We start from the raw sequence: 489,067 nt of genomic DNA on the forward strand, positions 1-489,067 counted from the left end.
CTGAAGGCTCAAGATTGCCAGATGTACAATTGTGGGTCAGTGTAGACTATGGCCAGTGCAGCAAGAAGAGAGGTGTAGTCCATGTGAGAGAAGCAGGTGGAAGGGCACACGATGGCCCACCTAGCCCCATGCAGAGTCTGTCGGAGGGGCACAAGTCCAACTTGTTAGAGAATTGTCACAACCCAACGTCTTCTCTGTTTTCATCCAACCTGGCTACCAGAGCACTTGGCTTTCCCATAGGATGGCAGGTAGACACCTGTCTGTTCCATGTGGCCCACTACCTTCAGAGGTAACGTTTGCCCAAGAGTCCAGAGATTGTAAACCAAAAATACCCATTGCTGTAGAGTGATTCCAACTCATGGTGACCCATGTGTGTCAGAGCAGAACATCCATTCTTAGGGTTTTCAAGGCGGTGACCTTTGGGAAGCAGATTGCCAGGCCTGTGCTCCCAAGTGCCCTTGGGTGGGTTGAACCATCAAACTTTTGTTTAATATTTTTGCCACCCAGGGACTTCTAGGAGACTGTCCAAAACAAAAACTTAACCTGTTGCCATAGCGACCCTATAGGACAGAGTAGAACTGCCTTGTAGAGTTTCCAAGGCTGTATAATCTTTACCAAAGCAAACTGCCACATCTTTCTCCCACAGAGGGGCTGGTAGGTTTGAACCACTGACCTTTCAGACAGGAGCCCAGCTTAACCACTGCATCACCAGGGCTCTTTCTAGAGACTGTATTGTTGGTAGGTGCTTTTGAGTTAGTTTTGACTCATAGTGACCCTCTGTACAACAGAATGAAAAGATGCCTGGTCCTGCGCCATCCTCGTAATCTTTGCTGTGTACTGACTATTTATTCCTCAATATTATCCAGCCTGTATGCCAGCTATTGCCATTGAATCATTTCTGGCTCATGGTGGCCCCGTGTGTGTCAGAGCAGAACTGTACTCCACAGAGTTTTCAATGGTTGCTATGATTCCGAATAGACCCAACTGGCAACTGGTTGGCTCCCTGGGCTAAGCAAACAGTTAAACACTTTGCTACTCACTGAAAGGTTGGTGATTCAAATTCACCCAGGGGTACCTTGAAAGAAATGCTTGGCAATCTACTTCCAAAAAATCAGCCATTGGAAACCCCATGGAGCACAGCTCTACTCTTAAAACATGTGGGTCATCATGAGTCAGAATCAACTCAATGGAAATCAGTTTAGTTTGGGTTCTGTTTGTGCCAGCAATAAGCCAGATCATCAGAAATTTACTTGTCTGGGCCCAATTCTCTGTCCCAAAAGATCCCACAGGATGATATTTGTGCCTTGAATATTGACGAAAGAAACAGCTACTTGGAGAAATTGTTTTTTTTTTTTTGGAAAATTTTCTATTGAGAATGCTCTTAATAACTTTGTTTCTTATACAAAGATACCCTTTTGGAGAACAGGGCCAAGAAAAGTTATTTTCCTGATGAACGGCAAGATCCACTAAGGCCAGACAGTGGGATGCGTGCATATCCCCCAGTTTTCCTTCTTTGTCCTGTTAGCTGGGAAGCTTAGAGCTAACTAGGTTAATCAATCTCTATATTTCAGTGGATTTCATTATTTCATCCAGAATTTCTTAACAAAGTTTACTTCCCAGCACCCTCCACCATCTCCATTCTTTTGCTTCACCTTCACTGATTTCATTCTTAATGCATATATCTTCTTTACTTATATGCCAACTTTAAAACTTTTTTTTGAAATTAGGAGGACTGTAAGTAAATAAAAAAAAAAAAAAGTAAACTGTATTCTTATAGGAAAATAAAATGAGTTTTTTCCCCTTGGCATTTTTGCCCACTTCACGTTTCCAACTTATCGGGTCGAGGTAGGTGTGACAGATTTTCCTGGACATACAGAGATTCTGTGTAATCTGGGCCTGGGCTAATCAGTTCTTCTGCGTAGTCAGCAATTTCCAATTTAGGAAATTCCACAATGGTATGAAAGAAAATTTTTGCTTTTGAGACAAAGAGGTTTCAAGCCACAGATGAATCATGGGCTACTTCTCTCTCATCTCTTTCTACAAAAAACCTAAAACTACCCCTATACTTTGTATTCAAGCACTCACCCTCCCCTTGTCACCTCTCAGTCCTAGAGATTCACACGTCTGAAGCTACCCTTGAACCTCTTCCTTAGTCCCTAGCTTCAAAGGCCACACAGAACCTACAATATCTTCCCTCTTAGACTCTCAGGTTTTCCTTCCCCGCATTCAGTCCAGCTCCTCACCACACTGGACCTGCCCCGCATGCATCATCAGACCTCTGTGCTCTTTCCAGACCCTTCATAAACCATGCTCCCTTCCACCACTGCTCTCTGGCACCTGGACCCTTCTGGCCTCAGGGCCTTTGCTTGTGCTCTGCCTCTACCCTGACATGCAGGCTCTCTCATGTCTGCTGCTTGTCATTCACACCAAAGATAATGTCTCCTCACAGAGGTCTTCCTGTCCACCCAATCCACGTTGTCACCAGCCCCTCCACCTGACTCCTTCTCTATCCCATTATCCTGTTTATTCTTTATAGCACCTGTCATTCTCTGAAATTATTACTTATTTCTTGCCTCATTAGCTGTCTATCTCCCCATTACAATATAGGTCTCCCCCATGCACCAAAAAAAATCACATCTGTCTTATTTCTTTGTCATATTTCTAGCACCTAGAACACAGTCTTGGACATAGGAGGAAGACAAAAGACGTAGGAGAATGAGTGCATAAATAAATCACCGTGGCCAAGGCTTTCATCGTCATCTATCCAGTCCTTGCAGTAGTCTTCATTCTCTGCGTCTGGATTCTTTCTTTTGAATTTATCTTATCTAAGAGCTTCGCTAATTTTCTTAGAATATTGATTTCATTTTTTAACCTCCCTTAAGGGTTGCCTGTTCTAATCACCAAACAATATCCATGCTACAACCCTTCTTTTTCAAGGCGCCCTTCATCTATGATTCTAGTGTTGCCTCCCTGGAAACAGACTCTACTCCATTTAAATGTGTCAATGTCTATTTCTTCAGGCAGGTACCCCAGTTCTTGGTCTTTTCTCCCGCCATTCTCCCTTCCCTTACTTGCTTCTTCCTATTTTCAAGTGGGAGGCACCCCCATGCGGAATAAAAAATATTCTTTGGGTAGTCAGATAGATTTGGATTCAAATCCTGCCTTTGCTATTTACTACTTTCTCCATTTTTTTTTCCTCTCAAATGGGATGTTGCTGAACAAAATGAAATAACAAAACATGTATCAAACACAAGGCAACACATTAGTTTCTTTACATGTCTTCCCTCTTGCACAGCCCTTCCTGTGAGGGCTGGTTCCAGTCTTGCCATTCAACAAAAGACTTCCCCAACCATCTGTGATCAGTCCTGAGTCTTCCTCAGAGTCTTTAATACCTACATACTTCATATAGAACTAATATTTACCTGCTACTGTAATCTAACTCTCTGTAGGTATATCATCTCTTCTTAACTCAATTTTAACTTTGTAAAGGACAGAAAACTTGACTAATATCTCTTTTTTTTCAGATTGCTCTCCGGAAGGTCCACAATCAGTGTTTAAAGCTTTCTTCCATTCATGAATGCATATTGTATTTACTGAAGACTTGCTATGTTAAGCCCTGTAAAGGGATGCGTATGAAGAAAGCGACACAGATTTGTCCTCAGGGCCCTTATAATCCATGAGCTGTAACAGCAGCATTATATGACTTTTGTGTTCCTTCTGTGTGCTGGGAACTATGCCAGGGGTAAGGATGTAATGGTAAACAAAAATACACATGATCTGTATCTTACATCCTGACAGACTAGAGTGTAAAAAAGAACTGGACCAAGTGAGAGGTTAATTCCCACTTTACGGGCCTGTAGGATAAGGAGACATGAGAAGGTTGACCATGATGATGAATAATGATGGGATAAGAAAACATTTCTTGGTGAAATTTTGGGTTAAAAAGATCAGGTGTGTTCTTCTGTAACACCCTGGATTATTTGTTATCTGGTGATTTTTTGCAATGTAACAACTAGTTCACCTCTGCTGAGAGCATTTCCTATTGGCCTCTGCAGATGTTCTCTCTCAGTTCATTTCCTGTTTGTCAAAATTTGGGGGGTTTTGAATGAGCCTCCAATCCAGCGATGAATCACTTGCTCACTTAATCTAGGAAAGGCAGGAGGCAGAATAAGGAACCTCTCTTCCCCTCCTCCTGCTCTGCTTTTGAATCATTGCCTTGCAGCCCGGTATAATCACAAGTGTTCTTGGAATTGTCCAGAAGAAAAAGTTAATTAACTGACTGAAAAGCAAAGTTGATCAAGCAAAATCTAGAGGCCTCTTTGAAGCTTGCAGATGTGGCTCACAGAGAAGCCAACGCAGTGTATCATTCTGTCTCTCACATACCCACCCCTTGACACCAAACATGTTTCTGAGTACAGGCTATAGATCATGACCCTGAGTGAAACTCTGTGATCGTCTGTTCTGATCTTCACCACAGGGTGTGCTAGTGCACAGGGTAGATCATATGATCTATCTTGTTTTGGGTGATTACATCACCCGAACAAGTCCTAGAATATAAAAATAGAAGAAGGGGAAGGAGATGGACATTTTTAGTGGCTACTAAATGCCAGGTGGGTATGCCCAGGTGGTGCAAACAATTAATGTGCTCAGTTCCTAAACGGAAGGTTGGAGGTTTGAGTTTATCCAGAGATATCTCAGAAGAAAGGCCTCGCAATGTACTTCAGAAAAATCAGCGATCGAAAACTCTACGGAGGGCAGTTCTACTCTGACACACATGGTGTTGCCATGAGTTAGAGTCGAATTCACAGCAAAAAAAAAAGGTGCTAGGCAGTGTTCAAGAATTTATTAATCTCCACGAGGATACCAGGAAGTGGATATCTCTGTTGACATTTTTCAGATGAGGAATTTGAGACCCACAGGGAGAGTCAGCTAGGTAGCTAGCAGCATACCACCTGACTCCAAAGAAACACACAGCAGCTAGGAGTAACGAGCACCAGAAACCCCCCAACTGAACATAGTTCAACTACTGCTCCTTCAGAATGCAGGAAGTTTGGAGAGCTCCGTAAGGTAGGTTATGTTAGGGGGTGGAAAGGAGAGGCAGCTCCTGAACACTTCAGCCCGGCTCTCTCTACTCTAGTTCTCTGGACACCGCAGTGGCTTTTCTTTTTTCAAAGAATTTCTGGCCCCTTCAAAATTAGGAAGTTCTGGAAATCAGGCAAGAAAACTTTGTCTCATATTTCCCACCCAAATAGGCACTGAAAGTTCAAAGTTTCCAGATAAGCGTTCAACTTCTTGATGGTTATCTAACCTAAAACTTTGAACATTCAGAGGTTCATTGAATTCCAGACCAGAGGGAGTCAAGACACCTCTTTTTGACAGGAGCTTTTATCACCTATGCTGCTAGGATTTAGGAGGAGCGTGGTGAGTGTCCTACCTTTATACTCAGTTGTTCCCAGGGCAAATGTTGTTCATAAGGAGCTAAAAAAAAAAAAAAGTCAAAATCCAATCAGTAAAAGATTGACTTATAAACAGAACAGGGTGTCCTAGTTATCTGAATACCCACAGATACTGATCTCTCCCACACTGGCGCCTACACAGAAACCATGGCCTCATCCAGTCACGCATCCCATGCAGAAAAAGCTCACACTTGCTTATGAAACACAGCGACTGACTCCAAAGGTGTGTCCATTCCTGGCTGAGAAAAAAATAAGACAAAGCCAATTAGGAATGAACAAAAGTTCCACCATAAATTTGTATAATGTTTCATACTTTTCAAAGAGCTTTCACATATGTTATCTTATTTGATCTTCTGAATTGCCCAGTGAGACAGGTGGAGGTATTATCATTACCATTACAGCAGGGGTAGCTTTGAGGCTCAAATACTTTGAGTGACTGCTATAAGGAGTTACAGGCTTTGCCCTAGGGTTGTGAGAATCCAGGACTATGGTTTCCTCAGAGGATGCTCTGATCTTTATATATTAATAATACTGAAAGGGAAGTTTTGAGTACAGCAGTGATGGGAACAGCAGAGTATCAGATCATGGCTAGCAAGTCGAGTAAGCCTGATCTAATGAATTAATAAGAAAAGAAATGAGCTTTGGGGCTAGAAACCTGTTCCATTCCTGTTTCAGCCTGTTAGTACTTGGCAGGTTACTTCACATTATGAACATTAGGTTTGTAAAATGGAGGGTTTCGTAAAGATGAAATAAAATAATGTACATATAATTAGGCACTCAGTGCATGTTAGAGTCCATCTTCAGTTCTTTTCCTCTGGAATTTACCAAACTAAGTCATCATGTTTCTAGAAACCGGTACTAGTGGTAAATCACCATGTCTTCCCAACACCTAGAGCCAGCTGCTTCTCTTTCATTCTAGAAATTCTATGGGATGTCCACACTTCCATAAACTATGCTATCTCAGGTTTTAGCTGGATGGGGATACAGAATTAAAAAAAAAAAAAAAAAGCACAATTCTGTATATTTCTATAATGATCTCAAATCCGTAAGGTATAAGTCACTATTACGCCTTCAAAGTACATGAGTACAAGCATTTTTAATATGAAATTAGAAACAGAAATATGTCTACATTTGTGAGGTTCTCTAACATTAACTGTAAGTCATTAGAAACTATAAATCATGAGAGAATTATTTAGAAAATTTTTGAACTTACGCATAGAATCATGTGAAGTATGTAAGGAACCTTTAAGTTCACTTTGACCCGGCATTCTGTGATACAAGAAAACATAACATAGTTAAACTACACATCCTTTCTAATCTCTAGCCTTGAAGAAAAGATGCATCATTAGGCTACCCTCTAACGCCGGAGAAAAGATATACTAGTCTTTGATGTCACACTGGCTCTTGTCATGTAGAGCCAAGATGACAAATTCACATATAAACCCTAAATTTCTACTCACTCACTGACAGAAAGCAGAGCTGGAACTGGGACTATCTGACACTGCCAACCTTGGACCCTAGCTAAGAGGGACCTCTGCCAAGTTCAAGCCCTGGTTAACCCTTCCTCTTGAGACTTTCCATTAAAGGAAAAGGTCTGAAGTCCAACCATTTGAACTCTAACCATTGAACTAACATTGTAATTGTTAATTCTGATGCTCTGTTTCTAAATGAATGCTGTGAGGTCTTACTTGTGTGCTTTGCCATGACTACCTTGCAATAAACTAAACAAGTTTCTGTGTGACAAACCTGAGTATTTATTATTTTCTAAGATAAAATCCTTCAAAACAAGCCCCTCCTCAATGGCATGCAATGCTTAGTTTTCTCTTCCCTTCTTCTTTCCCTCAACCCTTCTTGTCTTCATTTCTTCCTTCCTTCCTTTCTTTTTGACTCTATCTATCATCTGTATGTAGGAGTGGGCAAACTATGGCCTGTGTACCAAATATGGCCCACTGTCTGCTTATGTATTATCAAACCTAAGAATGGTCTTGGAATTCTTAAGTGATTAAAAAAAAGAAACTCAAAAGAAGAATAATACTTTGTAACAGGTGAAAGTTGTATGAATTTCAAATGTCTGTGTCCATAAATAAACTTTCTTTGGTACATAACCATGTTCATTAATTTGCATGCTGTTTAAAGCTGCTTTCATGCTAACACTGCAGAGTTGAGTAGTTGCTACAGAAACACTATTGCTTAAAAAGCCTAAATTGTTTCCTACCTGGCCCTTGACAGAAAAAAAATTCCAACGTCTGGTCTATATTTCGTCTTAGATTGCACTATGACAGTACTTGACGTCTAATACAGAGTTGGCACATAGCATGTGCTTTTCTTCCGCTTGCTTTAGGTTTAGTTTGTTCTTTCTCTAGTTTCTTAATGTATAAACTTAGGTGATTGATCAGAGACCTTCTTCTTTTCTAGTGATGTTTAAAGTTGTAGATTTTCCTGTAAGCACTACTTGAACTGCTTCCCATAAATTTTGATATGTTGTGTTTTCATTTTCATTCAATTTAAAATATTTTAAAACTTCCCTTCTGATTTTTATTGACCTAATGGTTATTTAGAAATGTTTTGTTTAATCTCCAGGTATTTGGAGTTTTCCTGGATTTCTTTCTGTTATGACGCTCTCATTTAATTCTAGTGTGGTCAGAAAACATATTTTATATGACTTGAATCTTTTTAATGAGATTGTTCTGTGGCCCAACATACGGTCCATCCTGGAGAACGTTCCATATACACATGAAAAGAATGTGTTCTCTGCAGTCATGGGGTGGACTGTTCTAACGTCAGTTAGGTCAAGTTGGTGGAGAATATTGTTCAAGTCTTCTATATTCTTGCCAATTTGCTGCCTAGTTGTTATAGCAATTATTGAAAGGGGGTTATGGAAATTCTCAGCTACTGTTGTCAAATTGTTTCTCTTTCAAGTCTATCAGTTTTTGCTTAATGTATTTGGGACTCTGTTGATAAGTGACATATATTTAGCATTGTTATTTCTTCCTAATGTATTGGCCCTTTTGTCATTATGAAATGTCTTTCTTTGTTTCTAATATGTTTTGTCTTAAAGTCTGTTTTACCTGCTGTTAGTATAATCATTCCAGCTCTCTTATGGTTACTGTTGGCATGATGTATCTTTTTCCATCCTTTTTATTTCAACCTAATAGTTTTAATAGTGCCTTTGAATCTAAGGTGTATTTCCTATTGACAGCATATAGTTGAGTCTTGCTTTTTTATCCAGTCTGACAGTCCATACTTTTTAGTGGGGTGTTTAGTCCATTTACATTTAATGTAATTATTGACATGGATGGATTTTTGGCTATGGGTTGTTTTTAATCTGTTTTATGCTTACGTATTTTTTTTGTTCTTCTGTTCCTTCTTCAGAGCCTTTATTTATATTAGATAAATATTTGAGCACACTATTTTAATTCATGTGTTGATATCCAAGTAGTCCCTGACTTATGACATATTCGAGTTAAGACGAACTGCAGTGACCATCAGTTTTTTTTTTTTTTTTTTTTTGGTGCATCTCATCATTAGGAATATGTACTATGTACAACATTGCAGCATTTAATCAAGATAATACGATGGAAGAGATCAGTGGAAAAATCTTCCATATGGCAAGAATGCTGAATTTAGAACTTGGTATCACAGATATGGAACAGCTCATAGGTCACGAAGCAGAGGAATTGATGGATCAGGATTCAACGGAATTTGAAGAGCAAAGAAATGCTGAAGAAGCAAGAAATAACAAAGAAGAGGAAGGAGAGAAGTTGTTGAAGAAATCTACAGTGAAAAAACTAGCTGATTTTTCCTCTAGTATAAACTAAATCCAGAGCTATGGTTTCTTGAAAATATGGGCCCAAATGCTGATCAATTCGCTAAAGTCTACAGGCAGATTCAGGAAGCAGTAAGATGTTACCGCAAAATACATGAAGAAAAGAAAAGGACCATACAGACAACTTTCACTAATTTTTTTTTTTTTTTTTTGCCAAGTCAGCAGCAGTTTATTAGCAAGCAGAGAGTTTGTAGTAAAAGTACACTTGACTAGGTAATGTCAAGCGGGCTACTCAGGTAGAGAAAGAATCTGAGTGCCCTGATAGTCCTTTTCTTAGGGTTTTATACCTTTCTTGTCTCTTATCTGTCTCTGTTAACATTTAAAAGCCAGGACAGGACTGCCTATGGAGAATATTTCTTTGGCTTAAGATTTAATTATGTAGGGACCATCTTACTGAGGAATGTCACCACCCCTTGTCTCTTCCTCTTCCCCAGTGCAAGCTCTCCCCCTCACCCTTACATCTTTCCCTTCCCAAGTGCCATTCTCCCAAATCTTTGGGGTTGTCGAAGGGGGGTGGTCTGTCTTCTGTAGCTATTTCTTGCTGTCATTGGGGCATAGAGCTGACCCTAGGAGAGGCACTTGTTCCCTAATGGGGGGGGGGTTAGCTTGACTTTGGGAGCCAAGGATGGAAGCGTTGGGCAGCTTGATCCAAAGAGCTTTCAGGACTTGTATTATTTGACAATGTCTGAATTACAGCCATTTGTAATTGAAACTTTTGTAACCTGAAGGGTACAAAATGAGTTAGTATTTTAAAGAGGCAGGGCCCAGATAGTACAGGAAGAATCAAAGACATTAAAGGGCCAAGGAATGGCATTTTCTTGGGGCCCTTGGTCGATAGTAGCCAGTTTATTGAAATTGGTAGGTTTTATTCTGTAGGCTTTTATTTCCTCAACCAGGCACACTAACATGTGGTCTCTCACCTGTCTGTCTCCTTGGGTATTATAATCCCATCCCAGGTCTATGCCTGGGACTGTGACGGTGCCCATGGGGTAGCCTGTTGGTTTTGTATGTATAGCCCATCCGTAAACTGTCTGGCTGCCATGGTGAGATTTAATCTTTCTCTCTGGGTGAGTGTTTGGTTACAGATTATCATTATGTCTTTCTAATCCAAATCAAAGGTGAGCGCTACGTTCTTACATTTTTCTATATAGTTGTTTGGGTCGTCAGAGAAACTTCCTAGATCTGTTTTTAGCTTTCTTAAGTCTTGTATTGAAAAGGGAACCTGTGCCCTGACTGGTCTATTAGGGCCAGCCACTTCTTGAAGGGGGCACAGATAGGGTAGTGAAGGTGTTGTGGGCAAGGAATTGAAGTAGGGAGGAGCAGGAGGACCAAATATTTCTTTGGTATTTAAGGGTGTGGTTGTAAGGTTGGTGTTGTTTTGTGGGTCAGTAAGGTTTGGACCTAAGGTGCCCATTGCTTGGTTCTGGCCAGATTTCTCTATCTCTCAATTTATTTTAAGGCCATGCGGTGTTATAAAGGAGACTAAACTCTTTTTCTTCAGGGTTTGAGGGTCAAACATGTCCCAATTTTTGAGAATACATCCCAGAGGCGAGCCCAGTGGTACTGAGTTTTGGCTTCCAATCTGGAAAGGAACAGAGCGAGTCACAGGGGTAGGACATCTCCTGTGCCCCCTATGTTAAATCACTGCCCTTAGAAGGCATCCCTTCTCAGGCCTGGGCTTCCAGAACTAACTAGTCTTACTGTGTAGCCCACACCTGAAGTTTCTTGCCTCTGCCTCTGCCTCTGTCCTAGGCGTCCGTGCTTATGTTGGGCTTCCAGAACTAACTAGTCTTACTGTGTAGCCTGCACCTGAAGTTTTTTGCCTAGAAACTTCTTATTGCCTCTGTCTCAGGGATCCTTGTTCTTGTCTACATCTGTGGTCTTGGCGGAACATGAACTTGTACATTTGTTAATGTCCTTGTTCTGCCAAGAAACTAATGATCACATACCCTGCTAGCCATTTTAGGGTGGGGGTCCTTTGTGCCTCTGTCTGGGAAGCCTTCATTTTATTGGCAAACTTTACTATTCATTGAAGCTGACACCTTGAATGTCTCGCCCTCTGACATACCACATATCTTGGGGGTCCGTTGGAATTGGGTGTAGGAGATTATTTAGCATTTGTGAGAGCCCTTCTTCTACCCATACTCAAGGGGGGGGTAATCTTATTATTTTCTGGGCTCCTCCCTTCCTTCTCTCTGCAGAACAAGCAAACCTGGTCCTCATGTCTGCTCCTCTCCGTATACTTTATGAATTGTTTCTGTACACTGAAAGAGGGAATCAGGGCACAGAGAGCTGTCATAAAGTAGACATCTGTAGCCCACTTTGCATACTCTTGGACATTCAGATTCTTTGTAAGGGGGGTAACAGATATAACTTTAGTTAGTCTAATGAATAACCTTAAGATTCTTGATTCAATGAGGCAGACCAGAGCGTCCCTATTCATTCTTTTATAACATGAAAGCAGGAGGAGCTGATCAAGGAAAGGCCGCCTGTGTTTAGCTTCACAATGGCGGTATGAACAGGAAAGGGAGAGAGGTCCTTCGCCGGAACAATTAGCCCTTAGCCTATCACAAATACAGCACTGATCCCTTTTGCAAAGCACACACGGAGGATATAGATGTTAGTATGTTAGCCACAAGTTGGATGGGGCTGAGAGGTGCAAAATGTAGATGGGTGACTGGTCTCTTAAACAGACTCGCCAACTTGACATGACTATTGCTAAGGTTAGCGGGGGTCAGGTGTTCTGGGTCAAAAATGTGCTGTTTTGTGAGCGGGACTTGTAGAGAGTGTGACGCTTCTAGTTGGCCAGTGCTTCTCTTAAGTGTCTTGGTTTCTCTCCTGGTTGTCTAAGACAGTCAGGGGGCTCAGAGCACTGGATGACCAATCCTTATGTGTGCTCCCGGGACAAGCCTGTTAATATAAGTAAAGTTGGAAGTCCCTTTGAGGCCCCTGCATGTCTCGGGTTTGACCCAGACATCTCCACAAAGTGGAGGGAGGAAGTGTCTCTTTTATTCAGAGTCTGAAACAGCCAGACACTCATTATTACCGTATTCTTGTTAATAGTCAGGCCAAGTACAGATAAATCTTTCGAGCACCTCTCAGACCTCTCTCTCAAGAAGACACGAAACACACACATGTAGAGGTGGGGATACCTCAGCGCTGGGCTGGAAAGAAAGAGAACCCGCGCTCTGAGGTGGACTCACCACTTTCTGGACGAAGGAGGAGGATGCTTGTGATCCGAGTCAGGGCACCAGAATATGTTACCGGAGAATGGCCTCGGTTCTTACCTTTGGTGTAGGAAAGAATTCAAACACTGAGAAAACTAGTACCAAGCAAGCAGGGGTTTATTAGCAAGCAGAAGGTTAATAGTAAAAGCACACTTGACTACGAAGCGTCAAGTGGGCTACTCAGGTAGAGAAAGAATCTGAGCGCCACCTCTCACTAATATCCTGACTAGAAACACCATCTTCATTTCCAGGGATAATCCAAATGATCCGGAACCTTCCATAAGGGAAGTTATTACTGAAACTGACAAAATGCCAACGTTGTCCAACTCTTCTTCATTTCCAGAGTAAATTTTATAATTTGTGTACTATTTTATGTATATATGTATGCATTAAAATATATATGTAAGTTTATATTTAATGTTTCCAAAGACAAATAAAGATCAGGTTTATAAAGATACTGATACTAAAAGGCAATAATAATGAAAACTAAAAAAATAAAATAAAATGAGGTATTTGACTTACGTCAGAGCTGACTTACAACAGAGTTGTTGAAATAGAACCCTTTCTTAAGTTGGAGGCTATTTGCATATAAATTTTACTGTATTTTTTGAGTTTTTTTCTTAGTGGTTGTGCTAGGGATTACAATATACATCATAATTTATTATGATGTACTTAAAAATAATACTAATTTAATTCCAGTAAAAGAATTTTTGATATACTTCCATTTCCTCATCCCTCTTTTGAGCTATTATTTTCACATATAAAAAAACTATTAATCTAACAATTCAGCATTATAATTATTGCTTTACATGATCTTATGTCTTTTAAAGAAGTTAAGGAAAAAAATTAGGAAAATACATTTATAGATTGTTTTATATTTATCTACATATTTACCTTTTCCAGTGCTCATTATCTTATTCTGTGGATTTGAGTTACCTCCTTTTGTCACTGCATTTCAGCCTGAAGAACTTCTTTTAGTATGTCTTGTAAGGCAGATCTGCTAACAACTAATTCTCTCAGTCTTTCTTTATCTGGAAATGTTTTTATTTCTCCCTCATTTTTAAAGCATAGTTGTGCTGGATATATAATTTTTAGTTCACAATTTTACCACTTGGAATATGTCATTCCATTGCCTCTGGCCTCAATTGTTTCTGATGAGAAGACAGATTTAATTATATTATTTTGTTCCTGTAAATGATGAGCTTTTTTTTTTTTTTTTCTTTCTCTTAGTCCTTTAAAAATTCGACTAATGTGTGTCTAGGTATGGATGTCTTTGTGTTTATCTTAGTTCGGGTTTGTTGAGTTCCTGGGCTTATAGATTAATTTTTTTTTTCATTATATTTGGGAAGTTCTCAGCCATTATTTCTTCAAATAAGTTTTATAACTCTTTCTCTTTTATTCTCTGGGAGTCCTGTTACTCACATATTGGCACACTTGGTATTGCCCTACAAGTCTCTGTGGCTTTGTTCATTTTTTTTTCCAGTATTTCTCATTGTTCTTCAAACTAGATAATTTCCACTGACCTGTCTTCAAGATACTGAGTCTTTCTTGTTCCATTTCGAATTTGCTGTTAAGCCCTTTAGATATTTTTTTAAATTTTAGTTATTGTTCTTTTCAACTCCAGAATTTTCATTTTAAAAAATAACCTCCATTAAGATCCTCTGTTTGTTGAGTTGCAATGCCTATTTCTATCAATATCTTGAAGGCAGATTTTATGCCTTATTGAAATTTGCATGCAAGTAAATGCACATAGTCTAAAAATTTGTTATATCAATAAAAAGGAGGGCTCACACACTTAACAATTACATCAATGATGTGGAGTGAAAATCAGGAGAAATTCTACTAACTTCCTAAGGACATGGACTAAGAGATGAAAAAGACAAAAAAGAAGACAGCAATTATGAGTATAGAGACAAAAGGGGTAATCATACATTACAGGTGTTCTAGAAGAAGAAAACAAAGGAATAAGAATAGAAGCAATAAATAAAGTCAACACCTATTAAAATGGTCCTGAGCCAATACAGGAGCACACCAAAATTCAGGTAAAATTAATGAAAAGAAATCCACCACTGGACCTAAAAGGCAACATTTTTAAAGTACAAAGATAATTGTAGTAAAAATTCTTCTGAGCATAAATGAAAAGATGAAGAAATTGGTTACCCACAAATGTTTAATAACTAGCTTTACCTCAGGGCTCTCCTCTGTAACAGTACTTGTAAGAAGAAAAGGTAGAGGCAGCATCTACAGAATTTCTAGTGTAAAAGATGTGACTCTAGAATGTGATATACCACCAAATTTTTATTTACATGTGAAGGCTATAAAAAAAGTGTTATCAATTACACTGATCATGCCTTGTAACCATCGTGACTAACGGCATTGGTAACACTAAATTACACATCTGAAAAATGTCAAATTGGCAAATGTTGTGTTATAAATATTTTTACAAAAATAAAAAAATTTAAAAAGACATTTCCAGATATTAAAAAAAATTGTAACTTCTATAACCCTTTAAATAAACGCTATAAAATTTTACTTCAGTAAATCAAGAAATAAATGAAAATTAGTCAAGAATTAGGAATGTTAAGGCATCAAAGTACTAGAGGTGAGTATTGAAACAAATTTGAAAATTAAATTTAATTATTCTAAAACTGTTTTAAAATTGAATACAAATGTAATGTTGCTTATGAAGCAGAAAATAAATTGACACTTTAATAATAGTCATCTAGATGAAATACATTATTGTGGATACATCAACATTTTTATCTTATATACCAATTCTGATCCTTCCTATGTATGACTAGAAAACACTATTGTCAAGGATTCTAAGGCTATATCAAGTCTCGAGAGAAGGGTGCTGCGATCAATTAGTAGTATTTCCTGTGATTGACTGTGGTGTCTGCCTTGGATGCATATTGGTGGGAAGGGTCATGTGCCACATTCCTGGTACCCTTATATTTCTATAGCCTAGCAATAAAGTCAACATGATTTGTTTTGTGAATACACACTAGAACTAATATAATAAGTTTATAAAGTAAAAATTGCAGAGCAGTAGAATGAGCATGTGTAATCATTCTAAATAAAATGACTATAGATCAATTCAACAATAAATAAACATATACGATTACTATGTAATTCTTATTTCAGGTGAACTGGAAAGTGTAATATTTCAAGGACTATTAATGTAGCATGCCACATCAATAAGTCAAATAAGAATAATTACCCAAAAAATCTCGGTGGATGAAGAAATGGTATGGGGTAAATTTTAATGAATATTTTTGTTAAAATAAATGATTTATCAAAGTGGTTATAAACTGGTGCTTTCTTAATGTGATAGCAAATCTCTATCATGAAACGGTGAATAATTAAGGAAAACAAAAACAAGTCAATGTTTCTGCAGAGTGACCGATTATAGCAAAAAAGTAAACAATGGGAAAAGTCTTAGAATTAGTAAGAAAATTTAGAAAATTAGCAGGTTATAATATAAACACAATGGATTTTTTTTTTTTATTCTTAAAAGATTTATCTTAAACCTTCTCCCATTCAAAATATCACAATGACATAATATTCGGTGAGGTATAATTGAAAAAATAAGTGATCCTTTCAAATCCTTAATAAATCCATAAAGAACTAAATTCACTTATAAGTGATGAAAATATAACTCATATTACATTACGTGGCATCATTTTTAGGATAGCACCAGTACACACTCTAATTTTATACTTTTCTCCTTGTAGACAACTTCTATTCTTTGGAGTCCCTGGGCAGCAAAAATGGTTAAAAGCTTGGCTACTAGCTGTAAAAGTTGGCAGTTTGAATCCACCCAGACGTGCCTCAGAAGAAAGCCTGACAATCTACCTCCAAAAGATCACAGCCATTGAAAACCCTGTGGAGAGCAGTTCTACTCTGAAACACATGGGGTTCCCATAAGTCAGAATTGACTCCATGGCAACTGGTTTTGTGTTTTGTGTTTTTTTGGGGGGGGGGAGGGGTTCTCTTTTCTAGCCAGAACCATTATTTTCCTAGATCTCTTTCTCCTCACTGCTAATGTGAGATGTTAGTTTCTATTTAGGTAAATTATTTTCAAGATTATATATAAATACACACACACATATATACATACACATATATATGTATGTGAAGAGAGAGCGAGCCCTGGTTGCACAGTGGTTAAGAGCTCGGCTGTTAACCAAAAGTTTGGTAGTTCGAATCCACCAGCCACTCCTTGGAAACCCTATGGGGCAGGTCTACTCTGCTCAGTAGGTTACTAAGAGTCAGCTTTGACTCGACAGCAACAGGTTTGGTCTATATATATAAATCTATTGCCGTTGAGTTAGTTCCGACTCACAGTGACCCCATAGGGCAGAGTAGACCTACCCCATAGGGTTTCTAAAGAGAGGCTGCTGGATTTGAACTGCTGACCTTTTGGTTAGCAGCCAAGCTCTTAACAGATATATGTGTGTGTGTGCGTGTGTGTATATATGTATACATATACACATGTATTTGTTAACTTATATTTATATTTAGATATACTTGCATAAAGTATACTTACATAAATGTGACATCCCTTACATGCATGTATAGCTGTGCACACATACACATTCACATGTAAAGAAATGACAAGTAGAAATAATTCATTTTCAATAATCATCAATACTTATTCTTAATAGCTGAGCAATTTGTTTCTGCATACCAAGCTCTTGAGTGACTCAAAGTCATACCTCAGAAAAATTACAAAGTATAATATATCATGGACTTGGCAAGGTGGGGTTTTCATTTGCTAATGTTTGAAACCAGGGCTATAAATCTATGTAATGAAGAGGCCTATTGGATCATTTTCTAAATGGTATCCACAGAATACAAGTTTCATGAGATTATAAAATTAATTGGTATGTTAAATATAACGTTTTTTTTCCCCCCAGAACAACCTTAGGAAATGCTACACATTAAACCAGCACTAGGGATATTGACTAAAAAAAAAAAAAATGACAGTATATATTAAAAAGTTAATTTCTCTAATAAGTTTCATGCTGTATACAACCCATAACAAGTAACTATAACACTTAACCAAATTTAAAAAATATGAAAGTAATAATTGGAATGCCAGCAGTAGTTAGTTAAAATAACTATTTGGAAAAATCTATTCATAACAGTATAATATAAATAAATAAAATACCTGGCAATAATTGTAATAAAAATGTACAGAATATATAAGAAGCATTTGCTGATTTTTTTGTGGATCCTGAGAAGTGGAGGAGAGCTTCCTCTAGCCTTATGTTGGAGAGTTTACCAAAACTAAATAGTTCACAGACCATGAAGGAGGTCGGGCCTTGATAAATATCCTAGGCTTTCAGTTGGGACTCTCAAGGGCTAAACCAGAAAGAGTTCAACCATAACAAAGATTGAAATAGCTCAGTGCTTGCTGAGATTAAGTTGATGTGTTTCTCCCTTAAGTGTCTGCCAGAAAAGGAAATAAATTCTATTTAGTGGAATATAAAAGCACTCAAAGCCTCAAATTGCCTCTAAAATTTTTCATACACCATGTCCAGCATGCAATATAAAATTACCAGGGATACCCAGCAATTACGGTCAAGACAAAATAACCAAAAACCAATAGGAATAACATATAGTAGACTCAAAACCATAGGAATTCCAGAAATTGAAGCTATCAGACACTTGTTTTAATTTAACTGTTATTAATACATTAAATGGCAAGACTGAGAACTAAATGACAAGATTGGGAATGTCAGAGAGAATTAGAAAGTATAAAAAAATCAAATAAAAATTGTAAAAATTTAAAACATAATAATCAAAATAATAGAGATGCCTATGAGTCAGAATTGACTCGATGGAAACGGGTTTGGTTTTTTTTTTTTAAAGAAATAACAAACTAGAAGAAAACAGCTAGATTGAAGCAGAGTGAAAAGTGGGTAAAAAATATAGAAAAGAACAGACATTTGGGACATGGTGGAAAAAGCACATATGTAAGTAATTAAATTTCCAAGAAAGGAACAATATAATGGAATATTACAGATATAATGGCCAACAGCTGTTCAAAATTGACAATAGGCATCAATCCATGAATCCAAGAAGCTCAAAAAATGAAATATAAACATTATAGTCAAACTACTGAGATCCAAAGACAAAGAGAAGATCTTGAGATCACTACAAGGAAAGCAAAACAACCTAAAACTTTCAAAAGAATCTATCTCTGGGTGGGAGAGGGCAGTCTCGGATCTATGGAAACAAAGTGGCTTTCTGGACTTTGTTGTGGCTACCGGGGTGCACATGTAAAGATATCCCAACAAAATATGTGGCCTGACCTGAGAGACCTCCTTATCCCCAGGACCTGGAGAATCCCTTCCCCCCCACAAAGAGACACCAGGTGACCAGGCAACACAGGAAAGGGGGATCCTAGTACAATAACCTGCTTGGTCCCAGATGCGCTCTTTGTTCCAGGATCTGGAGATCCTCTTTCTCCATCTACAGGAAGTAGGTGCCCTGGCAGGGGAAAACTTCTGCTCCCTCCAGCAGCCTTGACAGGGATCAGAGGAAGTTCCAGCAAAATCAAACAAAAAACATGAAAATAATACTGTGTTGTTGTTGTTAGGTGCCGTCGAGTCTGTTCCGACTCATAGCAACCCTGTGCACAACAGAACGAAACACCATCCGGTCCTGAGCCATCCTTACAATCGTTGTTATGCTTGAGCCCATTGTTGCAGCCACTGTGTCAATCCACCTTGTTGAGGGTCTTCCTCTTTTCCGCTGACCCTATGCTTTGCCAAGCATGATGTCCTTCTCCAGAGACTGATCCCTCCTGACAACATGTCCAAAGTATTTAAGACGCAGTCTCACCATCCTTGCTTCTAAGGAGCATTCTGGTTGTACTTCTTCTAAGACGGATTTGTTTGTTCTTCTGGCATTGCATGGTACATTCAATATTCTCCGCCAACACCACAACTCAAAGGCATCAATTCTTCTTCGGTCTTCCTTATTCATTGCCCAGCTTTCACATGCATATGATGTGATTGAAAATACCAGGGCTCAGGTCAGGCACACCTTAGTCTTCAAGGTGACATCTTCGCTCTTCAACACTTTAAAGAGGTCCTTTGCAGCAGATTTACCCAGTGCAATGCATCTTTTGATTTCTTGACTGATGCTTCCATGGCTGTTGATTGTGGACCCAAGTAATATGAAATCCTTGACAACTTCAACCTTTTCTCCACTTTTCATGATGTTGCTCACTGGTCCAGTTGTGAGGATTTTTGTTTTCTTTATGCTGAGGTGCAATCCATACTGAAAGCTGTGGTCTTTGATCTTCATTAGTAAGTGCTTCAAGTCCTCTTCACCTTCAGCAAGCAAGGTTGTGTCAACTGCATAATGCAGGTTCTTAATGAGTCTTGCTCCAAACCTGATGCCCCGTTCCTTTTCATATAGTCCAGCTTCTCGGATTATTTGCTCAGCATACAGATTGAATAGGTATGGTGAAAGAATACAGCCCTGATGCACAACTTTCCTGACTTTAAACCAGTCAGTATCCCCTTGTTCTGTCTGAACAACCTTCTCTTGATCTATGTAAAGGCTCCTCATGAGCACAATTAAGTATTCTGGAGCTCCCATTCTTCTCAATGTTATCCATAATTTGTTATGATCCACACAGTTGAATGCCTTCGCATAGTCAATAAAACACAGGTAAACATCCTTCTGGTATCCTCTGCTTTCAGCCAGGATCCATCTGACATCAGCAATGATATCCCTGGTTCCACGTCCTCTTCTGAAACTGGCCTGGATTTCTGGCAGTTCTCTGTCAATATACTGCTGCAGCCATTTTTGAACGATCTTCAGCAAAATTTTGCTTGCATGTGGTATTAATGATATTGTTCTATAATTTCCACATTCGGTTGGATCGCCTTTCTTGGGAATAGCCATAAATATGGATCCCTTCCAGTCAGTTGGCCAGGAGGCTGTCTTCCATATTTCTTGGCATAGATGAGTGAGCACCTCCAGCGCTGCATCCGTTTATTGAAACATCTCAATTGATATTCCATCAATTCCTGGAGCCTTGTTTTTCACCAGTGCCTTCAGCTGTCTGTCAGTTTGTCATACTGTGGGGGCTTGCGTGTTGCTGTGATGCTGGAAGCTATGCCACCGGTATTCAGATACCAGCAGAGTCACCCATAGAGAACAGGTTTCAGCTGAGATTCCAGACTAAGACAGACTAGGAAGAAGGACCCGGCAGTCTACTTCTGAAAAGTATTAGCCAATGAAAACCTTATGAATAGCAGTGGAACATTGTCTGATATACTGCTCAAGATGAGTCCCCCAGGTTGGAAGGCACTCAAAAGATGACTGGGGAAGAGCTGCCTCCTCAAAGTAGAGTTGACCTTAATGACATGGATGGAGTCAAGCTTTCGGGACCTTCATTTGCTGATGTGACACAACTCAAAATGAAAAGAAACAGCTGCAAACATCCATTAATAATTGGAACCTGGAATGTACGAAGTATGAATCTAGGAAAATTAGAAATCATCAAAAATGAAATGGAACACATAAATGTTGATATCCTAGGCATTAGTGAACTGAAATGGACTGGTATTGGCCATTTTGAATCGGACAAGCACATAGTCTACCATGCTGGGAATGACAACTTGAAGAGGAATGGTGTTGCATTCATCATCAAAAAGAACATTTCAAGATCCATCCTGAAGTACAATGCTGTCAGTGATAGGATAACATCCATATGCCTACAAGGAAGATCAGTTAATACTGCATAGACTCTGCAAACTAAATTGTCATTGGAACCATAGCCCACAAAATTGGTCAATGCCTGCATACGGTAACCCTATATAGCGTGATTAGTCACTAAAATTAAGGATTCAAATAAGACCCAGAGATTCCTAACATAACATGCAAAATGTCCAGGATATAGTTGAAAATCACTTAGCATACCAAGAGCAAGGAAAATCACAACTTAAATGAGAAAAGATAGCCAAATGATACCAACAATAAGATGAATCAGACACTGGAATTACCTGGCAAAGATTTTAAAACAGCCGTCATAAAAATTTTTCAACACACAGGTTAAAAATTCTCTTGAGATCATTAAATAAAGGAATATCCCCTCAGGGAAAGAAAGCTATGAGAAAAGAGCCAAAGGGAAAGTATACCCATTCCCAGTTGCCTTCAGTGGAAACTATAGTAGTGAAAAATTCACTAACATAAATGAAAAACTTACTGGATGGGCTCAATAATAAAGTGGAGATGAGAAAGGATAGAATCTGTGAACCTGAGGATGGACCAATCATTCGCCCAATCTGAACAACAGTTTGATGGTAAATGTTATGTGGCAATTTGGTTAGGCCATGATTCTCAGTTGTTCGGCAGATATTATGTAATCATCTTCCATTTTGTGATCTGACGAGGGTAATAAATCAGTTGGAAGGGGAGTGTCCTTGGGGTGTGTGGCCTGCATCCAATATATATATGAATGTTTTGGCAAATCTACAGATTTTGGATTCTCCAGTTCCTGCAACCCCATGTGCCAGAAGCCTGCTGCCTGATCTGCATATTTTGGGTTCATCAGCCCCTGCAACCACGTGATTCAGGAGAATACTCCAGCCTTACACCTGACTTATGGATTTGGGACTTGCCAGCCTCCAAAACTGCATGAGCCATTTCCCTGAAATAAATCTCTTTATATATTTAATAAGCAACATCATAAATGGAGAAAATATTGAAGCTGTCAAGGATTTCCTTTTACTTGGATCCCCGATCAATGCCCATTGAAATAACAGCCAAGAAATCAACCGACCTATTGCATTGGGCAAAAACCGTATCAAAAGGCCTCTTTAAAGTGTTAAAAAGCAAAGATATCATTTTGAAGACTAAAGTGTGCCATGCACCTCATATGCATGCAAAAGCTGGGCAATATTAAGGAAGACTGAAAAACAATTTATGCATTTGAATTATGGTGTTGGGGAAGAATACTGACTATACCGTGGACTGCCAGAAGAATGAACAAATCTGTCTTGGAAGAAGTACAGCCAGAATGCTCCTTAGAAGTGGGGATGGTGAGATTTTGTCTTATGTACTTTGGACATGTTATTAGCAGGGACCAGTCCCCGTGGGAGGACATCATGATTGGTAAAGTAGAAGTTAAGAGAAAAAGAGGAAGACCCTCAGTGAGATAGATTGACAGGGTGGCTGCAACAGTGGGCTTAAACATAGCAAGGACTACGAGGATGACACAGGACCGCACAGTGTTTCATTCTGTTGTACATGGGGTCAATATTAGTCAGAGCTGATTTCGCAGCACCGAACAACAGGATCAACATATATATTTATCTGTACACTTCACTGGTTTTGCTCCTCCAGAGAACCTAGCCTAATACAATTGGTACCAAGAGAGGTTGTAGAGAAACAAAATCTTACGGATGAAATTTCCGAATTGGTTCTCAAGCCATGGTAGTTTCAAAGGCACTGATGACTCTGCCTCTAGTAGTAAAGAGGGCACTGCTAATTCACGGCATAAGGTGGTGTCATGAATTGAATTGTGACCTCCTAAAATGTGTGTCAACTTGTCTACTCCATGATTCCCAGTATGGTGTGACTGTCTACAATTTAGTCATCTGATGTGATTTTCCCATGTGTTGTAAATCCTTCCTCTTTGATGTTAATGAGGTTTGACTAAAGGCAATTATGTTAATAAATACAGGACCCACTCTATAAGATTAGGTTGTGTTTTAAGTCAATCTCTTCTGAGATATAAAGGAGAGATGTGAGCAAACACACATGGGGACCACAAACCACAAAGAAACAAGACCCAGGAAAATACTGCATCCTTTGGACTGGGGTTCCTGGTGCTGAGAAGCTTCTAGCCCAGGGGAAGATTGATGATAAGGACATGGAGATCTCATACCACCAAGAATGTAGTGCTAGGAGCAGAGTTCATCCACTGGACCTGGGTTCCTGCACGGAGAAGTTTCTAGTCCAGGGGAAGAATGATGAGAAGGACTTTCCTCTGGAGCCAAAGAGATAGAAAGCCTTCCTCTGGAGCTGATGCCTTGAATTTGGACTTCTGGCCTACTGGACTGTGGGAGAATAAAACTCTGTTTGTTGAAGCCATCTGCTTGTGATAATTCTGTTATAGCAGCACTGGATAACTAAGGCAGGATTTGGTACCAGAAGAGTGGGGTGCTGCTCTAACAGATACTTAAAATATGCAAGCAGTTTTGAAACTGTGAATGGACAGAGCCTGGAAGAGTTTTAAAGTGCCTAATAGTAAAAGCCTTTTACTTTTTTTTTTTTTTTAATAGTAAAAGCCTAGATTGCCTTGAAGAGACTGTTGGTGGAATTATAGACATCAAAGACAATTCTGGTGAGGACTCAGAAGGCAGTGAGGAGAGCTGTTACACTGGAGATGGTACAGATGGTGAGAAGCAGCAGCAGAGAAATGGCAGCAGCAGAGAACTGGCAACTGCAGACCCAGGAGACCAGCGTGAGACAGTGCTGAAACTGACCCGTAGAGCAGGAGAGCAGAGTGCCTTTGTGCAGGAGGCTTCCTGGCAGAGTGGGGTGCCTCCAGGCACTTATCTGTGGAGCTAAGCTTGTTGACCTGTGGAGCATGTGGGCTGAATGCCTTCTGGCTGAAGTTTACTGGCAGAGTGGGGTGCCTCCAGGCACTTACCGGTGGAGCTAAAGAGTTTTGGAACACTTGCCCAAGCAGGGCAGACACAGGAAGTGAGACCTGAGGGGTTGAGAGTCCAAGGAACCAGGAAGCAGAAGCTGGAGAGACAAGGAACACAGGAAGCAGAGCTGCCGCAGTCTCAAAGTGTAGGGCCATTACCTCTGGGGTCTCAGAGGGTGGAGTCGCCACTCAGATAGAATACGAGAATGGGGCCACCTAAAGCCAACAGATCTGAGCTGCTGTCCCAGAAGGCCTGGAAGGAGGGACTGAAGCCTAGGGCTGAGGGGCTTCCACTCAGAATCCAGAAAGTGTGGCCAATACCTAGAGTCTGGAGGGCAGGGCCATTGTTTAAATGGTCTTAGAAAAAGAGGATTATTTTCAAGCCCTGAGAGCTATTGTAATACATTCTTCTGATTCACTTGGTGCTGGTTTTCCCTTCTTTCCCTCCAATATCTCCCACTTGTAATGGAAATGTCTAGCTAGTGTCTGTTCCACTATTGTACTTTGGAAGCAGATAACTTGTATTCTCAATTTCACAGATGAAGAAGAGTTCTTGAATTTTGGACTTAGAGTTGATTTAAGGGTTTTGCTATATGATGGGGTGACTGTGTTTTACATGTGGCATGGATATGAATTTTTTTGGGCCAAATGGTGGAATGTCATGGATTCAATTGTGTCCCCCCAAAATGTGTGTCAACTTGGCCAGTCCATGATTCCCAGTGCTGTGTGGCTGTCTACCATTTTGCCATATGCGTTGTAAATCCTACCTCTATGATGTTAATGAAGTGGGATTAGAAGCAGTTATGTTAATGAGACAGGACTCAATCTACAAGATTACGTTGTGTCTTAAATCAATCTCTTTTGAGATAAAAAAAAGAGAAGCAAGCAGAGAGACAGGGGACTTCCTGCCACCAAGAACGTAGAACTGAGAGAAGAGTGCATTCTTTGGGCCTGGGGTTCCCGCGCAGCAAAGCTCCTAGTCTGGAGGAAGATTGATGACAAGTACCTTCCCCCAGAGCCAACAGAGAGAAAACAAAAATCCTCACAAGTGGACCAATAAGCAACATCAAGATAGACGGAAAAATGATTGAAATTGTCAAGGATTTCATTTTACCCGGATCCACAATCAATGCCCATGGACACAGCAGTTGAGAAATCAAATGATGCATTGCATTAGGCAAATCTGCTGCAAAAGACCTCTTTAAAGTGTTAAAAACAAAAACAAAGATGTCACCTTGAAGACTAAGCTGTACCTGACCCATGCCCTGGTGTTTTCAATCTCCTCGTATGCATGCAAAAGCTGGACAATGAATAAGGAAAACTAAAGAAGAATTGATGCCTTTGAATTATGGTGTTGGCAAAGAATATTGCATATACCATGGATTGCCAAAAGAACGAAAAAAATCTGTCTTGGAAGAAATACAGCCAGAATGCTCCTTAGAAGCAAGGATGATGTCTCATATACTTTGGATATGTTGTGAGGAGGGATTAATCCCTGAGGAAGAACATCATGTTTGATCAAGTACAGGGTGAGTGAAAAAGAGGAAGACTCTCAAGGAGGTGAATTGACACAGTGGCTACAACAATGTGCTCAAGTATAACAAAGATTGTGAGGATGGCACAGGGATGGCACAGGACTGGCAGTATTTCGTTCTGTTGTACACAGGGTCTCTATGAGTCAGAACTGACTTGATGGCTCCTAACAACAACAAATATATATATATATATAATATCTTTGTTTTCTTTCTCCTTTATTCCATTCCTTATTATAAAATATAAGATGCAAATGGGGCCTCTGGGTTTTTGGTTATATGTATGTTTGTTGTATCATGTTAGGAGCAAATATGACTTTATGGTTGTATTAATTTAGAGATTATGTATGGCTTAATGGCATGAGGGGTTGTATACAGGTGCCACATTGACAAGGGGTGGACTGTGATGGTTAATGTCATGTGTCAACTTGGCTAGGCCATGATTCTCAGTGTGTTTGGAAGATATGCAATTATACTCCATTTATCATGATGTTGCTTATTGGTCCACTTGTTTTCTTTATGTTAAGGTGTAGCCCATACTAAAGGCTGTGGTCTTTGATCTTTATCAGTAAGTGCTTTAAGTCTTCTTCACTTTCAGTAAGCAAGGTTATATCATCTGCCTATCGTAAGTTGTTTTTTTTATCGCAAGTTGTTAATGAGTCTTACACTAATACTGTTGCCATGTTCTTCTTCATAGAATTCAGCATCTTGGATTATTTGCTCAGCATACAGACTGAATAAGTATGGTGAAAGGATACAACCCTGATGCACACCTTTCCTGATTTTAAACCATACAGCATCCCTTTGTTCTGTTCAAGTGACTGCTTCTTGGTCTATGTACAGGTTCCTCATGATCACAACTAACCATTCTAGAATTCTCACACTATTCATGATGTTACCCATAATTTGTTATGATGCACACAGTTGAATGCCTTTGCATAGTTAATGAAACATAGGTAAACATCTTTGTGGTGTTCTCTGCTTTCACCCAGGATTCATCTGACATTAGCAATGATATCCCTTGTTCCACTTTCTCTTCTGAATCCATCTTGAATTCCTGGCAGTTTCCTATAGATGTACAGTTGCAACGGTTTTTGAATTATCTTCAGCAAAATTTTACTTTTTGTGATATAAACGATATTGTTTGATAATGTCTGCATTCTTCTGGATCATCTTTCTTTGGAATGAGCACAAATATGGATCTCTTCCAGTCAGTTGGTGAGGTAGCTCTCTTCCAAATTTCTTGGCATAGATGAGAGTGCTTCTGGCATTGCATCCAACTGGTATTCTGTCAATTCCTGGAGCCTTGCTTTTTGCCAAGGACTTCAGTACAGCTGGTATTCTTCCTTCAGTACCATCAGTTCTTGATCATATGCTACCTCCTGAGATGGTTGAATATTAGCTTCCAAACAAAGACAGAGAGAAGATAGACTAAAAAAAAAAAAAAAAAAAAATGAGAAGAACCTCAGGGACCTGGGCACAATAGCAAAGATTCATGATTCTTATCATCAGATTCTTAGAAGGAGAGGAGAAGGGGTGTAAGCCTTAAGTAAATGAGGTCAATACATTGTACACCTGTAAAAAGTCAAATTGGCAAAAGTTACATGATATATATATTTACAACAACCACTATGACCAAAAAGTGGCCGATTATGTATAAGCAGATAAATACCTCACGTGATTTGGTTTCCTGGTTTGGAGGTTTAGGGTTATGGTTTCTTGGGACATCCCAGTTAATTGGCCTAATATCATGTTTAGTGCTTCTGTTGTACTTCTTAGTTTGTTGCATAGTGCCTGAGGTCTTAAAAGCTTGCAAGCAGCCATCCAAGGTACAATAATTGGTCTCTATTTGCCTGGAACAACAGAGGAAGGAAAATCAGAAATAGAAGGAAATGTAATGTGTGGCTAATTGCCTCCATGAACAGCTGTCTCCTTTGCCACGAGACCTGAAGAACTGGATGATGCCTCACTACTATTATTGAACATTTTGATTGAAGATTCTATAGGAAAATCCTGTTCAAAAGAGGGAACATGTGGAACAGAATTTAAAATTCCCATGGAATGCAGGCTTTCTGAAATCACTGAGGCTGGATGAACCTCCAAAACCATTGCCCTGAGATAATCTTTAACCCTTAAACCAAAAATACCTCCTGAAGTCTTCTTAAAACCAAAAAAATAGTTTAGCTCAACTAGTGAAAAATGTCTGCCTTAGATATTGTGCTCTTTTAAGAACTATCTACTTGGGATCAAATTGACAACAGCAACTTGAAAGACTAGATAGGAAACTTAAGGGGCAGTAAATTTATGTTAATGGGAAGGAAAAATTCAAAAAAAGAGGGTGAGAATGGTTGCAAAATGGTAATCGATGTCACTGAATTGTACGTGTAAAAATTGTTGAATTGGTGTATGTTTTGCTGTGTATGTTCTCAACAAAAACAACAACAAAAAAACAATAAAATTTTAAAATGTATTTAAATAAATATTAGCTGAAAACTTCCCCAATTTGGAGGAAGATAGAAATCTACAGATTCAAGATTCTATGAAAACCCTGAGTAGTACGAACTCAAAGAAATTCATACTGAGGCTCATCATAATTAAATTTCTGAAAACTAAAGACAAAAAATCCTGAAAGCAGCCAGAGAGAGATGCCACTTTATCTGTAGGGGAATACCATTTCAAATGATGGTGGGTTTCTCATCTGAAGCCATGGAGGTCAAATGGAAGTGACACAATATTTTTTAAGCACTGAAAGAAAGAATGGTTAACCGTGAATTTTATATTCAGTGAAACAATTCTGCAGAAATGAAGAGAAGATAAAGGCTGATAAAGGAAAATGAAAAGGATTTGCTGCAAGACCTACTCTTTTGTATCTTGACTGTTCTGTATACGTGAACCTACATAAGCAATAAAATTGCATAGAACTAAATAGACATGCACACACAAGCACACATGCATGTAGAAGTAAAATTGGGGAGATCTAAACAAGATCAATGGACTGTATCAGTGTCAATACCCTGGTTGTGATATGGTAGTATAGGTTAGTATGTTGTTACCATAGGGAAAACTGGGTAAAGTGTAAGTGGAATCTTTCTGTATTATTTTATACAGCTGCATGTTTGACAATTGTATCAAAATTTAAGAGTTTATTTAAAACAAAAATAAAAACCTCTCTTCAGAAACATGAAAGCAATAGGCCAGAAGGCAGGAGGGAAACTCTAACATTGCTCAGGAAGTGGTAAAATACTTATTAATAAGTCAAGGAAGCATGTTGTAATATTGGGGGTAAATGTTGAAAGAAAAATATATGTATCTATCAAGTAAATACAGGGAGAAGTAGAATGATAAATAAGTTTAATTAAACAAAAGTTAAGGAAAGAAAAGAAAAAAACTGAAGCAGAGAACAGGTGAAATAAATAGAAAACAAAATACAAAATGCTGGATTTAAGCCTAAACATTAAATAGTGAAAAGAGACTTAATATTCTAAATAAGAAGACTATGATTGTCGGACTGAATTAAAAAATAATAATAATAAAATACAAGATTTACACTTTAGGCATAAGGACAAAGACAGCTTGAATGTTATTTCTTTGATAAACCATTAAAATTGATAAATCTCTGGCCAGACAGATAAAAGAACACATATATTATCAATTTTAGGAATAAAAAAGAGACATTACTACAGAACATGGACATTAAAAATTTAATAATATTAGGATAAGATATTATTAAAAGTGTTATGACAATAGATTGAACAATTCAGATGAAAAGGTTAAATTCCTAGAAAAACACAACTCTTCAAATCTGACACAATAAGAAGTAAGATACTTGACTAATCCTATAGGGTCGCTATGAGTCAGTACATATAGGATTAGTCAAATATCTTCTCCTTGTGTCAGATTTGAAGGGTTCTATTTTTCTAGGAATTTAACCTTTTCATCTGAATTGTTCAGTCTATTGTCATAACACTTTTAATAATATCCTATCCTAATATTAACTTTTTAATGTCCATGTTCTGTAGTAATGTCTCTTTTTTATTCCTAAAATTGATAATATATGTGTTCTTTTATAGGGTCGCTACAAGTCAGAATCGACTTGACGGCACTGGGTTTGGTTTTTGGTTTTATCTCTACTGAAGGAATTGAATATTTTATGAAACCCATCCTACAAAAATGCATAGCCCAGTTAGCTTAACTGGCAAATTCTTCCAAACACTTCCAGATGATAGAAAAATAATGGTCTCTCAACTCATTTTTATATAACTTCTCCTGAAAACAGCATCACAATAAAGAAAAATTAGTGGTTAGATCTTTCTCATGAACACAGATACAAAACTCCTAATCAAAATAAGAGCAAACTCACATAGACAAATGAATTGAGAACCCAGATGTAAATCCATCCACCTGATCTTTGACAAAGGACTGAAGTCCATTATATGGGAAAAAGACAGTCTTTTCAACAAATTATGCTGACAAAACTGGATGTCCATCTGTTAAAAAATGAAAAGGACCTGAACCTCACACCTCACACAAAAAGTGACTCAAAATGGATCAAAGACTCAAAAATAATACCTAAAATGCTGAAGCACATGGAAAAAGAAAAAAAAAGACAATGCTAGGGGCCCTAATATGTGGCATAATAGAACACAAACCATAACCAACAATGCACAAACACCAGAAGATAAACTACATAACTGAGAACTTATAAAAATTAACACTTAGGCTCATCAAGAGATTTTACCAAAAGAGTAAAAAGGGAATGCACACACTGGGAAAAAAAATTTGGCTATGGCATATCAGACAAGGGTTTAACCTCTAAAATCTATAGAATACCTCAACACCTCAACAACAAAAAGACAAATAATCTAGTTAAAAAAATGGGCAAAAGATATGAACAGACACTTCACCAAAGAAGACATTCAGGAAGCTAACAGACACATGAGGAAACGCTCATGATCATTAACCATTAGAGAAATGCAAATCAAAACTACGATGAGATAGTATCTCACTTTGACATTACTGGCATTAATCACAAAAACAGAACATAACAAATGTTGGAGAGGTTGCACAGAGATTGGAACTCTTACACACTGCTAGTGAGAATGTAAAATGGTATAACCACTATGGAAAATGATATGGCGTCCCCTCAAGAAAACTAGAAATAGAAATACGATATGATCCAGCAATCTCACTACTAGGAATATATCCTAGAGAACTAGGAGTCATTACATGAATAGACATATGCACAACCATGTTGACTGAAACGTTATTCATCATAGAGAAAAGACAGAAACAATCTAAATACCAATCAACAAATGAATGGGTAAGCAAATTATGGTACATATAACCGATGGAATACTATGCAACAATAAAGAACGATGATGAATCTGAGAAAAGTTTCGCAACATGGACGAATCTGGAGGGCATTATGTTGAGTGAAATGAGTCAATCACAAAAGGACAAATATTGTGTAAGACTACCATTTTAAAAACCCAAGGCAAAGTTTACACACAGAAAAAAATAATCTTTGATGGTTATGAGGGAGAGGAGGGGTGGGGAATGGAAATCAGTAACCAGATAGTAGCTAAGTGTTATCTTTGGTGAAGGGAAAGACAACACACGATATAGGGGAAGTTAGCACAACTTGACCAAAGCAAAGTCATAGAAGCTTCCTAGACACATTGAAACACCTTGAGAGACCTAGTTCCTGGGGCTGAGGGCTAGGGACCATGGTCTCAGGGGATATCCAAGTAGACTGGCATAACATAGTTCATAAAGAAAACGTCCTGTGCCCTACTTTGGTGAGTAGCATCTGGGGTCTTAAAAGCTTTCAAGCAGCCATGTAAGATATGTCTATTGATCCCATCCCACCCGGAGCAAAAGAGAATGAAGAAAACCAAAGACTTTAGGAAAATATTAATCCAAAGCACTATTGGACCACAAGAACCACAGCCTCCACCAGCCTGAGCTGGGAAGAACTAGATAGTGCCCTGCTATCGCCACTAACTGCTCTGACAGGGATCACAGTAGAGGGTTCCAGACAGAGTGGGAGAAAAATGTAGAACAAAATTCAAATTCACACACACACACACAAAAAGACCAAGCTTACTGGTCTGACAGAGACTGGAGGAGCCCCTGAGACTATGGCCCCTGGACACTCTGCTAACTCAGAACCGAAGCCACTCCCCAAATCTACCTTTCAACCAAAGATTAGACAGGCATATAAAACAAACAATACACGTGAAGAAGGCGATTCTTTGCTTCTTAGTTCCGTCAAGTGTACCAGATCAAATGGGAAACACTTGCCCAAAAGCAAAGCTGAGAATTCAGGAAGGGACAGGAAAACTAGACAAATTGACCTTGGCAACCCAGGGTGGAAAGGGAACGGGGGAGAGTGCTGACACATTGAGGGGATTGCAACCAATGTCACAAAACAATTTGTGTATAAATTTTTGAATGAGAAACTAATTTGCACTGTGAATTTTCATGTAAAACACAATAAAATTAAAGATACTCTACCAAAGAAAAAAATACTAGCCAACTAAATCCAACAATATAATAAAGAACCATGCCTCTCAACTATATTAGGTTTACTCCAGGAAGACAAGATTGTTTAACATTTGAAAATTAACAAACGTAATTTATCACATTTACAGGTTAATGAGAAACACCTTATGATTATCCAATAAATGAAGTAGGGGTATTTGATAAAAATCAATAAACATTCACAACATAAATTATTAGGAAAGTAGGAATAGAAGAATCCTTTCTTAATCTTATTCAGAGTATCTATAAAAACCAAAGAAAGAAAACAGAACACCACCAAAAATCAAAACAAAAACCTACCATAGCTTCTACTACAGCTACATAATATCCTGCTAGACTATACCTCCCAGAGAGCAACTAAAAACTCTGGACAAAATACAGAAGTTCAACCAGCAATGAAGGCAAATCCTGTAGTGGTGTTGATACTTGGAAGAGGTGTGGGAAAATTTCTTGTGGGAAGGCCCCAATCAGCGTCGTTAAGCACAATGTGGTATGTCTGAGTCTTCTGGGGACTAGAGAGGCATCAAGCCTAGGGAAAGAAGAGGCAGCTAAGTATGGAGCTTGGTCACTTCCAGGGAGATTAATCAAATAAATATATTAAGAATGATAAGATCGGGATCTTATCATTAAAGTACCCTTGCCATCGAGTTGTTTCCTACTCATAGCCACCCTATAGGACGGAGTAGAAGTGCCCCATAGGGTTTACGAGGAGTAGCTGATGTGTTCAAACTGTGGACCTTTTGGTTCGCAGCCGAGCTCTTAACCACTGCGCTACCAGGGCTCCATTGTTAGAGTAGGGCGTTGCAAATATGGAGCAAATTAATACTATGGTTTTAAATTGGAATTGGAGTTATTTTTGTGAATGAATGGTTTTTCTCCACCAAATGAAACAGGGCTCCTTGGGAAAATGATTGATTCTAGGACTCAGGCCATGAATACATTTTTTTTTTTTTTATGCCATAAAATAAGATAATACAATACTGGAATTATGAAGGGGAATATGTGAAAAGGACAAAGAAGCCAAATTGAAGGTGCTCCCGCCAACCAAATCTGGAACAATTTGAGCATCAAAATAAAAAATAACAGCATGGACAGTACTTATGACAGTATCAAGTGAATAAAATAGCAAAATGTGAGTTCGTGCTGATATAAATAATAAATAAATAAATGGTAATTTTGATGAAAAAAAAGAATGTGATATTTACATAGTTTCAGAGCAGCTACCCATAAATTGTTAATTACAAAGGGAAAAAGAATAATTTCACCAAGGACAAACCTGGCAGACACTGTCTTAATCAAGCCATCAAAGTTAACATCACCAGAGCTGGAACAAATCCAAACCATGTCTTATCCGATAGGTTGTACTGAGAGGACACAGCAACACTAATCCTGAGGAAACACAAGGCAAAGCCAAATTGCAAGAAATGCCTCAAAATAACTGACCTGTACTCTTGAAAAAGTGTCAAGACGTGAAAGTCAAGGAAATGCTAAGTAAATATTCCAGGCTCAAAGAGACTGAAGAAAAATTATAACTGGAAACAACGCGTAATTCTAAACTCGATCCTTTTGTTACAAAGGCTTTTTGGAGCCAATGGACAAAACTTAAATAGGATTTGTGGATAGAATGATGGTAATGTACCAATGTTAATTTTCCATTTTGATAGTCTTATAATGGATTTGTGGGATAATTTTTTTTTTTTTAACAGAAAATACATTCTAACATATTTGGAGTTGAGTGGGCATAATTTTGGCAACTTATTCTCACATGATTGTTGTTGTTGTTGTTAGGTGCCATAAAGTTGGTTCTGTCTCACAGTGACCCTATGTGTAACAGAACAAAACACTGCCCAGTCCTGTGAAATCCTCACAATTGTTACTATATTCGAACCCCTTTTTCCAGCCACTGTGTCAATCCATCTCATTGAGGGTCTTCCTCTTTTTTGCTGACCCTCTACTTTACCAAGCATGAAGTCCTTTTCCAGAGACTGATCCCTCCCGATAACATGTGCAAAGTGTGTGAGACAAAACCTCTCCTTCCTTGCTTCTGAAGAGCATTCTGGTTGTACTTCTTCCAACACGGATTTGTTCCTTCTTTTGGCAGTCCATGGTGTATTCAATATTCTTCACCAACACCATAATTCAAAGACATCAATTCTTCAGTCTTTCTTATTCATTGTCCAGCTTTCCCATGCATATGAGGCAATTGAAAATACCGTGGCTTGGGTCAGGCCCACCTTAGTCCTTAAAGTGATATCACATGACTCAGAGGAAACAAAACCTCTTGGTAGTATACTTGAAACTTTTCCTTAACTGTGAAATTGTTTCCCCAAAATACTGTTTTTAAAAAGAAACAACGTGGCCAATTTGGAAAATTGCATGTAGGTCACCATGTTTGGTATATAAAGTACATTTGAAGAAGTAGTAGGAGATGAAGCTAGAGCCCTATCACAAAGGGTCAAATATCCATTTTTTTTTTTTGATGTTTTAGGATTTTATGGAAAGGAGTGTTATGATCTGTATGGCATTTTAGAAAACATCATCCCTACAGCATAGCAAAGGTTATAATGAGGAGGGTCAAGGCACATTAAAAAGACAAAATGACTATTTTTAAACCAAGTTAGAGGTTATAAGACCAGAACTCAGGGAGAGATGCTCAGAGATATCATAAGATAGTGCAGTTAAAACTTTGCAGAGCAGTTGGAGGAAAGCGGTTCAATGGAATCGAAATTGGAACAAGGAACACGTGGAAGATAAAGAAATAGAAGCCTTGGTAATCAGATATAAGGAAAAAAATCTTGGATAGTACATATTTTACTATGCCTGGATCATAAAAAAATACTCATTCTTAAATCACTCAGAGATGGAAAACTCTGTTGTACAAATGCACAAAGCTGTTCTGTTGCCTCAGACCAATAGAGCAAAGCAGGCAGAAGCAAAACTAAAAGCCTGTTTGGGGGCACTTTGAAAAGGAGACACAGAGAAAAGATGCGTTTGTGTCTGAGTGTCCTCGTGACATTTGTGGGAGCTCTTGGGACCAAGTCAGCAAGAGCCAGAATAACAGTCAGAATCGACTCAATGGCAGTGGGTTTGGTTTGAGTTTTTCAAATGGTCGTCCACAGAGGCAGGGCAGGATGGCAGAGATGTGCATCAGAGTCCAGGGAACAGAGCTGAAGCTGGATGGCAATTGTAACCCAGTGGGAGGGCCTTGGCAGGAGAAAGAAGGGAGAATAAGGAGGGCCGATTGCAGAGTGGCCAGAGGTGGGATCATGTGCATACAGGTCAAGTGGGACGCTCCTAGGGTCTGTTCTGTGGATGCCTCTCCTATTTTTTCAGACCTGGCAAGCTTATCAGGGGAGGAATGGAGACAGGCTGAACAGGAACACACGGAGAGTTTCTTCATTCCAAGACCTAGCTGGGCATTATAGAGACATTGTCTTGCTTAATTTTTGCAACAGCCTTACCAGGTGTATATTATTTAGACCTAATATACAGATAATAAACTTGAGGCTGAATGAAATAAGCAACTTAAGTGCGAGGTCCAGTGCTATCTAACTCCAAAGCCCAAGCGCTTATTCCTGTACCACCAGTTGTTGGCTCAGATCTACTTACAAGAGAAAAACAGTGTCGAGCAACACCTAAAGAAAAATAGCAGACTTTATACTGTCCAAAATGTAGTCAGAATTGTAAAAGTCAGTAGGTGGCTGTAAAATCTTGTAATCTTATCACTGATCAATGGTGCTTCCTAGACTTTAGGGTTAAGTCAAGGCTTAGTTGCCAATCTCTCTTCTCTTTAACCAGTTCAGCTCACAAATTATAACCCAACAAGTTGACGCAACTTTGCAAAAAGGGTATCGGATATTGAAGACTTTCATTGAGCAAAACAACAAAGCTTTGATTTCCTCTATTAGTGCTGATCCCTCTCTTTCATGAGCCATGGCTTCATAGAGAATATAAAGAAGGAACAAAACAAAGCAATATAAAATGAAAACATATACACAAACCCAAAACCCTGGCATATGTTTTAAAATAGTGCCACAATAATGATATTTTATGAACTTGTGTGTTGTAAATTATATGCAATCACTTAATAAGTAGTGGTTACATATGTAATCATTAGTTTAATAACTAAAAAAAACATAAGGGACAATATTTTATTGTTATATAAAATATTTCATTGTGGGTGCAAAAAGGGGGCAGTTTGTGTTACTGTATGTGATATTGTCATTTGGTTTATTTTGGTCACTGCAGTTTCAGACACCTAATGCGTTCCAGGCACACTGAATGAATAAACTGAAAACACTTTAAATGTGGCTGGTCGTACTTTGACTTGAGGGACTTAGGAGCTCACTGTTCTGTTTTAAGGGACTTGAGCTTAAAATCCCTTGACTTCTTCACTCCATTACCAGACTTCCCTTCACTGTTATGACCCCTTTAATACAGGGCAGTTACACAACTACGTTCATGTGTTTTGGGCACAGAATGTATTCACTCCACCCTTATTCCACAAAGCTGTTTATACCTGATGTTGTCAGTTTTCAAAATTTTTGCCTATCTAGTTTTTTTTTTAGTGGTAAAACTGTAATATTATTGTGGTTTTGATTGAAATTCCCCTGATTATTAAGGAGACTGTACGTATTTTTATATGTTTATTGTTTTCTTGTGTGACGTGTCCATTTAAATAATTGGTCACTTCTCTATTGGGTTGTTTGTCATTTTTAAATTTATATATTCGGAGTATTTTACATGTTTTAGAAAAAAATATTTACTCTGTGATGGGTGTTGCAAATATTTTATCCCAATGCGTATTGTCTTTTTATATCTTCATCATATTTTTTTAAAGATCAATTGATCAATCATTCCTTAATGAATGTGTTTCTGCATCTTTGAGAAAGCTTTGTCCACCCTAGAAAATAGAACCTTTTATATTGTCTTCTAAAATATTTACAGTTTTGCTTTTAATATTTATGTCATAAATTCATCTTTAAGGGATTTTTGTGTTATGTGCGATACGGTTCCTATTTCATTTTCTTCTACATATAAGCAATTGTTTCCTCATCATTTTGCATCAGGATCTACAATGCTGGCTCCATCGTAATCAAGTTTCTATCTTTGTGAGCATCTGCCTCCGGGTCCTCTCTTCTGTTCCGTAAGCCTATGTGTTTATCTCTTCAGCAATGACACCGTATCTTAATCATCGTATTTTTATAAATTGCCAGTTAAGTACCTTTTTAAGTACATCCTATGTGTTTTAATATGTAGCATTTTTTATAATGCTCAGTTCTAAATATATTCTATCATTATTTATTCTTCAATATAGGAGTTACTTGGAAGTTGTAGGTGTGATTTCCATGTCGTCAGTTATAAACATTGTGGTTATCTTTTTGTTGTAGATTGCATTGGCGTCAGCATTTGCTGAGTCAGGCTCCTTGCCCTTAGTTTATAGGTACTTTTTGTAGCTTCCATGTACGGCTGAAAAGAATATGTGTTCTCTAACTCCTGGACGTTATGCTTCACACGATTGAATCAAGCTGTTAAATATGTTGCTCCAATCTTCTAATTTTTCATGCAATTTTTTGGCCTGATTTTTCAATAATAACATTGTGTTGTCATTTTCTCCTGACATTTCTGTCAAATTCTGCTTTGTATATTTTGAGTCCATGGGATTTGATGCATATAGGTTTAGGTCTGTTTTATCTTCCTGGGGAATTGACCCATTTATTATTATATATTGACCCTCTTTCTTCTTTTTAAACCTTCTGACTTATTTTGTCTGTTATTAATATGTTGTTGTTATATGCCATCAAGTCAGTTTCTACTCAATAGCCATCCTATGTACAAAAGAAGGAAACACCGCCTGTTCCTGCACCACCTTCACAATCATTGCTATGTTTGAGCCTATTGTTGTAGCCACTGTGTCATTACTGTGTCTTTAACAAAGCTAGACTATTTTTCGTTTGGTCAGTATTGTCTTGTATTTCTTCTCCCATTCTTTTATTTTTGATGTTCTTATGTTTTAGGTAGATCTTTTATAAACAATATATGACTGGGCTTTTAAAATTATATATTCTGATAATCCTTTACATTTCAATGGAGTGCTTAGTTGTGAATGCTTGGTGAAAAGACAAGATTCCTTTTTGGGGACAGAAGCAACTTCCCTCAACTTCTGGACATGCTGGTGGCTTCCACTCTCAATTCTGTCTCCATCTAGGATTTGCACTCAGTTGTTGAGATCTTTCCTTTCCAAGGTCACCTATTCCCAGTAGCAACTCTCATCCCATAACTGGTCAATGCAGGGCTATACAAGTCCAACCTCCTTTTCCCAGGTGTGACAGTTGTGAAGGATAATCCCAGCTCCGGAGATGACCGTGGATTTGCCCGAAGCTTTTGTTGTGACTGCACCACAGCTTGCTGGAATTCGAGGTGATGATGCACGTGCATGTGAGCTAGGGGTGACGAAATATCAGAGGAAGATTTTTCTCATTCTAAACAGTGTCAAAGACAAGGTAAACAAGTGTTCCCTCTGTGTCCTCATCTGGGGTACCCTTCTGGGGTTCTGATTTTAAGTAGGCATTTTTAGATGTCCTAACTTGGGAGAGTACTAAGCTTATCTCTTTGATCTACATATTGGCCCCTTGTGTGAACATCAAACCATAAAGTCAATTTCAACAGGGTTCAGCTGATGCTTCTGGGAAAAAGAGCTGGAGTGCTTGCTTACATATTTGTATTTCTTTTCCACTTCATTATTTGCTTCTGAGCATTACATTCTAATATATTTTAAAAATGTAAATTTTATACTGAGTTTTTGTTTTCTGTGGAAGGGTTTCTCAAGACATCCTGTCATATAGCCAAAATAGAAGTTTATTTTTTGAGTTTACATAAGTCTCAAAAACAGAGGATTTAATTAATTGTACTCCCATGTTTATGAAAAATTATAATTATTAGTCCACCTGAGTGTCATTTCTAGACAATTATTCTGATACATTTAATATACATTTTTGAGATGCTCTTTCAAAGTGTGTGTTGTCATCTGTGTGTTTTTTGGGTGGTAAAATATACATAACAAAAACATTCGTCATTTCAACTTTTTTTATGAACACAATTCAATGACTGACATTAATTACATTCATCATATTGTGCAATTATCACCACTATCTTTTCACAATTTTTTCCATTACCCTTACAGAAGCTCAGTACGTTCTAGGCAATGACTCTCCCTTCCCTTCTCCCCCAGCCCCCTCTCTCAGTAACTGCCTATTGTAGATATTTTATAAAAGTGGGATTGTATAATATTTGCCCTTTTTCGTCCAGCTTTTTTCACTCAGCATAATGTTTTCGAGGTTCGTTCATGTTTTTTCTGTATCAGTACTTTATTTCTGTTTACGGCTGAATAATATTTCATTGTATGTATATAGCACATTTTGTTTATTTATTCATCTGTTGAGAGACGTTTAGTTTCTACCTTTTGTCTGTTGTGAATAGTGCTGCAATGAACATTGGTGTACAAGCATACGTTTCCATTCCTGTTTTTAATCTTTTTGGGATTTAATCCTTTTTTAATCCTAGGAGCAAAATTATTGGGTTATATGGTAATTCTAAGTTTAACATTTGAGGAGCCAGCAAACTGTTTTCTACTGCAGCTGCATCATTTTACATTCACACCAGCAATGAATGCGGGACCCAGTATTCCCATATCCTCACCAATACTTGTTATTTTCTCCTCCTCCCCCCTTTTTTTTTGTTTTTTGATCATAGCTCTCTTAGTTGGGGTAAAGTGGTATCTCATTGTCCTTTTGATTTCCATTTCCCAAATGATTGATGACTTTGAGCATCTTTTCATGTGCTTGTCGAACATTTCTATATTTTCTTTAGTAAAATGTTTATTCAAGCCCTTTGCCCTTTTTTCCATTGAGTTGTTTGTCTTTTTGTTACTGAGTAGTAGGAGTACTTTATATATTCCAGATATTAAGCCCTTATCTTATATATGGAAACCCTGGTGGGGTAGTGGTTAAATGCTACGGCTGCTAACCAAAGGGTCTGCAGTTCGAATCTGCCAGGCGCTCCTTGGAAACTCTATGGGGCAGTTCTACTCTGTCCTATACGGTCGCTATGAGTCAGAATTGACTCGAGGGCACTAGGTTTTTTTTTTTTTTTTTAATCTTATATATGGTTCCTCCAAATTTTCTTCCAATCTATAGGTTATCTCTTAACTTTGCTGATAAAATACTTTGTTGATAAAGTGCACAAAGTTTTTAATTTTGATGAAGCAATTGGAACCAATTCTGCCTGGAACATCCTCCTTCATGTCACCTTTAGAATTGCTGGCTTGTAATTTGAGTATATGAATAATTAATTTGACTGATAATGCTAGATTGCTCTCCATAATGACTAAATCAGTCCTATCAAGAGTGTAGGAGGGGATTTATACCTAGCATTTCCACCAACTGCTGACACTTTCTTGCTTTCTAATTTTGTTATCTATTAAATTTCCATGGTTCCTTTCAAAACAGAAATACTTAATTTTGATTTGACAGATAGTTTTTTTTTTTTACTTAATTATATGCTTTCGTCACTGTTCTAGATCACTAAGATATTGTTATATACTTTTCTGAATGAACTTTATAGTTTTCCCTTTCGTACTTAAATCTTTAATTCATCTAGAGCTATACTATCACTAAGTAACCACTAGTCATATGTAGCTATTGCATTTTTGATAGAGGGGTGGTACACCTGAGAAACTAAATTTTTAATTTAATTTAATTTTAATCAATTGAAATTGAAAAAATTGAAGCAGTGTAAAATATTTTCCTATCACACATAACTGATTATTTGAACAGGTGTATATTTCACCTTATTAAATCACACAAGATGTTATCATTTTACTATAGTGTACATGTCTGGCATGTGTATGATACTTAAAATTACATACAAATATATTAACAATCTAGTTTTTACCAACTAATTGACTTAGTTCAAATGATTTTCTCTATGCACTGATGTAACATTGTAATGAGTTTGTTTGAATATATTAAGCAACAACAAAATTTCAGTCTCAGTCTAAATCTCAGTTGAAATCTGTCCACCATGGGTGGCTCTGATGATATTTGAAATACTGGCAGTACAGCTTACAGCATCACAGCAACACACAAGCCACCACAGTACAAAAAACTGACAGACACTTGAGAAGCTTTCAGAATAAGACAGACTAGGAAGAAGAATCTGGCAGTCTACTTCTGAAAAATTAGTCAGTGAAAATCTTATGAAAAGCAGTGGAATATTGTCTGATACAGTGCCAGAAGATGAACCCCTCAGATTGGAATGCACTCAGAATAAGACTGGGGAAGAGCTTCCTCTTCAAAGTAGAGTCAACCTTAATGATATTGATGGAGTCAAGCTTTTGGGATCTTCATTTGCTGATGTGGCATGACTCAAAATGAGAAGAAACAGCTGCAAACATTCATTAATAATAGAAAAGTGGAATGTACGAAGTATGAATCTAGGAATATTGGAAATTATCAAAAATGAAATGAGAAGTATAAACGTTGATGTCCTAGGCATTTGTGAGCTGAAATGGACTGGTATTGGCCATTTTGAATCAGACAATTGCGTGGTCTACTATACCACAAATGATAAATTGAAGAAATGGCATTGCTTTCACCATCAAAAAGAACACTTCAAGATCTATCTTGAAGTACAACACTGTCAGTGATACTATAATATTCATGTGCCTACAAGGAAGACCAGTTAATACGACTATTATTCAAATTTACACACCAGCCACTAAAACTGAAAATAAAGACACTAAAGATTTTTACCAACCTTTGCATTCTGAGATTGAGCAAACATGCAATCAAGATGCATTGATAATTATTGATGGTTAGAATGTGAAGGTTGGAAACAAAAAAGAAGGAACAGTGGCTGGAAAATATGGCCTTGGTGATAGAAACACCACCAGAGATCACATGATACAATTTTGCAAGACCAACAATTTCTTCATTGCAAATACCTTTTTTCAACACTATAAACAGTGACTATACAAGTGGACCTTGCCAGATGGTATATGCAAGAATCCAATCAACTACATCTGTGGAAAGAGACAATGGAAAAGCTCAATATCATCAGTCAGAACAAGGTCAGGGGCTGACTGTGGAACAGGTCATCAATTGCTCACATGCAATCTCAAGTTGAAACTGAAGAAAATTAGAACAAGTCCATGAGAGCTAAAGTATGACCTTGAGGATATTCCAGCTGAATTCAGAGACCATCTCAAGAACAGGTTTGATGAACTGAACACTAATGACCAAAGACAAGTTGTGGAATGACATCAAGGACATCATACGTGAAGAAAGGAAAAGGTCATTAAAAAGAAAGAAAAGAGAGAAAAGGCCAAAATTGGGTATCAGAAGAGACTCTGAAACTTGCTCTTGAATGTCGAGTAGCTAAAGCAAATGGAAGGAATGATGAAGTAAAAGAGCTCAACAGACGATTTCAAAGGACAGCTCGAGAAGACAAAGTGAAGTATTGTAATGAAATATGCAAAGACCTGGAGTTAGAAAACCAAGAAGGAAGAACATGCTTGGCATTTCTCAAGCTGAAAGAACTGAAGAAAAAGTCCAAGCCTTGAGTTGCAATACTGAGGGATTCTCTGGGGAAAATATTAAACAACTCAGAAAGCATCAAAAGAAGATGGAAACAATACATGGAGTCACTGTGCCAAAAAGAGTTGGTCGATGATCAGCCATTTCAGGAGGTAGTATATGATCAAGAACTGATGATAGTTAAGGAAGAAGTCATAGCTGCACTGAAGACATGGGCAAAAAACAAAGCTCCAGGAATTGATGGAATACCAATTAAGAGTTCAACAAACAGATGTAGTGATGGAAGTACTCCCTCATCTATATCAGGAAATTTGGAAGACAGCTACCTGGCCAACTGACTGGAAGAGATCCATATTTGTGCCCATTCCAAAGAGAAGTGATCCAACAGAATGCAAAAATTATTGAGGATTTTTATTAATATCACACACAAGTAAGATTTTGTTGAAGAGTGTTCAAAATTGGTTGCAGCAGTCTATCGACAGGGAACTGCCTGAAATTCAAGCTGGATTCAGAAGAGGATGTGGAAAAAGGGATATAATTGCTGATACCATGTGGCTATTGGCTGAAAGCAGAGAATACTGGAAAGATGTTTACATAAGTTTTATTGACTATGCAAAGGCATTTGACTGTGTAGATCATAATAAAGTGTGGATAACATTGAGAAGAATGAGAATTCTAGAACACTTAATTGTGCTCATGAGGAACCTGTACTTAGACCAAGAGGCAGTTGTTCGAAGAGAACAAGGGGATACTGTGTTTTAAAGTCAAGAAATGTGTGTATCAGGTTGTATCCTTTCACCATAGTATTCCATTTGTATGCTGAGCAAATAACATGAGAAGCTGGACTATTTGAAGAAAAACAGGGCATCAAGTTTGGAGGAAGACTCATTAACAACCTGCAATATGCAGATGACACAACCTTGCTTCCTGAAAGTGAAGAGGACTTGAAGCACTGACTGATGAAAATCAATGACTAGTCTTCAGCATGGATTACACCTCAACATAAAGAAAACAAGAATCCTTACAACTGGACCAATAAGCAACATCATCATAAACGGAGAAAATATTGAAGTTGTCAAAGATTTCCTTTTACTTGGATCCACAATCAATGTCCATGCAAGCAGCAGTCAAGAAATCAAATGATGCATTGCATTGGGCAAATCTGCTGCAAAAGACCTCTTCAAAGTGTTAAAAAACAAAGAAGTCCCTTTAAGGATTAAGGTATGTCTGATCCAAGCCATGGTGTTTTTAATCGTCTCACATGCATGTGGAAGCTTAACAGGGAATAAGGAAGACAAAAGAAAAATCGTTGCCTTTCTATTAGGCGTTGGTGAAGTATGTTGAAAATACCATGGACTGTCAAAAAAATAAATATGTGTTGGAAGAAATACAGCCAGAATCCTCCTTAAAAGCAAGGATTGCCAGATTTCATCTCATGTACTTTGGACATGTTATCAGGAGGGACCAATCCCTAGATTAGGACACCATGCTTGGTAAAGTAAATGGTCAGTGAAAAAGAGGAAGACCCTCACGGCAATGGATTAACACAATGGCTGCAACAATGGGCTCAAGCATAACAACGAGTGTGAGGATGGCAAGGGACAGGGCAGTTTTTTGTTCTCTTGTACATAGGTTAGCTTTGAGCTGGAAATGACTGAATGGCACCTAATAGCAACAACACAAAATTGCAATGACATCTGTGTAATTGTGATTGAAAATTAAATTGAAAAACCTATTATATAATTAATATATTTAAATTATTTTTCTAATAAAAGTGTTGACAAATTTTTATATTTAAAATGAACACCTTGTATAACATAGTCATTCTTACTGTCTCCTCAAATTTTAAATTCATAAACTAACCATATCAAATTATATTAAGAGACTGTGTAGGCCAAAAGCAGTGGTTAAAATCTTAAAATTTTCATGTCATCGATATTTGTCCAGTTTGTTTATGAACATTCCTCTTAGACCCTAAAAACTTGCCTTCTTACAGAATATTTTTTGAAAATATAATCTTTCACTTTCAAAATAATAAAATTGTATAAAATTTTTAGAAGTTTTATTTCATTTTATAGTCAATAAATTCACAATTGTTGATACCTTCAATTGACTTTTCTCTGTAAATCATATTTTAATTGAGAAAAATCTCTCCATAGCTGCTGAGATATCTGGTAGCTCAGAGCAAATTCTTCCAAGTGGAGAATATTCTTTTTTTTTTTTTTTAATGTATTGAAATGAGTAAATATTTAAGCCCTAATATTTTCATAGGCTTTTTTTTTTTTTTTTTTGGGCCTTTATTCATTAGTACTTTCCTTTGGAATATATTTATAAGACAATGCTCATTACATAAACTGTATTTATTCAATATTATTTTGAGATGATGTAATATTCTGTTGTTGTTGGTTAGGCGCTGTGGAGTTGGTTCTGACTCACAGCGACATCTTGTACGACAGAAGGAAACACTGCCCCGTCCTGTGCTATCCTCCTAAGTCTTGCTATGTTAGAGCCCATTGTTGCAGCCACTGTGTCAGTCCATCTTGTCAAGGGTCTTCCTCCTTTTCGCTGACCCTCTACCTTACCAATTCCTTCTCCAGGGACTGGTCCCTCCTAATAACATGCCCAAAGTACGTGAAATGAAGTCTCACCATCTTCACTTTTCAGGAGCACTCTGGCTGCACTTCTTCCAAGACAGATTTGTTCATTCTTCTGGCAGTCCACAGTATACTCAGTATTCTTCACCAACACCGTAACTCAAAGGCATCAATTCTTCTTTGGTTTTTCTTCTTCATTGTGCAGCTTTCTGATGCATATGAAGCAATTAAAAATACCATGGCTTGGTCAGGTGTATCTTAGTTCTCAAAGTGACGTCTTTGTTTTTCAATGCTTTAAAGAGGTCTTTTTCAGCAGATTTGTCCAACGCAATATGTTGTTTGATTTCTTGATTGCTGCTTCCATGGGTGTTAATTGTGGATCCAAGTAAAATGAAATCCTTGATAACTTTAATCTTTTTTCCATTTATTATGATATTGTTGCTTATTGGTCCAATTGTGGGAATTTTTGTTTTCTTATTTCGAGGTGTAATCCATACTGAAGGCTGTAATCTTTGATCTTTACCAGTAAGCGCTTCAAGTCCTCTTCATTTTCAACAACCAAGGTTGTGTCATCTGCATATGGCAGGTTGTTAATGAGTCTTCCTCCAGTCCTGATGCCACGTTCTTCTTCATATAGTCCAGCCTCTTGGATTATTTGCTGATCATAAAGATTGAATGTGGGTGGTGAAAGAATATAGCCCTGACACACACCTTTCCTGATTTTAAACCATGCAGTAGTCTCTTGTTCTCTTTGAATGACTGCCTCTTGGTCTAGGTAACAGATTCCTCATGAGCACTATTAAGGGTCTGGAATTCCCATTCTCTGCAATGTTACCCATAATTTGTTATGATTCACACAGTTGAATGCCCTTGCACAGTCAATAAAACACAGGTGCACATCTTTCTGGTATTCTCGGCTTTCACCCAAGATCTGTCTCGTATTAGCAGGATATCCCTCATTCCACATCCTCTTCCGAGTCCAGCATGAATTTCTGGCTGTTCCCTATAGAAGTACTGCTGCAACTGCTTTCTAATTATCTTCAGCCAAATTTTATTTATGTGTGATATTAATGATATTGTTTGATAATTTCCACATTCTATTGAATTGCCTTTCTTTGGAACGGGCACAAATATGGATCTTTTTCAATCGGTTGGCCAGGTAGCTGTCTTCCAAATTTCTTGGCACAGACAGGTGAGCACTGCCATATTACTACACAATATTGTAGTCCCTCTCAATTTCATTCTAATTTTGTGTACAATGTAAATTTATCCAAAATGAAAAATAAGAGCTCTGCCAAAATATTTTCTACCCATTCAGATAATTCAAAACACAAATAAAGATATGGAAAATTACATCTAGTACTCTGTTTCAGCTCTTGTAATTTGATTTGTTCCATTCTTCCAGTGCATCCTGACTTTGAACTACATGTAGTCACTGGAGAGGGTGTCAGGTTGTTTCAGCTTAGGTTTCAATAATTTGTTAAAATCCAGAAATGCTAAAGACTTTTAGCACCCAACTTGTTGAATCTGGATGAAAAATTTTCAACAAAATACACCCCAAATTCACAGAAATGTTTTATAAACTGGTTGACCTCATTGTAGGGCTCATAGGCTGATTTACAAAGTTTTTCTTATACCTTTAAGCATTTCCAAAAAATGAATAATGGTGGGCAGCAAGGTGAAAAGGCATTTTCTTACACATTTTTTTCCTTTTGTGTTCAAAATCAGCTTTGTCACAAAAATTTTATAGTTCACTTATAATAACAGTGAATATTTTAAATATTTATAAATTTTGACCACCATACATTCTCTTTCAATTGGTAGAACAGCATAATTTATTAGCAATACATTTATGAATTATATATGCTCCACTACCAATTCTAAGGATAACTCTGCTTCATACACTTCATAATTTAAAAAGATCTTTGTTCTACTGAGATGTTTTACTTCATCGCAATTTTTTCCACAATAGTTCTGTAAAAACTGTTAGTTTTATGTTCAATATTGAATATTATAAACAGAATTTATACTACAATTCACAATAACGACCTTACATTTTTGACAGTAAGCTTACAAAAGTTTTAGTTTGATTCTGCAAACTGTTTGAAAAATTGTGCCATTATTTGAATCTAAATATTTTTCTATTTAAATCGTATGATGAGCTTGATATAAAATTTATATCAGTCAACTATTTGAAAAATTCTTCCACTAATGGAGCTGTAATATTGAAGAGCTAATACTTTACCTTTACTATACACACACAAAGTTTTGTAATTGAAAATGAGTGAAATAAATTTAGGATGAATCAGTTGGTCTAAAGGAAAACTCACGTTTCACAGACTAATATGTAGATGAAGTTATGTATCTTAATTTTTTTGTCTGTAGGTATAGACTTCTTAAAATAATTTATAACGTTTGAAATTGATGTTGGTGCTTCTCCATCAGATTGTGTCTTCTGGTTTTCTCATGATCTGTTGTAATGCTACAGCTCTCATGTTGGCAAATGTAACATATATATTGCACCATATAATTCATCATTAAGTTCCTTGACAGATGGAAATTATTTATTTTGTTAATTAAAAATATTTGCTTCCTTTCTTTTAAAATCATTTCTGCCAAATGAATTTATTGCAAAAAAAAAAAATCCCCAAATAATTAAATAGTTGTAGATTTACACTAAGGAACACTGGTAGCACATTGGTTAAGTGCTCAGCTGCTAACCAAAAGGTCGGCAGTTTGTACTCACCAGCTACTCTGTGGGAGAAAAGTCCCGGCAATCTGTTCCCCTAAACATTACTGCCTAGGAAACCCTATGGTCCAGTTCTACTCTGTCCTACAGGGTTGCTATAAGTCAGAGTCAACACAAGAGCACACAGCAACAACAGACTTACACTATGAAATAAACGACAAAACTTCTGTAGCTCAAGTATAGAGTATCCCGTATACTCTCTGTGGCACGCTGATCAGCCTCTACTTTCCGCATTTATTTCACATATTAGTTCAATGACTGGCGGCCTAGCATTTTGAAGGTTGTACTCAGGCCACGAAACAACTGGCTGGTATACCAAATATGCAGTAGATGGTGTCGAATACCTCAAGCGCCATCACCTGAGACCGAAGTTCAGCTTTTTTTTAGTCACTGGTGTCCAAGCAAACTTCCTCTTATCAATTACCAATCTGTAGTGTTTTTTTGGGGGGGGGGGCACTTTATTCATGATATTTCAAAATGTATTGGTAATGTTGCATCTTTAAAGGTCAAGAGGCAACTGGTTGTAACTGAAACCACACAACCAGACTAGAAAACATTAAAAATGTGAAGCTCCTAGCGTTGGTGAGACCTGGAACAATAGGAACTCTCATACCTTGATTGTGGAAGCATCACAATTTATCGCAAATTATACCAATTTATATAATCACTTTGGGAATATTTTGACATTTCTAGGATCTGATGATTCTACGCCTAGAAAAATGTGTGCACATTTACATCAGAATACATACATGAGAATGATCATAACAACATGGTTAATAATATTTCCAAACCGGAAGCTGCTCAAAATGATTATGAAAAGTAGAAAGGCTGAATAAATTATGATCCAATAAACAATGGACTACTATTATTGTTGTTGTTGTTAGGTGCCGACTAGTAGATTCCAACCCATAGCGACCTTACGTACAACAGAATGAAACACTGCCTGGTCTGGTGCCATCCTCACAATTTTGGCTGTGTGAAAAAAAAAATAAAAAAAAATTTTTTTTTTTGAGCCTATTGTTGCAGTCATTGTGTCAGTCCATCTCACTGAGGGTCTCCCTCTTTTTCACCGACCCTCTACTTTACCAAGCATGATGTCCTTCTCCAAGGACTTGTCTCTCCTGATAACATGTCCAAAGTAAGTGAGATGTAGCCTGCCATCCTTGCTTCTAAGGAGCATTCTAGTTGTACTTCTTCCAAGACAGATTTGTTCATTCTTTTGGCAGCCCATGGTACATTCAATATTCTTTGCCAACACCACAATTCAAAGGCATCAGTTCTTCTTTGGTCTCCTTATTCATTTTCCATCTTTCTCATGCATATGAGGCAATTGAAAACACCACGGCTTGGGTCAGGCACACCTTAGTCTTCAAGGTGACATCTTTGCTTTTTAACCCTTTAAAACAGTCTTTTGCAGCAGATTTGCCCAATGCAATGCATCTTTTGATTTCTCGATTGCTGCCTCCACAGGTGTTGATAGTGGATCCAAATAAAATGAAATCCTGGACAACTTCGATATCTTCTCTGTTTATCATGATGCTGCTTATTGGGCCAGTTGCGAAGATTTTCGTTTTCTTATATTGAGGTGTAATCCATACTGAAGCCTGTGGTCTTTGATCTTCATCAGTAAGTGCTTTCAGTCCTCTTCACTTGCAGCGAGGAAGGTTGTGTCATCTGCATAATGCAGGTGGTTAATGAGTCTTCCTCCAATCCTGTTATCTGATGCCTTCTTCATATAGTCCAGCTCGTCAGATTATTTGCTCAGTACTCAGATCGAATAAGTATGGTGAAAAGATACAACCCTGACACACATCTTTCCTGACTTTAAACCATGCAGTATCCCGTTGTTCTGTGGACTACTGTATAGCCCCAAAATGAATGAATACAAAAGACAGACATCGACTTGGATGAATCTCGGAAACACATTGAGTGAAAAAAAAAGTCACAAAATAATACAGACTGCTATGTGATTTTACTTTTCTTTTTGGATAGATACATAAATCAGAAAATTATTTTTTTTAAAAAAAAAGTCAAGAAACTAAGGAGATCTCAGCAAAACATCAGGATTGTAGCTACCCGTAGGAGAGAGGGAGGGAGAGTAACTGTGTTGAGATACCTATGGCTTCCAAGTAACAGGTAAACTTTTGTTTACCAAAAAAGTCAACTGACTAAAGGAAAAAAAAAAGATCACATTAGTTGACACAGAAAAAGAATTTTCCAAAATTCAACATCTATTCATGATAAAAACTCCAGGAGACTATGAATAAAGAGGAACTTCTTCAACCTCATAAAAAGCAGGTACAACTAACATAAAACCAAAAACCAAACCCATTGCCGTCAAATTGATTCTGACTGGTAGAGACCCTATAGGACAGAGTAGAACTTCCCTATAGGATTTCCTAGGCTGAAATTTTTACAGAGCAGACAGCCACAACTTTCTCCCACAGAGTGTCTGGTAGATTCAAAACTCTGACCTTTCTGTTAGCGGCTGAGAGCTTAATTACTGCACCACCAGGGCTCTTTACTAACATCACGCTTAATGGTAAAAGACTGAATGGTTTTTCCTTGAGATCAGGAACAAGGCAAGCATGTCACTCTCACTATTCTTATTTAGCATAGTACTGGAAGTTATACACAGGAAAATTTATGGCACTAAAAAGAAAACAAAAAACATATATGAGTTGGAAAGGAAGAAATGAAGCTGTCTCTATTATATATGACACGATTGTCTACATAAGAATTCCTAAGGAATATACAGAAAAAAAAAAAAGTAACCCAGCAAATAAAAAAATCTCTTAGAATTACTAAGTGAATTCTATAAAGTCACTAAAACTAATTGCATTTCCACGTACTAACACCAAACAGGTGGAAATTGAAATAATAATAATAAAAAATACCGTTTACAATTGCTCCAAGGAAAATGAAATAAAACCTAACAAAACATACATAAAATCTGCACTAAAATTACAGATTTCTATAAAATTACTAAAAAGAGCTTTGGTGGAGAAACGGTTAAGCACTCAGCTGCTAACTGAAATGTTGTGGTTCAAACCCCCTTAGCAGCTCCATTGGAAAAAGACCTGGTGATATGCTCCTGTAAAAATACAGCCTAGAAAACCCCTACTCTGTCATATGGGGTCGCCATGAGTTGAATTTGACTCAGTGGCACCTAAAAACAACAGAAATTACAAAATGCTATTGAGAGAAACCAAAGAAGACCTAAATAATTGGGGAGACAAACCATTTTCATGGATTGGAAGACTCAACATAGTAAAGATGTCAATTCTCTCCAAATTCATCTATTGGTTTAAGATAATTCTTATCAAAATCTCAAGAAGATCTTTGTAGTCATAGACAAATTATTCTAAAATTAATAAAGGTACTCTAATACTCAAAACCATTTTGAAAAAAAAAAAGAAGAAGAAAGTGGGAAAAATTATTTTTCCTGATGCAAAGTCTTACTACACAGCAACAGTGTTCAGGACAGTACTGCATATGGGCAAAAGGTTAGACATATAAATCAATGGAACAAAATGGAGAACACAGAAGCAGACTCACACAAACGAGCCTAACTTATTTTTCACAAAGGTGCAAAAGCAACTCAGTGGAGGAAGGATGATAGCCTTTTCAATGAATGGTACTCTAACAATTGAATATCTGGATGTAAAAAAAATGAACCCCACATCTTACATAAAAATTAAGTAAAAAAAAACATGGGCTTCAATGCAAACCTGTAAAACACTTATATAAAAATAAATAGGAGAAAATCTTTGAGACGTAGGACTATTCAAAGAGTTCTTAGAATTGACACCAAAAGCACAATTCATAAAAGCAAAAATTGATAACTTGGACCCCACCCAAATTAAAAATCTTTTGCTCTGCAAAAGACTGTTAAGAGATGAAATAGCAAGCTACGGACTGGGAGCAAATATCTGCAAAGTGAAATAGTCAACAAGGGACTAGAATCCAGAATGTATAAAGGATTCTCAAAATCTAATGGTAAAAATAAGTAATCCAAGAAGCTGGACTGTATGAAGAAGAACGGGGCATCAGGATTGGAGGAAGACTCATTAACAACCTGCAATATGCAGAAGACACAGCCTTGCTTGCTGAAAGCAAAGAGGACTTGAAGCACTTACTGATGAAAATCAAAGATTACAGCCTTCAGTATGGATTACACCTCGACATAAAGAAAACAAAAATCCTCACAACTGGACCAAAAAGCAACATCATGATAAATGGAGAAAATATTGAAGTTGTCAAAGATTTCATTTTACTCGAATCCACAATCAACACCCATGGAAGCAGCAGTCAAGAAATCAAAAGATGCATTGGATTGGGCAAATCTGCTGCAGAAGACCTCTTTAAAGGGTTAAAAAGCAAAGATATGACTTTAAAAAGTAAGGTGGGCCTGACCCAAACCATGATGTTTTCACCATGGGAAAGATGGACAATGAATAAGGAAGACGGGAGAAGAATTGCTGCCTTTGAATTACGGCATTGGCGAAGAGCTTGAATATAACATGGGCTGCTGAAAGAATGAACAAATCTGTCTTGGAAGAAGTACAGTCAGAATGCTCCTTAGAAGCAAGGATGGCAAGGTTTTATCTCACATACTTTGGACATGTTATCAAGAGAAACAAGTCACTGGAGAAGGACATCATGCTTGGTAAAGTAGAGGGTGAATGAAAAAGAGGAAGCCCTTTAAGGAGATGGATTGACACAGTAGCTGCAACAATGGGCTCAAACATAACAAGACCAGGCAGAGTCTTGCTCTCTTGTACATAAGGTGGCTATGAGTAGGGATTGACTAGACTCGGCAGCACCTAACAACAGCAGCAACAGTAATAGTCATGATGGTGGCAGAGACTGCTAGTTGTCCCCTAACCAACATGTTTACCTTCTGAAAATTATTGAGACTTCTTTTATGGTTTAGTGCATGGTCTATCTTTTAAATGTTATACACATGGTTGAAGAGAATAAGTATTGTCTGTTTCTTGGGTTTAAGTTTCTTTAAAAATTGAATAGTTGAAGAGTGCAAATGGCATCATTTAGGACTTTGATATCTCTGCCTGTTTTTCTCATTGCTTAATCTATCAGTTTTGGGAGTAGGTTTTAAATTATCCAGTTTCTTAAATAAGGGGATTCAAATAAAGGGCAAAAACAAACAATATCAATTAATTAAACCAATAGAAAAGCAATATATTGATAAATTCAAAAATTATTTTAAAATAAAAAAGGATATTTCAGACAAATTAAATTAAGGGAAAAATATATACTGACAAGCCAGATATAAAAGAAGTACAGAAGATAGTAAAGTTTAAAACAAGGCTGTTATATGTATATATTTTCTAATAAATTTGGAAATTTAGCAGTGTGGATAACATTCTAAGAAACTATGTCACTAAATTTAACCGAACAAGTAGTAGAAATCCCAAATAAGTCAATAGTCGAAGAAATGGGGATTTTGTCAAAAGATTTCCATTAAAGAGCTGGCTATACAAAAAATAGATGTATATAATTTTTTTTTAATTTTTAAAAGAATTTGTTATTCCTATTCCACATAATCTATTTCAGAACAAAGAGGAAACTGGAAATTCTGTTCATATCATAAAGCTAAGATGACTATGAGTGCAAAATACAAAATATGGAAAAGCACAAAGAACCACGTGTAGAGCAGTATCACTTTCGACTATAGGTGCAAAAACTATAATCAAGCTACTATTAAATTGTTTACTAGAAAAAGAAAACAATGGAGTGTTCCCTCCACAGAAATATAAGAATAGTCCAATGTCACTGACTCCTCTAATGTGACGTGACAAATAATAATAAAAACGTGATGCTGAAATACAAATAAAAAAGTCATATACTACATAGTTTAATACCTAATTAAAAATATTAATACATGAAGAACAGATTTTTTAAAATATGAAGAGAATATATCTGTATGTATATAGAGTATATATACGTTATATATACATTCTATATAATATGTATAATTTTTTTATACAATGTATATATGTATATATACATACAATATGTATATTTGTATACATATATGTGTATATAGAAATATATATTATATATATTAAATATGGTTTGAATATGTATAATATATATGTTATAGATACAAATCTATATATGATATATACACATATATGTGTGTATATATGTATACAATATGTGTATTTGCACATATATATTTGTATTCAAACCTTATTTAATACCAGCTGCCATGGAGTCAACTCTGACTCAAGGCAACTCACGTGTGTCAGAGCAGAAATGTGCTCCACAGGGTTTTCAATGGCTGATTTTTCAGTAGATCTCCAGGCCTTTCTTCCAAGGCACCTCCGAGTGAACCTGAACTTTCGACCTTTTGGTTAGCAGTCAAGTGCATTAGCCATTTGTACCATCCAGGAACCACGTATATATATAGCAACCAGCCAATATCATACGTAAGAGTGATCCAATGGAAACGACCTAATTAAAAAAGGTAAAAAGACAAGTTGAACTATTATTTAATATTATCTTAGAACTTCTAGCCAATAAAGCAAGGAATGAAGCAGAAATGAGGGACTCAAATTTTGGAAAGTACATAAAATTTCCACTATTTGCAGATTACATGATTTATACCAAGAAAATATGAGAACATGAAGAGCAAAAACTATTAGAATTAATAAGAGAGTTTGATAAATTTGACAGACACAAAAGACTTTCTTTAACACTAGAAATAAAAACCTGGAAAATATTTTTAGAAGATCCCATTGACAAGGACATCAGCAAAAAAATATGAACTATATGTTAATAAGTATGTGAGAGAAAAAAGAAGAAAAAAAACTACTGAAGCTATTGTCTTGAGATAATCTTTATATTTAAACCAAAAATATCCCATGATGCCTTTTTAAAACCGAACAATAGTTTAACCAGTAAAAAATGTCTTCCTTGAGCGTTATGCTCTTTTAAGAACTATCTCTATGGGATCAAAGTGACAAGAGCACCTTGAAAGATTAGAGTGGAACCTTAGGGGGTAGTGAGTTTATGTTAATGGGGGAGTATCATCCCAGGAAAGGAGGTGAGGCTGGTTTCACAACGTGAAGAATGTAATCAACGTTACTGAACTGTACAACGTCATTGAATTGGTATATGTTTTGCTGTGGATATTCTCAACAACAACAAAATAAACATTTTTTTAAAAAGCACAGAAACTTCAGCGCTTGGTTACTGGTATAAGGGAAATGCCGACGTAAATGGAATTGTTGTTGTTAGTTGCTTATGACTCAGCTCTGACTCATGGTGATCCCATATACGACAGAACAAAATGCCGCCTGGTCCTGCACTATCTTCATGAGAGTTGGTATGCTTGAGTTCGTTGTTGTGGCTACTGTGTATTCCGGGTGCCTGCTAATCTAGGGACCTCATCTTCCATCACACTATCGGACAATATTCTATTGTGACCCACAGGGTTTTCACTGGCTAATTTTTCGAAGTAGATTGCCAGGCCTATCTCCCTACTACTCTTAGTCTGGAAGGGTCACTGAGACCTGTCCACCATGGCTGACCATGATGTATTTGAAATATTGGTGGCATAGCTTTCAGCATCATAGTAACACCCATGAGCCACCACAGGATGACAAACTGACAGACGGGTGGTAGAAATATGACAGGGAAAGAAATGGGGTGTCCCTCCAGGAGTCTGATTTGTTTCTCAGGAGAGGTTTTCTATCTCTACCTTGACTCTCTGTCTCCCCCCATGCTTAGAAACACAGTTCTGGCACTTCAGAGAGCTTTAGCTTCAAGGTCTGAACTCTAATCACTAAACGGTTTTACGCACTGCCTAGTCTTTGTGAATTCAGGGAGGTAGAAATAGGAAGCCAGCCTAGGCTTCAAGTTCTAAGCCAGGTTCTCTAATCTGGTTATTATTGGAGTCTTCTGATCTTCCCGTGCCATTTACAAATGTGAGCACGTTTCCCACGTAGGGAGGGAGCAGTGATCAGTTTGTAGGTTCAAACATCAATGACCACCCTCCCAAGCCCATAAATGCACATTTTTTTCTGTGAATTCATCTCTCCTTAAAAGGCACAATAAAGGCAAAGATCTACAGGAAAATAGCCTAGGTAGGCCTGATGCCAAAAGGGGAAAAAGGAGTCCGATGCTTACTTTTGTACCCTTGAGCAAGATTTCTCTTTCTTTCTCTTTTAAACTCTCTAAGTCTGTTTTATTTTTAATTTTTTTTTAATCTACCAGCGTATTCATTTATTAATTCTTACAACTACTATTATCCTACTATGTGCCAACGACTATGCTAGGTATGGCAGTAAAATGCTGAATGAGTATATACGTACAAGTTGGCATGTATGTCTGTATGCACATGCCTGTATCCTAATTATGAAAACACATATGATAGAATAAAAGATTGTAAAGCAATATGTAATATGATAATTTTCAGGTATTATAGGTGATTTTAAGATATTTTTTGTCTTTTCTAAATGCTTATAAAGACTATGTATTGTTATTACTATTATTTTATCTAGGCAAAATCTCCTAAGGAACTCTTAAAAAAATACAGAGATTTGACTACCTGATGCCCTAGGCATGTGCACCTTTTGAACCTCCAGACTCAGTGTGAAATACCAAAAAATCAAACCCCCTGCCGTCGAGTCAATTCCGGCTCATAGTGACCCTATAGGACAGAATTGAACTGCCCCATAGGGTTTCCGAGGAGCGCCTGGTGGATTCAAACTGCTGACCTCTTGGTTAGCAGCTGTAGCACTTAACCACTACACCACCAGGGTTTCCCCTCAGTGTGATACAGGCTCTTGCTTAAGAACCACAGAGGAGGCATGATTCAATACTACTGCCAGCTGGTGTAGGTTTACCATAATTGCAGGTTTAGCTCTTTTAAGAGATAGCTAGCTTTAAGATAAACTTTATTCCTGAAAATTTCCCCTTGGCGATAGGTAATGGTCAAGGCCACAAGTCACCCAAATGGGTATCTTATTTCTTATATGGAGGAGTACTGTGTTTGGCCTGTACTGAGCAGTCTGGCTTCTGAAATACCCAGTCATCCACTTGGGGTGGTGTTTCCTTAAAAGGGTGCATTAAAGGGAGTTTGAAGACAGGAAGGCCTATTAGAAAATTATCAGAAGAGCCCTGGCAAGAAATAAATAGGGCCCCAACAAAGGCTCCTTCACCAGAGGATTGGAAGACAGACAGACAGACAGACAGGGATGCAGGATGGGTAGGTGCTAGCTCGGCAGGTTTGGTGACTGACTGCACATGGACATCAGTGGAGACGGAGAAGACAATTGTCATGCTCAGGCTTCTGATATAAGCAGGTGATGCCATTCACAGAGGTCAAGGTGAGAAAGGCTATTGAATAAAATATCCAGCCATGAGTCTTAAATATAACATGATCCTAGTAGATAATTTATATATATACACACAGATAATTCATTGACCAGAGCCTTGCTCAAATTAACCCAATGATGTTTCTTTTATTTGCCTCTGAATATTCTTACAAAGCCAGGTAGTTTGTTTCTTTCTGTCCTAGGTCCTTTATGGCTAGTGTTCAAAAACAACCTCTTTCAGTTTTCTGTAGAATTTACTCTCTTTGCAACCAGTGATCCCTGGACCATTGTATTTTTCCCATAATCCCTTCATGAATTTCCCTTTATGTAAAATAATTTTCTCCCCCAAGAATGACTTCTGATTCTTAAGCCTTAAAAACAAAAAACAATCATGCAAACAAACAAAATCAAAGATCAGCTTTGACTCCTCTCGGACTGTACAGTATAGTTTCTTCAACCTGGATAAAATTGGTACTCCTTCCATGTTCGGTATCTTTATGTATGTTGCTCTTTCTTACCATCCCTACTCACTCTCATGCTCCCCTCAGTTACCAACTCAAGGACGCCTAGACCATATTCCAGAAATCTACTCCATGTTGGAAAATTTCACCAAATAGGGGAGAATACAGTGTTCATAATTCAGTCAATAGCAGAGTGAGGATGGGGTGAGGGAGAACACTGAAAAAGTGAGGAAAAGGTAAAAGCAAACATAATGTTTTCTCAAAGCTAAGACAAATGTTTTCTCATGTGTTCACATTCCTATTATTGGAATATATTGTATAATCCGTACGTGACTAATATGAGTATTTTTTATCATAAATTACTTACCAATATCAGAAACGTTAACGTGTGGGAAATTAGCCTGTATTTCCTCACCTTGAATGCTTACATTGGAAACCCTGGTGGCGTAGTGGTTAAGTGCTATGGCTGCTAACCAAGAGGTTGGCAGTTCTTATCTGCCAGGCGCTCCTTGGAAACTCTATGGGGCAGTTCTACTCTGTCCTACGGGATCGCTATGAGTCGCAATCGACTCAATGGCAGTGGGTTTAATTGCTTACAACTGCTAAGAAATCGATGGTAGTTTTACATTCAGCGATGTCCTGGAGTGAAGAAAGGAGAATAAATTTCCCTCATCGTAAACCCTATCTTCATTATGAACATGAATGGTTGACTGTTTAAGAGAGTAATTGAGTAGCTTGGATAATACAGTGACCTTCTGCTCTTGACTGTTTGCAAAATTCAGCTTCAAGGCAATGCCATGTCTGGAGCCAATGGGAGATCTCTGTCTATATTTTAGGATGAGACTTGCTTCCTTTAAGCCCTAAAATACTGTGAAAGACCTAGAGAAAAGAGGAACACTTCTAACTGGAAAGAATTTGTTTTGCTTTTTCTCTTATTAAGAACATAAATTTTAGGAGAAATTTAAAATAAACTAACAAGATAAAGCAAGATGAAACTTGCTTGGCATTTACTAATCCCCATAACTACAAATACAGGTGAAAATAAAATTCTAGATAGTAGCTGGAGATGAGGTTGGGTGAGGAAGAGATTGGATGCTAAAGGAGGCTTTTGTGTGTGGTATGTCATTATTTTCTTCTTTGGCCCCAAATCAATGAATTAAGAAGTTATCAATAATTAACCCAAAAACCTACTGCCATCAAGTCAATTCTGACTCACGAAGACCCCCATAGGGTTTCCAAGGCTATAAATCTCTACGGAAGCAGACTGTCACATCTTTCTCCCTCCGAGCGGCTGGTGGTTTTCAACCTATGACCTTTCGGTTAGCAGTGGAATGCCTTAACAACTGCACCACCAGGGGTCTTTATCAACAGTAGCCATTGCCAAAGAAAATTTCTGTTTGAGCTCTTGTACATGTTTCTCATTTATTACAACACATGTACAATGGAGAACTTTAAGTACTCTGTAAAAGTTGAAGGTGTTTGGAAAGTTCCTCAAGAATACCAGTATCATTCAGAACATTCATACTCGTTAAAAAAAAACAATGGCACAATACTCTGTGCACCTAGATAGGTGTTCTTCCGATCTGGAATTGTAATGAGATTAATTCAGACAAGCAAGACTGGAAGGACGTGTTGATTTTGATGCTAACTGTAGCAGGTAAACCACTTTTATCTCCTTGAGAATGGAGTTTAGTGCTTACATATTTAAATGCATGGATTTTCCCCCGTTTTCTCCCCCCACCCCCATTTTCAAAAGGAGCAAGCCAGGAAGTGTTACAATCTATGATAGGAAGAACAAAATGGGGAAGATGACCTTTAGTTGAAAATAGGAAACTGATTCTAAGAACTGCCAACTTGAAACCCAAATCCTGATTCCCTCAGCTAGATAATGACATAAGAAGTTCCTCGGTATTAATAGCCTCTCAGATAAGTTAGCTGTTTTGTAAGAATCCCCAGAAGTTGGAAACCTTAGTTCCAAGCAGAAAATCTTTGGTACTTACCACTCACTTAAAGCAAGGAAAGAGAATCCCTGCTCCACCCATCTGGTCACCCAGGAACCCCGAGCCTCCTTTGAGCGAGTAGTACAGGAACCTTAGTGGCCACGTGCCTGCTTTGCTTTACATGTGAAGGTCTATTTCTTAGAATTTTCACTTGTAAATACAGAAGGTAGTATGGTGCAGTAGAAAGAGCTCTGAACTTGGAATCGAAAGCCTTTGCTAGGTGCCTTTTCTGCACCACTTACGTGCTTTGTCCTTGGACCAATCACTACCTTTCTAGAAGTGTGGGGAGGAGACCAATTTTAACTGCGTATCTTAAAAGATGTTTTGAAAACCAAAATAAGACAATAGTAGGAGAAGAGCTCTGGCATTATGATATGCATGACATTATTAGTAAGGAATTTAAGTGATTTATTCAGACTATTTTAATTTTTAGAAAGGAGCCCTGGTGGTGCAATGATTAAGAGCTTGGCTACTAACCAAAAGCTTAGTGGTTCGAACTCACACAGAGGCTCTGTGGCAGTAAGACCTGGAGATCATCTCCCATAAAGATTACAGCCTAGGAAAGCCCATGAAGCAGTTCTACTCTGTCCTATGGTGTTACTATAAGTAGGAATTGACTCGACAGCACACAACAACAATTTTTAGAATACTAATTTAAAAAAAATTAATATTAAAAAAATTAAAGCCCCGAGGTGGTGCAAACAGTAAACACACTTGACTGCTAACCAAAAGGTTGGCAGTTGGAGTCCACTCAGAAGCACCTCAGAGGAAAGGCCCGGCAATCTACTTCTGAAAAATCAGCCATCGAAAACCTTATGGAGCACAGTTCTACTCTGACACACGTGGAGTTACCGTGAGTCGGAATTGACCCAATGGCAGAAGAAGTTAAATATTAATATTATATTAGTATAAAATCATAGAATTTGGTGGTACCTTCCCATTTCCAACTTTATGTCAAATCTACCAGTGTAGGTGAACAAGAGAGAGCTAATGCGATTTTTGAACTAACTGGTTAATCTATGTATTATCTCATACCATCATCATTAACACGTATACAAATTAGGTATTTAGGTTGAACCTTATTAAAATGTTAATTTTGGAGATGGAAATGATCCAGCAGTGGCTACTATATATGTTTCAACCTAATAGTGTCATTCTCATCTTATAGATGAAGAAAATTAAGAGGTAAAAATTTAGCCCAAAGTGAAGCAGAGAATGACAGACCAGAATTTGATCCCAGGATGTGTCTGCATTTAAAGCCACCACACCATTATTGATAGCAATTAAGCCAGCATATCAGCAAGTTTCCTCTGTCCCCTGGGACGTAATTTTATTGAACTTGATTCCACACTCATCTTGGGCTTTATTTTCCTTTCGCCAGGGATTCCCCATACTTTCCACCACCAGCAGTGGGCCACTCCATTCTTCACCCGTCTTCCTCTGAGCACAGCCTGAAGGTGCATCTTTGCTGTAGTCAGTATTTCCCACAGGCCTCATCTTATGCTGACAGCCAAGCATTCACTCATTTGTTCTTGAGTAAAATGTGTTCTTTTCCTCCTTGTGCATGTTCTTTGAAAATTCAAGCCCAAGCTAGATTTTTGAGCATTATCTTTTGAGCACACTGCCTTCTGAGAGTCTTGGGTCATGGAAGACAACCTTTTTTTTTTTTCCCTCCGCTGGTCTTGCATTCTTTCTAAATATACACGGGAGAGGCCATTTTGTTTGAAATCAAGCCCACCTTTCCACAACCACATTTAACACCATGTTCCATCTTACCACGTTGTGATGACACTGATGGGACTGTGCCTAGACATTTCTCTTTTAGAGAGAACTTTTGTGTTTGTAAGCTGGTGAATTGGAGGCACCAAACCTTGTTTTTGACGCTCTTTTCCCCATCATTTTCTCAGTATGAATTAACGAGTAACGTACTCCAACAGATACATGGTTTTTCATAACATTTTTATCTATGTCTTTATCTGCCAGGTACTGTCTTAAGTGCTTTACATGTGGTCTCTATTTTAACACGCTGATCAGGTGTATCATTAGCCCATTTGAGAAATGAAGAAACTGAAGCATAGGGAAGTTAAATAGCTTGCTCAAAATTATGCAGCTAGGCATTTCTGGTGCTGGGATTTGCATCCAGGCTGTGGGACCTCAGACCCTGAGCCTTGGCCACAATACTCCATTGCCTTCCTAGTGTTGGATCCTGAACTCTTCCTTTACGTGAGTTAAATAATTAATGCCAAGTCTTTGTGTGTAAATATGGACACCTGTGATTCCATAGCCAGAATAAACACTTTCTTGAATCCAAAAGGTTATAAATATATTCATATTTTGTGTCAAGTAAACAAATCTTTTGACAATTTTAGATAACACGTTTTTATTTTTAAGCAGATGTTTGGGGTCCTGTGGAAGTAACCCCTAATTAATATTAAATGTTCTGATGCATGAGCCTAAATGACAAGCAACTAAGCCCCTTACGATAGCTATTTCTGCTCTATTGTATGGAATTGCCGAAAAATGTTAGCAGTCCCTTCATGCCAGGAGCATTACCGCTGAGTCACAGAAAGTCACAGGACCCTGACAGGAATAGGCTGGGGGTATAGGGTTGTGCACATGGTAAGGTTTTGAGGAAATTCTCTCCTTGTTCATTTCTGGAAACTCCATTTAGGAAGCCCTTGTCATTTAGCCTTGTTTTTTTTTTCTAGAAGATCTTGTTTTGTTTTATGCTGCCTAAAGTAATGGAGAATGATGGATGTGCACCACTTATTTTTCTAAATTATTCACAATTCCTTGAAGTACAGAAAAAATAGCCCAGGGAATATATTTCTGGCCAACAGCATGCTAGAACAATGGTATGGCTGTGAGAGGCAGTCTGAAGATAACGCTTATATTCTGGCTGCATTACCCTCCAGTTATGTAAACTTGGGAAAGTCGCTTAAGCTGTCTGAATCTCAGTTTGTTTATTTGCTTGTTCAATAGTTCATGCATTCATTCATCTGTTTTAAGTTTTTACTAAGTTTCAAGTCCTAAGGAAGACACAACACTCATGTCTTTTTTCTATATGAAATGGAAATCATCCTACTTCCTTAAGTCCCAAAATAATTGTTAGGAAATAAAATTTTCAGGCAAACACTGTGAAATTTAAAGCATCACACAAATGTTGGTTACTGCACTTGTGGGTTGTTGTTGTTACTGTGGTCATATACAAAATTTGCCGTTGTAACCATTTTGAAGTGTGCCATTCAGTAGTACTAAGTGCATTCACAATGTTGTACAACTATCACCGCTACCAAGTTCTAGAATATTTTCATCACTCCATATGGAAAGCCTGTACCCTTTAAACGGTCACTCCTCACTCCTCCCACCTGCAGTCCTCAGAAACCATAAATCTACTTTAGGTTTCTATAGATTTGCCTATTCTGGATATTTCATATAAATGGGATCATATCATATGTGGCCTTGGGTGTCTGGCTTCTATCACTTAGCATAATATTTTTGAGGTTCACCTATTTCGTAGCATGTATCAGTACTTCATTTATTTTATGGCTGAATAATAAATAGTTCATTGTATGTATGTGCCACTTATTGTTTATCCATTGATCTTTTGACAAACATTTGCGTTGTTTTCATCCTTTGGTTATTGTTATTAGTACTGCTATGAACATTCATCTACAAGTTTTTGTCTGAACACCTGTTTTGAATTCTTTTGGGTGTATACTTAAGAGTGGAATTGCTGGCGTGGATGGTAATTCTATGTTTAACTTATTGGCAGACTACCAAATTGTTTTCCAGAGTGGCTACATCATTTTACATTCCCACCATCAGGGTATGAGTATTCTAATTTCTCCACATCATCATCAATACTTGATTTTTTTCTGTATACACATATTTTTTGTTACGGACAGCCTTGTGGGTGTCAAGTGGTCTTTCATTGCGGTTTTGAATTTTTGCATTTTCCCAGTGAATAATGATAGTGAACATCATTTCATGTGCTTGTTCACTATTTGTATATCTTCATTAGAAAAATGTGTATTCAAGTCTTTTGCCCATTTTTAAGTTGGACTGTTTGTCTTTTTGTTGTTGAGTTGTAAGTTCTTTATCTATTCTGGATACTAGATCCTTATCAGATATATAATTTACAAATGTTTTCTCCCATTCTTGGGTTGTCGCTTCACTCTCTTGGTAGTGTCCTTTGATGTACAAGAGTTCTTTTTAATTATGATCCAATTTATCTCTATTTTATTTTGTTGCTTGTGCTTTTGGTATCATATCTTAGAAACATTTTCCATAGCCAAAGGTCATGAAGATTTACTGCTATATTTCTTCTAAGAGTTTTATAGTTTTAGATCTCATATTTAGGTCTTCCATTTTGAGTTAGGTTTTGTATATGGGCTGTGGTCAAGTTCCAACTTCATTCTTCTGCGTGTAGATACCCAGTTGTCTGAGAAATATTTGTTGAAGAGACTGTGTTTTCCCCATTGAACATTCAGTTAAGGGCATTTCCTTCTTGTTGAAAATCAATTTACAATAGATGTATGAGTTTATTTCTGGGCTCTCAGTGCTATTCCATTGATCTCTGTGTCTATCCTAACTTCAGTACCACACCGTTTTGATTATTGTTTGTAGCTTCACAGTAAGATTTGCAATTGGGAAATGTGAGTTCTCCTGTTTTGTGGTTCCTTTTAAAGATTGTGTTGTTTATTTGAGGTCCCCGACAAGTCCATGAGTTGAAAGTCACCATTTCCATTTCTGCAATAAAGGCCGTTGGAATTTTGATACAGATTGCCCTGAATCTAAACATGACCTTGGGGGTATCGCCATTTTAACAATATTTAGTCTTCCAATGCATGAACACAGGATGTCTTTGCATTATTTTGATCTACTTTAATTTTTTTCAGCAATCTTTTTTTAGTTTCAGTGTATAAGCCTTGCATCTCTTCAGTTAAATTTATTCCTAAGTTCTTCATTCTTTTGGGTGCTATCATAAATGTAATTTTCTTAATTTTATTTTTGAATTATTACTTGCTAGTGTATTTTTTTTTTTAGTGTATAGAAATACAATTGATTTTTACATACTGATCTTGTATCCTGCAACCTTGCCGAGCTCCTTTATTAGTACTAATAGCACTTTTGTGGATTAGAAATAAAAGTCGTTTTATATCTTCCTTTCCAATCTGGGTGCCTTTTTATTTCTTTTTCTTGGATAATTGCTCTGGCTAGAACCTCTGGTACAGTGTTGAACAGAAGTGCTGAGAGGAGACATCTTTGTCTTTGTTCCTGATCTGAGGGGGGAAGCATTCAGTCTTTTTCTATTAAGTCAGATGTTAGCTGTGGAATTTTCACAGATGCTGTTTAACCAGTTAAGAGAGTTTTCTGCTATTCCTAGTTTTTTGAGATGAAAGGGGGTTAAACTTTGTCAAACACTTTTTGTGTATTTATTGACATGAGCATATGGCTCTTGTCCTTAATTCTATTGATAGTAATTGATTTTCTGATGTTAAACCAACCTTGAATTCCTGAGATAATCCCTCTTGGTGTAGATAAACCAGTTGCTGCAAGTCAGTTTGAACTCATGGTGACCCCACGTGTGTTAGCGTAGAACTGTGCCCTATAGGGTTTTCAGTGGTTGATAAAAACAAAGCCTGTTGCCGTCGAGTCGATTCCGACTCATAGCAACCCTATAGGACAGAGTAGAACTGCCCTGTAGAGTTTCCAAGGAGTGCCTGGTGGATTTGAATTGCCGACCTTTTGGTTAGCAGCAGTAGCTCTTAACCACTATGCCACCAGAGTTTCCCAATGGCTGTTACATGGTGTATAATCCCTTTTTATGTTGTTGACTTGGTTTGCTAGTATTTTCTTAAGGAGTTTTACATCTATACTCAAAAGATATTGGTATGTTGTGATGTCTTTGTCTGGTGACAATTAGGATTTTAGAATTCATAGGAGACAAGGAGCATGGGCAGGAGGAAAGTGTTCTAAGGCTCCTAACAAACTTAGGAAATTTTTCAAATAACTGGACAGTGAAGAAGGAGCAGAAAAGGATGTACTGTGTTTGCTAATTATCTTTGACACTTATATTTTAGGCTTCCTTAATCCATTTTATTCCATTTATAAAATTACCTTCTGAGTTGACTAAAGAGACAGAAACTAAGCTCTGTAGCTGTACAAGACCTGCTGTAAGCCTTTGGTCTTTGGGGCTGGATTATGCCTTTTAACGGAGTTGAATTTTTCCTACCCCTTTTATTTTCTATATTTAAGGGATGATCCATGAAAAGCCTATTAAAAATAACATGAGTCTGTCTCATTGTGTTTGGCAGAAGTCAGATTCCAGTAAATGTTAGGATTCCTTTTCTAATCACAACTTTAACTGGAATTAGTGACTGAAAAGCAAAATTCAAGTACACCTAACATTTTCTGTGGTTGTGACAACATGATACTGTTCATTTAAATTCTCCCCAGCAAATTGTTTGTGTATTCACAACATACATGCTCTCCATCTGGGTGCCTCCCCGCAAGCTAATCTCCCTTCTATTTCCTGCTGAGCTTGGTGATTGCCTAGTCCCTGCCAGTGTTACTTCACTTCCTCTACTTATGGGTCCTCCCCTAACCCTTTCCTAATTCACCTTTAGGACATGTGTCAAACCCTTCTCTATAAAATTATCACTAATTCACTTTACTAACTCTGGATGGTCCTTTGAACTCCTCCTTTATCTTGAGATTTGGTGTATGCCATTTACAGACAGAACTACACAGCACATAGGGAAGGAAGGAATGAGGGTGATGCCTAGTCTGCCCACCAGGGCTAGCAAACAGGGGCTGGAGGAACCCACAGGGCTGCGGAGGCTGTCTGGGGTGGGGGAGGCTGGACAAGAATGTGTCTGAGGTGCTCAGCAATATCAATGAGGATTCAGGAAAAACTGTCAACTCTGGCAGTGGAATGGGCAGGCAGTGTTAGTATCCTAATGGGTAGATATAGCACAGACACTGAGCATATCAGCTAAGTGATGACAGGCTGGATGCAAACACCTGGAAAATTGTTTCCTGGAGGCCGGGTTCTAGTCACTTGCTAAGGTGGTCAGAGGTTTGACTTCATAGGCATGAGCTCTGACATGAACAAGGAGATTGGGGGGCTGAATGGATACAGAGAAAAGCACACAAACTTGTTGTCCACAGACTGGGGTCTGAGCAGGACAGGAAAAGCCCACAACTGGGGACCAGAACTGGAACTCCCCATTGGTCTAGGGAAAAGAATGACGACATTAAATTCCATATACTTGGGTGGGGAGAAGGGGATGTTATAGAACTTTAAATATTTGCTCCTTCAGTCTAAATCAATTCAGGAACCAGAGAGGGATGGGATGGGGCTTTTGGGTGCATATGGATCATTTAATTGAATTATAAGAAAGGGTGGAGAAGACATATGCAGGGTGGTAAGGTTACAGCATCAACTCAGGAAAGGAGACTGGCTGACCATAACCAGGTTGGGCCATTCAGCAATTTGATGATGTCTTCAGGTGAAGGGTCTAGGCCTTAGGTTTTTTGGGTTGAAGAGAATCCATTTTGTCAGTGCATCTTGAAATGGCCCATTCTCAGAAACTGACTCATGGTATTAAAACTTGCAAAATGCCAAATTTTAGTCCACGATTGTCTTATTGCTAATTAATAATGAGAAGTATTCCTTTATGGGGATATTCATGTGTGCTACCTAGGGTAAAATCACCTCCAAATTACTAGTCATGAGGATATGATTAGAGCAGAGGACACAGATGGTGAATCCTTGGCAAGCTCCCAGGACAATTCCTAGAACCATTAGGTCTGTTGAATATAAATGTCTACCCAAAACTGGCATCCTTCTTTTTGGGCATCATTGACAAGCACCTGTTCACATCTTACCCCCTCCTGCATTTTCTAATCTACTTTCGTTCTACTGATACCCTCTCCCCATACATGGTACTAACATTGATGGAATTATTGTTCCTTCATTTGATTTCTGCAAAGTTCTTTCTTGCTCTGATTTAGGGGATTTTTAGTCTCCAAGAGATTACCAGAAGCTGCTCAGCAGTAAAATACGAGCAAATTCTGATAATTTAGCCTTAGAAGTTCATCTTAGGTCTGAGGCCCACTATCTTAATTCTTCTGTATTGAACAACCGGGGGAAGTGAGACAATAATATGATATAAGCCTTCAAAGATGCTAGATCATCAATAATTAGTTGATGGAGAGATAAAGACCTCATATCTTCAAAAACAATTAGAGATGGAACATATACTAATCTTTTTGTGTTTCTCAAAATTGTGCTTTATCATCCTTTTCCATTTATGTTTTGTTATCACAAATAGAGCATTGATTTTCTTGGGGGTATTATAAATTATTTTGCTTATTATGTTTCATAGGGCTTCTACTGGAGAGATTACAGAGCTTCTCCCTAACCTGGCATATACAGCTACCTGACTCTGACTCTGACTCTGACTCTGAGACTTGACCCTGAAGTGCTTGAGGAACAGTCACAGGAGAGCAGAAAGCACATTCATCTCCCGGCAATCTTGTTAACATGTAGATTCTGATGCAGTGATTCAGAGGTGAGGCTCAAGAGTCTGCAATTCTAACAAGCTCCCAGCTGCTATCACTGCTGCACATTTGTGGCCCTTGAGTGACAAAGATCTAGCAGGAATATCATGGCCATTGGAGCCTAATACTCCTGAGCTGCAATCTTGGTTTCTTCCATTATTACCAGCCTTGGAACTTTGGTCACAAAGCATCATATTTGCATCTGTAGTGTGAGAACACTACTTACTTCCCAGGGTTCTTGAGAGGATGGAGATAATGTATGTAAAGACTCTTGGATGGTGTCTGTCACCTACAATACTTACCAGGTCCTTCCCTTGTAACCCTGTCAGAATCTTTCCTTTAGCCAATCTCTGGCCTTTGTATCTCAATGTAGTAAAGCTTTTCTAGCCTTTTCTAAAGCATTCAGTCTGTTCAGGCTGGTGCTTAGACACCAACTAGCTCCATGGCTTTGCAGCAGCTCTGGCCTCAGGGGGTACTCATTCTTCTTCTGGCTCCTGGATTGTCTCTCCTGACAGCTGGGCTCTTCCTGAGGTTTGGAATTCCAGCTAGGACTTCAACATCCACTGGCACCATAAAAAGGTGCCTCATTTTTGTGGCATCATTCAGAGAGTAGTTAATGCCTTCTTCATCCTCAACAAGGCTACTATCTGAAGAGGGTAAGCAAGTCTTGCTTCTAAACTGAAATGGATTTATATTTATTTTAGGAGTATGTTTCCTTCTCTTGATACATGCCTCTGAGAAGTTGGTTGCATTTCCCAAAAGGCCTGGGGTCCTGAGAAATCCTGGGAAGTGGTTCATTTCTGGTATTCAAAGACAACTGCGATTTCCGTTGCCATGTGAAATGTGCAATACAGATTGTTGAGCAGGGCTTTGGCAGCAGACTTCTTGCCTGTAAGAGAGAGAGGAGAGTCTGGCATTTCCACTTGAAAAAGAGCAGGATGGTGTTGTAGTGAGAACAAGGGGAAATCATTAAGTTGTCCATGATTACCAAAGGATATGTAAGAAATATGTTCTCTAAAGTGGAAATTGCTACCCTTGGGTAACAGGAAAAGGCTGGTCATTACATTATAAGTAGGAAATGGGAGATAATGAAATAGATGCCAAGCACACAATGCAACCTCGATAAGGGAGTTTGCATCATAGTCCTCCCAAGTCATTTTCACAGATGATTCTTCCCTTGGGCATTTAAACTTTGTCTCTAGCGCAACTGATGAAAGAGATTTGCCAAATTGTTGCTATTGTTATTGGTGACTAATGCCAATAAAGCAGTAGTAAAATGTCCCCACAAAGTAACTTTAAGATTGGAAAGAACCTTAAGAGGATCAAAGCTGACTTGTGAATTTCCCCAACCTTTCTGAAATGGGGCTGGTTGTAATGTCTTATGGAAGTCACAGGGAAGTCATTTCCTTTAAGTCTTAATGTACTTATCCTCCTAACTGATGGGTTACACAGTCGCAATGTAGAGAGATCATTTAAAAAATGTTCTATATATGTATGAGTTACAACTCAGCTTCCCAAAATGCTTCATTGTGATGGTAATCCCTGCTTTGTTCCCTGGATGTCCCATTCTGCTGAATGGTTGTAGGTTTTCTGCTGAGAAACTCAACATCAAACATATCAAACAGGCAACTTTGGTATAAGGCTCCTTAGAGCATACTGCTAGACTCACCCATGGTCTTAATTCTGATTCTGAGTAATCGTTATTATAGAATCTTAATAACAGGAAGTGTCACAGAGACTGTCTGCAAATATTGCAGCTTCAGAAAATGTGGATCAGTGAGGACAAGTCCACGATTACACAAAAGGTTTGGAACCCAAAGAGGACTAAGACTACTGACTCCCAGGCTGTAGGAACCCTTACCTTGGAAGAAGGTGCTGTGTCTTGGGATGACCTTTTTGATATCTCACCTCTAGCTGATACTTCCTCTGCTCTCACAGCTGTTACAAAATTGGATGATTGTGGAACACATGAGATGAGGCCAACCAGATGCCTAATTCTGAGGGTGCTGTTCACAGTATGGCCAAGTATGAAATGTGATATACAAACAATGGAACAAGACATGTTGACTGTGCTTGGGAAAAGTTGTGATCTGGCTCAATATACATGCATGAAAACAAAAGCATCTCTAAAGGACAATAAAAAATGGATAGAGTGAAGCACCCTGATGGCAACAAAATCCAAAGGGCCAGGGTTTAGGCCTGAGCACTTTAGGAATTGGAGGCATAAGGGCTGAATGGGGCCCGAGGTATTATCCAGACCCAGCCCCCATGTTCGAGAAGGGGAAGTTTGAGTCAATGCATGGAAATGGCAGAATATCACAGGCAGAGCCAGAGTGTGAGCCCAGAGTTTCTGGATGCTGAGCCTGTACACTCTCCACATGATGCTTATGGGATAGAGGGAGAACTGCAGTGGGCAGACGACAGACAGGCAACTGAGTGTCGAGGTATATTTGTTGGAACATTCTGGAGATCAGTACCAGAAATCAGCTCTAGTAAGCTTAAGTAAAGCAGGAAAGTTTATTACGAAGATACCTAGGGGCCTCTCACTGAACCCATAGGAAGGGGATTAAACTTTCAACTTGTTCTCTCTCTCTCTCACACACACACACCTCTGCTCAACTCTGACCCTTCTTTCCCTATAGACAGTCCTTCTCACTGCTCACAGCAGGGTATTTCAGAGATCAGCCTCCCCACACATCTCTTGATTCCAATTTCTGATTCATGCCTAGTTTGGAAATATCTATTCCTGATCCAATCACTCAAAGTTACAGGTGGAGGGTGGGGGGCAGATACATGTGGAAAACGTTTTCTGGGGGTTGCCTGTGAGGTTCCAGGAACCTGAGCAGAGGGAAGAGTCATAAACTAGCTCCACAGGCAAGTCAATATGTGTGGCTACTTTTGGGGATCTCAGTCCTTGCCCAATAAAGCCTCACCATTTCTGAGTGCATAACAATCCTATTTTTCTGTTGTCTCCATTTAAATGATGGGAGCACAGACCCAGGCAGGAGGCGGTGGGCAGGGGGCTGCATCTTGTGCTCTTTCCTCAAGCCCCAGCCTGGCCCAGCCCCTATGTGGAGTGATCTTGGGTGCCTACTTTCCCCACAGTAGCTGCCCCCACCAATGACCATGAAGACTCTTGATGCTGCTTGCTTTTTCCAGTGGAGAGCCTCGTGGCACTCCACCTGGGGTGTTGGCATCAGAGAACAGGGGGAGGAGGACCTCTTTCTTTACCTACTGTATGCTGTTGTCTCAAAATAACCTCAAACTCTGTCTGGAACAAGAGCAAGCTTCGAAGTTCATACTCCCTGAAGCTGAAGGGAATAGAACACTTCTTGTAGCCAGTCTCCAGGGCTGGGAAGCTGGTTGCAGCCTTGTCTCTCAAGTCTACAGGAAAACAAATGCCCAGCCCTCCTCTCTGCTTGGCTGCACTGCTCTGTCTTAACTCTGGCCGTCCTCCATCTCATGAATTTCTGAAACAGCCTCCTAACTGGCCTTCTTACCTTCTCGTTTCCATTCCGTCTTCTCTAATTCATACTCTGCATTTTGTGCAGTCATCTCTTTAGCATACAAATCAAACTTTATCCTTCCCTGTCCTAGAGGGTCACTATGAGTCAGAATTGACTCAACGGCAGTGGGTTTTGGTGGGTTTCAACTTTGCCATGGCTCCCTAGAACCTACTAGATTTGATCCTTGAAGTTTAAATCCTCAAGCATAGCTAGAAAGCCCAAGACCTGGCTGCCTTTACCCTTCTGTTCTCCCCTACTCTTCTCAATCCTGCAGAACCACCTGGAGTGCCTTGAGATGGCATTTAGTCTAGCCCCTAGACTGTATGTTGCCTGTAGTACAAACGATGCCTCTTGCTTCAACACTCTCAGCATCTAGGCAGAGACTGAAATATTGAGTTCTCAATACTCTTTCATTAACCAAGTCCGTCAGTTAATGAGGTGACCCTGAATGGTGAAAGGACATTGATTTATTAATCTGACCGTGTAGTTCTAATTTAGACCAGTGAACTTTTGAATTTTTGCTCATGCAGCACTTGACTGAGTTTAGAAATTAAATGGTACATGTCCGCATCTCTTCTAGGTGTTGTTCCTAAGTTCCCAGCAGAGCCGTGTAAGGGTCCAGAACTGCAGGCAAAGGTATTGAGCATGATGAAGACCTAGAGGGGCCAAGGATTTCCCTGTAAGCGGTATGGACTGGACCCCTGCTGTCTGCTCTGGGCCTTCTACAGATGATCTCAGAGGGACAAATGTGAAAGCTGAAGAGCCGAAAAATGATAAAGGGAATTTTATGACTCCTAATGTCCAGAAAAGGACAGGCCTCAAGGGAAAAAGCTTTGGGGGGGGGGAAGGGAGGTAGGTAGAGGGGTCAAAACAAATTTAGGGTGCCAAGGCCTGGACAGGGCCCAGCAGAACTGGAACTCTGGCAGATGTCTCTCTTGTCTCAACCTCAATCTTTGCTGCAAAGATGGTTCTTCATGGAAACCATACCAGCCACGCTGATAAGATCGATGTACACAAGTTAGTCAGCATTCCTGTGCTGTCTGCTCCAGGGATGATCCAGTCCTCTTCTACCTTCTCAGCGAGGGGGTAAGGCCTAAGGAAACCACTGAGCTCCCACCACATGTGCAGCAGCAACTTTGTGGGGAGGTTCTCAGTGGGACTGCTCCATCTCCCAAGATCCTCTTTTGAGCCACAGATAACGTTGGGAGACATCTGAGAACACAGCAGCAGCTGCTGCTGTGCAGATACCTCGGGGCAGCTGGTTGATCAGAGCTTCCTTCCAGGGAAATGCAGTGACTGAACCTCTCCTTGGACCATTACCTCAGCCACTAAATGAAATGCTTTTTCCCTCTTCAACTCAAGTCCACTTAGCTGAGCACTCACCAACATGTGCTTATGTTGGTCCTCCCTGCTTCGTGCTTCCGGTCTCTCTCCTCCTCAGCAGCTCCTCAGGCTTGCCTAACTGCATTTGAAAATGGAGGCTGGGCTTGGCCTCATTGCCCAGGTCCCTCTGTACCAGGGGAGGTCAGTGCTTAGCAGCTCCCTCCCTCATACTGACCATGTCAGAGATGCTTAATACTAAACACTAATATTTATTTGGTGATAGCTACAAGCCAGGTGTCATGATAAGTTCATAATTTTATCTGCTAAACCTAGCACTTCTCCCTATTTTACAGACGGGGAAACTGAGGTCCCACGCCAAGAAGTGGTCTACCTGAGATTCTCCCCCAGGCCTCCCCTCTGATGCCCTTTCTGGGCTTGCAGCTGGTAAAGCCAACAGAAGTTTTGTGAGGAGAGCCATAGGGTTGATGTGTTGGAGGGAGTGAGAAGAACAGATTGAGACCAGACTTGGGAAGTTTCCAATTAGTGCCCATCACAGAGGAGCCCAGACAGACTTCAGCCCCTCCCTCTGGCATCAGCCTGCCAAGTCCTGTTTGAATGTATCAGTCAGCGCTGCGTACTGGAAGCCTTGCGACAAACATCCTGGATGAGGCAATTGCATGCAGCTGCTGAGGGCTTTTATTTTAGGCTCTCAAACGTAGAGGAGTGGGAAGGGACAAAACGTGCATGTGGAACAGCCGAGAAGAGTAGAATGGCCTGTGCACTAGAGCCAGGGAGGAGAAAGCCAGATCCCACCACGAGAAGCAGGGGTTGTTGGGAGGAAATGGAGGCAGCTGGTGAGGACCAGGCGTTCGTTCTCCAGCCCTGGGCAGTTCCTCTCGTCTAGAAGCCAAAGCACGGATGTGGTTTCCAACTCTCTGGAGGCCCCAAAAGATATGTATCCTGGCCTCATACATGCTTGATTTAAAGATAAGCACTGGCCTGGAGCCCCAGGCGCACGGAGGGGAAACCCAACACAAACCCCTGCTCCACCAGTTGCTAAGCCAGACTCCCCACGCAGCCCCTCCTGCCTTTCCTATCTTCCAACCCATATCCCACCTCACGCCCCTGCCTCCAAACTGCCCTGGGCCCCTTCCCTTCCCCAGGCCAAGTCCTGGTTCCCTGTGTCTATCCAGTAACAACCCACTGAGCCGTCCTTTCTTATTTCTACCTTAGGCATCAGTTTTCCTTGTAGAGGGAAAAATCCCGGTATTAGTACTGCAAGCATGTAGCAGCACGATACCGCTGGGTGAGCACTGCCTTCTTTTTTTGCCCATTTCTGCACTGCCTGCCTCACCCCTTGTCTCCAGCACCCTTGGATTGCTTGTCCTGAGTTCTCATTCCTGGGCCTCAGCTCTGGCCTGTTTTGCTGCCTTCCCAGGACACACTGCTCCTGCCCGCCCCTGCCCCTTTCCATCTCAGCTCCAACCTCACCTCTTCCTCAAGTTCTGTCCAGGCATTCTATCATCACACTTGTACTGAAGCGCGCCAGTGATCATGAAGATGATGCAGGGGCAGGCAATGTTTTGTTCTGTTGTACACAAGGTTACCATGAGTCAGAACCAACTGGATGGCAACTAGCAACAACAATCATCACACTAACTCATTTTATTGGCATCATTTCATTATGCATCTGAGTTTCTCACCCACAATATTTTAACCTTAAACATAGAAACCATGTCTCCTTCACCTTCTTATCTGCAGCATATCCCACAGCCCCTGACCATAGCAGGTACTCAAAAAACACTTGTCTTAAAATGGAAATAATACCACCCTCATGCCCCTCTCCCAGGGTCTGAGGCATGCTCAGGAGCTAATGATCTTTCCTTCCACCACTCTTTGGGACATGCGGGCCAGACCATGAGGGCATCTGGCTGGTTTTTATCTGCCACCATCCTTAATGTGCCCCATCTAGGACTAAAAACATGTGGAAATGCTTTGTAAACTCTAAAGTGAGAAGCAAGCCTAAAGGGTTATTGCTTATCTTCATTATCTAGTGCTGCTATAACAGAAATACCCAAGTGGATGGCTTTAACAAAGAGAAATTTATTTTCTCACAGTTTTAGTAGGCTAGAAGTCCAAATTCAGGATGTCAGCTCCAGGGGAAGGCTTTCTCTCTCTGTTGGCTCTGGGGGAAGGTCCTTGTTGTCAATTTTCCCCTGGACTAGGAGCTTCTCCACCCAGGAACCCTGGGTCCAAAGGACACACTTACTCCCAGGACTACTTACTTGATGGTATAAGTCCCCTTGTCTCTCTTCTCACTTCTCTCTCTTCTGTCCCGAAAGAGATTGGCTCAAGACACAATTCAATCTTGTAGATGGAGTCCTGCCTCATTAACGTAACTGCTGCTAATCCCATCTCATCAACATCATAGAGACAAGATTTACAACACATAGGAAAATCACATCAGACAACAAAATGGTAGTCACAATACTGGGAATCATGGCTTAGCCAAATTGATACACATTTTTGGTGGGACACAATTCAATCCATGACACTCCTATCAATGGAGGACCAAAGGCAGGAAAGCAGGCCTCTGGGAGGAGGGGAAAAAGGAAGGTGAAGGGATGGAAGTGAATGTAAAGTACAGGATGGGCCAATCGCCTTGCAGCACCTGGTCTCTCCTTTCCTCAGCTGTAAAGGCCCTGTGGGCCACTGATGCTAGTGAAATCACCATAGCCACTAGGAGCTCAAAAAGTGTGTTGACACAAATACTTCCTGCTATAAACTTTTTTTTTTTTTTTTTTTGCTGAGCTGCAGGTGGCTCCTGGGTTACACTTTGTTCCCTTCGTGGAAGGCGTTCTCTGGCAGTTAAAAATCGAGAGCAAACCTTGCTGTCTTCATGTTCCTTCTTAATTTTGGCTAAATGTAGCTAAGCCTGCCCTGAAAAATAGGCCTCCTGCAGACTAGGGAAATGGAAGGAGAAGTTCAGGGTCAATGGTCTGCCTCAGAAAGGCTTCTCGGACCACTCTGGATTCCATGGCATTGTGGTCACCCTCTATCATAGTGGTTGTCACAGGTGTTAAAGTTATTGTTGTGGTAGTGTATAGACCTTTTCCATATCTGACACACTTTTAGTGGAGAACCTCTATCTTACTCATGTTTTTTTAATCTTCAGTACCAAACACGGTGTTTGGCACTTGGTGGATATGCAATGATACATGAGTGAATGAATGACCTAATGGTATTTTAGGCAAAGTATTAATGTTATTAGTTCAAGTTATCCTCAGTCAGATATTTCAGTCACTTTTCTTTTGAAAAACCAAAACCAAACCGCTTGCCATCAAGTCAATTCCTACTCATGGTGACCATATAGGGCAGAGTAGAACTGCCCCATAGGATTTCCAACAAGTAGCTGGTGGTTTCGAACTGCTGCCATTTTGGTTAGCAGCTGAGCTCTTAACCACTGTGCAACCAGGGCTCCTTTTCTTTTGTAGATATTAATAAAAGTTCACATTCTTAATATTGTGAAATAAAGACCTGCTAAAAATTCTAAAGCATTTCAATGCAGAAAAGCCATTAATGGAACCTAACAGATAATATCAAACAGAGAAAACTTGTAAAAACTAACTTTTGTGATTAAAAACAGTTCTTAGCCTCTGTCTAATACTTTACAATACAAATGTTTCTGAGCCCACAACCTCACTTAGTATTCACAACAGCCCTGTGATGTGGGTATTGTTATTGCCATTTTACAAAAGGGAAACTGAAATTGTAAATAAAACGTCAAAGCCTAAATTTATGATGAGATATTTACTATAATACATACAAACTCTTTCTAATGATACAAAATATAGGGTGACAAATGGTCTCGGGGGAAAAGGAAATAGGTGATACAAGAAACGTAGAGGACAAAGTCAGTATTTAACATTTATTGGGCACCAAGCATCTGATACTAGCTCAAGGACTGTGATGCGCCAAGATTTTATACCTGTGACAAAAGCAGGATACAAACAGACACACTGATATTATTACAAACAAAACTCTATCACTTTGCATTTGTTGAGTAACTTCAGCTTATTTGACCCCAGCTATGAAGAAGGAAGGTCAGGAAAGCATTTATTATGACATTTTGAGAAGGGGGAAACCGAGAACTGAGGGTAAAATGATTTGCCCAAGCTCGCAGCAAGTGATGGACATGGGTGGAGTGAGACCTTCTGTCTCTAGCTCCAGTGCTTCTTGCACCAGGGCCAGCTGAGCCCACCCCCGTGCACTGGCCCACACTGCCTTCCAGTATTTAAGAGCAGCAAGGTTGAAAGTGATCTTGGGTAAGAGATTTCTGGATACTGCAGGCTATTGCACAAGGGTTGCTTGGTCAAGTCGTCAGTGCTCTTTCTGGCTTGTGCTGGGCACACAGTTATTGCACAGGGGATACCCACACAGATAAGGAGAGATTTGTGTAGTCAGTAGTTGGTTTGTACACATCCCAATTTGACTCAACTAACAGGCCTTAAAAATCACTTGCTGATGGGAGAATTCAGTGAAAAACAACAGTCCCACTACTTCCTTCTAATTCAGGGGCTGCAATCCACTAAGTGAGTGTGTGCAATTTCTAACAAATTGGCAACGTTCCATGTTGACGAATGGAGTGGGCAATGGTTAAGAATATGGATGCTGGAAGCACAGAGACCCTAGTCCCAGCTCTATCATGTTCTGTGCGACTTTGGGAAGGCAGCTTGTCTTCTCTCAGTGCTGGTTTCTGCATACGAAAAATTGTTATCATAAACCAAAAAAAAAAAACAAGCCCGTTGCCGTCGAGTCGATTCCGACTCATAGCTACCCTATAGGTCAGAGTAGAACTGCCCCATAGAGTTTCCAAGGAGCGCCTGGTGGATTAGAACTGCCAACCTTTTGGTTAGCAGCTGTAGCACTTAACCACTATGCCACCAGGGTTTCCAATTGTAGTAGTGTTTATTTCAAAGGGTTTCTGTGAAGATAAAATAAGACAATGTATGTCAACTACAAGAAGACCTTTAAATATGATCTGTGGGCACTGTTTCTACCACAGATATTTTAATGCAGGGTGGTGTATGGAAAACACTCTGCTATGAGATAAGGCCTCATTGTTGTTGTTATTGTTAGGTGCCATCGAGTCTGTTCTGATTCATACAGACCCTATAGGACAGAGTAGAACTGCCCCATAGGGTTTCCAAGGAGCAACAGGTGGATTTGAACTGCTGACCTTTTGGTTAGCAGCTGAGCTCTTAACCACTACACGACCAGGGCTCCAAGGCCTCATAAGCTCTTCAGTTAGGTCATTCCTCACTTAAAAAAACCCCTCTCTTCCAATCTCTTGAGAATTGTTCTATCGGTTTGCTACTTAAATGTAAAGAGTAACAGTTGTAATTATTTTTGTGGGGATGGCCACTAACAAGAGGATGGCATCGACAAATGCATATAGCAATTCACTTTCCTTCTCTGGCCTCATTTCTCTGCCTGAGAAAGGACAGATTTGGGCTGGGTGTTCTTCCACCTCCAACATCTCAAAAGGGTCTGCCTTGAGTCAGTGTGTGTAGGAGAGTAATGCGTGGAAATACCTGACCATGCTCAAAGAAACCACAGAACGAAGATGTCTAACTATTAGTAACCATTAGACTCCCCATCGGGACGGAGAGCAGTGAGTCAAAGGAAATGACAGCAAGAGCGCTCAGAGTAGACCAAGACTGTTCCGTTTAGCTGAGAACAACCTGCCACCACAGTGAAGGGCTGGGCACGTGAGGCGGCTTACTCTCATGGCAAAGAGGGCATAAAAGTCAAGGTGAGGCACTTCTTCTACAATGAGTCATAATGTTCCTTTGTCCACATGACCTTCGACTTCACTGAAAAATACGTTCAGTTGTAGCAGTCAGTCCTTTGCAATAAGTATTTTTAAGATCTAAGTACCTGAAGGGGAAAAAAAAATTAAAGGTCTTTCAAGCAGGTGCTTTTGAAAATGAGTATTCTCTGTAAGGTCTTTTCTGCACGTTCTGGGGTTCCATGCTGCCTGATAAACATACTAGATTGGGAAGGGCACTCAGCAGAGGCCCCACGTGTAAGCCATGTGCTCTTGACTTAAGTTTAAATCACTTAAGTTTCCTCATTTTATAATGATCAAATAGGGATGATATCGAAAATGCAACAATTCACAAAGTATTACTTAATATATATACATAGTGACCAAAACAAAAGTCTGGTTTAATGTATTGGCTTTCTCCCCTTGGCAGGAAACCACCTTAAACTTCTGTCTTAAAGCCTTTCTAAGGTGCTGTTAAAACATTTGAAAATATTTTATTCCTGAAAAATAGATACCAGCAGCTTTAGAGGACAATTTCTTGAGAGAAATGTAAAATAAGTTATGAGAGTTGTGTATTGCTAAAGGAAACCTCAGCTACGGTTGTAGCAGTATGGTTCAAGTTTGGAAACTCGTGACAGAATAACTGACTGCTGTGTTTCATGGTGCATTTCTCTCCTTGAAAAGAGAAAAGAAAATCCTTTCCGATTGAAGCAAGACAGCCTTATTGTTTCAGTTGTGGCCTTGGTGATATCAGAAAGAACTCAGAACACATTGATGTCCTTCTCGGGTAATAGAGGTAGAAGACTTCGATTTAACTACAGCTAATAGCATTTTTTTTTTTTTTTAAATCTGGTGGTGTAGTGGTTAAGTGCTACAAATGCTAACCAAAGGGTTGGCAGTTCAAATCCACCAGGCGCTCCTTGGAAACTCTATGGGGAAGTTCTACTCTGTCCTATAGGGTCGCTATGAGTTGGAATTGACTCGATGGCACTGGGTTTGTTTTTTTTTTAATAGCATAGAGAATGGGAGCATGGAATTCTCACTCCTCATGTGAGCAACCCAGGTTTGATTCCCGGCTAACGCACCTCAAGTGCAGCCACCACTTACCTGTCAGTGGGAGCGCGTGTGTTGCTGTGACGCTGAATAGGTTTCAGCAGAGCTTCCAGAGTAAGATAGATGTGGAAGAAAGGCTTGGCTACTTACTCTGAAAATGACCCTGTGAATCTGAATGGTCTGATCTAGTTATACACGGAGTCACCATGAGTTGGAAGCTGACTTGATGACAGTCAACAATAACATCAGTAGCATAGAGAAAGGAAAGAACACATATGTCCAAGGTGAAGAAAGGTAACTCAGAAGACTGAAGGACTTCTCGTGTCAAAGGAATTAGACTGAGAGCTCAGAGCTATAAAGAGTCTGTGATGGGAACTGGGGCCAAGTTAGAGAACATCCAAGCGCTGAGAGAGGCAGCACTCTGTATCTAAGCATAGTTGCCATTTTCTTCTCAAACAAGTGAAATCTGGTCTTGCCAGAAACCTTCAGCTGAACTGCTAGAGGCCTTTGATGATGTCATGATTGCCATCTCCAGTCACATCTCTCCACTTTCAAGTAATCGTTCAATGGCATTTCATCCCAGTTCTCCTTTTAAACCTGCCTTCTCCCCAACACATACATCTGGTCAATCAGTGATTCTCAACACTTACATATTATCTTTTTTTTTTTTTCCTGTTGACTCTGACTCTTTGGGACCCCATGTGTGTCGGGATAGAACTGTGTTCCATAGAGTTTTCTTGGTTGTAATCTTTCTTGACACAGATTGCTAGGCCTTTCTTCTGCAGCACCACTGGGTGGGTTTGAACTATCAACCTTTCAGTTTAGAGTTGAACACGAACTTTTGTGCCATCCAGGGATCTTTCAAAGATTACCCATATATAAGCAAAATATTTAAAACCTACCCTCTTTTTAGGGATTGAATTGTGTCCCCCTAAAATGTGTTGTAAATCCTAACCCCTATACCTGTGGTTATAATACCATTTGGGAATTGCTTTTCTTTGTCATGTTACTGAGACAATAATTAGTGTAGGGTATGTCTTAAGTCAATCTCTTTTTCAATATAAAAGAGATTAAACAAGCAAGTAAGCAAGCAGAGATGTGGGAAGATAGATGCCATGCCACATGAAGATCACCAAGGACCCGAGGAATAGAAGCTGAAGAGATAAGGACCTTCTCCCATAGCCAACAGGGAAAGCCTTCTCTTAGAGCTGGAGCCCTGACTTCGGACTTCTAGCCTACTAACTGTGAGAAAATTAATTTCTGCTTGTTAAAGCCACCTCCTTGTGATATTTTTGTTCTAGCAGCATATTATTGGTTGAATTGTGTCCCCTCAAAATTTGTTTCAACTTGGCTAGGCCATGGTCATTCCCAATATTATATGGCTGTCTGCCATTTTGTGATCTGATGTGATAATCCTATGTGTTGTAAATCCTAACCTCTATGATGTTAATGAGGCAGGATTAGAGGCAGTTGTGTTAATGAGGCATGGTGCAATCTACGGGAGTATTTTGAGTTAATCTCTTTTGAGATATAAAAGAATCAAGCAGAGAGGAGAGGGACCTTATACAACCAAGAAAGAAGTGCTGGGAGCAGAGCATGTCCTTTGGATCCAGGGTCCCTGCACTGAGAAGCTCCTAGACCCAGAAGAAGATGGATCACAAGGACCTTCCCCAAAATCAACAGATCGAGAAAGCCTTCCCCAGGAACTGGCAGTCTGAATTCAGACTTCTGGCCTCCTGGACTATGAGAGAGTAAATTTCTCTTTGTTAAAGCCATCCACTTGTGGTATTTCTGTTATAGGAGCACTAGCTAACTAAGACACAGCACTAGATAAACTAAGACACCCTTCCTCCCCATTCCTACCTCACCATTCCTGTTTAACCTTCTATCATCTCTCCTCTGACCATGGCTGTCCATCTACAGTCTATTCCTCCCATAGCGCTCAGAGTGTGGGCTTTATGGTGTCTCCTCAATTATGTCATCCCCCTCTTAAACACTTTCAGTCTCCTTCATTTTTAGAGGAAACCCGAAGTTTTCCCTAGCCTGGGAGCCCCACCTGGTGTTGCCCTGTCTACCTTCTGACCTCCATTCTTTCCTTTCTTCCCTCTGATGACAAGGAGCAGCCCCCAGCCCAGCTGCCTCCCTGCCTTCTCATGGGCTGTTCCCTTTGCCTAGAATGGTAGGTTCCTGCCACTTTAGATGCTGCCCAAAGAGCACTTCCTCAAAGAGGCATTCCCTGGCCATAGTGTGGGAGCCCATCCCACTCACTCTATCCTCTCACCCAGCACCAGCTGAAGAGAAAATATCTGCAATCACATTATTTCTTTGCCTAGTATTTTTTATGTGGTCAATCTCCTCTATTAGAATGTAAGTTTCATGAGTGGGAGTTGATCTAGAGTCTGCAGTTTTATCCCCAGCACTCAAAACAAGAGCAGCTTCGGAGGCCACTTACTGAGTGTTAAAAGAATGGCTTCGAGTGAAAAACTTCACCTCTCCTTTCCCTCTTTCCTCTTTGAGTTCCTGGCTGGCTTCTTCTCCCTGACCATGCCATCTCTGTCTCCCCAAGTGCCTTCCTCTTTCTCTACACATGGTTCCTCCTTTGCCTTCACTCTTCTTGCTTGGTACCGCCTGTGGGAGCATCTCATCTCCTCCAAGACTTCACTTCCACCAACACAGGGACAGCTCCAGGACTTCTCTTCAGGCCTTGATCCTGAGCTCCGGGATCTTACTTTCACTCCCTTCTCATCTTGGCAAGCGCCCTGTGGGGATCTCCCAACCTAATATGTCCAGGAGGAGCTCTGTGTTCTTGCTCCTAGGGTCCCCCCTGTCCGAATATTTTGCCTTTCTCCTAAAACACTGCACTTGTGGGAATGGCAAGGTCATCTACTCACTGGCCTAAGTCAGAAAACTCAGTACCCTATCTGACTGCCCCCACTCCACTTTCCTCATTCGTTTATGCATAACTGTTTATTGAGTACCTAGTATATGCCAGGTACTGAGATAGATCCTGATGATGTGGAGAACCAAGAACAATAAACACATTTCTAGCTTTCCTGGAGTTCATAGCATGACCCAGGAGACAGACAAGTTAATCAGTTACAAAAGCGTCAGGGGAGAGACATGACAGAAGGTACTGTGGGAGCCTGGGGAGAGGACCCTAACTCAGTCTTGTGGGGGGGTGGCATGAGTCGGTATCAGGTTACCTTTTCCCAGAGCCATTGATTAATCTCTGTCTTCTGTTCCCTCCTCACAGCCTTAGTCTTGTTTCAGCTCCTCCTCCATGTGAGGGGCGCCAATAGTCTCCTTTGCCCTAGTCTGTCTTGATTCTCCACCTTCCCCACTCAGCTCTGAATGATCTGAGTAATGTATAGATAGAGTAGTGCTATTTTCCCTGCAGCATTTAAGGAATAAAGTAAAAGTGTCCCAGTATTAAACACACCTTTCCCATGCTGCCCTCACATTTATTTTTAACTTTACCCCTACCACCCACTTCACACACATTCCCCGTTGCAGCAACCTCAGACTACTTCCGTAATAGGCTGCGTGGGGCTCTCGTTGGCCAGGCTGGTTCTCTGCCTGGAATAACCTCACCTTCCTCCCTGGCAGGCAACTATTAGTCACACACAGCTTCAAAACACAACCCAAATGTCACCTCCTCTTTGAACGTTGCCTGCCTCTCTTCCTGCCTTGCCCTCCCCCATCCATAGCAGAGACTCTCTCTCTTTGAACCCTACTATCACCTGAGTAAGACCTCATGTTGGCAGTACCCACAGTGTATTGTAATAAACAAGTATATTCTACATGTCAGGAGAACAGGAGCATGTGGTAAAAGCTCAAACATTGCATGCGAAATACAAGAACAGAATGTACTTGTTTAAGTTAGGAATGTTGTGGGAAAATACTGAATAGAGAATCAGTCTAGCTAACCATGTCATCTGCATATTACAGGTTGTTAATGAGTCTTACTCCAATCCTGATGCCTTGCTCTTCTTCATATAGTCCAATATCTCAGACTTTCTGCTCAACATACAGATTGAACAAGTATGGTGACAGGATACAATCCAGACACACAGCTTTCCTGATTTCATTCTCTTCTTCTGTTTGAACAACTGATTCTTGGTCTATGCACAGGTTCTGCATGAGCACAGTTAAGTGTTCTGGAATTCCCACTGTTTTGAAGTGTTATCCATAATCTGTTATGATCCACACAGTCAAATGGCTTTGCATAGTCAATAAAACCCAGGTAAACATCTTTCTTATATTCTCTGCTTTCAGCCAAGACCCATCGAACATCAGCAATGATATCCCTCATTCCACATCCTCTTCTGGATCTGGCTTGAATTTCTGGCAGTTCCCCTTTGATGTACTGCTGCAACTGGTTTTGAATGATCTTTAGCAAAATTTTGCTTGCATGTGATATTAATGATACTGTTTGATAATTCCACACTCTGTTGGATCTCCTTTCTTTGGAGTGGGCACAAATATGGATCTCTTACAGTCAGTTGGCAAATTTCTTGGCAAAGATGAGTGGGTGCTTCTGGCATTGCATTTGTTTGTTAAAACATCTCAATTGGTATTTTGTCAATTCCTTAAGCCTTGTTTTTCACCAATGCCTTCAGTGCAGCTTGGACTTCTTCCTTCAGTACCATCAGTTCTTGTTCATATGGTACCTCCTGAAATGGTTGAACTTCGACCAATTCTTTTTGGTACAATGACTCTGTGTATTTCTCTCATCTTCTTTTGATGCTTCCTGTGTCATTCAATACTTTGGCCATAGAAATCTTCAATATTGCATCTCAAGGACTGAATTTTTTCTTCAGTTCTTTCAGCTTGAGAAATGTCAAGCATGTTCTTCCCTTTTGGTTTTCTAACTCCAGGTCTTTGCACATTTCATTATAATACTTTACTTTGTCTTCTTGAGCTGCCCTTTGAAATCTTCTGTTCGGCTTTTACTTTGTCATTTTTTCTGTTCACTTTAGCTACTCTATCTTCAAGAGTAAGCTTCAGAGCCTATTCTGACATCCATTTTGGTCTTTTCTTTCTTCCCAGGCTTTTAAAAGGCCTTTTGCTTTCTTCACGTATGATATCCATGATGTCATTCCGCTATTCGTCTGGTCTTCTAGTCATTAGTGTTCAACATGCCAAATCTATTCTAGAGATGGTCTTTAAATTCAGGTGGGATATACTCGAGGTTGTACACTGGCTCTCATGGACTTGCTCTAATTTTCTACTCCCTTAACTTGTACTTGCATATGAGCAACTGATGGTCTGTTCTGCAGTCAGCCCTTGGCCTTGTTCTGACTGGTGAGTTTGAGTGTCTCCATCATCTTTTTCCACAGATGTAGTTGATTTGATTCCTGTGTATTCCATCTGTCAAAGTTCACATGTATAGTTGCCATTTATGTTGTTGCGAAAGATGTTTCCAATGTGTAAGACTTTGCTCTTGCAAAATTCTATCATGCATGCTGAAAGTGAAAAGGACTTAAAGCACTTACTGATTATGAAGTATGAATTGCACTTCATCGTAAAGAAAACAGAAACTCTCAAAATGGGACTGATAAGCAACATCATGATAAATGGAGAAAGTATTGAAGTAGTCAAGGATTTCATTTTACTTGGATCCACAAGCAACACCCATGGAAGCAGCAGTCAAGAAACCAAAGGAAGTATTGCATTGGGCAATTCTGTTGCAAAATACCTCTTTAAAGTGTTAAAAAGCAAAGATATCACCTTGAGGACTGGGGTGCACCTGACCAAGCCACATCATTTTTAATTACCTCATATGCATGTGAAATCTGGACAATGAATAAGGAGGAATGAAGAAGAATTGATTTACTTGAACTATGATGTTGACAAAGAAAATTGAATCTGTCACAGACTGCCAGAAGAATGAACAAATCTGTCTTGGGAGAAGTTCAGCCAGAATGCTCCTTAGAAGGGAGGATGGTGAGATTTTGTCTTACATAATTTAGACATATTATCAGGAGCTGGAGAAGGACATTATGCGTGGTAGAGGGTCAGCGAAAGAGAGGAAGCCCCTCAGTGAGAAGGATTGACATAGTGGCTGCAACACTGGGCTCAAACATAGCAAAGATTGTGAGGATGGCTCAGGACCGGGCAATGTTTTTTTTCTGTTGTACATAGGGTCACTCACTTAGTGTCGGGGCTCACCTGAAACTTGAAAGAGTTGAAGTAAAATGCATGTGTTCTATCTGTAGTCTTCTGATTGGTTTGAGCCTCCTGGTAATGAACTACTGCCACCTGGTGGTCGTTTACCCCATTTGCATGCTGTATTCTTTGATAAAAGCATCTATGCAGTAACTTTGCAATTATTATTGCATTTGGGGGGGTTCATGCCACCACTTTAAGGGCAGGGAGCTACTCTAGAGTGAGAGGGAAAGCACTTCCCATGATTTTCTCTCTTAAGCTTTCACCCCAGCCCAGAGATTCATTATCCGCAATGATAGCTCACAGCTGAGAAATAGCCAGCTCCATGGGAATAAACAGCAGCCATCTGGTTGTGTGCAGTTAGAAATATCCTGGTGGAGCAGGGATTCATGCTGGCAAACTACCTTCAGCTACACAGGCTTTGAACCTGAGGTCAGACAGCAGCTTGGATTGGGGGCGAGGTGTGCAGATGGCCTGTTCTGAGGTCAGCCCAAGCCTTTAAAGAGCATTTGATTTCACTTAGGCCCAAATGAAGAAACTTAAAACCAGGTATATTAAAAATAAACAAGCCCAGACAGGACACTAAAAAAAAAAAAAAGTATTGGTTTATTCCTCCTTGTGACCCTACAGTAATTAATGAAACAATCAAGTTATATGTTGCCAGCTTCTTCTTTCTGGGCCCTCTGGTCAGCATCTCACTGTGGCCATTATTGCAGAAAATGACTATGTTTTCTTTTTCTTCAGTCCTTACAGCAAGGATCTTGACCCTTAAATATAGGATGAAGTCCCCCTCCCTGTCAAAAGCCAGGGCTCTGTTGGCAGTCTAGGCATATCGTCTAGAAGAGCAGCCAACAGGAAGTTGTGCCCTGACTGTGTTTCTCTGGGCATAGATTTATCTTTACCGGAAAGCTATCTGGCCTCTGACTTCTGTCTCTGAAGTCTCCTTCTTGTCCTCAGCAGATCACAACTATGTAGCATTTGGAGATATCCAATATCTAAACATAGAAGTGCTACATTATGTAAAAGCCTTTTGTGTTTTCTATCTCTCTGAAGTGTAGTAAGATCCTGATGCAGACAAAATCTGAGATCTGGAGTTATCCGAGGCAGCCAGAAAAAGTCCTGCTTAGGAGAGTATGTCCTGGTTTTCCTGGGGAAACACCATGAAGGACTCCTGTGTCAGGGGGCAGGTTCACTGGGAAACCAGGTTGGAGACTCGAAGGAAGCAGGGAAGCAAAGAAGGCTCTGAGTCGTCTGAGAGGGAAGCTTACTCCCAGGTGAAATCCTGTCCTTGGACGCTACTTTGCCATCAGTAGGGTCAGGAGCTCTGGTGGTGCAGTGGTTAAGAGCTCAGGCTGCTAAACAAAAGGTCAGCAGTTTGATTCCACTAGCCACCTCTTGGAAACCCTATGGGGCAGTTTTCCTCTGTCGTATACGGTCGCTAAGAGTTAAAATTGACTCTACGGCAACAAGTTTAGGATCCAGGTATATCTCTGCAGACAACACAGGGAGATTCATTCATTCATCTACTCACTTATTCTACAGAGAAGTATTGAAAATATTGAGTGTCTACTGCCAGAGGTGGTTCGGTGGTAGAATTCTTGCCTTCCATGTGGGAGTCCTATGTTCTATCTGTCAGTGGAGACTTCATGTTGTTATGAGGCTGAACAGGTATCAGCTGAGCTCCTAGTCTAAGACAGACTAGGAAGAAAGGCCTGGTGATCTTCTTCTGAAAATCAGCCAAACTATGGAACAAATGTTCCAATTCACAACTAGTCATAGAGATGGTGTGGAACTGGGCAGGGTTTCATTCCATTGTGCATGGGGGCCATTATAAGTGGGGGGCTGACTCAACAGTAGCTAACAGCAATAATAACTGCCAGGGACTACGTGAGATGCTAGGAAGATAATGTTAAGATGAAACTGCTGCGGTCCCTGCTCTCAAAGAGCTTATAGACTAGTGGAAGGAGAGAGATAATCACATATCACAACAATTATGTAATTATAACAAGCATCTAATTATACAATGATATAATTACGACTAGGAGTACTATGAAGGAAAATAACATATTGTATGAAAGCGTTTAGCAAGGGAACTGTACCTGGCCTGGGGGTCTCCAGGCTTCTCTGTGAAATGGGCCTCCTTTGTACTAAAAATTGAAGGCGAACAGGCATTAAGTCAAGGAGAAGAGAGGGGAAAAGCGTGTCCCAGGCCGAGGAGCAAAGCTGCACAGTCTCTGTGGCACGAGGAAAAGAGGCCTGTTTGAGGCTCTGAAAGAAGCAGGGTGGCAGGATCACAGGTAGTTCTGGGCTGTGTCCCCAACCTCTCCCCAGAGCCCTGCGTGGGCTTTTTGTGGTGGAAGCACAGTGAACACTGTGGTGACTGCCCGCTTTGGGGGAGCCTAGTGGGAAGCTGCATGCGTTGCAAAACAGATCCTCCCACATCTCATAGAGAGAGTCATACAAGCAAGAAGGGAGGCCCCGCGGGACAGAGTGCTAGTCTGTACCTGCAACGGTGCCTGGAATATAATAGTGCCCACTAAACACTTGTTGAGTGAGTGAGTACAAAGGTTCTCTCCTCCAACTTTGGGAGTTGGCCTCTAGTAGAAGGACGTTCACAGCCTGCCCAATGTTCTCATTGCAAATGGACCAATACACAACATCAGTATGAACGGAGAAAATATTGAAGTTATCAATGATTTCATTCTACTTGGATTAACAATCAATGTTCATGGAAAGGGCAGTCAAGAAGTATAGTGATACACAGCATTGGACAAATCGGCTGCAAATAACCTCTTTAAAGAGCTGAAAAAGCAAAGATATCACTTTGAGACTAAAGTATGCCTCACTCAAGCCATGGTCTTTTCAGTCATCTCACATACATGTGAAACCTGGACAATAGAAAAGAAACACAGAAGAAGAATTGATGCACTCAAATTGTGGTATTAGCAAAGAATATTGGGCATATTGTGGACAACTAGAAGAATGAACGAGTTAGTCTTAGAAGAAATACGACTGGGATGCCCCTTAGAAGAAAGGATGGTGAGATTTTGTCTCACCTACTTCGGAGGCGTCATCAGGAGGAACCTATGACTAGAAAAGGACATCATGTCTGGTAAAGTAGAGGGTCAGTGAAACAGGGAAACCCTCAGTGAAATGAATTGACACAAGAGCTACAGCAATGGACTCAAACATGCTAATGATCATGAAGATGGTACAGGACCAGGCAATGTTTTGTTCTGTTATACATAAGGTCACCAGGAGCTGGAGCCAACTCGACCGTAACTAACTGCAACAAGAACCACCACAACAACTTTATCGCCAAAGTAGAGGCACACCTTTGGACTGGCCAAGTCCAGGGACACTAATTGGGCCATGTGTCCTGTTGAGCGTTAGAAAGAGGGGTATGAAGTAAACAAGTATTGGGGCAAACACTTTCTTTTGCTCTGTTTCTTGTGGTTTGTACCTGCTTTTCTTTGCTGAACGTTTTCCTCCTTACCATCAAAGCGGAAAGAATAATTTAAGTCTGGGCTGAGGCAAACAGAGAGGTAAGGTAGTTTGTTTTGAGCTTTAGGCCAGTGATGTCACTAGGGTTGGTGTCACCCCATGCGGTAACTCATGGTGTCACATCCCCCTCCCCCACGGACCTCCTTTCATACCAGACCGTATAGAATCATTAGTAATGTTTTTTGTACTAATGTCACTTATAAATTGTTAATTCCCGTACATCACTCCTTTTCTTTTAATTACTACTTCATTCTCAAAAAAGTTATTGATCTAGGTTCACAAATACTAATTACCACAATGTAGCTAAAACACCAGAAAATCTGCCAAAATCAGCGACTATAAAAACACTGGCAGCAACCAAAACAGCACTGCATGCTTGTAGCATGTGCAGATGAGACCGTGTGATTCGAAGCGTCATTGTGATTGGGTGATAATAACAGCTCTGACCGGGGTGCATTAGAAGGTTCAAAAAGTAAATTAGCGTAGAGTTTTAGCCTTGTAGGTATATTAATACATGTAAGCTGGGCTTATGAAAAATGTTTTTGTTGTAACTAACTACAGGGATATTTTTATAAAAAATAATACATTTCTGCTGAAACACTGCACAAAATTTTATAGACAGTCATTTTGGTGTCATCCCCTCTGACTGTCACCTGGTGCAGCCTGCACTCCCTGCACCCCTCTAGTGATGCTACTGTCTTGGGCCTCCCTCCCACCCGGGCAGGTAGAGTCTCAGGAGCAATTCTGCTTGGCTTCAAGGCCAACAGTGGTACACACGGGATCTCTGAGGGGGATTGTCTATGCATGCATACTTTCCGTAGGAAATTCACACAGGTAGGCTGCTGGTCAAGAGCAGGAGTCAAAGATTCAAGAATCATATATTCCAGCCATCAATCTCCACCTCTTTTATACTCACTTTTGAAGACTACCGTGCAACAGTCGGTAACGTCAGGAGCTAAAGAAAGGAGCCCTCCACTCTAGTCTGAAAAACCTTTCAGATAAAGAAAGCAAAACTTGGAGGGGCTCAATGCCTCTCTCAAGATCACACAGATTTAACATTTCACAGAGGCACTTTTAGCTGTGGGAAATGAAACAAATGAAGAAATTACCTGGATAATTAAAAAAAAAAATCATTTGGCTTCAGCTACCCCAAAATGAGGTAACTAAAAATCCCACACTTTTCTAAATGTCTTTTGTCTATAGGTCAGCCTCAAAAGTATTTGACATTTCCAAAAGGAAATGGAGTCATGATTTAGAGATCAATGATTTGGTGCTTCCACAATCTCAAGCCTTTACTCAAAGTGTGTTCCCCCAACCGCACTACTCTTTCCCTGGCCTGGGCAAGGCGTTCATCAGCACCTGCAAGGCAGGTGGATTATCCTGTCCGCCCCAAGTCTCCCCTGCTCACACACACAGCGTTGCCCTCCACTGTCTCACCCTGAGGAGTACATCTACTTGATAAAAGTGGAAATAGTCCCCGATCTACTTGTTGCTCTCTGATCAAGGCATTACAGAAGGCAGAGCCATTCAAGTGAAGTCAAGAAAGGCAGACAAAGAGAAAAGAAAGAATAACACAGTAAAATAGCCAAGGAAAAATGGTAAGACAAACTTGTTATTGGCATCATGACTGGCTGTGCTGTAGGCTCAAAGGGCAAGATATTGGGCTCATTCTCAGTGGGGGCTCAATGTGAGAGTAGGGACTAGGTAGACAGGCCTGAGTATCGTTCACCAGAGAAGGCAGAAAACGTCACCTCTTCAGGTCATCAAGAGCTGAATTAACCATCTGGGTATTAAGTCACTGAAGTTCCTGCCAGAGAAGTTTGCCTCCCTAAAGACAAAGTCAGAGTCTTATACATACTAAAACTTACCAAAACAATGTGGTTACATGTCTCTGATGATGTAGTGGGGTATTTGCTTTGTAGAACCTAAGTTTGAATAATTACAGTATTTCTGGTGTAGAAAACCCATACTGGCACAACACAGCTTGTTTTCCATCCTGTTTTTGAAAATAGAGAGATTCTTTAATTTATAGAACAGGGAATTTATTACTACCGGTTACTGTTGGGTCAACTCCGACTCAGGGTGACCCCATGTGTGTCAGAGTAAAACTGTGTTCCACAGGGTTTTCAGTGGCTGATTTTTCAGAAGTAGATCACCAGCCTTTCTTCCCAGATATCTCTGGGTGGACTTGAACCTCCAACATTTTGGTTGGCAGCTGAGCACATTAACTATTTGTACCACCCAGGGACTCCTAATAGGAAAATAAGACCTAGCAAATGTAGTTAGCTGAGGGTCACACAGCTAAGAATTGGCAGAGCTGGGAGTTGCGTTCAGGTGGCCTAACTCAAAGCACAATATTTCCTGTCCAGCTTAAGACAATGTGTAACCTCAGGCTTTTAGGGGCTCTTGGTAATTGTATGATAGTGCTAATCACAGGGAGGTATACTTATCACACGTTGGGGTGATGAAGAAGACAAATGTATTTCCATCAGCTAGAAATAATCCTGCGATTGGTTTGGTCAAAAACAAGTCAATAACCTGGAACAGATGAAATGAGAATAACTCCTGACCTTTGGTGCAAATGCCAAGGGACCCAAATGTGGATAATTTTGGAAGCCAACTGAAGAGTTGAATTATTACTTGTCTTGATGCTTCCTGCTTTCAGTTGGGACTGGAAATGGAAGTGCCAGGCCCTGCCAGGAAGTCTTCTCTCGTGGTTTTACTGGTCAGGCTAATTTAGGAAGTGCTGGAAATCTTGTAGAAACCCCTTGGGAAATTTTTACCTTGTTTTCCTTCATAAAAAGTTCCACTCAGTTAAAAAAAAAAAAACCTCAGAAATGACATCTGGTCTCCCTGCTGTCTTATCTGGGCTACACTTTGCAATCTTTTCCCAGTGTGATTTGGTATTGGGTAGCCCAAGCCAGTGCTATGGCCCATTCAGGGGATGGGGAGAGACTATTTGCCAGGACTCGTGCTGTCTCTTGCACATGTCTTTCCATTTTATACACAAGTTGCCCTATGAAGTGGAAGGTAATATTTTCTTATTACCAAAAAACCAAACCTGTTGCCATGGAGTCAGCTCCAACTCATAATGACACAATAGGGCAGAGTAGAACTCCCCCATAGGGTTTCCCAGGAGCAGCTGATAGATTTGAACTGCTGACCTTTTTGGTTAGCAGCTGAGCTGAAGCTTAGGGAAGGTGAATTAATTTAACCAACATCACTCAGCTAATACATGGTAAAGGTAAAGTAAAAACTCAAATGACTCTAGTTCCCAAAACTATACTTTTTTTAATTTCATTATCCCTTTCTGTTTCAGAACTATCAGGAATATTCCTTTCCTGAAGAAGGTATGAAATCTTACTATGATAAGTGAAAGTTTAAATTCCCTCATCAAACACAAAACATACCGGAGCGGTATCACCATGTGCTTTATTAAGTCCAAACACAGGCAGCCCCTCCTTACGCATCTCAACCCTGCAGCCCTACTGGGCTCATTTCTGCTTCTGAACAGCCTTCAAGTCCATCTCTTTACCTGGCCTCATGCTGCCCCATCTGTCTGGCCATTCCCACATGTGGAGAGTCCAAATCCTACCAACATTTCAAGGCCTTGTCCAAGGAATCCCTCAAGCCATTTGCCACCCTCTGCCCCCACTTTTCATTTCTCACAGCCCGTGATCTGGATCTTTTGCAGACACATCACTTTCTCCCTGAAAGGTACCTAGTGTCTTCTTTCACCTAAAAGAGGCCACGCATAAAAAACACCTAGGAAGATGATGACACATCCTGGGTGTTCAGGAGAGGATTCTATGAAAGAAGAGCCAAACAACAAAGGGAAAAGATCTATGCAAATCAAAGGGGGGGGGGGAGAGAAAAATATGAACGTGAATCAGAAAATGAGTGAGATTTAGAAGTGAAGATTAGAGTGGTCGAGATTCCAGGCTGGAGGAGCAATGTAGACAGAGATGATGGGGTGGAGAAAAGGTGAGGAGGTTTACCTGATAAAGTTGGAGACTCATATGGCATTAATGCAAAGGTGGAACTGGGTACATGCAATGGACCAGAAGAGAGAGTCTCACAGTCTTTAAGAAATACAGTTTTAATTTCCTTTGTAAAACAGATATCATTACATGTTCCAGTTTATAATCAATCCTTATACATGCATTAATAAATATTTTTGTGTTACAATGTTAGGTGAATAAGATAGATTGTGTTTCTGCCCTCATAGAGCAGACAGTTGAACAAGAAGAATTAAGATCAAGTCCAAAAAACAATGTAGATCTTAAAAAAAAAAAAAAATCAGGTCCATTCTATTTGCTCCTTAGCTGTTATTTAAAAAAATTGCTAGCAATTAATAAACTTGAAAAAAAAAAAGATTAATCTTTGTATCCTGGTGTCTTAGCTATCTAGTGCTGCTATAACAGAAATACCAAAAGTGGATGGCCTTAACAAAGAGAAATTAGTCTTCTCACAGTCTAGGAAACTAAAAATTCAGAGTGTAAGCTCCAGGGGAAGGCTTTCTCTCTCTGTCAGCTCTGCTGGAAGGCCTTTGTCATCAATCTTCCCCTGGTCTAGGAACTTCTCAGCACAGAGACTCTGGGCCAAAAGGATGTGCTCTGCTCCTGGTGCTACTTTCTTGGTAGTATGAGGTCCCTCTGTCTCTCTGCTTGCTCACTTCTCTTTTATATCTCAAAAGATATTGACTCAAGATACAATCTAATCCTGTAGATTGAGTCCTGTCTTGTTAATATAACTGCCTCTTACTCCTGCTTTGTTAACATCACAGAAGTTAGGATTTATAACAAGTAGGATAATCACATCAGATCACAAAATGGTGGACAATTGCGCAATACTGGCAATCAAGGCCTAGCCAAGTTGACACACTTTTTGGGGGACACAATTCAATCCAAAACACCTGGGAAACTATCTCCTACAGACTTGATTTCACTTGTGGAAAAATTTTAATCACATTTGCTCAAAATGGTATATTCTTTAAGAGTGGAAGATTGAGCGATGAAACTCTAGTTCATCTTTTCCTCCTTCTTCCTCATTAGAATAAATGTTAATACTGAGAACTATGCTCCATGAGAGAGTAGATGGATTCTGTTTCTTTGAAAAATAAAAAAGGGAACTCTTTTAATTACTCATGGGGGTATTCTTTATCATAAAAGATGCAAGAAAAACTTGGCATCTTATTTTCTTATTCTGTGGTTCAAATATGTTCTCAGCAATTTGGAAATTATATGAAAGGTTTCAAGACTCAATTTACATATCCAGCAACATTATGAGCGAAGAACAGAAGTTAGAATCAAAACACCTTTTTTTCTTTGGAAAACGAAGTACCAAGGCTGGTGGCAACACCTCTGTGAGTCATGGCGCTCCTTTTGAAGATCCACTGACAGATTTACATACTCCCACCCAGCAGAGCAGTAGGCCTCCTGTGTCCTCGTAGGGCAGGCCCCTAAGTCAGAGGATGGCTCTGATCATACCACCCACCACTCTGCCTTGGCGGTGTGACTATCCCAAGGCCTGGCCCCTCTCTGAGCCTCCTGGACCATTCTCCACAGACTGAGAGCTCCCTGTGTCCAGTCCCCAGGCCTTTGTTTCTGCCTCACTCATGAGGCACAACACACCAGACCTTATCATTTCTCTGTATCAGGAACACATATCCTATTTTAAAATGGAATCCATTAAAAAAACATTACCAGGGGTTTAAATCAGTCTGGGAGGTCCGTTCTTTCTCTGTTTTGGGAGGCAAAACAATTTGATGGGCTTTTTTTAGTCCTGTAGTTGCTTCAGACTAAGACGGTGGGTATTTAGCAATAGTGTGAGAAGTCTGCTTTCCCTGAGGCAGAGGGAATTTCTGCCCAAGTGATGAGGACCTTAGGAAGTTATCTGACCCCATCCCCACCCTCCCAGGCCCAGGGCTATGAATAAGGGACAATAATGGAAATTGGGATTAGGATGTAGGATCCTGTGGAAGAAGGAGTGGGTTTCAGCAATGCGGTTACAGTGTTGGGACTAAGGAGAGAGAGCAAGCCTGCAGGCAGTGAGGCTGAGAGAGGCCAAAACAATAATAGCTGACAACTAGCTTTACGTTTGCCATTTCTGTATCAATATCTTCTTATGCTCTCCTCAAACCAGAGTCGAGTCTGTTAGAAGTGACAGCCTTGACTAGCTATGCTACGGAGCTAAGAGAGATAAGTGTTGATGGTGATCTCTTTGGGAGCAGACTGAGACTTCTAGAAACCTGGAGGAGGGACAAGAGCTGACAACCCACAGTTAGGATGGGTCTGAGGGAAATGGACACTCCCCAGGGATCTGCTCAGTGGGGTAGGCCTTGCTGCCATTAGGAGGATGGCTCCACCTCATTGCTCAAAGGACAATGGGAAAGGCAGGAAAGGTGGAGACAAGTCAGATTACACCTGTATTCTCATCATTCAGTGCCGTTTTAGACAAAGCTGTTATAGGCTAGATGCCAAGATGTCCTAAACCTGAGGTCTATTCATAGAGAATGTTGACAAATAAAGGCTGGCTTAAGAGCACATGCTGTGAAGATCCATGTGATCCAGTAAAGCAGAGATAACCAAGGTCCTAGACCAGAGGAGGGGCAGGCAGGTAAGCCCAGGGAGGTCTTGGCCAAGGACCACCAGGGAAAAGAGAAGGGCCGTCCAGAGAAGTGGAGACTGCCTGGGATTGGAATTCACTACATATTTAAATATTAACAATATTGCCTCAACAAAGTGATATTTCCACCTAAATTAATCACCCAGGCCTATTCTAGAAAAAATCACATATCCATATCTTTACCCTGTATCTGTTATTTTCCTGGGCCATTCCCTGTGCAGAAGCCCTGGTGGCACAATGGTTAAAGTGCTTGGCTGCTAACCAAAAGGTCGGTGGTTTGAATCCACCAGCTGCTCTTTGGGAGAAAGATGTGGCAGTCTGTAAAGATTACAGCCTTGGAAACCCCATGGGGCATTTCTGCTCCGTCCTATAGGGTTGTTGTGAGTCAGAATTGTCTTGATGGCACTGGGTTTTTTTTTTTTTTGGTATCCCTCTTGTGCCTTATTACACTTTTTGTAATTTTTGTCTCTTCCGCCCTCCTCTACTTATCCTGTAGACCCCTCCCTTATCTGTTCCCCTGTGTGTCCACCTTGTTTGGAGGCCCTTTCAGGGAGAGTGACCCACATGGCACAGACAAGGCCAAAAGCTGAGGAATTAGGGCTCTAATCCTGACTCTGCCATGAATTAGCATGTCCCTTTATCTACAAAATGGGAAGACTGGACTATACCAGGGGTCAACCTCAGATCACGAACTTTGCAAATTATGTAGGAAATTCTGTTATCACCATACTTTTCTGGAGAGAATGGCCAGCATTTTCATCATGTTAGAATCGTTGGAATAATTAATCTGAGAGAATAGTAACAGTTATTTCTGACAATTACAGGATCCAAAGGTATTCACATTCAGCTTGTGTGTATGTCTGTGTGTGTGTGTAGAGCTGATTTTGAAAATTTTGTGTTGAATAAGGTGGACGAAAAAGAATTTAAACTGATGAGAAGCAATGTTAGGCACCAATATTAACAAAGCTTGGTTGTAGTTATATAACACTCAAGGAGTGCATAATGCATGTACGCATACTTTCTCACACATCCATCACACACTCTTGGTTCTCTCTCACACACACAAACATACACACTCACACTCACAGATACCCTACTCCGCTGTCATAGGTAGAACAGTCCCCTGTGACTGTTAAGATTGTATGTCAACTTGGCTCAGCCATGATTCTCAGTGTTTATATGTGATCACTCCCATGATTGAATCTGCTGTGAGTAGCCAATCAGTTGAAGGAGAGTTGACTTGGGGATGTGGCCTGCATCTAAATATAAGCAGATGTTTTGGCTCTTTGCTCACTCTGGATCCTGTGGCTGCCTCCTATTCATCTGACCTCTGGTTCTTGGGACTTGAGCAATCAGCTTATCTGCTGATCTTGGGATTTGTGGATCTTGACAGCCTATGAGCGGAGTGCTGCTCTCCAACCTGCTCATCTTGGGTTCACCAGCCCCTGCAGCAACGTGAATCAGGAGAGCCTTGTGGTCTTTCCTGCCAATCTTGGGATTCGTGGATATTCACAGCCTGTGAGCAAGAGCCCTGCTTTCCAACCTGCTGATCTTGAGTTCACCGCCGCCCGCCCCCCCCCCCCCCGCCCCACACCTGCGGCTACATGAATCAGGAGAAGGCTTTTTCCTAATCAAAGGACTTGGGATATTCCAGCTTCTACAATCACTCGAGCCATTTGATATAAATCTCTATGTATATTTATACGTTTCACTTGTTTTGCTTCTCTAGAGAAGCCATCCCCCGAAATATATTTATACCCTAATCCCTGGAACCTGTGACTATATTTCATGACATGGCAAAAGAGACTTTGCAGATATAATTAGCCTTAAATTGAGAGATTATCCTGTATTATTGAGGTGGGCTTGATCTAAACATGTGAATCCTTAAAAGCAGAAAACGTTCTCTGGTTGGAGCAGGAGAGATGTGGAAGAAGAAGAAGTTGGAGAGATTTGAAGTGTGAGAGGGATTTGCTCACCATTAATGGAGGGGGGCACCTGGAAAACTTAAGAAGGAATGTGGGTGGTCTCTAGGAACAGAGAGCACCCCCAGCCAACAGCCAGCAAGGAAACAGGGACCTCAGTCCTACAACCACAAAGAACTGAATGTTGCCAACAGTCCAATGAGCTTGAAAGCATATTTTCCCACAGAGCTTCCAGGTAAGAGTTCAGTCCAGTGGACACCCAGATTTTGGCCTCGTGACACACTAAGCAGAGAACTGGCCAAGTCCACTAGACTTCTAGCCTCCAGAACTGCGAGATCATCAATTTGTATTGTTTTAAGCCACTCAGGCTATGGTGATTTGTTATGGTAGCCCAAGAAAACTAATATAACCTGCACCCCAACTGTATTGTCTGCTTCTGCCTTTCTATTACATCATCAGCATCAGCATACCAAGGTATTTTAGAGTCTCACATCTTAAAAAAAAATAAAAATTTCACCTTTGATTCCATATTCCCCTTCTGCTACTGGTCTATTTTTTCCTGGTGTTCACAGCAGTGGTGGCTTCTGGGTTCTTCCAGCAATGCCCCACCTCACTTTCTCTGTTTGAGTCATTCCAGTCGGCCACCATCTTCACTGAGATGGCTCTTGTCCAGGAACTGATGATCCCTATGCCACATATCCAGAAGTCACATTTTTGTTCTTATCTAAAACTCAATACCATTTTCTTGTAAAACTGCTGCTTCTCCAAGTTTCCGTGGACCCCACTCCCAGGCTTTCCCCTTTCTAGTCCCGTTTTCCTTTCTATTCTCTTCTGCTTGACATGGAAATGTTGGCAGGACTAGGGCTCTGTTCTGGGCTTGTCTCTTCTTTACCTGCTCCCCCTGGGCCTCATCCAGCTCTGTGGATTCAAACACCATGTTTGTTTGAATGGTCTCATCTCTAGCCTGGCCTCTCCCTGAAAACCCAGACTTGCACATTTATGTGTTCATTTGGCATCCCTATGTGGATATCGTGGACATCCTCATCTTCTCGAGGCCAAAACAGAGCTTTTAGCTTTCACTGTCAACAAACTGATCTTCCCGTCTCCACAAACACATGCACTCAGTTGCTCCGGCCACAAAAATTATCATTCTTTTTTTTTTTTTCTTTCTCTTCTGTACAGTATTGATTTAAAAAAAAATATTGAGATATAATTCACATATAAAATTCATCCATTTAAATTGTGCAATACAGTGATTTTGAGTCTATTCACAGATTTGTGCAACCATCATCACAATCTAAGAAAGTAACCTTGTACCTACTAGCAGGCACCCCCCATTCTTTCCTCTCCTCTGCCCCCAGTGCCTGAAAACCACTAATCTACTTTCTGTCTCTATGGATTTGCCTGTTGCAGACATTTCATCTAAATGGAATCATACAATATATGGAATTTTTTGTCTGGCTTCTCTCACTTAGCATAATGCTTACAAGGTTCATTCTTATGATAGTGTGTATCAGTACTTTACCCCTCTTTATTGGTAAATATTATTCCACTGTATGGATATACGACACTTTGTCCATTCATCAGTTGACGGGCACTTGGCTATTACAAATAACATAGCTGTGAACATTTTTGTACACATTTTTGTTTGAATCCCTGTTTTGAATTCTTCTGGGTAGATACATAGGAGTAGAATTGTTGGGTCATGTAGTAACTCTTTGTTTAACCTTTTGAGGAACTTCCAAACTCTTCCTAAAAGGCTGCACCCATCAGCATTGTTTGAGCGTTCCTATTTCTCTATGTCCTTGGCAACACTTGTTATTGTCTATTTTTTTTTATCACAGTTGTGCTGTGCTGGGTGACTGTTTTGGTATGCAATGTCTTGCTGTTTCCAATCTCTACTGCCCAAGTTGTAGAGATATTATTCACAGGAAATCATTATCAGTCCACCTATGTCTCTGGAATACCTACTAGGCAATACCTTTTACTGGTACTTTGGGAAGACTAAGTAAGAGTGAATAAAGCATAATCCTCTATCTCAAGTAACTTACATTCTTTTTTTTTTAAACTGTGGTACATATCAAATAAATCCCTCATTAAACAATTAATACACATATTGTTTTGTGATATTAGTTGCCAACCCTGCGATGCGTTGACACTTTCCTCTTCTCAACCTTGGGTTCCCCATTTCCATTCATCCGGCTTTCCTGTCCCCTCCTGCCTTTTCATCTTTGCCCCTGGGCTGGTGTACCCATTTAGTCTCATATACATGGTTGAACTACATGTATTATTGCTTGTTTTTTGGACCTGTCTAATCTTTGGCTGAATGGTGTGACTCCAGTACTGAATTAAAGGGGTGTCCAGGGGCCATACTCTCAGGGTTTCTACAGTCTGTGTTATACCAGTAAGTCTGGTCTTTTTTTTGTGAGTTAGAATTTTGTTCTACATTTTTCTCCAGCTCTTTCTGGGACCCTCCATTGTGGTCCCTGTCAGAGCAGTCAGTGGTGGTAGCTGGGCACCATCTAGTCGTGCTGGTGGAGGCTGTAGTAGTTGTGGTCCATTAGTCCTTTGGAATAATCCTTCCCTTGTGTTTTTTGTTTTCTTCATTCTCCCTTGCTCCAGATGGTGTGGAACCTGTAGCCGTATCTTAGATGGCCGCTCACGAGCTTTTAAGACTCAAGACACTTCAAATAATTTACATTCTTGCAATATAAAGTACATTTTAAAATTGCTGATGTTTAGGGCCAAATAATATAACATCCATGGGAAGGAATCTGTGGAGGCTTTATCTGGGATGTAGCATTTGAACAGGTGTTAGAAGGGTGGAGAAGATTTCAGATGCTGTAGATGAAAATGGGGAAAGGGTTCCTGGGTGAAGCAGTGGCCTGGGAAAATGTTAATCCTTTGACAGGCAAGTAAAGCAGTTTGGCTAAAGCATAGGATACCCTAGTGGTGCCATATTTCCTGAAATGGGAGACTGCTCTTTGAGAGATACAGGCATTTCGATTGCCACATTGACATGGCAGCTTTGACATGGGAACATGCCATTCATACCGATTTTTGTGGCTTTCTCGGTGACCCCTTCTTCATCTCTGTGTTTTACCTCATTATGTGATTTCCACTTCCATGCTGGGCCTTTTCTCAAACCTGTCTGGACCCCATCTGTCAGCCTTCCTTTACGGGTGACCTCTATTAAATGAAAATCACAATTTTTATGGTTTTTCCTCTCTAAGATCACATTAAAATACTGTGGCAACTAAAAAATGTCTATATCAAAATTTCCTGTCTTAGGTCAAGAGTGAGGGAGTGATAGACTGGTATTGTGCTTTAAGAAGACGGTTCTGGCAGCAATGTGAAGGATGGTTGGCAAATCAAAGGATGGAGACCAGGTAAGAAGCCATTGCCTTGACCCAGGTGTAAGTTAATAAGAATCTAACTAAGACAATACCCAGGATTCTTATGAGAAAGATAGGAGATGTAAAGATGGAATTGGCTGGAATTGGACTGGGTTGGGGAAGCCAATAAGATTCTTAGCAAAGGTTATTTTTCTCTAACATGTAATAATGAGGTATTAGTGCTTAAGCAACATCTAACCATTCTCTTTTTTAATTACTTCCACCACAACTTTGTGTGGCCAAGGCATACAAATTCACCTTTGAAAAGATCTTCTTTGTTAAATAAGGAGCCATTTAAGCAAACCTCTTAAAATGCAGAAGGGTATAGTGAGACAATTCATTTGACTTAAAAATAAGGCCCCTTTCTCTTGGTGTCCAGGGCCCCAGAGAGAGGGTGGGACCTTTTAGAGGGTAGGGATGAGTGCTCCAAAACTCCTCTGATAACTGAGTTTTTAAGTGAGGCCCCTGTCAGCAAAGAAGCCAAATGCCTGAAAGAACAACTCAGCAGGAGGCTGGGGGATGGAGCTGGGACCTGGAACACAGGCCTACTCTTGGTCCAGGCTGGCCATGTAACTAGAGTTGGAGGGGAGACTGGGAACTATGGGAGAGCACAGGGCTGGGAGAGCCAAAAGAGTCTTAAAAGTGGAGACTAAGTGTGGGTACCCTTCTGACCTGTACCAGTATGTGAACCAGCATGGAATCACCACAGTGAGGGGTGCCCCTCAGACTGGGCAGAACCAGTGCCCAACAGCAGCACCATGTGCAGCAATTGAAGGAAAGAGGCTATGGACTGACCAGATGTACCATTCTCTGCCTCTGCCTGCAAAGTGGAAGCAGTTCCCTTGGACTAGGTCAGCCTCAGGAGGGAAATGTGCATTTTCTTGGTAATAAGGGCAGTTGGGGGATCAAGCATTACAGGGGGGGATAAAGATGTGACAGTTTGTACCCCAAGTTATAAAGTAGTAAAGCGCATCATATACTGGAGAGATATAGATAATTTTTTGCACTATAAGATGTAAAAAAGCTTTATTTCTTCAGATGCAGCTAATGGACCATACCCAACCCAGCCCAACTCACTACTGTAGAGTCAATTCCGACTATAGGACAGAGTGGAACTGCCCTATAGGGTTTCCAAGGAGCGGCTGGTAGATTTGAACTGCCAGCCATTTGGTTAGCAGATAAGCTTTTAACCACTATGCCACCAGGGTACATAGTCACTCACAATTTCTCGAAAGGCTGATGGAAAGTAAGTACTTTTAAATTTTCTGTATCAGGTGTACAAATTTTTTGTGTGTTTTCTAAAAATTGTAAGCAAAGATTAAATATATGTGCTTACTGTATCTCTTTTTTTCCCTTGAGAATGTTCTTCCCTGTCCCATTTAATTTAATGAGATGATCATGAGAAATCAATTTTATGATCTTAGCACCTAGGTATAAACAACCCTGCTCAATGCTGTATTCATTAAGAATGGGTACCAGGGTCCTTTGTCCTGTACCTGCACCATCTTTGTGGTGGCTGTGACCTTTCTATCAGCTAAGAGAAGTATCAGGTCTGAAAGTCAGTCCCCAGTTGATGATCACAGTTTTTATTGTCTGAACCCTAAGCAAAGTAATATTGCCATTTTACTTGGCTCTGCCCTTTACTTTGAAAAGATGTGTGAGGCTAAATGAGATGAGAAGCAAGGATCACTTCCCTTTCTCACATTACTGACTGCTTGGAAATAGTTTGTCAAATTGTATTTGCGGTTAGACAGGTTCAAACAGGAGCTTTAGAGTTACCCACCTGGAACTATATCAGAAATGGAAAAAGACAGGAGCAAGAGAATAACAAAGGGTCAATTAAAGCTCCAGGGAAGATAGGAGAAAAAAACAAAATCAGAAAGGATGTTAAAAGAAATCAGATTTTTTTTTTTATTAGTACTTTAAACTGTCAAGGGAAAAGGAAAGCAGACAGAAAAAGTAGCTCCATTTGTAAATGGAGAAAGCAAACTCAGAAGGCATAAAGAACAAATTAACAATATTAATAATAGCTATCATAGCCACTATTTGTTGAGTGACAACAAGTTAATGATATTCGCCATCATCCTCATAGCCACCATTTGTCACTGATTCCTCTGCCCAAGTCATTGAACATAACCAGCACTAATTGTGCTGTGAGGTGGTAAGATGATCCTGATTTCATAGATGGGGACAGTGAGACTCAGAGAAGTAAAGTAATCTGCCCAAGCTCACCCGGTAGTGATTGAAGCAGCTGGTATTTGAACCCAGCTCTATCTACTCTTTCCATTCGACTGCTGCCTACAGACATAAAATGGAAAGTCTTGGTAACGTTTTAATCCTACCTGAGCCACTCTCCTCTCAGTGAGTCATCTGGGGACTCCAGTGAGCCCCGACCCTATTCATCTCATGGAAACCCAGGAATGCCAAGGATGGAAAGAAGCTCCAAGCTGTCTTCAAACCATCTTTGAGTCGTCCGCTGTTTCAGAGAACCAGCCTGGGTTACTGGCAGAAAGCAGAGTGAAGAGAAGGGCTGGTGGGCAATAGTTTACTTCAGGAAGTGATCCCAAGGATTAGGAATGGGGAATGGGGAAGAGTGGAACAGGGAGGGAGGGAAAAAGCCCAACAAGCCTGTCAGCAGTGTGGGCACCAGGCTCCATTGCTGGCCAGGCCCTCAGAGCTGCAGTGGAATGTAAAAAAGAGGGGCTTTAGTTCTCTGGCTCCAGTTCCCTGTTGATCAAAGAGTGTGACCTGGGGCTCTAACTCCCTCACGCTCCCAAGTGAGGCCCGGATGGTTACTGTCTGCATCTAAGTGTCTGCGTCTAAGATCTGATACAGCAGAGGCTGGAGGACAAAGAAAGCTGAGGGCTGTGAAGCAGGGCCCAACAGGTATTGGACATACCCTCCTACTAGGTAAAGGGGTGTCTGAGCATTTTTGTTCTCCATCAGCAGAGCCTGCAAATAGGTTGGGAATTAGAGAGTTCTCGTTTAAAAGATGGTAAATACTTCATGGTTATAGGATGATCGAGGTCAACTGGCAACACCTGGGAAATCTTCACCAACCTTTTCCAGGTAGCACCAGGAACACTGTATCCCATTTTGATCCCATTTACAGTGTATACATTGCTTTCACACACACCATCTCATTTGACCCTCAGGAGACACGATGAGTTAGTCATTACAATGAGCCCCTCTTACCAAGGGGTAAACTGAGGCCCCAAAAGGTTACAGAACCTGTAAGTTTGAGGGTACCATACCAGAGTCCTTTACTTTTATGAGTCTCTTCTACTTTCACCATTTTACATAATGATTAAATGTGGCTGTTTATGCATGCATATTCCAAGGAGTCTGTGAGAACGCTTTGCAAACAAACTCTAACCCAGTGCCCAACCCATGGGCTGTTTAGCGAGCAGTAAACCCTGCTGGTGTAGTGGTTAAGCGCTATGGCTGCTAACCAAGAGGTTGGCAGTTTGAATCCACCAAGCGCTCCCTGGAAACTCCATGGGGGCAGTTCTACTCTGTCCTATAGGGTCACTGTGAGTCGACATCAACTTGACAGCACTGGGTTTGGTTTTCTTTCTGTTTTATGCTTTAAAATGGCTGGGGTGGGGGCGGAGGTTGTAGCAGTGGTAGGAGGGCTTCCACATCAGAAGGCACTCAGAGTGTTTCTTTGTTTTCGTTTTGCATCTCGACCAAAAAATGCTATATTTATGCCATCACAGAACACACAGACCTGTGACTGTTTCACAGATTTCAGGAGTGGTTTTATACACCATTGTGTTTTATAGGGTCGCTATAAGTCGGAATTGACTCGACGGCAGTGGGTTGGTTTATGTATCAAGTGCTGCTTTTTATATGGAGTCTCTGCTACATGCCAGACACATGGCATAGATGTCATATCTAACTCCACAACAACCCTTTCAACATAAGGGCTATAATCCCTGTTTTATAAGTAAGCCTGAGGTTCAGAGGGGGCCCTGGTGGCACAGTGGTTAAGAGCTATGGCTACTAACCAAAAGGTCGGTAGATCAAATCCACCAGCCACTCCTTGGAAACCCTACGGGGCAGTTCTACTCTGTCCTATTGGGTCACTATGAGTCTGAATCAACCCAATGGCAGCAGGAGTAATTTTTGATTTGGGAGACTGAGAGAGTTTCCGTGTCTTACCCAGGATCATAGCTAACAACCAGCCTGTCCAGCTCCAGAGCTGGAGGCAATTCCACGTACCTTTGGAAATAGAGGGTGACGGAAGACATTTGACAGAAATTAACTCTCATTTTAGTGATAAAATTATTTATTGAAGTCTTGGGAATGGTGTATCTGTGATGGATCAGGGCAGTCAGGTTCTAAAGCCATTGTTCTCATCACTACACAACAGCTGTCTTTCTGCTACAGCAACAAAAATATCTAAGACCCATCAGCCACTATCATAAAATATTTTTAGTGTTGTTTTTGTTAGCTCCTTTGAGTCAGCGCCCCTGACTCATGGTGATCCCCATGCATAACAGAACGAAACACTGCCCAGCCCTGCACTATCTCGTGATTAGTTGCAAATCAGACTGTTGTGATCCATTGGCTGAAGTTCAGAAGTAGGTTATGAGGTCTTTCTTGTCTTAGTGTGGAAGCTCCTCTAAAGCCTGTTCAGCGTCTTAGCAATACCCAAACCTCCACTGACAGATGGGTGGTGGCTATGCATGAGGTACACTGGCTAGGAATTTAACCAGGTCTCCCACATGGAAGGCATGAATTCTGCCACTGAGCCACCACTGCCCACTAGTAAAATATTAGCTTATTTTTATTGGCAATTTACTATATTCCTGAATTATCTTCTTTATATCTCAAGATTGATACTACCATGGTTCCTATTTTATAGCTGCAGAAATGGAGACTTTCAAGGATTAAAAATCATGTCGAAGAACAAAAAATTCAGTAAGAGATGGAGCTGGGATTTAAACCCAGGCGATGTGGCTGCAGAGTGAGAGAGAGCAGAAATCAGGAAAGAAAGGAGCCAACATTAGCCATCAAGATAGATTTGGTCCTGTTCTAGAAAGTAAGGGTATCAGGACTTTTGATCTTCTAGAAAAAAGGTAAGAAGCAAATGACTTACTGAGGTTAAAATGTAAGGTAGTTTTACAAAATTGGAAAGTTAGGGAGAAAATTATAACCTATTGGCATGCCATTCAAAGGCCTTCTAGGGAAGAAGATATGACCACTTTAGACATGGGGTTCCTACTTAGCTGTAGATTAGCATCTGTGGTCTGGGGATCCCTGGAATCACATGCAAAAGTTTATGCGTGGAATTTGTGTGTATGGAGGGGACTTGACAAACGAAGGTAAAGCTTAAACGGAGTTGGCAGAACGAAGAGTGTTGGGGGAGGGGCAGGGCATTTGGAGCAGAGAGGACATAATGGAGCGTCCACCGTTCAGTCATCAAGCTACCATCAAGCCACCACCAATGTGGCCTGGATGGACTGTGAAGGGAGGAGGGTCTGAGATGTGTTGGGGTCAGATTGTCAAGGGCTCTTGAGGAATCTTGACGTTATCGTAAGTGTGATGGGGAGGCCTGGGGTAGCACAAACGGTTACGACGCTTGGCTGCTAACGAAAAGGTTGGAGGTTTGGGTCTATTCAGAGGTGCCTTAGAAGAAAAGCCTAGCGATCTACTTCTGAAAGATCGGCCATTGAAAAGTTCGTGAAGCGTAGTTCTACTCTGACACACGTGGGGTCCCCTGAGTCAGCGTTAACCTGACAGCAACTGGTTTTTAAGTGTGATGGAGGGGGCTGGTTACTGAAGGTTTCTAAATAGAAGAGTAACATGATCTAAATTTTGTTTCAGAAGGAGTGCTCAGGACTCCATGTGGCTGATAGCCTGAAGGCAAGGGGAATGAATGAGACAAACCAGTGCCTCTCTACACCTCAGGTTGTTGTTTGGCATCAGGTGGAGCTGTCCTGAGGGCAGCAATGAAGAAGCCAAGTGGGAAGATTCAGTGGCTCCCGCCTGCTACCTGGCAGGGAGTAGAAGCTGAAGATCTGCCCCCCACAGGAGGAGCCCCTGGGCACTGCACACTTGTCGCACTTAGGAGGTAGGAGCTAGTATTTCTTGTACACATTGTGTTTATTACTCGCTGTTATGGATTAGATTGTATCCACCCAAAACACGGGTGGGAATCCTAACTCCTCTGTGGATATAATCCTGCATGGAAGTAACTTTTCTTTGTTATGGTCATGAGGTCCTATCAGCACAGGGTGTGTCCTAAGCCTAATCACTTCTGAGACTTGGACATAGAGACAAGCAAGCCATGTGGAGATCACTGAGGAACTGAGGAAGGCTGGGGCAACAGAAGCTGAGAAAACGACCTTTCCCTCAAGCTGACAGAGAGAGACCCTTCCCCTATAGCCTGTGCCCTGAATGCAGACTTCTAGCCTCCTAAACTGTGAGGAAATAAATTTCTGGTACAGCAGCACTAGGAAACTAAGGTACTCACTATGCTACACACTGTGCCTGACCCTTGATAAACAATGCGGCCTCACTGTCTGGCGGCCTCCCTGAACACTAGCTCCATTTTGCAGATATCCACTGCAAGGTTTGAAAGCACAGGGGAAAGCTCTGGAGAGCCACACCTGGTACAAGCTTGCTGCAGAGTAAGACATTTTTTCTCTGGAGTTTCATAAAGACTCAGGCGCTGGAGATATGTCATTGGGGGTGTGAAATCTCAGTGAGCTAAGGCATTATCCAAAAGCATCAAGTATTTATTTTAATAGTCACATATTGTTAGTACAAACCAGTATACTAGACTGGATCGGGAATGGAGAGAGCTAAAATGACGAATGATTGGGTTCTGGCCTATGACTGCACTTGCGTGCAAATAGGAAGCTAGGTAAATGCATAAGAAATAGTGGAAGTGAGGTGGGGCTGAGTAGGAACAGAGACTAGGGATACCACCTTTTAGTTCCCAGGCTGAAGCTCTGTTATATGATGCCTGAGAATAAAGGACCCTCAAAAGATTGTAGCCAGGGATTCTTTGAATGTCTTTGGTCATTATTTAAAAAAAAAAAAAAAGTTTGTCAAGTTGATTCCAACTCATGGAGACTCCCTGTGTGTCAGAGTAGAGTTGTGCCCCAGTGGGAACCTCCAAGAGGCTTGGGAAAAGAAAAAGGATAACTTTTGGGTTTTCTTCCAATGGCTGCTCTTTCAGAAGTATATCTCCAAGATGTCTCTGGGTAAACTTGAACCTCTAACCTTTCAGTTATTGAGTGCTTTAACCATTTGGACCACCCAGGGACTCCTTGGCCATTATAAAAAAACCAAAAACCTGTTGCCCTTGAGTCAATTCCAACTCATAGCGACTCTATAGGACAAAGTAGGACTGCCCCATAGGGCTTCCAAGGAGCGGCTGGTGGATACGAACTGCTGACCTTTCAGTTAGGAGCAGAGTTCTTAACCACTGCGCCACCAGGGCTCCTTGGCCATTAGAGAGTCATTAAAAAGACACACCTAAATCCTTCCAGAATTTAAAAATTATCTTCCTTCACAGCAGTCTGAAGGGGCCTGGTTCCTCTGTATTTGTTTTCCCCTTTGGGAAATAATCATTCTCGTAATTTCTACCCACTTACAATCAGGCCGTGATGATTTTCCACTGATGGTCCCCACCGCTCTTCTCTCTTTTAAGACAAGAGATTATAGAGGCAGATATGATTATTAGTATGAATCTTTAGAATAGAATTAAAAAAAAAATTTTTTTTAAAACCTCTTATTCAAAATCATGGCTTTTGAATAATTTTTGAGCTACTAAACGGAATTTATTTAGGCTAGTTTAAAGGCTAATTGATACCATTTCAATTTCAAATTGAAACACTACTTACAATGCATTGTCATTCATCTTAATGGGTGTTAATGTTGAAACATAATTGAGACTCTTTGAATAAGAGCATCATTAACCCCCTTATTGCTGATCAATGTACGGCAATGTTTTAATAAAAATGCTTGTCCAGCATGGTTGGAAACAGAGTCTGGCATCTCCGATCATGAGAATTTCCAGCAGAACAGAGGGCAGTCAGAATACCTGGGCTTGTAACCCCTGGCTGTTGGGGAAATAAACCAGATAATATATGAAATGCCTAGCACCGTGCCTGGAACACAGCAAGGACTCAATAAACAGCTTCCATTTCCTAACTTGTTGGTGATTTTTGCAGCTACTCTATGGTTATGCTTATCTTCTTTTTCCAAGCTTCTTGGAAATTGCCATTGGATCTAGAATACATATCTAGGTGCAGAAAGTGTCTTGGAATACTATTAATCATGATAGTGACTAGTTACTGAGTTCCCAGTAATGAAAGATACTTCACAAAATCTTTTTTACTCAGAAGAGTAGTTAATCCTTCCAGCAACCCTCAGCATAGGTATTATTCATGCCATCTTGTATACGAGGACACTAAGTTCAAAGATGTTAAGAAACAGCCCCAAATTCACTATTATTAAGTGGTACAGCTGAAATTCTGACCAAAATTATGGCCCGTGCTCTTAACGACTGTTCCCTGTTCATACGAAAGAATTTCCAGGGATAGTGGACATTTCTGCCTCTTACCATAACTTCTAGAAAAATGCTCAAAGTGCACCATGATACTCCACAGATTTCCAGAAGAATAAAACAGAATCACACTGAGTTTGCTCTGTGAGACAACCACTACCCTTTTCAGTTCCCTTTGCCTCAGGCATCCATCACCCAAGAAGTTCAAAGCCCACCACTGTGACCTTTTCCCTGAACTGACTCTTCCCAGGGAAGCTATATTGTCGTCAAAAACATGGTGGATTCCACTTCTGTGGCCGACACTCGGGAGCAAAATTTCTAAAGTAGCATGAGAGCTAAGAGTTTAGGTCTGACCTTTCCTAGGTAATGTTTTTTGAAGGTCTCTCACAGGAGCAGAGACCACGATAAGCAGGCCCCTCAGACCCTCAGTCTTGGGGTAGTCTCATTTGCTTCAGTAAGGTGTGGCGTGCATGCAAGGCCCACTGGCGTCAGGTAGCCAAGCCTTGCTTCAACTGACCACTTAGCCAACATTCACTGAGAACATGCACGTTCCATGGCCCTGACATATATGGAAAGATGTTAAGCACTTACCTACAGTTTAGTGTAGGAACGCACATATAAACGTTAAGTAGTACAAGATCATTGCTGTGATAACAATATCTAATTTGCATTGAGCACTGTGTGCTAGGCATTTTATGCTGTGACCTCAGTCAATCCTCAAGAGGACCATATAAAGTAGGTACTATTACTATTCCATTTCACATGTGGGGAAATGGAGGCCTAGAGATAAAATCACTTCCTCTAGACTATTTGGCCAGAAGGTGAGAGGACCAGGATGTGCATCTCAGCAGACAGACTGCAGAGCCCCTGCTTTCAACCACAGCACCCTACCACTCAGAGGTGGGGGTGTTTGAGGATGAACAGAAAGTACAAACTTAAAGTTCAAGTTGGGCTGGGATAGAGGAGATAGCATTTGATTTGGATCTTGAAGCTTAAGCAAGAAATTGGTGGGTGAACAAGCAGACCTGAGATCTCAAAGCTGAAGAAATGGTATGCATGCAGCCTGGGGGTGGTCAAGGTCGTTGCCTGTTTTGGGAACCACATGCAGTGTTACTTGAGTGAACTTCCAGTGAGGCTGAGAGAAGAGGAAGTGGCAGAGCTGATGCTGGGTCAGGCCAGAGAGGCCTGTGGGCTGTGCAAAGGCTCTGGATTTGGTAGTGTCAACAATGGGGAGCCCTTGAAGAAGGTGGAGACCCCAGAAGTGGGACAAATATGTGCATTAGGAAGCTGACTGTGGTGTGGCCACGTGTGACGTGTGGAGCAGAGTGGGCCATAGGGAAGAGAGCTGGGTGTAGAACATCAGTTAGGTGACTATTGCAAAGATGCAGTGGAGGCATGATGAAGGCTTTAAAGCAGTGGCAGAGTGAGTGGGGAGAAGAGGATTGTCTTTCAAGATTTAGTTAATGGGTAGAACTATCAGTACTTGGAGTCTCTGGGCAGTGCAAATTGTTAACATACTTGACTGCTAACCAAAAGGTTGGGGCTTCAAGTCCACCCAGAGGCACTTTGGGAGAAAGCCCTGGAGATCTACTTCTAAAAAATTAGCCATTGAAAACTCCGTGGAGTACAGTTCAAATTCTGACACACATGGGGTCTCCATGAGATAGAATCAACTTCAGGCAACTGGTTTTTTTTTTTAATCAGTGCTTACTTAATAAATATGTGTGTGTCTGTGTGTGTGTGTGTGTAGGGAGAGAGAGAGAGTGAATAGTTAAAATTCTCTGCATGGCAAGTCGAAGAAACTGACTAACTTATGCAAAGGGTCACAGATATGAAGAGCTGAAATCCCAGCCTCAGGAGGGGCGTGACCCAGAGCAGTTAAAAAGTCCTCGGCATCATTACCTGAGGATCCCGGCTAGTATGGGCCTTCTTGTCGCTCTTTGACTCTAAGAGTGAGCAAACACCTGCAATACCAGATGCTGTTAGACCAGACATATGTTTCTACAGAGAGTATGGATTTGGGGTGTGGAGGGACAGGTATTAAATTAGACTTTACAGAGGCCTTGGTGGAGCAAGACGGAATGTAATCTGAGTATGCAAACAAGTCTTCCCATTCTAGAAAAGACTGAGATGAGCTTTACATTTTTAAAGCAAAATAAAGTCTATTTTTCAATGAGTGAAACATAAATAAACTGTATAGTTCATGAATATTATCTGTGAATATAATATGTAAACCAATTTCGAGTCTTAATCCTCCCCAACTTAAAAGAAATGTTACCTATGGGAGAAGTTTTCAGTGTTGGGGACGGTACCTGTCCTGGCTCCCCCAGGGGCTCTGGGAGGGAAGGTCTGCCCACTGTGGAGGGTGCTCACTGAACGTCCTGTACACAGTAACTGTCAGAGTTGTAGGACTGAATGAATGAAGCCAAGTGCATGATGGTGGGGAGTCTAGTGGAACAAGCAAAAATTTAGCAGTCAACAAACCTGGGGTTTTATACCAGCCCTGACAGTCACTGGTTGTGTGATTTGGGGCTAAATAACTTAGCTCAGTGAGTCCTCATTTCCTCAGAAACTTCATAAATAGATCTGTTCCAGACTCTACCTCTATCGATTCTGATTCAGTATGTCTGCACTCTTAAAAAAGTTCTATGGGCCACATGATGAATAAGCAGCATTGAAGACTTCAGATCTACAGGACAAGCAAGAAACAATCATGGTCTCGTGGTCATTCATTCATTCAACTCCTCCTTTTGAGCACCTACTACGTGCTAGAGTCTGTTCTGGGCACTAGGGCTACAGGAATAGACAAGATAGGGAGTAGTTAAAATAAATGAACTAGCCAAGAGAAAAGAGTGCTCCCTCATTAGTCCTAGTGATGGTATGTGGTTATGGGCTGCTGGGAAACTTCCTAGACTCTCCTTGGCTCCTCAATTCCGAAGATGTGATATTGACTATGTTAGACTTAGAGGTAGTTTCCATTCACCCCACCCCAGCTAACTTCAGTTGCAAATGACCATTCAGCAGCCTTACTTCACCTTCTTTTGTGCCTGCCAGGAGGCCCAGGGAAATGGAGTAAACTTGGACCTTAAATATTCTTTCTCCAGTTCACCATTTCTTCTGGTGTACCTATTAGATTATGCCGATAAATTTTGCACTACCTCATGGCATTTTTCTGAGCAGAAACACGAGTCTTTGCTGTCCAGTCCCTGATGCCTTCCCCTCCACAGGCTCAGTTCCTCCATCTGAGCGGATACTGTTTAGAGCGGAAGAGTATCAGCTGTCCCTCCTTCTACCAGCTAATGGGAATGAGACGTCGTTATGTTCCTCTAGATGTAGGTCAGAAATTGCAGTCTGCCCTCTCTGGCTACTGTGTTGATTTAGAACATGTAATTGTGCTTTTCAGACAATTATAGTTGTTAGTTATTGTCCTTTGGCTCTGGTTCATGGTGACCTTATATGTACCAGAACAAAACATTCCCTGTTCCTGTGCCATCTTCACAGTTGTTGGTATGTCTGAGTCCATTGTGATGGGTATTGCGTAGGGCCTTCCAACCTGGGGAGGTCGTCTCCCAGCTCTTTATCATACAGTGTTCTATGGTGATCCATAAGGTTTTGATTGGCTGATTTTCTAAAGTAGATCGCCAGGCCTTTCTTCCTAGCCTGTCTTAGTCTGAAAGCTCTGCTGAAACATGTCTACCATGGGTGACTTTTCTGGTATTTGAAGTACTGGAGGCAGAGCTTCCAGCATCATAGCAACCCAAAAGCCACCACGGTAGGACAAACTGACAGATGAGTGGTGGTTCAGACAATTAGAGAATTTGATAATGGTAAATTATCAAATTTTCTCTGGTGGCTAAGGATGAAATCCAGCAATAGGATGGTTAACCTTGGCCTGCCTGAACAACGTGCACTTCCATGGGAGCAGAAGTAAGGAGACCACACTCTGGGAACGAATGTGGAAAGAGGAAGCTCTGGCTTGTGCATGTCTGGTCAGAGTGCAGGAAGGGGTGTGGCATGGAGGGTTGGGAAAGAAACAGCCCGGAAGAACACTTGGAATTTAATAGTGTTGGTTTTTTAATGGAAAAAAAAAAAAAAGTGGTCTGAAAGGGTAAATATTTTAGCATGTGCCTGTCTGATATACCTAAGTATCTCTTTGCAGATATGAAAGAATGAATACTACAATAGACAGCAATTTTTATCTAGCAGCCCTAATGGCAATAACATCTTCAGTGCCTACCATACCCACTGGCAAGTGGCAAGTGACAATAAATGTGAGTAAATGACTGACTGATGGAATAATTGAATGAATCGTAGAATCTTGAGTATACAGTAACTAGATGAAGCAATACTAATTGCTGAAGTTGGCTTTAGAACAATGGAGATGGGTCTGGGCTTGGAGTATGGCCAGTGAACCTGGCCTCTCTCTTCAGCGTAGCCTAGAAGTTAAGAACGTAGGCATTGGAGTCAGCAGTCTGGGGTTCAAATCCACCTCCACCACTTGCTAACATTACTTAGCCTGTCTATACTTCGGCTTCACCAATTATTACTACTAACAGGGTAGTAATAGTACCTCATGTGTGTGTATGAGTGGGTGTGTACATGAGTTAAGTGAGCCAATATACACGAAATGCTTAGAACCATGCCTGGCACATAGTAAGTTCTATGCAATTATTACTAATTATTATTAGTCATAGTAGTACCTGTATACATTTGGGCATTTGTGTAACATAAGTCTCAATTTCCTCATGTATAAAATATGAATAGGAACGGCTCCGTCACAAAATGGCTGTAAAGATAAATGGAATAATGTGGGTAACAGTATCTGGCCCGAAATTGCTGTTCAATGCTTAGCACTTGACTTTTTCAGGCCTAGACTACCTACTTACAATTTTATATTGTCTACCACGTCACTTTCTTTTTTTTCCCATTGAGTAACTACACTCTAACTGTGAAGATTTTCCTAAATATAATTACATTTAAGGTTTCAAATAATTGAGCAAATACTGGTAAAGGTGTTCGCTCAGTAAGGACAGAATGCACTATCCAAAACAAACAAACAAAAACCAAACCAGCTGCTGTGCAGTTGATTTAAACTCATGGCGACCCCATGTGTGCAGAGGAGAACTGCTCCATAGGGTTTCCAAGGCTGTGACATTTCAGAAGCAGATCACCAGGCTTTTCTTCTGACGCACCTCTGAGTGGGTTTGAACTGCCAACCTTTCAGTTCATAGTTGAGCACTTAACTATGGCCCTAAGGACTCCAAATGCACTATACTATAGCTCCATGGGAAAAAAAAATTGCATTTACTTTCCTGGTTTATGGAATGGCCTTCCATCTCAGGGGCCTCATCAGCCCCGATCAAGTGTCGCCTGACACATCTGAATTCTGCATGTTCGCCCCTACAGGTGCTCTGATGGGTGGAGTAGGCTCTGCTGGAGCTTTATGGTGAGCTTGCTATGTGGTCTTCCAGAAGCCCCTTCAGCCAGGGACCACCACAGAGGTCAAGACAGCGCCCAGCTTCCTCACAGGAGGAAGAGGGGAATTTTAAATCAGGACCCTTGGGCAATCCCCCAGCTGTTGCCCAAATGGTCACAGGGTCTGCCACGGACCCACGACACTGAAGTCTTCTCTGAAATCTTCTCCTGAGGGGAAATGTGACAGGGTAGAGGTGCTGGATAAACGGAACTTCTGGGCTGGCTTTGTCCAGAAATTTCCTGTCGAGTGTTTCACTTCACGTTTAGGAAAGGATTGAGGAACCCTTGGGAATCTAGCTCACAGAGAGTCAGAATGCAATGAAAAGACATTGGGCACCCACCTCTCCCTTTCGGGTCTCCTGGAACACACTGCTTAGCAGGAGCTGGTGCAGAAGATACCTATCCTTGCTTCTGTGAAGCTGAGGTTATTTTACATCTTGTGTTTATTTCTCAGCGGAACTGTGGTGGCGAAGCCGTTAAGTGCTATGGCTACTAACCAAAGGGTGAACAGTTTGAATCCGCCAGGCGCTCCTTGGAAACTCTGTGGGGCAGTTCTACTCTGTCCTACAGGTCGCTATGAGTCGCAACCGACTCGACTGTGCTGGGGTTTTTTGGATTTGTTTCTCAACTCTCTTGTGATCCTGAGCATGCACTTGGCATTGTCTCTTTTTATTTTTCTCCAGATCTCAAAAAAAAAAAAAAAAAAAAGGAAATACTGGAAGTGGTTCATCTCTGCATGCACCCTCATGGCTGTGCAAACTGCCCCCGAATAACCACTGGCCCTCCATGCTCCATCCCAGAATGCTCTCCGTTCCTTCTAACCCCTTAGACCCGTGACCTTGGCTGAGGCCAGGCCAGTTGAAATAAATGACCTTCGATTAAAGTATGGATTAAAACACCGTGCAGAAAGGTGTATCTTTCAGGAGGACATCTTCTCAGTTCTCCTCCATAGGTGTTTGAGAGCAGTTTTTGGAAGACCAGAGAGGAAGAAAGAGGGTAGGTTTTCCCTTTCATTTCACGGGTCCTTAACCCATATTTCATACAGACTCTGGATTTTAGACACAGCAAGTATGCTCACAATTATTCCAAACAGTTAAAAAAGCTAGTTAATGATGTTCAACATAAGTAATCATGTTAAATAGTAAAATTTAATTTCTTAAAAACTTAAATCCTCATATCTTCTAGGATGCATTGTACTGTAGGATGTCTGAGTAAATTAAATTCTCTCCTGCACACTAAAGCATCAATTTCCTTATGGTAATTATCTGCTAGATTGGATCTGTCAGTAGCAGGGAAGCAAGCCTGACATTATACCCTCTTTACAAAAAATGATTACAAAAAATTAAGACGAATGAGTAAAATTAAGGCTGCGGCTGGTAAGCCTCTATAAAGCTCTCATGGATCACTTTACATAAGATAGCATTGTACTGGGGACTAAGCTTTTAATGACTAGTCGTATAATCAGGTGAAGTCCATTAAGGAACGGCAGAAGTTACCGATCACAGAGATAACAGCGGAAAATGATTTTCCGCCAAGTAGAAGCAATTTATTATACACAAAAACGCATTTCTAACGGCAACGTCTGGATAGATGAGGAACTCGGTAAAGTTGACAGGATTTCTCTTCTGGAAAGTTTGACAAATACGATAATGCTCAGGCTCTGCTCACTCTTTTTCTTTGCCTTTTGGGTCTCTCCCCAAGTTGGCCTCTTCTGAGGACGGAACTAACCTGGCTCTGTAAAAGCCTGCTGGAGCTTGTTGGAATAGCCTGAGGCTGCTCAGGGGGTCACAGGGCTGCCAGTGCCCAAGTTCTCTGGTCTAGAGTCCTCAGAAGTTAATTTGAACAAAGGTATTCCTTCAATTCTGTGTTCCACTCTCTCTCATTGTACCCTGGACAACCCAATTGTTAAAATCTGTTGTTAAACTCAGCCATGTGTGAAGGTACTTAGGAAATATAATTGGATGGCTCTCATGGCCAGCACATTAGTTTAATTAACTCTAAGGCTCAAGGGATTCCCCAAGGAATCAGGAGGAAAGCTGCCTGGCCTCTGGGCATAAATTAGTAATGAAACCTGCTTGGCTTGGCATTCAAGGCCCTCCAGCTGCTACCGTGGAACATCCTCTGTGCCCCTCTCGCCTTTCCAGACTTACTGTGTACTGTCCTTGCCAGCCCCTGGAGCATCCCTTTGTCTGTGATCTTGCCAGGGATATTAATTTCAAAGGATTACCTCTCCTCTTTGCAGTGATTAAGACCACAGGTTCAGTCCCAACCCTGCAATTGACTTCTGCGGGATTGTGAGCAAGTGACTTCTCTGGGGACAACGGGTGTTCAGTGGTAGAATTCCCATCTTCCAGGCTCCGGTTCCTGTCAAGCGCAACTACCACCTGTCTGTCAGTGGAGGTTTGTGTGTTGCTATGATGCTGAACAGGTTACAGTGGAGCTTCTAGACTAAGACAGATTAGGAAGAAAGGCCTGGAGATCTACTTCCAAAAATCAGCCAATGAAGACCCTGTGGATCACAAAGGCCTTACCTGCAACTGACCATGGGAATGGCAAGGACTAGGCAGCATTTCATTTTGTTGTGCATAGGATGTTCATGAGTCAGAGCCAACCTGAGAGCAGCTATTACCTTTTCTGGGCCTCAGTTCTCTGGTCTGTAAAATGGGATTCTAATGGAAACACGTCAGTGTTAAGAGAGGTAAATCAGGTGCCACACTCAGTGTCTTGCAGGATATACTAACCGCGTGACTGGTTTTTAGTAAACCAGGGCACAGGCCACCTGGTTTTATTCTCAGCTGCGTGTATATCCATCTTGCCCATTCTTCTGTGAGCTCTATGAGGGCAACAATTGTGTTTGGTTCTTCATTGTGTTCCAGCACCTAATGCAAATGTTGGTGCTTTAAAACTCTGGTAAATAAAAATGTGAATAGAGAGTTTGAATTTTTCTAATCCTAAGTGAAAACTAGGGAAACTGGAGCCCTGGTGGCACAGTGGTTAAGAGCTCAACTGTTAACCAAAAAGTTGGTGGTTTGAATCCACCAGCTGCTCCTCGGAAATCCTTTGGGGCAGTTCTACTCTGTCCTACGGGATTGCCACAAGTAGGAATTGACTCGATGGCAATGGGTTTGGTTTGACTTTTTACTTTCGTTTGGATGACATAGATAATCTGGTTTATGCCTTTCTTTAGCCTCTGGCATGAACTACAAGAAATAGGTCACTGATTTGTGGGAATAAAATCCATTAGCTTAAGTCATGCTTCATAGTGAAAAGTACTTATTCTAGAACAAGCAAAGGGAGGATTGTATGAGGTGATTTTCCAGTGATAATTTCGGAACCGAAATGTATTTCCTTTCTCACTGACACACTTGGCATTTCCTGATGGGATCCCCGGGAGCAAAGGCAGGCCTTCTTTGGTTGCCATTTGGGGCACTAGGATCAGGGGCAGAGGCCAGACCCTGCCCAGCCCATCCTTTATGGCAGCCAACCACAGCATGCTCCAGCAGTCTCAGTCCTCCTCACGGCGCTCCAGGCTCTTCACTATCTGGGCCCACATACTGTGTTTCACCTCGCACCACATGCTCTGGACATATGGAATGGCGTTTCATTTTCTAAACAACGTCCAGCTCAGCATTTCTATGCCATTGCTCATAGCCTGCATGCGGTTAGTGCTCTTAATAGCTTTTCTTCACTGAAAAAAGTCCCTGCTCGCTCTTAAGGTGACTTTCTCTAAAGGCATCCCTGATGTGCTCAGGGACAATGAACTGCTTTCATTAAACGATGTTTACGTTTCCAAAAGAGCACTGATGAAATTCTACTGTGGGTTAATTGAGTATGTATCTGTATCCCAGGTAGCTAGCTCTTTGAAGGCACAAGATGTGTTTTCTATCCCCTATTTACGCCTACAATGTCTGAAAAGCTGCCCTGGTATAATTGAGTAGGCAAAAGAGAACAACCTTACTCTTAGGTGTCACCGAATATAAAATATATGCAAACGATGGTGCACAATATTTATTTACCCATTTGGTTTACTCTTCTCCATCCGAACTCCGGCACTTGGATGGACTACTCATTCCTTTCTGGTCTTCTTACTTCTTTCTTCCTGTTGCCGATATCGATCATTTCTCATAACATAATTTTAATAACATTTTATGCTAACAAGGTTTGGTTTTTAATTTTTTCCCCCATAAAACACATCTTCCCCTTAAAGTGGGAGAGGAGGTAAAGATGAGATGAGGTCTTGAGGGACAAAGATCATCTCATCCTGCCATATTGTATCCCACCAACACCTCACTCAACAGATGTTGGTGCAGTGAGTTTTCACCACAGTCCACTTTGCTTGAGGGTTTCCCATTTCGACAAGAATCTTGCCCCTTAATGGACATTTCCATAGAGCCAGAAGAGAGGAGCTGGTGAAATGGCAAGAGAAAGCTTCCATGTGACACTGTCATCACAGCGAGGATTCTGGGAGAACCTGATTGTGGGGTTGGGATGTGAGGGAGGGTACCGTCTCTGAGGAGGTCTGAAATGACAAGGCCCAGCAAGTTCAAGTCAAGACCCTTGAGGAAAACTGAAATTGGAAAGAATCAATGCAATTTCTAGCCTCATGAGTAGGGGCGGGGCCAGGAACTGGAAGGATGTAGGAGCACACCAGAACAAGTGAGGTTGCTGTGCAGTGACTTCTGTAAACCCTACACCATCCAAGGGCACATTTCCACAAGGCTTATTTATGTAAAGACCCCATGTTCCCAGCAAGATGGTGAAGGTAGGCACTAGAGATTAGAGGTCTGGTCCCTGGGTCACGGTCTGGTAGATCTGGATAACAGGGTGCAATGAGGTTCTACCAAACTCTGCACTGTCTTCACTTGCCAGGGATCCAGGTCTGAGATGTTGATTCTTGAGGAACAATTTGAGTATTACGTGGGCTGAACCTGACCAAATACCCTTGGGCCACTCTTCATTCCCTGTACACCCTCCTACCCCCCCACCCCCTCTGCCACCCCCACACCCATTAAATTCTTCAGCACAGAAAACTGTAACCTAAGAACAAGGGTTATCTTGTGAGATCCTTAATAGTGACAGATTCCAGTATAATGCTATTGAGGGCACCTAAAACCGTGACCCACACCCTAGAAATATGCTGAGAATGTGTGAACTAAAGACCAAGGATAGTGAAAGCTCCTGGAACAGCTTGCTAACGAACAGACTGCGTGTATGCTCCTCTTCTAGGGTTCTGATTGGAGAGCTAAATAAATGATCAGAAAGAGAACATGGTCCTTTGAAGTAATTGCTGAGCACATTTATCTATAAACCCAACAAGTAGCTGAAATAGGTTGTACAGTCCTTATAGGTGCTTCGTGGTTGGCTGATATGGTCAGGAATGTTCTAGTTATCCAGAATAGCCTAAGGATCAGAGATAGAAAAGAACTTAGAAATCCTTGGAAATCCATACCTTCAATTGGCAGAAAGGGCACCTGAGGCCCGGAGATATCACAACACATCCTGGAGGTCATGCATCTGTCTGCCCAAAGGCAGAACTGAGGCCCAGGGTCCCACTCATTTTCCTGGGTCATCTTTCCCATGGCATTTCTATCACTTCAATTCCTTATAGGACCATCATCTTTATTAAAAAAAAAAAAAAAAAATGCGTGTTTAGCATATGAAATGTTTTTGCCTAAATAATTATGGGCTGTTTACTTAATTATTTGATTGGTTGAAAAAAATTTGATAAGGTGTCAGTCTGCACAAAGGATTTAATTGTTCAATTGTAAACACACAAACTGTTCTTTGAATTGAGCTCAGGAATAATCTGGGATATTAGGAAGAGATCTTGCTTGAGAGGCGAATTCAAAGGAGCAGGTTTCCAGCCGATGAATGAATGGGAAGCCTTCTTTTGAGTTAATATAACAAAAAATTAACTTCATACTGAAGGAATATGAGAAAGTTCAGTGACGCATTCTCCTTCCTGAACCAACCAAAGACCCAGATCAGACAAAGAGCCCCTTATGACAGTAGAAGCGATTTCAGAACGGAGTTGGGATCAACTCAGATTCCACTATCGGTGGAGAGCATCCGAAAACAAATGCACTTTATCTTGATCAGCTTCCTCTCTCGCTTGACCAGCTCTCTCTGGTCAGGCTCAGGAAGGGAAATTCCAGGGGTCTTGGTATTGCTGCTCTGCTTCTAAAATAAGCTTCACTCCAGCCCACTGACCTGAGGGTTTCACAACCACACTGCACTGACTCTCTGCAAGCAGACAGCCTGCCTTCTCTGTGCCTTACACCTTTGTGAACTCCTTCAATGTGCAAACCTCCCTGATAAGTCAACTCGTAGTTGCTGTCCCTTCCATGACAAATCTTTTCCAATGCCTGCACATGTAACAGTGACACAGCTTCCTTTTTAAGCCAAGGTGTGTCATAAGGATTCAGTTCTATTAGGATGCAGAATATAATGCACTTTTTTCTAGAACATAAACCCATTGCCATCAAGTTGATTCCAACTCACAGAGACCCAATAGGACAGAGTAGAACTGACTCACACTGTTTCCAAGGAGCAGCCGGTGATTCAGACTAACTACCTTTTGGTTAGCAGCTAAACACTTTCCATATTATATATATATATATGCCTCAATTCAATTTATTTCCTCCAACATTGGTTGGTGTCTTAGTCATCCAGTGCTGCTATAACAGAAATATTACAAATGGATGGCTTTAACAAAGAGAAGTTTATTCTCTCACAGACCAGTAAGCTAGAAGTCCAAATTCCGGGCGCCGGCTCCAGGGGAAGGCTTTCTCTCTCTGTCAGATCTGGAGAAAGGTCTTTGTCATAAGTCTTCCCTTGGTGTGGGAGCATCTCAGTACAGGAACCTCAGGTCCAAAGTATATGCCATGCTCCAGGCACTGCTTTCTTGGTGGTGTGAGGTCCCCCTGTCTCTCTGCTTGCTTCTTTCTTTTATATCTCAAAAGAGATTGGCTTAACACACTATTTAATCTTACAGTTTTCATCAGTATAACTGCCACTAACCCATCTGATTACATCATAGTGATAGGATTTACAATACATAGGGAAATCGCATCAGATAACAAAATGGTAGACAATCAGACAATACTGGGAATCATGACCTAGCCAAATTTACAGGTATTTTGGGGGGACACAATCCAATCCATGACAATTGAATTCTCAATATATTTCAGGTAATGTTCCTACCCTTTATAGGACATAGTTTCCAGCCCAACACTAGAGGACGATGAGGCAGATAAACAATTATGGCACAACTTAATATATATATATATATACACACACACACACATACAAGGAGACCTGGTTGCACAGTGGTTAAAAGCTCAACTGCTAACCAAAAGCAAAAGGTCAGCAATTTGAATCCACCAGCCACTCCTTGGAAACTCTATGTAGTAGTTCCACTCTGTCCTATATATAGGGTTTCTATGGGTTGGAATTGACTTGACGGCAATGAGTTTTTTTTTTTTTTTTTAATATATATACAAAGTGTAATAAAAATGATCTGAGGGAAGTAGTTAATCCCCCAGGGAGCTAAGAAGGCTTCACCAAAGGTGGGATATTTCTATTGGGTCTTTAAGTTTAGGGTGAGGAAGTTGGTGTGGTAGGCAGACATTTCAGGCAAAGGGAGCAGGGTCTGGAAAGAGGTGTGGAAAGAATACTGGCAGCCTGCCATGGCAGCAGCATGACATGGGGATGGCAGAAGATGTGTCTAGAAAGAAAGATTGGGACCATGCTGTGAAAGATTTTTTGTGCCCTGCCAAGGGGCTTGGAATTTGTGCTGAAGGTAGATGGGAGTCATTAAAGGATTTTTTTAGCAAAGATAAATTAACAGAATGATCATATAACAATGTGGAGGAAGATGGATTTAAATAGGACAGAGTGAAATAGAAAGTGAGAGAGAAACCAATTGGAAGTATATTACAAAATATAAAGCTAAAATGATGAAGGTCTAAGGGCCGAAACTAGAGGAAAATGAGACATAGGGATAGAAAGATTTTTTTTTTTTTAATTAGGAGATACATTCAGCAGGACTAAGTGATTCATTACAGACAACAGAGAATAGAGTGGGAATGTTGAAGGGAATAGAGGGAAGAATTTTGGATTCCTTTCATATATCTGACTTGGTGACTCAGTGCATGGTGGGACCAACAACTGAAAGGATGAATAAAGGGAAAGGAGCAGGTTTGAGATGAGGGAAATGCAGAATGCAGTTTTGACTGCGTAAAGTTGAACTATCTGATTGATAGCCAGCTTTGGATTTCTACAGTGAAGGTCAGGAGAGAGACTCTGGGCCCCTAACTATAGAAATGGATTCCTGGACTGAATATCAAGACATATTTGTGGGTCACCAGCAAATAGGATAATTGAAGCCCTGTTAGCAGGGAAAGTTACATTGGAGTGTTATTTCCCTGTGTTCAGTCTCTCTCTTCAAAGCTTCCTGTACTCTGATTTAAAATAGTGTTAAACACTCATTTCTTCATATACCTTCATTTTATCCTTATTAACAGGAGTGCATCCAGCTCCGTTACATTGGCTGGGAGGATCCTTTAAAATCTGGTCCTAGCAAAAATGTAAACATAGCACACTCCTTATTAAACTTTTTGTTGGAAATATGTAGTTATTTTTCATAAAAAGCGTGCTATTAGTGTTAGCATGGAATGGTGTCATTATTTAATGTTTAAATAATTGCTTTATAAATTATTTATAAAAAATCGTTGTAAGTAATTCATTTATAATGAATTAATAAAGATTTAAAACTATTTCTCTAGTTTTATTTCTAATATTAAAAAAAAAAAAACCCATTGCCATTGAGTCAATTCCAGCTCATAGTGACCCTATAGGACAAAGTAGAATTGTCCCGTTGGGTTTACAACAAGTGGCTGAAGAATTTGAACAGCTGACCTTTTGGTTAGCACCCATAGCTCTTAACTACTGCGCCACCAGGGCTTCTTTCTGCTATAGTAAATGTCAAAAATATTACCCACATGAACAAAAGCCCTTTGGAAACTGTAATAATTTTTAAGAGTGTAAAGAGGTCCTAAGACCAAAAAGCTTGAAAGCCAACACCCTGCACTATGGAGAAAGTCTTCATTTCACTTCTCTCCAGCCAAGCCATGTGGGTTACTCCTTTACTCCTGCTTCTTCTGCTGCCTAGAAGGTTCTCCTCATGCCTTCCCTTCTTGAACTCCTAGTCTTCAAGACTGAGCTCCAATGTTACTGACCCAGGGGCTTTGTCTCTTCTACAAACACAAGGAAGGGACCGCCAATTCTTCTCCTAGAGCTCCTTAATTCGTCTTCATCACCTGGGTCTCGCCTTGCCTTATGTGGTTTATCTCTGAAGCTGGAACACATCACATCTCTCAGAGAACTTGCTTTTTTGGATTAAGTTCCCCCGGGTATGTATTAGCTGAGTAACTGGATAAGTCTGTCCTGGTGCACACAGATTAGTGCTTAAGGCTGAGATGTACAGGAGAACTTGATGAAAAGGGAAAGGTAGTGGATTTTCAGTTCAGGCTGATTTATCTGTCTCCCAGAGAAACAGCAAAAGGACAGACATGTATTCTAAATGGAGCACACACCTATAGTAAGACTTTGTTCTTTGGGGGAGATTTTTTATCTCACTTAGGTACAATCTGAATTATAGGGTATTTTCAAAGAAGTAATTTCTTCCCTTCGAAAACATTTAGAATGAGTAGTGCTTGGTTAAATAGAGTTCAAAATCATTTGCGATCAGATCTTATCTGAGACTGGTAGGAGGCAGGAGATCTTGCAGAGGCCAAATTTTTGATTAAATAATAATACCTCAGCTGGATTCCTTGTTCCAGTACGACTAGTTGTGCCACCTTGGACATCCTTGCTGAATTCCAGTTTCCTCATCTGTAACACGTAGCAAATACTGACTTCTACATGGGTTGGATGAATGGGTTACAGGGTAGGACCTGGTGGAGCACATAGCCCCTTTCCATAGGAAGGGAATCACAGTTTTCAATTTCAGAAATTTAAAAAATGAGGGATATAAATTAAGCATTAGGAGAAAAACATTATTCTAGAGTGAGCCAGTGTCCTTGTCCTACATTCAGTGGCAAGACTGCAAGAGAGTCCATCTTGGCGAAGTTGGAAATCCTGGGTCCCCTCCACAAGCAGAATGTTTTCTCCCCTCTGTGCCCTGCTCAGCCCCTCTCCACAGCCTTCTTCCCTGCCCCTTCAGGGTCTCCCTCCTCCTCTCAGGCAGGAAGTGAGCGTGTGCAATGCGCTGACAGGCTTTACTTCTGATGGAAAAGGTTACATCTTTGCAGGGTTTGTGGGAAAGGAAGGGGTGTTGTCACTTTGATTTAAGAGAGCTGAGGTTTCTGAAAAACAATACCACTCTTTCTGAGCCCCTAGGCACTCTGAAGGACAAACCAGAAAAAAATTCAAACCCCACCACTCGTCTGTCAGTTTGTCATATTATGGTGGCTTGTATATTGCTGTGATACTGGAAGCTGTGCCGTCAGTATTTCGAATGCCAGCTGGGTCACCTATGCTGGGCAAGATTCGGTGGAGTTTTCAAACTAAGAAAGACTGAGAAAAAGTACCTGATGATCTACTTTTAAAAAAATTGGCCAGTGAAAACCTTATGAATAGCAGCAGAGCACTGTCTGATATAGTCCCAGAAGAAGAGGCCCAGGTTGGAAGGCACTCGAAATGAGACTAGGGTAGTGCTGCCTCCTCAAAGTAGAGTCAACCTTAATGAGTTGGTATTGGCCATTTTGAATCAGACATTCACATGGTCTACCATGCTAGGAAAGAAAAATTGAAGAGGAGCAGCGTCACATTCATAGTCAAAAAGAGCATTTCAAGATCTATCTTGAAGTACAACACTGTCAGTGATAGGCTAATATTCATACCCCTACAAGGAAGACCAGTTGATATGACTATTATTCAAGTTTACACACCAACCACTAATGCCAAAAATGAAGAAACTGAAGATTTTTACTGACTTTTGCAGTCTGAAATTGATCAAACATGCAATCAAGGTGCATTGATAATTACTGGTTATTGGCATGTGAAAGATGAAAACATATAAGAAGGATTCAGATAAACCAAACCCCTTGCCGTTGAGTTGATTCGAACTCATAGCGACCCTATAGGAAAGAGTAGAACTGCCCCATAGGATTTCCAGGGAGTGGCTGGTGGATTCGAACTGCCAGTGTTTTGGTTAGCAATTTAATTCAGAAGAAAGATCAGTAGTTGGAAAATATGGCCTTGGGGATAGAAACAACACTGGGGATGGCATGATAGAATTTTGTAAGACCAATGACTTATTCATTGGAAATAGCTTTTTTCAACAACATAAGCAGAGGCTATACACATGGACCTCATTGGTTGGCAAACACTGGAATCAAATAGACTACATCTGTGGAAAGAGACTATGGAGAAGCTCAATATCATCAGTCAGAACATGGCCAGGGGCTAAAGGGATAACAGACCACTAACTGGTCACATACAAGTTCAAGTTGAAGCTGAAGAAAATTAAGACAAGTCCAGGAGAGCTAAAGTACAACCCTGAGTATATCCCACCTGAATTCAGAGACCATCTCAAGAATAGACTTGACATATTTAACACTAAGGACCAAAGACCAAACGGGTTGTGGAATGACATCAAGGACATCCTATGTGAAGAAAGCAAAAAGTCATTAAAGACAGGAAAGAAAGAAAAGACTAAAATGGATGTTAGAAGAGACTCTGAAACTTGCTCTTGAATGTAGAGTTGCTAAAGCAAAAGGAAGAAATGATGAAGTACAAGAGCTGAATAGAAGATTTGAAAGGGCAGCTCGAGAAGACAGAGTAAAGTATTATAACGAAATGTGCAAAGACCTGGAGTTAGAAAACCAAAAGAAAAGACTATGCTTGAAATTTCTCTGGCTGAAAGAACTGAAGAAGAAATTTAAGCCTTGAGTTGCGATATCGAAGAATTCTATGGGCAAAATATTGAATGACACAGGAAGCATCAAAAGAAGATGGAAGAAATACACAGAGACACTGTACCAGAAAGAATTGGTCAGTGGTCAACCTCTGGCATTTCAGGAGACATGAAGAAATGATGGTGTTGAAGGAAGAAGTCCAAGTGATACTGAAGGCATTAGTGAAAAACAAGGCTCTAGGCTTGACAGAATACCAGTTGAGATGTTTCAACAAGTGGATGCAATGCTGGAAGCACTCACTTGTTTATGCTAAGAAATTTGAAAAAGAGCTACTGGGCCAATCGACTGGAAGAGATCTATATTTGTGCCCATTCCAAAGAAAGGTGATCCAACAAAATGCAGAAATTATCAAACAATATCATTAACATCACATGCAAGTAAAATTTTGCTGAAGATTATTCAAAAATGGATGCAGCAGTACATCAACAAAGAACTGCCAGTAATTCAAGCTGGATTCAGAAGTAGACGTCGCATGAGGGATATCATTGCTGATGTCAGCTGGATTTTGGCTGAAAGCAGAGGATACCAGAAAGATGTTTACCTGTTTTTTATTGACCAGACAAAGGCATTTAACTGTATGAATTATAACAAAATATGGAGACTATTGTGAAGAATGGGAATTCCAGAACACTTAATTGTGCTCATAAGGAACCTGTTTATGGAACAAAAGGCAGAACAAAACTAGGGGATATTGAGTGGTTTAAAAACAGGAGAGGTATGTCAGGCTTGTATCTTTTCACCATACTTATTCAACCTGTATGGTAGAGCAAATAATCTGAGAAGCTGAGCTATAGGAAGCTGGGCTATATGAAGAAGAACGAGGCATCAGGGTTGGAGGAAGACTCACTGACAACCTGCAATATGCACATAACACAACCTTGCTTGCTGAAAATGCAGAGGACTTGAAGTACTGACTGATGAAGATCACAGATTACAGCCTTCAGTATGGATTACATCTCAACATAAAGAAAACAAAAATTCCCGCAACCTAACCAAAAAGCAACATCGTGGTAAACAGAGAAAATATTGAAGTTGTCAAGTACTTCATTTTACTTGGGTCCACAGTCAGCACCCATGGAAGCACTGTCATGAAATCAAATAACGTATTGCACTGGGCAAATCTGCTGCAAAAAAACCTCTTCGAAGTGTTAAAAAGCAAAGGTGTCACCTTGAGGACTTGGGTGATCCTGATCCAAGCCTTGGTATTTTCAATGGCCTCATATGCATGCGAAAGCTGGAAAATTTAATAAGGAAGATCAAAGAAGAATTGGTATGTTTGAGTTTTGGCATTGGGGAAGAGTAATGAATATATCACAGACTCCCAGACAAATGAATGAATCTGTCTTGGGAGAAATACAGCCAGAATGCTCCTTACAAGGCAGGACGATGAGACTTCGTCTTATGTACTTTGGACATGTTATGAGGAGGGCCCAGTCCCTGGAGAAGGAAATCATGCTTGGTAATGTACAGCATCAGTAAAAAAGAGGAAAACCCTCGACAAAATGGATTGATGCAGTGGCTGCGACAATGGGGTAAAATATAGCAATGATTTTGAGGATGTTGCAGGGCCGGACAGTGTTTCATTCTGTTGTACATAGGGTTGCTATGAGTCAGAATGAACTGGATGGCACCTAACAACAACGACATAACATGATCAAACCACAATCCTATCCCTACCAACATAAACAACATCACTAACCCGCCTTTGCTAACCTCACCTTTTAAGCAGAAGAGGGCAAATATCCCTGTGCGCTTTTACCTCAGCGGCTGCCTTGGCCTCAACTCCTGCGCTCTTGGGAGATGCCTCAGGATAGCTCAGCACAAGGGTTCGGTTGCCAAATCTCTGTGGGAGAACTGGCAGCACCATTTATGAACGTGGTAACTCCTTTGGCCATCAGCCCTCCAGGCCTTGTGTTTTGCAGATGTTAGGTCTTCAGTTTGAGGCATTAGGGTGCACCTTGACTCAGCCTGATGGTTCTTTGGAGCCAAGAATTGACTTCACACAACTGATCAGAGTAGCCACACTCGGAGCAGCAGCCAGACTTCCATTTGGTGGCTTCAAATCCTCACCTGTTGTCTGGATTGAAAGGAACTGGCATGTATTGGACACACCTGGTCCAGTTGCCGTGGCGTCCACTCCAACTCATGGTGACCCCAAGAGTGTCAGAGTAGAGTTGTGCTCCATAGGCTTTTCAAAAGCTGATTTTTTGGAAGTAGACCACCAGACTTTTCTTTAAAAGTGCCTCTGGGTGCACTTGAACCTTCAACCTTTCCGTTCATCGCCAAGTGCTCTGTTTGCACTCTCCGAACTCATACCAGAATATTTTACACAAGTGTGCTCCTCAGAACATTGACGGGTCTGTCACCAAGCTCCTGTAGCTCGGTAGCCACTACTTGAGGACTACTCCACCAACACCCACTATCTCGAAGTGCTTTCACTTTTCTGGCCTTTCTTCTTTGTAGGTTCCCTCAGTAATTGAGTTTGGCCTTTTCCCTTGTGTGATGCCTAGATCATCCCCCCACTTCCCCTTCAGGGCATGTGAGCACTACCTACCTGTCCCGCTGCCATTCTCAAATGTCTCTTTGAAAGTCCAGCAGCTCTTACTCTCCCTGTGTATAGGTCAGTTGCTTATGTATAAGACTTACTCAAGAGAGGTTTTTTTATTTTCAACTGATAAATTCATTATTAAATAATTCTTGGAGAGATACAGGCCACTGATTTTCTGCAATTTGCATCACCACATTTTAACTTACCTTGAAAGCTGAGCTTTTTGGTCCTCATGTTTTAGAAGTATATTAATATTTCTGTGACCTTTGCTAGATGGCAGTTGAGACATATTCTTTTAAAGAGCAAGACTAAGAAAATCAATAACCTAAAATGCATATTTCTGACCCTTGTTTGATGAGCAAATTAGAAGAGAGAAGTCTTTTCCCAAAGGAAAGAGAAAGTCAAGGAGACTTGTAAAGTTCAAGCAGAATGATGATATGCACATATATATACGCCAATGTTTTATATATATAGATTCAAATTCACCTTTTGATATGTTATAGTTTACACAACTTAAATTCCATGTCATGTTTTATGTAACTGACTTGAGTTTTTAAAGGATGCCACATTTGGTGGGTGTCAGGATGACAAAATAGGAGGCAAGAGAACAAAGCTTTTAGGCTTTCAGAGTGCATGGCTGCTGCCTCCCACAGAGCAGCAGAGAATGCTGAGCACCTTAGTTTGTTCCTCAGCTTCAAGACCCCTCAGTTTCTGTCAGTGTTGGCTATGCAGCCAGTACCCAGTAGGATCAAACTTGCGGTCAAGACCTGAATTTGATCTTGTGGCCATGCACCACCTCCCTAGTAAGTCCAAGTGGTTTGGGTGACTGACAAACAATGTCTCTCCCCACATGTCCTTGTTGCAGAGCAGAGCTTAGCGAAAAGCTTACATCATCTCCTGAAAGTCTTGAGCCTGAATAGCAGGCTACACCAGCCTGAGTCAATGTGACCCCAGGGAAGTGCTAGATTTTCTTTAGAAGCCAGTCTGGATCCTCTCCAACAGTATATAGAATGGCTGTTATTAATTGTAGGTTATGTAGTTGAGTTTTAATTTTTGAACTAGGTGGTCTGCATTGCTCACATTGGTCTTGAAAAATATCCCAATTAAGGACTCACAGGTCATCCACTTTGAAACTACATAACTTTTTAGTGGATCTCTCACAAAGACTTTTGTTGCATTTGTCCTCTTAGGTAAGTAACTGGGTATAGAGATGCTAGCACTAAGTTATTAAATGTTGAAGACTATTTACTCAACATGCTGATTTGGGTTTTGGAACCAATCATCTGCAGTCATTGCGGGGGGGCAGGAGTAAACATAGATATGAAACAAAACACACGCCACTTAAAGATTTTTTACACGTAGAAGACATTAATTATATTCATCATATTGTGCAACCATCACCAATATGCATTTCTAAATTTTTCCATCACCTTTAACAGAAGAAGCTCAGTGTCCCCTAAGCAATGATTCCCCCTTTCCCCTTCCTCCCACCCACCCCTGGTTACCACTAATAAACCTTGGTCTCTATACACTTGGCTATTCTAGATCTTTTATGTAGATGAGATCCAAAAATATTTGTCCTTTTGTGGCTGACTCAGCATAATGTTTTCAAGGTTCTTCCATATTGTAGCATGTAATAGGACTTCATTTCTCTTTATGGATGATTAATATTCTATTGTATGGATGCACCACATTTTTTTGCTCATTCATCTATTGATGGACATTTAGGTTGTTTCCACCTTTTATCTATTGTGAATAGTGCTGTAATGAGCATTGATGTACAAGTATCTGTTTGCATTCCTGCTTTCAATTCTTTGGGTTATATACCTAGGAATGGAATTGCTGGGTCATAAGGTAATTTTACATTTAATTTTTTGAGGAAGCCCAAATTTTTCCACAGTGGCTCTACCATGTTACAGTACCAACAGCAATTTTTCCACATTTTCACCAACACCTATTGTTTTCTGTTTTTTTTTCTTAAATTATCATAGCTGTTGTAGTAGGAGTGAAGTGATACTTCACTGTAGTTTTGATTTGCATTTCCCTAGTGACTGATGGCATTGTGCATCTTTGAATGTGCTTATTGGCCATTTGTATTTCTTCTTTGGTGAAATGTCTATTCAAATCCTTTGCTGATTTTTTGACTGGGTTTTCTTTTTATTAAGTTGTAGGTGTTCTTTATATATTCTGGATATGAAACCCTTATGAGATAAATGATTCCCTAAAATTTTCTCACAATCTGTAGATCGTCTCTTTATTTCTTTAATAAAATTTATTGATAAACAAATTTTTTAATTTTGATGAACCCCAATTTTTCTATTTGGTCTTTTGTTGCTCGTGCTTTTGGTGTTATACCTAAGAATCCATTGTTGAAAACAAAGTCCTGAAGCTTATGTTTTTTTTCCTAAGAGTTTTATGGTTTTAGTTCTTCATTTAGGCCTTTGCTTCATTTTGAGCTAGTTTGCATAAATGGTGTGATGTAAGGGTATACAACCATTCTGTATGCTGACAACATAATCAGTATACTGATAACCCATAGTCTGTCTGAGTAGGCTTTTCCTTCATTTCAGCTTTGCCCAATTTACTTCCTACCCAGGGCTGGAGACTTGCCCTGAATCTCAGTAATTCTTCATGATAACCCAACGCCACACTTCGCACTGACCAATACCCACTCCAGGGACAGTGGTCCCCAGCCACTGCCAGTGGCCTGCTCTCGTGTGGAAGATCCTCCATCCACCACAGAGTCCGGTGACCTTCACCTTCCAGACCAGATCACCTGCAGTCTCCCCACTATGTGCACCCCAACCCTCTACACGCCACCCTCACTCAGGTGTTCTTCCCTGCACCTCCTTTGTGCATACCCTCATGCCTTTCCCCATGTCCCACGGCCTGTCTAAGTTTATCCCGTATCTGTGGCTTTGCCCACAGAAGGTACAATAAAAATGGTCTACCAGCACTGGAAAAATGGATTTATACTGAACACTTAGTGCCTTATCTTCAAAATGTTAATGTAATAAAGTGAAGCTATTTACAAATATAGTTTGCAAACTAGAACAGAGGGTTTTACCCTGGAAATGCACTCTGCGTAACCAGGGATGTTTGGTGGCACACAGGTAGCTAGCTCTCTTCCTGTACACCTGTAATCAGCAGGTGAAATGAATTCATCTGGAGCGACGTTTCAATGTCAGCTTTCACCAGTTTATGAGGAACCTACATTTAAGGAGTGTGATAAGAGAATTGCTTTGACAACAGTAAGTATATTCAAAATCAGCCATGATAAACAAAACACATAAGTGCATCAAATAAAGCCAAAGTATCATTTATAAATACCATTTGGATAGAACGCACAAGGTTAAATTAAATTGCAACACTATGTCGGAAAAAAAAAAAAAACTGAAAACTGTGTACTCAATCCAGAATATTTGCATTTTCATACAATTTTATCACAAATTTATTGGGCACCTACTATATGCCCAGTACCCCCTGGATTATCAGGTGTTGCTTCCCCAAATCTAGCATAATTAAACAGTTCCCATTTTTAGAAAGAGCATTAGTTTGGGTAAACCAAGGTCTTTTATGGTAAAAGTATATAGTTAGTTTCAAGTATCTCTTGAGTATATGTGTACACAGACGCATACGTATCTTACAATAAAAACCACCCACTGCTGTCAAGTCAATCTTACAATAGGGCATCATATTTTGATTTTTTAAAATTCCATATATTTTACTTTTAGGAAAATTGCTCAATTTACTACACAAAAGATGTAATTTGTGTACTTGTCTGAGGTGAGATATTGTGTATGCTGCTATTCTTTGTAACCTCCTTAGCACAATCATTGTTTGTTGACTCTTTGATCACTTCCTATTTACTTGTGGTCTTGAATATGGGGGGTCTCCACAGCACCTAAGACACAAGAGTCCCCTGCACCATTGTGGCCCCAGTACAGCTGATGAATGAATTAATCTGCATCAGCAAAGCATAGATTCCCTTCCTGTTTTAACTCAGGCAATGAGATTACAGGTATTATTAAGGTTATGATAATTATTCTTACAATTATAATCACAGTATTTTATATTCAATTCAATTGTTGTTGTTAGGTGCCATCAATTATTTCACTCCCGGGGAGCTGTGGTTCAGAGCAGTAAAGTAGCTTGCCTAGAAAGTGTGGGGCCTAGAATTTGAAACCAATTCAGACTGATTCCAAAGCCTGTGGTTGTAACATGCATGCTGCCTTACCTCCCCCAGTGGGATAGGAGTGGGGATGAAAAAATATTGTTATCAAAGGTTATTCTTTAAAAAAAGAATCAGTCCTTAATGTACATTTTACAGGGAAACATACCTGTTTCTTATTTAATTATAGATATTTTTATTTTGCATTTTCCTTCTTTGCTTTTTATGTTTAGCAATTCATGGATTCTACAGCAGAACTCTGTAATTCCCAAAGATTAACATAATCCAGTCTACTCTGGGCTAAATGGAGCAAACAGATCTTACTTAGAATATCAGAATATTATCATTTATTAGAAAATAATTCTGGGTTGTTGGGGTTGGTGTTTCTGTTACTGGGTACTCCCACATCACTCTCAACTTCATGTCTTAGGGAGCCCTAGAAGGGCTTGAACATGCTTTGACTACAGAGGTTCTTGGGATGGTTATTACTACATGGGTGTTTGTTTCTTATTTTGTTTTTTCCTTTCCAATTCTCAAGTCAGTGTTCCCTGTTGTGCATGAAATAATAATGGAAAACACATTAACATTTTTAATGTAATCTATATCATCCATTTCCCCCAAGGATCTAAGGTATCTCATAATACTATAAACCAACCAAAAACAAACTATAAGTGTCCTAAAATAGAAACAAAGAAAAAAATCTAAAACCATGTAGAAAAGAAGAAAAAGCAGTCATATAAACTGGAATCGGTGGTTATCAGATTTTAATGTGCACCATAATAACTCAGACATATTATAATAACAATATTGAATGGTTAAACTCTGTTAAAGGGTCTCTGGGTAAATATATTTATTCAATTCAGCTTTGAGCTTCCTGGCAGGCAGGAGAAAAAGAAAGCACATTATCCTATATAATTTCATTCTTCTGTATATTTTAAATGACCAAAGTTTAGAAATAATTGACACGGGCAGCTTAAATAATCTCATAATCAGATACCCGTTTTTCAGAAGACATTTTCCTTGTACTAAAATCTTAAAAGGAATTTTTTAGATAATTTATCATATAAAGAGTTTTAATAAGCATTCAGGATATTGACTTTATATAAGTTTTAAAATTTTCTAATTTTAAAGAAATACAATACACTTTTGTAGTAACAAGACAAAAAATGCAATCAACTGTAAACCCAGAATTAATAACTATTAACATTTTTGTCCACCACTTGTCAGTTTGTCATTCTGTGGTAGCTTGCATGTTGCTGTGATGCTGGAAACTATGCCATTAGTATTTCAAATGCCAGCAGGGTCACCCATGGTGGACAAGTTTCAGTGGAGCGTTCAGACTAAGATAGACTAGGAAGAAGAATCTGGCAATTTACATCCAAAAAATAGCCAGTAAAAACCTTATGGATGGCAGCAGAACACTGTCTGATATAGTGCTGGAAAATGAGCCCCTTAGGCTGGAAGGCACTCAAATTACAATTGGGGAAGAGGTGCCTCCTCAAAGTACAGTCAACCTTAATGACATGGATGAAGTTAAACCTTTTGGGACTTTTGTTTTCTGATGTGGCATGACCCAAATGAGAAGAAACAGCTGCAAATAACCATTAGTAATTCGAACATGAAATGTACAAAGTATGAGTCAAAGAAAAGTGGAAGTTGTCAAAAATAAAATGGAACACTTGGAGATCCATATCCTAGGCATTAATGAACTGGAATGTACTGATATTGGCCATTTTAAATCAGACAATCATATGGTCTACTATCCTGGGAATGACAAATTAAAGAGGAATAGTGTAGCATTCATCATCAAAAAGAACATTTCCAAGATCTATCCTGAAGTACAGTGGTGTCAGTAATAATATCCATATGCCTACAAGGAAGGCCAGTTAATAATACAAGTATTATTCAAATTTACATACCAACCACTAATGCCAAAGATGAAAAAATTGAAGATTTTTACCAACTTCTGCAGTTTGAAAGTGATCAAACATGCAATCAAGATACAATGATAATTATTGGTGATTGAAACGCAAAAGTTGGGAAAAAAGAAGGGCCAGGAATTGGAAACTATGGCCTTGGTGTTAGAAAAGATGCCAAAGATCTCATGATAAATTTTGCAAGATGAACAACTTAGTCACCAGAAATGCCTTTTTTCAGCAACATAAATGATGACTATACACATGGACCTTGCCGGATAGAATACACAGGAATCAAATCAACTACATCTATGGAAAGAAACAAATAGAAAAGCTCAATATCATCAGTCAGAACAGGGCCATGGGCTGACTGCAAGACAAACCATCAAGTTCAAGTTGAAGCTAAAAAAAAAAATTAAAACAAGTCCAGGAGAGCCAAAGTACAACCTTGAGTATATCCCACCTGAATTTAGAGACCATCTCAAAATTGAACACTAATGACTGAAGATCAGAAGATGTGCGGGATGACATCAAGGGCATCATACATGAAGACAGCAGAAGGCCATTAAAGACAGGAAAGAAAGACCAAAATGGATGTCAGAAGAGACTCTGAAACTTGCTCTTGAACGCAGAGTAGCTAAAGTGAATGGGAAAAATGATAAAGTAAAAGAGCTGAACAGAAGATTTCAGAGGATGGCTTGAGAAGAGAGAGTAAAGTATTTTAATGCACTGTGCAAAGACCCGGAGTTAGAAAACCAAAGAGGAAGAACATGCTCCACATTTCTCAAGCTGAAAGAACTGGAGAAAAAATATAAGACTTGAGATATAATATTGAAGGATTCTATAGGCAAAAAAAAAATTGCATGACACAGGAAGCACCCAAAAGAGATGAAAGGAGTACACAGAGTCACTGTACCAAAAGAATCGGTTGATGTTCAACCATTTCTGGAGGTAGCATATTATCAAGAACTGAAGGTATTGAATGAAGTCCAAACTGCACTGAAGGCATTGGTGAAAAACAAGTCTCCAGGAATTGATGGACTACCAATTGAAATGTTTCAACAAATGGATGCAATGCTGGAAGTGCTCACTTGTCTATGCTAAGAAATTTGGAAGACAGCTACCTGGTCAACAGACTGGAAGAGACACATATTTGTGCCCATTCCAAAGAAATGTAATCCAACAGAATGCAGAAATTATTGAACAATTATCATTAATATCACAAATAAATTTTGCTGAAGATGATTCAAAACCAGTTGCAGTAGTATATCAACTACGAACTGCCAGTAATTCAAGCTAGATTCGGAAGAGGACATAGATTGAGGGATATCATTACTAATGTCAGATGGATCTTGGCTGAAAGCAGATGATACCAAAAAGATGTTTACCTGTGTTTTATTGACTATACAAAGGCATTCAACTCTGTGGATCATAACAAATTATGGATAACTTTGTGAAGAACAGGAATTTCAGAACACTTAATTATGTTCATGTGGAACCTGTGCATAGACCAAGAGGCAGTTGTTCAAACATAACAAGAGGATACCTGCATGATTTAAAATCAGAAAAGTTGAGCATCAGAGTTATATCTTTCCATCATACTTATTCAATCTATCTGGTTATCAAATAATCAGAGAGGATAGACTATATGAAGAAGAAAGTAACATCAGAATTGGAGGGAGACTCATTAACAACCTGTGATACACAGATGACACAACCTTGCTTGCTGAAAGTGAAGAGGACTTGAAGCACCTACTGATGAAGATCAAAGATCATAGCCTTCAGTATAGGTTGCACTTCAACAGAAAGAAAACAAAAATCCTTATAACTAGACTAATAAGCAACATCATGATAAACAGAAAAATAATTGAGGTTGCAAAGGATTTCATTTTACTTGGATCCACAATCAACAGCCATGGAAGCAGCAGTCAAGAAATCAAAGGACATACTGAATTGGGCCAATCTGCTGCAAAAAAACCTCTTTAAAGTGTTACAAAGTGAAGATGTCACTTTGAGGACTAAGGTGGGCCTTACCCAAGGCAGGGTATTTTCAATCGCCTCATATGCATGTGAAAGCTGGACAATGAATAAGGAAGACTGAAGAAGAATTGATGCATTGAATCATGGTGTTATTAAAGAATAGTGAATACACCATGGGCTTCCAGAAGAACAAACAAATCTGTCTTGGAAGAAGTATAGTCAGAATGCTTCTTAGAAGGGAGGATGGTGAGACTTTGTTGCACTTTCTTTGGACATGTCATCAGGAGGGGTCAGTCCCTGGAGAAGGACATCATCCTTGGTAGAGGGTCAGCGAAAAAGAGGAAGACCCTCAACGAGATGGATTTTCACAGTGGCTGCAACAATAGGCTCAAACAAAGCAACAATTGTGAGGATGGGGCAGGATCAGGCAACATTTTGTTCTGTTGTACATAGGGTCTCTATGAGTCAGAACAAACTTGACTGCACCTTAAAACAACAACAACATTTTTGTACAGCTCTCCAAAGTATCACATGTGTGTTTGTGCATAAAATTAAAATAGGGTAATAAGATACATACTGTTGTCAAATCTGCTTTTTCACTTACCAATATTTTATGTATATCTTTCTAAGATAATAAATATAGAGCTACATTATATTTTTAATGCATATGTAGTATGTCAGTATATTTATGTACCACAAGTCTTTTATCATATTTTCTCTTGGACAGTAAGTTATTTCTAATTTCTCTCATTTAATTAAAATTATATACCTTTAACTTCTTTATACAAACATATTTGCTCACTTGTCTAATTATTTGCTTGTTAAGTCAAAACACATGCCACTTGTAAGGGCTATGGAAACATTTTGCCAAATGCCCTATAGAAAGGAGCTCCTAGTTATTGTTGCTGTTATTTGCCATTGAGTCGATTCCAGCTCATACCAGTAGTGTGTAAAGGTATGTATCTCCTCTTATGGACACAGATTCATGTGTGAAAAGTGCAATAGTATAGTCACTTCTCTAATACTCATGGGGCATAAACATTTTTATTTGCTTATTGGCCCTTTTTCTTATTTTTTCAATTTATTTGCTAATATCCTTTGCTTTGTTCCTATTGGGGTAATCATATTTCGAATGTGGATTCTTTTTATGATAATAGTAGGAACCTTTATCTGACATATTTTCCCGTTGGGTTTTTCTGACTTCCGTTGGTGTATTTTTTACATTAGGAAATTGTTTTTTCCTCTATGATTTTTGGCTTCAGTGTCCTGTTTGAAAAGATTTTTCACACACCCAAGCTTATAAAGCAATCCAGTAAATTCCCAGGTGATCTGTCTAAAGGCTTTCAATTATCCACTTAAATCAGTGATCAAAGAACAATTCACTTTTGTTTAAAGGGTGAGATCTGGGTCTACCTTTCTTCTTTTTTTCCAAATGGTTGTCTCACCATCATCTATTGCAAATATCTATCCTGTATTCATGGGTTTAGAATAATTTCTTTATGTTTTCGTTTCTGGACTTTCTATTCTGCTCTATCATGAATATCATATTTTTTATATTGTTGTACCTCTGCAATAGTTTTAAAATATTACATTGTAATGTCCTTACCTGCTAAGGGAAGGTAATTAGCTCACATTTTCTCTTCCAGGTGAACTTTATAATAATTTCTAACGTCATCTCCCACATTAGTTTTATAAAAAATGCAAAGATCTTCTGTAGAGTCAGTATTTGAATAATCCCTGGGGATAAATAAAAGTTGAGATTATAATATCGTAGGGAAGACTTTGGTTTGGGGATGACAGTGAGGGGCAAGTCACTAACCTGAGGAGGTCCAGGAATGTTGGTATCTGGTACCATCAAGAATTCAGAACTTGAAGAGGAGTTAAATATCCCCGAGACTATCTTCCTTGATTCTTTTATCTTCCAGTTGGGCTTTGGCCAATGGAAACCCAAATAATGCAATTTACACACATGGGTAAGAGTCAGGGCACTGGAATTTCTATCTTCTCCATTGGTGTGGCTGACCTTGGAGTCTATATATGTGGTGAGCAGGGTTTGCATTTTATCTTCAAAGGTGAGCAATCTGACCTAGTCATAGTGCAAACAGTCACCATCTGTCTTCTCCTGGATACAGCCCAGGGGGCTACAGGGAGAGACAACATTTCCTTCAAGAGCAGCGTTAGATGTGCTCATGCTCTGATAGGAGCCCAGATGTCTGCATTGCAGAGCTTGGAAACAACGTCTTAGCCTGCAAAGAATGTCCAGAGCAGGTGTTAGTGCCACGGAAGGATCCAGATGATGAAGAGCGGTCCAAGAGTTTGGACGGTAGCACCCGCTGACAAAGTGGCCTGCCTAGGATATTCACCAAAGAAGGTGATCTCAGTGAACTAAATGAATCTACCTCTAGGATGAGGCTAATATTTTCCATTTGTGTTTTGGTGAAAGTCTTCCAGAGACAAAGATTTTTATTTTGGTTGGATTTTTATAGAATTGCTCTTTCTGAGTATAATTATACAAGATCAGACTTGTCTTGAGGGCCAGGCAGGTATTCAGGAACATGGCTGCTTATCTTCCTGTTTGTCACAGCCCAGAGCAGGCCCGGAAAGCAGCACACAGACATGTTCTTCAGATTCAGTTCAAAGCCTAGGTCATTTTCAACTGAGGCAATATAGGATTTCAAATCAAAAGAGCTGCTTTTCCCTTCCTGTGAGATAATACCACCAGTTAGTTGCCTTTGAGTTGACTCCAACTCATTCTGACCCCATGTGTGTCAGAGTAGAACTGCATAGGGTTTTCTATGGCTAATTTTTCCGAAGTAGGTAAACCAGGCCTTTCTTCCGAGGTTACCCTGGGTGGACTCAAACCTCCATCCAGCCTTTTGGTTAGCAGGCAAGTGTGTTAACTGTTTACATCACCCAGAGACTTCTGTGAGTTTAGCAGCGCCAAATTACTCTCAAAAGAGTGCAAGCATTTTTCTTGGAGCTCTAGTTATTTATGGCAGCAGTTATCTCCCCTAGCCCACATCCACTCTCAGTGGCTCTGTGAGCTGGTGCAGGGTCATGGCTGATTCCTGACACCCTCTAACTCTAATGTGGCCAGAGGTGGTACTTTCTGCCTGATCACCCTCGTGGAACCTGAGGGATACTTCTCCCTCGGAAAGAAGTAGCAACTGGGACAAGGGAGGATTTAGTCCCGTCTGCATCCTCAACATCATTCCCCATGCAATGTCATCTCCCAGGTGATGTTGTCCCCTCTGTGAGAAGCAGAATGCAGCTGTCAGTCACGGCCTGTCACTTTCTTTCTCAGTCACTCCGTTTTCTCATTGGGAAAATATGGGTTTTGACTAGATCATCTCTGTTGGTGCCCTTTGGTTCTACCTTTGCATGGTCTGTGCTCAACAGTTATCATTCTTGCGTTAACTTGGTCAGGACACAAAATCTCTGTGTAGACCTGGTGTTCCAACCTCACAGAGAAATCATCTAAAATAAACCCCTGTGATTGGTGGCTTTGGAAAGCCTCAGCTGCCATCACAAAATGGTAGCATTCCAGGGCAAGGCAGAGAGCCCCCGGACAGGTCAGAAGACTGGCCGAGGGTGGGGTTCAGGAACTCTGCCTTAGGCAGGAAGAGGACACAGGGGGCTTATTGGCATTACAGACACCCTGGGTACAGGCCAGGCACCTTTATTTCCCACCACACTGTGTGGAATGCCGACACTGAGGTCTTAGCAGTCTCACTCAGCAGGCTGGTCTCTTTCAGTAGTCTACAGTTTCTTTTTCCTTTCTGTTGAAAGGGTTGTAGGGTTTCACAGTTGTGACCATTCGAGACAGAGGCCCCTGGTGATGGAAAAAGTCCACTGCCGTGTCTTTCCGTAAGATGCTGTAACGGAGTAGAGAAAAACAAAAAAGAATGCTTAAAATAAACATAAAAACACATATCCTCATCTATTTTGCAACTAATGATAAACATGTATGAGAGAGAGAGAGAACACAGCAGAAAGAGAGGCTGAAAAAAACCAAACCCATAGCTGACGAGTCAATTCTGATTCACAATGACCATATAGGACAGAGTAGAACTGCCCAACATGGTTTCCAAGGAGTGGCTGGTAGATTCGAACTGACCTTTTGGTTAGCAGCTGATCTCTTATTATGAATCATTGTGTGTATTCCTGGTCTTATTTCATTCAGTTGCATTTACTGAAAATCTACTATGTGCCTAGAATTACATTAGGAGCTAAGAATACAGAAAATAAAGCCCAAAGGAGGTGAGTCTATACAGAGGCAGTCACACAAGTCAACAGTTACCACTGGTAAAGTCTCTGAATGGGGTGGGTCCAGGGTGCCGCGGGAGCGTGGAGCACACAGTTGCCTCTCTGGGCAGGGAAGGACATTGGCCTTGAGTTTGAGGGAATTAGACAGATAACGGAAAAAGAGAGGTGGTGTAGGCAGCGGTGTGGTGTGGGGAAGGAAATGGAGGTGAGAGACAGCATGGCACATTTGGGGAGAGGCTAAATGGGTGAGTGGTGAGAGAGGAGTCAGGGTGGGTGGACAGAACCCCCAAGAGGAGAAGCTGTATGGTGGCTGAGGAGTGTATGTTCATCCTAAAGGCAATAGAGGTCTCCTAGTGGGTTGTAGGAGCCCTGGTGGTGGAGTTGTTAAGAGCTACAACTGCTAACCAAAAGGCTGGCAGTTTCAATCCACCAGCCACTCCTAGGAAACTCTATGGAGCAGTTCTACTCTGTCCTATATGGTTGCTATGCATCAGAATCGACTGGATGACAACGGTTTTTTTTTTTTTTTTTTTTTTTTTTTAAGTGGGTTGTAGGAGTACTTGGTGATAGAAAAAAAAAAAAACCAAACCCAGTGCCGCCGAGTCTGTTCTGACTCATAGTGACCCTATAGGACAGAGTTGAACTGCCCCACAGAGTTTCCAAAGAGCGCCTGGCGGATTCGAACTGCCAACCCTTTGGTTAGCAGCCGTAGCACTTAGCCACTACACCACTAGGGTTTCCCCTGGTGGTAGGAGGTGGTGCAAATGGTTAACACACTCTACTGCTAACCGAAAGCTTGAAAATTTGAGTCCACCCAGAGGTACCTCAGAAGAAAACTCTGGCAATCTACTTCCAAAAAATCAGCCATTGAAAACTCTGTGGAGCACAGTTCTATTCTGCACGTGGACTCTCCAGGAGTTGGAGCTGGCTCAGCGACAACTGGTTTTAATGGGTTGTAAGCTGTCTGCTCTCACACGGTTTTCTTAAACTTACTCTTAGTTTGCTCATCTATCAAGTGGGAATAAATGTGTTCTACCAAACTTGTTGTGAGAATTAAAAGAACAAAGATAACTATGACAAAGTCTAAGACTATGCAGATGATATTTCCTTACCTTGGCTGTCAATTTTGCTGACCTTCCTCTCACGTGCATTATTGGCAGTCTCAACTCTGACACATGGCCTACTGACTATCATGAGCCGCCCTACAAGCCTACTACCTGCAGTAATTTTGCTGTAAATTTGCCACAAATTGGAATCATGTGCACAATGTGACGCTCACATGTGGCAGCAAGTTACAAAGTTCCTGCACAAAATAACCCACACACAGCCACCAAATCCAAAATGGCTTTGTTTTTATGCTGTGATTATCAAGAAGTAATAATTGTTCTCTTTTCTTTGTTTTTGTTTTCTTTTTTCTTATGTTGGAGGAAAGGGCTGTTGAAGTGAAAGCTAAAACTTCTGTAAAGGTTACATTTTGGTGTGAGGGAATGTGCAAGGAACACTGGGCTCTAACAGAAATAGGAGTGGAGAGAAACGCACTGGTACACGTTTCCTTCTTTATGAATTTGCAGTCATAAAACCTCTCCTTATCCACCTCCTGCGCCTCCCTAGCTCTTCACTTCAAATCTCTTCCCATAATTCCTTTCCCCTATATTTCTCTACACCTCACTTGATTTTTTTTTCACTTGATATTAGTCCTAGGACATGGCTTGACCCTGTCCTTCCTGCTCAAAATGCGATATGGGCATCTCAGGGCCACCAGCCCCTTCGTTGGCATTCGAGGCGTAAACAATTTAACCCAAGCTGACTTTGCAGGCTGATTGGCCAAAGAGCTCCAAATGTGGCATCCATGCCATGGAGAGAGCCGTGGCCCCTGTTCTCCTGTCTCTTCGTAACTCTGTGGCCTGGCAAGAGGAGGATGTTCTCTGACTGCTGGTGTCAGAATTCAGATTGTAAGGGGTGAAGGAGAGAGTGGGCAGAGAGGAAGTGGAGGCAGTGAGTGAAAGGAGCGGGTGGTTGCTTTTTAGAGAAGTTCAGAAGTGAAAGGAAGACAAGGAGAGAGGCGGGGGGGTGGCGGGGTGGGTGGAGGGGGGAGGGTGATCAGAGGGGAACACATTTGCTTTGTACAGTAGGGAAACGTGGTGCGTTTCTTCATAAGCAGTGGGCCAAGTGGGGAGAGACGAAGCCCTCATAGGAAGCAGGGAGGAAGCGGGAGTAGATTGAAGAAGGAATGACTGACCTTCTTTAAAAAGTGAGACATGTCTTCCTAGGAGGAGAAGAGAAAGAATGGTGACAGGAGTAGAGATTCTAATGTGAGGAGGAGAGGGAGTGGCAACAGAGAAACAAGGAGGTCTCCACAGACCATAGTGGGGAACCAGAAAGCAAATGGTAAGACCTTCTGTTGACAGTGACCTGAGGAGGAGATGGGATTGGAAGTTTACATGGTGTAGAAAGGTCTGGAATATAGCCACTTCGGGGAATGGTGTAGGCTCTTAAAAATAGCTGAGGGAATTGCAGAGGAGCAGTGAGGTACAGTTGAGGTTGATATTCAGGAGTTCCCAGGGAATGCCTGAGCATAGACAGCTTCTTACAAATAAAATAACAGGAAAAAGTGCATCATATCAGATAGGTACCATCAGGAGGAAGTTAGCTCATGGAGTTCTCATGATACTCATCAAAGAGAGACCTAGGCTCACACTTTCACTGAAAACTTTAAGCAAACATAACTGTAACTATAGTGTCACAAAAAATCAGAGGTGATACTTGATGATGAAAAGCCTTGAAGGCCTAAAAGGAGCAAATTTCCTCTGAACATAGGACCAGGAGGGCAGGGCTAAATGCAGTGCAGAGGGCTTCTGGCTGAGGGCACCAGCCAGCCTCTGTGCTTTCTCACTCTGGGCCATCTAGACTCTGGAGTCAGAGCTGTGGTTGGAGGAGATCTGGATCCCCAGCAAACACCAGCTCTCCTTCGGTATAGGTGACACTTTGGGGGCTGACGCTGGATGTGTGTCTCTGGGGCCTTATGTGCACTCTGTGAAGAAGAACCTCAGAGAAGCCACCTCAGAGGTTGATTAATTCTGGCCCCACTCTGGGGAGTTGGGTGACAGATACATGTACAAGAGGTGTGAAATGAATGTGAAGGCCACCGAGGATTCTGCAATAGGCCTAAGTCTGGAAATGAGTTTCCTGCTGCAAGACACAAGCTCTTTTCTCTAGTAGTAGCAGTAGGTGACAATTTTACAATTAGAAATAAAGATTTCTCTGAAAGATAGTAGGAACATTTCACCATATATTGGATAGGTAGCTGGATTATGTGGTTGCAGAAACACATGTTAAACCAACAGGATGCTGCGGGTGGGATCTGCGTTGTTTGGGGTGAGAAGACAGACTGTGAAACCGAAAGGTGCCTGCCATTTTCCCTGACATAGCATCTTTGAGTTGGATCCCTCCTATATGGTTAACCATCTAGATACAAAATTTAATCTTGCCTTTTTTGGGATAACAAATTTAAATATAGATATACGGATGCAGTTAATTTTGACATTGTTTCTTTATGTCCTTCCCATGAAATAAAATGTTATTTGCCTAAATTTCTGCCAGTCCTGCCTTGGATATGGATTTGTGACATTTCACCTTAGAGAAAACTGAGTGCAAAATATTAGCTCAGAAAATCAAAGATCTCCTTTAAAAACTGTCCTCGGCAGATGGCCTAGGAACTCCAGACAATCATCAAACCAAAAATTTAGATAATACCATGAAGCTCTCTGTCTGCAGGCACCTTTCCTTTCCCAGATCAGTCCTGTCCTACCCTTAGAGCTGGGTCACGCATGCAGGGAGTGTGGAAGGCGATTAGGATCCTCTATGCACAGTGGCATGGAAGAGGTTAGGGATGGCCCTGAGGAGCCTCCATCCTATGATTCCATATTGCATGGTGAGCTCTACATGCTGAGGGCTCCCTGGAGCAGGGCAATCCATGCCTAGGTGCAGGCGGCCCTCAGCTACCTATGAAACAAACACCCACTCCCAGGATCACCTCATAAATCGCTTCATCTGTGTGGTCTTTTTTTTTGCAGATCAGATTACCACTGCAACTCCATGTGCCTAGGTTTGCTTATCTGTAAAATGGAAATAATAACAGTACCTTCCTCCCAGGGTGCTGGGACAGTTAAATAAACTACTACATGCAAAGTACTTAGTGGAGTGCCTGGGTATAAGAAGTACTCAGTCAATGTAAGTAATGATGGTGAGGGTGACGCTTGTCACCCTGTACTATAGGTGTCGATTGTTTCTTCCTGACTGCTAGACTTGAAGTTCTTGTGATTTAATTAAATACAGTAATTATTGGACTATAAAATTTTGTTGATTTAATGAAAGAACATACAAATTGACCAACAAATGCGTGAGTGATGAGAGAATGAGCAGCTGGGTGAATGCAAGAAGCTCTTACTCAGGAGCTCTCCCTGTTTACAGGAGCTGCCTCTGTTCCCAGCAGACATTCTTTGTATCATTTTCAAGATGTTTTTAAGAAGTTGGTGGAAGCAGGAGCTTGGGCTCGGGTACCCCCATAGCCTGCCCCTTGCCAGGCACTTTCTAGTTTATCACCTCTCCCACATCACCCAGTTTTTCTTCTTCACAGTACATCTTACTACCCAAAATCATCTTTAGTTACTTGTCTACTTCTTTATTATCTAGCTCTCAGGCCAAAATGTAAGCTCTGGAGTGTGGGATCTTTTCTGCCTTGTTCCCCACTATATCCTCTGTGCCTCCAACAGCCCAGAAGGGATGCTCAATAAATGCTTGATGAACGAATGAATGCTCTACCAAAATAATAATCTAGGCGAAAAAAGTGCCATTTGGGAGTGGGAACTGATCCCTTCCCCCAAACACACATTACCAACCACCCTCCCCACTCCCGTCCTACCAGGACGGGTTTGTTTATTTGTACCAGGCCAGCATCTAGACCTGGTGAAGGCTGCATTTGCATTTTCAAAAACTGTGTCATCTTATTTGCAAGGCCAGGACTTTGACCAAATGTTTTCAAATTTGAGCGATAATGTATAATAGCGTGCTTTTTCTCACTAGCAGCTTCAAATACAGGAGCTTTCAGCAGGCTTCCATCCAACCTCTATTTTCAATTTGCAAAAATCTGTCTAAAAATATATGATGTTCAACAGAATTTTGCCTTTTAGCAAAGGTAAGGTGATTGTTCACAAGAAGTAAATATGTGTCTGATGCAAATATTTCTCATGCACCCAAGAAACATTCATCTTCTTACAATGATGCAGAAGGATGATATGCAAAGCTGTGAGTCCAAGAGGCAAAGATGTTCTCCACCTACAATGCCTTAAACATCCTAATACGCTCCATTCTGCCACCTCAATATTAACATTAATCTGCATATGCTTTTCGATGCAATTTAGAGTGACGCTAATTAAGGCTTAATAAGGATCCCCTCTGTAGGAAAATAAACTCCTCTCTCTTTTTGGACTAGACACCCCATTTTTAAAAATAATTTGAATTTACACTTAGTATTTAATTGTTCTTTAATGGAATAACCATAATTAGAATCTCTCCCTAATGTGTCTGAGAAAATTGAGTAATAGGATTCATACTTACCGATGCACTTCTGAGTCTGGTGATGGGGTTGTTGGTGGAATATTAGAATTTGCTGGGTGGGTGGCTGTGAAATGAACCTTGCCGGTGTATCCTGGGATGTTGCCAGAGCTAAAGCAAAGAGTTAAAGAGAGAAGAGAGAAGAGATTAAAATGATGACTTGTGACTAGCCATGGTAACTAGCACTCAGATATGAAAACCATAAAGGAGGATGACTCTGTTTTTTTTGCCTATCTAGGTTCTGTAACATGGGTTGTCCAAACAGGAGAAAGCAAGCATGGGGCACGCTGATGCAGAGATATGTAGATTACAGCTCTACTCTAGCATTGCAAAAATTTATTTCTAGTCCACGCTTTTCTATTATTTTATATTTGCATGTACTTTATACACAAGATTCACTACCGAGGTGGGTTTCATGATGAAGAAAGAGACTAGTTGTTTACCAAATGGCAGACCATACTCCAAACCTAACATCGCAGAATGCTGATTTTAATACTAGTGGGCACACGCCCTTACTTTTGCAACTGAGGTATTTTTTATAAAATGGTCTTTCATGTCACCATGAACATGCTACATGACCTATTTCAGATAATTTCCTAAAACTGCACACACTGAAAACAAATTTAAACAAGCATATTAATTCTATATTGGCTTGTTTAATTTCACTTTTTTTCTGCTCTCCCTTTCCTTTTCCCATACCCATGAGGGAGTTAAGGGGGAAAAAGAAAATAGTAAGACAGCACAGGGGAGATTCTTTAGTGTGAATAGAAAAAAAAAAAAAAAACTATGAAAAGCAAATGAACATTCAAAAGCAATATTTATATAGAGAATTTGGAGAAATATACAGTAAGAATAACTAGTATTTGTGCCATCTTTATAGCATACAATCTACTTTACACAGATTATTTTGTTTGGTGGGTACGATAATCCTGAGAGGTAGTAAATCTGAATTATAGGGACAGGCCCTATGTGAGGTTCCACCCTGTGTACAGCTTAAGACATGCTGCCTTCACCTGAAGAAGTTTATAAAATACTTAGAGTTAAGATTTACACTGCATTTCAAGGAGCAAGAACACACTATATGCAAATCACAAGGCTCATTTAAATATCAGACCATTTTTTTATGGAATTCAGCTTTAGTATCGATTCAATGCTATGGCCTTTGCTTTTTGTGCTTATTTCAGAGGTGGAAAGAGAAACAGCACCATCAGCAACGTACTGATAGTAAGGAGAATGCCAGCCACCAGTGGTTTGTGCTTCCCATCCTGGGTGCCTTTCTTTCAATGCACGACACCCTTTGGAGTGGTTCTTTATTCTAAATTGATGCATGGATAAAATGCAACAAGGCCGCAACAATCAAACCTCTGCCTCAATCAAAGGCTGCTCCACCTGTGGCTCTCTTGGCTATGTATATCTACATCATTCCCCCCACACACGCTAAACCAAACGAAACTTCTCCAGGAACTGTTTATCTTAGGAATAATCTTCTAAGTATGGAGTTTAAGGAGGTGGCTCATTCATAAAGTGTCACGTGCCAAGGCATACAGATGAAAGACCAACTCAAACCAAACCCACAGCCCATAGTGACCTTGTAGGACAGAGCAGAGATGCACCATAGGATTTCCAAGGATATAATCTTTACAGAATCAGACTGCTACGTCTTTCTCCTGAGGAGTGGCTGGTGGGTTCAAACCACTGACCTTTTGATTAACAGCCAAGCACTTTAATCACTGCACTACCAGGGCTCCTTACAGAAGAGAGAAGGGGTAGTGAAAGGGGTATGTTTTCAAGAGTCAAGACAAAGGGTCAGACCCCAGGTATCCGCTCACTGGCTTTCAGATCTGGGCCATTGACTTAATTTCTCATCTGTGAAAAAGGGTAAAACCATCAACCTGGAGGACATGGGTGACAGTAAAGTGAGATACTCTAGATGAAATGGTCTAGGGAAATTAATACTAATTTTAATAATATTAATATAGGAGTCCTTAGATGGCATAAAAGATTAAGCATTCGGCTATTAACCAAAAGGTTAGCAGTTCGAACCCACCCAGAAGTACTTTGGAAGAAACCCCTGACAATCTCCTTCCAAAAGGTCACACAACCATAAAAAAAATCTATGGAGTGTGGTTCTACTCTGAGGCTCATGGGGTCACAATGTATCAGAATGGACTTGACAACAACTTTTTTCTGTTTTTAATATTGCAATTTCTTGGAATCCTAACACGCATTGATGAAGTGTTGATGTAGGAATGCTAGAGAAAAAAAAAATTACCAGGCAGGGGATTGCACAAATAGACCTCACATGTTTCTCCCAACTTTATAATCTATGACTCTGTAGGTGATATCTTATTCACTTGGAGGCAATAAAATCCTGAACTAGTATAAGGAAGAGAAATTAACTCCAGGGCAACACTGGAATAAATGGTATAAATTAATGGATTTTTATGAGATTTGGAAAATAAGTCAGCAAAAGAGCATAATAAACAGAGAAAAAATTGAAATTGTCCAAGATTTTGTTTTACTTGGATCCATAATCACTACTCACGGAAACAGCAGTCAAGAAATCAAATAATGCACTGCACTGGGAAAATCTGTGGCAAGAGATCTCTTTAAAGTGTTAAAAAAAAAAAGCAAAGATGTCACCTTGAAGACTAAGGTGCGCCTGACCCAAGCCACAGTGTTTTCAATCACCTCCTGTGCATGTGAAAGCTGGACAATGAATAAGGAAGACTGAAGAAGAACTGATGCCTTTGAATTTTGGTGTTGGCAAAGAATATTGAATATACCATGGATTGTCAAAAGAATGGACAAACCTGTCTTGGAAGAAGTACAGCCAGAATGCTCCCTAGAAGCGAGGATGGTGAGACTTCATCTCACATATCTTGGACATGTTATCAGGAGGGATCAGCCCCTGGAGAAGGACATCATGCTTGGTAAAGTAGAGGGTCAGTGAAAAAGAGGAAGACCCTCAATAAGGTGGATTGACACAGTGGCTACAACAATGGGCTCAAGCATAAGAACAACTGTGAGAATGGCACAATTCTGGGCAGTGTTTCGTTCTGTTGTGCATAGGGTCGCTATGAGTCTGAATCTACTTAATCTACTCAACAGCACTGGGTTGAGTACTGGGAGCCCCACAACCAAATGTAAGTTTTTACTCAAATGAGGAAGGCACTCTCAGCCTTACTCAGTCAACTGAAGAATAAAGATAGCACTAACTTTTTTTAACTCATAGCAGTACTCAGGGATTAATAAATTAAATGGATGTGAAAGCAGCTAGCAAATCATCAGCACTCAGTAGGTGCTTAACTAATTTTAGCTGAAACACAAGATTGTAAAGAAATAAGTTATTTAGAAAATAGGAGCTGTGTAAATGGAGCATGCTTTTATCCAGTACGGATGCTATGAAGATGTTAAGAGCATTGTTTCCAAATGGTACTGCACTTGGAATCTCATGGGATCTTTAAAAGGTGCTGTACCTGGCTTCCACTCCCAGACCTTCTGATTTAATTGGCAAAGGGGTGTAACCTGAGAATTGGGCTTTTCAAAAGCTCTCCAGATGATTTTAACGTGCAGAGAAGTTTGGAAAGCTCTGCTTTAGCCCTACATTTTCAGACTTTTTGGAGGAACCTGGGCGAATGAACTAATGCTGTCAAATTCTAGGCAGTGCCCTTCAGTTTTGCTGGGAATGTTCTTGAAGACATGTAGCTCTAAGTTAAGGCGGTAATAAAAAGTGAACCAAAATTATTCATGTGTATATCTCTCCCCCAAGCATTCTTTAAAGCTTCCATGCATGTTGCAAAGGAAATACTCTTCATTTGTGTGGGAGGTTTTTTTCCACTGACCCTAAAACACCCACAGAATTAAAATGCCTCTAAACTCATAGTCTTCCACTAGAGTAGTGTCTTAGGATGGGTTTCTCTAGAGAAGCAAAACCAGTGAATTATGTGGCTTTTGCATCTCTAGAGAAACCCATCCGAAGACATACTAAGATATACACACACACCTATACACAACCTTGCTTCCTGAAAGTGAAGAGGGCTTAAAGAACTTACTGATGAAGATCAAAGACTACACCCTTCAGAGTGGATTATACCTCAACATAAAGAAAACCAAAATCCTCACAACTGGACCAATAAGCAACATCATGATAAATGAAGAAAGTATTCAAGTTGTCAAGGATTGCATCCCCGGTCAACACCCACTGAAGCAACAGTCAAGAAATCAAACAATGTATTACACTGGGCAAACCTGCTGCAAAAGACCTCTTTAAAGTGCTGAAAAGCAAAGATGTCACTCAAAGAACTAAGGTGTGCCTGATCCAGGCAGTGATATTTTCAATCGCCTCATATCCACGTGAAAGCTGGACAAGGAAGAAGAAGACTGAAGAAGAATTGTTGCCTTTGAATTATGGTGTTGGTGAAGAATAATGAATACACCATGGACTGCCAGAAGAACAAACAAGTCTACCTTGGAAGAAGTACAGCCAGAGTCCTCCTTGGAAGCGAGGATGGGGAGACTTCACCTCATGCACTTGGGACATGTTATCAGAAGGGACTAGTCCCTGGAGAAGGACACTGTTTTAGGCTGGGTTCTCTAGAGATGTAAAAACAGTGAAGCATCTCTCTCTCTATATATATATAGAGAGAGATTTATATTAAGGAATTGGCTCATGTAGTTGTAGAGGCTGGAAAGTCCTAAGTCCACGGGTTAGGCTGGAGGCTTCTCTTGACTCATGTAGCTGCAGGAGCTGGCAAGCCCAAGATCAGCAGGTCAGATAACAAGCCTCTGGCTCACAGGCTGTGGAGACTGACAAATTCCAAGATCGGCAGGTAAGCTGCTAGCTCAAGTCCCAAGAACTGGAGGTCGGATGAACAAGAGCTGGCTGCAGGATTCAGAGTGAGCAAAACCCAGTGAGCCTTGCTAGAAAGCTCACCTATATTGGATGCAGGCCACGCCCCCAAGGAAACTCCCTTTCAACTGATTGGCTACTCACAGTAGATCCCATCATGGAGGTGATTACATCATTATAGGACTGCCAAACTACATTATAACTGCCAAACCACTGATAACCATGGCCTAGGCAAGTTGACATACACGCTTAACAATCACTGACATCATGCTTGGGGAGACAGAGGGTCTGGGAAAAAGAAGACTCTCTGGGTGAATTGACACAGTGGCAACAACAATGGGCTTAAACATAGTAATGATTGTGAGGATGGTGCAGGACTAGGCAGTGTTTTGTTCTGCTGTACCCAGGATCACTATGAGTCGATTCCGATTCATACCAACTATAAAGGACAGAATAGAACTGCCCCATAGGGTTTCTAGGGAGTGGCTGGTGGATTTGAAGCAGCTGAGCTCTTAACCACTGCACTACCAGCGACGCTATAGGACAGGGCAAAACTGCCCCATAGGGTTTCAAGGCTGTAATCTTTATGGAAGCAGATTGCCACATCTTTCTACCACAGAGTGGCTGGTGGGTTTGAACAGACAACCATTCAGTTTGCAGCCACCAATCATTCAGTTAGAAGCTGAGCACTTAAACACTGCACCACTGGGGCTCCTTTACAGAGATTCATCTCAAGGAAATGGCTCATGTGGTTGTAGAGTGTCTGGCAAGTCCCAAGTCTGTAGGTTAGGCATCAGGCTGGAGGCTTCTCCTGACTCACGTAGCTGTGGAAGCTGATGAATCCGAGATCAGCAGGTAAGACAGCAGGCTGCTAGTCCACAGGCTGTGGAAACTGATGAATCCCAAGGTTGGCAGGCAGTAGGGTGGGCCACTGACTCATCATCAAGAACCAGAGGTCAGATGATGATGAGCTGGGTGCAAGATCCAGAACGAGGAAAAGCCAGTGAGCTTTGCCAGAACGTCCATATATATTGGATGCACGCCCTGCCCCCAAGGAAACTCCCCTTACAATTGATTGGCTGATCACCCCAGATCACATCATGGAAGTTATTACATTATTATTAACTGCCAAATTATGTCATGACATAATTGCCAACTTACTCCATTACATAACTGCCAAACTACATCATTATATAATTGCCAAACCGCTGAGAATCATGGCCCAGCCAAGATGACACACAACCTTAACCATTACAAGTAGTTAACAGATCAGGGAGAAGGAAACAAGCAACTGCTATAAAACATCATACGGCCCTATATGCTTCTATAGCATACTACAGCATTGATGTTAAATGGTATTATAACCCAAACCAAAAACAAACCCATTGCTGTTGAGTCAATTCCGACTCATAGTGACCCTTGTATTACATTATGTTATGAGATATGATGTGATATGGTAAACTAAACCCACTGCTATCAAGTCAATTCTTACTCACAGTGACTCCATGTGTTACAGAGTAGAACTGCTCCATAGAGTACTCTTGGCTATAATCTTTACAAAAGCAGGTTGTCAGGCCTTTTTTCTACTTTACCTCTGGGTGGGTTGAACCACCAGTCTTTAGCTTAGTAGATGAATATAAACTGCTTGTGCTACCCAAGGACCTATGATGTGATATATAATGTCTATGTGATATCAAATAATAAGATACCATAAAATAGTACGCTGCTTAAAAACCAAACAACCAAACCCATTGACATTGAGTCGTTTCTGACTTATAGCAACCCTATAGGACAGAGTAGAACTGCTCCATAGGATTTCCAAGGAGTGACTGGTGGATTCGAACTGCTGACTTTTTGGTTAGCAACTGACCTCTTAACCACTGTGCCACCTTATGCTTGAGAAATAAATTCAGTTACATAATAAAAAGCCAGATATTTGAAAACAAAAGCCCTCACCTACATTGCTTATCATTATTCCCCGTAAATGTGTACATGATATCATGAGGGGAATTTTGTAGCAGGCTGAGCTTACATCAAAAGGAGAATAGTCTGATGGACAGTTTACAGACCTCCTGCTGATACAAGATTATTATGCCTTCCCAAACCCAGTGCTGTTGAGTTGATTCCAAGTCATAGTGACCCTATAGGACAGCTAGAACTGCCCCATAGAGTTTCCAAGGAGCGCCTGGCGGATTTGAACTGCCGACCCTTTGGTTAGCAGCCGTAGTGCTTAACCACTACACCATCTTAGATGGAGGAAACAAAGCTCTTAAAAACTTTGAAACTTACAGGCTTTGAAATGAATTACCAGGTTAGTTGCATGTTAAAAGACATCCCCCACCCCCATTTGAGGAAAGCAAAGAGAAGCAGGAACCAATTCAAAAATGAGAAATCTTCATTTTTGTCTTTTTCTCCTCAGCTTCCAGTCCTTTAAATACCCTCTTTTGTACCTCTTTTCCCAAATAAGCCTGGACTTGGTTCAGTAATGGGTAAATTTTAACAGCTTATTGCCAAGTTTACAACTAATTGGTTTTGCTCAATAAAGCATAATAAAATATGTTGGTGTTAGGTGTTGATTTCGATGCCCTGTGACCCAATGCATCAGGTTAGAACCCGCCCATAGGGTTTTCTAGGCTGCAGTCTTTATGATAGCAGGTTGCTGTGTCTATCTCCCACGGAGCCACTGGGTGGGTTCAAACCGCCAACTTTTTCGTCAGCAGCCAATTGCTTAGCCCTTGTGCCACGGAGGATCCTTATATAATAAAATGCACATTAAATACTTTCAAAAAGTAAAGAAGTTTTAGTATATGAGTTACAAAAGTAGCTAAAGAAATGTAATTAAAATTTAAATAAAAATACAGAGAATGGCGGGAAAATCATGTTATGTGTAGAATATATGCAGATAAAAATATAAACATCTTTACAATTTCTCTCTGTAGATTAAAAAAAAAAAGTTGCCGTGGAGAACTTGGCACGGGACTCCACACGAGTCAGAGTCGGGCTGTGCTGCACAGGGTTTTCTCTGGCTGAGTTTTTGTAAGCAGATCACCAGGCCTTTCTTCTGAGGCACTTCTATAAGACAGGGCTAGAGCCTTGGAGTCATTTTTTCTTAGCCTCAAGACAACCCCTCACCCATCCCATTTCCTTTTGTTCTTTCTTTTCCTCCTCAGACCTCCTTAAAGAGAAACAGCCACAGGCTGGCAAAAACCGACTAAAACCAGTCCTGCCCTCCATCTTGGCACCCCAGTTAAACTTTAGCTCATTAACTGCCTCACGCATGGTAATTTCTCCACCCCTGGAGAGCTAACATGCTAATAAACAAAAATGGTTAATTACACCTGCAAGGGGAATCGAACCTTGCTCTTAAAAAATGCTTACTCATTCTAAAGCGATCTGCGCCTGCGCGCATACCATTTTGTATTTTGAAACTGATCCTGCCTATATAAACCAGCCTCAACAAGCTTCTTTCGAGGCAGTTTTGGACGGAACGCAGCTCTGACTGTCTCCTTGCTTGGCAGACCAATAAAGTGCCTTTCTTCTCCCCAACTCGTTCTCTGTCTTTTTGGCCCTGGACGGAGTTGCGTCCAGCAGAAGCCAAAGTTCATGGCAACATTTGGGTTAGCAGACAAGCGTGTTAACTGTTTGTGCTATAGATGTGACTAATACTCATTGACTTGGTAGTATGTTCCAGGAACCCTTCTAAATGCTTTACATATATTGGTATATTTAATTCTCACAAAATCCCTGTATGGTAGCCCCTATTATCATCCTTGTTTTGTAGTTGAGAGAACTGATATGGAGAAAATACGCTCAGAGACAACCAAGCTCACAAGTGGTAGAACTGCATCATAACCCCGGCAATCTGGCTGTGGGTTGACACCTGCTGCCTCTGCAGGGAGCCAGAAGCCTTGGGCTTTGGAGACAAAGAGATCAAGATGAAAGGATCATTTGCATTGCTGGGAAATCCCCCTCCTGCTCTTACACACATGGCCTCCAGCCTAGCCAGGAGAGTCTTGTATTTATTTAGGGTATGTTCTTTGCAGAGTAGGGCTGTGAGTGGAAGTTCAATTCCACAATCTTTTCTTGAGCCCTGGTGGTGCAGTGGTTAAGAGCTTGGCTGCTAACCAAAAAGGTGGCAGTGCGAATCCACCAGCTGCTACTTGGAAACCCTAAGGGGCAGTTCTACTCTATCCTATAGGGTCGCTATGACTCAACAGCAACGGGTTTGGGTTTTGGGTTTTTGGTGGCACAGTGCTTAAGTGCCTGGCATTTCGAACCCGCCAGTTGCTTCACGGGAGAAAGACATGGCAGCCTTTTTCCACAAAGATTATAGCCTTGGCAACACTATGGGGTAGTTCTACGCTGTCCTATAGGGTCATTGTGAGTCAGAATCGACTAGACAGCAACAGATTTGAGTCTTTGTTGTTGTTCTTTTTTTCTTGAGAGGTATTCTGCATATGTCAGGTACAGTTTTAGGCAGGAATCAAGCAGGCCTGACTTCTCAGAGCTTTCAAAGGTAGTGTGTAAATTAAAAAAAAAAAAAAGCATCTCTAAAGGTTGAAGTAACCCAAATGGGGCAAGCATCACTGATATAAAGTCAGGGACAGGGAGCATGAGATGGCTACCGGCAGAGCCGGTCCCTTGTACCTGGCTTCAGGGTTGTTGGAGAGGGTGTTAGGTTATAGAGGTAAAGTGCCTGGCTTAATGCCCAGCACGCAGTGTGTGGAATAGATGTACTAAGGAATGTCAGAAGTAGGGGTGGGGGACAAAATGGTAAAGGTGGGAAGAGAGCAGGAGCAGAATGAAGTGACAGAAAGGATCAAGGCCTGGCTTCAGGGAGAGTTGGGTGGAAAGGAGAGGTGAGGGAGAGCCTCCAGAGAACCTGGAGTGTAAGAGCTAGCTAGACAGGAAAGCAGAGGAGGTTACTAGTGAGTTTTGAATTTGATTGCTTTTACTACTCAATGAAAAATGTAAATAAGACTAGAATTATTTTATAATAATTTTTAGTCATTGCAGGGCCTTGGTGGTGCAGTAGTTAAGCATTTGGCTGCTAACCATAGGGTCAGTAGTTTGAATCCACCAGCTGCTCCTTGAAAATCCTATGGGCAATTCTACTGTATCTTATAGGGTCGCTATGAGTCAGAATTGACTGAGGGCAATGGGTTTGGTTTTGGTTTTTTAGTCATTGAACTGTATTTCTCTGAATATAATAACAGGTTGTGGCCCCAAGATTTGTTCAGTTATTACTATTTGCATTGTATTATTGTATTATCATCATCCTGTGCTGGTTATATATTTTTTTCCTCCTTTGTTCTTAGGATCTGCAGCTTTTACATTCGGAAGGAGATACAGAAATTATATAATCCGAAACCTTGAGATTTTAGATAAGGCTGAAGCCCAAGGAACCAGTTACTTGCCAAAGGCAAATGACATTTCCAAGTGGATTGAAAAAGCAAGCCTTTGCCGTGGGCGTGAGAAGGCTGTTCTCTGGCCTGCTCTTAGCCACTCCTGAAATGAGTGATCTTGGGCTCCTTAAGTCATTTACTCTGGCCTCAGGCTCCTCATCTGTAAAATAAGGATAGAACCTGTTTCCGCAGCTCTGGTCTCATCACACTATTTTGAAAAACAAATGAGAGAGTAGATGTGAAAGCACTCTGAAAGGCAGAAGTTTTGGGTTAGCGTAAGGAACTACTATTCATAATGTTATTCTTTAACCTAGGTTGTGGTAAGATTGAAAAAAATAAAAAGGTGCTACAATTGTTCTTTTACAAGGCATAGTGACTGACAGGCCACCTCGCTCATTTCACCTTAGACCTCAGCCACGGCTGCCTGGGGGATCATTTGGACAACTGCTCATTATTAGCAAATGCTTCCTCAAAGAAATCATTGAAGTAAAAATATAATAAATACAAAACTATGTGAGGTCCTGAAATTAAAAAAAAAAAAAAATTCAACTTAGAAGATAGTGTAGTGAAGGGACCTGTGTCATTTGGAAAAGCAGGAAATGGTGACTGAAAAAGTCCTGGGCTTGGGATCTGAAGGGTTCTCAGCCAGCTTCTACTTTAATGGTCTTAATTCCCTGGGCAGACTGCTCTCAGCCTCAGTTTCCTCACTGGTAAAGCACAGGATCTAGACTAGATGAGATGCTTGTATATAAGATCCCAGTTAGTTCCGGCATTCTAGAGTCAACAACCAAAGAAAAAGCACTTTCAGCAGCTCCTTTTCATTTTCTTAAGGAAGGACAAGGATTAAATGCTTTTGATTCTGACTTTTCACAGGTCTGCTGTTACATGTAATAGCTACACGTCTTACACTGATGACTGATGACTGCAAAGCACTTTAAACTACATGGAACTATAAAATAATTACTGAAAGAAATTAACTGCTGAACCTCGTTCATTAAGCTCTTGCAAAGAAAATAACTTTGGCATTAAAGAGGATTAAAAAAATCAGATATGAAATCAAATAGGAATCCTTACGTTAAATTCACTTATTTTACCGTAACTTTCCTGCTCAACATAGTCTATGAGGGTAACTTTGTTTCATTAATATTATTATTATTCTATTCCTGCATACAATTTACTCCAATATAATAAACTCTCAGCACACGTTTGTTGAAGGAAGGAAAAAGTCGTTTAACCATCCTGAGCTTCTATAATTGCTATTGAACCCGATGGAAATTTTGGGTTCTCCTAGTTCCTAAATTAGTCTCAAGTTAGAAAGTAGGAACTGCAGTGAGAACTGCATTAAATATTTTGAGTTCCTTAACTCTAAATGCCACTTAAAAATTGGGCATGCCTACCAAATTTGAAGACATTTTTTATTTTAATGAGAAAACTTCACACAATCAGTTCATTTTTAGGAATGTATTCTACAGAAATGTAGCATAACTGTCCAAAGACATAGGCAGAGGTTGTTTATTGCTATATTGTCTACAACAGGAAAAAAAAAAAAAAAAGACTTTAGTAAGGGCTTGGGCTATATTATACAGCCATGTTATAGAAAACCATGCAGCCATTAGAGAGATTTCAGTAAGCCTTCATAGTGTCCAGAAAAAATGTCCAGTGCATACTTCAATCACACATGCATGCACACACACACAACACATGGATGCACACAATAATAGTATACACATAATTATACAAAGCACACATTCACAAATACATGGGGAAAAAGTAAAAAGAATACCCCAAAATATTTAATAATGGGATTGAAAATGGAATAAATCCTTTACATTTCACAGTTTAAAAATATTTGAATTATTTGTTCGATGAACACATTTAGAAAAAAGGAAGAGGTGTTTAGTGAGCTTTAGTGCTAGCATTGAAGGTCATCATAAACCCTGGCCGTAAAACACTAGTTGCACTCTAAATTTACATAACACTTTCAGAAAATAATCTGGCAACATGCTTCAGAATATTTATGTATTTTGATGCTACAGTTCATGTCTGGGACTCTCCCTTAATAATTCCAAATCATGAAAAAGATTCATGTAAAAAGTGTTTGAGAGCATTATTTATCATAGCAAAAAGTAGAAACAATTTACATATATAATCTATGTGAGCTAGTTAATTACAGTTTTTTTTTTTTTTACATCTATACAAATAGCAAAATGTGATGAGCTCATAATAACATGTACCCATGATATGTTGTAGTGGTAAAAATTCTATATGCAGTATGATCATAGTTATATAAATACACAAAAGCAAGACTAAAACAATACATATGGCAGATGGAAATATTCCAAATATTAATAATGACTTTTTTATGTGTGAAGTATAATTATATTTTTACATTGTTACAAATTTTTTGGTACTTTTTCTATAATGATTAGATTCAACAATAAAAATAAGCTATTTTAAAAATAATAGTACAGTAACCATCAATATAAAAACCATTGGACATATCAGATGAATTGGTGACCAGAAAAACAAAATTAATTAATCTGGGAAATTTGAAGAAATTTTCACCTGTTCGGGAAATTGGTGATTCCAATAAATGGAATCACTCCAGCTCAACAGTCAGTGACCTCAACCCACACTCATCTGAAATATTACTTCCGTTCAATGGGTGGGGACATGGCCTGTCTAGGCCACCATGATTAAGTAACATCAATCATGAGGAAAACTCTAAAGACATGGTAAAGACATTTCTTTTTAAGAAAGTTTACACTGAGAAAATAATGAAGTTGATAATTTGCTTCTGAAGAAGGTAGTGCTCAATTTCTTGCTAGGCACAAAATCAGTATGTTTATGTCTCTGGGTTTTGAACTTCATACAATGGACACCTTATATATATTCCTTCTGTACCTTGATTTTTCTAGCTCAGTGTGGCATTGTGCAAACTACTTGACATATTGCTTAGAGATTCATATATGTTGTAAAACTATAAAGCGAAGCAGGTGAATGATAAGCTCAAAGTCTGATGATGAGTCTTCTGGGTTGGGGAGGGCGTAGCCAGGGCCATGAGACTGGGATGGGCACACAGACGGTTTAAAAGATACAGGTGAGATTCTGTTTCTTAAGCTAGGCAAGGGTGTACACAGGCATTTATTTATTATTTTCCTCTACCTATAATGTTATATATTTTTGTATCTCTCAATATTTCACAATAAAAATGGAAAACTATTTCTTCACGTTAAAATGTTAAAGTAAAAGATCCTCTTAAAATTGTAAACGGAAAGAAACCTTGCAACCTTGGAGGCCCTCTAGTGCCCAAATTGAATAAGAACAGTTAAGGTCTTTAATTCTTTTCCATTATCCACTCACAATTTCATATCTTTAAAAACAGAAATTAACAGCAAGATAAGTTAGAATGACATACCCCCAAATTTATTCAAGCTAAATTATATTTTTTGTATCAAATTTTTTAAAATTCTGCTAGACTTCTCTTTACTCTCATTGAAGCATGATCTAAAAGAGTACATTTTGATTCTTCAGCAAGAATATTTCATAAAACATTTCAAACTTCAAATATACATTTTAAAGGAGAAACATTAAATTATCATGCCTGTATAGTATTTTAAAATTGGTTTTATCCTCATATCTTTCCTTTAATTTAATTCTTTTAGGCTTACTATAAAAAAAAATTTTTTTTACTATAACCATTGCCAAACCAACCTAATTGGAGCAAAGGAGAACGAAGAACACATAAAAGATGCAAAATATTAGCCCAAGAGGCAAAAGATCCACATAAACCAGAGACTCCATCAGCTGGAGACCAGAAGAACTAGATGGTGCCTGGCTAACACCAATGACCACCCTGACAGGTAACACAACAGAGAGTTCCAGAGGGAGTAGGAGGATAAAGTACAGAGCAGAACTCAAATCCACATAAGAAGACCAGACTTAGTGGTCTGACTGGGGGAACTCCTGAAACTATGGCCATTGGACGCTCTGTTAACCCAGAACTAAAACCATTCCTGAAACCCGCTGTTCAGACAAAGATTAGACTGGGCTATAAAACAAAAAATAATAATCGTGAGGAGTGAACTTCTTACTTAGTTCAATCAGATACACAAGACCAAATGGGAAGCTCCTGTCCGGAGGCAGAATAAGAAGGCAGGAAGGGACAGGAACTGGTTGAATGGACACAAGAAAACTGGGGTAGAAAAGTGGTATGTGGTGTCATGTTGTGGGGATTGCAAATAATGTCACATAATAATATGTATATAAATTTTTGTATGAGAAATTAACTTGAGCTGTAAACTTTCTCCTAAACCACGACTAAAAAAAAAATTAACAAAAAAGAAAACATTAAGAAAAAATGAATGTTACTTTTGAAATATATTTTATAGTTTGGCCAAATAATAAAAAGAATTAGATAGTCATAATAAATAACATAGAAAAATTCAAAATTATGTAGGCTACATTATTGCACTTAACAAATAACAGAATATGTCAGTAGAAGGGCAACTATTGTGAAATTTAACTAGTTTGGCTTATGGGCACACTGATGTTTTAAAAACAAACAGAAATTAACATTTAAAATCTTATCATGATTCATGATATTATCTTGGATGAAATCTTCTGCAAGGTTTGTCAATCATTCTAGAAACTGAGGGTATTGTCCATAATATTAGTCTGCTCAGTGGAATAATGAAGAGGACACAGGACTTCAGCTGTGAGTCTGTCTCATGAATTGTAGGGAAGTCATTTAACCTCTTTGAGCTTCAGCCTTCCCATTGGCAAAACTGAAGCTATAAAGATTATTGTGATGAATCCCAAATATCAAATGGTGGTACTTAGGAGGTCCTTCCTCAACCTTAGGTAACTAGTGGCCATCTTATCTGTTGCCTCTGACCACAAACACCTCCAGGGCTATTGGACCATGCATGTCAGCTAAGCAGGGCAGTGTTCTGGAAAGCAAGACCCTAACACTGAAAAATTCACATATCTTGTTTTTGAAAAAAAGCCAAGTTTCACCAACTTTAACAACTATCAGTTATCAGTCAGTCACGTCTCAGGTGCTTTACAAACATCATTGGTTCCCCTCGCTGCCACCTTGCTCGGAGGCATTTTCCTCCGCAGGTTTCAGATAAAGAAACTGAAGTCACCGAGGTGAAGTGACCTGCCCAAGACCCCCAGGTAAGTCAACCTCAGAAACTGTAACCTCCTTTGTGACAAACTACACTTCATGAAACAGGAATCTTTCTTCTTAAATTATGTCCAATAACAGGACATTTTTTATACCTTCATTTGTAATAAAGTCAATCATCATGTTTCATCCTGAAGAAAACAAGGGACATATTTACGAATGTAACTCACCGACTCGTGTCTGTATACAAGGGTTTAGAGCTCCGCGCCTTGGCTAGAGATGTCAGGTCTCCGAAGGGATTGTCAACATCATCAGCATTTGTGGACTCCACATAACCACTGTTGGGTGAAAAGAGAAAGAGAAGACACTGTTTGCTTATAAGAAAAACAGGTGAACAGTGTTCTAACTTTCAGTGGAAATCTCCATTGCAAAAAATAGATCAAACCCCAAAATGCAAAAATAAACCATTCTTTCAAATGAGGCTGGATGACGGAACAATTTGTCTTAAAAAAAAAAAAAAAAAGGTAATTTTCCCTTCTTTGGGTAAGAGTTGCCAGGATCTTATGATCTCAAGTTTGGACCAAAGTGAGAGTAACCAGTGAGCAAAGGAACATGCTGTTTGTGCAGCCCTGACGTCCTCTCCACGGAGACTAAGAGGAACTCCTGGGCAAGGCAGAAACCCAGAGGTGTTGGCTAAAGCTAAGAAGAATCCTATAGGGATGGAAGGCTGGGCAGGGGCTTGGGGGCCTGGGCAATAAACGATGTGGCCTCAGGAGTCTGAGACGAAGTCCTGGAGGCTGAGTCTGTCTGTCAGGGAGAGGGTATCCTAGAGACACTTCTGAGGCCACTTAAAGGAACACTCATCAACTCTACTGTACAACAGAAAAGGAGCTAACAATGGGTGGAGGAGACTGATGGTCTAGACTCCTCTGTTGTTCTCTTGGATCTACATTGTTCCGAGGTTATTCTTCAGTCTGAAGCAGAGGGGAAGATTCCAAAATGATGAATGCTTTTCTATCCATGGAAAGCCTGACTTAAAGTTAGAAAAATAAGATGGTATACTGCCCTCACGCCAGTGTTAGTGAGCACATCATACCTTCTGCATCAAGTAAAATAGTGTTCCTAGTTGACAACATCCAAAAGTGGTAGCATCCAAGTTATTTTATCTTGTAAAATAGCCAATTTAAGAAAACAGAAAAATACCACCCCTCCTTTCTTTCTTTTATTAAAATTTTTAACAAACCTTTGATGAAATTCCTGATATTAGATGGGTGCTGTGCTAGGAAAATTTTAGAAGCCTGTAGAACCACATGTTGTTTGAAAAAGTGAATTACAAGCATGAGTGAGCGAAGAGGAACTATAATTTACATGTAATTGTAATATTTTTTGAAACATTACTTACGTATAGAGAGGAACGTATTTACTTCTAGAACTTGGACTCACACTTAGAAAAAGAGAAAATATGGACAATTGGGTTATCAATATTACCTTAATGAACATCAAATAATTACATTATTTCTCTAAAACAAAAACGAAGTGTTTTTTTTCAATCTTTATAATTAAAATAAAAAAAGTATATATCTCATACCAACGGGTCTCCAAAAGTTTGTAATTCTGAAGAAAAATGATTTAAAGATGTACTTTTTAAGTGATGAAAATCACAAATAGAACAAGTTGACCCCAAGTCATTATTGATAAACATGTCTCTTTGTTGACTTTCACTTATGATTTAGCTCTTTTTCAAAACCCTTCCTTTCGAATTTTTCTTTTGATATAGTCATCCTTAATGATTAGAAGGAAACCCTGGTGGCGTAGTGGTTAAGTGCTACAGCTGCTAACCAAAGGTCGGCAGTTCGAATCCGCCAGGCGCTCCTTGGAAACTCTATGGGGCAGTTCTGCTCTGTCTTATAGGGTCGCTATGGGTCGGAATCAACTGGACCGCACTGGGTTTGTTTTTTTTTTTTTTTTTGTAAATGATTAGAAATGCAGTATTTGACAAAGTTGAACCTCTCATTTTTTTAGGCATAGAATTTTAGCATTTGGGTGGATCTTATTGACCATCTGTTCTAATCTCCGTTGTAGAAATTAGACAGCTCTGGCACAAAAAGTTACGTAATTCCTTAATACCACAGTTATTTCTGGCACTACAAGATGCTCCAGATTCATCTTGTATTTTTGGTGCTCCAGCTCTAGAATCAGGCATTATTCCATGGAACCGTGGTTCTTTTTATTAGAGAGTGGTATTAGAAACCAAAATCTGGGTGTTAGATGTATTTGTGGTTCCTGGGTTGTCACTGCTTCTAGGTCCTCTTGGACAGAGCTAGGAATATACACATGTATATGAACCCAACATTGGGGTTTTTTTATACACATATATCTATATTTATTAATTTCTGTATCTATGTATTTGTCAATCTATCTAAATTCATAGGTTGTTTCCCACTCTAATCCACACGGTTCATTCTAGCTTCTTTTCTTACTTAATTGTAATTTCTTTCTTTGGCAGAGAAACATGGCTTCCCTTATCTATAAAATATTTACTTAATTGTTCAACATTGTGTAAGTAGTTTCAGAGTTATAAACTCATGCCCCTGTGAGAAATCAAATTTGCCAACTAGACTATAGTGTTTATATACATTTCTTTTTGTATCCAGCCTTACATATCTACTTCAAATACTCTCACTACATTTAGTTAGATCAGCCCTTTTGTTCCCCACCCACTTAGGTGTAGTTATTCATTTATTTTTAATACAGATTCATTCTTCACCGTTTTCATCATCCTAGATTTCTCCACCATCCTGGGATATTTTTCTTTCTTTTTTTAAACTTTACATTTGGTGAATTTTTTTCTTTGTGGTATATAGTTCTATGAAGTCATACACTAAAATACCATACCCAACAATTCCATCACCCTAAATATTCCTTTTACAGGTCCTTTGTAACCCCTCCGCCATGTCCAAACTCTGGCAGCCACTGATCTTCATTTCTATAGTATTCCCTTTTCCAGAATGTCATATAAATAGAATCATACAATATGAAGCCTTTTGGGATTGGCTTCTTTCCTTTGGAAAAATGCATTTAAGATTCTTCCATGTTGTTGTGTGTTGTACTTGTTGCTTTTTTCTTGCATGGATGTACTACGGTTTGTTTATCCATTCACCTGTGGAAGGGCATCTTGGTTATTTCTAGGTATTGGCAATGATGAATTAAAAAAAAAAAACTGCCATTGAGTTAATTTCAACTCATGGAGATTCCATGTGTTACAAAGTAGACTGCTCTATAGGGTTTTCTTGGCTGTAATCTTTACGGAAGCAGATTGCCATGCATTTCTTCCACGGTGCTACTGGGTGGGTTCAACCTGCCAACCCTGATGTTAGTTGATGAGTGCAAATTGCTTGCACAACCCAAGGACCTGATGATAATGAATGAAACTGCTATAAACATTCACATATAGGTTTTTGTGTGGACTCCTGGGAGCAACATATTCATAGAGGCATGTTCCAGGATGAATGGTACCCTCTGGAGTTGTGAGATATGGCAGTACTGACTAAGAAATATTGCATTTAATTTACCACCTCATATGTCACCAAAAAAAAAAAAAATGTGCTGCATCTACATAAACTGGAATTTAAAAAATTAGCATCTGGGTCCACTATTTTCTATTTGACCACATGATATATAAATAAAAGATGCTAATACAGTTGCCTCATGAACATTCTCATAACACTAAGGATCAGTACCAATAAATTTACATCTTTATTCATTTAAGATTATTTGACTTGGATTATTAACAACTTTAGCTTGCAGTATTTATAAAGATCTTATAATTTTTTTTAATAATTTTTATTGTGCTTTAAGTGACAGTTTACAAATCAAGTAAGTCCCTCACATATAAACTTACATACACCTTACTACATACTCCCATTTACTCTCCCCCTAATGAGTCAGCTCGCGCCCTCCTTCCAGTCTCTCCTTTAGTGACCATTTTGCCAGTTTCTAACCCCCTCTACCCTCCCATCTCCCCTCAAGACAGGAGATGCCAACATAGTCTCAAGTGTCCACCTGATGCAAGTAGCTCACTCCTCACCAGCATCCCTCTCCAACCCATTGTCCAGTCCAATCCATGTCTGAAGAGTTGGCTTCGGGAATGGTACCTTTCCAGCCACAACAGAAGGTTTGGGGACCATGACCGCCGGGGTCCTTCTAGTCTCAGTCAGAAAATTAAGTCTGGCCTTTTTTACAAGAATTTGGGGTCTGCATCCCACTGCCCTCCTGCTGTCTCAGGGGCTCCCTATTGTGTTCCCTGTCAGGGCAGTCATCGGTTGTGGCCAGGCACCATCTAGTTCTTCTGGTCTCAGGATAATGTAGTCTCTAGTTCATGTAGTACTTTCTGGCTCTTGGGCTCATAATTAACCTGTGTCCTTGGTGTTCTTCATTCTCCTTTGATCCAGGTGGGTTGAGACTCATTGATGCATCTTAGATGGCTGCATGCTAGCGTTTAAGACCCCAGATGCCACACTTCAAAGTGGGATGCAGAAATGTTTTCTTAATAGATTTTATTTTGCCAAATAACTTAGATGTCCCCTGAAGCCATAGTCCCCAAGCCCCTGCCCCTGCTTTGCTGACCTTTGAAGCACACAGTTTATTCAGGAAACTTCTTTGCTTTTGGTTTAGTCCACTTGTGTTGACCTCCCCTGTATTGAGTGCTGTCCTTCCCTTCACCTAAAGTAGTTCTTACCTACTATCTAATCAGTAAAGAATCCTCTCCCACCCTTCTTCCCTCCCCCCTCTCATAACCACAAAAGAATGTGTTCTTTTCAGTTTAAACTATTTCTCAAGTTCTTATAATAGTGGTCTTATACAATATTTGTCCTTTTGCAGCTGACTAATTTCACTCAGCATAATGCCTTCCAGGTTCCTCCATGTTATGAAATGCTTCACAGATTCATCACTGTTCTTTATCATTGTGTAGTATTCCATTGTGTGACTATACCATAAATTATTTTTTTCCGTTGATGGACACCTTGGTTGCTTCCATCTTTTTGCTATTGTAAACAGTGCTGCAATAAGCATGAGTGTGCATATATCTGTTTGTGTAAAGGCTTTTATTTCTCTAGGATATACTCCAAGGAGTGGGATTGCTGGGTCGTATGGTAGTTCTATTTCTAGCTTTTTAACGGAGCGCCAGATCGATTTCCAAAGTGGTTGTACCATTTGACATTCCCGCCAGCAGTGTATAAGTGTTCCAATCTCTCCACATCCTCTCCAACATTTATTATTTTGTGTTTTTTGGATTAATGCCAGCCTTGTTGGAGTGAGATGGAATCTCATCATAGTTTTAATTTGCGTTTCTCTAATTGCTAATGATCGAGAACATTTCCTCATGTATCTGTTAGCTGCCTGAATGTCTTCTTTAGTGAAGTGCCTGTTCATATCCATTGCCCATTTTTAATTGGGTTGTTTGTCTTTTTGTGGTTGAGTTTTAGCAGAAGCATGTAGATTTTAGAGATCAGGCACTGGTCGGAGATGTCTTAGCTGAAAATTTTTTCCCAGTCTGTAGGTGGTCTTTTTACTCTTTTGGTGAAGTCTTTAGATGAGCATAGGTGTTTGATTTTTAGGAGCTCCCAGTTATCGGGTTTCTCTTCGTCATTTTTAGTAATGTTTTGTATTATGTTTATGCCTTGTATTAGCTCTCCTAACATTGTCCCTATTTTTTCTTCCACGATCTTCATCGTTTTAGACTTTACGTTTAGGCCTTTGATCCATTTGGAGTAGTTTTTGTGCATGGTGTGAGGTATGGGTCCTGTTTCATTTTTTTGCAGATGGATATCCAGTTATGTCAGCACCATTTGTTAAAAAGACTATCTTTTCCCCAATTAACTGACACTGGGCGTCTGTCAAATATCAGCTGCTCCGTCTGGGTTCTCAATTCTGTTCCATTGGTCTATGTGTCTGTTGTTGTACCAGTACCAGGCTGTTTTTGACTACAGTGGCTGGATAATATGTTCTGAAATCAGGTAGAGTGAGGCTTCCCACTTTGTCCTTCTTTTTCAGTAATGCTTTACTTATCTGGGGCTTCTTTCCCTTCCATATGAAGTTGGTGATTTGTTTCTATACCACATTAAAAAATGTCGTTGGAATTTGGATCGGAAGTGCATTGTATATATAAATGGCTTTTGGCAAAATAGACATTTTCACAATGTTAAGTCTTCCTATCCATGAGCAAGGTATGTTTTTCCACTTATGTAGGTCTCTTTTGGTTTCTTGCAGAAGTGCTTTGTAGTTTTTTTGTATAAGTCTTTTACATCTCTGATAAGATTTATTCCTAAGTATTTTATCTTCTTGGGGGCTACTGTGAATGGTATTGATTTGGTGATTTCCTCTTCAATGTTCTTTTTGTTGATGTAGAGTAATCCAACTGATTTTTGTATATTTATCTTGTAACCTGAAACTCTGCTGAACTCTTCTATTAGTTTCAGTAGTTTTCTGGAGGATTCCTTAGGGTTTTCTGTGTATAAGATCATGTCATCTGCAAATAGAGATAATTTTACTTCTTCCTTGCCAATCTAGATGCCCTTTATTTCTTTGTCTAGCCTAATTGCTCTGGCTAAGACCTCTAGCACAATGTTGAATAAGAGCAGTGATAAAGGGCATCCTTGTCTGGTTCCCGTTCTCAAGGGAAGTGCTTTCAGGCTCTCTCCGTTTAGGATGATGTTGGCTGTTGGCTTTGCATAAATGCCCTTTTGTTATGTTGAGGAATTTTCCTCCAATTCCTATTTTGCTGAGAGTTTTTATCATGAATGGGTGTTGGACTTTGTCAAATGCCTTTTCTGCATCAGTTGATAAAATCATGTGGTTTCTGTCTTTTATTTATATGGTGGATTACATGAATTGTTTTCCTAATATTGAACCATCCTTGCATACCTGGTATAAATCCCACTTGGTCATGTTGGGTTATTTTTTTTTGATATGTTATTGAATTCTATTGGCTAGAATTTTGTTGAGGATTTTTGCATCTATGTTCATGAGGGATATAAAAGAGGGATATAGGTCTGTAATTTTCTTATTTTGTGGTGTGTTTACCTGGTTTTGGTATCACGGATATGGTGGCTTCATAGAATGAGTTCGGTAGTATTTCATCCTTTGAAATACCTTTAGTAGTAGTGGTGTTAACTCTTCTCTGAAAGTTTGGTAGAACTCTGCAGTGAAGCCGACCAGGCTAGGATTTTTTTTTTTTTTTCGTTAGGAGTTTTTTGATTACCTTTTCAACCTCTTTTTTTTTGTTATCAGTCTATTTAGTTGTTCTACCTCTGTTTGTGTTAGTTTAGGTAGGTAGTGTGTTTCTAAGCATTCATTTCTTCTAGGTTTTCAAATTTGTTAGAGTACACTTTTTTGTAGTAATCTGATAAGATTCTTTTAATTTCAGTTGGGTCTGTTGTGATATGGCCCATCTCATTTCTCATTCAGATTATTTTCTTTCCTATATTTCTTTAGTCAGTCTGGCCAGTGGTTTATTAATTTTGTTGTTTTTTTTCAAAGAACCAGCTTTTGGTTTTGTTAATTCTTTCAATTGTTTTTCTGTTCTCTAATTCATTTAATTCTGCCCTAATTTTTATTATTTGTTTTCTTCTGGTGCCTGACACATTCTTTTGTTGCTCGCTTTCTATTTTTTCAAGTTGTAGGGACAGCCGTCTGATTTTGGCTCTTCTTTCTGTATGCATGTGTGCGTTTATCATTATAAACAGACCTCTGAGCACTGCTTTTGCTGTGTCCCAGGGGTTTTTATAGGAAGTGTTTTCAGTCTCATTGCATTCTATGAATTTCTTTATTCTCTCCTTAATGTCTTCTTTAACCCAGTCTTTTTTGAGCTGGGTATTGTTCAGTTTCCAAGTATTTTATTTCTTTTCCCTGATTTTTCTGTTATTGATTTCTACTTTTATGGCCTTATGGTCTGAGAAGATGCTTTCAATGTTTTGGATTCTGCAAAACATTTGTTTTATGACCTAATATGTGATCTATTCTAGAGAATGTTCCATGTACACTAGAAAAAAAAGTTTACTTTGCAGCTGTTGGGTGGAGTGTTCTGTATAAGTCTATGAGGTCAAGTTGGTTGACTGTAGCAATTAGGTCTTCTGTGTCTCTATTGAGCTTCTTACTGGAAGTCCTATCCTTTACTGAAAGTGGCGTGTTGAAGTCTCCTACTATAATTGTGGAGGTGTCTATCTCACTTTTCAGTTCTGTTAAAGTTTGTTTTATGTATCTTGCAGCCCTGTTATTGGGTGCATAAATATTTAATATGGTTATATCTTCCTGGTAAATTGTTCTTTTAATCATTATGTAGTGTCCTTCTTTATCCTTTGTGGTGGATTTAACTTTAAAGTCTATTTTGTCAGAAATTAATATTGCCAATCCTGCTCTTTTTTGATTGTTGTTTATTTTTTTCCATCCTTTGTGTTTTAGTTTATCTGTGTCTCTAAGTCTAAGGTGTGTCTCTCGTAGGCAGCATATAGATGGATCGTGTTTCTTTACCCAGTGTGAGACTCTCTGTCTCTTTATTGGTGCATTTCGTCCATTTACATTCAGCATAATTATAGATAAGTATGAGTTTAGTGCTGTCATTTTGATGCCTTTCTTTGTGTGTTATTGACAATTTCATTTTTCCACACACTTTTTTGTGCTGAGAAGTTTTTCTTTGTAAAGTGTGTGCTCCTCATTTTCATAGTAGTTGAATTTATGTTTGCTGAGTCATAATGTTTATCTTGGTTTTTATTTTGAGGTATGGAATTGTTAGACCTCTTTGTGGTTACGTTAATATTTATTCCTATTTGTCTAATTTTAAAAACCTAACTTGTATCATCTTTTATCGCTTTGTTTTCCTCTCCATGTGGAAGATCTGTGCCTCCTGTATTTAGTCCCTCTTTTTTGATTGTTGTAGTCTTTTACATAAGAAGATTCCCTGTTTTGAGCATTTTTTTCTTTTTTAAATTAATCTTAATTTGTTTTTGTGATTTCCCTATCTGAGTTGATAGGCTGTCACCTATTAACTTAGAGGAGTAGGTGTGATGGTTGTATGCACCAGATTCTAGTAGCGGCAGGGGGTCACACTACGAGGAGGGCAGGATGCTGACAGCCTTCCCCCACGTGCCGGTGAGGTAGGGGTGTCTCTATTCCTAGAGCACTTTGGTGGGTGGGTTCTGCAGTTGAAAGAACTGAGAAAAAATTCAAGTCTCGAGTTGCAATAGTGAAGGATTCTATGGGGAACATATTAAACAATGCAGGAAGCATCAAAAGAAGATGGAAGGAATACACGGAGTCATTATACTAAAAAGAATTAATCGATATTAAACATTTCAAGAAGTGGCATATGATCAGGAACCAATGGTACTGAAGGAAGAAGTCCAAGCTGCTCTGAAGGCATTGGCGAAAAACAAGACTCCAGGAATTGATGGAATATCAATTGAGATGTTTCAACAAACAGATGCAGCTCTGGAAGTGCTCACTCGTCTATGCCAAGAAATATGGAAGACAGCTTCCTGGCCAACTGACTGGAAGAGATCCATATGTATGCCTATTCCCAAGAAAGGTGATCCAACCGAATGTGGAAATTATAGAACAATATCATTAATATCACACACAAGCACAATTTTGCTAAAGATCTTTCAAAAATGGCTGTAGCAGTATATTGACAGGGAACTGCCAGAAATTCAGGCTGGTTTCAGAAGAGGACGTGGAAACAGGGATATCATTGCTGATGTCAGATGGATCCTGGCTGAAAGCAGGGAATACCAGAAGGAGGTTTACCTGTGTTTTATTGACTATGCAAAGGCATTCGACTGTGTGGATCATAACAAACTATGGATAACATTAAGAAGAATGGGAATTCCAGAACACTTAACCGTGCTCATGAGTAACCTTTACATAGATCAAGAGGCACTTATTCGGAAACAACAAGGGGATAGTGTTTGGTTTCAATTCAAGAAAGATGTGCATCAGGGTTGTATTCTTTCACCATGCTTCTTCAATCTGTTTTCTGAGGAAATAATCCGAGAAGCTGGCCTTTATGAACAAGAATGGGGCATCAGGATTGGACGAAGACTCACTAACAACCTTTGTTATGCAGACACAACCTTGCTTGCTGAAAGCAAAGAGGACTAAAAGCACTTACTAATGAAGAACAAAGACCACAGCCTTCAGTATGGATTGCACCTCAACATAAAGAAAAGAAAAATCCTCACAACCGGACCAATGAGCAACATCATGATAAACGGAGATAAGATTAAAGTTGTCAAGAATTTCATTTTACTTGGGTCCACAATCAACAGCCATGGAAGCAGCAGTCCAGAAATCAAAGGAAGCATTGCATTGGGGAAATCTGCTGCAAAGTACCTCTTTAAAGTGTTGAAGAGCAAAGATGTCACCTTGAAGACTAAGGTGTGCCTGACCCAAGCCATGGTATTTTCAATCGCATCATATGCATGTGAAAGCTGGACAATGAATAAGGAAGACTGAAGAAGAATTGATGCCTTTGAATTGTGGTATTGGTGAAGAATATTGAATATACCATGGACTGCCAAAAGAACAAACAAATCTGTTTTAGAAGAAGTATAACCAGAATGCTCCTAGAAGCAAAGTTGGTGAGACTGTGTCTTACATACTTTGGACATGCTGTCAGGAGGGATCAGTCCCTGGAGAAGGACATCATGCTTGGGAGAGTACAGGGTCAGCGGAAAAGAGGAAGATACTCAACGAGGTGGGTTGACACAGTGGCTGCAACAATGAGCCCAAGCATAACAACTATTGTAAGCATGGTGCAGGACCGGGCAGTGTTTCGTTCTGTTGTGCACAGGGTCGCTATGAGTCCGAACCAATTCGATGGCATCTAACAACAACAACATTAGTTATATTGGGATGTTTTACAATTTTGCCAAAACCATGTTTTAAATAATATTTATTAAAAATCATACACTTATTAGTTTTAGAATATGGCTGAATAAAATGTAAGTTTGCTGAAAAACTCAATATTTTTCTCAATATCATCACTGTTCACATTTCTACAGCCAGCAGTTAAACTTGATTATGGCTTTGTATTTTTCTACCTCATTATTCTTTTTCTCCCAATAAAAACTCAATTCCTTTTTTATTTTTATTAACTTTTATTGAGCTTCAAGTGAACGTTTACAAATCAAGTCAGTCTGTCACATATAAGTTTATATAATCTTACTCCATACTCCCAATGCTCTCCCCTAATCAGTCAGCCCTTCCAGTCTCTCCTTTCGTGACAATTTTGCCAGCTTCCAACTCTCTCTATCCTCCCATCCCCCCTCCAGACAGGAGATGCCAACACAGTCTCAAGTGTCCACCTGATATAATTAGCTCACTCTTCATCAGCATCTCTCTCCTACCCACTGTCCAGTCCCTTTCATGTCTGATGAGTTGTCTTCAGGGATGGTTCCTGTTCTGTGCCAACAGAAGGTTTGGGGAACATGACCGCCGGGATTCCTCTAGTCACAGTCAGACCATTAAGTATGGTCTTTTTATGAGAATTTGGGGTCTGCATCCCATTGATCTCCTGCTCCCTCAGGGGTTCTCTATTGTGCTCCCTGTCAGGGCAGTCATCGATTGTGGCCGGGCACCAACTAGTTCTTCTGGTCTCAGGATGATGTAGGTCTCTGGTTCATGTGGCCCTTTCTGTCTCTTGGGCTCTTAGTTGTCCTGTGACCTTGGTGTTCTTCATTCTCCTTTGCTCCAGGTGGGTTGAGACCAATTGATGCATCTTAGATGGCCGTTTGTTAGCATTTAAGAACCCAGACGCCACATTTCAAAGTGGGATGCAGAATGTTTTCATAATAGAATTATTTTGCCAATTGACTTAGAAGTCCCCTCAAACCATGGTTCCTAAACCCCTGCCCTTGCTCCACTGACCTTTGAAGTGTTCATTTTATCCCGGAAACTTCTTTGCTTTTGGTCCAGTCCAATTGAGCTGACCTTCCATGCATTGAGTGTTGTCCTTCCCTTCACCTAAAGCAGTTCTTATCTACTAACTAATCAGTAAAAAACCCTCTCCCACCCTCCCTCCCTCCCCGCCTCGTAACCACAAAAGTATGTGTTCTTCTCAGTTTATACTATTTCTCAAGATCTTATCATAGTGGTCTTATACAATATTTGTCCTTTTGCCTCTGACTGATTTCGCTCAGCATAATGCCTTCCAGGTTCCTCCATGTTATGAAATGTTTCACAGATTCGTCACTGTTCTTTATTGATGCGTAGTATTCCATTGTGTGAATATACCACAATTTATTTACCCATTCATCTGTTGATGGACACCTTGGTTGCTTCCAGCTTTTTGCTATTGTAAATAGAGCCGCAATAAACATGGGTGTGCATATATCTGTTTGTGTGAAGGCTCTTGTATCTCTAGGGTATATTCCGAGGAGTGGGATTTCTGGGTTGTATGGTAGTTCTATTTCTAACTGTTTAAGATAACGCCAGATAGATTTCCAAAGTGGATGTACCATTTTACATTCCCACCAGCAGTGTATGAGAGTTCCAATCTCTCCGCAGCCTCTCCAACATTTATTATTTTGTGTTTTTTGGATTAATGCCAGCCTTGTTGGAGTGAGATGGAATCTCATCGTAGTTTTAATTTGCATTTCTCTAATGGCTAATGATCGGGGAGCATTTTCTCATGTATCTGTTAGCTGCCTGAATATCTTCTTTAGTGAAGTGTGTGTTCATATCCTTTGCCCACTTCTTGATTGAGTTGTTTGTCTTTTTGTGGTTGAGTTTTGACAGAATCATATAGATTTTAGAGATCAGGCGCTGGTCTGAGATGTCATAGCTGAAAATTCTTTCCCAGTCTGTAGGTGGTCTTTTTACTCTTTTGGTGAAGTCTTTAGGTGAGCATAGGTGTTTGATTTTTAGGAGCTCCCAGTTATCGGGTTTCTCTTAGTCATTTTTGGTAATGTTTTGTATTCTGTTTATGCCTTGTATTAGGGCTCCTCACGTTGTCCCTATTTTTTCTTCCATGATCTTTACCGTTTTAGTCTTTATGTCTGGGTCTTTGATCCACTTGGAGTTAGTTTTTGTGCTTGGTGTGAAGTATGGGTCCTGTTTCATTTTTTTGCAAATGGATATCAAGTTATGCCAGCACCATTTGTTAAAAAGACTATCTTTTCCCCAATTAACTGACACTGGGCCTTTGTCAAATATCAGCTGCTCATATGTGGATGGATTTATATCTGGGTTCTCAATTCTGTTCCACTGGTCTATGTGCCTGTTGTTGTACCAATATCAGGCTGTTTTGACTACTGTGGCTGTATAATAGGTTCTGAAATCAGGTAGAGTGAGGCCTCCCACTTTCTTCTTCTTTTTCAGTAATGCTTTGCTTATCCGAGGCTTCTTTCCCTTCCATATGAAGTTGGTGATTTGTTTCTCTATTACCTTAAAAAATGACATTGGAATTTGGATCGGAAGTGCATTGTATGTATCGATGGCTTTTGGTAGAATAGACATTTTTACTATGCTAAGTCTTCCTATCCATGAGCAAGGTATGTTTTTCCACTTAAGTATGTCTTTTTTAATTTCTTGTAGTAGAGCTTTGTAGTTTTCTTTGTATAGGTCTTTTACATCCTTGGTAAGATTTATTCCTAAGTGTTTTATCTTCTTGGGGGCTACTGTGAATGGTATTGATTTGGTTATTTCCTCTTCGATGTTCTTTTTGTTGATGTAGAGGAATCCAAGTGATTTTTGTATGTTTATCTTATAACCTGAGACTCTGCCAAACTCTTCTATTAGTTTCAGTAGTTTTCTGGAGGATTCCTTAGGGTTTTCTGTGTATAAGATCATGTCATCTGCAAATAGAGATAATTTTACTTCTTCCTTGCCAATCTAGATGCCCTTTATTTCTTTGTCTAGCCTAATTGCTCTGGCTAGGACTTCTAGCACGATGTTGAATAAGAGCAGTGATAAAGGGCATCCTTGTCTGGTTCCCGTTCTCAAGGGAAATGCTTTCAGGTTCTCTCCATTTAGAGTGATGTTGGCTGTTGGCTTTGCATAGATGCCCTTTATTATGTTGAGGAATTTTCCTTCAATTCCTATTTTGGTGATAGTTTTTATCATAAAAGGGTGGTGGACTTTGTCAAATGCCTTTTCTGCATCAATTGATAAGATCATGTGGTTTTTGTCTTTTGTTTTATTTATATGGTGGATTACATTAATGTTTTTTGTAATATTAAACCAGCCTTGCATACCTGGTATAAATCCCACTTGATCGTGGTGAATTATTTTTTTGATATGTTGTTGAATTCTATTGGCTAGAAGTTTGTTGAGGATTTTTGCATCTATGTTCATGAGGGATATAGGTCTGTAATTTTTTTTGTAGTGTCTTTACCTGGTTTTGGTATCAGGGAGATGGTGGCTTCATAGAATGAGTTGGGTAATATGCCGTCATTTTCTATGCTTTGAAATACCTTTAGTAGTAGTGGTGTTAACTCTTCTCTGAAAGTTTGGTAGAACTCTGCAGTGAAGCCGTCCGGGCCAGGGCTTTTTTTTGTTGGGAGTTTTTTGATTACCGTTTCAATCTCTTTTTTTGTTATGGGTCTATTTAGTTGTTCTACTTCTGAATGTGTTAGTTTAGGTAGGTAGTGTTTTTCCAGGAATTCATCCATTTCTTCTAGGTTTGCAAATTTGTTAGAGTACAATTTTTCGTAATAATCTGATATGATTCTTTTAATTTCAGTTGGGTCTGTTGTGATGTGGCCCTTCTCGTTTCTTATTCGGGTTATTTGTTTCCTTTCCTGTTTTTCTTTAGTCAGTCTAGCCAATGGCTTATCAATTTTGTTAATTTTTTCAAAGAACCAGCTTTTGGCTTTGTTAATTCTTTCAATTGTTTTTCTGTTCTCTAATTCATTTAGTTCAGCTCTAATTTTTATTATTTGTTTTCTTCTGGTGCCTGATGGATTCTTTTGTGGCTCACTTTCTATTTGTTCAAGTTGTAGGGACAGTTCTCTGATTTTGGCTCTTTCTTCTTTTTGTATGTGTGCATTTATCGATATAAATTGGCCTCTGAGCACTGCTTTTGCTGTGTCCCAGAGGTTTTGGTAGGAAGTATTTTCATTCTCGTTGCATTCTATGAATTTCCTTATTCCCTCCTTGATGTCTTCTATAACCCAGTCTTTTTTCAGGAGGGTATTGTTAATTTTCCAAGTATTTGATTTCTTTTCCCTAGTTTTTCTGTTATTGATTTCTAGTTTTATGGCCTTGTGGTCTGAGAAGATGCTTTGTAATATTTCGATGTTTTGGATTCTGCAAAGGTTTGTTTTATGACCTAATATGTGGTCTATTCTAGAGAATGTTCCATGTGCGCTAGAAAAAAAAGTATACTTTGCAGCAGTTGGGTGGAGAGTTCTGTGTAAGTCAATGAGGTCAAGTTGGTTGATTGTTGTAATTAGGTCTTCCGTGTCTCTATTGAGCTTCTTACTGGATGTTCTGTCCTTCTCCGAAAGTGGTGTGTTGAAGTCTCCTACTATAATTGTGGAGGTGTCTATCTCACTTTTCAGTTCTGTTAAAATTTGATTTATGTATCTTGCAGCCCTGTCATTGGGTGCGTAAATATTTAATATGGTTATGTCTTCCTGATCAATTGTCCCTTTTATCATTATGTAGTGTCCTTCTTTATCCTTTGTGGTGGATTTAAATCTAAAGTCTATTTTGTCAGAAATTAATATTACTACTCCTCTTCTTTTTTGCTTATTGTTTGCTTGATATATTTTTTTCCATCCTTTGGGTTTTAGTTTGTTTGTGTCTCTAAGTCTAAGGTGTGTCTCTTGTAGGCAGCATATAGACGGATCGTGTTTCTTTACCCAGTCAGAGACTCTCTGTCTCTTTATTGGTGCATGTAGTCCATTTACATTCAGCGTAATTATAGATAAATAAGTGTTTAGTGTTGTCATTTTGATACCTTTTTATGTGTGTTGTTGACAATTTCATTTTTCCACATACTTTTTTGCGCTGAGACGTTTTTCTTAGTAAATTGTGAGATCCTCACGTTCGTAGTGTTTAACTTTATGTTTGTTGAGTCGTTACGTTTTTCTTGGCTTTTATCTGGAGTTATGGAGTTGTTATACCTCTTTGTGGTTACCTTAATATTTACCCCTATTTTTCTAAGTAAAAACCTAACTTGTATTGTTCTATATCGCCTTGCATCACTCTCCATATGGCAGTTCTATGCCACGTGTATTTAGTCCCTCTTTTTGATTATTGTGATCTTTTACATATTGACTTCAGTGATTCCCTGTTACAAGCATTTATTTTTAATTAATCTTAATTTGTTTTTGTGATTTCCCTATTTGGGTTGATATTAGGATGTTCTGTTTTGTGACCTTGTGTTGTGCTGGTATCTGATATTATTGGTTTTCTGACCAAACAATATCCTTTAGTATTTCTTGTAGCTTTGGTTTGGTTTTTGCAAATTCTCTAAATTTGTGTTTATCTGTAAATATCTTAATTTTGCCTTCATATTTCAGAGAGAGTTTTGGTGGGTATATGATCCTTGGCTGGCAGTTTTTCTCCTTCAGTGCTCTGTATATGTCGTCCCATTCCCTTCTTGCCTGCATGGTTTCTGCTGAGTAGTCTGAACTTATTCTTATTGATTCTCCCTTGAAGGAAACCTTTCTTTTCTCCCTGGCTGCTTTTAAAATTTTCTGTTTATCTTTGGTTTTGGCAAGTTTGACGATAATATGTCTTAGTGTCTTTCTTTTTGGATCAATCTTAAATGGGGTTCGATGAGCATCTTGGATAGATATCCTTTCGTCTTTCATGATGTCAGGGAAGTTTTCTGTCAGCAGATCTTCAACTATTTTCTCTGTGTTTTCTGTCCCCCCTCCCTGTTCTGGGACTCCAATCACACGCAAGTTATCCTTCTTGATAGAGTCCCACACGATTCTTAGGGTTTCTTCATTTTTTTTAATTCTTTTATCTGATTTTTTTTCAGCTATGTTGGTGTTAATTCCCTGGTCCTCCAGATTTCCCAGTCTGCATTCTAATTGCTCGAGTCTGCTCCTCTGACTTCCTATTGCATTGTCTAATTCTGTAATTTTATTGTTAATCTTTTGGATTTCTACATGCTGTCTCTCTATGGATTCTTGCAACTTATTAATTTTTCCACTATGTTCTTGAATAATGTTTTTGAGTTCTTCTACTGTTTTATCAGTGCGTTCTTTGGCTTTTTCTGCAGTTTGTCTTATTTCGTTTCTGATGTCTTGAAGCATTCTGTAAATTAGTTTTTTATATTCTGTATCTGATAATTCCAGGATTGTATCTTCATTTGGGAAAGATTTTGATTCTTTTGTTTGGGGGGTTGTAGAAGCTGTCATGGTCTGCTTCTTTATGTGGTTTGATATGGACTGCTGTCTCTGAGCCGTCACTGGGAAACTTGTTTTTCCAGAAAATCCTCTAAAAAAAAAAAAATGCAGTCAGATCCCTATCAGAACTGTCTTTGGATTATAACTGCCACCTTGTTCCCTGTAAGGATGAAAGTCAGAGATTTGGATCATATATACTTGGCTGTAGCTGGTTCTGTGTTTTTAGTCCAATTAGGGATGGATTTTTGGTCCCTGGGTTTTTTGTGGTTCCTTCTCTCAGGCCGGAAGAACGGGTTAGGAAAAGACCAAAAAAAAAAAGAAAGAAAGAAAAGGGGGGGAAGCAAAGCCGCCGTGGAGCCGGAGCCGTTCTCCCTCTGGCTCAGGAAATTCCAATGTTAATGAAGCCGCCTGGGAAGGGTGGGGGAGGGAACAGAGAGATAGGAGAGTAGCACCTCAGAATATAGCCAGAGTTGCTTGTCTTGCTTGGAATGACTATTATATCTGAGATTCCCGTGGGCGCGTCACCTATGTGTGCTGGCTGTGTGGAGATTGCCCCCGGGGGTCTGGCCCGCTGAAGCCGCGGTCAGATCCTCCGCTGCCAGTCCAAAGCCCAGCGTCAAGGTTCCCCTGCTGGGACGCTGCACTCCTTGCTCCAAAATCAGTCGCTGCCTCCCGGGGACTTCTCGTCCTGCCAGCTGCGTCGCTGTGCCGCCCCCGAAGACCAGCTGGGTCCCCTCCCGGGGTTAGTTCAGGGGAGTAGAGCTGCACCCTGTGCTTGTGCCGTGACAGCACCCAGTCAAAAGCCTGGCGCCAAGGTTCCCCAGCTGGGATGCTGCATTCTCGGCTCCAAAACCAGTCACTGCCTCCCAGGGACTTCTCCCACCAGCTGCGTCACCACACCGCCCGCGCAGACCTGCTGGGCCCCCTCCCCGGTTCAGTTCAGGGGGGTAGGGCTGCGCCCCTTGTTTGTGCTGTCACAAGATTTATGAGTTCAGCTCCCCTGGGCCCAGAAGCCCGGCGCCAAGGTTACCTGACCGGGACGCTGGCTCCAGGCTCTGAAAACAGTTGCTGCTTCCCCGTATTTGTTCGTTTTCCGTCTCTAAATCTGTGTTTCTTGTTCAGGGTTTGTAGATTGTTATGTATGTGATCGATTCACTTGTTTTTCCGAGTCGTTGTTGCAAAAGGGATCCGAGGTAGCGTCTACCTAGTCCACCATCTTGGCCCCGCCTCCCACAATTCCTTTTTAAGGGTAATTTATATTGGTTTTATTGGAGTGGTGCAATTGTCAAATATTCGAAAAATATTATCCTTGGTAATGTCTTTCATTACTGAAATTTAGTAAAAATTCTCATTAATTTTGCTGATTCTGGGCAAAAGTCTCCTGTACTTTGTTTTGTAACTAGCTGTGAGTATGTAAATATAAAATTAAATGTACAGCATTAACCCTACCACTGAGGCAATGATCAAATTGACCATGATAAAACCAGGAAATCAGAAGAGACTTCAGTGAGCCACAGATGGACTAACCTCTTCCTGGACAACGCGTGTTTGGCTTTTCCGACGCCTGTCAGTCTCGCATAATTGGCTACAGTATTTGCCCCCAAATACAGTTTTATATAAAGTTCCATGTGGTTCATTCTGATATTTTCTATTCTGTTTAATTTTTATAAAATGTTGGTTGTGACTCACTACTGGCCACCAAAAGGCTAAAAAAATCTCTGCCTTACTCATTAAACTGGGCTAGGACAATTAGCTATTCATGTGAATGGTCTGGATCGCTACATCATACTGTGAGCAAAATCAGTTTCACTGGTTTAAAAGGATAAATGTGAAAAGAAAAACTATAAAACTTTAATTAAAAAAAGAAAAAGGGAGAATATTTTTATTACTTCAGGGCAGGGAAATATTTCTTTAAAATTTCACAAAAAGCACAAATCATAAATCAAAATGTTAATAATTCAACTATTTTAAAATTAAAATTTTCAGTTTGGGAAAACGCGCCATAAAAATAGAAGAGTCACTAACTAGGAAAAGATACTTTGTTGCACATTATCAGTAACAGATTTTTATCCAAAATAGTAAATATAAAGCTTTCTATAGTTAATAAGTAAAAGGCAACCCAAGAGCAAAAGGGGCAAAATATATAAGCAGTCAAGTTATAAAAGCAAAAACCCAAATAACTAATTAACTTACAAAAAAATGCTTGCTATTTTTAGTAATCTGGTAGGTGTAATTTAAAACCATAATGAAGTACAATTTCACACCCATCAGACTGGCAATTTTTTTTTAACTTGAACATTCCAAATGATGGCCTGGATGTGAAGTGATGGGAACTCAATTACTGGTGATGGGGGAGTCCATTGTTGCAACTCATTTGGAGAAGAATATGGTAATATCTAGAATGTAAAGAAGTGTACTTCTCTTGATCCAGCAATTCTAGATATAAATATGTATATATAAAACCCTGAAATCATTTCACACTTGGATAGATGTAGGTATGGGAGCATTGTTTCCAGTTACAATAAAACTCAGATGAGAAGATAAATTATAAGAATGGATGAATAAATTATGGTAAATCCAGAATATACAGCAGGGAAAATGAATACCTAGAGATGCAGATGTCAACCTGTATGAATCTTGCAAATGCAATACTGAAATAAAAATATTAAATTGTGTATGTATATGTATGATATCACCTATAGAGTTTGTAAGCATGAACCACAAAATATACCAAACCTGTTGCTGTTGAATCGATTCCTACTAATAGCGATAAACATGAACAATAAATATATTGGTTAACAATAACACATATGATTTAAAAGATTAAAGAAATGCATAGAAATACTAAACATCAAATCCAGAATAGTAATAATCCTGAGGAAGGCAAATATGCTTAAAAAGATGCACATATGGGACTTCCCTAAAGCTGGTAATATTTTATTTTGAAATTATGCCAAATTCTCATTTATATATTTTTTATTTAGGAAATATTCAAAAAAGAATTAAAAAATAAAAACCAATGGGAATGTAAAATGGTACAACCACTTTGGAAATCTATCTGGCGTTATCTTAAACAGTTAGAAATAGAACTACCATACAACCCAGAAATCCCACTCCTCGGAATATACCCTAGAGATACAAGAGCCTTCATACAAACAGATATATGCACACCCATGTTTATTGCAGCTCTGTTTACAATAGCAAAAAGTTGGAAGCAACCAAGGTGTCCATCAACGGATGAATGGGTAAATAAATTGTGGTATATTCACACAATGGAATACTACGCATCGATAAAGAACAGTGACGAATCTCTGAAACATTTCATAACATGGAGGAACCTGGAAGGCATTATGCTGAGCGAAATGAGTCAGAGGCAAAAGGACAAATACTGTATAAGACCACTATTATAAGATCTTGAGAAATAGTAAACCTGAGAAGAACACATACTTTTGTGGTTACGAGGGGGGGAGGGAGGGAGGGTGGGAGAGGGTTTTTTTATTGATTAATCAGTAGATAAGAACTGCTTTAGGTGAAGGGAAAGACAACACTCAATACATGGAAGGTCAGCTCAATTGGACTGGACCAAAAGCAAAGAAGTTTCCGGGATAAAATGAATGCTTCAAAGCTCAGCGGAGCAAGCGCGGGGGTCTGGGGAACATGGTTTGCGGGGACTTCTAAGTCAATTGGCAAAATAATTCTATTATGAAATCATTCTGCATCCCACTTTGAAATGTGGCGTCTGGGGTCTTAAATGCTAACAAGCAGCCATCTAAGATGCAGCAATTGGTCTCAACCCACCTGGAGCAAAGGAAAATGAAGAACACCAAGTCCACATGACAACTAAGAGCCCAAGAGACAGAAAGGGCCACATGAACCAGAGACCTACATCATCCTGAGACCAGAAGAACTAGTTGGTGCCCGGCCACAATCGATGACTGCCCTGACAGGGAGCTCAGCAGAGGACCCCTGAGGGAGCAGGAGAGCAGTGGGATGCAGACCCCAAATTCTCATAAGAAGACCAAACTTAATGGTCTGACTGAGACTGGAGGAATCCCGGCGGTCATGCTCTCCAGACCTCCTGTTGACACAGGACAGGAACCATCCCCGAAGACAACTCATCAGACATGAAAGGGACTGGTCAGCGGGTGGGAGAGAGACGCTGATGAAGAGTGAGCTAATTATATCAGGTGTACACTTGAGATTGTGTTGGCAACTCTTGTCTGGAGGGGGGATGGGAGGATAGAGAGAGAGGGAAGCCGGCAAAATTGTCAAGAAAGGAGAGACTGAAAGGGCTGACTCAAGACGGGGAGAGTAAGTGGGAGTAGGGAGTGAGATGTATGTAAACTTATATGTGACAGACTGATTGGATTTGTAAACGTTCACTTGAAGCTTAATAAAAGTTATTATAAAAAAAAAAAAATAAAAAAAATAAAAACCAAGATGATGACCTGGGTTGTGGGTTGTGGTGAGAACAAAAAAATCAAGACAAAATAGTGACATCTTCAAAGGCAAAAACAAGTTTTTTTAGATTAGACACACAAAATTGCATACGTGAAAGTTTCAGTAATAAGCCTATAGTTTCCAGCCTTAAAAGAACATAAAATAACTGTATGATATAAAAGCTGACAGAAAATAAGTATTAGAATTCCTTTTTTACGAACTTCACTAATTATTAAAAAAAAATTTTTTTTTTTACAATATAATAATTCATCATATCAAATTATTTATAAAGGACTCCCCATTTAAAAATGTTTGTGCTATATTTAATGTCCTAAATCTTAGGGAGGCTTAGGAGGAAATGAAAGATAGCAGACTGAATTGAGTAATTAAAATGGGATTTGGGCTATTTTTTTAAGTCAGAGTGATAGGAGTCTAAAGGCCTCTGGAATGCTCTCCAACAGAAGATATGCCACACCCATCTCTCTAACCCAAGGGTTAGAGCATCAGATTCTTAATTATAAATAAGTGATAGTGAAAATCTAGCAATGAGAATATTAGGAGATAAAACTTACAAGTTAATTGGCTTGACTGGTGCCAAGAAAGATCTTGTTTGAAATCTGTCCCAGAGTCCACCAACCATCTAAAATCATCATCAAAACCAATGACAGATGTTTAATAAACAAATCATTGTAATATACAGTATATAAGCTTCAGCACCTTTAGCGCCCTCTCCGCACAATAACCAAATCCCAGGCCTCCCCAAGTACCTCCAGCAACTCAAAGTTGGCTACAGAGCCACCCATGATCTGTGCTCTGCTCTCAGACCCTCAGTTTCAGTGTGTTGTCTCACAGCTGGCGTTTGCCTCATTACCTAACTCCTTCAGATGGAAGCCCATGTGAAAGGTCTGATTTTAGTGTTCATCCTTGGATCCAACTTGGCTCACACCCGCATCCCCAGGCCAGTCTACCCTTTCCAGCTCAGCCCAGATCCTGAGATTTGAAACTCATGTTGCTTGGGAAGGGCCTCTGGACACTAACGTAATTTAACACCATGGAATATGAAATCAAATTATAGATTTGTAATGGAGTGATCAATTTTCACAAGACTCAAAAATATTTTGGGGGGCGGAGCCAAGATGGCGGACTAGGCAGACGCTACCTCAGATCCCTCTTACAACAAAGACACGGAAAAACAAGTGAATCGATCACATACATAACAATCTACGAACCCTGAACAACAAACACAGATTTAGAGACGGAGAACGAAATAATACGGGGAAACAGCGATTGTTTCCAGAGCCTGGAGCCAGCGTACCAGTCAGGTACGGCACAAGCACAGAGACCTGCTCCACCCCCCTGAACTAACCCCGGGAGGGGGACCAGCCGGTTCCACGGGCGGCGTGGGACGCAGCCGGTAGGAGAAGTCCCGGGGAGGCAGTGACTGATCTTGGAGCAGAAAGAGCAGCACCCGAGCCGGGGAACCATCCCGCAGGGATTTGGACTGGACGCAGGTACGCCATAAACACGGAGAGTTGCTCCACCCCCCTGAACTAACCCCGGGAAGGGGACCAGCCGGGTCGCGCGGGCGGCGTGGGACGCAGCCGGTAGGAGAAGTCCCCGGGAGGCAGTGACTGGTAGTGGAGCGGGGAGAACAGCGTCCCAGCCGGGACACTCGGTCACGGCACAAGCACGGGGAGCTACTCCACCCATCTGAACTAACCCCGGGAAGAGGCCCAACTGGCTCTCGGAGGCGGCACGGCCACGTGGCTCGAGGGACGAGAAGTCCCCGGGAGGCAGCGACTGATTTTGGAGTCGAGAGTGCACCGTCCCAGTAGGGGAGCCTTGACGCTGGGTGTGGGGCTGGAAGCGGAGGATCTGACCGTGACTCCAGCGGGCCAGAGCCCCCGGGGGCAATCTCCACACAGACAGCACACATAGGCGACGCGCCCACGGGAATCTCAGATATAATAGTCATTCCAAGCAAGACAAGCAACTCTGGCTATATTCTGAGGTGCTACTCTCCTATCTCTCTGTTCCCTCCCCCACCCTCCCCAGGCGGCTTCATTAACATCTGAATAGCCTGAGCCAGAGGGAGAACTCTGATAGGGATCTGAATGCAGTTTTTTTTAGCGGATTTTCTGGAAAAACTAGTTTCCCAGTGATGGCTCGGAGACAACAATCCATATCAAACCACTTAAAGAAGCAGACCGTGACAGCTTCTCCAACCCCCCAAACAAAAGAATCAAAATCTTTCCCAAAAGAAGATATAATCTTGGAATTATCAGATACAGAATATAAAAAACTAATTTACAGAATGCTTAATGATATCACAAATGAAATTAGGATATCTGCAGAAAAAGCCAAGGAATACACTGATAAAACTGTTGAAGAACTCAAAAAGATTATTCAAGAACATAGTGGAAAAATTAATAAGTTGCAAGAATCCATAGAGAGACAACATGTAGAAATCCAAAAGATTAACAATAAAATAACAGAATTAGACAACACACTAGGAAGTCAGAGGAGCAGACTCGAGCAATTAGAATGCAGACTGGGACATCTGGAGGACCAGGGAATCAACACCAACATAGCTGAAAAAAAATCAGATAAAAGAATTAAAAAAAATGAAGAAACCCTAAGAATTATGTGGGACTCTATCAAGAAGGATAACCTGCGGGTGATTGGAGTCCCAGAACAGGGAGGGGGGACAGAAAACACAGAGAAAATAGTTGAAGAACTCCTGACAGAAAACTTCCCTGACATCATGAAAGACGAAAGGATAGCTATCCAAGATGCTCATCGAACCCCATTTAAGATTGATCCAAAAAGAAAAACACCAAGACATATTATCATCAAACTCACCAAAACCAAAGATAAACAGAAAATTTTAAAAGCAGCCAGGGAGAAAAGAAAGGTTTCCTTCAAGGGAGAATCAATAAGAATATGTTCTGACTACTCAGCAGAAACCATGCAGGCAAGAAGGGAATGGGACGACATATACAGAACACTGAAGGAGAAAAACTGCCAACCAAGGATCATATATCCAGCAAAACTTTCTCTGAAATATGAAGGCGAAATTAAGATATTTACAGACAAACACAAGTTTAGAGAATTTGCAAAAACCAAACCAAAGCTACAAGAAATACTAAAGGATATTGTTTGGTCAGAGAACCAATAATATCAGATATCAGCACAACACAAGGTCACAAAACAGATCGTCCTGATATCAACTCAAATAGGGAAATCACAAAAACAAACAAATTAAGATTAATTAAAAAAAAAAATACACGTAACAGGGAATTATGGAAGTCAATAGGTAAAAGATCACAATAATCAAAAAGAGGGACTAAATACAGGAGGCATTGAACTGCCATATGGAGAGTGATACAAGGCGATATAGAACAATACAAGTTAGGTTTTTACTTAGAAAAATAGGGGTAAATAATAAGGTAACCACAAAAAGGTATAACAACTCTATAACTCAAGATAAAAACCAAGAAAAACGTAACGACTCAACTAACATAAAGTCAAGCACTATGAAAATGAGGATCTCACAATTTACTAAGAAAAACGCCTCAGCACAAAAAAGTAAGTGGAAAAATGAAATTGTCAACAACACACATAAAAAGGCATCAAAATGACAGCACTAAAAACTTATTTATCTATAATTACGCTGAATGTAAATGGACTAAATGCACCAATAAAGAGACAGAGAGTCACAGACTGGATAAAGAAACACGATCCATCTATATGCTGCCTACAAGAGACACACCTTAGACTTAGAGACACAAACAAACTAAAACTCAATGGATGGAAAAAAGTATATCAAGCAAACAATAAGCAAAAAAGAAGAGGAGTAGCAATATTAATTTCTGACAAAATAGACTTTAGACTTAAATCCACCACAAAGGATAAAGAAGGACACTATATAATGATAAAAGGGACAATTGATGAGGAAGACGTAACCATATTAAATATTTACGCACCCAATGACAGGGCTGCAAGATACATAAATCAAATTTTAACAGAATTGAAAAGCGAGATAGATACCTCCACAATTATAGTAGGAGACTTCAACACACCACTTTCAGAGAAGGACAGGACATCCAGTAAGAAGCTCAACAGAGACACGGAAGATCTAATTACAACAATCAACCAACTTGACCTCATTGACTTATACAGAACTCTCCACCCAACTGCTGCAAAGTATACTTTTTTTTCTAGCGCACATGGAACATTCTCTAGAATAGACCACATATTAGGTCATAAAACAAACCTTTGCAGAGTCCAAAACATCGAAATATTACAAAGCATCTTCTCAGACCACAAGGCAATAAAACTAGAGATCAATAACAGAAAAACGAGGGAAAAGAAATCAAATACTTGGAAAATGAACAATACCCTCCTGAAAAAAGACTGGGTTATAGAAGACATCAAGGAGGGAATAAGGAAATTCATAGAAAGCAACGAGAATGAAAATACTTCCTATCAAAACCTCTGGGACACAGCAAAAGCAGTGATCAGAGGCCAATTTATATCAATTAATGCACACATACAAAAAGAAGAAAGAGCCAAAATCAGAGAACTGTCCCTACAACTTGAACAAATAGAAAGTGAGCAACAAAAGAATTCATCGGGCACCAGAAGAAAACAAATAATAAAAATTAGAGCTGAACTAAATGAATTAGAGAACAGAAAAACAATCGAAAGAATTAACAAAGCCAAAAGCTGGTTCTTTGAAAAAATTAACAAAATTGATAAACCATTGGCTAGACTGACTAAAGAAATACAGAAAAGGAAACAAATAACCCGAATAAGAAATGAAAAGGACCACATCACAACAGAACCAAATGAAATTAAAAGAATCATTTCAGATTATTATGAAAAATTGTACTCTAACAAATTTGAAAACCTAGAAGAAATGGATGAATTCCTGGAAAAACACTACCTACCTAAACTAACACATTCAGAAGTAGAACAACTAAATAGACCTATAACAAAAAAAGAGATTGAAACGGTAATCAAAAAACTCCCAACAAAAAAAAGCCCTGGCCCGGACGGCTTCACTGCAGAGTTCTACCAAACTTTCAGAGAAGAGTTAACACCACTACTACCGAAGGTATTTCAAAGCATAGAAAAGGACGGAATACTACCCAACTCATTCTATGAAGCCACCATCTCCCTGATACCAAAACCAGGTAAAGACATTACAAAAAAAGAAAATTATAGACCTATATCCCTCATGAACATTGATGCAAAAATCCTCAACAAAATTCTAGCCAATAGAATCCAACAACACATCAAAAAAATAATTCACCCTGATCAAGTGGGATTTATACCAGGTATGCAAGGCTGGTTTAATATCAGAAAAACCATTAATGTAATCCAGCATATAAATAAAACAAAAGACAAAAACCACATGATCTTCTCAATTGTTGCAGAAAAGGCATTTGACAAAGTCCAACACCCATTTATGATAAAAACTCTTACCAAAATAGGAATTGAAGGAAAATTCCTCAACATAATAAAGGGCGTCTATGCAAAGCCAACAGCCAATATCACTCTAAATGGAGAGAACCTGAAAGCATTTCCCTTGAGAACGGGAACCAGACAAGGATGCCCTTTATCACCGCTCTTATTCAACATCGTGTTGGAAGTCTTAGCCAGGGCAATTAGGCTAGACAAAGAAATAAAAGGTATCCGGATTGGCAAGGAAGAAGTAAAGTTATCACTATTTGCAGATGACATGATTATATACACAGAAAACCCTAAGGAATCCTCCAGAAAACTACTGAAACTAATAGAAGAGTTTGGCAGAGTCTCAGGTTATAAAATAAACATACAAAAATCACTTGGATTCCTCTACATCAACAAAAAGAGCACCGAAGAGGAAATAACCAAATCAATACCATTCACAGTAGCCCCCAAGAAGATAAGATACTTAGGAATAAATCTTACCAAGGATGTAAAAGACCTATACAAAGAAAACTACAAAGCTCTACTACAAGAAATTCAAAAGGACATACTTAAGTGGAAAAACATACCTTGCTCATGGATAGGAAGACTTAACATAGTAAAAATGTCTATTCTACCAAAAGCCATCTATACATTTAACGCACTTCCGATCCAAATTCCAATGTCATATTTTAAGGGGATAGAGAAACAAATCACGAATTTCATATGGAAGGGAAAGAAGCCCCGGATAAGCAAAGCACTACTGAAAAAGAAGAAGAAAGTGGGAGGCCTCACCTTACCTGACTTCAGAACCTATTATACAGCCACAGTAGTCAAAACAGCCTGGTATTGGTACAACAACAGACACATAGACCAATGGAACAGAATTGAGAACCCAGACATAGATCCATCCACGTATGAGCAGCTGATATTTGACAAAGGACCAGTGTCAATTAACTGGGGAAAAGATAGCCTTTTTAACAAATGGTGCTGGCATAACTGGATATCCATTTGCAAAAAAATGAAACAGGACCCATACCTCACACCATGCACAAAAATTAACTCCAAGTGGATCAAAGACCTAAACATAAAGACTAAAACGATAAAGATCATGGAAGAAAAAATCAGGACAACCCTAGGAGCCCTAATACAAGGTATAAACAGAATACAAAACATTACCAAAAATGATGAAGAGAAACCCGATAACTGGGAGCTCCTAAAAATCAAACACCTATGCTCATCTAAAGACTTCACCAAAAGGGTAAAAAGACCACCTACAGATTGGGAAAGAATTTTCAGCTATGACATCTCCGACCAGCGCCTGATCTCTAAAATCTACATGATTCTGTCAAAACTCAACCACAAAAAGACAAACAACCCAATCAAGAAGTGGGCAAAGGATATGAACACACATTTCTCTAAAGAAGATATTCAGGCAGCCAACAGATACATGAGAAAATGCTCTCGATCATTAGCCATTAGAGAAATGCAAATTAAAACTACGATGAGATTCCATCTCACACCAGCAAGGCTGGCATTAATCCAAAAAACACAAAATAATAAATGTTGGAGAGGCTGCGGAGAGATTGGAACTCTCATACACTGCTGGTGGGAATGTAAAATGGTACATCCACTTTGGAAATCTATCTGGTGTTATCTTAAACAGTTAGAAATAGAACTACCATACAACCCAGAAATCCCACTTCTAGGAATATACCCTAGAGATACAAGAGCCTTCATACAAACAGATATATGCACACCCATGTTTATTGCAGCTCTGTTTACAATAGCAAAAAGTTGGAAGCAACCAAGGTGTCCATCAACGGATGAATGGGTAAATAAATTGTGGTATATTCACACAATGGAATACTACGCATCGATAAAGAACAGTGACGGATCTTTGAAACATTTCATAACATGGAGGAACCTGGAAGGCATTATGCTGAGCGAAATGAGTCAGAGGCAAAAGGACAAATATTATATAAGACCACTATTATAAGATCTTGAGAAATAGTAAACCTGAGAAGAACACATACTTTTGTGGTTACGAGGGGGGGAGGGAGGGAGGGTGGGAGAGGGTTTTTTATTGATTAATCAGTAGATAAGAACTGCTTTAGGTGAAGGGAAAGACAACACTCAATACATGGAAGGTCAGCTCAATTGGACTGGACCAAAAGCAAGGAAGTTTCCAGGATAAAATGAATGCTTCAAAGGTCAGGGGAGCAAGTGCGGGGGTCTGGGGAACATGGTTTGCGGGGACTTCTAAATCAATTGGCAAAATAATTCTATTATGAAATCATTCTGCATCCCACTTTGAAATGTGGCATCTGAGGTCTTAAATGCTAACAAGCGGCCATCTAAGATGCAGCAATTGGTCTCAACCCACCTGGAGCAAAGGAAAATGAAGAACACCAAGGCCACACGACAACTAAGAGCCCAAGAGACAGAAAGGGCCACATGAGCCAGAGATCTACATCATCCTGAGACCAGAAGAACTAGTTGGTGCCCGGCCACAATCGATGACTGCCCTGACAGGGAGCACAGCAGAGGACCCCTGAGGGAGCTGGAGATCAGTGGGATACAGACCCCAAATTCTCATAAAAAGACCAAACTTAATGGTCTGACTGAGACTAGAGGAATCCCGGCGGCCATGCTCCCCAGACCTTCAGTTGACACAGGACAGGAACCATCCCCGAAGACAACTCATCAGAAATGAAAGGGACTGGTCAGCGGGTGGGAGAGAGACGCTGATGAAGAGTGAGCTAATTATATCAGGTGGACACTTGAGATTGTGTTGGCAACTCTTGTCTGGAGGGGGGATGGGAGGATAGAGAGAGAGGGAAGCCGGCAAAATTGTCAAGAAAGGAGAGACTGAAAGGGCTGACTCAATAGGGGGAGAGCAAGTGGGAGTACGGAGTAAGATGTATGTAAACTTATATGAGACAGACTGATTGGATTTGTAAACGTTCACTTGAAGCTTAATAAAAGTTATTAAAAAAAAATATTTTGAAGTAGCTTAGAGATTTAAAGAAAACAATTACAAAGAACCATGCATATTGTTTGTCCTCTATTTTAATCTCTATGTGAAAATCCTGTGTTTAAGTCTTTGTATTAAACCTGTGTTTTTCCTCTCTTGTTAACATTTTTCATTTTAGAATTGAAGAAGTCTTATAAGATAATGTGACTTTCTTTACCTGGAGTCTATGTTTCCATTAAGGGTCTGGTTTAGAATTGTATTTCAATATAATTGGTTTGCTTTTTAATCCTTTACATTTTATGTATCCAAAAACCTCATTATGAAAAGTAACTAAATGGCTTAACCAGACTTCTAAATGAGTACATATGGTACAAAAGGATGAGAGAATCAACAGAAACAGAAGGTGTTTTGCAAGCACACAGCAGGCACATCTAAGCTAGTGTTAAGTGGTCAGAAGTGAGGTCTAAAATGAAACCTGAAGGATACTGAAGGATACAAAGAGTGATGCAGGCAATGGAAAACTATTTGCAAAAGGTAAGAACAGAAGAAACACATGGCACACTTGAGGGTTTGAAATTTCAGCAAAGACAGGATAGAATACATTATAGAGGGTGATGGTTGGGCAGCAGACTGGAAAAGCAAGAAGAGAAATGGGGAGAAAAGATTTAGGGTTATGGGCAAATAATGTAAAACTGAGTATGTGTCATGTCAAAAATATAAACTTTATTTTTTTTAATGATGGATTTTAATCAATGGCTGTGGGTGTTGATATAATAATCTATGTGACAAATTCTCCTAGATGTTCAGAGATGAAAAGAATGGCCATATCTACTGACCACTTGGTAGGCTTCATTGTATTAGATAATAAGAGCTATATGATAAGTACAGTCATTGCTTCTGTGTACTCAATGATGAACTGCTCAGATTACTTTTGAGAAAGAGGTAGACTCTAAATAATAAATTAAAAAATTCAATATTAATAATTTTAAAGTATTGCAATTATCAATGAATTTTATGATTATAGATGTGTATATGTATTTGATTCTTTCAGTAATTCTAAACAATAAAATAAGTGTTATTGTAACTAAACAAAGTTTTGGAGTTCAGTTCAGTAACAGAAATAATAAGCTGTTACTCAGGAATGTTCACTGACCTGAGTTATTGCTGGTAGTTTTTCGTATCTTTTCAGAGTAAAACACTGTGAGATGAGGTCACTAGCTTTTTCCATTGTTGTTTCTTCTGGATCAAGTTTCGGTGGTAGCATTTTGTCCCAAGGAACATCTTCATAAGCTCTATGATATTATCAAATAAGAGCATTTTATCTAAAAAATACATATCCACTTGATATGGTTTATAACAATATCATATACAATGGTAGGCAGAATTCTACAATATCCCCAAGATTCCCACCCCCTAGTATATACACCTATATAATCACTTCCCCTTGAATGTGGATGGGACCTGTAAATATGATGCAATATCGCTCCCATGATTATCTTACTTTATATGGCAAAAGAGATTTTGCATATATAAGATTCCTAGACAGTTAACTTTGAGTTGATCAATAGGGAGATTGTCTTTGGGTGGCCTGACCTAAGTAGGTGAAGCCTAGAAAGATACCAAAAAAAAAGCAGTAGGTGTTCTGCTTTCCTTAAATCTTTATGAATCCTACAGCTGTAATATCTGGATTCTTCCAACAACCTGAATGAGCTTGGAAGATGAGAATCCAGCCCCGACTGACACCTTGATTCCAGACCCTGAGCAGAGAACCCAGGTGAGATATGCCCAGACTTCTGATACACAGAACTGTGAGACAATAAATGGGTGTTGTTTTAAGCTACTAAATTTGTGGTAATTTAACTAAAACCTATGCTGATATACATTTTACAGTTTACAGAAGATTTCACTTGACTCACAGCAGGGCAAGAGATCATTGACTTACCAACAAATAAATTTCAGCTTTGACAACTGGATTTGTTTGCCTAAGGTCTCACAGCTACTGGTGGTCTCACATCCAGATAATCTGCCTCACAGAGGCTTGTCTGCTGTTCCATACCAATGCAGCCAAATGTTTAAATCACCCGCCATCTTATTGTATTCAATGACCATACCTAAGGATTTGTATTTGGAGTTTTGAAAGTTGTTGCTCTTTTTGACAGGCATGCATGGCAGACACAGTGGAATATACTCCAAGTTTATGCTGAATAATAAAAAAACCCATCGCCATCGAGTTGATTCTGACGCATAGCGACCCTATAGTACAGAGTAGAACTGCCCCATAGAGTTTCCAAGAAATGCCCGGTGAATTCGAACTGCTGACCTTTTGGTTAGCAGCTTTAGCACTTAACCACTACGCCACCAGGGTTTCCAAAAGCAGACAAACAACTCTCATTCCAGAAACTATGTCCTGGACAAATAGATGAATAGATGGTCTGGGCTCCCATTGCCTGGATCCTGGGAGCTACCCCTGCTTCTGCCCTGTCCAAACTTGGTGCTAAAACTGATCTTTATATTCTGTGGGCAAATCATATTTTTCCAAGTAATTCCATTACTAACTAAAGTCAGTGTGCAAAGAAATTCCAGTGTTCTGCATTCCTTTGACAAATAACTACTCAGAGATTGCTGTATTTGTAGCACTGTGTTAGGTGGTAAAAATGAAAGAATGGATGTTCTTGTTGTTAGGTGCTGTTGAGCCGGTTCCGACTCATAGCGACTCTACACACAACAAAACGAAACACTGCCCGATCCTGTGCCATCCTTACAATCGTTGTTATACTTAAGCTCATTGTTGCAGCCACTATGTCAATCCACCTCGTTGAGGGTCTTCCTCTTTTCCACTGACCCTGTACTCTCCAAGCATGATGTCCTTCTCCAGGGACTGATCCCTCCTGACAACATGTCCAAAGTACGTAAGACACAGTCTCGCCACCGTTGCCTCTAAGGAGCATTCTGGCTGTACTTCTTCTAAGACAGATTTGTTCGTTCTTTTGGCCGTCCATGGTATATTCAATATTCTTCACCAACACCACAATTCAAAGGCGTCAATTCTTCTTCAGTCTTCCTTATTCATTGTCCAGCTTTCACATGCATATCATGCGATTGAAAATACCATGGCTTGGGTCAGGCGCACCTTAGTCTTCAAGGTGACATCTTTGCTTTCCAACACTTGAAAGAGGTCCTTTGCAGCAGATTTACCCAATGCAATGAGTCTTTTGATTTCTTGACTGCTGCTTCCATGGCTGTTGATTGTGGATCCAAGTAAAATGAAATCCTTGACAACGTCAATCTTTTCTCCGTTTATCACGACGTTGCTCATTGGTCCAGTTGTGAGAATTTTTGTTTTCTTTATGTTGAGGTGCAATCCATACTGAAGGCTGTGGTCTTTGATCTTCATTAGTAAGTGCTTCATGTCCTCTTCACTTTCAGCAAGCAGGGTTGTGTCATCTGCATAATGCAGGTTGTTAATGACTCTTCCTCCAATCCTGATGCCTCGTTCTTCTTCATAAAGGCCAGGTTCTCAGATTATTTGCTCAGCATACGGGTTGAATAGGTATGGTGAAAGAATACAATCCTGACGCACACCTTTTCTGACTTTAAACCAATCAGTATCCCCTTGTTCTGTCTGAACAACTGCCTCTTGATCTATGTAAAGGTTCCTCATGAGCACAATTAAGTGTTCTGGAATTCCCATTCTTCTCAATGTTATCCATAATTTGTTATGATCCACACAGTCAAATGCCTTTCCATGGTCCATAAAACACAGGTAAACCTCCTTCTAGTATTCTCTCCTTTCAGCCAGGATCCATGTGACATCAGCAATGATATTCCTGGTTCCACGTCCTCTTCTGAAACCAACCTGAATTTCTGGCAGTTCCCTGTCAATATACTGCTACAGCCATTTTTGAAAGGTCTTCAGCAAAATTGTGCTTGTGTGTGATATTAATGATATTGTTCTGTAATTTCCACATTCGGTTGGATCACCTTTCTTGGGAATAGGCATACATATGGATCTCTTCCAGTCAGTTGGCCAGGAAGCTGTCTTCCATATTTCTTGGCATAGAGGAGTGAGCATCTCCAGTGCTGCATTCGTTTGTTGAAACATCTCAATTGATATTCCATCAATTCCTGGAGTCTTGTTTTTCGCCAATGCTTTCAGAGCAGCTTGGACTTCTCCCTTCAGTACCATTGGTTCCTGATCATATGCCACCTCTTGAAATGGTTGAACATCGACTAATTCTTTTTGGTATAATGACTCTGTGTATTCCTTCCATCTTCTTTTGATGCTTCCTGCATCTTTTAATATTTTCTCCATAGAGTCCTTCACTATTGCAACTTGAGACTTGAATTTTTTCCTCAGTTCTTGCAGCTTGAGAAATGCTAAGGGTGTTCTTCCCTTTTGGTTTTCCATCTCCAGCTCTTTCCACATGTCATTATAGTACTTTGTCTTCTCGAGACGCCCTTTGAAATCTTCTGTTCAGTTCTTTTACTTCATCAATTCTTCCTTTTGCTTTAGCTGCTTGACGCTCAAGAGCAAGTTTCAGAGTCTACTCTGACATCCATCTTAGTTTTTTCTTTCTTTCCTGTCTTTTCAGTGACCTCTTGCTTTCTTCATGGATGATGTCCTTGATGTCATTCCACAACTCTTCTGGTCTTCAGTCACTAGTGTTCAATGCATCAAATCTATTCTTCAGATGGTCTCTAAATTCCAGTGGGATATACTCAAGGTCATATTCTGGCTCTCGTGGACCTGCTCTGATTTTCTTCAGTTTCAGCTTGAACTTGCATATGAGCAATTGATGGTCTGTTCCACAGTCGGCCCCAGGCCTTGTTCTGACTGATGATATTGAGCTTTTCCATTGTCTTTCCACAGAGGTAGTCAATTTTATTTCTGTGTGTTCCATCTGGCGAGGTCCATGTGTATAGTCTCCGTTTATGTTGGTGAAAGATGGTATTTGCAATGAAGTCGTTGGTCTTGCAAAATTCTATCATTCAATCTCCGGCATTGTTTCTATCACCAAGGCCATATTTTCCAACTACTTATCCTTCTTTGTTTCCAACTTTCCCATTCCAATTGCCAGTAATTATCAATGCATCTCAATTGCATGTTTGATCAATTTCAGACTGCAGCAAAATCTTCTATTTCTTCATCTTTGGCCTTAGTGGTTGGTGTGAAAATTTGAATAATAGTCATATTAACTGGTCTTCCTTGTAGGCGTATGGATATTATCCTATCACTGACAGCATCGTACTTCAGGATAGATCTTGAAACATTCTTTTTGACGATGAATGCAACACCATTCCTCTTCAGGTTGTCATTCCCAGCATAGTAGACTACATGATTGTGCGATTCAAAATGGCCAATACCAGTCCATTTCAGCTCACTAATACCTAGGATATCGATGTTTATGCATTCCATTTCATTTTTGACAATTTCCAATTTTCCTAGATTCATACTTCATGCGTTCCAGGTTCCGATTATTAATGGATGTTTGCAGCTGTTTCTTCTCATTTTGAGTCGTGCCACATCAGCAAATGAAGGTCCTGAAAGCTTTACTCCACCCACATCATTAAGGTCAACTCTACTTTGAAAAGGCAGCTCTTCCCCAGTCATCTTTTGAGTGTCTTCCAACCTGGGGGCTCATTTTCCAGCACTATATCAGACAATGCTCCATTGCTATCTGTCAGTTTGTCATACTGTGGGGGCTTTTGTGTTGCTGTGATGCTGGAAGCTATGCCACCGGTATTCAGATACCAGCGGGGTCACCCATGGAGGACAGGTTTCAGCTGAGCTTCCAGACTAAGACAGACTAGGAAGAAGGACCCGGCAGTCTACTTCTGAAAAGCATTAGTCAGTGAAAACCTTATGAATAGCAGTGGAAAGAATGCATAATGATTAAAATTAATATATTTACCACATATGAATGTTTTGAGGATTAAATCAAACAATAGTAAAAAACCAAAACCAAACCCAGTGGTAAAGGTAAATAGCACGGAGGTTGATCCATATGCATTCTGAATTCACTTATTCCAGTTCTACTGTGACACATTTGCAGTTGCCATGAGTTGAAATCATCTAGATGGCAATGAGTGAAAGAAATGCTAAATCTAATGAAATCTTTTTAATTATAGCTACGACTTAAATGGTACAGTTTTCTGACTAGGATTGCACTAAGAAATTTACCTGTGAGTTGATTTAAAGCTTGAAAGACACTTTACTTTTTGAGACTATGATATACTCATATTTCATGAATTATCTAATGGAATTTTCCGTGTCAGGTATACAAGCTTTTCTCTAAGAAAACTTTTATAAGATTTTTTTAAAAAATGCTACTTAATACTATGATTTGATACTTTGTTTTATAAAAATAAAATTAAAAATTGCTATATTCAAAGTATTGTGACTTTAACCAAAGCATTAACCATTTCTAAAATGATCACGGAACTATTTTTCTTCTGATAAATATCAAGGTAAGATTACAGTAGTAAATTAACTCAAAACTAGGGAGGAATTTAGAAGTCTTATAATTTCAAGACTTCATTTTTAGGATGAGAAAACTGAGGATCGGAAAGATTAACTCACTGCTGTTGAGTTGATTCTGACTTACAGCAACACTATCTGCCTTATAGGATTCCCAAAGCTGTAAATCTTTATGGAAGCAGACTGTCATATCTTTGTCCTGCAGAGTGGCTGGTGGGTTTGAATCGCCAACCTTTTGGTTGGCAGCCAAGTGCTTTAACCACTGCAAGTAAAAGCCTTGGCATTTATAATTGCTTTGTTCTAAATCCCCTCTGTCCGGAATAGAGTTACTCAAGGTATCAGCTCAGCTATTCCCTCCAAGTTTCTGCTCAAATCTCATCTCTCAAGGATGCCTCTGACCTTTTATTTATTACTGAAGCCTACTAACCCCACAGACCCTGGCACTCCTGATTCTTCTGTATCCTATACTACCTTTTCTTTTCTTTTCCATGGACTTATCAAGCCTACTAACATATGATCCATTTTCTTTCTTATTGTTTATTGCTTCCCCCCCCGCCCGCCCTACATTTAGAATGAGAGCTCTTTGAGAGCAGAGATGGTGGTCTGTCTTATTCACTGATATATCTCAGAGACTAGAATATAGGCATATAATAGGTACTCAATAAATATGTGTTGAATGAGCAAATGAATTGTCCTCCTTCACACTTTCTCTGCTATTCTTTTCTATGACACTGTACTCTTATCTCCTTCTCTCTGTCTGACCATTTCTTCTCTGTTTTGGTTTTGTTCTTCTATTGAATATAGGTGTTCTCTAGGAGTCTTCCTTCACCTTCTGCTTTTAGCAATCAACATAACCTAGTTATAAGTATCTGTGTTTGATGTTCTCTGACTTACACCTAGGATTCAGGATATTGTAGACACAAAGGATATACGTGATTAAGGATAAATAAATACATTGTAAATAAAAATTTGACTGGGAAAAATGCTTACTTTTGTGTAGAAGACTTGTAAAATGAATCCTTTGCATTATATTTCTTGTTTGGTTGAAAAAGTGGTTCACCGTCATCCTATAAGGAATAAGACGTGAATAACAAGTAAGAAGAAACCAGATACAAATGGGGATTGCTATTATTTTCTATTCACCATACTTTTCTTTTTTCTTTTCTTTCTCTCTTCCTTCATAGCACCTCTGGAATTGACCAGATTCAACGTTTTCCTACTCTCACTATATTGTTTTGGAAATTTACATTCTATTTATATTATTCAGGTGGCTAAATGGCAACCCTGGTGGCATAGTGGTTAAGAGTTATGGCTGCTAACCAAAAGGTTGGCAGTTCAAATCCACCAGTCGCTCCTTGGAAACCCTATGGGGCAGTTCTATTTTGTCCTATAGGGTCACTATGATTCAGAATTGACTCAATGGCAACGGGTTTGGTTTTTTTTAGTGGCTAAATTAAAATTTCCAAAATGTATATGAAAATTCAGTGTTTTCCATGAGAAGGCTCTTGATTTTAAATATAAGAGCAAAGATGTCACCTTGAAGACTAAGGTGCACCTGACCCAAGCCATGGTATTTTCAATGGCATCATATGCATGTGAAAGCTGGACAATCAATAACAAAGACTGAAGAAGAATTGATGCCTTTGAATTGTGGTGTTGGTGAAGAATATTGAATATACCATGGACTGCCAAAAGAACAAACAAATCTCTCCTGGAAGAAATACAACCAGAATGCTCCTTAGAAGCAAGGATGGCGAGACTGCGTCTTACATACTTTGGACATGTTGTCAGGGGGGATCAGTCCCTGGAGAAGTACATCATGCTTGGCAAAGTGCAGAGTCAGTGGAAAAGAGGAAGACCTCAACGAGGTGGATTGACATAATAGCTGCAACAATGAGCTCAAGCATAACAATGATTGTAAGAATGGAGTAGGACCAGGCAGTGTATCATTCTGTTGTGCACAGGGTTGCTATGAGTCCGAACCGACTTGACGGCACCTAACAACAACGCAATTAAAAACTTTAAAAAATCATTTTCTGTCTTGTCTCCTGATAATACAAGACTATTAATAGCTCTAAAGTACATCCCCTTTCCTTTCTTTCAAAATTATTTAATTATTTATTGCTATATTCATTATTATTACTATATTTAATAGTTAAGCTACTATTTATTTAGCTTTTCCAAGATATTTCACCAATTCCTTGCCTATTTTTGCTTCTTTTATCCTACTTGTTCCCCCTCACCCTGCCCCAGGTTCTGGGTTTCATTCTCCTTAGTAGCAGTTCTTTCATCAAGGATGTAAACTTCTTTTAATCGTGGTTTTCAATTTATCCTCATCCTCAACTAATATTCTAATTGGGTTTAGAATTCTACTTTAATAGTTATGATTCCATAACGTCTTGGATATACCTCATTGACTTATGGCCTGTATCGTTGTTTTGAAAATATATTGAATTTAATTGTTTGAAAATATTCTGATTTTGCTTTTGTCGTTTCCTCTTTCTGGCTGTATTTAGGATATTATCTTTGTCTTAGTTTTTCTACATTTACAATATAATTTGCTTAGGAGAGGACATATTTTGTTCACCCAGCTTAGGACATGTTATGAATCCTCATTCTGAGAATTGGACATAGATCTGGACAATTCTTTGTCTTTATTATTGTATTCTCTTTATTGTCTTCTTTTGAAATTCCCATTAGATAAACGTTGGTGTTTCTCATTCTATCATCCAAGTCTCTTATCTTTTGATCTTTCATGTCGAACTTCCCACAGCTAGTTTCATTTCTACCACTATCAACTATTCCTATTTATCAATTCTGAATTCAGGGATTTTAGTCTGTATTTAAACTTGTTCATTATGATTTTTTTTTTTTAATTTCATCAAAGCTACATCTTTATCCTTTATTCTGTTACTATGGTGAATTATATTGATTGATTTTTGAATGTTAAACCAATATTTGCATTCCTAGAACAAATCTCACTTGGTGATAGTGTATTATCCTTTCTATAAATTACTGCTTTTGATTTGCCAAGACTTTGTAAGAATTTTTTGTGTCTATGTACATGAAGAATATTAATCTGTCACTTCCTTTATTTGTATAATATCTTTATTTGATTTTGGTATATTAATTTAAACTGGACACAAAAATAGTTGGAAAGTGTTCTCTCTTCTATTTTATGGAATAATTCATATCAGATTGGTTTGATTTTTTTCCTGAAATATTTCATAAAATTCACTACTGAAACCATCTGGACCTGGAGTTTTCATTGTAGGAAGATTTTTGGTAAAAATTCAATTTATTTAAAGGCATCCATATATTTAATTTAGTGTCAATTTTGATAAGTGGTATTTTTCAAGGAATTAGCACACTTCATAACTTGTCAAATTTATGGCATACAGTAGATTGTAATATTCTATTTTTTTCTTTTAGGATTTACAGTTACAACCATTAATTTTTTTTTAATTTTTATTGTGCTTTAAGTTAAAGTTTACAAATCAAGTCAGTCTCTCACAAAAAAACTTACACTCTCTCTTTTCATGTCCATTTCACCAGCTTCTAACCCCTTCTATCCTCTCATCTCCCCTCTACACAGGAAATGCCAACATAGTCTCAAGTGTTCACCTGATCCAAGAAGCTCACTCCTCATCAGCATCCCTCTCCAAACCATTGTCCGGTCCAATCCTTGTCTGAAGAGTTGGCTTTGGGAATGGTTCCTGTCCTGGGCCAACAGAAGGTCTGGGGGCCCTGACCACCAAGGTCCTTCTAGTCTCAGTCAGACCATTAAGCCTGGTCTTATGAGAATTTGGGGTCTGCATCCCACTGCTCTCCTGCTCCCTCAGGGGTTCTCTGTTGTGTTTCCTGTCAGGGCAGTCATTGGTCGTAGCCAGACACCATCTAGTTCTTCTGGCCTCAGGATGATGTAGTCTCTGGTTTATGTAGCCCTTTCTGTCTCTCGGGCTCGTAATTACCTTGTATCCTTGCTGTTCTTCACTCTCCTTTGATCCAGGTGGGTTGAGAACAATTGATGCATCTTAGATGGCAGCTTGTAGCATTTAAGACCCCAGATGCCACTCCCCAAAGTGGCATGCAGAACGTTTTCTGAATAGATTTTATTATGCAAATTGACTTAGAAGTCCCCTGAAACCATGGTCCCCAAACCCCAACCCCTGCTACGCTGGCCTTCGAAGCATTCAGTTTATTCAGGAAACTTCTTTCCTTTTGGTTTAGTCCAGTTGTGCTGACCTCTCCTGTATTGTGTGTTGTCTCTCCCGTCACCTAAAGTAGTTCTTATCTACTGTCTAATTAGTGGATACCACTCTCCCACACTCCCTCCCTCCCCCCTCTCATAACCATCAAAGAATATTTTCTTCTCTGTTTAAACTATTTTTCAAGTTCTTATAATAGTGGTCTTATTGATATTTGTCCTTTTGCAACTAATTTCAGTCAGCATAATGCCTTCCAGATTCCTCCATGTTATGAAATGCTTCACAGATTCATCACTGTTCTTTATCGATGGGTAGTATTCCATTGTGTGAATATATCATAATTTATTTATCCACTCATTTGTTGATGGGTGCCTTGGTTGCTTCCATCTTTCTGCTATTGTAAACAGTGCTGCAATGAATATGGATGTGCGTATATCTGTTTGTGTAAAGGCTCTTATTTCTCTAGGATATATTTCAAGGAGTGGGATTGCTCGATTGTATGGTAGTTCTATTTATAGCTTTTTAAGGAAGTAGCAAATTGATTTCCAAAGTTCTACTATTTTATATTCCCACCAGCAGCATATAAGTGTTCCAATCTCTCCACAGCCTCTCCAACATTTATTGTTTTGTGTTTTTTGGATTGATGCCAGCCTTGTTGGAGTGAGATGAAATCTCATGGTAGTTTTGATCTGCATTTCTCTAATGGCTAATGATCGTGAGCATTTCCTCATGTATCTGTTAGCTACCTCAATGTCTTCTGTAGTGAAGTGTCTGTTCACATCTTTTGCCCATTTTTTGATTGAATTATTTGTCTTTTTTTTTTTTTTTGTTTTTTTTTTTTTTTTTTTTTTTTTGTTTTTTTTTTTTTTTTTTTTATAATAACTTTTATTAAGCTTCAAGTGAACGTTTACAAATCCAATCAGTCTGTCACATATAAGTTTACATACATCTCACTCCCTACTCCCACTTACTCTCCCCGTCTTGAGTCAGCCCTTTCAGTCTCTCCTTTCTTGACAATTTTGCCGGCTTCCCTCTCTCTCTATCCTCCCATCCCCCCTCCAGGCAAGAGTTGCCAACACAATCTCAAGTGTCCACCTGATATAATTAGCTCACTCTTCATCAGCATCTCTCTCCCACCCGCTGACCAGTCCCTTTCATTTCTGAAGAGTTGTCTTCGGGGATGGTTCCTGTCCTGTGTCAGCTGAAGGTCTGGGGAGCATGGCCGCCGGGATTCCTCCAGTCTCAGTCAGACCATTAAGTTTGGTCTTGTTATGAGAATTTGGGGTCTGCATCCCACTGATCTCCTGCTCCCTCAGGGGTCCTCTGCTGAGCTCCCTGTCAGGGCAGTCATCGATTGTGGCCGGGCACCAACTAGTTCTTCTGGTCTCAGGATGATGTAGGTCTCTGGTTCATGTGGCCCTTTCTGTCTCTTGGGCTCTTAGTTGTCATGTGGGCTTGGTGTTCTTCATTTTCCTTTGCTCCAGGTGGGTTGAGACCAATTGCTGCATCTTAGATGGCTGCTTGTTAGCATTTAAGACCCCAGACGCCACATTTCGAAGTGGGATGCAGAATGATTTCATAATAGAATTATTTTGCCAATTGACTTAGAAGTCCCCGCAAACCATGTTCCCCAGACCCCCGCGCTTGCTCCGCTGACCTTTGAAGCATTCATTTTATCCCGGAAACTTCTTTGCTTTTGGTCCAGTCCAATTGAGCTGACCTTCCATGTATTGAGTGTTGTCTTTCCCTTCACCTAAAGCAGTTCTTATCTACTGATTAATCAATAAAAAACCCTCTCCCACCCTCCCTCCCTCCCCCCCTCGTAACCACAAAAGTATGTGTTCTTCTCAGGTTTACTATTTCTCAAGATCTTATAATAGTGGTCTTATACAATATTTGTCCTTTTGCCTCTGACTAATTTCGCTCAGCATAATGCCTTCCAGGTTCCTCCATGTTATGAAATGTTTCAGAGATTCGTCACTGTTCTTTATCGATGCGTAGTATTCCATTGTGTGAATATACCACAATTTATTTACCCATTCATCCGTTGATGGACACCTTGGTTGCTTCCAACTTTTTGCTATTGTAAACAGAGCTGCAATAAACATGGGTGTGCATATATCTGTTTGTATGAAGGCTCTTGTATCTCTAGGGTATATTCCTAGGAGTGGGATTTCTGGGTTGTATGGTAGTTCTATTTCTAACTGTTTAAGATAACGCCAGATAGATTTCCAAAGTGGTTGTACCATTTTACATTCCCACCAGCAGTGTATGAGAGTTCCAATCTCTCCGCAGCCTCTCCAACATTTATTATTTTGTGTTTTTTGGATTAATGCCAGCCTTGCTGGTGTGAGATGGAATCTCATCGTAGTTTTAATTTGCATTTCTCTAATGGCTAATGATCGAGAGCATTTTCTCATGTATCTGTTGGCTGCCTGAATATCTTCTTTAGTGAAATGTGTGTTCATATCCTTTGCCCACTTCTTGATTGGGTTGTTTGTCTTTTTGTGGTTGAGTTTTGACAGAATCATGTAGATTTTAGAGATCAGGCGCTGGTCGGAGATGTCATAGCTGAAAATTCTTTCCCAATCTGTAGGTGGTCTTTTTACTCTTTTGGTGAAGTCTTTAGATGAGCATAGGTGTTTGATTTTTAGGAGCTCCCAGTTATCGGGTTTCTCTTCATCATTTTTGGTAATGTTTTGTATTCTGTTTATACCTTGTATTAGGGCTCCTAGGGTTGTCCCAATTTTTTCTTCCATGATCTTTATCGTTTTAGTCTTTATGTTTAGGTCTTTGATCCACTTGGAGTTAGTTTTTGTGCATGGTGTGAGGTATGGGTCCTGTTTCATTTTTTTGCAAATGGATATCCAGTTATGCCAGCACCATTTGTTAAAAAGGCTATCTTTTCCCCAGTTAATTGACACTGGTCCTTTGTCAAATATCAGCTGCTCATACGTGGATGGATCTATGTCTGGGTTCTCAATTCTGTTCCATTGGTCTATGTGTCTGTTGTTGTACCAATACCAGGCTGTTTTGACTACTGTGGCTGTATAATAGTTTCTGAAGTCAGGTAAGGTGAGGCCTCCCACTTTCTTCTTCTTTTTCAGTAGTGCTTTGCTTATCCGGGGCTTCTTTCCGTTCCATATGAAATTGGTGATTTGTTTCTCTATCCCCTTAAAATATGACATTGGAATTTGGATCGGAAGTGCGTTAAATGTATAGATGGCTTTTGGTAGAATAGACATTTTTACTATGTTAAGTCTTCCTATCCATGAGCAAGGTATGTTTTTCCACTTAAGTATGTCCTTTTGAATTTCTTGTAGTAGAGCTTTGTAGTTTTCTTTGTATAGGTCTTTTACATCCTTGGTAAGATTTATTCCTAAGTATCTTATCTTCTTGGGGGCTATTGTGAATGGTATTGATTTGGTTATTTCCTCTTCGGTGTTCTTTTTGTTGATGTAGAGGAATCCAAGTGATTTTTGTATGTTTATTTTATAACCTGAGACTCTGCCAAACTCTTCTATTAGTTTCAGTAGTTTTCTGGAGGATTCCTTAGGGTTTTCTGTGTATATAATCATGTCATCTGCAAATAGTGATAACTTTACTTCTTCCTTGCCAATCCGGATACCTTTTATTTCTTTGTCTAGCCTGATTGCCCTGGCTAAGACTTCCAACACGATGTTGAATAAGAGCGGTGATAAAGGGCATCCTTGTCTGGTTCCCGTTCTCAAGGGAAATGCTTTCAGGTTCTCTCCATTTAGAGTGACATTGGCTGTTGGCTTTGCATAGATGCCCTTTATTATGTTGAGGAATTTACCTTCAATTCCTATTTTGGTTAGAGTTTTTATCATGAATGGGTGTTGGACTTTGTCAAATGCCTTTTCTGCATCAATTGATAAGATCATGTGGTTTTTGTCTTTTGTTTTATTTATGTGATGGATTACATTAATGGTTTTTCTGATATTAAACCAGCCTTGCATACCTGGTATAAATCCCACTTGATCAGGGTGAATTATTTTTTTGATGTGTTGTTGGATTCTATTGGCTAGAATTTTGTTGAGGATTTTTGCATCAATGTTCATGAGGGATATAGGTCTATAATTTTCTTTTTTTGTAATGTCTTTACCTGGTTTTGGTATCAGGGAGATGGTGGCTTCATAGAATGAGTTGGGTAGTATTCCGTCATTTTCTATGCTTTGGAATACCTTTAGTAGTAGTGGTGTTAACTCTTCTCTGAAAATTTGGTAGAACTCTGCAGTGAAGCCGTCCGGGCCGGGACTTTTTTTTGTTGGGAGTTTTTTGATTACCGTTTCAATCTCTTTTTTTGTTATGGGTCTATTTAGTTGTTCTACTTCTGAATGTGTTAGTTTAGGTAGGTAGTGTTTTTCCAGGAATTCATCCATTTCTTCTAGGTTTTCAAATTTGTTAGAGTACAATTTTTCATAATAATCTGAAATGATTCTTTTAATTTCATTTGGTTCTGTTGTGATGTGGTCCTTCTCATTTCTTATTCGGGTTATTTGTTTCCTTTCCTGTATTTCTTTAGTCAGTCTAGCCAATGGTTTATCAATTTTGTTAATTTTTTCAAAGAACCAGCTTTTGGCTTTGTTAATTCTTTCAATTGTTTTTCTGTTCTCTAATTCATTTAGTTCAGCTCTAATTTTTATTATTTGTTTTCTTCTGGTGCCTGATGGATTCTTTTGTTGCTCACTTTCTATTTGTTCAAGTTGTAGGGACAGTTCTCTGATTTTGGCTCTTTCTTCTTTTTGTATGTGTGCATTTATTGATATAAATTGGCCTCTGAGCACTGCTTTTGCTGTGTCCCAGAGGTTTTGATAGGAAGTATTTTCATTCTCGTTGCTTTCTATGAATTTCCTTATTCCCTCCTTGATGTCTTCTATAACCCAGTCTTTTTTCAGGAGGGTATTGTTCATTTTCCAAGTATTTGATTTCTTTTCCCTCGTTTTTCTGTTATTGATCTCTAGTTTTATTGCCTTGTGATCTGAGAAGATGCTTTGTAATATTTCGATGTTTTGGACTCTGCAAAGGTTTGTTTTATGTCCTAATATGTGGTCTATTCTAGAGAATGTTCCATGTGCGCTGGAAAAAAAAGTATATTTTGCAGCAGTTGGGTGGAGAGTTCTGTATAAGTCAATGAGGTCAAGTTGGTTGATTGTTGTAATTAGATCTTCCGTGTCTCTGTTGAGCTTCTTGCTGGATGTCCTGTCCTTCTCCGAAAGTGGTGTGTTGAAGTCTCCTACTATAATTGTGGAGGTATCTATCTCGCTTTTCAGTTCTGTTAAAATTTGATTTATGTATCTTGCAGCCCTGTCATTGGGTGCGTAAATATTTAATATGGTTATGTCTTCCTGATCAATTGTCCCTTTTATCATTATATAGTGTCCTTCTTTATCCTTTGTGGTGGATTTAAGTCTAAAGTCTATTTTGTCAGAAATTAATATTGCTACTCCTCTTCTTTTTTGCTTATTGTTTGCTTGATATACTTTTTTCCATCCTTTGAGTTTTAGTTTATTTGAGTCTCTAAGTCTAAGGTGTGTCTCTTGTAGGCAGCATATAGATGGATCGTGTTTCTTTATCCAGTCTGTGACTCTCTGTCTCTTTATTGGTGCATTTAGTCCATTTACATTCAGGGTAATTATAGATAAGTAAGTTTTTAGTGCTGTCATTTTGATGCCTTTTTATGTGTGTTGTTGACAATTTCATTTTTCCACATACTTTTTTGTGCTGAGGCGTTTTTCTTAGTAAATTGTGAGATCCTCATTTTCATAGTGTTTGACTTTATGTTAGTTGAGTCGTTACGTTTTTCTTGGTTTTTGTCTTGAGTTATAGAGTTGTTATACCTTTTTGTGGTTACCTCATTATATACCCCTATTTTTCTAAGTAAAAACCTAACTTGTATTGTTCTATATCGCCTTGTATCACTCTCCATATGGCAGTTCAATGCCTCCTGTATTTAGTCCCTCTTTTTGATTATTGTGATCTTTTACCTATTGACTTCCATGATTCCCTGTTATGTGTATTTTTTTTTTTTAATTAATCTTAATTTGTTTGTTTTTGTGATTTCCCTATTTGAGTTGATATCAGGACGTTCTGTTTTGTGACCTTGTGTTGTGCTGATATCTGATATTATTGGTTCTCTGACCAAACAATATCCTTTAGTATTTCTTGTAGCTTTGGTTTGGTTTTTGCAAATTCTCTAAACTTGTGTTTGTCTGTAAATATCTTAATTTCGCCTTCATATTTCAGAGAGAGTTTTGCTGGATATATGATCCTTGGCTGGCAGTTTTTCTCCTTCAGTGTTCTGTATATGTCGTCCCATTCCCTTCTTGCCTGCATGGTTTCTGCTGAGTAGTCAGAACATATTCTTATTGATTCTCCCTTGAAGGAAACCTTTCTTTTCTCCCTGGCTGCTTTTAAAATTTTCTGTTTATCTTTGGTTTTGGTGAGTTTGATGATAATATGTCTTGGTGTTTTTCTTTTTGGATCAATCTTAAATGGGGTTCGATGAGCATCTTGGATAGATATCCTTTCGTCTTTCATGATGTCAGGGAAGTTTTCTGTCAGAAGTTCTTCAACTATTTTCTCTGTGTTTTCTGTCCCTCCTCCCTGTTCTGGGACTCCAATCACCCGCAGGTTATCCTTCTTGATAGAGTCCCACATAATTCTTAGGGTTTCTTCATTTTTTTTAATTCTTTTATCTGATTTTTTTTCAGCTATGTTGGTGTCGATTCCCTGGTCCTCCAGATGTCCCAGTCTGCATTCTAATTGCTCGAGTCTGCTCCTCTGACTTCCTATTACGTTGTCTAATTCTGTTATTTTATTGTTAATCTTTTGGATTTCTACATGTTGTCTCTCTATGGATTCTTGCAACTTATTAATTTTTCCAGTATGTTCTTGAATAATCTTTTTGAGTTCTTCAACAGTTTTATCAGTGTGTTCCTTGGCTTTTTCTGCAGATATCCTAATTTCATTTGTGATATCATTAAGCATTCTGTAAATTAGTTTTTTATATTCTGTATCTGATAATTCCAAAATTGTATCTTCATTTGGGAAAGATTTTGATTCTTTTGTTTGGGGGGTTGGAGAAGCTGTCCCGGTCTGCTTCTTTAAGTGGTTTGATATGGATTGTTGTCTCCGAGCCATCACTGGGAAACTAGTTTTTCCAGAAAATCCGCTAAAAAAAAAAACTGCAGTCAGATCCCTATCAGAGTTCTCCCTTTGGCTCAGGCTATTCAGATGTTAATGAAGCCGCCTGGGAAGGGTGGGGGAGGGAACAGAGAGATAGGAGAGTAGCACCTCAGAATATAGCCAGAGTTGCTTGTCTTGCTTGGAATGACTGTTATATCTGAGATTCTCGCGGGCGCGTCGCCTATGTGTGCTGGCTGTGTGGAGATTGCCCCCGGGGGGTCTGGCCCGCTGGAGTCACGGTCAGATCCTCCGCTTCCAGCCCCACGCCCAGCGTCAAGGCTCCCCTACTGGGACGGTGCACTCTCAACTCCAAAATCAGTCGCTGCCTCCCGGGGACTTCTCGTCTCTCCAGCCGCGTGGCGTGAGAACTTCTCGTCTCTCCTGCCGCCCCCGTGAACTAGGTGGGCCCCCTCCCGGGGTTAGTTCAGATGGGTGGAGTAGCTCCCTGTGCTTGTGCCGCGACCGAGTGTCCTGGCTGGAACGCTGTTCTCCCCACTCCAATACCAGTCGCTGCCTCCCGGGGACTTCTCCTACCGGCTGCGTCCCACGCCGCCCGCGCGACCCGGCTGGTCCCCTTCCCGGGGTTAGTTCAGGGGGTGGAGCAACTCTCCGTGTTTATGGCGTACCTGCGTGCAGTCCTAATCCCTGCGGGACGGTTCCCCGGCTCGGATGCTGCTCTTTCTGCTCCAAGATCAGTCACTGCCTCCCGGGGACTTCTCCTACCGGCTGCGTCCCACGCCGCCCGTGGAACCAGCTGGTCCCCCTCCCGGGGTTAGTTCAGGGGGGTGGAGCAGGTCTCTGTGCTTGTGCCGTACCTGACTGGAACGCTGGCTCCAGGCTCTGGAAACAATCGCTGCTTCCCCGTATTAGTTCGTTCTCCGTCTCTAAATCTGTGTTTGTTGTTCAGGGTTCGTAGATTGTTATGTATGTGATCGATTCACTTGTTTTTCCGTGTCTTTGTTGTAAGAGGGATCCGAGGTAGCGTCTGCCTAGTCCGCCATCTTGGCTCCGCCCCCTGTGATGTCTGAATTATTTGTCTTTTTGTGGTTTAGTTTTTGCAGTATCCTGTGGATTTTAGAGATCAGGCACTGATCAGAAATATCATAGCTAAAAAATTTTTCCCAGTCCTTAGGAAATCTTTTTACTCTTTTGATGAAGTCTTTGGATGAGCATAGGTGTTTGATTTTTAGGAGCTCCCAGTTATCTAGTTTTTCTTCTGCATTGTTAGTAATGTTTTGTATACTGTTTATGCCTTGTATTAGGGCTCCTAACGTTGTCCCTATTTTTTCTTCCATGATCTTTATCATTTTAGAGCTTATATTTAGGGTTTTGATCCATTTTGAGCTCATTTTTGTGCAAAGAGTGAGGTATGGGTCTTGTTTCATTTTTTTGCAGGTGGATATCCAGCCATGCCAGCATCATTTGTTAAAAAGACTGTCTTTCTCCCATTTATTTAACTGTTTTGGGGCCTTTGTCAAATATCAGCTGCTCATATGTGGATGGATTTATGGCTGGATTCTCAATTCTGTTCCATTGGTCTATGTATGTGTTGTTGTACCAGTACCAGGCTGTTTTGACTACTGTGGCAGTATAATAGGTTCTAAAATCAGGTAAAGTAAGGCCTCCCACTTTGTTCTTCTTTTTCAGTTATGCTTTACTTATCTGGGGCCTCTTTCCCTTTCATATGAATTTGGTGCTTTGTTTCTCCATCTCATTAAAAAATGTTATCGGAATTTGGATCAGATTTGCATTAATTCTATAGGTCACTTTTGGTAGAAGAGACATTTTTATAATGTTAAGTCTTCCTATCCATGAGCACGGTATGTTTTTCCTCTTATGTAAGTCTCTTTTAGTTTCTTGCAGAAGTGTTTTGTACTTTTCTTTGTATAAGTCTTTTACATCTCTGGTAAGATTTATTCCTAAGTATTTTAACTTCTTGGGGGCTAATGTAAATGGTATTCATTTGGTGATTCCCTCTTCTATGTTTTTTTTTGGTTGGTGTAGAGGAATCCAACTAATTTTTGTATGTTTATCTTGTATCCCGATACTCTGCTGAGCTCTTCTATTAGCTTCAGTAGTTTTCAGGAGGATTCCTTAGGGTTTTCTGTGTATAAGATCATGTCATCTGCAAATAAGGATACTTTTACTTCTTCCTTGCCAATCTGGATGCCCTTTATTTCTTTATCTAGCCTAATTGATCTGGCTAGGACCTCTAGCACAATGTTGAGTAAGAGTGGTGATAAAGAGCATCCTTGTCTGGTTCCAGATACCAAACGGAATGCTTTCAGGCTCCCTCCATTTAGGATGATGTTGGCTATTGGCTTTGTATAAATCCCCTCTATTATGTTCTTTTTTTTTATTATTATTATGTTCAGGAATTTTCCTTCTATTCCTGTATTGTTGAGAGTTTTTATCATGAATGGGTATTGAACTTCGTCAAACGCATTTTTTGCATCATTTGATAAAATCATGTGATTCTTGTCTTTTGTTTTATTTATATGATGGATTACATTAATTGTTTTCCTAATGTTGAATCATCCCTGCATACTTTGTATGAATCCCACTTGGACATGGTGAATTATTTTTTTCATACAGGGTTGAATTCTATTGGCTAGAATTTTGTTGAGGATTTTTGCATCAAAGTTCATGAGGGATATGGATGTGTAATTTTCTTTTTTTGTGGCATCTTTACCTGGTTTTGGTATCAGGGACATGTTGGCTTCACAGAATGAGTTTGGGAGTATTATGTCCTTTTCTATGGTCTGAAATACTTTTAATATTAGTGGTGTTAACTTTTCTCTGAAAGTTTGGTAGAACTCTGCAATGAAGCCGTCCGGGGCAGAGCTTTTTTTTTGTTGGGAGTTTTTTTGATTACCTTTTCAATCTCTTCTTTTGTTATGGGTCTATTTAGTTGTTCTACCTCTGTGTTAGTTTAGGTAGGTAATGTGTTTCTAGGAATTCATCCATTTCTTCTAGTTTTTCAAATTTGTTAGAGTACAGTTTTTCCTAGTAATCTGGTATGATTCTTTTAATTTCAGTTGGGTCTGTTGTAATATCACCCATCTTATTTCTTATTCAGATTATTTGCTTCCTCTCCTGTTTTTGTTTTGTCAGTTTGGACAATGGTTTATCAATTTTGTTGATTTTTTCAAAGAACCAGCTTTTGGTCTTGTTCTTTCAGTTGTTTTTCTGTTTTCTATTTCATTTAGTTCTGCTCTATTTTTATTATTTGTTTCTTCTGGTGCCTGAGGGTTTCTTTTGTTGATCTCTTTCTATTTGTTCAAGTTGTAGGGAAAATTCTTCGATTTTCACCCTTTCTTCTTTTTGGATGTGTGCATTTATTGATATAAATTGACCTCTGAGCATTGCTTTCACTATGTTCCAAAGGTTCTGATAGGAAGTGTTTTCATTCCCATTGGATTCTGTGAATTTCGTTATTCCATCCTTAATGTCTTCTATAATCCAGTCTTTTTTTGAGCATGGTATTGTTCCATTTCCAAGTGTTTGATCTCTTTTCCCTGCTGTTTCTGTTATTGATTTCCACTTTTATGGCCTTATGGTCAAAGAAGAGGCTTTGTAATATTTCATTGTTTTGGATTCTGCTAAGGCTTGCTTTATGTCCTAATATGGGGTCTATTCTAGAGAATGTTCCATGTGCACTAGAAAAGAAAGTACACTTGATTGCTGTCGGGTGGAGTGTTCTGTATATGTCTATAAGGTCAAGTTGGTTTAGATCTTCCATGTCTTTATTGAGCTTCTTTCTGGATGTCTTGTCCTTCACTGAAAGTGGTGTGTTGAAGTCTCCTACTATTATTGTGGAGCTATCTCACTTTTCAATGCTGATAGCAGAGTTTGTTTTATGTATATTGCAGCCCTGTCATTGGGTGCATAAGTATTTAATATGGTTATATCTTCTTGGTATATTGTCCCTTTAATCATTATATAGTGTCCTTCCTTATCCTTTATGGTGGGTTTATCTTTAAATTCTATTTTGTCAGAAATTAATATTGTCACTCCTGCTCTTTTTTGATTGTTGTTTGCTTGATATATTTTTTTCCATCCTTTGAGTTTTAGTTTGTTTGTGTCTCTAAGTCTAAGGTGTGTCTCTTGTAGGCAGCATATAGACAGATCTTGTTTTTTAATCCATTCTGCCATTCTCTGACTCTTCATTGATGCATTTAGTCCATTTATATTCAGTGTAATTATGGGTAGGTATGAATTTAGTGCTGTCATTTTGATGTCTTTTTTTGTGTGTTGTGGACAGTTTCTTTTTCCCACTTAATTTTATGTGCTGAGTAGATTGTCTTTATATATTGTCTTTTCCTCATATTCATTGTTGTTGATTTTGTTTCTGCTGAGTCTCTTTTTTCCTTGTATTTTATTTTGATCTGTAGGATAGTTTGTCTCCTTTGTGTTTACCTTATCATTTACCCCTATTTTTCTAAGTTTAAACCTAACTTTTATTTCTTTGTATCGCCTTATCTTCCTATCCATATGGAAGACCTATGACTATATTTCTTAGTCCTTCTTTATTGTTTTAATGTTGTCTTCTTTTACACAATAACATCGCTGTTACCCTGTTTTGAGCATTTTTTAAATCTTGATTTATTTTTTTGATTTCCCTATCTGGGTTGACTTCTGATTGCTCTGCCCAGTGTTCTAGTCTTGCATTGATACCTGATATGATTGATTTTATAACCAAAGAACTCCGTTTAGTATTTCTTGTAGTTTTGGTTTGGTTTTTACAAATTCCCTAAACTTCTATTTATCCGGAAATGTCCTAATTTCACCTTCATATTTAAGAGACAGTTTTGCTGGATATATGATTCTTGGCTGGCAATTTTTTTCCTTCAATTTTTTATATAAGTCATCCCATTGCCTTCTTGCCTGCATGGTTTCTGCTGAGTAGTCCGAGCTTATTCTTATTGGCTCTCCTGTGTAGGTGACTTTTCGTTTATCCCTAGCTGCGCTTAAAATTCTCTCTTTATCTTTGATTTTGGCAAGTTTGATGATAATATGTCTTGGTGACTTTCTTTTATCATCTACCTTATGTGGAGTTCAATGAACATCTTGGATGGATATCTTTTCATCTTTCACAATACCAGGGAAATTTTCTGCCAATAAATATCCAACAATTGTCTCTGTATTTTCTGTTACCCCTCCCTGTTCTGGTACTCCAGTCACTCATAGGTTATTTCTCTTGATAGAGTCCCACAAGATTCTTAAGTTTTCTTCATTTTTTTAATTCTTTTATCTGATTTTTCTTCAAATATATTAGTGCCAAGTGCTATCTTCAAGTTCAGAAATTCTGCCTTCCACTTGCTCAATTCTGCTCCTCTGACTTCCTATCAAGTTGTCTACTTCTGTAATTTTATTGTTAATCTTCTGAATTTCTGATTGCTGCCTGTCTATGGATTTTTCCAACTTATTAAATGTTTCATTATGTTCCTGAATAATCTTTTTAATTTCTTCAATTGCTTTATCTGTGTGTTCCTTGGCTTGTTCTGCATATTGCCTCATTTCCTTCCTGATGTCTTGAAGGGTTCTGTACATTAAACTTTTGTATTCTGCATCTGGTAATTCCAGGAATCCACTTTCACCTAGAAGACCCCTGGGTTCTTTGTTTTGAGAGCCTGTTGAGGTGATCATTGTCTGTTTCTTTATGTGACTTGATATTGACTGTTGTCTCCAAGCCATCTATAAGTTATTGTATTAGTTTATTTTATGTTTGCTTACTGTGTCACAGCTTCTTGCTCTGTTTTGTTTTGATATGCCCAAATGTGTTGCTGGAGTGAGCTACCTTGATTATTTTCACCTTTGGAGCTCTGCTTTTCAGTCCCCAGATGGGTAGAGTTGTTATCAGGTACATCAGTCTAGAAGTCCGTTCACTTTTCTAGTATGAATTCAGCTCAGGTGTCCAGGTAGCTGATTATCAAATGTGTGGTACAGGCTCTGTACTAGAGTCTTAGAGGGGCAGGGGTGATTGGTGTAGGTATTGGTATCTGGTTGCAGTAGGAAGTCACACTCTGAACAAGGAAGGAGGCTGAGAATCATCCCCCACTTGTCTCTGAGGAAAGCGTGTCCCTGTTCCCTAAAGCATACAGGTGGGTGAGTTCTACAGATGGACCATGGGCACCCAGTGTTCTTGGTTGTAAGGACCGGGAGGTACCAGTTATCCTTGGACCCCTGTCGCGGGTGGCTGGGTGACCTGAGTGGCGCTACCGGTCCTTAGGCCCTGATGTGGGTATATAAGGACCCTATTTAATAGGCAAAACAATATCAAACATCAAACACCCACCTCTCCACCGCACAGCTGATACAGTTGGAGTCTGCCAACAAGGGCCTATTCTCCTGAAATAGGCCCACACAGGTCCATGCAGAGGGGAAAGATACTCAAAGTCTATGGACTGTCTATGCCTGGACAGGAGCCGCTTCTGTCCTGAGCACCCCTGATTAGTGGAGCTGGCAAATTATCTTTTCCCCCGACTGCAAATTTATTCCTTCTTCAAGGCTGGGAGGATGGCTCTTGGTGCTCAACAGGGCCTATCTCAGGCCCAGGGAAGTCAGCCACTGAGGCCGGCTTGGGAGCGGGGGAGGAGGGCAGTAAAATATACGCAAGTACTTAGCTTTTGCCGAGAGTACCATTCTTCTCTGGTTCCGGAGGTGTGAGTAGGCTGTGTGGCTGATTGCTTCTCCCTGAGGAAACTGCAGCTGAATGCTAGTACCAGCCCACCACCGCCGCTCCCAGGAATGGTGCCTGAGGGCTCACCACGATTCAGGTCCAGTAACTCCTCTCCGCTTCTGAGCCATCTCTTCCTCCCTCTGCCCCTCAGTTCATTTTCTAAGCTTGCCTTTGATGCTCAGGGCTCCTAGCTTGTCATAAACATACTTGTTTTACTTATTTTTCGGGTCTTTGGTGTGAAGAGGGCTCACCAGAAGCATTTGTCAACTCCACTATCTTGGCTCTCCCTTCCCTCCTTTAATTTCTGATGTTGTTAATATATATTCTCTCTCTCTCTTTTTTTTTTTTCCCATCCTTCTCAGGCAAAAAAGGCCTATCTTTTTTTTTTTTTTTTAAATCTTTCCAAAGGAACAGTTTTGGGCTTTATAAAATTTCTCTTTTGTGTATTTGTTTTCTATTTCACTGACTCATGTATTTGTTAATTAACTTATTTCTTAATTAATTAAATGTAAATGTTATTATCTATTAAAAATTTTCTTCTAATTTTCAATTTACTCTAACAGTTTTTTTCTTTTTCTTTTCGGATGGGAATTTATGTAATTAACTTTAGGCCTTCCCTGTTTTCCTAATTAAATGCTATTTTTTCCACTTAGCAATTTTAATTGCCTTGAACAAAATGTGATTTCTTGCATTTTTCTTTATCTTGTATAGAATGTTTTCTAATTTCTGTTGTGATTTCCACATTGACATATAGATTATTTGGAATGTCATATTTAATTTCAAAATATTGAGGTTTTCCTAGAAATCTTATGAGTTTAACTCTGTGATGGATTGAGAACATATATGAAACCACCTCATTCCTTTTAAATTTGTACACCACTGTATGATCTATTGTTGCAAATATGTCATGTGTACTTGAAGTGAATATATATCCTGCATTTGTTGGGTATAGTGTCATATAAATACCGGTTACTGAATCAGATTGAGACAATATGGCAGCATAAATAGACACAACAGAATGTTTCCCCACAACAATGACACAAGAAAACAAGTCAGACTGAACACAACCAATGATCTCAGAAATCTGGTGAGCAATTGAAGGATTGGAGAACCAGACTCATACTGAGTACCGAGTCATGGAAGATAAAGAACAAAGTTGGCAAGAAGACAAAGATCTACAAACTATCCACAGCCAATATGCCAACCTGGTGCAGCATGGCCATTTTGTGATGACTAGAGAGGCATCCCCAAACAAGGGGCTCAAGGCGGGAGTGACACAGAAAAAGCAAATTGGGACAGAGATACTGAGTAAACAGTGCTGTAAGGGATCAGTAAGGTGGGAAGGCATGCATCATGGCTGGGCAGGCCTGAGAGAGGGTGGCACATGGATACAGCATAGTTTTGAGTTCTGGTAACCACAGGTAAGTGCTTCCAGAGACAAGCAGAGGGAATCTGTGGGTGGGAGACAGGAAAGACAAAGCGAGTACCCCTGAAGAGGAGCATGGGGAAAGTACAGGAGTGCAAGCATGACCTTCTGTGTCTAAAGTGAGTGTAGTTGCAGAAGAGAGCCAGGAATTAGGCCTAGGACCACTCAGAAGCCATGGCATCCATCTATTACCCAGGATGGGAGCTATTCAACACCCTAAAGACCCACTGGGAAATAGCTAGGCCTCCCATACAGAGCCAGTCAAACACCACCTGACGGGGTCCTGTCACACCAGTGCCACATGTCTCACCACACAGAAGAGCCCCATCTCCCCAAAGCCACATGCCTCAGCTCGAGGAAGGGCCCCAACCCCCTGGTACCACACCACGGAAGGGTCCTGCCTCCCTAGAGTCATGCAGCCCATGACAAGAAGGGTTACACACCCAGCGCTGTAGGCCTCCGTCAGTAGTCCAGCCCCACATAGCTGAGATTGGAAGCCACACTCAGCCAACCAGTAACTCCAAAAACATAAGTGACAAGGAGCTAGTCACTTGACTTATCAAAGCAAAAGAAAAATTAATGTCTGCAAAACAACAGATAATTACAAAGTATATGAAGAAAAAAGAAAGGATGGCTCATGCAAATGAGAAAAACAAAAGGACAGAAATTGTCTCTGAGGAAGGACAGATAATGGAATTACCCAACAAAGACTTCAAAGAGCTCTCTATTTCACTGACTTATGTATTTATTAATTAGCTTATTTATTTATTAATCAACTATTCTTATTTATTAAAAAAAATTTCTTCCTTCTAATTTTCAATTTACTCTAAAAATTTTTTTCTAGTTCTTTTAAGATGGGAATTTATGCAATTAACTTCAGACCTTTCCTGTTTTCCTAATTAAATGCTAACTTTTTATTCTTAGCAATTTTAACTGCTTTGAACAAAATGTGATTTCTTGTATTTTCTTTATCATGTATAAAATATTTTCTAATTTCTGTTACGATTTCCACTTTGACCTATAGATTATTTAGGAGTATATCAAGTATAACAAAGATATAAAGGAAAATATGGGAAAAAACCTAAAGCAAACCAGGGAACAATACAAGAATAGAACAAGAACTTCAATAAAGAGAGGAATCTTTTTAAAAAAATTAGGAATTCTGGAGCTTAATAGTAAAATAAGAGTGATGAGTAACTCCATGGAAGGACACAAAAGTAAACTTGAAAAGGCAGAAGAATGGATCAGCAAAATGGAAGACAGAGCTTTTGAAATTGCTCAGTGTGAAGATCAAAAAAAAAAAAGAAGAAGAAGAAAAAAAAATGAGCAAAGCTTAAGGGATATGTGGAACACCATCAAGAGGAATAATATATGCACTATGGGAGTTCCAGAAGGAGAAAAGAGAAAAAAAATTTCAGAAAGAATTATTATAGAAATAATGGCATAAACCTAGAAATGTCATGAAAGATGAGAAATTTTACACCCAAAAAAGCTCAACAAAGTCCATATATGATAAACCTTAAAAGGAGCACACTAAGGTATATCATAATGAAACTCTCAAGAATCAAGAACAAAGAAAGACTTTTGAGAGCAATATGAGAAAATCAAAATGAAAAAGAACATACAAAGCGTTCTCAATGAGATTAAGTGACGATTTTCTCATTAGAAACCATGCAGGTAAGAAGACAGTGAGACAATATACTTAAAGTGCTGAAAGAAAAGAACAGTCAGTCAAGAATAGCAAAATTGCAGAGGGGGCCAAGATGGCTGACTAGGTAGAAGCTACCTCGGATCCCTCTTGCAACAAAGACTCAGAAAAACAAGTGAATCAATCACATACGTGACAATCTACGAACCCTGACCATCAAACACAGATCTAAAGAGTTGACCTGAGTGACAGAGGAGAGAAAAGCTGCACCCTGAAGCAGCGATTGCCTCTGGAACCGGCGTCCCATGCCACAGTCTTGAGCCCTTGCGGTTCCCTGGTGCCGAATGGCGGGGCTGATTACAGCTTGCTGAGGCGGGGCAGGCACAGGACACAGCCCTAACCTCCAGCCTCCTGGGGTAACCTCGGTAGAGACTCAGCCAGTGCAAGAAGGCTGCACACTGACATGGCTAACGAGAGAACGAGAAACCATGGGGAAGGAGTGACGGTTTTCAGAGACTGCAGCCAGAGTTCCAGTCAGAAAACCTTGGCGCCAGGCTTTGGACTGGGCACAGGGGAGCTGAGCACGGCTTCCTGAGACAGCACAAACATGGGACGCAGCCCAAGCCCCCTGAAGTGACCTCAGGGGAAACCCAGCCAGTACATGCAGGCAGCACAGGGACGTGGCTGACAGGATGAGAAGTCACTGGGAGGCAGCCACTGGTTTTGGAGCCTGGAGTGTGGCGTCCCAGTAGGGGAACCTTGGTGCTGGGTTTTGGACTGGAAGCAGAGGAACTGACCATGGCTTCTGAGACAGAACAAGCACGGATGTGGGCCTGACCCTCGGGGGCAATCTTGACCCAGCCAGCGCACACAGGCTGCCTGCCCCTTGGGAATCTCAGATAAAACAGTCATCACCAAGCAAGATAAGTAACTTTGTCTATATTGCTGGGTGCTATTCTCTCCTATCTATCTGATCACTCCCCTCCCTGCCCCAGGTGGTTTCATTAACCTTGGAATTTCCTGGCCCAGGGAGTGAGGTGCTCTGCAGGGTTTTTTTTTTTGTCTTTTCCTAACCCATTCTCCTGGCCTGAGAGAAGCAGCTACTAAAAACTCAGGGACCAAAAATCGTTCCCTGACTTCCCTAAATTGGAATAAAAATACAGAACAAGTTCCAGCCAAGCATATGAGATCCACAGTCTTTGACTTTCATCCCTACAGGGAACAAGGTGGCTATTATAATGCAAAGGCAATTCTGACAGAGATCTGACTGTAATTGTTTTAGCAAAGCAGTGGAAAGACAAGTTTTCCAGGTCCGATATCTCTACCTATTAAACAGAGACCTCACTGACCCACAATGGGGAACTGAGGGATGAAGCTCCACCCAAACCACCTAGCCATCTGCCAAACGGGTCTGAAGATACTGACACCTACCAATCTTTGGAAGTACATGCATTGGGTGCCTAAGGTACAGGTGCAGAGCCCACCCACCAAAGAGCTTTAGGAATAGAGACACACCTACCTCACTGGCACATGGGGGAAGGCTGTCAGCATTCTGCCCCCCCGGAGTGTGACCCCCTGCGGCTACTAGAATCTGGTGCACACAACTATGACCACTCCTCCTCTAAGTGAATAGGTGACAGTCTACGCCACACACTTGGTGACCCAAAATCAGATTCTATTCGAGAATAGTGAATGGACTCTTAGGTTTATATATCTGGTAGCAGCCCAAACCAGCTGGTAATAGGTCATAAGTGATTCAAAGGCTACAACAATCAAGATAGCGCAATCTAGTAGCCCATCTGCATATATTGAAACAAAACAAGACAAGACTCCGTGAGCAAATATAAAATAAATCATTACAATATCTTATAGAAGGCTTGGAGACAGCAGTTGATATCAAACCACATAAAGAAGCAGACCATGATTGCTTCTACAACTCCCCAAATTAAAGAATCAAAATCTTTCCCAAATGAAGATACAGTCACAGATTTGCCAGATGCAGAATATAAAAAACTAATATACAGAATGTTTCAAGACATAAGGGATGACATAAGAAATGAAATAAGACAATCTACAGAAAAAGCCAAGGAACACACTGATAAAGTAGTTGAAGAAATCAAAAAGATTATTCAAGAACATAGTGCAAAAATAAATAAGCTGCAAGAATCCATAGAGAGTCAGGATTCAGAAATCCAAAAGATTAACAGTAAAATTACAGAATTAAAAAAAAAAATTAGACAACTCAATAATCAGAGGAACAGAATCGAACAATTGGAATGCAGAGTGGGGGAGGTGGAGGATAAGGCAATTGACACCAATATAGTTGAAGAAAAATCAGATAAAAGAATTAAAAAAAATGAAGAAACCCTAAGAATCATGTGGGACTCTATCAAGAAGAATAACTTGCATGTGATTGGAGTTCCAGAACAGGGAGGGAGAACAGAAAACACAGAGAGAATAGTTGAAGATCTGTTGGCAGAAAACTTCCCTGGCATCATGAAAGACGAAAGGATACCTATCCAAGATGCTCATCAAACCCCATTTAAGATTGATCCAAAAAGAAAATCACCAAGACATATTATCATCAAACTTGCCAACACCAAAGATAAAGAGAAAATTTTAAAAGCAGCCAGGGATAAAAGAAAAGTCTCCTACAAAGGAGAATCAGTAAGAATAAGTTCAGACTACTCAGCAGAAACCATGCAGTCAAGAAGGCAATGGGATGACATATATAGAGCACTGAAGGAGAAAAACTGCCAACCAAGGATCATATATCCAGCAATACTCTCTCAACTACGAAGGTGAAATTAAAACATTTACAGATAAACATAAGCTTAGAGAATTTGCAAAAACCAAACCAAAGCTAAAAGAATTACTAAAGGAAATTGATCAGAAAATCAATAATATCAGATACCAACACAACACGAGGTCACAGAACAGAACATCCTGATATCAACTCAAATAGGGAAATCACAAACACAAATTAAGATTAATTTTAAAAAGAAAAAAGATGCTCAAAACAGGGAATCATTGAAGTCATTATGTAAAAGAACACAATAATCAAAAAGAGGGACTAAATACAGGAGGCATAGATCTTCCATATGGAGAGGAAAACAAGGCAATATAGGATGATTCAAGTTAGGTTTTTAAAATTTGAAAAATAGGGATAAATATTAAGGTAACCGCAAAGAGGTCTAACAATTTCACAACTCAAAATAAAAACCAAGATAAACATAAGGACTCAGCAAACATAAAGTAAAATACTATGAAAATTAGGAACACACAATTTAAAAAGAAAAACATCTCAGCCCAAAAAAGTAAGTGGAAAAATGAAATTGTCAACAACACACACAAAAACACATCAAAATGACAGCACTAAACTCATACTTATCTATAATTACACTGAATGTAAATGGACTAAATGCACCAATAAAGAGACAGAGAGTCTCAGACTGGATAAAGAAACACGATCCATCTGTATGCTGCCTACAAGAGACACGCCTAGACTTAGAGACACAAACAAACTAAAACTCAAAGGATGGAAAAAAATATATCAAGCAAACAACAATCAAAAAAGAGTAGGAGTGGCAATATTAATTTCTGACAAAATAGACTTTAAAGTTAAATCCACCACAAAGGATAAAGAAGGACACTACACAATGATTAAAGGGACAGTTTACCAGGAAGATATAACCATACTAAATATTTATGCGCCCAATGACAGGGCTGCAAGATACATAAAACAAACTTTAACAGAACTGAAAAGTGAGATAGACACCTCCACAATTATGGTAAGAGACTTCAACACACCACTTTCAGAGAAGGACAGGATTTCCAGCAAGAAGCTCAAGAGAGACACGGAAGACCTAATTGCTACAATCAGCCAACTTGACCTCATAGACTTGTACAGAACACTCCACCCAACAGCTGCAAAGTATACTTTTCTTTCTATAGCACATGGAATACTCTCTAGAAAAGATCACATATTAGGTCATAAAACAAATCTTTGCAGAATCCAAAACATCAAAATATTACAAAGCATCTTCTCAGACCACAAGGCCAAGAAATCAATAACAGAAAAATTAGGGAAAAGAAATCAAATAGTTGGAAACTGAACAATACCCTGCTCAAAACAGACTGGTTTATAGAAGACATTAAGGAGGGAATAAAGAAATTCATAGAATGCAGAGAATGAAAACACTTCCTATCAAAACCTCTCGGACACAGCAAAAGCAGTGCTCGGAGGTCAATTTATATTAATAAATGCACACGTACATAAAAAAGAAAGAGCCAAAATCAGAGAACCATCCCTACAACTTGAACAAATAGAAAGTGAGCAACAAAAGAATCCATCAGGCACCAGACGAAAACAAATAATAAAAATTAGAGCTGAGCTAAATGAATTAGAGAACAGAAAAACAATTGAAAGAATTAACAAAACCAAAAGCTGGTTCTTTGAAAAAATTAACAAAATTGATAAACCACTGGCCAGACTGACTAAAGAAATACAGGAAAGGAAACAAATACCCAAATAAGAAATGAGATGGGCCATGTCACAACAGACCCAACTGAAATTAAAGGAATCATATCAGATTATTATGAAAAATTGTACTCTAACAATTTGCAAACCTTGAAGAAATGGATGAATTCCTAGAAAAACACTACCTACCTAAACTAACACAATCTGAAGTAGAACAACAAAATAGACCCATAACAAAAAAAGAGATTGAAAATGTAATAAAAAACTCCCAATAAAAAAAAGCCCTGGCCCAGACGGCTTCACGGTAGAGTTCTATCTAACTCATGGGAATACTACCTAACTCATTCTATGAAGCCAGCATATCCCTGATACCAAAACCAGGTAAAGACACCACAAAAAAAGAAAATTACACACCTATATCCCTCATGAACATAGATGCAAAAATCCTCAACAAAATTCTAGCCAATAGAATTCAACAACATATCAAAAAAATAATCCACCACGACCAAGTGGGGTTTATACCAGGTTATTCATGGTTGGTTCAATATTAGAAAAACAATTAACGTAAACCACCATATAAATAAAAGAAAAGACAAAAACCACATGATCTTATCAACTGATGCGGAAAAGGCATTTGACAAAGTCCAACACCCATTCATGATAAAAACTGTCAGCAAAATAGGAATTGAAGGAAAATTCCTCAACATAATAAAGGGCACCTATACAAAGCCAATAGCCAACATCATCCTAAATGGAGAGAGCCTGAAAGCATTTCGCTTGAGAATGGGAACCAGACAAGGATGCCCTTTATCACCTCTCTTATTCAACATTTTGCTGGAGGTCCTAGCCAGATCAATTAGGCTAGACAAAGAAATAAGGGACATCCGGATTGGCAATGAAGAAGTAAAATCATCTCTATTTGCAGATGACATACACAGAAAACCCTAAGGAATCCTCCAGAAAACTACTGAAACTAATAGAAGAGTTTGGCAGAGTCTCAGGTTACAAGATAAACATACAAAAATCACTTGGATTCCTCTACTTCAACAAAAAGAATATAGAAGAGGAAATCACCAAATGAATACTATTCACATTAGCCCCAAAAAGATAAAATACTTAGCAATAAATCTTACCAAAGATGTAAAAGACCTATACAAAGAAAACTACAAAGTACTAGTGCAAGAAACTAAAAGGGACCTACATAAGTGGAAAAACATACCTTGCTCATGGATAGGAAGACTTAACGTAGTAAAAATGTCTATTCTACCAAAAGCCATTTATATATACAATGTACTTCCAATCCAAATACCAACGACATTTTTTAATGTGATGGAGAAACAAAGCACCAAATTCATATGGAAGGGAAAGAAGCCCCGGATAAGTAAAACATTACTGAAAAAGAAGAAGAAAGTGGGAGGCCTCACTCTACCTGATTTTAGAACATATTATTCAGCCACAGTGGTCAAAACAGCCTGGTACTGGTACAACAACAGGCACAGAGACCAATGGAATAGAATTGAGAACCCAGATATAGATCCATTCACATATAAGCAGCTGATATTTGACAAAGGCCCAGTGTCAGTTAATTAGGGAAAAGATAGTCTTTTCAAAAAATGGTGCTGGCATAACTGGATATCCATCTGCAAAAAAAATGAAACAGGACCCATACCTCAAACCATCCACAAAAACTAACTCCAAGTGGATCAAAGACCTAAACATAAAGTCTAAAATGATAAAGATCATGGAAGAAAAAACAGACAACATTAGGAGCCCTAATACAAGGCATAAACAGAATACAAAACATTACTAAAAATGACGAAGAGAAACCAGATAACTGGGAGCTCCTAAAAATCAAATATCTATGCTTATCTAAAGACTTCATCAAAAGAGTAAAAAGGCCACCTACAGATTGGGAAAAAATTTTCAGCTATGACATCTCTGACAAGTGCCTGATCTCTAAAATCTATATGATTCTGTTAAAACTCAACCATGAAAAGACAAACAACCCATTTAAAAATTGGGCAAAGGATATGAACACGCACTTCACTAAAGAAGATATTCAGGTGGCTAACAGATACATGAGAAAATGCTCTCGATCATTAGCCATTAGAGAAATGCAAATTAAAACTACAATGAGATTCCATCTCACTCCAACAAGGCTGGCATTAATCTAAGAAACACAAAATAATAAATGTTGGAGAGGCTGTGGAGGGACTGGAACTCTTATACACTGCTGGTGGGAATGTCAAATGGTACAACCACTTTGGAAATCTATCTGGCGTTTTCTTAAAAAGTTAGAAATAGAACTACCATACAACCCAGAAATCCCACTCCTCAGAATATACCCTAGAGAAATAAGAGCCTTTACACGAACAGATATATGCACACCCATGTTTATTGCAGCACTGTTCGCAATAGCAAAAAGCTGGAAGCAACCAAGGTGTCCATTAACAGATGAATGGATAAAAAAATTATGGTATATTCACACAATGGAATACTACGCATCGATAAAGAACAGTGATGAATCTGTGACACATTTCATAACATGGAGGAAACTGGAAGGCAGTATGCTGAGTGTAATTAGACAGATGCAGAAGGACAAATATTGTATAAGACCACTATTAAAAGATCTTGGGAAATAGTATAAACTGAGAAGAACACATTCTTTTGTGGTTTTGAGAAGGGGGAGGGAGAGAGGGTTAGAGAGGGTTATTTACTGATTAGATAGTAGATAAGAACTACTTTAGGTGAAGGGAAGGACAATACTCAGTACAGGAAAGGTCAGCTCAATTGGACTGGACCAGAAGCAAAGAAGTTTCCGGGATAAACTGAATGCTTCGAAGCTCAGGGGAGCAAGGGCGGGGGTTTGGGGACTATAGCTTCAGGGGACATCTGAGTCAATTGGCAAAATAAATTCTATTAAGAAAACATTCTGCATCCCACTTTGAAGTGTGGCATCTGGGGTCTTAAATGCTAACAAGTGACCATCTAAGATGCATCAATTTGTCTCAACCCACTTGCATCAAAGGAGAATGAAGAACACCGAGATCACAAGATAGTTATGTGCCCAAGAGACAGAAAGGGCCACATGAACTAGAGAATTATATCATCCTGGGCCCAGAAGAACTAGATGGTGCCCGGCCACAACCGATGACTGCCCTGACAGGGAGCACACCAGAGAACCCCTGAGGGAGCAGGAGAACAGTGGAATGCAGACCCTAAATTCTCATAAAAAGACCAGACTTAATGGTCTGACCGAGACTAGAAGATTCCCAGCGGTCATGGTCCCCAAACCTTCTGTTGGCCCAGGATAGGAACCATTCCCGAAGACAACTCATCAGACATGAAATGGACTGGACAATGGGTTGGAGAGTGATGCTGAGGAGGAGTGAGCTACTTGTATCAGGTGGACACTTGAGACTGTGTTGGCATCTCCTGTCTGGAGGGGAGAGGAGTGGGAAGACAGGGTTAGAAACAGGCAAAACGGTCATGAAAGGAGAGACTGGAAGGAGGGAGCGGGCTGACTCATTAGGGGGAGAGTAAATGGGAGTATGTAGTAAGGTGTATATAAGTTTATACGTGAGGGACTGACTTGATTTGTAAACTTTCACTTAAAGTGCAATAAAAATTATTAAAAAAAAAAAAAGAATTGCAAAACTGCCATTCAAAAATGAAGGTGTAATTAGGACATTTTCAGATGAACCAAAGTTAAGGGAATTTATTAGCACCAGACTGACCTATAAGAAATATTAAAGGGAGTTCTCCAGAAGGAAAAACAACAACATTGGAGAGCAACCTGAAGCAATACATGTAGGACTTCCATTAAAAGGAAAGCATTAACAGTATAAAGATTAGATCTAAGATATTTCTGGTTGGTAAATACAATGGGCATATCTTCCATGCACTACGATGACAAAATTATGGGAAGGAGGGATAATAATAACTAAACACATGTAACAGTAAAATAAATTTAAATATAGAATACAGAGAAGCCAAGATACGAAGATGCAATTGATGGTAACATCAAAAAAAAAAAAAAGAGAGGGAGAGAGAGATTGGTGTAGAAGCAGACTTTTCATATGTGAAGGAAGTTTAGTTGATATAAAGATATAAAAGGTAGTTTTAATTGGAAGATATTAAATGTAATCACCATAGTAGTCACAAAGAAAGTAAATAATAAAAGTATACACCAAAATAAAGGGAAAGAAAATAGTTCAGTACCTACCAAAAAAAAAAAATAATAATAATAACAATAGTAAACAAAAGAGAGACAAAATCCGTGGATAAAAAGAACTCGACACCAGAAGAAAAGAGGAATGAAGAAGCCATAAATCTCACAAACACACATACAAAATAAAATAACAAAATGGAAGAACTAAATTCCCCCATTAATAATTACAGTCAATATAAATGGATTAAACACTCCAGTCAAGAAACCAAGAGTGGAAGAATGGGTTAAAAAAAGTGACCCATCCATGTGCTGTCTACAAGAGACACACCTAAGGCACAAAGAAATAAATAGCTAAAATCAAAAAAATATAATAAACATTCCAAGCAAACTATAGCCAAAAGAAAGCAGTTATAGAAATATTAATACCTAAAAAAAAATAGATTTTAAGCTTAAAAGATATTTTAAGAGACCAAAAAGGACCCTACCAAACTCCTTGCCGTCGAGTTGATTCCAACTCATAGCAACCCTATACAACAGAGTAGAACTACCCCAAACGGTTTCCAAGGAGTGCCTGGTGGATTCAAACTGCTGACCTTTAGGTTAGCAGGTGTAGTTCTTAACCACTACGCCACCAAGGTTTCCTAAAAAGGACACTATATAAAGATAAAAAATCAATTTACCAAAAAGATACTTAAATATTTACACTCCTAACAACAGAGCCCCAAAATTTATAAAGCAAACTCTAACAGAAATTAAAGAGAGAAATAAATAGATCTACAATAAAAGGAGACTTTAACACACCACTTTCAATAACGGATAGAACAATTAGAAGATCAATAAAGAAACAGAAATCTTGAATAACAGTATTAACGAACTCGGCCTGACAGACATATACAACACATTCCACCTAACAGCAGCAGAATACGCATGGATCATTCTCCAGAATAGACTATATTTAGGATACAAAGGAAATCTCAATTAATTTAAAAAAGATTGAAATCATACAAAGCACCTTTTGTGACCATAATGGAATGAAAAAAAAAAAAGAGAAAAAAAATGCATGGAAACTAAATAGCACACTACTAAAAAACTAATAGGTCTTTGATGAAATCAAGAGAGAAATCTAAACATATCTACACTCGAATTAGAATGAAAACTCAACATATAAACCTGCAGGATGCAGTGAAAGCAGTGCTCAGAGGGAAATTCATACCAACACATGCCTATATTAAAAAAAGAAGAAAGATCAAAATCAATAACGTAACCTACAAATTGAGGAAACAGAAAAAGTAGAGTAAAAAATCCCCAAAGCTACCAGAAGAAAGGAAATAATAAAAGTCAGAGCAGACATAAGTAGAATAGAAAAAAAAAAAAAAAAAAAACAGAAAAATTTAACAAAATAAGTTGGTTCTTTGCAAATACCAATAAAATAGACAAACCACTGACTAGACTGACAAAGGAAAAAAGTAAGAGGATGCAAATAATCAAAATAAGAAATGAAATTAGAGACATGACAACAGATACAACTGAGACAAAAAGGCTCATAATAGAATACTATGAGAAAAAAAAATTGTACTGTAACACCCTTGAAAATGTGTACAGAATGGATGAATTTCTAGAAACACGCCCTACTTAAACTAACATAAACAGAGGTAGAAAAGCTCAACAAACCTGTAACAGAAGAGACTGAAGCAGTCATCAAAAACCTACCCCAAATAAATACCCTTGATCAGACATCTTTACTGGGGAATTTTACCAAACATTCCTAAATACAGAAGAGAAAGGAATACTCAATAATTCATTCTACAAAGCCAGCATTACCCCGATATTGAAACAAGATAAAACATCACAAGAAAAGAATACTGCAGACCAATATCCCTCATGAATATTGATCCAAAAATTCTCAATAAAATTCTACTGAACAGAATACAACATCTTATGGGAATTATACACCATAACCAAGTAGGATTTATTCTAAAAAAAGCAACTGATATAATACACCACATAAATAAAACAAACTAAAAGAACCACATGATCATTTCAATAGACACAGAAAAAGCATTTCTTGATATAAGGAAAAAAAAAAAACTCCCAGTAAAATAAAAACTAAAGAGAAATTCCCTGACATGGTTAAGTGCATCTATGAAAAGCCAACTGCCAACATTATACTCAATGGAGAAAGATTAAGAGCCTTCCCCTTGAGAACAGGAACAAGAACAGGAAAGAGACAAGGATGCCTACTATCAACACCACTGTTCGATATCATACTGAAAGTCCTAGCCAAAGCAGTAAAGAAGGAAAATGAACAAATAAATAAAAATAAAAGAACACTATGCAACATGAAGGACAGTGATCAGTCCACGAAACATATTATAACATGGATGGACCCTGGAGGGCACAATGCTAAGTGAAATGAGCTAAGCACCTAAGCACAAATATTGATGTCTTCTCTTTTATAAGAAGTCAAGAATATATATATATATGTATACATATATATATACCCAATTATATATACATATATAAAGACACTAATGTTCACTGGTGATTACAAAAGAGAGGTGGAGTGGGAGAGGGAAGTGTGTTTCAGATCGTAGGTACTTGTTATTTTTGGTGATGGGAAAAGTGGCATCAAATGTGGGTGTAGTGAGCACAGCAAGACCAAAGTAAATTGTCTCTGAGAAGTTCTCAAGATAAAAGGATACAGGTACTAAAGAATTTGACATAAATAACATAGTAATGACTCCAACAAAGACCCTAAAATGAGTGTAAGGTCACATGTGGATGGGTATAGGCACATAGGTATACAGGTACATACAGGTGTACAAATATGTGAGAACAAATATGTGTGTGCAGGCACATATATTCATTGACGACACAACTTCAGATACTCCTCAGACATAACGAAACACCTTCCAAAATTGATTTTCTAGGTTTGAAGGCTTAGGACCAGGGTCTCATGGGACAGCTAAGTCAACCGGCATAATATAGTTTGAAAAGTTCATGTTCTGCATCCTACTGAAGTGAGTAGTGTCTGGAGTTTTAAAAGCTTGTGAGCAGTTGTCTAAAATACAACTATTGGTCTCTACTCCTCAGGAGCAAAAGAGAAGAAACAAATCTGCAAGGCTGATAACCTACTCAAGCCATGACCTCATCTGCTTTGAGACCACAAGAATGACATGGTACCTGGCTATACTTACTGACTGTTCCAACTGGGGTCACAATAAATGGTCCCCGATAGAATAGGATAAAAATGTAGAACAAAGCTCAAATTCTTTAAAAAGGCCAGACTAATCAGATGAGTTGAGATTAGAGGGTTCTTCATATTTTCCATCTTTTTTGTATCTCCATGCTTCATCATAGTTTTTTTTTTTTTTTTTCTGATGTATCTATCAGCGCTCCAATTCTTTCTTCAGTTGTGCCTATTATGCTATTGCACTCAACTACCAAGTTCTTTTTTTTTTTTTTTTTTCAAGTTCTTTAGTTGTATTTTTCAGTTCTGGAAATTATTTTATCCCCAAATTTTCAAATTTTGCTTTTTGTAATTTCTAACTTATTTGCAAAAATTGAAAGCGCTTCTTTTATCTCCTTGAACATCTTAAGTATATTTAAGTGTCTGAAATCCATGTGTCTGTTTTTGTTTTCTCTTATTTCTGTTGATTCTTGCTCATGATGTCATTTCTACTTATGTGCTTGGTTACTGTTGATAGTGTGTTGAATATTGTATGTTAGAAGTTATTTATGGAAGTAATTTGAAGTCTAGAAAGGTATTATATTCCTCCAAAGAATGCTCCTGGTAATGATAGCAATCTAGGATCACCTTAATCCCAGTTCAGGACTTGAAGTTGATGAAGCCAGGCTGCAGTCTGTTCAATAGCTTTTTGCTATTGATATACCCTTACTTCTGGGCTTCAGAACTCTTGGTATTCAGCCCAAAGTGTGAGCTGATTTTAAGGACCAACTCCAACTTTTGATCTTTTAGTCCCATCAGGCCACCAAAAATTCAGCTCAGACTCTAGTTGCCTCTTCCAAAATAGCAAATGCCTGCAAGGCCAAAGTGACTCTAAGTGCTGGGCTTAAACATTAGAGTTTTTTTTCCTCTCCTTGGCCCAGTAATTTCTACCTTTTTACCTCTCTGATGTTTTAAGAAATAAAAGAAAATTTATCCAGTGGAAGTATATCCATGTTACTGATGCAGATTTATTTTCTGTCATTAAAAAGTCTGACTTTATTTTAAATTTGAATACATATGCTAATAAGAATTCCCATGGCAAGAATTCTAATTCTAAAACAGATAGTTAAACAGAGCATAAAGCATGGGACTTTGCCATGAGATTTTTCATAACTTAGGTGATAGAGGAACCCTGGAGGCACAGTTGTCAAGAATTTGGCTGCTGACCAAAAGGTTGACAGTTCAAATCTACCAGTTGCTCCTTAGAAACCTTATGGGGAAGTTCTGCTCTGTCCTACAGGGTAACTATGAGTTAGAATCGACTTGATGGCAATGAGTTTAGATGGTAAAAGTCACGATTACTTTCAGTTTCTTATAATGTTCCTGTTGATCTCACCTCACCTGCAGGAGCATTGGCTTCTTTGATAAGAGTCTGGAGATGGAATAAAACCAAAAAACCAAATCCGTTGCTGTCGAGTCGATTCCGACTCATAGGAAACCTACAGGACAGAGTAGAACTGCCCCATAGGACTTCCAAGGAGTGGCCGGTGGATTCGAACTGCCGACCTTCTGGTTAGCAGCCAAACATTTAACCACTGTACTACCAGGGCTCTGGAGATGGAATAGATGGAAGTAATAAATACAAATTTTCATTACCTTTGTAACTACATTCAGCATTTTACCTGATTTCATAGCCCAAACAGCCCAAAATACGCCATGTATAATGCCATGACTTTCTTATAAAAGAAAAACATAACATGAAGCCATGCCATGGGTGCATGATGTCTTCAGTAAAGAAGGCATCGGTGACACATTTTGAACTGTCCTTTATTCCATGCTGTTTGTTTCATGGCCATATACCTTAGTACAATTGATGATCTGTTAGAGGTATGCCCCAACTCTTTTTGTGGTAAATTAATAGAAGGGTAATAGTGAAAGTAGAGGAGGGAAAAGAAAAGTCTACATAACACTATAATTTCAGGTAAGCTCTCAGGCAGATCAATTTTAGGAAGCAGTACCTATGGGAGTTACAGAAATGGAAACTGATTACTTAAAACTATTCATATCAGTGACTGCTAATGAATATGGGCCTTCTTTCTGAGGTGATGAAACTGTTCCAAAATTAGATTGTGTGATGATTGCACAACTCTGTGAATATCCTAAAAAACATTGAATTGTACGTTTGAAATGGGTGGATTTTTTGGTATGTGAATTATATCTTAATAAAGCTTTTAAAAGTATTCATGGCTCTGTATCCTTGTTTGTGGATAACCTCATGGATAAGAATTAGAATAAATTTACCCAAAATGCGGAGACTGACTTAGTGTCTACCTCCCACTTCTCAATCCTTTCTGACACCAGCTTCCCACGTGGCACAATCTCTCTCTGATCTGAGTCACCCTGAGCTATGGCAGATCACAGGTTAAAAGGACGCTGTTCTTTAGCCTCCCAAACAGGCAGATTCCAGCCACAAGTTTGGGAGTCTACATGATACTCTCGTTTTCACCTGTTGGCTCACCCTTTTCTTCTGGGTTCCATAATTCACCGGAATGACTCACAGAACTCATGTAGAATACTATACTTATGATTACAGATTTATTATACTAATGATTATAGATTATACCAAAAAGATATCAATCATGATTATTATAAAGAAGAAATGCATGGGCGAGGTCTGAGAGGGTTCACAACATGAAGCCTCTGTGTCTCAAAAAGACATCATCACCCTCCCTTTGCCAACCAGCAAGCTCTCTGAGCCTTCGTGCTCCAGGCATTTATTGGCCAGTCCTGCATGATAGGCTAAATCATGTCTCTTGGGGCTAGTTGAAACCAGCATCAACAGTGAGTCTTTTCTGGTCTGGCCAGCCCCAAGGATCAGCACAATTCCTCAGGTGTGGCCTAGAAGTCCCAGGCCAAAGCATATCAATTACTCCAAGGGCTATTTTTCAGGAACCAAGGACAAAGGCTGCCTTACTTTGAGTAAAGTTAAATATTTACCCCACACCTTGAAAAGCTTTTCAGTACTCTAATTTAAATATCAGGGGTTCAGAGGCTATAAAATCAATATAGAAAAATTATTAGGAACATAATCCTTAAATTCAGAAAAAAATCTAGGCTTAAATTTTGGCTCATACTTACTATATGTATGATCAAGAGTCAGTTGAAATCACTTGGCTTCAGGTTTCTTATATAATGTGTCTTAGTTATCTAGCACTGCTATAACAAAAATACCACAAGTAGATGACTTTAACAAACAGAAGTTTATCCTCTCACAGTTTAGGAGGCTAGAAGTCTGAATTCAGGGCGCCAGCTCTAGGGGAAGATTTCCTCTCTCTATTGGCTCTGGGGGAAAGTCCTTGTTGTCAATCTTGCCCTGGTCTAGGAGCTTCTCATCCAGGGACTCCAGGTCCAAAGGATGTGCCCTGCTCCTGGCTCTGTTTTCTTGGTGGTAGGAGTTCCCTCTCCTCTCTGCTTGATTCTCTCTTTTATATCTCAAAAGAGATCGATTCAAGATACAACCTAATCCTAGACTGAGTCCCATCCCATTAACATAACTGCCTCTAATCCTGCCTCATTAACATCACAGAGGTAGGATTTACAACATATAGGAAAATCACATCAGATCACAAAATGGCAGACAAGTACACAATACTGAAATCAGGACTTAGTCAAGTGGACACACATTTTTGGGGAACACAATTCAATCCATAACAATATGGGATAGCAACACTATTTTTTCTAAAAGTAGAGACTGAGAAAAGGCTGTTGTTCAAATGAAGGGGAGTGAGGAGAGTAGAATGGGATAAGGGAAAGAAGCTAGTGAGAATGTGGTCTCAATCAGAGACTAGCTTTATTCTGTTCCCTCAGGGAAGCCAACCAGTCATTGGCTGAATCTTGTGGGGGACAGTGTGGGAGGGTGCAGTCTGCTACAACTTTCTCTTGTGGAGTGGCTGGTGAGTTCAAGCCAGTGACCTACCAGTTAGCAGCCAAGTGCTTTAACCACAGTGTCACCAAGGCTCCTAATATGTATGATATATTATTACATTGTTACTATGGTCAAGGATAGAAAACATATAGGCAATAAAATGAATTAATGACAAATATTGTGTAACACCATTCAATAAAAAAAAATCTTACTGTGCATGTTGCCTCCTCATCAAATGTATACGTGTGATTTATTGAGCATCTTTCATGAAGAGGTTCTAGAGGAGTAATTTTCAGTGGACTTGTCCAACCTGGAAACAAAAATGTAGGTGCTTTGGATTAAGAACAAAACACAGACATTTTTAATTCCACCAGAAATATTTCCTACTAGGAAGCTAAACTTTGTGGTATTAATTAGTTTTCCAGTGGGTTATAAATAAATTTTCTGGGATATAAGCCGTAAGAACAGAATATCTGTGAAATTTATGTATTCAGATAATTATAACTATGCAAAATTACTTATTATTGAAAAAGACTTGTTAGGTACTATGAATCTGTATAGGATGGTGGTGACTGACACCAAGTGAGTCTGATTACTATTCTAACAGCAAATTAGAACTTCTGAGAGACTTGTTGTTGTTGTATGCTATTGAGTCTATTCCTACTCATAGTGACCCTATAGGACAGAGTAGAACTGCCCCATAGGGTTTCCTAGGCTGTAATCTTTACGGGAGCAGATTGCCAGGTCTTTTTGGTGGGTTCAAACTGCCGACCTTTTGGTTAGCAAACTAGTACTTAATCATTGTACAACCAGGGCTCCTAGCAAATAGAAAAGAAGCCTTCAAAAAATAATTACAAAACTGTTAATGGAAGCAGGTGAGCATATAAAGATAAAACCTAGGGTTCCTGATTTTGAGGTAAGATCAGATGGAAAAGGCAGACACATAAATGAATAATTTATAATTTCAATGTAAGGTGGCAACTGTAATAGTACTTAAGATCAGAGAGGGGATGCTAATCCAACCACATTGTAGGGACATCTGCCTGAAGATGATAAGGAGCCCTCATGGCGCAGTTGCTAAGCACTCTGCTGCTAACCAAAAGGTTGGTCATTCTATTCCACCAACTGCTCTGCAGAAGAAAATGTGCAGTTTGCTTCTGTAAAGATTACAGTCTTGGTGAGTGGAATAAGTCAATCACAAAAGGACAAATACTGTATGAGACCACTATAAAGTTGCAACAAAAGGTTTACACATAGGAAAAAAAAAAAAGAAAAAAAGATTCTTTGATGGTTACTGGGGATAGAAGGGGGACAGAGGGAAAATCACCAATAAGATTGAAGACATGAGTTAACACTAGTGAGGGGAAAGGCAGTACACTATATGGGGGAATTCAGTACAACATGACCAAGGCAAGAGAGGACACGGAGAGGAACGTAAGGATAAAGGGCAACTACGGTAACTACCAGAGCTTAGACTATCCTGCAGCAATAGTAAAAACAAACAATAATTTACGAAGGGACAAATAGGTAGACAGATATGCGAATGGTGTGGAAGAATGTAAGGAAACACACCCACTGGCAGCTATAGGCTTGGCGGTAGATATTTCTATATACACAACTGTAGGTGCGGCTCATATAGAACATACAAGGGGTAAAGTGAGGGAAACCTCTTGGATATAACCAAACACCTCGCAGGATAAAGTTCTTAGGCTAGAAGACAAAGGACCTAGACCCAGGGGTCATCTGTGTCAATTGGCACAACATAGTACATAAAGTCAATGTTCTGCATCCTACTTTGGTGAGTAGCATCTGCGGTCTTAAAAGCTTGTGAGTGGCCATTTAAGATACAACCATGGGTCTCTTCCTGTCCAGAGCGAGGGAAGTGAAGGAGACCAAAGACTCAAGGATGCAATTAGTACAAAGGACTAATGGATCACATGAACCACAGCCCACATGACTCTGAGCCGCCAGAAGAACTAGATGGTACCTGGCTACCACTACTAACTGATCTGACTGAGATCACAAAAGAAGGTCCGGGAAAGAGCCGGAGAAAAATTGTAGAACAAAAATCAAACTCACAAAAAAGACAGGGCTTGCTGATCTGACAGAGACTGGAGGAACCCCCGAGACTATGGCCCTAAGACACCTTCCTGACCTGAAAAGGAAGGCATTCCCAGAGATCACCTCCCAGCCAAACAATAGACAAGCCCATAAGATAAACAAAAATACCCAAGAGGAATGTACGCCTTAGAACAATCAATTATTGAATCAAAGATCTAAACATAAAATCTACAACAATAAAGATCATGGAAGAAAAAATAGGGACAACACTAGGAGCCCTAATACATGGCATAAACAGAATACAAACCGTTAGCTAACAATGCACAAACACCAGAAAAGAAACTAAATAACTGGGAGCTCCTAAAAATCAAACGCTTATGCTCATCAAAAGGCTTCACCAAAAAATAGAGGGTGCCCAACAGAGCTGGAGAAAAATGTAGAACAAAATTCTAACTCAAAAAGAAAGACCAGACTTGCTGGCCTGACAGAGACTGGAGAAATCCTGAGAGTATGGCCCCCGGACACCTTTTCAGCTCAGTAATGAGGTCACTTTTGAGGTTCATCCTTCAGCGAAAGACTGAACAGACCTGTGGAACAAAACAAGACTAAAGGGGTGCACCAGCCCTGGGGCAGGGACTGGAAGGCAGGAGGGAACAGGAAAGCTGGTAATAGGGAACCAAGTGTTGAAAAGGGAGAGTGTTGACATGTTGCGGGGTTGTTAACCGATGTCACAGAACAATGTGTGTACTAACTGTTTGATGAGAAGCTAGTTTGTTCTGTAAACCTTCAGGTAAAGTACAATCAAAATAAATAAATAAGCCTTCACCAAAAAAGTAAAAAGAGAACCTACTGTCTGAGAAAAAATTCTTGGGTACGACATATCCAATAAGGGTCTAATCTCTAAAATCTATAAGGTACTGCAACACCTCAAAAACAAAGAGACAAATAACCCAATTAAAAAATGGGCAAAGGATATGAACAAGCACTTCACCAAAGAAGACATTTGGGCAGCCAACAGATGCATGAGGAAATGTACACGATCATTAGCCATTACAGAAATACAAATCAAAATTACAATGAGATACCATCTCATCACAACAAGGCAGGTACTAATCGAAAAAACACAAAATAATAAATGTTGGAGGCGTTGTGGAGAGACTGGACACTTATGCACTGCTGGTGGGAATGTAAAATGGAACAATCGCTTTGGAAACCAATTTGGTGCTTCCTTAAAAAGCTAGAAATAGAAGTACCATACTATTCAGCAACCCCACTCCTTGGAATATATCCTAGTGAGATAAGAGCCATCACATGAATAGATATATGCACAGCCATGTTCACTGCAGCACTGTTCACAATAATAAAAAGATGGAAGCAACCTAGGTACCCATCAACAGAGGAATGGATAAACAAATTATAGTGCATACGCACAATGGAATACTACACAATGATAAAGTACAATGATGAATCTGTGAAACATCTCACAACACAAATGAATCTGGAGAACATTATGTTGAGTGAAATAAGTCAGTCGCAAAAGGACAAATATTGTATGAGACCACGATTATAAGGACTCAAGAAAAGGTTTAAACACAGAAGAAAACATCCTTTGATGGTTATGAGGTTGGGGAGGGAGGGAGAGGGGAATTTCTAACCAGGTAGTAGACAAGAATCATCTTAGGCGAAAGACAACACACAATACAGGGGAAGTCAGCACAACTGGACTAAACCAAAAGCTAAGAAGCTTCCAGAATACAACCAAACATTCTGAGGAACAGAGTAGTAGGGGTAGGGGTCTGGGGACCACGGTTTTGGGGGACATTTAGGGCAACTGGCATAACAAAGTTTATTAAGAAAATGTCCTGCATTCTGCTTCAGTGAGTGGCGTCTGGGGTCTTAAAAGCTAGGAAGCGGCCATCTAAGATGCATAAATTGGTCCCAACCCACCTGGAGCAAAGGAGAATGAAGAACACCAATGACACAAGGAAAATATTAGCTCAAGAGACAAAAGGGCCACATAAACCAGAGACTCCATCAGCCTGAGACCAAAAGAAATATTTGTTGCTCAGCTACCACCAATGACCGTCCTGACAGGGAACACAACACAGACTTCCTGAAGGAGCTGGAGAAAAGTATGGAGCAGAACTCAAATTCACATAAAGAGACCAGACTTAATGGTCAGACTGAGACTGGAGGAACCCTCAAAGCCACGGCCCCCGGATGCTCTGTTACCCTAGAACTAAAAGCATTCCCGAAGCCCACTCTTCAGACAAAGATTAGACTGGAGTATAAACATAAAATAGCACTCGTGAAGAGTGTGCATCTTAGTTCAAGTAGATACACAAAAGCAAATTGGCAGCTCCTGTCTGGAGGCAGGATGAGAAAGCAGGAAGGGACAGGAGCTGGTAGGATGGACATGAGAAACCCAGAGTGGAAAGGGGGAGTGTGCTGTCACATTACAGGGCTTGCAACTGGTGTCACATAACAATACATGTATAAAATTTTGTATGAGAAATTAACTTGAGCTGTAAACATTCACCTAAAGCACAGTAAAGAAAAAAGGAAAAGAAAGACATATTTACCAGGAAAAAAAAAATCAATTATAAGATGAGAAGGCAGGAAGGGGTAAATAATCAGGGCAGAAGAAAATGGGGAAACCAGGGCAGAAATGGGGAAAGTGCTGACACATTGTGGGGAATGAAACCAAGATTTTGAAACACTATGTACAAACCATCAAATGGGAAACTAATTTTCTCTATAAACTTTCACTTAAAGCTCAATTAAAAAAAAAAAAAAGATTACGGTCTTGGAAACCCTATGAGGCAGTTCTACTCTGTCCTATAGGGTCACTAAGAGTTGGAATCACTCAGCAGTGAAGTGAGTAACGGGCCTGAAGATGACACTTGATCTAATATTAGAAATTGAGTAGGACTTGGATAAAAAAGGGGAAGTGGAAGAAGGACATTCCACGCAGGCAAACCTGTGCAAAGGCATGACCATCTTTTGAGCATATCATAGTGTGTACAAGGAATTACAAAGGGTTATTGGGTATAAGTGATGCCTTTGAATTATGGTGTTGGTGAAGAATGTTATAATATACCATGGACTGCGAGAAGAATGAACAAACCTGTCTTGGAAGAAGTACAGCCAGAATGCTCCTCAGAAGCAAGGATGGTGAGGCTTCTTCTCATGTACTTTGAACATATTACCAGAAGGGACCAGTCCCTGGTGAAGGACATTATGCTTGGTAAGGTAGAGGGTATTCGAAAAATAGGAACACCCTTATAGAGATGGACTGATACAGTGGCTGCAACAATGAGCTCAAACACAGCAATGATTGTGAGGATGGCACAAGAGCAGGCAGGGTTTTGTTCTATCGTACCTAGGGTCGCTATGAGTAGGAACTGACCCAATGGCACCTAACAACAAGATAATAAAATAGCAGCCGGGGAATGCAGGAAATGAACAAGACGTTAGACCAGGTTCAGGACATGAAGGCCTTGCAGTTCATACAAAGTGTCTGGACTTAACCTTTAGATGGATTGCCATTGCAGGGTTTTAGTAAGAGAGACCAGCAACTTGGACAAATAACCCTGGTTTGGATTGGAGACTAGCATAGGTATGGAAAATGGTAGTACCTCTGATAGTTTACAGAGGGATTCCTTCTCCTACTCCATGACTTGGCTATCTACTTCTTATCCTTGTACCATGAATTATGCAACTTGGCAAAGCAAAAAACAAAAACAAAAACAAACCTGTTGCCATCCAGTCAATTCTGACTTATAAAGATCCTATAGGACAGAGTAGAACTTCCCTATAGGGTTTCCAAAGTTGTAGTAAAAAGTAACAATTTGAGATCTAAGTGGACAGTACAGAGATGTTGACCCGTGTGGAGAGATGAGTTAAGAGAGAGGCCTGGAATAACACAGGAACTACGTGGTGGTTTGAGGATACCAATCTGACGGGGCTCTACAACAGACTCCAGCAGATGTTGGGGCTTAAAAATAACCCACTTTTTTGCTCAGCTAACAATGTGACCTGAGTGAGTTATTTAACCCCTGTGAGTCTCATTTTCTTCACTTTTATTGATTCTTGTCAGAGTTGTGAACACTCTAATTAATGTATATAAAGGAATTGGCAAAGTTTTTGGCATAGAGTTTAAATGTTCAACAAGGTTATTGGTAGTATTATCAATTAGTAGTTGTAATATTGTTAGTATTTGTAATAGTAATATATTTTCATATTAATGATGATTATGATTTGGTCAATATTTGACTAAGAAACTCAGACCTGAAACTGCAAAGGAAACTCGCAAGGGATGGGGTAGGAGTGTATGCTGATGGTCTGTGGATTCATGATTTAATAATAAAAAAAAAAAGTGCTTTAAATGACATCAAAAAGTGAAAAGGCAACCCACAGAAAAAGAAAGTGCTGACAAAACAGTATATCTGACAAGGTATTTGTATTCAAAACATGTAAAGAACTCTTAGAACTTTGTAATAAAAATAACCCAATTTAAAAATGGGCAAAGGAATTGAGTAAACATTTCTACAAAGAAGATAAACAAATGGCAAATAAGCACCTGAAATGTTGCTCAACATCTTTTGTCATTAGGAAAATGCATATAAAAATGACAATAAGATACCACTTCACCCCCAGTTTTTTTTTAAAAAAAAACATTGCTGTCCAGTGGGTTTCAACTCATAGCAACCCTATAGGACCTAGTAGAACTGCCCTATATGGTTTCCATGGAGCAGCTGGTGGATTGAAACTGCTGACCTTTTGATTAGCAGCCAAAGCTCTTAACCACTGCACTACCTGGGCTCCACTTCCACTAGGATGGTTATAATAAAAAATCAGATAATAACAAGTGTTGGTGATGACGTGGAGAAGTTGGAGCCCTAATACAATGCTGGTGGATCCAGCTACTTTGGAAAACAGTTTCTAAGTTCCTAAAATATCAAACATACAGTTACCATATGTCCCAGCAATTCCACTACTATATATATTCCCAGGAGAGATGAAAACATGACCATATAAAAACTTGGAAATGAATGTTCATAGTAGCATTATTCATAAAAATCCAAAGTTGAAACAATGTACTGATGAATTTTCCATTAACTGATGTCTATTTTTTTTTTATTAACTGATTAATGGATAAACAAAATGTGGTTTATGCACACAGTGGGATATTTTCAGGCAATAAAAACGAAGAAGTTGCTAATACATGCTATAACATGGATGAACCTTGAAAACATTGTTAAAAAAGTCATTTACAAAAGACAACATATCATATGATTTCACTTATACGAAACATTCACAATAGGAAAGTATAGAAAGTAGATATTAACAGTTTCCTGGGCCTGGCGATGGGGGCGAAGGCAAGAGTGGGAACTGACTGCTAATGTTTGTGTAAGTTTTGTTTTGAGGTATAGATGAAAATGTTCTAAATAAGATTGTCATGGTTTTCACAACTCTGTGAGTATACTGAAAACCACTTTAAATGTGAGAATTTCATGGCATGTGTAAAAAAATCAGTTGGCCATAAATATAAGAATTTATCATTGGACCCTCTATTATCTTCTTTTGATTTATATATCTATTCTTTTGTAGTAGCATACTATTTTCTTTACTGTAGCTTTACAGTCAGTTTTAAAATTGGCTTTTGTAGTTGAATTTTACTTCTCCCTTTATATCTTTTAAAAGGAAACTGCGGTGGAGTAGTAGTTAAGTGCTACGGCTGCTAACCAAAACGTCTGCAGTTCGAATCCACCAGGTGCTCCTTGGAAACCCTATGAGGCAGTTCTACTCTGTGCTACAGGGTCACTATGAGTTGGAATTGACTCGATGGCAACAGGTTTGGTTTTGGCGTTATCTTTTAAAACAAGAATGCAAAATATTTTCATACATTTTAATTTTACATAAAATTTTTATAGTCACAGACATTACAATTATTTTTTGAACTGGTAATAGGTATTCGTGTTTAACCCTTAGTTACCCTTTTTTTTTTTTTGCATGTCCTTGTTTTCATCTGGAAAATTTTTCATTGTACCTCAGAAGCTCTCTTTAGTACTTTTTTAAATTGTGGTAAGTATATATATATATTTTATATATAACAAAACATCTGTTATTTCAACATTTTTTACATGTATACTTTAGTGACATTATGTTCATCATGTTGTATAATCATCACCACCACTCATTTCCAAATTTTTCTATCACCCTTAACAGAAGCTCAGTGCCCCCTAAGGAATGGCCTCTTTCCCCTACCCTTACACTCGTGGTAACTACTAACAAATTTTGGTTTATATGTATTTGTCTACTCTAGCTAGTGCATATAAGTGGGATTATATTTATCCTTTTGTGATTTATTTCACTCAATAAAAATGCAATCCTGCTGTTGACAACTTTGTTTGTTTTACAAAAAAATAAATAAATTTTATCTTCATTTTATATTTTTATCAGGCATGAGGCTCTAGGTTGGTAGTTATCTTCTATTAATTTCAAGATTTTACTTCATTGCCTCTGGCTTCTATGGTTTCTGTTACATAGTTACAGGTGCCAACTTTTCTCATGTCAGGTAAAATATTGACATGTTCTAGGGTTTTAGACAAGGATCTTTGGAGGACCATCTTTCGGCCTACCACACTCATAGTTATTTTAATTCCTTGGGTTTTAGCTGCAACTTTTGGCTCACCCATGGCTTTATTTTTATTATCTTTTTTGTTTTTTCTTATTCATGTATTTCTGCCTCTTTCACTGAATTGTTATTGAACACTGGATATTATATATTAAAGGTGTAGAGCCTCTTCATAATGTTATCTTTGCAAAAGGAGATTATTTCCTTTGCTGAACAAACTAGGAAGTGGGTCACTCAATCCAGTCAGGGATTCTTTTGAATTAAAGCATGACTGACATTTTGGTAATAGTTGGTGTTCTTATTTTGCTTTCCTATTTCTCACGCACGATTTTTTGGGCCTCTTAATTTTGTAATTCCAGCTCTGAGTGACAGCCAAAAGCTGCTCCTCTCTACTTAGGCCCACCACAGATTCTTATTTCCTAGCCTGCTCCTAGGTTACTTTCAATGAAGATTAGTTTCAAAGAAAGGGCAGAAAATTATCTTTTCAAGGTCATAAGCTCATGCTGATTTTTCCAATTTACCATCCTGGTATCAGCCTCTACTTTTTTATACAGTGTGCAAGTCTATCAAGCAGTATTTTCCTTTACATGTTTGCACTTTCTATAAACTTCATAGTATTTGGCATATACATAATAGGTGCTTAAGCATGCTGAATGAACTCTCCAGAACAAATAAGTCATTACAGCAAAGAGATCTTTGCACCTGGACTTTGCATCTAATGGAGGTTGCTGACCACAATCAATGCGAAGAAGGCTAAGGTACTCTAACAGGAGCTATGGAGACTCAGCTGATTTCTGAAAAGTTCTCCCTTCTCTGGAATTTTATTTCCTATATTCTTGAGGGCTTTTGAAGCTGATGCAATTAAATATGTGATTTTGCAATTTTATCTAGCTTCTTCTAAAGCAGAAGGTCACAGACAATTCCATCTTACCTGGAAGCAGAGGTTCCCCTATTTAATGGAATTTCATCTCTGGAAATTTTTTTTTTTATACTTATACAGAGAATTTGTGTTTGATTATGCAAGTCTCTTGAGGACATTACCATTTTAACACAAAATTTGCACATGTGGTATTTTGAACTGTCAATCTAAGTGAGGGTTGGTTATTTTCCTCCTCTGATCTGTGCTAGGAGCTCTGGTGGTATAGTGGTTAGAGCTCGGTTGCTAATCAAAAGGTTGGCAGTTCAAATCCACCAGCTATTCCTTGGAAACCCTATGGGACAGTTCTATTCTGTCCTATACAGTCTCTATGAATCGGAACTGACTCGATGGCAACGGGTTTGGTTTTGGAATCTGTGCTAATGCCATGACTGTTAAGTTTCCTAGTTGTCCCTGTCCAGTGGGTTTATTTCTCTCTCAATCTTTCACAGAGGCTATAGGTTTTGGTGGAGCCCTGGTGGTGTAGTGGTTAAGAGCTCAGTTTCAATCCATCAGCCACTCCTTGGAGACCCTATGGGGTAGTTCTACTGTCTCCTGCAGGAGCACCATGAGTCAGAACTGAATTGACGGCACACAACACCACCACCTTATATTTGGGTTGCTGAGGATTTTTCAGATTCTCACCAATTCATTGCTGCATTTAAGACATATTCCTATATTTATATTTCAATTTCTACCCACTATTTTTCTTAAACTTGCCATACATTAAGGTAACTAGTCTCCAAAACCGAAGGAAATATAAGTCCCCAGTTTTGAATTTGCATTTTGATCTGACATTCAGCAGTTTTTTGGGGGTTTCTTGTTAGTTCTAATAGTTTGTTAAGGAAGTTCACTTCTCTTTCAATATTATTAACCTTTGTTTAAATAATGTACAGGTGCTAAATTGTATTAATCTTCCCTCCCCCCATATTGAGATAATAATTTTATTCTACCTCAAATCACTAATCAGTTACATTGATTTTTTTTTTTTAAAGGTCCATTTTGCATTTTGAAAGTATGATGGGTTTTAAAAATACCTCATTTAATTTTATTCGGTAATACTTTAGATCACCATATGTCTGTCAGTTTGTCATACTCTGGTGGCTTGTGTGTTGCTGTGATACTGGATGCTTTGGCCCTGGTATTTCCCTTGGTGGAGAGGTTTCATTCTGTTTTGCAAGGGGTCACTATGAGTCAGAATGAACTCGATAGCACCTGACAACAGCAGCAATACTTTAGAAGTTGTGCTACTATTTTAGGAAATTTAACATTTTGGGAATTTTTTCCTTTCTGATAATGTCTTTGTTTTGGTATCAAGTTTAAACAAGTCTCTTTTTCTGTTTTATAGGATGGTTTCTCTAAAACAGGAATTATCTGTTTCTTAAAGTTATACATAATAAAGTTTGATGCTTTTACAGCTGGCAGGATTTTAAAAAAATATTCAAAAACATTTTTAATAGTTACAGTTTATTCAGATATTCTCTTTAAGTATATTCCAGGAATTTATACTCTCTAGAAAATTTTTCATTTCATTAGAGAGGCAATATAGCAGGTAGTTAAGAACATGGCCTCAGGTACTAAGTCCAAATCTCAGCTTTTCTATTTGTTTTGTGTATAATCTTGGCTAAATTACTTAACTTCCTTCTTCCTTAATTTCCTCACCTATAAAATTGACCTAATTAATAGCATCTGCCTCATTGGGTACCCTGAGGATTAAACTAAAATAAAAGCAAACCTAGATAGTACTGGTATATATTAAGTACTCAGTAATTCTTAGTCCACAGTAGAAGATCAGGGTATAGGAATTGGTAGGAAAATATCTCAAACTCATAATATTTGTCATTTTGTTTTATTTATTTTTTTTTTCCATATAGTGTCAGGGACTGAATTGTATCCCATCAAAATATGTGTTGGAATATTAACCCCTATACCTGTGGATATAATCCTATCTGGAAATAAGGTTTTCTTTGTTATGTTAATGAGGGCCCTATCAGTGTAGAGTGTGTCTTAAACCTAATCACTACTGAGTAATAAGGAGCAGCAAAGACACAAAGAAGCACAAATAGGGGATGATGTGAAGATTGCCAAGGAACCAAGGAATGCTGGAAGAGAACAGAAATCTTCCCCTAGAGCCCACAGAGGAAGAGTCTCCTAGAGCTAGTGGCCTGAATTTGGACTTCAAGCCTCCTACCCAATGCCAAGGAGTTGATTCTGACTCATAGTCGACCCCACAGGACAGGGTAGAACTGCCCCATAGGGCTTCTAAGGAATGCCTGGTGGATTCGAACTGTTGACCTTTTGGTTAGCAGCCAAACTCTTAACCACTGTACCACCAGGGTTTCCAAACCATCACTAATTCATAATACAAATGCAAGTGGCTTTCTTGTAACTCCTCATTCTCACATAAGCTTTCCTTAAGTTCACTGGTCTTAGCTGCTCATGAACAATGATGAACCCACCATCATAAGAGCCCAGAAACATGCGCTTACTGGTTTTTATTCCACTTTATAGTAAGAGTACATATGGAGTTTATGGAGCTATGTGAACCCCACATATACTCATATAGAGTTTATGGGGCTATGTGAACTCCATCACCTGGATCTCAGTTCCCAAGTTCGTAAAATCTTGCTAAACTACAATTAAGTATTCCAAGTACTATCCCTAGCTGTGCCATCTAATCACTAAAGATATTTGTGCAGCAAGCCTGGCCATAATCTACCACAATTTTTAATATTGCTCCTTTCTTCTCTTTTTATTTTTTTCTTGATTAACATTGGCTGAGACTTATCTTTTTTATTAAACTTTTTTAAAAAATCAGCTTGCAATCTTGTTGATCATTCCAATTGTTTCTTCTTTTTTTCCAGTTCATTAGTTTGTTTTAATTAATATTCCCTTTCTCCTATTTTTGGGGTTTACTTTGTTTTATGTTTCCTAATTTCTTAAATAATTACCTCACTGATTTTTAATTTTCTTCATTTTTTACTATACATGTAAGATAATAAATTTCCTACTAAATACTGCTTTATCTATATCCCTCAAAATTGGTATGTGAAGTTTCCATTAACATTTAGTTTTAAATAATTTGTAATTTTCATTATGATTTTCTGTTTGATTAATGAATTATTAAAATTGGTTTTATGTGTAATTTTTTTTGTTATTGGTTTCTAATTTTATTCTACAATGGTCTGATTTGAATAAGTCTACCTTACCTGTTCCTATGTACATTTTGTGATAAAGTTTATAAATAATTCATGGGTACTTTAAAATAATGTGTATTTCTATTTTGGAATATAGAGTTCTAAATATGCTTGTGAGTTCAAGCTCATATTTTAATAATGTTCAAATCTTCTAATATTTGTATGACCATTTTTGTGTTCAAATAACTCCTGAAAGACATGTCTTCAAATGCTGCATGCTAAGTTCTGGACTTGAGATATAGTAAAAGATTGGATTGTCAAATAAGACTCCACAGAATTAGTTATCTCACCCAGTATCACATTTTACTAATAATTTCAAGGCTATAAGTAATGATGAGACACAGGTGAACAAGGAAATTTCTTATCAAGAATTGCTCTGGCCAGATGAATATATAAAATCTCTTTGTAATGTAGGCAGGTACATTAGTTAATATTAGCTGTTTTGGTCATAAAATATCTCCATTTTATATTCTAATAATTAATATAGTTATATAACATTTTAAATGAATCAAAACAAAAACAAAAAACCAAACCAATTGCCGTCCAGTCAATTCTGACTCAGAGTGACCCTTTAAAACTGAGCAGAACTGCTCCAAAGTGTTTCCAAGGAGCGCCTGGTAGATTTGAGCTGCTGACCTTTTGGTTCACAGCCAAACTCTTAACCACTATGCCACGAGGGTTTCCTTTAAATAAATGTGGAAAAAATAGTGCCCCATAAATCCACAGATTTCAGGCTTACTATGGGCAATCCTGGACAGACCAGGTATAGCTTGTTAAAAGCATTTCATAGGAAGATTCTTCCCCTAGTAAAACCAAAAAACCAAACCCAGTGCCGTTGAGTCGATTCCGACTCATAGCGACCCTATAGGACAGAATAGAACTGCCCCATAGAGTTTCCAAGGAGCACCTGACAGATTCGAACTGCTGACCCTTTGGTTAGCAGCTGTAGCACTTAACCACTCCACCACCAAGGTTTCTCTTCCCCTAGTAAGTACCATTAATTTACTTTCCAGAAGATCAGTCATTAGCATATTCAAGTCATTTTAATTCTTTTTTTCTAAGAGTGTCCCCCTAGTAAAGGAAAAGAATGGATTATAGGCCTGCTGTTAACCATTTGCTTCTCAGAACATACAGGTTTCTCTTTAAATTCAGTTTTTGCTTCAATTATTTTCAGCTGCTCTCTTAGGTAAATATAGGTTCCAGGTAGCTGACATTTTCCCAGTTATTTTCCTCTCTTTTTCTATAATATCCTGTTATTTCTAATAATTTTTGTGTCACAAAGTACATTTTATCTCACACCAGCTTTCTTTCTGCTAATACTTGCCTGGTGTATCTTCTCCCATTTCCTTCTTTTCAATCGTATATTTTGTTGCAGTTATTTCTCTCTGAACCATCGAATTGCTAAATTTCCTTCTTTTACCTAATCTGAGAACCACTTTGTTTTAATAGGCAAGGTGAATCATTTTACATTTAACTTGTTTAGTGATATATTGCTGGGTTAGTAATATATTCAAACTTATTTCTGTCTTCAATTCACCAAATTTTCTTTGCTTATGTTTTTACCTATTCCTCCCTTCTTTAAGATTTTTCTATACTTTAATTTTTATCACAAAAACACATATACATTTAAAAACTCCAAATATTATAACAAAATATTATAACAAATATTATAACAAAAACTGCAGTCTGTGGCACTACCCTCCTCCTGCACCTAATTCCCTTTCCTACCCGATTCCCACACCCAGAAATTTCTAGTTTAAAAACTTCACCCTTATTTCTGATCTTTACTTTGGCATTTCTCAACAACATGCTTGGATTGCAAACTTGATCTTTCAGTTACAGATAACATCTACAGATTTACTAATCTAAGAAATGCTAGGCAAAGGTGAGTTTTACCCATCAATGGTGGTACCCATCAGGAAGTTGTTAACTTGTCCTCAACGTTTGTAGCAAGACTTTCTAAATGCTTCAACTTATATTGTGGCATGACTCCAATCTAACTGAGGACCAATACAAAATTACTGACACAGCAAGTTTGAATAGCAGCGTCCTGATGATGTAGCACTCTGACATATTTCTCTCCCTTCCTACTTTATCTGCCCTATTTTTACAAAATAATTATATTAAAACTTCAGGGTAAAAGACATTAAAAGTGTTATTTTACAATCAGTGTGACACTACTGTTCTCAGCTACATCATGTAATGTTCTTAAATTTCTGTCTTACATGAAAAGCCTCTTGTCTTCAGAGTAGAATGTTTCTTCTATTGGCTTTGCAGTTCCTATCAATAATTTATTCTCTAGTCGTCATCAGAAACATAAATCCCCTTAGAGGATGTTCATAACTCATCAAGTTAGCTATTCGTTTTATTTTATTCTCAGAGACATCACTCCTGCAACTAACCGTCTTTCTGTTCCCATTTGGACTGATTACTGTCTAGGCCAGCTGCACATCTGTAATCTTGTGATTTCCATCCAAGATTTGTATCTGCTTCTGATTTTTTTTTTTTTTTTGTGGGGTAGCTATGATTTGTTCTGGCTTATCCTCTGGTTGGAATTTTTTTTTTTTCATCCTGGCACCTGGGGGTTTTCCTTCCTTTCAAACTCAACCTTGCGATCAATCTCTACATATCCTACTCAAGTCGATGCTGATTTATGGTGATCCTGTAGGACAGGGTAGGGTTTTCAAGGCTGTAAATCTTTATGGAAGCAGGCTGCTACATCTTTCTCCCACAGAGCAGCTGATGGGTTCGAATGGCCAATCTTTCGGTTAGCAGACATGCACTTAACCACTGTGCCACCAGGACTCCATATATATATAAATATATATATCTCCTACATATTGTGTGTATATATATACATATAAATATATATACATATATATGTGAGTGTATATACATATATCTTCTATATATTGTGTGTATATACACATATAAGAAAACACTGGTGACACAGTGGTTAAGTGCTACGGCTGTTAACCAAAAGGCCAGCAGTTTGAATCCACCAGGCGCTCCTTGGAAACTCTATGGGGCAGTTCTTCTCTGTCCTATAGGGTCACTATGAGTTGGAATCGACTCAACGGCCACGGGTTTGGGTTTTATATACATATAAGTGTGTGTGTATATGTATATACATATATATCTCCTATACATTTGTGGTTGTAGTTGGGATGGAGTAAGCCTTACTGTAGCTTCTTAATCTACCATGTTGACCCACCTTCAAATCACATTCTAACTTTATTTCATGGACTGGTACAATAATTTCTTATCAATTTGTAGACTGGGATAACATTATAGTACTTGTCTTTCAACGTTATCTAAATTTGCCCTCACTTTGAAACGACTGGGTTTGGTTTTGGGTTTGAAGTGACTGAACCAATCCCTATTCCCAACAATTTCTTCATTACAGTAACCCTCACTTGCTGCATGTGTAGTTTCTAAATCACTGAAAAGTCTTTGAGCCTTTTCTTGCACTAAAGTAAGGCTAAGTAACAACTGTATGCACCTGTTCCAACTTACCCGCAAATTCAACTGAAAGACACACTTAGGACCAGATCTCGTTTGTAACCCAGGGACTGCCTGTACTTCCAGAATACTTTCCAGCTCAAACAGGATGGGATTTAACTTTCACTCGCTCCCATTCTGAGGACTGAGCTGTATTCATGTCAGTGTGGGTAAAATATAGTTCCTACCCCTAAGGAGTATAATTGAGGAACAAATTATTTGGGAAATAAAGCAAGTATTGCCTTGTATTCTGGAAATCCTGGTGGCATAGCAGTTAAGTGCTACAGCTGCTAACCAAAAAAAAGGTAGGCAGTTCGAACCACCAGGGACTCCTTGGAAACTCTATGGGACAGTTCTACTCTGCCCTATAGGGTTGCTATGAGTCGGAATCAACTCAACAGCAATGGGTTTGTTTTTTTTTTTGGGGGGGGGGTTGCCTTCTAGTATGGCCTTGAAGTAAAATGTAGCACATACTGCAATTCATAAATATTTTTCATTGATTGCAGTCTTATGATCACAGGATCAAAGAAGTTTAGAATTGGAAAGAATATTAGGATATGATCTAATTCACAGGCCTTCATTTTATAGATGTAAATTCATGTTCAAATGTGTTAAATAACTTTTCCAATACCATTCAGCCAGCAGGTTACAAGGATCCTTTAGTCTAAGAATTTTTATTTCATCTCACTGATTATAAGGGACGAGGCAGCATCATACATTTTGATTTAAAACTGAACAATTCCTGGTATACGAGACCCCATAGCAAAGAGATTAAAGATAATTGATGCACTTAATCTGGGTTTTCTGATACTGCGGTGACAAAATATATGTATCTCAAGAGAAATGGATATTTTTGAAGATATTTTCATTTTTAGTTATTTTAATCACAATTAATATTTTAGTCACCAGACCACAAACTGTAACATTTCCAGGAATGTTTTTGTCAGCTTTGATGGCATACATAGATGATTTCCTCTGCTGTCTACTTTTAGGAGGCCTCTTTCCATTTCCCTACTTTGTATCCTATCACTAGTCAATGAGGTCAGTGATCTGTGTAACAAAAATATTTTTACATGAGAATTAAACTGGATAACTCCTTTTCCAATCCTGGCACTATTTACGCGTGCTATATGAAGGGAAAATGATGCTGCAACTTCTGATAGATGAATGCCAGAAAACTGGCAAGCATCTTCTCAGTCCTGAAATTTCTGCCTCATACAGCTTGACGGGAGCCCCATAAACAGCAACGAGTTTCTGAGGCCATGACATGACCAATGAACTTGGGGACAGTAAGTTTGAATTCAAGGCTCAGTCTTGTTTTTTCTAGCCACTTTTTTTTTTTTTTTTGGTGGTGGAAGTCCTGGGTGGAGTTTCACGGTGCCACTGGGTGGCTTCCAACTGCCCATCTTCGAGTTACTAGGCCAGTGCAAACCATTTGTGCCACCCAGGGGGTCCAGACTCAAAAATGTACTTTCATATACTTTCTCTTTCAGCTCCTGCAACCTACCTCTTTCATAACCACTAGCAGATTTCTTTTTCGGAGGGAGAGACATAGGTAAAAATGCAAGATACACAATTAACAAAGTGATACATAAATTCCTTTGTGGTAAAACTAGGTTATTCGTACTTTCAAAATAAATGATCTGATAAATACACTGAAACTAATGAATGCACATTTTGTAACCAAGTATTGCTTTAGCAAAAGGTTTATAAAATACTTACCATCCTTACTATTTTCCTTGCAAGCCCATAATTTAAAATACTAATCTCTTTTTCAGTTCCTTACAACTTTATGTTCACATTAACTGCTAGAACGCTGAATCTTATATTCATACTTCTTTCCCTCATATGAATGTTTAAAGAAAATAAAGTCCATGACACTTTATTTACCTCCAAGTTTTGCCCTGATGGAAATGTCTGGTACTGCCCTGGAATTCCACCTCTTGTCCTGTTGTAGTTCTTCTAATAGAATTTTTTGTCTTTTTATCATCGTATTAAACCCTGAGTCTGGTCTGGGAACTCGCTGTTGAGGTTTCACATCACTAAAATCCACCAGGTTTGGTATGGTCCTGCCAACACCAGGCTTTAAATCAGCATCAGCACCGGGACTCAAAAACTGTGAACAAGGATCACCTAAGGGCTCGTCATCCCGAAGTGGAAATAACGGATAATTTGGTCCATACGGTGGGGGATAAGGATAGTGGAGGTGATAGTCTGGCAGGACTGAAGGGGGATAAGGGTGAAACTTAAGAAAAGTAGGATTGCATTTTTCAAATCTACCATAGTCATGTCTGTCCTCAATTCCTGCCACAAAAGGCATGTTCATTTTTCTTAAGAGATCACAGTAGTGTGGATAGTCCATCGTACTGACACCCTTTGATGCTGAAAGGATGGACCCTTTAGGGATACTTATCTGTCCAGGTGTACACTGTGAATCCATATCTGTGGCCTTTTATCTTTATGAACTTTTGATGATTTTAAGTTAAGAGCTTCTGATGACACTTTTCCCTTTAACTCTATAAAATCTTATATTTCCAATAATTTCCAGGATTAGGGCTAATCAAGCATAAAGTGACTGATTAAGCTTCTAAATGACTGCAGAGTAGGCTTTCCTTTCCAGAAAAACATTTTTTCTCCATGAAAGGAAGAATAAGGCATTAAAGGAATAGAAATGAAAAAGAAAAAAAGGCCAAGAGTCTTTCGTTGCTTGGCAACAGCTAGAACTGTAACACACTGAACCATTTATTACATACATCATAATATAATTCTTAGGAAAAAACAAAAAAACCTTGGTAGCAGTATTTCCATGATACCTTTCTCCTCAACACTCAGGAAAGTGGTGCTCACTTATTACTTATTTTTAAATTTTGTCATAGGTTAATATTTTATGGGAGTCTCTGGGTGGCGCAAATGGTTTGCGCTCTGTTACCTACCAAAAGATTGGCAGTTTGAAACAGCCTCAGGAGAAAGTCCTGGCAAGCTACTTCCAAAAGATCACGGCCATTGAAAACCCAATGGGAGAAGAGTTTTACTCTGAAACACATGGGGTTGCTATGAGTTGGAGCTGCCTCTGTGGCAATGGGTTTGGTTTTTGGTTTTAATATTTTATGAGCAAAATGATATTCAGTAAGTAGTACAGATACAGCAGTCAATCCAGTGAAAATATGTTTTTAGAAGCATGTATGTGAATAAAATTATTTATTTAAAGAGATAAACCAAAACCAAACCCCCTGCCGTCGAGTTGATTTCGACTCATAGTGAGTGTATAAGACAGAGCAGAACTGCCCCATAGAGTTCCCAAGGAGCACCTGGCGGATTGGAACTGCCAGCCTCTTGGTTAGCAGCTGTAGCACTTAACCACTACACCACCAGGGTTTCCTTTAAAGAGATACAATGTATAAATTATAACACTAGCTGCTTAAAGAAATGTAAATTTAAATTCGCTGCAGAAATGAACGTGCTTTTTTTTTTTTTTTATACTACTGTTAAATTAGGAGTCCTTGGATGGCACAAATGGTTAAGCACTTAGCTACTAGCCGAAAGATTGGTGATTCGAACCCACCCAGAGGCACCTCAGAAGACAGGCCGGGAGATCTGCTTCTGAGAGGTTACAGCCTTGAAAATCCTATGGAGCAGTTCAATTCTGCACACAATGAGTCGTCATGACTTAGAATTGACTCAGAGGCAACTAACAGTCACATGGTTAAATGGAATATATCTAATTTTTAAGGAAAGTAATTACAGTCAAAGTACATATTTTATATGCCCTAAATTATCCGTAATTCCCTTGAACTCTACTGTGATGTCCCTAATGAGAACACTGAGGGCTTTAAACTCATATCAGGAAACATACCTGGACAATACCAGGGACTGACCGCAATTTAATAAAGTGAATTTTTATTTGATTTGCTCAAAGATCTACAAGGTATTGACCACAATGCTGGCTGGATGCAAATTATTTACATCTCTCTTTAGGAAAACATGGCTGGACCGTCTAAATTTAACCCAGGACTTTATATAGACTAGAACTTCTTGAGAGATCAATCTACTCAGTGGAATAAACTGTACTCAGTTTATCAATTAACATATGCATAAATGTATCCAGTGAACTCAAGGAATCTGCACATTGTTATCAGGCACTGTCTCTAGTTGCTCGAACTTTGTTCTTCCTCGTATTTGCACCAACTGCATAAATTTCTTTTGTAGCTCTGTTCCCATTAAATAAACCCTTCTAGTTGCAGAACACAGTAGAGGCATGATTCTCTTTCAAGCTCTCTGAAACACGGTCTGGCTACAATGACCTCTTGAGCTGATGCATGGTTTTATACTTTTTTTTTTCCGGACACTAGAAGACAAAAAACTGTCTTCCAGGCTGTGTTGCAAAGTCATTTTCATCTGGGTTTTTCCCACCAAGCCTCACCTTTCACTCCTAATATGTATGCCTTCCATTCATCTCGCAATTAAGTTTCATGGACCAATGAAACAGGAACAGTTCCAGGCGACCCTCTAAGGGCTATACCTGTACTCGTTGACGTCCAGGCTATTCCGACTCCTAGCAACCCTACAGGACAGAGGAGAATTGCCCCATACGGTTTTCCAGGAGCAGCTGGTGCATTCGAAGTGCCAACCTTTTGGTTAGCAGCCAAACGCTTAACCACTGCAAACAGGTTCTCAATTCTTACCACAGGGAGTACCTGCTGTTCAGAGTTGGCCCACGAATACGCGACTCCTAAGTCCACCGCCTTAGCTTATAAAAAGGGCTTTCGCTCTGCCCGTGAACGCACAAAGCTCGGGCTTTGGGGCCCACCATTCCTCTCCTAGTTTCACAATCTTCAGCAAGTCGCGTATCCTCTCCAAGGCTCCCCGAGTGGCTGTGAAGTTCTGAGGTTCAACGTCAGGCACAGCTGACACTTGACTACCTCTTAGCGATTGCCCTCCGGACTCCTGGACCACACCCACCCGCCTGCGAAGACCTCTGGGCCTCCCCAGCCCCACCACGCGGGCTCCGCGGCCACCCACCCGAGCCCGCCCACAGCGGAAGTGGCGGCCCCTCCTTCCGGCCCGCCGTGGCCCGCCAACTCCAGCCGGCGCGTGTGGCCCAGGGCGGGTGGGCGCGCGTCGCGTAACGATCGTCTGCGCCGACGGTCGGCAGGCGGCGACGAGTGAATGGAGGCCTCGGCCCGGGGCCGGGTGCGGCGGGGCAGGAGGCGGGCTCGGGATGTGGGCTCTCGGCTCTCCGGTCCCGCTGTGCTCCTCGTCCTCTCCGCCTTCCTTGTGCGGGCGCCCCCGTCAGGTGAGGCGGTGGCTCTCAGGGGTCGCCTGGGTTGGCTTCCGGAGTCCGGTATTGTCCGTGGTGCGAAGACGTCGCTGCAGGCGCGGGGCAACCTGGGAGCTGCAAGTTGGAAACAAGTCGTTTTCCTGTTCAAATTATAGGATGGGTTTTCTTGATAGCATTTAAATATCATATATACATATATTTTATCACCACCACTCATCCCCCTTCACCCCCCAAAAAGAAAAAACTAATGCCTTCCCTCCCATTTCCTCCAACTTTGTGCAGCACGTGTGGGGTCTTAAAGAACAACCTGAAACATTCGATGCGTCTGTGCTCATTTGGAAACCCCGGGTGGCTTAGTGGTTAATAGTTTGGCTGCTAACCAAAAGGTCAGTAGTTACAATCCACCAGCCTCTCGCTGGAAACCCTATGGAGCGGTTCTACTCCGTCCTGTAGGGTCGCTCTGAGTCGGAATCCGCTCGATGGCAACCGGTTTGTTTTTTTTTTGGTGCTCATTGGGGCCGCAGGTGCCCTCGACCCCGTGTCTGCACTTGTAAACACTTCCTTAAGACTTCGCATATACACGTGATCACACTTAACCAAACCTTTTCTGTGTGGAACCACAAAAGTATACTCATCCCAAAGATCTTCTAGACTAGAGAAATGGTTCTCAAACTTGAGCTGGCATCACAGTCACTCGGTGGGCTTCTTAAAACCTTGATGGCCTCACTCCCAGAATTTCATACTCTGTGGGTCTGGAGTTCGTCAGAGAATTTACATTTCTTACAAATCCCAGGAGACGTTGATGCTGCAGGCCTGGGACCACACTTTGGAAACCACTGCTGCAGAGAACTTTTTTCCTTTGTCATGTGACTGTACTCACTAATATCTGACAAGAGGTTTATTTTTTTAGTGAAGGCAAAGAAAGGAACCCTACGTATACATGGAGAAACAAATGCCAGGGAAAGTTAGTGTATAAATAGGAGAGATCATTAAAGCATCTGTATCTGAGGCTTTAAAGTTGAAATGGCTGTTAACTCCGTAATTCATTTCATGGGCCGTTTTCCATCTTTGCATTTCAGTGTGTTAACTTTGTTGGTTCCTTACATATAGCTGATGTAATGATATATTGTGCCTAATATTTCAATATATTTTAAAATTAGTAGTTATGGTGCTTGAGCCCTGGTGGTGTAGTGGTTAAGAGCTCGGCTGCTAACAAAAAGATCTGCAGTTCAAATCCACCAGCCGCTCCTTAGAAACCCTCTGGGGCAGTTAGTTCTGCTCTGTCCTGTAAGTCTCTGTGAGTCAGAATCCACTGGACAGCAACAGGTTTAGTTACTGTGCTGCTTTGACGTATCAGTGATAGTGGAGCTCCATCTATTGGTTGTAGCTGTAAACTGCAGGAAAAGCTGGGATTTTTAAGTTTTGACCGTGTTGCTTAACACCGTTTGTTTCCTTACTTGTACCCAGAGAACCGAAATACTTTATCTTATTTCCAAAATATCTTTAAGATACTGATGAACACACGGCAAAGGAAGAAGTTAGAGTTTAATTGAACTATTGTTTAACTAGAAAGTTTGCATCATTTGGTGTTCAGATATTAGACTCTTTAAAAGTAAAATATCTCCCAAAATTGATGAATAAAAAGCACAGAAGAGATTTGTTTAAAGTGCTAAAAGTTGTTCAAATAATGGGGAATAAGAAAAGAAGACTTCAAGAGCATAAGTATAAAAGGGCTTTGGGATGTAGGAACGGCACAGGGTGGAGAAAGGACAGAAGTGAAATGATTAGCTATCACAGGATGTGCCAAAGTCCAGGTATCGAGGATCCAGAGTCCATTCATCTACTGTAAGTACTAGAACAGCCAGTGATGCCCCTATAATTGCCCTGTAGGAGCAGGATGCTTCTTGAATATGGTTCATGAGCTTGTCCCAGGTACTAAAGAGTGTGTTTTGTTTTTTAAATTACACTTGGCTGTCTTTTAGTAAAATCACAAGATGAGACCAAAACGAAAAATCCACTGCCCTTGAGTCGATTCTGACTCATAGCGACCCTATGAGTCAAGATCAGACAGACGTACTAAATTCTGTCTTAGTTTTCTAGTGCTGCTATGACAGAAATACCACAAGTGGATGGCTTTAAAAGAAAAAATTTATTTTCCCATGGTTTAGGAGGCTAGAAGTCTGAATTTAGGGTGCCAGCTCTAGGGGAAGGCTTTCTGTCTCTGCAGACTCTGGGGGAAAGTTCTTACCTCTTCTGAGCTTCTACTCCTGGGCAGTTTTCATGCTGCTTGGCAGCATCTTTCTTCCCTCATCTCTGCTTCTTTAGCTTGCTTGTTTCATTTCTTTTTTATCTCAAAGGAGACTGATTTAAGACATACCCTGCACTAATCCTATCTCATTAACATAACAAAGATAACCCATTCCCAAATGGGATTATAACAGGCATGGTTCCCACTCATAGTGACCCTGTGAGACCTCTGAATATTAAAGACCTGATGTTTGTATAGAATTTTACAGTTTGTACAATATTCATCCAGTCCCTACAAAAACTCTTTAAGCTCCAATTATTATTAGTCCCATTATACCCATGGGGAAGCTTAAGCTACTAGAGCTTCAAGTGACTTTCCCAAGATCAGTAAGTGCCAGAATTAGAACTTAAACTCAGTACTTTGACTTTGAATCCCACGCTTGCAGAACACTTTACTACCTCTCTATTAAAGGTTATTGGAATATAGTGCTTTATTGCATATTTTATACTGCACGTCCAGTTTGTTCTATGCACACTACAGTGTTATGTCCATCATGTTTGTTTGCTCAGTAATGACTGAAGGGTATCAATATACTGTAACAATTACTGTTTAACATTTAAAGAGCCCTGGTGGTGCAATGGTTAAGCACTTGACTGCTGACTGAAAAGTTGGTGGTCCGTACCCACCTAACAGCTCCTCAGAGAAAGGCCTGGCGATCTGCTCACACAGATTACAGCCTAGAAAACCCTTTGGGGCTGTTCTGCTCTGTCGTGTGGGATCACTATGAGTCAAAATTGACTCAAAGGCACCTAACAACAACACAACAGCATTTAATACCTACTATATGGAGATGGACATCATGCTTGGTAAGGTAAATGGTTAGCAAAAAAGAGGAAGATTCTCAATGAGATGGATTGACACAGTCTCTGCAGTCATGGGCAAACATAGTAACTATTGAGAGGCTATCACAGGATTGGGCAGTTTCATTCTGTTGTTCATAGGGTCACTATGAGTGGCAATAGACTCAATGGCACCTAACAACAACAACTTATGCAAGGTATTATGTTTGTAGTGATTCTTGATAAATTGACATAAACCCTGGTCCTGCTATAAAATGAGGTTTATGATCTAATAAGGAAAATGATATATATGTATAGATAATTATAATGCATTGTAGAATGGGTATCATAAGAGAGGTCCCCAAAACCAAACCCATTGCCATCGAGTCGATTCCGACCCTTAGCAACCCTATAGGACAGAGTAGAAGTGTCCCATAGGGTTTCCAAGGAGCTGTTCGTGATGTGAACTGCCAACCTTTTATGGTTAGCAGCCAAACTCGTAACTGCTGTGCCATCGGGGCTCCATGATGTAATATAGAGGTAATAAATGAAAGAGACAAACAGAAAATTTGATGGAGAAGGACTTTGTGATTTGGTTATTGAAGGGTGGGAAATTTGAACTTTTAAAATAAAGGGTCTGTTCTATGTGGATGTAGAAAAAACCACAAGTCAGATAAAGTAGGGAGGATATGAGAAGCAGTAGGTGAATTTATTACATTGGGACAGATGAAGGGAAGTGGAATTGGATCAGAGATATCAGATGTCAGGAGAATGATTTATGGCCTTCCCCTTCAGCCAAGATCAAATAGTTATTTCAATCTCTTGGAATTTCTACAAATTGTTGGTCATTTCTGTTTGTTTTTGACAGTTGGCTATTTGATACGATTACCAAGAGGATTTCATTTGTCCCAAGATTTGGTGAAAATAGTGGGATCAACAAATTTTCCAGGTATTTATAAGTAAATTTTCTGGAATTTTAAGAGAGTAATTACCGTTCGTTTAATTAAATTTTACTAGTTTTACCCACAAAGCTAAATTTTCTCTAGCTATCTCTGTCTTTTTATTCTACAGGAAGACCTTTTTCATTCTGTAGGAATGGATTAAAATTGTTTCTTTATAGTTAGATTCGTCTTGGCCTAACTCTGTTTGGTGTAACTGCTAAGCTATTTTAACTGCTAAGTTATTTCTAAAAATTTATCTGGTTAACGTAGCTTATGATATTTTTTGTTTGTTACTGTATGATAACTATAGTAATATTAAGTGTATGCAGTTCATACACAGTAAACTTATTTCAATAAGATCTACATATTTTGAAGATTTAAGAATTACTGAAGGTTTTGTAGTGGTTACATGAGCCATAGCAACCACTCTTTACCTTTTACTTATTTTTATTGAAGTATAATACACATGCCATAAAATATCTCCTCTTAAAGTGTGCAACTCAGCAATGAGTATGTTCACAAAGTTGTGCGTTAATTAAGAATAATTGTTATCAAGTCGATTTCAACTCATGGCGACCCCATTTGTGTCACAGTAGAACTGTGCTCCAGGAAGTTTTCAGGGGGTGATTTTTTGGAAGTAGATCATCTGGCCTCTCTTCTGAGCCACCTCTGCATAGACTTGACCCGCCAACTTTGCAGTTAGCAGCCATGAGCATTAACTGTTTGCACCACCCAGAGACTCATTGTAGCCTTGTCTACCGTCTAATTCCAGAACATTTTCAGTGAAGACACCCCATGTCCATTAAGCACAAACTCCCCATTGCCCTGTCCTTTTCAGCTCCTGGCAACCACTAACTCTTTGAAGACCTGTGGGACATACTGTATCCCACCCACTTTTTATGCCTCTGCAGTTCTTTGGAAAGGAGGTAGCCCGATTTTAACGCATTTAGCCTCAAGGTGAGAGCCTTTTGAAATGTGTGAAACTCAGAAGTCCTTAGTGGAAGCCTCATTTTTGTGTAGATTGAGCACTGTCTTAGATGATGCCTCTTAGATGTGTGAATTTTCTAAACTTTTGACAGGTTTGCTTTTATTCCTGTGAGGTAAGCCTCCACACCATATTTCCTAGTTACTGTGTTCTTTCGGGAATGTAATTATGAGCATAAGCTATTGCCAGCCTTCATTCAGTGATAGTGGCCATTTTCTCCTTTACACTATTCATTATTTACAGGTGTTACTGGCTCCCTTCTTTTCTAGCTTCTGAGCAGTAAATGATACCTTTCCGATAAGGAATAATGCATTGCAGTGGTACTTTTTAAGAGATTGGAACTCCTATAACTTATTCTTACTCTGCATTCAAACTAGGGCCCAATCATTACTTCTACTTGTGGCAGGTAGAATGCACTGCTGTGAGTAGTCCTGCGGTATTCCCGGGCAGCTGTTTCTGCTTCTTAGCTGTTAGTACTGATTTTGTTATAATGAAGAATAAATAATAGTGGTAATTTTCCTGAGATTCAAATTCCTTTGTTGTTGTTAGGTGCCGTTGAGTTGGTTCCAACTCACAGCGACCCTATGCACGACAGAACAAAACACTGCTCGGTCCTGCACCATCCTTACAATCGTTAGATGCTTGTGCTCATTGTTGCAGCCACTGTGTCAGTCTACCTTGTTGAGGGTCTTCCTCTTTTCCGCTGACCCTGTACTTTAGTTTTATTTATTTGGACTGTAAGTACTGCTTTTTCAGTAATGACAAATGCATTGTAGTGGTAATTCTCCTGAGTTTAAAAAAAAAAAAAAAATCCCTTGGCTTTATTTGGGCTGTAGGTACTGCTTTTGCAGTAAGGAAGAATGCATTGGACCACGTTTTGAAAAGCTTCGTGAGAAACAATAAAAACACTAAGAAGGAGGAGACTAGACTAAAATGTGTGTGTAGTTATTCCCAGGTGTCTTCATGTTTTACCTCATGTTTTGCAAATTTTCAAGAAATAAAATTAAAAAACTAAAAAGCCCTGATTTTATCATTGAGTCATCGGCAGGATTTACATCATTATCCACTGTATGCGGGGACATACTTGATGCCAGATAATGGGTATCAAAATCCATAAATCATAACAAAAATTCTGAATTGGTCCTTCATTAGTGAAAACATATAGTATCATCAAAAACTTCAAAGGAGAAAATAATTGGGTCTTGAAAGGGTTTTAGTCCATTTTTTGTCTGTTTTAGACATTTCATATAAATGTCATGATATAATATGTAACCTTTTGTCTCTGGTTTCTATTACTTACAATGATGTCTTCAAGATTCATCCATGTTGTAGGTATCAGCACGTCATTCCTTTTTATGGCTGAATATTATTACATTGTATGGACCCAGCCACATTTGTTTATCCTTTCATCAGTTGATGGATATTTAAGGTTTCTTCCACTTTTTGGCTGTTTTGAATAATGCTGCAAAGAACTTTTGTGGAACATTGTGTACAGGTTTCTGTGGGAGCATATGCTTTCAGTTTTCTTGGGTGTATCTAGTAGATTGCTAAGTTATATAGTAACTCTATGTTTAACTTTTTGAGAAACTGCCAAAGTATGTTCCAAAGTGGCCACACTATTTTACTTTGCCACCAGCAATGTACAAGAGTTCCACTTTCTTCACATCTTTGCCAATACTTGCTATTGACTGTCTTTTTCATTATAGCCATCCTGTTGTTGTTGCTGGGTGTCATTGAGTCAACCCTATATGACAGAGTAGAACTGCTCCATTGGCCTTCCCAGGCTGTAATCTTTATGGGAGTAGACCGCCAAGACTTTTCTGGTGGAGCTGCTGGTGGGTTCGAATTGGTTGCATTTTGGTTAGCAGCCAAGCACTTAACCATTGGCCACCAGGACTCCTTCATAAAACCAAAAAAACCAAATCCATTGCCATCTAGTTGATTCCGACTCATAGTGATCCTATATGACAGAGCTGCCCCATAGGGTTTCCAAGGAGTGGCTGGTGGATTCAAACTGCTGACCTTTTGTTGAGCAGCTGAGCTTTTAACCACTGGGTGTAAAATGTTAATTTCAATGTGTGTGTGCGTGTGTGTGTGTGCGTTTTAATTTACTGTGCTTTAGGTAAAAGTTTACAAATCAAATCAGTCTCTGATACAAAAAAGCCATACACACTGACATGCACTCCCAGCTGCTCTCCCCTTGATGAGACAGCACATTCCTCCTCTCCACCCTGTATTCCCTGTGTCCATTCAACCAGCTCTTGTCCCCATCTTCTCATCTTGCCACCAGCCAGGAGTTGCTCACATAGTCTCATGTGTCTACATGAGCCACAAAGTTCTCTCCTCACCAGCATCATTATCTAGAGTCTAGGCCAATCCCTGTCTGTAGAGTTGGTTTCGGGAATGGTTCCAACCTTGGGCTATCAAAGGGTCCAGGGACCATGACCGTCAGGGTCCCTCCAGTTTCAGTCAGACTATTAAGCCTGGTCTTTTATGAGAATTTAAGATCTGCATCCTACTGCTGTCCTGTTCCATCATCAGTGTGGTTTTGATTTGCATTTCCCTAATGACCATTGTTTAATCAGTAGTTACAAATATTTATACCTATATTCTAAGAGTTTTATAGTTTTAGCTCTTGTATTTATGTCTTTGATTAATTTTGAGTTAATTTTTGTGTATGGTGTGAGGCAGGAGTAGAACTTCATTCTTTTGCATGTGGATATCCAGTTGTCACAGCACCATTTGTTGAGGAGTTTGTTCTTCCCCCGTTGAAATGAACTTGGCACCCTTGTTGAAAATCAGTTGACCATAGATACATGAATTTATTTCTGGCTCTCAATTCTATCTATTGATCTATCCTTCTATCTAGATCTAGATATGTAGATCTATAGATCTATCCATCTGTATATCTGTCCTTATACCAGTACCATACTCTTTTGATTACTCTTGCTTTGTAGTAGGTTTTAAAAATGGGAAGTCTGAGTCCTACAATCTTGTTTTTTTTCAAGATTATTTTGGCTATTTAGATCCCTTGTGATTCTAAATGAATTAGAGAAAACTTTTCAAATTGTGCAAAAATGGCAACTGGAGGTTTGATAGGGAATGTGTTGAATCTGAGGATGAATTTGAGGAGTATTGCCATTTTTAACAATATTAAGCTTTCCGTGAACATGGATGTCTGTTTATTTAGGTCTTCAGTTTCCATCAATGGCATTTGTAGTTTTCAGTGTGCAAGTCTTGCATTCACTTTGTTAAATATATTCCTAAGTATTTTATTCTTTTTGATACTATTATAAATGAATAGTCTTCTTTATTTCGTTGGAGCCCTGGTGGCATAGTGGTTAAGAGCTCAGCTGGTAACCAAAAGTTCTGCGGTTGGAATACACCAGCTGCTTCTTGGAAATCCTATGGGAAGGTTCTACTGTGTCCTATAGGGTCACTGTGCAGAGTGTTCATTGCAATTATGTAGAAATATAGTAGATTTTTATATATTGACATTGTATCCTGCAAACTTGCTAGTTACTAGCTTTAGTTTTTTTTTTCTTTTTGCAGATTCCTTAGTATTTTCTATATACAGGATCATGTGATCTGCATATAGAGATAGTTTTATTTCCTCCTTTCCAATTTGAATGATCTTTATTTTTTCTTGCCTAATTGCTCTGGCTAAAACATCCAGTACTTTGTAGTATAGACGTGCCAAGTAGACATCCTTGTATTCTTCTTAATCTTAGAGGGAAAGTGTTGAGTCTTTCACCGTTAAAGATGATGTTAGCTGTGAGTTTTTTTGTAGATTCCATTTATTAAATTGAGGAAGTTCCCTTCTACTCTAGTTTGTTGAGTGTTTTTATTATGAAAACGGTGTTGGATTTTTGTCAGATGCTTTTCTGTGTGTCTATTGAGATGATCATACAGGTTTTTTTCTTTATAGATATATTACACTTACTGATTTTTATATGTTGAACCAAATTTGAATTTTTAGCATAACTCTTACTTGGTTATGATGTAAAATCCTTTTTATAAGTTGTTTGATTTGGTTCTCTTATATTTTTAGAAATTACCCATCTGTATTCATAAGAGCTATTGGTATGTAATTTTCTTATGATGTCTTTGTCTGATTTTGGTTTCAGGGTATTACTGCTATGATAGAATGAGTTGGGAAATGTTCGCTCCTCTTCTGTTTTTTGGAAGAGTTTGTGAATGATTGTTAATTCTTTAAATATTTGGTAAAATTTGTCAGAGAAGCCCTCTGGTTATGGGCTTTTCCTTGTGGGAAGTTTTTTTATTTTTTCAAATTAATTCATTATCTTGTTTTAGACATATTAAGATTTTCTATTTCTTTTTGAGTCAGTTTTGGTGGTTTGTGTCTTTATAGGAATTTGTTCATCTCATCTACAGTATCTAGTTTATCAGCATACAAGTTAAAACCCTTTTAAATTTCAATAAATCAATAAATCTTTCCTTCCTGGTTTTAGTAATTTGAATCTTCTGTATTTTTTATTGGTCAGTCTGGTTAAAGTTTTGTCAATTTTGTTGATTTTTTCAGAGAACTCACTTTTGATTTTGTTGATTGTCTTTATTACTTTTGTATTCTCTATTTCCACTCTAATTTTTATTTCCTTATGCTTTCTTTGGGTTTAGTTTGCTATCTTTTTATAATCTCATAAATGGAAGGTTATTATTATTATTATTATATTACAATTTATTTGTTTTTTGTTGTTGAAAATATACAGCCAAACTTACTCTAATTCAACAATTTCTGCATGTACAAATCAGTGACACTGATAACATTCTTTGAGTTGTACAACCATTCTTACTCTCTTTTTGAGTTGTTCCTTCCCCATTAACATAAGCTCACTGCCCCCTAAGTTTCCTGTCTAATTTTTTGAGTTGCTGTTGTCAATTTGATCTATATAGATACATCTTAAAAGAGCACAATACTCTAAGGAAAACATTCTTTACTAGTTAAGCTAAACTATCATTTGATTTTAAGAAGACTTCAGGAGTATTTTTGGTTTAAGGTTTAAAGATTATCTCAGGGCAATAGTTTCAGGGGTTCATCCACCCACAATGACTCTGGAAAGTCTGAATTCCATGAGAGTTTTAAATTCTGTTCTTCGTTTTCCCTCTTTTGATTAGATTTCTGCTGTAGAATCTTTGATAATAATGTTCAGTGGTGGTAGCCAAGCATCACCCAGTTCTTCTGGTCTCATGGCAGAGGAGGCAGTTGTTCATGGAGGCAGTTAGCCACACATTCCATTTCCTCCTTCTATTCTTGACTCTCCTAAGGTGGAAGGTTATTGATTTTAGATTTTTCTTCTTCTTTTAGTATAGGTATTTACAGCTATAAATTTTCCTCTGAGCACTGCTTTCACGACATTTCATCAGTTCTGGCACACTGTATTTTTGTTTCATGCTTCTCAAAGTATTTTCTAATTCCCCTAATGATTTATACTTGGTCCACTTGTTAGTTAACTTTCACATATTTTTGAATTTCCCAATTTTCCTTCTGTTATTTATTTCTAATTTCATTCGATTGTGTTGTAATAACATATTTTATGAGATTTCAGTATTTTGAAATTTGATGTTTGTTTTATGGTATTAACACGTTGTGTATCCTAGAGAATATTCCATATGCATTTGAGAAGAATATATATTTCACTCACTGAGTGGAGTGGTCTATAAATGTTTATTAGGTCTAGTTGGTTTATAGTGTTGTTCATGTCTCCTGATTTCATGCTTATTGTCTATCTAGTTTTATACTTTGTTGAAAATGGCATGTTGGAGTCTTCAATGATTATTTTTGAATTGTCAGTTTTTTCTTCAGATCTGTCAGTTTGTGTTCCATGTATTTAGGAGCTCTGTTGTTAGATGCATATATATTTATAATTGTTATATCTTCTTGATGGAATGGCCCTTTGTTAATCTATCGTTCTTTGTATTTGTAGTAACAATTTTTGTCTTAAAGTCTATTTTGTCTGATATAGCTCAGCTCTCTTTTGGCTACTGTTGCATGGTACATCTTTTCCCATCCTTTTGCTTTGAGTTAGCTCTATTCCATCTGACCTCTCTGTTGGCTGCTGGAGTGCTGGTTTTCACTGTGATTGCAAACTGTTGGTTTTTGTGAAAGTTAAGGTTATGTGTCAAGTTGGCTGGGCCATGATTCCCAGTGGTTTGGCAGTTATATAGTGATGTAGTTTGGCAGTTATGTAATAATATAATTTGACAATTATGTAATGATGTAGTTATTCTCCACTTTGTGATATAATGTAATCACCTCCATGATGTGATCTGATGTGATCAGCCAGTCAGTTGTAAGGAGAGTTTCCTTGGGGGTGTGGCCTGCATCCAATATATATGGAAATTTCGGTGAAGCTTGCTGGCCTTTGCTCGCTCTGGATCGTGCATCTGGCTTGTCATCATCTGACCTTCGGTTCAAACTTGAAGCAGCAGCCTATCACATTGCCTGATGATATTGGGATTTGTCAGCTTCTACAGCCTGTGAGCTGGCAGCTTGCCATCTGAACTGCTGATCTTAACTCATTTCCTTCTTTTTTTTATTTTGCTGTACAAGATTAAACTTGATCTTAAAAATGGATTTTTGTTTTTCAATTCAACAGTCAGTTCTTACATCACATAGTAGATTCTTATATGATATTTTACTAGTTGTAGCTCCACAGAATGCTGACTGATTTTTCTTGCCTCAAATTTCTTCAGTTCTTTCTGAAATGTAAGATCTCATTGTTTCTCTATGTCCTTTTCTATTCTGTGATCTTTGTTTTAACCTTTTACTTAGTATTTTCTGTTCAGCTGGCCTTCAGCTTTCATTCACTTGTGTTTGCATTTATTCAATAAATATTCATTTACATCTTTGTCGCACTTCCAAGTCAGTCTATTTTTTTTTTTTTTTTGGTGTGTGTAATTAATACCATTTTGTATGTCTCATCTGTACCTGTTCTGACATCCTCACCAACACTAAATATTACCCAACTTTTTGATTTTTGCTAACCTGGCATTGTTACCTTTGCTTGACTTTTTCTTGTGGTTTGCTAAGGAGTACCTTGAATATTACTTATATATTTCAGTTATTAAGCCTTTATTATGTTGTTTGCAAGTATCATCTCCTAGCTGTCATATCTGTTAAATCTGTGATATATAGGCCTAAACAGAAATTGCTAATATTTAAGAAGTTGAGTTCAGTATTTTTCTTTATATGTATGTGTTTTTTGCATTGAGAAACATCCTTTTATATCCCAAAGAGAAATATGTTATTTATATCTCAAAGTCATACAGATATTTTACATTTTCTTTAAAATTGATATGATTTTACCTTCATGTTTTCAGTCCACCTGGAATTTATTTTTTATTTTGCTTTGAGATATTCATCTAACTTTTTTGTGTGTAGAGTGGTATATTTTTTCTAACATTATTTATTAATAACCTACATTTTCTCCAGTGATTCAGGGTGGTATTTCTATCATATAGCAGTTTTTTATACTTGTTTGAATTTTTCTAGACCCACTGTTCTTTTCCATTTATTGCTTTTTGTCTGTACTAGTCCACTCTATATGAAGAAGAACAGGGCATCAGGATTGGAGGAAGACTCATTAACAACCTGTGTTATGCAGATGATACAACCTTGCTTGCTGAAAGCAAAAAGGACTTGAAGAACTTACTAATGAAGATTAAAGATCACAGCCTTCAGTATGGATTGCACCTCAACATAAAGAAAACAGAAGTCCTCACAACTGGACCAGTGAGCAGCATCATGATAAACGGAGAAAAGATTGAAGCTGTCAAGGATTTCATTTTACTTGGATCCACGATCAACAGCCATGGAAGTAGCAGTCAAGAAATCAGGCAACGCATTGCATTGGGTAAATCTGCTGCAAAACACCTCTTTAAGGTGCGGAAAAGCAAAGATGTCACCTTGAAAACTAAGGTGTGCCTGACACAAGACATGGTATTTTCAGTAGCCTCGTATGCATGTGAAAGCTGGACAATGGATAAGGAAGACCGAAGAAGAATTGACGCCTCTGAATTGTGGTGTTGGGGAAGAATACTGAATATACCATGGACTGCCAAAGGAACGAACAGATGGCGAGACTGTGTCTTACACACTTTGGATATGTTGTCAGGAGGGATCATTCCCTGGAGAAGGACATCACGCTTGGCAAAGTACAGGGTCAGTGGAAAAGAGGAAGGCCCTGAATGTGGTGGATTGACCCAGTGGCTGCAACAATGAGCTCAAGCATAACAACAGTTGTAAGGATGGTATAGGACTGGGCAGTGTTTCGTTCTGTTGTGCATAGGGTTGCTATGAGTCGGAACTGACTCGACAGCACCTGACAACAAAGTCCACTTTATTAATGTAACTTTGTAATATATTTTAATAACATCTCTTCTCTTTGCTTTTCTTTTATTGAATTGCCTTAGCTATTTATGAACCTTTAGTCTTTCAAATACATTTTAGAGTAAGTATTTACGAGTATCTTAAAAAATTGTGTTGGGATTCTACTTGCAACTGTGTTGACTATATACCATAAATATGGGTGTAAATTAAAAAAAAATTAGTATCTGTTAAATAATAATTCTACCCGTTCATTATTATGGCAGTGTAGCCTAATTTTTTGATACAGGCTAAAAATGTTCCTCGTATTTTGTTTGATTATAGATTAATACCTGTTAATTGTTCCCAAAAATGTTATCTTGTTTTTTATTATAATTATTTCTGATATAGAAGAATATTATTTATTTTGATATATTGATCTTCCTTTGGGAAATCTGGCTGGATTTGCTTACTTTTGCTGTGACTGAAATGTCTACAAAGTTTAATGGGCATGAGAAGAGGGGATAGTACTGGCTGGGGCCTCTTGCACTGTCAAAAAATCCAGAGAAAAAAGGGTATGTTGGAGTTGAGACTCCAAATATGAGGAGGCATTTAGGTACTTACATGAGTAAAATCACAAAGGAGTGGTGCAATTTGCTACTTTAGGGAATTATATAAGTAGTTTGACATGATAAGGGCAAAGCATGTGAAAAGAGGTATAGTAAGATATGTTTATGAAAGGAGCCCTAGTCGTGCAGTGGTTAAGTGCTCAGCTGCTAACCAGAAGGTTGGGAATTTGATCCCACAAGCTGTTCTGTAGGAGAAAGATACGGCAGCCTGCTTCTGTAAAGATGTACAGCCTTGGAAAAACTATGGGTCAATTCTACTCTGTCCTATAGGGTTGCAGTGAATTGGAACCTACTTTGTGACAATGGGTTTGATTTTTTTAAGATATATGTAAAAGAGAGATCATAGAAAGGATGGCCTGTAAGTCATTCTAAGGAGTGGAAATTGTTGGAGTAAGTATTTTTAAAAGAAGGTAGAGAGACTAAGAGACTTGTAAACTGAAAAAAACTAGGAAAGAAATAGGAAAAAGAAGAGCAGAAATTAATTAAAAAAAGAACAAAATAAAGAGGTTCAATAGAACAAAAGCTATCTTTGCAACAATTAATAGGCTTTTGGCAAAATTTATCATGAGAAAATAACTAAAGTACAAATAAACATTATGAATAACTGAAGATATGGTGAAATTTTAAAAACTGTAAGTTAATATTCTGAATGTTTGAAATGGATAATTCTGTAGTAAAATATAAATTTCTAAAAGACTTTATTAAATCACTGAGTAGACTAGTAATCAGTTCTTAGTAGTCACAAATTTGTTTTCCTACTCCACCCACTAGGTTATATATTTTCCAAGGGAAAAAGAAACAAAAATCCTATGTATGACCTTTCAGAGAAAATTTGTAGAAGAACATTTGCACATTTCATTTTAGGAGGCCATTATAATCTTAGATGCCTACATTAATAATAATAAATAACAGCTTTAATACTGAAATTGGAAAAGGATAAAGGATAATACAAGAAAAAAAATTATACGTAAGTTAAATTTGGGAACACAGATGCAAATATCCAGAGAAAAATATTTGCGAATTGAATCCAAAAGTGTTTAGGTAAAAAAGCATGACCAATTAGATTTATTCTAGGAAGGCAATCTGTTAATGTCAATCATTTTATTAAAATATTCAAGAAGAAAAAAACTCAATAGATTTAGTAAAAGCATTTGTTAAATTTTAATACTAATTTATGATAAAAAATAAGTCAACCAAGAGTAGAGGGAACTCTCTTAACCTTAGGATGGATATCCACTGAAAAGTATCATACTTTATGGTGAAACTTTAGAAGCACTTCTTCAAAGTTTATTTTGATTCTCAAAAATGTTTTTTATTTTACTTGATCGCAGTAATCTTCAAATATGGTGAATCAGTGAAAAGTTGGCATTCTATTTCTGAACATTTGTTGGAACCTTTTTCTAAAAGCTTACTTATGACTGAACTCAAAAGAGTATTAATTGAATCTTCACTGTGTTCATTTTATATTCTCTTGAGAATATAGTTTTTGCTTGTCTACTTATCAGGATTCTTTAAATTTTAAAGCAAAATGGAACAAAATGCTTAACACAGAAGCCCCTCCTCCCTCCTTATCCCTGGTTTTCCTTTCCACAGTTTTAGTTAGCCATGGTCGCCCTCGGTTTGAAAATGTTAAATGAGTACATAGCATGATGAAGTCTCAGGCTGTCCCACCTCCGTCATTCACGTAACTTTTATTACAGTATAGTATTATTTTTCTATTTTACTAGTTATTGTTGCTAATCACTTCCTGCGCCTAATATATAAATTAAATTGTATCATAGGTATGTATATATAGGACAAATCATAATATATATAAGGTTTGGTGCTATCTGTGGTTTCAGGCATCCACGGGGACTACTGTTGAAAATCAGCCTAAGTACATATTTGTTGACTTTTAATCACTTTGTAATTTTTATCCAGAAAATTGTGCTGCACCACTGAGAATATTGTAATATTTTTTTAAGCTGAATATGTTTATCTTATCAGTATTCAGATTTGGCTTTGCAAAACAGAGTAGATTAAACCTATGTAGAATTATCTTAATACTTTGTAATTAAAGTAGTATTCTGAAAATAAACTTGGTTAGTGAGCTCTGAATAAAAAAAACAAAGAGAAACATTATGTTCAAGTTGAGGACACACATACGCAATCCACGTATACATCTTTTTAGTGTTACTTACATAGAAGGCAGTGAAATTCAGTTCAATAGGAGCAGTAATCCAAAGAAAACCTATAAAAACATGTAACCCAAACTACAAAAATATGTGGCATTATAGAAAGAATGAGCATAAAATATTATTGGAACATTTTAATGTTGTATTTTCAGTAAGAGTATATGTCATGCTCCATCAAAGAAGTCCACATGTGTTATGTGCAACCCAACAACTGCGAAATGAGGAACTGATAGACCCATCATACCAATGGCACGGGCCAAGAGGTAAAATTGTTTCAGGTAGGATTTTGTTTCAGTTGTCTTAATTAAATTGATGTGTCTAAAATGTATTCAGAACAAAAAGAAGGTTTTTATTTCATTAACACTTGTCCATTCCCTCTATTTTTTTCTGCAGTTTGCTGTTGGAGTTAGAATATAACAATGTAGCTGGTATTATTTTTTCCCCATATTTTAATTTGAAATAAATAGAGACAATGTACAAGAATGAGCTGTTTGGAGAGTTTGTTATGCATCTCTATTTCAAATAGTTCTTTTGTTTAAAGTTCAGAACATCATTTTGGTTAGACTTTTGCTAGCAAAGTATGTATGAAGAAACAAAGGGAATCTGGATTTTCTAAAATATACAAATGAGCACTTGAGCTGTAGATTTGTAAGTATGGTTTTATAGAGCCACACGTAGGGACAGTTGGAGACTTTATTGTTATTATATATTTTGATTTACATTTTTTCTGTCTAAAATTCTGACCAGATAATATGGATTATATTTGTAATTCAATTTAAGAATTATTATTCAATTTGAAACAAATAGCTAAATTTAACATAGATATTTTAGTATTAAAGAATGCTTTTAAATATACTGCGTGGATTGACAGTGGTTGTCTGTTAATATATTGTTAATCATTTGGTTACAAATAAACATTGCACTCGGGTTTATCCACATGAACAAAATGAATTTGAGACACACCTGAGTGGTAGCTTTACAGGTTTTAGGTTTTTGAGAAAACAAGATCTTATTCTTACAAAGCTACTTTTCCCCATAGAGATTACTGTTGGTATGGCTGGTTTGATTAAACTTTTCTATTGTTATTCTGAAATGCATATTTTACTTTTACTATAATTTTTCATTTGCTAAAAGCAGATTTATTTTTACAGTGTACTTTGAAAAATACAAATTAGCCCAGCTGTTTTTCTTTCAGCCTCACTAAAAATCAAGATTGATGAATTTTCTTCCTAAAGATATGTTGAATGAAACACCTTATTGTTTTTGTATATTCTGAGGAATGTTTTCTTTACTGTGCTATTTACCAGGTTTTTTTGTTTGTTTGTTTTCAACCATTTTGGTACTTTGAAATAGTGCCTGCGGATAAAAACCTACAGGTTTATTTTATTACCTTGAGTGAAGAAAACCAGCGTATTTATTCAAAGACATGCCAAAAAAATTCATAGGAAATATTTATTTTGTATTGTGTTTTAATTCATATTTTTATATAATTGAAGGATCTCCATTATAAATTTTTATGTTTCTGTTTATTACAAAATAGCTGAAACTTTACTGAGTTATTCTGCACTTTACGTCAAAATGGTGGTTCCTTAAAATGAATGATTTGCATGTTTAGTAAGTGTCTGAGCCCTGGTGGCACGGTGGTTAAGAGCTCAGCTACTAACCAAAAGGTTGGCAGTTCAAATCACCAGCTGCTCCTTGGAAACCCTGTGGGCAATTCTACTTTGTCCTGTAGGGTTGCTGTGAGTCAGAATCTACTTGACAGCAATGGGTTTGGTTTTTGGTTTGGTAGTTGGTGGATATCATTGTGCAAGGTTTTGTAGGAGATCCAAAGATCAGACATAACCTCTGCCTCACTACAATGATACAGTAGGAACCACTGTGCCACATATCCATGAAATCAGTGGGGGTCAGTACCAGAAATGCCTAAGAGATTTGGAAGCTAATATTAATGAGTGAAGTGGTCAAGGTGTAAAAACATCCAATACTGGAATTATAATCAAACATTATTTTTATTGCTCTGTGGTCTCAACCACCCAGACCCAGTGCCGTCGAGTTGATTCCGACTTATAGCGCCCCACTCTGTGGTAGTAGCACATAAATGTAATACAGACGTATATTAAATATGTATTCCATTTGCTGTTGAAATGTCTAAGTTGAAAAATAGAAAAATTTAAATATTGTATTTTTCTCTTGTATTATGATACCCCTTTAATTCAGAAATAGATTTCTGAAGCCTCTTCTTCTCTAAGATGCCATGTCAAGTCTTATATTTTCAAAGGTAGTGTTCGATTACACATACACAAGTATATATATATATATATAATAAAAAAAATACACACGTGTATATATATGTATGTGTATATATATATGTACACATCAAACATGTATATATGTATATGTGTGTGTGTGTATATATATCTGTATATATATATATATCCCCCCCATGTGTCTGACAGCTTGTTGTCCTGTGGGGGCTTGTTTGTTGCTGTGATGCTGGAAGCTGTGCCACCGGTATTCAGCAGGGTCACCCATGGAGGACAGGTTTCACCTGAGCTTCCAGACTAAGACAGACTAGGAAGAAGGACCCGGCAGCCTACTTCTGAAAAGCATTAGCCACTGAAAACCGTATGAATAGCAGCAGAACATTGTCTGATATAGTGCTGGAAGATGAACCCCCCAGGTTGGAAGGCACTCAAAATATGACTGGGGAAGAGCTGCTTCCTCAAAGTAGAGTCGACCTTAATGATGTGGGTGGAGTAAAGCCTTCAGGACCTTCATTTGCTGATGTGGCATGACTCAAAATGAGAAGAAACAGCTGCAAACATCCATTAATAATCGGAACCTGGAATGTACAAAGTGTGAATCTAGGAAAATTGGAAACTGTCAAAAATGAAATGGAGCACATAAACATTGATATCCTAGGCATTAGTGAGCTGAAATGGACTGGCATTGGCCATTTTGAATCGGACAATCATATAGTCTACGATGCTGGGAATGACAGCTTGAAGAGGAACAGTGTTGCATTCATCGTCAAAAAGAACGTTTCAAGATCTATCCTGAAGTACGATGCTGTCAGTGATAGGATAATATCCATACCCCTACAAGGAAGAATACGACTATTATTCAAATTTACGCAGCAACCGCTAGGGCCAAAGATGAAGAAATAGAAGATTTTTATCAGCTGCTGCAGTCTGAAATTGATTGAACACGCAGTCAAGATGGATTGATAATTACTGGCAATTGGAATGGGAAAGTTGGAAACAAAGAAGGATCAGTAGTTGGAAAATATGGCCTTGGTGATAGAAACAATGCTGGAGATCGAATGATGGAATTTTGCAAGACCAAGGACTTCTTCATTGCAAATACCTTCTTTCACCAACATAAACGGAGACTATACACATAGTTTTTTATACACATGGACCTCACCAGATGGAACACACAGAAATCAAATTGACTACCTCTGTGGAAAGAGACGATGGAAAAGCTCAATATCATCAGTCAGAACAAGGCCAGGGACCGACTGTAGAACAGACCATCAATTGCTGCTATGCAAGTTCAAGCTGAAACTGAAGAAAATCAAAGCAAGTCCACAAGAGCCAAAATATGACCTTGAGTATATCCCACTTGAATGTAGAGACCATTTCAAGAATAGATTTGACACATTGAACACTAGTGACTGAAGACCAGACAAGTTGTGGAATGACATCATCCATGAATAAAGCAAGAGGTCACTGAAAAGACAGGAAAGAAAAAAAAGACCAAGATGGATGTCAGACGAGACTCTGAAACTTGCTCTTGAGCGCTAAGCAGCTAATGCGAAAGGAGGAATTGATGAGGTAAAAGAACTGAACAGAAGATTTCAAAGGGCCTCTTGAGAAGACAAAGTAAAGTATTATAATGACATATGCAAAGAGCTTCAGGTGGAAAACCAAAAGGGAAGAACACGCTCTGCCTTTGTTTCTCAAACTGAAAGAACTGAAGAAAAAATTCAAGGCTCGAGTTGCAATAGTGAAGGATTCCGTGGGGAAAATATTAAACAATGCAGGAAGCATCAAAAGAAGATGGAAGGAATACACAGAGTCATTATACCAAAAAGAATTAGTCAATGTTCAACCATTTCAGGAGGTGGCATATGATCAGGAACCAATGGTACTGAAGGAAGAAGTCCAAGCTGCTCTGAAGGCATTGGCGAAAAACAAGGATCCAGGTATTGATGGAATATCAAATGAGATGTTTCAACAAACAGATGCAGCGCTGGAGGTGTGCACTCGTCTCTGCCAAGAAATATGGAAGACAGCTTCCTGGCCAACTGACTGGAAGAGATCCATATGTATGCCTATTCCCAAGAAAGGTGATCCAATGGAATGTGGAAATTATAGAACAATATCATTAATATCACACGCAAGCAAAATTTTGCTGAAGATCGTTCAAAAATGGCTGTAGCAGTATATCGACAGGGAACTGCCAGAAATTCAGGCTGGTTTCAGAAGAAGACATGGAACCAGGGATATCATTGCTGATGTCAGGTGGATCCTGGCTGAAAGCAGAGAATACCAGAAGGATGTTTACCTGTGTTTTATTGACTATGCAAAGGCATTCGACTGTGTGGATCATAACAAACTATGGATAACACTGCAAAGAATGGGGGAATTCCAGAACACTTAATTGTGCCAGTGAGGAACCTTTATATAGATCAAGAGGCAGTTGTTCATATAGAACAAGGGGATACTGATTGGTTTGAAGTCAGGAAAGGTGTGCATCAGGGTTGTGTTCTTTCACCATACCTATTTAATCTGTATGCTGAACAAATAATCTGAGAAACTGGACTATATGAAGAAGAACGGGGCATCAGAATTGGAGGAAGACTCATTAAGAACCTGTATTATGCAGATGACACAACCTTGCTTGCTGAAAGTGAAGAGGACTTGAAGCACTTACTAATGAAGATCAAAGACCATATCCTTTAGTATGGATTACACCTCAACATAAAGAAAAAAAAAATCCTCACAACTGGACCAATGAGCAACATCGTGATAAACGGAGAAAAGATTGAAGTTGTCAGGGATTTCATTTTACTTGGATCCACCATCAACAGCCATGGAAGTAGCAGTCAAGAAATCAAAAGACGCATTGCATTGGGCAAATCTGCTGCAAAGGACCTCTTCAAAGTGTTGAAGAGCAAAGATGTCACCCTGAAGACTAAGGTGCGCCTGACCCAGGCCATCGTATTTTCAATCACATCATATGCATGTGAAGGCTGGACAATGAATAAGACCAAAGAAGAATTGACGCCTTTGAATTGTGGTGTTGGTGAAGAATATTGAATATACCATGGACTGCCAAAAGAACGAACAAATCTGTCTTGGAAGAAGTGCTGGCAGAATGCTCTTTAGAGGCAAGGATGGCGAGACTGGGTCTTACATAACTTGAACATGTTGTCAGGAGGGATCAGTCTCTGGAGAAAGACATCATGCTTGGCAGACTACAGGGTCAGCGGAAAAGAGGAAGACCCTCAACAAGGTGGATTGACACACTGGCTGCAACAATGAGCTCAAGCATAACAACGATTGTAAGGATGGTGCAGGACTGGGCAGTGTTTCGTTCTGTTGTGCATAGGGTCGCTATGAGTCGGAACCGACTCGACAGCACCTAACAACAACAACATATATCCAGGTGTGTGTGTGTGTGTGTATTTCTTGATGCATTACTGCATGTATGTGTATTCCAGTAGGGTATATATATACACACACACATATATAGATTTCACAGATATAGTTATTTCCAGATCTAGATAAATCACATTAATGTAATGGTTTTTTATATTTAGCACCCCTGGTGAAATAGTGGTTAAGAGCTCAGCTGCTAACCAAAGGGTTAGCAGGTCGAATCTACCAGGTGCTCCTTGGAAACCCTATGAGGCATTTCTACTCTGTCCTATAGGGTCGCTATGAGTTGGAACCCACTCGATGGCTGGCACCTAACAACAACAACAATACACACACACACACACAGATGTGGTTTAATTTTGAATCCTTGAACTAAGAGAAATATTTGATGTTACTCACTTTCATAATGAAAAATAGATGTTCACAAATATAGTTATTTCCAGATATGGAGAAATCACATTAATATAATAGTTTTTCTATTTAGAAAATGTATTTTTAAGAATATTCTGACATCATAATTTTATTTTCCAGTGCAGTATTGCATCATAATTCACTATATGCATATTTTATGGCTCACTGTTATTTCAGAAAGTACTATAAAATGTTAGGTAATCTCCTTAAAGTGTGAAAGACAGAGAAGCTTTTTTGGGCTTTTTAGATTAAACTACGGTGTACTTTATTTGTCATTTTATGAATTTTCCAAATACATTTTCTTTCCCTGAAAGTGAGCCAATGAAATCATGTAATTATATAATTACTTATACATTGCTTTGGAGAGATATATTCAGATTGTTTAAATGTGTTATATGTAAAATCCAAGGACAAGCTTTAGATTTGGTTGCCCTTTCTCTCTGTCCCTCTTTTTCTTTCTCTCCCTCTCTCTGACTCTCTCTCAATTCCAATATTTTTTATTTACTGAGCTAATGCATTTATTATAGTAAGTCTTATATCTTTCATTCGACCCCAATGTCATTCTAATGAATTTACTTAAAAAAATTTTTAAAAATATATTTATGTATTTTGTTGTTGTTAAGAATATACACAGCAAAACATATACCAATTCAACAGTGTTGACATGTGCGGTTCAGTGACATTGATTACATATTTTGGGTTGTACGACCATTTTTACCCTCCTTTTCTGAATTGTTCCTCCTCCATTAACATAAACTCACTGCCCTGTAAGGCTTCTGTCTAATCTCTCAAGTTACTGTTATCAGTTTGATACCATATAGATAGTTCTTAAAAGAGCGTAATGCTCACGGCAGGCACTTTTTAATTAGTTAAGCTGGCAATGGAGGCTGGATCAACTCCTGAAACTATTGCCCTGAGATAATCTTTAACCCTAAACCAGAAATATCCCCAGAAGTCTCCTTAAAACCAGACAGTAGTTTAGCTTAACTAGTAAAAAATGATTTAACTTTTGATGTGTGGACTTTTCCACTTCTTAAAAACATTCTTGTAAACATAGACAAGAACATATAAACATTTAAGTTCAGCTTTCTCCTGTAACCCCCCCCATTTTCCTTTTTGTAAACATGAGAGCATAGATTAGATTATATTTTACTGTCCTGTATCATTTTTATTATGAAGCATCTTATTTATACCTGTATATATGATATATGGAAACTCTGGTGCCTTAGTGGTTAAGTGCTACGGCTGCTAATGAAAAGATCGGCAGCTTGAATCCACCAGGCGCTCCTTGGAAACTGTGGGGCAGTTCTACTCCGTCCTATAGGGTTGCTGTGAGTCAAAATCGACTCAGCTGTGGTGGGTTTGGCTTTTATCTGGATATATACAAGTTATGAAGCACAACAGTACAACAAACACCCTTGAACCTAGTACACAAATTAAGATGGATATACCATTATCAGTACCTTTCAAAATGTCTTAAAACCCTGTCCCTTTGTCCACAAACCCTACTCAACTATACATTATCCTAGACTTTTGCAATATTATTTCCTTGATTTTCTTTGATGCATTTACTGCATATATATGTATTCCAATAGAGCATATCTTAGTATTTTTGGTGTTAACTTTTATAAAAATATGAATAATAGCAAACACATAATATTTACACTGTATCATATGCTCTAAGAAATTTAAATATATTAATAATTTAATCTTCACAACAACCCTTTGCAGTTGAGATACCATTTCCTCCATTTTATATGTGGGGAAACTGAGGAATTGTAAAAATAATCTTTCTGAAGTCCCATGTCTTTGAAATTTGCTTCAGCATTTGTAGATAAAAGCTGTGGTAGGAGTAGAATTTCCTTCTCATTATATGTGAACTTTGGTCTTTTGTATCTTTCAGGTAATTCATACAACTTCTTGAATTTTTTTCAACTTATTGGATTAAAGTTATAAATTTTATAGTATTTCCTTATTATCTTTTTAATGTATTTAGGATCTGTGGTGATGTGTCATTGGTCATTTCTGTTGTTTGTTGTATCTTCTCTGTTTCTTTTTTTTGCCTCTCTGTGCACAGGTTTAACAATTTTTCAGTATTTTCAAAGGACCAGGTTTTGGTTTTATTGATTTTTCTTTGTTATATTTCTGTTTTCAATTTCATTGATGTCTGATTCTCTCTTCCTTATTTCCTTTTTTCATTTCCTTTGTATTTGCTCATCTTTTTCTTTTGCTGGTTGTAGAATTCTGGGTTCGCAGTTTTTTTTTTTCCTTCAACTCTCTAAAAGGTGTAGTTATGTATTCATGTGTGTAGTTTCTAATAAGAAGTTGTCAGAGTCCTTATCCATGTCCCTTTGCAGGCAGTGCTTCTGTTTTTAACTCTGGCTGCGTTACAGATTTTCTTTGTCTTCATTTTCAGCCATTGGAAAACAATATGCATAGTTTTTTTTTTTTGTATTCATCTTGCTTGGTATTCTGGGAACTTCTTGGATCTATAGTTTAGTGTCTGTCTTTAATTTTTGGAAATTCTTAGCAGTATGTCTTCAAATATTTCTTCTGTCCCATTCTGTTTCTCTTCTTCTGGAATTCTAATAATACTTCTGTAACACTGTTTCATATTGTCCCACAGCTTTTGGATGCCTCCTCTACCCCCTCACTTTTTTTCTCTTTGTGTTTCAATTTGCCTAATTTCATTTCAGCGTATCCTTAAGTTCACTGATTGTTTCCTTGGTTAAGAGTCCACTAAAGGCATTCTTCATCTGTTACTGTGGTATTTTTTTTTCTTTTGTTTTTAGTTCTAGCATTTTCTCTTGATTCTTAGGGTTTCAATTTCTCTACCGAAATTACCCATACAGTCTTGTATGTTGTCTATATTTCCATTACAGCCTTTAACCTATTAGTCACAGTTATTTTAAATTTACTGTTTGATACTTCCAACATCTATGTCATATAGGGGACTGATCTTGTGCATTGCTTGGTGTTGAGAACATGTCAATTCTTGCCTTTTCATATGCCTTGTAAACTTTTTATTGTTAAAATTGGGCATCTTGAATAAGACAATGGATATTGAGATTTTTATGCTTTGACATAAAACCCTTTTTTCCTCTAATCTTCTAGTTCTCTAGTCATGAGTTTATCTGGGTTTTATACTGATGTTGCTGTGGTTATGTTAGTGCACTGAAGCTTCAGATACTTTTACTGAAATCTTGTTTTTAAGGTGTAGGCTTGTTTATCAGAAATTATTTTTTTCAGTTTCTAATTTTTTCGTGGCCTAGGTTTCTCCCTTTGGTCTCCTTTCCAGAGAGAATCTCTTTCCTGCAGTTCTTCCAGCTTTATTTCACTGTTACTTTTACTAGATTCTTATTAGCGTTAGGCAGTTGGGAGAAAGGGGCATTCGCTAATGTTCTCATTAAACCTCAGTCTTTGGCATACACTGTGTACCTGGATCTCGGGGTGGTAGCCTTCACAAGTGCTCCTCCCTCTTTTCCTGCTTAAGTGCTGGACCTATCCCTGCTTCCTGCCCCTTACTCTGGGATAAGGCTTTTTTTATTTTTATTTTTTTTATTATATCTCCTTCCTCAGCTGCACTGGTTTCCACCAGTGCTGTAAGGAGACTTTTTTGTTTTCTTTTTTCTTCCTGTAGATTAAATATTTTTTCATTACAAGAGGTAGGGAAAATGGACGTGGGTGGAGTTTTGGCACACACACATTTGCTGTGGTCCTTAGCTAGCCAGCACTGAGAGAAAGGCACTTGGTGGTGTTTGTGCAAGAAAAGCCTATAATCCAAGAAACCAAACCTGTTGCCATCAAGTCGGTTCTGATTCATAGTGACGCTGTAGAACTGCTCCGTAGAGCTTCTAAGGAGTGACTAGAGGATTCCAATTGCCGACTTTTTGGTTAGCAGCTAAGCTCTTAACCACTGCGCCACCAGGGCAATACCAAAAAAACCAAACCCAGTGCTGTCGAGTCAATTCTGATTCATAGCGACCCTATATGACAGAGTAGAACTGCCCCATAGAGTTTCCAAGGAGAGCCTGATGGATCCGAACTGCTGACCCTTTGGTTAGCAGCCATAGCACTTAACCACTACTCTACAAGAGGGTACAAACTTCTTTTATCTGTGGCCTCTGGAGGCTTGACATGGTCACACTTGCCTGTACTTGGCTTTTAGCAATTCATTGAAAACTTGGCTGAATCTTCTACCACATTATATGGTAACTGAAGCATATGCTTGGGCCCCATTTCTACCTGCAGCCACCTGTCTCTCCCCGGAGTTAAGGTTATAACTTTTATTATTTGGTTTCTTCTGGTGCCTGATGGATTCTTTTGTTGCTCACTTTCTGTTTGTTCAAGTTGTAGGGACAGTTCTCTGATTTTGGCTCTTTCTTTTCGTATGTGTGCATTTATCGATATAAATTGACCTCTGAGCACTGCTTTTGCTGTGTCCCAGAGGTTTTGATAGGAAGTGTTTTCATTCTCGTTGCATTCTATGAATTTCTTTATTCCCTCCTTAATGTCTTCTATAACCCAGTCTTTTTTCAGGAGGGTATTGTTCAGTTTCCAACTATTTGATTTCTTTTCCCTAATTTTTCTGTTATTGATTTCCACTTTTATGGCATTCTGGTCTGAGAAGATGCTTTGTAATATTTTGATGTTTTGGATTCTGCAAAGGTTTGTTTTATGAGCTAATATGTAATCTATTCTAGAGAATGTTCCATGTGCGCTAGAAAAAAAAGTATACTTTGCAGCAGTTGGGTAGAGAGTTCTGTATAAGTCAATGAGGTCAAGTTGGTTGATTGTAGCAATTAGGTCTTCCGTGTCTCTATTGAGCTTCTTACTGGATGTCCTGTCCTTCTCTGAAAGTGGTGTGTTGAAGTCTTTTACTATAATTGTGGAGGTGTCTGTCTCACTTTTCAGTTCTGTTAAAGTTTGTTTTATGTATCTTGCAGCCCTGTCATTGGGTGCATAAATATTTAATATGGTTATATCTTCCTGGTCAGTTGTCCCTTTAATCATTATGTAGTGTCCTTCTTTATCCTTTGTGGTGGATTTAACTTTAAAGTCTACTTTGTCAGAAATTAATATTGCTACTCCTGCTCTTTTTTGCCTACTGTTTGCTTGATGTATTTTTTTCCATCCTTTGAGTTTTAGTTTGTTTGTATCTCTAAGTCCAAGGTGTGTCTCTTGTAGGCAGCATATAGACGGATCGTGTTTCTTTATCCAGTCTGAGACTCTCTGTCTCTTTATTGGTGCATTTAGTCTATTTACATTCAGCGTAATTATAGATAAGTATGTTTTTTTTTTATGTGTTTAGTGCTGTCATTTTGATGCCTTTTTATGTGTGTTGTTGACAATTTCATTTTTCCACTTTTTTGTGCTGAGACGTTTTTCTTTGTAAATTGTGTGTTCCTCATTTTCATAGTATTTGACTTTATGTTTGCTGAGTCGTTATGTTTTTCTTGGTTTTTATTTTGAGTTATGGAGTTGTTATACCTCTTCGTGGTTACCTTACTATTTACCCCTATTTTTTCTAAGTAAAAACCTAACTTGTATTGTCCTATATCGCCTTGTATCCCTCTCCGTATGGCAGTTCTATGCCACCTGTATTTAGTCCCTCTTTTTGATTATTGTGATCTTTTACATATTGACTTCAATGATTCCCTGTTTTGTGCGTTTTTTTCTTTTTTTAAATTAATCTTAATTTGTTTTTGTGATTTCCCTATTTGAGTTGATATCAGGATGTTCTATTCTGTGACCTTGTGTTATGCTGGTATCTGATATTATTGGTTTTCTGACCAAACAATTTCCTTTAGTATTTCTTGTAGCTTTGGTTTGGTTTTTGCAAATTCTCTAAGCTTGTGTTTACCTGTAAATGTTTTAATTTTGCCTTCATATTTCAGAGAGAGTTTTGCTGGATATATGATCCTTGGCTGGCAGTTTTTCTCTTTAGTGCTCTATATATGTCATCCCCTTGCCTTCTTGCCTGCATGGTTTCTGCTGAGAACTTATTGATTCTCCTTTGTAGGAGACCTTTCTTTTATCCCTGGCTGCTTTTAAAATTTTCTCTTTATCTTTGGTTTTGGCAAGTTTGATGATAATATGTCTGGGTGATTTTCTTTTTGGATCAGTCTTAAATGGGGTTCGATAAGCATCTTGGATAGATATCCTTTCATCTTTCATGATGTCAGGGAAGTTTTCTGTCAGCAGATCTTCAACTATTCTCTCTGTGTTTTCTGTTATCCCTCCCTATACTGGGACTCCAATCACACGCAAGTTATTCTTCTTGATAGAGTCCCATATGATTCTTAGGGTTTCTTCATTTTTTTAAATTCTTTTATCGGATTTTTTTTCAGCTATATTGGTATCAATTCCCTGGTCCTCCAGATCTCCCACTCTGCATTCCAATTGTTCGAGTCTGCTCCTCTGACTTCCTATTGCATTGTCTAATTCTGTAATTTTATTGTTAATCTTTTGGATTTCTGAATGCTGTCTCTCTATGGATTCTTGCAAATTATTAATTTTTCCACTATGTCCTTGAATAATCTTTTTGAGTTCTTCAACTGCTTTATCAGTGTGTTCCTTGGCTTTTTCTGTAGCTTGCCTTATTTCATTTCTGAGGTCATCCCGATGTCTTGAAGCATTCTGTAAATTAGTTTTTTATATTCTGTATCTGGCAATTCCAGGATTGTATCTTCATTTGGGAAAGATTTTGAATCTTTAATTTGGGGAGTTGTAGAAGCAGTCATGGTCTGCTTCTTTATGTGGTTTGATATTGACTGCTGTCTCCAAGCCATCGCTAAGATACTGTAGTGATTTATTCTATATTTGCTCACTGAGTCTTATCTTGTTTTGTTTTCTTTCAATATACGTAGACGGGCTACTAGATTGCGCTGTCTTGATTGTTGTAGCCCTTGACTCACTTATGTCCTATTACCAGCTGGCTTGGGCTGTTACCAGATATATAAGCCTAAGAGTCCATTCACTATTCTTGAGTAGAATCTGATTTTGTGTCACCAAGTGTGTGATGCAGGCTGTCCCTATCCACCTAGAGAAGTAATGGTGATAGTTGTGTGCACCAGATTCTAGTAGCAGCTGGGGTTCACACTCCAGCAGGGGCAGGATGCTGACAGTCTTCCCCCAAGTGCCAGTGAGGTAGGTGTGACTCTATTCCTAAAGCACCTTGGTTCGTGGGCTCTGCAGCTGTACCTTAGGCCCCCAATGCAAGTACCTCCACAGATTTGTAGGTGTCACCCTCCTTAGACCCCTAAGGCAGGAGCCTAGGTGGTCTGGGGGAAGCTTCAGCCCTCAGTTCCCTGTTGTGGGTCAATGATGGCTCTCTTGAATATGCAGAGATATCAGACCTGGGAAACTTGTCTTTCCAGTAATCTGCTAAAACAATCACAGTCAGATCCTGATCAGAAATGCCTTTGCATTATAATAGCCACCTTGTTTCCTGTAGGGATGAAAGCCCAAGACTGTGGATCACATATGCTTGGCTGGAGCTGGTTCTGTGTTTTTAGTCCAATTAGGGAAGGATTTTTGGTCCCTGGGTTTTTTGTAGCTGCTTCTCTCAGGCCAGGTAAATGGGTTAGGAAAAGACAAAAAAAAAAAAAAAAAGAAAGAAAAACCTCAGCGCAGTTCACTCTCTGGCTCAGGAAATTCCAATGTTAATGAAGCTGCCTGGGAAGGGGAGGGGAGGGTTCAGATAAATAGGAGAGAGTAGCACGCTAGAACATAGACAAAGTTACTTATGTTGCTTGGGATGACTGTTTTATCTGAGATTCCCGAGGGGCGCGTGGCCTGTGTGCGTTGCCTGGGTAGAGACTGCCCCCGAGGGTCAGGCCTGCGTCTCGTGCTTGCGCTGTCTCAGAAGCTGCGGTCAGTTCCTCCGCTGCCAGTCCAAAACCCAGCGCCAAGGTTCCCCGGCTGGGACGCCACACTCCTGGCTCCAAAACCAGTTGCTGCCTCCCGGTGACTTCTCCTCCTGTCAGCCTCATCGCTGCGCTGCCTGCATGCACTGGCTGAGCTTCCCCTGAGGTCAATTCTGGGGGCTAGGGCTGCATCCCTTGTTTGCGCCGTCACAGTATGTCATGCTCAGCTCCCCTGCGCCCAGGCCAAAGCCCGGTGCCAAGGTTTTCTGACTGGAACTCTCACTCCAGGCTCCGAAAACAGTCGCTGCTTCCCCGTGGTTGTTCGTTCTCAGTCTTTGTCACTCAGGTCAACTCTTCAGATCTGTGTTTGATTGTCAGGGTTCGTAGATTGTCATGTATGTGATCAATTCACTTGTTCTTCTGAGTCTTTGTTGCAAGAGGGATCCAAGGTAGCTTCTACCTAGTCGGCCATCTTGGCCCCACCTCCTAAGGTTATTATTGGTTGCTCTGCCACTGTAATTCTTTGATGGGTTCAAAAAAGTTAATTTGTGGTTTCTCTAGTTTTTCCTTATTCTAATGGCAAGATCAACATTTATATTCATTTTCCATATTTGAGCTGAAACCAGATTATGAATGAATTTTTTAAAGGAATAAGCTATGCTTAAATATTAGCCATATATTTTTAGTGCTCGAATGCATGGACTTATAGAGATCTCCATTTATATTCATTTTCCATATTTGAGCTGAAACCAGATTATGAATGAATTTTTTAAAGGAATAAGCTATGCTTAAATATTAGCCATATATTTTTAGTGCTCGAATGCATGGACTTATAGAGATCTAGTCCAACTCTGAATTTTTGGATAGTCAAGCCAAGGTCTTGAAAAAGAAAAATAAGTACCTAATTTAATTTAACAATTATTTATTATCTGATGTTGAATGAATTCTTACGGTACCTAGCCCTCGGCATCATGAAATTTCCTTAAGAGTCAATTCGTTAAGTGATATTATAGAATGGGTTCTTGCATGGGTATGGAGTTCCCTGGGGATCTTTGCAGTGCTTACAGTGCTACTGAGATGACACTTTTTATTTTTTTTTAAATAAGCAAGTAGCCAGAGGACATTTTATTATAGATTATTCTTAAATTTTTCCAGGTCTTATACTATTTGGCATTATAGTAGGCATTCCAACACACACACACTCAAACACATATACATATGTGTATGTATACCTATTAATTGATGATACTGGTTTGAGAATATTTTGTCTTACATTATTACTAATGATTGTGTAGCTTCTTTGATGACATGTTATTTCTTTTATCATATTCTTGTGAAGTGTTTCTCCTGAAAAATATAGCAAATACTTGAAATCTGATAGTCTGTTTTAGAAAAGAGAAAGCATGTTATGATAAACATGTAATTATTTGTCAAAAGTTATTCATGAAGAGATAGGCATTACAATAGTAGTTAATTCAAAACTTGTATCATTTTCAGCTTCATAAATTGGAATTCTCAAGGTGTAGTGCTCTATGTAAATTCTTTGATGGTGTCTATATCCATGTATTCATTTCTCCTTCTGTATCTTAAAAAGGGCTTTGAATGTAGTAGAAGGTAAATAAATATTTATTGAACAAATTGATAATGCAAATTTCATCACTAAGAGCACTCATGTTTTGGCTTACTTTGAAAAAAATTTCAACTTGAAATTTGTAAGCAATATATCATTTACTTAAAGTATAAAAAAGGTAGACAATTATTTATTGAGATAGTACTTTCAAATGTAATGAATGGCATATTAAATTATTGACAGAGTTTTAATAAGAATTTTGCTAATGCAAGGCAGTGGTAACAAATTTTCCAAATGGAAACTTATATTTGGTTAATGATTTATGGCTTTGTCAAGTAGTTTAACGATTGTTGTATTTATAATACAAAACAATCCTGTGAGAGAGTTTATTTCCCCAAGGTTACACAGTTTGTAAGAGAAAGAGCTAGAAGTGAAATCCAAGTTTTAATGCTTCTAAATCAATTTTATTTTCCACCACACAGCACAGCTTTCTCCCAATATGATACTTACTTTATGAGGCGTATGGACGTAGAAAGGGATCAGCTCAGTGACTGAATAACCTTGGGCAAGTCCCTTGATCTAATCTCTTTATTCTGCAGCCCTCGAGATTATAATCTAACCATTGCTTAGTATGATATGTGTTGACGAGAAATCTCTAGTTGTTACGGATTATATTTGGTTAACCTTTCTTCTGGGTACACTGTTTCATATGTAGTTTGTAAGCTCAATGAAGATGTGACTCATATAAAAAATGATAAAAATATACACATTTCCAAATCAAGGAGCAGGTTAGAAGCACATTACCAAACCAAAAACTAAACTCACTCCTGTCGAGTCGATTCCGACTCACAGTGACCCTATAGGACAGAGTAGAACTGCCCCATAGAGTTTCCAAGGAGCACCTGGCGGATTTGAACTGCCAACCTCTTGGTTAGCAGCCATAGCACTTAACCACTACGCCAGCAGGGTTTCCAGATTTCCAGGAGCACATTATGTACTTGTAATTATTAGTCTGTTACCGCCTTAGGCAACCATACAATTGATCAACTCTGGTTAGTGACACTAAGAAGGTCATCTTAGCACCCACTGTCAGCAAGCACCAGACCCAATGACTAGGTATGTCTCAGCTTTTTTCAGTGGCTCTATAGGTAAATTTTGATGGTTTTACTCTGATTATATTATATTTTGGTAATTTTTTCAGTCTCATGTAATTTAATCAACTAAGGACTGTATCTTATTCCTTTAATAGAAAACAGCTCTATACAAGTAACATCCACAGGAAGCCTTGTATTCCAGAACTTCGAGGAGGCTATGAGTGGAGTTTACACATGTTTCCTTGAGTATAAGCCTACTGTGGAAGAAGTTGTTAAAAATCTTCAACTAAAATATCTTGTGTATGGTAAGAAGTACACGTAGTTTCTTAGTGTTTTTAAATGTTTACATATTTTTAAAAGGCTTATTTTAAAGAGACTGTCATTTGTAGTCTCTTTTAATAATAATAAAAATGCATGCCTGTTTTTTATAAAGACTCTGTAAGGTATTAGTGGTGAGGGCACAGAGTGGTGCAGAATCTTTTTCCTCAGGGAAATGTTGACATGTACACAGAGTTGAGTCGACATGAAAGCAGGGGCTGTAGGAATCATGTTTGTGGTAATTTGTTGCACCAGCATTGGGAAACTAATACACCGTGGTCCTCATAGCTGGACTGCTAAAGAAATAGCCAAATTATGAGTGGTTTCCTGATAATTTTTGCCACCCAAAAACATTATCACTATATATATATATATATATATGTATATATATATATAATATCACTATATATATGTGTATTCACAAAATAAAATGAAATAGATTTTTATGAGAAATTGTATTTTGTTAGGATAATACTTTGTTGGAACTTTTAGATTTAGTCATATTTCATCTTTATTACATTAGATTTCTCCATCTCATATCATATATCTAGCTTATAACGAACATACTTAGAAATTTCTAATAAGAGCATATTCATATAAATAAAAAAATGTAAAAGTGCCTGAAATGAGTGATAGTAATGTATAATGATAGCTAAGGACATATTATGTTCCAGGCAATGTTGTTTTTATATGTAATTATAACAAGAACAAAACAGATACTCATGCTTACTTATGCCTGTCATTGTTCTAAGTGCTGTAATTATTTCAAATTATTTAATCCTTACAACAACCTTGTGAAATAAGTACTGCTATTATTTGTCTCTTATAGATAAGAAAACTAAGGTTCAGAGAGTTTAAGTGACTTGCTCAAGGCCACACAGCTAGAATGTGAGGGAACCCAGATTTGAGCCCAGGAATTGTGGTCCTAGAGTCAATACTCTTATGCTTTATGTCCTGCTATATACCACTGTGATATAAATGCAAGTAAGATAAAATACCCTTTAATAAACACTGACCTGCTCTTTTTGTGCTTAAAAACAAATCATATAATTCAGAGGACCTCTTTAATCTTTTTAATGGCTACATGGTATTCCAGTTTTTATTTGACCGTTCATCTATTGATGGCCATTTAGTTTGTTTCAATTATTTCCTGTTCCAAATAGTACTGTATTGAACATTAAACACACACACATACTATATATATTCTGTAAGATTATTTCCTGGCATTTCTGTGAGATGAATTCTATAAGGCAAAATCTTCTACAGAGTATTCACAGTATTATTTTGATAGATTCTTTCATCTGCCCTACAGCTAATGTATCAATTTGCACACCTGCCATAGTATTTGAGAACCTCAGTTCCCAAAACTCTCTTAATGTTGCCTTTTGAATTTTTGTCATTCTGATGAGTTAATTATGGTATTTCATGGTTTTAATATGCTTTTTTATTATTGGTGGGTTATTCGAATTTTGCTGTTTACACAAGCTGTGTGCGTGTCTTTATGTCTAGTAAGAGATGTAGATGTGTAGATACAGAGCTGTGTGGATATTAATTTTTTGTCAGATATGTTATATTCTATTGTTTTTGATTTTTGGTTTAGCTTATGGAGATTTTTTACCCTAAGTAATTTAAAAATTTTATATAATCCACATGTGGTATTTTTTTCTTTTTGACTTCTGTGTGCTGAGCAGGGTATTTCCCTGGCTTATAAGAAAAAAATGAAATCATTTATAATTACATCATATATAAAACAAACTTTATTTTAATATATGATTTTTTATTTTTCTCCTTTTTTTTTTCTTTGTCCCCAGAAACTATGGTTCCCTGTCATACATATTTTTTAGATTAGGTTTAGGTTTACAGAAAAGTTGTGCAGAGAGTATATCGAGTTCCCGTATTATCACCTTCCTCCTGCACATTGTTTCTTCTGTTAACACCTTGTGTTCCTGTGGTTCATTTGTAACAACTGATAATATTGATGTACTATTGTTATATTATTATACTTTATTATTAAACATTTAGTGTTAAATATTTGCAATTTCAACATTCCTCACATGTGCAATTTAGTGCCTTTTTTTTTTGCTGAATAATACTTGTATGGAGGTACCAGTTTGTTTATTCATTCACCTATTGAAGGAAGGACATCTTGGTTGCTTCCAATTTTGGCAGTTTATGCATAAAGCTGCTATAAACATTTGAGTGCAGTTTTTTTTATGTGGACATATGTTTTCTCCTTATTTATGTAAATAACTTAGGAATCCAATTGCTGGATCAAGTGGTAAGCCAATGTTTAGTTTTGTAAGCAATTGCCAAACGGTCTTCTCAGGTGGCTATGCCATTTTGCATTCCGATCAGCAATGAAGGAGAATTCCCATTGCTCCACATCCTCAGTAATATTTAATGTTGTCAATGTTTTGGGTTTTAGCCATTCTAATAAGGGTGTCATAGGGTCACTAAGAGTCGGAATCCACTCGACAGCAGTGGGTTTGGTTTTTAGTTTTTGGTTAATAGGTGTATAGTGATATTTCATTTTTGTTTTGATTTGCAATTCCTTAATGACATATGATGTTGAGCATCTTTTCATTTGCTTCCTTGCCATCTGTCTATATTCTTTTGTGAGGTTTGTGTTCAGATCTGCATATTTTGTAATCAATTGTTTATTGTTGGATTTTAAGGGATTTTGTTTTTTATTGTGCATTAGGTGAAAATGTACACAGCAAATTAGTTTCCTATTCAATATTTTGTACATTAAGTGTCTGATAACATTGGTTTCATTCCACACAATGTGTCAGCACTCTTCATTTCCATCCTAGGTTCTCCATTTCCCTTCATTCTGATTTTCTATCCCTTCCACTTTCTTATCTTTGCTTTTGGGCAAATGTCGCCTTTGGAGTTCAGATAATTGATTCTGAGGAACATGATCCTCTCTGGTGTTATTGTTTATTTTATGGGTTTGTCTATGGTTTGACTAGAAGGTGGCCTCTGAGAATGGCTTTAGTTCTAGTTCAGAAGGTTGTCTCAGGGATTCCTCCAGTCTCTGTCAGACCAAAGTCTGTTTTTTTTTTTTTTTCTTGTGAATTTGAATTTTGTTCTGCATTTTTCTCTTGCTGTGTCTGGGAGCCTCTGTTGTAATCCTTGTCAGAGCGGTCCATGGTGGTAGCCAGGCTTCTAGGGTCAGGCTGGTGGAGGCTGTGGTTTATGTGGTCCATTTGTCCTTTAGGCTAATGTTTTCCTTATGTCTTTGATTTTCTTCATTCTCCTTTGCTCCAGACAGGATGGAACCAATAGACAAATCTGAGATGGCTGCTTGCAAGCTTTTAAGACCTCAGACACTACTCACCAAAGTAGGATATAGAACATTTTCTTTATGAACTGTGTTATGCCATTTGTCCTAGATGTCCCTCAAGACCATGGTCCCCAGCCCTCAACCCTGGCAACTTGATTCCTCAAGGTGTTTGGATTTATCTAGGAAGCTTCTATGACTTTGCCTTGATTAAGCTGTACTGACTTTCCCCATATTGTGGGCTGTCATTCCCTTCATCAAAGTTAACACTTGTCTACTATCTAGTTAGTGATTTCTTATCTGCTCCCTTCTTTCATAACCATCAAAGATTTTTTTTTTCCTTGTATAAACCTTTTCTTGGGTTTTTATAATAGTGGACTCATATGATATTTGTCCTTCTGTGATTTATTGATTCATTTCACTCAGCATAATGCTCTGCAGATTATCCATGTTGTGAGATGTTTTGTGGATTTGTCACTGTTCTTTATCATTGCATAGTATTCCACTGTGCGTATGTACCGTAATTTTTTTTTATCTACTCATCTGTTGATGGGCACTTAGGTTGTTTCCATCTTTTAGCTATTGTGAATAATGCGGCAGTGAAATGGGTGTGCATATGTCTGTTCATGTGATGGCTCTTATTTTTCTAGGATATATTCCTAGAAGTGGGATTGCTGGATCATGTGATATTTCTATTTCCAGCTTTTTAAGGAGATGCCATATCATTTTCTACAGTGGTTTGTACCATTTTACATATCCATCTGTAGTGGATGAGAGTTCCAGTCTCGAGAGGCGGGGCCAAGATGGCTGACTAGGTAGATGCTACCTTGGATCCCTCTTGCAACAAAGACTCGGAAAAACAAGTGAATCGATCACATACATGACAATCTACGAACCCTGACCAACAAACACAGATTTAAAGAGTTGACCTGAGTGACAGAGACCGAGAACGAACAACTACGGGGAAGCAGTGACTGTTTTTGGAGCCTGGAGCCAGCGTCCCAGTCAGGAAACCTTGGTGCCGGGCTTTGGACTGGGTGCAGGGAAGCTGAGCACGGGCATCCTGTGACGGCGCAAACACGGGGTGCAGCCCTACCCCCTGAACTGACCTCGGGAGGGGGCCCAGCTGGTCCGTGCAGGTGGTGCGGCAATGCTGCTGGCGGGAGGAGAAGTCGCCAGGAGGCAGCGACTGGTTTCAGAGCCGGGAGTGCGGCGTCCCAGCCGGGGAACCTTGGCGCCGGCTTTGGACTGGGTGCAAGGTGGCTGAGCACGGCATCCTGTGACGGTGCAAACATGGGGTGCAGCCCCAGTCCCCTGAACTGACTTCGGGGGAAGCGCAGCCAGTGCACACAGGCGGTGCAGCGACGTGGCTGACAGGAGGAGAAGTCACCGGGAGGCAGCGACTGTTTTTGGAGCCGGGAGTGCAGTGTCCTGGCTGGGGAACCTTGACGCTGGGCTTTGGACTGGCAGCGGAGGAACTGACCGCGGCTTCTGAGACAGCGCAAGCATGGGATGCAGGCCTGACCCTCAGGGGCAATCTCTACCCAGCCAGCGCACACAGGCGAGGCGCCCCTCGGGAATCTCAGATGAAACAGTCATCCCAAGCAAGATAAGTAACTTTGTCTATATTCTGGGGTGCTACTCTCTCCTATTTATCTGAACACTCCCCTCCCCTTCCCAGGCGGCTTTGTTAACATTGGAATTTCCAGAGCCAGAGGGAGAACTGCTCCACGGTTTTTCTTTTCCTTTTTTTTTATTTGTCTTTTCCTAACCCATTCTTCTGGCCTGAGAGAAGCAACCACAAAAAACCTAGGGACCAAAAATTCTTCCCTAATTGGACTAAAAACACAGAACCAGCTCCAGCCAAGCATATGTGATCCACAGTCTTGGGCTTTCATCCCTACAGGAAACAAGGTGGCTATTATAATGCAAAGGCATTTCTGATAGGGATCTGACTGCAATTGTTTTAGCGGATTTACTGGAAAGACAAGTTTCCCAGGTCTGATATCTCTGCGTATTCAACAGAGACCTCACTGACCCACAACAGGGAACTGAGGGCTGAAGCTCCCCCCAGACCACCTAGCCTCCTGCCTTAGGGGTCTAAGGAAGGTGACACCTACCAATCTGTAGAGGTACTTGCATTGGGGGCCTAAGGTACAGCTGCAGAGCCCACGAACCAAGGTGCTTTAGGAATAGAGTCACACCTACCTCACTGGCACTTGGGGGAAGACTGTCAGCATCCTGCCCCTGCTGGAGTGTGAACCCCAGCTGCTACTAGAATCTGGTGCACAAAACTAGCACCACTACTTCTCAAGGTGGATAGGTGACAGTCTGCATCGCACACTTGATGACCCAAAATCAGATTCTACTCAAGAATAGTGAATAGACTCAGGCATATATATCTGGTAACAGCCCAAGCCAGCTGGTAATAGGCCATAAGTGAGTCAAGGGCTACAACAATCAAGACAGCGCAATCTAGTAGCCCGTCTACGTATATTGAAAGAAAACAAAACAAGATAAGACTCAGTGAGCAAATATAGAATAAATCACTACAATATCTTAGTGATGGCTCGGAGACAGCAGTCGATATCAAACCACATAAAGAAGCAGACCATGACTGCTTCTATAACCCCCCAAACGAAAGAATCAAAATCTTTCCCAAATGAAGATACAATCCTGGAATTGCCAGATACAGAATATAAAAAACTAATTTACAGAATGCTTCAAGACATCGGGATGACCTCAGAAATGAAATAAGGCAAGCTACTTTTTTTACAGAAAAGCCAAGGAACACACTGATAAAGCAGTTGAAGAACTCAAAAAGATTATTCAAGGACATAGTGGAAAAATTAATAATTTGCAAGAATCCATAGAGAGACAGCATTCAGAAATCCAAAAGATTAACAATAAAATTACAGAATTAGACAACGCAATAGGAAGTCAGAGGAGCAGACTCAAGAAATTAGAATGAAGAGTGGGAACTCTGGAGGACCGGGGAATTAACACCGACATAGCTGAAAAAAAATCCGATAAAAGAATTTAAAAAAATGAAGAAACCCTAAGAATCATATGGGACTCTATCAAGAAGAATAACTTGCGTGTGATTGGAGTCCCAAAACAGGGAGGGAGGACAGAAAACACAGAGAGAATAGTTGAAGATCTGCTGACAGAAAACTTCCCCGACATCATGAGAGACAAAAGGATATCCATCCAAGATGCTCATCGAACCCCATTTAAGATTGATCCAAAAAGAAAAACACCCAGACATATTATCATCAAACTTGCCAAAACCAAAGATAAAGAGAAAATTTTAAAAGCAGCCAGGGATAAAAGAAAGGTCTCCTACAAAGGAGAATCAATAAGAATAAGTTCAGACTACTCGGCAGAAACCATGCAGGCAAGAAGGCAAGGGGATGACATATACAGAGCACTGAAGGAGAAAAACTGCCAACCAAGGATCATATATCCAGCAAAACTCTCTCTGAAATATGAAGACGAAATTAAGATATTTACAGATAAACAGAAGCTTAGAGAATTTGCAAAAACCAAACCAAAGCTACAAGAAATACTAAAGGAAATTGGTCAGAAAACCACTAATATCAGATACCAGCATAACACAAGGTCACAGAACAGAACATCCTGATATCAACTCAAATGGGGAAATCACAAAACAAATTAAGATTAATTTAAAAAAAGAAAAAAACGCTCAAAACAGGGAATCATTGAAGTCAATATGTAAAAGATCACAATAATCAGAAAGAGGGACTAAATACAGGTGGCATAGAACTGCCATATGGAGAGGGATACAAGGCGATGTAGGACAGTACAAGTTAGGTTTTTACTTAGAAAAATAGGGGTAAATATTAAGGTAACCACAAAGAGGTATAACAAGTCCATAACTCAAAATAAAAACCAAGAAAAACGTAACGACTCAGCAAACATAAAGTCAAATACTATAAAAATGAGGAACACACAATTTACAACGAAAAACGTCTCAGCACAAAAAAGTAAGTGGAAAAATGAAATTGTCAACAACACACATAAAAAGGCATCAAAATGACAGCACTAAACACATACTTATCTGTAATTACGCTGAATGTAAATGGACTAAATGCACCAATAAAGAGACAGAGAGTCTCAGACTGGATAAAGAAACACGATCCGTCTATGTGCTGCCTACCAGAGACACACCTTAGACTTAGAGATACAAACAAACTAAAACTCAAAGGATGGAAAAAAATACATCAAGCAAACAGTAGGCAAAAAAGAGCAGGAGTAGCAATATTAATTTCTGACAAAGTAGACTTTAAAGTTAAATCCACCACAAAGGATAAAGAAGGACACTACATAATGATTAAAGGGACAACTGACCAGGAAGATATAACCATATTAAATATTTATGCACCCAATGACAGGGCTGCAAGATACATAAAACAAATTTTAACAGAACTGAAAAGTGAGATAGACATCTCCACAATTATAGTAGGAGCCTTCAACACACCACTTTCAGAGAAGGACAGGACATCCAGTAAGAAGCTCAATAGAGACATGGAAGACCTAATTGCCACAATCAACCAACTTGACCTCATTGACTTACATAGAACTCTCCACCCAACTGCTGCAAAGTATACTTTTTTTTCTAGCGCACATGGAACGTTCTCTAGAATAGACCAGATATTAGCTCATAAAACCAACCTTTGCAGAATCCAAAACATCAAAATATTACAAAGCATCTTCTCAGACCAGAATGCCATAAAAGTGGAAATCAATAACAGAAAAATTAGGGAAAAGAAATCAAATAGTTGGAAACTGAACAATACCCTCCTGAAAAAAGACTGGGTTATAGAAGACATTAAGGAGGGAATAAAGAAATTCATAGGATGCAATGAGAATGAAAATACTTCCTATCAAAACCTCTGGGACACAGCAAAAGCCGTGCTCAGAGGCCAATTTATATCGATAAATGCACACATACGAAAAGAAGAAAGAGCCAAAATCAGAGACTGTCCCTACAACTTGAACAAATAGAAAGTGAGCAACAAAAGAATCCATCAGGCACCAGAAGAAAACAAATAATAAAAATTAGAGCGGAACTAAATGAATTAGAGAACAGAAAAACAATTGAAAGAATTAACAAAGCCAAAAGCTGGTTCTTTGAAAAAATTAACAAGATTGATAAACCATTGGCCAGAATGACTAAAGAAATACAGGAAAGGAAACAAATAACCCGAATAAGAAACGAGATGGGCCACATCACAAAAGACTCAACTGAAATTAAAAGAGTCATATCAGAGTATTACGAAAAATTGTACTCTTAACAAATTTGCAAACCTAGAAGAAATGGATGAATTCCTGGAAAAACACTACCTACCTAAACTAACACAAGCAGAAGTAGAACAACAAAATAGACCCATAACAAAAAAAGAGATTGAAACGGTAATCAAAAAACTCCCAACAAAAAAAAAGCCCTGGCCCGGACTGCTTCACTGCAGAGTTCTACCAACTTTCAGAGAAGAGTTAACACCATTACTACTAAAGGTATTTCAAAGCATAGAAAATGACGGAATACTACCTAACTCATTCTATGAAGCCACCATATCGCTGATACCAAAACTAGGTAAAGACATCACAAAAAAAGAAAATTACACACCTATATCCCTCATGAACATAGATGCAAAAATCCTTAACAAAATTCTAGCCAATAGAATTCAACAACATATCAAAGAAGTAACCCACCATGACCAAGTGGGATTTATACCAGGTATGCAAGGCTAGTTTAATATTAGAAAAACCATTAATGTAATCCAGCATATAAATAAAACAAAAGAAAAAACCACACGATCTTATCAATTGATGCAGAAAAGGCATTTGACAAAGTCCAACACCCATTTATGATAAAAACTCTCACCAAAATAGGAATTGAAGGAAAATTCCTCAACATAAAAAAGGGCCTCTATTTAGCCAACATCACCCTAAATGGAGAGAGCCTGAAAGCATTTCCCTTGAGAACGGGAACCAGACAAGGATGCCCTTTATCACCGCTCTTATTCAACATCGTACTTGAAGTCCTAGCCAGGGCAATTAGGCTAGACAAAGAAATAAAGGGCATCTGGATTGGCAAGGAGGAAGTCAAATTATCTCTATTTGCAGGTGACATGATCTTATACACACAAAACCCTAAGGAATTCTCAAGAAAACTACTGCAACTAATAGAAGAGTTTGGCAGAGTCTCAGGTTATGAGATAAACATACAAAATTCACTTGGATTCCTCTACATCAACAAAAAGAACATCGAAGAGGAAATCACCAAATCAATACCATTCTCAGTAGGCCCCAAGAAGATAAAATACTTGGGAATAAATCTTACCAAAGATGTAAAAGACCTATACAAAGAAAACTACAAAGTACTACTACAAGAAACTGAAAAGGACCTACTTAAGTGGAAAAACATACCTTGCTCATGGATAGGAAGACTTAACATAGTAAAAATGTCTATTCTACCAAAAGCCATCTATGCATACAATGCACTTCCAATCCAAATTCCAATGTCATCTTTTAATGTGATGGAGAAACAAATCACCAACTTCATATGGAAGGGAAAGAAGCTTCGGATAAGTAAAGCATTTCTGAAAAAGAAGAAGAAAGTGGGAGGCCTCACTTTACCTTATTTCAGAACCTATTATACAGCCACAGTAGTCAAAACAGCCTGGTACTGGTACAACAACAGGCACATAGACCAATGAAACAGAATTGAGAACCCAGATATAAATCCATCTGTATATGAGCAGCTGATATTTGACAAAGGCCCAGTGTCAGTTAATTGGGGAAAAGATAGTCTTTTTAACAAATGGTGCTGGCATAACTGGATATCCATTTGCAAAAAAATGAAACAGGACCCATACCTCACACCATGCAGAAAAACTAACTCCAAGTGGATCACAGACCTAAACATAAAGACTAAAACGATAAAGATAATGGAAGAAAAAATAGGGATAACGTTAGGAGCCCTAATACAAGGCATAAACAGAATACAGAACATTACCAAAAATGACGAAGAGAAACGAGATAACTGGGAGGTCCTAAAAATCAAACACCTATGCTCATCTTAAGACTTCACCAAAAGAGTAAAAAGACCACCTACAGACTGGGAAAGAATTTTCAGCTATGACATCTCCGACCAGCATCTGATCTCTAAAATCTATATGATTCTGTCAAAACTCAACCACAAAAAGACAAACAACCCAATCAAGAAGTGGGCAAAGGATATGAACTCGCACTTCACTAACAAAGATATTCAGGCAGCTAACAGATAAATGAGAAAATGCTCTCAATCATTAGCCATTAGAGAAATGCAAATTAAAACTACGATGAGATTCCATCTCACTCCAGCAAGGCTGGCATTAATCCAAAAAACACAAAATAATAAATGTTGGAGAGGCTGCGGAGAGATTGGAACTCTTATCCACTGCTGGTGGGAATGTAAAATGGTACTACCACTTTGTAAATCTATCTGGCATTTCCTTAAAAAGTTAGAAATAGAACTTCCATACAACCCAGAAATCCCACTCCTCGGAATACACCCTAGAGAAATAAGAGCCTTCACACGAAGAGATACATGCACACCCATGTTTATTGGAGCTCTGTTTACAATAGCAAAAAGCTGGAAGCAACCAAGGTGTCCATCAACGGATGAATGGGTAAATAAATTGTGGTATATTCACACAATGGAATACTACGCATCGATAAAGAACAGTGACGAATCTGTGAAACATTTCATAACATGGAGGACCCTGGAAGGCATTATGCTGAGCGGAATTAGTCAGAGGCAAAAGGACAAATATTGTGTAAGACCACTGTTATAAGATCTTGAGAAATAGTATAAACTGAGAAGAACACATTCTTTTGTGGTTACGAGGGGGGGAGGGAGGGAGGGTGGGAGAGGGTTTTTTACTGATTAGTTAGTAGATAAGAACTGCTTTAGGTGAAGGGAAGGACGTTACTCAATGCATGGAAGGTCAGCTCAACTGGACTGGACCAAAAGCAAAGAAGTTTCTGAGATAAACTGAATGCTTTGAAGGTCAGCGGAGCAAGGGCGGGGGTTTGGGGACTATGGCTTAAGGGGACTTCTAAGTCAACTGGCAAAATAATTCTATTATGAAAACATTCTGCATCCCACTTTGAAAGGTGGCATCTGGGGTCTTAAATGCTAACAAGCGGCCATCTAAGATGCATCAATTGGTCTCAACCCACCTGGATCAAAAGAGAATGAAGAACACCAAGGTCACACGATAACTAAGAGCCCAAGAGACAGAAAGGGCCACATGAACCAGAGACTTACATCATCCTGAGACCAGAAGAACTAGTTGGTGCCCAGCCACAACCGAAGACTGCCCTGCCATGGAGCATAACAGAGAACCCCTGAAGGAGCGGGAGATCAGTGGGATGCAGACCCCAAATTCTCACAAAAAGACCATACTTAATGGTCTGACTGAGACTAGAGGAATCCCGGCGGTCATGGTCCCCAAACCTTCTGTTGGCCCAGGACAGGAACCATTCCCGAAGACAACTCATCAAACTTGAAAGGGACTGGACAGTGGGTAGGAGAGAGATGCTGATGAAGAGTGAGCTATTTGTATCAGGTGGACACTTGAGACTGTGTTGGCATCTCCTGTCTGGAGGGGGGATGGAAGGGTAGAGAGGGTTGGAGGCTGACAAAATTGTCACGAAAGGAGAGACTGGAGGGGCTGACTCATTAGGGGGAGAGCAAGTGGGAGTATGGAGTAAGGTGTATATAAACTTATATGTGACAGACTGACTTGATTTGTAAACATTCACTTGAAGCTCAATAAAAATTATATATAAAAAAAAGTACTCAATTTACACTTAAAAAAAAAAAAAGAGTTTCAGTCTCCCTGCAGCTTCTCCAACATTTTTTTTTTTTTTTGATTAGTTCCAGTAATGTTGGGGTGAGCTAGTTATCTCATTGTAGTTTTGATTTGCATTTTTCTAGTGGCTAATGATCCTGAGCATTTCCTCATGTGTCTAATAGCTGCCTGAATGTCTTCTTTAATGAAGTGTCTGTTCATATCCTTTGCCCATTTTTTAATTGGATTATTTTTTCTTTCTGTTGTTGAGGTGTTGAAGTATTCTATAAATTTTAGAGATTAGACCTTTGGGTGAAATGTTGTAGCCCATTTTTTTCCCCCCGTCTATAGTTTCTCTTTTTATTCTTTTGGTGAAGTCTTTTGATGAGTACAAGTGTACAATTTTTAGGTGCTCCCGGTTATCTTGTTTATCTTCTGGGGTTTGTATATTGTTAGTTATGGTTTGTTTTGTATTTATGCCATGTTATCAGGGCATGTAGCATTGTCCGTATTTTTTCGTCTGTGATCTTTATTGTTTTAGGTTTATATTTAGGTCTTTGATCCTTTTTGTGTATGGTGTAAGGTATGGGCCCTGTTTCTTTTTTTTACAGATGGATGTCTTGATTTGCCAACACCGTTTGTTAAAAAGACTGTCTTTTCTCCATTTAATGGACTTGAGTCCTTTGTCAAAGAAAAGGTGACCATAGGTGGGTGGATTTACATCTGTGATCTCAGTTTTTTTCCATTGGTCTATATGTCTGTTGTTGTACCAGTACCAAGCTGTTTTGACTACCATGGCTATGTAGTAGGTTCTGAGATCAGGTAGTGTGAGTCCTCCTACTTTGTTCTTTTTCTTCAGTAATGCTTTGCTCTTTCTATATAAAGTTGGTGATTAGTTTTTCCATTTGTTAAAGAATGCTGTTGGTATGTGTATTGGGATTGCTTTATACCTATAGATCACTTTGGGCAGAGTTGATGTTTTCACAGTGTTGAGTCTTACTGTCCAAGCGTGTGGTATGTTTTTCCATTTATGTAGGTCTCTTGCAATAGTGTTTTGTGATTTTCTTTGTATAGGTCTTTTTTTTTTTTTTTAATCCCTGGTTAGGTTTATTCCTAAATCTTTTATTTCTTTAGGGGCTATTAAAAATGGTGTTGTTTTCTTGATTTCCTTTTTGAAGTTCTTTTTTTTTGGTGTATAGGAATCCAGCTGATTTTTTTATGTTGATCTTGTATTCTGCTATTGAGCCGAATTTGTCTGTTAGTTCCAGTAGTTTTCTTGTGGAATCCCTGTGGTCCTCTATGTATAGTATCATATCATCTGCAAATAGGGATGGTTTTACTTCTTCCCTTCTGATTTGGATGCCCTTCATTTCTTTTTCTTGCCTTGTCGCTCTAGCTAGGACTTCCAGCACAACAATGTTAAGTAGGAGTGGTGATTAAGGGCATCCTTGTCTTGCTCCCATTCTCAGGGGGAATGCTTTCATCCACTCTCTGTTGAGAGTGATGTTGGCTGTTGGTTTTGTATAAATGCCCTCTTTTATGTCAAGGGATTTCCTTTCTATTCCTATTTTATTGAGAGTTTTTATCAGGAATGCCTTTGCCCATTTTTTAATTGGATTGTTTGACTTTTTGTTGGTGAGGTGTTGAAGTTTTCTGTAAGTTTTAAAATTAGACCCTTGTCGATTATGTCATAGCTAACATTTTATGCTATTATATGTAATGGGTTTATTATTGTTATTTTAAAATGAATTAGTAAATATTTTTAAATTTTCTCAGTCTTATGTTCTAATACTATAAATATTGATAGATGCAACCCATACAAAAGGTCTTTTGGTAGTCTTTAGTAATTTTTAAGAATGTAAAGAAATCCTTTTTCCTTTTAAAACTTCTCATTTTAATCTGGGAATTTTAGTTTTTAATCTATTTCAGGGGTCCCCAACACCACCTACATATTTGTTCATTCACTGCAAGGACTCATGGGATTCAGCCTATATTTGTACTCACGGCTAAGGTGAAAGGATACACAACAGTATCAGAAATCTATGTGCAGACTTCTTGTGCTCTATCTTTCCCACAGGGATTTACACTACACCTGCTCCTTTGTCTAGCAGTGAAAAGCACCCAATGTCTTTATTGGTAGCTCGATGACAATGGGTTTGTTAGTCAGGTAGGCACCCTCTGCCTAGCAACTATAAAAACTCCAGAGTCCCAGAAGGAAAGCACATGTTCAGTGCCCCAGGTGAGAAAGAAATCTTACCACTTAGGGAGAATCATATCATTGTAGGGAACTCTTTCTCAGTCCAGTTCCTGGATATCAACCAAGGGCCAATCTTAAGCAACCACTTCTAAAGATGGTAGTCTCAAGTCAGCAGTGTTAACTCTGTTGTGCACATCTGTTCACCTTGAACCTGAGTTATGTGTGTGTGCGTGTGCATGTGTGTTTATGTACTGCTACTGGATTTGGAGCCTTCTTCTGAAGTTTTTAAGAGCATTCGGGGGACATTTTATTTTACACCTTGACTTCCTTCTATCTCAGGTAACAGCTTTATATATACCAAATATATGGATAGAAAACAGCTCTTTTTCCTTCTACAGTCAGGATATACTTGTGCTGTCCCTAGTCTCATACTATTAGCCTGGTTTTAGTTTCCAGCTCTGACCCATCAGGTTCAGTTTTCCTATGTGATATTTGTGTGTATCACACATCTCTAACGTGTGCTTATACGTGTGTATATATACATAATATACATAGGTATATATATAAATTTAATCTATATTTGTTATATATATACACATGTGCACACACACATATATACATACACACGTACACTGACAGATGTATCAGGATAAAAAAAGCATGATAATTTATAAGATTTGTATCAAGATGTGACAGTTATTTCCAGTATCACTGCTCATTATTTGATGGACTTTTTTTGATATGGTGACAAATCTTTCTTCAGATTGATAGCTGCGATCTCTTTTCCTCATCTCTTACTTCATCCTCATAGTTTTAATTTATTTTTGCACCTCTCTGTGCTTTGTTTTTTTATTTTACTTTTTAAAATTTTGTTGTTGCTGTTAGGAGTATACACAGCAAAACATACACAAATCCAACAGTCACTACATGTACAATTCAGTGGCATTGATTACGTTCTTTGAGTTGTGCAACCATTCTCACCCTCCATTTCTGAGTTGCTTCTCCCACATTAACTTAAACTCACTGTCTGCTTAGGCTCCTGTCTTTTCAGTTGCAGTTGTCACTTTGATCCCATGCAGATAGTTCTTAGAAGAACGTAAGGCTCAAGGCAGATATTTTTGGTTTAAAGTTTAAAGAATCTCTCAGGGCAGTAGTTTCAGGGGCTCACCCAGGCTCCATGGCTCCAGAAAGCCTAGAGTCAATAGAATTTGAAATTAGTGGTTACCGAGTATGGGAGGGAGGGGAAAAGGGGGTAACAGTGATGTAAGAATCGTATTAAGGATATGGTCGCACGGCAGATTATTATAATTCCTGTCAATAAGTTGTGCACCTGTAAAAATTTGAATTGGTAAAAGTTGTGTGATAGATATATTTACACCAATGGCAAAAAAAAATAGTCGCTACTGATTCTGCTTGTCGTTAGGTGCCGTTGAGTTGGTTCTGACTCATAGTGACCCTGTATACTACAGAAGGAAACACTACCCAGTCTTGCACCATGCCAACAGTCATTACGCTTGAGCCCATTGTTGCAGCCACTGTGTGAATCCATTTCATTGTGAGGGTCTTCCTCTTTTCCACTGACCCTGTACTTTACCAAGCATGATGTCTTTCTCCAGGGACTGATCCCTCCTAATAACATGTCCAGAGTATGTAAGAAATAGGCTCACCCTCCTTGCTAATAAGGAGCATTCTGGTTGTACTTCTTCCAAGACAGATTTGTTCGTTCTTTGGCAGTCCATGGTATATTCAATATTCTTCACCAACACCACAATTCAAAGGTGCCAGTTCTTCTTCGGTCTTCTTTATTCATTGTCCAGCTTTTGCATTCATATGATACGATTGAAAATATCACGGCTTGAGTCAGGCGCACCTTAGTCTTCAAGGTGACATCTTTGCTTTTCTACATTTTAAAGAGGGCTTTCGTAGCAGATTTGCCCGATGCAATGCGTCTTTTGATTTCTTGACTGCTTCTTCCGTGGGCGTTGATTGTGGATCCAAGTAAAATGAAATCCTTGACAACTTCAGCCTTTTCTCTGTTTATCATGATGTGGCTTATTGGTCCACTTGTGAGGATTTTTGTTTTCTTTATGTTCAGGTGTAATCCATACTGAGAGCTCTGGTCTTTGATCTTCATCAGTAAGTGCTTCAAGTTCTCTTCACTTTCAGCAAGCAGTGTTGTGTCATCTGCATAACACAGGTTGTTAATGAGTCTTCCTCCAATCCTGATGCCCTCTTCTTCATACAGTCCAGCCTTGTGGATTATTTGCTCAGCATACAGATTGAATAGGTATGGTGAAAGTATAGACCCCTGGGGCACACCTTTCCTGAGTTTAAACCACACAGTATCCCCTTGTTCTGTTTGAACAGCTGCCTCTTGATCTATGTACAGGTTCCTCATGAGCACCATTAAGTGGTCTGGAATTCCCATTCTTCACAATGTTATCCATAATTTATTATCATCAACACAGTCAGATGCCTTTGCATAGTCAATAAAACATAGGTTAACATCTTTCTGGCCTTCTCTGCTTTCAGCCAGGATCCATCTCACATCAGCAGTGATATCCCCTGGTTCCATGTCCTCTTCTGAATCTGGCCTGAATTTCTGGCAGTCCTCTGTTGCTATACTGCTGCAGCAGCTTTTGAATAAGCTTCAGCAAAATTTTACTTGTGTGTGATATTGTTTGATAATTGCTGCATTCGGTAGGCTCACCTCTCTTGGGAATAAGCGTAAATATGGATCTCTTCCAGTCAGTTGGCCAGGTAGCTATCGTCCAGATTTCTTGGCATAGATGAGTGAGTGCTTCCAGTGCTGCATCTGTTTGTTGAAACATCGCAATTCATATTCTGTCAATTCTTGGGGGCTTGTTTTTTGCCAATGCCTTCAGTGCAGCTGGGACTTCTTCCTGCAGTACCATTGGCTCCTGATCATATGATACGTCTTGAAATGTCTGAATGTCAACCAATTCTTTTTGGTATGATGACTCTGTGTTTTCCTTCCACCTTCTTTTGATGCTTTCTGTGTCATATAATATTTTCTTCATGGAATCCTTCACTATTGCAACTTGAAGCTTGAGTTTTTTCTTCAGTTCTTTCAGCTTGAGAAATGCTAAGCATTTTATTGCCTTTTGGTTTTCTATCTCCATTTTGTACATGTGACTATACTAGTTTACTTTGTCTTCTCGATCCGCTCTATGAAATCTTCTGTTCATTTCTTTTACTTCATCATTTCTTTCTTTTGCTTTAGCTACTCAACATTCAAGAGCAAGTTTCAGAGTCTCTTCTGACATCCATTTTGGTCTTTACTTTCTTTCCTGTCTTTTTAATGACCTCGTTCTTCATGTGTGATGTCCTTGATGTCATTCTACAACTCATTGGGTCCTTGGTCATCAGTGTTCCATTCATCAAATCTGTTTTTGAGATGGTCTTTAAATTCAGGCAGGATATACTCAAGGCCATACTTTGGCCCTTGTGGACTTGTTCTAATTTTCTTCAGTTTCAGCTTGAACATGCATAGAGCAATTGATGGTCTGTTCCACAGTCAGCCCCTGGCCTTGTTCTGACTGATGATATTGAGCTTTTCCTTCGTGCCTTTCCACAGATGTAGTCAGTTTGATTCTTGTGTATTCCATCTGGTGAGGTCCATGTGTATAGTTGCCATTTATGTTGGTGAAAAAAGGTATTTGCAATGAAGATGTCGTTGGTCTTGCAAAATTCTGTCATGTGGTCTCCAGCATGATGTCTGTCACCAAGGCCATATTTTCCAACTATAGATCCTTGTTGTTTCCAACTTTTTGCATTCCGATCACCAGTAATTATCAGTGCATCCTGATTGCATGTTCAATCAATTTCACACTGCAGAAGCTGGTAAAAATCTTTAATTTCTTCATCTTTCGCCCTAGTGGTTGGTGTGTAAATTTGAATAATAGTCGTATTAACTGGTCTTCCTTGTAGGCGTGTGGATTATGCTATCCCTGACAGCATTGTATTTCAGGATAGAGTTTGAAATGCTCTTTTTGACAATGAGTGCAATGCCATTCCTCTTCAAGTTGTCATTCCCAGCACAGTGGATCATATGACTTTCTGATTCAAAATGGCCAATACCAGTCTATTTCAGCTCACTAATGCCTGGGATATTGATGCTTATGCCTTCCATTTCGTTTCTGATGATTTCCAATTTTCCTAGATTCATACTTCATACATTCCAAATTCTGATTATTAATGGATGTTTGCAGCTGTTCCTTCTCATTTTGAGTCGTGCCACATCAGCAAATGAAGGTCCCAAAAGCTTGAGTCCATCCATGTGATTCAGGTTGACTCTACTTTGAGGAGGAAGCTCTTTTGCAGTCATCTTTTGAGTGACTTCCAACCTGAGGGGCTCATCTTCCGGCTCTGTGTCAGACAGTGTTCTGCTGCTACTCATAAAGTTTTCACTGGCTAATTCTTTTCAGAAGTAGACTGCTGGATCCTTCTTCTTAGTCTGTCTTAGCCTGGAATCTCAGCTGAAAGCTGTCTGCCATGGGTAACCCTGTTGGTATCTGAATACCAATGGCATAGCTTCCAGCATCACAGCAACACACAAGCCCCCCAGTATGACAAACTGGCAGACACATGGGGGCTGATACTACTTATGTACCGTGAAAAGCCTCATGGGACGTGGTTCCTTGGTGTGGAGGTTTAGGGTCATGGTGTCAAGGACATCCTCGTTAATTGGCCTAATAACGTGTTTAGTGCTTCTGTTCTACCTCCTAGTTTCTTGCGTAGTGCCTGGGGTCTTAAAACCTTGCAAGCAGCCATTCAAGGCAAGACAGTTGGAAGAGAGATTCATCTGGAGCAACAGAGGAAGAAGGAGAGTCAGGAATAGGAGGAGGATATGAAATATGTGACTAAATGCCTCCATGGACAACTGCCTCCTTTGCTATGAGACCAGAATAAATGAATGGTGCCCAGATAACATTACCAAACATTTTAATGAAGGATCATATAGAAGAATCCTGATCAAAAGAGAAAGAATACAGAACAGAATTTCAAATGTATTTTTGATCTGTCCTCCCTGAAAATTCTGTTACTTTGTTTTCAAACACATAATTAGATTTCTAGTCTTTTTTATTCACCATTTCAGTTAACTGTTTAAAATTTTCTGTATTTATGTTTGCAATGTTTTTCATTTTTTGAGAACACTTTTCATATTTACAAATAATTTCTGTAATAGCTTTGTAGTTATTTTATGTATATATTTTCTGTCTTTACTATTTAGAATTTAAAATACATTTAATGCTGTCTACATTAACTGTTTCTTTTAGACCCGTTTTTCTCACTTTTTTGCTTCTCTTTAATGCTCTCGAATTTCCCCCACATTGAGGGGTTGTGTGGTTTTTACTCATGTCCATAAATGAAAATGATCAAGGTTTCCTCAGTATTTAGAGGCTGTCTGGTGTATCTTTGAATACAGAATCAATAGTAAGCTCTGGAGCACAGGCACTTAAATTTGGTTTAAATGGGTGGGGATAGGAAAGTGAACAGTGGCAGGCTTCCTTTCAGCATGAGTGGGGGAGCTTTCCTCTTGGTGTGGGTGGTTAGGAACCTGTGGGGAGGAGCAGAAGTGGGAATAGAGTTCTCTTCTTTGAAGATGCGTTTCTTGTATTTCTGGTGTGGTTGTGTACTTAGATATTAATTTTTATATTTCTTGTGTCATTTCAGTGAGATTTTGGAATGGACAAGCAAAAAAAAAATACATTGCCTCAATTCCAAATATTAAACTGGAACTCCATAAAACTAATTTTACATTTATTAGAATGTAAAAACTATCATTGGTAATTGTATGACCTTAATTTCTTCTCAAATGAATCTTTAAACTGAAGTTGGAGGTAGCATAAAATAAGCACAGACTCTGGAACCAGGCTGCCTGGGTTGGAATCTTAGTTCTGATATTGGGAGGCTTGGGCATGAGACACAACCCTGTGTCCTTCAGTATCCTCATAGTGGATATAAAAATAATACCAGTTTTAAGGCATAGAAGGGAAATTTCTCAACATAATAAAGGGCATCTATGCAAAACAAATCACCAACATTATTCTTGCTGGAGAGAGGCTGAAAACAGGAAAACAAGACAAGGATGTCCTCTATCATCACTCCTATTTAACATTGTGCTGTAGTTCTAGCTAGAGCAGTGTGGCCAGAAAAAGAAATAAAGGGTATCCAAATTGGTAATGAAGAAGTTAAATTGTCCGTATTTGCAGATATGATACTATACATAGAAAACACAAAAGACTTCACAAGAAAACTACCAGAACTAATGGAAAGATTCAGCAGAGTAGTAGGATACAAGATAAAGATAAAAAAATCAGCTGGGTTGCTATACACCAATAAAGAGAATGAAGAAAAGGAAATCAGGAAAACAATACCATTTATAATAGCCCCTAAAAAAATAAAATACTTAGGAATAAATCTAACCAGGGATGTAAAAGACCTATACAAGGAAAACTACAAAACACTACTACAAGAAACCAAAAGAAATCTACATAAATGGAAAAACATACCATGCTCATGGATAGGTAGACACAACATTGTGAAAATGACAATTCTCCCCAAAGCAATTCACAAATACATTACAATCCTGATCCAAATACCAACAACATTCTTTAAAGAGTTAGAAAAATTAATCATTAACTTTATATGGAAATGGAAGAAGCCCTGGATAAGTAAAGCACTATTAGAAGAATAAAGTAGGAGGACACATACTACCTGACCTCGGAACCTACTATACAGCTTCTGTAGCCAAAACAGCCTGGTACTGGTACAATGACAGATATATTGACCAATGGAACAGAATTGAGAACCCAGATGTAAATCCATCCACCTGTCGTCTCCTGATCTTCAACAAGGGCCTAAAGTTCATCAAATGGGGAAAAGACAGTCTTTTTAACAAATAGTTCTGGCAAAACTGGATGTCCATCTGCAAAAAAAAGTAACAGGACCCATACCTCACACCGTACACAAAAACTAATTAGAAATGGATCAAAGACCTAAATAAAAGCCAAAAACTATAAAGATCAGAGGAGAAAAAAATAGGATTAATACCAGAGGCCCTGCTACAAGACATTAACAGGATACAAACCATAACCAACAACACACAAACTCCAGATAAGCTAGATAACTGGGATCTTCTAAAAATTAAATACTTATGCTCATCAAAAGACTTCACAAAAGAGTGAAAAGAGAACCTATAGACTGGGAAAAAAATTTTGGCTATTACAAATCAGACAAAGGTCTAATCTCTAAAATCTATAGGAAAATCCGGCACCTCTACAACAAAAAGACAAATAATCCAATTTAAAAATGGTCAAAGGAAATGAGCAGATACTTCACCAGAGAAGACATTCAGGCAGCCAACAGACACATGAGGAAATGCTCACAATCACTAGTCCTTAGAGAAATGCAAATCAAAACCACAATGAGATACCATATCACCCCAGTAGTACTGGCATGAATCAAAAAGACAGGAGATAACAAAGGTTGGAGAGGCGCTGGGGAGATTGGAACTCTTATGCAGTGCTGGTGGGAATGCAAAATGGTAGAATCATTTTGCAAAACGGTATGACATGTCCTTAGAAAGCTAGAAATAGAAATACCATATGGTCCAACAATCCCACTCCTAGGGAAGTAGTCTTTACTTTCAACATATGCATATCCATGTTCGTTGCAGCATTGTTCACAATAGCAAAAAGTGGAAACAACCTATGGCCATCAATAGATGAATGGATAAACAAACTATGGTACATACACACAATGGAGTATTACGCAATGATAAAGAACAATGATGAATCTGTGAAGCATCTCATAATGTGGATGAATCTGGAGGGCATTACACTGACTGAAATAAGTCAATCACAAAAGGACAAATATTGTATGAGAGCACTACTGTAAAAACTCATGAAAAGGTTTACATACAAAAAGAAACAATCTTTGATGGTTACAAGGGAGGGAAAGGGTAGATAAGTGGTAACTTTGGTGAAGGGTCAGACAGTACATAATACTGGAGAAGCTAGCACTACTTGTATAAAGCAAGGTCATGGAAGCTCCATAGATACATCCAAACTCTGAGGGACTGAATTGCTGGGCTGAGGGTTGTGGGAACCGTGGTCTGAGGGAGCATATAGCTCAATTGACATAACATAGTTTATAAAGAAAATGTTCTACATTCTACTTTGGTGAGTAACATCTGGGGTCTTAAAAGCCTGTGAGTGGCCATCTGAGATACTTAACTGGTCTCAACCCTTCAGGAACAAGGGAAAAGGAAGAAAACTAGACACAAGGGAAAGATTAGTCCAAAGGACTAACGGACTACATCTGCCACGGCCTCCACTAGACTGAGTTCAGTACGATGAGATGGTGTCCAGCTACCACCACTGACTGCTCTGACAGGGATCACAATAGAGGGTCCCGGACAGAGCTGGAGAAAAATGTAGAACAAAATTCTAGCTCACAAAAAAAGACCAGACTTACTGGCCTGAGAGAAACTGGAGAAACCTTTGGAGTATGGCCCTGGACACCTTTTTAGCTCAGTAGTGAATTCAGTCCTGAGGGTCACATTTCAGCCAAAGATTAGACATGCCTATTTTATTATTGAAACAAAAGGGAGACTAAAGGGGCACACTGGCCCAGGGACAAGGACTAGAAGGCAGGAGGGGACAGGAAAGCTGATAGTAGGCAACCCAAGGTCCAGAAGGGAGAGTGTTGTCGTGTCGTGGAGTTGTTAACCAATGTCATAAAACAATATATGTACTAACTGTTTAATGAGAAAGTAGTTTGCTCTGTAAACCTTCATCTAAAATACAATAAAAAAAAAATACCAATTTTAAATGATTGGAGATTCAAATTAACTAATATTCATCAAGTGCCTATGTAATATTTGTCACTTAGTGCTAGATGAGTGTTTAATAAAAATAAATATAAAAAAAAAATAAAATCGTGTATTATGAATTTAATTCCAAACAATGATTTCTCTTGAATGATTGCAGTGGATATTTGAGTTGCTTAAATAACCATGTTTGTATTTTTCTTTATTTTTTACAGCTTATCGTGAGCCTCATTATTATTACCAGTTCACAGCTCGATATCATGCAGCTCCCTGCAATAGCATCTATAATATTTCTTTTGAGAAGAAGCTTCTTCAAATTTTAAGCAAATTGGTTCTTGACCTTTCATGTGAAATTTCCTTACTTAAATCAGAATGCCATCGTGTTAAAATGCAAAGAGCTGGTTTGCAAAATGAATTGTTCTTTACATTTTCAGGTAAGCATGTCCAATTCTCTGAGGAAGACAAATTGAGGACAGACAGATACATTGTGAATTACCAACAGCATTTTTTAGTATATAAATACTATAAATCTGAATTTTTCATGTTCCCTACTTTGATTAGCCCCCAAATAAAACTCTGCTGATTCATATACTTAGTGAAAAGTTTGCTATATCACATAATTATGTTGCTAAAATTTACTGTAGACTAGAATTTATTATAAAGAACATCATGAAATTGGAAGCCCTGGTGGTGTAGTGGTTGAGAGCTACAGCTGCTAACCAAAAGGTTGGCAGTTCGAATCCACTGGGTACACCTTGCAAACTCTATGTGGCAGTTCTGCTCTGCCCTATAGGGTCGTATGAGTCAGGAATCGACCCAATGGCAATGGATTTTTATTTTTTTAAATCATGATATTTAGCTATACAGATTTAATTTGTAAAAGGATGCTATTATAAGATAGGTCAGTATAATGGATGGAACAGGAGGACTGTTCTAACAACTTTGTGTGCTTGTCCTCTTAATCCAGAGTGGAGGTCCAATATATTCTGAAAAATAAATCTAGAGACTTCAGATTTATAAATGGTCTATTTATGAATGAGCACTTAGGAGTAGCTATCCCATGTGTTTTTAAAGAGTTCCAGTGGCAATAGGACTCCATTTTCTTTTCATCTCAAATGCTATTGTTTTGCTTTTTTCCTTTTTCCTTGATTATCTATCAGTGTTTTTTTTTTTTTAATGTACCCATTTTTCTGATTTTTCATTCTCTATTTTGAGCCTCCTAGGACTGAATCTTTAGAGAGCACAATTGAGAGGCATGACGCTTTAACGGAAAAGAACAGGAGAATTTGAACCCTATTTTTACTGCTTTTTATCTTTCTTACTACTTTTCTCTTTTCCAGGAAATCACTAGAGTTTTTCTTTAGGCCCTGAGACAAATTAGCAGAGAAAGACTGACTTTTTCTTAAGCTCTCCAAAGACCCACTATTAACATTCGTAGGAGTTATGGAGTTTTTGTACCTTGGTCCTTTTTACTAGGTGTGAGATTCCTTAGGAAACCTGAGAAGTGTACTTCAACCCATGAGTGCGGAAAAAAAAATTTTTTTCCTATGGTAGGGATGTGGATGGAGATAGGACACATCGAGTTTGTTTTAGGTAGTTTGTATGTGGCTCTGCAGCTCCTCCTAAGTCATCTCTGCATCTCCTCCACATATGAGCAACTCCATTTCCTGCTGTTACCGTCTGTCTTTGGTTTCTTTTCTTTATTTCTTATAACGTAAGCTGAGGATTACCTTTTTTCATAATTATGCTAGAGCGGATTTTAAATTTTGTGGAATTCCAGCTAAACTTAAGTCCCTAACAATTCCTGTGTTTATTTGTTGAATAATGGTATCATTCAATTATTTCTTCCTTTCCTCTGTTCTCCCACCCTCACACTCTTCCCTTCTTTCTTCTTCTTTTTATGCTGTTCTTTCTTTTTTTTTTTTATTGAAAGTGAAAGTCACATAACATAAAATTAACCGTTTTACAGTGTGCAAGTCAGTGGCATTTAGTACATTCACAGTGTTGTGCAACCATTATATTTATCTAGTTCCAATGCATTTCTGTCACTCTCAAATGGAAACCCATGACTATTAAGCAGTTACTCCCTACTCTCTCATTGCGCGTAGAAGTCATGGCTTTCTGTCTCTGTGGATTTACATATTCTGGATAGTTACATATAGAATAGAATTGTAGAATGTGTAACCTTTTATGTTTGGCTTCTTTCACTTAGCATGTTTTGAGATCCATCCATATTGGAGCATTCATCTTCATTTCATTCATTTTTATAGCTGAATAATATTTGGTGTATGGATAAACTATATTTGTTTATCTGTTTATCAACTGGTGATATTTGGGTTGCATCTTTGGATTCTTTTTGGTAGAACTGACATTTTTACAATGTTGGGTTTTCCTATCCGTGAGCGTGGTACGTTTATTTACGTAGATCTCTTTTGATTTCTTGCAGTAGTGTTTTGTAATTTTCCTTGTATAGATCTTTTACCTACCTGGTTAAATTTATTTCTAAGTATTTTTTTTGTTTGTTTCCTTAGGGGGTGTTATAACTGGTATTGCTTTCCTCATTTCTTTTTTATAGTTCTCTTTATTGGTGTATAGGAATCCAACCGAATTTTGTATGTTTATTTTATATCCTGCCACTCTGCTGACTCTATTAGTTACAGTAATATTTTTGTGGAGTCTTTTGGGTTCTCTATGTATAGTATCATATCATCTGTGAATAAGGATAGTTTTACTTTTCCTTACCAATTTGTATATCCTTTATTTCTTTTTCTTGCCTTACTTTTGTAGCTAGGAATTCCAGTACAGTGTTAAATAGGAGTGATGCTAAAAGGCATCCTTGTTATATTCCTGTTCTCAGGGGGAATGTTTTTAGCTTCTCTCTGTTGAGAATGATGTAAGCTGGTGGTTTTGTATAGATGCCCATTATTATGTCAAGAAATTTCCCTTCTATTCTATTTTATTGAGAGTTTTATCAGGAATGCATATTGGAGTTTATCAAGTGCCTTTTCTGCATCTATCGAAATGGTCATGTGATTCTTTTGTTCTATTTATGTGGTGGATTACATTGATTGATTTTATAATGCTGAACTATCCTTGCATGCTTGGTATGAATTCACTTGGTTGTGGTGTATAATTTTTTTTTTTTGATATGATGCTGAATTCTATTGGCTAGAATTTTGTTGAGAATTTTTGCATCTATATTCATGAGAGATATTGGTCTGTAATTTTTTTGTTCCTGTATGTGGTTTCTTTGCCTGGTTTTGGTATCAGGGTGATGCTGGCTTGAAAGAATGCGTTCAGAAGTATCCCTTCTTTTTCTGTGTTCTGAATTATTTTGAGTAGTACCAGTGTGAGCTCTTCTCTGAATGGTAGAATTCTCCATGAAGCCATCTGGGCCAGGACTTTTTTTTTCTTGGGAGTTTATTTTTATTCTTATTTTATTACCTTTTCAGTCTCTTGCTGTGGGTCAGATTCAGATTTTCTACCTCAGTTTGTGTTAGTTTGGGTAGGTAGTGTGTTTCTAGAAATTTGTCCATTTCTTCTAGGTTTCCAAATTTTTGTTGGAGTGTAGTTTTCATCGTACTCCGTTATGATCCTTTTTATTTAAGTTGGGTCTGTTGTAATGTCCCCCATTTCATTTCTTATTTGGGTTATTTGCATCTTATCATGGTTTTTCTTTTATCAGTTTGGCCAGTGGTTTGTTGATTTTGTTAATCTTTTCAAAGAACTAATTTTTGGTTTTGTTGATTCTTTGTATTGTTTTTCTCTTCTCTATTTTATTTCTGGTCTAATATTTATTATTTCCTTTCTTCTGGTAGCTTTTGCTGTTCTCTATTTGTTCAAGTTGTGAAGCTAACATTTTGATTTTGTCCCTTTCTTCTTTTTGATGTATGCATGTATCACTATAAGTTGACCTTGAAACACTGCCTCTGTTGCCTCTCAAAGGTTTTGGTATGATGTGTTTTCATTCTAGTTTGATCCTAGGAGTTTTTTGATTCCATCTTTGATTTCTTCTGTCACCCAGTGGTTTTTTAAGCAGGGTGTTTAGTTTCCGTTTTCATTTTTTTTTCCTTGCTCTTCCTGTTATTAATTTCTACTTTTATGGTGTTGTGATCATAGGTGATGCTTTGTATTATCTTCATGCTTTGGATTTTGTTGAATGTTGCTTTGTGGCCTAAGGTGTGGTCTATTCTGGAGAATGTTCCATGTGCATTGGAAAAGAGTGTATACTTCACTGCTGTTCGGTGGAGTGTTCTTTACATGTCTTTGAGGTCCAGTTGGTTGATTATGACCTTTAGATCTTTTGTATCTTTGTTGAGTTTCTTTCTAGATGTTTTGTCGTTTACCGAGAGCGTTGTGTTGAAGTCTCCTACTATTATTGTGAAACTGTCAGTTTCTCCTTTCAATGGTGTTAAGAGTTTGTTTTATGTATTTTGGAGCCCTGTCATTGGCTACATAGATGTTTATTATGGTTATGTTATCATGGTGGATCTTCCCTTTAATATTATATAATGTCCTTCCTTGTCTTTTATGGTGAATTTTGTCTTAAAGTCAATTTTATCTGAGATTAGTGTTGCCAGTCCTCTTTTTTGGTTGCTATTTGCTTGATATATTTTTTCCATCTTTTGATTTTTTATATATTTATGTCTTCGCTTCTAAAGGGATCTCTTGTAGATAGCATATTGATGGGTCCGGTTTTTTTTTTTTTCCTTTAATTCATTCTGTCACTCTCTCTCTCTTTATGGGTGCATTTAAGCCATTTTTGTTTAGTGTTATTATCGGTAGGTGTGAGTTTGTTAATGTCATTTTGTAGTGCTTTTTTTGTGTGTCATGCTGATGTTTTCTTTATTTCTCTTACTCTTCTGTGCTGAATTTCTTTTATTTGTGTATTTTTTTTGTTTCTTTTGTTTTTGTAGATTTTGTGTTTACTGAGACTTTGTTTTTCTTCTTTATTTTGATGAGTAGGTTTGTTAACTTTCTTTATGATTACCTTGAAATTTACCTCTGTCTTCCTAAGTTTGAACCAGCCTTTTATTACTTGATATTGCCTTGACTTCCTCTCCAATTGAAAGTTCTGTACTACACTGGAAACCCTGGTGGCGTAGTGGTTAAGTGCTATGGCTGCTAACCAAGGGGTCGGCAGTTCAAATCCACCAAGCGCTCCTTGGAAACTCTATGGGGCAGTTCTACTCTGTCCTATAGGGTCGCTATGAGTCGGAATCTACTTGATGGCACTGGGTTTTTTTATACCTACACTGTTTAGTCTCCCTTTTATTGTCCTGATGTTGTTATTTACAGATTGACAACTCTGGTTACTTTTTGTAAGTCTTTTAGTTTTATTTTATCCTTGAGAGTTCATTACCTAGGTTGGTATTTGGCTGATGCTGTCCTGTGTCCTAGATTCAGGTTGTTGTCTGCTGTTGTTGATTCTTTAACCAAAGGACTCCCTTTAATATTTAACCAAAGGACTCCCTTTAATAATTCTTGTAAGTTTGTTTTGTTTTTTACAAATTCCCTTAATTTCTGTTTCTCTGGAAATGTCTTAATTTTGCCATCGTAATTGAATGAGAGTTTTTCAGGGTATATTATTCTTGGTTGGCAATCTTTTTCTTTCATGGTTTTATGTATGTCATCATCCCATTGCCTTCTTGCCCACATGGTTTCTGCCAAGTAATCAGAGCTTAGTCTTACTGTTCCCTCTTTGTATGTGACTTTTTATTTTCCTTGAGCTGCTCTCGTGATTTTTTCATTGTCTTTGGTTTTTGCGAGTGTGATTATATGTCTTGGTGACTTTCTTTTGGGGTCCATCCTATATGGGGTTCATTGAGGTTCTTAGATGGTCAACTCTTCTTCTTTCATGATATTAGGGAAGTTTTCTGTCAGCAAATCTTCAATGATCCTCTCTGTGTTTTCCATTTTTCCTTGTGTCTGCTTAAATATGCATTTGACAATCTCTAACGAATTTTTTATTTTCATTACTGTAATTTTTAGCTCTGTAACTTCTGTTTGGTTCCTTTTTATAATTTATTACTGTTTACTGATATTCTCTATTTTTAGAGGAACCCTGAAAAAACCTGGTGGCTCAGTGGTTAAGAATGTAGCTGCTAACCAAAAGGTCAGCAATTCTAATCCACCATCTGCTCCTTGGAAACCCTGTGGGGCAGTTTTACTCTGTCCTATACAGGTGCTTTGAGTCAGAATCAACTTGGCAGCAACGAGTTTGGTTTTTTTGTTGTTGTTGTTGAGATATTGTTTTCCTAATTTCTTTTAGTTTTTTGTGGTTTCCTTTAGCTCTTTGTGCCTATTTCAGACAGGTGTTCAATCTTTTTAAATTAGACTTATAGTCTTTTCTAATAAAGCCAATATCTGTGCTTCCTAAGAGACAGTTTCTGTTCTTTTCATTTTCCCCTGTGAATGGGCCATAGTTTCTTGTTCATTTTTCATGCCTTATAATTTTTTGTATTCCCAAATGGACGTTTTGATTATCGTAACATGGTTACTTTGAAAATTGTTTCTTTCCCCACCTTAGTGTTCATTTTTGCTTGTGTGGATTGTAGTAGTTTGTTTACTGACTTCCCCAAACTATTTTTGTAAGAGCTGTATTCTTTGTTGTGTCTGGTCTCTGAAGCCTCAGATCCTTTAACTTCTGGTCAGCTAATGGTTTGACAGTAATTAAACACAAGGTTTAAGTCATATTTCTATTTTTTTGGCATTTGCTTGGTTGCTTTAAACCATAGACTACTTTCTAGAATTCTGACAAAGTTGAATTTGACACTTTTTGTTCTTTTTTTTTGGCAGAGAAGAGTGTTTCTGTAGAGGAACAAACTCATGGAGTTCTCTACTCCAGCACTGACACTCAAGTCCCTTCTATTGTTTTATTTCTTTTTTAATCTTGTAGAAAAATTCAGAGGGCTCGGTAGTTTCATACAGCATGAGGTTAGCTAGCTAAGCTAAAAAAAAAGAGGGCATGAAATAGAAAATAGAAACTTGGGAAGAGTTAAAGCTCTCTCAGAAGCTGATTGAGAGAGCGTGAATGTCACGCAGTTTGCAAAACTGAGGAGGAATATATTGCCTATGGCTATTATCACCATAAGTACTGGATTTGAACCCAAATAGTGCCTTTGAGCCAAATAGTGTTATTTGAGTATAATTTTTTTATACCCATTCTGAAATGATACATTTGAAAGATCCTTTGTTTCCGTTGATTTTGTGTTGTGGTTTTGCTTTAGTTTCATGAATAGTAGATAATTTTAACATTTTTTAAAATTTTGCATTAAGCCTTTATAAGGGTCAAAAGCAAAACAAAACAAAACAAAAAACTGTGCAGCACAATGATGATCCACCATCATAATCATGTTATTGTAGTTTCATACATGAGTCTACTATCCTATCAATTACTTTATGGGTAGTACTTTAAAAAAGTATACCTTCAGTGCATAGCATTTCAAAGGTGTGACTGCATTTTGCTGCAACTTTGCCACAGTGCGTTTTGTCATCCAATGTGTATTTTTTAAACATAATTTTAGAGGTGTAAATGTTACTGGGCCTGGATTATGACAGCCTCGTTTTAAGAGGATTTAAAAGAACAATAAAACATAAATAAAACTCATTTTTTCCCAAATCTGCAGCCCTAATTGAAATTCTGCCTCAGATTAACTGTTCAATATAATTTTATGCCAGCGCTGGGATGGATTGTACAGTCCTGTATGTGTTATCACACAATTTTATAATACCTTATAATACCACTAGTTGGCAAATTGAAGTTTTACAATATATCCTGTTTTGGTAAGGTAAAGTAAAAAAAAAAAATTTTTTTTCTCAATTTTCCAGGAGTTGTACTTCGTGTATATTAATACTCCATCTCCTTACTTATTGATATGGTTAGGTTCCAAAGACCAGGTCTGTATGCAAAATCGGTGTTACGCAAAAATGGAGGATGACCGTATCAGATCATAGTATGGACAATGATTACATCACTACATAACTGCTAAACCACTGAGATTCATGGCCCATCCAAGCTGACATATAACCTGAACCATCAGAGCTAGTATTACTCTCACCTCACACCTCTGTGTTTGTTACTGCCAAATGTACACCATCAATGCACAAAATATGTAGTAGATTTTTCACTATTGCCACAGAGTCACAATGGCAGCTAACAAGATAGTTGATAAGTGAGGAGAAAGTGTGCTTGTGTGGTCAGTTGTATGATCTTTAGATCAACTAATATTCATCAAACACATTTTACAAAGCAGATTGGGCAAATATTGGTAATATAGAGTAAGAATCTTTCTTCAAACAAAGTCATATTCTAGTAAGAATAACATATCCAAATAACAATAGAACAGGTCATGTAAATACTATGGAAAAGATGCCAAGTGCACCGTGGGTCCTAAGACTATGAAAACGACTAATAAGAAGAACCATTAGAAATGGTTGGGATTCTGAAAGGTACTCTTAATGACGGAAGTTGCTGAAATATTTATGCAAAAGGGACAACTTAAAGTTTTGTAGTAGGGTGTATTTGGCAGACAGTCTAGAATGACTCAATGAGTAGGATATAGAGAGAGAAGTTGGAGAAGGCAAAATTGTCAAGATTTCTTGCAGCTATATTTTAGAGAGCCTTGCTTGTTAGGCTAAAATATTTATGTTTTCAACTGGATTCTCACGGTGGAAAGGAAGGACAAGAATCATTTCATTCAACCCCTTGTTTTACAGAGTATAGAGTGATAGTCTTATGGAAAGACTGAGTAATTTGCCTAAGTTTATCAGTTTATTAACCTAGGCCTAGAAATCTGATTATTTTTCATTTATCTGTAAAGATATAAGGGAATAACTGAAGCCTGTTGAGCCATGTGGTAATAAGATGGATGCTATTATTTACAAAGATTAATTAATGGACACCACTTAAGTCATCTTCTGTTTCTTATTCCCTCATTGAACTTATGTATTGATAGTTTGATAGCCTCTCTCCTGTGATCTCCCAAAGGCATTAGTCATTTCTACATTGCTAAATCCAGTGGTCACTTTTCAGTCCTCATCTTACTTATAACCAGCTTTTGAAGAGTTTACTCCACTTCCTTTGTGATTTTTTTTACCTGACTTCAAGCACATAGTAATGCCTTGATATTTCTCCTTCTCAGTTTTCTTTGTTCCTCATCTTTTCTGAAGTTTAACATTAGACATTTCACCTCTTCTCTGAAGTTTAACGTTGGACAGTATTCAAAACTGAACGTCTATGTGATCATCCTCCTCCCGTCCTTCCCCGCAAAAATACTGCTGCATCCTCGATCTTAAACATCTAGTTGATCTAACTCTATTCTTCTGATTGCTGAGGGCAAACACTTTGGAGTCATCCTTGACATTCACACATTCCATAACCAGTCTCTCAAGAAATCTTCAGAATTACACTTTACTTTCAAAATATAATGAGAGTCTACCATCTCCTTTGTTAATACCTTGATTTAAGCCACCAGAGTCTCTGACTGGATTGCTGCCATAGTTTCTTTTTTTTTTCTTAATTTCTTCTTTCTAACACAAAAAAATGTTGCTGAACAAACCACCTCTAACATTAAAACAAAATACTTATTTTTATGGATCTGTGGACTGGTGGGGTTAGGCTGGCTCAGCTAGGTAACTCTGTCAAGTTGTGGGTGCCTAGCTGTGTGTCTGTGCTCCATGTGTTTTTATTCTAAAGCCAGGGCTGAATTGGCAGTAGCCACTTAGAGGAAAGTATGCTTATGGAGATAAGGGAAGCATAAGAAGACAAGAGGAAACCCATTAAGATCTACACTCAGAACTAGTATGTTGTCACTTCTGTCCATGTGCCATTGGCAAGTCACATGGCCAAACCCAAAGTCATGGGGTGAGAAAATACACAGTGTCCAAGTTGAAGCCATGATAAGGATATGGATGCATGGAGGTGAAGATGCATAGAGGTTAATAATGTAATCTGTCATGCTCCTCTTTCATGGTGTTCCTCTTTTAACAGTCTTACAACAACTATCTTCTGCTCATAATATAAACCAAAGTCCTTTATGGTATCCTACACAATATTACCTCATGTTGCCTCTTTCATTCCCTTTGCTTATTCTACTCTAGCCATGCTTGCCTCCTTGCCGTCTTTCTAGTATGCTGTATTTGTTTCCTCCTCAGAGACTTTATATTGTCTGATCACATAGGAAACTCTCAGACTTTCTTTGTTATTTTACTCAAATGTTACTTAAAATTGTCTGATTTAAAATTGCAATCCTGTCACCATCTCACAATTCCAGTCCTTCTTCCTCTGCTTTCTCTCTGTTTTCTTCTTGATCTAGTATCACTTTATCATACTATATAGTTGTTGCTTATCCCCACATTAGAAAATAATATCCAAAAAGGCAGGGATTTTGTTCAGTTATATATCCCAAACACTTTGAATAATGCCTGGCACATAGTAGGCACTCAGTTACTGTTGAATAAATGAATACATGTATTCATCCATGCATGCATGAATATCTCTGTTATTTCAGTTACCATGGCTACTACCACAGTCCAACCTCAGCACGTTGCCAGGATTTTTATTATAATTTTTCTTATCTCCATCAATTTGTTGTGAGAGATTAAGAATTTAGTTTGTCAAATAATACTGTGTATTCAGATAGAGTTAATGGAATGTTGAATGAAAACCTGCACATATGCACACACATGATACATAATATACGTATATATTATAAAGGTTGAAAATAACTTTTATCATTAAAAATGAGTTTGGGAATTTAGAGACCTAAATACAAAAGAGCAACAGTCAAATGTCAATTATCAAGACAGTTGATTAATTCTTAAGTGCACTGTAAGTGTGAGGTTTTCCTGATTTATGTAAAATAAATCTTTGGCTTAGGTTTGTACCTGAAAAGAGAGACTTGACATTAGGAAATGGCTTAATTTTTTAATGAAAGAGAAATACAAGACAAATGATTTGTTTTATATTTCAAAAAGCCAATGTAAATATCATGATTCAGTACTTTAGATCCATGATAAAATATAATATATTTTCTCAGTTTCATCTCTAGACACTGAAAAAGGACCCAAGCCATGTAAAGATCCTAATTGTGAATCTTCCAAAAGACTTTCTAAGGTATGTTATGTGAGGCTGGAAAAAGAGAAAAAAAAGTTGAATGAACATGCTCAGTGTGTAAGTAAGCATCTTAGCTATTTATGAAACACCATATAAAACACATGGGGGACATTTAGAGAGTTCAGTAATACAGATCACCCAATAATAAGTGATAAGAAATTAGTAGAACAGGTATTTTCTATAAACTACTTTGAAATTTGGCTTATGCATAAAAAATATTGGAAGTGGTTATATGAAGAAGGATGGTTTTTCCATTTATTTGGCCTTATTTGGTTTTGATACTTAAATTATAATTCCTATAATTATTATGTTAATCAGAATTCTTGGAACCCAGGTAGCACAGTGGTTGAGAGCTATGGTGAGCTATGGCTCCTAACCAAAAAAGGGTGGCAGCTCAAATCGACCAGTTGCTCCTTGGAAACCCTAGCGGGCAGTTGTATTGTGTCCTTAGGGTCGCTATGAGCCAGAATTGACTCCAGGGCAATGGGATTTTTGTTTTGTTTTGGTTTTGGTTAATCAGAATTCCATCCATGTTACTGTTATCCATCATAAAAAATATACAAATTTGAAATATGATGTTTATTAACTCTTTGTATATTGCCTATACCCAGCATCCTGTGTTTAAGATGGTTTATCATTCCCAGTAGCAATATTTAGTATAGTTCTCTCTTTTACATTATACTTAACACATTTTTCATGCTCAGTAAATTTATGGCAATATTTCCCATGCCTAATTACTCTGCTGACAGTATAAACTTTATGAAACATATTTTTAAATATTTGGAATATAAATTTATTTACATTACAATGGTTGTGAAAATTTCATTTCATGGGTATAGATAAACATGGCACACTGAGGTCAACGTTCATTATTTTGGAGCAGGGAAATTGACAGGGAGATTGTTTCTTTCAGGGTGGCTATGAGCTGGCATCGACTGGACAGCAAGGTTTATTTTTTTTTTAAGCCTCCTAAATACACCTTAAGTCATCAGTCTGTATACTATCAGGTGTTTCCATTGAAATATTTTCCTTAGGGCTTCCCTAGGATAGATTTTGTCTTTACTCTTTAAATGGGACTTAAGTTTGAGGTCACTAAGAATAGAGAGAAATCAATGTTAAATTTATTTTCTCATTTCTTAATTAACAAGTACTGTGCTAATCATAGGGTCTCTGTGAGTCGAAATCAACTCAACGGCAATGGGTTTCTTTTTTCATTTGGTGCTAATCAGTATTCAGTTATTACCTAATATACTTTTTAGCTTTCTGTCAAGAGTGTGGAATATTTAAACTTTTAAATGGTCGTGGACCCTGAGCTGGTATAATTTTTTGGTGGTGAAATAGGAATGGCTTTACAGTTCTTTGGTTTACACAAATATTAAGTAACCAAAATACCTCCCAAACTAAGTCCAATTTACTTTGACATATTTGGCTTAATGATAACATACCTGGCTTTTCTAAGATTTGATCCAAATATGTAAATTTTTTTTTAGATGCAACATTTTCTTTTTACTGGCAAGGTAGTACCCTTAGTTAGCTTTTCAGATGTGGCCTTCAGAAAGATACTAACATTAATAGTTGGTTTATTTAAGTCGAATTACATGATTTATTAAGCCAATGCTAGACTTTTATGTTCTCTTGAAGTTGATTTTATTTTTTCTGTAAATGTTTGTATCTAGTTTGCTGAATCACTTTTTCAAGCATGATGACTCTTTGTACAGGAGCTACATTTTGACTCCCTTGAGCAGCATGCAGTTCAGTTCTGCATTGTTTTATTCCGTATCTACATATGTGATAATTTGCTGTCTTTTTAGTTTGATTTTTACATGACTTAAATTCTGGAGGCCTGACAGATATACTTCACTGCATTTAAAAAGAGTATCTAATTGGTTTTAATATTTCTGTTTATCTCTTAGGATTACCAAAGTAGGTGTTAAAACTATATGGCTCACAAGATTTAATTGACCAAGGAACATTTTCAGTATCAGTCATCAAAAAATTGTGTCTTCTATTTAGTTCTCTTTTTGTTTTTTGATTATTTATGGTCTCTTAGACTTTTTTCTTCTACAGTTAACTTGTTCATTGATTTGTGTTTACTGACTTTTTAAATTTTTCTAAATTTGTCCTAAATTGTTGGTTTTAGCATTACCCCCAATAACTCTGAAACCCTTCTTGTCTGGAAACAATAATATGTTCTAGGCCTATTTTTTTGTTGTTTGTTTTGTTTTAATTCTTTACCTCAAATCCAGTGTATTAGGTTGTTACATATGACTTCTGATTGCAGACAAAGTACAACCAAATGATTTCTAGGCTGATCTAATGAGGGAGCCAGAGTGCTTTATGTCCTTTATTACTTTTTTTTTTTTTTTTCGGTATAAAGTGTTGTCACTTTTATTATTTTTTTTCTCTTTTATGAGCTACTACCTTCCATCTTTGCTATATAAACATTCTTTTGCCAGCTGTGTTACCTCATACTATATCTGTATTTTTTATGGCAAACTGTGTTTAAATTACCATTTCATTCAAAGCTTAGCAAACTTAGCTTACTTTTTTCCAACATTTTATTATGAAAAATCTCAAAGGTAAAGTCAAAGAATTTTACAGTGAACACTCATATTCCCATCAACTAGATCAAACCATTAGCATTTCTGTATGGTTGCTTTATCATGTCTATTCAGCCATCCATCCTTTTATCCATCCATCAACCCATCTTATTTTTGATGCATTTTAGAGAAATACGTCAGCATATTTATCATTAACTAGAGTTTTTAATTAGTTAATGAAATGCATTAACTAATTGTACCTCAAAATAAAAAAAGTGTAAATAAAGAACTCCATGTAGTTTTTTTTTTTTTTTTTTAATCAGCAGTATTTTTCAGTTTTGTGTGTAAAAGTTTTGTATGTCTTTTGTTTGTTAAACTTATTCCTAAGTATTTTGCATTTTTGGTACTATTGTAAATGGAATTAAAAAAATTCATTTGCCAGTTGCTTCATTTTCCGGATATGTTTATGTATTAACCATGTATCCTGACACTTTGATAAATTCACTTATTAGTTATAAGTAGTTGTTTTATAGATTACTTAGGATCTTCTATGTAAACCATCATGTTATCTGCACATACAGTCAGTTTTACTTCTTTCTACCTGATTTTTATATCTTTTATTTCTTTGTCTTATTGCAACGGATAGAACTTACAGTGTAATGTTGAAAAGATGTAGTGAGAGCAAAATTCTTGTCTTATTCCTGATTTTAGGGAGAAAGCAGTCTTTCACCATTAAGTATGATGTTAGCTCTACAATTTCATAGATACCTTTTATCAAAACAAAGAAGTTCTCTCCTATTCTTAGCTTACTGAAAGATTATATCACTAATGGGCATTAAATTTTGTTAAATACTTTTTCTGATTTTAAGAAAAAAGATGTAGTACATTTTATAATATTTTGTTAATAATTTTTGTATCTGTTCAGGAGTTATATTGCATATTATTTTCATTTTTTGTAATGTCTTGATAAGATTTTGATATGTGGGTTCTGCTGGCCTCATAAAATGAGTTGGTAAGTATTTTCTTACATTTTGTGAAATAAATGTTATGATTGGCATATTTTTTCTTTGAATGTTTGAAGAACTCACCAGTGAAAATACCTGATCCTGAAGCTTTCTTTATGGGCAAGTTTTCAATAAAAATTATGTCCAAATGTTTTCCTTAGTGGCTCTACCATTTTATATTCCCACTAGCAATATATGTGTGACTAGTTTCTCCACATTTCTGTCAGCATTTGGTGTTGTCACTATTTTTTAATTTAGCCATTCTTATACACTTGTGGTGATATCTCATTATGGTTTTAATTTGCATTTTGTTGATGACTAGTGATTTTGAACGTCTTTTCATATGCTTTGCCACCTTTATGTAATTTTTTACAAAAGGTCTGTTAATGATTTTTGCCCATTTCCAAACTGGATAATTTTTTTTTTTTTATTGTTGAGTTTGAAGAGTTCTTTATGTATTCTAGATGCAAGTCTTTTGTCAGATATGTAACTTGTAAAGAATTTCTCCTAGATTCCAGCTTTTTATTGTCTTCTCATAGGTTCACAGATAAAAAGATTTTAAGTTGGATTATACCAAGTATATCAATTTGTCCTTTTGTGGATCATGTTTTTGGTGTTAAATCTAAGAATCTTGTGCATAGCCCTAGATCTTGATGATCTCCTTTGTTTTTTTTTCCTACAAGTTTTATAGTTTTACAGTATTCATTGCAGTCTGTGGTCATTTTTGAGTTAATTTTTGTATAAGTTATGCTGTTTAGGTGAAATTTTTATTGTTTGGTTGATTTTTGCCTTTGAATGTCCAATTACTTCAGCACCATTTTTTGCAAAGGCTACCGTTCGTCCACTGAATTGCTGTTGCACCTTTGTTAAACATCACCTGAACATTTTTGTGTGGGTATATTTCTGGGCTCTCTATTCTGATCCATTGATCTAGCTGTCTATGCCTCCACCAATATCACACTTTCTTGACTAGCTATTTAATAAGGCTGGAAACTTTGGTGGCATGGTGGTTAAGTGCTACGGCTGCTAACCAAAGTGTTGGCAGTTCGAATCCGCCAGGCGCTCCTTGGAAACTCTCTGGGGCAGCTCTACTCTGTCCTGTAGGGTCACTATGAGTCGAAATCAACTCATCGGCACTGGGTACCTGGGTAACAATGGGTAGATTTAATTCATTCACTGTATTCTTCTTTTGTCATGATTGTTTTTTACCTATTTTAATGTCTGTCCATTTCTATATAAATTTTAGAATAAGCTTCTCTGTGTCTGCAAAAAAATCTTGCTTGGATTTTGATAACGATTATGTTGAACTTGAATATAGATTTAAAGATAATTTACATTTTTATTATGTTGATTCTCCCAATCCATGGACATGGTATGCCCCTACATCTTAGATATTGTCAGATTTCTCTTAACAGCATTTTGTAAATTTCAGTCTACAGATGCTGTGTGTGTTTTGGTAAGTTTATACTTAAGTATTTCATCTTCTTTGGAGCAATTTTAAATAATAATGTTTTAATTTGGTCTTCTTCATGTTCATTGTTAGTATGTAGAAATGGAATTCATTTTTGTTTGTTGATCTTGTCTCCTGAGAACTTGCTGAACTCATTAATTCTAGGAGGTTAGTTGTTTGTTTTTAGGTAGATTCCTTGAGATTTTCAACATAGACGATCGTGTCATCTGTCTCTTTGTTTATTTTTCTTGCCTTATTGCAGTGGCTAGAATGTCCTATACATTGTTGAATAAATGTAGTGAAAGAGTGACATCCTTGCCTTGTACCTGATACTATGAGCAAAGCAGTCAGTCAGCCTTGCGTCATTATTATGTTAGCTATAGATTTTTGTAGATGTATTTTATCAATTTGAGGGGACTCCTCTGTAATATTAACTTAGTAATATTTTTATCATGAGTGGATTTTGGATTTCATCAAAGGCTTTTCTCTGTCAATTGTTAAAATCATAATTTTACTTCTTTGATTTGTTAGTATGATGAATTACATTGATTTTAGAATGTTGAACCAGGCTTTATAGCTTTAATAAATCCTGTTTGGTTAGGGTGTATAACTCTATACATTATTGGTTTCAATTTGCTGATATTTTGTTGAGAAACTTTACATCTAAGTTCATGAGAGTTATTGGTGTGTAGTTTTCTCTTTTGTATTGTTTGGTTTTGGTATCTAAGTAATACTGGATTCATAAAATAAGTTGGGAAGTGTTAACTCTTTTATTTTATGGAAGAGATTATGTAAAATTGGTGTCAGTTCTTTTAACTGAGAATTCTCTATTGAAACCATTTGGGTCTGGAGATTTACTTTTTGGGAGATTTTAAATTACATATTTGATTCTTTTTATGGTTATACTACTCTATCTTTATTTTAATTATAAGTGAGTTTTTATAGTTTGTGATGTTTGAGGAATTGGCCCATTCTAAATTTGCAAATTTATGAGTGTAAGGTTTTTCATAGTTGATATTTGTGTATGTGTATTCTCCTTATTTTTTTAGTCTTGCTAGACCTTTATCAATTTTATTATTTTTGAAGAACCAGCTTTTGCTTCATTGAGTTTTCTTTCTTGGTTTTCTATTTTAAATTTCATTGATCTTTGCTCTTATCTTTATTATCATCTTTCTTTTTCTTGCTTTGTGTTTATTTTGCTCTTGTTTTATAGCTGCTTGAAGTAGGAACTTAGGTTATTGTTTTGGATTCTTCTTAATCTAGTGGAAGTATATGTGGTGTAATTTTCACTGCTTTAGCTTTACCCCACATGTTTTGATATGTCCTCCCTTCAGTTCCATTCAGTTTTATGCATTTTTCATTTTTCTGTGGGTCTTCCTCCGTGACCGATAGATCACTTTGAATGGTGTTGTTTAATTTCCACGTATTTAGAGAGTTTCCTCTTCCCTTTCTGCTATTTATTTCTAGCTTGCATCCTTTATTGCTAGAGAACACACTCTGTTTAATTTCAGTTATTTAAAATTTGTTGAGGTTTGTTTTATGGCACAGGAGATGGTCTATCTTAGTAAATATTCAATGGATGCTTGAAAAAAATGTGTATTCTGTTGTTGGGTGGAGTGTCCTCCATATCACTTATATTCTATTGTTTGCGATTATTGGATCTTCTTTAATTTGCTGATATTCTATGTAATAGTTCTATCAGTTCCTGAGAGGGATGGTGTTCAAGTCTCAAGTATAATTATGAAATTTTCTATTTCTGTTTCAGCTCTGTCAGTTTTTGCTTTATGTATTCCTTGTTGATTATTTTATCATTATGTGATATCCCTCTTTGTTTTTAATAATTTTCTTTGATGTAAAATATAATTTTATCAGATATTAATGTTGACACCCCTAGTTTTTATTAATATTTACATATGATATGTCTTTTGCCATCATTTTAATTGTCAATCTACCTGTACTGTTAAATTTGAAGTTAATTTCTTGTAATCAGTGTAGAGTTTTTGTTGTTTATTTGTTTTAATCCATTCTTTCAATGTCTCTCTTTAGTTGGTATATTTAGGCCATTTACTTAAACATAATTGCTGATATATTAGCATTTCTGTCTGACATCTTATTATTTGTCTTCAGATTTTTTTCTGGTTCTCGTTCTGTTTTTCCTTTCTTGCCTTCCAGTGGGCTTACATAATCGTTTTTTAGCAGTTTTTAGAATTTCTATTGATTTTTTTTGTAGTGTTTTGAATGTATTCCTTTGTATCATTTTCTTAGTTGTTACTCTCAGTATTGTAATATGCATACATAGCTTTAACCATCTTCTAGCATCAACATGTTTCCACTTTGTTTGAAGGATGGAAACCTCATATCTGTTTAGGACCCTTTACCTTCCCTACTTTAAATATTTTTTTAAGTATATGATAGTGTTATAATTTTTGTTTCAATCATTAAATATCATTTATGAAACTCATGCAACAAGGTGTAGCGTATTGTCTGTACCCATGTTTCTCCTCTATGTGTTGTCCTTTCTTCCATCACAATGCTTCAAGGTTTCTTCTTTTATTATTTATTCGCTTTCTGTTTGAAGAACTTGCTTTAGTCAGTCTTTAAGGCTGGGTCTTCTAGCTAGGACTCCTTCTTCTGAGAATGTTTTTATATCTCGTTCAATTTTTCCAGATATGGAATTTGTTCTTGCCTCTGTTGTTTCAGTTTAGAAATTTACTGTTATTTGAATTGTCATTTCCTAATAGGTAATATGTCATTTCTCCATGGCTGCTTTCAATATTTTTTTCTTATCTTTAGTTTTTAGAAATTTAATTGTGATGTAGTTGGCATGTATCTGGAGGCAAAAGTTCAAATGAGGGTCTCAACTGTATCTCTAGTTTCTGATGTCTTTTGGTGATCCTTGGCATACTTTTTTATAGACGGGCCCTCACATGTCATCTCTTTTCTCCCTGTGTGCGTGTCTCTGTGTCTATTCTGCTTTTTTTTTTTTTTAATAACTCAGATGCGCTTAGGTTTAGAACCCACCCTATACTGATATGATCTCATTATTGTAACAAAATAAAAAAAATTAATTCTAATCAGGTTCCTATTTACCATACAAGGACTTAGATTTTAACACACTTTTTTGGGGTGACACAATTCAATATATAACATTATGGGTTTCTTTAGGTTTATCCTGTTTGGGGTTCATTCAGCATCTCAGATCTGTACGTTTGTATCTTTCACAAAATTTGGATGTTTTTAGTCTTTATTTTTTCAAATATTCTTTCAGCCATATTGTCAGTCTCCTCTCCTTTTTAGACTATGATGATACAAATGTTGAGTTTTTGTGATTGTCCCACAAGTTCTTGATTCTTTTTCCCCAGTCTGTTTTCTCTTTATTTTTCAGATTGTTCATAATTTTCTTGTTCTGTCCTGAAGACCATCTCTACTCTACTATTGAGCCCTCCCAGCAAGTTTTTTTTTTTTTAATTTCTGTTATTATATTTGTAATTCTATAATTTCCATTTGGTTCTTTTTTATAACTTTTAATTCTTTGCTAATTTTTTAATTTTTTCATTTGTTTCAAGAAAATTTGAAATTGATTGTTTAAGAATTTTAATGACAGCTACTTCACAATCCTTGTCAGATGATTCCAACATCTGATTTATCTTGGTGTCAATAGTCTTATTAAAATTTTGATTTTCCTGGTTCTTTACATGATGAATGATTTTAGATTGTATCCTAGACATTCTGTCTATTATGTTAGGAGAGTTCTGGGTCCTATTTAATTCTTTTATTTTTGTGGGCAGTCACCTGTTTAGCTCATGGGTCTTGGCTTATTTTTGTGGGTTGTAGTTTTAAAGGTGTTTTAATATTCAGAGCCTTTGTGATGTTATTTTGGTCTCTGCTGTGGCTCCTGCTGGTATCTGCTGGTGTTGCCTGAGGGAGCAGGAGGTATTTTCCTTGATGGGGCCATTCGGTGTCTCTTGGTGTGGGGTACGTGTGCCCCCTACTTACTCCCTTGCTTCTTAGGCTTCTGGGGTTAGATAGGCTTCCCAGGTCAGATAGATAGTTTTCTGTGATTGTGTTCCTCTTTCCGATTTTGCCTACCCATCAGTAGCAGAGATACAGAGTCTCCAGTCACTTGGGAGCAAAGATGCTTCACATACTGAGATGCTTGTTATGCCTGAGTTCCTTTTCCTAGTTCTTCCCACCCACCGTAGTATCTCTAGCCAGAGAAAGGAGAGCTTCAGACCTTCAGGGTCCACAGACACTTGCCAGACTACACTGATTCCTATAACTGAGTCCGTTTCCTTTTCTGCACACCCTTTCTCTTATTTCTGATTTGAGGAGGAATGTCTTTGGTTTCTGGAGACAAAAGGGTTTCTTGGACTAGGTTGCTCGTTGTGATTGGGTTCCTTTTACTGTTGTACTTGCCAGCTCCTGTGTCTCTGGGTAAGGCAGGAGAGTCTCAGGCTTGCTGTGTCAGCTTCTGTCTTGCCTGTTTTACCAGCTCACCTTAGTGTCTCAGTGAAAAGGGGAGTCTCAGGTTCAGTGGAGAAGCAGAGTGCCTCCTTTTACTGATTAATTTTGATGGAGCTCCCAATGAGTCCTCTCTCTAGAGATGTTGGGCTGACCTGTTGTTGTCAGAGGGACTCCCCTTCAATCCCAGGGAAAAATTGTTGCTTTGTTAGGGTGGACAAACATCAGATCTGGATCAACTTCTGTTGGTTAGAGAATGCACGAGACCTTGCTTCTGTATTCTGTCTCCAGTTCTGGAGTCCCAAACCAACTCACTTTCTTAGCACTTTTAAGACTTTCCTTTGGCTGTTTCTTGTGCCATTCCCAGGGTTCATAGTTCTACTTAAATGTGGACTTAGGCCATCTTGTCCAGATCAGAAGTCCCCAACCTTTTTTTTTTTTTTTAATTCAGGAAGTGTATGTGGTAGGTCACACTGCTTATGTGGAAGCATCATAACCATGATTCATTTTTTACCTTTGTTGTAAGTATTCTTAAAATATTTTCTAAGTATCTTTAAATGACTCTCACTCTTAGCAATTTGCAAATACAGTGTGAGGTACCTGAAAATAAATAAAATTCTTATCCAGGGTAACACCAAGGTAAATGAAAGATTAAAGCAGTTTTTACCTCATTAGAATCCCATACAGTTATTCAAAAAAAAAAAACACAAGGTAGGTAGAATAGACTAGGCTTTACTGAAGTGACAAATAAACCCCAGAGGCTCAGTGGCTTAACACAGCAAAAGTTTAGTTTTTACTCATTCTGTAAGTCCATTTTTTTTTTAACCTTTATTGTGTTTTAGATGAAAGTGTACAACACAAATCAGTTTTTCATTCAAAAATTTTATACACAGATTGTTTTGTGATGTTAGTTGCAATCCCCTGCGTTTTCAGTGTTCAATTCAGTTTTCCTGTCCCTTCCTGCCTTCTCAACTTTGTTTTTGGGCAAGTGTTGCCCATTTGATCTCATATGCTTAATTGAGCTAAGAATTACAGTCCTCTTGTGTGTTATTGTTTGTTTTATAGGCCAATCTAATCTTTGGCTGATAGTGGTCTTTGGGAAGTGGCTTCAGTTATGAGTTATCAGGGTGTCCGTGGGCCGTAGTCTGCGGGGTTCTTCCAGTCACCGTCAGACCAGTAAGTCTGGTCTTTTTTTGTGAATTTGAGGTTGCTTCTACATTTTTCTCCCGCTCTGCCCAGGGAAGCTCCGTTGTGATCCCTGTCAGAGCTGTCAGTGTTGGTAGCCAGGCACCATCTAGTTGTTCTGGGCTCAGGATGGTGGCGACTGTGGTTCATGTGGTCCATTAGTCCTTTAAACTGGTATTTTCCTTGTATTTTTGGTGTTTTTCATTCTTTGCTCTGAATGTACTGGAACCAATAAATGTATCTTAGATGACCACTCACAAGCTTTTAGGATCCCAGATGCTTCTAGTCACCAAAGTAGGGTGAAGAATTTTTTTTTTTTATAAACTATGTTATTATGCCAGTTGACCTAGATGTGCCCCTCCAACCCCCCAACCATGATTCCCAGCTCTCAGCCCCAGCAACTTGGTCCCTCAAGGTTTTTGGATGTGCCTAGGAAACTTCTGTGACTTTGCTTGGGTCAAGTTGTGCTGCCTCCTCCTATTTTGTGTGTCTTTCCCTTCCCCAAAGTTACCTTGTCTACTATCTAGTTAGCGATTTTCCCAATCCTCTCCTTCGTAACCATCAAAGAATGCTTTTTTTCTGTGTGTGAACTTTTCCTTGATTTCTTATAATAGTGCTGTCATACATATTTATCCTTTTGTGATTGACTTATTTCTGTCAGCATAATGCCCTCTGGATTTATCCATGTTGTGAGATGTTTCACAGATTCATCATTGTTCTTTATCATTGCATAGTATTCCATTGTGTGTATGTACTGTAGTTTGTTTATCCATTCATCTGTTGATGAGCACTTAGGTTGTTTCCATCTTTTTGCTATTGTGAATAATACTGCAGTGAACATGGGTGTGTATATATTTATTCATGCGATGCTCTTATTTCTGTAGGATATATTCCTAGGAGTGGGATTGCTGGATTGTGTGGTATTTCTATTTCTAGCTTTTTAAGAAGTGCCATATCATTTTCCATAGTGGTTGTACCATTTTACATTCCCACCAGCAGCCCCTAAGAGTTTTTAATCTCCTAGTAGCTTCTCCAATATTTATTATTTTCTGTTTTTTCTTACTGCCAGTAATGTGCTTGTGAGATGATACCTCATTGTTGTTTTGACTTGCATTTCTCTAATGGCTAAAGATCATGAGCATTTCCTCATGTGTTTGTTAGCCACCTGAATGTCTTCTTTGATGAAGTGTCTGTTCATATCCTTTGTCCATTTTTAATTGGATTATTTTTCTTTTTGTTGTTGAAGTGTTGAAGTATTCTATAGATTTTAGAGATTAGACCCTTCAGATACGTCATAACCAAAAATTTTTAGGTCCTCCCAGTTATCTAGTTTATCTTCTGGCATTTGTACATGGTTAGTTATGGTTTGTATTATATTTGTGCCATATATTAGGGCCCCTAGCATTATCCATGTTTTTTTCTTCCGTAGTAATCTTTATTGTTTAAGTGTTATGTTTAGGTCTTTAGACCATTTTTAGTTTTTGTGTGTGCGGTGAGGCATGGCTCCTGTTTCTTTTTTTTAACAGATGGACATCCAGTTTTGCCCCTCCATTTGTTAGGAAGACTATCTTTTCCCCGTTTAATGGACTTTGGTCCTTTGTCAAAGATCAGCTGACTATAGGTAGATGGGTTTACACCTAGGTTCTCAGTTCATTTCCATTAGTCTATGTATCTGTCATTGTACCAGTACCAGGTTGTTTTGACTACTATGGCTGTGTAGTAGGTTTTCTTTGTTGTTATATAGGAATCCAAATTATTTATGCATATTGATCATGTATCTTGCTACTCTGCTGCATCTTTCTCTTAGTTCCAGTAGTTTTCTTGTGGAATCTTTGTGGTTCTCTATGTATAGGATCATGTAATCTGCAGATAAGGATAGTTTAACTTCTTCTTTCCAGTTTGGATGCCCTTTATTATTTTTTTTCTGGCCTTATTTTTCTAGCTAGGACTTCCAACACAATGTTAAATAGGAGTGGTAATAAAGGGCATCCTTGTCTTGTTCTTAAGTCTTGTTCTTAGGAGGAATGTTTTTAGTTTCTCTTCATTGAGAATGATGTTGGCTGTTTTTTTGAGAGTTTTGATAAGAAATGGGTACTGGACTTTATCAAATGCCTTTTCTGTGTTGGTTGAAATGGTCATGTGATTCTTTTGTTCTATTTATGTGGTGGATTATATCAATTGATTTTATAATGTTGAACTATACTTGCATACCTGGTATGAATTCCACTTGGTTGTAGTGTATTATTATTATTATTTTATATGATGCTGATTTCCATTAGCTAGAATTTTTGTACCTGTATTCATGAGAGATACTGGTCTGTAACTTTCTTTCTCTGGTGTCTTTGCCTGACTTTGGTATCAGGGTTATGCTGGCTTCATAGAATGAAAACCTGGTACCCAGTGCCATCGAGTTGATTCTGACTCCATAGCGACCCTATAGGACAGAGTAGAACTGCCCCATATAGTTTCCAAGTAGCGCCTGGCAGATTAATGAATTCAGGAGTATTTCTTCCTTTTCTGTGTTCTGAAATAGTTTCAGTAGTACTGGTATAAGCTCTTCTCTAACTGTTAGAATTCTCTAGTGAAGTCATCCAGGTCAAAGCTTTTTTGGGGGTAGTTTTTTAATTACCTTTTCAATCTCTTGTTATGGGCCTGTTCAGATTTTCTGTCTTAGTTTGTGTTAGATTAGGTAGGTGGTGTGTTCCAGGAATGTCCTCTAGGTTCTCAAATTTGTCGTAGTACAGTTTTTCAGAGTATTCTGTTATGATCCTTTTTATTTTGGTTGAATCTGTTGTAATATCCTCCATCTCATTTCTTCTTTGGATTATTTGCCGCCTCTCCAGTTTTTCTTTTGTCAGTTTGGCCAGTGATTTGTAAATTTCGTTGATCTTTCAAAAAACCAACTTTTGGTCTTTTTTTTCCTTTCTATTGTTTTTCCGTTCTCTGTGTCCTTTATTTCTGCTCTAATCTTTATTATTTCCTTTCTTCTGGTGCCTGTGGGCTTCTTTTGCTGTTCTCTTTCTATTTGTTCGTGTTGTAGGGCCAACATTTTGGTTTTGGCCCATTCTTCTTTTCTGATGTATGTGTTTATTGGTATAAATTGACCTGTGAGCACTGCCTTTGCTGTGTCCCAAAGGTTTTGGTATGATGTGTTTTCATTCTGATTTAATTCTAGGAATTTTTTATTCCCTCTTTGATTTCTTCTATTACTGAGTTTCTTTTAAGCAAGGTATTATTCAGTTTCTATGTATTTTTTTTTTTTTTTTTATGTATTTGATTTTTTTCCTTGCTCTTCTTGTTACTGATTTCTGCTTTCATGGTGTTGTGATCAGAGAGAATGCTTTGTATTATTTCAGTGTTTTGGATTTTGTTAAGGCTACTTTGTGGCCTAAAATATGGTTTATTCTGGAGAATGTTCCATGTGTGATAGAAGAGAATGTATACTTTGCTGCTGTTGAGTGGAGTGTTCTATATATGTTTATGAGATCAGGTTGGTTGACTGTAGACTTTAGATCTTCTGTATCTTTGCTAAATTTCTTTCTAGATGTTCTACCCTTTACTGACAGTGGTGTGTTGGAGTTTCCTACTATTATTGTGGAACTGCCTATTTCTGTTTTCCGTGCTGTTAGAGATTGTTTTCTGTTTTTTGGAGCCCTGTTGTTGGAAGCGTGAATATTTAATAAGGTTTTGTCTTCTTGGTGGATTGTCCCTTTAATAATTATATAGTGTTCTTCCTTATTTTTTGTGGCTGGTTTTCCTTAAAGTCTATTTTATCTGAGATTAGTATTGCTACTTCTGCCCTTTTTGGTTACTGTTTGCTTGGTATTTTTTTCCATCCTTTGATTTTAATATTTTTATGTGTTTTTGTCTAAGGTGTGTCTCTTATAGACAAAAAGCTTGATGGGTCAAGCTTTTTTATCCATTTTGCTACTCTCTGTCTCTTCACAGGTGCATTTAAGCCATTTGCATTCAGTGTGATTATCAGTAGGTATGAGTATATTGCTGTCATATTGTTGCCCTTTTTTGTGTGTGGCTGACATTTCCTTTGTTCCTCATACTCTCCTGTCCTGAGTTCCTTTTGTTTGTGGATTTTAATTTCTTTTCTTTCATTATTATAGATTTTTTGTTTACTGAGACTTTATCTGTTTTTTCTTTTGATAAGTAGGTTTGTTAACTTTCTTTGTGCTTACCTTGAAATTTACCCTTATCTTCCTAAGTTTGAACCAGTCTTTTATTACTTGATATTGCCTTGACTTTCTCTCCATTTGAAAGTTTTATGTCTATACTGCTTATTCTCCCTTTTATTGTTTTGACATTGTCATCATTTACAGTTTGACTTCTCTGTTGTCTTGTTTTAAGTCTTTTAGCTTTGTTTTATTATTGAGAGTTCTTTACCTAGGCAGGTATCTGGCTGATGGCTGTCCTGTGTCCTAGACTCAGGTTGTTATCTTATGTTGGTTCTCTAAACAAAGGACTCCCTTTAATATTTTTGTAAGTTTGGTTTAGTTTTCATGAATTTCCTTTATTACTGTTTATCTGGAAATGTTCTAACTTTGCCATTGTATTTGAGAGAGAATTTTGTAGGAGATATTATTCTTGGCTGGCAGTTCCCCCGACCCCAAGCTTTTTTAACATGTCATCCCATTGCCTTCTTGCCTGAAATAGTTTCTGCTAAGTAATCAAATCTTTATCCTATTGTTTCCATTTTGCAAGTGACTTTTCATTTTTCCTGAACTGCTCTCAGGGTTCTTTCTTCATCTTTGATTTTGGCAAGTATGATTATGATATATCTTGGTGACATTCTTTTGAGGTGTATCCTCTGTGGGTTTTGTTGAGCTTCTTGGATGGCCAGTTTTTCATCTTTCATGATATTTTCTGCCAGCAAATCTTCAACAATCTTTTCTGTGTTTTTGATTTTCTCCCCCTGTTCTGGAACTCCAATCCTGCATATATTTTTGCTCTTGATTGTCTCGCACATAATCTTAATTTTTTTCCACTCTTTTCTCTGATTTTTCCTCAAAGTGGCTTCCATGGATTTGTCTTCAGTCTCACTGCTTTTATATTCCATTGTTTCAAATTTGCTTCTAAAACCTTCTATTGAGTTGTCTGTTTCTGAATTTTTTTTTATTTACCTTTTAGATTTCTAGTTGCTGTTTTTATATGATTTCTAATTGTTTATTTATTTAGGTGTTTTGTTCTTGTATTATTTTCCTGAATTATTCTGTTGCTTTGTCTGAGTTTTCCTTGATTTAGCTGATGTTTTCATTGGTTTTATCTATGATTTCCATGATTTTATCGATTTTTGCTTGTTTTTTTCTGTGATTTCATTGATCTCTTTCCTAACTTTTTGGAGAGCCCTAAATATTAGTCTTTTGAATTTCATATCAGGTAGTTCTTCTGTCCCTTCTTCTACCAGCAGGTCATCTGATTATTTATTTTAGTTACTTCCTGGAGCCATCTTGTCCTGCTTTTTTATATGTTTTGATATTGTCTGCTGGCTCTAAAACATTAAAATATCATTTTATTTATTGATTGTATGTTTGTTTCCTCCTGCTTCTTTGTTTTGATAAGTCAGGACAGGTGGGCCAGGCGTGCTTTGCTCCTTGCTTTTTTGTGGACACTATAGCTCTTACAGCCTTGTCCTGGTGGTCAGGGTGGCAGCAGGCAGGATGAGCCTGCTCGCTGTACACTGGTTTGGTGAGGTGGCTGAGGGCAGACTGGGAGGGTGTTGTCTGTCTCCTGATGTTTGTCTAGTGGTGTGGGAACATTTATAGCCCTTTGCCAGATAGGCGGGGGTGTCAGATGGGAAATGGTATGGCTTTGCTTCCTGCCATTCAGCAGCTGGTCATGCCACATGAGGGGAGGAGCAGTTGGCCTTAGCTGGGGACACTCTAGCCATGGCAGCGTGACTAGGGCTGATGGGAAGGGGGGTGGCATATGGGGCTGGGTGGAGGGAAGAAAGAAAAGAAAGAAAAAAAGGGTAGCTGGTGGGTGTGGGTGGGGTCACCTAGGACCTGGCAGGAATAGGGAGAGGTGGCACATGGGTCTAGGTGGGAGGTACAAAGTGGTAGGCTGGTGGTCCTCTAGCTACAGCAGTGCAGTGTGGCCTGGCAGGAAGAGGGGAGGCTAATGTACAAGGCCAGGTGATAGGGACAGCGAAAAGAAAGTGGATAAAAATGGTGTGGCAGAAGCTGATGGGTGGGGGCACGGTGGGCTGGTAGCTCTTTAGTCGAGCAGCATGGCTTGGCTTGTGGGGAAGTGTTGGGGTTGGCATATGGGGCTGGGTGGGAAGGAGGAAGAAAAGGAAAAAAATGGCTTGGCAGGGCCAGAAGGTGTGCATGGGGTAGACCTGGGGTGACAGCTGGCCAGTAGCTGTCTAGCCAAGCAGTATGTCATGGCCCATCTGGAAGGATTAGAGGTGGCATTCCGGGCTAGGTGGGAAGGAGAGAAGAAAGGGAAATAAAATGGAGAGGCAGCAGCCGGTGTGTGGGTGAGGGGAGGACACAGATTGGTGGTGCGCTAGTAGCTCTCTAGCTGAGTGGCATGGCATGGCTTGTCGGGAAGGTGTGGGGGTGGCATATGTGGCAGAATTGTTAGGGGTGGTAAAGCGTGTTTATCTGGTTACTGTGTACTCGATCTCCTGTTGGGAGCTCCGTGAAGTTGCCTTCCCATACTCCCTGTCTGGGGTCATTTCTGGCTGTGCTTCAAGATGGCAATGCTGTGCCATGTTAGTTGGCATAGGACCTCCACTCCGTATCACTCCTCATTCTCTGTTTTCTTTCAGTTTCTTCCTGCATTCAGTGTTTGATCCCTTTATCCCTTCATTTGATACTTAGGATTCCACAATTGATGTTTGTACCTGTTTTACTTATTTTGGGGGGTCTTTTTTTTTTTGCTGCAGAGGGATGGCATGATGCATCTGTCTAGGGTTCCATGTTGGCTACACCTACAGTCCAGTGTTTTTCAGTGCTGGGTTTTCTCTACATCCAGGCTGATGAAACTCTCACCTGCTTGATTAGAAGCTTCAAGATTTGCTATGATATAGGAAAGCTGGAATGTTACACTAAAATTTTTAAATGCCTTGGACTGAAAGTGAAATATATCACTTAAGCTTATAGCCCATTGGCCAGCATTAGATACACAGTATTGCCTAAATGCAGTGCAGTTGGAAAATGTTAAGAACCACATGTATTTTTTGTAAGTATAAATTATTTCTGCCACAATAGAAGAATAGAGATTTTTTGAGGTTTTGTCTGAAAATTTCTGTTTGTTTTTTATTTTTGAGGATCAAAATATAAACCTGTTATGGTTTGAATTGTGTCCCCCAATAAGATATGTTAAAGTCCTAGCCCCTGTGCTTGTGAATGTGTCCTTTTTTGGAAACATGGTTTTTCTTTGAAGATATTGTAGTTAGGAGTCCTAGTGGTGCAGTGGTTAAGAGCTACAACCACTAACTGAAAGATCAGCAGTTTAAATCCACCAGCCACTCCTTGGAAACACTATGAGGCAGTTCTCTTCTGTCCTGTAGCGTCAGTATGAGCCAGAATCAACTCAACAGCAACAGTTTTTTTTTTTTTAATTATTATTATTAGTTAAGGAAGTCATAATGGAGTAGAGTGTGTCCTAATCCCTCTTGAATGGTGTCTTATAAAAGGGCAGACTAGACACGGAAACATGGGAAGACACCATGTGAAGATGTATCTACAAGTCAAGGAATACCAAGAGATGCCTGAGGCTACCAAAATCTGGAATAAACAAGGAAGGACCTTCCCCTAGAGTAGACATATAGAGAGCATGGCCCTGCCTATGACCTCAATTTGGAACTCTAGCCTCCAGAATTGTGAAACCATAAATTTATGTTCTTCAAACCCACTGGCCTTGTAGTATTGTATTATGGAAGCCATAGGAAACGTAGAACACTAACTGAATGTTGTATTTGACAAATACATATGGTTTACAAATACATCTGTTTCTCTTTTACTGGTTTCTTTTTATTAAACAGAGAATTCACGTATTAAAGTTTGTTTTCTTGGGGGATTTCTATGTATATAAATATAAGTGACTTTTATTATTGTACACGCTCTGTATTTCTGTCTTCTAAAAGCTTAACCCAAAAGATTGGGATGATTAGAGAAATAATGTAATTATTATGACAAATGTTCAAATTAATATTAAGAACTATAGAGACACATGCCAAATGTTCTGCCCTTAAAACTTAATTGAAGAATTCATGTGGAATAATTATATTACTTTTATTTCAAATTATTGCTTAGATTCCATAAGAATTAACTCATGAAAAGATCAATTATAATCTTATGTTCACAGTATAGTTATATATCTCCTGATACTAACCTAAGTTGACAAGTTTTTTTCCTCCAAAAGCAAGGAGAAGGTTAAACAATTATGACCATGAAATTTTTTAGTCATTTTAACTTTGGAACAACTCATTGCATATGACACCTCTATTCTTTAGTTTCAAATTTTCTGTTAACACATCAATCATCTTTATAAATATTTGTATAGACACTGAATTTTACCTTTCTGGGTGGTGAAAACCTTGGTATTTTTATAAATATTCTTGAGCTTTATTCTGGAACACAGTTAAATTGGAAAATAGCTTGAATCTTTTAAGTCTTGCTTTGAAGATTTGTTAAGTGGGATCTGAGCAGTGTTCAGACTAAGTCTAATTATTCTCCCCCTATCAAGGGCGCTGGGTTTTTTTTATTGAGACAAGATCTTTCTGATTACTTTTTCCAAGGCCTGTGAATCTTGAGTTTGGCCAGTCTGGCTAGTGTTAACAGGCACTCTTACCTCTGTCTTTCCAGATTGTTCTTTTTTCAGCCTTGGGTAGTTTCCACACATGCACTGATGAGTACTCAGCTGAATACTTGAGGGATCCCTCTGCAATTCTCTGGGCTCATTCTGTGTCCAGCTCTCTCTTCTCCGTTATGTTGTACTGCTAATAATACTCACCCAGACTTCCAGCTCCATCTCTTCAACTCGAGGGTCCTCCTCTTCACTGCAGCTGGAGGCGGCAAGCTGAAGTATTTGCAGAGCTCACCTCATTTATTTCCTATTTCTTAGGGATCTGATGTCCAGGATCTTGCAAACTATTATTTCATATATTTTGTTAATTTTTTTTCACTTTTTGTTTATTTGTGGAGTTTGTTTATTTTATTTTGGTTGTCGGAGGTGGGAGTTCTTGATAGCCCATCTCATCTTGGCTAGTGGTAAAAGTCTTCTGGATAAACTTTTGAATCATACAGTGATTTTAAGCTTAAGCATGAAGAGGAAATAGATTCTCTTAAGTTCTCTTCCAACCTATATGTATAAACCCATTGCTGTTCAGCCGATTCCGACTCATAGTGACCCTACAGGACAAAGTAGAACTGCCGCATAGGGTTTCCAAGGAGCGCCTGGTGGGTTTGAACTTCCGTAGCTCTTAACCACAGTACTACCAGGGTTTCCACCTATGTATATAAAAAATATAGGAGATGAAAAAGTGATGGGGAGTGGAGAGAACAAAGAAAAGGTGCCCAATCCTTTCAGACTCTTATTCCTTAAAGTTGGAGCTCCAGCGAGGCTTCAGGACAGAGCATTCAGGCTTCAGTCACGGCAAATAAAGGAAAGTGAAACAGGAAGAACTTGAGAACACACTTAATTTTCTCTGACCAGCAAACTTCTAAATTTATCTCCACTTCATACCCTGAAAAAGCTGCTAAAAGAATGAATTCTACAGATCAACTGTGAAGTTCTCTGAGGTCCAAATTGCTTATAGTAATGTTTTATAGTAATCCTCCCAAAATTTGTGTTTTCTTCACTTCTTACACTGAGATAGAAGGTTAGAGATATCGAAAGATAAATAAAAGTTAAAGGATTTTTGTATTCTTCTTTATTCCATTCAACATACTAAATGCTAAGCAGCTTTCAAATATTACTTGTGCTGCTTCTAGCTTTTAGCTGAAGTTGAGGTTTCCTGGGTTGCTGTAGCATGGTAAGCAGCGAGATGGATACAGAAAAATTTAAGTTAGTGGATTAAGGTAGCAGGGAGGAGAGATTGGTATAGGAAGTTATCTGATGACATTATTGCCTTTCCTTAGAATATAAGTTACGGGCTTTCTCTTATCTCACTTAGTACATTGAATTGCAGATTTTTATTTAATAAGAATCCAAATAAAATCAGTGCAAGTGTTAGATTTTCTCTCAGTATAGTTAATAAACACTGGGAAAGAGATCTTGATATAATTTCCTTAAAGAAAATCAATGTCTATGTTCTCGAGAAGGAAAAATCATTACAAAAAGGTTTTTGATTCTTCTTTAATGGTAGTTTTACATTTAATTAAATCAGAAATTAGAATGTTATAGTTTAAATGTATCTTTTTATGATATTTTAATTTTTTGAGTACATCTCTGTATCCTTTTCATAGTGGTTGCTTGTGCAATTACTGTATACATACGTAGTTTATCGCAGTCTACTGGTACTGATATTTTGCCATTTTAAGTGTAGAAACCTTACTTCCATGTATGCTTGTTTACCATCCATTTTTAAAATATAGCTGCTTTAAGTATTCTCTCTACATACACTGAACACCATATCAGATGGTGTAAAAATTTTTGCTTCGACAACTTGTGAGGAAAAAGCTAGTCTATTTACCCCCATTGTTAATCATTTAATTGTTCTGTTTTGGTATTTTCTTTCTGTTTGGAAAACTTTAACCATTCTTTTAGAGTAGGTCTGCAGGTGACAAATTATTTTAGTTTTTCTTTGAGAATATCTCCATTTCTTCTTTATTCCTAATGGATATTTTTGCCAAGTATTGTATTTGAGGTTTGAAATCCTTTTCTTTCATCACTTAAAAAAACTCATCAGCTTCCTTCCGGCCTCTGTGCTTTCAGCCCTATTCTCTATCTCCTCTCCCAGGACTCCTCTGATGACATGAATATCAGATCTTTTAGTATTGTCTCACAGATCTCTGAGGCCCTTTTTATTTTGGTTTCTTTTCAGTCTTTTCTCCCTGTTGTTCAGATTTGGTAATTTCTTTTTTCTGTCTTTAAAGTCACTTGAGTTTTTCATCTGTTCCATCCATTCTACTGGTAAACCTATGCACTGGGTTTTATTTTAGTGGTAATTTTCAGTTCTAAAATTTCTATTTGGACATTCTTTATATCTTCTTTTCCTCTGCTGAGGCTATTTTTCCTTTTTTCAAGTTTGTTCAGAATTTTTAATGTTTATTTTATTTGATATTATTTATTATATTTTGATAGTTTTCTAAAATTTTTATTGTAGTGAGTGCACATAGACAGATTTTGCCATTTCAACATTTTCTACATTTACAATCCAGTTACTTTAATTACTTTCATCATATTGTGTAGCCATTACCACTGTACATTTGCAGATTTTTCCATAACCCTTAAAGAAGTTCCGTGTGCTTTGTTGAAGCATTTTTACGATGACTGACTTAAAGTATCTTTCAGGTAATTATCCCTGTCATTTCAGTTTTGGTGCCTATTGATTGTCTTTTTTCATTGAAGTTGAGGTTTTTATTTATTTTCCCTATTTGGTATGATATTCGGTATGTTATTGAAACATAGACATTTTGGATATTTTGGATGTTTTTAGACTGTGGATTTTATTTAAACTTTCTGTTTTTGATGGCTTCCTCTAACACTGCTTCAGCAGGAAAAGAGGGGTAGCATTACCTCTTTACAATGAGGTTGGGGTAAAATCCAGGTTCCTTAATCAGCCTCTATTGGTACCCAAGAAGGGGAGGCTCCTCATTACTACCGGGCAATGATCAGAGTTCTGCCCCCTACTTGGCCTCCACTGCTACCATGCTGTGTAGGCGCTTGTTACTGTTCCATGGATACCACAAGGAGTGGCCTCATTATAATGAGTGGTGGCGACTTTCCATTAGACCTCCTCTGATACCATCCCAGGGGGAGGGGTAGGGGTGATTCATCATTGCCAGGTGGGAGTATAAGTCCAGGTTTCCCATGTGTTTTCTTTTGACACTGTGGAGCAGCATAGGCTCATTGCTGCCTGGGAGTGGCATGGGGGGTGGGGTTGGTAGTGAAGATATGGAAGTCCAGGGTCCCTACTTGGACTTCTCTGGCACTATTCTATTGGAGAAGTTGGGATGATTCCTTGCAGTCTAGGCAGGGTGAAAGCCTAGGCTCTCCAATCCGCCATTGAGGTGTAGGTGGGGTGGGTCCAAAGTGTTTTCTGTTATGTTTGAATGGTGTGTGGTATAGAAAGCAATTTGGCCTTTGGTTGTGGATTTCTGAGATCCCTGAGTACAGAGGCTCACTTGAGGGCCTGATACTGACTAATCCTCACAAGCCATGTTGTAATTTATCTTGGCAACGTGATGAGGCCAGTAAAGGCTGTGGAAGACAGAAGTTCAATGGAATTTCCAGTTTGGAGAAAATGGATATCTGCTCTTGGGAATATAAATAAGCATGTCTCCTGGGGACATGGAAGCTCTGTGCTGGGACTCCTCCCATTTTTCATCTTGTGAGTCTCTTCACTTGTATCCTTTTGTGTTTTATTAAAGTTGTTTTCACACGTATAGTGTCTCCCATGAGCTCTGTGAACCATTCCAGAAAATTATCAGACCCAAAAGAGGTGGGGGAACCAGTCGATCTGAAGTGGGGGGAGTCATGTGTACTCCTGGGCCTTTGGCTGTTACACTGAGGAAGTAAAAGAAATCCCAGATTTGAAACCGGCTAGCCTGAAGTGGAGGGAGTCATGTGGACACCTGAGCTTGCAGTTGGTACCTGCCGACCCACCCCAAGGTGGCTGGGAATTAGGGAGAAAAGCGTCCGCTCGTGTGATGTAAAAGGAGTCAGCAAGGACTCCAGAGCTTGTGAATGATACTCACTGACCCAGCCTAGGTGGCTGGAGGGGCTGAATGAGCAGCTGAAGTTTGAACTGAATAGGGAGAGAAGCTGAGATTTCCAAATGACACGGCTGGCATGTGGAGTGGGATTTGTCACCCACCACATAATTTGGTTTCAGAAGTGGGTGATTTTGGTTTCCCTGGACTGGTTTGTGCAATAGGTGCAATGAGCAGGGTCTCCTAGATTGGCCCCTGACTGCACAGATGGTGTACAGTGGTTTTTGTTGAAATGTTTTCTGTCTTGCTAGGTTGTTCTTTTCCTGGCCTGTTGGTTAGAGAGAGCATGTTTTTGTTGGGGCTTATTTTTGTCTACACCACTTGGGTGTTTCAAGTTGCTGGCTTTTTCAGCTCCAAGCCTAGGATATATGAGGCCAGAAAAAACAAAAAACAAACAAACAAAAAAGCCTCATCAGTGTTGTTCATTGGTCCAGAGGTCTTTAGCTGGTCTGCCTTCTTTTTACCTTTAGGAATCTTCTTATGTTTTAAATACGATGCCTGGGGTTTTAAGTTACATTTAGCAGGAGGACTAGGGAAAAATATATCTATTCCATCTTTTTCTTAGAGGAAATCACAAAATTTTTTTTTTGTTTTAAATTTTGATAATCCTAATTTAAGTGTTTCTTTTTCTTTTATTTTTTGTGCTGTATTTAAGAAATTTTCATGTACACCTAAGTTGTAAAGATTTTCTTTGATGTTGGTTTCTAGACATTACAGCTTTTGTGTTTAGTTCACTGGTCCACAACCAAGTCAGTGTTTGTGTATGTTGTAAAGTAAGTTCAAAGTTCATTTTTACCCTGTGAGTTTCCAGTTGTTCAGAACCGTTGGTTGAAAAGTCAGTCCTTTACTCACTCAATTATTTTCATGACTTTTTTGCAAAGAAGTTGAGCATATAAGCATAGGTCTATTTCTGAATTATACTCTTTATATCTATCATTACACAGATATTACACCATTTTGATTACCATATAACAGTTCTTGAAATCAGGTCCTGTAGGTCCTTCATCTTTGTTCTTTTTCAATATTTTGCCTATTTTAGGTAGTTTCCATTTCCAAATAAATTTTAGAATAAACTTGTTAATACCTTTCAGAATCACTACTGAGATTTTGATTGAAAATATGTTGTATCTATAAATGTTTGGTAAGAATTGACATCTTAATTTAGCCTTCCCATCCATGAACCTAGTAGAGTTCTCTGTTTATTATTTAGGTCTGAACAATGTTTTAGATTTTTCAGTTGTAAGGTCTTGTATATAGTAGAAGTTTATATATATTTTTATTTAATGTTATTGAAAACTTTTCTAACTTTCAGGTTCTAATTGGTGCTCATATATAGAAAAACTTTTTTTGTGTGTGTGTGCATGGCATTGTTGATATGTGCAAACGAGTCAGTTCTGACTCATAGCAACCCTGTGTACAAAAGAATAAAACACTGCCCAGTCCTGCACATACTCAAAATCCTTGCTATGTTTGAGCCCATTGTTGTAGCCACTGCGTCAATCCATCTCATTAAGGGTCGTCCTCTTTTCGTTGACGCTCTACTTTACCAAACATGATGTCCTTCTCCCGGAATCAGCCCTCCTAATAACACGTCCAGAGAACATGAGATGAACACAGACTTGTTCATTCTTCTGGCAGTCGAAGGCATACACAATATTCTTCGCCAACACTATAATTCAAATGAATCAATTCTTCTTTGGTCTTTCTTATTCATTGTCCAGCTTTTGCATGCATATGAGGCAGTTGGAAATATCATGGCTTGGATCGGGGTACCTTAGTCCTCAAAATGGTATCTTTGCTTTTTAACACTTTGAAGAGGTCTTTTGCAGCAGATTTGCGTAGTGAAATATGTTATTTGGTTTCTTGACTACTGCTTCCATGGACGTTGATTGTGGATCCAAGTAAAATGAAATCCTTGACAACTTCAGTCCTTTCTCCACTTATCATGATGTTGCTTATTAGTCCAGTTGTGAGGATTTTTGTTTTCTTTATGTTGAGGTGTACTCCATACTGAAGGCTGTGGTATTTGATCTTCATCAGTAAGTGCTTCAAGTCGTCTTCAGTTTTAGCAAGCAAGATTATGTCACCTGCATATCGCAAGTTGTTAATGAGCTTTTCTCCAATCCTGCTGCCATGTTCTTCATATAGTCCAGCTTCTTAGATTATTTGCTCAGTACATAGATCGAACAAGTATGGTGAAAGTATACAACCCTGACACACACCTTTCCTAACTTTAAACTAGGCAGTATCCCGTTGTTCCGTTTGAACTACCGCCTCTTGATCAGTGTACAGTTTTCACATGATTACAATTAAGTGTTCTGGAAGCCCCATTCTTTGCAGTGGTACTCATAATTTGTTATGATCCACACAGTCAAATGCGTTTGCATAGTCAATAAACACAGGTAAACATCTTGCTGGTATTCTCTGCTTTCAGCCAAGATCCACCTGACATCAGCAATAGCATCCCTGGTTCCCTGTCCTCTTCTGACTCCAGTTTGAATTTCTGGCAATTCTCTATTGATGTACTGTGGCAACCATTTTTGAATTATCTTCAGCAAAATTTTGCTTGTGTATGATATTAATGATATCGGGCAATAATTTCCACATTCTGTTGGGTCACCTTTCTTTGGAATCGGTACAAATTTGGATCTCTTCCAGTCAGTTGGCCAGGTAGCTATCTTGCAAATTTCTTGGCATAGACTAGTGAGCACCTCCAGAGCTGCATCTGTTTCCTGAAACATCCCAGTATTTTGTCAATTCCTGGAGCCTTGTTTTTCGCCAGTGCTTTCAGTGCAGCTTGGACTTCTTCCTTTAATACCATCAGTTCTTGATCATATGCTACCTCCTGAAATGGTTGAACATAGACCAATTCTTTTTGGTACAGTGACTCTGTATATTCATTCCACCTTCTTTTGATGCTTGCTGCATCATTCAATATTTTTTTCATAGACTCCTTCAAAATTGCAACTCCAGGCTTGATTTTCTTCTTCAATTCTTTCAGCTTGAGAAATTCCAAGCATGTTTTTTCCTTTCGTTTTTCTAACTCCAGGTCTTTGTGCATTTCTTTATAATACTTTATCTTCTTGAACCACCTTTTGCAATCTTCTGTTCAGGCCTTTTACTTCATCATTTCTTCCTTTTGCTTTAGCTGCTCTGCATTCAAGAGCAAATTGAAGAGTCTCATCTGATATCTGTTTTGTTCTTTCTTTCCTGTCTTTTTAATGTCCTCTTGCTTTCTTCATGTATGATGTCCTTGATGTCATTCCACAACTCGTCTGGTCTACGGTCATTAGCATTCAATGCATCAAATCTATTCTTGAGAAGTTAAGTCGACAAGATCCTAAATACAACCTTGAGTATATCTCTAAATTCAGGTGGGAAATGCTCAAGGTTGTATTTAGGATCTTGTCGACTTGTTTTAATTTTCTTTAGTTTCAACTTGAACTTGCATATGAGCAATTTTTGGTACATGGCATATAATTGGGGTTTATTTTAAATCTAGTTGATAATTTCTGCCTTTTAATTGGAATATATAGAACAATTACATTTATTTCGGTTATCAATATGTTTGAGTTTAAATTCACCGTCTTGCTATTTCTCCTATATTTGTCCTATCTGTACATTTTTTCTTTTATACCGCTTTCTTTTTCATTGGTTGATCAATTATTTAGTGGATTGTGTTAATATGTGTGTCAGTGAGTGTGGGTGTATTTTTTTAATCCATTTTATGGCTTTACTTTGGCGGATGCTTTATTATTTACAAATCATAATTACTCCTGTATGTGGATTGGGTTTTGCCGTTTCATTATGTATTTTTTACCCTGGTTTTCTATTCTTAAGTTTGGGTCCCTCTCTGTCTTCTTTTGGACTGATCTAATGTTTTTAAAACAGATTTTCCTATGTTGTTTAGATGTTATACATTCTTTTTTTTTTTTTCTTTTAGTAGTTTTTCTTCAGATTTTAACATATATAATTGACAACAGAACCAACCTAATTTATTTTACCTTTCTAAAAAATACAAAAGCCTTAAAGTCCTGTAACTTTCCTGACCCCTTCCACCATTCATGGCTTGTTTCCCAGTGTTTTAGTTAGTTTTTTTTTTTTTTTTAATTTTTCCAATTATTTTTCTATCATTAAGATTGTTTGAGCAGCTCAGTGTCCGTTTAGGTTTACCCACAGCTTTATTCATTATGTTGTTGGCCCTTCCTTCTTGCATCTCAGTTTCTCCTTCTGGCCATTTTTCTTTTTTGAGAATTCATTGCACCTCCTGAGTCTGAGGATTCATTGCCATCTTCAGTTTTTGAAAATATTTAGCCAAAATCCTTTCAAAAAAAAATTTTTTTTTTGCATTTGGTTCTCTGAAATTTTACTAGATATATTTTGGATTTTCTCATTAATTTCTCCATCTCTATTTTATCATCTTAACATTTTTCTACCTGTTTATATACTATATTCTTGAGTGATTTCTTTAGATACTTACTGTATTTTATCTTTCTGTTTCCATCTGCAGCTAAATTGTTGTTCAGCCTGTCCATTGAGTTTTCAATTTCAATTCTATATGTATATATATTTTTTCATATTGACCCCTTTTCAACAGAACTTCTTGTTTTTTCTCTTGGTATCATTTTCTTTTTTGATGTTTCCATTCAATTCTTATGTCTTTATATATTTTAAACACATATATTTGTATTTTAGATAACTGCAATTTCACTATATGAATTTCTTAATAGTCTAATTTGGCTGTTGTTTTTTATCATGATGACTTATTTCATCATGTACTTCATAATTCTGGATGATGATGTCATGTTTATCACTCTATTTAGCTTAGTTTGTGTGTGTATTACTGTAGAGTTTTATGTTTGCTTTTGCCCAATGTCTCAGGGTTGTTCACAGCAAAGACCGAATTTTAAGCTGATTTTTTAGTTTGAGATATTTTAGACCACACAGAAAATGCATATAAAGTTCCCAACCCACTTTAAGGCAGACCATTGTTTAGGAATTCTTAGAGGAGTTCCACTCTGGCCCTCTCTGCTTTGACAGAGAAGCTTTCTTCTTTCTCTCTCTCTTTTTTTTTTTTTTTGTTCATTTATCTTTTTCCTGTCCACTGGTTCACTTAGAGTCTTGCTCTCTTTTTACAAGTTGAAGACTTTTCTCTTGCTCTCTTTAGGCTGGTAAATTATAACACCCTGGAATACTGAGATTATCACAGTATCGATTATGGACCCAGCTAATGTTAGGTTTGCAGATTTTTCTCATTTTTACTTTCCTTCCTTCCTTTCTTCTTTCCTTCCTCCCCCAACCCCAGCTTTTATTTTTTCTCTGATTATTGCAATGTAGCTACACAAAATCTTTGTTCTCTTTTATTCTGCTAGAAGATTTATAGCAGGAAGATTTTCAAGACATCTCGTACCAGAAAGATGTTTACCCGTGTTTCATTGATTATTCAGAGGCATTCAACTGTGCAGATCATAACAAATTATGGATAACATTGAGAAGAATGGGAATTCCAGAACACTTAATTGTGCTCATGAGGAACCCTCACATAGATCTAGAGGCAGTTGTTCGAACAGAACAAGGGGATACTGTGTGGTTTAAAGTCAGGAAAGGTGTATGTGAGGGTTGTATCCTTTCACCATACCTATTCAATCTGTATGCTAAGCAAATAATCTGAGAAGCTGGACTATCTGAAGAAGAGCGGACCTTCAGTATTGGGGAAAGACTCATTAACAACCTGCATTATGCAGATAACACAACCTTGCTTGCTGAAAGTGAAGAGGACTTGAAGCACTTACTAATGAAGATCAAAGACTACAGCCTTCAGTATGGATTGCATCTCAACATAAAGAAAACAAAAATCCTCACAACTGGACCAATGAGCAACATCATGATAAATGGGGAAAAGACTGAAGTTGCCAAGAATTTCATTTTACTTGGATCCACAATCAATAGCCATGGAAGCAACAGTCAAGAAATCAAAAGACACATTACATCGGAAAAATCTGCTGCAAAGGACCTCTTTGAAGTATTAAAAAGCAAAGATGTCACCTTGGTGTGCCTTACCCAAGCCATGGTGTTTTCAGTCACCTACTATGCATGTGAAAGCTGGACAGTGAATAATGAAGACCGAAGAAGAATTGATACCTTTGAATTGTGGCGTTGGAGAAGAATACTGAATATATCATGTGCTACCAAAAGAATAAACAAATCTGTCTTGAAAGAAGTGCACCCAGAATGCTCCTTAGATGTAAGGATGGCGAGACTATGTCTCACATACTTTGGACGTGTTGTCAGGAGGTTCAGTCCCTGGAGAAGGACATCATGCTTCATAAAGTAGAGGGTCAGCAAAAAAGAGAAAGACCCTCAATGAGATGGATTGACACGGTGGCTGCAACAGTGGGCTTAAGCATAAGAGTGATCGTAGGGATGACCAGGACCGGGCAGTGTTTCGTTCTGTTGTACATAGGGTTGCTATGAGTTGGAACCGACTTAATGGCCCCTAAAAATAACAACAGTATACCACGTGGTTGGAAATGGGGATCTTGTATTTTTATTTCATTTTTACCTGCCCACTGCCTAACTTATCTCCTTGCTTTTTCCTGTGAGAAAAACAAATCAAAACAAAAACCTAACTTAATATGCCAAATATACCAGGTTGAATCTCTAATAATTTCAAAATATAAATTACAATTTGTCTTTAATTTTTCTTCTAAGAGCTTAATTTTTTTATGCAAATTTAAATTCTTGTGGAACAACCACCACTTCAATGGCATCACTAAGGGAAAAGTATTATTTCTTGCCTTTGCTTCAGGATTGAAGTAGCCCACAAATCATCAAATGAGAGACTTCTGTTGTGAAGTCCTGAGATTCATTATACTTCTTATAGGTAAATTATAACTCTCATAGAATTCAAATTATTATTTAACCTTTTCCTTTCTTCCTCCTCCCTTTGGTTCTGCTTTCAAACTTTGTGTCATAGCTCTCTTTCTAATTCACTGACAGACATGAAACTAACAATTTTGTTTTTGATTAATCATTTTCTAGAGTCTCTACTGGAACATTTTATTATGAAATCTAGACACTGCCTCCTTTCATTTGTTGTCTGAGCACCAAAGTTGCCAATTTCTTCTACCCAAATTCACAAATCTTTCCAGTCCGTCCAAGACACCTCTAAGTATCTATTTTATTTCTCTTTTCTTAATTCCAACCCTATTCAATGACTATATGTGTTTTCCCAAAGATCCCAAAAGTAACCAGAGGGATGTATCTTACAGGTTTGATAGCCATCTGGTAGATATTAGTTCTCCCCGCGGGTGACACAATAGTTAAGAGCTACAGCTGCTCATCAAAAGGTTGGCAGTTCAAATCCACCAGCTGCTCTTTGGAAACCCTATGGGGCAGTTATATGCTGTCCTATAGGGTGGCTATGAGTCGAAATTGACAGCAACAGGTTTGGTTTTTCTGGTTTAGTGGAAACTGGAGCACTAATTAGATTCTGATCTTGTACAATATATGTTACTTGTTATCTATCCAGGAACTCCCTTAATTGTGGGTAGTTTTTGTCGGCTTGATTTTCTGGACTAACCTAGAGCAAATAGTAAACCTTTTCCATTCATCCTTATTCACTGTAACTTGGCATGGCCAGTGGAGCAGGCTGTTGTATTTAAAACAAGCTGTTCAATTTCTACATGCAAAACTTCATATATTTATAGACTGTTCATTGTTGAAAGAGTAGGGGTTTCATTTTCCAGTCTTGTAACCAAATGACCAGTCATTATAAAGCATATTCCTTCTATGTATACTCAATCATTCTATGAAGTTTTTTTTATGAGGCAAGGGGGAGCATGGGAGAATTAGAGTGGTCTAATTAATATGCCTGAATAGACATGGGATTTTTTTTTTTTAATCCAGTGTCTATTCAGGCATATTAATTCTTTGTGTCTTCAGCCAAATGATTAATTTATGGACAGTCCCAAAAATGTGATTTATTCTTATATCGTTCAAATGGTCCAAAAAGCTTTACTTTTTAATCTGCAGTCCTTATCCAACCTAAGTTTTCCTCAGTTTCACTCTTTCTCTGGTGCAAAGTATTAACGCCATATCAACCATCAGCATATTCAGTACAAGAACATTCAGTTAATGATTCAAATAAGTTTTTATCTTCTTTTTATTTGTATTAACTAGTGGATCTAGATGCTTCTTTTTAGAGGGAAAATAGGGAACAGAAATCTGATTTATATGATCATTAGCTTCATTCATTTTTCTTGGACGGGGGAAGGGGACTAGAAAGCTGAGTGATTATGAATATGTCTCCTGAAACATTTCATTTCAGTCTAGCAATAAGTAGGATTAAATAAATACCACATTTATTTGCCTCTTAAGTATTTCATTGGGGTCCTGGTGGTGCAGTGGTTAAGAACTCTACTGCTATCTAAAAAGGTCACCAGTTCTAATCCACTAGCCGCTCCTTAGAAACCCTTTGATGCAGGTCTACTCTGTCCTGTAGGGGCGCTATGAGTCAAAATTGACTCAATGGCAGTGGGTTTGTAAGTACTTCATTAAGCAAAATCATATGGTTGACCATGTAATACGTAAAAAATCCATTAGAATTTATCAAAAATCAAGGAAAACTGTTTAAACTGTGGAAGTTAGTAACTGAGTAATAGAACAAGAGGGGTTGTATATTTCGGTTGAATTTAGTATATTAAAAATCATTTTTTACAATCGTTCATATAAATTTTATGGAAGTGGTACAATTTACAAAAACTGAGTATGTTGAAAAGGTACACCGTTAATAGTTATATATTAGCATGTGTCAGTCTGTCCATACTTCTAACTAGAGGTACAGTTTTACGATTTAACATGGTAGAATTGAGCAGAACTAGCTTGTAGAGGGATTGAACTCATGACAATACCTCATACTTTAACAGGTAGAGCTTATGAGTCCCAGAAAAGTACAAACCTCTTGTTAATTTTAGGAGTCAAGCCAGAGTAATAATTATAAAGATAATTATAGATAAGAACGATGCCTTAATTATTTCGTAAACTTAATTTTTGGAACACAGAGCTAGAAGTTGTAATGTGTCTTATTCTTGTTTGAAACCCAGTATTTCGTTGTGGAATGAGTGGAGGGTATGCCTCCAGATAAGCTGCTTAAACATTTTTAAACTTTCAGTCCCTTGGAGTAAATTTAGTTCCAAAGAACTGTCTCGATTTTGCTCAGATGCCTAGCCATATATTATTCAAAATCAAAAGAGATCAAAAGGTTTAGTTATATATCTGAACAAATACTTTGTGTTATATGTGGAAGCATGTTTAGAAATATTTGAGATTTAGAGATGACTTTTTTTGTTTTTGCATGTCTTATTTATATCCGATGAACACAAGAAAAAAGAAATAACCCAAAACGTTGTTTCCCTTAACTCTAAATACATAAGCAACCTTATTTGTTCTTAAAGTACATTTATTTACATAAAGGAAGCTAATAATTTATTTTCAAATTGTATTTATGTTTTAGGCTAAAAATCTCATAGAGAGATTTTTTAATCAACAAGTAGAAGTTCTAGGCAAACGTGCAGAGCCATTGCCTGAAATATACTATATTGAAGGTACCCTCCAAATGGTTTGGATTAATCGCTGCTTTCCAGGGTATGGAATGAATGCCCTTATACATCCAAAGTGTCCTGAGTGCTGTGGTATGTAATGAACTCTGATATCATTTTTTTATATTTATAAAAATTCACTTATTTTTATTATGCCTATCGCATATTTTCACTATCATTTGAATATTCTTTAGCTTATTTGAAGTCATGTTTTTGAAAAGACTATGTGAATCTGAAGATGTAAAAGAAATAAAGCTGGTTGAATTCCAGTCTTGGTATTAATATTACAGCAAAGAGAGTTAGTGGCATTAGGCAGTTGTCTTAGAGAAGATACAAGTAATTAACAGTTTTGAGTTACTTAGCATTGTTGTCAGTTGTTGTTCTTGATAGTTGCCTAGAGTTGGCTGCAACTTGTAGTGACCCCACATACAACAGAACTAAACATTGCTTAGGTCTTTGCCGTATTCGTGGTCATCGATATGCTCAGGTCCATTGCTGTAGTCACTGTATTTTGAATGCCTTCCAACCTCGGGGCCTCATCTTCCAGTGCAGTGTCATTGGCTGATTTTTTAAAAGCATTTCACCAGGCCTTTCTTCCTAGTCTGCTTTAGTCTAGAAGCTCTGCAGAAACCTGTCCACCCTGGGTGACCCTTTTGATATTTAAAATATCAGTGGCATAGCTTCCAGCATCCTAGCAACACACAAGTCCTACAGTATGACACACTGACAGAGGGGTGGTGGCACTTAGAGTTACTTACCCTGAAGGAGCCAAATGATATTTTGTTTGTAATCCATTATTGATGGGTCTGGGTTTGTATAGTCTAAGGTAGGTATCTTTTTTATTATTATTATTTTTTCCTTTTGGAATAAGTATACAATTCTTCTATTACCAATTGTTTTTTTAAGACTTTTAATTCTAGCACTAAAGGATCTGAGCGACTAGCTGAAGTTTATCCATCTTCATCCTTATTGTAGAAGAGAGTTCTGTAGAGATTGCTGGCTTAGGATGAGTACTTAGATTCAGAGTCTTTGAATATCTATTATTAGGAATTGAGTGAGACCATTTTCAGTCTTTAAAGACTTTCTAATATAAAAAAATAAACATTTTTTTTATATAAATGTCACTAAATTGGTATCATTTTGGTTCAGTTTTCTGTTGTTATTTTGTGCTCTTTCTACTCTCTTTAATTAGATTAAAAGGCCTCATACAATAGAGCATGAAACATTCTTTATGCTTTGCTTTATTTGACTTGATTTTGCTTTTAAATTTGTTTTGTGGTTTTTTGTTTAAATGTATTACATACCTATACAAATATACATATTTGACAAAATGTACTAAAAAGGAAATATAAATCCAAAAATAAAGCATTTCCAAATTCTAACTTTTTATAATCTGTGACTGTGTATATCAGCCTAGAGCACAGATAAGGATGAAAAAAAGGCTTGGAAATACCAAGCAAAGAAATCAGAACCCAGTAGCTTAGTTGTCTGTTTATATGCATTTATATTTTCATTCAGTAAAGTTTTAAGATGAGCTAAAATTGGTAAAATATTTGCTCTTATTAATTCCAGTGATTTTGGAGTAATTAAAATAGCTCTTTAAAATGAAGTAATATTTTCAAGTATCTAAGAAATACAAATAATTTTACCATTCTAAAACATTTTCTGCGTTTATGAAATTTTAGGCAATGACACAATTGTCAGGTTCTGTAATTCCATCATGTAATTATAAAATTCAATTTATTATGTGCAGTATATTTGACCAAATTCAATGATCAATTACTATATTCCAGACATCAGACCCCATAAGAAGAATACAAGAGAACATATAAATCTCAATATTCTGTCTCTCATATACTGTTTCGAGAATTATGTGGTCTCTGCCCACAGAATTTAGAGACATAGGAAATGCATAGACAAGACAGGGAACAAGAGACTGTTAAGTTGTGGAAAAGAGATGGAAAGGAGATAAGGTAAAGAAAACTGAGTTAGAAATGGGTTAAATCTTAGAGGATTAATGTAGTTGAGATGTCTGTCTGGATGATTTGAGACTTGACGTAGGACTTTGAACGAATGATTCCGGGTTAGTAAGTACAATCCAAGCAAGGGCATCAGTGAATATCAGTGGGGGAATTTAGCTAACTTGGGCTAGAGGGTTGGTATACTGAGAACTAGGAAACATAACAGAACTTGATTAAAAAAATGGATGATTTAAAATCGAATTAGGCAGTAGGAGACACCTTTGAGAAGCCAAAAAACCCAGGGCCATAGAGTTGATTCTGACTCATAGCGACCCTATAGGATAGAGTACAACTGCCCCATAGAGTTTCCAAGAAGCGCCTGGCGGATTTCAACTGCCGACCCTTTGGTTAGCAGCCGTAGCACTTAATCACTATACCACCAGGGTTTCGAGAAAATTTATTTTTATAATTGTCGATAGGTCCGTTATTTTTTTCTACAGATTTTTTTTTTATTGTCCTTTATGTGGTCGATAGTTTATTAACTAGTGATTTGCTAAATTTTAAATTTTATTTTGTGGTAAACTAAGATTTTTAATTTAGAAGTCCCTGTGTGCGGTTATCATCTCTACAGTCTAATTAACCAATATTAAGCTCCTTGTTTTGAACAAACTAGGGCTTATTAAAATATAATATGACTTTCAGGTCCTCATTACACACAGTATTTTTTGTCCATATTACGTAAGGTGATCACTCTACCATTTTAAAACAGCACATAATCATTCTCCAAACTGAAAGTATAAAATATATTCATGGTGACACTAGTTATAAGACAAAATTAACATATTGAAAGAACTTAAAATCTGTGGAAGTGTGAAATGAAATCCTAGATAGAAGCACATAAAATATATGGGCATTTTATGAAATGACTTATTTCCGGAATGAAAATGCACTAAGTTTATGTTCAGTAAAAAAGATTGATTTAAGTCAGGTCATATTTGTTATCTGAGAGAAGTTTATTTACTTTTTCTTTTTATGATATCTTCCTTTGCCCATTTAATTTTTACCTCTAGAAGGCAAAGATTATTTACTTATAAATTAGGTGGGACTCAACATTTCTACTTCTTTTCTAATTTATTTAGCAATTTTTAATTAATGTTCACTATAAAATTTCTCTATAGCTTTACATTTCACAGTGCTTATTTATCTGTCATTCTCGTCAGCAGTTTTGACACTGCAAAAAGAAAAAGCTTTAATCAAATTCATGAATCATAGGTGCCTCACAATTTCATAATTTGTATCAAGCTACAACAGCCAAAAACCAGATAGAATATAGTATTTTCTGATTAAATTTTGTCTGAACACAGATTCTGAAATGTATTGTACTATATAATTTCTATTATTTCTAGTTAACCATCTTTGAAACTTTGTCCCATCTATTCTTCTTTCCCCATTTTATCACCTCAAAAAAACCACTTATGGGTCAAATAACATTTTTTTTTTTTACATGCTTCCCCTTCTCCACACCTACCTCTGTTTAAACTCTGACAACAGTTTTAAAATGTAATGTATATCAAAATTACATGAAGGTTTTTTCAAAAATACACTCAAAGATAGAGAACTAGACATCTGCATTATAATAAGTTCCGTAGGAAATTCTCATGCACATGAAAGTTTAGGAAATCTTGAATATTAATGTTAATAGACAATACCTGGACAGAATGCCAATCCTCCTACTGGGGCAACAGACTCTTTGCCATTGACTATTATGGATTGAGGAGCCCTGGTGGCACAGCATTTAAGAGCTATGGCTACTAACAGAAAGCTCGGCAGTTGGAATCTGCCAGGTGATCCTTGGAAACCTTATAGGGCAGTTCTACTCTGTCTTCTAGGGTCACTGTGAGTTGGAATCCACCCATTGGCAATGGGTTTGGTTTGGTTTTTTGGTTTGCTGTCGGGTTGATTCCAACTCATAGCAACCCTAGAGGGCAGCGTAGAACTGTTCTGTAGGGCTTCCTAGGCTGTAATCTTTATGGGGGCCGATTGCCTGTTTTTTTCTCTCATGGAGCGGCTGGTGAATTTGAACCACCAGCTTTTCAGTTGGCAGCCAAGCACTTTATCCACTGTGCCACTAGGGCTTCTTTATTAAATCAGTTTATTAATTTTTTGTCAAGAATACCAAAGAAATAATGCTCTCATTCTTCATAACTTATTATTTGGAATGATAACTTTGATCTCCTAGTTAAGGTGCTATCTGCCACATTTCTGCACTGTAGAATAACTTTTGTATGTCTTTGTAATCAGTGTCTTGTTAGAAATACTTTGCGACTATGGAAATATGCTGATGTTACCATCCACTGATGATACTTGCCTGTGAAATCCGTTAATGTGTTTGCCTAATGTCAGTTTTCTATATTCATTATTTCTTATATGTTTATTGACTGGGATTATACCCTAAGGGAGAGCTGTTTTCTCTCCATTTCTTTATTTATTGTTACTTATTTGTTTGTAAGTATGGACTCATCAATATTTTATTCTTTGATTTATAATCCATTGCTATCATTATTTATTTTGCTGCTCAGTTTGTCCCAGATTTACCCCTTGCAAACTCTCTCAAGTAGATTCTGTATTCTTTACACATTTACACATGCCCTCATAATTTTTTGAGGACTTTCTTGCTTTCTGGCACCACAAGATACTCCAGGCATACCTGTGTTTTCCCTATTTCTCCAAGGAGCTCTGCTTCTTTTTAATGGATAATGGTACTTAGAAGCCCAGACCTGTATGATAAGTGTGCTCATTGCTACTGGCTTGTCATTGCTTCTAAGGCTTGTCAAGAAACAGAGCTAGGAAATGTATGTATGCATAATCACACGTCCATACATACACATCAGTATTTATTTATACATCTATCCATCTTACATGAATTAAAATCCATGGGGTTTTACTCATGCCTCCAATTCCTATCACATACCTCAAGGTTCATTCTGCTCTTCCCATTTTCTTATTTGGAAATCCTTTCTGTAATATTGAGATTTATAGATCTTATTGGTTACATTATTTTCTCAATTCTAGTATATGTGTAAAGTAGCTTTAGAATTACTAACCCTATATAAAACAAATTCACCAACTGGAGTGCAGTACTTGTGTACAGTTTTTTTGTTTGTTTGTTTTGCTTTGTCTTTAGCCTTCACTATACAGTTAAAAGGAAACCCTGGTGGTGTAGTGGTTAAGTGCTACGGCTGCTAACCAAAGGATCGGCAGTTCGATTCCACCAGGTGCTCCTTGGAAAATCTGTGGAGCAGTTCTACTTGGTCCTATGGTTTTTATACAGTTAAAAATGCTGTTTTTCAACATAGGATCATTATTTTATTCATTTGTAATGGTTTATATTTCATTATGGACCCCCCAACATCCTGATTGATTTTTATTTAATTATAAATTAGGGATGCAAACTCATTAGTTTCTGGTTTATCCTTGCTGTATTGCTTTTTCACAAATGAACTTTATATGTGAATCTTTTTCTATATGCTATTTTTTCTTATATGAATAGTAGCATATGATGCATACTGTTTAGAACTTTGTTCTTTTCACTTCACAAAAGATCCTGGAAATCACTCCATACTTACTTATATAGATATTTCTTATCTTTCTTTATAGCTGCATGGTACTTCATTGTGTGGATGTACCATGGTTTATTTAACCGTTCTCTTATGCCTGGGCATTTAGTTTGTTTCTAATATTTTAAAATTATAACTTTGTGCATATGTATCTTCATCTTATTAGAGATATATCTTTAAGGTATATTCCCAGAAGTGAGATTGCTGAGTAAAAGGTAAGTTTATATGTAGTTTGATTAGGTGTTGCCCAGTTCCCTTCCAGAAGGGTAGAGTCTGTTTATATGCCCACTAGTCAAAAGAAGATGTTGACATACTTCTAAATTTTCATTAATCTGATATATGAGTAATGATATCTTAGTTTTGGTATAAGTTGAAATTTTCTCTTATGTTTTTTATGTTAAATTTGTTTTTTACATGTATGAGAACCATGCCCATACCCCGTGCTGTCAAGTTGGTTCAGATTCATAGCAACCTTATAGGACAGAGTAGAACTGCCCCATAGGGTTTCTAAGGAGCGGCTGGTGTATTTGAACTGCTGACCCTTTGTTTTACAGCGCAGACCTTAACTGCAGCACAACCAGGGCTTCATAAGAGCCACTTAGGGGCCATCTCCTTATATTTTTGTGAATTGACAGTTCACGTATTTCTCCTTTTTTCTATTGAGTTTTGATCCATTGCTCCCCATTGTTTTAAAGAGTTATTTATATCTTAGGGATATTAGCTCTGTGTGGGAAATGTTGCAACTATTTTCTGCCAGTTTGTTAGTTTTCTTTTGAATTTTCATAGTGATTTTTGCCATGAATTTCAAAAATGTTCTCTAGTTAAATTTACCAATTTTCTTAATGCCTCTGGACTATTGGGTCCTTTTAATATGTAGATTTCATGTCTTCTTTTTATTTCTGGGGAATTTTATTGCATTCTACTTTCGAATATAATACTGTGTGATTGTTTTTTCCTTCTTCAGAGATTCCAATTATACAAATGTTTTTCCTGTTTTCCTTTGTCTTTTATTTGGTGTATTTCACTCTGACACATTTTACTTCCTTTATTTTGTTTTCATTCTCTTGGTTGTGTTCCTGCCTTCCTTTAATATCCCATATTCAATTTCCCCCCAACGTGTCTGTCAGTTTGTCCTACCGTGGGAGCTTGTGTGTTGCTGTGATGCTGGAAGCTATGCCACTGGTATTCAGATACCAGCAGGGTCACCCATGGAGGACAGGTTTCAGCTGAGCTTCCAGACTAAGACAGACTAGGAAGAAGGACCCAGCAGTCTACTTCTGAAAAGCGTTAGCCGTGAAAACCTTATGAATAGCAGCGGAACATTGTCTGATACAGTGCTGGAAGATGAGCCCCCCAGGTTGGAAGGCACCCAAAAGATGCCTGGGGAAGAGCTGCCTCCTCAAAGTAGAGTCGACCTTAGTGATGTGGGTGGAGTAAAGGTTTCGGGACCTTCATTTGCTGATGTGGCATGACTCAAAATGAGAAGAAACAGCTGCAAACATCCATTAATAATCGGAACCTGGCATGTGTGAAGTATGAATCTAGGAAAATTGGAAATTGTCAAGAATGAAATGGAATGCATAAACATCGATATCCTAGGCATTAGTGAGCTGAAGTGGACTGGTATTGGCCATTTTGAATCGGACAATCATATAGTCTACTATGCTGGGAATGACAACTTGAAGAGGAACGGTGTTGCATTCATCGTCAAAAAGAATGTTTCAAGATCTATCCTGAAGTACGATGCTGTCAGTGATAGGATAATATCCATACCCCTACAAGGAAGTCCAGTTAATACGACTATTATTCAAATTTATACACCAACCACTAGGGCCAAGGATGAAGAAATAGAAGATTTTTATCAGCTGCTATAGTCTGAAATTGATCGAACATGCAATCAAGATGCATTGGTAATTACTGGCGACTGGAATGGGAAAGTTGGAAACAAAGAAGAAGGATCAGTAGTTGGAAAATATGGCCTGGGTGAGAGAAACAATGCCGGAGATCAAATGATAGAGTTTTGCAAAACCAACGACTTCTTCATTGCAAATACCTTCTTTCACCAACATAAACGGCAACTATACACATGGACCTCGCCAGATGGAACACACAGAAATGCAGTTGACTGCATCTGTGGAAACAGACGATGGAAAAGCGCAATATCATCAGTCAGAACAAGACCAGGGGCCGACTATGGAAAAGACCATCAATTGCTCCTATGCAGGTTCAAGCTGAAACTGAAGAAAATCAGAGCAAGTCCATGAGAGCCATAATATGACCTTGAGTATATCCTACCTGAATTTAGAGACCATCTCAAGAATAGATTTGACTCATTGAACACTAGTGAGCGAAGACCAGACCAGTTGTGGAATGACATCAAGGACATCATCCGTGAAGAAAGCAAGAGGTCACTGAAAAGACAGGAAGGAAAGAAAAGACCAAGATGGATGTTGGAGGAGACTCTGAAACTTGCTCTTGAGTGTCGAGCAGCTAAAGCAAAAGGAAGAATTGATGAAGTAAAAGAACTGAACAGAAGATTTCAAAGGGCCTCTTGAGAAGACAAAATAAAGTATTATAATGACATATGCAAAGAGCTGGAGATGGAAAACCAAAAGGGAAGAACGCGTTCGGTGTTTCTCAAACTGAAAGAACTGAAGAAAAAATTCAGGCCTCAAGTTGCAATAGTGAAGGTTTCCATGGGGAAAATATTAAATGATGCAGGAAGCATCAAAAGAAGATGGAAGGAATGCACAGAGTCATTATACCAAAAAGAATTAGTCGATATTCAACCATTTCAAGAGGTGGCATATGATCAGGAACCGATGTACTGAAGGAAGAAGTCCAAGCTGCTCTGAAGGCATTGGCAAAAAACAAGGCTCCAGGAATTGATGGAATATCAAATGAGATGTTTCAACAAACAGATGCAGTGCTGGAGGTGCTCACTCATCTCTGCCAAGAAATATGGAAGACAGCTTCCTGGCCAACTGACTGGAAGAGATCCATATGTATGCCTATTCCCAAGAAAGGTGATCCAACCGAATGTGGAGATTATGGAACAATATCATTAATATCACACACAAGCAAAATTTTGTTGAAGATCATTCAAAAACAGCTGCTGCGGTATATCGACAGGGAACTGCCAGAAGTTCAGGCTGGTTTCAGAAGAGGACGTGGAACCAGGGACATCATTGCTGATGTCAGATGAGTCCTGGCTGAAAGCAGAGAATACCAGAAGGATGTTTACCTGTGTTTTATTGACTATGCAAAGGCATTTGACTGTGTGGATCATAACAAACTATGGATAACACTGCGAAGAATGGGAATTCCAGAACACTTAATTGTGCTCATGAGGAACCTTTACATGGATCAAGAGGCAGTTGTTCAGACAGAACAAGGGGATACTGGTTGGTTTAAAGTCAGGAAAGGTGTGCGTCAGGATTGTATTCTTTCACCATACCTATTTAATCTGTATGCTGAACAAATAATACGAGAAGCTGGACTATATGAAGAAGAATGTGGTATCAGGATTGGAGGAAGACTCATTGACAACCTACATTATGCAGATGACACAACCTTGCTTGCTGAAAGTGAAGAGGGCTTGAAGCACTTACTAATGAAGATCAAAGACCACAGCCTTCTGCATGGATTACTCCTCAACATAAAGAAAACAAAAATCCTCACAACTGGACCAATGAGCAACATCATGATAAATGGAGAAAAGATTGAAGTTGTCAAGGATTTCATTTTACTTGGATCCACAATCAACAGCCATGGAAGTAGCAGTAAAGAAATCAAAAGACCCATTGCATTGGGCAAATCTTTTGCAAAGGACCTCTTCAAAGTGTTGAAGAGCAAAGATGTCACCCTGAAGACTAAGGTGTGCCTGACCGAAGTCATGGTATTTTCAATCACATCATATGCATGTGAAAGCTGGACAATGAATAAAGAAGACTGAAGAAGAGTTGACGCCTTTGAATTGTGGTGTTGGCAAAGAATATTGAATATACCATGGACTGCCAAAAGAATAAACAAATCTGTCTTGGAAGAAGTGTGGCCAGAATGCTCCTTAGAGGCAAGGATGGTGAAACTGTGTCTTAAATACTTTGGACACGTTGTCAGGAGGGATGAGTCCCTGGAGAAGGACATCATGCTTGGCAGAGTACAGGGTCAGCGAAAAAGAGGAAGACCCTCAACAAGTTGGATTGACCCAGTGGCTGCAACAATGAGCTCAAGTATAACAATGATTGTAAGGATGGCGCAGGACCGGGCAGTGTTTCGTTCTGTTGTGCATAGGATTGCTATGATTTGGAACCAACTCGAAAGCACCTAACAACAGCAACAATTCAATTTTTATTTGACATTGTTTCCCCTTGAATGCCTTGAAATATTTTCATTTCCAAAGTAATTTTTTTTCCATTTCTTTAGTCAATTGACTGTCTCTTAATTTTTTCTTTTTTATTTATTTTCAAAGGAGTGTTTGAGTTATGTATAATTCAGTTTGCATTGTTGTCTTACAGTGCCCTTATGCTTCACAGTGTTTTTTGGGGGAAATTTTTGTCAGTCGATGTGAGTTTAGTCTCGTTTTCTGATTTTTTGTAGTGAGGCTTATAGGTATCGTTTTATGTTTATTTTTATGGTATTGAGTGTTTGACAAAGTTTCTAGTTTAATAGCATCCTTTTCATCTTTATTTATTCATTTTTTTAATCATTAGAGTAATAATGTGCCCTCCTCTTTTTTTTTCCTTCTTGAAAGACCCTAGTTTTTCTTGTTTTGCTTTTTTTCTCCTTCACTACCCATTTGTCCAAGGGCACTTTTCACTTTCTGCTTGCCTTTTTTCTCCTCCAAAAGATATAATTTGAAGGATCGTTACTTCAAATTGCAGCCCTGTGGGACAAAGAACCAGGTTTGGACTTTTGTCTGGTTTTTAAAAATAGCTTGAGTAATCAAGGGGCTTTTGTTTTATAAAACAGCCAGGCAATAGATAAACATATGCAGATAAGTTGGGAGTACCCAGCTCATCACTTTAGCAACAGGTCTCAGGAAGGGAGCCTTTTGGTGTCAAGTCTGTTTTGACTCATGGTGACCCTGTAGGACAGAGTAGAGCTGCCCCATAGGGTTTCCAAGGAGAGGCTTGGTAGATTCAAACTGCCGACCTTTTGGTTAGCAGCGAAGCTCTTAACCACTGCACTACGATGGCTCATTCAGGAGAAAGGGGGCATGATTCCCCCCTCCAACCTTTGAGGCCTGATGTTTGTCCATGTGGCATGTCACATGGGCTTTGAGGTATAAAATGGCTGGGCAGGAGACCTCAGTTTCCCTCAGCTACGATGCTAGTGGGCAGCTGGTATAGCAGAATCTTTCAGCCCATGTAACTAAGCCTACTTGGCTTGGGAAGGACTAGAAGAAGGTAGGCCTCCCTTTGGGTACGCATAGAATAGGCATTAACTCTGCCTAGACAGCCTTATTGAGTTAGGGGATGCTCAAAAATGGATTTGGTTTCCTGGGTTGAAGGTTTAAGGTCATGGTTTCATGGGATATCCCAGTTAATTGGTCTAATAATAATGTTTAGTGTTTCTCTTCTACCTCCTAGTTCATTGAGTAGTGCCTTGGGTCTTAAAAGCTTGCAAGCAGCCATCCAAGGCACAATAATTGGTCTCTATTCGCCTGAAGCAACAGAGGAAGAAGGAAAGTCAGGAATAGGAGGAGGATACGGAATATGTGGCTCATAGCCTCTTTTGCCATGAGACCGGAAGAACTGGATGGTGCCCGGCTACCATTGTTGAATATTTTGATCAAAGATTCTGTGGAAGAATCCTGATCAACAGGGATAAAATGAAGAATGGAAAATGGAAATTATCATGGAACTCCTGACTTTCTGGAGCCATAGAGATGGATGAACCCCTGAAACTATTGCTCTGAGATGATTTTAAACCTTAAACTGAAAATATCCCCTGAAGTATTCTTAAAACAAAACAGTCTAACCGAACTAGTAAAAAATGTCTGCCTTAAGCATTATGTATGTTTACACAAATAAAGTGTGCCTTCTACGTTTGTTTGCCAGCCATGCCCTCCACCAGTGAGGTATTTTCATAAGTGCGCTATGCCAATTTTTTTTTACAGCAACATGTAAAAACATTTGGCATAGTGGCACTTATGAAAATTCCTCACTGGGGGAAGGCACGGTTGGCAAACAAATGTAGAAGGTGTATATTTTTTGTGTAAAAATAGAGTATATGGGATCAAAGTGACGACAGTAACTCGAGAGATTAGATAGAAACCTTAGAGGACAACGAGTTTATATTAATGGCGTGGAACAGCTCAGAAAAGTAGGGTGAGAATGGTTGCACAACTCAAAGAAAGTAATCAGTGTCACTGAATCGTACATGTAGAAAAAGTTGAATTGGTGTGTGTTTTGCCATGTATTATCTGAACAGCAACAAAATTAAAAAAAAAAAAAAGGAATCACGTTTGTCCTGGTGTGCTGTCTGCTTCTTGTTATAAGTAAAAGAGCTACTTTCTCTGTACTAATGCTCTAGGAGCATCTGGTATGTTCAGACTCTGATCAGCAGAATGTGATGTTCATGGAGGAATCATTACTTACGATAGGTACATTTTTCTAATGGCTGTAGCTAATTAGAAATTGAAGACACACTGAATGTCTTGCGGACACTTTTGAGTCCCTTACCTGTCATCTGTACTCTGAGGTACCCAAATACTCTTTTAGTACTTTCAGACTTAAAATTGACCCACTCTTTCTGGTTGTAGTTTTAATCAGTATTAGACATGTCACTAAGTCTCTACTTATTGCAATGGGATGGAGATGAGGTCGGAGAGTGAGCATATTGGATTTGGTGTTTTTCTTTCTGTTTTCCTTAAAGTTCTTTGAGGTTTAGGCATTTTTTCTGTCTCAGCTTAGTCTGATGGCATGATTTTTTGTGTCATTTTATTTTTCCCTTCTGTATTGTTTTCAGGTAAAATAGGGAGACATGGGAGTCTAGGCAGATCTCATTCGTCAGTTACTTCGAAGTTCCCATTTTTTTTTTTTAACTCCTGTTTTAATCTTCTGTTCCTAGTGTGTAGATGTATCTTTGATTTTTTTTACATTTATTTTTGTCTATTATTTTAAAGATTCTTTTGGATTTTCTGTGACTATTTACATCTGCAAAAAATAATACTTTTGTTCTTCCTTTCTGGTTACTAAACTTTTTAATGCTTTTTATGTGTAACTATCCTGAATATAGATTGAAACAGTAACTGCAACAATGAGCTCAAGCATAACAATGATTGTAAGGATGGTACAGAACCGGGCAGTGTTACGTTGTGTTGTGCATAGGGTTGTTATGAGTCGGAACTGACTCGACGGCACCAAACAACAACAACATCCTGAATAGGACCTCTAGGACCCTGTAAAATAACAAGGGTGAGAGAGTAGGTATCATTCACATTTGGATCTATAGGCAAAGGTTTTAAAAACTTAATCATTGTGTATAGCTCTTACGTTTAGTTTTTGGAGAACCTCTTTATTAAGACTGTTTCCTTGTGTTTATAGTTTGCTCAGAGATTATTTTTAATGCCACAGAGTTTAATCAGATATTTTTCCTTGCATGCATTGAGATGATAGATGATTCTACTCTCTTCATTTATTAATGTAGAGGGGTTTTGTTGTTATTTTGTTTTACTTTGTCTTTAACCCTGGTGGTGTAGTGTTTAAGAACCGTGGCTGCTAACCAGAAGGTCGGCAGCTCGAATCCACCAGGCGCTCCTTGGAAACTCTGTGGGGGCAGTTCTGCTCTGTCCCCTAGGGTCGCTATGAGTCAGAGTCGACTTGATGGCAATGGGTTTGGCGTTTGGTTTGGTTTAATATTGGTGGTGCTGTGGTTAAGCGCTTGGCTGCTAACAGGAAATTTGGTGATTTGAACCTACCCAGAGGCTCTTCGGGAGAAAGACCTGGCGATCTGCTTCTGTAAAGATTACAGCCAACAAAACTCAATAGGGCAGCTCTTCACTGTCACATGTGAGTCATAATTGAATTGATGGAATTTAACTTCCACAACCACCACAAACATATTTGCATTTCTGGAATAAACTGAAGTAGATCCTCATGTATTATCATTTTATATAACTGCTTCTTGTTAATATTTCACAAAAAGTATTTTATCTGTGATTATGAGAGATTTGCCCTATAATATTTCTTTTCATACTTTTCTAGCAAGATTTTGACACAAGGTTATGCCAGCCACGTTAAATAAATTTGAAATTCTCTTTTTCTCTTCTCTGAATGAATTTAAATGCTTCCATCTTTAAATGTGTCTTAGAATGCGCTAGTGAAGCTATTTCAGCTAGATTTTCTTTTTTAGGAAGATTAATTTAAAGAAATCATTCACTCTTTTTATTGGTTATAGTATCATTTTCTATTTCTTTGTTTGCCAAACTTGTTATATTGCATGTTCCTACTAAATTGTTCATTTCATCTGCAATTTAATCTATTGGTATAAGGATGGTCATAATCTATCACTATAAATTATAAAGCTGTAATTTATAAAGTAAAATACATAAATCTTAAGTAGACAGACATGAGTGTGTGTGTAAAATATATAAAATAAACTAATAAAAGCTCAGTTCAGTTCTGTGTAAGCCAATTTTCCAATATTTTCAAGAAGATTCTCACCTCAAATTTCTTGGTAGTCAATACCCCAACCCCACAGGTAACCACTTTTATGACATCCATCACCATAGATTGTTTTGCCTACTCTTGAACTTTGTTTTAATGGAATCATATATGTTGTATTGTGTCTGGTGTCTTCACTCATCATTTTTTGTGTGAGATTCATCCTTGTATTTGTATGTGTGTGTGTGTGTGTGCGTGTAGGGTCATGGTGAGTCGGAATTGATTTGATGGCAATAGGTGGGTTTTATATATATGCGTGTGTGTTTATATATATATATATATTTTTTTTTTTTTCCCCTGTTGTGTAGTATACCAGTGACCCACCCAGCGGCCCAGTGACTCCAAAGGAGAAAGAACTGGCAATCTACTCTCATAAAGATTACAACCCAGAGAACTATGGGGCAGTCCTACTCTGTCACATGTGGTCATGATGAGTCTAAATCAACTGAAAGGCACCTAACAACAACAATTCATAGTGATTCAGTTCTTTCTAGTTTGTGCTATTGTAAGTAAAATTGCAGGGAACATTCTTTCATGTTTTGGGAGACATATTTCTTTTGAGTATACATCTATAAGCGTATTTGCAAGGCAATAGGGTTGGCATATATTAACACTTTAGTACATAATGTCATACGGTTTTTTAGGGTTTGTGCCAGTTTTGATTCATATCAGTAATATATGAGAGGTCCATTTGCAGTTCATATATTTAATTAACTCCATATATGTTGATATCTTTTAATGTTAGTGCTCCACCTTTGTTGTTGTTCTTCATATTTGTCTTGGATATTCTAGTTTGTTGTATATTCATATAAATTTTAGAATCAGCCTCATAATTTTTCCAAAAAACATGTTGGGGTTTTAGTTCCAGTGGTATTGAGTATACATGTGGGAGAATAAGAATTGGTTCTTACCATCTCTGAACAGTCTGTCTCTTCTTGTGCCTTTTTAAATGTCAGCAGTTGTTTTTAAATACATGGTTTTCAGTCTAAAAGTCATTATTGATTTTGGAGTGTTGCTTAATTACCTTTTTGAGTTATTATTTGGATTATAATTTATATATCAATGAATTGCATAATTCTGAGTTTTTGTGGATTTTCTAAATATCTTTTTATACTAAGTTATGCTTTAGAGAGATAAAATGCACTGTATTATTTTAATTCATCTATTGAGACTTATTTTGTGGCTCAGCATATGGTCTTTGTGAATGTTCATCTATAATTGGAAACAATCATTGAGTGTACTGATTTATGAAGTTCAATTAGATCCAGGTAGTTGATAATTCAAGTTTGTTAATATATCTTCTATATGCCTACTAATTTTTGTTTACTTCTCCTGTCAATTTTTATTTATGCACTTTATCAAATTGTATTGATTATCAAGAAAAATAGATTAAGATCTTAAAATATACTGCTTTTCAAACATGCTTAGTCTGATATTTATGTGATCATTGCAGATATTTTTGTTTGCGGCATGTATTCTTCCAACTTTGCTTTTTAAAAATGTTTAATGTGTGTTTCTAATAAGGAGCATATAGCTGAGTCTTGAATTTTTAAACCGTTTTGACATTCTCTGCCATTTAACTAGATCTTTTAGTCCATTTATATTTAAGGATTAGGTTTAAGTATATTGTCTTAGTCATATTAGTATACCGTGTTATTAGGTACATTCACAGGTACTAGAAGTATGAACTTGGGCATACCATTTTTGAACAGCACAGTCCAACCCTCTACATTCTGTCATCTGGTCCTCCTAAATTCATGTCTCTTGCACTTGCAAAATACATTCACCCCCATCCCCATATCCCAATGGCTCAACCCATTACAGCATCAACTCTAAGTCTAAAAATCTCAACTAAATCTCATTATCTCAAGAATTCCAAAATCTCATCATCTAAATCAGGTATGGGTCAGACTCTGGGTATGAGCCATCATGGGGCAAAATAATTCTCCATCTGCAGACCTTTGAATCAAAGTACATCGGTGGGACAGGCATAGAATAGACATTCTCATCAAATAAAGTGAGAAATTGGAAGAAATAATGGGGTCATTGGTCCCAAGCAAATTTGAAGCCTAGCCAGACAAATTACATTAGGTTTGAAGGTCTGAAAATAATGTGTAGTTCAATCCTCTACCCTCTGCTCTGGGCCCATGGAGGCTCCTTCATCTCCTGCCTCAGGGCCTGCATCTCTCGCTTCGTCAGCCTCTGGGTCTGTCCCTCTGACCTCAGAGTCATTCTTCCTTTTTTTGAAGGGTAAACCCACTGCCGTCAAATTCATTGTGACTCATAGCGACCCTGTAGGAGAGAGTAGAGCTGCCCATAGAGTTTCCAAGGAGCACCTGGCGGATTCGAAATACCGACCTTTTAGTTAGCAGCTGTAGCACTTAACCACTATGCCACCAGGGTTTCCTTTTGAAGAGTAGCACATACTTAATAGCTGAGTAACTCTATCAGCCCATTTTCTGCTTGTAGAATTTTGAAAATCCAGCAGGCTTTGTTCATTGCATTTTGACCTTTGTGTCCTTTAGTCCAGGTTGGCAGTGTTTCTGCTGATACAATATTTCTAAAAATGTCATGAATTTATACCCTTAAGACAATATGGTCTTCCACAAATCTTTTTGTGATAACCTCATCTCTATTCCTGGTGTCTGCTGAGATGTTTGAGTGTATCTCTGAGTCACGCACCTAATCTCTTCCATCAAAAGATTATCCAGCTACCCTCAACACTCTGTCCCAGAGCATACTTTTCCAGTTAAAAAATTTTAGCATTCCTTAAAATCAGGAAAAACCATGAATTTCATATATCATCAGTGCTGGTTTCCTTTTGTTTAACAATTCCTTTGTATCTTTTTCCTCTTACATTTTACTGTAAGCACCAGGCTACACCTTCAACATTTTGTTTGGAAATTTCCTCAGCAAAATATCCAAGTTCATCACTTACAAGTTCCGCTTTACACTTAACACAATTCAGTCAAGTTTTCTGCCTCTTTATAATGAGGGTTACCATTTCCTCCAGTTTCCAATAAAATGATCCTCGTTTCCTTCTGAAAGTTCATTAGAAGCGGCTTTATTATTCATATGTCTAGCAACATTCTGTTCATAACATTGTATGTATTTTCTAAAACACAAAAATTTGTCTCCTATGTTCCTTACTTCCATCTGAGCTGTCAACAAAATTATGTATAATACCCATATTTCTATCAACCATCATTTTTATGCATTCTGTTGTTGTAAGTTGCCATCAAGTCAATTCCAACTCTTTTATCATGTTCTTCAAAATTATTTCAGCCTGTATCCATTACCTAATTCCAAATCCAATTCCATATTTTCAGATATTTGCTACAGCAGCACCTCACTTCCAGTATTAGTTTCCCTGGGCTGCCATAACAAATTGTCACAAACTTGGCTTAAAACAACAGAAGTGCAGCCTTTCATCCTTTTGGAGACCAGAAATCTGAAATAAAGATATGGCAGGGTTGGTTCCTTATGGAGGCTCTATGAGAGGATCTGCACTCTATCTCTCTCCTAGACTCTGTCCGCAGCTGGTGTTCTGTGGCTTGTCCAGGCATCACTCCTGTCTCTCCCTCTGTCTTCACATGGCCTTCTCCCCTGTGCCTTTGTATGTCTTCTTTTATTCTGTGGCTTAGAAGGACGCCATCATTGCATTTAGGACCTACCTTAATCCAGGATGATCTCATCTCAAGATCTGTACCTTAATTACAATTGCAAAGACCCTTTTTCTAAATAAGGTCACATTCACACCTACCCACAAAGAGTGAGGGCATAGACATATCATTTATGAGACATAGTTCAATGTACTAAATATATCATTCTCCTGTTTCTTTTTTATATTTGTCCCATATTTTTTCTTCTCTGTACTTGCTTTCCTGCCTATTAGTTTGGATTGAGCATTTTATTTTATTTTTCTCTTTCCTCCTTGGGCCATTTAGCTATGACTGTATTTTTTTAGTGGTTGGTTTAGGGATTATAATGTGCGCAAAGTAATATTATATGCTCTTCATATCATGTAAAAAATTCCACTTATTCTTTCTAGTCTTTTGTGTTCTTCTGTCATACATTCTACTTTTTTATATGTAATAATGTAATATAATATGTAATAAACATGATGCTATGTTAGTATTTTGGCTGTAATCAAATATAATTTATCAGCTTTATGTAGGTAAAATTCATATATAATAAAATGCACTTAAAGTATACAGTTATGTTTGACATATGTACACACCCATGAAACCATCACTATGAGCAAGATAATGAACATATTCTTTACACCTGAAAGTTTTTTATTCTACGTTTTAGTCCCTTCATCCCATTCCTGCTACTCCCTTGTCCTCACTGATCTGCTTTCTGTCACTATATGTTAATTTCTATTTTCTTGAAATTTATATAAAGATGATTCTTATTATTCAAGGATTCTATATTTGAAAGTTTGCCTACTCAATAAAATTTATTTGTAACACCCAAATTAACATTAATGGCACTTTTGTGGTCTTTCACAAACATGCTCAGAAGGGTAAAACAGAGATGTGAGTTGTTTGACATATCAGGGACAGCTGAGGTCGAGCAAGGCAATGCTCTACTTTCTTGTTTCAGCTCTTATACTATAAAGCAAGTATCCTTTTCATGTCTATTTAGTGCCATAGTTGCTGCATTTGTTTGTTTTTGCTGATTTGTTTTGTTTTTGCTATTTAAAATGGCCCCCAAGCATAGGGCTGAAGTGCTATCTAGTGTTCCTAAGGGCAGGAAGGCTGTAATGTGACTTCTGGAGAAAGTATGTGTGTTAGATAAACTTAGTTCAGGCATGAGTTATAGTGCTGTTGGCCCTCAGTTCAATGTTAATGAATCAACAATAGGGTATCCTCAGACAGAGAAAGACAAAGTTTGCCAATCTTCATGTGAAGCAGTGTATGAGAATTCCAGCTCCTCCTCATCCTTGCCAATACGTGCTTTGGTCATTTTTTTTCCCCTTTATTTTCAACACATAATATGTGTATAGTTGTATCTCATCAAGACTTTAGTTGGTGAATTGAACATAATTTCATGTGCTATTTACAGTTCATAAGTCTTTGTTAAAGTGTCAATTCCAGTTTCCCTATTTTTAAAGTTGGGTTATTAATTTCCTTGTTATTGAATTTTTGAGAGTTTTGTATACATTGTAGATGCATGCTTTTTAACAGAGATAAGATTTGCAAAAGTTTTCTCTCAGTCTGTGGCTTATCTTTTCATTCTCTTAACAGGTCTTTTGAAGAGCAGACATTTTTAATTTTGATGAAATCAAATATGCCTTTTTTTTTATTGATTAGGATTTTAGTGTTGAATAAAGAAAAAAAATTGCCTAACCTAAGGTCACCAATGTTTTCTCACATGTTTCATTCACACATTCAGATTTATGATTCATTTTGAGTTATTTATTGTATATGCTGTGAGATATGTTTCAATGTTTGTTTTTTAAAATACCAGTATCCAGTTGTTCTTGGACCCTTTTGTGAAAAAGGACATCATTCTGTACTAAATTGCCTTGACATGTTGGTAAAAAATCAGTAGCCTTTGCATGGGTGAATATATTCCTGGACCTCTCTACTCTTTTCTGGTGATGTATTTATTGATCTTGATATCAATACCATATGGCCTTGATTACTGTAGCATATGTTTAAGATCAGATAGTTAGCATTAGTCCTCCAACTTGTTCTTATACTGTTTTGTTTATTTTATGGTCCTTTGCATTTCTATATGAATATTAAAATCAGTTTGTTAGTTTCTACCAAAAAAAAAAAAAAAGCTGCTGGAATTTAAATTGAGATTTCATTGGCTCGGTAGATCAGTTTGGAGGAGAATTGACTTCTTAGCAACTGTGAGTCTTCTGATCCATTAATATGATTGTCTTAGTTATCTAGTGCTGCTGTACTAGAAATACTACAAGTGGGTGTCTTTAAAAAACACAAATTTATTTTCTCTGTTAGTAGATTAGAAGCCTAAATTCAGGATGCTCGACCTAGGGGAAGGCTTTCTCTCTCTGTTGGCTCTGGAGGGAAGTGCTTATCTCCTTTCAACTTTTGTTCCTCAGCTGTCTTCATGTGGCTTAGCATCTATCTCCCCCATCTTTCTTGCTTGCTGACTCTGCTTTTGTATCCCAAAAGAGATGAATTTAAGACGCACCCTACACTAATATTGTCTCAGTAACATAACAAAATCTATTCCCAAATGGGATTATAACCACAGGTATAGGGGTTAGGACTTAAAACAATGTCTTTGTGGACACAATTGAATTCATAACAATGGTGTAGCTCTCCATTTATGTCCTCTTGAATTTCTCTCAGCATGTTTTATAGTTTTCAATGCAGAGGTCATTCACATCTTTTATCAGATTTATCCCTAAACATTTCATATTTTTAATACTATTCCAAATTATATTGCTAGTCATTTAAATTTTAATTTCTCATTTTTCCTTTGTAGTTTGTATAAATATAGCTGATTTTTGTATATCATTCCTGTACCCTGGAACCTTGCTAAACTCACTTCTTCATTCTGATAGCTTTTTTGTAGATTCCATCAGTTTTTTTTATATAGAAGATCATGTTTTTTTGCAAGTAAAAATAGCTTTACTTCTTTCTAATCTGAATGTCTTTTTTTTTTATTCTTGACTTATTTTACTTACCAGCACAGTGAGTACAGTCTTAAATAAAAGTATTGAGAGTGTGGAGAGAGTGTACATTATTGTCTTGTTTTTGATCTTAGAGGGAAAACATTTGGTCTTTTACCGTTTAATATTAGCCGTGCCTTATATGAGGTCAAAGAAGCTACCTTCTATTTTGGCCTTCTGAGAGTTTTTTAAGAATGTATGTGTGGAGTTTGATAGATGTTGTTGTTATTGTTGTTGTATGCTTTCAAGTTAATTTCAATTCATAGGAACTCTGAATGACGGAGTAGAACTGCCCGTAGGGTTTCCTAGGCTGTAGTCTTTATGAGAGCAGATTATCAGGTCTTTTTCCCCCACAGAGCCTCTGATGGGTTCTAAGTACAGCCCTTTCAGTAGGCAGTTGAATGCTCAACCATTGATCCTTTTTTTTCTATATCTATTGTGGCGATCATGTGGTTTTTTTCCCTTTATAGTTTAATAATATGATTGTGAGTCTGAGTTTTATCATGTGCCCTTACAAATCAGCTTTCTCCGTTTTCACCTTGTTTATAAACTCTTACTGGCATTTCCAGAGTAGCAGTGCCCCTGAGGCTTGGTATGTTTTGGATCTCAATTCAGGACTAAAGGTCTCTTCATTCTGAGTCAGAACTCAGTTAACCCCATCACTGTTTGACCTTCACAACGTCCATTTATTCCACTATTTCCCAGTACAGCCATTTGTTTCTTAAGGATAGGACGTTATGCAATTTGGACATCGCACAGAACCATATTATATACAGGCAGTCCCCATACAATCGTATTTATGAACGAACCGCCATAAAGCCTACTATATTAAAACCTATGGGAGCCCACCAGACAAAGCCCGGGAGCTGTACCTACCAAGTACAGGAGGCCTGCATTGCCTGGTATGCAGCTGTGGGCTGGGCAGGACTGTACCAGCGGCCAGATCAAGAGTTTGCCCATGTCCAGACGCAGGGTGTAGGGTGCATGGAGAGATGGCATGGGAACTGGATGGGGAGCGGGTGTGCAAGTTTGAGGAGCACAGCTGGCTGCTGATGCCCTGTTGGTGCAGCCACTTCTGATCACATTCACCCACTGCCATCCAGACCCGGGAGCTTGTGAGCACCCTGGACCCGGCCAAATGCCCTGCCAGTGCCCATGGCAGGAGTGGAGGAGCCATGACAGGCCTGCTGTGCTCTGGGTGTGAATGGCTGCTGGGATGTGAATGGCTGCATGGCTGCTTGGCAGGTGAATAAAGCCAGGGGCAGAGGAAGGGGGCAGAAGAGGAGGCTCTGTGGAGTTTGGAATGCACCCTGGAGCCCTGTTCCTCCTTCACGCTGGGAGTTTGGGATCTTTAAAACCGTTAGGGGGAAATGAAAAAAGAAGAGCTGCTTTTCCTTACCAAGAAAAAAGAATCCTTAGGGGACCACAGATGTAAACGCAGTCACATGTTGCCCCATAGACTTTATGAGGCGCATGACTGTAGTTGTTCTCTGTCAGCCCCTGTAGAGTGTTGCCATGCTCATACGCAGCTTTGTATTTGATCAAGATTTACAGATTTGTAGAGTTCCTTCTTTAAAAATTTTTCCGGTATCCAGTGCCATCCTTTCCAGTGTCTTGGCTTATAAATTCCAACTGCTTCAGCAGTCCCAAAGTCGGACCTAAATTTGCTTAGATCAGCAAAACCACTCTTATCTATTTGGGCCCTAAATAGCTGTGTCAAAAATGCCTTCTCCATGCAGGAACATGGGGCTAACATGAGGCCTACTTCGTGGAATTTCCTTTTTTGGGGGGAAATAATCTTAGAGTCAGAATTGACTCAATGGCACTGGGTTTTTTTTTTTTTTTTTTTTTTAAATCTTAAATTAGGTATTTCCTAATTGAAAATATGTTTTATTTAGCTTTATAGAGTTAACTGTGGGGGAATTTAGCCTTTTATCATTGACTCAGTTTCCGCCAAAAGCAGAAATCGTAATCACACTTTGGTTTCTTTTGTATACAGTTCCTTCTCTAGATAATATTTAGAAAAACTAAATTTTTCACATATTTATGTAACGTGCAAGTTTTGACAGATGTAACCCCCAGACCTAATGAAATATAGAGCATTTCCTGATGGAAAGCATCCCAGAATGTTTTCACATGCAATATCCCAGTAAATTTCTCTCCTCAACATCTGTAGAAAACCGTTTTCTCATTTTTTTCCGCCATTGGTTTCCCCTTGTTCTATAATTTCATATAGTAAATACAGTCTGCAGTATGTATGCTCTTCTGTTTGGCTCCTTTTACTCAGCATAATTTAGACTTACGCACCTTGCTACATGTAGAAGCACATGATTCCTTTTTTATCGCTCAGCTTGTATTCCATGTAGTTCCATTTGTTTTCAGTTCTCTTGTTTTTGAACGTTTGGACTGTTTCCAGGTTTGTCTATCGTTAATAAAGCTGCTAAGAAATTTCACGTACAGGAGTTTTTGCTGGCATGTGTTTTCCTTCTTTGGAGGTAAATTCATAGGAGTAGAGATGCTGGGCTATAGGTTTGGTATCTGTTTAACTTTATGTGAATCTATCAGAACTCTGGCCAAATAGGATGCCGTTTTAAACACCCATCAGCGATATATGAATGTTAGTTTTGCTGCATTCTTATCTACATTTCAGTTAATTTTTGTGTATTGTGTGAAGTAATGATAGAAGTTCATTGTTTTTAACCATATATATATATATATCTAGTTTTCCAGCACCATTTATTTAAAAAGGCTGTCTTTTTTCTCATTTATTATCAAGGCACCTTTGTCAAAATTCAGTTGATCATTTAAGAGTGTGTTTATTTCTGAGCTCTGTCCTTTGGTTTATGTGTTTGTCTTTATGCTAGTACCACACTGTTTTTATTATGTAGCTTTATAGTAAATTCTCTATTTTTTTAATTGTTTTGTAACTTCATAAATTTTTAAACTCAGGCAACAAGATCCACACCAAAACAAACAAATGAACAAAAAATCTAGCATTTTGATTGAGATTGACTTGAATATATGGATACAATTTTGTTCAAGTGCGAATGTGACATGTCAATATTGATTCTTTTAATCCATGAACACGATATATCTGTTTCTTAAGTCTTTTTATTTTCTGAACAGTGTCTTCTAGTTTTTGGTGTATTGGGTTTATGCATATTTGTTAAATTTCTCAAGTTTTTTCATGCAGTGGATGCAATTGTAAATGGTACTTTAAAATTTCCATTTCTAATTATTCATTTGCAGTATGTAGAAGTATAATGTTTTTTGTATGTTGACCTTGTCCCTTGTGATCTTGCTAAATCTATTTATACTTCCACTAGTTTATTTTGTATTTTTAGAATGTTTTTCATACCTGATTACACTACATAGGAATAAAGTCAATTTCCTTCTTTACTTACAGGCTCTGTGCCTTTTTTTTTTTTTTTTATTGCCTCATACCTCTGGATAGAATTGCTGAACAGTGTTGAACAGAGTGGTGAGACTGGGCATCCTTATCTCGTTTCCGATGTCAGAGCCTTCAGTCTTTCTCAGTTAGGTATGATGCCAGCTGTACGATTTTTCTTTGTGCCCTTAATCAGGTTGAAGAAGTAAAGTCCCTTCTATTCTCTATGTATTTTTAACCTAGATTAGTGTTGAATTTTGTCAAGTATCTTTTATTCATCTATTGAAACGATCAGGTGTTTCTTTTATTATGGTGCTCTGATATGTCAGCAAATATTAAACCAACCTTGCATAAACTGAGCTAATATAAATTACTCATGATCATCATTTATCCTTTTTTTATATATTGTTACATTTTGTTTGCTAATATTTTGTTAAGGATTTCTGTGTCTGTTCATGAGTGACTTTGAAAGGTAGTTTTCTTGTAAACACACTGCAAGGATTTAGTATTAGTGCATTGCTGTCTTTAAAAAAGTTGAGATGGAATTTTTTTCTCTGCTTGCTTTTTATTAAATGGTGTTCATAAAATTGGTATAATTTTTGCCTCAGAGGTTCAATTCATCATTTAATCTATTTGTGACTGGAAGTTTTTTTTTTTTTTTAAATAATTTTTATTGTGCTTTAAGTGAAAGCACAAATCAAGTCAGTCTGTCACATATAAACTTATGTACACCTTAGTACATACTCCCATTTACTCTCCCCCTATTTTTTTTTTTTTTAATGAGTCAGCCCGCTCCATCCTTCCAGTCTCTACTTTCGTGACTGTTTTGCCAGTTTCTAACCCCCTCTACCCTCCTATCTCCCCTCCAGACAGGACATGCCAACACAGTCTCAAGTGTCCACCTGATAAAAGTAGCTCACTCTTCATCAGCATCTCTCTCCAAGCCATTGTCCAGTCCCTTCCATGTCTGATGAGTTGTCTTCGGAAATGGTTCCTGTCCTGGGCCAACAGAAGGTTTGGGGACCATGACTGCTGGGATTCTTCTAGTCTCAGTCAGACCATTAAGTCTGGTCTTTTTATGAGAATTTGGGGTCTGCATCCCACTGCTCTCCTGCTCCCTCAGGGGTTCTCTGTTGTGCTCCCTGTCAGGGCAGTCATCGGTTGTGGCCGGGCACCATCTAGTTCTTCTGGTCTCAGGATGATATAAGTCTCTGGTTCATGTGGCCCTTTCTGTCTCTTGGGCTCATGGTTATCGTGTGACCTTGGTGTTCTTCATTCTCCTTTGATCCAGGTGGGTTGAGACCAATTGATGCACCTTAGATGGCTGCTTGTTAGCATTTAGAGATCCCAGATGCCACACTTCAAAGTGGGATGTAGAATGTTTTCTTAATAGAATTTATTTTGCCATTTGACTTAGATGTCCCCTTAAGCCATAGTCCCCAAACCCCTGCCCTTGCTCCGCTGACCTTCGAAGCATTCAGTTTATTCAGGAAACTTCTTTGCTTTTGGTCCAGTCCAGTTGAGCTGACCTTCCCTGTATTGAGTATTGTCCTTACCTTCACCCAAAGTAGTTCTTATCTACTAACTAATCAGTAAATAACCCTGTCGCACCCTCCCTCCCTCCCCCCTCTCAAAACCACAAAAGAATGTGTTCTTCTCAGTTTATACTATTTCTCAAGATCTTATCATAGTGGTCTTATACAATATTTGTCCTTCTGCATCTGACTAATTTCACTCAGCATAGTGCCTTCCAGGTTTCTCCATGTTATGAAATGTTTCACAGATTCCTCACTGTTCTTTATCGATGTGTAGTATTCCATTGTGTGAATATACCACAATTTATTTACCCATTCATCCGTTGACGGACACCTTGGTTGCTTCCAGCTTTTTGCTTTTTGCTAAACAGAGCTCCAGTAAACATGGGTGTGCATATATCTGTTCGTGTGAAGGCTCTTATTTCTCTAAGGTATATTCCGAGGAGTGGGATTTCTGGGTTGTATGGTAGTTCTATTTCTAACTTTTTAAGAAAACGCCAGATAGATTTCCAAAGTGGTTGTACCATTTTACATTCCCACCAGCAGTGGATGAGAGTTCCAATCTCTCCGCAGCCTCTCCAACATTTATTATTTTGTGTTTTTTGGATTAATGCCAGCCTTGTTAGAGTGAGATGGAATCTCATCGTAGTTTTAATTTTCATTTCTTTAATGGCTAATGATTGAGAGCATTTTCTCATGTATCTGTTAGCTGCCTGAATATCTTCTTTAGTGAAGTGTGTGTTCATATCCTTCGCCCACTTTTTGATTGGGTTGTTTGTCTTTTTGTGGTTGAGTTTTAACAGAATCATATAGATTTTAGAGATCAGGCGCTGGTCGGAGATGTCATAGCTGAAAAATTTTTCCCAATCTGTAGGTGGTCCTTTCACTCTTTTGGTGAAGTCTTTAGATGAGCATAGGTGTTTGGTTTTTAGGAGCTCCCAGTTATCTGGTTTCTCTTCGTCATTTTTAGTAATGTTTTGTATTCTGTTTATGCCTTGTATTAGGGCTCCTAACGTTGTCACTATTTTTTCTTCCATGATCTTTACCGTTTTAGTCTTTATGTTTAGGTCTTTGATCCAGTTGGAGTTAGTTTTTGTGCATGGTGTGAGGTATGGGTCCTGTTTTCATTTTTTTGCAAATGGATATCCAGTTATGCCAGCACCATTTGTTAAAAAGACTGTCTTTTCCCCAATTAACTGACACTCGTCCTTTGTCAAATATCAGCTGCTCATACGTGGATGGATTTATATCTGGGTTCTCAATTCTGTTCCATTGGTCTATGTGCCTGTTGTTGTACCAGTACCAGGCTGTTTTGACTACTGTGGCTGTATAATATGTTCTAAAATCGGGTAGAGTGAGGCCTCCCACTTTCTTCTTTTTCAGTAATGCTTTGCTTATCCGGGGCTTCTTTCCCTTCCATATGAAGTTGGTGATTTGTTTCTCTATCACATTAGAAAATGTCGTTGGAATTTGGATCGGAAGTGCATTGTATGTGTAGATGGCTTTTGGTAGAATAGACATTTTTACTATGTTAAGTCTTCCTATCCATGAGCAAGGTATGTTTTTCCACTTATGTAGGTCCCTTTTAGTTTCTTGGACTAGTACTTTGTAGTTTTCTTTGTACAGGTCTTTTACATCTTTGGTAAGATTCATTCCTAAGTATTTTATCTTCTTGGGGCCTACTGTGAATGGTATTGATTTGGTGATTTCCTCTTTGATGTTCTTTTTGTTGATGTAGAGGAATCCAACTGATTTTTGTATGTTTATCTTGTAACCTGAGACTCTGCCGAACTCTTATATTAGTTTCAGTAGTTTTCTGGAGGATTCCTTAGGGTTTTCTGTGTATAAGATCATGTCATCTGCAAATAGAGATAATTTTACTTCCTCCTTGCCAATCCGGATGCCCTTTATTTCTTTGTCTAGCCTAATTGATCGGGCTAGAACCTCTAGCACAATGTTGAAGAAGAGCAGTGATAAAGGACATCCTTGTCTGGTTCCCATTCTCAAGGGAAATGCTTTTAGGCTCTCTCCATTTAGGATGATGTTGGCTATTGGCTTTGTATACATGCCCATTCTTATGTTGAGGAATTTTCCTTCAATTCCTATTTTGCTGAGAGTTTTTTTTATCATGAATGGGTGTTGGACTTTGTCAAATGCCTTTTCTGCATCAATTGATAAGATCATGCGGTTTTTGTCTTTTGTTTTATTTATATGGTGGATTACATTAATGGTTTTTCTAATATTAAACCAACCTTGCATACCTGGTATGAATCCCACTTGGTCGTGGTGGATTATTTTTTTGATATGGTGTTGAATTCCATTGGCCAGAATTTTGTCGAGGATTTTTGCATCTGTGTTCATGAGGGATGTAGGTCTGTAATTTTCTTTTTTTCTGGTGTCTTTACCTGGTTTTGGTATCAGGGATATGCTGGCTTCATAGAATGAGTTAGGTAGTATTTCATCCTTTTCTATGCTTTGAAATACCTTTAGTAGTAGTGGTGTTAACTCTTCTCTGAAAGTTTGGTAGAACTCTGCAGTGAAGCCATTTGGGCCAGGGCTTTTTTTTGTTAGGAGTTTTTTGATTACCTTTTCAATCTCTTTTTTTGTTATGGGTCTATTTAGTTGTTCTAGTAACAGAAAAAAAAAAAAAAAGAAGTTCTGATTCTGTTAGTTTACGTAGGTAGTGTTTTTCTAGGAATTCATCCATTTCTTCTAGGTGTTCAAATTTGTTAGAGTACAATTTTTCGTAATAATCTGATACGATTCCTTTAATTTCAGTTGGGTCTGTTGTGATGTGGCCCTTCTCGTTTCTCATTCAGGTTATTTGTTTCCTTTCCTGTATTTCTTTAGTCATTCTGGCCAATGGTTTATCAATCTTGTTAATTTTTTCAAAGAATCAGCTTTTGGCTTTGTTAATTCTTTCAATTGTTTTTCTGTTCTCTAATTCATTTAGTTCAGCTCTAATTTTTATTATTTGTTTTCTTCTGGTGCCTGATGGATTCTTTTGTTGCTCGCGTTCTCCTTGTAGAAGTTCTAGGGGCATTTCTCTGATTTTGGCTCTTTCTTCTTTATGTATGTGTGCATTTAGTGATATAAATTAGCCTCTGAGCACTGCTTTTGCTGTGTCCCAGAGGTTTTGATAGGAAGTGTTTTCATTCTCGTTGCATTCTGTGAATTTCTTTATTCCCTCCTTAATGTCTTCTATAACCCAGGCTTTTTTGAGTAGGGTATTGTTCAGTTTCCAAGTTTTTGATTTCTTTTCCCTGATTTTTCTGTTATTGGTTTCCACTTCTATGGCCTTGTGGTCTGAGAAGATGCTTTGTAATATTTCGATGTTTTGGATTCTGCAAAGGTTTGTTTTATGACCTAGTATGTGATCTATTCTAGAGAATGTTTCATGTGCTCTAGAAAAAAAAGTATACTTTGCGGCTGTTGGGTGGAGTGTTGTGTATAACTCTATGAAGTCAAGTTGGTTGATTGTAGCAATTAGGTCTTCCATGTCTGTATTGAGCTTCTTACTGGAAGTCCTGTCCTTCTCTGAAGGTGGTGTGTTGAAGTCTCCTACTATAATTGTGGAGGTGTCTATCTCTCTTTTCAGTTCTGTTAAAGTTTTTTTTATGTATCTTGCTGCCCTGTCATGGGGTGCATAAATATTTAATATGGTTATATCTTCCTGGCTTATTGTCCCTTTAATCATTATGTAGTGTCCTTCTTTATCCTTTGTGGTGGATTTAACTTTAAAGTCTATTTTGTAAGAAATTAATATTGTTACTCCTCTTTTTTGATTGTTGTTTGCTTTATATATATTTTTCCATCCTTTGAGTTTTAGTTTGTTTGTGGCTCTAGGCCTAAGGTTTGTCTCTTGTAGGCAGCATATAGATGAATTGTGTTTCTTTATCGAGTCTGAGACTCTCTGTCTCTTTATTGGTGCGTTTAGTCCATTTACATTCAGCGTAATTTTAGATGAGTTTAGTGCTGTCATTTTGATGCGTTTTTGTGTGTGTTGTAGACAATTTCATTTTTCCACTTACTTTTTTTTGCTGAGATTTTTTTTTTTTTGTAAATTGTGTGTTCCTCATTTTCATAGTTGTTGAATTTATGTTTGCTTAGTCGTTTTTTTTTTTTTTGGTCGTTATGTTTTTCTTGGTTTTTATTTTGAGTTATGGAATTGATAGACCTCTTTGTGGTTACCTTAATATTTACCCCTGTTTTTGTAAGTGAAAACGTCACTTGTATCATCCTATATCACCTTGTTTTCCTCTCCATATGGCAGTTCTTTGCCTCCTGTATTTAGTCCCTCTTTTTGATTGTTGTGATCTTTTACATAATGACTTCAATTTTTCCCTGTTTTGAGCATTTTTTTCTTTTTAAAATTATTCTTAATTTGTTTTTGTGATTTCCCTATTTGAGTTGATATCAGGATGTTCTGTTCTGTGACGTTGCGTTGTGTTGGTATCTGATATTATTGATTTTCTGACTAAACAGTTTCCTTTAGTATTTCTTGTAGCTTTTATTTATTTATTTATTTTGGTTTGGTTTTTGCAAATTCTCTAAGCTTGTGTTTATCTGTAAATGTTTTAATTTCACCTTCATATTTGAGAGAGAGTTTTGCTGGATATATGATCCTTGCCTGGCAGTTTTTCTCCTTCAGTGCTCTATATATGTCATCCCATTGCCTTCTTGACTGCATGGTTTCTGCTGAGTAGTCCGAACTTATTCTTATTGATTCTCCTTTGTAGGAGACTTTTCTTTTATCCCTGTCTGCTTTTAAAATTTTCTCTTTATCTTTAGTTTTGGCAAGTTTGATGATAATACATCTTGGTGATTTTCTTTTTGGATCAATCTTAAATGGGGTTTGATGAGCATCTGGGATAGATATCTTTTTGTCTTTCATGATGTCAGGGAAGTTTTCTGCCAACAGATCTTCAACTATTCTTTCTGTATTTTCTGTTATCCTTGCCTCTTCTGGAACTCCAACCACATGCAAGTTATTCTTCTTGATAGAGTCCCACAAGATTCTTAGGGTTTCTCCATTTTTTTTAATTCTTTTATCTGATTTTTCTTCAACTATATTGGTGTCAATTTCCTTATCCTCCAGGTCCCCCACTCTGCATTCCAATTGCTCATTTCTGGTCCTCTGACTTCCTTTTGAGTTGTCTAATTCTGTAATTTTACTGTTAATCTTTTGGATTTCTGGATGTTGTCTTTCTATGGATTCTTGCAGCTTATTAACTTTTGCACTATGTTCTTGAATAATCTTTTTTATTTCTTCAACTGCTTTATCAGTGTGTTCCTTGGCTTTTTCTGTAGATTGTCTTATTTCATTTCTGAGGTCATCCCTTATGTCTTGAAGCATTCTGTAAATTAGTTTTTTATATTCTGCATCTGGCGATTCCGGGATTGTATCTTCATTTGGGAAAGATTTTGATTCTTTAATTTGGGGAGTTGTAGAAGCAATCATGGTCTGCTTCTTTATGTGGTTTGATATCGACTGCTGTCTCTGAGCCATGTATAAGATATTGTAATGATTTATTTTATATTTGCTCACTGAGTCTTATCTTGTTTTGTTTTCTTTCAGTATATGCAGATGGACTACTAGATTGCATTGTCTTGATTGTTGTAGCCTTTGAGTCACTTATGACCTATTACCAGCTGGTTTTGGCTGTTACCAGATATATAAGCCTAAGAGTCCATTCACTATTCTTGAATAGAATCTGATTTTGGGTCACCAAATGTGTGGTGTAGACTGTCACCTATTCACTTAGAGGAGTAGTGGTGATAGTTGTGTGCACCATATTCTAGTAGCAGCAGGGGGTCACACTCTTGGGGTGGCAGGATGCTGACAGGCTTCCCCCACGTGTCAGTGAGGTAGGTGTGTCTCTATTCCTAAAGCTCTTTGGTGGGTGGGCTCTGCAGCTGTACCTTAGGCAACCAATGCATGTACCTCCAAAGATTGGTAGGTTTCACTATCCTCAGACCCCTATGGCAAGAAGCTAGGTGGTTTGGGTGGAGCTTCAGCCCTCAGTTCCCCATTGTGGGTCAGTGAGGGCTCTGTTTAATAGGTAGAGATATCAGACCTGGAAAACTTGTCTTTCCAGTAATCTGCTAAAACAATTACAGTCAGATCACTATCAGAATTGCCTTTGCATTATAACAGCCACCTTGTTCCCTGTAGGGATGAAAGCCCAAGACTGTGGATTTCATATGCTTGGCTGGAGTTGGTTCTGCATTTTTATTCCAATTTAGGGAAGTCAGGGAAGGATTTTTGGTCCCTGGGTTTTTAGTAGCTGCTTCTCTCAGGCCAGGAGAATGGGTTAGGAAAAGACAAAAAAAAAAAAAACCCCAAAAAAACAAAAACAAAAGCAAAAAAAAAAAAGCCACAGAGCACTTCACTCTCTGTCCCGGGAAATTCCAATGTTAATGAAGCCGCCTGGGAAGGGAGAGGAGGGATCCGATAGATAGGAGAGAGTAGCACCCAGCAATATAGACAAAGTTACTTATCTTGCTTGGTGATGACTGTTTTATCTGAGATTCCCGATGGGCATGTAGCCTGTGTGGGCTGGCTGGGTTGAGATTGCCCCGGGGGGGTCAGGCCCACGTCCTGTGCTTGTGCTGTCTCAGAAGCTGTGGTCAGTTCCTCAGCTCCCAGTCCAAAGCCCAGCGCCAAGGTTCCCCTGCTGGGACGCCGCACTCCAGGCTCCAAAGCCAGTCAGCGCCTCCTGGTGACTTCTCCTCCTGTCAGCCGCATCACTGCGCTGCCTGTGTGCACTGGCTGGGCCTCCCGTGAGGTTGCTTCATGGGGCTAGGGCTGCATCCCCTGTTTGTGCTGTCTCAGGATGCCATACTCAGATCCCCTGCGCCCAGTCCAAAGCCCGGCACCAAGGTTTTCTGACTGGGTAGCTGGCTCCAGGCTCCGAAAGCAGTCACTGCTTCCCTGTGGTTGCTCATTCTCTTGTTAGGTGTGTCAGTGTGCAGCCTGCTTGCGCTGGCTGAGTCTCTACAGAGGTTACCCCAGGGGGCTAGTGGTTAGGTCTGTGTCCCGTGCCTTCCCCGCCTCAGCAAGCTGCAATCAGCCCTGCCACTGGGCACCAGGGAACCACGAGGGCTCAAGGGTGTGATGCCAGACGCCGGCTCCAGAGGCAGTTGCTGCTTCAGGATGCAGCTTTTCACTTATTTGTCACTCAGGTCAACTGTTTAGATCTGTGTTTGATGGTCAGGGTTCGTAGATTGTCATGTATGTGATCGATTCACTTGTTTTTCTGAGTCTTTGTTGCAAGAGGGATCCGAGGTAGCTTCTACCTAGTCAGCCATCTTGGCCCTGCCATGATATCTGGAAGTTTATTTGTGTTCATTTTGTTTTCATGGAAAGGTTTTTGTAGGAAGAATCATGTGTATGGTTACATTTTAAGTAAAATTTCCCTAATTACCTTTTGATTATTTTTATGGCTTTTTGGAAACAAAAGTATTTCTTAGTAATATTATATTTCAAACATCCAGAAATACAGAAAATGGTATTGAAAACAAATGTGCACACATCACCCATTCCTAATAAATTTCATATGCTTTTGCATACCTCTTCCTTTCTAAGATTTAAAGAGATTTTTTTTAGTAGGACATAGATGAAGCCTTCTGTGGCTCCCTTAACAACCTCATTGTCTTCCCTCTTTCCTTAATGATATCCATTATCAGAATTTGGTGTTTTTCATCCCCACTCAGAATTTCATACTGCTAGCATGTATTGAGGTAATGAATGATGAAAAATAGTATTGGTTTATATGAGAATTATCAAATAATTGGTATCTTACCTTACCTCTGAAACTTGCCCCTTTTTGGCTCAACATTTTTTTTAATGACTTTGTTGAAGTATAATTAACATACTGTTAACGATGCATGTCGAAATTATACAATTTAATGACTTTGGCATATATACATTCATGAAAACATCACTACACTTAATGTAAGGGGCATTAACATCACATCCTATTTTTTTATGCACTTTTCTAGTCCATCCTACCTCAACATCCATTCTTAGGCAAGCTGGTATTTGTTTGTGTCACTATAGATTTGTGTTCAGTTTTATAATTTTCTGCAAATAGAATCATGCAGTGTATTATCTGAATTCTTTCACTCAGCATAGTGATTTTGAGATGCATCCATTTGTTGCTTGTATAATGAGTTTTTTCCTCTTTATTGCTGAGTAATATTCCGTTGTATGGATATACCACTTTTGTTTGTCCATTCACCTGATGATAGACATTTGGGTTGTTTCCAGTTTTAGGCTATTACACATAAAGCTGCTATGAACATTCCTGTACAAATCTTTGTGTGGACATATGTTTTTCAGTTCTCCTGGGAAAATACCTATGACTGTGATTGCTGGGTCATATGGTAAGTGTATGTTTAACTTTATTTAAAAAAAAAATGCCAAATTATTTTCTAAAGTGGCTGTAGAATTTCAGCCTACTACTGTTTAGGAGTTGTATTTTGGCAAATCTTTGCCAAAGCATGGTGTATTGTCATTCTTTTTTTAACTTTAACTTTTCTCATGTTTGTGTGTACAGGTATCTCATAGTGATTTTAATTTGCGTTTTCGTGGTTACTGAATATTTTCTGAATCTTCATATTCCTATTGGCCGTTGGTATGTCTTTTCAACAATATCTGTACATATATCTTGTCCAGCTTAAGTGGGTTGGTTGTTTCTTATTGTTGAGCTGTAAGAGCTCTTAATGTAGTATAGGCAAAAGTTGTTTTCTGGTATATGTTAATGTGAATTTTTTTCTCCCATACTGTGGCTTGTGTTCTTGTTTTTAAAGAAAAATGGCTGAAGTCCAATTTATTTATTTATTTTTATTCTGTGGTTCATGCTTTTTGTATAATAATAAACTTTCTGTACTCTAAGGTCATAAAGATTTTCTTCCGTGGTTTTCCAATAGTTTTATAATTTGGAGTTGTACATTTAAGTCTATAATCCATTTTAATTTTTCTGTTTGGTATGAGTTAAGGATTTTTTTTTTTTTTTAACCATATCCTTCCTGATTATCCGGTACCATTTGTTGAGGAGAATTTTCTTTCCAAATTAAAATGCCTTGATATTTCTGTCAAAAAATCACCTGACCGTATCTGTGTGGCTTTAAGTCTGTTCCATTCATCTATTTATTTATCATTTCACCAATACCAAAGTGTTCTTATTACTATAGTTTTATATTAAGTGTTGAAATCAAATATAGAATAATTCTTCATCTTTGATCTTCACTTAGGTCGCTTTGGCCATCCTATATCCTTTAAATTTCAGTACAGATTTTAGAATCTGTATGTCAGTTTCTACAAACAATCCCCCTGGAATTTGAGTGGGACTGCATTGAATCTAAAGATGAAATTGATGTAATTGCCGTCCCAAACATATTTAGATTTTCAATCAATGTACATAGAAGTCCTTTGTTTACATCCTTTTTAAATTGTATCAGGGATGTTGTATAGTTTTCATTTGTACAGCTAGATTTTCTTAAATTTATTATTAAGGATGTTATGGGTTTTTTATCTACTGTAAATTTAATTATTTTAATGATTTAATTTTCCAAATGTGTGCCGCTAGCATATCAGAATATAGCTGATTTTAAAATATTATCCTGAATCCTGTGACCTTACCTAATTCACTGATTAGCTCTGATGGTTGTTTTATAGATTCTCTGGCTTGTTTGTTTACATAAGTAAACATATCTGCAGATAACGAAAGTTTTAGTTCTTCATTGCTAATATTTATAGCTTCTATTTTTTGTTTTTCTTGATTTAATGCAATGACTAGGCCCTCTATACGATCCTGAGTGTTGTTGTTAGGTGCCATCGAGTCAGTTCCGACTCATAGTGACCCTGTGTACAACAGAACGAAACACTGCCTGGTCCTGCGCCATCCTCATCTGTTGTGGTTGAGCCCATTGTTGCAGCCACTGTGTCAATTCATCTCATTGAGTGTCTTCCTCTTTTTCCCTGACCCTCTACTTTACCAAGCATAATGTCTTTCTCCAGAGACTGATCCTTCCTGATAGCATATCCAAAGTATGTGAGATGCAGTCTCACAATCCTTGCTTCTAAGGAGCATTCTGGCAGTATGTCTTCCAAGACAGATTTGTTCGTTCTTTTTGCAATCCATGGTATAGTCAATATTCTTCGCCAACACCGTAATTCAGAGACATCGATTCTTTTTCAGTCTTCTTTATTCATTGCCCAGCTTTTGTATGCATATGAGGCAGTCAAAATCCCCATTGCTTGGGTCAGGTACACATTAGTCCATAAAGTGTTATCTTGGCTTTTTTTTTTACCTTAAAGAGGTCTTTTGCAGCAGGTTTGAACAATGCAGTATGTCATTTGGTTTCTTAACTGCTGCTTCCATGGGAATTGATTTTGTATCCAAGTAAAATGAAATCCTTGAGCACTTCAGTCCTTTCTCCCTTTATCATGATATGGCTTACTAACTCAGTTGTGAGGGTTTTTGTTTTCTTTATGTTGATGTGTAGTCCATACTGAAGGCTGTAGTGTTTGATCTTCGTCAGTAAGTGCTTGGAGTCCTCTTCATTTTCAGCAAGCAAGGTTGTGTCATATGCATAACACGGGTTGTTAAATTTCAGACTGCAGAAATTGGTAAAAATCTTCAATTTCTTCTTCTGTGGCATTAGTGATTGTTGCCTAAATTTGAATAATAGTTATATTAACTGGTCTTCCTTTTAGGTGTATGGATATTATCCTATCACTGACAGCATTGTACTTCAGGATAGACCTTGAAATGTTCTTTCTGATGATGAATGCAATGCCATTGCTCTTCAAGTTGTCATTCCTGGCGTAGTAAGACCATATGATTGTCCAATTCAAAATGGCCAATACCAGTCCATTTCAGCTTACTAATGCCTAGGATATTGATGTTTATGTGTTCCATTTCATTTATGAAGATTTCCAATTTTCCTAGATTCATACTTCATACATTCCACATTCCAATTATTAATGGATGTTTTTTTAATGCTGTTTCTTGTCATTTTGAGTCGTATGATATTAGCTGTAGGTTTTTCATAGGTGCTTTTTGTCAGTTTGAAGAAGTTTCTTACTATTCCTGGTTTGCTGAAATTTTTGTCATGAATAGTTGTTGAATTTTTTCATGCACTTTTTTTCTTCATATACTGAAATAATTATACGATTTTTTATGTATTCTCTTGTTATGGTAACTTACATTGGTGTATTTTCTAATGTGAAATCAATCTTGCATTCCTAGAATAAATCCTACTTTATGTAATGGTCTATAATCCTTTTTATATATATTGAATTCAATTTGCTAATATTTTGTTTTTTTGAGTCCATATTGATAATTTGTGTCTTCTAAAGTTGCTTGTCTCTTTTGTCTACATGGGTAAATTATCGATATGGTTGAATATGATTTTTCATCTATCTTTTAATTTTTACCATCTTTGTTCCTTTTAATGCTTATTTCCTTATTTTCTTTTGGATTGACATGTTTTCAATATAGGTATATTATCTAAACTTCTATTTTAGCAGTTGCTCTAAGGTGTCATATGCATGTTTAAGTCATCATAGCATACCTTCAAATAATATACCATTTTATGTACAGTATAACTAACAACAAAATTCACATCTACTTTCCCTCCTGTACTTTGTATTGTTTTAGTTTCATATATGTTATAAACCTAACAATGCATTAGTATTAATTTTTGTTTTAAAAAGTGAATTATATTTTAAGGAAACTTATCAGTGAGAGCAAAATGTCATAAATAGTTTCTTGTTACAATTTCCTGAGTCCCAGAATAGGGTGAATTGAGCAAACACCTAGGTTAAAAACTTTAAAGAGGCGCCCCGCCTCTCAGGGCCAACCCTTCACTTGTATGACCCTGAAAGCCAGTGCCTCATTAAGAGTGAGGTGCTTAGAAAGCACAGAATTTTAGGACACATTCACTCTGCCAGGGTGGTCCAAAGAGTGAGTGCATCTTTAAATTGTGTGCCCTGTGTGCCTCATTTGCCTCTGCATAGTCCTAGGGATCTTGCAATTTTGGTAATTATCTCCCCTTTTTGTAGATTGCAGTATTATATCCTTCTGCCTAAAGAGCTTTCTTTAATATTTCTTTGTAGTACAGGTTTGTTAGCAGTGAATTCAATCAGTCTTTTTCAAAATATTTAAGTCTTTATTTCACCTTCCTTAAAAAAAAAAAAAATTATTGGTTTTAAAATTCTAAGTTGATGTTTTTCCCCCTGATTTTAAAGCTGATTAAAAAAGTTGTTTATCATTTTTCTTGCTTAGTTTCTAATGCCAAGTTTGTGAATATGCTTATCTTTGTTCCTCTGCATGCAATTTACCTTTTTTCTGGCTGCATTTAAGATTTTCTGCTTATCATCATTTTTCTGAAGTTTGACTATGAAGTGTCTTGGTGTGTTTTTTAGCTCCTTGGGTTGTTTTTACTTCTTGGATTCTTTTATCTATGAATATAGAAGGTTCCTTTTTTTAAATCAAATTTGTACAAATTTTAATTACAATTTTTTTATTGTATTTTAGTTCAGGGTTTACAGAAAAAATTAGTTTCTCATTCAACAATTATTACACATATTGTTTTGTGACATTGGTTGCCACCCCCATGATATGTCAACATTCTCCCCTTCTTGACCTCTTACCAGCTTTTCTGTCCACTCCTGTCTTCTTGTCCTCTGCCCTACACTGTTGTGCCCATTTAGTGTTGTTTCGTTTTATGTGCCTGTCTTAATCTTTGGCTGGAGGGTGAACCCCAGGAGTGATTTCAATACTGAGTTAAAAGGGAGTCCAGGGGCCATACTCTTGGGGTTCCTACAGGCTCTGTCAGACCAGTAAGTATGTTGTATGTGTGTGTGTGTGTGTTTGTTAGAAATTTGTTTTACCTTTTTCTCCAACTCTGTCCAGGACCCTCTCTTGTGATCTCTTGTCAGAGCAGTTGGTGGTAGTAGCTGGGCACCGTCTAGTTATGCTAGACTCAGTCTGCTGAAGACTGTGGTACTTGTAGTCCATTATTCCTGAGGACTAATCTTTCCCTTGTGTCTTTGGTTTTCTTCATTCTCTCTTGCTCCAGATGGAGTGAGACCAGTGCAGTATCCTGGATGACTGTTCGCAAACTTTTAAGACCTCAGATGCTTCTCACCAAAGTAGAATGTAGAACATTTTTATAACTGTTATGACAATTGAACTAGATGTTCCCTAAGACCGTGGTCCCCAGCCCTCAGTCTGGTAATTTGGTCCCTCAAGAAGTTTGAATGTGTCTATGGAGCTTCCATGACCTTGCCTTGGTCACATTGTGCTGGCTTCTCAAGTATTCTATACTGTCTTACCCTTTACCATAATTACCACTTATCTATTGTCTATTTAGTGTTCTTCCCTCCCCACCCCTCCCTTTCCTCGTAACCATCAAATATTATTTCTTTTTGTATGTAAACCTTTCATGAGTTTTTAGAGTAGTGGTCTCATACAATATTTGTCCTTTTGTGATTGAATTATTTCACTCAGCATAACACCCTCCAGATACATCCATGTTATGACATGTTTCACAGATTCATCGTTGTTCTTTATCATTGTGTAGTATTCCATTGTGTGTAGGTACCATAGTTTGTTTATCCACTCATCTATTAGTGGGCACTTAAATTGTTTCCATCTTTTTGCTGTTGTGAATAGTGCTGCAGTGAACATGGGTGTGCCTATGTCTATTTGTGTGATGAATCTTATTTCTTTAGGATGGTTTTCTAGTGGTGGGATTGCTGCATCATATATGGTATTTCTATTTCTAATTTTCTAGGAAGTTCCATATTGTTTTCCAATATGGTTGTACCATTTTGCATTTTCACCAGCAGTGCATTAGAGTTGTAATCTCCTCATAGCCTCTCCAACATTTGTTATTTTCTGTTTTTTTAACTTGTGCCAGTAATGTCAGGGTGAGATGGCATCCCATTGTGGTTTTGATTTGTATTTCTCTGATGGCTAAGGGGAAACCCTGATGGCATAGTGGTTAAGAGCTACGGCTGTTAACCAAAAGATCAGCAGTTCAGATCCACCAGGCACTCCTTGAAAACCTTATGGGCCAGTTCTACTCTGTCCTTTAGAGTCTCTATGAGTCAGAAGCAACTCGACAGCAATGGGTTTGGTTTGTGTTTATTTTTTTGGTAATGGCAAGTGATCATGAGCATTTCCTCATGTATATGTTAGTGGCCTGAATGTCTTCTTTGGTGAAGTGTATGTTCACGTCCTTTGCCCATTTTTTAATTGGATTATTTGTCTTTTTGTTGTAGAGGTGTTGGATTTTCCCACAGATTTTAGAGATTAGACTTTTGTCAGATTTCTCATATCCAAAAATTTTTTCCCACTTTGTAGCTTCTCTTTTTACTCTTTTGATGAAGTCTTCTGATGAGCATGTTTAATTTTTAGAAGATCCCAGTTATCTATCTTGTCCTCTGGTGTTTGTGTATTGTTAGTTATGGTTTGTAGCCTGTTTATGCAGTGTATTAGGGCCTATAGCATTGACCCTATGTTTTCTTTTATGATCTTTATTGTTTTTGGTTTTATATTTCAGTGTTTGATTCATTTTGAATTAGTTTTTATGTATGGTTTGAGGTATGGGTGCTGTTTCATATTTTTCCAGGTGGACATCCGGTTTTACTGTTTGTTAAAAAACATTGTCTTTTCTCTGTTTGACGGACTTTAAGCCATTGTCAAAGATCAGGTGACTATGGGTGGATGGATTTACGTCTAGTTTCTTAATTCTGTACCATTGGACAATGTGTCTGTCATTGTACCAGTACCAGGCGGTTTTGACTATCGTAGCTATATAGTAGGTTCTGAGGTTAGGTAGTGCAAGTTCTCCTACTTTATTCTTCAATAGTTCTTTACTTATCTGGGGCCTCTTCCCTTTCTGTATAAAGTTAATCATTAGTTTTTCCATCTCTTTAGAGAGTGCTGTTGGTATTTGGATGGGGATTGCATTGTATTTGTAGGTTGCTGTGGGTACAGTTGACATTTTCACAATGTTGAGTCTACCTATCCATGAGCATGGTATGTTTTTCCATTTATATAGGTCTCTTTTGGTTTCTTGCAATTGTGCTTTGTAGCTTTCTTTAATAGGTCTTCTACATTCCTGGTTAGATTTATTCCTAAGTATTTTATTTTTTTAGGGGCTATTTTAAGTGGTATTGTATTCCTGATTTCCTTTTTGTAGTTCTTTTTATTGATGTATAGGAATCCAACTGATTTTAGTATGTTTCTTATATCCTGCTACTCTGCTGAATCTTTCCAGTAATTTTCTCATGGAGTCTTTCAGGTTTTCTGTGTATGTTATCATCCACAAATAGGGACAGTTTTACCACTTCCTGACCAATTTGAGTGCCCTTTGTTTCTTTTTCTTGCCTTTATCTCTAACTGACGCTGAATAACAATTCACACCTTAAAACTTTCCCTAAGCTTTAAACTAGACCTCTTTTCCCTAGTATTTATACCAATTGTACTTTTCATCACATGATCAATTATAGAATTTTCACTATGATATATGAACTCAGATCCCTATATCAACCGCTTCTTCAAATATATTTTACTATTTCTAATTACTATATTAATCCTAGTAACCGCTAACAATCTATTTCAACTATTCATAGGCTGAGAAGGGGTTGGCATTATATCTTTTATACTAATCAGCTGATGATACGGACGAACAGATGCTAACACAGCAGCTTTACAAGCAATACTTTACAACTGTATCAGCGATGTAGGCTTTATCATAATAATAGCCTGATTTATTATCCACCTAAACTCCTGAGGATTTCAACAAATCTTTTTAATTAACCCAAAAAATAATACACTCCCGCTACTGGGTCTCCTTCTAGCTGCAACAGGAAAATCAGCTAGGACTTCCACACAGTGTTAAATAGGAGTGGTGATAAAAGGGCAACCTTGTCTTGTTCCTGTTCTCATGAGGAATGTTTTCAGTCTCTGTCCATTAAGAATGATGTTAATTGTTGGTTTTGTATGTTGTTCTTGTTGTTAGGTGCCGTCGAATAGGTTTTGACTCATAGGGATGCTACGGGACAGAGTAGAACTGCTACAGAGGGTTTCCAAGGAGCGAATGGTGGATTTGAACCGATGGCCTTTTGGTTAGTAGCTGAGGTCTTAACCACTACACCACCAGGGCTCCTGGTTTTGTATAAATGCCCTTTATTATGTTGAGGAATTTCCCTTCTATATCTATTTTATTGAGAATTTTTGTCAGAAATGGGTGTTTTACTCTGTTGAATGCCTTTCCTGTGTCGACAGAAATGATCACATGATTCTTCCCTTTTATTTATGTGGTGAATTACATTGATTCATTGTCTAATGTTGAACCATTTTTGCATAACTGGAATGAATCCATCTTGGCCATCGTGTATTATTTTTTTTTGATATGATGCTGAATTCCGTTGGCTAGAATTTTGTTGATAATTTTTGTGTCTATATTCATGAGACAGAATGGTCTGTAATGTCCTTTGTGGTTGTCTTTGCCTGGTTTGGGTATCAGAGTTATGCTAGCTTCATAGGATGAATTTGAAAGTATCGCTTCCTTTTCTATATTCTGAAATAGTTTGAGTAGTACCAGCGTAAGCTCCTCTTTGAGAGTTTGGTCGAATTCTCCAGTGAAGCCTCCTGGGCCAGGGCCTTTTTTTTTTTGTTGGGAGTGTTTTTTTTTCTTTTCAATCTCCTCTTTTCATGAGTTTGTTCAGATTTTCAATTTACAGTTTGTGTTAGTTTGGGTAAGTAATGTGTTTCTAGAAATTTGTCCATTTCTTGTGGGGTTTCAGATTTGCTGGAGTATACTTTTTCATGGTGCTCTGTTATGATCCTTTTATTTCAATTGGGTTTTGTTGGAATGGCCCTAATTTCATTTCTCACTTGAGTTATTTGTATCTTCTCTTTTCTTTTGTCAGTTTGGCGAATGGTCTGTCTATTTTGTTGATCCTTTCAAGGAACCAACCTTTGGTTTTTTTGATTCTTTCTGGGTTGTTTTTTTCTATATTTCATTTCTTTCTGGTCTGATCTTTATTATTTCCTTTTTTCAAGTGGCTGTGGGCTTCTTTTGCTATTCTCATTCTATTTGTTTGAGTTGTATAGCTAGTGTCTTCATTTTGTCCCTTCTTCTTCTTTGATGTATGCTTCTATTGCTATAAATTGACCTCTGAGCAATGCCTTTGCTGTGTCCCAAAGTTTTTTGTATGATGTATTTTCATTCTTGTTTGATTCTAGGAACTCTTTGATTCCATCTGTGATTTCTTCTATTACCCAGGGGTTTTTAAGCAGGGTGTTACTCAATTTCTATGTATTTGACTTTTTTTCCTTGCTGTTCCTCTTATTAATTTCCACTTTTATGTCATCGTTATCAGGGAAGATACTTTATATGAGCTCAGTGTTTTAGATTTTGTTGAGGATTGCTTTGTGGCCTAAGATGTGGTCTGTTCAGGAGAAAGTTCCATGTGCATTGGAAAAGAATGTATACTTTGCTGCTGTTGGGTGGAGTGTTCTATACATGTCTGTGAGGTTAAGTTCGTTGGTTATGTCCTTTAGATCTACTGCATCTTTGTTGAGCATCTTTATAGATGTTCTGTCATTTACCGGAAGTGGTATGTTAAAGTCTCCTACTATTATTGTGGAACTGTCAATTTCTCTTTTCAGTGGTGGTAGAGTTTGTTTTATGTATTTTGGAGCCATGTCACTGGGTGTGTAGATATTTATAATGATTATTTCTTCATGGTGGATTGTCCTTTTAATCATTATATAATGTCCTTGTATGTCTTTTATGGTAGATTTTGTTTTAAAGTCTATTTTAACTGTGATTAAAATTGCCACTCTTGCTCTTTTTTGGTTGCTGTTTATATATATATTTCCATTCTTTGATTTTTAATATATTTATGTCTTTGTTTTTAAGGTGTGTCTCTTGTAGACAGCATATTGATGGGTAATTTTTTTTATCCGTTCTGTCACTCTCTGTCTCTTTATGGGTGCATTTAAGCCATTTACGTTCTGTGAGATTATTGATAGGTGTGCATTTATTGCTGTCATTTTGTAGTACTGATTTATTTATTTATTTTCTGTGGCGTGACATTTTCTTTGTCCCTCTTAATCTCCTGTACTGAATTACTTTTGTTGCGATTTTTTAAAATTTCTTCTTTTTTTTAGATTTACTGTTTATTTAAACTTTATATTTTTGCTCTTTATTTTGATAAGTAGGTTTGTTAACTTTCTTTGTGGTTACCTTGAAATTTATCCTGTTTGCCTATGTTTGAACCAGTCTTTTGTTTCTTGATATTACCTTGACGTCCTCTCCATTTCAAAGTTCTATACCTACACCATTTATTCCCTTCTGTTGTTCTGATCTTGTTGTCATTTACAGGTTAACCTCTCAGTTCCCTGTTGTAAATTTTTTACTTTTGTTTTAGCCTTGAGAGTTTATTATCTAGGTTGGTATCTGGCTGATGCAATCTTGCATATTAGAGTCAGGCTGTTGTCTGATGTTGTTGCTTTTCTAACCAAAAAAAAAGAAAAAGACTTCTCCTTTTAATAATTCTTGTAAATTTGGCTTGGTTTTTACATACTCTCTTAATTTCTGTTTGTCTGGACATGTCCTAATTTTGCCATCATATTTGATCAAGAGTTTCACAGGGTATATTATTTCTGGATTTGCAATTTTTTCTCTCAAGGTTTTGTATATGTCATCCCATTGCTTTCTTGCATGCATGATTTCTGCCGAGTAATCAGAGCTTAGTCTCACTATTTCCCCTTTGTATGTGGCTTTTTGTTTTTCTCAAGGTGCTCTTGGGGCTCTTTCATTGTCTTTGGTTTTAGTGTGATTATGATATGTTTTGGTGATTTTCTTTTGGGATCTATCCTATGTGGGGTTTGTTGAGCTTCTTGAATGGTTAGTTTTTCATCTTTCAGGATATTAGTGAAGTCTTCTGTCAGCGAATCTTCAATGATCCTCTCTGCATTTTCCATTTTCTCCCCTGTCCTGGAACTCTGATCACGTGATTTTTTTCCTTTTGATTGTATCCCAGATCATTTTCAGGGTATCTTCAGCTTTCTCTGATTTTTCCTCAAAGTGGTATCCAAGAATTTCTCTTCAGCTTCACTGATCCTGTCTTCCATTGTTTCAGATTTGCTCCTAAAACCATCTATAGCACTATGCCTTTCTGAAATCTTATCTTTCAGATTTCTAATTGCTGTTTTTGTATGATTTCTAGTTGTTACGTTGGTGTAACATTTTGTTCCTGTAATATTTTCATGAATTCTTCCATTGTATGTCTGTCTTTCTCACAAATTTGTCTATTTTTTCATTACTCTTGTCTGCATTTTCATTCATCTCTTGGAGAGCTCTGAATATTAAAGTTTTGATTTCCCTATCAGGTAGTTTCAATGCCTTTTCTCCCAGTGGAAGGTCATCTTGTGTTTTGTTTTTATCACTTCGTGGAGCCATCCTGTCCTTTTTTTTTTTTTTTTTTTTTTTAAATATGTTTTGATATTGTCTGCTGTCTTCAGGACATTAGGAATTATTTTCTTCATTTATTGTAGATTTCTTTCATCCTGCTTTTTTTTGTTTTATTTGGGCAGGCCAGCTCGTTATTCTTTGTTGCTTGCTTACCTGTGGGCACAATACTTCTCATCACCCTTGCAAGGTAGGCAGGGTCAGTCACTCAGCTATGGCGCATCAGGGCAAGTCCAGTGAAATGGGAAGGATGGGGATGATTCTTTTGTGGAAAATACTGGGGCTTACAGGGTTGGGCCACTGGGCAGTGCAAGGTGGGGTCCAGTGATCACACCTGTGCCACTCAGGGGTGTGGCACTCAGCATGTGGTGCAGTTAGGCAGGAGGGAAGGAGGAAGGTGTGTGTGTGGAGCTAAGTGGGTGTAGGAAAGAAGAGAGAGAAACAGAAGCTAAACACAAAACAAAACAAAAAATGGTACTGAGGAAACCTGCCTTTGGAGTGGCATGGACCCGGGGAAGCTGTGTGCTGGTGGCTTTCTAGCCTGGAACTGTTGCATGGCCCGCAAGAAGGGGTGAAGGTGGCACATGTGCCAGGTGAGCAGGAGAAAGAAAAGTAGGGAAGGGAGAGAAAGATAAGAAACCAAAAGTGAAGACAAAGAAAAAAAGGCACATGCAACCAGGTGGTAAAAAAAAAAAAAAAAAAAAAAATGCCCCGAGGGATCCCACTGGTGTGGCGGCATGAACCAGGGAAGTTGTGTGCCTGCAGTTCCCCAGCTGTGTTGTGCGTCACAGCTCATCAAAAAGCAGGAGAGATGGCACATGTGACCAGGTGGTTGAGAGAAAGGAAGGAAGGTAAAGGAAGACAAGAAACCAAAAAAAAAGAAAAAAAATATGCCCCGAGGGAGCCCATCAGCATGGTGACATGGACTGGGAAAGCCATATGTCGGTGGTTCCCCAGCCGAGTGGTGTGGCAGAGCCCATCAAAAAGTGGTGGAGAATGGCACACATGATCAGGTGGTTGAGAGAAAGGAAAGGAAGGATGGTAGAAAGAGACAAGAAACTGAGAAAAGAATTCCCTGAGCGAGCCCATTGGTGTGGCTGTGTGTACTATGAAAGCTGTGTGCTGGCAGCTCCCCAGCCAAGCGGTGTGGCACAGCCCATCAAAAAGTGGTGGGGACAGCATGCACAGCAAAGTTGTTGGGAGAAAGGAAAGAAAGGTAGAGGCAAGAAACCAAGAAAGAAAAAAAGTCCCAAGGGAGCCCACTACCCTGGTGGTACAGACTTGTGAAGCCATGTGCCTGTGGCTCCCCAGGTGAGCAATGTGGCATAGCCCACCAAAAAGCTGTGGAGATGGCACATGCAGCCAGGTGATTGGGAGAAAGGAAGTAAGGTAGAGATGAGAAACCAAGCAAAAAAAAATGTCCCAAGGATGTGGCAGTGTGGATTGGGAAGCCATGTGCCAGTGGTTCCCTAGCAGAGCAGTGTAGCATGGTCTGTCAAAAACAGTGGAGTTGGCAGCTGGAGAAAGGAAAGGAAGGAAGGTAGAGTCAAAAAGCCAAGGGGAAAAAAAACCCACAAGGGGTCCCACCGGCAGCATGACACAGACCAGGGAAGAAGCTCCCTAGCCAAGTGGCACAGCACAGCCCATAAAGAGGGAGCGGAGATGACACACAGTGCCAGTTAGGTGGGAGAAACGAAAGGAACGAGATGAGAGAGAGAGAAGAAACGAAAAGAAGCCAAAAAACAACAGCAACAAAAAAAAAAATGACATTGAAGGAACGGGCCAGTGGGGGCAGGATGAGTCCAAATGGCAAGGAGCCAACATCTCTCCAGCCACGCAGAGGGAAGGAGGATGGGGAGCGGGAAAGCGTGTATCCCTGGTTACCGGGTGCTCTATCTCCTGCTGGGAACTTTGTGAAGTTACCTTCTCCTACTTCCTGCCTGCTGTTCTTGGTGGCTGAGGGGTCCAAGATGGCATGTCCATGCCACGTTACTCACAGGGGAACTCCACTCTGTAGTTTTTCTCCTTCTATGCACTGCTGTCAGTTTCTTATTCCATTCAGTGCTTGGTTGAATTCTTTTTCCCTTCGTTTGAAGCATAAAATTCCAGGATTAATGATTGTATCTGTTTTACTTGGTTTTTCAGGTCTTTGCTGTAGAGGGACAGCGTGGTGCTTCTGTCCATAGCACCATGTTGGCTTCGATGTCTTATTGCACACTTAATTACAGTTTTTGCAGAATTTTTTCTGATTCCCTTTTTCTCCTCTCTTTCTGGAACTCCAATTACATGTTTCACTACTTGATAATACCCCAGGGTCACTGAAATTTGTTTTTTTTTGTTTGTTTGTTTGTTTTCTCTCTGTTCTTCATATTGTACAGTTACTTATTATTATGTCTTTGTGTTCAGTTATTTTTGCTTCTGATGTGGTTAATTACTATTAATCCATTCGATGGCATTTTAATTTCAGACACTGTATTTGATATGCCTAGAATTTTCTTTTTTATGTCATCCTTTGCTCATCAGGTTCATGGTTTCCTTTAAAGTGTTTAGCATATTGAGCAGATTTAACGTCATTTAGAATTTTCTGTCTGCTAATTCTATCACCTCTGTCATTTCTTGGTCAATTTGTGTTGATTTCTCTTCTTCTCTTTCATGACTTGTAATTTTTTTTCTAATGTTGTGAGCTACATTATATTGTTTTCCTTCGGTTCATTGTGAATCTTTGTGGTCCTTTAGCTTTTTTTTTTTTTTAATTGGGGTATTTGACCTTTTGCATTTACTGTGATTATTAATATGGTTAGGTTTCATCTATCATATTTTTATTTGTTTTCCACTTGTGCCGTCCAGTTCTATTCAAACACAGATTTACACTTTCTGGTTTTTTCTTTTTTTTTGGATTAAATCAAGTTTTTGTATGATTTCTTTTCGTAATTTATTGGCTTATAACTTTGTTTTGTTATTTTAGTGCTTGCTTGAAAGTTTACAGTATACATTTTAAAGTCATCACAGTTTACCTTCAGTAATACTATACAACTCAATATGTTTACGTGTGTGTGTATATATATATCTTAAAATGGGGAAGAATAGAAGTATACTATTTTAAGTGTAGTATACTTCTGTTCTTTCCTTCCAGCCTTTATTTTATAGTTGTACTGTATTTTACTTTGACAAATGTGTAAACCTCATAGTACATTATTATTTTTGTTAGAATAGCCTAATATCTTTTAGACATTAAAATCATAAGAAAAATTCTTATCTATTGCCTCACGTAGTTACGATTTCCATTACTCTTAAATCCTTTGATTCGAGCCGTATTTCCTTCCGGTACCTTTTTCTTGCTACTTGAAGGACTCCCTTTAATATTTTTATACTGTGAGATGTGAAGATATATTTTGTTTGCTTTCAAGGTTGAAAGATAGTTTTAATAGTTACTGAATTACAGATATGTAGGCTTTTTTGACATTTAGTATTTAAAAACAATGTTCCATTACTTTCTTGCTTGCACTGTTTTTGATGAGAAATATGCCACTCTTTTCCTTGTTCTTCTGTTCATAACATGTCTTTATTTCCTCTGACTGCAATATTTTGTCTGTATTACTGGTTTTGAATAATACAGTTATGGTGGCTATTGTTATTTTTTTTTTAATTTCATCGTATGCTTGGTGCTCACTAATCTTAGATCTCTGGTTTAATAGTTTTCATGAAGTTTGGAAAACTTACAGCTGTCATTTCTTCAAATATTTTTTCTACCTTTTCTTCCTCCCTTCAGGGATTCCAATTACTTATATATTCGGCCAACTGGAGTTGCTTTACAGCTCAATTATACTTGTTTCATTTTTAAGTTATATTTTATTTCTGTTTCATTTTTATTGCCTCTTACTATGCTTTCTCCCCCACGTGTCTGTCTTTTTGTCGTACTGTGGGGGCTTGCATGTTGCTGTGATGCAGGAAGCTATGCCACTGGTATTCGGATACCAGCAGGGTCACCCATGGAGGACGGGTTTCAGCTGAGCTTCCAGACTAAGACAGACTAGGAAGAAGGACCCAGCAGTCTACTTCTGAAAAGCATTAGCCAGTGAAAACCTTATGTATAGCAGAGGAACATTGTCTGATATAGTGCTGGAAGATGAGCCCCCCAGGTTGGAAGGCGCTCAAAAGATGACTGGGGAAGAGCTGCCCCCTCAAAGTAGAGTCAACTGTAATGACGTGGTTGGAGTAAAGCATTCGGGACCTTCATCTGCTGATGTGGCATGACTCAAAATGAGAAGAAACAGCTGCAAACATCCATTAATAATTGGAACCTGGAATGCACAAAGTATGAATCTAGGAAAATTGGAAATCATCAAAAATGAAATGAAATGCATAAACATCGATATCCTGGGCATTAGTGAGCTAAAATGGACTGGCATTGGCCATTCTGAATTGGACAGTCATATAGTCTACTATGCTGGGAATGACAACTAGAAGAGGAATGGTGTTGCCTTCATCATCAAAAAGAACGTTTCAAGATCTGAAGTACAGCGCTCTCAGTGATAGGATAATATCCATACGCCTACAAGGAAGACCAGTTAATACGACTATTATTCAAATTCCTGCAGCAACCACTAGGGCCGAAGATGAAGAAATAGAAGATTTTTATCAGCTGCTACAGTCTGAAATTGATCAAACATGCAACCAGGATGCATTGATAATTACTGGCGATTGGAATGGGAAAGTTGGAAACAAAGAAGAAGGATCACTAGTTGGAAAATATGGCCTTGGTGATAGAAACAATGCTGGAGATCGAATGATAGAATTTTGCAAGACCAAGGACTTCTTCATTGCAAATACTTTCTTTCACCAACATAAAAGGCGACTATACACATGGGCCTCCCCAGATGGAACACACAGAAATGAAATTGACTGCATCTGTGGAAAGAGACGATGGAAAAGCTCAATATCATCAGTCAGAACAAGGCCAGGGGCCGACTGTGGAACAGACCATCAATTGCTCATATGCAAATTCAAGCTGAAACTGAAGAAAATCAGAGCAAGTCCACGAGAGCCAAAATATGACCTTGAGTATATCCCACCTGAATTCAGAGACCATCTGAAGAATAGATTTGATGCATTGAACACTACTGACCGAAGACCAGATGAGTTGTGGAATGACATCAAGGACGTCATACAGGAAGAAAGCAAGAGGTCATTGAAAAGACAGGAAAGAAAGACCAAGGTGGATGTCAGAGGAGACTCTGAAACTTGCTCTTGACCATTGAGCAGCTAAAGCAAAAGAAAGAACTGATGAAGTAAAAGAACTGAACAGAAGGTTTCAAAGGGCCTCTTGAGAAGACAAAGTATTCTAATGAGATGCAAAGAGCTAGAGATGGAAAACCAAAAGGGGAGAACAAACTTGGTGTTTCTCCAGCTGAAAGAACTGAAGAAAAAATTCAAGACTCGAGTTGCAATAGTGAAGGATTCTATGGGGAAGATACTAAACTATGCAGGAAGCATCAAAAGAAGATGAAAGTAATACACAGAGTCATTATACCAAAAAGAATAAGTCGATGTTCAACCATTTGAAGAGGTAGCATATGATCAGGATCCTATGGTACTAAAGGAAGAAGTCCAAGCTGCTCTGAAGGCATTGGTGAAAAACAAGGCTCCAGGAATTGATGGAATATCAATTGAGATGTTTCAACAAACAGATGCAGCGCTGGAGGTGCTTACTTACCTGTGCCAAGAAATATGGAAGACAGCTTCCTGACCAACTGACTGGAAGAGGTCCATGTTTATGCCTATTCCCAAGAAAGGTGAGCCAACCGAATGTGGAAATTATAGAACAATATCATTAATATCACACGTAACTAAAATTTTGCTGAAGATCATTCAAAAACGGCTGCAGCAGTATATCAACAGGGAACTGCCAGGAATTCAGGCCGGTTTCAGAAGAGGACAGGGAACTGATGTCAGATGGATCCTGGCTGAAATCAGAGAATACCAGAAGAATGTTTACCTGTGTTTTATTGACTATGCAAAGGCACTCGACTGAGTGGATCATAACAAATTATGGGTAACATTGCGAAGAATGGGAATTCCAGAACACTTAATTGTGCTCATGAGGAACCTTTACATAGATCAAGAGGCAGTTGTTCAGACAGAACAAGGGGATACTGATTGGTTTAAAGTCAGGAAAGGTGTGCGTCGGGATTGTATTCTTCCACCATACTTATTCAATCTGCGTGCTGAGCAAATAATACAAGAAACTGGACTATATGAAGAAGAACGGGGCATCAGGATTGGAGGAAGACTCATTAACAACCTGCGTTATGCAGATGACACAGCCTTGTTTGCTGAAAGTGAAGAGGAATTGAAGCACTTACTAATGAAGGTCAAAAACCACAGCCTTCAGTATGGATTGCACCTCAACATGAAAAAAACAAAAATCCTCACAACTGGACCAATGAGCAACATCATGATAAATGGAGAAAAGATTGAAGTTGTCAAGGATTTCATTTTACTTGAATCCACAATCAACAGTCATGGAAGCAGCAGTCAAGAAATCAAAAGATGTCTTGCATTGGGTAAATCTGCTGCAAAGGACCTCTTTAAAGTGTTGAAAAACAAAGATGTCACCTTGAGGACTAAGGTGGGCCTGACCCAAGCCATGGTATTTTCAATTGCATCATACGCATGTGAAAGCTAGGCAATGAATAAGGAAGACCCGAGAAGAATTGACGCCTTTGAGTTGTGGTGTTGGTGAAGAATATTGAATATACCATGGACTGCCAAAAGAACAAACAAACCTGTCTTACAAGAAGTACAGCCACAATGCTCCTTAGAATCAAGGATGGCGAGACTGCGTCTTACACACTTTGGACGTGCTGTCAGGAGGGATCAGTTCCTGGAGAAGGACATCATGCTTGGCAGAGTATAGGGTCAGCGGAAAAGAGGAAGAACCTTAACGAGGTGGACTGACATAGTGGCTGCAACAGTGAGCTCAGGTATACCAACCATTGTAAGGATGGCTCAGGACTGGGCAGTGTTTAGTTCTGTTGTGCATAGGGTCGCTATGAGTCAGAACCGACTGGACGGCACCTGACAACAACACAAGAACAAAGTGCACTTTTAAAAAATTATCTGTATGAGACCAAATGGTCAGCCTTTACTCTCGCACAAAAATGAGAAGGCAAGGGTTCAGCGAAACTATATTACTGGAAAGGAAACAAACAGAACAAAAATGATGAGAATGTAGAAAGTCTGTGAAAAACATAAGCAATGTTATGAAAAATTTGTGTAGAAAATTGTTAAATGAAAACCTAATTTGCTGTGTAAACTCTCACCAATAGCACAATAAAGTATTTTTTAAAAGGAGTTTGTCTCTGAAAAATTGTTCCATTCTAACATCTGTGGTTTTTGATAAGAATTGATTTGTCATTCATATAGCGCCCCCCCCATGCCATGAATACATGTCCTTTTGCAGATAGTTTTAAGATTTTGTCTTTACATCAGTTTGACTCTATTATGCCTATGGATGGAGTTTATTGTAGTTTCATACTTGCTAAATCTCTTGGACCTATTAGTTTATGTCTTTCATTAAATTAAGGGCTTTTTTGGCTATTGTTTTTCATTTTTTTTTTCCTACACCATGCTCTACTTCCTCTCCTTTTGCATTATCAAATATACATGTATTGCGCCAATATATGTTGTCTCACAGGCGAACATAGGTTCACAATGAGGATTTATTCTTTTTTTTATTGATGTGAAATTCAAATAATATAAAATTGACCATTGTATGGTGAACAATCATTGTCATTTAGTAAATTCTCAATGTTGTGCAACCATCAACGCTAGTTTCAAAATATTTCCATCACTCCAAAGTAAAACTATGTACACATTAAGCAGATTCTCTCCATTATCTCCTTCCATAAGCCCCTGGGAACCATCAATCTGCTCTTTATCCCTATGGATTTCCCAGTTCTAGGTATTTCATATAAATGGAATCAAACAGTATGTGATCTTTTGTATGTGGCTTCTTTTGCTTAGCATAACGTATTCAAGATTCTCCATGTTGTAGCGTGTTATCAGTACCAGTTCTTCATTCTTTTTTTTTTATGGCTGAATAATATTCCATTGTATGTATACTCCATAATTTGTTCATTCATTTGTTGATGGACATTCCAGTTGTTTACATATTTGGCTATTGTACCTGGTTTGATTTCTTTTGGATATATGTTTAGGAGTGGCATTATGGGGTCATATCATTATTCTGGAAACTCTGTGGGGCAGTTCTACCCTGTCCTATAGGGTCGCTATGAGTCAGAATCGACTCGACTCGACGGCACTGGTTTTTTTTTTGGATCATTATTCTATTTTTAGCTTTTTGAAGAACCGCCAGATGTTTTTCACAGTGGCTGAACCATTTCACCAGCAATATATGAGGGTTCTTATTTATCCATATTCTCTCCAACTCTTGTCATTTTACACTTTTAAAATATTATTATAGCCATCATATTGAGTGTTAAATGGTACCTCATTGTGCTGTGGATGTGCATTTCCCTGAAGACTTTTGACGTGTGCAGGTTTTAATGTGCTCATTCACTGTTTATTTTTCTTCTTTGGAGAACTGTCTATTCAAGTTATTTCCTATTTTTAAATTGGGTTGTTTGCCTTTTTGTTGTTAAGCTGTGTTTTTTTTTTTTTTTATATCATGAATATGAATATTAGACCCTTATCAGATAAGTGATTTTCAAATATTTTCTCCCATTCCATAGGCCGACTTTTTACTTTGTTGATATGTTTTGGTGCACAACTGTTATTAATTTTAATGAAGTACAAACTATCTGTCTTGTTGTTGGTCATACTTTTGCTGTCGTATCCTAGAATCCATTGCCAATCAAGAAGATTCTAGGTTTTAAAAGTTTTAGGTTTCATATTTTAAATTTAAGTCATTAAATCATTTTAAGTGTTTTTTTTCTTAATGATGTGAGGTAGGAGTCTAGATTTATTCTTTATTCCTTTGTGTGTAGATGTCCAGAAACTCTTTTTTCCCCCATTGAGTAGTCTTGGCACTCTTGTCAAAAGATAGTTAGCTATGGATGTATGAGTTTGTTTCTGGAATCTCAATTCTATTTTATTGGTCTATGTGCCTGTCCTTTTGTCTCTACTACGCTGTTTTGATTACTATAGTTTTATAGTAACTCTTGAAATAGGGAAGTGTGTTATTCCAACTTTTTTTTTTTCCTTTTGTAATATTGTTTTGGCTCTTCAGGATTCCTAACAATTCCATATAAACTTTATGATCAGCTTTCCCATTTCTACCAGAAAAATAGGCTGTTACAATTTTTATAAGGATTTCAGTGAATCTGTAGATTTCTTTGGGTGGTATTGCCATCTTAAAAACATTAAATTTTCCAATCCATGGAGACAGGTTGCTTTTCCAGCGTGTCAGAAATATTTTATAGTTGTCCGTATACAAGTCTTTCATCTCTTTGGTTAAATTATACTTTTTGATGCTTTTGCAAGTGGAATTGTTTTCTTTAATTAATTTTCAAGTTGTTTATTGCTAATGTGTATAAATACAACTGGTTTTGTGGTTTGATCTGAATCCTGATACTTTACAGAATTTTGTTATTAGCTCTACTAGGTTTCTTTTCTTTTTGCTCATATGTGTATATTCTTTGTGTGTATATATATATTATGTCATTTGCTGATAGTGACAGTTTTACTTTTTTTAATTTGATTACATTTTATTTCTTTTTCTTGCCTAATGATTCTGGCTACTAATTCCAATACAGTGTTGAATAGCAATGGTGAAAACAGGTGACCTTTTCTTGTTTTTGATCTTAGGGGGAAAGCATTCAGTCTTTCAGTCCTGAATGTGATGTTAGCTGTGGGATGTTTTTTGTTGTTGTTAATAAGTGTTCTTTATCATGTTGATGAATTTTCCTCCATTTCAGTTTTTCTGAGTATTTTAATATGAAAGTGTGATAGACTTTGTTAAATTCCATTTCTGCATCAATTGAAATGATCATGTTCTTCTCACCCTCCTTTGGTGAATTACTGTGGTATGTTACATTGATAGATTTTCTTACGTTGGATCTTCTTTGCATTCCTGGGGTAAATACCATTTGGTCTTGGTGCACATCCTTTTTATATGCTGTTAATTCAGTTTGCTGGTATTTTCACTGGTAATTATTGCATCTATCTTCATAAGTGATACTGGTCTATAATTTTCTTTCATGTTGGCGTCTTTGAGATCAGGGTTATACTGGCCACAGAATGAGTTAGGAAGTACTCACTGCCCATTATCTTTTTTGGAAGAGTTTGAGTAGACTTTGTGTTAATTGTTTGGTAGAAATCACCCATGAAGCTATCTGGTTGTGGAATTTTCTTTGTTGGGAGTTTTTTTTTTTACTTTTTTTAATTACTTATTAAATATTTCTACATGTGTGGGTTTGTTCTGATTTTCTGTTATCTTCTTGGCACACTGGTTAAAAGCTCAGCTGCTAACCAAAAGGTTGACAGTTTGAATCCACCAGCAACTCCTTGGAAACCCTATAGGGAAGTTCTTTCCTGTCCTATAGTGTCACAATGAGTCAGAATCGACTCGATGGCAACAGGTTTGGTTTAGTTTGGTATAAGTGAAAATGCTAAGTATTCTAATATGTAAGGAAATAAAAAGGGTTTTTGATACAGAAGAGCTATAACTTTGTAACATTAGTTTATTCTAAGTTTGAAAAAAAGGGAGGGTTAAATCCCCCTCAGATTCAGACTGAACAAGGTTATAAAAAAAGTACAAGGCTTCATAAGAACCTAGATACAGGTTAGGAAAACATTTTTCAAGGGAGGGTGAAGGGGGAATGTTCTGAAAACTGGCTGACCATGTAAGTTACATGTTTAACACCTCTGTCTAACAACTGTATAGGTATTGAAGTATCTCTTTCTAACATCAGCCATTTCCAACTGCAAGCTTTTCCTTTAGCAGAGTAGGGTTAGCAAAACCATATTTACCTAGGTCAGGGTACAGTGAAAAGCTCTGCGTAAACGACAAACTGTATTATATGACAGAGAGGAAATCTAAGATGGAGTCACTTAGGGTAGGAAAGGATTGATCTCAGACTTCAGTTAGAAGTCCCAGCTACGCCAAGGGTTTTAGCTTTGGAATGCTCTTCGTCACTCTTCCCTTTTGATTAAGAATTTTTCTAGGAATTTGATGTTCACACTTGAGAGTACCTATCTTCTGTATGGACTTTGTACTTGGGTCAGGATTGTTGCCTTGCTATTTGTAGGGCCTCATCTTCAGAACGAACTGGTTTCATGTTGCCTACAAAAGAGTAACCCTCCTTTTGCAAGGGTTAAAAGATTAAAAGGGTGGTCACTTACTTTGTAAGTCATTTAATACCCTGAACACTATCCTGGACACTGTCAGTTGAATGAAGAGGCTTGGACGTCATCAGTCAGATAGCCGGGCACCCCAGAAGCACTTTTGTCAGTGGTTAAAATCAGTTTATTTACAAGTTCTTAAGACTCTAGGTGAAGGGTGGCTGGGCATCATCTCACCATGTTTCTTTACCATGCTATTTTTTAAATACTCCGTTTCAGTGATCTTGTTATTATGGGGCTGTGGATACAGCAAGACCATATTGAAAGGAACAACTTGACAGACTGAAGACCTCTAACTAATGTGTGAAGTCAGACCCCTTTGAGTGGGTAAAGTATATTAAACATTAAATTAGGAAATGGATGAATCTATAGACCCAGTGGTGCTGTGGTTAAGAACTCAGGATGCTAACCAAAAGGTTGGCAGTTTGAATCTACCGGCTGCTCATTCTAAGTGCTATGGAGAAGTTCTACTCTGCCCTGTAGGGTTGCTATGAGTCAACATTGACTCAACGACAATGGGTATATAGCTTTTTCAACCGTTTTGTCAGAATACAGGATATGCTGTTCATGAGTGGTGGTGAACGTTCAGGTACAGAGTAGGGTGGTACAGGAAAAGAAACATTTGATTAAACAGAAGAAAATTACAACAGCAAGGAATATAGCTAGACCTGTTTTGACTATAGAATTGAACAAGGATTTAATACCATTAGGTAGCCAAGTGAAAATATCAAACCAATTGTTAATGCCATTAGTATCTTCTCTGTGGTGCCAGATGACCATTTGTTGAATGTTCCTTATGCTCTGCTCTACTTGTCCAGAATTATTTATCCAGTTGCAACAAGAGGTGTTAGCAATGGTACATAAGTCTTCCTCATTGGGCCAGGAAGTTTCAAGACATATTCTTTTATCTAAGACTACTTTGGCCAAGGATGACTGGTTTTCTTGTTGTGCTGCAAAATGATCTGCAATCTTATTATCTACCTCTTGCATAGTGGCTGACATCTTTCAAACAGCTATCTCCATCTCAGCTACTCCAATGAAAAGAATAATGATCATAGAAACCTATATTACATATTGGGGTATTGTGTATAGGGTTGTAATATCCAAGAGGGCCTTTGATTTCCTGGAGATTTCTGACTAGGAGATTTAGGTCATTAGTCCAGTGTTTGTTCTCATCACGGATAATACTAAGAGTACTCCTAGTTGTCCCAGAATGCATTGGCCTACCATATGCCATCCATCTAAACAGGGAAATGTCCTACGTAGGGTTCATCACTCGGGTTATGGTTTGATTTATTAGGGTAGTCTGATTCTCTACAGAAAAATATATGTTCTTCTGGAGCACAGATTACATTATTTCCATTGTAAGATGTACAGAGCCAGAATGGTTTGGTTACTCTGTTTAAGCCAATCCTCTGTTAAAGAGCTATTGCAGATTGACAGGTAACTGAATCTTGGTGGTTTCCAATTTTTTTTTTTCCACAAAAGGGAGATGCTTTGTAATTATTTTTACAGTCTAATAACTTTTGGGATATGTCTGATACATTCTTATAGTAGTACTTCAGGGGATTCATATCTAAAATCGGATGACCGTCTCAATCTTTACACCAGTTTTCAAACATTTTGACCAACCTGGGATGGGAAGAGACTATATGCTAGAATAATCTACTTTGGTTAGGCTAACTATGGTTAAAGTGAAACATGGTACTTGAGGTCGAGTTTTTAATCTAGGGGGATACCATAGCTTAACACATGTAGCTCGCTTAAGGGTTGAGCTGGGGTTGATAGTGGCCTCGGGTGAAAGGCTGTAATCAGATACAGGAGGAGCAAATGGATCTTAATTATCAAGCCAAGAGCAAGGGAATGGATGACTAATCCAGCAGTTGGTTGTATTGTTTGTACTAGCCACTGTCTGAGTGACTCTGACATTGTCTTTCCAGACAATTAAAGATATGATTATGGAAACTATACAAATAGCAATATTGGTTTTATGCCTATTTGTGTAAGTAGACAGGTGTGATAAACTTAAACAAAATATATGATTATATTCTATTAGTAAGATACCTAATTTGCTTCTATTGAGAGTATAAAATAAAATTATTAAAAATATAAACTAAGAGTATAATAAATGTTAGAGTAAAAGAAAGCTTAATTTACTTGTATGAAAGGAAAACCTTATTAAGGGGTAATTCCTAGTTGATAAAACTGTTTCTGATATGATAAATATTAAGGAAAATGTAATAATTTCTATAAAACTGATTAAGTAAATGCTATTAAGTACATAAAGTTATTTCAAATAGAAAATGGCAAAAACATTAAAATACAATTCCAAAAATAACAGATAATATCTGTCTTAGTCATCTAGTGCTGCTCCAACAGGAGTACCACAAATGAATGACTTTAACAAAGAGAAGTTTATTTCCTCACAATGAAGTGGGCTAAAAGTCCAAATTCAGGGCGTCAGCTCCAGGAGAAGGCCTTCTCTCTTTGTCGGCCTTCTCATCAATCTTCCCCCAGACTGGGAGCTTCTCCACGCAGGGACCCCAGGTCCAAAGGATGCACTCTGCTCCCAGCACCGCTTTCTTGGTAGTATGAGGCCCTCGTGTCTCTCTTCTCACTTCTGCCTTTTATATCTCAAGAGATTGCCTCAAGACACAATCCAATGTTGTAGACTGAGTCCTGCCTCATTAACACAACTGCTGCCCATCCTCCCTTATTAACATCATAGAGGCAGGATTTACAACATATAGGAAAATCACATAATACTGGGAATCATGGCCTAGCCAAACTGATACACACATTTTTGGGGGAACATAATTCAACCCATGAAAATATCATAATAATGTAGTAATCCAATGAAAGAAAGAATGTATAAGTATGAAGCAAATTGTAAAAATATCAATTGTAATTCTTACTAGTCCTAACTGATAACAGTGATTTCAAAAGCAAAAAGAATCATTACTATCAATTAAAATACAAAATTGTACAATAGCATAGCTGATATTAAAACTACTGTAACAATGGAAAGAAAAGCAATGATGTCAATGTAAGTAGCTTTTGTCTAAAGGTATAAGACTAAAAGACTTGGGGATTACCAAGGAAAGATTCTAAGCTGATAAAATAGAACTGTCTCAAATGTAGTGAGTATTAAACAGAGCGCAACAACCTCAGTGGTTTGCAACCCATAAGCTTCTAAGTAATGAATTCTAATGAGTTGAAATATGACAAAAGGCTATTAAGTATGTAAAGTCAAAACTGGGCTATTTCAAATGCAATGAATATTAAGCAGAGAGTAATGACATCAATAGCTCACATTAATAAGATACTAAAACAAAAGATAATACTGTAACATAATATGGTTACTAGAAATAAGATAATCAATGGGGTATGCAAAAGGGCAATATGGGCCTTATGGGATTAATAACACGAGTAGCATTAAATGCAAGGAGTATGGGTTTTCAGGGAAAGAACATTATGTCAAAAACAGGGGATGATATTCCAAACTGGGATCCACTTATAATAAAAAGTATGACCAAAATAACTAAAAAAACTGACTCCAAGTATTTCTGCTCTTAAATTCCATACATTCTATGAGATTAAGTCAGTAGAACTAGATTACTTCAAAGACAATAAGAATTAAACATAGAGTAACTAGTTGTAAAGTTACCACATGATATAAATGATGTGATACAGAATACCGCTAAGTACAATAATGAAAATGAAAAAATACAGTTCAGAGTTGTCAGCTGTTTTCATAAGGAGAGTATACGGGCCTGGTACGGAAATCTTAGAAAATGTAAGTAGTCTTTTCAGGCGCCAGCTTCTTGTTCTCAGGTTTAGCTGTTTTCTTCTAAGGTTTTCTGCTGTTGGTCAGTGGCAATTAAATTTCAGTTTTAGTCCTTCAGTAGGTTGGCAAATCCAAAGAGATCTTCATTTGGCCTTTTTTAATTGAAACAAATGAATCCAAGTTTTAATGCCTTCCGGTTTAGCAGCATATGCATTAGAAGTATTAATAAGGTCCTTTCCACTTGGGCCCTAAGGAATCCTTTTGAAATGTCTTTTCCAGTCCACATAGTCTCCAGGTTCAGTGCTAAGAGAATATGTACTGGTGATTATAGGTTAATAAAGGCACTTTTAACTTGAGCATAGTATTTTTGAGAATATCCAATTAGAGATTTGCAGTAGTTCAACAAATTAAGTTGACTTTGTGTAGGTCAGCCTGAGCAATGTGAGGGGGAGATATTGGTCTCCCTGTGATGATCTCATAAGGAGAAATCTTATGAGGATCAAAGGGTGTAGATCTTAGGTTTAAAAGGACGAGAGGAAGGACCTCGATCCAAGATAAATGTAGGGACTCATTTAGCTTGGCTTTTTTTTTTTTTTCCATTTGTTCTTTCAGCAAGACCTTAGGACTGAGGGTAATAGGGGCAGTGTAGCTGCTGATAAATAGGAAAGCTGCAGCAGATTTCTTTAATCACTTGTCCAGTAAAATGAATTCCCTGGTCACTACAAAGAGTTGTGTTGTGCCAGGCTGATATTATATTCTCAAGTAGTTTCTTAGCTACAAAGGTAGCGATAGCTTGCCTACAGGAACATGCTTCTACCCAGTGTGGAAAGTTGACAGATGATTACAAGTACATACTTATATACACCTGAGGATGATAATTGTATGAAGTCAGCTTGCCATTCTAGCTTAGGGACAAAAGGCAAAGTATCGTGTCAGGTAGAAGCTTTGAAATGTTTTCCTGGATTGTGGTGGGAGTGTACAGAGCAGTGAGTACCTATGTGCTCTGTGGCTTCAAAGAATTTTCCCTACCAATACTTTTTTTTTAAGATTTCAATCATTTTATCTGTGCTGAAATGGGATCCTTCAAGGAAGGCCCACATCATAGGAATATGTAGGTCTCTGAGTAGAACTAATTTTCCATTTGGGCCAATCTGTAAATTAATATCAGAATTCTGGTGTCAGCCCTCTTTGTACCATTTTTCATCTTCATTAGCTAAAGCCAATTGTTGACCTTTCTCCAGACTTTCTGGAGTTAATCCAAATAAATTATTCATAAATAAGTCAGGATAATGACCATCATTAGTTTTCATGAGAGCAGAGAAGCTATTTGTTTAGGGGTTTGTTTATATAATTCAGGATGTTCTCTTCTAAATTTTTGTCTTCTGAGTTCTTTGGCATGAATGAACAGGGCACATTGAGAAAGTGCTTGTTCTACAGGTTCAAAGAACTAGTCATCCCACCAGTACTTTTATTAAGATAGTTAGCATGTCTGCTTCTCCTGAATATAAAGGTAGATGGAGTTTTTGAGTTATAGGAAGATATGAAGATTTTGGTAGAATGACTTTTCCCTTGGGCCCAATCGGTAAAGCATTGGTTGGGTCCTTTTAGCTTCCTACCCTTTTCCAGCTTATTAATTTGGCTTGAGGCACCAACTGCTGATGTTGTTCAAGCACTCTTGGTGTTATAAGAAGGAAACCAGGGTTGAGTGTTTTTGCAGAGAGGTAAGAATAGTTTTGGTAGCTCATAGTTTGGTCCTTTGGAAGAGTAAGGAGGCTCTGGGAGATATTTTTGTTATGAATATTTTATTCTAATTTATCCATCTTTTTGCAAAAATGTTCTACAGTATCATGAGGTATTCCCCCACCAGTAATTTCTTAAAAGTAGCAAACATCTCACATCCCTCCAAAGGTAGGCATTCGTGATAAATTTGAATTTAAGGTAAGGTAAATATTCTGGTATAACAATTTTATTGTCAGGACTAATCCAAAGCTTTGTTCTTGGATCTTTGTGGCAGCTTTAAGGTTTCCATTTTATAATTTCCTCTAAAGGGGCTGCTTGTTGATTAAAGTAAAAATACTTTTAGAGCAGTATGAAGCTCAGTGAAAACATTTAAACATATAGGGTTCTAAGAGAGCAAGAGTTGAGAAGCTTGAGAGGCAGCAGCTGTGTCAGCCAGATTATGTCCTTGAATCTCCACAGTTTGAGAAACTCATTTATGCTGATGTGTTGAAACTTTTATGACTAAAATTTCAGAAGGGAGTAGTAAAGCATCTATTCTGTTATTAAGGTCCATTTTTAATAGTAGACCCAGATGAGATTAAAAGTCTCTGTTACCAAAGCATTCCAAAATCATGAACTCTTCCAAATGAGTAGTGAGAGTCTGTAAAAAAAAATATATATATCACGGATTTTCCAGATGCGATCATGCAGGCTTTGGTTAAAGCTCCTAGTTCAGCCTGTTGCGGTAGCTTCTGGAGGGGGTTGACTGGCCAGTACCTCTGTAGAGGTGGTGACTGATTTGGACTTGAGGGATGAGGCTGTAAATAAGAGCCATCAACAAAAAAAAATTAGGTCAGGATTACTAAGAGGAGTTTCTTTAAGGTATTTTCAGGGAGATATTAATTATTCAGTTAGGCTCAAACAGTCATGTTTTGGGTATTCTTCACCCTCTAAAATGGGAAGAAGGGTGGCAACATTTAAGTGAGTTACAGTGTGAAGTCTAATAATGGCTGATTCAAGAAGAATGGTTTCATGAGAAGTCAGTCTGCTGGCAGAGACATGCTGCATGCATGTGGAATTTAGCAAGGTGGACACAGCATGTGGTGCATAAAAATCTGAGGAATTTCCAAGAACTATATCTACAGTGGATTCTATGAGTTTAGCTGTGGTGGCTACAGCCTGAAGGCAGGAAGTATAACCTTTGGCAACTGGAGCAAATGGGAGGCTGTAATAGCCTCCAGGTCTGTGTTGGCCACCATGCTTTTAGGCTAATAGGCCTAATGCATTTCCATCTATGTCATGTATAAATAATAGGGCATCTATGTGGTAATTTGAAAAACCTAAGGCTGTTGCAGAAATTAAAGCACTCTTTAAATTTTCTATTGTTTGGTAGTCTTCCGGAGTAAACTTAATTGAGTCAGGTTCTGTACTTTAAATATTTATATGAAGTCTGTGCTAATAAAGAAAAATTAGGGACTCAAGTTTATCAATAGCCTCATAGGCCAAGGAACCCTCGAAGCTTTCTCTTTGTTTGGGGAATTGGGTATGATAATACAGCATCCTTTCTCTTAGGGTCGATAGAAATGCCTTGGGCAGAGATTAATTGTCCTAGGTATTTGGCCATGAGTTTGGCATGCTGTAATACATCTTTGGGTATTTTATGTCCTCCTTTAGCTAGATGTTTAAGTAAAACTAAGCTATTCTCTAAACATGCGCCCTTAGAGGAGGAACACATTAAGAGGTCATCCACGTACTGAAACAGTGTACAACTTTCACTAAATTGTAGAGCTTGTAAGTTAGCGTGTAAAACTTGGGAAAAATAGGAGATTCCATAAATTCCTGGGGCATGATAGTCTTGTGAGCTGTTGGCATTCCCAAGAAAAGGCAAATAACTGCTGACTATCTGGATGAACAGGAATGCTGAAAAAAGCATTACAAAGGTATCCTATGGTGAAACGTGTGGTCTCAGGTGGAACCCTTGATAGCAATAAGCAATGGTTTGAAAACACTGGAAATCTGGGAATGACTGCCCAATTAATTGCATGAAGGTCCTAAACAAACCTCCAGCATCAATTACTGGAAGGACTGGAGTATTACAAGGACTGGCGCAGGGAATAAGAAGACCTTTGTAGAAAAAATCCCGTGTTATGGGTGCAAGACCTTCTTTAGCTTCTTATTTCAATGGATATTGTGGAATTTTTGGAAAGGGTTTAGAAGTGTTAATCTGAATTGTAAGAGGTTCAGCAGATGAGACTCTGCCTACATCCGTGGATGTAAGGAACCATAACGTGTCAGGAACTGAGGAAAGATCTTCCTTTAGTGGAAGTTTTGTTAAACTGAAATTTGCTTCAGGCAAATTTAATGCGTGCATGTGACAATTTCTTCATTGGTTTCCAGATTCATTTGCTCATAAGACCTCACCCTTATCATTGAATTGTAAATAGCAATTCCATTTGGGCAAAAGGTCCCTAGAAAATTAATGAGAGTGTTAGGACACAGAAGAAGTGGGTAGACATCTTTCATAAGCCCTAGAGATTTTGGTAGAGGTCTTGAATGATATAAAGTTTGTGGATTATTTGTAACCCTAAAAATCTTTGTAGTTTGTGTACTCCGAGACAGAGGCTTTTGTAAAAATGTGGAGTTAATGGCTGATACAGTTACTCCACTATCAATTAAAAATTACAGTGTTCTCCATTAACAGTTAAAACAGTTTCACCTTGAGTGGCCGGAGCTACTGTAGGAAAAGTGTATACTCCCCGGAGCACCTTCATGCAGGTTTGGGTTTGAGAGGCTCATATTGGGCTGTTTTTTGCTTGTTTTAAAGTTTAAAACAATCAATTTTCCAGTAGACTTTTTGCAGTAATGGAAAAAAAAAATTTTTTTTTTTTTTTTAATGGAAAGCTTGTTTAAGTTGGTGCTATGAGAGGATTCAGGCATTGGCTGATTGGATCTTCTTTTGTTCAGTGTGTTGCAGCTGCTGTAATTGTGATGTTATCAATTTATGTTCTGCTTTTGTTCTTTTTTTTTTTGTTCTTAATAATATTTTGCTTTTCTTTTTCTACAACTTGAGCTTGTTGTTCAGGGGTCTAAGATAATTTATGGGCCAGTGTAACAAGGTCAGTAATAGGAGCTGTCTGCCAATTCAAATTATATCTTTTTACTAGATTGAATATTATAGGGTCTAATCCATTAAGGAACAATGAATTTAAAGCCAACTTAGCACCATCATATTGTAGGGACATTCCAGAATGTTCAGTAAAGAGTTTAGTTAATTTGTACTGTTGATTATGGATGCTTTTACCTTTCTCTCGTTTGCAAGTATGAGCTTTTGCCCAATCTGTTTTTCGGGAGGAAGCTTTAGGGATAGCCTTTAACGACCATTCATCCATGTCGCTAGCATCGTGTAAAAGGCTTCTGGAAGACTTTACAGAGTTGAGAAGCAAGAATGTTTCAGGGTAATGCCATCCAGCCTCCTCCATCCACAAATGGGCTTCCCCTGACCCAGTAATGTGAATGAATGGATAAAGGTCCGTTAAATCAGGTTGGTAAGTATAGACAAGGACTCTAAATTCTTCCCTGAATTTATGTGGATCATCTCGAGGGTTTGGAAAATTCTTTGTTATGGCTCTTAGTTCTCTTTTTGCCCAAGGAGTAAAACTAACCCCTGGACAATCCCGAGTGCTTAGGTGGTTTTATTTTAAAGGGCATCTCAGGTATAGGTTTATAGTCAGTGCTTTCCTTGTGTGAAGATAGGGATTTCAGATAAAGAAGTATCATACAAAGGAAGAGAAGGATAGAGAGGATGAGTTGCCAAATGAGAAAGAGGGAGATCTTTAGGTTCAATAGAGGGGACAGTTAGTAGTGCCAATGTATTAGAAATGGAAATGGAGCTCTGAAGTTCTTTGTTTTGTTAACTTAGAAACTGTATTCTTAGGCTAGCAACTTTGCTTTCTTGCTTTATTTTAGAAGGGCTTCAAGATACCAATAAAAAAAAACAAGCTCCGTTGAGTATGATTAATTCTGGTGCCTTTCTATTCTAATTTATTTGGAAAAAAGTTAATTTGGAAAATTCAAAAGAACCATAAAAAGGAAACATATTTTCTAAGCTGTGCCTTAGTTAGATTTTGCCATTGGCTTAGAAAAGTACAAGCACCAGGACAATAATGTTTACTCATAAAATGTACAGGAATTGCTGAAGGGTATTCTTTGCTCATGGATTTGCCATTCCACATCTCTCTTGTTAATTAAAAGTGCGCACCAGAGTCAGAACCAGAATGGACCTGTAGGTGGAAATACTTAACCGAAACCTACAAGCAAACAGTTTTTGCCAAAGTGCCCAGACTTACAAGTGGAAACAACCCAAACCTGCAGGTGGACAAACGGTTTTAACCAACGTGCCTAGACTGCAGGTAGAAACACTGAACCTACAAGTGGGCAGTCAATTTCCTCTAACAGTGTCCTGGTAGAGGGAGCTCAAGGCTCTCATAAAAATAAACCAAAACAGAAAGAAAGGGAAAACAAATCTAGGCTTAATAAAAATGAGAGAAAATTAATAATAATGAGAGCAAGCCATTAACAAAACTCTGTCCAAATCTCAGATGCAACAAAGGTGGAATTTTTAGAGTCTGAGAGGTACACACCTGGGCAGTGCCCAAAGGTCCATAGTAAAAGGAGAGGCCAGTTGGCTCAGTTGGATCCAAAGCCTGGTATCTCCAGCTCTCAGGGCCTACTGGAGGGTGCTGTCTTATGGACCCAGCTTCTGACACCAAATGTGTTAGCACAACAAACCACACATCTGTTTAAGTTTAAAAACAGAGTTTTATTATGGCAAAGAAAGCATTCTGCAAAATGGGGAGAAAAAGTGCTAGGAGAATCCAAGAGTGTACTTCAGGGACTACAGTAATATAAAAACTTAAGGGGGACAAAAACACACACACAAAGCACAAGATACAGCTAAAACAATTTTGATTGGTTAGCTTTTACAAAGTTACAGGTGGCAGAGCCTTGGCTGACCATCTTGGCAGGTGTTGACATCTTTTGCAAGGATGGCTCCAGGTGATAGGATTTTGGCTGAGCACAAAAACCACATTTTCTGGCTTTTAGACATATATCCCAAAACAAACAAACTCATTGCTGTTGAGTGAATTCTAACTAATTGCAACCCTATAGGACAGAGCAGAACTGCCATACAAGGTTTCCAAGACAGTAAATCTTTAGAGGAGCAGGCTGCCATCTATAGTCTATGTTAAATTGAGCTACTTCAGCATTATGAAGGGGAATTCTGTTGAAATATAAACAAAAGGTTTTAGGATGATTATAAATGAAAATGCTAGGTATTCTAATGCTTGAGAGAAAAAGTTTTTTTTGACACAGAAAGCCATAACTTTGTAACATTAGGTTTTGTGGGGGTTTAGGTCTCCCTTGGGTTAGGTTGAACAAAGTTATGAAGAAAGCACAGGGCTTCATAAGGACCCAGAAACAGATTAGAAAAACATTTTTTGAGGGAGGGTGAAGGGAACATTTTCTGAGAACTGGCTAACCACATTAAGTCACATGTTTAACATCTCTAACAGTTGTATAGGTCTTATCTCTTTCTAACATCGGCAGTTTCTAACTGCAAGCTTTTTCTGTAGCAGAGTAGAGTAGGCAAAACTGTATTTTTCTAGATCAAGGTATAGTGGAAAGCTCTGCATAAATGACAAGCTGCATTATATGACAGAGAAGAAATCTAAGATGGAGCCGCTTAGAGTAAGAAAGGACTGGGGTCAGACGCCAGCTGGAAGTCTCTGTTATGCCAAGAGTTTTAGTTTTGGAATGCTGTTTGTGATTATCCTTTCTTTATTGACCTTTTTTTGTCTTTGGGGCAAATGTCAGTCTCTTCCCCAAGGTTTCTTCTTGTTACTTGCTTTAAGCTTTAGCTGTTTCTTTGTTATCTGAAAACAACAAGAAAGAAGTGATTCATCATGTGCAAGGATCTTCAATAAAATTAACAGCAAATTTCTCCTCCATGAATCGTAGAGGCCGTTTTTATAGTTGTGACAGAAAAAAAGAAAACCTACCAACCAAACTGTTGACAAACAACTGTTGTTTTGTTTGGTAGTTTTTTTAAATTACTTTTGCAAAGTTTGTATTCTTTATCATGTGTGATCTCTGAAATCTCTCTCCTTTAGCTTGCATTCAGCTAGTATTTTGATAGAGATTTCCTTGAATGTTGGGGGAGGGGGAGGGATGGGAAAGAGAGAGAGAGGAAGAAGGAAGAGAAGGTAACAAAAGCAAACCAAATAACAGTAAGAACAACAAAAACACAAACCTTTCCCAGCGTTTGCTGATTGACTCTTTACTGGGATACTCCTTTATCACTTAGCCAGGCTGTTTCCAGCTCTGCCTTATCCGTTACCTCTTGTGCTGTGGCTAGATAGAGATCAGCCAGAGGTGAAAACAGAGTCTTCTCAGGTAATCTCTGAGCATGTATCCTACCCAGGGCATGCATGTGGCTTTATAAATCCCCCAATATACATTGGTGCTTTTGAATGTACTAACTCCCCTCCCCCCAAAAAAAATCTTTCCCAACATTTTTCTTCCAAGCATTTAGTGTTATATGCCTCAGCTGTAATATTTTGCCTCAGGTTACTGTGGGTTGATGGTTTGTTTTACAGTGTGCTCAAGAAACTTTGTGTTATTCCTTCAGGTAAACCCAGAGAGATTTGGACACAAAAACACAATTCTTTGCAAATAAGGTCTTCTCTGCTTCCCTCCTGAACCAGCAACCAGCATCCCAGTGGGAATGTAGTCTGCTGTATTTAAGACCACTGTAGAACCAAGGACTTAGGTGGGACAAGGGAAATAAATAGCCACACCCCTCCCCACTATACTTTAGTTGCCTTTTCCTCAATTCCACACCCACTTGGTTGACATAAACCTTTGTTCTTCTGCCAAAGATTCTTCTGATAGTTTTTGCTTGATTTTTAAGTTTCCTCAGAAAGACCAGCTTTTGGAGATGCCTACTTTGCCATTTTTGCTAGCATCACTCTTCATTTGTTTTCTTTTTAAATCTTATTTCTCTCTTTCTTTCAGAAAGGACAGTTTCTATTGATCTGTCTTCTAATTCATTGATACTTTTTTCTTTTGTTTATTCTGCTGTTAAACACATCTTGTGTGTTTTTAAGTTTTGGATACTTTAGTTTTCAAGTCTAGAATTCCGCTATGTGTTTTTTAGTTTCCCTTTCTCCTGTATGATTTCCCCATCTGTTCACTTATTCTGATAATTTATACCTTTATGTCCTTGAATGTCTTTATGCTAGCTGCTTCAAAGTCCTTACCTGTTTGTCCTAGTCATCTAGTGCTGCTATAACAGAAATACCACAAGTGGATGGCTTTAATAAAGAGAAATTTATTTCCTCACAATAAAGTAGGCTAAAAGTCCAAATTCAGAGCATCAGCTCCAGGGAAAAGGCTTTTTCTCTCTGTCAGCCTTCTCATCAATGCTCCCCTGGACTAGGAGCTTCTCTGTGCAGGGACCCTGGGCCCAAAGGACACGCCCTGCTCCTGGCACTGCTTTCTTGGCGGTATGAGATCCCCAACTCTCTTCTTGCTTCCCTTTCCTTTCTATCTCTTGAGAAATAAAAGGTGGTGCAGGCCACACCCCAGAGGAACTCCCTTTACATTGAATCAGGGATGTGACCTTAGAAAGGGTGTTACAATCCCACCCTAAGGCTCTTTAACATAAAATTACAATCACAAAATGGAGGACAACCACACAATACTGGGAATCATGGCCCAGCCAAATTGATACACACATTTTGAGGGGGACATATTTCAATCCATGACACTGTTCATTAATACATCTTTGTTATCTTGGATCAGTTTTTATTGATTGCTTTTTCTCTTGAATGGTGAATGACACTTTTCTGTGTCTTTGCATATCTAATAATTTTATTATATACTAGACTTTATGGATAGTTCCATGTACACTCTTCTATTTTTTCTCTATAAAGTATTGATTTATGTTTTAATAACATGCTTTACTAAATTCCAAACTTTCTCCACTGTCAGTAGCAGCATCTCAATTTTTTAAGTCTTTCAGCCATTGCTTTTTGCTGAGCTTCTTGCCATAGCACTGGCACATATGAAAATCACAAATCAGCTAGTGATCTGATTGCAGTTCATATGCAAATTTTTGGAGCACCTGCCTTTGTAGTGCTGCCTTCAGTTTCACCCATCACTTCATACCTTTTAATAGCGCTAAACTCTTGACTGTCAGTTTAGTTACATAAGACTTTGACTTCCTGCTTGAGTTTCAGCCACCCATGGGGAACATGAACTGGTAAATGTGCACTGGCGAAATATATACAAGATAAATTTTACCCCGTGTACTTCACTTCTTTCAAAAGTTAACATGTGGTTATAGAGACTGATAAACCCCAAGTCCATAAGTTAGGTGTCAGGCTGGAGGCTTCTCCTGACTCAGGTAACTGTAGGGGCTAACGAACCCAAGATTGGCAGGTCAGACAGTAGGCTGCTGGATTACAGGCTGTGTAAGCTGATGAATCCAAGATCAGCTAAAATGGCAGGCTGCTGGCTTGCAGGCTGTAGAAGCAGACAAATCCCAAGACCAGCAGACGATATGATGGGCCACTGGCTCAAGTCTGGAGAACCAAAGGTCAGATGATGAAGAGCCAGATACAAGATCCAGAGAGAGCAAAGCCTAGTGAACTTTGCCAGAATGTCCACATATATTGGATGCAGAGCACACCTCTGAAGAAACTCCCTTTATAGCTGATTGGCTGATCATATCAGATCACATCCTGGAAGTGATTACATTATATCACAAAATGGAGGGTAACTACATTATTGCATGAATGCCAAATTACATCATTACATAAGTCATGGCCCAGCCAAGTTGACACACAACCTTAACCATCACAGTCCACCCCTTGTCAACTTGGCACCGCTACACATCTCTTTAAATCACACACAGTCTCTGAATAAACATAATTACAAAGTCGTATTTGCACCTAACCTGATACAACTAGCATGCATACAACCAAAAATGCACTAGCCCCATTTACGTTTCATATTTTATGAGTGAAGAAAACAAAAACATTTGATGCACACATGCAAGGAAGGAATTCCCGTAACAATTACAGTCCTTGTTTTTGCAGCTGGTCACGTGTTTGTAACTGGTATTTAGAACTACCTTCTGCCACCACCCATCTTGTATTCTCTTTGCCCTCAGCAAGCACCTCAGCTGGTCGTGGTTCTTTGTCTGGTACAGGAAACCAGACCTTCATTCCTGAAGGGTCTGAGTCAGTAGTAGTGTTGTTGAAATTGGGTTACTGCAGTTTTCCATTGACTTTAGTCATAGGGCATGGCAGTACTAAGAAATGTCCTAAGGGATTGTCTGTATTCCAGACATTCTCTTCTTTACCTCTACTATATAATATGAATCCAATTTCTTTTCCATAATCAGGATCAATCACACCAGCCAATACAGTAACTCCCGTCTTTGCCTGTTGATCCAGAGGCATAAGAAGCCCCAAATGACTGGGTGGCATTCTTAAATTCCAGTTCAATGGAATCAGTGTTGTGTCTCCTGGTGGGAGACATTTAGACCTGCAAAGCATGGGGTAGTGGTAACAGGAACCAGAAGTTGTGCGAGTGGGTCACTAGGGGTAATAGTGAGTGTTGCCACTCCCATTTCCATCCCTGGATCCTAGACCCATGAATCCTGGCTATGGGAGAAACGGCACTATATATCAGATGCTGGTTTAGAGCATATGCAGCCTCCTGGAGAACATTGCCCCAACCCTGCAAGGTATTGCCACCCAGCTGGTACCTTAATTATGTCTTTAGAAGGCCATTCCATAATTTTGTCAATCCTGCTGCTTCAGGATGATGGGAAACATGGTAAGACCATGAATTCTATGAGCAGGGGCCCATTGCCACACTGCATTCGCTGTGAAGTGATTCCTTTGATCCGAGGTGCTTCTGTGTAGGATAGCATGACTTAGACGAGGTACTCTGTAAGTCCACAGAGTGGCAGAAGCACAGTGTGCATGGAAGGCAAATCTGTATCCAGAGTAAGCCTCTATACCAGTAAGAACAACACACTGTCCTTTCCATGGTAGAAGTGGTCCAGTGTAATCAACCTGCCACCGGGTTGCTGGCTGATCACCTTAAGGAACGTTGCCATATTAAGGACTCAGTGTTAGTCTTCATTGCTGGCAGATAGGGTACTCAGCAGTGGCTATAGCCAAGTTGGCCTTGGTGAGTGGAAGTCCATGTTGCTGAGCCCAAGCATACCGTGTATCCCCCGCTATCATGGCCACTTGGTTCATGAGCCCACTGGGCAATGACAAGTGGCTGAGGAAAGAGGATGACTGGTTTCCACAAAATACGTCATCCTGTCCACTTGATCGTCAAAATCTTTCTCTGCCAAGGTCACCCTTTGGTGAGCATTCACATGAGACACAAATGTCTTCCTTCAGGAGCCATGATGGCACAGTGGTTAAGAGCTCAGCTGCTAACCAAAAGGTCAGAAGTTCGAATCCACTGTCTTTCAGGGAGGCCACAGAAAGGGGCTGTATTGCTGCTGCTGTTTGCTTTTGAGTGATGTCTGCATGTCATGTAGAACCCTGTGTAAACCAGGCATGAGTTTTCTCTTCCTCAGCCAACTGATCATAATGAACTACCCATGAGGCCATAGGTATAGACTGGGAGAGGGCAGGGAATAGGACAGGAGTGGTGACCATGGGCTTTTGGGCCACTTTCTCATGCAACTTGTGCCGTCATGTCCTGCTTAGGCCCAATCGCATATATAATACTTCCATTTAATAATGGAGTGCTGCTGTGCACATCCAACTATGGCTCTGTGGGTCAGACAACACCTAGTTCATGATGGGCAGCTCAGGCCACATGGATAAGCATTCAGTCTCTACTAACGCCTAGTAAGAAGCCAATAGCTGTTTCTCAAAAGAAGAGTAGTTACCTGCAGAGGATGGCAGGGTTTTGCCCCCAAATCCTAAGGATCTGTGCTGTGATTCATCAATAGGGTCCTGCCAAAAACTCCAAACATCATCTCTATCTGTCACTGACAGTTCAAGCACCATTGGATCAGCTGGGTCATATGGCCCAAGTGGAAAAGCAGTTTGTACAGCAGTCTGAGCCTGTTACAGAGTATTTTCTTGTTCTCCACATGTAAAACTAGCAGCTTTTCGAATCACTTGATAAATAGGCTGGACTAGAATACCCAAATGAGGGAGGCCTTACCTCCAAAATCCAAAGAGGCCCACTGGGCATTGTGCCTCCTTTTTACTTGTGAGAGGGGCCAGATGCCATAACGTATTCTTCACTTTAGAAGGAATATCTCGACATGCCCCACACCACAGGACTCCTAGAAATTTTACTGAGGTGGAAGGCACCTGAATTTTTGTTGGATTAATTTTGCTATCCAAATGGTAGGCAGTTCAAATCCACCAGCTATCCCTTGGAAACCCTGTGGGGCAGTTCTTTGTACCATAGGGCTGCTATGAGTCAGAATTGACTTGATGGCAATGGTATTTTTTTTTTTTAAGTATGCAAATGATTTAACAGTAAGTCCAGAGTCATCATCACTTCTTCCTTATTAGGTCCAATCAGCATAATGTCATCAGTGTAATGGAACAGTGTGACATTTTATGGAGGGGAAAGGTGATTAAGTTCCCTGGGGACTAAATTATGACATAGGGCTGGAGAGATGGTGTACCCCTGAGATAGGACACTGAAGGTATATTGCTGGCTGAAGGGAAACTGTTTCTCATTTTCCTTCAAAACCAGAATCAAGAAAAAGGCATTGGCCAGATCAGTAGCCGCATACCAGGTATCAGGAGATGTATTAATTTGCTTAAGCAGTGAAAACACATCTGGAACAGCAACTGCAATTGGAGTCACCACCTGGTTAAAAAAAAAAAAGGTTAAGTTTATGATAATTCACCGTCATTCTCCAAGATTCCTGTTTTTCGCACAGGCCAGATATGTGAGGTGAATGGGGATGTGGTGGGAAAAACCACCCCTGCATCCTTCAAGCCCTGGATGGTGGCAGTAATCTCAGCAGTCCCTCCAGGAATGTGACATACCTTTTGATATACCATTTTCCTTGGTAGGGGCAGCTCTAATGGCTTCCATTTGATTATTCCTACCATAATAGTACTTGCTTTACTTGTCAGGGATGTAATGTGGGTGTTCTACCAGTTGCTGAGTATATCTATTCCAATTATGCATTCTGGAACTGGGAAAATCACTACAGGGCGGGTTTGGGGACTCACTGTGAGACAGCCCTGAGCTAAGATTCCATTAATAACCTGACCTCCACTTTGACTGGAGGGCCAAAGTGACGTTTTGGGTTTCCTGGAATTAGTGTCATTTCAGAGCCAGTATTCAGTAATCCCTGAAAAGTTTGGTTATTTACTTCTCCCCGATGAATAGTCAGTCTCCTAAAAGGCTGTAGATCTCTTTGGGGAAGGCTGGGAGAATGATTAAAAGTATAAAGATTTTTCAGTGTAATGGGGTCCTTCCTCAAGGGGTCCTGGCCTCCCCTTCATTCCAAGAATTGTGGGTCTGTAAACTGGCCCAAGTCTTGGAATTGATTGAGGGGCTTTGGCTGTATTCTGACAGTTGAAGTTAGACTGCCATTCACTTGACCTAGAATTCTTCCTCTTGTAGAAATCAAGTAAATATTAAGTAGATTTCCCATCTTTTTCACTCCTAGGGACACCATGACTAAGTAGCCAATGCCATAAGTCCATTCAAGTCAGACTGTTCTTATCGTTGCTTTGATTCAGCTGTCCATTAAGGTAAACATACCCACCTTGTCTTGGTCGATTAAGTGGCACCATTTGGCCCCTATCACCACAGGGCCCAATCAGCCCTATTGTAGTCAGCCCTATTGTAGTTAGGTGTCTTAATTCAGTTACATCAGTTCCCACTGTCAAATCTGACTTCCATAAAATAGTGGGGCTCACTTCACAGATTTTTTCCTCATCATTGTGTTAAAAGATGTGTCCTCTGGGCATCCCGTGGGTGGGTCTGTGCATCTAACTTGATAAATCCACCCTAGCATGCCAATTTCCATAAGCCTTTGGATTCCTTCTTCTGCAGTATACCAAGGCAGGTCTGGTACTTCAACTTGATTTAGTGTAGGCCAGCATGTAATTTATGCTTCAGCAAACCAACCAAATAAACTATTAGATCCTTTCCTAGCCTCTCAAGCTCAAACAATGAATGAAGAACCTGTGCTTAGAGGGCCCATAACTCAGACTGATCCAGCTTTATGTTCCTTGCACCATTATCCCACACCCTTAATAGCCATTCCCACACATAAATTCCCCAGGTTTCTGTTTGTACATATTAGAAAAGTCAAGCAGTTCTTTTGAAGTGTAGTGTACGTCCTCTTAGGTCACACTTTGTATTTCACCTTTTGTGTCTTATTGGGACTTAAGTCTAGTTATAGGTTTAGAAACAAAAATGGGTGGTGGAGATGTGTTCTAAGAACATTTTGCAATGTCTTTTAAGTCACCTGCCTCAGACAACAACCCAGGCAATGACTCAGATGCCTCCCCAGGGAATATCTCAGACAAAGGCTCTTCAGGCATAGCTGGGTTAATCTCATCACATGGGAGTTTAATTGTTTTAGTGGGAAGAATGGCTTAGCAGATAAGGATAGAGCAGTCTCTTCAGAAGAGCCCTGGGGGCGTAGTGGTTAAGAGCTCAGGTGCTAACCAAAAGGTAGGTAGTTCAAATCCATCATCCACTCCTTGAAAACCCTATGGGGAAGTCCTGCTCTGTCCTATAGGGTCGCTGTGAGTTGGAACCAACTCGACAGCACCTAACAACAACAACAGTCTCTTCAGATGGGAGTGAAAGGGCTGGTTCTGTTGGCAGGAGCGATTCAAAAGAATTTAGGGACTCAGGGTCCCCAGCATCCTGATTATCTTGCCCCTGTGTCCCTGTTGTGGATTGAATTTTTTTCCCCCAACTTGGCTAGGCTATGATTCCCAGTATTGTGTGATTGTTCACCATTTTGTGATCTGATGTGATTTTCTTATGTATTATAAATCCTACCTTTATAACATTAATGAGGCAGAATTACAGGCAGTTATGTTAATGAGGCAGGACTCAATCTACAAAATGAGGTTGTGTCTTGAGTCAGTCTCTTGTGAGATATAAAAGAAGCCAGTAGAGGGCACCTAATGTTAGCAAGAATGAAGAACCAAGAGGGGAGCGTGTCCTCTGGACCCAAACTCCCTGCACTGAGAAGCTCCTAGACCAGGGGAAGATTGATGACAAGGCCCTTCCCCAGAGTCAACAGAGAGAGAAAGCCTTCCCCTGGAGCTGGCACCCTGCATTTGGTCTCCAGCCTCCTAAATTATGAAAGAATAAATTTCCTTTTGTTAAAGTCATCACTTATGATATTTCTGTTATAACAGAAGGTATAACAGACAGTCTCCATCCCAAGTTTCAGGATCCCATTTTTTCCCAATCAATTTAATTTCAGATTCCGTTTGAGGTTGGGAATTCATTTGGTGTTGTAATTCAGCCACTGTTACAGTAAGACTCTGGGTTTGGTTTTCTGCAATACCAGCTCTATTACTACAAGAAATAAGGCTTTCTTTCAGGGCACATTTGGCAACTTTGAGATCATTTATATGGTGCTTGAGCTGTGACTCTGAAGCCCTGAGCTCATCTCTGCCTTTCACCACTTTGTCTAGTAAAAGTAGGACCAGCCAACCAGCTTTCTTATACTTCTCATTCTGACAGATTTGCAGAAAAGCATCAAATGTGATCATCCAAAGTCTTGTCTCCCAATAGTTCGTGCTCTATTGGTGGTGATATTTTGTATATTTCTGTTACCATGTCATTCCTTGGATTAGCAATGGCTTCTTTACTACTGGAAGCAGAGTCTTCAATATCTTTAAGACTAACTGGACTTAAGAACCAATTTAGAAAACTCATCCATACAAACTTGTTTCTCTAGAACCACTCTTGGTACCAAATGTCTTAGGCTGGGTTCTCTAGAGCAGCAAAACCAGTGAAGTGTGTGTGCGTGTGTATGTGTGTGTGTATATATGTGTGTGTATGTATATACATGTATATATGCACATACACAGATTTATCTTAAGGAAATGGCTCTTACACTTGTAGAGGCTGACAAGTCCCAAGTCTGTGGGTCAGGTGTCAGGCTGGAGGCTTCTTCTGATTCGAATAGCTGCAGGGCTACCAAGCCAAGATTGGCAGGTCAGACAGCAGGCTGCTGGATCGCGGGCTGCAGAGGCCAATGAACCCCAAGATTGGCAGGCAATTTGGCAGGCTGCCGGCTCAAGCTCGAAGAGCCAGAGGTCAGATGATGACAAGCCAGATGCAGGATCCAGAGCAAGCAAAAGCCAGTAAGCGTTACCAGAACACCCATGTATATTAGATGCAGGTCCCCCCTTCGTGGAAACTCCCTTACAACTGATTGGCTGAGTATATCAGATCACATCATGGAGGTGATTAAATTATACCACAGAATGGAGGATAACTACATCATTATAAAACTGCCAAACTGCATCATTACATAACTGCCAAACCGCTGAGAATCATGGCCCAGCCAAGTTGGCACACAACCTTAACCCTCACAGGGACATATCACTTTTTTTTTTTTTAATCCATTCATTTGTTGATGGACATTTGGGTTGTTTTCATCTTTGGGCTATAGTGAATAGTACTGCTGTGGGCATGCGTGTATATTTTTATTGTTTTAAAAATATATGTAACATTTGACAATTTAACATTTTTTAGTATGCACAATATGGTGACATCAATTATATTAATCATGTTGTACAACCACCACCAATACCCATTGGCAAATTTTCTATTACCATAAACAGAAACTCAGTGCTTCCTGATTATTGACTCCCCATTTCACATTCTCCCCCTGCCCCTGGTACCCACTAATAAACTTTTATCTCTAGATGTGTACCTATTCCAGATATTTCATACTAATGAGTTTATACAGTATTTGTCATTTTGCGATTGACTTCACTAAGCATTATGCTGTCAAGGTTTATCCATGTTGTAGCATGTGTCAGGAATTCATTTATGTTTATGTTGTTGTTATTAGGTGCCATTGAGTCCATTCTGGCTCATAGTGACCCTGTGTACCACAGGACGAAGCACCGCCTGGTCCTGTGCCATGCTCACAATCATGGTTATGTTTGAGCCTGTTGTTGCAGCCACCTTGTCAATCCATCTCATTGAGGGTCTTCCTCTTTTCCACTGACCCTGTACTTTACCAAGCATGATGTCCTTCTCCAGGGACAGATCCCTCCTGATAACATGTCCAGAGTATGTAAGATACAGTCTGCCATCCTTGCTTCTAAGGAGCATTCTGGTTGTACTTCTTCCAAGACAGATTTGTTCATTCTTTTGGCAGTTCATGGTATATTCAGTATTCTTCGCCAGCACCACAATTCAAAGGCATCAGTTCTTCTTTGGTCTTCCCTATTCGTTATCCAGCTTTTGCATGCATATGATGTGATTGAAAATACCATGTTTTGGGTCAGGCGTACCTTAGTCTTCAAGATGACAGCTTTGCTTTTCAACACTTTAAAGAGCTCCTTTGCAGCAGATTTGCCCAGTGCAATGCATCTTTCGATTTCTTGACTGCTGGTTCCATGGGTGTTGATTGTGGATCCAAGTAAAATGAAATCCTTGACAATTTCAATCTCTTCTCCATTTATCATGATGTTGCTTATTGTTCCAGTTTATCTTTATGGCAGAGTAATATTCTGTTGTGTGTATGTGTATGTATATATATATATATATCCTACATTTTGCTTACCAATTTATCTATTGAAGGGCGTTTAACTTATTTCCACCTTTTGGCTATTGTGAATAGTTCTTCAGTGAACATTGGTATACATGTGCCTGTTTGCATCAGTGATTTCACATCTCTTGGGTATATACCTAGGAGTACAATTGCTGTGTGATATGATAATTCTATGTCTAACTTTTAGAGGAATTGTCAAAATTTTTTTTATAGAAGCAGTACCATTTTCCATTCCTACTAGCAATGAATAAGGTTTCCAATTTCTCTACATCCTCACCAACATTTGTTTTCCTTTTTTTTTCTTCTTTCTTAGCAATCCTAGTGGGAGTGAAATGGTATCTCATTGTGATTTTGATTTTCATTGTCTTAATGGCTAATGATGTTGAGCATCTTATTATGTTCTTATTGGCTATTTGTATATTTTTGGTGAAATATCTATTAAAATCTTTTGCTCATTTTTTGTTTGGATTATTTGTCTTTCATTGTTAAATTATAGGAGTTCTGTGTATAGTCTGCATATTAACCCTTAACTGGTATATGGTTCTCAGAAATATTCTCTCAGTCTGTAGGTTGTCTCTTCACTTTGTTATCAAAATCCATTGTTGAACAAAAGTTTAATGTATATGTATATATATTTTCTGATGAAATCCAGTTTATTTATTTTGTATTTTGGTGTCATACCTAGGAATCCATTGTTAAAAACTAAGTCCTGAAGTAATACCTCTGTATTTTCTTCTAGGAGTTTTATGATTTTAGTTATTACATAGGTCCTTGATCCATTTTGAGTTGATTTTCATGTATGGAGTGAGGTATGAATCAAACTTGATTCCTTTGCATGTAGATATCCAGTTGTCCCAGCATCATTTATTAAAAAGACTATTGTTTCTCCATTGGACGAACATGGCACCCTTGTCAAAAATCAATTGGCCACAGATGTATGGGTTTTGTCATGGACTCTAAATTATATTCCTCTGGTCTTATATGTTTATTCTTATACCAGTACCACCCTGTTTTTATTACTGTAGCTTTCTAGAAAGTTTTGAAATTGGGAAGTGTGGGTTCTCCTGCTTTGTTCTTTTTCACAATTGCTTTGGCTATTCAGAGGCCCTTGAAATTTCATATAAATTTGAGTACTAGTTTTTCCGCTTCTGCAAAGAAAACTGTTGCAATTTTGATCAGGATTGCATTGAATAATGTTGGGTAGTATTGACATCTTAACAATATTTAGTCTTCCAATCCATAAACATGAAATGTTTTCCATTCATTTAGGTCTTCTTTAATCTCTTTCAGCATTTTTTTAAATTTATTTTGTTGTTTTTGAGAATATACACAGCAAACCATACACCAATTCACCAGTTTCTACATGTACAAATCATGGCATTGAGTACATTCTTCAAATTGTGCAACCATTCTCACCCTCCTGTTTCGAATTGTTCCTCTTACATTAACATAAATTCACTGCCCCCTAAGGTTCCTACTTAATCTTTCAAGTTGCTGTTGTCAGTTTGATCCCTTATAGATAGTTCTTCAACGAGCATAATGCTCAAGGCAGAACTTTTTTACTAGTTGAGTTAAACTATTGTTTGGTTTCAAGAAGACATCAGGAGATATTTTTGGTTTAAGGTTTAAAGATTATCTCACAGCAGTAGTTTCAAGGGTTCATCCAACCTTCATGATTCCGGCAAGTCTGGATTGCGTGAGAATTTGAAATTCTGTCCTGCATTTCCCTGCTTTTGATCGGGATTATTCTATAGAATCTTTGATCGAAATGTTCAGTAGTGGTAGCTGGACACCATTTGGTTCTTCTCGTCTTAAGGCAAAGGCGGTAGCTCTTCATGGGGGCTGTGAGCCACACATTACGTATCCTCCTCCTGCTCCTGACTCTTCTTCCTCTGTTGCTTCAGGTGAATAGAGACCAATTGTCATGCCTTGGATGGCTGCCTGCAAACTTCTAAGACCCCAGACACTATGCAACAAACTAACAGGTAGAACAGAAGCGCTAAACAAGTTATTAGATGAGGTGTCCCATGAAACCATAACCCTAAACCTCCAAACCAGGAAACCAAATCCCATGAGGATTTTGGTTGCACATACGCAGCCTCAGCATCTATTCTTTTTTTTTTCCCCTGTTGTTGTATAAATATATCTGTCACACAACTTTTGCCAGTTCAACTTTTTACAGGTATACAGTGTATTTGCAGCAATTACAATAATTGGCTGTGCAACCCTACCCTAAATCAGTGTGATATTTCCATTATGATTAACCCTAATTCCCCCCTCCTTCCTGCCCTGGTAACTGCTAATAAACTTTTTTCTCTATTCATTTGCCTTTCTTCTCTTTTTATATAAATCAGGTCATATAAAACCTACCTTATGTGGAGTTCGATGAGTATCTTGGATTGATATCTTCCCATCTTTCACGATATCAGGGAAATTTTCTGCCAACAAATCTTCAACAATTCTCTCTGTATTTTCTATTATTCCTCCGTGTTCTGGTACTCCAATCACTCGTAGGTTATTTCTCTTGAAAGGATCCCACATGATTCTTAAGATTTCTTCATTTTTTTTTAATTCTTTTGTCTGACTTTTCTTCAAATATATTGGTGCTAAGTGCTTTATCTTCAAGGCCCCTAAATTCTTCCTTCCACTTGCTCAATTCTGCTCCTCTAACATTCTATTGAGTTGTCTAATTCAGTAATTTTATTGTTAGTCTTCTGAATTTCTGATTGGTGTATCTCTATGGATTCTTGTAGCTGATTAAATTTTTCATTATGTTCTTGAATAACCTTTTTTTAAAATTTTTATTGTGCTTTAAGTGAAAGTTTACAAATCAAGTCAGTCTCTAACACAAAAACTTATATACACCTTGCTACATACTCCCAATTGCTCTCCCCCTAATGAGACATTCTGCTCCCTCCTTCCACTCTCTCTTTACGTGTCCACTTCGCCAGCTACTAACCCCCTCTACCCTTTCATCTCTCCTCCAGGAAGGAGATGCCAACATAGCCTCAAGTGTCCACCCAATCCAAGGAGCTCACTCTTCACCAGCATCTCTCTCTAACCCATTGTCATGTCCAGTCCCTGTCTGAAGAGTTGGTTTTGGGAATGGTTGTTGTCCTGGGCCAACAGAAGGTCTGGGGCCATGACCACTGGGATCCTTCTAGCCTCAGACAGACCATTAAGTCTAGTCTTTTTATGAGAATCTGGGCTCTGCATCCCACTGCTCTGCTCCCTCAGGGGTTCTCTGATGTGTACCTTGTCAGGGCAGTCATCAGTTGTAGCCAGGCACCTCTAATTCTTCTGGTCTTGGGCTGATGTAGTCTCTGGTTTATGTGGCCCTGTCTGTCTCTTAGGCTCATAATTACCTTGTGTCCTTGGTGTTCTTCATTCTCCTTTGATCCAGGTGGGTTGAGACACATTGATGCATCTTAGATGGCCGCTTGCTAGCATTTAAGACCCCAGATGCCACTCTCCAAAGTGGGATGCAGAATGTTTTCTTAATAAATTTTATTATGCCAATTGACTTAGATGTCCCTGAAACCATGGTCCCCAAACCCCTGCCCCTGCTATGCTGGCCTTTGAAGCATTCAGTTTATTCAGGGAACTTCTTTGCTTTTGGTCTAGTCCATTTGTGCTGACCTCACCTGTATTGTGTGTTTTCTTTCCTTTCACCTAAAGTAGTTCTTATCTACTAATTAGTGAACACCCCTCTCCCACTCCCCCTCCCTCCACCCTCTCATAACCACCAAAGAATATTTTCTTCTCTCTTTAAGCTATTTCTCGAGTTCTTAAAATAGTGGTCTTATACAATATTTGTCCTTTTGCAGCTGACTAATTTCACTCAGCATAATGCTTCCACATTACTCCGTGTTATAAAACATTTCACAGATTCATCACTGTTCTTTATTGAATATCATAATTTATCCATTCATCTGTTGATGGGTTCCTTGGTTGCTTCCATCATTTTGCTGTTGTAAACAGTGCTGCAATGAACATGGGTGTACATATATCTGTTCGTGTAAAGGCTCTTATTTCTCTAGGATATATTCCAAGGGGGTGGGATTGCTGGATCATATGGTAGTTCTGTTTCTACCTTTTTAAGGAAGCACCAATTCGATTTCCAAAGTGGCTATATCATTTCACATTCCCACCAGCAGTGTATAAGTGTTCCAAACTCTCCACAGCTTCTCCAACATTTATTATTTTCTGTTTTTTGGGTTAATGCCAGCCTTGTTGGAGTGAGATGAAATCTCATTGTAGTTTTGATTTGCATTTCTCTAATGGCTAATGATCATGAGCATTTCCTAATGTATCTGTTAGCATCCTGAATGTCTTCTTCAGTGAAGTGTCTGTTCATATCTTTTGCCCATTTTTAATTGAGTTGTCTTTTTGTAGTTGAATATTTGCAGTACCATGTAGATTTTAGAGATGTCATAGGGGAAAACTTTTTCCCAGTCTGTAGGTAGTCTTTTTTTTGATGAAGTCTTTGGATAAGCATAGGTGTTTGATTTTTAGGAGTTCCCAGTTATCTAGTTTTTCTTCTGCATTGTTAGTAATATTTTGTAAACTGCTTATGCCATGTATTAGGGCTCCTAACATTGTCCCTTTTTTTTCTTCCATGATCTTTATCATTTTAGATTTTATATTTAGGTCGTTGATCCATTTTGAGCTCCTTTTTGTGCACGGTATGAGGTATGGGTCTTGGTTCATTTTTTTTTGCAGTTGGATATCCAGTTATGCCAACACCATTTGTTAAAAAGGATGTCTTTTCCCCATTTAACTGATTTGGGGCCTTTGTCAAATATCAGCTGCTCATATGTGAATGGATTTATGTCTGGATTCTCAATTCTGTTCCTTTGGTCCATTTATCTGTTATTGTACCAGTACCAGCCTGTTCTGACTACTGTGGCTGTATAGTAGGATCTAAAATCAGGTAAAGTAAGGCCTCTCACTTTGTTCTTCTTTTTCAGTAATGCTTCACTTATCCGGGGCCTCTTTCCCTTCCATATGAAGTTGGTGATTTGTTTCTCCATCTCATTAAAAAATGTTATTGGAATTTGGATCAGAATTGCATTAAATCTATACATTGTTTTTGGTAGAATAGACATTTATATAATGTTAAGTCTTGCTATCCATGAGCAAGGTATGTTTCTCTAGTTATGTAGGTCTCTTTTGGTTTCTTGCAGAAGTGTTTTGTAGTTTTCTTTGTATAAGTCTTTTACATCTCTGGTAAGATTTATTCCTAAGTATTTTATCTTCTTGTGGTCTACTGTAAATGGTATTGATTTGGTGACTTCCTCTTCGATATTCTTTTTGTTGTTCTAGAGGAATCCAACTGAATTTTGTGTGTTTATCTTGTATGCTGATACTCTGCTTAACTCTTCTATTAGTTTCAGTAGTTTTCTTGAGGATTCCTTAGGGTTTTCTATGTATAAGATCATGTCATCTGCAAATAGAGATACTTTTAATTCCTCCTTACAAATCTGGATGCCCTTTATTTCTTTATCTTGTCTAAATGCTCAGCCTAGGACTTCCAGCACAGTGTTGAATAAGAGTGGTGATAAAGGGCATCCTTGTCTGGTTCCCGATCTCAAGGGGAATACTTTCAGGTTCTCTCCATTTAGGATGATGTTGGCTATCGGCTTTGTATAAATGCCCTTTATTATGTTGAGAAATTTTCCTTCTATTCCTATTTTGCTGAGTTTTTACCATGAATGAGTGTTGAACTTTGTCAAATGACTTTTCTGCATCAATTGATAAAATCATGTGATTCTTGTCTTTTGTTTTATTTATATGATGGCTTACATTAGTTGTTTTTCTAATGTTGAAACATCCCTGCATACCTGGTATGAATCCCACTTGGTCATGGTGAATTATTTTTTGGATATGTTGTTCAATTCTATTGGCTACAATTCTGTTGAGGATATATGCATCTAAGTTCATGAGGTGTATAGGTCTGTAATTTTCTGTTTTTGTGGTGTCTTTACCTGGTTTTGGTATCAGGGATACGGTGGCTTCATAGAATGAGTTTGGGAGTATTCTGTCTTTTTCTACGTTCTGAAATACCTTTAGTAGTAGTGGTAGTAGTAGTTTTGTAGAACTCTGCAGTGAAGCCATAGGGCCAAGTCTTTTTTGTTTTGAGAGTTTTTTGATTACTTTTTCAATCTCTTCTTTTGTCATGGGTCTATTTAGTTGTTCTACCTCTGTTTGTGTTAGTTTAGGTAGTGTGTTTCTAGGTTTTGGATTCTGCTAAGGCTTGCTTTATGACCTAATATGTGATCTATTCTGGAGAATGTTCCATGTTCACTAGAAAAGAAAGTATACTTGGTTGCTCTTGGGTGGAGTGTTCTGTATATGTCTGTGAGGTCAAGCAGGTTTATTGTGGCATTTAAATCTTCCGAGTCTTTATTGAGCTTTTTTCTGGATGTCCTGTCCTTCACTGAAAGTGGTATGTTGAAGTCTCCTACTATTATCTCACTTTTAATTGTTGATAGAGTTTGTTTTATGTATCCTGTAGCCCTGTCGTTGGGTGTATAAGTATTTCATATGGTTATATCTTCTTGGTATATTGTCCCTTTAGTCATTATATAGTGTCCTTCCTTATCCTTTATGATGGATTTAACTTTAAAGTCTGTTTTGTCAGAAATTAATATTGCTACTCCTGCTCTCTTTTGAATGTTATTTGCTTGATATATTTTTTCCCATCCTTTGAGTTTTAGTTTGTTTGTGCCTCTAAGTCTAAGGTGTGTCTCTTGTAGGCAGCATATAGATGGATCATGTTTTTTAATCCATTCTGCCACTCGCTATCTCTTTATTGGTGCGTTTAGTCCACTTACAATCAGCGTAATTATGGATAGGTATGAATTCAGTGCTGTCATTTTGGTGTCTTTTTTTGTGTGTTGTTGACAGTTTTTTTTTCGCACTTAATTTTATGTGCTGAGTAGATTATCTTTATATATTGTCCTTTTAGTTGTTGTTGTTGATTTTGTTTCTGCTGAGTCTCTATTTTTTTCTTGTATTTTATTTTAATGTGTAGGATACTTTATCTCCTTCGTGGTTACCTTATTAAAAAAATTTATTTACTCCTATTTTTCTAAATTTAAATCTAATATTTATTTCTTTGTATCACCTTATCTTCCTCTCCATATGGAAGATCTGTGATTACATTTCTTAGTCCTTCTTTATTCTTTTAATGTTGTCTTTTTTTATGTAATAACATTGCTTTACCTGTTTTGAACATTTTTTTAATCTTGATTTATTTTTTTGATTTCCCTTTCTGGTTTGACTTCGGACTGTTCTGCCCAGTGTTCTAGTCTTGTGTTGATACCTGATATTATTGATTTTCTAACCAAAGTACTCCCTTTAGTATTTCTTGTAGTTTTGGTTTGGTTTTTACGAATTCCCTAAAGTTCTGTTAATGTGGAAATGTCCTAATTTCACCTTCATGTTTGAGAGACAGTTTTGCTGGATATATTTGAATAACCTTTTTAATTTCTTCAACTGTTTTATCTTGTGCTCCTTGGCTTGCTCTGCGAATTGCCTAATCTCCTTCCTTAGGTCTTGAAGAGTTCTGTATGTTAATATTTTGAATTCTGCATCTGGTAATTCCAGGAAGGCACCCTCATCCAGAAGATCCTTTGATTCCCTGTTTTGAGAGCTTGTTGAAGTGATCAGGATCTGTTTCTTTATGTGGTTTGATATTGACTATTGTCTCCAAGCCATCTATAAGTTATTATATTAGTTTATTTTATGTTTGCTTACTGTATCCTAGTTTCTCTCTTGTTTTGTTTTGATATGCCCAAATGGGTTACTTGAGGAGCTAGCTTGATTATTTTCACCTTTGGGGCTCTGACCTCCTGTCACCAGATGGCTAGAACTGTTATCAGTTATATGAGCTTATGAGTCCATTCACTTTTCTTGTGTGGCTTCAGCTCAGGTTTCCAGGTAGCTGGTCATCAAGCATGTGGTATAGGCTCTGTCCTACAGTCTTAGAGGGGCAGGGTTGATTGGTGTAGCTACCAGTATCTGGTTGCAGCAGGAGGTCACGCTCTGAACACGGCAGGGGGCTAAGAACCGTCTCCCGAGTGTCTCTGATGAAAGCACATCCCTGTTCCCTAGAGTGCAGGTGGGTGAGTTCTGCAGATGGAGCATAGGCACCTAGTGTTTTTGGTTGTAAGGAATGGGAGGTACAAGTTATCCTTGGACCCCTGTCCTGGGGCCTGGGTGACCTGAGAGGAGCCACCAGTCCTTAGGCCCCTGATGTGGGTAGGTGAGGACCCTGTTTAATAGGCAAAGCTGTGTCAAATATCAAACACCCACCTCTCCATCACACAGCTTAAACAGTCGCAGTCCGCCAGCAAGGGCCTATTCCAAGAGAATAGGCCCACACAGGTCCATGCAGGGGGGAAAGGTATTCAAAGTCCATGGCACGTTTATGCCTGGACAGGAGCCACTTCTGTCCTGAGCTCCCCAGATTAGTGGAGATGGCAAATTATCTTTTCCTCCTGTTGTAAAGTTATTCCTTCTCCAAGTCCAGGAGCATGGCTCAGGGCACTCAAATGGGCCTATCTGAGGCCCAGGGAAATCAACAGCAACTGAAGCCAGCTTGGGGGCGGGGGGGGGCATGGTAAAATATACGCAAGTACTTAGCTTTTGCCGAGAGCACCGGTCTTCTTTGGTTCCAGAGGTCTGAGCAGGGTGTGCACCTGGCCTCTTCTCCCTAAGGAAACTGTGGCTGAATGCTGTCACCAGCCTGCTGCAGCCACTTCTGGGAATGATGCCTGAGGGATCTCAGCGATTCAGGTCTGGCAACTCCTCTCCGCTTCTGAACAGTCTCACTCTCCCCCTGCCACTTAGTCTGTTTTCTAACTTTGCCTTTGATGTTCAGGGCTCCTAGCTTGTCATAAATATAATCATTTCACTTGATTTTTTGGGTCTTTGTTGTAAGAGGGATCGGCAGAAGCATCTGGCTATTCCACCATCTTGGCCCTGCCTCAAGTCGGGTCATGTAATATTTATCCTTTTATGACTGATTTATTTCATTGAGTATAATGTCTTCCAGCTTCATCCATATTGTACCATGTATGAAGACTTCACCTCTCTTACCGACTGGGTAGTATTCTGTCGTATGTATGTACCACATTTTGTTTACCAATTCATCTGTTGTTGGAAAAAAAAAAAATTTTTTTTTTTTTTTTAAATGTTTAGGTTATTTCCACCTTTTGGCTATTGTGAAGAGTGCTGCAAAAGAACAGTGGTGTAGAAACCTCTGTTTGAGTTTCTCCTGTCAAGTCTTTTGGGTATATACCTAGGAGTAGAAGTGCTGGGTCATATGGTAGTTCTATTTTTAGTTTTTTGAGAAACCACCACACTGTTTTCCACAACAGCTGTACTGTTTTTGCATTCGCACCAGCAGTGGGTAAGGGTTCCAGTTTTCCCACATCATTGCCACTTTTGTTGCTTTCAGGTGTTTTTTTTTGTTTGTTTGTTTGCTTGCTTGCTTTTAATCTTAGCCATACTAGTAGGAATGAATGGTATTTCATTGTAGTTTTGATTTACATTGCTTTGAATGCTAATGATACTAAGCATCTTTTCATGTGTTTGGTGGACATTTAAATGTCCTCTTTGGTGAAATGTCTGTTCAAATCCTTTGCCCATTTGATGATTGGGTTATTTGCTTTTATGTTGTTAAGTTGTCAAAGTTTTATATATACATGATTATTAGATTCTTTTTGGATATCTGGCTTCTGAAGATATTCTGCCATTCAGTAGTTTGTCTTCTCTTTTTTGGTAAAGTCTTTTGATGAACAAAATTTAGTTTTTATGAGGTCCCATTTATTTATGTTGTCTTTTGCTGTTTGTGCTTTTGTTATTAGATGATTTTCATTGCATAAATCTTTCACATCTCTTGTTACATTTATTCCTAGGTATTTTATTTTTTAGATGCTAGTGTAAATGAAACAGTTTCCTTAACTTTCTTCTCAGATTGCCCATTGCTGTTGTATAGCAACATAACTGATGTTTGTGAGTTGACCTGTATCCTGTAACTTCACTGGATTTCTTCATAAGCTCTAGTGGTGTGTGTGTTCTTTGGGATTTTCTGTGTATAGGAAAATCCCAGTCATCTGCTGGTCGAGATAGTTTTAGTTTTTCCTTTTTAATTTGGTTACATTTTGTGTATTTTTCTTGCCTAATTGCCTTAGCTAGAATATCCAGGACAATATTGGATAGCAGTGGTTAAAGTGGACATTCTTGGCTTTTTCCTTATATTATGGGAAAGCTTTCAATTGTTTACTGTTGAATATGATGTTAGCTGTGAATTTTTCATAAATGCCTTTTATCATTTTGAAAATATTCCCTCTGTTCCTAGTTATCTGTATGTTTTTCTCATGAGAGGGTGGTTGAATACTTTCAAATGCTTTTTCTACAGCAATTGAGATGATTTAATGTGGTGTACTACATTTATAGCATCTTATGTTGAGCTACCCTTACATTCCCAAGATAAATCCTGCTTGGTCATGGTGTACAATCCTTTTATTATGCTGTTGGATTTAACTTGCTAATATTTTTATTGAGGATTTTTACATCTATATTCATAAGGGATATTGCTCTGTAGTTACATTTCCTGCTTTTTTCGATGCTTCTGTGGAGGGACAGGTGTTTGGAGCTGCTTATTCAGCCATTTTGTTGATGTGACTCATTCTCTCCTTCTTCAACTAGTCATAAGTTTAATCAAACTTATCTTATACCAGTAGCTGAAAGATTTTCTACTCAATGAGACTCAAACCTGGAAGATACTTTTGCTAATTTTGTACTTTAGATGACTTTTTAATATTTTTTTCTCTAATTTCATTTGAGAGGGGGAGAAAACCATTTTACTGTGTATAAAAGGAGAGATTGCTATAAGTAAGGACTGTATGGTATTATGCATAATATTATGAAGTTTTGTTACTTCTAAGAATATTTATTTAAGGGTAATTTTTATTTAAACTTGGCTTTACATGATTTTATGCCAGTGTCAGTTCCACTTATGCCGATTGATGTGTGTAAAGACTGCATGCAGATTTTTCTTCTGCACGTGTAATGTTTGTTAGCATTTTCGATAACTTTGCTCAGTGTTTCCAAAATTTTGCTCCAAGTAATTAATATTAATGGTTATTTTTAAAGAAAACATACCATGATTGCATACCTTTGAAAACCATGATATCTACAATTGGAATTTTATAATGTACATTATCATTTTAAACTCTCTTGTTATTACTGTAGCAAATAAATCTTTTTAACTTTAATTTTTCTTCAGCATGAAACAATATTTTCCAAATAAAATGTTTATTAAATCTTGGGAAATACCGCTTCTGATTAACAGTTAAAATATTTCTTAATTTGGAAAAAAAGACATAAAAGTAAATTACATGTAATTAAATTATATGAAATTGTATGAATTTCATATATTTTATATGAAATTAAATTATATGAATTAAATAATATAACATGAACCTGATTTGAACATTAACAGGTACTATTGAATCTTGGTAGTACTGGAGAAAAGCATCTTTTTTGATCCTTCATGTAAAGTTAGCTTATGTGGCATTCTAAGAAAAAATTTACTTATTAGCCTATTCTTTATTCACAGTTATCTGCAGTCCTGGATCTTATAATCCCCGTGATGGAATTCAATGCCTTCAGTGCAATAACAGCCTGGTATATGGAGCAAAAGCATGCTTGTAGCACATTATTTTGAATTCCTCAGTGATTTATTAAACACACAAAAATTTTTTGAAAAATGTATATAATCAGTATTATGCCAAAATTAAATATATTAGATTTTACAAAATATGGTGTCATCATTTTACTCAAACACAGTATGTTCAGATGCTTTGTGAAGGTGAACACCTGTATTCTTTTTCTATTTATGCCAGACCTACATGTGATTCCAAAATATCTTTTGTATCACTGCTTTTTAAAAATGCTTTCAAATATACTATATAGGGTTACTTCAAAGGATTTTTGAAGATTTGTTCAATTATGTAGGCTGGATTTGGGCCACCATATTCTTCTGTAGTCAATTTCATTTCAGCTAGTTTCATTCCTTTGATTTAATTTTATGGGATTTTATTCCTTCTATAGAATTTGAACTTTCACAGTTCAAAGTCATTTTTAAACACTGGGGGTCTAATTATTGCAATTTTTAGCCGCTTTAGTGTAAGACCTACCTCTAAGCACACCTTGGATTTTTAATATGGTTCAGTGTGGCTATCTTAAAACTTTGCAGTTTAACGTCGTTTAAAGTACCTTTTTGACATTTTAGAATGGAGAAATCATTGCATTAGCCCATGTTAATGTTTGAGCTTTCTCAGTGAAGAGAGAGTGGCTAAGAATCAAACAATTATCACAATCTTTGTTTCATTGCTTTCACTATTAAAATGAGTATTATACGATAGCTGTTACTACTGCTACAACTACTACTGTCTCTCACATTAGGACGTTATATTTGGATATGAATAATTGCCATAAAATTTAATATTTAAATATCATGAAAATACATTAAAGTATATATATCAGTATTATGTCAAAATTAAATACATTAGATTTTACAAAATATGGTGTCATCCTACTGATATGTCAAAATTAGTAGGTTCTCAATGTTTTAAGTACTGTTTTATTATATTTACATCAACTTTACTGTCTGATATCCACTGTTTTGGTCTTCATATCTTTTTTCTTAAAACAAACATTTATAAATGGAAATAAAGAAGTTGGATGTAGTCAAAATTGTGCAATATGTTGACAAGCAAAGATTACTTATACCTAGGATCCAGTGTGGCTTTTAAAACTGGCCAGTTAATGTAAGCTGAGAGTTCTAACACATATACAAAGGGACGAAAAATGACATGTAGCTCTATTTGTTTATGAGCACTATTTAAAAAATCTCTTTAGGCTTTCAGAACTATAATTGTTTTCGTATAACTTCTGGAGGTTTTTCAAGTGCCTGTTTTTCCTCTAATAAGTACAGTGATATATTGAACTTCACACTGCTTGGGTGAGTTATTGTTCTTCTCTAATTAACTAGCATACGTATTATGTAACTAGTAAAAAAACCATCTATCAGTACATGTCTTTCTGAGTTTTTTCAAATTTATTAGTTGTATAATAATGATAAATTGGAATGAATATTCTTTCCTTTGTACTGAAAAGTTAGGTGCTTTGTACCTGTTTGGCTAACTTATTTTCTATTAAAAAAAAATTGAGTAATTTGATTTATGATACATTTTACTGAGCATGAACATCTTTAGATCAGTAGCTAGTCAGCCTGAGAAAGCAAAACCAGTTATAATGGCAGTGATAAGCACTGGTGATGACGGTCAGATCAAGAAGAGATAGATGGTAGATAAGGGTAGATAAAAAGGAGGATGATTATCAAAATTATATATTTTACCTTATGAAGGCAGACTGGAAATAAGACCACATAAATATCAGAAGGTAGACCAAGGTAAGATTAACAAAGTCCGTGCAAAGAGAACAATCTGTAGAAATTGAAACAGAGGACAAAACAGGGAAGGAAAGAAAGTATTCATTGCTTCTCTTTCTGGGTCCCCATAGTGAAATGTACCTCGCTGTATTGCACCACTTATCACATTTATTTTTGTTTATGTATCTATCTGTCATCCACATTCAATTATACTAGTATATTCCTGGGTTCCTAGTCTTTAATATATTTTTAAAAATTAATAGAATATTAATGTTTTCAAAGTATAAATCCTTCAATAAGACAAAAATTGTTTCTATTACATTAACAAACAGGATGTAAAATGTAGTTGTTTAAAATGATAACAATGTATATGATATAAATTATAAACTAATGCCCAAGAGATTATTGTCATAAAGCAATTTTGTGTTTATCATTTTTGTTTGAATCAAAATATCTTACACTTATATAATACATTAATTTTCACAGAACATTTTTAAAAATTGCATTGACCTGTAAAGGTAGCAGGGCATATATGATTCCCATATTGTGTTTTACTAATAAAATTTTTTCTCATGAATGTGTAATAGGTGTTCATTTGGCAACATGTAAAAAGCACCTTAGCAATTTCAGTCCATTAACCTCACTTAAAGAAAACTATCCTAAAAAAGTAAATCAGATGAAATATTACATCCAGTGATATCAGCTGCCACAGTATATGCAATAATGAACAGGGAGTTAACAAATGACTTCAAAGGGAGTAATGGTTGAGTAAATTATACTGTTTCCATAAGATAGAATGTTATTGAGCCATTAAAATAGTATTTTAAAATTGAATTAACTAAGCAAGGTTAAATATATATACATACATATATTTGAAAATATATATATTTGAATGTGGATTTATCCGTAATATTATTATCTGCATTATTTTTAAAACAAATGCACCAAAATGTTAACAATGGTTGCCTTATGTAATGGGACCATGTGTGAGGTATTAAATTTACTTCTTGATGCCGTCTGGTTTCAAAATTTTCTACAATGAAACAAGTTATTTTGAAGTAGGGCCAACATGGCAGAATAGTCAGACCCTTCCTCTTATTCCTCTTACAACAAAGACTCGAAAAACAAGTGAATTGATTATAAATGACAATCTAGGAGCCCTGATCATCAAAGACAAAGCTGGAGGAGTCAGACTGAGTGGCAGGGGGATGGAAAGACAGTTCAGAAGTGCTGAAGAAGTGCCAGTCATGAGGTTACCAACATTCTGCTGGCTGGATCAGCCGGCACACCCAGGCTGAGGCGAGCAGTAGCCTTCAGGACTCCTTTTACCATGTTGGGAGAGGCCAGGCCAGTAGAGAGTCTCAACAAGCCTCTGGAGCCAGGTCGAAGTGGCACCGGATCTGCAAAAGTTAAGTACAGGTATCTGACCTACTACGGGGGGTCAAAATAACCTCTCTCCCTCCAGGGCACTCACAGTGGAAAAGTGCCTCTTTGCCTTCACCTACCCTCCACCGCACTCTACTACACCACCAGTCCCACAGTATTCAACAAATGCAACACCCCCTAAGCTGAAACTCAAGGCTATCTAACCCAAACCGGTCTTGCAGCTTTAAAAAAAAAAAAAAAAAAGCCAAGCCCTCTAAGCCAGGAACTCAGGACTATCTGTGCCCAAACCAGTCTTGGAAGGAAGACCAAAGAATAATTTATACCTTTGAATTGTGGTATTGGCGAAGAATATTGAATGTGCCATGGGCTGCCAATAGAACGAACAAATCGTCTTGGAAGAAGTACAACCAGAATGCTCCTTAGAAGCAAGGATGGCAACACTGAGTCTTGCATACTTCGGACAAGTTATCAGGAGGGATCAGTCCCTGGAGAAGGACATCTTGCTTGGTAAAGTACAGAGTCAGCAGAAAAGAGGAAGACCCTCAACGAGATGGATTGACACAGTGGCTGCAACAATGGACTCAAGCATAACGACTGTGAGCATGGCACAGGACTGGGCAGTGTTTCATTCTGTGGTACATAGGGGTGGCTGTGAGTCGAACTGACTTGATGGCACCTAACAACAACTGTCCCATTGATGCTGTACTAGATAGAGTACATATTTTACTGCGCCCTCTCCAACATTATTTTTTAAATTATTATTTAATTTCATAGATGTAACTGGTTTCTCATTTTATATTTTTATTATTTTTGAGTAGTACCCATTGCAGTCAAGTGGATTCTGACTCATAGCGACCCTGTAGGACAGAGTAGAACTGCCCCATAGGGTTTCCAAAGAGTGGTTGGTGGATTCCAACTGCTGACCTTTTGTTTAACAGACTTAGCTCTACTAGTGCAGATGAAATTCCCTCATATAATAATGCTACTGCTGTTGTGGATATTAGTTATTTAGTGCTTAATATGTGAAAGGTTTTGTTTGAAAATCTTCAGAGAGATTGTATTTAATTGCCAACCTTGTGATTTAGTAGTACTACTATCATTTCATATATGAGAAAGATGAGTCACAATAATTAAATAATTTCACCAAGTTTACCTATCTAGTAAGTGGTGAAGACATGTGCATGTTAAGGTTTGGTTTTGCTGCAAGTTACAGAGAGCCCTAATCCAGTGGTTTCTTTTCCTCACACAAGTCTATCAGTTGTCAATGTAGAGCTCATGCAGTGACTCCACAATGTCATCCTTACCTCAGGCCTCCTGTATTTTCTTTCTCCACCATCTTAGGCATATACAGTGTTTGTCCTCATGGTTGCAGGTGACTACTAGGCTTCCAGGTATTGAATTTGTCTTCCATTCAGAACAAAAACAAAAAAAGATAAAAATCCTCTTTAAGGACTTCACATTACATTGAACAGAATAGTGTCACATGGCCACTACTATTTGTAGGGGGGGCTGGAAACTGATTCATTTTTGATTCTCTTTAATAGAATGGGGGGAAAAAAGGGGAGGACATGGACTTGGAATGAGTGTTGAGTGAGCCAATGTTTATCTTCCCAAGGTCATCTACTTTGCATTGATATATACCCTTCACATTAATATGTTTTGCATGCAGTATGCTTATCCCTTCCCTCAAGTAATACAGCCTCAAAACTCTCATCCAGTTTCTGCATCCGGGTTGCAGTTGAGAATCATGAATTATGTGTAGAACTTTACATCAGACGCAGGTCCCTATGGTCTGGAGAGCTGATCTGCCTCCAACCTACCCGATCTAGATAGATGAAAAGGGAGAGAGTGTTGTTGTTATGGTTATTAGGTGCTGTCAAATTGGTTCTGACTTACAGGGACCCTGTGTACAACAGAACAAAACACTGCCTTGTCTTGTACCATCCTCACAATCATTGCTGTGTTTGAGCCCATTGTTGCAGTCATTGTGACAATCCATCTTGTCAAAGATCTTTTTCATTTACCCTCTACCTTATCGAGCATGGTGTCCGTCTCCAGGGACTGGTCCCTCCTGAGAACATGTTCAAAGTACATAAGATGAAGTCTTGCCATCTTTATTTTCAAGGAGAACTCTGACTGTATGAGGCAATTGAAAACATCATGGCTTGGGGTCAGGTGCACCTTAGTCCTCAAAGTGACATCTTTGCTTTTTAACACTTTAAAGAGATCTTTTGCAGCAGATTTGCCCAATGCAATACGTTATTTGATTGAAGTTGTCAAGGATTTCATTCTACTCAGATCCATAATCAACACTCATGGAAGCAACAGTCGAGAAATCAAGCATGGTGGAAGACTTTCAGCAAGCAAGGGTGTGTCATCTGCGTATCGCAGGTTGTTAATGAGTCTTCCACCAATCCTGATGTTGCATTCTTCTTCATACAGTCCAGCTTCTTGGATTATTTGCTCAGCATACAGATTGAATAAGTGTGGTGAAAGGATACAACCCTGACACACACCTTTCCTGAGTTTAAACCACGCAGTATCTCCTTGTTCTGTTTGAACGACTGCCTCTTAGTCTATGTACAAGGTTCCACATGAGCACAATTAAGTCCTCTAGAATTCTCATTCTTCACAATGTTACCATAATTTGTTATGATACACACAGTCGAATGCCTTTGCATAGCCAGGAAAGCACAGGTAAACATCTTCCTGGTATTCTCTGCTTTCAGCCAAGATCCACCTCACCAGCAGTGATATCCCTTGTTCCACGTCCTCTTCTGAACCTGGCTTGAATTCCTGGCGGTTGCCTGTTGATGTACTGCTGCAACAATTTTTAAATTATCTTCTGCAAAATTTGGCTTATATGTAATATTAATGATATTGTTTGATAATTTCCACATTCTGTTGGCTCACCTTTCTTTGGAATGGGCACAGATACCTCTTTCAGGTAGCTGTCTTCCAAATTTCTTGACATACATGAAGGAGAGAGTATCCAATTAAAAACTCTCTGTCGGGACAGAGGAGAAAAACTTCTCAGTCACCAATCCACATGGACAAGGTAGAGTGAGATCTTCCTGCTATCAAATTGGTATATAAGTTCTTTGTTGACCCTGTGGTTCTAATCTCTGGTTATCCATTCTATTCCACTTTCTGGAAGTTGCACTGTAGTCTCAACTCCCTGTTAGAAGCCAGGGGCCCAGCAACAGTCACAGGCTATTATTGGCTCGATTTGGAGTTCTGAGAGGCAGTAAAGTTCTCTCCTGCAGGATTGTGTTGTGTCGTCGTGATGAAGCATGGTCACAAAAGATGCATAGGTGCTTTTAGGACTCAGCCTGTGCTCTGCATACAGCTCATCTTCCTGATTGCTGGCACTACAAACGGACAGTGGCTCAGACACATCCCAGCTGCTTGGTGTATATAGGAAGAGACTCCTCAGAGGCGGCTGTTTCCATACACCTGTCCTTCTATATTTGTGTGAAGTCTAATTCCCATTTTTAAAAAAAATTCCTACCCTTATAATACATTTAGATATAAGGAGAAGACTGACCTCATGGCCAGTGGTAAACTGAACACTTGTAGTTCATGGCACTCAGTGGCAGAAAATTTCTGAAATTATCACCTTAAATCACCTGTAGTTAAGTGCCTGTAGAAAACAAGTCTTGGGGCATTCAAGTAGAAGATGAAATAGTACATTTTAATGAAAATAAAGGAGAGGGGTGTGTTGGTTGCTTCTAGGTGCACTAGAGAATTTGGTGAACGAAAATGATTTCAGGGCTTTAAAGAACCACTGAAAGTTCCTGTGAATTCCCTGAAAGTAGCTCATATCACCTCTATCCACATGGATTTCTGATAAATCTAAATTTTAATCCAATGGAGAGCTGAATTACAAAGCAAATTGAATTAACAGCCTAATAAGTCTCCTGTTAAAGTTGGGACACCGATTAGTAAAGAGAATGGGGCCCTAAAAATTGAGATGAGAATATCCAAAAAGATTTCAATGAATTAAATCCAGAATTCCACCAAACACTTTTGCCAGTAGCAGCAGTCCTTCCTCCCTTGTCTAAGGAGGGTAAACTTCCCTTTGTTTAAAGAATCTCTAAAGAACACTCCTGAAATAGTTCCCTTGCTTTCATCCTCCTCAAGAACCATCTTCATCATTTCTCATTGCTTCTAAACCTTTAACTAAACTTGAGTCCTACAGTCTTCAGGAAATTTGGTACCAATATCATCTATCATACTTATCAAAATAATTTCAGGAGTTTGCCAGCTTATATCAGAAGGTAGACACAACACAATGTTATGCAGTTTTGTACAATCCTTTTTTGTGAGCAGGTGGAAACTAACTTGATTCTAGACAATAAAATATGGCAAAACTGATAGTTACGTGTGTGTTTATGTTATGTAAGACTCTATATTAGCTCACTGGAGCAAGTGGTTCTCCTGCTGGCATTAAAGATGTAAGCTGCCGTGTTGTGAGAGCAACTGTAAGAGGACTGAACTGCAAGGACTTGAATACTGCCAACCGCATGAGCTTGGAAGAGGATCATGTGCTCCAGAAAGGAATGCAGCCTAACTAAACCCTTGACTGAAGCCTTGTGAGAGCCCAAGCAGACAACCCAGATGATTCATACCCAGAATCCTAACCTAAAGAAACAGAGAGATAATCTGCTAAATTAGTGGTTATTTCTTATGCAGCAGTAGAAAACTAGTACATATGAGAATGAATCCTAAGGGTCTTTGGTCAGGGTAGATTGGACTTAATTTATTGATATGGATGTAATTACCAGAGATTCTGGATTCATTGTACTAGCTTGAGTGGCTAGAAATAGCACTAACAGTCGGTTGACTGAAATCTGAAAGCAGTGGTGTACTTAGTGAATCAAGTGTGAAGTTAGAACGTGCTTGGCATACTGAGTAAGGTATTCAAAGCCAGAATGCCGTTGAAATACTAGAGTGGATTTTTTAATAGAAGACCTTCTCACACACCCCCTAATTCTCATCCTCTCAATGGGTCTAACGTTTGTGTACTGTGGAGGCCTGTGTGTTGCTATGATCCTGGAAGCTATGCCACCAGTATTCAGATACCAGCAAGGTCACCTATGGCAGACAGCTTTCAGCTGAGCTTCCAGACTGAGACAGACTAGGAAGAAGGACCCAGAAGTCTATTTCTGAAAAGAATTAGCCAGTGAAAACTTACGGATAGCAGCAGAACATTGTCTGATACAGTGCTGGAAGATGAGCCCCCCAGGTTGGAAGGCACTCAAAAGATGACTGGGGAAGAGCTGCCTCCTCAAAGTACAGTCGATCTTGATGACGTGGCTGGAGTCAAGCTTTTGGAACCTTCATTTGTTGATGTGGCACTACTTAAAATGAGAAGAAACAGCTACAAACCTCCATTAATAATCGGAACATGGAATGTACAAAGTATGAATCTAGGAAAATTGAAAATCATCAAAAATGAAGTGGAACACAAACATTGATATCCTAGGCATTAGTAAGCTAAAATGGACTGGTATTGCTCATTTTGAATCAGATAATCATACAGTCTACTATGTCGGGAATGACAAAGTGAAGAGGAATGACATTGCACTCATCGTCAAAAAGAACATTTCAAGATTGATGCTGAAGTACAATGCTGTTACAATATCCATACACCAACAAGGAAAACCAGTTAATACGACTGTTATTCAAATTTATGCACCAACCACTAAGGGCATAGGTGAAGAAATTGAAGATTTTTACCAAATTCTGTAGTCTGAAATTGATCGGACCTGAAATCAGGATGCATTGATACTTTCTGGTGATTGGTGTGCAAAAGTTGGAAATGAAGAAGGATTGGTAATTGGAAAATATGGCCTTGATGATAGAAAGGATACTGGAGATCGCATGATAGAATTTTGCAAAACTAGCGACTTCTTCATTGCAATAACTTTTTTCACCAACATAAACGGTGACTATACACGTGGATCTCCCCAGATGGAATAAATAGGAATCAGATCGACTAAATCTGTGGAAAGAGACAATGGAAAAGTTCAATATTGGTCAGAACAAGGCCAGGGGCCGACTGTGGAACAGACCATCTCTTGCTCATATGCAAGTTCAAGTTGAAACTGAAGAAGATTAGAATAGGTCCACAAGAGCTAAACTATGACCTTGAGTTTACGCCATCTGAACTTAGAGACCATCTCAAGAATAGATTTGATGCATTGAACATTGTTGACCAAAGAACAGATGAGTTGTGGACTGACATCAGGGACATCATCCATGAAGAAAGCAAGAGATCATTAAAAAGACAAGAAAGAAAAGATCAAAATGGATGTCAGAAGAGACTCTGAAACTTGCTTTTGAAAGTCGAATAGCTAAAGCAAAAGGAAGAAATGATGAAGTAAAAGAATTGAACAGAAGATTTCAAAGGGAAGCTTGAGATGACAAAGTAAGGTATTATGATGACATGTGCAAAGACCTGGAGATAGAAAACCAAAAGGGAAGAACATGCTGGGCATTTCTCAAGTTGAAAGAACTGAAGAAAAAATTCAAGCCTCAAGTTGCAATAGTGAAGGATTCCATGGAGAAAATACTAAATGACAGAGGAAGCATCAAAAAAAGATGGAAAGAATACACAGAGTCACAGTACTGAAAAGAACTGGTCAATCTTCAACCATTTCAGGAGGTAGCATATAATCAGGAACCAATGGTATTGAAGGAGGAAGTCCAAGGTGCACTGAAGGCATTTGTGAAAAACAGGGCTCCAGGAATTGACGGAATATCAATTGAGATGTTTCAACAAAAGGATGTGGCGCCGGAAGTGCTCGCTTGCCTATGCCAAGAAATTTGGAAGACTTCTACCTGGCCAACTGATGGATAGAGATCCATATTTATGCCTATTCCCAAGAAAGGTGATCTAACCAAATGTGGAAATTATTGAACAATATCATTAATATCACATGCAAGTAAAATTTTGCTGAAGATCATTCAAAAGTGGCTGCAGCAGTATATAGACAGGCAACTGCCAGAAATTCAAAGCAGATTTAAAAGAGGGTGTGGAACCAGGAATATCATTGCTGACATCAGATGGATCCTGGCTGAAAGCAGAGAATACCAGAAAGATCTTTACCTGTGTTTTATTGACTGTGCAAAGGCATTCGACTGTGTGGATCATAACAAATTATGAATAACATTGTGAAGAATGGGAATTCTAGAACACTTCATTGTGCTCGTGGGGAACCTGTCCATAGATCAAGGGGCAGTTAGTTAGTTGTTCAGACAGAACAAGGGGATACTGCATTCTTTAAAGTCGGGAACGCTGTGTGTCAGAGTTGTATCCTTTCACCATACATATTCAGTCTGTATGCTGAGCAAATAGTAGGGACTGTATGAAGAAGAAGGGGTCATCGGGATTGAAGAAAGACTCATTAACAAGCTGTGATATGCAGAAGACTCACCCTTCTTGCTAAAAGTGAAGAGGATTTGAAGCACTTGATGAAGATCAAAGACCACTTTGTATGGATTACACCTCAACATAAAAAAACCCTCACAACTGGACCAGTAAGCAACATGATAAACAGGGAAAAGATTGAGGTTGTCAAGGGTTTCATTTTACTTGGGTCCACAATCAACACTCACGGAAGCAGCAGTCAAGAAATCAAAAGATGCATTGCATTGAGCAAATCTGCTGCGAGAGACCTCTTTAAAGTGTTGAAAAGCAAAGATGTTACCTTGAGGACTAAGGTGGGCCTGACCCAAGCCATGGTATGTTCAATCACATCATATGCATGTGAAAGCTGGACAGTGAATAAGGAAGACCGAAGAAGAATTGATGCCTTTGAATTATGGTGTTGATGAAGAACACTGAATATACCACAGACTACCAAAAACATGAACAAATCTGTCTAGGAAGAAAACAAAATGCTCCTTAGAAGCAAGGATGGTGACACTACGTCTTACATACTTTAGGCATGTTATCAGAAGGGATCTGTCCCCCGAGAAAGACATTGTGTTTGGTAAAGTACAGGGTCAGCAAAGAAGAGGAAAACCCTCAACAAGATGGATTGACACAGTGGCTGCAACATTAGGCTTAAGCATAATGATTGTGTGCATGGCACAGAGCCAGGCAGTGTTTCGTTCTGTTGTGCATGGGGTCACTATGAGTTGCAACCGACTCAATGCCACCTAACACCACCAACAACAATGGGTCTAGAGGACAGTCTTTTCACCAGTGCTTGCAGAAATACCTTGGTGAAGGGGGCACTGACATTCTTTTTCTCTCTAATAGGAGTTCTTTTCAGTCCAGGAATGAGAGTGGGAGATGCTGCTATTTTCAGTGAATTCAATCAGGATGATGGAATCTAGGAGGAAGAGTCTAGAGGTGTCCATAGATAGATGGGCATCAGGGCTGAAGCACTAATCAGAGATCTTTGGGATTGACTAATTGCTTATGGTATTCCTTAGACTGAAAGAGATGAACAATCTACTGAAGGCTTGCTAGATTTTTATAAACAGAAAAACCCTAGGCCTGTTGAAAAGAAACCTGAATCATGACAGGTAAAATTCATGGTGTCTAGGCAATTCCTAGACTTGAACCAGCTCACAAACCCAAAGATGTTTTTACATTGAAAAAGTGTAGCCAAGTTGAAGAACTCCTGACAGAAAACTTCCCTGACATCATGAAAGACGAAAGGATATCTATCCAAGATGCTCATCGAACCCCATTTAAGATTGATCCAAAAAGAAAAACACCAAGACATATTATCATCAAACTCACCAAAACCAAAGATAAACAGAAAATTTTAAAAGCAGCCAGGGAGAAAAGAAAGGTTTCCTTCAAGGGAGAATCAATAAGAATAAGTTCAGACTACTCAGCAGAAACCATGCAGGCAAGAAGGGAATGGGACGACATATACAGAACACTGAAGGAGAAAAACTGCCAGCCAAGGATCACATATCCAGCAAAACTCTCTCTGAAATATAAAGGAGAAATTAAGATATTTACAGATAAACACAAGTTTAGAGAATTTGCAAAAACCAAACCAAAGCTACAAGAAATACTAAAGGATATTGTTTGGTCAGAGAACCAATAATATCAGATATCAACACAACACAAGGTCACAAAACAGAACGTCCTGATATCAACTCAAATAGGGAAATCACAAAAACCAACAAATTAAGATTAATTAAAAAAAAAATACACATAACAGGGAATCATGGAACTCAATAGGTAAAAGATCACAATAATCAAAAAGAGGGACTAAATACAGGAGGCATTGAACTGCCATATGGAGAGTGATACAAGGCAATATAGAACAATACAAGTTAGGTTTTTACTTAGAAAAATAGGGGTAAATAATAAGGTAACCACAAAAAGGTATAACAACTCTATAACTCAAGATAAAAGCCAAGAAAAACGTAACGACTCAACTAGCATAAAGTCAAACACTATGAAAATGAGGATCTCACAATTTACTAAGAAAAACGCCTCAGCACAAAAAAGTATGTGGAAAAATGAAATTGTCAACAACACACATAAAAAGGCATCAAAATGACAGCACTAAAAACTTATTTATCTATAATTACCCTGAATGTAAATGGACTAAATGCACCAATAAAGAGACAGAGAGTCACAGACTGGATAAAGAAACACGATCCATCTATATGCTGCCTACAAGAGACACACCTTAGACTTAGAGACACAAACAAACTAAAACTCAATGGATGGAAAAAAGTATATCAAGCAAACAATAAGCAAAAAAGAAGAGGAGTAGCAATATTAATTTCTGACAAAATAGACTTTAGACTTAAATCCACCACGAAGAATAAAGAAGGACACTATATAATGATAAAAGGGACAATTGATGAGGAAGACATAACCATATTAAATATTTACGCACCCAATGACAGGGCTGCAAGATACATAAATCAAATTTTACCAGAATTGAAAAGTGAGATAGACACCTCCACATTTATAGTAGGAGACTTCAACACACCACTTTCGGAGAAGGACAGGACATCCAGTAAGAAGCTCAATAGAGACACGGAAGACCTACTTACAACAATCAACCAACTTGACCTCATTGACTTATACAGAACTCTCCACCCAACTGCTGCAAAATATACTTTTTTTTCTAGCGCACATGGGACATTCTCTAGAATAGACCACATATTAGGTCATAAAACAAACATTTGCAGAGTCCAAAACATTCAAATATTACAAAGCATCTTCTCAGACCACAAGGCAATAAAACTAGAGGTCAACAACAGAAAAACTAGGGAAAAGAAATCAAATACTTGGAAAATTAACAATACCCTCCTGAAAAAAGACTGGGTTATAGAAGACATCAAGGAGGGAATAAGGAAATTCATAGAAAGCAACGAGAATGAAAATACTTCCTATCAAAACCTCTGGGACACAGCAAAAGCAGTGCTCAGAGGCCAATTTATATCAATAAATGCACACATACAAAAAGAAGAAAGAGCCAAAATCAGAGAACTGTCCCTACAACTTGAACAAATAGAAAGTGAGCAACAAAAGAATCCATCAGGCACCAGAAGAAAACAAATAATAAAAATGAGAGCTGAACTAAATGAATTAGAGAACAGAAAAACAATTGAAAGAATTAACAAAGCCAAAAGCTGGTTTTTTGAAAAAATTAACAAAATTGATAAACCATTGGCTAGACTGACTAAAGAAATACAGGAAAGGAAACAAATAACCCGAATAAGAAACGAGAAGGACCACATCACAACAGAACCAAATGAAATTAAAAGAATCATTTCAGATTATTATGAAAAATTGTACTCTAACAAATTTGAAAACCTAGAAGAAATGGATGAATTCCTGGAAAAACACTACCTACCTAAACTAACACATTCAGAAGTAGAACAACTAAATAGACCCATAACAAAAAAAGAGATTGAAACGGTAATCAAAAAACTCCCAACAAAAAAAAGCCCTGGCCCGGACGGCTTCACTGCAGAGTTCTACCAAACTCTCAGAGAAGAGTTAACACCACTACTTCTGAAGGTATTTCAAAGCATACAAAATGACAGAATACTACCCAACTCATTCTATGAAGCCACCATCTCCCTGATACCAAAACCAGATAAAGACATTACAAAAAAAGAAAATTATAGACCTATATCCCTCATGAACATTGATGCAAAAATCCTCAACAAAATTCTAGCCAATAGAATCCAACAACACATCAAAAAAATAATTCACCCTGATCAAGTGGGATTTATACCAGGTATGCAAGGCTGGTTTAATATCAGAAAAACCATTAATGTAATCCAGCATATAAATAAAACAAAAGACAAAAACCACATGATCTTCTCAATTGTTGCAGAAAAGGCATTTGACAAAGTCCAACACCCATTTATGATAAAAACTCTTACCAAAATAGGAATTGAAGGAAAATTCCTCAACATAATAAAGGGCGTCTATGCAAAGCCAACAGCCAATATCACTCTAAATGGAGAGAACCTGAAAGCATTTCCCTTGAGAACGGGAACCAGACAAGGATGCCCTTTATCACCGCTCTTATTCAACATCGTGTTGGAAGTCTTAGCCAGGGCAATTAGGCTAGACAAAGAAATAAAAGGTATCCGGATTGGCAAGGAAGAAGTAAAGTTATCACTATTTGCAGATGACATGATTATATACACAGAAAACCCTAAGGAATCCTCCAGAAAACTACTGAAACTAATAGAAGAGTTTGGCAGAGTCTCAGGTTATAAAATAAACATACAAAAATCACTTGGATTCCTCTACATCAACAAAAAGAGCACCGAAGAGGAAATAACCAAATCAATACCATTCACAGTAGCCCCCAAGAAGATAAGATACTTAGGAATAAATCTTACCAAGGATGTAAAAGACCTATACAAACAAAACTACAAAGCTCTACTACAAGAAATTCAAAAGGACATACTTAAGTGGAAAAACATACCTTGCTCATGGATAGGAAGACTTAACATAGTAAAAATGTCTATTCTACCAAAAGCCATCTAAACATTTAACGCACTTCCGATCCAAATTCCAATGTCATATTTTAAGGGGATGGAGAAACAAATCACCAATTTCATATGGAAGGGAAAGAAGCCCTGGATAAGCAAAGCACTACTGAAAAAGAAGAAGAAAGTGGGAGGCCTCACTCTACCTGACTTCAGAACCTATTACACAGCCACAGTAGTCAAAACAGCCTGGTACTGGTACAACAACAGGCACATAGACCAATGGAACAGAATTGAGAACCCAGACATAGATCCATCCACGTATGAGCAGCTGATATTTGACAAAGGACCAGTGTCAATTAATTGGGGAAAAGAAAGCCTTTTTAACAAATGGTGCTGGCATAACTGGATATCCATTTGCAAAAAAATGAAAACAGGACCCATACCTCACACCATGCACAAAAACTAACTCCAAGTGGATCAAAGACCTAAACATAAAGACTAAAACGATAAAGATCATGGAAGAAAAAATTGGGAGAACTCTAGGAGCCCTAATACAAGGCATAAACAGAATACAAAACATTACCAAAAATGATGAAGAGAAACCCGATAACTGGGAGCTGCTAAAAATCAAACACCTATGCTCATCTAAAGACTTCTCCAAAAGAGTAAAAAGACCACCTACAGATTGGGAAAGAATTTTCAGCTATGACATCTCCGACCAGCGCCTGATCTCTAAAATCTACGTGATTCTGTCAAAACTCAACCACAAAAAGACAAACAACCCAATCAAGAAGTGGGCAAAGGATATGAACACACATTTCACTAAGGAAGATATTCAGGCAGCCAACAGATACATGAGAAAATGCTCTCGATCACTAGCCATTAGAGAAATGCAAATTAAAACTACGATGAGATTCCATCTCACACCAGCAAGGCTGGCATTAATCCAAAAAACACAAAATAATAAATGTTGGAGAGGCTGCGGAGAGATTGGAACTCTCATACACTGCTGGTGGGAATGTAAAATGGTACAACCACTTTGGAAATCTATCTGGTGTTATCTTAAACAGTTAGAAATAGAACTACCATACAACCCAGAAATCCCACTCCTGGGAATATACCCTAGAGATACAAGAGCCTTCATACAAACAGATATATGCACACCCATGTTTATTGCAGCTCTGTTTACAATAGCAAAAAGTTGGAAGCAACCAAGGTGTCCATCAACGGATGAATGGGTAAATCAATTGTGGTATATTCACACAATGGAATACTACGCATCGATAAAGAACAGTGACGAATCTCTGAAACATTTCATAACATGGAGAAACCTGGGAGGCATTATGCTGAGCGAAATTAGTCAGAGGCAAAAGGACAAATATTGTATAAGACCACTATTATAAGATCTTGAGAAATAGTAAACCTGAGAAGAACACATACTTTTGTGGTTACAAGGGGGGGAGGGACGGAGGGTGGGAGAGGGTTTTTTATTGATTAATCAGTAGATAAGAACTGCTTTAGGTGAAGGGAAAGACAACACTCAATACATGGAAGGTCAGCTCAATTGGACTGGACCAAAAGCAGAGAAGTTTCCGGGATAAAATGAATGCTTCAAAGGTCAGCGGAGGAAGCACGGGGGTCTGGGGAACATGGTTTGCGGGGACTTCTAAGTCAATTGGCAAAATAATTCTATTATGAAAACATTCTGCATCCCACTTTGAAATGTGGCGTCTGGGGTCTTAAATGCTAACAAGCGGCCATCTAAGATGCATCATTTGGTCTCAACCCGCCTGGAGCAAAGGAAAATGAAGAACACCAAGGCCACACGACAACTAAGAGCCCAAGAGACAGAAAGGGCCACATGAACCAGAGACCTACATCATCCTGAGACCAGAAGAACTAGTTGGTGCCCGGCCACAATCGATGACTGCCCTGACAGGGAGCACAGCAGAGGACCCCTGAGGGAGCAGGAGATCAGTGGGATACAGACCCCAAATTCTCATAAAAAGACCAAACTTAATGGTCTGACTGAGACTAGAGGAATCCCAGCAGCCATGGTCCCCAGACCTTCTGTTGGCACAGGACAGGAACCATCCCCGACGACAACTCATCAGACATGAAAGGGACTGGTCAGCGGGAGGGAGAGAGACGCTGATGAAGAGTGAGCTAATTATATCAGGTGGACACTTGAGATTGTGTTGGCAACTCTTGTCTGGAGGGGGGATGGGAGGATAGAGAGAGAGGGAAGCCCGCAAAATTGTCAGGAAAGGAGAGACTGAAAGGGCTGACTCAAGAAGGGGAGAGCAAGTGGGAGTAGGGAGTGAGATGTATGTAAACTTATATGTGACAGACTGATTGGATTTGTAAACGTTCACTTGAAGCTTAATAAAAGTTATTAAAAAAAAAAAAAGCAAGCTAATTTTTCAATCCTAAAAAAAAAAAAAAAAGTGTAGCCAAGGGCGTCCATGGCAGTCCTCTTGAGGAAAGACTGTTACATTGATAATGATTTATGTGGTAAATTTTTCTAGCCTTACTTCACAGGATCCCAAAGCCATTTACCAGAGTTACTGTGTATTACTCATTACCATAGAGTTGATTCTGACTCATAATGATCTATAGGACAGAACAGAAATATGCTCCATAGGGTTTCCAAGGAGTGGCTGGTGGATTCAAACTGCTGACCTTCTGGTCAGCAGCCCAACACTTAACCACTGTACAACCCAGGCTCCTACTGTATATTACCAGCCACCCAGTGGAAGGGGAAATATCAAATATTTGGGAGATTACTGGACTCTTGCTCTGAAGTGATGATATTCCTGAGGACCCCAAATGCCACTATGGAGAGTTTTTGCTTAGAAGCCATTAAGTTTATGTTAATGGTAATGGAATAATTTGGAAAACAATTGTGAGAATGGCAATGATAAAAAAAAAAAAAAGAAACACAATAGGTGTTGGTGAGGTTATGTAGGGGCTAAACAAGACATTACGTTCAGGTGCATTTTAACAGTGGACTGAATGGGTCCCCACCCAATGACTTTATGTGGTCCAGAGTGCATAACTGCGATAGCAGTTGGTTGAATTCCACTTGTTGATTCCATGACCTATGGAGTTATGGTGATCATTCTAAGAAAGGCCTAGTGGAAGCACCTGGAACTGTCCTTAACTTATAAAAATAGTAAACCAAAAGCTATATTGCGTTTCTGGTGGGATTGTAGAGATTAATGCCACTTTCAAAGCTGAGAAGGATGAAGGGATAATGATTCTTACCTCATACACCTCAACACTTTGGCCTGTGCAGAAAAGAAATGGACCTTGGACAATTAACTCTACCACTTAATCCTTCGGGACTCAAGTTGTAGCTCCTTTTCCAGATGTTGTTTATTTATTATAAGTTAATATAGTCTGTAGTATCTGGTGTGCAGCCACTAATCTGTTGAATGCTTTTATTCTCTATAATTTTTAGTAAAGACCACCAGAAGCAGCTTTTGTTTTCCAATCTGGCTGACCAGAAATGTACCTTCACTGTCCTACTGCAGGACTATTATCAAATTCCCATCCCTCTGTCATAATCTTGCCTACAGAAAACTCGATTATGTTTCCATTTCATGGTGCATGATGCTGAACAACTCCACTGAAGCTTTCAGGGTGATTGTACCTGGTAAGCAAGAATTAGCAAATTTGTCACACAATTTTGTGAGACCTGCATGTCAGAGGGTTGGAGATAGGCTCTACAGAAATTCAAGAGGCTGCATCCTTGGTGAAATCTCTATGGACCTTGTGGTCTTGGGTATGTTGATATCCTTCCATGATTATGGACAAATTTCTTCCTCTGACTTCTCCTTCCACCAAGAAAGAGATACAGTGGCTGAGGGGAGGTTGATTTTGGAGTTAACATTTATTTTAATTGAGTTCTCTGGTCCTACCCTTTTACTAATTAATCTGAAAGGTGACTAGTTTTAAATGAAGCCAAGAGGAAGAGATGGATCTGCAACAGTTCCAGGCTACTGAGCAAGCTACTCTCCTCTTGGGCTGATGACCAGCAGGTCCAATTATACCTGAAGCGTCAGTAGCAAATGGGGATATTTTACAGACTACTTGGTAGGTTTCTGTTGTTGTTAGGTGCCGTCCAGTTGGTTCCAACTCATAGTGATGCTGTGTACAACAGAACAAAACATTGCCCAGTCCTGTGCCATCCTCACAATTGTTGCTGTGCTTGACCCCATTGTTACAGCAACTGTATCAGTCCATCTTGTTGAGGGTCCTTCTCTTTTTCACTGACCGTTTACCAAGTGTAATGTCCTTCTCCAGGGACTGATCCTTCCTGATAACGTGCCCAAAGTGCGTGACACATAGTCTTGCCATCCTTGCTTCTAAGGAGCATTCTGGTTGTACTTCTTCCGAGACAGATTTGTTCATTCTTTCAGCAGTCCACGGTTTGTTCAATATTTTTCACCAATACCAAAATTCAAAGTGTCAATTCTTCTGTCTTCATTATTCATTGTCCAGCTTTTGCATGCATATGAGGTGATTGAAAACACCAGGGATTGGGTCAGGTGCACCTTAGTCCTCAAGGTGACATCTTTGCTTTTCAACACTTTAAAGAGGTCTCTCGCAGCGGATTTGCCCAATGCAATGCATCTTTTGATTTCTTGACTGCTGCTTCCATGAGTGTGGATTGTGGATCCAAGTAAAATGAAATCCTTGACAACCTCAATCTTTTCTCCGTTTGTCATGATGTTGCTTACTGGTCCAGTTGTGAGGATTTTTGTGTTCTTTTTATTGAAGTATAATCCATACTGGAAGCTCTTTGATCTTCATTAGTAAGTGCTTCAAATCCTCTTCACTTTCAGCAAGCAAGGTTGTGTCATCTGCATAACACAGGTTGTTAATGAGTCTTCCTTCAATCCTGATGCCCCCTTCTTCTTCATATAGCCCAGCTTCTTGGATTATTTGCTCAGCATACAGATTGAATATGTATGGTGAAAGGATACAACCCTGAAACACCTTTCCTTACCGTGCGGTATCAGCTTATTCTGTTTCAATGACTGTCTCTTGATCCATGTACAGTTATCTCGTGAGCACAATTAAGTGTTGTAGAATTCCCATTCTTTGCAATGTTATTCATAATTTGTTATGATCCCTCACACAGTTAAATGCCTTTGCATAGCCGATAAAACACAGGTAAACATCTTTCTGGTATTCTTTGCTTTCAGCCAGGATCCATCTTACATCAGCAATGATATTCCTGGTTCCACGTCCTCTTCTAAATCTGGCTTGAATTTCTGGCAATTCCCTGTCTATATACTGCTGTAGCCACTTTTGAATGACCTTTAGCAAAATTTTACTTGCATGTGATATTCATATTTGATAATTTCCACATTCAGTCAGATCACTTTCTTGGGAATAGGCATAAATATGGATCTCTTTCAGTTGGCCAGGTAGGTACCAAATTTCTTGGCATAGACGAGTGAGCACTTTCAGCACTACAACCTTTTGTTGAAACATCTCAATTGATATTCCATCAATTCCCGTAGCCTTGTTTTTCACAAATGCCTTCAGCACAGCTTGGACTTCTTCCTTCAGTACCATCGGTTCCTGATCATATGTTACCTCCTGAAATGGTTGAACGTCCACCAGTTCTTTTTGGTACTGTGACTCTGTGTATTCCTTCCCTCTTCTTTTGATGCTTCCTGTGTCATTTAATATTTTCCCTGTAGAATCCTTCAGTATTGTAACTAGAGGCTTGAATTTTTTCTTCAGTTCTTTCAGGTTGAGAAATGGCTGAGTGTGCTATTACCTTTTGGTTTTCTATCTCCAGGTCTTTGGACATGTCATCATAATACTTTACTTTGTCTTCTAGAGCCACCCTTTGAAATCTTCTTTTCAATTCTTTTACTTCATCATTTTTTCCTTTTACTTTAGCTACTCAACGTTCAAGAACAAGTTTCAGAGTCTCTTCTGACATCCAGTTAGGTCTTTTCTTCTGTCTTTTTAATGACGTCTTGCTTTCTTCATGTATGATATCTTTGATGTCATTCCACAACTCTTCTGGTCCTTGGTCATCAGTGTTCAACGCATCAAATCTGTTATTGAGATGATGTCTAAATTCAGGTGGGATATACTCAAGGTCATACTTTGGCTCTCTTGGATTTATTCGGATTTTCTTCAGTTTCAGCTTGAACTTGCATATGACTAATTGATGATCTCTTCCGCAGTCGGCCCCTTGGTCTTGTTCTGACTGATGATATTGAGCTTTTCCAATGTCTCTTTCCACAGATGTAGTCATTTTGATTTCTGTGTATTCCATTTGGTGAAGTCGATGTGTATAGTTGCCGTTTATGTTGGATAAAAAAGGTATTTGCAATGAAGAAGATGTTGGTCTTGCAAAATTCACTCATTCAATCTCCAGCATCATTTCTATCACCAAGGCTATATTTTCCAATTAACGATCCCCCATGTGTCTGTCAGTTTTTTGTACTGTGGGGGCTTGTGTGTTGCTGTGATGCTGGAAGCTATGCCACTGGTATTCAAATACCAGCAGGTCACTTGTGGTGGACAGGTTTCATCTGAGCTTCCAGACTAAGATAGACTAGGAAGAAGGTCTTGGCAGTCTAAAAAGAATTAACCAGTGAAAACCTTATGAATAGCAGTGGAGCATTGTCTTATATAGTGCCAGAAGATGAGCCCCTCGGGTTGGAAGATACTCAAAAGACGATTGGGGAAGAGCTGCCTCCTCAAAGTAGAGTCAACCTTAATGATGTGGATGGAATCAAGTTTTCAGGACCTTCATTTGTAGATGTGTTGTGACTCAAAATGAGAGGAAACAGCTGTAAACATCCACTAATAATAAGAATGTGGAATGTACAAAGTATGAATCTAGGAAAATTGGAAATTGTCAAAAATGAAGTGGAACACATAAAGATCGATATCCTAGGCATTAGTAAGCTGAAGTGGACTGGTATTGGTCATTTTGAATCAGACAATCATATGGTCTACTATTTCAGGAATGACAGCTTGAAGAGGAATGGCATTGCATTCATAGTCAAAAAGAACATTTCAAGATCTATCCTGAAGTACAACGATGTCAGTGATAGGATAATACCCATATGCCTACAAGGAAGACCAGTTAATCAGACTGTTATGCAAATTTATGCACCAGTCACTAAGGCCAAAGATGAATAATTTGAAGATTTTTACCAACTTCTGCAGTCTGAAATTGATTGAATATACAATTAGGGTACACTGATAATTTCTGGTGATTGGAATGCAAATTTGTAAACAAAGAAAAAGGAATGGTAGTTGTAAAATATGGCCTTGGCAGGTTCCTAGGGGTGAGATAATTACAGTGCATACCTTTGGGATGTTAGAGACAGCTATGAAGTCCTCTGCAGATTGTTTGTTCTCCTGAGAAACAACTTGTGCAATGCTACTGGGTTCTGGTCTTGGCCTCCAAATTACAATATGATCTGAGCTGCCGTCATGAACTGGGTATTGTTAGACCTACTGAGCCATAAAGTTGGGTGTGCAGAGCAGCTCTCTGTTTTCCAGTGAGAGAGATGTATACATGATTGGACTCAAGCAGATCCTGAAGGCATAGGTAAGTTGCATGAGCAAACGATTCAGACTCCCACGGTTCCTACTCGTACTACATATATTCCTCCCCTTTAACCCACACCAATGATCTCATGGGGAGTTCACTATGATAAACTGAGTGAAGAAGAACACTTTTGAGTCTTATTTATACAGCATTCTGTGCAATATCTTGGCAGCATCAAAAAATGAACAACTACATCCATACTCAGGACTGGTCATGAAGGAGCATGATGAAGGGAAATTTTCAATAGGCAGAGCTTTGAGAATTACACCTGTTTGTCCACTTTGTCTGAAATGAGATATGGCTAAAAGTGTAAATCTGCACAGTGTAAATCATTAGTCAACAACTTGGAAGGAACAAGATTGGAAACTGAGTGACAACATGTTATGAAAAAATGTATATGAAGAAATCTCTCATAATGAGCAGAAGAGTGTGTGGATATCTGTATTCCATTGCCATGCTTACTAAAGAGAAGTCTCAGCTGGGAAGATTATAATACAGTTGACAAGGAGGCCCATTCTTTGGAAAATGATCAGCCTCTCTTCATTTCCAATAGATTCATGAACAAACTGGCCATGGTGACAGGGATAGAGGGTTCAGCAACCTGGTAGTCACCAAGATATAATGTCCTGTGGTCACTTTTGTGTGCCCAGTTTTCCAACAGCAGAGTTAAACAATGATCCCCAAATATGGCAACATTTACCAGGGAGACATCCAGCCACCTGGTAACAGGCTGATTACATTGGACCAAGTTCCTCAGGGCAGCACTTTGTTCATACTAGAATTGGATATAGATTTGCCTTCCTTGCCGACAGTATTTCTGCCAAACCACCATCTGTGGAATACTAAATGCTATTATTGCTGTTATTACACTCCTCATAGCACTACTGTTGACCAGGGACCTCATTTACAGCAAGTGTGGCAAGGGGTTCATGCTCCCCATTTTCCTGAAGCATCTGGACTAATAGAATGGTGGAAAGGCCTGTTGAAGACTTATGGTGCCAGCTGGGTGACATCATTTAGTAGGACTAAGGTAATGTCTTCCTGGATGTGGTTTATGAGCTGAATTAGCAACTAATAGCAACTGGCCAAATTTCCCTTATTGGTTCCAAGGCCTATGAAGTTACGGTGATTATTGTAAGACAGGCCTAGTGAAAGCCCCTAGAACTGTGCTGTCATGGATTGAATTATATCCCCCCAAAAATGTGTGTATCAATTTGGCGGGTCCATGATTCCCAGTATTGTGTGATTTTCCTGTAGTATGTAAATCTGCCTCTATGATGTTACTGAGGGAGGATGGGCAGCAGTTGTGTTAGTGAGGCAGGAATCAATCTACAAGATTGGATTGTGTCTTGAGGCCATCTCTTGAGATATAAAGGAAAGAAGTGAGCGGAGAGACGGGAAGTCATACCACCAAGAAAGCAGCACCGAGAGCAGAGCACGTCCTTTGGACCTGGGGTCCCTGCACCTGAGAAGACCCTTGACCCAGGGAAGACTGATGACAAGGAGTCTTCTTCCAGAGCCAACAGAGAGAGAAAGCTGTCCCTGGAGCTGACACCCTGAATTTGGACTTGTAATCTACTAGACTGTGAGAGAATAAATTTCTGTGTGTTAAAGCCATCCACTTGTGGTATTTCTGTTAGAGCAACACTAGATAAGTAAGACATGTCCCTACCTATATACTCCTAATGTATGATACTTTTTCTTCCACATTGAACATTCAAATGTCTCAGAATTAAGTGGGGTAGAGGTTGAGGGAGAAGCCCTAGTGGTGCAATGGTTAAGTGCTTGGTTGCCAATCAAAATATTGGCAGTTCGAACCCACCAGCAACACCACTGGAGAAAAAACCTAGAGAGCTGCTCTGGTAAAGATTACAGCCTAGGAAACCCTATGGGACAGTTCTACTCCTTCCTGTAGAGTCACTGTGAGTGAGAATCGACTCCACAGCACACATCAATAATGGGCTGGGGTGGGGATTGGGAGTAGCTTCTCTCACTTTTAACCCTTATATTCACAAGTGAAACATTTTCTTCTGTCTCTGCAATTTTGGACTTTGCTAGTTGAAAAGTATTATTTCTGAGGAATGTTTCTATTAAATTGTAAGCTTGTACTGCCAACTTATGCCAGTGAACCAGCTGGTAAAAAAGAGGTTACTATAGTGGTTAAGATGATTTTTTCTAACCCTCAAAAGGAAATTTTGATGTTAGAACACAATGGGGGCAGGGATTAATGGTAGATATTCTCTATGGCATGCTTGAGTACTCCCTTGTCCCCTGATAAAACTTAATTGAAAATAACACCCAATGTAGGTAGGGCTGGTAATGGCAGAGAATGGAGATGTGGTAGCTATGAAAATGCACCTTTCAGATCTTCTGCTGTGGGGAGTAATTGCTGATAGCCCCAGCTGCTGCACCCTGATTCCACAATTGCAATCACACCAATACCATGCTGCTGCCAAGCAATTGACTGAGCATGGCAGGGATACAGAGGCAGGCCCATTACAGTGACATGTGGAATTTCTCTGATGGGCAACTCTGGACTTCTCATTGGCCAGACAAAAGTTTCTTAGAACTGACTAAAATCTAACACTCTACCTAAGATTTTCCCTCCTTCCTTTTCTTCTTCACAGGGGTCAGACCTGCATTATGCTTTAAAGCTCTTCCAACATTTTCCAGCTTCCTCCCCATTTTGTCTCAGATAATTCCTCAATTAGATCTATTGCACATCTAACCCCATTTTGTGACTGTTTCTCAGAAAACCCAAACTAACCCTAGTAATTCCAGTAGACAGGAGCCTCTCTCAAGAACTACCATAAACTCCTCCCCTGGATGCCAGGGCTATAACTAGGGCTAAATTCCAGCATCATGTATCTGGGGGAAATGCTAGGCTGATGAAGTAGGGAAGAGATTATACACTAAAGGAATAGCAAGATTATACACTAAAGGAATAGCAAGAATGAGTAGGCATGTACCAGCAAGTGCCAGAAGAGTAGCCCTGGAACTGGATTTTGAGGGTGTCTGATGAATCGAGTTGGAATATAAGCCTGGGTATGCAAGAATTAATTGACTAGGACACTTTTTTGGAATATAGCCCTTAAACCCCTGGAAAGGATCCTATGGGCAAATTCATTGCTAATGTGGCTCTTAGGGGCAAGGAAAAAAATGATGTCTGACACTGATGAAAATGGAAATGCCTGAGATTCCCTGAGGGAGTATAGAGGAAGAAATACAGATGCTGAGGGAAATGAGAATGCTGGAATTAATACTATGGGAAGCTGGAAACTGCAACAGAGGGTTATGGTCCATGGGAGGGCCCAGAGGACACACCATTTACAAGGCCATCAGGGAAGTGCTGGTCAGAAGGTACCAGCATCACTGAACCTTTCACTGGTGAGCTTTGTCTACAGGCCGCATGATGGTAGAAGAGGTAAACACAGTAATGCAAGTTATAGGGCCACAAGGAATGCTCATCTATGGGGCACCAAGTGACTATGCATCCAGAACTACCCATTATGAGTTGGGTTTGGGCAGACCCAGAAGCAGTGTATTATTATATGGAAGTAATATGTCCAAGACTGAGGGCTCAAGTAAACTGAATAAGCCGGTAGCCCAGAACTGGGCATTGTACTGTTGCCTTTTCCCAAGCTCAAATTTGTTCAACCAGCTGAAAAATGAGAAAAAGCCCAAGCTTTATTTATGGGTGGATTGGGAAAAGCTGAAAGTTCAACCACTTGGTATGGAGGAGCAGTGCTCCAAGATGAGAATATATGCCAATTCCTAGGCAGTGGCCAATGGCTTGGATGCGGTCAGAGCCTTAGAAAGAAGAAGACGGGAAGATTGGGAGCAAGGAGGTCTCGGGCAGAGGTATGTGGACAGACATATGGGTGTGGGCACAAAGTGTGAAGATTTTTATATCACATGATAATGCCCAGCAAAAAAAAAAAAAATTGGAAGAGGCACTGAATAACCAATTAGACCAAATATCTCAGCCAGATAAAATTAGGCAGCATTCATCATCAGCTCCAAAAGAATGCCACAATGGCACATGAACAGAGTGGTAGGGTGTCGGAGCTGGAGCTACGTATGGAGTCAATAGCATGAACTCCCCTTTCTCCATGTCTGCTAGTTACTGCCACCTCTGAATATCAAACCTATCATTCACAGAAACTAACACTGCGTTCCCAATATGACAATGTTTCTCAGTGACATCAGCCATCCACTTTAGAAGTTATTACATCTGGTGCTTTCCAGTGGTTCATCCTTACAGGGATATATACGTATTTCAGCCTCAGCTAGCATTGCTGCACCAGAGCAGTAGAAGCTCTTGTGATTCTGTTCCTATTGTTCTTTCTTTTGGTCCTTTGTGTTCATGTTGTAGCCCTGTCTGCCTTTTAGCTTTCATAATATGCCAGACTTTGTATCTGAATAATTGTTTGTAATAATAATTTAAGACAAAATGGTATGTACCTCCAGAGGAGAGTCTGGAGGCATGTGCAATCAGGGGTCATTTTAACCCAGTTCCAGTTTTTGAGATTTTCTGTGGTAACCCAATGATTTAGAGATGGATTGTGGCCCAGATGATGGCTAGTTCACACTCAGTTCGCTGTACACCTCACATGCGCCTCTTTGTGGTCCCAAACTAAGTATGGAGAAGTCACTTTGATGGACCCAGACTCCAAATTTTGTCCCTCTACCTCTTGAGATGTCAAAAGTGCTATGCAGCCTCTCAGCCTACTATCCCAAGTAAGAAACATGCGTGGGGCAAAAACTGCTCAGGATGCCAGCCTCAACTATGAATTTGGTCTTTTCCAAGAACTGCATCTGATAATTATTTTACTAAGTTTTTAGTTGTCCAGTGACTTCAAGAAAAAAAAAAAAAAAAAAAAACTGTGTTTTCTCTATGGCCTTTCTAGTTGTCCTTGGCAGGAGGGTTGATTCTAAATGACCTAATCTGCCATTTCAGGAATGTGAAGTTTTTAACTTAAAAAAAAAAGAAAAGGGAAGCTGGCAAAATTGTCACGAGAGACTGAAAGGGCTGACTCAATAGGGGGAGAGCAAGTGGGAGTACGGAGAAGATGTATGTAAACTTATGTGTGACAGACTGATTGGATTTGTAAACGTTCACTTGAAGCTTAATAAAAGTTAATAAAAAAAAAAAAGAAAGAAAATGGTTTTTACTCACTTTTTAAAGAAGCCAGTCTCCATGCCACAACAGAGCAGACTCTAATGAAGGTCCATAAAAATAATTTGAATTTAAGATATTTACTTGCTAGGAATCCAAGTTTCTAGATATGTGGCTTAATGTGCATTACATTTAATTTTAAAAAGACCAAGTAAAAATCTACTACCATGTGACAGGGTCATAGTATAGGTACTACTTCAGCATAAGCAGAGTGTCCATCTTCTATTAAATAACAGGAATGAAATTTACATATTTGAATAAGCCTCAAGAATTATATTTAAATTACCCAAAGTATTTAAAGAATTTTGAGTGTTTTTCCAATAATTTTTGTTGTTGTTCTTGTGTAATCTATCTTAAAAGGCTAAAATATTTCAAAAGTATTCTCTTAAATGTGACTCTACTTGGAAGTGAAATACTCAAGTTTGAAAAATAGTTTATTTTATAAATTAGTTCAAAACACATACTCACTCAACAACACATACAAATTGGGCTTCATTAAATAAATTCAGCCTTACGTCAAATTAAGTTATTATAAAACATTTCCTGGCAGATATTATGTATATAAATAGGATAAAATTAAAATATTATATAAATTGTATATTTTAAATTTAAACATATGAGAAGGATAGAATAGGAAAAAAATTAGCCCTAGAATAAGACATTCAACTTTATTTCTTTAGAATCATTGAAATGTTTTGATTTCAATTTCCCATTTCCAATATAATACACACTGTGCTTTACAAATAGTCTATGTACTTCACAAACATTAACTCATTTAATCCTCTTAGGGATTGACACCGCTATCCCCATTTTATAGACAAGGAAGGGGAGGCACAGAGAGGTAGACAACTTGCACCTGATAAACCACCTGATAAAGCATCATAGGTATCTCTTTTAATCCATTTACCTCTCCTCTTTCCCCCCTACTGGAATTATTCTTGGTATCTTGAACTGTGAGCATAGTGTTTTCCACCTGGCCAGATATACAGGAAAAATAGTTGTTGGTAATTAAATATTACACTTTGTGTATAACATTGATGCCATCTGATAAACTTGTACAGGATTTGGAGACTTACTGGTAAGCTCACTTTCACCGAAGAACTTATAAAAATGAATCTTCATCTCACTCTATAGACAACTGCCTGTAATTCATAAATGTAATAAATGCAGTCTTTTAGTATATTTCCCTACAACAGTCTGTTAAAAATGAAAAGAGAAAGTCACCATTGTATATTCATCTGATACCTTGTAAAGCATCACACACATTTGATAAATAATGCTATTTAAGATGTTACCTTTTTCTAATTTTCAAATATTGAGTCTGTGGAATCAGTATTTGAAATTTTTTTGAATGATTCGAATTTCAAGTATTAAAAACACAGTTAAATACATATGTTTTGCAAATGCTTATATTTATAAACCTGTTGCCGTCGAGTCGATTCTGACTCATAGCGACCCTATAGGACAGAGTAAACTGCCCTATAGGGTTTCCGAGGGGCAACCGGTGGATTCGAACTGCCTACCTTTTTGGATAGCAGCTAGTCTCTTAACCACTGTGCCACCAGGGCTCTGCTTGTATTTATAGCTATGTGAAAATAATTATAGACTTTGTATAGCTGTAATTACATAGCCAAATTAGATCAGCAGCAATCTGTCTGCCAAAGAGTCTCCCTCGGTCTACCAGTGTACTCTTCACTACTGAAGCAGGCCGTGTCTGAGCTGCAGGCTACCATGCTTCTTTGCATTGCGTTTGAATTTTGATTGTTATACATTATTTAAGTTGAGCTAAGTATTGTACCTAATTATGAAATGAAGTCTTTAAAGTGTTAAAAAGCAAAGATGTCACCTTAAGGACTAAGATGCATCTGACCCAAGCCATGGTGTTTTCAATGGCTTCATGCATGTGAAAGCCGGACAATGAATAAAGAAGATTGAAGAAGAATTGATGCCTTTGAATTATGGTGCTGGTGAAGAATATTAAATAAACCATGGACTGCCAGAAGAACAAACAAATCTGTCTTGGAAGAAGTGCAGCCAAAATGCTCATTAGAAGCAAGGATGGTGAGACTTCATCTCACATACTTTGGACATATCAGGAAGGACCAGTCCCTGGAGAAGGACATTATGCTTGGTGTAGGGTGTAGGGGCATAAAAAAAAGAGGAAGACCATCAACAAGATAGATTGACACAGTGGGTACAACAATGGGCTCAAGCATAACAAGAATTGTGTGCATGGCGCATGTCTGGGCAGTGTTTTGTTCTGTTGTACATAGGGTCGCTACGAGTCAGAACAGACTCGATGGCACCTAACAACAACAACAATTATAAAATATACTTGCAGGTAGGTGATGCTTGTTCAACTGCCTAATGGTGAGCTGGAATTTGGATGGGACTACTGTATTAACAAATACATCATTGTCTTTGATATGGAACTGCAAAAGAATTTCTAGCCAGTATTGCATTGCTTCCTTTGTATTTCGTTTGTTTTATCCTAATAAGATCCTGCTTATATTTATCCTTACATTTCAGATATTGGTGAATTCAGAGGATAACTGATTAACCATTGGTATAGATGCATGCATGTATAGAGAGAAAAGGTTCCGACTGGAAAAATTTAAACCATTCTGAGGGAGAATGATCTTACCTTTGAAAATTATCTCAAAGACTACTTTTGTTTTATTATTCAGTTTTTTTTTCCTTAAGGAGCTCATTATGAATTATAATTTTTGAGTTTTTAAGTCATGTTCTCAATACTGTAGATGTTTCTAACACACCTTTTAAACTCTGTATTACTCTAAATTTCTACCTTTCTGCTTTTGTTCCATATCAAAACTAATAACTCCCTTTAAATGACCTTTAAAGACTACTTTTCAGTGTAGGAAGGCACGAATATGAATCTACTCAACAGCAACCTTTTTTTTAAAAATATATTTTCAAAATTATGTTTCTTTAAAGACATTTAGTTTCTTTACTTAAACAGTGGGCAGTCTGATTTTCACTTCTGTGTTGTTATTTGTAATATTTTTTAAAGGTAACTGGCCCTAATCTTCAATCTACAAAAAAAAAGATAAATAGGAAATAATATTTTTTATATCAAGCCACTTTATAACAATGACGTATAATTTAAAATGTGGATATTCTCTTAAAGGAAGTAACAAGGGAGCCTGGCCCACCGTGGCCCTGTGAGGGCTCTGCTGTCCCTCCTCCCACTGCCGCCCCCCACCAGCACGGTTATTACCTGGTGAAGGTAGTGTTCACTTGAAGAATGAGTATGTGCTTGAAAATTACAGACTTATCATCATAGTATTTGACAAATTACCTTTATAATGAAATTATGTTAATTAAGTTTGTGGGGATTAAATGAAAAAAATGTGTGCAGAGTGTATTGCAGAGCATAACTAGCCCAGATAGACAATTTTTTAAAATCGTCATTAGTCCATATGATATTAACTTCATAATTCTATCACTAGCCACTGTATAATAGGGGGTAGCAAAATTTGTTGCAAATGTATAAATGGCGATACTGGTGTAAGTTAATGAATTTAATGCATCAGTTTAGAATGATATGTGATACCATTACTTTTTTTATTGGTTCAAGAACCTCTGTAGGTTTACTAGATCGATAGCTCCATGGGCCAAAGACCATATATTACTTAACACCCAGGCCTAAACTCTATTTGATACATAAAATGCACTGAATAAATACCTGTAGAATGGGCTAAGGTGCAGCTGCTCATCTGGAAGAATATTTGAATGCAGGTATTGCATTCTAACCCTGACTATGTCCCTTGCTGTGCAGTGGGAAATTCTGGGCTTTGGAACCAGACACACTTGGCCTCACCTCCATCACTGGAACTTTGACAAGGCACCTATTAGGTGTTAATGTCCTCATCTATACAATGAGGAAAAGAGTACATGCCCATACAGTATTGATGAATGGAAGAAATTAGATGAAAGAAGACTCTGGTGTAAAACAGATTTGGATTCTTAACTCAATGCCATCACTTACAGGACTGAATTTTGAGGCCATTTCTGAACTTCCCTGGGTCTGTAATTATGTTTTTGCCAAAAGTGAAATTATAGACCCACCACCTAGGGAAATTGTGAGATTAAATGACATAATAATTAAAAGCACCTAGCACAATGCTTTGCTTGTCATACACATTTATTGATTGCCTAAGAGTGGATGTTTTTGAATTTCAAAATATACAACTTAGTTATATATATAGAACATTTAAATAGTTTCATAGAAATGCATTATTTATTAGGTACTTTTGATTTTTTCATTCTAATCATAAGAATTATATCTTTAGGAAGAAATTAATCCATGAAATAAAATACAAAAAATGGTATTCCTTTGATAATGTAAGGATAATATATAAAGTAAATGGGAAAATGAATATTTCCATAAAGTATATTTGAAAATAGTTTGGCCTAAAATTACTTTTAAATTAAAAAAAAAAAGTAGGTATTAATCATTAAGTAAGGAGCCCTGGTGGAGTAGGAGTTAAACACTTGGCTGTTAACCAAAAGGTCAGCAGTTTGAACCTACCAGCTGCTCCATGGCAGGATGATATGGCAGTCTGCTGCTCTAAGGGTTACAGCCTTGGAAACCTTACCGGGCAGTTCTACTCTGTCTTACTGGGTCGTTAGGAATCAGAATGAACTTGACGGCAGTGGGTTTAATCATTAAAAAAAAAAGTATTGAATATTTAAAAATTGAAAAACATTATAGCTCTTGAACATTGATTTTAAAACTAAGGTACAATATTTAGAATTATTTTTTGTCATAAGACTGGACCAGTAATGTACTAAAATGGCTTCAGGTATGTCCCTTGAATATTTCTGATAGTTCTATGCCCCTATAATATGTAAGATGATTTAGGTACTTCTTGAATCTAACAAAAAAAAAATTTTTTTTTTTTTGAATCTAACAGGAAGGAGTTAAACAGCATACTTTTCTGGATCCATTAGCTGTCATTTGTCAAGCATTTAAAGCATATTTTCATTTTTAAGTTTTCTTAAATTGAAACTTTGTATCAACACTTCTCAGCATGATGGTCAGTGTCACTTAATATGCAGTGGGTCTCATTTATTTAAAAACTAAGCATTTGAAAGTAATTTCCACATTTTTGTCCAAATGCTAAAACAGCAGTTGCTTTACAAAATTCTGAGTGATAGTTGACATTGGTGAAATTTAGACAACCATCAATTTTTAACACATTTCAAGCTGACTATGGAAACTGTTGTATTTCTGCACAGTCTGTTCAGTTCAAATGGCTTATTTTCTCAATCCATTAGATACCTATTGAGGTGTTTAATTATGTTATGTAGGAAGATTAAAATACGCAGAAATACTCAAAAACACAACAGGAAGTCGAAGTTAAGAGATTTATATTCCAAAAGTAGGAAATAAGTAAGTAAATAAATAGCAAAAGTGTAAACTTGATTTCTTACATCATCAGTAAGTACCAATGACTTCTCAATATAAGAAATTATTTTCAACATCAGCAACTTTACAGCAAAAGCAGTTTGCTTCCTGGCTTGAATCAGAAATGGCCAATGGTTCTCACCGTTCATCCTCAACTATGTCCCAGGTTGCTCTGTCCCAGACACTAGAGATTTACAAGTTAATTGAGAAGCCAAAAGACAATAGGGTAGACATACAGTAATGGGAACTTTCAGTCTCTCTGTAAGATATATGCTGTCCATACACAAGAAGAGTAAGTAACTCTGAATGAATAGTTAGAATACATCTCAAAAAGCCTTTAATACAAGAGGTACCGGGTTACATTTTGAGGACTGAATGTCCCATAACAAGATTTAAAATATTTATATATAATAGAGCAGACATCATATTAACTATAATGATATTATATCATATTAACTATATGATTTCTACTGTATAAATGCTAAAATAAGATATTATATGTAATATGATAGAGACATAGGGACAATTTATCCAATTAGGATTAAACCAACCTTCTCACAAGCAATGACACTTGAGCTGCGTATTGAAAAGTGGCTTATAGAGGACACTCTTTGGAAGGGAGTCAGGAAAGTAGAAGACACGTTCAGAGCATGGTGGGGCGCCCAGTGCCTACGTTCACAATAGCGAGTGGGAGATGAGGTCATGATGTGGATTTGTGGATGGAGACCTAAGTGTGAAGATGCCACCTGGCCATGCAGAGGAGATTGGCCGTTATTGTGTATGCAGCTGGGAACCTCAAAGTAGAGAATGAAGTAAAAAAGAAGGTCTGTATTTAGAAAACTAAAACTAGTAGAATGCGGTGGTTGGTTTGGAGTGAGGAGGTGAGGTAAGTAGGCTCTTTTATCAGTACTGTGAAATGAGAACCTGAGCACTGGAAGTGGTGGCTGAAATGTGAAAATATGTATTGCAGAATAAGTTAATTGCTTTTTTTCTGAATTTATTTAGGAAAGCTATTGACTGTATCAGCCACTAAGATGCCACTAAGATGCCACTGGCAGGAAAAAAGAGTAGGCAAGAGATCTAGCAGTAACATAAGGCTGCAAATTATACTGGACAAAGAAGCACATATGCTATTAACCAGTGTTGCCTTATTTGTGTATCTGGTACTTCTCTCTTGTGCAGAGGAGATAACATCTAGACAGCTTTTCCTTATTACATTGCATTAGGGAAAAACATGTTTTTTTTTTTTTTAAATCAATAAAAAGTAGACGATCTATGTATTGAAACTAATATGATAAATTGTTAATATTTGTTAAATCTGGGTGATGTCTACAATCTTGTTTTCTGTATGCTTAAATAGTCTATATTTAAAATAGTAGATGGAGTTTCTAATAATGATTGAAACAGCGTATACTTTGCATGTTTGAAATAATGTATACATTAAATAATGCATTTCACTGCTTAAAAGCAAGACAAAAACAAAAAAGGGACATCAGAGTTCTCTGAAATTTTCAGGGCTTTTTTTTAAACATTGTATACATGCAGCATTTATTTTGAGGTGAGAAAGAAGGAGAATTTCTTAGCCATATTTATGATGCTGAAAATTAAAAAAAAAATGATTAGAATACCTCTCTTAGCATGTTTTACACAAAACAGATGATGAAATTGAATATATCCAAAGATTAAAAGCAAAATAATCAAATGTAAATTTGTCTCAGGGTATAGGAACTCCTTGATTTCAAGGTAAATCTCTCCTCCCTATTTGCACCAGCCATAGTATATTGATGGGATGCAGCTAGTGTCTGTGGCATGAATGGAATACAACCTGTTGACATTACTTTACCCAAGACTTCTGTGAACTGTAAATAAGAGTACTTATTAATGTACCCAACATGGAAAGACCTTGTGACTGAAAGGATGAATCTATCTTGAAAATCTCCTAACATCAAACTAAAAAAAAAAAAAAACCTGTTGCCAACAAGTTGATTCCGACTCATAGTGACCCTACGGGACAGAGTAGAACTGCCCCTATAGGATTTCCAAGGAGTGGCTGGTGGATTAGAACTGCCAACCTTTTGGTTGGCAGCCAAGTTCTTAACTATTGTACCACCAGGTCTAAAACATCAGATCTGATAATTTTCTGACCCACCTTATTGCTTATGTAAGTAGCTTCGTATTTTCAGATCTAAAAGTAGGTTGAATAATTTGTAACCAACTAGTGTAATACATTTTCAGCAGTTTCCTTTTTAAACTTTAATAAAATAATTTTACAAAAATTATTATGTATTTATGGGGCATGTCTACTTGCTTTTTAAGAATTATGGCTTTCCAAAACCTTCTCCATTTGAATCTGAGGCCCCTTGTTCAGTACTATGTTCAAGTCATACTATTTTTGGAATCAGATTGCTTGGACTCATGCTTTCTTACTTTATAATACAGTTACTGAGGTTATTATGATTAATGAATAGAATGGTTTCATTGTTAATAACCTAAGCAGAGGGTTTTTTGGGAAGGGAGAGGAGGAAAATAAATTTAATGCTAAGGTAGCTATATAGATGTGAAATTCTGAATTAATTCAAGAAAAAAAGAACCTAAGAATTGTCCAAGTTTCCCTTGGACAAAAAATGCAAATAATCTCATTATGCATTAAGAAATATGAGCAGTGTCATTAATCCAAGGCATGCCCAATATTTGGTTTATGTATTGTCTCTGTGTGAGGAGAAGGATGAGCAGGTCTGACTCAGAGAGAGAGGAGAGTTACTTTAGTCTAAGAACAGACACTGAGCTCTAGCTTTTAGGGAGTGGGGATGGGACAAGTGTGGGTCACACTGTCTGAAACCAAGTGGAAGTCAGTTTTCCAGACAGATGTTGTGTTCACTCACTCTATATGCAACCAAAGATTTGTGGTTATTAGTTGTCACTGCGTGCCTGCCAAGTCATCGTGGCCCTACGCACAACAAGACAAAACGCTGCTCAGGCCTGTGCTGTACCTGTGGCTGGCTGCAGATGAGCCCCTGTGATTCATAGAGTTTCCATTGGCAGATTTTTGGGAGTAGGTTAGCAGGCCTTTCTTCCTAGTCAGTCTTAGTCTCAAAGCTCAGCTGAAACCCATTCAGCAGCATAGCAACATGAAGGCCTCCACCAACACAAGAATGGTGTCCCGTGTGGAAGGGGAGGATTCTATCACTGAATCACCACTGCCTTCCAGACTGAGATGAACTAGGATTACGTCTGAAAATTAGGCAACAGAAACCCCAGGCATCACAATGGTCTGATCCTCGGTCTATCATGGGGATGGCGCAGAAATGGGCAGCATTTCAGTCTACTGTGCATGGAGTCGCCCAGAAACTGGGGGCTGACGCAATGGCAGTTAATAGCAACCACCACCAAATACTAGGTTCCTTGAATTTGCACGTTATTTAAGCTACCATTGCAATTATTTTAAGAGCTCGTATCACCAAGAGAAAAGGAATAATTTGAGCGTCATTGATTGAGTCTCTCTGATAGCATCCATGTCTGATAGCGAGAGAAAAGGCTACTTGTCCACTGTTAGATGCTGTTAGATATGGCTAGTGGCCCACCTACCAAAGGGTGTAGGACCATTTGTTAGCTAAACTATATCTTTGTATAACCTTGTCTCATAAAAATTTACCCTTGAATAATGGCCTATGTTCAACAGTCTTTAATATTAAAGACTAAATTCTGGAAATTTCATTACACCTGAGAACAGTGAACTAATAATTCCCCTGAGTATTTCCATAAATATCTATGTGAATGAGGCCAACTTACCCTAAGATGTTCTTTATGAACAAGATAAAAAGGAACAACTATGAACTAAGAGGAATTTACTGAGCATTCAGTCAGTGGATGCTTTATATTTACTGAAGTCCATAATGGTTCAACTCCTCAGTAATTGGCTACATACCAAATTTTCTTGAATATAATTACATTTTTAATGATGCTAATTAAATGATTTTTTTTTTTTTTTTTTTTTTTTGGTATTCTCTGTGATTTTTTAAGGAAGCCTTCCTCGCCTACCTAGCTGGATCATTAATCTCCTTCTCTAGCTTCACAGAACCCTTTGCTCACCTCTAGTTTAGCTCCTAACAGTGCATTCTAACTTCTTGTTCATGTTATGCCAAACCAAAACCCACTGCCATCGAGTTGATTCTGACTCATAGTGACCCTAGAGGACAGAGTAGAACTGCCCCATAGAGTTTCCAAGGAGCGCCTGGAGGATTAAAACTGCCGACCTTTTGGTTAGCAGCCGCAGCACTTAACCACCACGCCACCAGCGTTTCCCATGTTATACCAGAGACTAAAATTCCACGAAGGCAAGAAACCACACCTCATTACTTTCAATAATCCCAATACCTGCTACATAATAGATGCTGAATTCAAATTTTTGGAATAAATACATGTATGGAGAAGAAGAAAAAAAAAAACAACTTTAAAGTCTTCAAATAGTGATGATCATTTTGTTTTTTACCCAACACCTATTAAAACTCTCCTGCCTCTTTCATCAGTGTGCCAAGTGTTCATGTGGTAAAGGTAGAACTATTCTCTAAGATACATCGATTGTATCATCAGGACTTTACAGTAGCTTCCTTCATTCCACATTCTGTGAAAAGAAATGAAGTTGGTTAGCAATCATATGTAACTACAGGCAAGATGTGGAATACACTTTGCCTTCAGCTTTTTGTTTGTTTTGTTTTGTTTTAACATAGTAGGACAGAAGAACTGCTTGCTAACTCCTCTCTTGGAGGACTAATACAGGATATATTTCAGTATTTTTACTGAGTCAGTCTAATGAGAAGTGTGAGTCCACTGAACTGAGAGCTGAGGATATCTGCCCCACATTTAGATTTCAGGTATAAACTGGTTCAGGAGTTCCATTGCTCTTAACCCTCCTCCAGAGATTTGAGTGACTTTCTTCCTATTTTGCTGCATGCTTCAGCCTTATGGAACTGTAATGCAAGTTTTATAGCCCACCCTATTCCTCAGTTTAGGGGATGAATTAAAGCTATGCTTAGAAGAGAAAGTCAATATAAATGAAAATGAAATATATGTATCACTTATCTACAGCCCACAATGTGAGAGTTTTGGATGAAATGAAAAAAGTGTCTTTTAATAATTTTTGTGTCTACATTTCCTAAATGAATGAGAATGAAGCTGATAAAAGCAGTAAGTTATTATAGAAAGGAAATGTTATGTTTTTGTGTTTAAGGCTGGGTCCTTTCGTGATAAAAATTGGATATATGTCTGTAATTAAATAGAATTTGGACTGGGTTTCAGTAGAAAGTCCCATTCTCTTACATCCATCAATGGGTGTATTATTCCACGTGAGGATGTGAAGGAAGGTAATCAGCCACAAACAATCCCATGTGAAGAAATCAGAACTGAAAAAGATATGCCATACACAGTGAGGACAGTTGACCACAGCATGTTTAATCTTTATCTATAGAAAACATTTATATACTCTCTCTAATAGAGGG

General features: G+C 38.5%; 2 protein-coding genes across 4 annotated transcripts; one reads left to right on the forward strand and one right to left on the reverse strand.

The window, feature by feature from the left end:
* Window positions 1-139,207: 139,207 nt before the first annotated feature.
* SPATA48 (spermatogenesis associated 48) lies at window positions 139,208-256,219 on the reverse strand. Its single transcript, XM_049893819.1, has 9 exons — window positions 255,607-256,219; window positions 237,614-237,711; window positions 201,474-201,550; window positions 195,159-195,297; window positions 186,147-186,214; window positions 165,177-165,218; window positions 164,005-164,112; window positions 148,390-148,497; window positions 139,208-142,382 (listed from the first exon to the last, which is right to left on the reverse strand). Exons 1-9 carry the CDS (start codon window positions 256,154-256,156, stop codon window positions 142,259-142,261), a joined length of 1,314 nt encoding a protein of 437 aa, XP_049749776.1. The 5' UTR covers window positions 256,157-256,219; the 3' UTR covers window positions 139,208-142,258.
* Window positions 256,220-258,800: 2,581 nt separating this feature from the next.
* ZPBP (zona pellucida binding protein) lies at window positions 258,801-450,362 on the forward strand. 3 transcript variants are annotated; one of them, XM_049893820.1, is made up of 8 exons: window positions 258,801-259,009; window positions 262,950-263,030; window positions 275,289-275,414; window positions 291,904-292,053; window positions 315,483-315,701; window positions 326,307-326,383; window positions 359,434-359,611; window positions 450,195-450,362. In XM_049893820.1, exons 1-8 carry the CDS (start codon window positions 258,883-258,885, stop codon window positions 450,287-450,289), a joined length of 1,053 nt encoding a protein of 350 aa, XP_049749777.1. In that variant the 5' UTR covers window positions 258,801-258,882; the 3' UTR covers window positions 450,290-450,362. The 3 variants fall into 3 exon arrangements, with proteins under 3 accessions (XP_049749777.1, XP_049749778.1, XP_049749779.1); XM_049893821.1 differs by having other exon boundaries at window positions 275,289-275,399; XM_049893822.1 differs by lacking the exon at window positions 275,289-275,414.
* Window positions 450,363-489,067: the final 38,705 nt, after the last annotated feature.

This window comes from Elephas maximus, chromosome 8 (genome assembly GCF_024166365.1).
Source record: "Elephas maximus indicus isolate mEleMax1 chromosome 8, mEleMax1 primary haplotype, whole genome shotgun sequence".
Taxonomy (NCBI): domain Eukaryota; kingdom Metazoa; phylum Chordata; class Mammalia; order Proboscidea; family Elephantidae; genus Elephas; species Elephas maximus.

What these genes read in the sequence shown, in the direction of transcription:
- SPATA48 (XM_049893819.1), bottom strand. Translation starts at nt 256,156, where the DNA reads ATGGATTCACAGTGTACACCTGGACAGATAAGTATCCCTAAAGGGTCC. An exon ending in CCAGTCAAGCCAATTAACTT is followed by an intron (nt 165,219 to 186,146) that starts GTAAGTTTTATC and finishes TCTTTTTCTAAG; the next exon opens with TGTGAGTCCAAGTTCTAGAA. An exon ending in CCAGACTCAGAAGTGCATCG is followed by an intron (nt 142,383 to 148,389) that starts GTAAGTATGAAT and finishes ACTCCGTTACAG; the next exon opens with CATCTTACGGAAAGACACGG.
- ZPBP (XM_049893820.1), top strand. Translation starts at nt 258,883, where the DNA reads ATGGAGGCCTCGGCCCGGGGCCGGGTGCGGCGGGGCAGGAGGCGGGCT. An exon ending in AAGAGGTAAAATTGTTTCAG is followed by an intron (nt 275,415 to 291,903) that starts GTAGGATTTTGT and finishes TTCCTTTAATAG; the next exon opens with AAAACAGCTCTATACAAGTA. An exon ending in ATTGTTCTTTACATTTTCAG is followed by an intron (nt 315,702 to 326,306) that starts GTAAGCATGTCC and finishes ATATTTTCTCAG; the next exon opens with TTTCATCTCTAGACACTGAA.